The sequence below is a fragment of the Xenopus laevis genome, chromosome 1L, assembly GCF_017654675.1.
Source record: "Xenopus laevis strain J_2021 chromosome 1L, Xenopus_laevis_v10.1, whole genome shotgun sequence".
In the NCBI taxonomy this organism is placed as follows: Eukaryota; Metazoa; Chordata; class Amphibia; order Anura; family Pipidae; genus Xenopus; species Xenopus laevis.
The window spans coordinates 103,499,836-104,060,994 of NC_054371.1; the positions used below are offsets into that span (position 1 = coordinate 103,499,836).

General features: G+C 38.1%; 4 protein-coding genes and 1 long non-coding RNA gene across 13 annotated transcripts; 3 read left to right on the forward strand and 2 right to left on the reverse strand.

The window, feature by feature from the left end:
• Positions 1–57,557: 57,557 nt before the first annotated feature.
• On the forward strand, positions 57,558–287,729 carry cfap299.L (cilia and flagella associated protein 299 L homeolog). 7 transcript variants are annotated; one of them, XM_041582285.1, is made up of 8 exons: positions 61,682–62,031; positions 62,253–62,452; positions 63,565–63,800; positions 84,513–84,643; positions 131,011–131,101; positions 253,136–253,278; positions 283,350–283,479; positions 287,553–287,722. In XM_041582285.1, exons 3-8 carry the CDS (start codon positions 63,690–63,692, stop codon positions 287,646–287,648), a joined length of 702 nt encoding a protein of 233 aa, XP_041438219.1. In that variant the 5' UTR covers positions 61,682–62,031; positions 62,253–62,452; positions 63,565–63,689; the 3' UTR covers positions 287,649–287,722.
• Positions 287,730–358,127: 70,398 nt separating this feature from the next.
• Positions 358,128–381,938, forward strand: bmp3.L (bone morphogenetic protein 3 L homeolog). Its single transcript, NM_001090715.1, is given in 3 exon segments — positions 358,128–358,413; positions 375,227–376,125; positions 381,747–381,938. Coding segments are annotated over 3 exon segments (1,377 nt in total).
• Positions 381,939–395,598: 13,660 nt separating this feature from the next.
• Positions 395,599–454,634, reverse strand: prkg2.L (protein kinase cGMP-dependent 2 L homeolog). Of its 3 annotated transcripts, none has more exon segments than NM_001092130.1 (19): positions 395,599–396,466; positions 397,590–397,656; positions 401,016–401,078; positions 405,185–405,307; positions 405,852–406,015; positions 408,076–408,217; positions 409,141–409,230; positions 411,918–412,054; positions 412,783–412,933; positions 414,307–414,405; positions 415,739–415,807; positions 419,063–419,157; positions 420,662–420,739; positions 436,011–436,074; positions 437,084–437,189; positions 437,847–437,960; positions 439,978–440,144; positions 447,312–447,851; positions 454,534–454,634. In NM_001092130.1, coding segments are annotated over 18 exon segments (2,352 nt in total). In that variant the 5' UTR covers positions 447,839–447,851; positions 454,534–454,634; the 3' UTR covers positions 395,599–396,370.
• A 67,346-nt stretch (positions 454,635–521,980) lies between these two features.
• On the reverse strand, positions 521,981–525,063 carry LOC108712226 (thymosin beta-10). The gene is made up of 3 exons (XM_018254238.2): positions 524,931–525,063; positions 524,481–524,604; positions 521,981–522,180 (listed from the first exon to the last, which is right to left on the reverse strand). Exons 2-3 carry the CDS (start codon positions 524,578–524,580, stop codon positions 522,155–522,157), a joined length of 126 nt encoding a protein of 41 aa, XP_018109727.1. The 5' UTR covers positions 524,581–524,604; positions 524,931–525,063; the 3' UTR covers positions 521,981–522,154.
• A 12,972-nt stretch (positions 525,064–538,035) lies between these two features.
• On the forward strand, positions 538,036–543,866 carry LOC108719845. Its single transcript, XR_005960949.1, has 3 exons — positions 538,036–538,115; positions 539,340–539,454; positions 543,683–543,866. It is a non-coding gene; the product is annotated as an uncharacterized LOC108719845 (long non-coding RNA).
• The last annotated feature ends 17,293 nt before the right edge of the window (positions 543,867–561,159 follow it).

Below are 561,159 nucleotides of genomic sequence, written 5' to 3' on the forward strand. Positions count from 1 at the left end.
TCTTACAGCCATGTTTAACAAATTATTACAAGGAAATAAATTACACCCAGAGTCTATATTGGCTCAGATTGCATTGATACCAAAACCCAATAAAGATCTTCTGGAGTGTGGCAACTATCGTCCTATTTCCATATTGAATAATGATGTTAAGATTTTGGGGAAAATAATGGCCACGCGATTAAACTCGTTCTTGGCAAACTTAATTCATGGTTTTGACCAAGTTGGTTTTGTTCCCAGCAGAGATGGTGGTGAAAATATAAGGAGACTGCTACAACTAATTTATGTACTTACTTCCTCCAAAACCCCAGCGCTCTTGCTTTCCCTAGACATACAGAAGGCTTTTGATACTGTTACCTGGGATTATTTGTATTATATACTGAGAACATGGAACTTTGGTGATAAATTTATTCAGTTGATCCAAGCTTTATATGACACCCCACAAGCTTTTTTGAAATGGGGCCCTTTTGCTTCTGACGCCTTAACGTTACATAGGGGGACGAGACAAGGCTGTCCCCTCTCACCATTACTATTTATATTAGCTATTGAACCCTTAGCAGCCCTGATTAGGCAGCATTCAGACATACCTGGTGTATTGATAGGTCAGATCGCTCATAAACAAATGTTATTTGCAGATGATATGTTGTTGACGATTACGAAGCCACTCACATCGCTACCTCACTTATTTAGCATCCTTCATTCCTTTGGGGTTGTCTCCGGTCTGAAGATAAACCCAACAAAGTCTGAAGCCCTTGCTCTAGGTATCACCCAGATGCATAAAAAATTAATTCACCTCAATTTTGACCTACAATGGAACGATAAATATTTGATTTACTTAGGGATTAGAATAACGCCGCACCTCGAAGACTTATACCAGGCCAATTATCCCCAACTTTGGACGGAAATAGACAAAATGCTTACAGGTTGGTCTCATCTCTATATATCATGGCTTGGGAGGATAAATACCATAAAAATTATGATTCTGCCCAAAATATGATATTACTTTCGTATGTTGCCAATTGAAGTCCCAAAATATACCTTAAGCAAATTGCAATCCCGGCTTACCAAATTTATTTGGAATGGAAAGAGGTCAAGAATGTCACAGAAAACACTTATGATGCCTAAAAACAAAGGCGGCTTAGGTGTCCCTAACTTACTTATTTATTACCAAGCGGCGCAAATTTTGCCGTTAATTCATTTCTATAGACCCATTCCTCCACTGTGGACTCAAATAGAAACAGAGCTGCTACAACCAATTTATCCGACCGTATTACCGTGGATTCCCAAGCACGAAAGGCCTACTAATTCCACTCCTGTTCTCAAAATGGCCCTAGCTGTCTGGGATAATGTAATGCAAAAAATACCCCTAGCTTCACCTCATTGTCCGGCTATGCCTATATTTGGGAATCCTGCTTTTGTCCCGGGTGTGCGAAAATCCGATTTCCGCTGGTGGGAAACGCATAATATGCAATACGTGACTCAATTTTTAGGCCTACAAGGTATTGTTCAATGGGCCACTATAGTTACTTTACATGATCCACCTGGGGGCGAATATTTTAGGTATTTTCAGATTCATCATTTTTTAACCAAAGTACTTAAAGGGTGCAATAATGTTTTACCTTGACTGTGTGGGAGCACGTGTTTCAAATATCCTTGTAGTAGAGGACTAATTTCCCTATTGTATAAGGAAATTTTAAGCCCTTCCCTGCTTTCTCCTCCGACTTATGTTAGACAATGGGAGAAAGAGCTGAATATGACAATTGAACCATTTTATGGCAACAATCTTGGGAGATTACACACAAAAGTTTGATTAATTTACTGGCACAAGAAACGCAATATAAAGTGCTCTCTGCTTGGTATATGGTGCCTACCAAACTCCATAAATGTTATCCTAGTCTCAGCCCGTTATGTTTTCGAAATTGTGGATTGGAGGGTTCGATGATACATGTATGGTGGCACTGTAGAGAGGCGTCTAGGTTTTGGTCTAGGATATTTACTTTAATAGATTCTATCATGGGAGTTAACCTTCGAAAAGACCCCTTAGTTGTGCTGTTAAATACAAAACTCCCAGTCTCCTGTAAATATACTCGTCAATTGATACAGTTTATCTTCATAGCAACGAAACAAACCATTGCTGCCTCATGGAAAAAACGATCCCTTCCTATACCTTTGTTTCGTCATAGGATGAACTGGATAATGATTAATGAAAGAATGTTAAGTATCACAACTGACAAATATACTACCTTTACCAAGATCTGGACGCCTTGGATATCTTATACTACTATGTAATATTGGCATCTTACTGTGTATTTTCCCCACAAAAGTGCACTTTACTCCCCACACTGTTTAGGGTTATCAGATTGAGTTGCAACCTCTATGTCAATATTTTATTGTTCTTTAGCACTATTTTTGGAGAACGTGATAAATGCAGATGGAGAAATACTCAGCTGTAGACGGTTATGTTTGTTAGTTAAAATTTTTATTGGTATGCAATGTACAAATGGTATGTCATCTTTTCTTGTAACTGATTGAACTGCTGGTGATTCCCTCTATGTAGGTGAACATCTGTTGTCTGCTAGAAATCAGAAAAATGGTTACTTTATAATGTGAATGTATGCAATGTGGTAAACCAATAAAAAAGTTTTGAAAAGAAAAAGTACCAGGAGCAGCATTTGTCAATTGTTGAAAGTGCTACCTAAAGCAATGTTCGTGCACCAAATTGTGCAATTTGCACATCTGAATTACCTGCAGCTTAAGTAATGGATACACTGCATGCCATTTGCAGCCTTTGTTGCACTTTGAACACATCAGTCTGTCTTCTCCTCATGTATTCAAGGTTAAAGGAACAGTAACACCAAAAAAGAAAGGTTTTTTAAAGTAATGAAAATATCATGTACTGTTGGCCTGCACTGGTAAAACTGATCTGTTTGCGTCAGAAACACTATTATAGTTCATATAAACAATCTCCTGTGTAGCAATGGCGTAAATGTAAAAAAGGCACAGGTTAAATAGTTGATACCAGATAACACCATTATGTTCTACAGAGTTTATCTGCTATCTGCTGTGTAACCTTTCCTCCTTTGAATAGCTGCCCCCATTGCTACACAGCAGCTTATTTATGTAAACTATATTAGTGTTTCTGAAGTAAACACACAGTTTTACCAGTTCAGGGCAACACTGCATCATCTTTTTATTACTTTAAAACAATTTCATTTTTTGATATTACTGTTCCTTTAACTTCATATTTCTTACTTCTTATTTAGGCTGAGCCACAACTTCTTAGGGCATCAGAGAACACCAGTTCAACAACTTATAGAAGACTGTAGGTTTTTTTCTTGTAAGATTAATAAGTGAAAGTTGAAAATCCTTTACAATGTGAAATCAATGCAAGCAAAGTAAGAGTCTATAAATATATTATAATATTATGATAAAATGCATAATGATGTCATCAATTACAGTATACACAGTGCTTAGTAATGTCATTTTTGTCACATGGCTCACTGAAACATGCAGATTATATATATGTTAACCAGAATGCTAGGTACTTGGGATTCTCTGGATAAGGGATCTTTCTGTAATTTAGATCTCCATACCTTAACTTTGTTAAAAATCATTTAAATATTAAATACACCCAGTAGGATTGTTTTGACACCAATATGGATTAATTATATCTTAGTTGGAATGAAGTACAAGGTACTGTTTTGTTATTACAGAGAAAAGTAATATGTTTCAAAACTTTATATTATTTGATTAAAATGGAGTCTATAGTAGATGACCTTCGCATAATTTGGAGCCGTCTGGATAACAGGTTTACAGACAGTGGATCCTATACCTGTACACACATTTTTTTTTATAGAATATATTATAACATATACCTCTTATTAAACAATATGTAGGTATAAGAGGTAACTTCTGTGTTCCATAATTTTTTGGTCATAGAACTCAGTGACTACTCATTTCCTTCTATTTATCAACAGTGTGTATATTTGTGCCTATATTGTACAATACAAAAATAAGAATCTCTATATTATAATACTAATAACAATCTAAAGGCAACACTATGATGAATCATGTGATGCTTTTAATTTTTTTCCCCATTCTTATTTTTAACTTCAGTTGTGTACGATCAGCATTGTATTAAAGAGAAGAAGAATCTATTTTGGCATATTATATATCATAATATTAATGCAGCAGTAAGCTAAAAATCTTTTCAAAAAATCAATTTCTGGTATTTCTGTTAAGGAGTGCTGTGGTAAATGCTGATACATCTAGTGCGGCTTTATGTGCATTACTATTGTTCAGAATCAAAAAGGCAGATCTATTTTGGAAGTGAGACGCAGAATGTTCACAAAGCAATATGATATAGATGAGATTGCAAAGCATGTTATGTTTTTTTTAACAATCTCAAATTAGAGAAAGTATCACATTACATATTAGAGCATATGTGACTCTTTTTTTTCCTTTTTAAGCAGCTTAAACCCAGTGTGAAAATCCACACATTTAACACTTCATAATTATGTCTAGCAGAAGTTGATTTTAGAAGAGCTGATTGCTTCTGTCACAAGATATTAAATTACTGGGATGCTATATTTTTCTATGAATTTTCATACAAATAAAGAGCTTTATCATCTATAGAATCTATCATTAACTGTATGTGGAGGAGCTGCCATGCTGCCCTGCTAACAAAGCAATAATTATCCATAGACACAAAGAAATGGTGTCTAGGGGGCATATTTATTATGCTGTGTAAAAAACAGCAGAAAAATACACCACACATTGCCAGGCTTTACAGTGTAAAAAACAGCATAAAAATTGTATGTGTTTTTCTTAGAGTGACTTCCGCCGGAAGCAATGTAAAATAACCATGGAAAATCTTGTTTACACACACCTTGACAAGTTTGCCATTTATTTTATGCAGCTTTTTACACTTTCTCTGTGAATTTCCTTTTTAAACAGCATAATAAATATGCCATACGTATACAGTTTACTTTAAAACAATTTACCACTGAAATATGGAGGTATATCTGTTGTGCTCAGCAAACCACTATAACATCAGAATTGTTCAATATGTCCTTTTAGTCTCATTTAAATGTGGCAAAATTAGGGAAACAATAAAAATATTTCTCATGTTAGCCATTGCAAAAAGTGGTCAAGACCATTTCCCTTAATTTTAAGAGATCTGTCTGTCCAAAACATGGGGAAAAAGCATTTTGTTGCCTAACCCCAATAAATTGAATTTGCTTTGCTTTTTCCACCTGCAGATCTAATATGTCTGTTCAGTTCATATTTTAATTTACAGAAACAAGCAGACTGTAGTGAAATAGCTTGCCAAGTTGTTATAAAGCCATATGTGTCTGTCACCTTTTTTGATGGGACAATTGCCTATTGTGGATATAGATCTCAGGAAATACGTCATGAAGCGTTTAGAGAATTTAGTTTGTACTTCAACTTCAAGTGAATTAAAAATATCTTAAACACATGTTTTATTGTGTGGCTTATCCATACTTGGGTCATTTATGTTAGCTGCTGGTGATTCTTGGTCACTCCTAACCAAATCAGAAGCTTATTGACCTACATATGGGCCTAAACATAAAACCTCCTTACTGATTTTTGATCAGGTCTCAGTAAGATACTTATTGGGAAACTTGGTAATCGCCCCCAGACTAGGACGGTATTGAGGTATGATTGCAATGCTCCTATCCTGACAGGTTGACACAAATTAGAATTCTGACCAGTCAAATGTTCAGCCCTAAACAAGTGGCTCATTCTATGTATGGCTTGTATTGCAGCAGAGGCATGTTGTGCTAGCCTTGGAAATACAATGGGCTTAAAGTAAAAGTCACACATATTTGCACCTAAGCCCTAGAAACAAATCAAACTACCATCTGATTTTTTATTTTTTTGCAATGGCTTACTAGACCTGGACTAGAATTTAGAAAATGTTATTACATTACCACAATGATATTACAAATACATTTGCAAAGATTTGCAGCATGACTTAGGAGTAGGTGTGCAACATATCAAGGATTTGGTTCAGGATTCAGATTAGTCCTAGCCCTTTTTTGCAGGATTTGGCAAAATCCTTATCCTGATGTGGGCTGGTTGAACACTAATGTGGCCTTATAGTATTATATGTTTATTAAGTTTTTTTAGATATCTGGACAATTGTAAGCAAGATATTGGTCCAGCAGGCCCTTCATTGGTCCCACACATTGGTCAATATGTTCTGATTTGAACTGGAGAGGCCATTTAAAAACACCATAAGATAATGAAGGATAAAAACAGTTTTATGCTGGTTTATCCAAGTCAAACTATTAAGGTATATTTTGTATTGAATTTAAGTTCATGTAAGTAAATTGACATAAGTTCTTCCTGTACATTCTCATCTGTGTGTTCCAAGTGTTCTGGATTTATCCCGTGAATCTCTGACGTTTGCTAACCTCTATAACAAGGTTGTGTATGTACTACATTTCCTAACATCAACTGACCTTAGAGACAGAGAAACCATCCAGTTAATTAAGAAAATATTTGCAGACCATTTGTAGACCATTATTCTGTCCTGTGTTTATTTAAAGCAGATTAAATGTGCATATATCAGAAGGGTTTAGACACAAAGTATAAATATAATGAAAACCCTGAAACTGTCAAGTCATCAGCGATAACAAAATATTAATTAAACTAGGTATGTAACATTATCTTTTATCAGACAAGCAAGTTTTAACAGCTTTTGCAAATCTCTCTCCTGTCATGAAGAACCAAAACATAATATGTAACAAAAGAACACAATGCTTACATACATTGGTGCAGAAAGATTGTGTACAGGCAACACAAAGAACATTTGTACAATTGTATGCTGTACAGTTATCAAGCTTTGGTAAAAAAAAAAACACAGAACAAAACCCACAGAACTTTCTAGGATAAACAGAGGTTGTAGATCAAAGAATCCAGTCCTACTGTTTTCAATTGCAGTCTTTGTCTTTGATGCATATGTGCCTTGGAATGATGCCATTTTTGGTATGCCAGTTTTAACCTTCTACAGCTAAACACGTTTAGTAACAACATACAACATCTTTAATTTAGGGTGTTCAGTTTATGTGAATAAATAAGGATGGCTATGGCCAGTACAGTAGCTAGATGGAAAAAAAATCTCAAATTTCTTGTAATAAACTTAAAAGAATCTTGGGGAAAATACAAAATAAAAATTATTTATTTATTAAAATCAAATTATGTTTGCACACAACTCAAGTTAAAAAATGTATATAATTCTACTTGCCCGATTTTGACCATGCACCCGAAGTAAACTAAGACTGGCTTAGAGTGCGATCATTTATCGGCTTATATATATATCTCAAACCGTTTTTTTTGTGCTGTGGTGACCTGTGATTTTTTTTGCTCCGCAGGTCAACGGCAATTTCTGCTGGGGGGGGGGCTAGGCTATTAAAAAAATGTGTGTGGTGCCCAGGCCCCCTTTGTTACGCTACTGCAATTACACATTTTGTGCCTACAGCTACCAAAAATGCCTTCCACTTTAAGCAAAACAGAGATTGTTTGTCCATATATATTCAAGCAATATATTCACATTGGCAAACTGCAACTTGCCATCCTTAATTTGCCAATCCTACATGTTCTCTCATCAGATCAATTAAGAATTGAGGCATGCCATTATCCACCTGGACAATTTGCTGCAACTTGCTTTTCAAGATTAAAACTCCCAAATGATTGCCGTTTTTTTATACCAAATGGATCGATCACCTGACTTATTTTGCCCATTTTTTGGATACCACGTTGATCAGCTGACAGTAGTTGCAATGACTTTGACACTGTTGGCTAGCTTGTGTATATTTCAATATATGGACATATAATCCCCCTGTTGTTTGAAGGGGAGGCCATTTTTTTGCTTTTGTAGGAATTTTGTGGTCACACTCTCTTTGCATCCTTGCTTAATATTTTAAATTTGTTGTGGTGAGGACAATTTTTTTGCTAGAAATGATTTCGTTATGTAGCACACCCTTGAGTGAGACTAATATATATATGGGTAACTCCAGCACGCTCAGTGACACCCCATTGAACGGACCACAATAATGATAAACAGTGATATCCCTTTTCTTTATTAAGCGTAACAAATAATCAGCAGGGATCCGACTATGATTTAAAATATTAAAGCAAGATATATATGTATAACAATACACCAACCAACAATGACACCATTTAAATTGCTAATACAAAGTATGCAGAAAATATATGTGCTAAATGTTGTAACTTAATTTCCCTGTCACAGTCCCAGATGATTTGTGCACATTGGGGCCCTTATTGAGTTTAGCTTATTGGCCAATAGCACTGATCCTTTCCTCTGTCGGTTAGCAGTATAACTCTATAAACTTAGTGAAGAAACACTTTCCTCCCAGGTGAGAAATGACTTGACAGAGTGTATAGTTCAGCAACAGATGGATTAGCTCCTATTGTTTGATAATACACAGTTCCCCAATAGTGTGTGGTGTTGCAGGTTACTCACAGTCTCTGCTCCAAACTCTGTATCACCTTTAGTAACAGACCTCAGATGGGATGCAGGCAGCTCTGTTCTCTAGCAGCTGAAATCACCTGGGCCTCTTTGCAGCATGTCAGCCTAGGACTCTCCCACCAACCGCAGGCCGTTTCCCCCTGCTCCCTTTCTGGCTAGCACTGATAGCTCTTTTACAGGTGCTAGTCTAGGACTGGGATAGCAGGGTCAGCTTCTCCCAGTAGCAGCTTCCCCTGGGGCAGGATCCCTGCAGATGTCTCTCCCCTCTGGCAGCTCTCCCACGCAGAGCAGGTACAGCAGGTAGGCAGCAGTCAGCAGTTTTTCCCCCTGCAGGCACACACTTCTCTCCCTTTTTTATAGTCCAGCAGTGTGGTCCTCAAAACATTTTGCGCCCTTTCTTATCATTGGTGGATTAAAGCCCCAGCCAGGTCCTCAGCTCTGAGGCATGCTGGGATATGTAGTCCTGTAGACTGTCTATGCAGCACTTATTCATGTTTCTTGCTTTAGATAGGGGTGTTACAGTTACATCATGGTTTCCTTGCAATATGTAATCATGTATGTCTATGTAATATATATATTTATTTTTAGAACTTCAGGTAGTGTTTATTCACCTTTTTTACATAAGCCAACTTGAATGAGCTAATGTTAAAAAGGGTGTATTTTTCCCCTTTATGTACTCACCCTTTACTATATACTAAATTTCTAAATAAACGTTTTTCGTTTTACAGCCAACATTTTCAGAAGAATGCAAATTCTTGGAGAGGTACCAGGAGAACAGCTATAACACATATGCATCAGCTACTTACCGAACTGAAAAGACAGGGAGGATGTGGTATGTAGCATTAAACAAAAGAGGTAAAGCAAAAAGAGGATGCAGCCCGACAGTAAAGCCTCAACACATATCCACGCATTTTCTTCCCAGGATCAAACAACAGGAGCCACCGGAACTCTCCTTTACTGTCACAGTTCCTGAAAAGAAAAAAACTGTGGTTTCTCCTACAAAAACAAAGACTGTATCAGCATCTAAGAAAAACAGCAGCCCTGTAAGATACAGGTTGAAGTTTCGCTTTGGATAAAGAGATCTGTTTTTACTGAAACTGACATTCATGTTATGAGATTAAGTAACTGCACAAAAGGTATCAGCCATGTTAGGATGTTCAACAATCCATTCCTGAAGCAAAACAAAGTACGAATATGATATTATTTGAGGCAAAATTTATCTTTGTGCAATTTTCTCAAGGAGATTCAATAAAGTTCCAGAAGGCAAAAATAGGTGCTCTCACTTTTTTATATCCTTCCATAAACAGATAATATGGTAAGTACTATTGCATAATTCTCTACAAATGAGCAAAAGCAATAATAAATTGAATATTCATTTGAGGGATATGGATCATCTCATGTTACTTATTGACTGGACTTGTAATATGCTGTTTCATTTTTGGAAGGGCCTGGTACATGGCTGCATAGGTGTAAATGTATTCCTCATTGGTTTTCATTTTTAAATGATACCACTATGCAAGAAAGGCCTAAGCATTAACTTTAATTGTAATGCAATAAAAACAGAAAATGTTCTAATTTATTCATCTGTAATAGATATTAGGTACTGTATATGAATACAGAACTAAATAATTTAGGAGACATAAAATCTCTGTTTAACATAAGACTAATCAACAAGGCATATGTTAAAAAACCTCTACAGAATTAAGATAATCTCTACCAGGTTATGTCTGGTTTACACACACTTTATAACATATTAATTTTATAAAAAGCTGTATAAATCTGCCATCCCACATTTCTTATGCAGTTTGACTGCCTGATATAACATATCTGTGGGTCTGATTATATTAAAATGATGATGTATGACAAAGAAAGGGCAAACTACAAGTCAGAATCTCTAAGCTAGACAAACCCTTTAACAAGGCATTCAGCTGGACAGTCCTGAAACATATCAATGGGAGTAGCCATATTGCTCCATTTTAGAGCAACCAGTTAAATACCAGCCATAGGCTCAAATTCAGTACCCTTGTCTGTTTCAACAAGAAAAGCAATAAAGAGTTTAAATGTTTTCAAACTTCATAACTGAGTGATCATATAATTTTATCTATTAAGGGAACAACCTTGAGTAATTCCCTCTCTTCTTGCAACCTTTTGCCCAAAGAAATTCTACCTAGAAATTTCATCTCGAAACATATCCAATTTGCTTTAGAAGTGTAGTTTAATAAAATATTTTATAACAAAAGATAGCTGTTATTTTTGTATTAAATGATCCAAACACATTGTAATCACTATTTAAATTGAATATTTATTGCCTCTTTTATTTTTATTTTATTAAACCAGTGTTATATAACTGACATAACACTGTAAAACTATTTTTTGGGTAACCTGATATCAATATTACTGTAACATTAGTAATTAGTATTGTTGCAAATACTTTACAGGTCAAGCATATATTAATGGTGTATTATATCTCAGTGTAGTACAACATATGTATGTGTCTTTTGTTGCGTTGCACAGTTTTGTTGCACAATGTTGAACCTAATGCACCATTACTGGACCAGTAACACCAGAATGAAATATGTGTATTTAAAATGGTACATAATTTATTCTTATCTTGTACATTTGAAAGTATTTTACATTTCTTTCATAGAAGACCTGGTACTTATTGTAGCATGTTAATCATTAGTTCTTGTGTATTCAGCACTCATTTATCTGTTGTCTAAATAAAGCCTCACCTGTTTTATGTTGTTCAATAGAACATTGGCTGATACATGTTCATGAACTACCCTTAAAAAAGCTACAAGTGTTTATTATTCTTTATAGAAATTTTCAGAAGTACAGACTAATCCCCATATGTTATAAAATACACTACGCTTGCTCAGGCACAGTAACCCTAAGCAACAATAAGATGTTTGCTTTAAACAGCTGACCAGTAAATGCAGGGGCGTAATTAGAGAGTGTCAGGCCCCCCTTAAAAATCTTCAGAAGGGCCCAGCACACTCCGATCTCCATCATCCCACCCACTTCCCGTCCCAACTCCGATCCGCCCACATCCTTCCTCTGCCCAACTCTGCCCTGACTTGCTTCCTAGGTAAGAGAATGGCTCCGGAGGAGGGGGTTTTATTAAATATAGAGGAAGCAGAGCCCACAGTCCGGGCCCCCCTGTGACTGCGGGTCTCTGCTTCGTCTATAGTTACTTCACTGAGTAGATGCTCCCTAACTATTGATTGTTATAGGCAATTAAACCAGTAGCAAGTTTTGCACCTTTTATTAAATGTCCTCAATAAGTGGACATTACATTTCCCCAATAAGTGGACATTATGATACATAATTATAAATGTGTTTATTTAACATGCTAATGACAAATTCCTAAAACTTTAGGAATGCGTCTGTATTACAAGTTACACAACCTTATCCACAACCTTTAATATTTATGTGGCCCAGCCTATGTCAACACTCTAACGTTGCTTAGTTGCAGCTAGTAGTACTACTCACACTAAGCGGCATATTTATTATGCTGTGTAAAATGAAATTCGCTGGAAAAAAAACTGTGTATAAAGCTGTGTAAAACAAATGACAAATTTTTTAAGGTGTGTGTAATTTTACGCCATGTGAACGCCAGATTTGCCACTGTTATTTTACATTGCTTCTGGCAGAAGGTACTCTAAGAAAAAGCCATACAAATTTTATTTTTTACACAGCGAAGCATGGTGATGTATGGTGTATTATCCTGCTATTTTTTACACAGCATAATAAATATGCCCCTAAGCTGGAAGCAATGTGTTCCTTCCGTGGGCTGGAGTACTGGTTATATTTGCACTCTAGTCTATGAAAGGATTACACTGCCTTTGGTACAGGTTTCAAATAGACAGATTGAAATCTTCCTAATAATTTTCATAGGAATAAATCAGAATTATTTTAAAATACACTAAAACAGTGTAATTTGAGTACCTACTCAATCTAGATACTTGATTGGGCTTGGTGAAGTTCACACGGGTTAATGGTAATATACTAGCACAATTCTATTAAAGTTGCATAGGAACCGTCCAGTTTATAAAGTTGCCACATATTTTATTCAGATTCGGGCCCAGATTTGTGTAAAGGCCACCAAGGCCCGGGCCTATGAAGGCAGATTTTAGGGAGTGGCATGCTGCCCAACCACACCCACATTCAGAAACACTGGGGATGCACAGGAGATATAATATATTTTTGAATTTCCCTTGCCCCAATCCCCATTGCCTCTGTCTCAATGATGAAAATTTGCACAAATAAAAGGGAGAGAGGATGGGGCAACGAAAGTCAGCGAGCCTAGGAGTGCTCGCTTTGTACAGTAAATCCAGCCTTGTTCAGATCTACTAGCTATGCACCACGTTCTACCATAGCTTCACTGTCTTTTCTCAGTTGGTTAAACATGCAAGCTTTTACACATTGATGCACAGTGTAAAAAAGTAGCATGTAATATGTATTTTTGCTGTGATGTTATGCCCATACAGATAAATATGCATTTTTTTCTGGTATTACTTGCCCTTAAATGCCTGATCTGTATGACTTAATTATGCAAATTTGATCACACTGTGAGAATTCTTGATATGTTCATAATCATATTTTTACAATTTCAGTTCAGACAGAGCAAACCTTTTTTATACCTACCCAATGCATAACCTGAAATAATTTCATTTTGCTTATTAGTGTGTAACTTTTTGAAGATTTTTTGTTCTTTTAAAATGATTGCTTTTTAATGCACTGCATCTCTCATCTCATATTTTGGCTTGTGTGAACTATAGTACACTATATTGTTTACCTGTAAAAATTAAATTGTCTTAATATTATTAAATCTTTATATATTTTTTTTTACGTTTTTAAAAGTTTAAACGAAATATACAGTCTGATCAGAAACTTTTTGTGATCATAATTCAATAATACTATTGCTTTAAATATATTTTAAATATATTTTATTTCATTCCATGACTTTTGGTGTCATCTTTTCTCAAAAAACAAAAAAATTAGAACATTGCACATTGTATATTACATTTGAAGACACTACTAAATAAAGCACAACAGGTACAAATTTGAAATCCTATAAACTAGTTTTATAGATTAGGAAAACAATATATATTTAGGGGGTTATTTACTAAACCAAGATTTTTTCTGGTCAGGGTTTTTTGGCCAAAAACTAAAATTTTTAGTGCAAAAATAAAAACTCAATTTATTATACCCCGAAGATGCAAATAGTCAGAATTTGAAAATCCATCATCTCAAACCCAATGAGGTCATGTAGAAGTCAATGGCAGATGTCCCTATTTTTATTTGAAAATATTCTGATCTGCACAGGGTTTCGTCCTATAATCCGAAACATTTTGGCATCAAATCTGAAAAATACTTACGATTCAAATTTTTGCATGAGTTTTTTACCGACCTCACTTTTCCAAGTTATTTTATTGAATAATAAGAGCTTAGTTAAAAATATGAGATACATGAGTTTTAGCAAATAATCACGTGTGTTAGAAGTTCCAGATTCATGGAGTAGAAAATTATCATTAGTGAGGAGAATGAAGCACATGTACTATAACAAATTGAGGTGACTTCACAACTAGGTCAAGTTGTTAGTATGGGTGAATTCAGTTATCAAGACTGGAGTAATGGGGTTGCAAATTCAGAAAAAGTTATCATGTTTGTAAATATGCTAAATTACAGCTTTTTATTTCATGTAGTTCAAGAACCTACTAATAATAATTCTCTATTGACATGGAAATAATTAATAATATTGCTCATTCTAGCATTTGCATGGGTGAGCATTTAGGGAATAATGACCATAACAATGGTCTCCTTTGAGATTATGTTGCAGAGACAACTCTATAAGGGAGTTACTAAAACAAAATTGCAAACATGCAAACTTTGCCAGTATAAGAGCATCTCTGCAATACATTAACTGGGGAAGGCTGTTTACAAGGTTAGACATAGAAGGGGAATTGAATATGTTTAAAAATGGTTCATAATAAATATACTTTCTGTATATTCCCCTTATAAACAAGGAACATAGTCTCAAAGTAAAACCTTTGTGTTTTGATGGTGTTGAGGTTGGCAAGAGAAAGCACAATTTAAAGGCATTCAAGTTATCTGGGATAGAGATGGAAAATGTATTGCAGCAAGGAGTAAAATGAATCCCAAATTATTTTATAAAGTGTAAATAATAAAAGAAATGAAGCAGGAAAGAGTGAGACCCTTATTATTGGGGGGGGACAGGTCAGTTGGTTGATGAAAAAAAAGCAGAGATTCTGTCTACACAACTGAGAAACCAGCTAATGAAGGTTTCCTTTTTATTGACCCAATTCTAGTAATACTGATGCATGGGTTACTCAGGAGGAAATTCAAAAGAGACTTGAACATATATAAACAAAGGCCTGGAACCAGATGGTATTCATCCCATGGCACTAAACAAGCTAACAAGCTTAGCTCTGTGATTGCCAAACCTCTCTACCTAATTTTCAGGGTTTTTTTTAGATCTGGCATGGTGCTGAGAGACTGGCAAATTGCTAATGTGATGGCGCCATTCAAAAAAGGATCCTATTCTCAGCCTAAAAACTACAGGACGGTCAGTCTGACATCAGCACCGTATATACTTGAGTATAAGCCGACCCGAGTATAAGCCGAGGTACTTAATTTTACCTACAAAAACTTGTAAAACGTATTGACTCGAGTATAAGCCTAGGGGTGAGAAATGCATTTTAAGACATCTTCAGCAGAACACACGCTACTGCGTGCGCTCTGCTAGGGAAGAACTCGCCTCTTACTTACTGATCCGAAGAGACTGCAGTCACAGCTCTGTGCTGCCCACACTTGCTGTTGTAAAGGTATACATACATTACATACATATATACATACATACATTACATATACATACATACATTACATACACATACATTATATACACATACATACATTACATACACATACATACAAACATACAGCAAGGGTCGGGCCAGTGCTGCACCATATGCAGTAAGGCAATGAGACACTCACAAGCTCGCTCCCCCACAGGCTCACAGGCTCAGCCCACTCCACACGCGAGTGGAGGGATAAACCTGCCTCTGCATGGAGCATCTGGATCTCCAGAAGCCTGCCCCCTATCCCTGGCCCAGAACACCAGCCTGAGCACTTACTTGGCCACAGCTCATTTCTAGCACGAGTCCCTGCAGGTGCCGCAGGACTGCAGAGTGGGGAGGCTGCAGTAAGAGGAACTACGCCCATCGCCATGTTGCCCGCTGCCTCTGATGATGTCACGTGAGCGGGAGGTGCCGGGGAGTTGCGGGCCGGGTAGGAAGTGAATGGTGTGCGCACGCAGGAGCGTTTGTTCTGCTGAAGCACAGCCATTTGCGTCATTGACTTGAGTATAAGCCAAGGTAGACTTTTTCAGCACATTATGGGTGCTGAAAAACTTGGCTTATACTTGAGTATATATGGTAATAGGAACGTTTTTGAAAGGGCTAATAAGTGATAAGATACTTGACTACATTGAAAATCACAATACTATGGGGTCATTTATTAAACCACAATTTTTTCTGGTCGAGGTTTTTAAGGGGGTAAAACTAATTTTTTTCGTGGAAAAATAAAAACTCAAACTTTTAGAGATTTATCATACCTCAAAGCTGCTAAGTGTGAAGGATTAGAGTGAAAAAAACTTCGAATTTCAAAGGTTTTTTTGGCTACTTCGACTTTAAACTTTGAATCGAACGATTCGAACTAAAAATCGTTTGACTATTCGATAGTCGAAATACTGTCTCTTTAAAAAAAACTTTGACTACCTACTTCGCCACCTGAAACCTACCGAGCACCAATGTTAGCCTAGATTACAAAGAGTGGTGGAAAATTGAACATTTTCTAATTGGACCAGTCTTGTTAGAGGAGTACTGCTGTGTTCTTTCCTTGGTCTTTTGCTTTTAACTTGTTTATTAATGACATGGAAGGGTGCATTGAAACTACTGCTTCTAGTTTTGCTAATGATACTAAATTGTGCAAAACTATAAGTTCCATGCAGGATGCTGCCATTTTGCAGTGCATTTGACTAAATTGGAAAGCTGGGAAGCAAACTGGGGTTCATTGATAAATGTAAGGTTATGCACTTTGGTAGAAATAATATAAATTCAAATGATACACTAAATGTTAGTTTGCTGGATGTTGGGTGTCCTTAAATGAGACATTTCTAGGGATTTTTGTGGATAACAATCAGTGTAATGATAGGCAGTATCTATAATGCAAATAAGGGAGGAAATATAATTGTGTCTCTTCCTATAGGTTCCTGGCAAGGCCTTGCCTTGGTTATGCAATACAGTTGTGGGCTTTAGTCCTTAAGAAGGATATAAATGAGCAGAGATGCAGAGATGTGAAACCAAACTGGTTAAAGTAATAGAAGAAATTATGAGAGTAGACTGTCAAGGTTGGGGTTGTTTTCTCTGGAAAAAATTACTATCAAGTACATTAGAGGTTATTATGAACCCGAGGCTACCCATTTAGAATAGAGAAACATAACTTTCATTTGAAGCTAGTTAGGTGATTCTTTATGGTGAGGGCAGGGAGTCTGTGGAATGCCCTACATGATGATGTTGTGATGGCAGACTGTATTAATGCCTTTAAGATTGGCTTGGATAATTTTTTGGGCAACATAATAGCAAAGGCTACTGTGATACTAAAATCTACAATTAGTATAGATATTGGTGATATTGGTACATATAGCTTATATATGTGAGGGTATAGATAGGTCCGTATAACTATGTGTATACATGTGCACTGGGGTTCATTTGGAGGGGTTTAACTTGGTGGACTTTGGTCATTTTTCAAACTAACTTTTTAACAAATGTAATTAGTGATCCAAGGTCTAAAATAATTGTCATTCTACCTCAGGAGATAGTTTTCCCTTGTTAGGCTGAATTGGTGGCTTGTCTTCTAGGAGTTTGTTTGCCTTTCCCTGGATCAACTTTTAGAATATTTTTGAAAGAGGATATTTTATTCAGGAAATCTTACTATGCAACAATGTAACCTTGAGTAAGACTGATACTAGAGCATTAATGCGTGTTCTTCCTATACCCTTGAGATATATTGTAAGCTTATAGATTTTTGCAAAGGCTAGAGAGAAGAAGACTAGAGGAAAATAATTTTCCTTTGAAGCAACATAGGTGGTTCTTCACAGTCAGGGCAGCAAGGTTGTGGAATGCACTGCCGGATAATGTTGTGATGGCCGATTCTTTTAATGCCTTTAAGAGTGGCTTTGATGATTTCTTGGACAAGCATAATATCCAAGGCTATTGTGATATTAAAATCTATAGTTAGTTTACGAGTAGTTTATGTGAATGTATGGAGGGGTCAGTGTTTGTATGTATGGATGCTGGGTTTCATTTGGAGGGGTCAAACTTGATGGACTTTGGTCTTTTTTCAACCCAATCTAACTATGTAACTATGTAGAAACAATATATACGTAGCTTACAGGTGCAGCCAATTAAAAATGTCAGTCTCTTAGATAATTTCTTGCCGACCCCTTCACAGTCTCTCAACTGTATATAAGTCCAAAATCAAGCATTTATATATTCCCAAGGGGATATGTATAAGAAGAGATCAGCGCCTGTGGCAACAGAAATTAAAAACAAGCATAGCGTAATACGTTCATAATATGTAATGTCACCCCGTGCATACACTGAATATTAAGTAAGTGTATTCTCCCCTTTTCCCTTCAGGTGACTGTTAATGGGGGGGTGGTAAAGTAGCAATAAAGGTGATGGGAAGACGATGACTTTCCTGTGAATCGAAAATATATTCCAGGGGTGAAGCGCCTCCACCTTCTATATAAAATGCCTACTTACAAACCACTGCCGTGGTATTATGCATGTAATGAGAAGCTCTTTCTGGTCCCTCCTTCGGGTTTCGACGCTCCTTCCAGGTCCCAAGCCAGGGATAAAACCAGTGATAGTGTAATACCGTTTTTTATAAAAAACAAATTAAAATCAATTAAAAATTTTACATTCACATTTACCCTAGCGGGTTTTTGCGCATTCAGTCCAATAAAAAGTCCATATGGGGTCCCGAGGGGTAGTTCTGTTTACTCACTCCAGACTCCCTCGTGGTGCCTTACTTCTGGGCTGTGGTGACCCCCAAACTGTGCCTAATGCGTTTCGCTGTATGTGGTCAGCTTCCTCAGAGGCGTAGTGTATGTAACTATGTAGGTCAAAGAGTCTGGTACCAGGAATTAGACAATAAAGAATGCACCAAGTAACTTCAGACAAAGAGCGGTCTATTAAAGAACTATTGTGGTTGCTAAAATGATCCCTTTACAAAAACAATAGGCATGGAGAGTTCAATGTGATGATCTTTTAAAGACCACTGCAAAGGGATTGAAGACAACCCCTTTAATATCTTGGATATCTTTGGAAATGGTGGTGTTGCAATCAGTAAATCAGTAGATCAGTAGATTTGTAAAAAAACAACTATGATTAGTAATCATAAAAGATTATTCTATAATTACTATCACTATTTAGAAAGCAGTTAAACATTTTAGATTACCAATTAATGATAACATACTAATTAATTAATTCTTATACTAATAATATACTATTAACCTAAGGAATAAGGAACTCTATTTATCTAAGGTCAAGAGTTTTTTTTTATTTTGAATAAACTCAAGACTCGAATGGCATCTTACTTAAGAGTCCCACAACCCAATAAATTGAATTGATCGAGTTTTTAGCTGAAAAAAACTTGAATCCCAAAACATCAAACAGGCTGTTTAACCTCTTTAAATGGTTCAAGGGAGCTATAGCGCTTAAATGGATCCTCCCACAGGATGTCATAATTATGTTTTTATTTTCTAGGATCATGTTATAATAAATTTCAAATATTCAGTTTTTTTCAAACCATTCAAGTCATTTGACCAAAAAATACAACTCAAATTTTCGTGGAAAAAACAACTCGAACCTTAATACATCTGCCTCTCTATGTCACCATAACTAAAAAATGTCTGTTTTGCTCAGGCATCCATACACATAGCTCTAGTCAGTTATCTGTCATTTAAGTCTACACTAAAAAATGTCTGTTTTGCTCAGGAATCCATACACATAACTCTGGTCAGTTATCAGTCTGCTACTGTCCAATAAGGCTATCCACATTTAGGACTAAACAGTATTAATATGCACATTTAGATGAAGATGCAGGTGAGGCATTAACAGATCATATCATTTTACAACTAAAGAGACACTTAGGTATATTCTATTACCTAAGTAGTAAAGTCAGCCATGCAGGCCAAAATATTCGCATATAAACAATGATCAATAATAAAACTGATATAAAAAGGGGGAGGAGCCGAGCAAGCAGCATGGCGGAGCTCTGAGAGTTGGAACTCCAGGCGCTACACCCGACCCGCGTGGATGCAGAGGGAATAAATAGGGAAAAAGCATACCGGGGTAAACTTATTAAGAACCTGTGGCCCCCCATACGCCCCCCAGACGCGAAAGCTGAATCGCTCACATAGCGATATTCGGAGCAGCCGGCTCCGAGCTACCACCCGCCTATCCTCAGCGGTAATTTGTGGCCGCAAGTAGCCGGTCGGCAGCGCGTACAAGGAGGAGGTAGAGGAAGAGACGAGCGGTACGGAAGCCGTCAGGGAGCACATAGCGAACGCAGGAGGAGACGGCTAACCGCCGAAAGTCTGTGGCGGCTGCAACAGATGGGCAGGCGCTCGATAAGGGCAGCGAGGTGAGGAGCTTCCATTAGCTAATAAGGCAGCCGGAGGAACCCTGCGACGGCGGGAAGATAGTGGGACCAGCGCACCCCCTGTTCCCATTAGCTGGAGGGCAAAAGGGACCGGATTGGACATAAGCTGGAGGGCCTGAGAGGGCAAGAAGGGAGAAGCGCGTCCAAAGGGGACTGGCAGGAGACTGCCAGACGCTTCGTATGTAAGACAAACATAATGTATGCTATATAACCTGGATTGATATATGTAATACTATACCTGCTTAGAATTCACTATTGGTCCTTGGAAGAGTGCCTAGAAGCGGAAGCTGTTTAAAAAATCATAAGATATTTGCACACATACATTGCAGATACTGGACTTTGACACAGAACCCATGTATACCAAGTAACAATTGGTGAACATCTGTAGAATGTAAAGAGACCAACCATAAGCAGACACTGTTGTTGCGAGAACTGCTTTTTTTTCTGAGGAGGGATAAAGACATCCTTTAATTCCTACTTGCTGGAACACTATTGTTATAATCTCTATATTACAAGATGGGTGATGGGAGGAACTTCTGAAAAGAGAAGTTGTTGAAAGCTGCTAGATAGCCCCCACATCATTTCCTGTATATTCAATTTAAAGGGGTCTCTGGAACTGATTTGAACTATACTAAGGCAAATGCTGTAAATACTTGTTCATTTCAATGTGATTAACCTTAACCAGTCAGTGCCAGCTCCTTAAGTGTCTTTTTGAGGGATAAATATGGGGAGACCCCAAAAAGGTGGCAATGAGACCGGCACAAAAGAGAAAACAAAAGACAGAAACAAAGAAAAAGAGAATACTTCAATGCGCAATTTACAGTCTACTCCACGAGATATTGCCCCAATGTTTAGGAGAAATAGCATGGGCAGAGACGATGTGTCTAAGAAATCGATGGGACGAGGGGCAAGAAGAGAGGTGACGGAAAGGGACTCTGAGGAGTCTGAAAGCGAGGGAGAAGAAGGAGGGGAGAACACAGCTCTCCTTGCTCAATTAGCCAAACTACCCTCAAAGTCGGAAATTAAAGAAATGCTCCAAGAAGTAACTACATCTATAAGGGAAGATATCTCGGGTCTTAAAAAAGAGTTTGCAGACATGGTGACGCGCACGGAGGAAGTAGAGCGCCAAACAAGCAATCTGCAGCAAAATCAAAAGGTTATTCATGGGAAATTACAACAGCAGGAAAATCTGATCTTAGACTTAATAAGACAGATGGAAGACCAAGAGAATCGGAGCAGAAGGAAGAACATAAGAATCAGAGGTGTCCCAGAAACCATATTAAAAGAAGATATAAAAACCTTTTTACAGCAAATATTTAATAATATCTTAAACAAGGAAAAGGTGAAAGAGAAGACGATGGAAATCCAGATAGAAAGAGCACATCGGCTGATGAAGCCAAAGATGGTCCCCCTAGAGGCACCTAGAGATATAATATGCCGACTACATAGTTTTGCGGTGAAAGAGGAGATCTTACAAAAAGCTAAAGAAGTAGAAAATATAATATATGAAGAAAATACTTTGACCTTTTTCCAAGATTTGTCAAGAATCACCCTGAGAAAAAGGAAAGCGCTGAAGCCACTGACAGATCTGCTGAGGGAGAAAAAGATACTATATAGATGGGGCTTTCCATTCTCACTCTCTGTTCATAAAGACGGAAATACAGCAATATTACGCTCAGAGAAAGATCTAGGAAACTTCCTGAAGAAACTACACCTGCCAGCGATAGAGATACCAGATTGGCCAGATGAATACAGAACTAAAGCAGACTTAATGACGGAACAAGGAAAAGAGTGGTCAGAAAGCAGAGTCCCAAAGAATACCAATATGAAGAAAGGAAAAGCAAAAGAGACTAAAGATTCTACGCTACAAGATGGACTCTAAGACAAATAAGAGACCTTGAGGACTTTGGTTAACAGATAGTCGTAATAGATGATATGAACCCCTGGATGGGTAACGTATAAAATTTGCTATTTGAATGTTTTACATAACTAAAGTATAATCTCTGGTATGAGGCAATATTGGAGCAATGTCTTAAACATTATTTTTGTTTAATGATTCTGTAGCATAACTAAATCAGATTATGTGTTGATATATAGGAGGAAAAAAAAAAAAAAAAAAAAACAACAGCAATAATAACGCAGGGTTTAATTATACAGGGGAAGAAAATTTTAAGGGTCGGGCGGTTCCCATAGTAGCCCACTAGATTGAAGACCCATGCTGCTAGCTTTATATCCATTCCCCCAAAATTGTGGCAATGCCACTCGAGCCGTAGTACACATCTCTCAGAGCCAGGGCGGATACCTGGAGAAGCTGAGACGGCTGTTATTTTTTCCTTTTTTTTCCCTTTTTTTCCCTTTTCTTTTTTTGTTTATGATGTGGTTATGTAGCAAGACTGAAATATGTGATATGATGTATTATATGATGTATTGTCGGGGTTTTCTTTTGGGATGCAACTGTACCGAGCTATGTGTATATGTGAAAAATGACCCTACAGACTGGGTAAGACAAGGGTATTTTATGGTACAGTGCATGATGTATTGTGGGGGCTTTGTTTTGGGTTGTAACTGTACCGAGCTATGTGTATATGTGAAAGGTGACCTTACAGATTGGGTAAGACAAAAGTATTATACCTATCCATACCAAAGTAGACTGGAACTTATGGTTATTGGTAAGACAGAAGGGGAAAATGTCCTGAAAATATACAATGGAGTGTAATATACTATCGTTCAATGTAAATGGGATCAACGAGCCAGTTAAGAGAGCAAAGGTGTTCTATGAATGCTGGAAAAGTAAAGCACAAATAGTTATGCTTCAGGAGACACACTTTAAACAGGAGCATGTCCCGGGTTTGAAGGTCAAGGAATACCCTAAAATATTTTTGAGTAATAACCCAATTAAGAAGGCAACAGGGGTCATGACATTAATACATAAGGACACGCCATTCGATGCGATAGACTATAAAATAGATAAAGAGGGTCGATATGTAATTGTTAAGGGTAAACTATCCAATCAATATTGTACATTAGCGAACGTCTATGTCCCAAATACAAATCAAAATAAATTTCTCCAACATTTCCTGCAGGTATTAGAAGAGTATAGTGAAGGATTAATAATAATTGGAGGCGATTTTAATGTAACTTTAAATCCACTGTTAGATTCATCTACAGGTAAAACATATCTGTCATATAAGAACCTGAAAGAAATAAAAAGAAAATTTGCAGAAATGCACATGGTGGATATATGGAGGGCACTGAATCCGGCGAAAAAAGACTACACATATTTCTCTAAACAATATCAAATTTATTCGAGAATAGATTACATAATGGTATCGCAACAGTGGGCACATCTATTCCAGCAGGCAACTATAGGCACAACAATAGTTTCAGATCACGCACCATTAGTAGTTAAATATACAATACCGGGGGCGAGTAAAACACAATTTAATTGGAGACTAAATGAGTATTTACTACACAATAGGGAAAACAAAGATACGATTCGTGAATGGTTAACACAAATAATAAAAGAAAATGACACGGTGGAAATAGCCCCAAGAACATTATGGGAGACAGTCAAATGCGTTTTAAGGGGAAGATTAATCGCCTTGGGGACAAGCCTAAAAAGAAAGAGAGAAAAGGAAGTTAATAACTTAATGGATGAAATTGCACAATTAGAATTGGCACACAAAGAAACAATAGCTATAAAAACTTTTCAGAAATTGGAGATTAAAAGAGATCAGCTTAAGAAAGTATTAGACCATAAATTACATAAAGCCTATATTAGAACTAAACAAAATGCATATGAATTTGGGGACAAGGGGAATAAATACTTTGCGAGAATATTAAAAAAGATACAAGGTCAGAATAATATAATTGCAATTAAAAATAGCCAAAATGTTACCCACTATGACACCATAGGGATAGCAGAAACTTTTAAAGACTACTATCAAACGTTATATAAAATAAAAATGATAAATTATCTGAACAAAAGGGAAGGCAAATGGAGCAGTTTATAAAAGGAGCTAAGGTAAAATCACTAACTGAAGAACAAGCCCAAGAGATGGAATTAGCAATCACTTTAAAGGAATAGAGGAGGGGATAGATGAGCTAAAAAATGGGAAAAGTCCAGGCCCGGACGGTTATATAGCTACATTTTACAAAATGTTTAAACCCGAGTTAGCCCCGATATTACATTTATATTTCAATAGTATTTCAGAGGGAGAGAGATTCTATAAGCAGGCACAAGAAGCCCAGATTACAATAATACCCAAAATGGATAAAGATCCAACCTTATGTTCAAGCTACAGGCCGATATCGTTAATAAATATAGATATGAAAATATATGCAAACATACTAGGGAAAAGAATCAAAAAGTACTTACCGTATATTATCCATGAAGATCAAACTGGTTTTGTACCTAGAAGAGAGGCAAAAGATAATATTGCAAAAACAATTTCGATAATCCATTATGCACGTAAATTACAAACCCCTTCCTGCTTGCTCACAATGGATGCAGAGAAAGCATTTGATAGAATCTCGTGGCCGTTTTTAGAGAAAACATTAACTACCTTTGGGATAAAAAATAAAATGAAGGAGAGGATATTGGCCCTATATGACAAACCATCAGCGAAAATCAAAATCAATGGCATACTCTCGCAAAGTGTACAGATATTTAATGGGACGAGACAAGGATGCCCACTGTCCCCAACTCTATTCCTATTAATTATGGAAATTCTATTGGCACACATTAGGAACAACCCGGATATAAGTGGGATAAGCATTGAGGGAAAGGAATATAAAAATGCTGCTTTTGCGGATGACCTGTTAATGTATATTACTAACCCTTTGATAACCCTCCCAAACTTAGTGAAATTATTGAAAACTTTTGGAGAGTTTTCCAACTTTAAGATAAATTACACCAAATCAGAGATTCTAAATATTAATCTAGATGATAAAACAGTACAACAAACTATACAAAACTTCCCATTTAAATGGGCAAAGAATTCAATAAAATATTTGGGAGTGAAGTTGAGTGGAGAGTTGGATAGAGCATATACAGATAACTATATACCCTTATTAAATGCTTTGCAACATACAATAGATTATTGGAAAAATATTAAAATATCTTGGTTAGGTAGAATTCAAGCCATAAAAATGGTACTGATGCCAAAAGCATTGTATCTACTCCAGGTGCTCCCGGTGGAAATACCTGACTCCTTTTTCCTGGCAATTAAATCTATGTTTTCTAGATTCATCTGGAATGGCAGGAAACCGAGATTAAAATATGATTTATTAACGGCCCCGAAGGAAAAAGGGGGACTGAAAGTACCGGACCCATATTTGTATTATGTGGCTATTCATTTGGTACGGATATTAGGGTGGGCAAGGAAGAGTGGGGAAAATAAGGATTGGTGTGTATTAGAACAAAGTTGGGGAAATTCCCCATTGGAATGTGCATTATGGGAAGATTGTGGTAGAAAGACTAAGTTGGCACAGGATCCGCACTCATTAATCACTCCGACCCTTAAAATATGGCATAAAAATAAGCAGAGCTTGAAGCTGACAGAGAGGCCATATATACTTCAGCCATTAATAGGCAATCGGAACTTTCCCCCGAGCTTGGAAAAGGGGGCCTTTGAGAGATGGGGGAAAAGAGATGCAAATTTGACTAGATTGGGAGAATTTATTAGATCTGGAAAAGCGATATCTCTTTCTGAAATACAAGAACGGTGGGGCTTTCATTTGGGAGACCAGTGGAGATATAACCAACTAGCACATTATATTAACAAACTAGAGAAGCATAATTGGGATAGACCTCTCACCCAATGGGAGCAGCTCATGGAGAAGGAATTGGAGACTGGGAAACCCCTAGCAAAAATTTATAACTTATTAATAACTCGAGAAAACCATAATTTTAAAGTATTCGGTCGAGAATGGGAGAAAGAACTGGGAGCTATAGCCACAGAACTAGATTGGGACAAAATATTCAAATATATTAATAAGATGACGAAGGTTTCAAAAACACAGGAAGCAGTATATAAACTGGTAACTAGGTGGCACTATACTCCTAGTAAAATTAGCAAAATGTTCCCTCAATCATCGGATCTATGTTGGAGGTGTAAAAAATTGGTGGGGAACCACCTACATATTTGGGTTACGTGCCCTCTATTGGACGCTTACTGGAAACGGATATTAGAAAGTATATATAGTATTACAGGTATAAAAATCCAGAGGGAAGATAGTATAATGATTATGTTATATATAAACAAAGAAAAACAAATAATGTTAGAAGACCCGCTTACCTTCCATTTAATTCAGATGGCAAAATCACTGATCCCGAGGAATTGGAAGTCTGAACTTCCGCCGTCATATGAGGACTGGATGAGGGCTGTAAGAGAAACTAGTTTACTAGAGGAACTAACACATATTTCGCAGAATAAAAGTAAGAGGTACTGGGAAATCTGGTCACCCTGGCATAAATACTTGAAGGATTTATGTGGTAGATAAGCAATGAAGATTTGATAAGCTATAGGTACATGCTTTTGAATTCTCACTATTGATTTTGCCCTCTATTAATAATTTGCTTAATAACTTGCTTATAAGCACATTGTCTATGCATTCTATAAAATACAGGCTCAGAAATATGTAATACATAGAGTTCAAGTGTATATACATGTAATGATAACCACATCACCCCCTTATTATTTTTCCTTAACTCCCCTTTCTTTTTTTTGTACCCCTGAAAATCGAAAATAAAGAAATTTAAAAAAAAAATAAAACTGATATAAAAGCTTGTTATTATTATGAAAACTATCTTGGAAACAAGATCAGTATACAGTAGTGATGAGCAAAATGTTTTGCAAGGTTTCAAGGCAAAAAACACCAATCAAACGTCAAGAATCTAAAGATGCCGGTTTGAAACCAGTCAGGATAATCATGATTTTCCACTATAATTAGATTATTATTTTTAGATTGAATATACAGAAACACTATTATAATTCATTTTATGCAAACTGCCAATTTCATATTTCAAACGTGCTTATCGCTGAAAAGAAAGATATCCATGCTACAAGAATGTTTATTCTGATCGTCCCTTTTAAACACATCATTGCCAAAAAATTCAGCATTTTACAGCTATAGTTTGTGCATAATTTAAACATGGAGGCTAGGGAGTAGCTTGGGCTACAAGGTACATGAGAGCACCTACACCTACAATATTTGTTCTGAAAAAAACTTAACTCATGAATGCTATTAAATTCAATTGACATATAAACATTAGCAAATATAAACCTTTTACATATTCGACCTTGAGCCACGGGTTTTTGATACTCAGTATTTAAAATGGTAGTGTTTAATATGGGATTAGGCTATGGCATATACTATTATAAAAATATGTTTTTTGGGAAACAAATTATATAAAGCTGTTTTATATAATATATATATATATATATATATATATATATATATATATATATATATATATATATATAAATATATATATATATATATATATATATATATATATATATATATATATATATATATATAGTTTAACTGAAGCATGCAATGTTCACATGTATAACTTACCTTTACGTACTGGGTTCACCTTTAAAGGAGAAGGAAAGCTAAGGAAGCATTTTATTGCCAATAGATTATCTGCAATAGTGCTAGATAGAATGCTATATTTATTTTTACCATACCTAAGTTAAAAGCTCTCTCTGTTTGTTTAGGAAAGCAGCTGTCATATTAGCTTCATGTGACATCACTTCCTGTCTGAGTCTCTCCCTGATCACTTATAGCTCTGGGCTCAGATTGCAGCAGAGAAGGGGGGGGGGGAGAGGAGCAAATTGAGCATGTTCACGCCAGGGCAAGGAGGTTTAAGATGAAGGCAGGAAGTCTGATACAGAAGCCCATATGTACACAATAGAAGGAAAGCAATGCAGTGTTTCTATCGACAAAGGAGCAGTACTACTTTGAAGGTTTACTGGTATATTTAGGTGGACCTTTCTGATAAGGCTTACTTAGTTTTAACCTTTCCTTCTCCTGCAACTGAAGAAACTGCACTATGCGCCTTGTGCTAGGTTCTTAATCTGGTCCAACATGCAGAGCGCTGTGGCAATGTTAAATGAGTACATAGCATGTGCACAGACAGCTTTGGGCTGCTCTGCTAAATTCTCAAAGAGGTAAGTGTCTGAGTAGCCACCTTTAAGACTAACTATATAGGTGTATATGAACAAGACACAAGTGACAATTAAATATTGTTTTAGGAGGTTATTTATTAAAGGTTGGTTGTGTTTATCCTGAAAAATTAGATTTCTCGAGATAAAAAAAATGTAATACTGCGAAATTTGAAAATACTCCAGCTAAAACCTGTCGAGGTCATGTAGAAGTCAATGGCAGAGGTCCTTTCTTTTTGCCGATAACAGATTTAATCGAGTTTTTTTACATTCAGGTTTTTTCATAAATAAGCAAACATTCAAAATGTGAGTTTATTCGGGGTAGAAAAAAACTCACAAACTTGCCCTTTGATAAATAACCCCCTTAATGTACAGTTCTAGGGCCAATTTACACTTTTTATGCAAAAACAAAATGTAAGATTAATATGTAAAAATATAAAATACTTGATTGTAATGTACTGAAAGATCTGCTAAATATAGCAAAAGTTATTAAAAATAATATTTATAAGGATGGGGCTTTACGGTTTTAGTAAGGAAATGCAAGGCACTGACAGCAATTGATAAGGCAAGTATAAGGGTTAGATAAGGTTTATGCTGCAATGCTTTTTCATAAAAGGGAAGTCTAATTAGTTCTGCATGGAAGAAAATGCAAATCAATATATTAAATATATAACTAACCATTATCTCTCCATCCTTCAATTACATCCTTAAATTACAAATAATATCAAAAGCACTTGAGGGTCCAAAGATGTGTCTGCTGTATGTGGCTTTTATCTCAAAATTGAGCTTAGGGTATATTAACTAATAAGAAACAGAATTGACAAAGTATGGTTATTTGAGCAATGTTTTTAAGCAATATTTATGAATGTCTATATGGGGAATGTGGTTTTTAAACTAATCCCTGCCTTTTTATTACTATGACATTTTTAATGTTAAAAGCTTAAAGACATCTGCAAAAGAATCAAGCAGTGGTAATGTACATGTGACTTTTATATAATTGCATTGTGCATTTAACTGAAACATAGTTGCATGTGTATTCCTAAGTGTTCATGACATAAGTATCCCGGCAAACATCTGTGAGATATTTTAGCCACACAGTAAGCATCTTTAGTACATATGAAAAGGCATCAATTCAGTGCAGCATCTTAGTGCAGTCTTAGGAATTATGTGCATCTTTATACTCAGTTGTAAAATGTATACATCTGGTTTCTTATAGATCACTTAGGATAGCTGAAAGAAGAAGGCTGTAGTCTGGTTTTACTGAAAGGAAATATGTTCAAAGGGCATTTTGCCATTACACAATGCAAGTAAAGGAATTCATTCTTGTTTTAAAAATAAGGTGAGAGTATTCATACCAAATTTCCTGTGGAGATGCAACTACAATATGGATTGTGGACCAAGAAAGAATACTACAGTTATGGATATTATGGAGGTTATTTACTAAAACCTGTTTTTTTCTCATATTTTAGCAGAAATAAACTTGACCTAACTCCCATCCACGAATTTGGCTAATTTACTAAAATATTTAACTAGAAAAAATCAGATTGAATTTCAAGTTTATAGGCTTAAAGGAGAAGGATGAACAAATGTTAGGCACCCCCAAGTGAATGTATTTACTTACCTGAAATCCGGCCCGGAGTTATTCCAGCGAGCACCACGGAGCGCTCCTCTTCTTCTTCCATCTTCTTCTTTCTTCGCGTGGCTGCGCATGTGCATTAGAGTGAAAAGCCGAACTTTGACTAAAAAATCGGCTTTTTCATTCTACTGCACATGTGTCTGCCCTAGGAAATTTGAATTTGAGTGAAGAAGCTTGAAGAGAAGTGCTCCGTGGTGCTCACTGGAATAACCCTGGGCCAGTGCAGTTTTCTGATAGGAGCACTGGCCCGGGGTTTCAGGTAAGTAAATACATTCACTTGGGGGTGTCTAACATTTGGCACCCCCAAGTGCTTAATGGCTTTCCTTCTCCTTTAAAAACCTGGAATTTTTTGAGTTTATAGGCTTAAAAACTGTAATTAGCGAGTTTTCTAGCGAAAATCAGCGCCAAACACCCCAAAACACCCAAAAATCGTGAATGCAAAAAACATCTTCAAATGGGAGCTCTGCCATTTACGTCTACATGAATTTGACAGGTTTTATCTTAAGTATTTTCGGATTCAGATTTATTTGCTGCTTGGGGAATTTTTAGTGAAAAGAACTTAAACTTTTAGCGAAAACAAAACTCAACCTTTAATAAATAGACCCCTATGTGTATTTTTACAAAATAAAGGAAAACTGAATAACCATTGATAACAGTTTGTTTGAATAAATATGTACCATAGAAATTTAGTATGCAGGTTCCATACCAACTAAGAAATGCTGAAAGAAAGTGGTAGATGAATGTTTAAAGGCAGAGATAAAGTGAGGTTTTGCATGACCAATGACCAATAATGGCAATAAACACTACAGATCTTTTAGTAAATTAATCCAAAACGTGGTTTGGAGTTAGGTTGTATTTTTATTTTTAAAATAATGAGGAAAAATTTGAGTTTTAATAAATATTCCCCTAAGTTTTGAATGTTCTAAACATTACTGTCACCTAAATGAATATGACACAAAAAATATTATAATAAAAATATACATATAATACACAAGCGTTATGAATATCTTGTAAATGATATCCATATAAACTGTGCTTTTCATATAAACGGTGCTGTCATCATTTACAATTGGTGCTAAGTGATGTAATTCCTGTCTTTTATAATAAATAATATACCCTCCCATTGAGGGGATGAGAATGAGGCTAGTAGAAGAACTCCATGGCCTGTATAAAAGCACACAGCCTTCAATTAACTTATAACTTATAATATCTTTATATTTTTACACTGCGACTTCATCCCACATTTCTATTGCTTACCTTATTTCTGGCGCATCTGACTTGACGCCTGCATTTCGTCGGAGCACGTCAGATCGGACCGAAAACGATTGTTTAGTTCTACCCTTACCCTCATATTGAGATCAGTCTATGTAGCTGATCCTCATACAGACAGGCTTAATCTGTGCAGTATAATGTATAAAATGGAGTACAACTAAAGAGTAGTTTGAATATAATGAGCTCACATGAGAAAAAGGAGCCCTACCCCCTCCCACCAATGCACCACTTGTTTTTAGGGTAAGGAAAGCACTTTTTTAACTTGATGTTTATGTATTTAGTTACAGATTTTATGAAAAAACAGCATTTTGCAAATACTTCAAACCAAGCTCATACCAAGTCTTAAGCAATACTTAGGGGGTTATTTATCAAAGGTTGAGTTGTGATTTCCACTAAAAATTTGAGTTTTTAAAGTAATTTTTTTGTCAAAAACCTTTTTTTTTTTTTCGGGTTTTTTAGACTTCAAAAACTTTATCAGGGTTTTTTACTCAAAAACGTGATCAATTCGAGTTTTTTTCTCTCCAAAAAACTCAATAATTTCGGGTTTTTGGGTAATTAACCCAAAACTCGCTGATTCAAGGGTTTTTTTTCAAGTTTTTTCTTAAATTAGAAACTATTCGAGTTGTGTGTTCATTCCAGTTTATTAGAGGTTTAAAAAAGCTCACATAGTTGTAAAATTCATCCTTTAAATAAATAAATAACCCCTTATTTGATTTTCTTGCATTTTTGATCACAAACATGCTAGGTATCTTTAGATGTAATTAGAAAACATTACTCTCTGACCTAGACCATAACTTAAGCAATGTTTCCTCTAAGAATTGCACTAATGCACATGCACACAAGTTTTAAGGCCAGGGAACACAGCAAATTGTGGTGTGCACAAGGAAATTTGTGTGAAAACACAAAATTTTGCATCTATTCTGACCTGCACACACAGTTTGTGCATACAATTTTAAAATGTGCGAAACAAACTAATTTTTTGCACACTTAGCCGAGAAGTAATTAGAGGGAACATTGAACGCAAGGGAGAAGGAATACCATTGTCTACTTGGGCGGCTGCGCATGCACAGTAGAGGAAAAAGCCGAACTTTAACGAAAAAGCTGGCTCTTACACTCTACTGTGCATGCGTCAGCCCCAGGAGATTTAAAAAAACAAAAAAGCAGGAAGAGGATTGCTCCATGGTCCTCATCAGATGAACCCCGGGCTGGTGCGGTTTTCTGCTGATAGTATCACCGGCCCGGGGTGTCAGGTAAGTAAAAGTAGTCCCTTGGGGTACCTAACTTTTGGCACCCCCAAGTAGAAAATGGTATTCCTTCTCCTTTAAGCAACAAAATATGTCAAGGAAGACATGAGACAGGACAGTTTCTAATATGTGGTTTGATTCCAATAATAAAAGTTCATGCAATTACACAAATTATGTGTTGTGATGAGGTCACTACTAGGATACCTGGGAAAGTCCAGGACGGAGTTTATTTATGCTCCAGGTTCCTAACAGAGCGGTTCGGGACTGCTAGTCCAGCCCGGGTGTTTTGAGTTGTACTGAGGTATTTCAGGTGGTTAATTAAAGAGGCAGCTCAAGCCAGAGTGGAGAGTTCCTGGCTGGGGAAAAGACACAGGAAAGCTGCCTGTGTGAGAGGGATTGAAATCACCAAAAGGTTTGGGATTTTATATATTCCTGTATGTTCTTTGTTTTGGGGAGACAGGCGGTAGGCCTTCTCCTGGTTAGTTAGGAAAACTGACCTCTATTAGTTAGAAGCCCATTAAGTGGATTTATTTTGAATTGTTTGTTTTGTTTACTTTTTCTGCAAGAGACAATAAACTGCCAAAAAGAGACTATACTCTCATGAGTTGTGCTTGTGCCGTGGGCTGTGTTACCCCAGGAAAACTGATCCCAGCTACCCAAACCCTTACATATGGTGGAGGGTGCTCTGGCACAAAATACTGCAACAAAAGGCAGTATAATATTGCAGAGACTGTGAATTAAAGGGGTAGTTATCCCATAAGAACTGTGCAGCATGGAGGAGATTGTGAGTTAATGCTGTCTAATGCCACCCAGCAACAGGCACAGCAGCAAGCGGAAGCCCGCCATAAGGAGCTGGTCCTACAGCTGCAGCAACAGACAATGGTTCAGCAATAGGCACAGCAACAGCAGATGATGGCCATGTTTAAAAAGCTGGCAGAAGATGCAGAGGAAGACCGGCAGGTACTGACAGGATTGGTCCAACAGTTGGCACAGAGACCCCAGGAGCCACCTGCAGTAGTACATAGCAATGGACCCAAAATCAATGTAAGCCGCTTCCTCCAAAAGATGACATCAGAGGATGATCCGGAGGCATATCTCACTACATTTAAGCGGACCGCCGAAAGAGAGGGTTGGTTTAAAGAGCAGTGGGCAGGTCTTTTGGCACCCCTGCTAACCGGTGAATTGCAAAAAGCATATTTTGATCTTGACTCTGTTACTGCCAAGGATTATGAGAAACTGAAAAAAGAGATTCTGGCCCGCCTTTGCGTTACCCTGGCGCTTTGTGCCCAACGTGTTTACAGCTGGGCTTATCACCCGGACAAGCCTGCACGCTCCCAGATGTTTGACCTGATCCATCTGGTGAAAAAATGGTTGCAGCCAGAGTCCTTGACTGGACCTGAGATTATTGAGAGGGTAGTGCTGGATCGCTACCTAAGGTCCCTTCCTGTTGCCCCGCGCAAATAAAACTGCAGATGACCTTGTGGAAAGGTACTTTGCCGCTGAGAACTTTGGCACCCCTCCCGCATCGTTCCGGGCTACACACCTGAAAGGGAGGTACACCCTGGCAACGGGTAAGACTGTTCATGGGGACACGGGTGGTGGTAAAAATAAATCACTGTTAAAGGGAGAGAATTTTGGAAGAGGCTGGCAATCTAAAACTGGAAAGTCTGAGACTTAGGTTTAATTCCGAGACTGTTAAATGTTTCCGTTGCCATGATTTTGGTCATATTGCGGCAAATTGCCCTTTGCTTGATGATCCCATGCAATGTGATTTTTCTTCCAGGAATAGACGCCAGTCCCTGTTTGCTGCGGTTGCCTGCACTGCAATGCCGGTTCAGGAAAAGCAAATGTGTAAAGTGAGTGTGAATGGGAAACAATTGCTTGCATTGCTAGACTCCGGTAGTCTAGTCACTTTGGTAAAGTTAGACTCAGTAGGCCCTGTTAAATTCCAGTCAAAAAGGGTTGGTGTGGTTTGTATTCATGTTGACACACGGGAGTATCCTGTGGCAACCCTAAAGTTTAAAAAGGGCCTTGGTACAGTGACTCACTCTGCAGGGGTAGTACCACACCTTCTGCATGATGCAATAATTGGGAGGGATTTTCCCAAGTTTTGGGATCTCTGGAATCAATCAGTTTCTCCCTGCTCTGAAGCAGTGGTTGAAGGACCTGTGCCCATAGAAAATTCAGAGCTAACAGGTTCAGAGGATTCTCCTCAGGAAACCCCAGCTTTCCCTTTCTCTGTATTAGCAGGAGACTTGGAGGACCCTGAAGATGGTCAAAACCCTAGTAGCGAAACCAGTGAGTCAGGTATTATTGACAGTGTTGTGGATTTCTCTGATTTAAATGTACACAAAGAGAATTTTAGTACAGAACAGTTAAAAGACCCTATCCTTATAAACAGGGCCGGCCTTAGGCCTATTGGACCAATTGGGCCCAATAGGGCCCCGCACCTCTGGGGGCCCCGCACCACAGGGCAGCACAGATAATATTTCCCTCAGCACATGATGCTGCCTGGCCTGCCCCCAACTTTGAGAGTCCAGCCCATCCCCAAATCCATAGGTCCACCCCCCAACTCTGATAAACCAGCCTATCCCCCAACTCCATAGGTCTAGCCTGCCCCTGAACTCTCATAGGCCCAGCTTTCCTCCAACCTTGATAGGCCCTGCCTGCCCCCAATCCAACCAAGCCTGCTCCCAAGCTGAATCGGCCCAGCCTGCCCCAAACTAATTGACCCAGTCCACTCTCCTCTTTTCTCCCTCTCTCTCTTACCCTGTATGCCCCTATTATGTGCCCCTATTTCATCCCTCTCACTCTCTTACCATGTCTGCCCCTTTCCTTTCTATTTTGTGCCTGTATGCCCTTATTTTCCTAAATACTTGGGGGCAAATTCACTAAGCGCCGAAGCGCCGAACGCTAGCGTTAATTCGCTAGCGTTTGGCATTTTCGTTACTGCGCAAATTCACTAACGAACGCTGGCGTCGTTTCGCTAGTGTTACTTAGCACCCTTACGCCAGCGAATTTTCGCTAGCGACGTAACTACGCAAATTCACTAACTTGCGCAGTGTACTGAACGCTACCTTTTACGCTAGACTTCCTTCGCCACCTCAGACCTGGCGAAGCGCAATAGAGTAGATAGGGATTGTTTAAAAAAAAGTCAAATTTTTTTCTAAGTCCCACTTCGCATCTTTGTGCATTTGCCCCTTGGTGTGTCAGTAGCCAGCAACACTTTGTCTAGGGGCCCGCCAACATGGTCCCAATTGGTCCCATTTGATAGGATCAGCCCTGCTTATAAAAGCTAGAGAAAATGTGAAAATAATCGATGGGGAACCTATTGAGCCAGGGCTCAGGTTATCCTATCCTCACATGGCTTTAAAAGGGGATCTACTGTACCAAGTATCAAAAAAATCAAATGAGGTGATTGAACAATTAGTGGTACCCAAACCATACAGAAAAATGGTGTTGGATCTTGCCCATGGTCATGTAATGGGGGGACATTTGGGTGTGAAAAAAACTACTGAAAGAGTTTTGCAGAGATTTTTTTGGCCTGGTGTATATCAGCAGGTAAAGGATTACTGTGAGTCCTGTCCTGTTTGCCAAATTTCCACTCCAAGGCCACATTTTGGTAGTCCCTTAATCCCATTACCAATTATTGAAATACCCTTTAGCGAATAGCCATGGATCTGGTGGGCCCTTTGTTAAAATCTGCCTGGGGTCACCAATATATCTTAGTGATCGTGGACTATGCCACTCGCTATCCGGAAGCTATTCCTTTGCGCAACACTTCTGCTAAAACCATTGCCAAAGAATTGCTTCATGTGTTCAGTAGGGTTGGGATCCCTAAAGAAATCCTCACCGATCAGGGTACCCCTTTTATGTCCAGAGTAACTAAGGAACTCTGTAAATTGTTTAAAATTTCACAATTGCGAACCTCTGTCTACCACCCTCAGACAGATGGTCTTGTGGAACGGTTTAACAAGACCCTAAAAAGTATGTTGAAAAAGGTATTGAACAAAGATGGGAAAGACTGGGACTGTTATGTTTGCTATTAGGGAAGTTCTCCAATCCTCTACAGGTTATTCCCCATTTGAGTTACTCTATGGGAGACATCCTAGGGGGCTCTTAGACATAGCTAAGGAAACCTGGGAAGGGGAAGTGACACCCTACAGGAGTGTAATTGAACACATATCACAAATGCAAGACAGAATTGCGTCAATTATGCCCATTGTAAGAGAAAACCTGGCCCAAGCCCAGGCTGCCCAACAAAGGATATACAACCGTAATGCAGTGTCTTTTCACCTGGAGACAGAGTACTAGTTTTGGTCCCCACGGTGGAGAGTAAGTTCCTTGCAAAATGGCAGGGACCCTTTGAAATAATTGAGAGAGTCGGGGAGGTAAATTACAAGGTACACCAACCTAGCAAAAGGAAGCCAGAACAAATTGATCATGTTAATTTACTTAAACCCTGGAAAGACAGGACATCATTGATTGCAGTACCAGCCTATGCTGTTTCTAAGGTAACTCACGAGACCCCTCTGGTCCCTGAGGTTACCATTGCAGAAACTTTGTCCACCTCCCAAAAACAGGAGGTAAAAGAATTCTTAATGAGGAATAGGGATACTTTCTCTGACCTCCCAGGAAAGACTCCCGTTGTTGAGCATGATATTGTCGAGTTAAACTCAAACCCTATAGGATTCCCGAAGCTAGACAAAAAGCTGTCAGCTACCCAAACCCTTACAGTGTATAGATTATGAGAGAGAGACATGCATAAGAAAAACACTAATACATTACGTTTGCTGGATTCCTTCACTTGAATACTTTATTCATACAAACACAACATGTAAAATCCCAACTTTTTGTACTGCACGTGTATATTTATATTTTAGCATACTGAATCTGGTGTGCACTAATACTTCCTAAGTAGCCAAATGGGAAAAATGCATATGCTTGCTTCTAAATCACTGCAATGACAATATGAGGTCAGCCCAAGTAACTACTGGTATTACCAGTAAGAAAAACAACACAGTGGGAGGTAAAATTCCTGCAACCTGAAACAACAGTGAAAAGTGATTATTTCCAGGGCAGACCGCAAGCTGTAAATATCTCGTGGGAGAATACAAATAAGTGTCTGCATTCACCCAGTCAACAATCTGTTCTTGAACTGTATAGGACTGGGAGAACATGATTATTGGTTTGGTTCAGGTTTAGCACAATCTGCTGAATTGCTGTTTAAGTCAATGGGAGAGGTCCAGGGATCAATTTTGAGTTGTTTGCAGCCATCCTGACAAGTTTTTTTTGGAGAAAAAACTTGAATCGAGTTTTTAAAATTCGAATCAAATTAGCTTAGAGTTTTGGGGTCGATTACATTCATCCGAGTTTAAAAGATACAAATTTTTTAATCAATCTCGAATGGTCGAATTTCAAAATTTATGGGAGTTTAGGGGAGTTTTTAAAAACATGAATTCGAAATTTGACCTTTGATAAATGTGCCTCTTTAGTATCAAGTCATTTTGCATAAACTTTATTTAAAAAAAAAACATTTTTGTATTTCTACTTTTTTCTGGTCAAGGTTTTTTGGGCAAAAACTCGAATTTTTTGTGGAAAAAAAACGTCAACTTTTTCGAGATTTATTGTACCCTGAAGCTGCTAAAAGTTTAAACTAAACCTCATATATATTGTTGATTGTAGTACCTAGTTTAAAAAAACAAACAAAAAATATCTATCCCTAACTCCCATCTCTCTCCTCTACAGTCTGCATTAAATACTGCTGCCAGAATTCCCTTTCATCCAAAAGGGTACAAGCCCCTCCCCTACTGAAATCCTTATCATGGCTTCCCATAAAACAGAGAAAAACTTACAAATTCCTCCTCATAACCCTCTGCTCCTAACTACATCTCATCTCTTGTCTCTCTTTATGCTCCTGGCAGAATCCTCCGCTCCTCTCAAAGTACCCCCAATTATTACTGCTGTTTCCCAGCATCAAACCCTTCTGTCTTGCTGCTCCTTATATTTGGACTGCCATTCCTGAATTGCATTCTCCTCCCTCAATGCCTTCAGATCTAAACTCAAAGACTACCTTTTGGAGCACTTGCATAACACCTGAACTGGGAACTGGCACTTATATGGCAGTGTCATATGCCCACTGTAGCCTACAGCACTTAATATCCCCCCTGATTTGTGTCTGTATGTTACCCTCCCATTTAGACTGTAAGCTCTACGGGCCAGGGACCTCCATCTTTTTGTCTCCTTCACAAATAGCACTTAATATGCATTGCAATTATACTTTTTATTTTTGTGATTGTATTTTTATACTTATTTGTACTCATTATTCTAATGGCCCCCTGTTTTTTCTACTAATTTATTGTTCTGCAGTACAGTATATATAACTATATATACTATACACAAATATACAAATTACGTATTTGGACTGTTTTCTACAGTAAAGTGATCTTTCTGTAATCAGACCATATTAACACATGGCAATAGTATTTCTAAAATAAGCAATTCAATCATTTCAATGTATTTTTTGGGAAATAACATTTTTTGTAGAAGCTGAGAATATCCGAAGTCGCTGATTAGTCATCCAGCAATTCCTTGTACTTGACATATTACAATGCACATTAAAAAACCTTTCTGCTAAAACAAACCTTTGTACAGGTATGGGATTAGTTATCCAGAAACCCATTTTCGAGTAAGCTCCAACTTACAGGAACAGGGCTGAATTTCAACCACTGGTGCCCCTAGGCTACGGTCTTAGCGCCTGCTGCCTGCATACACCCCCTTGCCTGAAATCCGGGGACTGTATGGGAAGGCCACCACCAATAAACTCCATTTTATTTAGATAATCCAAATTTTTAAAAATGATTTCCTTTTTTTTTTGTAATAATAAAACAGTACATTGTACTTGATCCAAACCAAATTGTAATCAATCCATGTTGGAGGCAGATACAGCCTTTTGCGTTTTTTAATGTTTAAATGATTTTCTAGTAGACTTAAGGTATGAAGATCCAAATTACAGAAAGGTGGAAACCCCCAGGTCCCATACCTGTATAGGCAGCCAATGAGATATAAAGAGAAACAAAACGATTCTTGTACCATACATATAATTGCAAATGTTTCTAAGAATTAAAAATATCCCCCTTTGGGGAGATGCATGCAGATATTTCAATACGTGTTTTATTGTGTGAGTTCTCTTATACAGTCCACATTCGTAAAGCTTCATTCATTGTATTTATTTATGCTTCAAACATCCTGGCATATGAAAGATGGCTTTTTGTTTTTCTGGGTGTTTTTTTTATTATCTTCTTTATTATATGTCTTGTAACTAGTAGCTTTTACAGACTGCCTGAGTTGTCACATGTTAGCAAAGTGGCAATAAAGAATCTCACAGTTGGGCTGTCAGCAGATTGTTCACAGTTACGGTCACTAATGGGAGACCTAAGCTATGAAGGTCACAAGGGAGAAACTGCAAATATTTCTGAGCCAAAACACACAGCAAGACTGACTGAGTTTTGCTTTCAGTTAAAATTTTTTAAATGACAGGTGCTTTAGCATAGAAAATAAATCTGTTCCTGCCACTAAGCATGCCTTTTGATAATAATAATATAAGCTACTTCACAGTAATATTTATTTCTCTAATTTATTTTCCCTGTTTAACTTCATTCTCACTATAACTATGTATAATGTTATGAAACATGAGCCATTTTACTTTTCCCTGTTTTATAGATATTTTTCCATTTCAAAGATGCATGTCAGCATTTTTTGACCTTCAGTTTTACTTCTTTTATTTATTGCATACATGAAAAATGCCTAATTATTTCATGGATGCCATATTTATATATTTTAAAATGACTGCACTCTTTCAGATGAATTGCATGTTTCAGCAGTACCTTATTAGGCTATTTTTTATTTAACACACTATCTCAAATCAGCATTCTGCATTGACTATTTCAGGTTGTGATGTAAATTTTGGTATTTGTTAGGAAAATTATAAGTAACTTGCCAAGTGTCAAGGGCTAGTCAGTAAACCAATGAGTCACCTCCTCCTACAGGAGATGGTTACTAATGGCAGTTGAAACCATGTAAATTGTATTAGATTGTATAAGATTTGTTTTTTCTCTGAGACATCCATCATAATATAAAATAGTGGCAAAGTGCATTTATGACCACTTCGGATAAAGTTCTACATATATATATACAGCATCAGCCACTACTAGGGCAACAATTAGGCATTCTCCCCAGGTTTCAGATTCATATCCATTTTCACTATATATTGAAATATACATACTTTATTATCAAGCAATTTTGTATCCCACACAAACTTTAAACTTTAAAGTATTTAAGAAATTTTAGATTTATTAATACCTCTATTACAGGATGTTTATATTAGCATTATTTCAATTATTTATAAAATGTCTAGATACTAGCAGATCACACAGTGTAGGAGAGATCTTACTTTCCATTCCCATATATACAGTAAACCATTGCTTGAACATATGGCCCTATTTCACAATAATACCAACTTAATTAGCAAGAGCAAAGTTAAAACATGGTATCAACAAAAGGTATGTACGCCTGCCAGATCTCATTATGTTCACTAACTAATGCCAAATCTGAAATTTAGCAAAAATGTAAATCATGCATCTTATCTTTGGCATACCAGCCAGGCACAATTATGATAAATTAATGTTCGCTGAAGCATAGGTTCATGTAAATTAACTAAGTGAATGGACAAATTAAAAAAAAAGATGAGACCTAATTTAATCTCAATATCCACTCATACTGGATTTAAAGTGTATCCTGTCAAAAAAGGCAACCTTTAAAAAACCTTTTTTTTTTTTTAATTTTTTTGAGAAATCTGTGATTCAGAGAAAAATAATAACAAGTGGGTTTAGCACAACCCTCTGAATGCACATGAACATGAATTCTTATGTGTATGCATACCCAATATATCCTAATAAGAAAATTACAATGTTCTGTAGGCAAAATTGTAAAATTGTAGGCAGTTCAAAAAAGAATGCAGGAAGGAAAAACAAGTGACCCGTTGATCTAAAGGGTGCATGCAGGTTATTTGTAAGGATTTAGCTACGGTAATATTCCACAGGCTCCTATTGATTATTTTAGCAAGAATGTAAGAGAATTTATAGAAAACTTTTTTTCATTCACAGTTGTTCCTGAAGGAATGGTTTCACACAGAGAAAATTATTCTGGAGCTCTTTTAGTCATTACAAGTTGTCTACTATTTCAGTTTTGGCAAACAACTCTATACTGTATTTCCATAGAACTACAAAGAATGGCAACATCTGATTTGTGACACTGATAAGAAATGTAGTGGCTATTTAACATTCCCCGAAAATATTCTGAGGCCAACAATTACAGTGTATTTATTTTACAGAGAAATATTTTTGGCTCCTTCAGTCACTCTCAACATGTACACATTTCTGCAAGATCTTTTAAACTGTTACCAGCACCCTATTCTGTAACAGAGTATTTTGGCCCACCTTACTATGAATTAATGCTTATTTATTGTTGGTCTATTGGTGTGGATGACTAATGTCCAAAATGAAAAACTGGAATTTACATGAATGATATCCTTGTTTCAAGAATGGGTACCTAAACATGGCTGTATCAAGCAATACCAGCAAGCAGGGCCTACTGTCCTGTATTAAACGGGATATAGATTTACGGGAAGAGAGGGCAATTCTGCAACAGTAAAAAGGCAACATCTAGAATATGTAGTGTAGTTTTTGCCTCCAGTACTCAGTGGAGGCATTATTGAAGAAAGGAAGGTCCAAAGAAGGCACACTAAGAAAGAGGCCATATGAAAACTATGAATTAATATAAAAAAGGGGACCATCCAACAAATTATGAAAAACTGGAATTTACAAGAATGATATCCTTGTTTCAACAATGGGTACCTAAGCATGGCTGTATCAACAAATACCAGTAAGCAGGGCCTATTGTGCTTTATTAAAAGGGATATAGATTAACGGGAAGAGAGGGCAATTCTGCACCAGTAAAAGGCAACATCTAGAATATGTAGTGTAGTTTTTGCCTCCAGTACTCAGTGGAGGCATTATTGAAGAAAAGAAGTTCAAAAAAAGGCACACTTAAGGGGCCATATGAAAACTATGAATTAATATAAAAAAGGGGACCAGCCAACAAATTATTTCATGCCTTATTAATCAGTAGGGTGTTCAAGAGGATGAGCAGGTATCCCTTGTTATTATAAAAAAGAGGTGAAAGTCTCTCCCTGAAGTGGTTGTTCTGGCACATATATTAGTTTTATTAACTCTCATGATAATATTATTCAGAAAAGGGTCCATCTACCTTTTTGGAGGCAGGAAAGAACTGAGAGGCAAATTAGAAATGGCTTCTCCAGCTCTGGAAATTAGGCAAATTCTGGGACAAAATGTTACATTTGATGGATGCTTCCCTTTTCAACCTTGTCTACAATGTAATTAGGTACAACATTCAAAAGTACAGTAGAAATTGCTACAATAAACAATCTCAGTTCCTTCATTGTTTGCATCAATAGAAATATTTTGCATTACAGAACTACAATGAGCTTTATTTATTTTCTTGTGGTTGGTGATTTCTTCCATCTAAACACATAACATTCTGCCATACAGAAGTGTATTAATCATAATATGTAATCAAAATTAATAATTAATCATTTTAATATCTGATAAAATAATAGATAAATACTGTATACTTTAGGAGGGTTATTTACTAAAATCCAAATGTATCTGATTTTTTTAAAGAAAGAAAGCTCTACAAAACTCTCATTCACCTTATGACCTTATTTAATAATAAAATAACCCGAAAAAAACGAATCAGACTCAATAAAATCGAACGAAAACCAGAATTATACAAATTTCTTCATAATCGCTAGATTTTTTCGGGTTATCGCCCGAAAACTCCAAAGTTTTTGGGTTGTCAGTCTAAACCAAGGCCAGACCGCGATATCTTCAAATTGGGATAGTGATATCTGCCATTGATTGATACATGACTTAAACAGGTTTGAGATGCAAGGTTTTTGGATTTGGGCTATTTGCAGCATATAATAAATTGCTAAAATCTTTTTAGTGTAGTAAAATAACTCCCTAGCTGTATTAAAAAGCTCCTTTATTGTAATAGTACAGTATATTTTAGTGATAATACAACCTTGTAAAAGCTGTAAATGTGGTATGTTCCTTTGAAAATGAACCATAGATTTCTTTTTTGGAAATTAGGTCCGCTAACACCATAAAATGAAAATTATGTATCTGAAGTGACATACTTGTTATTATTTCTTGCACATGTAAAGATGTTTGCTGACTCAGGGCCACTCTGGGTCCACCTGTATGCTGGGAAAAATCCAGATGAGCCCGGTCCTATTGGGTTCAGCTGTGTTAGTCTGCTTGCAAGTCAGCCAGGTTCAGGAAAGTTTCAACTAAATTAAAGATGATTGTACATTCCACTGTGATGCTCACAGCCATCTTTAATTCACCCCCCAGAGTTGCAGCTTGGTTGACTCCAGGAGTATAAGTATATATCAAGAAAAATCAGATGGCACTCACAACAGCAATTGTGCTAAATCCTTTTCATGCTTTATTGAAACTCCAACAGTGTAAGTAGTGGTTGTGGTGCAGAGTGGTGGGTGGGAAGAGGTGTGCAATGTGGTGGCGACTGGGTGGGGCCCTTGACTCAGGTATTAGGTTGGCCCCAGTTTGCCCAGTCCAGTACAGTTTGCTGTAAAGCAGAGCTGTGTTCAGTCATGTTTCATCTGTTGCTAGAACAAAGCCTTGTCTGTGGATTGTGTTCAGAGGACCTTAGGGATGGCACATGCTGCATTAGTGTGTACACCAGCACCGATTCTGTGCGGCAATCTTTTATTAAGTCATGTTTAAAAGCAGTGGCTCTTTTACAAGTGTTACTTCTTCAGATACAGCATGGCATCATTGGAAACATAAGCTGTGTAAAAGGTTCAGACACTAATAAGTAATTGCAACTTTGTATATGGTTACTGTTCTGTCCTCCCTACATATTACCCTGGAGCAGTGTGTAGTTCGACATACAGCTAAACCTCCCCACACTCCAATAAAGAGACTGAGAACTGAAGTCTGTAGATTTTACTGGATAGCAAAGGGGAATAGGTGAAACTGTAACAAATAACAGAAAATAGGGTAAATAGATTGCAATGAACAGTGCAATATAAACATATATGCATATAAATGCAACATCAAAATAATAGCTGGCATGAAAAGTCTATGCAGCAATGTCTCTGGGGGTGCTGGCAGCTGTGGAGGTGATTTGGTGCAACTTTTTGCTTACCAGCGATGCTACCATGAGGAGAGATGAAACTGCACGTGCTTCCTCCACAGCATGGTCTGTAAAATGGAATCTTAGCTCCCACAAGGCACTGCTCTGGGTCACATGGTGGGAGTATGGTAGCCTGATTAGTCCAAATGCAGTTCTGCCATAAGCCATGCTGAGGTGCAGAATACAGGAAGTGGCCTTGCGCAATTACAGCAAGTGTCCAGCAGAGCGAGTTAGTCAAAAGGAGCAATGAAATGTAGCAGCATGATGACAGCTTGTGCTGGAGACATGACATACCCCGTCTGGCATCTATGGATGCCACCACTTTATTCCTCAAGAGACAACAATAAAGTCAGTTCTGTTACTGGTCTGAGAAACAATTTGGTTACTCCTTGCTTAGAGGTCTTGACTTCAACTTTGTGGGCTCTCCCATCCTCACTTGGAAATGCTTTGGTGACGAGACCTAAGGGCCATTCGTTTCTCTGTGATTGACAGTCTTTCACAAGAACAACATCACCAAGTCTGAGATTGGGTTTAGTAGTTTGCCACTTGTTTTGTGGTTGTAAAGTATTGCTTTCTCCACCTGTTCCAGAAGGTGTTCGCAAGACGGCCTCCTACTCTCAATGGGCTAGTTTGGACAAGGAATGGGTCATGCTTTCTCAGAGTGTTGTCTTTAGGAATAGGTTTGTTTGTTGTGATGCACAAGGATGTCGGTTCTGTGAGCCAAGTTGTCTCTTTGAACTGACTTGCTGTAACAGCATGGTCTGCTGGGTTGTAGTCCGTATAGAATACAGTCTCTTTAAACTCTATGCCTGTCTCAGTTGTGATGAGCTCAGCTAGCTCTACAGCTAGAACGACAGCACAGAGTTCTAGTCTGGGTATAGTGTGTTCAGGAATTGGTGCCAGTTTTGCCTTACCCATAACAAATGTAATATGACATTGTCCATAGTTGTCCACAGTTTTGAAGTATGCTACAGCAGCTATGGCTTTGACAGATGCATCAGAGAACACACAAAGTTTTTGGCTGTGTACCTCTGTAGAAGGTGTTGGAGCATATGGGTGTGTAACACAAAGGTTGCTAGAGAACTTCTCCATTCTGTCCACAAAGTCTTTTTGTCAGGAGCTAGTGGGGTGTCCCAATCGGATGTTTCAAGGGTTAAGTCTCTTAGAAGTGCTTTACCTTGTATGGTGACAGGAGCAGTGAATCCTGAAGGATCACACAGGCTATTTATTGTGGCCAGAACACCTGCAAGTGAAGGGTTTCTCTTCCCTGTTTACTTAGAAGGCAAAAGTATCAGACTTTAAGTCCCACAGAAGCCGAGGCTCCATTGCACGAGTAAATAGTCAGCTCCCAAGTCTAAGTCTCTATGATCATTTGAATGGTCTTGTGAAGAGAAGGCATCCATCAATACTTTTTTGTTAGAAGCTATTTTGTGAGGCCTGAGGTTGGAGCAGGCACTCTTTTGAGAAGACTGATTGCAGCTTTGCTTGAAGGTAGCGATTTTAAGCAGTCATCTGCCTAGAAGTCTTTTTTTACTAATTGCCTGACATCTAACCCATACTCTACCTCACTTTCTTGAGCAGAGCGGCTGAGTCCGTGGATCGCAGTTGCAGTTGAAGGACTGTTGCCAAAGATGCGCACCTTCGTACGGTACTCTATGATGTCTTTGGAAGGTTTGTTATCTCTGAACCTAAAAGGTAGAGGGTGACCCAACTGTTATTTTTGGAAAGAGTTTATCCTCAATAGACATTGCCAGTTGGTTATCCTCTTTTGTTCTCTGGAACACTGTGCATCCCAAATGTGCTTGATCACTGTCACAGGTGAGATTATCATCGGAAATGTTTGGGGTTGTCTGTACCAGGCTGGTGCTATAAGGTTTTTCCTTTATTAGGAACTGGTTGTGGCATGGTGGAAAAATGGAGGGGTGTCCATTTGCTAGTGTATTTGTCAGCATGCTGTTTACGCAGACTGGTTTGTGTACACTTCCAAGGCAAGATTCTCCTATTATGACCCATCTGAGATCTAGCTTCTGGGCATAAGGTGCATTGTGAGGGCCATTTATCTGGTCCCTTGCTTTGTGGACCTGTAGCATATCTCTTCCAAGGAGAAGCATTAATCTGTGCCTTGGGGTCAAGTTTGGAGATTAAGTGCATTATACGTTTCAAGTGTACCTGGTGCTTAGCTACATCCGGTGTAGGGATTTCAGATCTATTATCGGGAATCTGGTAGCATTCAATTATAGTTGGTAAGGGTAGACATACCTTTCCATCTATGGACTCTAATTGGTAGCCAGATGCCCTTCTTCCTGCTGTCTTGATAACTCCTGCACATGTTTTTAGAGAGTAAGGAGTGTTTGGGCCCTTGACATTAAATGCCTCAAAGAAAGCTGGGCAGGCTAAAGATCTATTGCTCTGGTCATCCAGGATTGCATAGAGCTTAATGCCTTTATCTGTTTGGCCTGTCGGGTATACTTTGACCAGGCAAATTTTGGAGCAGGATCTGCTGCCTATGGCGCCATTGCAGATTTCTGTGCATTGAGAACTGACTTCTAGTATGTTTGTGGCAGTGTAGTCTTCCTCCCCGCCATGCTTGCTGGTGCTCTTGGTGTAAGGTACAGAGGAATCATTAGTTTTGTGTACTGTTACTGCTGCTTTGCAGGTATTAGGTACTGAAAGGGTGGCATGTGGCAAAGTGAAATCAAAACTGGGGTAATTTCTCATCTTGGCTTGTTGGTATACAAAGTCCATGAATACAGTGAAAGGAGGAAATGGGACATTGTGCACTCTTGTAAGTTGTAGGGCAACTTTTGCACTATGGGGGTTAACACCTCTGGCTGTGTCAAGAAATGCAAGTCCAGGTAAATCCCCTTCAGCTTTGGCTACCTGTAGCTCCATTAACAGGTCACTTAGTTCCCTAAGTTTTTGGTAACCTTTATTAGATATTTTAGGGAAGTCATCAATTCTTTTGAAAAGTGCATTCTCTACTACCTCTGCTGACCCATAGCACTCGTTAAGTCTATGCCAGATCATTCTGAGACCAGTCTCTGGGTGGTTTATGTTGATCACCCTGATTCTTTTGGCATGCTCTGCAGACTCAGTACCTAGGTATTTGATTAGGAGGTCTATTTCCTCGCTGTATGAAAGGTCTAAGCCTTTGATAGTGTTTTGAAAGGAGGATCACCAGGCTCTGAAGCCTTCTGGGCGGTCGTTGAACTTTTCAAGTCCTTTTGGCTTGCGCCGTGCAAAGAACTTGGCAAAGTCCATTGTGACCTGGTTAGTCCCAGGATAGGTAGGTGGATGAGTATAATATTGGGAAGGTGTAGTGTACTCATACCTGTCTGGAGGTTCTCTTTTGGGCTGGTCTGTGACATACTGCTTTAACATAGCAGAGGAAGCTGGTGCCGGGTTAACCCTAGGCTTGGGTACCTGATTGAAGTGGGTGCTGTAAGCAGGATCACTTTGCTCAGCGTGGTCTCTTTGATGCAACTGCAGCTTGCTGATGGCCTTTGGAGGTGTATGGCATCCTTGGTTTGGTTCAGGGGCAGCATTTTGGCCTGGTTTTTGTGCTGAAAGAGAATCTGTGTCCTGCTTGGAGTGCTGGTAGACATACTCTCTAGTGCGTTGTAGTGGGTCATGGGGTCCAGCCTCAAGATTAGGTACCTTGCTGTGTCTTTCGCTGTTAGGGTACACAATCATCTCTAGAGCTTTTTTGCTTCTGCTAAAGTTGCTGCAGCTTCTCTTTCTCTGGTCAGTTCTAGGGATGCTTCTAAGCGAACACTTTCCAGCGTTGCCTCTACTGCTAGGCATGCATTCTCTGCTTCTAAGCGTGCACTCTCTGCTCTCCTTTCTGCTTCTAAGCGGGCACTCTCTGCTTCCTTTTCTGCTTCTAAGCGTGCACTCTCTGCTTTCAAGCGGGCACTCTCTGCTTCCCTTTCTGGTTCTAAGATTGCACTCTTTACTTTTAGCTCCATTTCCCTCTCTGCGAAGGCGGCACGGGCCTTTGCGGCTTCTGCTTTTGCGCGGGCAATGGCGGCTGCATTGGTAACAGATGAGCAATGAGAGGAGCCTGAGACCTGGAATCTGGTCACTAATGAGGATGTTCTTTCCTGTGACATTATGCAACTCTGGATAAGCCTTTGTAGTGGCTCCTCTGTGCTGTAATGACTTAATAGCAGTGTCTGTATCCGTTTCACTATAATATGCTGTTGTCTGCGCTTGCAGCGTAGCTGGTTTAATCACTTGTGTGGCAGCTGCTGTTTTACTGCACATGCAGTGAGTTATAGTTCATCCCACCGATAAGGCAGCCGCTGTTTCACTGTTCTGTCCTCCCTACGTATTACCCTGGGGCAGTGTGTAGTTCGACATAGAGCTAAACCTCCCCACACTCCAATAAAGAGACTGAGAACTGAAGTCTGTAGATTTTACTGGATAGCAAAGGGGAATAGGTGAAACTGTAACAAATAACAGAAAATAGGGTAAATAGATTGCAATGAACAGTGCAATATAAACATATATGCATATAAATGCAACATATAAATGCTAGCTGGCATGAAAAGTCTATGCAGCAATGTCTCTGGGGGTGCTGGCAGCTGTGGAGGTGATTTGGTGCAACTTTTTGCTTACCAGTGATGCTACCATGAGGAGAGATGAAACTGTGCGTGCTTCTTCCACAGCATGGTCTGTAAAATGGAGTCTTAGCTCCCACAAGGCACTGCTCTGGGTCACATGGTGGGAGTATGGTAGCCTGATTAGTCCAAATGCAGTTCTGCCATAAGCCATGCTGAGGTGCAGAATACAGGAAGTGTCCTTGCGCAATTACAGCAAGTGTCCAGCAGAGGGAGTTAGTCAAAAGAAGCAATGAAATGTAGCAGCATGATGACAGCTTGTGCTGGACACATGACAGTTACAATGGGCCCTTCCCACTGACATTCATTGGGTTTACCCAAAACCTGCAATAATCTCGTAAAAATACATGCAGGGCAGCAATTCCCTGCTAATGATCACAAAAACAATGTGTATTGAGTTAAGGTTTCATTTCCAGTTCAGGTATTAATAGGAACAATTAAAGCAACCCATATAGCTCATTTATGAATAAAGTGCAAGGTATAAGTGTTAAAAAGTTAGTACACTTTATCATGTTTTTAGCTACAATAAAAATTCCTTTTTTAGAATTCCAACTGTTCTGTGCCCACAAATAATATAAGACAAACAAATATTTGTACCACTTTTTTTTGTACAAATATACCCTTCTCCCTTGTCTCAAAAAGAGGTGAGCATGCCTTTTTAAACAAACATAAAATAATCAGTGTGTTAAATATATAAAAGGCACTTGAACAATTCATGTACATTGCACAATATATAAAATGCCAGTCACCTTTCTTATCTGAAAAAGGCAGCAACAAGTTCAATAGTAGGCCTTACATATTATGTATACATTTCTGTAAGTATCTAGTGTGTGTTACACTTTCTTACTTTGTCTAAAATTTCTTCAGACAGTTTAGTAATGCCACATCTAAAAAATGCAAAATAAAAATTAGGGGCAAATTTATTAAGGTTCAACTGGTAAATTGGAATTCGAATTTTCTAAAAAAAATGTTTTGGCCAAAACTCACAAATTCAAATTTTAAATCACCAACTCGAATTTGAATTCGAATTACATCTTGACCCTGGAAATAGTTCTAATTTGAATATTCACCACCTAAAACCTTCTGGGTTCATGTACAAGTCAATTGCAGAGAACCATTTGAAGATGTTAACTGACTTCCCGACATTCAAGTTTTTTTTCAAAGGAAAACTCGATTCAAATTTGCTTGGAATTTTCAGGTCGTTCATATTCGATAGAATATTAGACATTCAAGTTTTTTCATAAATAACCTCCCAATCGAGTTATGAGTACATTCACATTTATTAGAGTTAAACAAAATTCACATAACTTTGAAATTCGACCTTTGATAAATCTGCCCCTCAAAGTAATAACCATTTTAGATTGATTTAGAATCTATACTGTATATTGTTATTCCCTATAGATCTTTTCTGATCTGACATTTGTTTAATGAGCCTAAACAATACTGATAAGCCCACATTTATACAATATATTCCTGCACTTATGTACACTTATATACATGTACCTACAAAAAATAACACTCAAGTGGGGATTTACAATAATTGAATGAGCAAAGACAGGTTTAGAAGGCCAACGTGTGCAAAGCAGTTAGAGCTGAGCAAAGAAAGTGTACACTTTTGTAAATACATCAATTTTGTATACCACCACCCTTCAAGGTATGTACCACATGTTGTGATTGTATTATAAAGTAATACACTGCACCGTTTTGGTGCTCAAATGGGCCATTATTGAACTAGAGAGGGTCCAGAGAAGGGCAACTAAGCGGTTAAAAGTTATGGAAAATCTCAGCTATGAGGAAAGACTGGCCAAGTTGGGGTTGTTCACGTTGGCGTAGAGACGATTGAGGGGTGATATGATAAATAAGTATAAATATATAAGGGGATCATATAATAATTAGTGATGGGTGAATTTGCGCTGTTTCATTTTGCCGAAAAATTTGTGAAATTTGCAAAACGATGAAAAATTCACGAAACTGCGCCGTCTCGTTTTTGATGCCGGAATTTCACGGCCATTCGCGAATTTATTACTAATAATAATCTCTCTAATGCTTTATTTCCCAGTAGGTCCAACAACTGACACATGCGCATACATTTCGATTAGAAGAAAGGTTCCGGCTAAATATTTGGATGGCGTTTTTTACAGTGAGAGCTATGAATCTGTGGAATTCTCAGTTGTGGTGGTTGATAAATAAAATCGCTTTAAGAAGGGGTTGGATGGCTTTTTAGGAAGGGAGGGAATAGCTCATAATACAAGTTGATCCAGGGACTGGTCCGATTGCCACCTTGGAATTAGGAAGGAATTTTCCTCCCTCTGAGGCAAATTGGAGAGGCTTCAAATGGGGGTTTTGCCTTCCTCTGGATCAGCAAACAGTTAGGCAGATCATATACAGACTTAAAAGATTGAACTTGATGGACATGTATATTTTTTCAACCTAACTTACTATGTCTGTAGAATAATGCACTGATTTTCTCCTGCTGGGGTTCTGTAATAAAAAGTGGTAACACATAGATCAGATGTTTGCTTTTAAATAGGTCACCTATGAATGCTACTTGTTGAGTGGTTGCAATGGGTTACTAGACCTTGTACAATACTTGCCACATTTATCTCACACCAACTTGAGGTGTGATTTTGTTTAGTGTCAGATAACATTAGTGTATTGCTTTGCAATAAGTTCAGTGCCACTGGAAAGTTAGCATAACACACTGTAATCAAAACAGATACCTATTTCCCTAAGAAATTTGCCAGTAGAATGAATATCAAATTGTTCTTTGAATATGTTAAAGTACAATAATCTTGTGTGTCCCTATAGGCAGTTGTGTTCAAAATGCCCCATGCTCTTCACATGTGTACATTACATTGTAACAAAACATAGCATAAAACTTATGTAAGAACGAAATGCTTTATTGAAAAAAAATTTAATTATGGGTAATTATTCCTTTAAATTATGCCTATTATACAAGCATAGATCACAAACATTAATTAGGCCAAAGAAGAGTAACTGGTAATATTTTATGTCTGTTTTTAATTGCATCTCCTCCATTAAGCTTCCAAACAGAAAAGAACAGAACTATTTACATATAGTGGGGCTGATTTACCAACATAGGTGCTAAACTGTACAAGTGAAATTGTCAGTAGCAACAAATCAGCAATTAGTTTTGAACAGTCTACTATGATTTATAAAATAAAAGCAATTACCTGACTGGTTGCTACTGGTACATGCAATTGTGCAATTTGTAAATGGACCCTAATGGCCAAGATGCACAATAAGCATGTTTAAGGACAGTATATAGTAGTAGCAAAATAAAAATCTCCTTATAATATTCTGTCTTTTGTAAGATATGTATGCACACATTGTTGAAGCACAATCAAATGTATTATCTCGATATTCTGATTTATATACTGTTAGGGTGCCATCTCATGGTTAAAGTTGATAATGCCAGCATGATATTTCCAGTGGTTCTAAATAGGGAATGATGAATGCTGAAAGCTAGTTAGGCAGATTCCAAACCTTCTTCACCCATAATGCAAACTATTAGTGTAGGTGGATGGGTACTCACAGAGCCCTAAAAGGGGATAAGTATATAGTATTCCTCTCCCAATCTGAAAATGCTATGTATCCCTCCAGTTGTTCACAAGATGGAACACAGAGAAAGGGGGAGTGTCAAATCATTAAAAAAACACATTTTTTATTAAATAAGATTGTATTGCACTTAGAAGTAGGGATGCACCAAATCCATTATTTTGGATTCAGCCGAACCTGAATCCTTCGCGAAAGATTCGGCCAAATCCTAATTTGCATATGCAAACTAGGGGTGGAAAGGGGAAAACATTTTTTGCTTCCTTGTTTTGTGACAAAAAGTCACGCGGTTTCCCAGGAATTCGGTTCGGCCGGGCAGAAGGATTCGGTGCCTCCCTACTTAGAAGACATCCATACAAGTGTAGGCACTTAGTATCACTAGTCTATCTAAGTTCACTGGTGTGTTTTCTTCAAAAACTCTACTATAGTTTATATAAACAAGTTGCTGTGTAGCCATGGGGGTAGCCATTAAAAGCTGAAGAAGGAGAAACGGCACAAGATGCACAGCAGATAACCTAAGTATACAAAGGGGTTCCTTTAGAACTTATCTGTTATGCACTTTGTATCCTGTGCTTGAATGGCTGCCCCCATGGCTACACAGCAGCTTGGTTATATAAAATATAGTTGTGTTTCTGAAACAAACACACCAGTTTTACCAGTGCAGGGTAACAGTACATTACATTGCCATTCCTTTAAAACACTATAATTTTTTGGTGTTACTGTTCTTTTAATACAAAGTTTGTTTAAGTAGTAAAATGTTACCAAATTTTATTACTCAAATAGTAAACGGTTGTCATTCCTTCTTCCATGTTGTCCAAAAACATGTCTTCATCCTCTCATACAAGAAAACCACCAGGTTTAATCTGACAAAAGAAATTTCAGCAAAGGTATTTGACATTATATAAAAGTTCTTAAAAAACAGTAGTGTGAAATTGCAGTTGATACTGTTTTTTTAACGGACATGAACCCCCCCCTTATTTGTTTTTGCCATAAAATAAGCACTTACCTGGTCATCCGAACTATCACATTTGCTTTCCCTAAAAGTGCTTACTTTTATAATACTACTTTTCCACTGTTTTGCTTATGGTCAGCATCTTAAAAGACTACGAAGACACTTCATATGACAGACTTCCTTCTCTGCAAATGTGCTTCTCCAGGGCCAGTGGAGCACACCTAAGCTTGCAGCAAGACCTGGGATCTGGGCATGCTTTTGTTTCAAAGTCCAGAAAAATGAACATTACAAGATTCTTGGTCTGAGCTGGAGCCTTTCGTGTGCCTTTCTGGACGTGACAAATGTTGTAAAGAACACTTTCCTTGCCCTTTAATGAAGCATTTATTTTGAAGATGGAGTTTTATGAATGTGAATATCTGTAATGACCAACTTTATTGCATTACCAATTTATAAATGTCTTTGCTTTCACAGAACCAGAAAAGCTGGTTTACAAAGTAAAAGAAACTGATAAAATGCTTGGATGCTACAAAGAAAAACACATTCAAATAGTTTCACATTTTGGATGCTTTCACTAGAGTCCATATTGCAACTGCTTGCTTGCCTGTGTGCAACACATACCATATCAGAATGAGTCTGGATCAGCCACTTTCCAATCTGATATTTGAATAATCAGAATTTAAGTGAGCTGCTAGGTCCATCAGGAATAGCATCAGCATGTGCTAAAGAACCTCAAGATAAAGCTAAACTCAACAACCAATTTATTATTCTCTCAGGTTAGAGAATAAATGCATCAAAGCCTGTAACAATATGAGATTCTTAACAAGAAGCCCTTTCAATTCTCATTATGCCTGTCATCTGTTACTGTTTAGTGCTTATGTAACAGCATTTTACCAAAATGCTGAAAGCTGCGGCTGGAAATAGCTCTAAATGAGCAGCAGTAACTGTTTCTCAAACTGTTTAATGGAGACATATTTCAGCATTTTAATTAGCCTGTTTGTTCAAAGCAGATGTTATCCTACATTATTTAAGCGTACAATGTTAAAGAAATTGATTATATGGTTAGTGGCTCTTGCATGCAATTAACCCTCAGGGTACACTTGTGACGTTCAAAGATCTACAAAAAGCTGGCACTCCATATGGCCTTTGTAGTGTTTCCACAAATCATGTGATTATCTGGTACCATAGATAACAGATACCAGCAGAGGTCTTGCTAGGATGTATTCCTTGATACAGTGCCAGAAGGAATCAAATACAAGCAGAAATAAACTGCTGTCATACATACTTTCATATTTGGCACCTTACAGTATGTCAGTTAGTAATTCCATTTTTTTATGCACTGAAACAAATTATTTCTGAAAAGTTACCTACATTTCAGTAGGCAGTCTTAAAAAATGTAAATACATACATTGGGGAAATCGTTTCCTTAAACTTTTTTTCAGTTTTAAGTCTCAATGCTAAAAAGGCTGTTTAATTATACTGGCATGAGTATTAATGCACAGTGGATCCTTAACACTAGTAATGACTATCTTGGCTAATGAACCGTTATGGCAGGGGAAGAACCTACAGCTGAACAGTCAAGGTGGGTGTTCCTAACAGGTTTAAATAGGCAGTATACCCCCTTGTTCAAAATGCCATTTCTGGTCCTTCCCTCTTTTTTGTGACTGTTTTCTTAACAGTCAATTATGCAGGGGTGGATTATCTATTCAATAATCTAATTATCTACCAGTGGGCCACACTCATTACCTCATATCCATTTGAATTGAAGAGAGACATGCAGCCACCCCCACTAATATAGGGCTGTCTATGTTTGGCAGCACTGTATTTATGATGTTGGGAAGCACATAGTCATTCAGCAGTCACTCACTAGTGCATGGGGCAGGCGGTAAGGACAAGGCTGTTGTGAACCAATCGCACTGGCCCAGGGTCAGACTGGGGTGTGCAAGGCTCACCAGCCTGCTACCCCAGCAATCACTCTGGGACCAGACACCCCCCCCCCCCCGTGCACATTAGTCTAACTTTTGCTACAAATGGCGGATGAAGGGCAGTGGGGATCAGATATGATCAGATTACAGATCCAATCTCACCATGCTGCTCTGCCTGCGGTTCTGGCATTGCTAGGTATGCTAAAATGTTAAAACTGAGGATTTTTTATGCGAAAGACTTTACTGGATTTTCGATTAGAACTACAGTAGAACCCCAATTTTACATCCCCCTAATTTACATTTTCTCAGGATTATTTGCAACCTCATGCTCATAAACTCAAAAAATCAACATTTTACTGTATTTATGTTTGCATGTTACAGATGCTCTTTAAAGCTACACATTTATTGTTATTGCTACTTGTTTATTACTCATCTTTCTATTCAGGATCTCTCATTTTCATATACCAGTCTCTTATTTAAAATAAATATATAAAAAATAATAAAATGAAACCCAATTACAACTTGCTTCAGAATATCACTACATCTACATCATACTATAGGTTAATTTAAAGGAGAAGGAAAAGCAGTTTCTACTTGGGGTGCCAAATAAGTGATTCTATTTACTTACCTGACACCCCGGGCCAGTGCTCCTATTAGCAGAAAACCGCATTGGCCCGGGGTTATTCCAGTGAGCCCCACGGAGCAATCGTCTACCGGGCTTCTTATTTCTTCTTGTGGCTACGCATGCACAGTAGAGCGGAAAGCTTTAACAAAAAAGCCGGCTATTTAGTTCCACTGCGCATGTGTCTGCCCCGGGAAATTTGAAGAAAAAAGAAGCAGGAAGGCAATCACTTCATAGTGCTCGCTGGAATAACCACGGCCAGTGCAGTTTTCTCCTGATAGGAGCACTGACCTGGGGTGTAAAGTAAGTAGATACAATCACTTGGGGGTGCCTAACTTTTAGCAAATATTCTGACTTCTTCCAGCTTTCAAAAGGGGGTCACTGACCCCATCTAAAAACAAATGCTCTGTAAGGCTGCAAATCTATTGTTATTGCTACTTTTTATTACCTGTCTTTCTATTCAGGTCTCCTCCTATTATTCAAATTACTGCATGGTTGCTACGGTCATTTGGATCCTAGCAACCAGACTGTTGAAATTGCAAACTGGAGAGCTGCTGAATAAAAAGCTACTTAAAAATACTGTAACTCAAAAACCACAAATTAAAACCAACTGCAAATTGTTTTAGAAAGTCACTCTATCCATCACACTGAAGTCAAAGATGAACCACCACCTTTTGAGGTGCATACGATAATATCACAAAAGGTGAATGTATACAGTTTCTACAGTTCTGCTCCAAAAGTTTCACAGAGGGATTTTGTTTTTCAGTTGTAAATGACACATCTTTTTCCATCACATCTCAGATTTTCCCCATTCTTCTTTAATATACTGTTCACTCCTCCTGTCTGTTGCCTCAGAATCCTATGATGTATCACTTTTCTCCAAGACCAGCAAACGCCTAACCTCCTGGAGCGGTGCACAGAATCCTATCACACACTCCCATCTGAAGCCCCGCCCTTTCTATTACAGAAGCATTAGAAAATACTGTTCATTTCCGGACGACAGCAGAACTACATTCCCCAGCATTCCCCAGAATTCCCCAGCATGCAAAATAGGTACGGGAAGGCAAGCTAGCAGGAAGTACAATGAGTGTTTTTGCATATTGCATTTGTTTTACTCATTGTCTTTCAGCAGAGGGCGCTTACTACACAATTTTAATCTATATGCTGTTACTATGTTTACGTTCCTTGTACGTTTTGAGTTTAGTTCTATGTTCGATGGAAAGATATTAAAATTAGTTCTGAGCACCCAGGATTAGTTGTGGCTTAAGGTGGCCATACACGGGCCGATAAAAGCTGCCGACAGACTGTGTCGGCTTCCCCGATCGAGATCTGGCCGAAAGTCGGCCAGATCTCGATCGGATGGGTTTAAAAATCCCGTCGGATCGCGGCCGCATCTGTTCGTTGATGCGGTCCCGCGATCCGACCGCCCGTTTGAGAATGCTAGGATCCGATCGTTGGGCCCTAGGGCCCACGATCGGATCTGCCCGATATTGCCCACCTCAAGGTGGGCATATCGGAGGGAGATCCGCTCGTTTGGCGACATCGCCAAACGAGCGGATCTATCCATGTATGGGGACCTTTACTCTTTGATTCTTGCACCATTGCAGACTTTGTACGTGATGTAGAGTAGAGCTGCTGTTATGTGCTTGTTACTCAGACGCTGGTTTACATTTGGTTGCCAAGCAACTGCAGTTTGCAAACTATATAAAGGATACAGACTTTTACAAAAGAGGGATAAGCCAAGTGAGGGATTTTGGGCACTGCAAATTCAGGCTCAGTGTCTCTGAAATTAGCATTAACTGCTCAGTTTAGTGAGCTCTGCACATTCTGCAGGGGTTATTGTTTATTAAGATGAGATTAAATTATTATAAATTATTTACAAAGGAATTACAAAGGTATAACATAAAAGGGGAACTATCTAAGATGGAGGGAGGAAGAAAGATGATAGATAGATAGATAGATAGATAGTGTCATATACAAAACTGCAGGGATTCTTTTTGATAGATAGATGATAGATAGATAGATAGATAGATAGATAGATAGATAGATAGATAGATAGATAGATAGATAGATAGATAGATAGATCGATAGTGCCATATACAAAACTGCAGGGGTTATTTTTAAGATAGATAGATAGATAGATAGATAGATAGATAGATAGATAGATAGATACTGCCATATACAAAACTGCAGGGATTCTTGTTTATTAAGATGATTAGATAGATAGATAGATAGATAGATAGATAGATAGATAGATAGATAGATAGATAGATAGATAGATAGATAGATACTGCCATATACAAAACTGCTGGGATTCTTGTTTATTAAGATGATTAGATAGATAGATAGATAGATGATAGATAGATAGATAGATAGATAGATAATGCCATATAAAAAACTGCAAGGATTCTTGTTTATTAGGATAGAGATAATAGGCAGATAGATGATAGATAGATAAATAGATAGATAGATAATGCCATATAAAAAACTGCAAGTATTCTTGTTTATTAGGATAGAGATAATAGGTAGATAGATAGATAGATAGATAGATAGATAGATAGATAGATAGATAGATAGATAGTGTTGGGTCTGCTCTATTTTGGGGTGCCAGGCTAATGACTTGAGACAGTCTGATTTTTAAATAAGTTGTATTTATTTACAAATGAATTACAAAGGTATAACATAAAAAGGGAACTATCTAAGATGGAGGGAGGAAGAAAGGGATAGGAAAAGGTGAAATGGAAGGGAATGGAAAGTGCCTAACTAACAAAGTATTTACAATGCTCTTTATTTACACATAAGGAAGACCATTCAAACAAGCATACTACCCTTTTCCCAAAACAGCCACACCCAAAAGACAGTCCCAGCCAATCAATTCGATGTCATATGATAAGCCATGGAAAAGTCCAAGTTAGCAGTGTCCTGTAGATGGCAGTGTAGACCAACTAATGTTGTTTAAGATGTCCTGTGGGGGACAGTGTTGCACAGACCGTGACTTGCATACCTGACCTTCTTTCCCAGGGTCTGAAACCTGTTCTGACACCCTGAGGGTGTAAAAAACATATCCTTTCATCCTTTGTTGTTGGGATCCTCCCATGCCATTCATTGCCTTTGTTGTTTCCTCACCCGATGCCGGGTCTATGGACTCCTCTCTTTGTCCATGATAGGCGTTCTTCATTTACACAACAGTGTTAGGAGATAGGTATGAAGGCAATCGCCTTTTACAACAGGATAGCCATTGTTTTGCTACCTGAGTTTATACAGTACACTGCCCTGAGCCCAGAGTCACGGTTAATTCTTTAACTCCCTCAGATATGAGAAATGAGATATTACAGATAGATGATAGATAGATAGATAGATAGATAGATAGATAGATAGATAGATAGATAGATAGATAGATAGATAGTGCCATATACAAAACTGCAGGGGTTATTTTTAAGATGATAGATGATAGATAGATAGATAGATAGATAGATAGATAGATAGATAGATGTTAAAATGTTAAAACTGAGGTGTTTTTACGCTAAAGACTTGACTGGATTTTCGATTAGAACTACAGTAGAACCCCAATTTTACATCCCCCCTAATTTACATTTTCACAGGATTATTTGCAACACCCATGCTCATACGCTCATAAAATCAACATTTTACTGTATTTATGTTTGCATTGACTAAATAGGGATCCCTGACCCCATCTAAAACAAATGCTCTTTAAAGCTACACATTTATTGTTATTGCTACTTCTTTATTACTCATCTTTCTATTCAGGATCTCTCCTTTTCATATTCCGGTCTCTTATTCAAAATAAATATATAAAAAATAATAAAATGAACCCCAATTACAACTTGCCTCAGAATATCACTGTCTACATCATACTATAGGTTAATTTAAAGGAGAAGGAAAAGCAGTTTTTACTTGGGGTGCCAAATAAGTGATTCTATTTACTTACCAGACACCCCGGGCCAGTGCTCCTGTTAGCAGAAAACTGCTTTGGCCCGGAGTTATTCCAGTGAGCACCACGGAGCAATCGTCTTCCAGGCTTCTTACTTCTTCTTGCGGCTGCGCATGCACAGTAGAGCGGAAAGCTTTAACAAAAAAGCTGGCTATTTAGTTCTACTGCGCATGCGTCTGCCCCGGGAAATTTGAAGAAAAAAGAAGCAGGAAGGCAATCGCTCTATAGTGCTCGCTGGAATAACCGCGGCCAGTGCAGTTTTCTCCTGATAGGAGCACTGGCCTGGGGTGTAAAGTAAGTAGATACAATCACTTGGGGTGCCTAACTTTTAGCAAATGTTCTGACTTCTTCCAGCTTTCAAAAGGGCCCCCATCTAAAAACAAATGCTCTGTAAGGCTGCAAATGTATTGTTATTGCTACTTTTTATTAACTGTCTTTCTATTCAGGTCCCTCCTATTAATATGCCAGCCTCTTATTTAAATTACTGCATGGTTGCTAGGGTAATTTGGATCCTAGCAACCAGACTGCTGAAATTGCAAACTGGAGAGCTGCTGAATAAAAAGCTACTAAAAAATACTGTAACTCAAAAACCACAAATTAAAACCAATTGCAAATTGTTTTAGAAAGTCACCCTCTCTCCATCACACTGAAGTTAAGTCAAAGATGAACCACCACCTTCTGAGGTGCATACGATAATATCACCAAAGGTGAATGTATACAGTTTCTACAGATCTGCTCCAAAAGTTTCACAGAGGGATTTTGTTTTTCAGTTGTAAATGACACTAACATCTTTTTCCTTCACATCTCAGATTTTCCCCATTCTACTTTAGTATACTGTTCACTCCTCCTGTCTGTTGCCTCAGAATCCTATGATGTATCACTTTTCGCCAAGACTAGCAAAACGCCTAATCTCCTGGAGCTGTGCACAGAATCCTTCCACACGCTCCCAGCTGAAGCCCCGCCCTTTCTATTAAGAGGATGCATTGCAGAGGCATTAGAAACTACTGTTCATTTCCGGACGGCAGCAGAACTACATTCCCCAGAGTTCCCCAGCATGCAAAATAGGTATGGGAAGGCAAGCTAGCAGGAAGTACAACGAGTGTTTTTGCATATTGCATTTGTTTTACTCATTGTCTTTCAGCAGAGGGCGCTTACTACACAATTTTAATCTATATGTTGTTACTATGTTTACGTTCCTTCTACGTTTTGAGTTTAGCTCTGTGTTCGATGGAAAGATAAAAATTAGTTTGGAGCATGCAGGATTAGTTGTGGCTAACTGATTCTTGCACCATTGCAGACTTTATACGTGATGTAGAGCAGAGCTGCTGTTATGTGCTTGTGACTCAGACGCTGGTTTACATTTGGTTGCCGAGCAACTGCAGTTTGCAAACTAAAGGATACAGAATTTTACAAAAGAGGGATAAGTGAAGTGTGGGATTTTGGGAGCTGCAAATTCAGGCTCAGTGTCTCTGAAATCAGCATTAACTGCTCAGGTTAGTGAGCTCTGCACATTCTGTGCTACTGGGACATTTGGAGAGCAGTAGGTCTTGAATGTTAGATAGAATGTTACTACACAATTTTAATTTATATGTTGTTACTATGTTTATGTTCCTTCTACGTTTTGAGTTTAGTTCTATGTTTGATGGAAAAATATAAAAATTAGTTCGGAGCACGCAGGATTAGTTGTGGCTAACTCATTCTTGCACCATTGCAGACTTTGTACGTGATGTAGAGGAGAGCTGCTGTTATGTGCTTGTGACTCAGACGCTGGTTTACATTTGGTTGCCAAGCAACTGCAGTTTGCAAACTATATAAAGGATACAGACTTTTACAAAAGAGGGATAAGTGAAGCGTGGGATTTTGGGCGCTGCAAATTCAGGCTCAGTGTCTCTGAAATCGACATTAACTGCTCAGGTTAGTGAGCTCTGCACATTCTGTGCTACTGGGACATTTGGAGAGCAGTAGGTCTTGAATGTTAGCTTTTAGTTTTACTCATTTCCCTATTCGATAGACAGATAGATAGATAGATAGATAGATAGATAGATAGATAGATAGATAGATAGTGCAGGGATTCTTGTTTATTAGAATAGAAATAATAGGCAGATAGGCAGATAGGCAGATAGATAGATAGATAGATAGATAGATAGATAGATAGATAGATAGATAGATAGATAGATAGATAGATAGATAGATAGATAGTGCCATATACAAAACTGCAAAGATTCTTATTTATTAAGATGATAGATAGATAGATAGATAGATAGATAGATAGATAGATAGATAGATAGATAGTGCCATATACAAAACTGCAGGGATTCTTGTTTATCAAGATGATAAATAGATAGATAGATAGATAGATAGATAGATAGATAGATGATAGATAGCTAGGTAGATAGATAGAGTCATATACAAAACTGCAGGGATTATTAAGTCAACATTTCTGTCTTCACATAGACCTTTGTCAAGAGAAACAGTGAAAACAAGGACCCCAACCCCACAAAATATTCATAAGACATGGACGATGCATGATGTCACAGTAAACACAGATCCTCCAGACTGTCAACAAGTTTTAAATCTGTACCATGACTAGTTAAGGACACATTGTGAAGAAATCAAAATGAATATATTAATGTACTCCAGATAGCTGAAAGACTAATTACTGTCATTACCTATTACTTAAAGGGGCATTTTTAAATGCCCTTGCACTTTTTTTTTCAATTGCTATTTTTAAATTTTTTATTACAGTTTTTAGACAAATTATCTTAACTACAGCAATGACACAATTTGTTCCTGAAAATACATTCCCCTTTGTATGCATTCAGACTGCTGTATATAAAACACTTCAAACTAGTTGCAAAGGTCTGGCAAAAAGGTTGTCAGGGGTATGCAATATTTTTTTACTATGTTTGTTATGAAGGAAATATAATCTTAACCTGTATATATTTCTATATACCAATATTTTTAAAGTAAAAATACTGCATTGTGTTTGATTCATATTCCTCATTTGCTTTACGTGTTCTTTGCAGTGATAAGAAACATCCATTTTGTGAATTGGGCAGATTAATTATTGTTATAGACCCATTAGATGTTGATCACCTCATAACATTTGTGTGTGCCCTGGGCCAGTTTCGAAGATATTCGTCAGTTAAAGATGGAACAATCAGAGGCAGGATCTGCTGCAGACAGCATCATTACCCAGTTCAACACATATGAGGACTTCTTGGATTCTCAGATCACTGCTCTGGATCTACACTATCTAGAGGTAACTTGCCATATTTCTGTTACAGAAAACTTCTAACTTCAGAATGAGTAGTAAATATTGCCCTTTTACTTCTTTTACGTTGAGCCAACATTTTGTGATGATCTGCATATGTACCCTCAGAGATCACAAAAGACTTTAACTGGAAGAAAAAGAATTCTACCTCAATGCAAGCATAAACTAGCTATGGGCCTGCATTAAAGTGCATATACCCATTCTGCATGGGCCCACCAATACAGCAGGCTACAGGAAGATGGCACCAGGTCAGGAGGCTGGTGGGAAGCTGACACAGGGTCAGCATGTGTAAGGGAAACTGGCACAGAGAGGCAGGCTCACTGGAATTGGGGGATAGGGGGCACAAAGGCCAAGGCCTAGGGCAGCACAATTTGAGGGGTCGCATGCTGCCCTGCCACATCTACTGATTTTTAGATGCACTAAGGACTGGGTATGTGGCAAATTGTTCACAGTTACATACATCTCCCACACGCAAGGTGCTCAGTGCTGATGGAGTCAGATAGAAATACAAATCTGGCCCTTCATATTTAAAGACAATAAGCAATAATGACCCTTGGGCTGGGCAGGCAGGAGTTAAATAAAGTAGCTTTTATTAACCCTTTCCCTGACAGCCGTTTTGTCCTAAATGCGAACATCTACTGCCAAGCAGTTTTTAGACATTTTGTACTCTTTCACTTTAAGGGCCTTCCCTGGGGGGTCTTTTAGTTTACCCAGGAAAACAATATATTGTTTTCTTCAGGACAACCTGAGCTTTGAAATATGCTAGAATTTTGGTGTAATTCCACTTCTGTAAAAAGATATAGGCTTCTAAGTGTCTAATAACATATCAGAAATATAATTTATTATGTATGAGAACACAGCAGATTTGGAAAGGTCTATGTCTCCTGAACGCGCCAATACCAAATATATATAGTTTTATGGAGATTTCTCACTTGTATAGATCACTTGTATAAATCTCCAGGCAGTACACTACCAAATTTCCAAAGCACTGCTCCACAAAATGGCATACTTCTGATTTCAAGGCCAAACATTCCACTAACAGTAGCTTTACCCTAGAAAACTACGCATTATTAGAAAAAGCAGTAAATGGGTAAATATATCTATGTACGGCAAACTACCAAGTTATTATTATTATTATTAACATGTATATATATAGCGCCAACATATTGAGTAGCACTGTAAAGTAAATGTGATTATACAACTACATCACATGAATTACATACATAGAATATATGGAGTAACAAACATCACAATCAATACAGGTACAAAAAGGTGAGGAAGGCCCTATGCATAGGCATACAGTCTAAAGGGAAGGGAGTAATACACAAGGTGTGGGAGTGGGCAAGATCGAATTAAGTGGGTGAGAAATGTGGTATAGTATGTGGTGTTGCGTTTGGTAGTTAAGCAGAGTGAGGGTAGGCTTCTCGAAAGAAGTGCGTTTTCAGAGATTTCTTGAAAGCAGAAAGGTTGGGAGAAAGTCGGCCAGACCGTGGGAGAGATTTCCAGAGGAGGGGTGCAGCCCTTGCAAAGTCTTGAATGCGAGCATGTGAGGAGGTAATGAGAGAAGAGTTGAGTAGTAGGTCGGTAGAGAAGCGTAGTAAGCGAGTGGGTGAGTATACTGTATAGAGATGAGTTCAGAGATGTAGGGTGGGGCAGAGTTATGAAGTGCTTTGAAAGTCAGTGTCATTAATTTGAATTTGATTCTGAAAGGTAACGGAAGCCAGTGCAGGGATTGACAGAATGGCGAGGCAGAGGAGGAGCGGTTGCTGAGGTGTATGAGCCTCGCAGCAGTGTTCATTATGGACTGGAGAGGTGACAGTCTCTGGAGGGGGAGGCCAATTAAAAGAGAGTTACAGTAGTCTAGACGCGATATGATGAGAGAGTGAATAAGAATTTTGGCAGCGTCTTGGGTGATAAATGATCGTATTTTGGATATGTTCCTTAGGTGGAAGTGACAAGATTTAGTAAGTGACTGGATATGAGGAGTGAATGACAGGGCAGAATCTAGGATAACCCCAAGGCACCGGGCCTGGGGAGAGGGGGTGATAGTGGAATTGTTAACTATGATGGATACTTCGGGGATGCTGCTGGTGTTAGTTGGAGGAAAGAGAACCATTTCAGTTTTAGAGAGGTTTAATTTAAGGTAGCGTTGCGACATCCAGGTAGAGATAGCGGACAGGCAGGAGGAGACGCGAGTTAGGAGTTCTGGGTTGAGATCAGGAGATGAGAGATAGATCTGAGTATCGTCAGCATAGAGGTGGTAGTGGAAACCATAAGAATTTATTAATTTGCCAAGGGAGGAAGTATAGAGGGAGAATAGTAATGGTCCCAGGACAGAGCCTTGGGGAACTCCAACAGAAAGAGGTAGGGGAGAAGATGATACTCCATTGTATATCTCCCACACATCATTAGGCACCAATGTAAAACACCCTAAATATGATTGCCAGGAGTCCACTGAACAGTTTGATGCCCCATATGTATAGGTGTACCTAAGCATGTGGCATATAGGGGCCCTAAAATGTAGACTACCCATTTCAGCTATCAATTCTGTAATTCCAGATACTGCAAAATACTGGGGGGGGGGGGGTAAAGGTGGAAAAAAGTATGTTCACCCCAGAAAACCATATATTTTCAGAAAGTACACATTCCCCCAAATCCAAATTGGGTATGCATGTTTTTCTACTTCAAAGCTCCAACCCACAAGCCTTTCCTAAATTTGGCAGCTGTTTTTACATCTCTGAAAACCACCTAAAAATATTGCAATTGGCCACATTTATCTCACCCAAATTCTTACATACAATTGAAAAAAAAACCCTAGATAATGACGCTAAGGGTCTACTGAACAGTTTGATGTCCAATATGCATAGATGAACTGAAGCAGTGACATTTCGGACCCCAAATAAAAATAGTGCATATGAATTTTCTCCGCTGCTGATTCGTCTTCTGTGAACAAAAGCCTCTGACTGTGTCACAATACTGATTAACAGCACAAAGACCCCCAAAACCATATATTTTTGGAAAGTACACATTCTGACGAATCAAAAATGGGTTATTATGTCTTTCTACTTCAAACTACAATACTGCAAAGCTATGCTAAAGGCAGAAGTTTTTAAGACATTTCTGAAAATCACCTAAAAATTTTGCAATTCGCTGCATTTATCTCACCCAATTTCTTACATACAACTGGAAAACACCCTAAATATAGACGCCAAGGGTCTACTGAACAGTTTGATGCCCAATATGCATGGATATACCAAAGCAGCTGGCATGAATTTTCTCTGCTGTCAATTCACCTTCTGTGAACAAAGCCCCCAGACTAGGTATTGTATGGCCAAGACCCTCTAACAGTACAAAGACTCCACCAAAACCATATATTTTTGGAAAATACACATTCTGACTAATTTAAAATGGGTAATTAGGTCTTTCTACTCCAAACTACCATACTGCAAAGCTACGCTAAAGGCAGCAGTTTTTATGACATTTCTGAAAATCACCTGAAAATATTGCAACTGTCCACATTTTTCTCACCCAATTTCTTACATACAATTGTAAAACACCTTAAATATTGATGCCAAGGGTCTACGTAACATTTTGATGCCCAATATGCATAGATATACCAAAGCAGCTGGCATGAGCGGACCCCAAATAAAAATAGGGAGAATGAATTTTCTTCGCTGCCGATTCACCTTCTGTGAAAAAAGCCCCTGGACTGAATATTATGTGCCTAAGACCCTCTAACAGCAGAAATACCCCCCCCCAAAACCATATATTTTTGTAAAGTACACATTCTGATGAATCCACAATTGCAAACGACGCTAAAAAAACAACAATGCAGGCATAAAATCATAAAAATCAAAAGCAATTAGGCAAATCAGTGAAATAACTGATCCGACAGCATGGTTAGCTTGATCCAATAGTCACGTTGTGAAATCAACAGTTTTTAGCGGAATAGCTAGAGGAAAACTGATAAAATGAAAAATAAAGTAAATAAAATATATATGTGTGTGCTTGTGTAAGCAAAAAAAATAAAAAAAATCTACCTTTAGTTACATGTGTAGTGTGTGTAAATAAATGTGTGTGTAAATGTGTGTAAATTAGTAAACAAACGCCACTTACCGTTTCTGTGGGTGGGGGAGTTCTTGGCAGCGTTGGAGGGCCCAGGATCGCTCACAGGAAGTGAGTGGGTGGCGCTAGATCGGGTACCATGAGGTCCTGCGACTTTCCTGCATGATGCGGGTAATAAAGTCGGGTCCTGTGAAGATCACGTCGCAGGGCCGAGGTGGGAGCCCTCTTGGCTTGTTGCCTGGGGGGTTGGGGACGCAGCAGACTCGCCTGCACGGTGGCAGCGGGGGAACCCTAGACTGCAAGGCACGTAGGTACTACGTGCTTGGCAGTCAGAGCATTTTCCTGCCAGAAGGTAGTTCCTACATGCTCGCCAGTTAAAGGTGTTGTTCACCTTTGAGGTAACTTTTAATATGTTATAGAATGTCCAATTCCTAGCTACTTTGCAATTGGTCTTCGATATTTATATTTTATGCTTATTTGCCTTTTCCTTCTGATCCTTTCCAACTTTCACATAGGGGTCACAGATTTATTGTTATTGCCTGTTTTTATTACTCTTCTTTCTATTCAGGCCCTTCCTATTCATATTCCAGTCTCTTATTCAAATCAGTGCATGGTTGCTAGGGTAACTTGGACTCTAGCAACCAGAACGCTGAAATTGCAAACTGTAGAATTAAGTAAAAAGCTTAGTAATTCAAAAACCACAAATAATAAACAAAATGAAAACCAACTGCAAATTGTTTCAGAATATCACTATCTACATTATACTAAACATTCATTTAAAGGTGACAACACCTTTAAGCAGACCACACATAAAATGCAGTAACAGGTGCAGGAAGGTTTAACTAAAGGTAGACACTGGCTCATCAAGGCAGGGTAAAGGTCCACAGAACTGTAAGGATTTAATGAGAATGGAAACCTCCTTCCCAACCCTAGAGTGACCAGTAGGATTGGGACAATCAAGAACTCGCGAAGAGCATTGACGTAAGCAGGTTTAAAAGGTTTGAATTCACACCAAAGCTGTACTGATGCCAGTCCAGTTTTCCCTGGTAATCCAAGACATCTAGGGGCACATTTACTTAGCTCGAGTGAATGAATAGAAGAAAAAATACTTCGAATTTAAAACTTTTTTTTGGCTACTTCGACCATCGAATTGGCTACTTCGACCTTCGACTTCGAATCGAATGATTCGAACTTAAAATCGACCATTCGCTAGTTGAAGTACTGTCTCTTTAAAAAAACATCGACCCCTTACTTCTCCAAGTAAAACCTACCGAACATCAATGTTAGCCTATGGGGAAGGTCCCCATAGGCTTTCTAACAAATTTCTGATCGAAGGAAAATCGTTCAATCGATGGATTAAAATCGTTCGATCGAACAAATTGCGGCAAATCCTTCAACTTCGATATTCGAAGTCGAAGGATTTAACTTCGACAGTTGAATATCGAGGGTTAATTAACCCTAAGTAAATGTGCCCCTTAATGTGTATGCATCAAAACATAGCGTGTTGGTGCTGACATCATGGAACCATATCAGCTCACGTCACTGCTAAACCATGTACCTGTGCATGTCCTAGATTTATTCAGCTGAAACCTTTCTTGGTTTATCCATGGTTACATAGGTCTATAACCCTAACCTGCTTGCAACATAGAAAAAGTATATAGCCTTGATAACAGTAAAAGTGCATATATTGGAAATCTTAAAGGGTTTTTTCACCTTCGTTTTTTTTTCGATTGTTTTATATTTTTAATTATGATTGTTTTTCTAACATTGAAGTTTAAAGAATAAATAAACCTTTTATATTAAAATACCTAAATCAACTCCCCCAAAATGAAATACCTCTCTGATACCTCACTGAATCTGCTGTCCTCTCAAAGATAACTGCACCAGTCACTTCCTTAGCTAATGGGAACTCCAGCCCTTTTAGTACACTGAGCCTTCCTTCTGAGCTGGTCAAAGAACTGTATACTGCGAATCCGTGCTGCATCCTGCTCCAATGGAAATCAAGCATGCGTTGTAGACAGCTCTTTGATCGGCTTCCTATTCAAAGGAGAAGAAGAGCTCAGTATACTACAGGGGTGACTTATTTTTCTTAAATAAAAAGACTTACATTAAATTGTACGTTCTCTCTGGTATTGCAGTCTGGTAGGTCAGTAATCAAGGCGCAAACTGTGAACTGTTACAAATCTTTACATTAGTTGATACATTTTTCAGTAGCATCTATAGAATATTAGCAACTATTGTGTTTATTGTATCAGCTGTCTTTAATACATTTCTCAGTAGGATCTGTAGAATATTAGCAACTATTGTATTAATTGTATAAACTGCCTTTAATGAAACTCAGGGAGTATGCTCAGCAGTACAAAAATGTATCAATGAAATGCATCAACTATTGTATCAAATTAGAACAGAATCATTGACCCCTCCTCGCCCCCTAAGGCTGTCTAGGGAGACATGAGGAGGTGAAAAAAATTAAACTTTGTACAGCAATATTAGAAAAATATTTAAAACAAAAACATTTTCTGGTATACTATCTGAAAACTTCTAAACTGAGAAAATGTTTGGTGAGGTGTTTAAAGGAGACATCAGCCAACCAGGTTTTTCTCCTGTATAAAGAAAGAAAATGTAATTCTAACCAACTTTACAATATACATTAATTAAATGTTCATAATGACTTAAATATAGTTACAATTAAAATTATATGTTGTTTTACCTTTCTGTACAATTGATTCTAATTCTTGACAAAGTATATAGAAAGGGACAAACATACTGTTTTCATTAGCAATAACAGTTAAAGTAATCCAGTGAAATATATCAGCAACTTGCTTGTAATTACATTTTCTTTCATTGTACCAGAAATGGCAGACTTCCCCTTTTAAAAATAATTTCAGCTATGAAATGGTTCATTTAGTACACATGAAATAAAGTGAATATTTATAAATGTACGTACCATGTTTAAGACCCACTTCAGTATGATTTCAAATATGAAATAAAGTGCAGCTGAATCAGTATTCAGTTCCCAAAATCAGCAAACACTATGGGGAAATTTTATTTTCATTGTGAATCTTAATTGCACATTGCGAACCTTTAATACCTGCTTGAAGGTGGCATAAACTTTTAAAACAAACCTAACAACTTTTTCATTAAGAAGTTTTATTACATACACTTCACACTGGTGCAAACTATGAAATTTGCAATCGCTACATAGGGCCGAAACTAGGGGTAGGCAGAGTAGGCACAGTAGGCACGTGCCTAGGGCGCAAAGCTGGGGGGGGGGGTGCCAGGCACGCACCTTCTCTGTCTCTCCTACCCCTAGTCTTGTACTAGTTCCCCGCTCCGGGTGGCGTGTGTGATGCTTTTTGCACATGCACACTGTGCCTTCCATCCTCTTCTTTTGTTTGCGCATGTGCGCACACAGTTTTCCCGCATGTGCGAGTATTTTCTGCGCATTCGTGCACGGGTTATGTGCCCACCCCACTGGGGCGCTACAACCGGCCAGGCCTCCTAGGGCACCTGGCTGGCCCGGCACTGTTGCTACACTTCTGTCGTATGAGGGGCAAAGTGTTTGCAAAGGCAAAATTGTTCAGTTTGCAAATATTTATTATACAATATTACATTCCCCCATATCAAGTATAGTTCCAGCTGCCTCAGATTTTCAAGGCAGGTCTGCCACTCAAAAGGCATGTTGGGGTTATAAAAAGTCGTACATTACTCCCTCAGTGGATTTGAAAATTAAGGACATACTTTTCTTAGACAAACATGTATAAGTGCCATTTTGCCCATTCACCTGTGCATTTTAGATGGGAATGCATGCACCCAGGTGGGTTTAATTCAGTTTTATATCAATCATTGATGACTTTAGTGGTGAGAATAATGCAAACTAAAGACATGTGTCATTTACTATTTCCTAGAAGAAGCACTCAGTTTCAGTGCTCATTCACTAAGCATTTCTGCTTGGGGTAATGGCTGCACTGTTAGGGGGCATTAGGTGCACATTGTAGCATCAGGGGATACAGTCTGCGTCCTTCACCATTCCCTAACTTGCATGTCTGAATGATGTTTAAGTCACTAATATAGCTCTGCTTAATGCAGGCAGTGTTATATTCATGGGGTAGCATCTGGTGCACAGAGATCTGATCTGAGACAATTATACATTGAAAGATAGAAGGGGAAATGTAATAAAAGATGCAAACAGAAAAAAATGTGGACAAAATAAACAGAAAGCACATTTTGTCATGTAATATTGTTATTTAGACAGTAATTGCATATACCACACTTTTAAAGAACATTTAAAGCATACATTTTCCTACCATGTATATATCAGTTGGGCATATCTTCCTAACCCAAGCCACATCATTTGTACTGCATATATCCCCTCTATTTACCAGCACCATCACATTTTCCTAAATCAAACAGCAGCTTTCAGCAGGCGGCCATTTTCCCTCTGACACATCATCCGTAACATTGACATCTGCCAACAGGACTAGTGATGGGCGAATTTATTCGCCAGGCGCGAATTTGCGGCGAATTTGCGCGATTCGCGCCGAGCGAATAAATTCGCGAAACTCCCGCGAAAATTCGCGGTAAAAATTCGCCGGCGTCAAAAAAAAAATTTTTCCTGAAAAGCGGACGCCGGCGTCAAAAACGGGCGCCGGCGTCGAAAAAACGGGCGCCGGCGTCAAAAACGAGACGCCAGGGCCGTTTCGCGAATTTTTTGCCGTTTCACGAATTTCGCACGAAATTCACTAATTTTTCGGCAAAGCGAAACGGCGCAAATTCGCCCATCACTAAACAGGACATGTATGCTGTAAAGTTCATGCAATGCAGAATGCAGGTTTACACAGGCACACCATACTTTGATGAAAAGTTCTGCTGAGGTTAAGCACTATAATGGGTAAGCTGAGTTCTATGGGAACCAGCAAAGCTATCTCTTCATTGGCTGTTAGACTGGAGGGTGTGTTTAATAATCTGAGCTAAGAAGAACTGAGCATGCTTATTAGCTAACAGGCAAAGTAAATTCCTGAGGGAGTGGGCAGAGTGGGTTAGAGGAGAAGAATGAATTCTAAGTGATTAAGGGGATGCTGCAGCCTTACTGTTAACCTTTTAACAACCAGAGTAGCAGTTATCTAAAGATTTCACTGATTACACTTTTTGTGTGTGTGGGGAGGAAGGTTTACATGTCCTTTAAGTCATGCTTGAAGGTGGCATAATCTTTTCAGTAAGAAGTTTTATTACATACACTGCAGACTGGTGCAAACTATAAAATCAGCAGTCTTTCTTCCATTAGTGAAAGTGGTCACTAAAATGTTTCCAGCTTTACAATACTTCAGTATCTTTGTGCATATTTGTGAACCGGATGTTGATGTCCACTGATTTTATGTATTCAGTTAAACCTTGTAGCTCATATATGAAAATTTGGACACAAATGTTATCTACACAACTAAACCAACGACCAGGTGCAGTTTCTTTGAACATGTTCAAGAGGCGGTTCACCTTTAGGTTAACTCTCAGGGGGTTATTTACTAAAATCCAAATTTATCTCATATTTTATTAAAAAAACCACAACCAAACTCCGATGCCGAGTTTAGCATATTTATTAATAAAAAAACAGAATTGCTCTAATTTTTTTGAGCTTTTTTTCAAACTACTCAAATTCTTCAGGCTTTTTTCCCAAATTGCTCAAATTTTTTGAGTTTTTGCCCAAAAACATCCCAAAAAGTCATCTCATCTGGTAAGTGTAAGAAAAGTCACTGAAAAAAAAAACCACCCATAGACTTCAATGAATTCACAGAAAAGTTGCCGCAAATAAAACATTGCCACAGAAAAATTTCCTACTATAAATCACATGTACACGCCAGTGTATTTTCCACAGAAAAAAGTTGCTGCGGAAAAGGCGTCATGAAAAACAACCATTGCCATCTATGCATTTTGAGAATTTTCCTGTGGTTTCACAAATTTTCCTCTGATTTCACACATTTTCCTCTGATTTCACAAATTCTTTGGCAAAGCAAAATGGGACAGATTTATTCATCACTATAAGTGAACCATAAAAACAAATACACTTATGAACAATACTATAAATATATCACAACAAAGATAAACACACCTATTTTCATATATCCAAAATAAATGCTGAGAATCCTACTGGAATTCCTAGTTTGTACTTTGACAAATTAGCCCCGTAATGTTACCTAACACTATAATTAGCCTCAGAGGTGACTGATGTTAGATCCTGCTTGAGACTGGAGTACTATTACATTTGTACTACATCCTATTGAGTGCTATGATGCTTGTTGGAGACAACCAAGAAGCAAGCAATGCTGGGCTGCAGATGGCTTAAGGTAATTTGGCCAGAACATAATATTGCTATGGTTCATTACAAGTAATTCTGACACATTCTTAAAGGACAAGAAAAGGCAAAAAAATAAAATCCCATTTTTACTTTCTTTAATGAAAAATAAATCTATTTCCAATATACTTTAATTAAAAACCTGACTGTATGCAGTGAAATTCCCCCTTCATTTACTGCTGTGGAAAAGAATTGTCAGACGGTCCCTAACTGCTGGAAACAATCATACTTATGAACAGCAAGGGGAGCCCCCGCTTACTTCCCAGCCCTGCAGAATTCAAGCAGCTTTGTTTGTTTCCCTGTAGAGCAGTCGACGACTGTGTAGAGATTTGTATTGGATTTTATTTTTGCCTTTACATCCCCTTTACTGTTTCTAACTCCAGCTGCAGGGACAAAGATTGTGGAGCCAGATTTAAACAGATAAACTGGGATTCAATTTGGAGGATACTTTGTTGCAGCCACTGGTTATGGAGAGTTGGAGAAAGTTTGTATTAAAGGACATGTAAACCCTATAAACCCTTACCATGTTTTTAGGTTGGGCACATATTCCTCAATCAAAAGGCATCATTGTCTCTGTATTGGGTCAGGTAGTGAGTGAATGGGATTATGCATGAGTGAGTGGGATTATAATGGATTATGTATGAGTGAGTGGGATTATGCATGAGTGAGCTGGATTATGCATGAGTGAGTGGTATTATGATGGATTATGCATGAGTGAGAGGGATTATGCACGAGTGAGTGGGAGTGAGTGGTATTATGCATGAATGAGCGGGATTAATCATGAGTGAGTGGGATTATGCATGAGTGAGCAGGATTATGCACGAGTGAGTGGAAGTGGGATTATGTTGGATTATGCATGAGTGAGTGGAAGGGAGTGGGATTATGCAAGAGTGAGTGGGATTATGCATGAGTGAGTGGTATTATGCACGAGTGAGCTGGATTATTCATGAGTGAGCGGGATTATACATGAGTGAGTGGGAGTGGGTGGGATTATGCATGAGTGAGCAGGATTATGCATGGGTGAGTGGTATTATGCATGAGTGAGCGGGATTATGCACGAGTGAGCAGGATTATGCATGAGTGAGCAGGAAGCGAGATTTTGCATAAGTGATCAGAATTATGGATGAGTGAGCGGGATTATGCATGAGTGAGTGGGATCATACATCTTTACTGTCAACCAGAGTGGCAGTCATCTAAAGATTTCAAAGAGGCTGTTCACTGATTACATTTTTATGGGGGGATTTACATGTCTATACATGTGTATAGGCTTCTGGCAGATAGTATTTGACTTGTGCTGTTTTGATAATTTATGACGATCCCTAAGCAGCCCAGACCACACTGAGCATGTGCATGTCTTGTCTTGCAAAGATGTATAACAAAGTTACAAGATGACAGCCCCCTGTGGCCAACTTTGAAAGCATAAATCATTAGTTTGATTAGGCTTTGTGGTGCAGTAAATTCATGTTTATGTTTAGTATACAAAATACAGCATTTCTAGCCTTATTCTATTTTAGACTTTCCTTGTCCTTTAAGAAAGGGATTTGCTTACAATTTGCTAGCAGTGTAATTCTTCTATTTTACACTAGATGTCAGTATGTGTTTAATGTATTTAATAAATGTTTGATTACAGTTTCTTTGAATGAACATAATCCCTATGTAAAATCATTATGTACAGGGCCATATTTATATATAGAGTCCTGACTTCCAAGGGTCCGTGCCTAGGGTGGCAGCTTTAGAGGGGCAGAAAAAATAAATGATCTCCCCAGGGATAACTGGATCATCGATGCTGGCGAAATATAACGTATGTGGAAATAAAATTTATTACATTGGAACAATTCCAAAAAGCATATCTGTTATAAAACAATTTTGTAGGATTTAATTGTGTGCACATCTTTTTTGTTTTCACATCTTTACAATATGCGCACTGATTGCCTTTATGGTTAACCAGGTATATCTCTCACTAGTGATGAGCGAAATTTTTCGCCAGGTATGGAATCATGGCAAAATTCAGCATTTTGCCATCTACAAATATTTTAAAGCAAAGCCCATAGACGTCAATGTATTCTGCACAGAAAAAGTTGCAGTGATAAAAAAAAGTTGTTGCAAAATAAACACCCATAGGCTCCAACATACCTCCCAACTGTCCCGTTTTGAGCGAGACAGTCCTGCTTTTGACAGCTCAACCCGCAGTCCTGGATTTGTACTGACATTTCCCAAATTTCTCTTTGATCTTCTGCACTGAACAGCCAGAAAAAGATACAAAGTTTCTAACTTATTTGGCTCTTGGCAGAGAGCCCAGAATACATACTTAAAAAAAGATACTTTTGTAACAGTTTTAGATAAGACAAGAACGAAGACTCACAGCTAAAAGGGCAATTCACCTTCATTAGCAAAACTGTAATAACATATAAAACCATAGAAATGTGTTCAAACTTTCATAACCTACCAAATTTTGTAAAATTGACTTATTAGGGGGTGTGACCTCAAAAATGGGCGCTTTCAAAACTTTATTTTTGTCCCTCTTTCTGTTTCCAAAATGTTGGGAGGTATGCTCCAATGTATTTTGCACGGAAAATGTAGCTGTGAAAGAAAGTTGCAGTTAGAAAGTGCGACAGATTCGCTACCTCAACTACCTCTCACTTTTTTTTTAAAACTTTAGTTTTATTTGCAGTAATTGAAAGAGAGAAATGGTCATGCATTGATAGATACAACTGTTCAGTATTATATTTTCTCTTTAAGATCATATACCATAAGTCAAAGTATACATTTACAGATAAGACTAACATCAAACCAATTAACCTAACAGCCATCAGTAATAAAAAAGGAAGAAAAGCAATATGTCAGTGTAATCTCAATAGTCTATCAAGGTTGGGTATATGTATCCATAAAGGTGTACCATTCACCCCAAATTTCCTGATGCAGGTCTAGTTTGTTGTCTCTCTCTGCTGCCCCTTATTCCATACTACCTCTGATATTTATTTGGGTTATGCATTCCTGCAAAGTAGGTGTTGTAACAGTTTTCCAGTACTTGGCTATGAGAGTAGCAGCAGAATTGAGTATATGAAATAATAGTGTCTTGGTGCTTTTGGCTAGTCTTATTGGGTTGATTTGTAGGAGGGCTATCTCTGGGTCTTTAGGGAGATGTTGTTTGAGTAGCTGTGTTAGCATTTGAAAGATATTTTGCCTAAAAGGTGAAATTGTACAACAGTCCCACCATATATGTAGTAACGTGCCCTGCTGTCCGCAACCCCTCCAGCAATTCTTTGGGTAAGTAGGTGTAATTTTTGCCAGTTTATCCGGGGATAGATGCCACCTGTAGATCAATTTAATGTGGGCTTCTCTATGATTGGTGCATTTGGTCGCTTCTTTTGGGGCAGTCAGTACTTTCTGCCAAAAAACTTTTTGGAGATCTGCTCCCATTTCAACTACCTCTCACTTTTTGAGGTTGCTATGTTTTGCCATCCAGCAACTACCTCAGGTAGTTCCAGGATGTTTCCTCTGGCAGTATATAGTCCTTGCTTTTGCTCATTCTGGCAGTTAGCTATCACCTATCACACTCTAGGGTCATGCCTTATGAGGAAATGTGTTACCCGCGGTTAAATATTCGCTTCCACAGGCAACAAATCTCCAGAAAAAAGATTTTCCAAAAGATTGAGATCTTCACATGTAAACCCTATTACTTGTGGCAATCTTGTATACTGCAGGAAAATGCAAAGGGACAAATCTCCTCATGTGCCATGACCTTTAGTTTAGAGTCCATACTGCAGGAGTATTCCATCCTTGTAGGCTTGCCTGTTCCTGGGGTTTCCACTTGGAGTCTTTTATTATGTTCACTTACAGACGTTAAATGATCAGCATGGCAAGCTTTATTACAGGTTCCTGTTAGAGCATGTTACCCATTCCACTGGGGAGTAGTTTGCTACCTGCCAGTGAGTACTTACATGGCATTAGTCATGGAAAAAAGGAAAGATTGTGTCATACTTACCATGATCTTTCTTTCCTAAAAGAACTCCAAATAATTTTTAAAAATCAGAATTATTTATACTATGGAAGTATAATTCTATAGTATTCTAACCTTTCTTGATAAAGGGGATTCCCGTGGCTGTACTATATACTGTATTTTTCGTATATAATTTACACTCTTGGGAAATATATAATGTAGAAGAGAATATTCACAAAATTAAGAAAAGAGTGCTCAGTCCAACCCACACTGTAGTGTTGACTAGATGCTTTTTTTCAGACTGATGAAAATGTTGTTTTGAAAATTCTTGCAGCTATCAATCATTGGAAAATATGACATATAGGATTTGTGGCTACTTGTGTCTGAAAATATCAGCAATTTCCAACACTGGTGGAAATGGTGGGTCAGGAATTTTAGCCTGGAGTGGATGACACCAATGGAGCAAAGGAGGCAGCCACTCCGGGTCTAACTGCAGTAAAACTACAACCCATTTGACACTAAGGAATCCAAAAATTTAAAAAAATATATGTTCATTTTTGGGCTCTTTTATATCTGTCATAAATTTGGGATGTCATTCTTAATTACTTCTCAAAAAGCTTAGCATTTCCTGGTATCCTGTAGCTGATTCTTAATAGCTACAACAGCACTTTACCAATTACAAAAATTAACATTTATAGTTAATGAATGGTTATGCAGGGTTCAGGAAAATCCTAAATCATCATCTTCTGATTTGGCAGAACACTGAACCGGATCCCAGATTCAGTGCATTCCTAGTTTTTGTTTGTGACTGATTATATTCATATAGTTTGGATTCCTTCAATTCAGTAAGGTGGTCTTGACTTTTCTTTATTTGAGATTACAAGAATTGGTTTGATTGCATTGCAAATATTAATTCTCATATTGGATGGATTTTATATGAGAATGTTTCCCGCAGATTGAGCCTTAAACAGTGAACTATTGCTGCTCAATTCAGCATAACTATTATGTACTTATTGAACAAAACCCAAATAAATCCAGACCACCAGTGAAGTACTAATCTTGTAGAACACACCTGTGAAACATCAGGAAATGCAATTTTGTCTTTTGCAAATTAGTTTCATAAACTTTACTTAGTGACCTTCACACTAACAATCTATCACAAGCATACGCATATAAAGTTATTTTTGATATGTACAGAGACTTTTTCCACATAAATTAACCATGGTTATTCGCCTGTGACCAAATTTTCAAGATGAAGCTATATAAAGCTCATATCATACATCTATAAAAACCTTTTAGCATGTAATGGAATCAAATTCTGATGACAGATTTCAGAATATTAGGATATACAAGTTATCTTTCTTTCCTATCTCTCACTTGATCATTCACCTCCCTCAGCATGGATAACTAAGAACCAAGTCCAACAACCTAATCCATGATTAGGGTGGTAATTATTCCAAAGATATTTTTTAAAACAAGTACTGTACTATAATCCTTACAAACCCAAATACACTCTACATAATACCATTTGCAGTTTCCTATGAAGTCTATAGATTTATTTAGAAATGATGTAGATTCTGTAACCCAACACAGTGGTATGTCACTTATTTTAATAGATTACAATGTATGTGTGATGATTTTGATGTAGGGTAGAAATCTGTCCAAATGTTGTACTGTTGTGCTGTATACCAACCACTCCCTCTAGTCTATTTAATGCTCCCAGTGATCTTCCTTTTAATTTTACCTCGCCATTGCCCTGGGATATTTGATTTACATGTCACCCCACCATCATAGTTACTGTGTTTTGTCTTGTAAAATAATGTAAATGGCACATGAGTCTACTTCAGTCACTTTCAGCACCACATATTTTGGTTGCCCAACAACATGGTGCCAATGCACCCAAAACTTAGACTTAGATGGAAAATATGTGATGAGCATTCATGTCAGCACCTGTAAAAGTATTGAAAAGCATTTCCAGGATTTTATCACCTCACAAGCACTGACAAGAGCACTTGTTGAGTGTTTTTCATTTGGGTCTACAGCAGCTGTTTCAGGCATTTTGGCATTGCAATTTTGGGGCTTAGTATCCCTGTATTCTGTTGCCTTTAATATATTAGTTTGCTTTATATTTTGTAATTATTATAATTCATTGTTTCAAACCAGTGGGCTATCCCATGTCCCATATATTCTGTACACATAATCCTTCAAAAATGTATGTTTTTCATTGATCTAGCAGTTAAATATATTTATAATAGCTCTAGAATATAAACAATATATTATGCATCAGCATTTTCAAGTATAGCTATGGTGTTGGAGCTTTAACATTTCAATAGGGTAATGTAATAAAGGTTGGTAATGGAAAAACTATTCGCAATGCAAAAAGTTATGCCTTTGCACGGACAAATTTTCCTTTGTTCAAATTTAATATAGTGTTTGCGAACCCGGAAACTGTTTAACGAACAATTCCAACAGTGGAAGAAAGTTATTATGTTTACTACAAAAGATTACAACACTTTCAAGCACTTCTTAAAAGTGCGTAATTAATAACAGTTTAAAGAAGAATATTACATTGCGAGATGTGAATTTTTATTCTTATCGGTACAAATAGTTTTTCTCTTTGCAACCTTTATTACTTTCCCCCACAAGCATATTAATCAAGAAAACAATAACACTGTTATCAAGAACAGTGAAACAAGTCACAGATATGAGGCAATCATCTTGGAAATGTTATTTTGAAAGGAAATACTATTACAAGCTATTATAGGTGTGGAGTATATGAGCTGCAGCTTAGCTGGATTCATTCTAATCTTGGACAAACATTTACTCCACCCAGACTATTGCCTAAGCAGCTATTTACTTACTACCATGTTAAGGTCATGTTAAATATTTAAAAGTAAAAAAAGTTTAGCACTGAATCACATTCATCCAGAAACATTGAAAAATAACAGATAAGACATTTCATTTTACTCTTACTTTTCACTGACACCAAGATATAATGTTATGTATGTTAAGTGTTGTGTACTCCTGAGGGTTTGCCATCAATTTGAGTTCAGGAATGTCTTCCATGAATTCATTTATAGAATCAAATGCTATTTATTATTCAAAAGATACACAGGGGCATGGTTCCTGTATACATGCAACTAGTTAGGATTTCTCATAATGTCTCAAGTATTTTTATATAGAGCAAAGTGAATGGCCATACTGTATATAAAGGATTTCTGAAGTAATCTGCATTGTTAAAACTTTTATTCCACATTTGCTGTGTATTGGAGTTTTTATACATATTGGTAGTGGACATTAAGGAACTAATGGTATTTCTGTAAACCACCATTATTTTAAATGTTTTATTAAATATCAGAGCTGTCTGTTTTTGTAGTTTAATGGAGCAATTCCACGTTTGAATTAAATGTTGCTCTATTGTGATGCTGATCAGTCTTGACGTATTACATACATACGTATGCACACATAGTTACCTGATTAGACGTCTGTTAAATTGCTGACTGTGTTTTTGGCGAATCTGCCTTTCTTTTCCAACCTGTCTATTGCTTGCTGGAATAAAAGCTATTTCACTTGAAGAGACTTTTGCTGTTCTGACACTTATTTATCAGAAGTCGAATTTAAGAGTTATGTGAGCTTTTTAGCCCTCAAATGAACTCACAACTCGAATGGTTTCTAATTAAGAAAAAACTTGAATTAGCGTGTTTAGGGTTAACAACCCAAAAACTCGAATTAATTGAGTTTTCCACGGGAAAAACTTGAATCTCTTGAATTGATCGAGTCATCATGCAAAATCCTCCGAAAAAATCTTGAATATCGTCAAGGCTATTAACATCTTCAAATGGTTCAAGGGCAGCCATTGACTTCTACATAAACTCGACAGGTTTTAGATGGTGTTTGGATTTGAGCAATTTCCAGGGTCAGGGTATAATAAATCTTGAAAAATTCAAGTTTTTTTTTAACCTGAAAAATCTATTTGTGACTCAAAAATACCCTTGAAAACTATTTTTTTTTGTGGAAAACACAACTTGATCCTTAATAGGTCCCCTTATGTATTTATACATAACTTACAGAAAGTCCACTTCCTGTCCTCTTCAGAAACGGCGAAAAGGCGACCATGCATCCTGCAGAATCGATTTCTCCTCCCTGGCTTTTCTAGTGACAGCATGCGGCTTCTTCTCCTCCTTGATTCGGGGCACAGCAGATTCTCGATGAAGGAAGAAGACACCCTGGCTGTGATGGTGTGCTGGGCTTCCGTGGGTTCGCTGTGTCACCTGCTGTGCAAGGAAGGGTCGCTGTTGTGCAGGAGCATGGCTGTCTGCTCAGGGGCAGCCATACGCTGGAACAGAGTCTCCCCCGTGAAGGAACATAGTTTGAATTTCTGGGGAGGCTGCAGTACATTCCAGAGCTGCCTATAGAGCACGAGCGCATGTTGTTCCCTCCCCAGTCCCCGCGCTCTTACCAGAGTCTCTACTGGCAGCATTGTGTGCAGCTTCCCCAGCGGCGGCTCCTCGTCAGAGCTGGGGAAGAGGACAGAGGTGAGGGCTGGGGCCAGCTGGGGATTTCCCTTGTGCCTTCAGAGACTCCGTTCCCGCATATGTTTGCCCCTGAGCAGACAGCCATGCTCCTGCACAACAGCGACCCTTCTTCGCAAAGCAGGTGACACAGCGAACCCATGGAAGCCCAGCACACCACCACAGCCAGGGTGTCTTCTTTCTTCATCGAGAATCTTCTGGGCCCCGAATCAAGGAGGAGAAGAAGCCGCATGCTGTCACTAGAAAAGCAGGGAGGAGAAATCGATTGCTGCAGGATGGATGGTCGCCTTTTCGCCGTTTCTGAAGAGGACAGGAAGTGGACTTTCTGTAAATTATTTTTTAATAAAGGCTTTGCTATTTTAAAATTCAGTTTGTGTTGGGTTTTTTTCGTTGTATAGTAACGAATTTTCAAAAACATTTTTTGATGTTACTGGTCCTTTAATTGCCCTTCTTTGGACTTCTCTCTCATTCAATAATATTTGTAATTCAATATCAGCCAATTTGAGCATGGGAGAGCAAAACTGTACTGTATATTCTAGATGTGGTTTTAACAGTGCTTTGTAAAGGGGAAGAATTGCCCTCATCCCCCCCCCCAAATCTATACCCCTTTTGTCATAGAAACTACTTGAGGCGAAAGACAAAGCTTATTTGACACAAGAGTCAGAACCCTGAACAAAGGAATCACAGATTATTTATAGACTTAAAAAGGGAGTTACCAGTGGAAGAGCATAGAGATATTGCTCCACACTATAGAAAAACTGCTCTTACAGCCAAGCAGGTGGCTCTAGTACTAGTACTAGTGACCATAACTAGCTTGAGAACAGAATCCATTTAAGTCAGGTTGGCTCCCAATTCTGCATACATAGAATTATACTGTCTCTTGGTTCCAGGCTCGGGCCTAGGGCAGCATAATCAAGGGTTGGCATGCCGCCCAGCCGCATTGCTAACTAACTTGATTCTGGAGTGCTAAGCACTAGGCTCTTAGTGCTCCGCTATGAAAAGTATGCACATGCGCGCAATTCTTTATGTGCGAGGGGGCGCCAGAGGACAGTGGCCCCTGGGTGCCCCTGGATGAAATCCGCCACTGCCTGGTTCTTCCTTGCTCCAAAGGAACATACACATAACATACAGAAGTATACCGAGAAGTACCAACATTAAAATTCCATAGTGTGACATAAAGAAGGATGATCATGACAAAGACAAGTGTGATCATATTCATTACTAACGTTGTCAAGCTACATTGAAAGATCTGACATAAGGCTAAAGGCCTTCCTAATACAACACCCATTAACCCATGGGATGGCAAACAGAGCTTAGCGCTATCTTTACTGACATCACATCTAACTAGGAGGTGTGCAGGGACATGTTTGAGATTGGTTGCTTCCTTATACCAAGTGGCAAGAAGAGATCTCAAGATCATACAGATACATTGAAAACCCATAGTCTCTCTCGCTCTATTTTTAACAAAGGAAGAAGTATTAAAAAAGAAGTCATTTAACACAAATGCCAGTCTATACCTAGTTTATCATGGGCAACAGTTCACTTTTACTGGTGCCTGCTATACGCAGAGAGATTTTAATGGTATAGGACTAACGCTGCCCTGAAGGCCAGGGTACCAGTGACAAGGCTATCTTGAGAACAGAATCCATCCAAGTCAAAGGGGCTCCTGGGTGAATCTGCATACACATAATTTTATTCTCTCTCACTTTTAATACAGCTCAGAGCCTTGTTAGCATTAATCCATATTGCTAGTAAAATAATCTTATTGGTTTATTTTATGTATAATTGTTTTTATACCTTGTTATACTGTTTGTTAGGATGAAGAGTTGGCCCGCCAGCTGGTGGAGCTAGGCTACAGAGGGAGCGGTGAAGTCCTGAAAAGAGATGAGTTTGAAGCAAGAAAGGCTGCTGCAGAGGCTTCCAGACTCTCTCAAAGAACTCAGCAAAAGTAAGTCACAGCTGTGTTTGGTAACAAATGAGACACATTCTTTACATCTCCTCTTTATGATTAGAAACATTTCTGTTGGCATTCTGTTTTCTGTAAGCATCCAGAAAGGCTACTAACTATAGGCCTGACATTATACCAAGGAACATGTGCTGTACAGATCAGTTAGGGTAAGCAAGCTGGAAGGTATCTACCATCCAACCACATTTGACTGGAAGCTACTAATTTATGAAATGAGAACAAACAACCAAAAAAATCTGAGCTCAAGCATGATGAAAGCATATGTTCAGTGCTTTCTAAAAATGTTGTTGAAAGAAGGCAAAAGTACTAGAATAGATCAAGAATAATGACTGCCCAAAATGTCCCTTGTGTTCTGTTAGTGACAATAAAATTGGGGTTAGTAGTTTCCTCTGTTTTGTTTGATCACAGAAAAATTCAAGTACTATTCATGACAGCAACAACGAACTTATTTAGCTCATTCCATGCCTCGGGAAGCCAATAATAGGCAGAAATAGAGAAAAATTAAATGACAAATATTGTTTGCTTACAGCAATTTTAATTAGCAAAAATAACTTCTGCCAAGCATTTTGATACTTTGAAAAAAGCGCTAACAATGCAGTTAAACCGATACTGACACATTCCTATAAAAATCATAGGAACGTGTGTGTGAGTATCAAATAAATGCTGCACCCTGAATAGTTACCCACAAAGCCGCCCCCAGCCCCGCAAACCTGTGTGCAGCAGACCGGCTGACACTACTAACAGATTTTCTTCGTTGGGGGTGGAGCGATCCTTCGATAGGCTGAATTCCTGTTTTAATTCGTAATCAACCTATGGAATGATCGCGCAGCATCACTGAAACGGTACAGAAGATCATTTAGCAGTGTCGGAGGGTCGGGTGAACGCAGGTTTACGGGGACTAGGGGGGCTTTGAGGGGAACTATTCCGGGTGCAGCATTTACTTGATACTGACACGTTCCTATAATTTTTATAGGAACGTGTTAGTATCGATTTAAAGATATAAACAAATCTTTACTTTGTTTAATCTGTGTAATTGATGAATATTTCAGATTTGTGGCATAATGCTGCATTGGTGGAATTTACATTTGTTTAGGATAATATTTAAATACCCACTACCTATTCAGGTGTTATATGTGTACTCTATTGATCTTTTATTGATCTTTTACATCTGTAAACATTTGCTTGATATTATATATTTTAAAATAAAACACATTCGATATTGTAATTTACAGTGATATTATTGAATGACTTTTTCCCTAACATAGTTCATGATCATTGATTTTCTTACATGATGGAGGGAATTCAGTAAACTAGGGGAGATTTGGCCGTAAAAGAAAACTTTTGTTTAAATACAAGCAACTCTTATGTAATATTGTCTTAGAGGACAAATATAGATAAAAGGGGTAATTTACCGCTGCAAGTGCAGAGTGCAAAGTGTAATTTCATACAAAATTCGGCATGCTTTTCTACATTATTATATTATTAATTTGCACCCACAGCAATTGCGTGTGCTTTTTGGTAGGCTGAATGCAACCTGCGGTTAACATTTCAGGACCAGGATAGCATAATTTTTAGAGCTCAAAATGGCATTTGTGTTATTCTTTAGCTCACAGCATGCCACAGGTTTACCCATGGGTCAGACGGGTTCGGGCCGGATCCTGCACACCACTAGCGGGAACCTTGGAATTACCTCAGCATCAGGCCCGAATTTGTGGAAGTGCCACAAGGGCCCAGCCTAGGAATTTTAGGTAGGGGGGCATGGTGCCCAACCATACCTGAATTGGTTCAGAAGCACTAGTGATTCACATGAGATACAATAGTTTTTCCAGACCCTGCATTTGTAAATGTGGCTGTGGTTAACAACAGGTTCAGCTACACATTTAGCGTTAAAGAGAAAAGTTTAAATACAAGTGGCTCCTATTTCAATAACCTTAAAATTGTCTAAACTTATATGTTACTAGTATTATGCTTAATTTATATGTCATATATTGTGCAGAGATACAGAAATTACACATCAGTCAAAGCAGCCCCTGCTAGCTTATATTGTGACTTCCTTATCACATGCAAGATGCATGTGATAAGGTAACAAACTTCTTGAATACGGTGCTCTGTTCTGTATTGAAATAAAGACACATTTTGCATTTCATCTGAAGCAGCAGCCAGATGATTTTCAAGCATTTTGTGTTCTTTCTCTTTAGGGATGTATTTTGGGGGATTGGGTGGTAATCCTATGCATATTGGGCATTGGCAAATTATCCAGAGGACCCCTTGGGCATTCCAGATGGGCACATTTGTGTTTCTACTGACAGAAAAATTGATTCTTTGCATCCATATCAATAGAAGACTTGCACAAAACTATACTAAAGATGTTCCTTGTTTTAAACAAAAGAGGGGTTGTTTGTTCATATATTGCAATAAATTTAAGTTGGCCAAATTCCTACAACTACAGGTATGGGATCTGTTATCCAGAACTCTGTTATCCAGAAAGCTCAGATTTAAGAAAGACTGTCTCCCATAGACTCAATTTTATCTGAATAATCCAAATATTCAACAATTATTTTCTTTTTCTCTATAATATAAAATAGTACCTTGTACTTAATTCAAATCAATTAATAATTAATCCTTATTGGAAGCAAAACCAGCCTATTGGGTTTATTGAATCTATACATGATTTTCTAGAAGACAAAGTATTAAGATCCAAATCAGAGAGATTCATTATCTAGAAAACCGCAGGTACCGAGCATTATGGATATCAGGTCCCAAATGTATCCCTGGTCTGGCTAGTCCTACACTCCCTCAGAGTTTCATTATATATTTTTTACAGAATTCCTCTGCAACCAGTTTTTTAATTGGTTGGCTTCAGTGATCACCAATTTAGCATGTATGTTTGTAATCAGCCTCATTTTGTGCAAAACTTTGCAAAACTACAAAGAATTCTCCCTACCCTTGAAACAAAACAGTGGTTGTTTTCATTAAACAGTGATGAGACCTGATGTTTTCTTGATATGGAACCTTTCCCTTATTAAATAATTTAAACATTAAATAAACCCAGTAGCATTGTTTTATCTCCAATAAGGATTAGTTGTTCAACATAGAACAAAAGAAATCATTTTTAAGTGAATGATAACATGTAATCTATGGAACTGTAATTTGGAACTTTTTGGATAACAGGTTTCCAATTTAGGGATCACATACCTGTATTTCAATATATTTATTTTGACTCACCAAACTGCAAAACTTTGCTGGCAGTTTTCATAAGTTTTATATGAAAATCGCTTCAAACTTATAGCATCCTATCTTCCATATGTCCTTAGGTTCAAAGATATCATATATACAGATGCAGCCACTTTGGTTTGTCTGTTTGACACAGAATAACTAAACACAGATATCCCATTTATCTCATTTAACACAGAAAACTGTGTCACAACAACCCATCTAATTAAAGCATTCACCATTGTGAACAATGGAGCTTTGGTATGCTAATGAAAAGGTTAAATGCATTAAATGAGTTAAGATGACTTAAGATAACACAGTTTCTTCAATTACCCCTGAGTCATGACGCATTTAACTCACAAATCCAAGTGGCTTCATCTGTATATGAATGCTAAGGGTCGTCAACCACAGTTTGATTCTCTTTATGTAGAGCATTGCCAAAGTACTGCATTAGCATGTACAGACGACAAAATGAAAAGAAGAACAGCACACAGTCTGCAGTTTTTTGTTGTTAGAAGGCCAAATAGTAAGCTGCAGGGCCGGAACTAGGGGTAGACAGAAGAGGCATGTGACTAGGGCGCAAAGGTGAAGAGGCGACAAGCACGTACCTCTTCTCCCTGGCTGCCCCTAGTTCCTGGCTCCTGATGTGAAGAAGACGTCCCGCTCTCCTGCCTCTAACGCCCGCTGCAGATAACTACAGGAGCAGCCAAGTTCCCTAGAAGGACCGATCCTGCCTCTGATACATGGGAGGGAGCGAGGGCGCACAAGCGAACGTGGGAGCGGGGTGATGCGTGCACCCTGCCTTGGACGCTCCAGCAGCTTGGCCCGCACTGATAAGTTGAATATATAAAACTAGATATTTTTGGTAACTACTCATTGTGAAAAAATAAAAATGGGTAAATATATATTTATAGGTGGTGAATGGGAAATTGCATTTAACACCAGGGATGGTTATTATGAATATCTTGTCATGCTAATCGGCATATGTAATGCCACAGCTGTATTTCAGGAATTTTTAATTTTTTTGTGGCCTACTTCAGTCCTGTATTGTGGTCTACTTAGATGATATTCTGTTGTTTTCCTCCACTCTGGTTGAACATGTATCTCAAGTCAAGATTGTTCTTCAGCATTTTAGAGAGATTATGCCAAATTTAAAAAAGTGTGAAATCAACAAGATTTAATTATTAGGTTATAGCATTTCCTCTTTTGGATTTCAGTTGGATTCTGCCAATGTATTTGCAGTTTGGGCTGATCCGCTCCTGTTGGGTTGAAAGCTATTCAAAGATTTTTAGGCTTTGATAATTTTTATCAAAGGTTTATTAAGGGGTATCTAGTATAGGTAAATCTAAATCAACTGGACTTGCTGAGTAATCATTGAAGACGTTTCACTACTGATCCGAGCAGCTTCTTCAGTTCAATTTATTAAGAACTTGTCTTAAATTGTATTCCCCAATCACAATTCTCACTTGGAAGGACTCAAAAATTTGCTCGTCACCTGAAGCTGAAAAAGCTTTTGTAATACTAAATCTTGAATTCAACTCTGCTCCTGTTCTGATCCACTCTGACATCTCCTGTCCTTTTGCTCTCTATGTGAATGCTTCTGTTCTGTATGTGTGCTATCCTGTCTCAGTAATCCAGATTTCAAAGGCCATAACGTCCTTGTGCGTTCTTTTTTCGTGGAGATAAACTATGATGTTGATAACAGAGAGCTGTTTGTTAGTTGTGAAACTTACTTTGGCAGAATTGTGCCATATTTTGGAGGGTTCTTCAGAACCTATTTCTATTCTTACTGACCAAAAAACATAGAATATATTTCTTCTGACAAAAGACGTAATCCTCGTCAAATTCATTGGACATTGTTCATTTCTAGGTTCAGTTTCCTAGATTCTAATTGACCGGATTCCAGGAATGTCAAAGCGGATGCCAGATCTTTATTCCTCAAGGCTACTCAAGTCCTTTCATGGGATCATTCTTCCTGGATCGCATGTCATCTGGGCCATTAGAAAGCCTAATGACCTCGTTTTCAGATACTTTTGTCAACCTGCATTTGTTCAGGATGTCACAAAATGTATTTCTGCCTGTATTACTCTAGGCTCTACCAGTTCCTTCATAGCCTTGGCTTGAAATCTCCATAGATTTTATTGCAGGCTTGCCAAAATCTACAATTTTTACTACCATTCTGTACCTAAATGAAAGGGGGTCCACTGTACTAAGAGAAAGAATGGCTGGAGGACTGTTTAAAGGAGAACTAAACCCTATAAATGAATATGGCTTGAAATACTATATTTTATATTAAACGTATTGAACCAGTCTAAACAGTTCTTCATAATGTCATGGATTCGTTGATGTCTGACATCTGATGCTGCCTAGAGAATGGTGATTTGTTAATCTGTGCCATTATTCCAAAACTGGTCCCATTCTCAGCCTGACAGCTATAGGCCTGTTTAACAGTGGTGTTAAGAAAGCTTTGTTGATATTAAATTAAATTTTTATGCTGCTTATGCATTCATTCAGAATAAAATCTTAGTTGTAAGATTGCAAAAAGCCCTCTTGGTGAATCATACCGGGAAACTAATCTTCTACCCCCTTTTTGGGACATCATACTTTTCTACTAAATAACTCTATTTTTTGTCTTACTGTTATTACAATCTAAATGTAAGATCTAGCCCAGCACTAAGTAGTCCTTGTTAATGAAGTTCATCCTTTCTGACTTCACTGAAAAACACATATTTTTATACCACCAGGGTACATCACCAGACATCAGTATACAACACAGGGCATGTATGGACCTGGATAGGCTGGATCTCTTCCCACCATAGTTTTACACAGAACTAACCCTCAGTCATTTAGTAGACTGTTTAAAGATAATTCCTCATTTGTTGCTATTGGCAACTGCACTGGTGCAATCTAGCACCTCTGTTAGTAAATCAGCCCTATAAACTGAATAGATAGCTGACAACAGTAGGGGAAGTATATTTACTGCTCCCCTACACTAGCAAGAATATCAGGTAAACCTGTGTTCTTTATAAGAGGTACAATATTGGTTTTGGAATGTGGGATTTTCAGGAAGGCTTTGCTCTTGTAAATAACCCCTGTCTATCTAAAATATTAAAATTAAATTAAAAAGAAAAAGTGTTTTTTTACATTTCTAGCAACAATTAACTTTATGCCACAAAAATAATTCATAGAAAAAATAACTTTTTTATAGCACACAAATATTTAAAACCACATACAAAATTGATTCATACATTTGACTACCCATACAGTATCTTGCTTCTTTTTTTTTTTTTTAACAATTCTTTTATTGTGCAATTATAGCAATACAGAAAAACAGTTGTATAATAGCAATGCATCTTTGTTTTCCTTTTCATTAACCAAATAAACAATCTTTACAAACATTAACCAGCATGATGTCATCATTCACTTTCAGGTTATTATACACAGGTTCATTCCAATTACGTATACATATAAAAGAAAAAAAAACAGTTTAACATACAGGTATGTCCTTCTACTGCAGTTAGCCCAGACCCGTATCCTCCTCTGTCCAGGGTACCCAAATTTTATTGAATTTCTCCAGACAGCCCCTTCTCATATATGTAAGTTTATGCAGGGGGAGCGCATTGTTGATGAGTTGCTCCCAGCCCTGTACCGTTGGATCCCCTCTAGATTTCCATTTCAAAGCTATAGCTTTTTTTGCGTACATGCATAAAGTGATTAGAAGCGTCCTCTGTGCCCTGTTGTGGGAGATCTCCCCCAGTAGATTCAATATTAACACCTTAGGATTCAGTGGCACTGGGATACCAGTTTTAGTACTAATTATTTGACTGACCTCACCCCAAAACGTCTGCATAGCCAGGCAGTTCCAAATCATTTGCATAAAGTTTGCTGGCGAGTTAGAACATCTGGGGCATTCATCCCGCAAATCATGGTTCATTTTATTTAGCCTGTAGGGAGTAAGATATATTCTATGCAGGTAATTCAACTGGGTCATTCTGTCCTTACTGCAGATGATCCCATCCAAACTCAATTCTAGAATCTCCTCCCATTCCTCCGAAGTAAGCCCAGGAATATCCTGCTGCCATCTAGTTAGCAGTTTGGTGAGTGAGGGACTACCAACCCTGATCAGTTGGGCATAAAAGTATGAAAGAGGTTTCCTAATAGCCTCTGAGCGGATGTCTAATTCTACCTTCCTGGGGGTAGTGTCCGGTGGGCCAGTCTTAAATTGATTTTCTATAGCATGCCTCAGTTGCAAATACCTAAAGAGCATTGGATTAGGAAGAGAGAATTTCTGCTTCAAGTCCTGAAATGAGCTGAGGTTACCATCAGGCATAACGTCTGAGAGGTACTTAATTTCATATCGTGCCCATTACTGCGGGTCTGGTATAGTGCGGAGATGTTGGAGTCTGGGATTACACCACAGTGGGGAGAATTCTGAACAGTGCGGTTGACGTTTGGGATAAAATTGCAAAACAGTTTGCCACACTTTGATTGTGGTGGACATTAAGGGTGACAGATTCTTAGTAAGGGAGGTACCCCTATACAGCAGATTCTTTAAACCTTCCCATGAACCCACTATTTGTGCTTCCAGGAGCGTTGCCGCGTTAGTGTGAGAAGGAGTAACCCAGCTTTTCGCCACCACCAATTGTGACGCCAAGTAGTACCAGTAGAGGTTAGGAGCCGCTAAACCACCCTGGGTAATAGGGAGCTGCAGAGTGCTCAAGGCTAACCTGGGTGGTGCACTGTTCCAAAATAGGGACAACATTATACTCTTTAGTTTGGTAAAAATAGCCTTGTGTATGCCAATCGGGGACTGTCGAAATACATATGTGAGTTTTGGAAGGATTATCATCTTAAACAAGTTAATTCTACCTAGTAGGGTAAGGGGGAGATGCACCCAAGCTTCCCTTCTTTCCACTATATATTTGAGGATGGGTTGTACGTTCAGCTCAACATATTTCTGGAGATCAGAATGTACCCATATCCCCAAGTATTTAAAGGTTTCTGCCCACTGAAGACCATGGACATTCTGAGGTAGGTTCGGCGGGAGGGGGTCAATGGGGAAAATCACTGATTTAGACCAATTGATCTTCAGCCCTGAATACCTTGGTGTAAGTTTATTATGGCCAGTGCCCCAGTGAGAGCCTGATTTGGATTAGGAAGGTAAAGAAGAGTGTCATTTGCATACATGGAGATAATTTCCCTACACGAACCCAGGTGTAAACCCTTCACCTCCTGCGAAAGTTTAATTCGACAGGCCATTGGTTCCATGGCAAGAGCGAACAGAAGAGGGGACAGGGGGCAACCTTGTCTAGTGCCCCTTCCGATTGCCAAGGCCTTCGACACTTTGGTGTTGGTTCTAATCTTGCCCACCGGCAAGTGGTAAAGTGCCTGCACCCATTTGATGTATTCTATGGGCACACCCACCCTCCTCATTGTGGCCCATAAATAGCTCCATTCCACCGAATCAAACGCCTTCTCATTATCCAATGACGCCACTACCCTCTCTCCTTGGTTATCATGTACCACTGAAATATTAGTAAACAGCCGCCGGATATTAATGTCAGTTGTGCGACCCTGCATAAAGCCCGTTTGATCCGGTGAAATAACTGTGGCCAGGTGCGGTGCCAGTCTAGTCCCAAGCACCTTCACCAGTATCTTGGCATCCACATTAATAAGCGATATTGGTCTATACGAGGAGAATTCCAAGGGGTCCTTGCCTGGTTTTAAAATCAGTATAATGAGCGTTTCCCTCATAGACTCCGGAAGGGGTGCCCCTACCCTTACATCATTATACAAGTTTACTAACAGAGGGGCTATTTTTTTGACATTTTGCTTATACCACTCAATGGGGAGGCCATCTAATCCTGGAGTTTTACCCCCTGGGAAGGCTCCTATCGCCACCTGCACCTCCTCTTGTGTAATTGGCTCAGCTAGCTGTGCTATTGTACCTACATCAAATTCTGGTATTTCTGTGTCAATTAAGTATTGATCCACCTCCTCATCCGTTACTTTCATCTTGGAACTATAGAGATCTGCATAATAGCTCATAACCCTTTCATTAATACCCTCTGGAGTGGAATCAATATCCCCATTGGGAACTTTTTTGGACAATAGAGCCAGTAATTTCAGTATCTTGCTTCTTATTGATGAAGAAAGTTAAGGTACTACACCCTGCAAAACAAAGAGTATCTTATTGGGCTGCAATTTGTCTTAAAACTTACTTTCACAGCAATTCGTTTAATATAAATGCGTATATACCAATCCAGGAGGGGGTCTCCACATTTTCTAAACTGTCTGTGAGACATTGTCTTTGCATATTTTGACCACTATATGAATGCAAAATAAAATTTCCTGGTTATTGATTTCACCTTATACTGTATATATGTACCCAGATAGATAATGCACTTTTACTCAAGCATTAAGTAAACATGAAATTCAAATAGTATTTTATCTAGATCTAGTTTCAATAGTGAAAAGGATAGCAAATGTAGGCTCTAACCAGTTATTCCCTTGGCATGTTTGCTTTCATAAATATTACTTCAGGTCTGACAATCTGCAGGTGTGTTTGGGTAGCTTTTTACCAGCCCATATTCATTTCATGCTTATGGACAATGTTTTTACACCTGGGATCATTACAGATAAAACAAATGAATGAACTGATATGACTTTAAGGTATAACAATGAGAAAAGAACTCTTAAATAAAGCTTGGGGAACATTAACTTATATGTTTTTAGTACAGTATATATATATATACAATGTAGTTTGAAATGTAAGAAATTCACTACACATCTGAACGCACAATGCAGCACATAGGGTCAAGATCCACCCTTCCAATTTTACACCATGACATCATTGTGTTGCAGAATTTACCCCGAACTTGTACTGCAAATGCTACCATTTAGGTAATGTTGTTTATGTATGGACAGTGAATCAGAACCAATGAATCTTTTAGACATTAAGGGGCACATTTATCAAGGGTCGAATTTCGAATTGAAAAAAATTCGAAATTCGAATTCAAATAGACCAACCAAAATTAAGTTGAAGTTTTTTTTTGGTCGAATAGGTCAGTTTTTGATCAAGTACTGTAGGTCCGTATTTGGCGTAATTCAAATCATACAAATCGAAGAAATATCGCATTCGATCAAATTCGATTCAAAGTTTTTCCCAGAAAAACTTAGATTTTTCATGGTCCACCAATTGACTCCTAATAGGAGTCCCATAGGCTAAAACAGCATTTTGGCAGGTTTTAGATGGTTGAATTTTAAAGAGACAGTACATGATAAATTTCGATATTCGAATTTTCTAATTTTTTTCAAATTCAAATAGAATTTGAACTATTCCCAAGTTGAAGTACACAAAAAATAGCTCGAAATTCAAATATATTTCACTTGAAAATTGACCTGGACCTTTGATAAATCTACCCCTAATTGCATGGGAATAGGTACAGAAGGCCTGTGCTATAACAAGAGAATGGCAAACAATTATTTGAAGGGGCAATATTCTGTAGCAAACAGAACCTCATCAAGAAAATATGATTCATATATATATATATATATATATAATATATATATATATATATATATATATATATATATATATATATATATATATATATATATATATGTCAGGCTTCTCCAAAGTCTGGCCCACTGGCCAAATACGGCCAGTTTTAAAATTTATACTGGCCCCCAGCCTCCGTGAAGAAAGTAATAGTAATGCGACCGCCACCTCATTTAAAGGAGAATTCAACCCGCCACAAAGTTTTCTTTAAGTCACCACATGTGCATATGTTTTGAGGACATCAGCTGAAACGCTAACTTTGTGTGGCATATACCTCAACCAGTTCTGGTCCAGAGCCGGGCCCCGGGGAAGGAATTGGTGGGTATGCGTGTCAGGCTGAATGGTTGGCCCCCACACATTTTCACCTCACAAATCTGGCCCTCGTTGCAAAAAGTTTGGACACCACTGCACTATGTGATCATCCTTCAGTAATCATGCAGAACTGGTTTTCCATATGGATGATTTTACATAACATGTTTTTTTTTTTTAGGGATATATAAAATCCCCATCTTTGTTTAACAGCATTGATTTGCAGCTAGGTTTTAGTTTTAACTTTTAAAATTGCTGTGCTATATTAATTACATATACCATTATATTAACTAATTGTTAATATTTCAGTTGTTTTAGAAAAAAGACAAATCAAATACTGGTAACTTTGCTTTGTAAACAGCAAGCTAGGAGTGGCCATCTAAAAATGATTTATTTATTTTGGAAGGATTGTAACCTGGAATGTCTATTTTGTTTGTAAAATCCTCTTGAGTGTGTTAGATTGTTGACCAGGGATTAAGAGGAATTTAATGTCCATGACCTGAAACCGAAGCAATAGCTTGTCTGTGGAACAGACTGTATCATGTCAACTCCCGAAGTGAGGTTTTCAGACACACAGCAGGTGTGTGGTGTCTTAGACAGTTTGCTGGCTTGAAATATGTTTGTAAAGTGTTATAAAGATGTCATTATTTTGTGAAAAATTCAGAACTGAGGAAGGTGTTATTTTATGGAAAGATGGAAGACAATCACAATTTTGTGTGGCTGCAAGTTTTAACACCAGCTGAATAAAGAAAGGCGCCGTTTCATTAATTAAAATTGTAATCATTGCTTTTTAGTAGATGAAATGTATGTAGGTATATTTTTACTTATATAGTGCTTACTTGTGAAAACAGCACTGTACAGCAGATCAAAAAATAGAACAAACGGAATCATTACAAAAGTAAATACATATAAATACAAAGTACAATAATAAATACAATGTACAGTTACAATAAAGATTAATGTCAAAGAGACAAAAGGATAGTGGTCCCTGCCCCATAAAGTTTACAATCTAAGAGACTGGGTAATCTATAGACACAAATAGGAGATTAAGTGCTACATATTACACTGCAATATATGTGCCAGTTCCCAGTTCAGGTGGTATGCGAGTACTCCAAGAAGTCTTTGAGTTTATTTCTACAGAGAGTGAGGGAGGATTCTCTCCTGAGGAATTCAGGGGTTGCATTGAATTCCAAATGTAAGGGACATCGTGGCAGAACATTTTAAGGTAGGACACAGCAAAAGAAGTGGGGAGTGCAACCTAGCAATTGCTCTGAGAGGAGCGGAGGAGTCCACCAGGAATGTATGGAGAAACAAGAGAAGAGATGTAGTGAGGTGCAGAGGAATGAAGAACTTTGAAGATTATGATGAGAAGTTTGTAAATTATTCTTTGTCATATTGGAAGCCATGATAAGGAGGAGGGGAGGGGCCTGTACCCTCTTGGATGAGAGAGGAGAATTCTAGCAGCAGTATTTAATACAAACTGTAGTGGGGAGATGTTAGTTAGAAACAAGTTGCAGCAGTCTAGTTGGGACAAGATGAGAGCATGTATGAGCGTCTAAGATGTTGCTGCTAAAAGAAAGACATTTTGGCAATATTGTTATTAATATGGTCAGAGAAGGAAAGAGAGGAGTCAAAGATTACACTAGACAAAGTGCTTCACTGACAAGGTTAAAAGCATGTTATCAATAGAGATAGTAAATGGGGGAGTAGGACCAGGCTTAGGTGGAAGGAAGATTAGTTTAGTTTTTGTTTGGTTCAGTTTGAGGTTCATCCAAAGTGGAGATTGTTGGGAGGCAGTAAGAGATGTGATTAAATAAGCTGGTCAGATCTCCCAAAAACAGATTGTACTCAAGGAACCACAAGTACAGAGCCTTGTGGCACCACTACATTAAATGAAAGTGGAGATGAGGTTTTGTTAGCATAAGAGATGGCGAATGATCGAAGATGATTAGAAGAGAGCAAAGCTGCAGCCTGATTATGGATACCAAGCAAATACAGAATTTGGAGATAGTGGTCCCCTGTATCAAATGCAGATGATAGGCAAAGGAATGGTCATCTGTATCAACTGCAGATGATAGGTCAAGGAGGATTAGGATAGAGAAATGACCTGTGGCATCCTGAAAATCATTTGTGATTCTGAGCAATGTAGTTTCAGTAGATTGTGCAGGCTGGAAACCAGATTGCAGCAGTCCAACAGGTATGGACCAGTGTTTATAAAGTAAGTAATATGGGAGAACACTGTACATTTATAATGGATTAAATATGGTTGCATATGGGATTTCCTTCAAATATGTTCTGCAGATCTTGTACAGGAGCATAAGAATTTGATTTGTTTTTGAGCCAGAGGTGTAGGTATTGTGCATTAGCCTGTAAGGCTGTAAATGAACTAATGGTGGAGTATAGTATATGATTAAAATCACTTACCAGGGTATCAGAATTAGACATCTCCCTAAAGGAGTAGAGATTGGTCCTGAAAGAGTGCGCTAATGCTGAGAGGTCTCTGTCACATGTATTCCAAATTAGGACAGTAGGGGAAGGAGAGTGTGAGATAGAAAATGTAGGTGGTCACTATTAAAATCAAAAAGAGTCAGATTTTTAGACTAGATGTAGAAAGTGGGCATCCTTTGGAGTTCAAAAGAGGAAGTTAGGTGGAGAAAACGGGAGGGACAAAGTTGATATGGCAGTTAAAATTGCCAAGTATGATTACAGCGCTGTCAGTACAGAGGAAAAAAGAAAGCCAGGATTTAAAGTCAGAAAGGAAGGTAGCAGAGGAGGAAGAGGCTGCCACCTGTACAGAGAGAGAGAGAATGGAAGATCCAAAGGGCATGCATCTTAAAAGCGTTGAATGAGAATGGTGAATGAAAAGGAATTCCCAACAGTGAGAGGAGAGGAGAATCCTGACTCCCCCACCACATTCAGTGGTCTGGGGGATGTGAGAGTGCAGCCTCAATGGTGTATTTTTCCCCACTCTCAGTGTACTAGTGAATAGCAGTACTAGAGCTCTCTGTCTATTCAGATAATGCCAAATCTGCAGCTGAGATAATCTTTATTCTGGGTCCCAATTTCATAAGTATGTAACAACTAAATGGGGAAAGTTGGACATAATCATAGATTGTCTCTAGTCAATACAGTATTAGGCTATAAAAACTTGCTTGGAATATCATATAAAAGAAATAAAAAGGTTGCACCTTCTGAAAAAAAGAATCAACCCATTTGCATGTGGTGAATTGCAACATAACTGTACCTAATTCTTATTTTGGCTTTGCATCTTAGTCAGTATTTATACTGTTCAGGGTGCAAGTAGATCTGTCATGGGACTGTTAAGTCAAATGCACATTAAAGGTATTTTTGAATACTCCTGATGCCTATACTTATGCCTATGATTAAGGGAGATTTTCCTGAAATGCGTAAGGCGATGTTTTTAACCCTTATTGTTGCAATAAACTTTTTCTATTTTTATCCGGAGTGCCGTCTGATTGAATTGCTGATTGGACCTTTTTTTTGAATACTACTACCTGCAATTCAGATGTGTAGTTTGACATTATGCCAAGCAAGCTCCCTGCCCTGATCTGCTTGGCTCCTTGGCTTATGTAATCAACTCCACCTCATCAACTCATGCCACCACCAACAACCACCCACACACACCACTTGCCATTTTTCTGCATGCTGATGCACAGGGCTGGAATTATAGAAGGCAGCTGAGGTATTTTTCTAAGGTCTTAACATCCACCATTCTATCCTATGCACATATCTCATCTGCCTACCCCTTGTTCCTGGCAAATACCTTTTTTTAAAAAAAATAAAACTGTATTCTAATTAATTTAAAATAACTAGAACAAACAAAAGACAAGGCTTTGTGAAATAGTTTTTTCAAACCTATTGCTTTACTGACTTTTGCACTTTATTTTTTTTCAAAGGAAACTATTACACTCACTAATATATTATTGTATTTTTCTGCTCTGGACATGACCTTGTAAATGTCTTTAACATAATGTTCAGCATTTAATGTACAAAATATGAGTAATAATCTGTTTAGCTGCAGGCAATTATAGTCATTATGTTATCTAAATAACAATACTTTTTACTATTTTTATGTATTTGAATATAAAGTTGTATATCTAAACAATAAGCCTTACCATATAAAAAAAGATCTATAAAGTGAAAGAATTTTTGAGTATGTTTTCTTGTTATATGCTTTTTAAAGCATTGCCATTACTGTAAATTTATTTACACCATTTTGATTTCATATTTTGTTTCTTAGAGCCGAGCCAGGGGAGCACATTAACAGTGTTATGGAAATATAAAACAGACTCCTTAAGTGAAGCTGACCGCACTTTGTCATTCAAGAACCATCTCATATTACTCAATGTTTTCCCAAGGGCTGTGTATTATATCATGTTAGATATACTCTATTATGTCCCAAATATGCTTTTGAAATTCTCAGTTCCCCAATGAAAATAGTATAGGAAGAATTTAACCATTTTGTTAAGTTCAGAACAAGTTTGTAAAGCAAAAAAAAATGCCCAAAACTTTTAAACAAATCCAAGATACGTTGCAGTGCTCCATTCTTTTTGTAATAGGTGGAGCACTGAGCACCCCTTAACTTTTCCTATACTGATGACTTTTGTGTAACTTTTGTCTAACTGGGTGAACCCACCCACAGCACGATTTATTTTCAGGGGAAGCTACACTCCTCACTGTGAACTAAAACCATTAAATAAACTTGACTCTGCATAGTGCTATTTCAGAATATAAAGGGTTATATACTACCTGCAGGGCAGGGTTCAAAGTACCCTCTAAAACAAAGCATAGAGACCTGCATATGCCCCATTAATATAGCACGGATTGCTTTCAGCAGCACTTCATTCATGAGGGGCAGATGGAAAATGGCATGTAGGCATCCCTTAAAAGAGAAGGAAACCCCCTGGGCGCAAAACCCCTCCCCCCTCCCCTGTGTTGCCCCCCTCCCTCCTCCCCCCTGGCCTACCTGTCCCCCTGGGCAAATGCCCCTAACTTGTTACTAACCCCTCTGCGCAGGTCCTGTCCACGGAGTTCACAGTTGCCATATTCTCCCACGCACGTCTTCTTCCTGCTTTGAACGGCGTCTTCTGGCGCATGCGCAGTAGGAACAGTTACCGGCACGGATCTACTGCGCATGCGCCGAATGTCACAAAGTTTTCCGATTTCACTTCGTGACATTCGGCGCATGCGCAGTAGACGCCGGTCAAAGCAGGAAGAAGATGCGCATGGGAGAAGATGGCGACTGTGAACTCCGTGGACAGGACCTGCGCAGAGGGGTGAGTAACAAGTTAGGGGCATTTGCCCAGGGGGACAGGTAGGCCAGGGGGGAGGAGGGAGGAGGGGGCAACACAGGGGAGGGGGAGGGGTTTTTCGCCCAGGGGGTTTCCTTCTCCTTTAATGGTCATAGTGTATTTCAGCTTACCAGCCCACTCTATGCAATCCATATGGGTAAGCCATACTACTTTTGCATACCACATGGAGATATGTAGTTCTATATGTTTGCCTGCATGACAGAATTTTTTTTTAATTAAAGTCAGCCAATATAACCCAGTAAGGTGGGTGCTATGAGCCTCAGAAAGTACTGGTCGGCCTATTAAACTAATAAAAGTAGCAAACATCTAATTATTCATTTAGTACAGGCATTTATGCAGTAATGAAATTGTCTAAATGGAATGTGCTGTGATGTGTTCAGCAGAAGGCTTGTTTCTTTCATTCATGTATAAGTGAAAGGTAAATGTTGATAACACGCTAAAGTTAATATTTTTAGATAACAAGCTTCTGTTCTTCTTCTCAGTTCTTTATACTCTTGGATGCACAGTGTACTGTAATTTGGAGACAGGTTGCTATAGAATTCACCACCTTAACACTCAAAAATTAGTGGAGCTACTTCCAACATCCAAATAGGTTTCCGTTTTACTACCGAATAACAGTTATTTAAAAAGGAAATTATATTACATATTTTTTAAAGAAAATATGCTAGAAATATTCTTAACTTCTGTAATTGTTATGTCTCCATGGTGCATAATATGAACTCTGAGCTGCCTAAATCTAAGTGGGGCATGTGTGCCAATCTGCCTCATAAAAAAGAAGTGGTATAGCTTACTAAAACATCTGAACTTCCTTCTGCATTTGTTCAGCTGACATAAATTAGTGCTGTGTGCTATATTGCAAGTCAGTTTGACTAAAATAATAACTTGACAGTTGTTAAATGCCCAGGATTTGCGGTTCAGTTTCTTAGGTATCCATACTCTGAAAAATAACATGAAACCCAAACCACATAATTTGTTCCAGTGTTACAAATGTGAAATTTAATAACTTAAGCTTCATATTTTGTACTTTCTTTTACATCATGATTGGATAAACGAGAGAGATTCTATTTCTTTACAATTATTTTATACATAATAATTATCTTTAGTATTGGCAAATTGTACATTTGTAGATCTGGCAAGCTGTTTGGTTTGATATACTCTTAAACAGTGGTTGTGCACATGACTGGTGCAGTGTGAAGCTTATACCCTTTTTCCACCCAACACACTCAAATAAAAACACTAACAACGTGATGAATCGAAAAGGCTGCATGTTAAATATAACACATTTTCTTTAATTAAGACACAGATGAACAGGTAACCAATGGGAATGCTTGAACTATTAATGTGGCCGCCTACCATGTCAGCCATCCTTACGCAACTACTTGTAAAAAAGTGGGAACTTGAGAGAAAAACAGCCTGTGACTTTTTACCATTCCTCCACACTTACTCCACACCATGGGGTTACCAACACCTTCAAGCATTCCAAACCTCTGCAACATTAAATTGATGCTCCCGCACGAGCAAAGTGTGCAGTGTGTGTGCATAACGGGCAGGCCCGGACTGGCAATCTGCGGGTTCTGGCAAATGCCAGAGGGCTGGTGGGGGCTGTTTGGGCCTCTGTGTGGGCTGATTGGGCCTCTGTGTACCTGAAATGCCAGGGCCTATTTTAATTCTCAGTCCGGACCTGATAACGGGCCTATAAATGTTGAACTTAAAGAGGGCGGTAGGTGGGAGATGTGATCCCTCTGCTGCTCGGGAAAATGCCTTTCCACTGCTATTTAATACCTCCGAACAGAAAAGGAGGAGGAGAACTATACCGACAATCTTATGCTATCTTTCCACCTAACTGTTGGCAGCTACATTAGCCCCACCCACTATTCCTTTCTCTGCGCTTCCTGGCTCAGTCAAATGCTACCTACACTTATGTTGTCTCTTTCTTGCCGCTCCGGGAGCCCATTTCTTATTACACATATATTTATTTATTTTAATTGTGATGAATTCAATTTAATAATATTTAGTGGACTAGAGACAGTCACAGGTATTGTACATGAAAACCCCAGTCTCCCTGTAAGAAAGTTGTTTTAGATGTCTTAATCCTGTATGTAATCCTGAATGTAATCCTGTCCCTCAATCAACATCAACATCCTTGTATTTTCTTGTAACTATGTAAACAATACCAATTGTGCCAGCATACCTCCATAACTGTGGTATTCTATACCCTTTATTAACTAAGTTACTGTTTCCTGGACTTTATTTCATTCATTTTCCTTTTCAGCAATGGAGACCAAACCTGCACTCCATATTCTACAAGTGCTTTTACCAGGGCTTTGTAAATGGGAAGATTTACCCTCTGCTTTGAATCTATACTCCTTTTGATGTGGCTCAAGATCTTACTATCCTTTACAATTACTGACTGGCAGGGCCACAATATCATTCACTAGCGATGCGGCTCCCCCTGGACCCGCTCTGACCCTAAAAGTTAAAGGTATGGATTGGGAGGGCAGCATCGGCCTGCTGCCTCGGGCAACAGCAGCCCCTGAAATGCCGCTGCTGTTGTTGGGCTATTTTCACACAAGGCTGTTACTCCACCTGCAGAAATATAACTTTTTTGTATATTTTAAATACTGTCTTCTTCCTTCCTGGTAACTTTCTTACAATGGCTAGATAGGTTGTTGTTTAATGATTTTATATTTCATTTCTTAGAGAATACTTTGAGGACAGTAATTGACAATATCAAACTTAAAATTGGTCTGCAGTTTTAGCTAAGTTGGTCACGTTTGCTAGTTGTCTATTAACCCATAGCTACAGGTAGCATTTATTGGTCAGCAGCTTACACCTATTGAATAGAACAATTATTATCTCATTATTAATGCCATGATCTAGAAGTTATGCCATTAAAAAACAAATCAAGTGAAAAATTTGAGATGCAACTTGAGAAAAAATTTGAGATGCAAAAGGGACACTGGTTTCCATTCATTTGCCGCACAAGGTGCTTCCACAATTACACTAGAATTCTGGAAAAACATTGCATTGTGGGTAAAATATATGACAATCTACCTATGTAAAAGGTATTTTATAACAGAGGCATGCTTCTGCACAGAGATTCACAGCACTATAAAAGTGCCTGGATCGACCTGAATATTTCAACTTTAAAACAGAGATTAGGAATCAGCTCTAAATAATACCAGTTATCTTTGCAGATCGTATGCCTTCAATATGTTTGCATTCAGTACTTTCAGGGTTATGTCAGTTGAAGGCTGACAGCTATCAATTATAGCTGAATCATACAGATTACTTTTCAGGTACCTAAAGGTATCATAATGCACCGAAATGTAATATACATAAACAAATGCTGACAGACCTTACTTTAAGAGGCAGATTTATCAAAGGTAAAAGTGAAATTTAAATTTTTTGAATTCCAATTTTCAAGGTTTTTTATGACCAAAACTGTCAAATTTGACTAGGCAATTGTTAAAATTCCATTTGAGTTTTTTAAAAAAATTTGAATTTGATTTTCGAGATTTATCATACACTGGCCCTTTTAGAACTCAAATTCGATTATTCGCCACCTAAAACCTGCCAAATTGCCGTTTTAGCCTATGGAAGGCATCCCAGGATCAATTTGAAGTTGTTTGCAGCCTTACTGACATTCGAGTTTTTTGCGCAGAAAAACTGGAATCTAATTCGTTTTCGGGTACATAGTATTCATCCGACTTTGAAAAATTTTAATTCCTTATAAATTTAGATTTGTCGAATTTCGAGTTCATTGGAGTTTATGAGAGTTTTAAAAAACACCTGACTTGAATACAATTAAAACTATATGGAAAGAACCGAAGATCATAGTTCATAGCAGAGGCCCCCAGAACCTTCAAGATTTGAAGACAGTTTGTGTAGAAGAATGGGCCAGAATCAGACCTGAGCAATGCATGTAACTAGTCTTGAATCTATAATTTCCAACAAAGGCTCTTCTACTAAGTATAAATGGGGTGGTTCACCATTAAGTTAACTTTTAGTATGTTATAGAGCGGCCAGTTCTAGGCAACTTTTCAATTATTTATTCATTATTTATTTTGTATAGTTTTTTAATTATTTGCCATTTTCTTCTGACTTTCCTGGTTTTAAATGTGAGTCCCTGACCCCATCTAAAAACAAATGTTCTGTAAGGCAACACATTTATTGTTATTGATATTTTTATACCTTTCCTATTCATGTTTCAGTCTCCTATTCAAATCAGTGCAATGTGGCTAGGGTAATTTGGATTAAAAAGCTAAATAACTCAAAAACCACAAATAATAAAATATGAATATCAATTGCAAATTGTCTCAGAATATCGCTCTCTACAACATACTAAAAGTTCATTTAAAGGTGAGCAATCCCTTTAAAGGAGAAGGAAAGGTTTAAACTAAGTAAGCCTTATCAGAAAGGTCCATATAAATATACCAGTAAACCCCCAAAGTAATGTTGCTCTGAGTCCCCTGTCAAAAGAAACACTGCATTTCTTTCCTTCTATTGTGTACACATGGGCTTCTGTATCAGACTTCCTGTCTTCAGCTTAAACCTCATTGCCCTGGGCAAGAGCATGCTCAGTTTGCTCCTCTCCTCCCCCCTCCCCCCTCCCTTCTCTACTGTAATCTGAGCCCAGTGCAGGGAGAGACTCAGGCAGGAAGTGATGTAACACCACATTAATACTGCAGCCCCTATCCTAAACAAACAGAGAGTTTCTAGAGATTTTTACTCAGGTATGGTAAAACATTCTACAGAATAAATATAGCATTCTAGCTTGCACTATTGCAGCTAAATTATTGCCAATAAAATGCCTCCGTAGCTTTCCTTCTCCTTTAAATAAATAACCCCTTTAAATACATTTCAGTAAGCGTGTTCAATTCTCTGCTGTATATCATTATGCCAGTAAATAAATAGTAATGTATAGTAATATATGTACTCACAATCAGCACATAAGAAGTCTCTTTTAAAGGGGTTTTCACAATAAAAACATTTTTTGCATAATAGTTCTGTGCAAAAACATTTTTTGCATAATGAAAGAAAATCCAGTTCTGAGCAGTTTGCTAGTGCCAAATGTTTTAGTGATTTTATAGTGATTTACATATGTATTGCAAATGAGAGCAGTATTTGTTTTGTCCCTTTCTATTCTTTTGTGCTGATCTTAAAACAATGGGCCACATTTATTCCATGAGAAAACATTATATTATATTTTATCACATGAAAACGTATGGTTGAGATTTATTTTTAGGAGAAAAAACTTTTCCTCTAATTCAGTTTGTTCTTTTTACCATAGACTTCAATAGTTAGGGGTAGGGGTTTTTTAACTTTAGGGTATGCTTCTCCTTTAAAGCTGGGAATGGGGAGCTCTTTCTGTTGCCATGTTAAAGTTTCCCTTGCAGTTCTATAATTAGCTAGGGCAGGGGTGTCAAACCTTTTGGCTTCTCTGGGCCACATTGGAAAAATAAAAATTACTGGTACATAGTGACGCACCGCTCTCGCATACTTCTTTAGTTTACAGTACTGACACGTCAGTACGTCTATTGACACCTTCAGCCCTAAAGACGTATGCAAGAGCGGAGCATAACTATGTGCCAGTACGTGTCTATTGCTAACACCTTCAGCACACAGGCAGCAGTATAGACCAAGTGGCAGATCATTTCACTAATGTGCCCAAATATTACTCCTACGGCTAGACGATTCCTGATTGCACTGTGCTGCGGGCCGCATTATTATTAATTTCATGCTGGAGGCTGAGGGCTGGTGAAAATTTGAAAACGGGCCGCATTTGGCCCCCGGGCCTGACTTTGGACATGCTTGCCATATGCCATAGTCCTATACAATGAGTACAAGTTATTGTTCTGTATGTGTAAAGTTAGCATGTTTAACCCTTCTCCCGCCCTACAGTTGGCCTACTTGAGAAAGAGATTCCTGTGTAATACATGCTCTGCCAGGAGTTTGTGACCTTCAAAGTCCAAATGGGGTAAGAACTAGCAAGATCATCTGTAACTAAGAGTGACCAAGATCCTAGATATCGTTATATGTTTAAAAGCAAACACAAAACATGTTGCGTTGATAGAGTGTTTTTATATCCTCAAAATATGTGATACCATCTTTAAACAGTAGATAATAGAAGGTATTTGTACTTTTATACTAAATAAACCAGGTCCTTATAAGCAGAAAAGGATTAATTTGCATGTACGGTATATGAAACAGATGTTCAGCATGCTGCTTCCCTCCCCCAGCTATTATTATACAGCAGCTTCCAGTTTCAAGGGGGATGCTGAAAACATCTAGAAAAACAAACTGATATAGTATGTGTATTGACTTTTTTGTATTAAGTGTTACGGAAGAGGCTTATCTTTCTGTATGTGAGCGTGTTTGTGTATGTATGTATATAATTATAAAGGTATAAGAAATTAGCAGTTAGATCTACCTATGAATACAGTGTTTACTGTGAAAGTTTATATTGTCCTTTATACAGTATACAGAGATATTCCTACCATCTGCAGCAGCTGACATCACCAAGTCAAGTTGCCTTTGAAAGATCAAAATAGGTCTTTGATGATAAGCATAATTTAAGACTTTATTTTATTTAATTTCCGCAGGCAGCAGACAGCAAAGCAGGGTTAAAAACAATATTTCAGCAACCGCACCAGTGGATCTCTGTTGTTCCTCAGCCTGACTTTTTGCTTGAATGGTAACAATTATGGTTTTAAAAAGTAAGCAAAGAATAAAATGTTCTAGCAAAATGATTTTGTTGTCAGGAGTGTTTGGGTCAGAGACAGACAATGTTTATGAGTTAAACTATTGCACAGTTAAAGCTAGATGTATGGTGGGGGCTAGTACTGGGAACAGTAGTTATCAGAAGCTGGAGTACAGAAGTTTGTCTGCTCTTGGCTTAAACTGTGGATGATGACTTGTAGTTACATCTGTTTTTAAGCAAATGGGATCTTCCACCTTAGATGTCTAAGCTTTAAACATCCTATCACATAGGATTGAAATCAATCTCTTGAAACTGAGGGATGATATACACGTAATTAGAATTTTCGAAATTGTGTATTTTAAGACTAGTAAATCAGACAAGCATAGATGTGGAATGTTTCTTAAAGGGATATTGTCATGGGGAAATTTTTTTTTTTCAAAATGAATCAGTTAATAATGCTTCTCCAGCAGAATTCTGCACTGAAATCCATTTCTCAAAAGAGCAAACAGATTTTTTTATATTCAATTTTGAAATCTGACATGGGGCTAGACATTTTGTCAATTTCCCAGCTGCCCCTGGTCATGTGACTTGTGCCTGCACTTTAGGAGAGAAATGCTTTCTGGCAGGCTGCTGTTTTTCCTTCTCAATGTAACTGAATGTGTCTCAGTGGGACATGGGTTTTTACTATTGAGTGCTGTTCTTAGATCTACCAGGCAGCTGTTATCTTGTGTTAAGGGAGCTGTTATCTGGTTACCTTTCCATTGTTCTTTTGTTTGGCTGCTGGGGGGGGGGGAGGGAGGGGGTGATATCACTCTGACTTGCAGTACAGCAGTAAAGAGTGATTGAAGTTTATCAGAGCACAAGTCACATGACTTGGGGCAGCTGGGAAATTGACAATATGTCTAGCCCCATGTCAGATTTCAAAATTGAATATAAAAAAAAATCTGTTTGCTCTTTTGAGAAATGGATTTCAGTGCAGAATTCTGCTGGAGCAGCACTATTAACTGATTCATTTTGAAAAAAAAAATGTTTCCCATGACAATATCCCTTTAAGAAACTATCACAATATTAAAACAAAATCAAATTATTATTTAAAAGACATCCAAAGTATTCATTATGTGCTTAAAATATTGTATTACAGGAGCTTGGCCCAAATAGGAAATAGTTATTTATCAAGGGTGAGCAGCTAAATACTGTTGGCTAGTTTAGTATTTTTTTAGTAATTATTACCAAGTACAGGTATAGGATCTATTATCCTTTAGTCTGCTAAAAAACATTTTAACCTTAAAACAACCCTGTGGTATTATTTTGCCACCAATATGGATTAGCATTAAGTACAAGGTACTGTTTAATTATTACAGAGAAAAATCAGAATAATTTGCTTATAATGGATTCTAAGGTAGATTGCCTTTTTTAACGCAGATCTTTTTTGTTTCCTGATAAGAGATTCCATACAAATGAATGTAATGATTGTTACCGCTGATAAAATACAGACACTTTCAGATTTAAGCCCTGCCTATGCAGCCCCATGAATAAATTCAGACTAAGGAGGAAAAGAGTATGGGTTGCGGCATGCACATGCTTGCTGAGTGGCGGGAGTGAGGGTTGTGTAGTGAGTACATTGGGAGGGGGGCCCTGGTGATTGTGAGGGGGCCCTTCATGTTGTAGACCCAGTCCGACACTGTCTGTATATGTTTACTGAGCAGTAACCATTGTAAAAGTGTTGTTTGAATCATCAATACCCCTTTACAATTCCACTGTGCTATAAAAACACACAAACCAGAATACTGTTCCGTTGCTGAAAGCATTCAACATGGGCAGTAAATTGGTCAAATCAAGTTCAACAAGTTTTTTTTAAAGTAATATATACAATATAATAAATATATATAATATAGCAAATATATATTATTAAAATATACAATGTAACACAACAGATGAAACATGCAACACTATTCATTTGATCGGTTGATTATTTTGTATTTTTGTGGTATTTGGGTTATTCGCCTTTCCCTTTTGCCTCTCACTGACCTTTACATTTAATATGTATTTTTTATTATTTATATATTCAGAGCCTCTCCTATTCATCTAGTGCCAGACCTGTTAACCACCCCAGATTTTCTGAGGAGTCACCTGCATTTCTGGGCAGAACAGGATGTGACAAACCTGTTTGAGACCAAGGGAAGTTGACATTTCAGTTTGATCCTAGTAACTAGATAACAATTAAAATTAGAAGCTGCAGTACAAAATGTATTTTTAAAAAACAGCTAAATTGTCTTGAATATAATTGTTTACAGCATGCAAAAGGTTAATTTTAAGGTCAATATCTTTAACCTGTTAGTCTGGATCCACAAATGGGACAATATACAGCTGCAGGTGGCTTACCATGATCCCCTTTAATACGATGAGATATAGTCCAATAACAATACAGTTCATGTATTAATATTTTTGAAACCAGATGTAGGATCACAAAGCTGGGTCCCTTCTGAAAAAGGTTTGGAAACACTCTTGTAATAGTGTGTGCTGAGTTCAGCATGAAAGGGCTTGCTTGGCAACCCTGTGACATTAAATCTTGCAAGCAAAGTTGCGCCCTGTTTGCCTATGATATCTTACTCCCCATCTGTATTGTAAAAAGTTCTCTGAGACTGCACAAATGTATAAATTTAACACCTAAAACATTGTGTTCTAATGTATCTGATTCTCATAAAAATTCGGAATCTGCTGTATTGTGCACCTGAAATCCCTGGTGTTTTTTGTTAACATTTATGATAAAGGGTTTGGCTTACACTATGATGCTGCATGAAGCAAGTATTAGAGAAAGGTTATATAAACCTGCTATCGACCCTAGTGCATACAAGCTAATTTTTAGAACAGCTGGAACCACACTATTATGAAACAGTTCTGTTTCTCTTATTGCAACACTCTGCTTTACCAAAGGTGCTATGGCCTAAGCCAGAATATTTATATATACAGGTATGGGACCTGTTATCCAGAATGCTAGGGACCTCGGGTTTCCGGATAACGGATCTTTCCGTAATTTGGGTCTTCATGCCTTAAGTCTACTAGAAATTCATTTAAACATTAAATAGGCTGGTTTTGCCTCCAATAAGGATTAATTATATCTTAGTTGGGATCAAGTACAAGCTACTGTTTTATTATTACAGAGAAAAAGGAAATTATTTTTAAAAATTTGGATTATTTGGATAAAATGTAGTCTATGGGAGACAGCCATTCCGTAATTCGGAGCTTTCTGGATATCGGGTTTCCAGATAAGGGATCCTATACCTCTATATATATATATATATATATATATATATATATATATATATATATATATATATATATATATATATATATATATATATATATATATATATATATATACCAATTATTCTCAGACCAGCACTGTGCACAAGGCATATTCTCTAAATTTCTGGATTTATTTACATTGTTATGTCAGTGTGATGGTTCAGTATAATAAAAGGTAAACCATGTTTCCCCCCTACAAAACTGTAAATTGCAGTCAGTGGCTAAGTATTAACCTTTGTGACTAGTTACTAACGTACTTTAAAGGGACATATATTAATTCTAATAGCTACTGTATATTTTGTCTGCTTTAGCCCTTTAGATAAGCAGTTCTCTGAAACAAATAATGGATGCTAGTATAGACAAGAATACATATCACAAGAGTAATTATGCATTGACCAGAGTTTGCTGTGCTGTGTGAATGACAGGTGCATGTTTTAGTGTGCTAAAAAACAAAATATAAATGAGCCTAATAAGTAGTCCGTATATCCAGGTGATTTCTTCATATTGGTTCAGACCAGTTGTGTTCATTTGTTGAGTTAAAAAATAATGCACAATAATGCATCATAAAAATGGTCAGAATTGTGCAGGGTCGGACTGGGTTGTAGCCCCCCACCGCCCAGACCCACTTCCTGTCCTTGCTGCCCCCGACCACGCTCTCTGGACCTAGTAACGGTAAAAGACGGTGTGGGCTAAAAGGCAGTTGCACCTGTGGCGGGGGTCCGAAGGGGGCTTTGTTGGGGCTGGGGAGGGGACCGAGACAGTATCCTTGATGTTCCAGTCACCTGGAATTGTGGAAATAGGCTCTGTAAAAAGGGGTAACCATATGTTCAGAAGTAGAAATGTATTTTATGATATTATACTTATTATTTTGTCTATTTGAGCTATGCAAACATTAAGTGTTCATTATAAATTTAGCCTCTGCACTACCATTTTTGCCCCCTCCTCCATCCTGAACAGCTAAGTGGTTTACTGGTTACAACATTCTATATATATCTGGATTTCTTTTGAAGGTTAAAAGCCACCAACATCCAAAAGGCTTGCAAAATAGACTTTGCTTTTCTTTAGGACTTGTACATTCTACTCTCCTGTTAAGTGGATTAAATTTGGATTGAACCCCAAACATGCTATCATGCACGCCCAGTGAAACCACAGCATTCTGCGTATTCGGTGTGCCTGGTGGAATCTGTACACACAACTAATTTGCTCTTCTATGGACATTCAGTCCAACTTCATTTAGCAGGACTGCTTAGCATAAATGCATGTTTTTTTTATATATTACTATATAGTGCACCAACAATATTATTCTGGTTCAGTCCCTGCCCCAATCATCACTATTCAATCTAAGTTTATTGCATAAGGAGTTGTAAATTGTTTCCCTGGCCTTAAGCAGGAAAAAAAGGCTTTCAGCTTAAATCCAATCAAAAGTTCAAACCTGATACATTCTTAATTCTACCCATACTTTTGATGGATTTGATGTTTGTTATCATTATTGAAGAAACTGTTGATTGCTTAGAATAAAACTTAAACTTTGTTAAGACTGCCTTTTTTGTATTATGTACAGTTGTTCTTACTGTAGCTTTATAAAAGTGATATTTTTTCATAAATTCAGTTCTTTGGCAACCTGTTTAATTAGCTTAACAAATTTTAAATATCTGTTTCTATAGCAAGCCACAGAAGATTACTCACAGCTATATAAGCTGATATAGTATGTTTTCATGACTGCAGAGGGCTTAGCAATTCATGTGTATCTTTGGCTTTTCTTCTTATATGATGCATCAGCAAAGTGTGGTGAGCAGTTCAAGTTTCACACTTGGTAAGCTTCCAAAAACACTATTTCCAGATGCGAAATTCAAGCATATGGTCAGCAATTAAGGAGCAGGTACTCAGAAATGTTCTGTGGAAACAGCCAGTTGTGTATTCTGTCAGTTATTAAATATATTCTGTATTGCTGCATCCTCCTAAGACAGGAAAAGGTGAATTTGTTTACGTTGCTGTGGTGCAAAAGTCTGACATTTGTTGACTTGTATTTTAAGAGGCCAGTTTAGTACTTTGTGTTATATATAACAGATAATACAATTTTGAACTGCAAAGTTAATGTTCTAAGAAGCTTTTCATTGTTTGGACTGCTTAAAGTAGGACCTGGCACTCACTATAGAAAATAATCACTCAATTCTGACCCATGCAGAATGTGCAAATAATTCACTTGAGGAAATCACATTAAGCAAATTACTTTTACATAGTCAGCAAATGAAATGCAAGGATCACATTAAAGGGAGGGATTTTGATGAATTAATTGACTAAGCTGTATTTGCTATTTTAAGAATATGATTCATGCTTTGCCTTAATGAGAAATCAAGCGAAATCCTTAAGATTTTTTTAAATCACATTCTGAGATTAAGGTAAATGCTGCAATTCATGGGGTTTTTTCAACTTAAAGGGGATCTATTTCTAAAATGAAATTTTAAAATAGGCTTCATCTTCCTGAAATAAGACACTTTCTAAATATAATCAATTAAAAATTCTGCACTGTTTAAGAAATAATCAAGTTACTTTTCAGTATCTCACTCTCTACACGCTAAGGTCTGGGACAGATTTTGATTGACAGGTAGGTCTAATACATCTTTTGGGGAGCTCTCTTTCTTAATCATACTACCAACATCATCCTCTAGATGGAACCACACCATCGGAAAGTTAAAAGGGCAGTCTTTCATATATGTTATTAGCCATACAAAATAGAGCACACCATATTAAAACCATTTAAAAACCATATTATGAGCACCATATTAGTGACACTAACATTAGTAAAGTATTTTTAAGTATGTATCAGTTTCCTCGAGGATACATTAGTGTCATATAGGTCACCCTGTATTCTAAACTTAAGTAGTAAATCAGTGGCTCACACTAGTATACAAAACAGTAGTAGTTTCCAATATTTTACTGCTGCAGTTCCTTAGTACTAAATAATGCTAAAGAATCGCAGTCGGAGGAAACAATCCTCTTGTGCTAGCCCTGGTGTCCGGACACAAGTACAACAGAAGTAATGTGATCACCCACATCAAAGCGGCCTGGTTCATAATCGTGATAGCAACATGCCTTAAAATTGTTTATACAAGACTCCCACTGGGTGTCATCTAGTGCATCATAAGAAAGGACCTGATGCATTTTGGCCACACATAGCACTTCAACCGAGGCTCTCAAATAACCAACTCCAGCACAAGCAAAAGCTAACAATATAACTGACTCTGGCAAACACCTTGCACGCAGAGAAACAGTATTTCCATCAGAACCAGTTATTTTGAAAGAGTGAGTTATAATACATCTTCTAGGCAAAGGGAGCTACCCCCTCCAAAGGATGTGTGTTAGTAGTACTAAGGACAGTGGTACATGTCCCTAGTTTCCTCCCCACCACTAGTAATAAGAATAGCCGATACAAAAACAATCACGTTGCCTGAAGTTTCCCTATAAGGAAACTTTGGCTACTTCGAAAAATGGAAGCAACTAGGGACTTTTGTCACCCCCAGGCGTGCATATTTACCTTGGTCAACAAAACTTCCCATGTGCCAATTACCTTAAAAATGGTTGATGGTTTCTCAGACTTCAGACAGCATGATTCAAATAAATGCAGTAGGGATGTTCAAGTCTGGCTGAGCCTACTACTTGTGGAAAGAGAGTAATACCCCACTGTTTTAATGCAAATCAGGCTGTCTAAAGAGTACAGTGGGTCTGCGACTTCTTTGCGAAAAGCTAGACGAAAGAGTGGAATGCATGGAGAGAGAACTGCTTTTTTTTACAATAATCCTGTAGCATTTTTAATGCAAATATATTAAGGATAGAGTTATCTTTGAGAGATGGACCTATAACTTAGGCACAGTGTTTAAGTTGTTTCTTTAGTGGATCAGTTTGCACATCTGGTCTACTTTTGATACCATTGTGTTACGCAAAGGGGTTATCAGGGCTGTTTGACTTTTTCAGTTTTAATGTATTTTGTATAGTACTGAGTTCAGTAAAGAGGGTTAGTGGTGGCTAAGTTATTGCCTTTTTTACAGGTTGAGATGTACAGTAGGTTGGTACAAAAAAATTCTTGCTGATAGCAATTTTCACATGAATCAGCATTTCTTGTGCCTTGTATCTCATTAGAGATATTCTCATATCTCATTATTTTTACACAAAATTTGTGAGCATAAAACTGCCAAGATCTATCTTTTTATCACTCCACATACTCAAGAATTCTCAAATTACTTTGACTTGAAAGTCTATGGCAGGGAACCCCAACCTTTTTTTATCTGTGAGTCACATTTAATTGTAAAAAAATGTCTGGGTAGCCCCCTTTGTGGAATGGAAGCCTATAGGAGCCTGTATCTGGCAGTACTGGTTTCATGCAATAAAAAACTTGCCTCCAAAGAAGCACCTGCTTTGAAGCCACTGAGAGCAACATCCAAGGGATTGGTGAGCAACATGTTGCTCACAAGCCACTGGTTGGGGATCACTGGTCTATGGGAATCGTGCACAATGCAAGAATTTTTTGCTACAAATAGTGATGGGTGAATCTGTCCTGTTTTGCTTCACCGAAAATTCACAAATCGCCAAAAAACTTTTCGAAACAAAGGGAAATTCATGAAATGCATTGGTCAAAATAATTTTGACGCGTGACAATTTTGACATGACCGCCAATTTTTATACGCGTGGCTCTTTTGTCCAAATGCATTAAAGTCAATGGGCATCCGAATCATTTTGACGAGCAACAATTTTTATGTGCGTGCCAATTTTGACGTGGCAAGTTTTTTTTGTTGTAGCAAATTTTCTGCTTCAAATTTTCAATGCAGTTTCGTGACAATATTCACAGGCTGTTAAATGCGGAAATTTTCCGCGAATCCATGCCTGGCAAATAAATTTGCCCATCACTAGCTACAAACAATAAATTCAAGATTATATATGAGTCGATAAACGCTTGGCAAAATTAGCATGACTGAGTTTTTACATTTTGATCAATCTCCCCTTGTGTCTGCAAGGGGAGCATTTCAGTGGAAGTTGCATGACATATTTTTTTCATTATTTTAGTGGGCACACTCTGGGGCTCATGTATAAACACTGGGCATATTTTCTCAAGGGCAGTAACCTAATGCAGCCAGCCAGTGATTGTGTTTTTTTAGCAAGCTGCAGATTGAACAATAAAAGTAAACATTTGATTAGTTAGGTGGAAAGCCATTATTAGTGGATTGTTCAAAGGGACATTTCACCCACCATTGAATTTAGAGGTATGACAATGATATGAATTTTGCTGAGGTCTGTTTTTGTAATAATTTTTAGTTGCCTGTCAGTTAAAGTTTCTAATGCTAACAGACTTCTGCTGCACAAATATGGCAGCCCTCTCATAGACGAGCATGGGGAGTCAGATGGGTAATGTAAAAGCATTGATCAAATACTTTATGGCAAAATTAAAATTAGCAAACAAAGGCAATACTATGATATATGTAAAAAGGGTTTAATTTCTGCTGTCAGTATCTCTTTAAGCTGAACCAGCAAATGACTTGTGCCTGAGTGTATTGAGCTGCTGATAACTACACACACCAGATCATCAATAATTGTTCAATGTTGGCTTATAATAAGCCAATCCTCTACCCCAGCTTTCTCCTGTGTCTGCACTCACAGACATTGTATTAGCAGTGTAGAAACAAAGAGCAGATTTCAGCATTTCAATATGCATTTTCATGTTGACATATACTGTATATGCAGGTTATGAGATTAAAGATTTATGAAAGATAGGTAAAGTAACACAATTTTGATTGCTTTTTATAATGAGATTAGTAAGAAGTTGGACAGTGGGGTTGCAGTAAATGTGACCTATTTGGATTTCGCCAAAGCATTTGATACAATGCCTTGAAGGGCTGGCATCAGGGGACAGGGTGGGACTGGGCTGGCTGACACCAGGAAAAAACCTGGTTTGCCAGTGGGTCTTGTGGACCCTGCCTGCTCAGATCCGATCCTACCTGCATGACACTTGACACACCATGAACCTGCCCGCCCGATGCAAGAAAAGCAGGTATGTGCTGGTCTGGGTGGAGAGAGAGGTGGCTAGAGGAGGGTTGCGGTCCGGGCCCACCGGGGTGCCTGGCAAAGGGGCCCTAAAGTTGGTGGAGGGGGACCCCTGATGTGGCAGCCCCGGTGGGCCCGGACCCAACCAGTCCAAAACTGTCAGGGAAGAAAGAGCAGAAGTGACGTTACGCGCATACACACAACCTATCCTGAAGCTGCAGATTCCATCCTGCGCAGTTGTACTTGCATTTCCAAGCAAATCGGAGGCCGTTGTGGGAAACCTGCAGCTGCCACTTGGTTTGGAGTTTATGGTTGCTCCACGGTTCTCCTGGGGCAATAGGCATAACTGCACAAAGTTTGAGACATATAGCACAACTATATGGACGTCTAAAGTTTTCATGTTGACGCAAATGTTTTTAATTGAATGAAATTTGTCTTGGAACTGACTGCAGCCAAGTGCAAATGACCCTGTGTTTTTTCACCTGGCTGATTCAGTTCTACAAAGACAGATGACACTTTTCAATTTGAATGCAGTGTTACTTATTGTATTTTTTTTATTTATTTTGGGAAAATAACATTCTTTAGAAGGCAGTGGGTGATGTTACCTTTTATAGAAAAACTGATAATTAGTTAAATCCAGCAGGCAATATGGCATGTAATGTAAGAAAAAACAAATTCTGCTAATGTATGGTTAGGGTTTACCTTTATTTGTCAAGATTCACATATAAGCATTGTGTAGTTTAACATATGTGATGTTTATACATGTTCATGGAAACCACACTAATTTCTCGCACCTGTGTCAGAGATAAAAAAAAGGTACATGATACACCATATTACATAATGTGATATTACATGTTCTTTCCCGCACAAAGAATTTCTAATTTCTAACAGGTGGCATATTCTGTACTCATGCCAGACCCTCTTCTTATAGGGAGTGATTATATCTGAAAAAGGGATTGTTGCTTGAGTGTAAAAAAACTTATAAGGTACTCTGTGGGGGAAATTTACTAAAGGGCAAAGTGGCTAACGCTGGCATAATTTCGCTAGCAAAGGAGATAGACTCTGGTGTAACTTCGCACTCTAACGCCAGGCGAATTTTCGCTCTGGCCAAAGAGCATTACAACGCAAATTCACTTTTTTATTACTACGCAAATTCAAGTTTTTTATTTTACTGACCGTTACCTCTATCGCCAGATTTGCCTTTACCACCTCAGACCAGGCAAAGTGCAATGGAGTAGATAGGACTTACTTGAAATTTTGTTGAAAGTCCCAAAAAACGCTGGATGATAGCCTGGAAAAATGTGTAAATTTTTTTAGGGATCCCGGCTTCCCCCCTACATTTCCTTACATATGGCACATAAACTATACAGTGGGCACATGTGTAGGGAAATATAACACCTCTATTTTATTTTATTCAGGTTCCCTGGCCTTGTGTAGTGTAATGTATTTGCTGCAACATATACGTCCATTGTACTTTAACTGCGCGCCGTATGCAAATTAGGCAACACTAGCGTAACTTCGTATTATCGCTAGCGCAACTTCGCAAGTGTTCTGTACCCCGTGCGCAACTTCGGATCTTAGTGAATTAGCGTTGTCCAGGCGAATTTATGCCTGGCGAAGTGTTGCGATGTGCGCAAAGCCAGCACTGGTGGATTTTCTGAGGTAAGTAAATTTACCCCATGTGTCCTTATGCTCATAATTACAAGAGAGCTCTGAAATCTTTTTCATTTGCTAAGAAAATGAATCAGAACCAAGTGCAAATCTGATCGATGACATACTCCACCCTACTCTCTGCCATTGTAATCCATTTAACTTATCCAGCTGCTTGCACCTTTAGGGCATTTGGGCAGGTTCAACTCATATCTGGGCACATTCAGTATAGTTCTAAATTTATAGAAATATAGGGTTTCTTGCTGTATTCCCAAACAGCCTATTTTAATGTTATATCATTACCCCTGAGGGAATGATCTTCTCAATGACTCAATATCTATATTACAGCACAACTAGGGATGAGCAAATTTTTTCGCCTTGTTTTGCCGCAGAAATTACGGCCATAGACTTGTATGGCGTCGCGCGTCAAAAATTTTTTGACTCCCATAGACTTTAATGGGCGTATGCGTCATTTCACCGGCGGCGCATTTTTGGCGAAATGAAACAGGTCAAATTCGCCCATCCCTAAGCACAACCATTTCCATGTATTGGGTATATTGCATATTTCATCACATGTTAAGGGTCAATATTAATTAAATTGTTTATTTTTACACAGTAATTAGTACTGTACCTGGGGAGGCTGGGGCCTAAAGAATTTATGGAAGGCTGGATCTGATCCCCAGGCCTTTCACTGTAAGACTTTGCTTGTTATTGTAAATAATAGGTTTATTGTTAACATAGTCATAGGTATGTGCTGGCCAGAATAACTCATACTAATACTAGCCAAATGCAGACACACTACATTTGCTCACCTAAGCTAAATAAATCTATAATTACTTATGATTAGAACCATATAGTTTAACAGGTTTGGTTAGTAGATTCATGGTTATGATTTATCATTTACAAAGGCAGATGTGTCAGCCAGATTCATTCCAGACCTGTTTTTTATTAGTGAATAAACATCTGTGATCATATAGACTTGTTTCTAATTTGAACTCAATTGCTTTTTTATCATCAGGAATATTGCAATAGTAAATTTAAGCATATGTTTGCAGAACTCGTGCTTTAGTAATAAAAATAATCTTACAGTCCTGATAGTGTGTAGTGTAATTGTATGTGTGTGTCTCTCTCTGTTTCTTTCTGTCCATGCTGAAATGTTGCATTTGTTTAGGTACATACTGTACCTAAATGAAATCAGAAATCCTTAGGAAATATAATACTTATTCTCTGCAGTTTTGCTTTAGATGGACAACTAAAATTAAAGGACATTAAGGGGAAAATCTATCTTAGTGTGAAATTAGTGCTCACGGCAGAAAACTCACACTATTCATTTATTCCTATGCAATTTTTGCATGCATTTATCAATGGGTGAAAGTTAGATTTCATCATTTGATAAATTTATACTTCTTAATATCCCATAGAAATGAATAGAAAGTGGGTGAGTTTTTCTGTGGTGAGCTCTAATTTAGCACTTTGATAAATCGACCCCGTGGAGGCCTATTTATTGAAGGTTGCATTTTAGTGGTTTTAGAGGTTTTTGAAACCACAACTACACTCACTTTTTCTAAAACCACTTATGTCATGAAATTTATTAAAAAATCAAAACTGAAAATGGTAAAAGTCACAGAAAAGTTGCGACTTTTCTGTATTGTTACACAAACGCCAGAGTCAAAAATATCCGGCAACCTCTAAAACCTCTAAAGCAAGAATCAAAGAAAGATCTGATTATTGTCATTAAATAGCTTGATGTTGGATTTTTTACATATATGTACAGTATAAGGAAAGGCAGAACTTTGCTGCAAAACACAGCTATTTACATACTTCAAGGATTACAGTTCCATAAATTGTTTGCAAGTGATACACAAATGAATGACAAATAGTGATGAGCAAAACATTTTGCCATTTACAGATTTGCTGTGAACTTCCATGTTTCACTGTCAGGGCGCACCGCAAAAGTATATGTAATTTTTGCTGCCCCTCTCCTTCAACATCAACCATCAAAGGGATCTGAGCTATCCCACTGTCTATATAAGACATAAACCTAAATATATGGTTTACTCATTTGGATGTGGAATACAAAGCACCCAGATGATATGGGGCCTATTTATTAAACCACAAATTTTTCTGGTCTGGGAAAACTTTTTTTTTTAGATTTAGAGATTCATCATAAGCTGCATTAATACTATTGAACCTTCTTTTTTAACCATTCAGACTTTTAGAGGTTTTCAGATATTTTGGCTAGTAATTGTCTAAAAAACTCAAATTTTAGAGGTTTGTTTTGCAGATGGTTCAGAATTTTTTCCTGTTTATACTTTCGTTGTTTTTTTGGAACATTTAATAATTTTCATGGCATTCATAATATTAGAGAAAATGTTTAATCGTGGTTTCAGAAAGCTCTAATACCACTAAAATTCAACCTTTAGTAAATGGGAATCCCTGTGTTTGTATAAATATGTGTATTGATTTTGGTATTCTTCATTTTGATTTATTTAATACAACTGTAGTTGCAGGCTTCCATGTATTTACCAATATTATAATTCTTACTCATGGTGTTATCCAGCACAGCCACTTCCTATAAATTTTAAATAAGTGGTTACTAAATGTATAAGTCTACTAAGCATTACTGTCACTTGAAAATAAAATTGATCATACTGAAATATGTTTCCAGCTTTTTTTAACGACATCAACATTCAGTGGTTGAGGCCAAAGTGTTCTCTCAAGTGTTGAAGAACTATTCCATATTGCAGCTAAATTCTAAGGGATCAGTACAAACGAGATATTCACAAACCCAGTCATGGTTATCCAATGCCAGACTTGGCCGACCTAAAGTGACCACAGCACCTAGTTCAGTATATCACGCTAACTTACTTGTAAGGACAAACAGCATCTGCATCAAAAGATTAAAAGTTCAGTCAGAAGATGATTGACAGTCTGGGGCCTTAATGGGGAATGTTTAGCAAAGGCTAAATACATATGAATCAAATATTAAGATTTATTGGAAAGAAGTCTATTGGAAAGTTGGCCAAAATTAAAGTAATGGGTCATAAATTCTACAATCAAACTTGGTGGAAATATATATACAGTAAGGATGATTCCGTATTTTTGAGTGTCTACATACTGACCGCAAAGAATTATACCACTGTATTCTGCAGCCACATGCCATCCCATATGGCTCAAACGTTGTGAGGAAAAATATTTCCCAGCAGGCATGTGGCACACAGGACAATTTGTTTCTAGAACTATTACATGTAAAGCTCTTTAATGGATGCTCAAGCAAGAGTTTTGCCATGAAGGTCTGTTTTTCCACTACTGTTTGTACTTTATAACGAGGGGCTTTACTGTCAGTAGTGTTAGGATGGGTGATAGGGCACATGTGCATTTTGTCTGCCACTGTTTATTGCCACATCTTCATTTGGTCTGAGTCAATGACCGAATGTGTTCTGTTTGCTGGGACTGTTCCCAGCTATTAAAAAGTGAAACGCAGGACAGTGCATGCTGGCAAAGGGTGCATGACAGGGGTGGGACAAAGCTGCCGGGCAGGGGATTAGTAATGGGCTAGTGACATAGTTGGGGGTTGGAGTTGTAAAGGGATGTATAGCACTAACTGCTAAGGAGGGCATCCATTTTGGAAGAAGAAAAGGAGTCCCACCCTCCCTCCCTTGTATTAACCCTTTGTGCTAGTTGTCACAATTGTGGCCTGGGTTAGTAGGGCACAGGATAAGTTTATGTGGAATGGTGAGTATTGGGCTGACTAACCAAAAGGTGATGAGAGGGAATAGCCCGTTGTCACAGCCGGGCGGCGGGTCCCTGGCAATGGGGAGAGTTAATTAAGTGTAGTTTTTTACCAAGTCCCAAGTTGGTTAATGGAACTTGGTTGGTGGTGTTCTTCTCTTAGAGCGGTGGTCTCTGGGAGAGTATGTTGTATTGGTAGCATGCAGTCGTGCACGCAGGCACAAGCGGCTGGTGGCTTATACGATTGCATGCACCTAATTGGGTCCATTGCCAGGGGCCTTGCAGAGGATTAAAAAGTTAATGGTATACCACTGTTCATATTTGTATGTTTATAATGTTGTTAATATAACTTTAATTAATATATGTGTTATCTATTGTTGAATAATCTTTTGTGCAATAAATCTGTGGACAAAAAGACTCCAACAAATAAAATGTATGGTGAGTGAGTTGGTTATTCCTAGGCCAGTTTGGGGGAAACCGGCAGGTATTTGTCTCTGCCCATGTCATGAGTTTTACATTTTGGTGTTGCTTCCCCATAAACATATGTATATTTTGTTATCAAGTAACACATCTACTATGACATGAGCAACATCTCTACAGGTGTAGCTGCTGACAAAATAGGTGGTTTTAACTTTACAATTACTAGTCAAGTAAACACTAAATAATTGATTAAAACCTAAATCTTAAGTAGCAACTGCACATTCTGTACAAAATATATGCAGCATCCAATTTTAACTGCACTACAACAGTAATTTAATGTGCAGAAAACATAATCTTGCGCTTTTAGACTTTAACTGACCCTGAAACATTTCATTTTACAGAGTATGACACATGGTTAATTAAGTAAATTTATGATCTCATTCAAGGATATTTCCAAAGGACAAACATTCTCTGATAACCTTTTTATGAAGCAGACCTTGACTTAAAGCATATTTATCATGCTTTACATATTAGTTATATACAAGTGAAATTGTTAATGAGGTTTTAATTTGTTTGAGCAGTGGAGTGAAACTGATGATAAGTTAGAGTATAACTTATTTCTTTATATTAATGCAATTTCTTTGTAATGGATTGCCACAATTAAAATAAATAAATAAGACCATGTGGCCTATTTCTTAGTTTAAACACAAGTGATTTATTTTAATGGCTTACATAAAAATACATAAAACAGCACTCATATAGAAATTCTCTTAAAGTAAAGTGAGTACTTTGCCTTGCGCGTTTTTCACTGGGCAACCTGTTTTGTCTTTTAAAGTTTTTTATTATTTATTTCTAAACAGAATTTACAAAAAGTATATATTTGATAAGGTGCCAGTATCATTTTAATTTTTTTGGGTTGTCATTGAGTGCTGCTTTACTGTGAAATTATGCAAACTTCATACTTTTGCAGTGAATGTGTTACAGAAATGGAGAAGCAGCATTTGTTGCTCTTGTGATTTTGTGTAATTTTGTAAGCTATACAATGCTATAGATCAGTGTCAAACTGTGCTGGATGGATACAGCATACAGTATATAATACAGCACACCATCACCCTTGCTAAAGTCAGGACACCACGAAACGCGTCGGGAAACAGATTTAACAGACTTTATTGATGAACAATCCTTTTCTGCTAAATTGTAAGCGCAATATATCTTTCTTTGATTAAAGGGCTGATACAATTTTTCTATAACTTTCTTTTTATTTAGTTTTCTCAAGAAAATATTTTTTCCATACAAAACAGGTCAAAATAAAAATAATACAAAAACAAGAGTAATCCAGTGTTCAGGAAGTAGGCATTTACAGTTACATCAGCTTTATACGGTTATCATCCAGCATACCTGGGATTGCATCCATATGTCATTCCACTTAAACATGTACAAAAGTAAACAGTGGGGCACCATGTATTCATTACTAAGGTTGGACGTAGGGATAGCTCCATTGCTTTACCCCTTCTCATATTTATACAAGTATAGGATAAAAAATGGATCAGCGCCTTTGGCAACGGAGTCAAACTCGCAAGAAACAAAGAAAGGGGGGAAAAAATAAATAGACAATATGGTGTAGTATTTTTGAAATGGTAGTTTCACACCAGGTGCTTGTGTGTAACATTTATATTGTTTTTTGTTAGTTCCCCTTTTCCAGATTCCCTTTATTTTTGTCCTCCACTTCGGGGACTGTGCTTATATTCACTTTTCAGCATGCATGTGAATCTTTCACCAAAAAATGGCTAAAGTGCCTACTTACAAAACGTTTACTTTTTCAATCACATATAGTAGTGTTTTCCTTTCCCTCTATGACATATATGTGTGACTTCCACCAAGAAATGGCTAAAGTGCCTGCTTACAAGACCTTAATCTTTGGCTCGCATGTAATATTGCTTTACGTCCCTCTCCTCTTCTCTCACTTCATCCAATCACTCCCACATGGAATAGAGACTTATATTGTGTAGTATGTTTTAATAAATATGTAAAAATTATAAAAAGATTTTGCACTCACATTTTAATCAGATTTTACAAGCATTTCTATAAGATCAGCTGTCCTTTGCAGGTTGCCCAGGTCTTTCCGGGGTAGGAATAAAAGAGCCGGCTTTTCCTATCCCTCGTGGTTGTGTTCCTGCTAGTCAGCGTCTTGTCCCCACTGCCTAACGCGTTTCGCTGGTCCAATCAGCTTCCTCAGAGGCATGGGGATATCCGTCGCATAATTTCCTTAAAAAGCCGATCCTCGGCTGGTTGCCATGGTTGCCGTTCCGTTCTCCACCGCTTTGCCTTCCACATGCGGTCCAATCCTCTCTTTGGTGCCTTATTTTGCTTCGTTTCTATGTCTGGGTTTTCTGGGCAACCGCAATCTTATCTACATATACAGTCTCTAAAAACACAATCTTATCTACATATACAGTCTCTAACAGTCCTACCTTTTCTTTAGCAATATTACATTAACACTCAGGTTAACTGCTTCCTACTTTATATGTCTCGACTTGCCTTTTCTATTTCTATTTTGTTTTTGCAATACCCTCCATTTGTGTATCCTGATTTCTTTTTTCTTTTTTACCATTTGTTTCGGAGTGATTAATTCTCATTATTCCCTAGTGTTAACCTATCAATTTTATTCTTGTGATTCCGTGGTCTCTTTTTAGCATTTCCAAGTGACTTGTTTTTAACTCATTCAGGTGATTTCTATTTTTAAATCTGTGTTTATTCATTTCCTTATAATATATTGACGTGATCAATTACTTTTTTTATTTATTTTTATTTTTTATTTTTTTATTTTTTTGCCACTCTATTACCTATCGTTTAATGCTTTTAAGTTCTATAACTTTAAAAAGTGAAAACCTATTGTGGTGAAAATTTTTTTTATATATAAATATAGATAAAATTACATACTAGGTTTGTGTATTTTACGTGTTATTTGTGAAATAAATTTTGACTTTTTTATCGGTTTTTTATATACTCTCTATCTCTATAAATTTTATAACAATTTTTTATCACTTTTTTATCGTGTGTCGGTGAGGTTAATTAATTTACAGGAATGCCCGCAAATTCATATCTAGATTTAATCCTTGTGGTTTTAGGGTTTGCATGTCATAAATCCATCTACTTTCCTCTTGTAATGTTCTTTTGACCCTATCACCCCCTCTCCAATTCGCTTCAACCTCTTTTTTACCCCAAAATTTTAAACCCTTTGTGCTTTTGTTATGATGTGTTTTAAAGTGGTTTGACACACTATGATTTTCTACACCCTTTTCTATATTTCTTATATGTTCATTTATCCTATCCTTTAGACTTCTATTAGTCTTTCCAACATATTGTAATCCGCATGGGCATTCTAAACAGTAAATTACATTTTTGGTTGTACATTTTATACAGCTTTCAATATTGTATATTGCATTAGTCACATTAGATTTGAACTTTTTCTTTTTGTCTGCGAACCTACATGCCTTACATAGTGCACAGGGATATAAACCTTTCCATTCATCTTTTTGTTTTTTCTTTCTTGTTTTATCTGTCTGTATATAATTTTTTTACTAATCTCTGTCCTAGAGTTCTTGCCCTTCTATATATTACCTTTGGTTTTTTCGGTAGTTTACCTTTCAATAGTGTATCGCCTTCTAAAATGTTCCAGTGTTTCAATAAAATTTTCTGTAGTTCTTGAATTCCTGGTGTATATGTGGTTATAAACATACAATTTTCCTGCATATTTTCTATTATACCAGATTGTTTCCCCTTTAACAAGTCTGTTCTGCTAACTTTGTTGATTTTTTCCGCCATGGGAACAAGATTCGCACCCAGTTATGCTAATCTCTTCATGGGACATTGGGAGGAAGAGAACATACTACCTCAACTGGGTGGGGGTCTGGTCCTATGGCGGCGCTTTATCGATGACATCATACTTGTATGGGAGGGAAGTGAAACTGGACTTCTGGAATTCATTGTAAAATTAAATCAAAATGATATAAATTTAGAATTCACCTCCACATACAGTACAAAAAATATAAATTTTCTAGATTTGGAAATATATATAAAAGATAATCAAGTAAACTTCAAAACATATTTTAAAAAAGTAGATGTCTGTAACTATGTTCTGAATACTAGCAACCACAACCCAGTGTGGTTGAAGAACATCCCGTATGGCCAGTTTCACAGACTAAAGAAAAACTGTACAGAGACAGAAGAGTTAGAAACACAATTAAACTATGTATCAAATAGATTTGAACAGAGAGGATATGATAAAAAATTGTTACAAAGATCTAGAGAAAAAATCAACAAAGTTAGCAGAACAGACTTGTTAAAGGGGAAACAATCTAGAATAATATTATAGTTTAAGTTATAGAACTTTTAAAAGCATTAAACGATAGGTAACAGAGTGGCAAAAAAATAAAAAAATAAAAAAAAATAAAAAAAGTAATTGATCACGTCAATATATTATAATATAGTTTTTAGAGACTGTATATGTAGATAAGATTACGGTTGCCCAGAAAACCCAGACATAGAAACGAAGCACGATAAGGCACCAAAGGGAGGATTGGACCGCATGTGGAACGAAAAGCGGTGGAGAACGGAACGGCAACCATGGCAACCAGCCGAGGATCGGCTTTTTAAGGAAATTATGCGACGGATATCCCCATTCCTCTGAGGAAGCTGATTGGACCAGCGAAATGCGTCAGGCAGTGGGGACAAGACGCTGACTAGCAGGAACGCAACCACAAGGAATAGGAAAAGCCGGCTCTTTTATTCCTACCCCGGAAAGACCTGGGCAACCTGCAAAGGACAGCTGATCTTATAGAAATGCTTGTAAAATCTGATTAAAATGTGATTGCAAAATCTTTTTATAATTTTTAAATATTTATTAAAACATACTACACATTATAAGTCTCTATTCCATGTGGGAGTGAAGAGGAGAGGGATGTAAGGCAATATTACATGCGAGCCAAAGGTTAAGGTCTTGTAAGTAGGCACTTTAGCCATTTCTTGGTGGAAGTCACACATATATGTCGTAGAGGGAAAGGAAAACACTACTATATGTGATTGAAAAAGTAAACGTTTTGTAAGTAGGCACTTTAGCCATTTTTTGGTGGAAGATTCACATGCATGCTGAAAAGTGAATATAAGCACAGTCCCCGAAGTGGAGGACGAAAATAAAGGGGAATCTGGAAAAGGGGAACTAACAAAAAACAATATAAATGTTACACACAAGCACCTGGTGTGAAACTACCATTTCAAAAATACTACACCATATTGTCTATTTATTTTTTCCCCCCTTTCTTTGTTTCTGGCGAGTTTGACTCCGTTGCCAAAGGCGCTGATCCATTTTTATCCTATATGAAGCATTCCACAGTTGAGAGACTGAAGTAGGACCGGCAGGAGGAAACTAAACCAAAGGACTAACTTTTTTCATTTCTGGTGCATATTTTGCATTTTGTGCAGTGTATTGCATTTAGAGAACTTCTGTGTAAAAATCATAGTTATACAAGTTGTCATTACGTATAGTTAGATCTCATATACTCGTTTCAGTGGCTTTTCTCCTAATATCCCCCTCGGGCATGCCGCACAGTGAGTTCCTAGGTATCGTGTTTCCAATATGTTTTAGCCTGATAGATTCTCCCAACTCAAGCAGTCAGTTCAATGATCTGGATGCTAGGTATATTTATTATCCCAATTCTCTGAATTATATTATCTGCAACGGTCCTCCCATTTGGGTTATGTCCCAGTTATTCCAAAATGTATTAAAATTATCATTATTATCATTTCGGAGTGCTGTCAGTTGATATACCGAACTCTCTCCAGGAGGTCAGCCATTGTTGGAGGAAAGGTGTTTTTCCATTTCCCCGCTATAGTACATCTGGCAGCCGTTTAAACTGAGTAAGCTAATTTTTGGGTTGGGTTTTTTTATATTAAGGATTCTTTTTCCCAGTATGAATATTAAAGGGTCCAGTTGTATTTCGATCAATAACACCTTAAGCAAACATTGTCTCACTCTCTCCCAAAATGGTTTGATTACTGGACAAGTCCAGAATATATGCAGTAATGTACCTTCATGACCACATCCCCTCCAGCATTGAGACGATACCGTGAGGCCGTAATGCTGCGTGTAAGTTTATCATGTAATGTCTCTTAATTGGGCAGAGAGTTTGGTCGTTGTGATAACGGGTTGTGTTATAGCATGAGTCACCTGAGAATCCGGGTGATCCTCCATCTGCTCCAGTTGTTCAATCGGTCTTAGTGTCACGGTGTCTGAGGCCCGACTGGGAGAGCTCGAGGCACTGGAGAAATCATCGGCGCCATCTTGGGTACTGCCGTTGCGGTGCGAGAATCTGTGGTTAAGATATGGTGATAGCGTTCCACCTGCTTTTGTCCGCCTTCTACCCCCATCCTCCCATGTTCTCTGGTAGCCTTTCTTGTCGCCCGGTGTAGATGTAGGCTCTGCTGTTCGCTATTAGAGGGCTTTTTCTCAAGGATACACGCGGCCATTTTCTATCTTGCCAGGCTCCGCCCCCTTGGTGCTGATACAATTTTACACTATGGGAGCTCAACCCTTCTTTTATGTTTATTTGTAGACTTTGCCTGCTTGGGACCAGCAGTCAAGGAGGCAGCACCCCACATGGAACATTTGTTGGAGCTGTCGGATAATTTGTATTCAACCCTTGGAGCATTGAACATTTGTTTTTGACCTTTGGAGTATTTGGACTTTGTTATTCGTGTGCGTTATTCGTTTCTACACTTAATTGCCTTAAACCAGCTAGCGCCTCTTTTCTCTTCTATACAATATTTACTGTTACAATACATGTATAGATCCATTATCCAGAATGTTCTGGACCTGGGGTTTTCTGGATAAGGGATCTTTCCGTAATTTCGCTCTCTCTACCTTCAATCTATAATCATCAATAATTTCATGCTGTGACTTTATGAATGAAATCCTGGGGCATAGCTGCAGATAAGGTTGTGCTTAAGTTTGTGCAGTGTGGAAGAAAGCTGTAGTACAAAGAAACACAAGCAAGAATGGAGCAAACTTACAAACTCCTTGGTAGTGCAGTACAGTTTTGAGAACTTAGGACCCTAGTGGTACAATGCTAACCACTGTGCCATTGTGCTGCTCAATAAATAAAGTCATATTAAAAATAAAGTATATTACAGTATAATGGCAAGCAAAATTAATAATATAACCCCATCACTATAAGAGCTAACTTCAATATATACTCTTACATTTGGATAAAATCATATTAAGAATGTACAGGAAAATCATTTCTCATAACTTTTACATTTCAGGACAATATGTGACAGTGCTGTGGGATGATTATTATACACAAATAACATATGGGTACTGTAATCAGTTTCAGCATGTTTTAATCAGATGGGAGGTAATTACATATTTTAGATACATCACATCACGGAAGAATTATGTTAAACATGTTCCCAGATGCAAGGCATACACAGTATGCAGTACACAGTACACAAACTGAATGGAAAGAATGCATTCACCTGTAAAATAATAAGGCAGGACATTTGGATTAGCTCTTATAGGAAAGGCATTTCCAATAAGGGTCTCCTGGTCTAATCAGCAACTGTCCTAGCTGGGGATTCATTTAGCCTATAAGACTAAGCTTTCTCCTTTCCAAATACCTATTCAGATTCAGTAGATCCCTGTTACTCATATAGATAGGATATACATTTTAAATATGTTATTGTCACAAAATACATAATTTTAATAAAACCTACAAAAAATAAAGGAAGACGAATAACATATTGTCTTAGAATATTATTATCTGTTCCTGTTTCCCCTGGTCATGTTTAAGTCATATAAAAAATTCTAAGAACCAAAAGGAAGCATTCGTATGGAATATAGTGCAGTGTGTGTGATGCATAAGAGAAACAAAAAAGTAGTTCTTTAGCTTAAACATCTTTCCTCAAGTTTTTAATCTTAACCTCCTTTGCCTTTTGAGCTGGAAGCAATTAGGCATGTGGTTTGAACCATATCTGAACCATATATTATTGTGTAAAAATGAGACATTCTAATGAAAAATATTCTTTATTTCAGGACTTTGTCAAGTGCTGGAAAAGACCCGAAAGATAATTTCTTAAAAGCTTTAGCTATGAGGGAAGAAGCAAATCGTAATGGGAAGATGACAGTAAGTGACATTATTGACATAATTCTCCCTTTTGCATACCCTAAATTTAAATTACTTATGACATTTTGAGAGAAATATGTTGCCTAAATATTTTTTAAATGAATTAGTATTTTTCTACAGTATTTTTCACTCAGGTTGGATAGTCGGCATGTGCTGAAATTAATGGGTCATCACCATGCATGAAGGCACTTGAAATTATTTTCTTGAAGTTACATTTAGGGGCAGATTTATCAAGGGTCGAATTTCGAGGGTTAAAAAAACCCTCGAATTCGACCCTCAAAGTAAAAGTGCAAAAGGTTTGATCTAATAACGCTAAAACTAATAACGCTAAAATCGTTCGAATCAAACGATCCAAACTGTTTTAAAGGAAAACTATACCCCCCAAACAATGTAGGTCTCTATTAAAAGATACTGAGTAAAACAGCTCATGTGTAAAACCCTGCTTCATGTAAATGATCCATTATCATAATAATATACTTTTTTAGTAGTATGTGCCATTGGGTAATCATAAATAGAAAATTGCCATTTTAAAAAATAAGGGCCGCCCCCTGAGATCATAAGATTCACTGTGCACACATACAAACCACATGTAAGGTCACATGAGCCAATTAACAGACAGAGTTCTGCCTTTTGCTTCCTCACTTCTTCCTGTTACAGTTAGTGTTATAGTATTTCTGGTCAGATGATCTCTGAGGCAGCACAGATAGAGTCACGAAATGGTGGTTCAAGGCAAGAGATGTAAAAGGGCAATATTTATGTAAATATATATTCCAGTTTGGTAAGATTCTTTAATATGTCATTCAATTTGATATAAACTATCTGTTGCTTAAGTATTCATTTTGGGGGCATAGTTTTCCTTTAAGTGATGGATCGAATGATTTTTATTCGATCATAAAAAGTGCCCAAAACCTATCTACAATGTCCCCATAGGCTAACATTCAATTCGGTAGCTTTTATTTGGCGAAGTATTGAGTCGAAGGATTTTTTAAAGAGACAGTACTTCGATTATCGAATGGTCGAACGATTTTTACTTTGAATTGTTCGAATCATTCGATTCGATTGAATTCGATCGAATTTGACCATTTCGATGGTCAAAGTACCCAAAAAATTACTTTGAAATTAGAATATATTTGGATTCAAACTATTCACTCGAGCTTAGTAAATCTGCCCCTGGGTGTTGCTATCTTTTCCTTTGAAAAAAATGTTGCTAACACACATATTATTTTTCATTATTATTGAACTTGAAAACATTGAATCTGGACAGTTTGCTTAACTTTTAAATGTTTTTTCAGAAAGTGTAATCAAATTGCTTCATCTGTTTCTCACAAACAGCATTTCTGTCGTGTTTTAAAGCCGAGATTCTAGCTAAGTTTGTGGATCACAAATCCTGTCTGAAATCCGTTGTTTACATCACTGCATAATTTCACACCCTTTAGGCAAAGAAGAAACTCCATGGCAGTTTACAATTTTGAGAAAGCCACCATAGGTTTATAATATTAAACCAAAAGTTTAAATGCACAAAAAGAACTTGACACTTAAAAAACAGAAGCCTTTGGCATGCAATAAATTTTTTTAACCATTACCAACAGAATGCCAGACTTCTTTTATCATTTATAACGTGTTCATCATGTCCTAATGGGGAGGCCTATTTATCAAAGGTCGAATTTCAAATTCATGTGATTTTTTTTTTAATCAAATAAATTGGAATTCAATTGGGAGGTTATTTAAAAAAATGAGAACATCTAAAACTTGAACAAATTTTACCGACATAGAAACTTGAATCGAATTCTATTCAAATTCAACTAAACTCGTCGTTTTTTTTCTCCGAAAAAAACTTGAATGTCAGAAAGGCCATTAACATCTTCAAATGGGTCACTGAAGATCTCACATTGACTTATATACGAACTCGCAGGTTTTAGGTGGCAAATAGTCAAATTCAAACTATTCCCAGGGTAAAGGTTTGATAAATCTCGAATTTTGAATTCGAATCGAGTTTGGATTATTCCCAATTTGAATTTGTGAGTTTTGACCAAAAAAACTATTCAAAAATTTGAATTTCCTATTCAACCCTTGATAAATCTGCCCCAAGTGTTACATTCTTCACTCTTTAGGCATCAAATAATAAAATACGATACAATTTGAAACTGCCCCAAGCATTTTCATTTATCAAGTTAGTTTAAAAAATATTAAAATGTTAAAATATTATAATATTAAACTGCCAGCTATTGAGATTTCAAAGCATTAAGGAAAACCAGTGTTCCCATCCTACCTCTATTGAAATTGATATTTCCAACACTATATAAATTATCAGGCCCCAACAAAAAAATACCCCTTCAATGATTCTTTTTTTCAAACAAAGCTTTAAATAAGTAGAGTCATCTAAATACATGTAAATTAGGTTGCCCATTTTGTACTAACTCACTTCTTATGCTCATGGGATTTTCTCTTACTTGGTCCAAGATAAAAGGGGAAGTTTTACAATACTTTTACTATGTGTGCAAATAGGCTTAATAATACACTATTCAATTGGTCTTCATTTTTATTTTTTCTGCCTCCCTCTGGCCTGCAACTAAAAATCTCTGGGAGTCACTGTCTCCAGCAACAAAAATAGATTTGACTGGGAAAAATTATTAAATTTTTTTTTGTAATTGAATTTTTATTTGATTTTACAGAGTTTTTAGAAAACATGGACATTGGCATAGTAATGTTATTGTTTCAAATTGTATACAGATATAGTAGTTCGTTATTGAAGCATATGGTACATATAGTATCGATAGTCTAGTCTAACATCATTATTTCTGTCAAAGGCAGTTTTAGCAGATGCTCGAAAATGCATGATAGAGTGGTAAGATATAGAGGTAAGATAGAGTGACAGCTCAGAATGCTGTGAAGTAGTGGTTGGAACTGTGAGAGAATTTAGATTCAGTTTAGAATTATGTTTAGATTTAAATGCACTTTGTGTATCTGTTATGGGTTATCTCATGTCCTTAATTGTATAGATCCCACTTAGCCCAAATTTTCATAAATTGTGGGATAGTGCCCCGCAGCTTAGCAGTCATATATTCCATATCCCTCATTTCTTCTAGTTTGTAGAGTAATTTAGACATTGTAGGTGTGTATGAGTCCTTCCAGTGTCTTGTGATTGATAGTCTTGCAGCCGTTAAAATGTAGTTCGTTCATTTTTGTTCCGCGACCGTGTTTTGGGGGTCAGGTTTGCCCACTAACATGTTTAGTATATAATAGGTGGCTTTAGACTTCTGTTATGAGCCCAGAGATATGTACTAAGGTGCATATGAGAGGTCCATAGCATTCCAGAAGAGCCCATTTAGATGTAGGGTGCAAGGTAGTCCAGCCAGGAATCTGACGTAAGTGTGCTACATAATAATACTGTCGGATTTCTGGGGCTGCCAAGCCCTCCTGTGACTTCCTAGACAACATAACAGTTCCGGAAATTCTGTGTCGTGTTTTCCCCCATATGAATCGAAAAAAGGCAAATTGGAGATCTTTCAAAACTGTTTTGGGTACTGTGATGGGAAGAATTTCAAAAAAATAGAGACGCTTAGGTAAGATGGTCATCTTTATTATTATTTTCCCCAACCAAGATATAGTGTGGGCACTCAATTTGCTCAATAAGTTTTTAATGTTCCCTATGAGATGATGAAAGTTGTGTTGGTATAGGGTGCTATAGGATTTTGAGAGGTTGATCCCCAGATATTTCAGGGCCTGCTGCTTCCATTTATAGTGGAATCTTGAAATTAGGGCATCTTTATCCTTGGAAGTGAGATTGAGGGGGAGGGCCTCCATTTTGTCCACATTCAGTTTGTAACCAAAGAGCTTGCTGTAGTCTGCGAGTAGTGCATGAAGGTTGGGGAGAGCTAGGACTGGGTTTGTCAAGGTATGGCACATGCTAGGGGTTCCACAATAGCATACAGTAATGGGGATAATGGGCATCCCTGCCTAGTGCCATTTCATATCAGGGTTTTGTGTGGTTGATGCCTCCGGGAAAGATTTGAACTTGTCTCTTACTTCCTCATCTGTAATAGGTCTGTTCAGGGATCAGTGGGGGAGAGTTTTGCTGTGAGATTTTGCAAGAAAATTGTTGTCGTTTGGTTTTGTTTCCAATCGGAGTAGGGAGGTTATAGGGGTCTCAGTAATACTTTTGTAAGGCCTCTGCTATTTCTTTGGGTGAGTAGGCCATCTCCCCTATACCATTATCTATTAAAGTTATCTCAGTTTGGGCTATTTGTTCTTTTAGTTTTTTTGTAAGGAGGGAGTGAAGTTATAAATGGGATTCCTGTATTAGAACAATATCTGGTTTCAATTTATGGATGTCACGTATAGCCATGTATCTTTTCATTACACTATTGAGTCCATTCACATTCAGTGTGAATGGACTAGCTGGGCTAGTAGACTAGGTGGGTAATCATAATTTATTTTATGGCCGAAAAAAAAAGAAACAGCAGAAAGGAAATCAGCAAACATTCTTTCATTATGTTTGTAAACAAATATAGGAACATTGTTAGCAGAAGCAAAGTAATTTAAATCAACTAAAAACATTTGTATATGAAACTAGTTTACCAGTTCGTTTCAAACGTGACTCCTTTACTGATCTGAGATCTGTATGAAGGAGGTCATGTCAGCCAGTCCTGAAAGGGGAAGTGTCCCCATGGGCAATGGGTAGGAGAAATGTAGTTATAAAAGTTCGATCTCCTGTGAGCTGTCCCAGGGATATGGTTGAAGACTTGGTGTAGGGTCACTTACAATGGGTTCAGAAGCTTGACCTGGTTAAGGCAGGTACTCCGGGGTCGTTGGTTTGCAGGATGTGCTTTTTACCTTCTCCCACATGAGGGTCAGTGGCTTCCGAGGGGGACTGTTCTGTGTGGGGGTTGACTGTTGTATATTCATCAGGGGTAGTCCGATGTCCTTGAGGAACTGGGGTCCCTGTGTGGGGTCCTGCAAGATGTACTGTCTGTTTCCTTTCATTGCTATGACCTTAAACGGGAAACCCCAGTGATAAGGGACCTTGTGTTCCCGCAGGTGCTCGGTCACAGGGCGTAGGTCTCTCTGTTTGCTAAGTTCGTTAAATATTTGGCCTTGATGGTCAGTATGTGAGGTGGTGCGGGTCTTAAACAGGACACTTTCCTTGCTCTCAAAATAATGCAGACATACAATAATGTCCTGTGGTATGGTCGAGTTTGGTTTTCTAAAGCCCAGGGCCTCTACATGGGACTTCAGTGCAGAGAGTTCTTCTTTAAGGGCGATATTTTCCTCCTGCATCTCATTGTGACCATGTATAAGCTTATCTACATTGGTCTCTAGTAAGTCTGTTCGCTGCCCCAAATCAGTTATATCAGCTCGAATCTCTTTAAGTGCGGTGCGTATGGTGTCTACTATGGAGAGCGTGAGTCTGTATTGAAGTTGCATAAGGTGCTGTGAAAGTACCTGTGCAGTAACCGGATCTGTCTTCTGTGCAAAGGTTTGCTCATCTGCCCGCAGTACTTGTGCCCGGACTGTGATGGGATCTGCATCGGAGCAGCTCACTGAGCTAGGAACAGGAGATGGAGGGGACTCCGACAAGGCCTCCAGGCCCGGCTCCTCCGCGCTATCAGCGCCATTTTGGTTCCCGCCATGACGTTGCGTTGGTGTTTTCTGTAGGTAGACATCGGGGACATTGTGCCAGTATTATCTTTCGTTTGGCGCCTCCCCATCAAAGTGCGACACCTTTTTATAGTGCCCGGTGCAAAATTAAAAGTGGTAGGTAGCTAATTACGGGCGATATTTCCCGGGAAGACTGGAGCTCAGTTTAGACATGTCTCTCCTGTATCATGCCGCGCACGCGCCCCCTCTTCATTTTCCTTCTTATGTTTTTTTGCTTATAATTCTGTTCCAACCATCTTTTATTTATCATCTATGAATTCCTAGCTGCTGTCAGATTGCATTAAGCATTATAGTAAAAGTTAATTGTAATGAGCCTTTAAGCAATCTCAGTGCCTTTTAGTCCTCTGTATCATAATTCTGCCCAATATTCTGCAGTATAATACTGTCTAAAACTGTTCATATCTCAGAATGGAAAATTAATAGAAATTGCAAAAGGGCTCATAAGACCACACCAATGATTTTTTTGGGTTAAGAGCCCCTTTAAAGGGGACCTGTCACCATACATAATAAATCCAAATTTGGTTTTGTCAAGCAAAATAAACTTTATTTACGAAATATAAATTAAATATTAGACTGTTTCCTTCAGTCTTGGAATTCAAAATCACATAAAGAAGGCAGGTGCCACTGTTATTAAGGGATATGACTATGAAGATTTTCATTCATCCAGGTCATTGTATATCTAATATAAGTAATTAAGGGATGCTTTGCATCATGTCAAAATGTTGTTTATGTGTCACAGTGGGGGCCTGATGCCCATACACTGGCTACACAATTAGATGGTGAGGAGGGAAGGGGCTTGTGAAGAATGCAATGAAATCTAGGAAGTGCAGAATGGAAAGTGAAATTAATTGACTGCCCCGCAAGCAATATATGATTGACAATATGGATGCACCGAATCCAGTATTCGGTTCAGGAAATCAGCCTAGATTCGGCCTTTTTCAGCAGGATTCAGTTTCGGCCTAATGCTTGTGCCTGGCCAAACCGAATCCGAATCCTAATTTGCATATGTAAATTAGGGGCGGGTAGGGAAATCACATGACTTTTCGTCACAAAAGAAGACATTTTATCCACTTTTTCCTTTCCTGCCCCTAATTTGCATATGCAAATTAGTATTCGGTTCAGTATTCGGCCGAATCTTTCACCAAGGATTCGGGGATTTGGCCGAATCCCAAATAGTGAATCCCTAATTGACAAGTGAGATTTTTAAATACCTTTATAACAGGCATGGATGTTTTAATCAAAAAAAGAATTTGGGGTCCATATTTAATTTGAAAAATACTTTTATTATACAGCTTTTTATGTCTGGGTGACAGGTCTTAAAGTGATACTGACACTTATAAACTACTTTTTAAAATATGATTGTACATTAAGGGGGTTATTTACTAAACTCCGAATGCAAAAATCATGAAAAAAAATTTGATTTTTTTTTTTTATAAAATAGGACTTTTAAAAAAATCACAAATTTTTCGGATTTTGTTAAACCTCAAGGATGAAAAAGTCATAATCTGAAATTTCGGCATCTCAGACCTGTTGAGGTTGCATATAAGTCAATGGGAGAAGTCCCAATGATTTTTTGATGTGCGCTGGGTTTCGTGCAATATCCCGAAGTTTTTCAGGTGAAAATTCCGAAAAAATCGTGAAAATCGGATGGAAAAATCTGAAAAAAACTTGAAAATCAGCAAAGCAAATTTTCGGGAAAATGTAATAGTAAATAAACTTAAAAAACCCAAGCGGATTTGATCGGAGTTTGTAGCAGAAAATATTGAGATAAATTCGGACTTTGATAAATAACCCCCTTAAAGTTACATATAGGTCATGCTATTTTTTTTTTTTGCTGAGAGGTTTGTTTTTATAAGTAATTGTTAAATGAAGTTCCTAAACCTAATGGTTTTGCCAACCTGACTGCCATTTTGCCATCTCAGCCTGTCAGTTAAAGTTTCTAATGCTAACGGCCTCTTGCACAAATATGGCAGCCCCCTCATAGGCGATCACAGGGAGTCAGATAGGTAATGTAAAAGCATTGGAAAAATACTTTATGGCAAAATTAGCAGTTAGAATGAGAACACTATAAAGGTGAAAGGTAACAGAATTCTGTATAAAAGATCCTTTCAAAGTGAGGATATTTCAAATAGCCTATACTGGAAAGATTTAGCCCACCACAAATGTTACTTGCTTGAAACTAGTGCCGTTCAACATACAGATTTCCTGAGGACATATTAAACCCCATGACGTCTGTGCGTATTTTTTGTAGAAGTTTTTTTTAATAAATCCCAATATTTAAATGAAGAATATTTCTAAGTAAATCATGTTCAAGTTTTCAAACATGAATTAATTTAGGAAATATACATGCAGGTATAATGAAATAAATAATTAAGCCGTGAATTGACTACCGCAAATTGAACAGTATGAAATAAAACTTCAACATACAGCATTGAAAATCTACCTACTAAACCCTTTTTTGTGTGTATATATATATAATATATACAGAAATTACATCAGAACTCACCGTTTATAAGGATATAATTTACAAGATATTCATGGCTTTTGTGTATTAAATATAAATATATATATATATATATATATATATATATATATATATATATATATATATATGTATATATATATATATATGTATATATATATATATATGTATATATATATATATATGTATATATATATATATATATATATATATATATATATATAGAATTCGAAAAGACCAGCAACACTGGGAATTTTGGTGAAAAAAGTAAAAAAAAAGTTTATATTGTTAAGTGCATATACAGTGGCTGTATATGCACTTAACAATATATACATTTTTTTTACTTGTTTCACCAAAATTCACAGTGTTGCTGGTCTTTTTGAATGCTGTATACACTCTTTTATATATATATAGTACATATGTAGAGTAACTATATTTTGTTTCATGTGTTTTCTGTCATGTGGAAGTTTCTATACCAAATAATAAATAATAAATATAAAAAATATTGCAGAAAACATACTGTATATTTTGCACATTATAATGTTACAGGACGTGTTAAATGCAATTTATGTAGGAGTTCTGGGTATAATCCATTATTAAATTACATTTAATAACCAGTCACAATGATATATCTGGGTTATTTTTGTGTGCTGACTGAAGTATTGCAGAATGGAGTGAGTCAATAAAGTAAAATGAATCAATTGTGCTTTACGGACAAGAGAAAGGTTTTACTAAAGCCTTGGGCTTGCTGGCTATAATCCCACCTGTGAGGAAAACAGTACTAAGATGACTATTGTAGTATTATTCTATTACTTATCCAAAAGTCTTACTGCAATACATATTTATTCACATAAATAATAATTTAGATCTAGATCTGAGTCTTGCTCTTATTTTAAAATTACTCGTATATTAAAAAAAATAAAAACTTTGCACTTTGATAACAGTATACCTATAATAAGAGAATATGACTAAAAGACAAATCTTACAAGGAAAACAATATATAGTTCTATTGACAATGGTTTTCTGTGAACCTTTACTTACTGAGTTGGGCATGGTTGCTTAATGTGGGTATACGATTCTACTTGCCATACAAAACTCTAACCATTGGATATAGTTTATTGAGATGAAACCATGCTGCCTAGCTTAATGACAAGTTGTCTGAATTAGTAATGTATTATCTTCTGTCAAGTGCACATAGATAACATTTTAAAGATATCCACTTGGACTTGACCAGCACACTGTCAGAATGTGTTTCTTGCCTTTCAGCTAAAAGAACCTCTAGATTGAATAGATATCAGTGAATGTGGAAAACATTATCTGACCCAAGAATTTTCTCAGGGCTTGATACACCTATGCCAGAGATTGATAACAACAGGAGTGCACCTGCATGAACATGAGAACATTCATTTAATATTAGATTATATTTGAAAAATCCTTGGCATTTAAAACTAGACGAGCTGATTAGATCAAACATGGGTTCATGTAATCTAGTACATTCATCAAAAACTAGAACAGTAGGAGGAAACTGGAGAAGTATGTATTTGCACCAGGAGATGCAAGTTTGGGGAATTGTGAACCTCCTGTGCATTAGACACGAGTCAGTGCACACATTAATATATATTTGGACTGTGTTATACCCTTACTTTTTTTCTGTAGTCTAGTGTTTGCCATTAGTTAAATGAAAGAGGTAGACAGAATGTAAATAGGGCCTGAATCCCGAATGCTATCACCAGCAAATACACACTCTTTGCACAACAATGAAGACATTAAACATGATATGCATGCATTATTTCATTTAACATATTTCGGTCCTGTAACAGAAACTACTCTGTATCAGCAGGAACTGACATGATAAACAATAAGCCCCTTTTGTTCTTTTGTTTCTATATCCCTGCAGTGGAAGCAGAAAGCATTCCAAAAGGTCTAAACATTCTAATCTACTGCTATACAGTTCACTTGTTTGGAACTGGACACAGAACAGAATCCTGCTGCTACTGTAGAACAAGATATTATTTTTCATGTTTTGTAGATAAAGTTAGATAAGGGACATGGACTGATGGCTTGCTACTGTAGTTCATGCCCTACACTACCACACATTTATTCCTGTATTAGAAGATCAGTTGAAGAGATAACTATAGTTATTACTGGCTCTACAAATAATGCATTACATTTAATTAGGTTTGGCAGGATGTTTCAGCAAATATTAATTCACCAATTGGGAAAGTATGGTGGAACATAGCTGAAATATTAATTTATAATTATTATATTTCTAGTGTAATATCTTACACTAGAGAATAATGGCTGTCAAATCTCTCTATATTAATTTGACATGAGGCTCTGTTCTGTACAATAGCAGGGTTTGTCTTTGGTCTGTGGACCTGGGACATTCAGCATTGATAGAACCATGTTCAGAACAGGTAATAAGCTGGTCAGTCATGCAGCCAAAAGATCAAGTTTAAAGTTAAAATTAAAGAAGAATTCCCAGCAATATTGTGTTTCACTTTATGTAAAGACATTTACTGTCCACTGGTTTATCATTGTTATGGGCATCTTAAAAGGGAAGGCAAGGTTGACTTATAAAAAATAATTAGGCAGGCTAATAGTAGAAGTAAAAAGAAGCAGCAATGACAGATTCTATTGCCTGAGCCACTTTTTATTACTTTATACTCTGAATATAATAAATGTATTATTTCTTTACATTGATGTTGTAAATATTTCATTTGTGAAATAAATGATATTTTTTTTTCTATATTTTATTCCTGCACAAAAAAAGGACAATTTTTCAAATAATTAGTGATTTTTTAGAATAATAAGTGTAACACTGTACTGTACTGTTGTAGAAAGTCTTCATGCAAACTGCAAATGAGGTTTGAATTAGTGCCTATTAGAATATTGGAGATTTTTCCTTCTGTTATAGGGCTTCAAATACATCATGTAAACTAACAGTTAAGGAATTAAACACTATTTATGACACTATTTCCAACAGATAGATATATCTATCTATTGAAAATAGAGGGCAGCCCTGCCTGGTCCCCCTGAAGAGTGAAAATGGGGTGGAGACATTTTGGTTTGTCCTAATTCTAGCTTGTGGATTCTTATAAATGGCCCTCACGCATTTTCCAATAACCATAGTTTCCATAGTGGCCCATAAATATCAAATAGTCAAAGGCCTTTTCATTGTCTAATGCCACAATGACCCTGTGTCCTGAGTTGTTATGAGGTGCTACTATATTTGTAAACAATCTACGGATATTTATGTCTGTCATTCTGCCTGTTATGAAGCCAGTTTGGTCTGGGGAAATCATTTTAGTAATAATCTGATTTAACATGTGGGCAAGTATTTTTGTCAGAATTTTTGCATCCACGTTAATCAAAGATATGGGCCTATAAGATGCGCATTTGTGCGGATCTTTTCCCAGTTTCAATATTAGAGTAATCATCGCCTCACTCATAGGGGCAAATTTACTAAAGGGCGAAGTGGCTAACGCTAGTAGACCTACTAGCGCTACTTCGCACCATTACGCCAGGCAAAGTTGCGCTATGGCGATGGGACGTTACTACGCTAATTCACTAACTTGCGGATTTTCGTGAATGTTACCTCTTGCGCCAGACTTTACTTTGCCACCTCAGACCAGGCGAAGTGCAATAGACTAGATAGGGATGGTTCAAAAAAAGTTGAAATTTAAAGTCCCAAAAAATCGCTGGCGTCTTTTACTTTTTATAGGATGATAGGCTGAAAAAGATCTACATTTTTTTTAGGGTACCCTCCTTCCCCCCTCCATTTGATAACATATGGCACCTAAACTATACTGTGGGCACATGTGTAGGGCATTAGAATACATTTATTAAGGTTCCGTGGCCTTGTGTAGTGTAATGTGCTTTCTGCTGCATATACGGCCATTGTACTTTAACTGCACGCCGTATGCAAATTTCTGATCGCTAGCGTAACTTCGAACCGCTGATCATAACATTGCTAGCGCAACTTCGCAAACGATCGGTAACTTGTGCGCAAATTCGAAGGTAAGCAAATTTGCCCCATAGTGTATGGTAGGTCTTCCCCCCTTATTACTCCATTTAATAGTGGGGCCAATATGGGTATCTTTGTGTCACCATGTTTTTTGTATTTTTCCCGGGGGTAGGCCATCTTATCCGGGGTTTTCCCTGTCACCAAGGAAAAAAGGCTTCTCTTAATTCTATCTCTGTAATCGGTTCCTCTAGGAGAGCCCTATCATCCATGTCCAACCTGGTAGGGGGATGGTTTGTAGATAGGTCTGTACCTGTGAGGTAGTACATGTTAAGCGAGTTGAGTACAATTCTGTATAATACTCTTTAAATGCTCTATTGATTTCTAATGGGTTAGTTATCAAGGAGTAGTTGGTGTCCTCAATTGCTGGTATGCTCATTAATGCCATTAAGTCCCTGGATATCAGAGCCAGCAGTTTACCATTTTTGTCACCAGTGGCAAATATGCTAGCCTTTTGGTATTTCTGTGATTTTTTGACCTGTTTAATTTGTTTGGTTTGCAGAGCAGTTTGAATTGTGATACAATCATGTCTTGTTTGTACAGTAGGGTTTTGGGTAAAAAAAAATTCATCCTGCAGGACTTGAGCCTCTAGTTTGGTTATTTCTATTGTAGGATTTACTTTGCTGAATATATAGTCCTCAGGTAAAGGCCTTCATGGAATCCCACATTATCTGTGGGTTAACAGATTCTTTATTCAGTTCAATATAAGTTTTTATCTCCCCTTCTACTGCAGAGGTTATGTCCTCTTGCTGGAGCCAGTATCTATTGAGTTTCCATATTCTATCAGCAGGTGAAGGGGCTGTTTCAATATGTAACATTAATGGGGAGTGATCTCATATTCCCCCAGGTAATATTTCAACCTGTTTAGTTTGCATCAGAATTTTGGGAGATCCAAAGGCCAAGTCTATGCGTGACATTGTGTTATGTGAGGCGGAGAAGCAAGTAAATCTCTTTTCCTCAGGGTGTTTCTCTCTCTCCACAAATCTGTAAAATGAAAGGTGGATGTCGACTTGGACAGAGAGGTGTAGGGTCTAGCCATCTAGTGGCTCAGACATGACCGAGTTAAAGTCCCCCATTACTATGGTGGGTACGTATGTCAAGGCTAGAAGTTTTCCCATAAGTGACAGCAATGACAAGGAGGTGGGATATACATTAATTATGTTATACATTTTTCCATTTAAGGAACATTTTATCAACAAAAAACACCCTTCAGGGTCTGACATCAGTTTGGTTAAAGTAAAAGCACAGGATCTGGTAACCAAAATTGAGACACCTCTTGCATAAGAGGTATAAATAGAGTGGTAATATGCACCTAGCCATAACTAGTACATACTTTTTGGCCCTCTAAATGGGCTTCCTGGAGAAGAATTAAGTGTGGCTTAGCCCCTCTAATTACTTTGAAAACTAGACCCCTTTTATAGGGTTGCCCAGTCCTCGAACGTTCCATGATAACAGTCTAACCTCTGCCATTTGGTATGAATGTGAGAAGTGTTCGATGAAGGATCCATTATGCACATTAGGAGGTAAAGGGCCAGTAGAGTGTTGTTCCAGGTGTAATAGATGAAATTATTCGGGGATAGGCAGGGGGAAACAATGTTGGGCAAAGACAAAGACATCCAGATAATAGTCCAGCTGCAACAAAGCAGAAAACAGCACCTCCCCACCCGTTCCAACCCAACTTGAACGGGTTTTATTCCCATAACTAGTAAGCATAACTGTAGAGGGGGAACCAAAGGATGTAAGCCTTAGTTCTCTGGTACCGGGGCCTTGTGCGATGTGGTCGGCATCGATTTGGTCGCTTCCATCGCTCCGGGTTGTTTCTTGGTAGCTTTCCTCCCGAGGGAATTGCAAAAAGTGTGGTATATTTTTTTTAAGCCTCTTGTTGTGCTGGTCTTGGTGATCCTTGTTCTCGAGGTCCCCGAGGAGGCAAAGGTGGAGAGAATTTTGATTCTATCCATCGCAGTGATTCATCCGGGGAAGTGAAAAAAAAAGCTCTATCGTCCTTTACCACTCATAGGCAGGCTGGGAAGGACATAGAGTAGGGAACATGTAGTTTCCGTAACTTATCCTTGACTTGGTTGAATTTAAGCCTTTGATTGCTGATTTCTATGGAGAAATCAGGATATATAGATACTTTGTGGTTCTTGTATTGTATGGATCCTAAGGTCCTGGCTTCCCTCAGTATCGCATCTCGGTCTTTTTAATTGAGTATGCGGGCAACGCGTGGCCTTGGAGGAGTTCCTGGTGGTGGTGCTTTGGTAGGGACTCTATGAGCCCTTTCTATTATAAAGCATTGTGAAAAAGGTTCTCTCCCAAATGTTTAAGTAAGCCAGTTTTCTACAAACAGCTCAATCTGCCTGCCTTCTGCACGCTCAGGAATGCCCACTATGCAGATATTGTTCCGTCGCAGTCGATTCGCTAAGTCATCTGTTTTGGCTTGTAAAGTAGTTATTTTTCGGGCATAATCCTCTAGGATGCACCTATAGGGCCCAGTTCTGTACTCCAAATCTGATATGTGTCTGTCTGACTCCCATGTGCGTTCTCTGAGCTTTTGTACATCCAGCTTTATAATATTAAAATCTGTTTTTAGCTCATCCAGTTTATTTAGCACAGACCATGACTGGAGCCCAGTTGCTGCATTATTTCCCCCAGTGTGGGCTCAGGAGGGGGCACTGATTGGGTGAGTGTACCTTCCCCTGCGGTTTCTGTGTCCGAGTCTGTATTGGGGCTAGACAGCGTATGTGTCTGGCATATTTATTTAAAGTCTGTGCTGCGTTCATGCTCACCTTAGCCTGTTGTGAGCCGCGGCGATCTATTTCGATTTCCTCCCGTGTTGTTTCATGCGCTGCGCCGTCATTTTGGGAAGACGCGTGGTGCGGGTCTGTTGACCAAAAGCAGGCCAGCGTTCTACCAGCATTGTTTTTCGCCATATTCGGTGGGTCAAAGTACTGGGAAGTCAGCAGCTGTTTAGGGTACCGTAGTGAAGACAGAAGAAGCTGTTATTGGAGGTAATCAGGGTCAATGCAGGATTATCACCCGGAGCGCTTTACTTCTGCGTCCTACTCCATGCGTCGCAGGCGAATTCACAATCACAGCAAGCAGGCAGATGCCATTTTGTGCCATTAAGGGAAGCTTAGCTGCATGCCAATTGCCATTCACCCCCCTGATGCCATCTTCTTGCCCCCTTATACATACAAGAGTAAGTATAGCTCTCTGATTATGATGATCAGAAAAGTAGTGTCAGCATGTACTGTTCAACTCTTACAAGAGAAAATTATTACTCTAAATTTAATCTAATCTAAGTTATTTTAGTGTGGAGGGCTGGCAGCAATTTGGGAAATCTAGATAGAACAGGTAGAAGATAGCAGAGACAATTGCACTGACTGGAAAGTGTAAAGTACATCTGAATACATTTAGGGGCATACTTATAATGCTGTGTAAAACTAATTTCTCCAAAAAAAATTGTGTAAATAGCTGTGTACAATAAATGCAAATTTATCAAGTTTTATTTTACACTATGTGAACGCCAGATTTGCCACCGTTATTTTACATTGCTTCCAACAGAAGCCATTCTAAGAAAAAACACAGCATATTTTTAGACGGCGAAGCCTGGTGATTTGTGATGTATTATCCTGACATTTTTTACACCAGATAATAAATATGCCCCTTAATGAAATGTCTAACTTACTTCTGTACAGTGCTCATATCCAGGCCATTATAAACACCTTGGAGACAGAGGTTGACTTTATAAACATGAGTCACATAGTTCTCAAAAACAAAGTGTGTTGGGTGCCTAACTGAAACTACTGACTACTGAGACAGAAGTCGTTCACAATACTGGGATAATAACAAAGAGAAAACATGACAAGCAAAAAACAAGACTTTGAAAGGGAACAGTACCTAACAAGATATGAGGATGCAAACAAAAGGTTTGAAGCTAGGCTGTTTGCTAATAGGAGTAAGAGTATTAATTCTCTATAATTTCAGCATGGGCAAATCTGTAGCAGAATAATTCGCCAAACGGGCTAAAAAAATTACGAAATAGCAAAAATCCATGAAACGCATTGAAGCGAACGGGCAGCAAAATAATTTTGATGCGCGTCTATTTTGTCCAAATACTTTTTATGCGCGTGCCAATTATGATGTGCACAGTTACGCAAAAGCATTTGCTTGCAGCAAAATGTGGAAATTTGCTGCGAATCCATGCCTGACGAATTTATTCGCACGTCACTATTAATGAAAGGACACCTTGCGTGTGCATGGCATGCAGTGCAGTGGTGAAATTATTATTAATTGTGGGTAACTATACCAATTCAATATATTTTACAGTTACTACTTTGCTCACTTGTAAACGAGGCCCCAGATCTATATCATAACATTCTTATTATGGCATGTCAGGAGACAGATAGTATTATCTCATTTTGAAATATTTAACAATGTGAATTATCTTCTTTTCTCCAGCATGTGATAAAAATGTTCTAATGTGTTTTTTGGCCTCAGACTTAATTGAAGTTGAAAAACTGGTTGCCATACCAGCACAATGATTTCCAGTGCCTGTAATTTTGCCTTTAGCTAATGCAAATGCATATGTTCTACATCTGTATTGGCACATTCAGTCTTGACATTCCATCATCTCATGCAATATTTGTTATAAATACAAAAAGGGAAAAAAATTAATATTGCCATACATGCCTTATGCAGATGTGTTTAGTAGGCAACTGAGATATTCCCATCATGTTTTGCATGTGCAAAAATTAGTTCTGACCACCTGTATCCAATTACTGGAAATGCGCATATATGAAATATTATTTTAACTCACTGTTCAGATCAATTCGTTTTTTTCTACAGTGCAGATATAGCAAATAAACCAGTGGAATTATGTTTTGAGTTGCAATTGTGCATGAATAAAACATACTAGCTGAAATTTCCTTGCTATTAAAATTTCCAGGAAATAAAAAGAGATGGCCATGAAATGTGTATTATGTGTAACTTGCAAAGCATCTGTATTGTCTTTATAGACATAGAGGGTCATTTACCTATGCCCCCACAATGGACAGTCCATAGTGATGCAATTCAATAATTGCATTGAAACATTGCCCTTTGCTGTATGGTGCAAATGTCATCCATCACTTTTCTGGTACACAAATATGCCTGTTGATACGTAGGAAGCCTGAAGCTACCACCACTGCAAAACTGCCAATAGCTCCAGGATTTCCACAGATGTTTGTGTTACTTGGCAGCATGTAAATGCTGTTTTAAATGCATGTTCCAGAAGTATTTATCTCTCTTGATCTCTTTTTTTTGACGATACTAAATTGTTCAAACCTATAAGGTGTTGCTTTGCAGAGAGATTTATTTACTAAATTGGAGTACTGGGAAACCAATCGGCAAATGAAGTTCAATGTTGATAAATGCATGGTTATGTTAGCTATACCCTAAATAGTAGCACGTTAAAGGACATGTAAAGCCTACATTTTGCTACCATGTATATAAGTTGGGCACATCTCCCCCACCAAAATGACATTATTTTTACTGCATGCATCCCCTCCATTTGCCAACAAAATACAAACATGTTGGTGCTTAAGATTTAAGGTTAAAACTTTTTACAAAGCAGGCCTTTTGTAACTTAATATTATGAATTTCATGTGGGATTTAAATAAGAAAATGTTATGGGATGCAGCCAGAGAATGAAATGTCGGTTATGATTTGATATTATAGTACAGTCTAATGCCCCAATGATTTCATCTAGAATTATTACATTTTGCAAAAAATAAAACTATAAAACACACCCTTAATAAAAACTTGAGTTAAGGTCTATAGTTCAGTTAAAACATGTCACTTTAAAGTTTATTTTGCAGAAAAATAGCCTTACAATCTACAGTATAAGCAATTCACAATGCACCATACTGCAAATTATATTCTTATAAATGGCAGTTTTCATGTTATTGCCACAACCATAGTAAGGCACAGGACAAAGAGTAGCACCTAGGTTGTTTTATGCTGCTTTGAGTATCCATTTGGCTGCCTGTGTCAGTGTCCAGTACAGCACTGGCAGAGAGCAACATGCATGTGCAGACAGAGCATATGTGGAGGTGATTTGATAGTGCCAAACATAGCCATGTTTTAGATTTTATATAAATGTATATATATATATATATATATATATATATATATATATATATATATATATATATATATATATATATATATATATATATATATATGCTTGAAGTAAACTGGAGCACTCCTGATGCAAATTGCAACTGCCTGGGTGCAGGTTAAAAATACTAGACATCCATTGCAAAAAACCGCACTGCCAGGTCTTTGTCCAAGTGAAAAAAATGTATTAAATGTACGACGTTTCGGCCCTGTTACTCGAGCCTTCTTCCACCTGAAGAAGGCTCGAGTAACAGGGCCGAAACGTCGTATATTTAATAAATTTTTTTTCACTTGGACAAAGACCTGGCAGTGCGGTTTTTTGCAATGGATATATATATATATATATATATATATATATATATATATATATATATATACACAGTAGTAATGGATCAGCACACTCATTTTAGAAGTGATTAAAGTGTCTTTATTGGTAACACAGCATTGTTATCCGACGTTTCGGTCCCACCTGGGGACCTTTCTCAAGGATGGGACCGAAACGTCGGATAACAATGCTGTGTTACCAATAAAGACACTTTAATCACTTCTAAAATGAGTGTGCTGATCCATTACTACTGCATATTATGAACATTGATCGTGCACCTCTACTCTATTGGAGATCGAGTGCGGACACCAAAAGCAACTCTATATATATATATATATATATATATATATATATATATATATATATATATATATATATATATATATATATATATATATATATATATATATATATATATATATATATATATATACATACTATGACTTTTCTAAAGGGAAATAAACAGAAAAGGTTGTATAGCACTCCACAAGAGATAGTGAGAGATTGCACTATGCACAAATGGTAAGGGTTTCAGCACCACATGTGATGCTCCGTATAATCATTGCTTTCCCCAGTGTGCAGAATAGGAACACTCAGCCAGACCCTAAGACTGATTCGGTTGATACACTGCACTTGTACACACTGAGCCCATGAATTCTCCTTTGCTTGACCCCTTTATACATGCAATGAGCTTCAATTAGTAAATGTTCAGTTGTGGTGTTCCCAGAATCAAGTTTAATTGAATAATTGCCTCTTCACTTTCCCTCACCCCGCTCTGTAACTTTTATATCAGGAGTACTTCTCCTCACCAAGCAAGTTATCTTGACAAGGGGACTCCTCAACTGACCCTTCCCTTTCAGTCATCCCAGTAAACCCCGTTGTTACATACCTTAATGAAACACCAGGAGCCAGAAATGGTGTAACATGTTCACAGCATTTATTCACATTTTATTCACCTTGCCATCCTCACCCCAAGACAATATTCAAAGCTAGAGATCGCTACTATGCGCTGCTTCCTCACTGAAGACTTGATATCAGCACTATGTCATTATATCCACCCAGAGTATTAGGCTAAGTACTAGGCTGAGAAGTTCAGAAGCCCTTCTGCCGGTCCAAGCAGGCTGTCACCTAGCACAAGCATTAGTAGTGTCTGAACCGCCTTTCTGCCTTTTCTAAATTTACCTGTGCAGTACTCTGTCAAGGTCCTACCACTGTGACAGATAAAAATTACTTTTTTTGATCCAGAGAAAGGCAAAAAACCCAACCTGAAGCCAGTGCCAATTATCCTTCAAGAGGGGAAAAAATTCCTTTCTGATCCAGTGTGTGCGATCGGAAACATTTCCTGGATCAAGCATTTGACATTCATTTAACATGAATTAATACAATGCAGGCTCTCACATTTATACTGTATAGATAATATGAGAACATAAAGAAGAGAAAACCCTGACATTTCACTAAATATGCAAAAAGAAAGGAGCACAGGTGTGTGAGATGTTTCTACTTGCTCAGAAGATAAGGAAGTGAACTGCTTCTTCCCTTGACATCACATCTCTCTATTTCTGCGCAGCCAACCCAGCTTTACCCTGCCTTAACTCATTCCTTCTCACTCAATCACAGCTACATCTGCTTCTGCCAATCTTTAAACATAAACCAGTGCAATCCGGCTGCTGGTCATTCGGATCCCTTGTCATGCAGCCCCTGCATTTATAGCTCCAGGGCTTTCCTATAAACAAAAAAAAGTACAACAACAGGGGAATCCTTCTATGGTAGTAATTTTTCCACTTTTATTTTACCCAATACTCCCCCAAGCATATACACTCACAATGTTAAAATAAGACACAGCATTAAGAATCTTATCTGTGAACCTCGACCACCACTCCTCCTCCTCTGAACTTCCTTAGTGTGATCACCAAATCAATCAGTTCTGTGCCTTTTTTACCACTGCAGTTAGTGCTTAGGATCCAGACTTTGTGCTCTCCACTCACATAGCCACCAGAGGAGATGATCCACTATCAGCAGAGTTCGTAATCTCCTTGTCCAATGTGTTTGACAGGCATCTGCCCACTTTCTCAAGGACTGATTTACTTCACTGTCACTTCCTTTTTATCCTCTATGCTATTAACCCCTTGCTCTTTAACGCAATACACATTACGCAATTCATTGCATACTTAATTAATAATTAATTACATTGTCACTTTTTTAAAAAAAAAACCTTATATATTACAATAGAATAATATACCATATCTAACTCATCCTATTATTCCTCACTTTTATTTCATTAGTTTTGGAAATATAAAACCTGACATCTAAGTTTTTTTATCATAATTCATTATACATTTCAAATTCAAATTATTTTTATTAATTTCCCTTAAAGGAATTGTTCAGTATAAAAATAAAACTCGGTAAATGGATAGGCTGTGAAAAATAAAAAATGTTTCTAATATAGTTAGTAAGGCAAAAATGTAATGTATAAAGGCTGGAGTGACTGGATGTCAAACATAACAGAACAGAACACTACTTCCTGCTTTTCAGCTCTCTTGGTTTCCACTGACTGGTTACCCTGGTGACCAAGCGGTAACCAATCAGTGATTTGAGAGGGGGCCACATCGGCCAAAACTGTTGCTTCTGAATCTGAGCTGAATGCTGAGGATCAATTGTAAACTTACTAAAAAGTTATGTCTCATGTGGTTCCCCTTCAAGTCGCTGACTAACTCAGCGTTAGAGAGATGCAAAGCAGGAAGTTGGATTCTGGTTATTATATTAGACATCCAGTCACCCCAGCATTTATACATTACAGTTTTGCCTAACTATACTAGAAACATTTTTTATTTTGCACAGCTACAGTATTTATCCAGTTTTTATTTTTACACTGAACTGTTCCTTTAAAAACTGAATCTGTTCTGAGGAACCCTGCCATATAAATATCAGATCATGAATATATTGTTTATATAATATAATATTCTTCTTAAATTGATCCGCCAGGTGCGAATTCACGGGAAATTTGTCCGTTTTGTAGTCGTCAAATAAATTTGCGAATTTGTTTTTCAACACCAGTGATGGTTCCGACACCGGCACCAATTTAGACGCCGGCGACGATAAATGGACGCCCATTGACTTTAATGGTGTCAACTCTGATGCTGGCGCCGATTTTGATGCGGGCGAATTGTCGTCAGCATCAAAATCGCACTTCACTAATTGTTCGCCAGTTTCTTGAATTTCGCGGCGAAACGAAACGGGACAAATTCACCCGTCACTAGTAGTCTGCTTAAAATACAGTGTAGCTCATCGTCTTGTGAGGAGTTGGGTAGGTAAACGCTAGCAAATGTGCACTGATGGTTGGCCATCTCACCTTTTACAAACATATATCTGCCTTCTTTATCTCTTAGACTGTCTGTTAGTTACGAATTTTGGAAAAAAAGATTGCAACACCTCTGACCTTTGCTGGCTGGGGTGGCTCATAAATGCCTTGGGATAATATCTATTGTTCCACCGGGGAGTGGAACCTTCCTTGTAATGTGTCTCTTGTATTAATGCTATGTTGGCTTCACTCTTGCGCAATTGTGTAGACAGCAATATTCTTTTAGAGGGTGAGTTAAGCCATTAACATTTAGGGGCAGAATTATGTAAGGTCAAGTTGTGTTTTCCTGAAAATTTCAAGTTTTTTGAGGGTAGTTTTCAGTCAAAAACTAAAATTTTCAGGTAAAAAAAAAATGTAAATGGTTTTTAAAAAAAAACTTACATTTTTTGGGTTTTTGTAAAAAAAACTTACATTTTTCAAGATTTATTATACCCGAAGCTAAAAATAGTTCAAATCCTAAAATAGGCTAAAACCTGTAAAGGTCATGTAGAAGTAAATGGCAGAGTTCTCTTAAACCATTTGAAGATGTTAATATTCATGATGTTTGGGTCTTGTTTGGTGGGTTTCTCTCGAAAACTCATATTAACTCATATTAATTTGAGCAATTTGAGTTTTTCCTGCGGACAAACATCCCAAATTTTCTGATTCTAATTTTTACATTCAAGTTTTTTTCATTAATCGGAAACATTTGAGTTATAAAAAAAATCTCACATATCTCTAAAACTCGACCTTTGATAAATAACCTCCTTAGACTAACAATTTTAAGAGAGCTTGGATTGGTGTGTGTTGTTAGCATTGCATATTTAGGGGGAAGTGAAAAAAAAAAACAAGGGAAGGAAGGAAGAGAAGTAAGGAGGGTTTGTGGTGGTGGTGTGAGAAAGAGAATGAAGGGGGTATGGGACTGTGAACCGTTCTTAGCCTAAAGGAGCTCTTAAACGCTCCTCATGTAGGAGAAATGTATTGGTGATAAGTGAGTGGTGGGGCAAAACCCGCCATCCTAAATCAAGTAGGTTGCCGCAGGTATTTAAAAAGTGACTGGGGGGGAGCCCCGTGCCTAGGTCTGTATCCCTGGAAATAATAGATCTATATATGAAACTTGGGTAGCGGGGAAAAGTATCATAAAAGGCAAAAATAAATCACAATGAGAGATATGTAACCAGAGGGATATCTGTTGTGGAGCATTTTTGTCTAAGACTAAGGAGGTTGAGCTAGTACAGTACGTTACATAAATTAAGAAGGTCAGGAAAAGTTAACATGGAAGACTCCATATTAAACCAAGTATCCCTTTGGTCATACGTAACAGTTATTTGATTCAATTCATTATAAAATGTGTTCAGAAAATTTTGGACGGTAGTTTGGAACATTTATGGTGCCCATTAACTGTGTGAACAGTTTACTATAAAATAATATATATCAATAGCTAAGGAAAGATACAGAATGTTATCCCGGATGGAGAACAGTAATGTATAACGTATTTTCATTTCCTGTATGGGGTTTTAGAGCCCGGAGTCTGATCTATAAACCAAAGTGTATATTTATGTAAACTTTAGTTATTGGTCTCAGTGTCTCAACAATAAACATTATAAATGCATCAGCATTCAAAATTGGAAGAGATTACCCTCATATAATGTGTGGTGGGTTATAACCTGCATAGAAATTTGGGTCATGGTTCTGATCAGGGTATGTATTGTGCTGCCAGTTATGGCACAATAAAGTGATAGTATGTCAAGGTCTCTGTTTGAAATAGTCTCACCCTGCTATAGATGTGTTGGCGTTTGTATCTTAATGGGAAGTTTTGGGGGTTTTTTTCCCTTTAAACCTAAATGATAGCATATAACATCTAATTCTAAAACAAATAAGGGCATTAACTTAATGTCTTTCCTTAACCCTGAGACCAATCTAGATTGGTAAATTGCTTACTGGTAGTGATGGGCGGATCGGTGAAAATTTGTCAAAATCCATTGAAGTCTATGGGCGACAAAAATTTTAGTGACAAAACTTGGTAAAAATTTTGCTCATTGCTACTACTGGTATTCAGCATTTCTCTGGTAATATAATAATTCTGTCATGTGTGCTCTATATGCTGCTTCACCATTGGGGATTTTATATATACTAAAATAGGAGTATAGATACAGTTTGTACACCAAACATGCCCTGGGAAACCTTTGAACCTGTGATCCAGGCAATATTAGGTAAATGTGGTAAGAGCATATACCGTAACATTTGGTGGGTACCGTTTGCGTTTTAGTCTATCAGAGGTAGTAAAGTTGAACTGCTGTGTAGGCATCCAGGAGGTCGTGAAGGTCTCTGGCCCTTCTCTCTGGGGGCATAACTTATTGTTATGGCTTATCAGAATAAAGTTCAACCAATACATTTGCAGGTCTTGAGAGCTACTGTAGGAGAGCTGTACTCAATAGTCCCTAAGCTGATTCTGTGTGAGAAGTCTGTGGAGTAATAGTTTAATTGGCAGACACAAGGACATGTCTGGTTTTCAGGAGGGTGAGATGTAATAGGGTAAAATATTGATGGTTTAATATAAATGTTGTAATGGTTCATACATATTTTCAGGGGAGCTAGAGGATAACACTTGTAAAGGGAAAGGTCCTAGTGGGTGGAGAATAGCAATAAAAGGGAAGGTTTCAGGAAGTGAGATCAGAGATTCGTCGTGGGAAGAAAGCTAAGCAGTGGGCTCTGCAGCAGTAGAGTCATCTCTTAGAAGAGGTACTGAGCCTAGGTAGCAGGAGGCCTAGTGGTGTAACAGTACACTCTAGGAAGTGTAAGAGGTAATTAGCATGGGCAGCTATGGCCCCAAATAGGAGTTAGTGGGCATAGTGTTCGGAGAGGTTCTTACAGTGAGCCAGCCAGGACCCAAGAGGGGTGCCTGCGAGCATGTGTCCCCCCCCCCGGCAGTGTGCAGTTACTGGAAGTGTTATGTGGATAGCTGGGATATTGAGCCCCGTGAAAGTGCTGCTGCTTAACTGAAGGCCGTGACAATAAAGAGAATGTGTTTGAACTCTCTGCATCGTATTTTTCACTAAAGGTTTTCCTACACAAAAACTCGATGGTAGATAAAAGATAACACATCTAAAGAAAATCATGGCTGTAACTAGGAGATAAGGCTAAAGGCTAGCTGCATGGTTGTGAGAAGATTGCTCCATTAATCATTCAGAGTGTCAAAATAGCTTAATTTGAGGGGTACAGGAGGCCCCAGGTATAGTCTGTGGTATAATAGACAAAAACCCTATGTCTTAGTCTTAAAAGCTGTGCTGCTAAGTAAAGGGTTAGCAAGGTAAGGCAATCACATCGAGCTTGGCTAGTATCAGTATTGCAATGTGAGGCTGTTTTAGCAGGGTTGATTTTAGTCGTAAGAGTATCTCTGCAATCGGGGTCGAGATGCAGAGTGGGGAGTTGATAAGAGTGCGTAAAGGAAATTTATGTGTGGGCTGATGATAAGCTGTTGCAAGTCAGGGGGGGGGCTCTGCTGGGAAGAGGTCAATGGGAGATATGTGAATGGATGCCCATAAATCAGGAGGTCAATGTGGGGATAGAGGGGACTGTTAAATGAAGAGTCAGGGCTAGTATAGCAAGCATACTCACACCGATTTCATTTCCAGTTCTTTTCTGCCTTCATTGGTGAGGAAGTCTCAATTCAGATATGCAAAACAGTCTTTAAAGTTCAATGTGGTAATCCTAGCTGGTTGCAGAATATTTGACCATTTTATGGATCCCAGAGGATGTAAATTCTGCCGCCTTTGTAAACTTGTAAAGAGTATGGGAAGCCCCATCAGTAATGGAGCTACTGTTCCCAATTGGCTATACATGCTTCACTAAATACACTTTTTTATTATGTTGACACTAACATCCAGAGGCAATTAATCCAGGTTTTGACATATTTATTTAAAGTATAAAAACACAACACTTAGGGGCCCATTTACTTAGCTCGAGTGAAGGAATAAAATATAAAATATACTTCTAATTTCGAATGTTTTTTTGGCTACTTAGACCATCGAATTGGCTACTTCGACCTTCGACTACGACTTCGAATCGAACAATTTGAACTAAAAATCGTTCGAATATTCGACCATTCGATAATCGATGTACTGTCTCTTTAAAAAAAACCTCGACCCCATACATCGCCACCTAAAACCTACTGAGGTGCAATGTTAGCCTATGGGGAAGGTCCCCATAGGCTTTGTAACAATTTTTAGGTTGAAGAAAAATCATTTGATCGATGGATTAAAATCCTTCGAATCGAACAATTCGAAGGATTTAATCGTTCGATCAAACTATTTGCGGTAAATCCTTCGACTTCAATATTCGAAGTCGAAGGATTTACATTCGGCAGTCGAATATCGAGGGTTAATTAACCCTTGATATTCAACCCTATTTAAAGCTGCCCCTAATACTTTGTAGCAAGTTTGTTGCCTTATTAACTAGCAGGTTAATATACAGCTTTTTATCTGCTGTCCCCAAGGTATTTGATAGATATTACACATTGTAGAAAACTAAAAAACAGAGGTGGAAGCACCCTTGCTTTCCTATAGAGCTAAGCAAAAAGTCAGCACAAACATCCTTTAATTCTGTTCATTATTTAAATGGTAAAATTCAATATATTATTCAAAGACAATATGAAATCAGTTTTAGACATCTGGGTGTTTCAAGTGTTTTACTTTACAAGTTACTTCTGCAGACTGCCATTTTAAAATTACATTTTGGTCTGTTTTTAAGTGGTTTGAAAGAAAATTAGAAAATTTAATAAATGATTTCCCAAATTTTTCCTATCAAATTTTTTTATATTCTGTTTAATTCAATTAAGTTTAATTGAAGTAGAAAAAAACTTCTACAAATTACACAAACTTGAATTTGGATAAATGATTCCTATAAAATGCCCTCTCCTAAGAAATTAATGAACAAATTGACTAAAAGTGGAACCAATACAGCCCTGTGCGACCATGCTAAGAATCCTACAGCAAGTAGAGAATTTACCATTGAAACCAACCACTGTACATGATACTTTAGCGAGTTTGCTATCCAGGTGCAAAGAGTAAACAATTGAACATCATAAATATAAATACCAGCATTCTGGTAAACAAGGTCTGAATATTTTATTTTATATTCAGTATGCATAGGATTACCAAAGTATGTGGCATATAGACATTGCACAATTTACCATTTGGCTATAGCAAAAATAATATGTTGCCCCTAAAAGTTCATTTACCACAGGAAATCATATAGTTTTGGAATGTACACATTCTGCTGGCTAATTCAAAATTGGTATATATGTCTTTCTGCTCCAAACTGCAAATATCAGCTTAAATTAAATTTCTGATAAACACCTCATTATCGCAGTTTACCTGCCATTTGATTTAATTTTATTATTTAGTTTATCAGTGAGACAGAATTTGGCTTAAAGGAATTTTTCAGTATAAAAAGTGGATAAATAGATTAGTGGGATTAGTGCGGTTAGTGGGATTCGAACGATCATACATCTTACGATTTTTTGGCCAACATCTGTCAGGAAATTGATCGGCCAGGTCAAAAAATCTTTGTTGGTCCCAGTGCAATCTATCTATGTTTGAAGGGCCAAGCAGGCAGCTACCCTTTGTTTTCCTGGCAAATTGGTTTTTTTAGTTGATGGTCAATTCGTACAATCGTACGATCGTTCCGAGAAAATCATGGTCTCACGATGAGGATCGGATCTTTTAAAAATCTCAACTTCTATTGCCAGCTTTAGACAGCTGAAAACAGAGTAGACATTCGCTTACTCCAGCCTTTATAGATTACATTTTTGGCTAAATATAACTAACTATATTAGAAACATTTTTTATTTTGCACAGCCTAATTTTTTATTTTGCACAGCCTATTTATTTACCCAATTTTAATTTTTACACTGAACTGTTCCTTTAAAATATATACTGCATTTTAGTAATCAGGGGCATTTTATTTATACAAGAAGGTCTGGGCAACAGCTTGTCAGCTGCTATTGAACTGTAAATTTAAATTAAAGACTGGTAGCTGTGGTGTAAGTGTAACCAAAAATGTAACCATTTTCTCTGGTTAATTATGACATGTACATAGTACCAGCATCAAATAAAGTCAGATGGAGTCTTTTGTTCATGCGTATACGTCAAACGGTCAATGTATTTCAAAAAGAAAAAAAGACTTTCCTACACCATCAGTTTTTATCTTGCCGGATGAAAACATAGCATGCTGTGTTCCTATCCGACAGGCATGTCATGTTGGATGGCAAATGTTTCATGTAGTTTTACGCATCAGATTTTTTTGTCAGTCCTGTTATATTTTAACCCATGCCACCACTGTAGGAGGTGTTTTGTCAATTCCATGTTATCCTACAAAATCTCCTGTAGAGAAAAAAAACTACCAAGTAGTGAGTTTGCTTATGGCGTTATAGGCATGTTGTCTGTGTCTTTTCTATGCCTTGTGTTGTTGTTCTTGGCAAATGGAACATGTCAAACCAATTGGCCAACTTATTAAATAGCGGTTACTTGGCCTATCAGGTTGCTGACAGATGGGTACCTGGAAACTGCATGATTTTTCTGATCTCCCAGTGAAAGGGCAGGTCTAAAAGTTTCATTGTTGTGCTAATTATTGGAACAACCTAACATTTTCTACCAATTAGACTGTGGAGATCATGTCTAGTAACAAAACTGGGTATTTTATTTTGTCTAACAAAGCGTAGAATGATGTAAAAGGTATTGTGGGAGGGGAAAAAAGGTGCTGAGCACCTCCCCATTTTATACCTCTTTACATGGCAGCCTTTCTTTACTCAACTTAATGGGTAACACAGTGTCCGAGTTGGTGTAAAATAATGGTATAATATTCTGTGTTAGTCTGCATAGAATATTTTAACTATCATTAAAATTGTCATATAGACTAAAATGCAGTTTCTGAAAAAAAAAAAATGTTTGCTGTATCTGCTGTCAAAAAACAATGTGGGGAAGAATGTGAACCAACACTTGGGAACTGTAGCTTTGCCAGGGAAACTGTACATTGCATTCATTATCTCATACCACACACACATCTGATAAGGGGAGTTAAAATCTTACTAAATAAATTCTTGGATGTTTACCAGAACACTCTGCATCAGGTCAAATAGGATCTGTTTTTATTTAATAACTAAAATATGCAGGTGCTAATGTGAGACACATGTTTGCAGGCTCAAGAAACAAATGTAAATAATTTTAATGTAGAATAATTAAAGACAAGTAGAGAACTATTAACTATTAAAGCCACTTCCCTGTGATTTAAATCATCATGTTTCACTGACACAGGGAAGAATACCTGAATTCCCTGGGTGGTGCCTAACATTTGGCACCCCCTCCTCCTCCCAGTGAATTAATCCTTTAAGTGATTTGTACCTGTGTTGTTGGTTTCCTTTTTTTCATGTGGCACCACATGAAAAAAGGGGGGGGTTACATTTAATACAGAACACAAATATAGACAGAACTGGAAAGGAAAAGGCTTATAAGGCATTTGAAAACCATGTTCCATGCCTTTGTATACACAGTAGACAGTGTAATAATTATTTTGACTTTTTTTTTACCTTTTGCCCATGTTTTCTCAAAGGAAAAAAAACTTTTTCCGCGCACAATGTTGCCGCGCACAATATTGCCACATTTCGTCAAAATATACAAAAATTATGTCTCTCCTGAGTGAGATTTTCCATTACCATTATAAATATCATCAATTCCACCCGCTTGCCTGCACCCCAGTGAGTACACTCTAACTGAACAGCCTGGGATGCGTACAAGATCCACAACAGGAAACACAGGTAAAAAAAGCTTGTCTGTAGAAACTCTTAGGGCTATGGCACGGGACATTTTCTCCACTACTATTTTTCAGTCAGTGGAGAACTGACTGTCCACTCTGAAAAACACCAATGATGAATACTCCCTGTGTGTCAGAGCCTTTCATTTGTTTATTGTTTTTTCTCTTTAAAAAAAATGGCTCCGTAAAATAACCAAAAAATTTGATCAGAAATAATTTTAATAATGAAACAATACTGAAATAAAATGTTATTTGCATTCCTTGAAATCTGGGTAGTTAATAAAGTTTATTATATAGAATGTTATATGTACTATTATTACAAAAACACCATAGTCATATTATTCCACCTGAATAAATAATGTTCCTACTGAGGTCATACTAAATTTTTAGAAAGTGAGGAAAAGTAATAGGCTTTCTTCGGCATTTTAAACAAGACAATGTGCTCTACTGACATCTACACAAACGTGAATATTTTCCATAATTATCTTTCAGGTTCAGCTGCTGATAGTTTCAGATACATCAATATTTTTGTTACAAAGAGGAATCACAGTCTTCCAGGTCACAGCTACAGCTACCAGCATAGTTGAAAAGGGTAGATGTGCCAAATTCTTGAAATATTTTAATTTCATTGTAATGCAGAATAGCAGGTGTACAATGCTTTTGCCAGGTTTTAAAGAGTGGATTAGTATGAATCATAATTTATTAAAAATGAAAGCAAACTGTTAATTTAAAATTATACTCTTAAATTGTGTTGACAGTTAGGGGCAAATTTACTTAAGGTCGAATATCGAGGGTTAATTAAACCTCGATATTCGACTGTCGAAGTTAAATCCTTCGACTTCGAATATCGAAGTCGATGGATTTAGCGCTATTCATTCAATCGAAAAAAAATGATTAAATCCTTTGAATCGTTCGATTCGAAGGATTTTAATCCATCAATGGAACGATTTTTGTTTGACCAAAAAAACATAGGCAAGCCTATGGGGACCTTCCCTATAGGCTAAAATTGGCCTCGGTAGGTTTTACTTGCCGAAGTAGGCCAAAGTTTTTTTTTAAAGAGACAGTACTTCGACTATCGAATGGTCGAAGTCGTAGTCAAAAGTTTAAGTAGCCCATTACAAGTAGCCAAAAAAAAACATTCGAAATTCAAAGTTTTTTTTCCTCTTTTCCTTCTCTCGAGCTAAGTAAATGGGCCCTCTATTGTTGACAGGTCCATTTGATTAGGAGATGTCTTTTACTTCTTTATACGTCTCTGTACCCTATGTATAATTTAGGTGTTTAAAACTATGCTTAATACAAACCTATCATAAATAGGTTACCTTATATACAACTTATGATCTAATTTGTAATGTTTTACTTGAACTATGTATTTTCTTGTCTATGTTGCGGTTACTTCCCCTTCTGGAAGGGCGTACATAGTCAATGACCATGTATCTGAATTGAGGGTATGCTTTGATTATTTAGCAGGAAGTGTTTTTGAATTGGTAATTCAGAACCTCTCTTAAGTGCCTTTCTAATGGTGGAATTATGGATCCTGTCTCTCAATGTGGGCACTCCAGTCACTCCAACATAAACTAAACCAGAAGAACTGCATATATGTATGTGTGTGTGTGTGTGTGTGTGTGTGTGTGTGTGTGAATGTTAGTGTGTATTTGTATGTTTGTGTGTTTATGTATGTTTGTGTGTAAATAATCGGAACAATGTAGCTAGTCTAGTCCCTTGGAAATAACCAGGAAGTCAAATTAGGCATATACAGTTAATAGGGTCTTATACAGAATATAAAATGGATCACAATTGCTAAACTATCAAAACTTTCAAAATAGGTGCAGTCTCTTTTGGGCATTTTGATAGTTTAGCAGTGCCAGCAATTGTGCTCCATATTAGATTCTGGATAAGACCTTGTCTTGTTTTATATTTCGAAAGAATACATTATGGCAAGTCCAAAATGGGTAAAGCCATTTTGTAAATTGTAATTGTATTGTAAATGTCTACTCTAAATCACAAAACTGCAATACTTTGCAAAAGGTACAGTTGCTTATAGATAATTTAGAAAATTCTTAAAATCCACCTGAAGTGTGCATGTTACAGTATCCTTATCTGTTACATTTTATTAGTTACAAAAATAAAACATCCTAAATATGAATACATGGGATATTTTGATGCATATGATGCACAATATTATTTTGATTGTCCAAGTATGTGCATTGTAGATAGCGCATACAGATTGCCACAGATGTCAATTCAGCTACGGCAGAATGAACACATGGATTCATCCACATCATAATCATAAAACCATATATTTTTTTAAAGTTCACACTTAAGATACAAATTAAACAGCCTTCAAGTGCTACAAAGTAACTTTCAGTTTTATTAATAAATAAGCAAATACATTTGTAATCAACAAGATTGCAAACTTTCACAATACAGCTCATATGTCCTCAACATGTTTCAAGCAACTGTGCTTCATCAGGAGTAGTTGCACGAAACATGTTTAGGACAAGTGAGCTGTGTGATAAATGTTTGTATTCAAACTTTTGAAAATTTGTAAGTGTACTTATGTATTATAAGCACTGAAAGTTACAGTGTAGCATTCAGAGCACATCTCTTTTGTTTCTTGTTTTAGATACTCCAGGTTGGAGTATTATGTGCTATATCACATGGGGAGTGACACCACTGTGTGGAGAGACTTGTGGATGTGCAGGCTTTGCATGGAAGCCGAGGTTTACATTAAAGTACACATTTAGCAGATTAAGAAAAAACATGTAAATATATTTCTACCAAACTGCAAAGCAATGCTTTAAAGTGGTAACTGACGCAAGTCTAGTATACTTTGTAGAAACTTGGCAAATACTAAAATTGCATAAATTACTCAAATTCTTACTTGGAAGCCTATTTATCAACAGTATAATTTTTGTGGTTTTTGAGACCATGACTAAACTCACTTTCTCTAAAATGACAAATGTCATGACATTTATTAAAATTTCTAAACTAAAAAAGCATAAATAGGGAAAGTCTCAATATCTGCAACTTTTTCTAGATCTTCCATTTGTAAAAAGGACATCTGCCATTGACTTCTACATGATTTCAAAAGGTTTTAACTGGAGTGGTTTCAGATTCGCTGTAGTTTTGTTGCATAATAAATCCCTGAAAAGTCTTATTTTTTTCCTACGACTTTTTCAGTTTTTTGATGTCAAAAAGCCTTGACCCAAAAAAGTTTTGGTTTAATCAGCCCCTTAGTTTTACTACCTATGCTCGGTTTATGCAAGCTTATTAGGGTTTCTTACACATTTTGTAAAGAACAATTACGTTGGACTTTTTTGTATGTAAAGGAAGCATACATTTTTATTTCATATAAAATTAATTACTGTCAGGGAGCCGGGAGCTCCCTCCAGGGAGGTAGTCAGGATCGAGGAGGAAGCCCTCTTGAGGGAGCAAGGTCGCGGTGTCCAAAGGGTTAATTCAAAGAGTAGTCAGGATCCAGGCAAGAGTTCAGGGGCAGGCAGATAACAGCAAAGTCCAAAGTCCAGGCAGGGGTCAAGATAAGTAATCAGGAACAGGATCAGCAAAATCACGTGGCGGCCATGGGCGCCGCCATCTTGGAAGCGACGCCGGCAGGAAAGGACGCGCTGCCCGGAGCTCCTGGACCTGCTCCGGGCGGCGATCGTGACAGTACCCCCCCCCCTCACGGGGGGCCTCTGGACCACCAGGACTTGGCTTCTGGGGAAATTTAGAGTGGAAATCCCTCACAAGACGAGGAGCATGAACATCAGAGTGTCCTTCCCAGGAGCATTCTTCAGGGCCAAAGCCCTTCCACTTGATGAGGTATTGAAGAGAGCCCTGGAGATTCTGGAGTCAAGGATCTTCTCCACCTCATATTCTTGTTGACCATCCACAGAAATAGTAGGAGGGGAAGACTGATTCACAGAAAGGTGGAGGTAGCGGGTTTCAGCAAAGAGACATGAAACACGTTGGGAATTGGCATCTCAGGGGGAAGCTGAAGTCTGAAAGCCACAGGATTGATCACCTCCGAGATGGAGAATGGACCCACAAACTTCGGACCCAACTTAGGAGATGGCACCTTCAACCGAATGTTCCTGGAAGACAACCAGACTTTATCACCAACCTTGTAGGGAGGAGAGGGTCTACGTCTACGATCTGCAAATGTCTTGTGAACCAGAGCGCTCTTCTCTAAGTTCGACTTGGTTGCAGCCCAAATAGCAGACATGTGGGCTGCATGGTCATCAGCAGCCGGGACGTCAGACAACACAAAGTCTTGGGGGAAGGCTTGAGGATGCTGACCATACACCGACATAAATGGAGACCTTCCAGTGGAAGTGTGGCATGCATTATTATGAGCAAATTCCGCCCATGGGAGGAGATCAGACCAGTCATCTTGACAAAGGGAGACGTGATTCCTCAAGAACTGTTCCAAAGCTTGGTTTACTCGTTCAGCTGCTCCATTAGTCTGGGGATGATAAGCGGAGGAGAACTGGAGAGTAATACCCAGATCTTTGCACAGGGAACGCCAAAACTTAGCCGCAAACTGAGAACCTCTGTCAGAGACCACTTCCACAGGAAAACCATGCAGACGGAAAATATACTGGATGAAGAGCTGAGACAACTCCACAGCAGAGGGAAGCTTCCGCAGGGGAATGAAATGAGACATTTTACTAAAGCGGTCAATCACTACCCAAATCACAGTGTTACCACCAGAGGGGGGAAGTTCAACAATAAAGTCCATTGCTAAATGAGTCCATGGCCGAGATGGGATAGGCAATGGTTGTAATAACCCACTGGGGCGAGAATGGCTAGGTTTGGATGTAGCACAAACGGTACAAGCAGCAACAAAGTCTTTGACATCTTTTCGGATAGTCGGCCACCAGACTAAACGTCGAAGGAGTTCAAGAGTCTTTTCTGGACCGGGATGTCCAGCATGCTTGGAACAGTGGGTCTGTTGAAGAATGGGCAGACGTAACTCGGGGGGAACAAACGCCATCCCAATGGGGGTATCAAGAGGAGCAGAAGATTGACCAGCCAGGATTTGATCAGCGAATTGTGGGTACAAGGAAGCGATGATCTTGACAGGAGGAATAATAGGCTCTAGTCTTTCAGGAGTACGATCCACCGGAGTGAAACTTCGAGACAGAGCATCGGCCTTCCGATTCTTGGAGCCAGGGCGAAAAGTCAAGACGAAGTTAAATCGAGAGAAGAAGAGAGACCACCTTGCTTGTCTGGGATTCAGCCTCTTGAGAGATTGAATGAATTCAAGATTCTTATGATCTGTGTAGATTGTGACTGGGATCAAGGAACCTTCAAGGAGGTGACGCCACTCTTCAAAGGCAAGCTTAACCGCCAGGAGTTCTCGATTTCCTACATCATAATTTTGCTCCGCAGGAGAGAACTTCTTAGAGAAATACCCACATGGATGCAGCTTCCCATCAGAGGGATGTCTTTGGGACAAGATAGCTCCGGCTCCAACTTCAGAAGCATCGACCTCGATGAAGAAAGGTAACTCTGGATCAGGATGGCGGAGAACCGAAGCAGAAGTGAAGGCATCCTTCAAGGATTGAAAAGCTTCAACAGCAGGTGGGGGCCAAGAGCTGGGTTTACCCCCTTTTCGGATGAGAGCAAGGACTGGAGCAATACGAGAAGAGAAACCCTTAATGAATTGCCGATAGTAGTTAGCAAAACCAATGAATCTCTGGATTGCCTTAGTACTTAGGGGTAGAGGCCACTCTTGGATTGCAGACACTTTCACAGGATCCATCTCGAAACCCTCTGGGGAGATGATATAGCCCAGAAAAGGGATCTTGGATACTTCAAACACACATTTATCCAGTTTGGCAAAGAGAGAGTTCTTCCTCAAACGAGAGAGTACTTCCTTCACCTGAGAGCGATGGCTTGCAAGGTCCTTGGAGAAAATCAAGATGTCATCTAGGTACACGACCACAAATTTTCCCAAGAGATCCTGGAAAATGTTGTTCACGAATTCTTGAAAGACAGCGGGGGTATTGCAGAGACCAAAGGGCATTACGAAGTACTCGTAGTGCCCATCCCGAGTGTTGAATGCTGTCTTCCATTCGTCACCTTCCCGGATGCGGATAAGGTTATACGCCCCACGGAGATCCAACTTAGTGAAGATTTTAGCCCCCTTCAGTTGGTCAAAGAGTTCAGCAATCAGGGGCAAGGGATACCGGTTCTTAACGGTGATTTTATTAAGACCCCGGTAGTCAATACAGGGACGTAGACCTCCATCCTTCTTTTCCACGAAGAAGAATCCAGCCCCGGCAGGAGAAGTAGAAGGGCGAATAAACCCCCGCTGGAGATTCTCTTGGATATATTGCTTCATGGCAGTGGTTTCTGCTGGAGAGAGAGGATAAGTACGACCTCTAGGGGGCATGGTTCCAGGCAGAAGATCGACAGGACAATCGTATTGTCGATGTGGAGGAAGGAATTCTGCAGACTTCTTACAGAATACATCAGAGAACTCCCTGTAAAAGGAGGGTAGAGTCTTCAGATCAGACATAGAGATATTCACCCTCTGGAGGGGGTTCAGCAGGAAGACAATGCTTCTGGCAAAATGGGCTCCAACGGGAAATCTGTCCTGCGGACCAATCAATGGTGGGATTATGCAGGCGCAGCCAAGGGAGACCCAAAACGACTGGAACTGATGGACAGGAAATAATTAGGAACGAAAGTCTTTCTTTATGCAGCGTCCCAACCTGCACAGGCAAATCACCAGTCGTCATGGAGATAAATTCAGCCACCAGGGGTCTGTCGTCAATGGCAGTGACACGAAGCGGAGTGGACAATGGGAATAAGGGAACTTCCATGTGTTTGGCGAAAAGAGCGTCCATGAAGTTCCCAGCAGCTCCAGAGTCAATGAAAGCTGAGCCGACAATGGTCTTAGTGGCTAGGCGAATCTGTAAAGGAAGGAGAAACCTGTGAGTGTTCTCTTGAGACTTCGGAGTAGTGTCCCCTACATGAGTTACCCTAGATATACCTCGGGGAACAGAACTCGTGGGCTTCACCGGACAAGAGTTCGCAAAATGAGACTGTCCGCCACAATACAGACATAAGCCAGCCATTCGTCTACGGAGTCTTTCTTGTTCGGAGAGACGAGCCCTTCCAACTTGCATCGGTTCCTCCAGGGGAAAGAGGAGAAGCTTGGGCAGCTGGAGTTTGCAAGAGAGGTCTCTGGAAGCGAGGTGCCAACAAGGGTTGAAATCGTTTACAACGCTCCCTCTCTACTTGATGCTCTCTGAGACGAGTGTCCACCTTAATGGATAGTGCAATCAGATCTTCCAGCAGATCAGGGAACTCCCTGGAGACAAGATCATCTTTAATGCGAATAGACAGACCTTGATAGAATATGGCCTTATAGGCATCGTCATTCCAGGAAGTCTCAGCCATCAAAGTTCTAAAGTCAATAGCATAGTCACTGACACTGCGGTTTCCCTGACGGAGTTGCAGAAGACGAGAAGGGGCATTTGTGACCCGACCCGGGGCATCAAACACAGTACGAAATGCTTGAAGAAAAGCCTTGGCATCAAAAGTCAGTGGAGAATTCTTCTCCCAAAGAGATGTTGCCCACTCAAGCGGTTTGCCCACCAAACGAGACATCACATACCCCACCTTGGAACGTTCATTGGGGAACTGCGAGGGTTGAAACTCTAACTGGATCTGGCACTGTGTAGCGAAACCTCTGCAGGCCTGTGGGTCCCCACTGAAGCGAGGAGGAGGCGGAATACGAGGCTCACCAGACGAGAAACCTGTGCTAGACGAGACGTCCGCTATGGGAGGACGTCATCAGGCGTAGCTTCCTCAGTAGGATCCATGGCCCAAGTATAATGTCAGGGATCCGGGATCTCCCTCCAGGGAGGTAGTCAGGATCGAGGAGGAAGCCCTCTTGAGGGAGCAAGGTCGCGGTGTCCAAAGGGTTAATTCAAAGAGTAGTCAGGATCCAGGCAAGAGTTCAGGGGCAGGCAGATAACAGCAAAGTCCAAAGTCCAGGCAGGGGTCAAGATAAGTAATCAGGAACAGGATCAGCAAAATCAGCACACAGGAAACCCAGGAAACACTTAGGAAATGTATTCCTATACTTGGGCGCCATTCTGGCGTCCAGGTAGCGTTTTTATTTCAAATTTGGCGCCATAGTGACTTCATTGGCGTCCTTGCGCCGACGTCGGCGCGCTGACGTCATCGCGCCGGCGCCGCTACCCACGTGGCGGCCATGGGCGCCGCCATCTTGGAAGCGACGCCGGCAGGGAAGGACGCGCCGCCCGGAGCTCCTGGACCTGCTCCGGGCGGCGATCATGACAATTACATGCCATAATATGAATTGTAATTTTTATGAGGGCATCATCTCTGTAGATCAGCAAATATTGTTTACAACCTAAACAAAATAGCCAAATAAATCCTTTCTATCTGTTATTGCTCAGGTATTAACTGTTAGACATTCTGAATTCCAATGTAGAAGATGAAAACATTGATGAATATAACTATACATATATAAATCCCGGGCAACTCACCAATTTTTGCAGATGTTTTGAAGATCTGCTCATCAAAAAGCATTAAGAAATATGCATTTCAAACATTGCTATAATAAAAAGAAATCCCTGATACTTGGCCGGATATATTTTCAGGGAGGATAATAAGTAAAAGCGAAGTCTGAAACATTTTGTTGCCACATGCTATGCAACCTCAGTTTAAACTCTGAGGCAGAGAAAAATAGAATCAACAACACTTACATCTGCATTGTCCTTTCAGGCTGCAGTATTTACTAATACAATTGAAAAAAGTGATGGAAAATATGAATATAAATTATCTGAACTGAACCTCTGCTTATAGGCCTTAATATTGCTGATATTTATAGATTACTATAGATAAAGGAATCTTGCAGTTGTATAGACTGAATCTCTGTTGTTTTTTAAATAATTTTTATCTCTGCCGTTGTTTTTTAATTAATTTTTAACTCTTCCTTCTATTTATTAATAGGGTTTGCTGTTTAATAGGTTACCTGGCCTCTTTGATTTAGTTATAGGGAAGGTAAAGTTTTAGATCACAGCCCTTGCGCTTTTGCCTTATCCCAATTTATGTTATCTATAAGGTTTAGATAAAAATTATTGATGTTGAAAAAAATCAATTTTGGGCATTGTGCTTTCAGCATCACATTAATATGTTGCATCGGTCATAAATCTCACATCCAAAAATTATGTCTGAAGGCACATCTAGGGGCCTATTTAATAAAACTCAAATTTTTCTTATCGAATTTTTAAAGGGGAAAACTTTTTAACAAAATTTTTTAGAGATTTATTATACTCCAAAGCTGCTAAAAATCTGAATCTGAAAATACTCCGTTTTAAACCTGTTGGGGTCATGTAGAAGTCAACAGCAGATGTCCCTAAAGATGGTTCTTGACATTGTGATCTGCGCTGGTTTTAGTCCAATAAGCCGATAAATTTGAGTTTTCATGTTGACAATTCGATAATGTAAATTTTTCATCAATCGGACCATTTGAATTGACGCACTAATTTGTCCCAATGTTTTTTTGCACCGACTTTTTCAAGAAGAATCATTGATAAATGAGTTCAGTTCATGAATGGGAGTTAGGTCGGCTTAGTTTTAATAAAAAAATTTGATAAATTCGAGTTTTAGTAAATACCGCCTAGTGACTACAGCATATGCACCCTCCTTATGTCACCTACCTATATTTTTTTACAACACATAGAAATTAGATTGTAATCTTTACATGGGCCTCCATCCTCTTGTCTCTTTAACAGGGTCGAAGTGAATTTTCGAAGTTAATAAATTTCGAATTTTGAACTATTTTTTGGGTGCTTCTACTAAATTCAACTTCGATTTGAAGTGAAAATACTTCGACTATTCCACCATTCGATCATCTAAGTACTGTCTCTTTAAAAAACTTTGACTTCGACATTTTGCCACCTTAAACCTGCCGAATTGCTATGTTAGCCTATGGGGACCTCCTAGAACATATAGCCAACATTTGGCTAAGTTTTTAGAAATCGAAGTGAAATCGTACGATTGTACGATTAAATCATTCGAATTGTTCGATTCGAAGTATGATCGGAGTACGATCAGAGTACGATCGTACAATGTTAAAAATACTTTGACTTTGTATGTCGAAGTAACCTATTCGATGGTCGAATTTCAAAGTTTTTTGCACTTCAAAATTCGACCCTTGATAAATCTGCCCCTTAGGGGGCAGATTTAAATGTATTAATAAAATCTAATTTTCTGAGCTCTGACTAATTGAATCGACCCAAAACCCCGAATCAAATTAGTTTTGAATGAGAAAAACTGAAATCTAATTAAATAAAACTCGATTCAAGTTTTTTTCTCTTCGCTTTCACTTCGACCCTTTATCAATCTGACCCTTAGGGGCAGATTTATAAAGGGTAGAATTTCGAGTTCGAAATCCCATGAACTCGAAAATTCGACCAATTGCAAAAAATCTAACTTTTGAAACTCCGGTGAATAAGATCAACCCACAAACTCGAATTAAATTTGAATCGAGTTTTGTCTCTGAAAAATACTTGAATTTGAGGAAGGCTGCAAACAACTCCAAATTGATCCCAGGACGACTTCCATAGGCTAAAACAGCAATTCAGCAGGTTTAAGATGAAGAATAGTTGAATTTGAGTTCCTAAAGGGCCACTGATAAATCTCGAAAATCAAATTTGAATTTTTTAAAAAAAATTCACTGTTTTGGCCATGAAAAACTCAAAAATTCGAAATTGATAAATCTGCCCTTAATCAGTATCATTAATATAACTTTGTATTTATTTATTTGTATTTATTTTTGTATTGACCCATTTGTTCTATTAATTTATGGTCCCGCTGGACAGTGCTACATACAAAAGTAGCTCTATATAAAAAAATATATACATACAATCGATGCAAGACCTTTTTATTTATGTAATGTATCGTTTTAGTCTGCTATGAATAAGACTTGACTTAAAAGTGAGTGCTGCAATTTGCTTTAAGCACCTATACAAACGTACACATAATGGCATCACTGCTGATTAAAGAGAGGAGACAGAAGGGATGAGGTAGAGAGTATAGAGAGTAATTGTAGCATAGTGGAAAAAGGTTCATGAAGGAACAGACCTTTTAATATGAAAGGACATGGGGGTAATTTGCTAGGAGGCAAGGAGTTAGGTAGGGCATAATGACACGGTCATCACATACAGTATATAGCAGATAGGGATGTAGCGAACTGTTCGCCGGCGAACTAGTTCGCGCGAACTTCGACTGTTCGCGTCCGCCGCAAGTTCGCGAACGTCGCGCGACGTTCGCCAATAGGCGTTCGCGTCAAAATCGGTCGCCCATTCGACCATTCGATCGCTAAAATCGAACGATTTTCGTTCGATTCGAACGAAAATCGTTCGATCGAACGATTAAAATCCTTCGATCGTTCGAATCGAACGATTTTCGGATGATCGAAGTTCGCGAACAGTTCGCGAACAGTTCGCAAATTATGCCGGTGTTCGCGAACGGCGTTCGCGAACACATCGGCGGCGGTTCGCTACATCCCTAATAGCAGATAATAAAGACATTATATCCAACATCCTTGTTGATCAAGATTTAGTAGTCTGAACAGGACAAACAAGGGGACCACAAAATCACCTTTAAAGAAAATTTAGTTATGGGGGAGACCATGCTTCAGAATTTACATTTTCTGTTTGGCTAGGAGAAATCAAAGTGATCAATATGAATGGGACTTGTATTTGTGTAAGAAATAGCTGACAAAGTGAGTTTTTTTTATATCTATAATACTGCTACATTTATTAGTTCTTACACTGAGAAAAAGGATAAATGATTTTGCTAGTTCACTTTCGACAATGGCTGTGATCAAGATTTTGTACAGTTTAAAGAGTAGTTTTAACTTAGTTTTAATAAGTATGTTATAGAATGGCATAGTCTAGCATCTTTTGGTCTACATTTTTTTTTTATAGTTCTGCATTATTTGCCTTTCTTTTCTGTCTTTCAAATGGGGGTCACTGATTTGGCAGCCATTGCTATGTGAGGCTACAATTGAATTGATGTTTTGTATAACTTATAATTTCTATATAGGTCCTTCCTCATTTATCTTCCACTCACTCATCTAAACCACTAGGTGGTTTGCTAGTGTATATTGGACCCTAGTAATATGATGAAATGCTGATCAAATTCTTAAAGTGGACCTGTCACCCAGACACAAAAAGCTGTATAATAAAGGTCCTTTTCAAATTAAACATGAAATCCAATTTCTATTTTTTATTAAAGCATTCATAGCTGTTGTAAGCTCATTTAAACATCTCAGCTATCAATCAAATATTGTCTGCCCCTCCTCTATGCCCTGGGCATAGAGGCGGGGCAGACAATTACTTTCACTTTCCATTCAGCACTTCCTAGAAATCGCTGCTCTCCCCACATTCACCCGTTCTCTTCACCGTTTAATTGTGTAGCCAAGGCATGGGGATGGACATCAGATCCCCCCATTCTGGTGCACAAACAAGATTCTGAGATGATGCAAAGCTTGCCTTAATAACAGTGTCCACAAAATGGCTCCTGCCTGCTTGCTATAATTATGAATTCCCAGACTGGAGGAAACAAGATTCAAATAATTTATATAGTGTAATTAAAGTTCATTTTGCTTGACTACTGTGATAAAATAGGATTATGAATCATTTTTTTGGGTTACGGTTCCCCTTTAATTGCAGAGCTGTTAAAAAAATCTAACTCAAATAACTCAAAAACTACTAAAACGAATTATCTTAGAAAATCACTGTCTACATAGGACTTTACATAAAAAGTCATAGGTAATTTACTCTGTGTGAATTGTAAAGGTTGTATTATCTAATAAAATGTAGATCTAACCAGTTAGCAATCTATCAGCAGGTAGCATTTACTGACCAACAAAAGATTTGATTGTAACACCAAATACTGCAAATAATTAATGAAAATTAAAAATTATGAAAAATGTCATTGTTACAGTAGTGTAACAGTAGCAATAACTTACAAAAACAGACTCCCTTAAATTGGGGTTTTATTTAAGAAAAAAATGGAATATCTTAAACTAGGACGAATTTTTCTGACTCGAAAACTGGAATCGAATTTGAGGGTTTTTTTAGGAAAAAAATTGAATGTCAGGAAGGCTACAAACAACTCCAAATTGGTCACTGCACCTCTCCCATTGACTCATACAGTGATTTGTCAGGTTTTAGTACAAGTTCAATGTACTATTTTATAATTACAGAGAAAAACATTATATTTAATATTTAAATTTAATAATTCAATTAAATGGAGTCTATGGGAGGATGTCCTTCCTGTAATTTGGAGTTTTCTGGCTAATGGGTTTTTACAGGTCCCCATACCTGTAATATAATTTCAGACTGTCTCTTGTCTCTTTTATAATGTTCTGCCATTGATTATTCTATGTGTGTTTTACTAATTTATGACTGTTGTGATAAAGCTTTTTTTCCTTTAAGTTAAAACAAAGGCATCCATTATAGTGATAAATATGAGGTCACAAGTGATAACGTTTAAATATATGAAGAAAAAAACTTAGCTGCCCTGTACTGGATAAATTCTTTTGAAGGCTAATGTCTGAGGTCATTAACTAAAATAACACTGTAGAAGACCTTGAGATTCCACCATGACCATTAACCATTATTAAGTGTCACCATTATCAAGTTTTTGTATTATACATTAATGGGTTTCTTTGTTATTTGAAGTCTTATAGTTAAACTAACAAATTCCTAATCCCAGAGGAAATCCAAGTAGACAGGGGGAGAGCTGAAGTCTTATGATCTCTTAAGGGTTATGATGTAAATTAAAGTTACAAAGCACTTATAGAGGTTGGTTTGAAAAAAAGGTCAATTATTTCTTGGCATTGTTAAAATGAAACACTAAAGGCGTGATAATTACTCCGTTATGTACAATTTACAGGCTAATTTACAGTAACTCTATTAAGACTTTCTGAAACCCAGTTAACTTTTGGCACACCAAGTGATTCTGACTTTCCGTCTCCTTTAACATCTTGTGCAGTGATGTGCAGTGTACCTTGCCAGTCCAGTATTATGATTATTTAAAAATCTTAGTATATATATATATATATATATATATATATATATATATATATATATATATATATATATATATATATATATATATATAGAGCTAAGATTTCACTTTTTTTAAGCATTTTCAGCAAAATGACTCTGGTGGACATTATTTTATGGTACAGGTATAGGATTTATTATCCAGAATGCTTTGGACATAAGGTTTTCCATAATTTGGATAAACATACCTTAAAGTAGAACTAAAGCTTAACTAAAGAAGCCGGCTAGAATGTTGTACATTGTGTTTTGGGCTTCTATACCAGCCCAAGGCAACCACAGCCCTTTAGCAGTAAAGATCTATTCCTCTGAAGATGCCCCAGTAGCTCCCCATCTTGTTTTTCTGCTGATTCACGGAACATGTTCTGTGCTGTTGTCAGTTACTGAGCATAGGGACCCACTCAAAATATACTCTACATATATAAACTGTCAAAATAGAAGGCAGATTAGTAATTAATACAGATTATTGGTAAATGGCAGCACAGAAACCAGTGCAACTAGCATCAGAATTTAATAATCAGCCTTGTAGCATCAGTTTATATTACAGGCTAACCGTTTTCTGTTTGATAATTTGCCACAACTCCTAAACTTAGCTTGTCAACAGATGCTCAGAGCCCACTGAGCATGTGAGTGTCGCAGAAACTTTCCAAGATGGTGACCCCTGTGACAAGTTTGAAGTTCTGGATCATTGCTGCTATTGAGAAGTTAAAACTCTAGGCTAGTGCAATAAGTTTAGTATATAAAATATAGCATTTTAGCCATAATTATTTTTAGGGTTTAGTTCTCTTTTAAGTCTGTTAATAATAATTTAAACATAAAATAGATATAGAATTATACTGCTAAATCTGAGAGTTCTTAAACCAGAAAGTGAATGTCCTTAACCTGGTTACTTTAAATATGCACACATACATATTTTAATGTATGAGATGCTGCTCTGCAAATTTTGGAAGGGAGATTCGTATATTTGTAGAACTTGTAAAGTATAGATGTACTATCGATGTACTCAAAGGATCCAGTTATATATCCAGATATAGCGCCACTATACAATTTGTTATCCCAGCACCTATATATAAAAAAAGCAATGTAACTGAATTTTTTTTTTTGTGGTCAGTGATTTCTCACACTTTGGGGAAGGGTGGAAGGGGAAATAATATTTAAATGTAGTTACAGAGGTGCACAGCAGTCTGTGCTGTTCTCTTACTACTTAATCTGCCTGTCTAAAATCGACAGTGCAGCTGCACACAGAAGGCTGAGACCAGGACCATTTCAATTTAAAAAAATTTGTGTAATCAACTCTTTTGTACGAGCTCAAATCTTCTAATTCAAACTGTAAACTAGTTCAGAGAGGAATATGCCCATGCATCCTAGGGAGTCATAATTAAAACTTCACCAGTGCTCAATTAGCCAAGCAACCATTAATTCATAGTGCATACCAATTCTTACCGATTGTCTAAAATATTTATGTAGAGGCACGAAAAGATAATCATTTCTTTTATGTAAGCAGTGGCTTAGTTACCCTGCCTGCACCCCCTTGAGGCATATCATGGTTGGCATGGCCAGGGAAAATTTTCAGCGCAGTTGGCAGGTGTTAGGAGGGCACCAGTGCTCAAATATGGAGCGGGAGGAGGGCACCACGGGCCCAGGTGCACATCCACCCATGACTAATTACACCACTGTATATAAAAATGTATATACTCCTATATATGCATATATAAGCTTTAATGTAAGGTCAAAATGGTAAATCCTAGACACGTTTTTTTACAATTAAATCATAGTAAATATCAAATTAGTATGGCTGGATCACAATTTTTTATACAAAATTTTCAGTGTCTACAGTATTTTAGCAGTGTAATTGTGTATTTTACAATTATAGCAAACGTTTTATTGAGAAGAAAGAATGACCCAAAATATTGCACCATCCCATTAATGTTCCATAAATCCCAAGAACAAAAGGATAAAATTTAACCTTTATTGGTATATATTAAAATGAACCAAGGGTGAAAAATGTGTTTTAAAAATACAATCAGGCGGAGCACATTTATTTGCTCAATTATGTAATGTATCCCGGATGCTTATAACTTAATCATTGCTCAAAATAGATGAGATTATATGGAAAGCATCATAATAGGGATCAATTACATCCAGTTATATTAATGGAGCCAGGAGGTCCTGCGCAATCACACACAGTTACACAATCAGTTTATCCACTGTGGAATGTGGAAACAGATACACAAGTTACGTTCACTTGTCTGATAGAATGGGTATAATAGCCCTTCGCCTCTGTACACCCTAAACTCTTGTCGAGGTAGCCCTCATTATCCACGAGACCTGCAGTGTACAGCACTACTAATATAAGATAGGAGAACGGTGTTCTTTTCTATCAACATTAGTTGCTGATTGCTAAGGTGCCCGTCCCCCATCAGCCATTGACGCTTCCCCAGAATGATCATATTCCCCAGAAAGATCGTATTGCAGAAGGTAGCGTCTATTGCTGTAAAGAGTAACTAGAGTTCGAGCAAGTAGTCTCCCTGCCTAATTGAGCTAAAAGAAAACCGGCGCCTGACGCGCGTTTCGCTCGCTCTGCGAGCTTTGTCAAAGGCAATCTGCGGCGCGAAGAGGAGTGCGTCTATTTATAGATGCGCAGTGTCCGTTGCTTTTCAAATGAACCAATACGCAAAGGCATCTAGAGGTGCGGGAGGAGCTAGTCTGGCTCATTCAGATTCCCCATACTCGTAACTGTTGCCAGGTTCATGGACAAAGTATCTATTGCATAATAGGAAGTGCTCAAGGGAAAATAAATGGCAACAGGATAAATCTTACCTCCCATACCATGGGAGAGGTCATAAGATAACCAGTGTTGCAAAACTAAATAGATGATTGACACATTATTAGCTAAGTGTAGCTAATTGCTTACAAAAGTGACATGTATCTGATCTATGTCAATTCTGGTACTGACATCACCAAGGACAATCATTAATGTCTTCATTCTAAGTTTGAAAATAATAAATTCCAACTAAAAGTGTTGGCGAAAATACTCAGAATATTAGAGTGTTTCAAATGAAGATATTCATGGTGATACTCTCATTTAGGCCACCAGGACCCATTGCGTTCATATTGAAAATCCATTCGCTTTCTTTTGATAGAAGGGATGATTCTAGATCGCCACCTCTAATCCCCAGAGATATTCTAGATAGTCCAGACACTAAAAGACCTCTGCTAATGTGATTATGATGTTCCAAGAAGTGTTGACTCACTGGAGGTAGCTTCCTTTCTGATTTTATCTATTCTAGTGCATTGTCTATGCTCGCCACATGTTCCAGTACTCTTTTCTTTAGAGCCCGATTAGTTTTGCCAATATATATTTTGCCACATGGGCAGGTCAACATATAGATCACGCAGTCTGTATTGCAGGTAAAGTTTTGGGTAATATTATGTCGTTTACCAAATCTGTCGACAACAAAGGATTTGTTATGCATATATCGACAGGCTCTACATTTACCACACGAGAATGTACCCGTCCTTGTTGTACCTTTATCTTGTCTAGCAAAATGGCTTTTGACCAATCGGTCCCGTAAATTCGGTGCTCTACGACAACATGTTAGTGGTCGAGGTCCAAGTGTGCTCGATAAAACCGGATCCGTTAGTAAAATGTGCCAATGCTTCTTAAGTATGGAATCTATGGTTGACCATTGCTTACAGTAGGTGCAGATAAAGCTTACTGGCTGGGAATCCTGGTTTGTAGATCTCTTAGATCTATTAAACAAACCATCCCTAGGGGTCCTTAGGGCCCTGGAGTAGGCTTTCCGAATCAAGGTCATAGAGTAAGTGGGAAGAGGTGTTACATAAATGTTCCATGCAATTATTGTCCTTAGCCTGTGAATATGAGAACCGCAATGTCAATGACCTAACGGTTAAGATCAGTGAATTAGAACATCAAATTTCAGAATTATCCCAGAATGAACAATTCATATTACGCATGTCCAGGGTTAACTCAGAGATAGATAGAGCAGTGCAAGAAACTATAGATAAGAAGAAACAGAAGTATATGAGGGATATGACAGATTACTCCATAGGTACTGTTTATAAATGGAGCCGTAAATTCACCAATACAAGGCAGACTTCGCACAGTGATCTCACAGCATCTGAGAAATCAGGTGATGAGCACACTAACCCCACCAGTTGCGATAGGATTGATGAACCTTTTTTAGGATTAGGCAACAGAAGAGAATCAGGAGAGGGGGGAAGAGAACTAAGGAATCGAGACAAATGGGCTTATCGAAGACAGAACCATTGGGAGAGTGGACAGAACAGGAGGTACAGAGCTCGGAGAAATTGAATGTTATTAATTTGAGCGAACATGTCCTTACGATTACCCAAAATCAAATCCTGTCCAAAGGTTTATCATTTTCCCCAAGTTTTGATATTAGTTCCTTCTCCCTATATAAGGACCTATTTCTCTTCTGCAGGAAACTGTTACTTAAGAGATATTTCAACAAAGAGGATAGCACATATGATGCAACAGCACTTGATCCACTTTCCTCCGCCTCAGATCCATCAAATCCGCATGATCTGATCTATTCATCCTCTCACTCGAATAGGGATCAGGAATCATTTAATCTTGCAATCCTTGATCTAGAGGATCTGGTTTCTGAACAAATTGAGCCTGTAACAACCATGAAACCCAAAAGCCGGTTCATGCCACCGAGAAATATTTGTCCAGCAGTTAACATCTTTGGTGAACTAGTCATGAGGGATTTCATGAATCTACCTAGGTCCAGTCAGGACAACCTGACCAAAGCAGAACGTTTAGCTATACGACAAATTAGGGACTGGGACGATGTTATAATCAAACCCTCAGATAAGGGAGGGAATGTTGTCATCTGGCCAAGAGTCATGTATTTAACTGAAGCTTTGAAGCAATTAAATGACACCAAATGCTACTTTAAATTACACCGGGATCCAACTGATGAATTTAAAAGGTTATACAACACTCTTGTCACGGATGGTTATCAGACCGGTTTGATTAGCAAAAGTGAACATAAAGCTCTACTTAACACAGTCTCCACTACTCCTACCTTTAATATGCTGCCCAAAGTACATAAAAACATCTCCAAACCACCCGGTCATCCCATTGTATGGGGTAATGGTAATTTGTGTGAAAGGGCCAGCCAATACATTGATTCTAAAATGAGGAGATTCGTCCAGAACCTTCCCTCTTATATCCAAGATACGGGAGACTTGCTATGCAAGTTACAATATGTCAAGGTAGAAACAGGGACTCTCCTTGTGAGCTGCGATGTTGAATCCTTATATTCTTCCATCTCACATAAAAATGGCCTGTGTGCAGCAAGATTTTTCATGGAAACAAAAAGTGAATGGGGCAGCCAATATATTGATTTTATGGCTGACCTAATTGAATTCTGTCTTAATCACAATTTTTTTGTTTTTCATGAGAAATTCTACTTACAAGTAAGGGGAGTTGCTATGGGGGCTGCATTCGCACCCACCTATGCTAACCTCTTCATGGACTGGTGGGAGGCCTTTTGGGTCTTCGGTGATGGGATGTCCCGCTATACACCATTTATTTCATCTTGGTATCACTACATTGATGATTTGGTGTTTCTCTGGACGGGGGATCGGGCACTACTAGATGAATTTCTGGTGGCACTTAATAATAACAATCTCAATGTTAAATTAACACACACCATCAGTAACCGCAGCATTGACTTCTTGGATATTACTGTTACAATAAATGATGATGGCACCATCTCCACTGATCTGTTTAGGAAGACCACAGCCACCAATTCCATTTTACATTTTCAGAGCCATCATTCAGCATCAACTAAAAGGGGCATTCCGGTAGGGGAATTCATCAGACTAAGACGTAACTGTTCGGATGTGAATACCTTTAAGAAACGTTCAGCAGAACTCACAACATGCCTGATTGCGAGGGGTTACTCTATAACCTTGATTCGGAAAGCCTACTCCAGGGCCCTAAGGACCCGATTGGTCAAAAGCCATTTTGCTAGACAAGATAAAGGTACAACAAGGACGGGTACATTCTCGTGTGGTAAATGTAGAGCCTGTCGATATATGCATAACAAATCCTTTGTTGTCGACAGATTTGGTAAACTACATAATATTACCCAAAACTTTACCTGCAATACAGACTGTGTGATCTATATGTTGACCTGCCCATGTGGCAAAATATATATTGGCAAAACTAATCGGGCTCTAAAGAAAAGAATACTGGAACATGTGGCGAGCATAGACAATGCACTAGAATGGATAAAATCAGAAAGCAAGCTACCTCCAGTGAGTCGACACTTCTTGGAACATCATAATCACATTAGCAGAGGTCTTTTAGTGTCTGGACTATCTAGAATATCTCTGGGGATAAAAAGAAAGCGAATGGGTTTTCAATATGAACGCAATGGGTCCTGGTGGCCTAAATGAGAGTATCACCATGAATATCTTCATTTGAAACACTCTAATATTCTGAGTATTTTTGCCAACACTTTTAGTTGGAATTTATTATTTTCAAACTTAGAATGAAGACATTAATGATTGTCCTTGGTGATGTCAGTACCAGAATTGACATAAATCAGATACATGTCACTTTTGTAAGCAATTAGCTACACTTAGCTAATAATGTTTCAATCATCTATTTAGTTTTGCAACACTGGTTATCTTATGACCTCTCCCATGGTATGGGAGGTAAGATTTGTCCTGTTGCCATTTATTTTCCCTCGAGCGCTTCCTATTATGCAATAGATACTTTGTCCATGAACCTGGCAGCAGTTATGAGTATGGGGAATCTGAATGAGCCAGACTAGCTCCTCCCCGCACCTCTAGATGCCTTTGCGTATTGGTTCATTTGAAAAGCAACGGACACTGCGCATCTATAAATAGACACACTCCTCTTTGCGCCGCAGATTGCCTTTGATAAAGCTCGCAGAGCGAGCGAAACGCGCGTCAGACGCCGGTTTTCTTTTAGCTCAATTAGGCAGGGAGACTACTTGCTCGAACTCTAGTTACTCTTTACAGCAATAGACGCTACCTTCCGCAATGGCTGGTGGGGGAGGGCACCTTAGCAATCAGCAACTAATGTTGATAGAAAAGAACGCCGATCGCCTATCTTATATTAGTAGTGCTGTACACTGCAGGTCTCGTGGATAATGAGGGCTACCTCGCCAAGAGTTTAGGGTGTACAGAGGCGAAGGGCTATTATACCCATTCTATCAGACAAGTGATCGTAACTTGTGTATCTGTTTCCACATTCCACAGTGGATAAACCGATTGTGTAACTGTGTGTGATTGCGCAGGACCTCCTGGCTCCATTAATATAACTGGATGTAATTGATCCCTATTATGATGCTTTCCATATAATCTCATCTATTTTGAGCAATGATTAAGTTATAAGCATCCGGGATACATTACATAATTGAGCAAATAAATGTGCTCCGCCTGATTGTATTTTTAATACACATTTTTCACCCTTGGTTCATTTTAATATATACCAATAAATGTTAAATTTTATCCTTTTGTTCTTGGGATTTATGGAACATTAAATGGGATGGTGCAATATTTTGGGTCATTCTTTCTTCTCAATAAAACGTTTGCTATATTTCACTTTGCACACCATTTTTGGTTCTTTGATTGGTGGGAGGTGCTGCAGACCCCATTACACTTGTATTTCCATATTTTACAATTATGCAATGTGTGCATTTGTGTGTTTGTATATATATTTATACAATAGTCCCATATATATGGAAATATATTTTAAAATATAATTTTTGGACTTGTGAAATCCCTATTCCCATGTGTTTCCAGGAAAATTACACTTATGGCCACTGGAAGGATAAGCTAGTTAAAAAATTGCAGAAAAACAAAAAAAAACAGATTTGAAATACCTGAATGTCATTAATAACACAGTAGTTTGGTTTTTTTTTGAGTATTTAGTAGCATAATGCCACAATAGCTAAAAATGGCACAACAATCTGTCCATTTTAACCACATGCAATATGTCTTCAATGTTGTGCTGGATATGATGTCAAGAGGCCATGTTAGGTTGGCAGCTGAGCTTAGCAGAAGTAATATAGTGATCATTTACAGAGACCCTTGGCACAAGTTTAAAAGGCACCTGTCATCTAGACATAAAAAGCTGTATAATAAAAGTCCTTTTCATATTAAACATGAAATCCAAATTCTTTTTTTATTAAAGCATTCATAGCTGTTGTAAACTCATTTAAAAATCTCAGCTGTCAATCAAATATTGCTTGCCCCTCCTCTATGCCATACGGGCGGGATAGGCAATTACTTTCACTTTCCATTCAACACTTGCTAGATGTCACTGCACTCCCCACATTCCCCCCGCTCTCTTCACGATTTGAATGTGTAACTTGTGCATGGGGATGTACATCAGGTCCCCCATTCTGGTGCACAAACAAGATTCTGAGATTATGCAAGGCTTGCCTAAACAACAGTGTCCATAAAATAGCTCCTGCCTGCTTGCTATAATTATGAATTCCCAGCCAGAAGGAAACAAGATTCAAATAATTTATATAGTGTAATTAGAGTTCATTTTGCTTGATTAATGTGATAAAATAGGATTTGGAATATTTTTGGGTGATGGGCCCCCTTTAAGGGCATAAAATGGAACAAAACACGCACCCCTTAGTGCTCACTGTAAAAACACTTGCTTAAGGGGCCTGGCTAAAGTCTGCACCTGGCACTGGACTGGAAATACAAAACTAGGTGCAGAGTTCAGCACCAACAAATACCCAAAGTACAGGGCTCTGTTGTGTCTTGCTCCCACCAACACTCTCTTGCAGGTTTTGCAGGTCTGAATGACACACAAGTTAGGAGACTAGCAGGAATCAGGAGAGGGATAAACACGCCACTTATGATTACAGCACTACTGAATATGGAAACGTAGATTAGAGACCTGCTTCAGGTTGGTACCTGTAGGTAGCCACGGCATACCAGCCCTGGTTGGCAGATGGGTTCTGTGTTACCACAGGAAACTACTAATCCTACAGAAGCATTTTGATTAGACTTTTTGTGGATTTTGTTGTGAATTGGGGATTCAAAAATGCATATAATTAGATTGTTTGCTGTACAAGATATGGACCTCCATCCTTCTGTGTTTCTTAACATATGCCATTTGATTTTTGTTACTGCATATTTATCTTTAAAATCCCTATTGCATTTACACTCACTAGTGATAGTTTAATCAGAAGCTAATTAACATAAACCTAGATGAAATCCACCAAAGCATGGGGAGAATTTATTCATTTCTTAATGATAGTATCCTGGCTGGAATCAAATCTAGCATCCCATTGCTGTATTGCAACACGACAAATTGCAGAACAATGCACAGCTCTGCATATAAAGTAGTATTATGTACTGTAAATAAATATATACATAAATGCAATTGTAACTCTTGAAATGTACTATTTTAAAATAAAATGCTTATAATTTTAGCCTGTAACTCCCAAGCAAATAAAAAAGGTTCCTCAATACTCAATATTTTATCCCTCTACACTAGTGAAAATACAAAAGATTTGCTTTTAAATAGGTGACCAGTAAATGCTACCTGCTGACTGTAAGTTACTGCACCTGGGCAGACTTTTATTGCATAACCTAATAGATGAAGTTGGTATATATATATATATATATATATATATATATATATATATATATTTTTGTAATTTGGGGTCTTACTGCATCCTTTTGATAAACTGTCTACAAATAAATTTATCTTATTAAAACATGAGAAAAAAAATTATATATATATATATATATATATATATATATATATAGTCCCATTGAAGGATCGCACTCTTAGGTCTTACGTAGAAGTACAACAAGTTTATTTCAGCAAAAAACGACTGATGTTTTGGCTAGCTCTCTAGCCTTTATCAAAGTATATATTTATATATATATTTAAATGACTAATTGATTGTATACAGATATATTATTTGTGTAATTATTTAAACATAATAAAATAATCAAGTGTTTTTAACTGCAGGGGAAATATATTGATTTGAGTGTCGCTTCTGGATCTAAAGCACCAGGCTCGAAGTCTGAGATAGCAGCAGTATATTAACCTTGTACAGGTGGTGTTATAGCATATCTTTGTTGATGATAAGACAGTTTTGAGAAAGTGCTGTTTTAAGCCATAATTCCACTAAAGTCAGATTGTAAGCAGAGGATGGCTTTTCAGTCAAGAAGGGATCAGCACCTTCCACTAACAAACTTAGTTTACATGTGGAAAAGAAAACAAAAATGCTGAGAGCTATGAATGAGATCTTGTAATACGAGACAGGAAGAAGTAGGGGAAGAGGCCCTGCAGGAGAAAATTACATAAAGAGTGAAACAACAAAATAGCTTTTCATTTTCAAGTTGTGCCTTTAATGCATTTTACTTAAGGCAATAACTATCCCAAAATAATTACTAGCCTTGTCACTGTTCATATAATCCACACACTGACTCTTCACTGAGTCCTTGGATTCATTAACTTCCACCTGTGGCTTTGTGCTTTGGAATTCATCTGCAGTTAGAGTGACACACCTGTTTAGAGATAGAGAAAGCTAGTAAACATTAATTAACTGCCTTAGGCTTCAAATTGTGCACTCTGCAGTAACAAAGACAGTGTGACTGACTTAATTTATATGGTCTGGCTATGTCTAGCAAGAACCTGAAACTATTGCTTGCAAAAGTAAAAGTTACTGTTTTTCTTTTTTTAACCACCAACAATCAGTATAAATTCATAAGAATGCTAAGCCAGTTTTTCCAAGGTCATCTCAATATGTGCCCTTAGAATATAATTAATAATTCAAGAATAGTCCAAACAGGCTATGGTAAGAAGAAATAACAGGGCTCATTAAATAAAATATAAAATGTGCAGCCCTAAGAACAATAATGGACACAGAAAATCACAACAGTGCTTGCACCTATTTGGAATTGCCATGGCTGGTTGAGCCTAATTGGGTACAACGAAGCCTTGTATTTACAACCTGCCTTAACTTCAACCCTTTAATAAAAAAAACCCATACCCCCACCCCACGTAGACCCCCCTCCTCCTCCCCCCAGCCTAACTGCCCCCCCCAGGAAATGCCCCATACTTTATACTTTCCCCTTGTCGCAGATTCAGGCATATGAGTTCCACGCAGCCATCTTCCGGGTCTTCGGTAAGCTGACTGGGAGATATGGTGAATACGCAGTGGGAGCAATTTGCTCGATTGCCATAACTGCGCATGCGCCGAAACTCACGGAAATCGCCGAAGCGGCGGAAGAAGACACAAAGTCCCAGAAGGCTGTGTGGAACTCCGATGCCAGAATTACCGAGGGGTAAGTATAAAGTATGGGGCATTTCTCCGGGGGGGCAGTTAGGATGGGGGGAGGAGGGTGGGTGGTTATGTGGGGTGGGGGTATGGGTTTTTTTATTAAAGGGTTGAATTCTCCTTTAAACGGGTAGTTCACCTTCAAGTTCACTTTTAGTATATTGTAGAATGGCAAATTTTCAATTGGTCTTCATTATTTATGTTTTTTATAGTTTTTTAATTATTTTTTGAGTCTTTACAGCTTTCAAATTGGGGTCACTGACCCCATCTTAAAAACAAATGATCTGCAAGACTAGAAATGTATTGTTATTGCTACTTTTTATTTTTCCATCTTTCTATTCAGGCTCTCTCCTATTCATATTCCAGTGTCTTGTTCAAATCTGTGCATGGTTGCCTTAGCAACCATTGGGTCTTAGCAACAAGATTGCTGAAACTGCAAACTGGAGAGCTGCTGAATAAAAATAAATAAATAAAAAACTACAAATAATAATAAAAAGAAAACCAAGCAAAAATGTATTATTTTTTAGTAAATATTTTTGTATAATTTTTAGTAAATAACCCCTTAACAGTTAACTCAATGGTGAACAACCCCTATAAATGCATGGCTCCCTCAGCATGCTGCTCCTATAGTAACTGGTACAGGGTATGCAGTTGGATGTCCATGTGACACCCCTTACATGAACAGTGCAAATTTCAAATGCTCACTATTCACAACCTGATGCAAATATTTCTGCCTGATCCCAGAGGAACCAAGGACAGAGTTGTTGTAAGGAAACATAACTGTTGTTAGATCAATTTGCTTAAACACTGAATGAAAGCATTTTAGCACTAATCCAGGAGGAATTTTGATTTGCCACATGAAGAAGATATTGCAGAGATTCAGTAGACCATGGTATTTTTAGAATCTCATTGGACTTCATTTATGGAAACTATTCCCACTTTGTTCAAGAAAATAGCTTTTCCTTTTCCAAACAACACATCTAATTACCATGTCAGTGTAGGATTCAATGTTTATCCTGTGAACCAGTTCTTTCTAATACTAAAACAGAAGTGAATTAAAGCACACTAAGTGGCACTGCATGCAGGAAGGGAGTCAAAAGGATAAAAGAAAAATATGTTTTTATTAGTTTTATTATTATTAACATGCTACTGACATCCTTTTACTCTCTAGAGTGATAAGTGAATAACTAAAGTGCCAATTGATCTGGGTGGGAAGTGGAAAGCCAACATAATCCAATTAAGCGCAATGTACTGGCAGGCTCTTTGTCACTGTTAAATAAAGTCAAACACTCAAATGCTCAGCTGCTGTTATGCTTTCACAATAAGCAGTACAGTTGCCATTAGCAAGCTGGTGCCAGCAAAAACATCCGCTGGGTTCATTTTACCACCAAATATTTTTACACTTCTGAACCAATAAATGTAAATTGCCTAGGCTAGAAGTCTTATGTAAATTCCATCTCATCTTTCCATTATTAATATTTTATGTTAACTATTAGTTTCCCACTATGTTAAATAAAATATTGCTGCTTGCTTTCATGAAATGGTGAGGAAGTGACACACAAGCATTTGCTTTCCTGAATTCCTATAGAACTTTACTGAAGAATGTCTAAATAATTCACTATTCTTGCTGGCCAATATATAGCCATATACTGTATATGCATCTTACATACACTTTTATGACCTTTTCCTTCTGTTTTAAGTAAAGAATATTCACAATATACAGCATGTGTAGGACGCAATTGCTTTTTAAAAAAATTTTTACAAAATAGCCTGGTATAGCTTATTTACAGAAGAAACTTTAGATTTGTGCATGATGTTGTCAGAACCATCGTGAAAACTGACTTCAGTTTATAATTGATATAGAGTGCTATAATGTATCTGCAACTAGACCCGCTAAAAGGAAGAGTCCAAAGTTATTTCTTCAGTTCCAAAATGTATCCTGTACATAACCTAAGAAATATGGTCCATAACATGCTGAATATCCAAAGTAATTGTGTATAGAGTGTTCACACAACCACCGAATTACAGGTGGATACAATACAAATGTGATCCTCTATTACAGTGCAAAGGAATCTTGTATTTGTCTATATGTATTTTGTGGTCACAGCCTCATTGCACCCCCGCCTAATGATTTTAAAAACTAGTGGTGAGCACAACTTTCCCTTGTTTGTTATAGTTCTACAGGAGCAGTGACCAGCTCCATGTTGTAGCTCCCACCCTCTCCAACTATAGTCAGGTGATCCCACTGGTGTCTAATAAAAGGGCAGCCAAGTTTGGGAGTTTTACTTTGAAAGCAGCTAGTAAGTTGCAGGTAAAACGTATTCGTCCCTTTTATAAAATGTATAATGAAACAATAGAATTCTTAATGAATCAGATGAAAATTGAGCATAGGACTGGCCAGATATGGGATGACTTTGACGTAGTTGGCCAGCTTAAATATATTGCAATATATGGACAAACAATCCCTGTTTTGTTTAAAGGGTAAGGCATTTTTCAGTAGCAGTATGCACAAAATGTCTCTGTCTTAAATATATTGATAATGGGTTGAGTGCAGAGGACTCTTGTATTTGTCTGTATGTATTTTGTGGTCACAGCCTCATTGCACCCCCGCCTAATGATTTTAAAAACTAGTGGTGAACACAACTTTCCCTTGTTTGTTGTGTGTGTATATATATATATATATATATATATATATATATATATATGCATTTTTTAAAAAAGTAAGTGATCCTTTAGCTCTTTTTAATTTATATTTTGGTTCTCATATTTGTTGTTCCTGATTCTGCGGGTTCATCTGGTTTGCCACCTGATTCTGATGACCCACCCATCCTGTTGTTCTTGATCCTGGTACTGGTGTTCCTGACTCTAGCAGTTGACTTACTGAAAAACTCAATCCCAGCTCCACATCTGATAATTAACCTGCTCTGGTGCCTAATCCTGTCCTGAAAAAAACTTTGTCTCAGGTGTGTTTCACCTGACTGAACTACATTAACTTGTAATAATGCATTTCTTCTCTTCTACTTGTGTCTGTTATTTCAGTCAAATGCAATGCTTTCAGTGCAGCTGCAAACATTTGCTCAATCAAAGTGCTATCTAAAACAGCCTCCTCCTGCTCATTGCTAGATTATTTAACTTTGTTCTGCAGTCTAGCCTATGAGTTCCTATATACCCTTGTTCTTTACCTTTTTGTTTCCTAGCTTGACCCCTGGCCCACTAGATGAACTTGATCTTGTATGCCGCCTTCCCAAAACTCCTTTCTGTCGAACATACTTGTTATGGTCTGCCACCTGCCTTGACTCCTGGTCTGATATACAGTATGGACTTGCCTCTCTCATGGTACCTTGCACTGCTCTGATGTTTTGTTCACTTGCTTATGTACATATTAATTCATCTTGCTTTCACTTGAACATGACTTCCAGTTTAGAAATTGCTTCATACACTGTTCATGAATTATAGGTGTGCAATCCTTATACGTGGGGTTAATTTATAAACATTGGGCACATTAGCACAATAGGGGGCCCATAAACCTGTATCGCAGTTGTACATAAAGATTTTTTTGGAGGGCATTCCCAAAGTTTTTTGTTAAGCAAATATGAACACTTACTTTTCCAACTTTAAAGCCACACACTTGAAGAGGATCAAAATCCTATCAAAATCTGAAAAAATGGCAACACAGGATTAAGCAAAGGATTAGTTTTACCACAACTGTTCATCTTTCCACTACTCCCTGGAACCTTCAGTTTTTGACATCATATTTCCTTCAGTTCTGGTAGCCATGACATGATAATGTGCATGGGAAGCTCTCCAAAACAGTTACCTATCTTTAGTAAACTTGCTACTCCTTTCTCCACCAAGTCTTAGAGGCACATTTATCAAATTTCCACCACTGGTGACTTTACATTGACTTCAATATTAAATGGAGGGTAGAAGGTATTGATGTTGATAAAGCTTTTCAGGGTGGGAAATACCTTTACTTTATAATCATTATTCATATTAGCTCTAAGGTAGAAAAGCAGTTTACTTAAGACTTTTTTTTTTATTCCAGTTTAGTGGCATAACTTTTGCTTTGTTAAAATATATCAGGTTAAAATATACATGATACATGGTAAATATTATTACTACACATTGTACCAATTGCTCATGTTGGAAGTGATAAATTATAACAATGTGAGGTACGTAAGGTGGAATCAGACAAAATCCTCTTTGGTGTGGTCACAAGCAATGCTTGCTCTAAACAGACTACTCTGTTGCTATAGTAATTTGTCATCTGATTTCTGTATTTTGCATTTAATATTATATTTCTGTGCCCAGATGTATTGAAAGTGTAGAGTGACATCAACAGCGATTTAAAAAGGAAAAAAATATATTTCACTTGTTGGAAAATAATAATCAATAACATGTGTGCAATTATCTATTGGCAGTAGTTTCTTTTTCTCGTGTAGCATTGCATCTCATTCCTGGGTGGCCAGCCTGCTGATTAATCTGGTCTGCACTAAAATTTCTCTGTGTGATACTCCCTGGGAGAAAACATAATTTTCTGCTTGTACACATTGCAGAATATGTAAAGGTAATGTTTACCTTTATGTTTACTTTTAGGGGGTTATTTATCAAAGGTTGAATTCGAATGAACTCACAACTTGAATGGTTTCTATTTTAAGAAAAAACTTGAATGGAAAAAATTTGATTCAGCGAGTTCTTAAATTGCTTTCGGGCAAATCCATCTGAAAAAAACTCGAACATCGTGAAGGCTATTAACATCTTCATTAACATCTGCCATTGACTCCTACATGACCTTGGCAGGTTTTAGATGGTGTCTTTTCAGATTCAAGCTATTTCCAGGGTCGGGTAAATCTCAAAAAATTCAATTTTTTTAAGCCGAAAATGTGACTTTTGCCCCCCCCCCAAAAAACCCCTCAGAAAACTGAAATTTTCATGCAAACGCAACTCAACCTTAATAAATAACCCCCATAATATTTTATCAATGTTCTATGCCTTGGTTCCTAATCTGTGTATTATAAGCCTTCAATCAATCCAAAAACACAATGCGTAACGAGTTTCATATATTGTTACTTTAATTGCTTATTTTTTTTTCAGGCCCCTTCCGTTTACTCTTTTATTCTGATTTCTAAACTGCTGCCTAGGTTCTAGGTTCAGTCCTTTCGATCAGACTCGATCAGCTGACAAGTCTGAGAGTTGCATAACAAAAAAATATAACTATTAAAAAAGCACAAAAAATAAATATAGAATTTCGATCTCTGCATCATTTACCACTTTAATAATAAGCTTACAAGTCAAAATACTATATGAAAAAGCCTTTATTCACCCTTTTATAGATTATGAAACAATTCATTGAAGTATGTGTGATATCTCTGAAAAATTAACTTACATTTCATATGGAACTAAAGTAGTAGTACTGAAATTAATGTTTTCATAAGGTAAACACTATTAACGGGGTTGTTCACCTCCCAACAATTGCTTTTCATTTCAATTGCTTTCAGATACTTCACCATAAATAAAGACTTTTTTTATTTACTTTTTGTTCTCTATTTATATTGAAGTGTAAATGTTCATTTTTACCGTCTTGTGTCTTTTTGAAGCAGCTCCGGGAGGCAGGGTCACTGACACTGTAAACTGTTCTAAACTGATAGATTAGTCGATACATTTCTTTGACCCTGCTCAGCAGAATCTCTGAGCTTCATTAAAGGGTGATGTTATAACAATAGTTGCAAATATTTCACATTTGCTGCTGAGAAATGTATCAAATAACAGTTCAGAATCTGATCCTGGATTACTGTGCTGCCAGACTGAAACAACAGAGACAGGAACATTAAACTTTAGATATAGATTTTGGAAAACAGTAAGAAATAAAAAATTGAAAGCATTTGGACAAAAAGTTTTTATTTCTGTGAACAAACTGAAAACAACTGATCTGAAAGAAAGTGCTTGGAAGGTGAACAACCCCTTTAACATTATCGCCAACAGGAGAGTCTTAAATGGCACATATCATAAAAAAATTACAGGAGATGTAGCAATTGAAAGGGGGGCTTTCCTTCAACCAGGGCACCGAACTTACATTTTATAATAATTATATTTAACATAATATTATATGCATTATATTTTATGTAGAAGGGTGTTATACAATCACAAACTGGTCCTACTTGTGGAGCACTCTTAACATCCCAGCTTAGTTCCTAAAGATAAGCAGCATTAAAAACAGTTGACAGAGCATTTTTTAATAATTCCTTCTCTCCAGGGATAAAAGGGAAAATTAAAAGGAATCATTTATATAGTGTTTTTCTCCCATGGGACTCAAATCGCTTTTACGGCGATTTTATCAAGACAGTCATTATATGGCACTAAGTTGCCAGGACATCGAGAGATTAAGTGACTTGTCCAGGGTCACAAGTAGTTGCCACAGGGAATCAAACCAGGGTCTCTAGCATGAGATCCCACACAATTGCTGATCATTTAACCTCTAGGCCAGCTCCTCCTCCTAACTTTTTCTTAGGAGGAGGCTATGTTTCTGCTGGAAAAACTGAACACTTGTTTACTTGCAAAGATGTGTTGGGTTTTTTTTTTTTTTTATCAATTCTTTATTTATGAACAATAAAGTTATGGGGGAAAAGGGTGAGGGGTACAAAAAGGAAAGGGGGGAGGGGGAGGGGTATCCACATTCACATTAAAACAGGTATTTATATCTGGATAATTACATGCCGTTGCTGTCGACACTTCAAAAACTCTTGGGATAAATTAAAGTTGTCCTGGTTTGGTAAAATTCAAGCGGTCAAAATGATACTCATGCCCAAACTTTTATACCTTATTCAAGTATTACCTATAACAGTACCCATCTCCTTCTTTAAATCCATTAAAACGCTGATTTCTAGATTCATATGGGGAAGGAAAACTCCTAGATTAAAGCATACTATACTAATAGCCCCCAAAGAAAAAGGGGGGGGCTAGGCTTACCCGATGCCTCTTTTTATTACACTGCCACTCATTTAGGCAGGATAAAGGTATGGTCTTCGATAAGCACTCATAAAGATTGGAGAGAATTGGAACATTGTATGTCAGGTATTCCTCCAATTAATTATCTATGGTCCGAGAAACATCATATCCCTAAAGCGATTTGGCAGCATCCCCTGATCGGTGCTACACTGAGAACCTGGCACAGAGAAAAATCTAAGCTGGGACTAACAAACACCCCTCATATTTTGCAACTTTTGTTGAATAACCCTGAATTTCCTCCAAGTTTGGAAAAAGGGTCATTCACTAGATGGGGAAAAATGGGTTCAAGAGAAACCAGACTACAAGATTTTCTTAAGAATGGGAAGGTAATCCCCTTAGCTGACATTCAAAAAAGTGTTGGTTTTTTAATGTAGGCACTACTTACACTTTTTCAGTCCCTAAATGTACTGTATATATGTTTGCCACTCCACAGACTGCTGATGAAAAAACATTAATGAAAAATGAAAAACAATAGCATGTTCTAATAAGACTTCGATTTATATTGGGATAAAAAATAAATATTTTTAGACATATTTATTACTAATGCAACAACTGAACTTAGTTTAGTGGGTTTGAGAGCTAATACAGAAAACACTGAAATGTACAGGCTTACAGTCTAGATCAGAGAAGACAAGTCAGAACTTGCCAGCTCTTCAGCAGGAATGGAAATTAGAAATGTGAAGCTTTACACAGCTGGTGAATGTTCTCCATCCAGTGATGGAATGAAGCCAAGTCAGTTAAACTAAGCAGCAGTGGTGATTCCTCTGTGAGGCTAAATGCCACCCATACGTACTAAGTTTTTAAAGTACTGTAGAAAGTTTACTGCCAGTACCCTTGTGTTTAAAATAAATTACTTATTTAGCTCTTCTTTAGAGCAAATATAACAAGTGTGGCTATTAGGAAGGAGCAAAACCAAAAAAAAACTTTTTTAAAGAAATAATTTTCCTCCATTGGCATCTATTTCCGACTTGCGTAAAATTGTCATGCAGACAAAAATGTAGAACATAGGATTTTACTGCTTTTCATAAGTTTTGAGAAGTGTCTGTGTATGATTCTTCATGATTTATTACAGTATCACTTGATGTTACATTTCATTTATTATAGATCAACAGCACTGCCTTTATAAACTCTATAGTACAAATAATAAACCTATTAATCTAGACACATTGGGGCAGATTCACTAAAGGGCGAAGTGGCTAGCGGGAATTCGGCCGAGAAATCTCATCCGCATGGACATCGCCAATTCACCAACAGGCACAAAACGAGACCGTCGCTAGCGTTCGATCGCACCCTATCGCCAGGCGACTTTTCATTCTGGCGAACGGTCATTGCTTCGCAAAGTCACTAAGATGCAAATTTTACTGAATGTTACCTATATATTGCCAGAGTTAAACTGATAAAACGAAGCTACATCTTTCTTGATCTTATGTCAGTGACATCATATCCTATATGCCTGAAATGCATTAAACTTGTAAAAAACGCTGGCGACTTTTCCTTTTTTAAAGCAGGATTGCCTTCAAAAGTCTGAACTATTAAAGATTTATATGTGAACAATTTTTTAAACTAATATGAGGGGCATGCCACATTTGTTTAAGGGTGTGCCCATGTCTAGGGCATTAGTGGATCTCTTTTGTCTTTATTATGGCTCATTGGACATGTGTTTAAAAAGTGTCCACTTCAAGCATTTGCACCAACAGTACTATTAAAGTTGTCCATACGACTTTAAGGTACCTGCCCTATTCAAATTATGCCAAGTGCGTGAGTGCAAGTGAAGTTTCACTAGTCAGAAATGAAAGCTAATGAAAATTCGATAGGAAATGCTCGCCCAGCTGAAGTAACGCTAGCGAAAATTCGCTAGCATTTGGCTGCTGAGGCGCAACATTGTATTTTAGTGAATTAGTGTAGTGGTAAATTTGCGCTTGGCGAAGTGGCACATACTGTGGTGAAGCGGTTGCTGGTGAAAATCCTCCCTTTAGTGAATTTGCCCCATTATATTCCATTGTAAGCCCTAAGGTAGGAACCCATTGTGATCATTTCTGGTTGGGACATGAACTTCTCACTCCACTGGCATAGTCCATTTTAAAATGACTGCTTTCTTAAAAGAAGAATATGAGAATTTCATTTACCTTCATGACATAAATTCCTCTAGTCCCAAAATGTCAATACAAATGGGCAGTATTGCCCATTCATGACGTCAATTATTTTTCTTCTAATCCCAATATGACAGTACAAATGGGCATTATTGCCCCTCCCAAGCTAGTAGCTAGGACCTATAACATGCTGTCCAATTTCTATGATACCGATGGCTGGAATTTTTCTGGTCTGACATAGCCAATAAAACTGAATCATGATCTATAAAACCACCTGACTTCCTTCTCACCACTGTTATACATTTGCCATAGCAGTACAGTCATCAAAATTATTAACTTGGGATGGGAAACCCTGTACTGACATGTCGGGACTAAAATAAATTTATTTACGTCATAAAGGTAAGTGAAATTCTCCTTTTTTTCTGCATCCCTCCATGTCAGTAAATGAGATCGGCCAAGCCATGCCCCAAAAGCAAACAAGGTTTGAGATAACAAACATAAAAACAATAGCCAAACAGATGCACGAGAAGCCCTGAGTAACAAGGCCAGCATCACATCCATACAACAGGAAAGCTGATATAATGTATAGCCCCTGAAAAAGAAGACAAATGGCACAAGAACATGAATGACTTGCCCTCAGACATGGTAAGTGACTGACAACAAGAACTACAAAAACCAACCACTAAATTACAGACAGGCACATGATGAAAATCAAGCATCAGAGAGCAAGAATAGCTATTTCCTACTTAAAGGGTTCCCTTACCGACTGGAGGGATACCCACAATATGACTACATGACATAAAACCCCAGCTGGGGAAGAACCAAAACCCTACCCTCAACACTAGCCTGGGGCTCTATAAAATAAGATGTGGCACACACAAGGCTCTAGCCCTGCAGCTCAATGGAAGCAGCTCACACCAGTGCTAACAGCTGTCAACTCCACACCAAAGACGAGCCAAAGATCCAGCAACTTAATGCTGATAAACACAAAATAAAGACTTAAGAACCAGTTGAACTCCAACTCTGGGATCACCAATCCCATTGTAACCATTATAGGACCAAGTTGGGCAGTCCAGAAGCTTCACAACCAGAAAACCTGAACTAGTTAAACAATAGCACAAGGGTCCGACTACTACTGCACCAGTCAAATGTGGATTAAGGCCATCTAGCAGTCAGATATGCTGCTGCCCAACCAACTGCACCCAAGCCATTTACAGTTCTAGAATACACCCACAAATCAAAGGCCACAAACACTACAGCATATGCAAGGACTGAACCAAACCTACTGATTTCAAAATCTACTGAACCAGCAACTACTGGTGTCACAATCAAAAATAATTTTGATGGGCTATGTTATAGGTCCTATATCCTAGTCTGGAGGGGCAATACTGCCCGTTTGTACTGACATGGAGGGATGCAGAACAAAGGGCAATTCCATACACATGAAATGGTGATTTCCGATACTGCTGATATCTGGAAAGGTAGACTGATAGAGAGACTCAAAACATTTGTAAGACTGTGCTATGTAATTTAAGTATGGTATGAAAATGTTGTGAATTGTTGTTTATACGCATTTTTTCTTATCTAATTGACTGTTGTAACCAATTAAAAAGGCAGTTATATCATCCAAAGGAGTACTTCACATATTATTTTTAGTTTAATTACATTGGGTGAGTGAATATTGGTCTGTGTTAAGGTATTTAATTTATTTGAAAATGATTAAATTATTAAATGATTAAGACCAGACTAAAACCCTGCTACCAACCAATAGCAATGTCTATGTCAGGTTTGGGCTGAGACCAACATGAATAATTTTGCAATTGCTGGTCATAGCTAAGGACTAGGGGGCCCATTCACTAAGCTCGAGTGAAGGAATAGAGGAAAAAAAATTTGATTTTCGAATGTTTTTCTTGGCTACTTCGACCATCGAATTGGCTACTTCGACCTTCGACTACGACCTTCGACTTCAAATCGAACGATTCAAACTAAAAATCGTTTGAATATTCGACCATTCGATAATCGAAGTACTGTCTCTTTAAAAATTTCTTGAACCCCCTAGTTCGCCACCTAAAACCTACCGAGGCCAATTTTAGCCTATGGGGAAGGTCCCCATAGGCTTTCCAAGGTTTTTCTGATCGAAGGATAATCCTTCGATTAGGAAGGATAATCCTTCGATCGATGGATTAAAATCCTTCGAATAGGTCCCCATAGGCTTTCCAAGGTTTTTCCAATCGAACGTTTATGCCTTCGATCATTCGATCGAAGGAATTTCGCAAAATCCTTCAACTTCGATATTTGAAGTCGAAGGATTTTAATTCGGCAGTCGAATAACGAAGGTTAATTAACCCTCGATATTCAACCCTTGATACATCTGCCCCTTAAAGTCATAAGTACCATTAAACTACTTGATGATGATTTCCTTCTTGCAAAGAGGCAGTGGTGTGTTTTTCAAAGGCAAGGGTACTGACTATAAAAGGTCCATCCATCTCTCAGGTTACCACCTTTCCGTGTGTGGCTGATTTCCTTGGGCCAGAAATATGTGAGTGCCATATTTCAAGTATGAGTCGGTAATGTGACAATGTACAGTATTATAATTATTTATTATACAGGCTTCATGTCTACTGGAGTATAAAGCTTTAGCATTTACATCAAACTAATAACCAGCCAGTGGTGTAACTGTAGACCCTGCAGCCGCAGAGGCCTGGCCCTCATTGTGGGTGACCCGTGGTTACATGCAAGGAGAAACAGAGTAGAAAAGGTATACCACTGTATCCAGCAGTTGTGTCTTGCAAATGCTGCACATTTTTGTTAATGTTTTTCTTATTTTACGCACAAGATAATATTAATGTAATATAATAATGTAATAATGTAATAAATATTAAATACAAAACTCTCTCTATTTGCTATATATATATATATATATATATATATATATATCTATATATATATATATCTATATATCTATATATATATATATCTATATATCTATATATATATATATCTATATATATATATATATATATATATCCTTCAATAGACTGCTTTTTCCCATATTGCAACAATATTTAGTTCACGCACTGCACAAGTCTTCTCTACCTACATTAATTTCTACTTAGATATTCCAGTAAGTGATTTTAAAAAGCAAGAAACAAGAAACCTACTGAGTCAACAAAATAAAGTTAGCAATTTCTACCATTTGAGGGTATTGGCATGCAATGAAAGAAAATGTGTGTCACAGAATAGATGACTGCTTGACTGAATTGGAATCTTTCTTGTTAGGAGTTGGAATACAGTTGCCAGCTTGGCAGAATTTGTGCCAACCAAATAGACATGTTAATAATTCTCAAACTTAAGTTAACACCAGATAATGTAGCATTTATATCTTTATGAGGGAGTGCAATGTTTACTGAATTTCTATCTTAGCCGACACAATTCATTTAATGATGCACCACTTACTCCAAATGATAAAAAATAGAAGATCACCACAATATTGAATACCTGCTCAGTTGCCCTAGATACAGTAATGCTGATGTCATTACCACCACTGATATGTGTGTGTGGCTGCATTCATAAGATGAGGGCTACAAGTTCTTTTGCTAAATGGAAGGCCTTTTCCTTGTTCAATATATTTATAAATAGAAAAATTATATTGCCATAGGTTGACCTGTTTATTACATATATGTAATCAATATCAGTAGTAGCTGGTAGTAAGGGTGGAATGTTATGGCCCCCACCAAAAAATATACATGGGGCCTCTTCCCCTGTTTAGTTGGAATTTTTTTCTCTGGATCAGCTAGCAGTTAGGCAGGTAGACATAAAAAGGTGAACTTGATGGGTTTTTTTTTAAACCTAAGTTAAATATCATACCACCCTGAATGCTGTAGTGGCATTGAAACATCACCAGACTTAAATGGTTATACCTGAGGTAAAATAATTCATAAATTATGGCGAAAGAGTGATGTAAAAGGAAATACACTCTTATAAACCACAAGTTCTTTTAAATGGTTGGTCATGCGTGAGGAGAAATACACAACTAAAATGCCATTTATTTTACACTGTTTTATACTCACATATTTTCACTGTTCATCATTTAAAACAAATGAAAATTTAGATGTGCCTCTGCAGTGCTAGCAGTGTATGCAGATAAATTAGGATATATGTGCAAGATAACATATCTTGTTTTGTACAGTATAGTTTAAAATATTTATTGAATCTTTTATTAAATATTAATTTCCCTTTGGACTTGTTTATGTGATTTTTCTCTTTAAAAATTGATTTTTCTCCTACTGTTGCCCATTTCACTTCAGCTGTATAAAGTGGGATGCAATAAATTAGTAAAGTTTGGCTACATCTCTAGTTCTGCAATAGCAAACCCTTTTTTTCCTTCTGTCCCTCAGTATAGGACTTCTGGCTGCTCCTGGCCACAAGCACCAGTTGCTGACAGTTGGTCATGATTTGGAACAAAAGCAATGTGGCAGAATCCTGCCAGTGCAACTATTGTTGTTCTAAAGCATTCATTTATTTTATGCTAGCCCCAAAGATATGTCTAGCCAACCTGGAAAACATGTATTCATGTTCTTGTTTCCTTTTATGTAGTCTCCTGCTTTCCACTTCACACTCCCTTCCATTTTGCCAACTCCTTACTTATAGACATAATTTCTTTACTTCTCTCCCTCTTGTCACCTTTAGTTCTCAACACAAAGTTCTAATTGCTATTCCTATTCTTTCCTCCAGTTTTCCTATGATAGTTCTTCTGTCCTGATCTTCAAATTTCTCTATTGCTTAACCCTGGGGTAGTTATAGATAATTCTGGCCCTTCTGTGTACTCCTGCACTGTTTCTGGTTACAATGTTGTGTGCAGTGTGCTACCATTATATGGTGAACCCTTTATGCATGTGTCCACTGTAAGCCAGGGTCTGCCTAGAGAGAAAGAGAATAAAAAAATATACTATTCTAAATGAAACATTAATAGAACTTTAAATTGATTTCAGTATAACTTGGTCATTAGGTTGGATGTTCTGCCAATATTAGTTCATCCGTAATTTAGCTTGGTTTTAATGTCTAATATTTCACCTAAATAAATATTTTTTTTTAAACATTTTGTGACAATAAAAATCAAAAAAATTTCTATTGAGTTGATTTCACACAATGGGTCAATATAAGTGGATGAGAAAACAGTATCTCCTAATTCAGTTTAAGCATTTCTCTTAGACCTCAGTGGAGTTTTCACTTGATTAAAAATGAGATAATTTTCCTCACCAAATTTTGGGCCAGACTCAAATTGATGAGGAAATTATAACATAAAAACTCCATTGAAGTTTCTTGAGTTGAATTAGTAGATATGTCTTTGTCATCTAACTGAATTCGAACCTTAATCTGGTCCGATGTGTTTCCAATTTTAGACCTGATTGCGTTTAATGCAAAACTTAATACTGTCACAAAACAACTCTTGTGTAAATCTAGTACTGAAGTAAGACAGTGCTGTCCAACCTCTGTGGTACCAAGGGCCAGAATTTCTCTCCCCTATCTTGTGGAGGGCTGATTATGAAAGCCAGTGTTGACCAATCACTGTTTATAAACTACACCCACCTTAAACCACACCTATGTTACCAAAAGAACTTTTAAGAGCATTTCCACAGTAATTGCAGTGTTGACCACTCACTGTTTATAAACTACACCCACTTTAAATCACACCTATGTTACCACAAGAACTTTTAAGACGGCGGTCTTAAATGGCGGTAACACACCAAAAACCAAATGGTTGTTGCTCATTTCAAGGATATCACTCATCATGAAAAATGTCACATTAAAACATTAAAACATACCCTTGGATCTATATGCCTCCTCGCCATTGTAGATAATACAGCACCCCTAGCACATTATTAAACACTTCCCTAACAACTTCCTAATTACTAATTTCAACTTCCTAATTACTAATTTCCAAATGCTAAGAAACTCCCAGAAAAAACCCTGCCAGGCTCACGTACCACAGGGAGCATAGGACAGGCAGAGAATGGTACACAAAGTAAGAGTAGGGCAGGTAGAGTATGGCACACACAAGGAGCATAGGGCAGGCTGAGTATGGCACATAGGGCAGCATTTCTGGGGCCAACCCAGCCAGGCGCCTAGGCAACCTGGCCGGCAGCGTTGACTCGCATGCACTGACGCTCGCGTGCACACGCTGATAGACGCAAGTGTGCATATGGCACGTGTGGGCAAATAGACGCCGCCGAACTCCCTCTCGGCCGGGAACAGCCAGCTTCAGAGCAGAGAAGGGCAACAGGACTAGGGGTAGGAGAAAGAGAGGGTACGTGCCTGGTGCTCCCCCCAGCTTTGCGCCCTAGGCATGTGCCCACTTGGCCTACCACTTGTTCCAGCGCTGCAGGGCAGGCAGAATACAGCAAGAGACAGAGAAGCCTATCAGGACCACTACTTTGACACAAGGCTGCTGCCCCTCCAGCAGTTTCTATCAGGTGTGAACAGGTGACCAATGTCTGGGTCTGAGGTGTGAACAGTACAGAGCTTTACATGGTGAACAATGCAGGGAGGATTAAATCTGTGAACAATCCAGGATGTTCCGTTTGAATCTGAGGTGTAAACAATGCAGGGGCCAGTTAATCTCAGTATTGATACCTTTGAAAGTTTACACAAAGTAAGTGTAATAACTTACCCCGGTAGGGGTGTTGGGGGTCGGCGGGGACGCCCGCAGGGTTCTTCGGCGCCTAGGGCGTGCGCGCCGTGTCTGGTTGCTTCTTAAATGCGCAGGCTCGCTGAAGTATGACGTCAGCGCGCAAAGGCGCGAATTTCAAATGTATTTAAAGGTACAGTTTTACTTTATGCATTGCCCGTGATAGGATATTGTTTCCTGGTGCTTCTGAGCCTTGTGCTATTCATTGCTATATTCTGTACCTGTTTGATTCCTGTTTTTGACCCCTGCCTGGCTATTTTGACTATTCTGACTTCTGGATTCTGACCCTTGCCTGATTACCGACTACCTCTTCTGATTAACCCTCTGATTGACTTCCTGGTTTGACCCTTGCCTGCCTGATAACGTTTATTCTCTGCCTGCCTCGACCCGGCCTGATCTGACTACTCTTTTGCTTAACGCCTTGTGCTACGATCTTCTGTCCAAAGACTTTGCTTTGCAGTCGTGCCCCTCTGCCTATCCAGAACCCTCATCTTGCACCTCTCGTTTAAGTCCAGGTGGCATCCAAGTAAGCCGAGGGCTCCTCCCGAGGCCCAAAGGCGGTCACACTACTGGTGAAGCACGAGTCGAGACCAGGGTGCCTGGTGTTTGTTCTGGTGTTGGGTGCCGACCGTGACAGTAAGCAGACACAGCAGGCAGACTTTCATATGGGGGCGTCACAAGGGGGGGGCATGGGCTGCCAGTTGGACAGCACTGAATTAAGAGATATGTAAATTTTTCTCACTGCATTGAATCTGGGTCTCTATGGCGACTTTTTGCTCAGGCAAATGGACGTTACTCCGCAAATTCACTAAAATGCAGATTTTACTGAACGTTACCTCTTTTGCCAGACTTGCCTTCGCCAGCTCAGACCAGGCGAAGTGCAATGGAGTGCATAGATCTTCCTCAATCTTCAGTTACTTACATCATTCATATTTTCTGAGTGGAAAAACTTCTAAGTTCAAAAAATGCTGACGTCTTTTCCTTCTCAGGGTGATAGGCATTTTCTGACATATGGGACCATTATTTTACATTGGGCTCATGTGTAGGGCCTTAAACCAACTCTATTGACTTTATTAAGGTTCCCTGGACATTTCTATTTATCAGTGTCAATGTAATGTATTAGATGCAACAAATAACATAAAGAGGTCCATTCAACTTTAAATTTACCGCCGTATGCAAAGACCTCTAACGAATTTGCACTAGGCAGAATTGAACGCTAGCGCATTTTCGCTTTGATTTGCTCACAGTGCCGAAGTAACACTAGTGAAAATTCGCCAGCGTCCGTCGGCCAGGGCAAAACTTCGTATTTGAGTAAATTAGCGTTGTCCCTGCGAATTTTCGCCTGGCAAAGTGTTGCGATGGGTGCGATCGGTGCTGCCGATTGTCTTAATTATCACAACCTTTTTTATCCCTGTTATTAGGATAATGCCTTGTTCTTAATGTTAACTGTTTGCACAACTGTACTGTGTCTTTAGTTTTATTTGTTTGTATGAAGAAGATGCATAGCTACCTGTGGGCAATCCATTAACGACTCCACTCCACCTGAGTTTATAAATATGCTCACAGAGCAAAACAGGAAACCCTATTGTCAGGTATAAAGTACTTGTATCCTTTTGCTCCTTGTGATTAGCAAAACTGTATTGAATGTCTAGGGTACAAAGCCAGAAGCACAGGCATTCATCCAGAATGCTCAATTCATAAATTAGTTCCTATGGCTCACATACCATATATGAGCAACCACAAATGTTTGATAATGTGTTTAGGGGATGCTTAGCCTAATAGATATTCGTGCAACATGCATACATGGAAAACTAACTGAAAGAATGTCACTTTTTCTTTTGCTGTTTTTAATGACGAAAAGTCCATGTGTCAGAGAGTTGAACCACAGATAAATCTAGCAGCTCCTAAAGTTTAGGAGTGTTCCCATTTTGACTGAGCCTCTTGGCCATTATACAGTACCTTAACTCTGCTAATAATTTGTAAGGTGATTATAGAGGTTATTCTTGACCCTACATGATTTGTAAGTTATTGGATATGTATTGATGCAGTTTAATTACCTGTTCCCTGTTAAAAGCATAATGTCAGTGTTGTGCTGTAGTATAGTTGCTATTCTCTATAAAAATACTTTTAAATCATTATCCGTTAATGTAGTTGTTTTTCTGCAACAAAAATAATTTAAACACATTCTCACCATTAATAACCATTCAGTGTTAAATTACCAAATTTGTGTTTGACATAAACAGGTATTTTGGTGTAACATTGCATATAATGGTGCCAATAAAATCCAACTTGTGAAAGTACAGCTATGCTAGGGATTTATTATGATGTTTAAAGAAACAGCACTATGCCCCATCTCATTTGTCTGCAAAACAGTGAAAATTTTGAAGCAAAATGTTGCTTCCTCCCCATGACCCAGGCACTCACCACTGCATACAGCCCCTCCATCTAACAATAACCACTGTGTGACACTTATTTATTGGAATGTTCCTGGCCACAGCTTTATTAACCCTACCACAGAATCCTCCAAACATTAACATCATGTGTATGTAATATATAACATAACTAAATTTTATTATACATTCAGAACATCAGAATATAACATTGACATTGTGTAAACCAATATCCCCCTGAGCCTAAGTCAGCCTGCCTTTTCCTTGACCCAAGCAATATCCTTTAGCCGCAACATCCTGGCTCAGAGGATACGCTGCCAGTCTCGAAATCCTTTAGAGCTTTCCCTGACTTGAGCCTGCCATTAATGCTGAATATATTGCCTGCCTCTGATTTCCCCAGATGGTCACCCACCTTAGGGGTTAAACCATTACATCATGAGTATGCCTCTTCTAGCAGCACAGTTTAAGTACCCAGCAGACTGACAAGGGCCCGCCCCTTCTGTTGAGACTAATATCTCAAACTAGGTTAGATTTGCCATAACCCCAACTTCATCCAATTCTAACCCAATACCCCTCAACCCTCTTGACCACTCCTGTAAACTGCTTCTCAGGGAGGGAAAACCTCTCTTCTTTACCCTGCTATCATATGGTGGCACTCCTCTATTACATTGGCACGGGTCATGATGCCACTCCTCCTATCCTTGTTGCTATCCATGGCATTACTTTATTCCTGAGATAGGATTGACAGCTTTCAAATTTGACTGCTTGGGCCAATAACCCCCATTTGATAGTTAGAAAGAAGTTGAAGAGGAAGGCAAACATTTCAACAGCCATAAAAAATAAAAAGTTAACCTAAAGTTGAACTGCCGCTTTAGAAGGATACACTACAGTGATTAGCAGGTGAATTAGCAGACATGACATTGGAAATAGCCTGTGTACATAAGGAAGCTGTTTTATTCACATTAATCCCAGCTGGGATGGCAAAAGTATTGTCCTGAGAGGTTGTTTTTCTCCAACTCAACCCCAGCTAATACCACTGCTATTGTGTATCTTGGATGTCAGTGAAGAACTTTCCAACAGACATACTGTAGCCACAACTTTTTTTTTTTTCATTTGCCCTTATAAAATGCTCAATAGAATGCAAGATAGAATAGTACTATGGAATTATCATTGCCAACAGACCCAAATCTGATAAATTAATGTTGGCAAATATTAATTTTTATTAAGTATAATGTCACAATTCTTAATTCTTCCTAATACAGTACATATCTCCAGAACAGTATTAATAATACAAAGATCAAATGTCCTTTGATTAGATAGAATTGATGGAATAAACCAATATTTTATACATGTAAAGTTTGCAATCACAATCTATTTGTATAATATTTATTACAACAATTACACCACAGTATTAAAGTTAAAATGTCATAAATGGAACAGGAACTAATGCAAAACCTATGCCTCTGGGAAAGAATAAATTAAGTGGCATAAGAAGCTTGGTTCTTTTGAGGCAAAATAATCAGTGTTTACTAATAATCAGGAATCTGCAGAAAATCTGATTTGTAATGTCACTAAATATCATCCAACAAATTTTATCCGTTATCATGTTCCTCTTTGTCTGTTGATCCTATTTTGCCGCTGAACTTTCAGCCAGGAGGATTTGCAGATGATCAGCATGTCCTTTTCTAAATCTTAGCAAAACAATGTTAATGCTGGGAATGTAGCCACTGATCATATTTCCTATCTTTTTCCACTAGTCATAAAATAGCACATATTTAAAATACTGCTCATATTTTTTTCTGTTATTTACAGATTCATGTGTCTATGTGTGTCAAAGTTAATGTTAATTTTTTGAAATGTATGACCACTATATGTAAAAGATTAGCTTAAACGGTTATATCCAGCTGTTGTAAATAACTCACCAAATAGTAAAATACTAGATTACAACTTTTTGCACATACATTTGTTGGTTATGATTAATAAGTTAAAATAATTGCAAACAAGAAAAAAAGAAAGAGGCGCAAATAGCATAGACAGTGGAATTCATTTTTATAATATCCTTTTGTCCATATGAGCAATAAATATACACTATATCACCAAAAGTATATGAACATCTGCCTTTCCAAGATCTTATTCTCAGGCAAGGGATATAAAGTCGGCCCTCTTGGTTGATCCTGTTTCTGTTTATACCACAGGTGTTCAGTTCAGTTGAGGTCATAAAGCTGTACAGGCTGAAACCAATTTTGTATGCACCTTACATTGTACAGTGGGTTACTAACCTGCTGAAATAGGAAATAGATTTCCCCAAACAGTTGCCACAAAGTAGGAAACACTGATTTATCAAAAATGTCTTTGTGGCATAATTACCGGGGGAGCAGGGGGTGCAAGGCCTTCTCCCCTCAAGGCCCGCCAGAGATCACCCCACAGTGTGGCGGTAAGTAAACTGCGCGTTTAGGGGGATGCACATTCTGCGGCTGGGCCCAGAAGACATTAGTTACGTTACTGGATGTACTAGCACCATTGTGGTCGACACCCCATGCTAAAGTCACATAGCACATACTTTTTAGTGAATGAGACAGTCCCTTTTGTTTACATAGTAACATCTTCTCCTGCATGTCTTGCTGAACTACTTCAAAAGTAGCCCAGCTGCTAACCTTGTCCTTGGTCAGTGGGTGTTTTCAGGATGCCATTTTACTTTATTCTAATAATATAGCAGGACAAACCCTCTCTTTTTTGTGATATAGTTGTAAATTAGTTTATCATGTATACTGTATATTTTCTTGAATGTTATACCGCATGGGGCCTATGTTTCAATCCAGTGGAGAAAAATATGACCAGTGATGCTGCCCATAGCACCAATCAAATCTGTGCTTTTGTTTTCTAACTTGTAGGTGACTGTTCTAATCTAATTGCGGATTGGTTGTTCTAGGCAACATCACTGCATGTAGACCTCAAATATATATGTGTTAGCAGTGGTCAGTGTAGGACACACATTATACAGTTGGAACAGTTGGCTTTAATTCCCTACACTTCCTGATCTCCCTAGTTGCTGGGCAGATGCCATGTAGCTAGATGTGATTTGCATAGTTGTGCTATTGGCCAGGAGGTGCTGTGACCACGTCCTGTCACACTCTGGCATAGTGAGTGTGAAGGGGTGGATCTTTCTCTTTGGCTGCTGGATGCTGACCCAGCTTGGTGTGCCCAGGGGAGCCTGGGTACAGCAAGGCCCAGAAAAACCATGTGCTCTAGAGGGACCTGTACCTCTAGAGAGATAAGTTGGGGAGCAGGGACCCCATGAATGAGGCTAGTGAGTGGCAGGAATATAATGTTATAGACTCTCTAGGAAGGCAGAGAGATAAGAGAGAAAGAGCAGCTTTGTGCTCCATCAAGGAGGTGTAGCAGGGAGTAGCTTCCCAGGCTGTAAGATTTGCCTACAGTGAAGAGACCACAGTGGATAGAGTATCAGGCTATAGGTTCTCCTCCCTGACCCCTCCACTGGGTGGGATCCAGACCATGTCTGAGGTATTTCTATCTGGAGGAATGCTGTACTGCCTTGACTACAGCCTTAGGGAATGCATCTGCCTCTGAAGCTCTGTGAGAGCTATGTGTGTGCCTACCTATATTCTGCAAATGCCTCTGTACTGATGTAAAAACCATGTGGATCATGAAATCTCAAAAATAAAAGTTGATTCTGTTTGACTGCAAGAACCTCCTGGTGCCCATTATTTTCCTGATTTATTACACAGTAGCCTGTGGCAGTTGTAAAAGTTTTGTTTTTTTTTAAATTACTTATATGAGATACACCACACCTTGAAGCTTCCATTTAGCGTAGGCACTAGCCTCAAGTGTTAGAGTTAGCGCTCCAATTGTTTCAATGCTGTTGTTCAATTTGTCTTGTTTTAAAAGGAATCCTGTGTGTATGTAAAAAAAAGTATTGAAAGCAGATAACTGTCATGGTCATATACAGTATGACACATCAGTCAGCTTCTGCAACTCCAAAAGTTTCAAAGAAAGGCAAAGAAAACATGATAGATTCACTAGATCTACATTATTTTTGATTCATCTCTCACACAAACAACCCACCAACCATAACCATTAAGCCTTTCCAAACACAACAGGAAGTCATTTGTTCTCTTCCATTACCTTTGATCTTCACAGGCACTTGTCATCTCTCATGATCTTATAGCTTATGCAAGGCTGCTTACCACTGTGCATATCAAATTGCATTTTGTTCAATAAACATTCAGGTTTTCTAAATAATTTTAAATGTGTCCATGGTAAGACTCATAATGCTAAAGAGAGTAAACTTCATGCTCCAATTTAAATATGAAGGAATTCATCCAAAATCTAAGAGACATCAGTTTGGAAAGGCACAAGAACAAGTTCAGTCATGATATTTGCTCTTTACCTGTTTGTGACTTCCCAGCAACACTTGTAATTTACGTATGGAGTATGAACCTACCTACCAAATAAAGTGATTAATTTCTTATGATCCAACATGTAAGCAAGAATTCAAAAACAGCCTTTTAGTAAGTTAAATGTAACATTAGGCGACTTGGCTGCTGGGCTGTCTGTCTGTGGTTGCTATAACTTGACATCAGGGAATTTAATTGTCCCCCTAGTATTTTCTATATGTGTTCTGTTGCTAACTATAAATAAGTCTTCAAAATAAATCTGCACGCACTCCTGCAACCATGGCCGTGGAGGTTAAAAATGTAACTTTATTCCATGTAGTTAAAAGATATGCGTCCTAACGCGTTTCGTATCAGCAGATACGTAATCATAGGTGCCTATGATTACGTATTTGCTGATACGAAACGCGTTAGGACGCATATCTTTTAACTACATGGAATAAAGTTACATTTTTAACCTCCACGGCCATGGTTGCAGGAGTGCGTGCAGATTTATTTTGAAGACAGAGTTTGCCTAAGCTACGGGTTCGGGGCACGGCACCCGGACCATTCGGCTAACTTGGTGAGTGTAAAGCTCTTTGGCTGTTTTCTATCATTTAACGATTGGAGTGAAGGGCCTGGGGTCTGGACACCCAGGCCAGATTTTTCTGCTTGGTAAGGATTGCCTAGCGGTCTACATCAACGTAGAAATTTGAGCAACTTGAGCATTACATGCATATATATATATATACACAAAAATAAGGGATTTGACCCGCAAAGTTTATAAGTGATTTGCTCTATTGATATATTATAATTAGTCCAAAGGAGATTGGAGCCGGCATCTTCTCTTTTTTGTTTATATAACTATAAATAAGTGTCAAAATGATTCTAAGTAGTGCATTTTTCTTTGAAACCATGCCCCCAATAAGACAAATAAAGAACAATAAACTAATTCAAACTGAACACAAAACAACCCCTATGAAATATTTCGGAGCTGGTAGATTGTGTATATTTACTATGTGCTAATTCTAATTTCACAAATTAATTTGAATTCTTTAGTATTCTGTGGCATTGGTAGTAGCAATACTGATGTTATAGTCATGTATAATAATCTACAAAAGACATTCATGTACATACACTGTAGAACAAGAATTGTTCATTTACCTTATAATGTTAATGTTGGGTATATAGAAAATAAAAAAATAAATCATAGCGACTCTTTAAAGATAACATTTTACTTACAGCCAGTGACTGATGTGTGCACTAACATCTTGCTTGGTTTGCTCATGTGTTGTACAGTCACACACACTTTCTGAAGTCCTGAACTTCAAACTTATAAACATAAAGATATCAGGAGTCACCTTGCAGTCTTGCTGCCTTATTCAATATAGTCACAAATGCCTGGATGACTTCTATTATGTTTATCTCTGGGTCTACTCCTCACATATTCACTGTACTACACTTCTTTCATTATGTTCATGCTTTTAGCCCACTGACATTAAAGGAACTGTCACATCAAAAAATAAAAAATAATAAAAATATAATGCAGTGTTGACCTGCACTAGTAAAACTGATGTGTAGCCACGGGGCAGCTATTCAAAGGAGAAAAGGCTCAGGTTACACAGCAGATATAGAACATTATGTTATCTGTTATCCACTATTTATCTTGTGCCATATAGCTTTTGTCAATTTCTGCCATTGCTATTCAGCAGCTTCTTTATATGAACCATAGTAGTGTTTCTGAAGCAAACAGATCAATTTTACCAAAGCAGGGCAACACTACATGATATTTTCCTTACTTTAAAACACTTTCATTTTTTGTTGTTACTGTTCTTAAAAAGCATTTGATCAATGAGAAATAGGAATATTAGAAATATTACCTAAATGTATACATGATGAACGATTCATTTGATTGAGATTTTCTTCAACATGGTGTGGTGGCTTGGCAATTTTATGATCATAGAATTATTACTTAAACCCCCTGTTATTGAAAAGTTATGCGCTTGCACTGAATAAATTACTAATAAAACATAAGGAATAATTGACTCCAGCCACAAGTCAGAACTGAAGAACAGAAAAGAGTAAACAAATATTTTGCTTTCAATTGCCATCACATTTACAAAATATTTTAAAATCACTGAACATGTTTAATTATGGTATAATATTTTCTTTTTTTATGCAAAAAATAGTTGTGGAAATCCACTTTAATCTAAATTCAATTTATCATTTCCATTTCAACAGAATATAAAAATGCAATATGCAGAGAAGGAATAAAAAAATGGTACCTTAATACCATAATGGATCTCCCAACCTATAATGTTGGAGTTCAAACATAACAATGATGGTGGAGTAACGTAAATTTGCAAAATTTGTAAAAGTAGTAGTTGGTAGCATTAATAGCAAGCATCTTGCTGGCTGTTATGGGTTTCTAGCAGGGCCATGCCAGACGTCCCAGGCAACCTGGCCGGCCATGTCACCCCCTCCAAAGTGTGCGCACGTATATGTGCTGACAGGCCACGTCATCATGCACGCACCCCTCCACTCACGCGTGCACGCATGCGCACTGAGAGCACAGCACTTCAGACCAGACTGGGGTAGGCAGCAGTTCAGGTATGTACTGGTACCCCCCACCAAACTTTGCACCCTAGGCACGTGCCTACTCTGCCTACCCCTAGTTCTGGCCCTGGTTTCTAGACTGAAAATATATTAGGTAAGGTGCCCTAGCAACAGCAACTCCTGTAGCAATCTGGTGGATGTTCAGGAAAGAGCCTGTGCAATTTTCTGGGGATTGATACCAAAATATTAGTATCTTATGGCTATGTTATTGTCAGTCGGATTTTACCAATGCTCTAGCATTATGTTCTAGAGAGTCTGTTTTAGAGAGGGTACAGGTAGGATTGCCACCATTTCTGGAGGAAAAGACCAGCCTTCCTGTATTATCCTTCTGCCCTGTTAAAAAGATTCTGTCATGATTTTTATGAGGTTGTTTGTATTTCTAAATTACACTTTGTACACTACAAATAATTCACTCTACAATATAAAATGTAATTCCTGAACCAGCAAGTGTATTCCTGAACCAGCAAGTGTATTTTTTTAGTTGTAATATTGGTGGTGCTTTCAGAAAGAGCCAGCGTTTAGGATGGAACTGATTTCTGTCAGGCTGTTGTTTCTCCTACTCAATGTAACTGAATGTGTTGCAGTGGGACCTGGATTTTACTATTGAGTACTGTTCTTAGCTCTACCAGGCAGCTGTTCTCTTGTGTTAGGGAGCTGCTATCTGGTTACCTTCCCATTGTTCTGTTGTTAGTCTGCTGGGTGGGAAAGGGAGGGGGTAATATCACTCCAACTTGCACTACAAAAGTAAAGAGTGACTGAAGTTTATCAGAGCACAAGTCACATGACTGGGGGCAGCTGGGAAACTGACAATATGTCTAGCCCCATGTCAGATTTCAAAATGAAATATAAAAAAATCTGTTTACTCTTTTGAGAAACAGATTCCAGTCTGCTGGAGCAGCACTATTAACTGATGCATTTTGGAAAAAAAAAAATTTTTTGCCATGACAGTATACCTTTAATAATATTGACAGCGAGTTTCATTTTTACAGCCAGGCCAGTAAAATATCAGCCAGGTGGCAGACTAAGGTGCAGCTGAATCTCTCCCAATACAGTGTTAGGGTTAGAATGTCTCTATTTTGTTTTATTATTAGACCATGTACCTGTACAATGTATATGGTGTACCTTGCTAGACAGATAAATAGAAATACAGACAGATAGTTACATTATAGGTACATTTTTATAAACATGTCTCCACTTGTCAGTAATTTTACATTGTTTGTTTTGTTTTATAATTTTTCTGGGTTAATTTATAAACTATTAATAGTCTTTGAAAAAAACTGACGTCTTATTTTATAACAGAGAAAAATATCAAATTTGTATATACAAGTGATAAAGTAAATAAAAGAAATCAATAAAAACATTTCCAGAATCCATTAAATTATTGAAATAAGTTAAAATAACAGTTTGAGGAAAATCAGCATTTCATCTGTCATACCATATCTGTAAATGGAGGTTAATGTATTCCACTTTAACAGTTTTAAACTATTAGGTGGGGTACAAAATGCATGTGTGACTCATTTAAAAACGAATTAGACTAAACTCGAATCGAGTTTTTTCTCAGAAAAAACTCAAATGTCAGGAATGCTATTAACATCTTCAAATGGGTCACTGGACTTCTCCCATTGACTTACACATGAATTCGGCAAGTTTTAGGTGGCAAATACTCTAATTCGAAATGTTCCAAGGGTCACGGTTTGATTAATCTGGATTTTATAATTCACATTCAAATTTCAATTAAAAAATCGAGTTTGGATTATTCACAATTCAAATTTGAGAGTTTTGACCCCAAAAAAAATAGAACAATTTCCTATTTGACCCTTGATAAATGTGCCCTTTAATATAGTGATAATGCAGTGAGTTCAGAGGAGTGCATATTGAGTGCAGAGGATCTCATGTATTTTACTTATAAGCTGACACTATAGAGTCTATGGTGAGTGCAGCTAAAATGTTAAATGTGCAGTTCACCTTTAAATAAACTTTTAGTCTGATGTAGACACTGATATTGTGAGACAACTTGCATTGGCTTTTTTTAATGTGGTGTTTGAATTATTTTGCATTTTGTTCAACGGCTCTTCAGTTTAGAATTTTAACAGCTGTTGGTTGCTAAGATAACAATAACATTGTAAACTCACAGAGCAATAGTTCTTGGCTGGCGGGGTCAGTGACCCCCCCATATGAAAGAGGAAGAAAGAGGAAAGCAAATAATTCCAAAATTATAACAAATTAAGACCAGGTGAAAAGTTGTTATGAATAGGACATTCTGTAACAAACTTAAGGGGCCTACTTATTAAACCTCGATTTTTTTCTGATCAAGGTTTTTAGGCGGAGAACTCGGATTTTTTGTGGAAAAATAAAAACTCAAATTGTTTGAGAATTATCACACCCCAAAGCTGCTAAAAATCCAAATTTGAAATTGCTCCATTTCAAACCTGTCGAGGCTATGTAGAAGTCAATGGCAGATGTCCCCAAAGTTGTTTCTTGAATACGAATTGACGCTCAATTTTGAGAGGTTTTTGAGAAAAATTATTGATAAATGAGTTAAAATCGTGGAAGCAAATTAGGTTGACTTTGCTGTCAGAAAAAAAAAATTATTTGAGTTTTAGTAAATCAGCCCCTAGAAGTTAATTTAGGTAAACTATCCCTTTAAATAAGAAGACACTGGTGGTACAGCTGTATAACATAATTTAATCAGATTTGTAAATAGACTACTGTGTACACTGTGCTAAGAAATTATGATTTGATCCTCACCACATCTATCAATGCTATATTTGCATATTATTACTTCTCTGCATCACTAAAGACAGTAAAAATTACCTTTTGTAAAATATTATAATCTGTTCTGTGACACTGACATTTACAGGGTTAATGCTATGCATAATTTTTTTTTGCAGACAATTTAATTGAGGAACTTACATGCCAAAGGTTGCCATGTAGTTCACTTGTTCTGAAAATAAAAAGCAACTTTTAAGTATATGTAGGAGATCCAAACCTTAACTACAGATCATATCAAAATTGCCTCCAATATGAAATTTTAAAAACCAAAATTACAAAAGATAAAAAGATGTAATGACAGAGGCAATGTCTATTTTGTATTATATATTTAGACAGTTGCTTTTCCTGGAAGCCTATCAGAAAAACATTGTTTTAGAATTTATGAACCTATCATGCCTTTGTATAAAAAAATTGTTTGCGGTTTGTATGTTGCTATTGGCCTAAATTTCAGTACACATATAAACTATAAATCCAAATCTGCTGTAACCAAAACTTTTTGAAAAAAATAATTTAATACCCTACTATACCACATGGGCCACAGAGTACTGGAAACTAGTTTTTTTCTAGAATGCAGCTAAGTTTCCTGGCAGATTAAGGCTCCACTGCCAATTATAAAACAAGGTGGGAGGCAGACCCTGGGGGTTTTAATAGAAAACGTGGTCTTCATTTTCTAGCTTTCTCCTCATCTATAAGACACAAACTCTAAGGTCAAGGACTGCAGGGAGAAAATGGAGGCTTTTAAATACTGCCTGAAACAATCAATCAAAAATTACATGGCTCCCTGCAGTTTGGTGCAGTGTTTAAGTATGTCACTTCAAATTAAAAGACCAGTTACACAATATAATAAAATTTAAAATATTTTAATTTGTATAAATTGACCTGCAAGTAAGTATGTCACTTCAAATTAAAAGACCAGTTACACAATAAAATAAAATTTCAAATATTTTAATTTGTATAAATTGACCTGCAGATAGTTCGATCGAACGATCGAAGGATAATTCCTTCGATCGAACGATAAAATCCTTTGAATCGAACGATTCGAAGGATATTTTAATCCAACGATCGAAGGAATATCCTTCAATCAAAAAAAGTTAGCCAAGCCTATGGGGACCTTCCCCATAGGCTAACATTGACTTCGGTAGCTTTTAGATGGCGAACTAGGGGGTCGAAGTTTTTTTTAAAGAGACAGTACTTCGACTATCGAATGGTCGAATAGTCGAACGATTTTTACTTCGAATCCTTCGATTCGAAGTCGTAGTCGAAGGTCGAAGTAGCCCATTCGATGGTCGAAGTAGCCCAAAAAAAACTTCGAAATTCAAAGTTTTTTACCTTTGAATCCTTCACTCGAAGTTAGTGAATCGGCCCTGTAATGTCTAGGGACCACTGTCATAATTTATATCTGTAAAACATGATAATCGTTATAGATTACATGGCTCTGTATGTACATAAATGATTGATGGCAATTTTCTGAGGCCCACTACAGCCTGGACCCAATGAGATATTGTTTAGTACTTGTGGCAAACTAGTTCAAACATGCCTGTTCACAGAACAATATGTAATCATCTATTATGCCTGCAGACATCTTTTATCTGCAATCTAAATAGGACCACCTACTCTTTGTGTTTCAGTTGGGATGCACCGAATCTTAGGAATTGGGCGAATCCTGAATTTGCATATGTAATTTACATATGTAAATTAGGGAAATATGTAGGAAAGAATACTGTGTGGTCAAAAAGTTATTGACTTCCTTGATTGTGTGACGAAAAGTCACCTGATTTTTTGGATTCTGTTCAGCCAGGCACTTGGATTCGGCTGAATCTTAGCCAAACCAAATCCTGGATTTGGTGCAGCCCTAATTTCAGTTGAACATGCAGACATACAGTATTAGTGCGGCTAATATGTAAAGCATGCATACTTCTATATCTGGTTTAAGACGATACTGCATCTTCGCACTTTTTTAAGACAGATTTGCAATTTTTAAGACAGATTTGTACTTTTGATTTATGAGGCCTATTTATGTCAAATTTAATTAGTTCAAATAGATTTTTTTAAAAAATGTCTTGGGGGCAGATTTATGAAGGGTCGAATTTCGAAATAAAAAATACTTTGAAATTCGACCATCGAATTAAAATACTTCGAATGTTGAATTCAAACTTTTTTTCATCGAATTTGTGTATTCTGCGGTCGAAGTAAAATTGTTCGATTGAACGATTAAATAATTTGAATCGAACGATTCGAACGATTTAACGTACGATCAAACGATTTTACTTCGACTTCAAAAAACTTAGAAAAATGCTGTAGAAGGTCTCCATAGGTTAACAAAGCACTTCGGCAGGTTTAATTTGGCAAAGTATTGAAGTCAAAGTTTTTTTAAGGAGACAGTACTTCAATTATCGAATGGTCGGATATTCGAACTATTTTACTTCGAAGTAAATTCGAAGTCGTAGTATCCTATTCGATGGTCGAAGTATCCAAAAATTACTTCGAATTTCGAATTTTATTTACTTCGAATACTCCCTCGAATTCACTTTCACCCTTGATAAATCTGCCCCTTGAACTTGATCTTAAGTAAGCTAATATAAATTCATATTGATCTTTGTGTGCAGTGCAATGGATATTGCTTTATTATCTTTGTAGGTTTATTAGGAATATTCCTTTTTCATGTGTAATTTTTTTTAGGTGAGTCTTAAATGAGGTGGATTGTCTTCTGTGATTGTTTAATGGATGCAGTAATAACAGTTTTTATTAAAAAAAAAATACAGGAAAGGGCTCCAAGTCAATTAAGATCTTAACTTATCTTTCTGTTTGGTATAATAAACCTTTGCTTCTGCATGCTTTAGTGATCATACTATCTATGGGAAACTGCCTCCTATTTATAGTTTAATTCATAGCATTGAAAAGTTAAATAATTATATATGGAACAATGAACTCCTTTATTGCAAATTACAGTGTTAGTGTATTTTAAGAACTCTATAACCTTGCATAGTATATAATATGAGGGAAAGTAAGAAACTACATGCTTTCAATATATCTACATTTTAAAGTAGCAGAGTACGTTATTTCTTATAATACACAGGTTTCTATGATTTTTGGGACAAAAGTAACATCACTAGGACATCGCCAATTTCCCAATTTAATTAGAAATTATAAATGCTGATGAGGCCCAATGGTTGAGCAGTCCTTGGATAATGCACCTATTTGCAGCATTTTACCATGATCCTCATGCTCTTTGGTTGGAAGACGTAGAGGCCTATTTATCAAAATTTGAATTTGAGGATTTACAAGGCTTTTTAAATTTAAAGAAAAACTCACAAATGTGCTCTTATTTATAACAAAACTTAAATCTTGAAAACTTGATTGCTGAAAACATGAAAAAAACTCAAAAGCAGCTCAATAGCAATCACATTATACTTCTACAAGTATGCTTAAATTTGCATTGACTGTTCCCATGACTACATGAACTCACCAACATTTAGATTCCTGAATTTTTACATTACCAATTTGTCACAATTAATAAATCTTAACTACCCTAATTGTAATTTGTTTTAGCTCAAAAATCTTTACAATGTAAACCCTTTTGGTTATCTTAAATCCAGTGATCTTTACATCTTTATTAAATAACAGTAGGGGCAGATTTATTAAGGGTCGAATTGAAAATTCAAATATTCAAGTTTTTTATGGTCAAAACTATCAAATTTGACTAGGGAGATATTCAAATTTGATTAGATTTTCTAAAAAAATTTGAATTAGATTTTCGAAATTTATCATACTCTGGCCCTTTAAGAACTCAAATTAGACTATTTGCCATATAAAACCTGCCAAATTGGTTTTTAAGTCAACGGAAGAGGTGAAGGGATCAATTTTGAGTTGTTTGCAGCCTTCCTGAGTTTTTTCCAGAGAATAAAAATTTGAATTGAATTCGATTCGAGTTTTCAGGTCAATTACATTCATCCGAGTTGAAAACATTTAATTTATGGGGGTTTAGGGAGGTTTTTAAAAACTCACATGAATTCGAAAGTCGACCTTTTATATGTGCCTTTAGGTGTAAAGTTCTTTCCAGACATAAAGACTTCAGTCATCAAATAGCCTTCTTTTCCAAAATAATCAATCTGAGCAAAATTATGATATTAAATATTGTAAATTATAGCTTTTTGAGGGTGCTTCTCATCCTATGTTATACTGACCATAAGAATGTGGAATATTTGCATGTAGCAAAATATGTTTGAAACCTTGCCAAGCTAGACTGGGCTAAATAATTTCACAATTTCAATGTTACATAACTTTGAATTTCAGGTATTAAGGATCATAGTCTTACTTCCATCAACAAGGAATGCATATTACTACCTCTATTGCTACTCCAATATATGTTATTTTTTGGGTTTCATTGTACTGGTATCCTAGGTTTCATGTTGGTTTGAAAAATGTCAATGAGGAGGTGAAGAATGTGTGCAATTCTGATTGGTTGGGGTGTTTGCACGATAGAATAGAATAATAGAATTGTGACCAATGACCATACCATGTATGGCTCCTTGTATAGTATCCACCTGTTCATCCCATAAGCTGAGCAGTCCAATATCATTCAAGATATGTATGCATGTACTGTATGACTGTCCAGGACATTTCTGTTTTTTCCCACTAATAATCTGAATTGTTATTTGTTAGGATATGAGGCTCTGTAAAATGTAATCACTGTTCAATGGATTTAGTATATTTGTGATGGGGGTAGGACACTTGAGAATTTAAAACTCTAAAATCTTCAGTACCCTTCACATAAGAGAAATGTATAACTTACATGTTTATTATTATATTTCAGTACCTTGGACAAGGGCATGGCTGTTTGCTCCTATGTACAAAAGTTCACATTGCTCACCATTACATAGCCACTGAATGCTACAAGTTGACCTATATATGTTTTGTGTTATTGCATGCCTTTTAAATGTGCCATGCTTAAATGTCTGATAGCTACTGTAACACATTCTGTATTTCTACAATTTCTAAAATGAATAAGCTGCAAAACTGTTTTAATTACAGGGCCCTTTCCTTTTTTGCAATGAAGTAGCTTTTGCTTTTAACTTTGTTGTAATTTTTTTTGTAACATTTTTATTATTAACACCAATTTAGAAAGTGCCAACATTACAGCGCTATAGAACAGAAGGGACTATATATAAAATATACAAATTACATACAAATACTGTACTCATCGATACAGGAGATAAAGAGGGCCCTGCTCAACATGACCTATAGGTAACTTTTACTGTACATTAATATTTTAAGAAGTAGTTTTTTAGTGTCAGTATCACTTTAAGTAAGTGCATTGTGCTAAGTACAAAATTGGATGAATGTTTTATACACAGAATGCAGCATTTTTCCTGTAACTTCAGCATAATTGCAGTTCAGAGGGGGAGTTGCATCTGACAAATTATCAGGCTCCGTAATGGGTCCGACGAAATAATAGCCTCCCCTATGCCTCTCACTGGAACTTAGAGCCTGGGTGGAGACAGGAATAAGTCCAGATGGAGAGTAACAGAGGTGCCGGTAATAGATGTTGGATAGGCACTTGTAAAAAGTCTAGTCGAGGTAGCCAAACAGGGATAAGCGGAAACGTAGTCAAAGCCAGGCGTAGGTCAGGAACGGAATCAGCGGTACCAGGGGAAATCCAAGAGAAGAGTCAAAAACAGGCCAATAATCAGGAAACCAGTGGATCAGCAATGTGGAATTCAAAAACGCTTAGTGTCAGAGGCAAGATCACTTCGCAGTGACTTGCAGGCCTCGGCGTCCTTTTACGCACCGTGCGCATGCGTCAAAAACGTGCGCGCGCGTCAAAAACGTGCGCGCGCGTCGCTAACGTGCGCGTCAAAGACGTGCGCGCGCCCGCGAACCTCCGTCCACGCACGCGCGCACAACTCGACGCAACCGCGCCGGTGCGCACACACGCCGCAACCTCTTGCCGGGGCGCAAGCCAGTACCAAGGGACTGACATTGTCGTCCCCCCGAGGCGCGGCCTCTGGACGGGCCCAGGCTTAGCAGGATAGCGTTTGTGAAACATTTTAATAAACCGAGGAGAATGAACATTGTTTGCTGGTTCCCAAGACCTCTCTTCAGGAGAATAACCCTTCCAATGTATTAGATATTGTAACTGACCTCTGTGATACCTGGAATCCAAAATTGCACCTACTTCGAATTCTTCAACTCCTTGAATGGTTACTGGTATTGGAGGAGAAGAAGAACGACCAGGAAACGTGTTCTTGACAACCGGTTTGAGAAGAGATACATGAAATACTGGGTGGATCTTGAAAGATGCAGGTAACTTCAGCTTAAAAGCCACATTATTGATTTGTTGCATGATGGGGAACGGACCAAGAAATTTTTGCCCCAACTTCTTGGAAGGACAGTCTAATTTAACATGTTGGGTGGATAACCACACTTGTTCCCCCACTTTAAAACCCGGACTCCCTCTTCTCTTCTTGTCGGCAAAAAATTTATAATTTCTTTGTGACACAGTCATAGCTTGTCGGATCTTTTGAAGGTTACTGGACAAAAATGTAAGTCGGTCTTGAAGTACGGGCAGTGTCACCTCTCTAGGAAGGTTAGGTAAAACTTGAGGATGAAAACCATAATTGGCGAAAAAAGGCGTCTCCTTAGTTGATGAGTGCACGGAGTTATTGTAAGAGAATTCGGCAAATGGGAGAAGTTGATACCAATCATCTTGTAGGAAGGAAGTGAAACAACGAAGATATTGTTCAAGGGTTTGATTCGTTCTTTCTGTTTGTCCGTTAGTTTCAGGGTGAAAGGCTGTGGAAAAAAGAAGTTTAATCTTCAGAGACTGGCAGAGTGCTTTCCAGAACTTGGACGTAAATTGTACCCCTCTGTCGGAAACAATCTCATCCGGAACCCCATGTAGTCTGATAACCTCTTTAATAAAGACCTCAGCAGTAGAAGCGGCCGAAGGAGTACCAATCATGGGAATGAAGTGTGCCATCTTGGATAGACGATCGACCACAACAAAGATTGTATTAAAGCCTTGAGAAGGAGGTAATTCCACAATAAAATCCACTGAAAGTGATCCCCAAAACCTGTCAGGGACTGGTAACGGATGAAGAAGCCCCATGGGTCGACAATGAGAAGATTTAAAACGAGCACATGTCTCACAAGAACTGACAAACAGCCTACAGTCCTTACTCATCCTGGGCCAGAAAAAAAGTCTTTTGGCTAAATTAATAGTCTTTTTTGTACCTAAATGTCCAGACAGAGGATGACTATGAACAAACTGAAGAACGTCCACACGAAGTGTCTCAGGGACAAAAATTTTATTCTTGAAAAAAAGAAAACCATCCTTTGGTTCCAGATTTGGGGAGATATTAGTGGAAAAAGAAGCTTCTTTAACTCTGGACATAAGTTCAGACTGTAATAAAAGGAAGTTCTGAGGTTGGAGAATGGTATGGATCTGTTCAGGAATTTTATCATCTTCAGAAAATATACGGGAAAGAGCATCGGCTTTACCATTCTTTGCTCCTGGTCTATAGGTAATATGGAAGTTAAAACGGGAGAAGAATAAAGCCCACCTAGCCTGTCGAGGCTTGAGACGTTTAGCTGTACGTAAGTATTCTAAATTCTTATGATCAGAAAAAATTAAAATAGGATGTAAAGCCCCCTCCAACAAATGTCTCCATTCTTCAAATGCAGCTTTAATTGCAAGGAGTTCCCTGTCGGAAACGTCATAGTTCTTTTCTGAATATGAGAGCTTTTTAGAAAAAAAAGCTACAGGAAAAAGAGAACCTTGGGCTCCAAACCTTTGAGAAAGAATGGCACCGACTGCAACCTCAGAGGCATCGACTTCAAGGACAAACGGCAAAGTTGGATTTGGGTGTTTAAGAATCTGTGCAGAGACGAATAACTCTTTAAGTTTCTGAAATGCAGATTGAGCCTGAGGAGTCCAGACAAAGGGTTTAGAAGAACTGGTCAAATCTGTGATGGGGGCGATGATCTTGGAAAAGTCTTTAATAAATTTTCTGTAGAAATTGGCGAAACCAACAAATCTCTGAACAGCTTTACGATTATCAGGAACTGGCCATTCAAGAATTGTAGAAACCTTCTTCTTATCCATGCATATCCCTTGATCGGAAATGATGAAACCCAAAAATTCGATGGAAGATTTATTAAACTCACATTTCTCTAGCTTAGCAAAGAGACCATGAGTACGGAGCCTATTGAAAACTCTCTTCATGTGTGTAACATGTTCTTCATAGGATGTGGAGAAGATAAGTATGTCGTCCAAATAAACGATAACGAATTGATCGAGGATGTCTCTAAAAATATCATTGACGAAATGCTGAAAAGTTGCGGGGGCGTTGCATAGGCCAAACGGCATGACTAAATATTCAAAATGTCCATAGCGGGATCTGAAAGCTGTCTTCCATTCATCGCCCTCTCGGATCCTCACCAAATTATAAGCACCTCGTAGGTCAAGTTTTGAAAATATCTTTGCCCCTCGAAGACTCTGGAAAAGTTCATGAATAAGAGGAAGAGGGTAACGATTCTTGACAGTTATATGATTCAATTGCCTATAATCAATACATGGTCGTAAAGAGTGGTCCTTCTTTTCGACAAAGAATATGCCTGCCCCAGCTGGTGAAGTGGAAGGACGAATAAAACCCTTCTTTAAATTATCGTTGATATAGTTCTTTAATACAGACAGTTCAGGTTCCGAAAGAGGGTAAATTCGCCCAAAAGGAATGGCTGCTCCAGGTAAAAGGTCGACAGGACAATCGTAAACACGGTGAGGGGGAAGTTTGTCAGCTCCCTTCTCATCAAAGACATCCAAGAATTCGTGTAAAAAGTATGGTATTTTTGTTAAACGATCGTCAGAGGAGGGACACAGAGCCATGGAAACCTCTTTATTTTCTGTAACTGAATGAGAAATACTGACTTCGGAGTCGAATTGCAGGGTACCAGTGCACCAATTTATTGAAGGATTGTGACGTTTTAACCAAGGTAAGCCAAAAATAACAGGGAAAAGGGGAGAAAAAATCACATTGAAAACAATAGACTCTGAATGGCAGGAGTTTATCATAACCTTCAAAGGGATCGTCTCATGCGTCACAGGCCCGGAAGAGAGCGATGAACCATCGGCTGTCCTTACAGAGAAGGGCTCTTGTTTGAGACGAATAGGGATAACGTAAGTCTTAACAAACTCAGAATCAATGAAGCAGTCACACGCCCCAGAGTCAACGATGGCCGATGCTTTAACTCTTCTTTCGAGCCACTGTAGAGAAATGGAAAGAGTTAAGGGTGAGAATCCTCTGGACGAAGTACTAACAGATAAAAAAGACAGTCCAGCTTTACCAGAAGGACGAGTGGGACAGTCCTTCAGAAAATGACCAGACAACCCGCAATACAGGCAGAGGTTCAGTTGGCGTCTGCGAAGTCTTTCTTCAGGAGAGATAGCAGACCTTAGAAGACCGATTTGCATAGGTTCACCCGACTCCACAAGATGAGAAGAGGCAGAAAGGCGAGGGAGCAAAGGAGCCTTGGGAAGAAGCCAGGAAGAAGACCTTTCAGCACGTCTTTCTCTCAGGCGTTGATCCATCTGGATTACTAGATCAATAAGGCCTTCCAAATCGGCGGGCATTGCAACACGAGACAGTTCATCTCTTAAAGCATCAGAGAGTCCAAGACGAAATTGATGTCTCAAAGCCTTGTCATTCCACTCTGTGTCTGCTGCATATCTGCGAAAATCAGAAATATAGTCCTCTACCGGCCGTCTTTCTTGGCGTAACACACGAATGGCGGCCTCAGCAGAAACGTCGCGTCTGGGGTCATCATAAATTTGACCTAAGGCCTGGAAGAAAGTATCAGAGTCATTCAGGAGTGGACTTTGGCTCTCCATCAGACGGTGTGCCCAAGCTTGTGGTTCCCCAGACAGTAAGGAAATAATTACTCCAACCTTGACTTGTTCGGAGGCATAGGTCTGTGGTTTCAGGGAGAATACTAGTCGACAACCATGGAAGAATGCACGAAAAAGTTGTCTATCTCCGGAAAACTTTTCTGGTAGCGCCACCTTGGGTTCGGAATACACAGGAGCGGAAGCGGTAGGTTGGGTTGGAGCTTGGGACACCGGAGGTGGAGGAGGATTAACAGGAGGAGTAAGATCATGAAGTTGAATCTGGATCTGTTGATAACCTCCTTGCAGGTCCCGTACTGCTTTAGTAAGAGATGTGATTTGCTGAACGAGGGCATCAAAAGGCTGAGAGGCTTGATCACCGCCAGACTCCATATTGGCGAAGTGATACTATCAGGCTCCGTAATGGGTCCGACGAAATAATAGCCTCCCCTATGCCTCTCACTGGAACTTAGAGCCTGGGTGGAGACAGGAATAAGTCCAGATGGAGAGTAACAGAGGTGCCGGTAATAGATGTTGGATAGGCACTTGTAAAAAGTCTAGTCGAGGTAGCCAAACAGGGATAAGCGGAAACGTAGTCAAAGCCAGGCGTAGGTCAGGAACGGAATCAGCGGTACCAGGGGAAATCCAAGAGAAGAGTCAAAAACAGGCCAATAATCAGGAAACCAGTGGATCAGCAATGTGGAATTCAAAAACGCATAGTGTCAGAGGCAAGATCACTTCGCAGTGACTTGCAGGCCTCGGCGTCCTTTTACGCACCGTGCGCATGCGTCAAAAACGTGCGCGCGCATCAAAAACGTGCGCGCGCGTCGCTAACGTGCGCGTCAAAGACGTGCGCGCGCCCGCGAACCTCCGTCCACGCACTCGCGCACAACTCGACGCAACCGCGCCGGTGCGCACACACGCCGCGACCTCTTGCCGGGGCGCAAGCCAGTACCAAGGGACTGACACAAATGCAGCAGATGCATCAAAATGAGCACAATTTGTATGTGTGCTAGATCATTTATTGCTGAAATGTTATCTAGAGATTTAATTTAGTCAAAATGACATCTGCAGGTAATTCTTTAGGTACAAATCTGCTACTCCTAGTGACACATCCAACAGAGATAACCCTGGACTTACCAATAGCTTGAAGATGGTGGTTGCACCAGGGTTCCCATGTGATCATATGTGCAACTTGCATCCCATTCAGAAGCAGGACGGATATAGGAACATGCAAGGAGTGTCTTTAAAGACAAGTAATTTAATGAATGGTGTACATTCATACAACACTTCAATTTTTATACTATCACAAATGCAGTTGAGTTTATAAATGAGCCCTAAAGTGTGACTTTCACAATAAACCTTTCTTTTTTTATCTACACGCACCCCTTTCAAAAATGCAAACTCAGCTTCACAGTTATAATTAAAAATATATATAAATGAAGGAGTGAGGGCAACACACACCATAAACCTCCACCTTGTTGCCTGATCTGAAGATTAAAGGAAAAATTTCACAAATGTTGAGGCAATTATCTGGTAGCAATCATGAATAATTCTTACTTAGGCTACTGTTAAGTTAAACCATTGTGCTTTAAACTTTAAAGTAATTTTGATTTTCCTAACAACCAGGGTGACCATGAAATTGGTCTATAATTGATGGGACAGGGTTGAAATCCTTTAAACATGATTTTAAATAAAAAAGTGTTACCATTTGTGTTATCATTTGGTATAGTAAGGAATTGCATAGCATGGCTGTTATTGCATGCTAGGTTTATTAGTTTTTTTGTGTATTTGTTGATTACATCCCCTTTAAGGTAGCACCAAGGAAAATTATAGTTGTTCAAGCCACTACTTGCATGTAAAATCATCTATGATTTTTTTATTTATTTTCCCTTCTCTTTTTACATTTTATCTGTATTTTCTATAGATAGATATCCAAAATAGCAATGTGTGGATCGACCAAAAGGACCTGTCCCCAACACTAACCCCAAGCCCTCCCAATTTGAACCAGACCCGGCACGGCCACTCTATTTATATAGACCCATGCCAACCCGGCATATATACATAGAGGCAGAATAAGGTCACAGGCAGGGAGAGCGGAAGGGATAGCTCAACCCAAACCTGCCTGCAACCTTGCACGGAAGTTGGTTTTCCGGCTGGCCCACACATCACAAATCCGAAACTGTTACCTGGACAGTGAATGGAGAATATATTTGAACTGGTACACATTTCAACCTTATACCCTTCATATAACTATATAACTGTTAAAATGCCATTGCTCCACTTTTCCCACATCCTAGTCTTTGGGCTTATTTCTAAACACTGGGCAAAATTGCAATTTGGCAGTAGCTTTTAGAGGTATATTTATTATTGCTAGAACCTTCACACTCAATCAGTAGAAAGCAAGTGCTCCTGAATTTACTCTCATTCTCTAGAATTATTTCAAACAACTGCATTTTTTTTCCATGTGGGTTTTCTGAAAAAAAACATTCTCTAGGTTTAAGGTTTCAAAATTAATTTTTTTTTCAAAAACTGGCCTGTGGGGAAAAAACTTGGTAAGTCAAGTAATTGATTATATAAAATGCATGTACGTTCAGGAACTCACTCTCGCTTTCTATAACTAGTTGCTCAGTTAATTTGTAAATGAGCCCTGCAGTTCTGGCCTTCAAATAATATAGATTATGACCTGATTAACTGGATAACTTTAATCACCTTAGACACCCTGCCACATGCAGCTGTAAACATAGATTTTTTTAATGGTTTGCTAGTATTCATAATAACTGTTATAACTGGGCTTATTTCCCTAGCTCCTATTACAATTGTCATTTTATGGCTTCAACAGGCATGATACCATACAAATAAATCACGGCATGCAAGTGTTGGCATCAGAGCCAAAGCAAATTTTTCAAGAAGTTTTTTAAACTAATGAAGAGGCTGAACATGCTCCCATCATATGTCTATGCTAAAAACAAGCCGTTGCTAACTGTAACAAATTATTAATTCTAGTGACATGTTGAACTTCATGCTAACATAATAGTCCAGTTTGCTTAGCTGTAGTAAGTATAGTAGTTATGCATATACTATACTGCAGGGATGCCCGCCGCACCACTAGACCACAAGGGTGAGTCTTCGGGGTGCAGCTGCCGCACCCCGAAGTAACATGGTTTTCCTGAAAATATAGTTTCTGACAGGGGGGTTCATTTTGTCTCGAAGTTTTGGCGTGCTTTCTGTTCTTTGGTAGGGATTAAGTTATCTTTTTCCACTGCTTATCACCCCCAAACCAACAGTCAAACTGAAAGGGTGACCCAGTCTCGTGAGCAATATCTCAGGTGTTATGTGTCTGATAATCAGTCCTCATGGTCTGAACTGTTACCCTGGGCAGAATTTGCATACAATAATGCTACCCATTCTTCATCTGGGGAGTCCCCTTTCTTTATTGTCAATTGGTTACATTCTAAAGCCTTTTCTTTTTCCAGTTCTGGTTCCTCTGTACCTACGGCTAACTCTTCTGTTGAGCGATTTGCTAAGATTTGGCCTTAGGTGCATGACTCTCTTGCTGCAGCTACATCTGCTCAAAAGAAAGCTGCTGATAAATCCCGTAGGGAGGCACCCCACTAAAAGGTAGGAGACTCAGTGTGGTTATCCACCAAACATATTAATTTGAAGGTTCCCTCTCCCAAACTGGGACCCAGGTTCATAGGTCCTTACCCCATCACTGCTATAATTAACCCATCCTCTGTTCGTCTTCAGTTACCTGCTAATTACTAAATTTCTAATTCTTTTCATGTCTCCCTCCTGAAACCTGCCACTCATGTTTGTCATTTGTCTGTTCTTCCCCCCAGTTTTGGTTGAAGGTCAGCCTGAATTTGAGATCCAAGAGTTCCTCGATTCCCGCCTCGTACGAGGTAAGCTTCAATATCTTATAAAGTGGAAGGGCTTTGGTCCAGAGGAGAACTCTTGGGTCTCAGTAGAAGACATCAAAGCTGACCGCCTCAGGAAGCAATTTCACAACAAATTTCCTGGTAAGCCTGGGGGTCCAGTGGCCCCCCTAGAGAGGGGGGTAATGTAAAGAAGACTCACCCTGGTGGTCTAGTGGTGCAGCAGGGATGCCCGCCACGCCTCTCCTCTTCCCTGGTGCAGGCTCCTTCCTAGTGCATGCCGTGAGTGCACTTCCGGGTTTTGTAGGCGCATGCGCGCTGGCGTGATGACGTCAGAGCGAAATGGCGCCAAATTTAAAGGTAAAAAGGGCCATTTTTACTATTTTTCATTGCCCATGATAGGATTTGTTTCCTGGTGGTTCCTGAGCCTCGTGCTAGTTCCTGTTTTGCCTGAATTCTGTTTTGAACTTCTGTGTTTTGATTCTGCCTCACCCCATCTGATTGATTACCCGGTTTTGACCCTTGCCTGCCTGACGATCCTTCTATCTACCTGCCTCGATCCTGCCTGTCTGACCACGAATTTGCCTATTTCTGCTTGTACCGTGACCTTTGGCCTTAAAAGACTCTATCTACAGTCGGGCCCTCTGCCTATCCAGAACCCTCATCTTGCACCTCTCGTTTAAGTCCAGGTGGCATCCAAGTAAGCCGAGGGCTCCTCCCGAGGCCCAAAGGCGGTCACACTACTGGTGGAGCACGAGCCAAGACCAGGGTGCCTGGTGTTTGTTCTGGTGTTGGGTGCCGACCGTGACAGCTATATGTTTATCCCTGCCTCAGCTTTTAGTGGTGTTTACATTGCTTTCATATGACTGATTTATGTTATAATTAGTTCTGTGGCTACATCCCTAATTGCCCACTAGACACTGCAATGCACCCAGTCCAATTTTTGCATGGTATTTTGATAACCCACTTATTTTGATAAGCCTAAGGATAATGTACAAGTTTCAACTAAATTAAACCCATACTTGTGTGTTACAGTTGGATCAGCCAAATAATAAACAAGAAAAATGCTGCAATAAACACTAAATACATTTTGAAGATTTTTCATTTTAGATAATGATGCTCTACTATTTTCTAAAAACAAAACAAACATGAATTTAGAATTTTTCTCCCTTACTCCCTTATCATTTTATTCATTACTGATAGATTGAATGCTCTTTGTAAGATTTGGTCACATAGTAAATCAAAATTTAATTACTAAACAGTAACCCCTATCTCAAACACACCACTACAATTCTCATTTGCAGTACTTAGATTGTAATTTTGAGAGTAAATGTACACAGAGTGGATTTAATTGCACTGTAATAACAGTATTACATGACACATTACCTAGACATATCATCTACATCATAATTTAGTTTTTGTTTGTCTTTAAATAGGTTTGTTTCTTTATAAATTGATTCATAACGTTTAAACACTTTACAGGATGCAGTTTTAATGATACTTTTCCAGAATATTAAACTTCATTTTAATTCAGATTTCTGGCTCCTAAAGAAAAAATAAAACAAAAACAAAAACAAATGAGCTCATGACATATTTTCTGCATTGCCATAGTAAAATGTATAGTTTTACGAATGTTGTAGTTTATGTATGTATGTTGTATTTTATGTTGACACAGCCATGGCTTTAAGTTTAGGTGTTTCTTATTACTACCACTGGCAGTAGATTTAGCATGTTGCATTTTTGTTTTTAACCTGAATGACATACAAGTGTAAATAACATTCATTATGACTGACATACAAGTATAAACCAATGCTCATTTGTAAGGATGACAAGTTTCCAATCAGGTAATCAGGTAATTTTAAACAGAAGGCTACAACTATATGTAGAATTTTTTAGCCTAGGCAAGAATATTTCTTTGCTTGATCGTTGCACTGGTTGATTAGTATAATCTTATAGCAAAGGAGAACCACTTTTTTGAAACTTTGGTGGCACTGGTACTATATGTTAGTTGTCTGTCAGAAGTAATGGTATTATAGTAAGCAAAAGTATTATTATTATAGTAAGTACAAAAGTAGAGGTCTTGAAGAGTAAACCAATATTTTATTTGCTAGTGCAGCATGAAAATTAGGTTCAATATTGAAGTCCAAACTTATGCACTTTGGTGGAAATAACATAAACATGCAAGGGCCTGCACCTAGGGCTCTAGTTTAGGGGTGTGACCTTTAGATGCCTATATGGTGAACAAAACATTTGTGCAAGGAAAGAACTCTTCAACCTGCTGCCAGATACATTCCCACGAAATCCGGTGACATCACCTGTGGGTGCGTTATGCCATGATATCCCTAGGGCTACACTGGACTAAAATACAGCCCTGGTTTGGGTATAGTTAACTGAAAAGGATCTGGTGATTTTTTTAGTTGTCTGATTCCAGGAAGTGTAATTCCATGGCATAAACTTGAGGGGTGAAAACATAGCTTTTCCTTTTTATAGGTCCATTTAAGGCCTCATCTTGAGTATGCAGTGCAGTTTTAGGCTTCAGTCCTTAAGAAGGACTAGGTTAGAGCATTGGGAAAGGAGAACATCAGCAGGATGATGGGTAACAGTAAGAAAGCCTAGTTAATGGTAGATGGAGGAACTTAAAAGGTTAATTACAGGTATCTATGCTTAAGAAAGGTAATCATCCAGAAATTTTGCCTGCGCCATGTTCAACCTCAGGAAGTCTTGGAGCTGATTTAGGAGAACTGGGCTGATTTTCCCTCTGATTACAATCTGTATAGCCAGTGGCTATCGGGGGAGCAGGGGGTACGAGCAGGCCAGGGCCCGCACCCCCTCAGGGCCCCCCGGCAGCGCCACGCGCCACTAAAATCCCTGCAATTCGGGCCGTACGGAGGGGGGCGGGGGCCCGGCTGCGCGTCACGCACCAGGGCCCGCCCCCCTCTAGTTACGGTACTGTGTATAGCCATGACATATTGCACTTCAATTGATGTATCCATGATGTAATTCACCTTAATGGAGTCTGCTGTGCTAGGGAAAAGAATGGCTAAGAGGCTGGAAGTGTTAAAATATGCAGGGGATGGTTAAGTTATAGCTTTATAGAAAAGTTAGTGTAGATCCCACTGTTACAAACAGGGCTGCTCCTGCAAAAAGCCACCTCTGGTAACTTTAAGAGCCGAATTTCTTTTTTTAAACACTGAAATAGCACCCTCTGCACTAGTGATGCAACCCTACTTGACCCGTGGTGACCCGAGGTGGCAGCAGTCCAAAAATCACCACTGGCCCAACTGAAAGATATTTCAGCTGGACTTAAGGTTACTAGGAAAATTATCATTACAATCTTTCTGTATAGCAAGCTGTGTAAGGTGGTTTCACTCAGTGGCTACTAAATAAAGTACTGCCTTGCAAAAAATGGGCATTAACTCAAGGGAAAGAATAATATATTTACAGATCACTGGTAAGGCCTCACCTTGAGTATGTGCAGTTTTGGGGACCAGTCCTTAACAAGGACATTACTGAGCTGGAAAGAGTGCAGAGATATGCTAAAAACCATTAAATGGAATGGAAGAATTGAATTATGAGGAAAGAATACCGAGGTTTTCTCTAGAGAAAAGAACATGATTAATCTTTACAAGTAAAATTAGACAGATAGTGGAGGATCTTTTTTTAAATAGAAAAGTATCAGAGGCCACCCCTTTAGACTTCTGGAACTGAACTTTCTTTTGAAGCATCCATAGGTGGTTCTACATGGTGAAGGCAGTGAAGTTGTTGAATACCATGTTCGGTGATGTTGTGATGCAGATTCTGTTAACGCTATGAATTTATTTGAAAGCTATAGTGATCTTAAAGGTAAACTTTATCACAGGTAAATAAAAAACCTCCTCAATATAATCAAACCTCCTGTATTATTTCTGAAATAATCTAGCACAAAACAAAAACTGTGGTATCGTGTTAGCCAGTAGCAAATATAACAAATAAAAAAAACAAACAAATACAAAAAGTATTGTAGAAGTGATACCTTTATTGGCTAACAATAAAAATACATTGCAAGCTTTCGGAGCACCAAGGCCCCTTCGTCAGGCAAAACACAAATGAAAGCTAGAAAGGCACAGCATATATACATATATCATTAATTAGGGCGGGTTATAAATAGTCCAGGAGTCTGGATTCAGTCAGGTCACATAGTGTGACATGAAACGTAACCCTAAATTAAGGCCCTTTCTTAATGTGGTAAATACATTTGAATTTATAAATTTTACTTTCCAGGTGAGTTTTAAAGTTCCCTTTTAGAATTAAGACCTGCATGTCCTTAAGACCGTGATTTTCACTGCAGAAGTGTTGCCCCACTGGTATATCACATGATTTGGTGTTGATTTTATGTCAGTGCGCAATTTTTGTACTGTTTCACCAATGTATATGCCTCCTGTAGAGCACCTAGTACATGCACATCTGTTGCAGAGAAATGTACCTGCTTTTCAAGTTGCTATTCCGAATACACATTAGGATTTGTTAGCCAATATAGGTATCACTTTTACAATACTTTTTGTAATACTTTTTGTTTTTTTTATATGTTATTTTTGAAATAATCTAGTAATTCTTTTCTACTTTCCTCTTTTAGAATCTGTCTCTCTTCATGCAGGAGTTGGGAGTCTGATTTTGATTGACAGTTAGATCTAATAAATCTTTTCCAAGCAGATTTATTAGAGTTAACGCATTTGAATCTAGCGCAATCAAAATCCAACTAAATAACGGACTGTGGCTCAAATCCTGCATGTATAGAGTAGAGATGCACCAAATCCACTATTTTGAATTTAGCAGAACCCTGGAATCCTTTGTGAAAGATTTAGACAAATACTGAACTGAATCCAACCCATAATTTGCATATGCAAATCAGTACCGGAAAGGGCAAAAGAGAACTGCGCACTGTTAAAAACTTTTTACTCCTTTGTTTTGTGACGAAAAGTCACAAGGTTTTAAGGATTTGGATCCGGTTTGGCCAGGCACGATGATTCGCCAAATCCCTAGTAGACAGACAGTATTTCTAGTGATGAAATCTGAGTACTATTAAGCTTATATTAAATTTCTATTTTCACAATAGTTCCCCTTTAAGATCTACAGTTAGTTTAGAATATATATGTGTGTGTATATAGTTTTATATATGTCAGTGTATTGATAGGTCTGTATAGCTATTTGTTTGTGTCCACTGGGGGAATATATTGAACAGAATGAACTTGATTGATATTTGTCTTTTTTTTCAACCTAAATTAACTATTGAACTATGTAATTTACACTCTGTATATTTCATACAAAACAACTTTTTATAGTCCCTAGATAGATTATAGTCCCTGTGGGACATGTAACTTGAGACATAGTTATGTGTGTGTACAGTGCTGATTATAAAATGAACAGCACTATATAAGCATTAAGATAATAAACATAAAACTCTTTCTCACATTATTTTGTCCTTTTAGCTAAATACATTACTTAACCATCTGTACAGTAGAGACTAGTGAATTAATTATGGCTGTTATAAAGGAAATCTGTTGCTTCAAATGCAACTGTACAGGACACATTTCTGATTATGTGCCTCCCAAACTAATGTGCAAAGTACTTTTTCTAGATATGTCATCTTCTTTATGAAACGCAGCAAGAGCACAAATCTGCCTGTAGCTCTAAATGCTTTTGACAAAGTAATCACTCTTCTCGTGTCAGGAGAATTCAGCAGAGTTGCAACTGTGCCAGCACTGTCCTCATACTGGCAAATTCACTCTATTTCGGTAACTCCCTGAATTTTAGAACTAAGATGTACAAAATGTTTTTTTCATTACATTTTAAATAATGGAATATGAAAAGATATGCATTTTCTGCGATAGTCTGTCTTCTATAAGAGACATAAGGTTAGCACTTCATCTTGCAATACTGTAATAAAAAGGAATGAATTTAAAAATGTTTGTCTTAACATTCTTAACATTGTCTTAACATGTTTGTCTTAACAAATTGTGTGTGTGTCTGTGTGTGTTAGGGTGATAAGTATCTCTGCTATTCAGATAATGAATATAAAAAAATGAATTACCATTTCAGTCTCAGCAGAGACAAAACCCAACTAATCAATGTCATTGCACAATTTTACTGTTCATGCTTCTGGTTGCTTCTCTAGACTATACACACATTCTAATTTTATCTTAAACACCCATATAGGCCATTTTTTTCTACAAGATATGCTACTCTTAGGGGGTTATTTATCAAAGTCCGAATTTATCTCAATAGTTTCTGCTACAAACTCTGATCAAATCTGCTTATTTATAATTAGATTTTCCCAAAAATTTGCTTTGCGGGAAAAAAAACTGATTTTCACAAATTTTTCTGACTTTTTCGTAATTTTCACGAAACCCAGCGCATATCAAAAAATCATTTTGACTTCTCCCATTGGGGTCCATTTACTTTAAGTGCGGTTAAAAATATGCACACAAAATATAGACAAAATTGTCGCCAAATATGTTTTCGCCAGTTCACTAACCTGCGGTAAATATAAATTTGCGAATTTTCTAGCGCAAGAATATGTTTTCGCCAGTTATCGCATTTGCTGAAAATAACAAAACATACACATGAATGCCTGGTTTACAAAATAGTGAAATGTACGAAAAACAAAATTAACGCCAGAATATTTGCAAAATTTTACTGCCATCTATATAGTAATTTATTTTTTCACCTGAAAATTCTCAAGGGGACAGGAAATATCCCATAACACCTTGTTTTACCCATCATTCTGTTCCTGTTGCCATTCCTGACAGGACAAGAGAGAAGTGACAGGATAATCAAAGATGTTTTGGATTATTCTTTTGTCTGCTGCTATAGTAGCTTTTTCAACTGAAAGACAATTTATTATGGCTAGGAGGGACCAAAGGCTTTGTCAGCCTAGATTAAACTACATTTATATGATGCACACAGATTTATTGGTAAAACTTGTTTATGAATTTTATTTATATGATTTTATTGGAAGAGGGTAAGTCTTGTGACTGGATATATTGAAATGTGGATTTATATGATGCATACATGTTTGATTGGGTGAAATCTGTTTACTGTTTGTTGATAATATCTATAAAGTTACCAATTTTGAAGATACATATCTGGCCATGAATCATGCCATAATAAACGCCATAAAACAAGACTATTTTATAGCATAAATATTCGCATGTTTGTCGCCAGAAAATTCCCAACTCGCTAAAATTACCACTAACGTAAGCTGGTTTGTCAACGTAGTTACCGCAAGTGATCGCAATGAATTCTGAGCGCATCGCTGTTTAGTAAACTTAGTCGCTACGAATATTCTGGCGGAAAAATATTTTCAGCGATAACATGCAGAAACATATTGTCAAATTTACCCCATTGACTTATATGCAACCTCGACAGGTCTGAGATGCCGGATTTTCAGATTCGGTCTTTTCCATCCTCGGGGTTTAATAAATTCCGAAAAACTCATGATTTTATAAAAAGAAAATCACGAATTTTTTGTGATTTTTGCATTGAGTTTAGTAAATAAACCCCTTATTCTCCAAACTGAATATGATCTGTTTTATTTTCACACACAATATAATTTTTTGGAAAAGTTACATCTAACCAGTGGCATAACTAGATATTACTGGGCCCCACAGCAAATTCTTTTTCAGGCCCCCAATATGTCTAGAGGTTGACCTATTTTACCAATATTTATTTAAATTGTACATGAGTTAGGGCCTCCCTCCTCCTGGGCCCCCCTGCTTCCTCTATAGTTACACCCCTGCCTCTAGCTATGATTGCTGGTTTATATATGAGGTCATGCTGCAACCTTAGTTCAGTGGCACATTGGACAATTTTAAGCACTTTGTGTCATTGGATAGGAGATTTAGTTGTCTTGCCTCTCTTTTAAAGTCTACCAGAGGCATTTCCTCGAAAGGTATTGTAGCTTATCTAGTTGGAGAGAGATGAAATATAGATCTTTTGGATTGAGTTAAAATATATAAATTACTACTAAACAACATGAAGAAAAATAATTAGTAACAAATAAGTGCGCCCATTAAATAAGCTGTTCATTTTATGTTCACTGTGCAGCCTTTCAGTGTTCTGCATATGATACTAATAAGGCTCCAGAAGCAGGTGGCACATTAGCAGCAACCTTTCAGCATGTTTATTCAGCAAAGAACATCTAACTTAACACCAAACATCAGGGTGCAAACTTGCTGTACAAGAGACAGAGAGAGAGAAACATCACATCAGATATCAGAGTTGGTTTTGCCAACTTTACAGCTGTTACAACGCTGAATAATCAACAGAAAACTTTAAAGATGATCTCAATGCAAAGCTGGTATAAGGAACTTTCTTAGCATTTTTCATGTGCTCCTAAACTTAACATTAGGTAGTATTTGTAAACGTAATTAGTTGCTAGGAGTGTGTCTGGGCAGAAATGTTTTTGCCAATCACAGTCGATTTGCATTGACTGTGCTGGGTGGCAAATGTAAACTAAAAATACAGGGTTGCAGGAGCCTTATACATCCACATTTGCCACCCAGCATTGACTGTGCTGGGTGGCAAATGTAAACTAAAAATACAGGGTTGCAGGAGCCTTATACATACATATTCAAGTATACTTGCATACTTATTTAGATATCTATGCATGTTAAACTGGAATGCTGAGCAAAGGAAAACAAAATATAATGTGAAACATTAGAGCAGACTATGGTTTCCACCTGTTTTATTTTGATCTGGAGAGCCCAGTTTTGTTAGGGCTGCCAGGGTCAAAACTGCCTACCTGTTTTTCCCTCTTGAAAGATCAGCCAAGCTGAGTAATAGCCCCATCTCCTGACATCATAAGCCCACTCCCAATGTCACCCATCTGCCCCGAGACATCAATCTTCCCAAACCCTACCCCAGGCTTAACTAAATGAAAAGGGTGGCAAACCTTCCACACCCCAATTTAATACTTAAATCTCTGTGCTTAATTTAAAAAATGTGATTTTACTTTAGAATTTGAGAGCACACACAATAAACATATGATCAGTCCAAAGAAGTAGTATTAAATCTATATTTTATGGGTGCATAATGTTTCTTGTAGCATGGGTGTTTTATAAGGTTCTTTCTTATTAGAGTTCTTGCTTTTAAGACAGAATGTATTAAACATGGCATTCACAATCATAAATAACCCGTATATTTGTGTGAATGTACTGTTCGGTTTTAGTATCGTGGGTCGGTCAATATATTATTTTCTCTCATAAATAATGCTGTTCAGTTTGGAGACCAAGCTTAATCTTATCCAGAAATTAGATCTGTTCAGGCTGAAAATAAATAGTAAAAAAAGCTGTCTTAGAATTTAGACAGGTGCTTGTATATTTATTTCATTTAATTAAAATGAGTATTTGAAATAAAGTTCAAAATCATGTAAATTAAGCATTGGCTATTTTTACAGCACATTTTCCCCTCAAAAACAAATTGTATAAACAGACTTCTGAAAAAGAGAAACCCCTCTGAAATGCAAAGGAAGTGTTTCTCCGGTAGAACTTTAAATATAAAAGCAGCACACCTGCGCACATCTGGTTTTCTTGCTACACATATCTCACATAGGCCTTGTTATGTGAAGTCTCTTCCAAGTCAAACAAGTAGCAATTTTTAAGTAGCACCTAAAGAGGAACCACTGTAGAACTTGCCAGAAAAACCTCAGACCCTAAAGTTTCCCCAGTGCCGGCTTTATTTTCATTTCCCTGACCCGTTTGCATAGAGTTGTTACTGATGGCCTGGCCAGCCTCCCTGTACACAGCAAACCAATAATAAACAGAGGCCAGCTGACACCCCTAGACACCTGCAGCAAAATTTACAAGTGCATGATTGTTCATCTTGGAGGAAGCAGCTTAAATGAGACTTGATGGGCAGTCTCCCTCTGGTTTGATACAAACATACACACACACAGGAATAATTTTAAAAAAGCCTTCAGCTGCCTGCTTAATGCAAGTTGCTTTATAAGAGTGAGTTATAATATTTTATCTCTTTGCCACTTCCACGTGTTAAACTGTATGCTGCAAACCCTTGTATTTGTATTTTTTGTTTTAAAAGCATTGAAACTGGATAAAAATAGATGCTTATTGGTTTTTAGACAAACCTTTTTTAAAAAATGATTCTACCCCATTCCCCATTCCAAAGTAGGTTTTTTTTGTTAGTCATTTATTATAGCAAAACTAGCCATATGTGATAAAGGGTATCTGATATAAATTGCTGATATAAAAGGCACATTTGTATTCTCTATAACTGTTATATCTTTTAGGGCTCATTAACTATTATAGAGCACCTAAACTATCATAAGTACCTAATTGCCCATAGCACCGAATCAGAAATTTGTTGTGATCAGTCTGCTACAAGTCACAAAATTAAATCTGATTGATTTTTATGATCAGCTGCACTAATGCAGTTTTGCACCTACTTTGTAAACCACCCCTCTCAGTGACATAACTAGAGTGCCCCTAAAGGGCCCCTCTGCAAAAAAATATTCTGAGGGGCCCGGCACACTCTGATCCCCATCCTCCCACCCACCTCCTGCCTCAACTCCTCTCACTTCCCCACCCGACTCCGTCCACTCACTGCCAACATGGGCACCCCTTCCTCGTTTCAGGTAAGAGAGTGGCTGGGGAGGAAGGGGTTTACTTATTAGCTATAGAGGATGCAGACCTGGGTTAACTTCTTCTATAGTTACACCACTGACCCCTTTAAGCATGAAAGAATACTAAGGTAAGATGTAGAGAGCAATTTGGGTCTGTGTATCATACAGGTAGCAAATATTTGTTTTTAAAGTGAATAGGTACTGTTTGCTAGAAGAAAAATGATTGGCAGTTGTGAGGGGTGATAAGGAGCATAGCTGAAGTGATGCTTTACCTGCTAAAAGTCATATGCCAAATTTGACATGTACCCTGATAAACCTGAAATAGTGCCTTTAATGTAATAATATACTCATAATTTGAGACAAAGATGATGTAGAGAAGATTCTCACAGGGTATAAAGTGAAATCAAGCCACCACTATAATAGTAAGTTCAGTTCCACCATCCAGCCCACTACCATGATGATTCTCTGACTCTTTGAGTCCTTGGACCTTATGGGACCAAGTTCGTTGGTGTGTCAATCTTCCACCTTAGAACCTGGCTCAGCTAAGACAATTTACTTGGCAAGTCTGGCTTTCTTAGTAATAAACAAATTAAAAAGCAAAGGGCTGTGGACAGACCCCTGCAGTACTCCACAAACTCCACTAGTCCAATAATAAAATGTACCACCACTCTCAGTAATCTATCCATCAGTCAGTTCTCTATCCAAGCACAAATATTATGTCCTAGGCCAATGCTAATTTAATCAGTAACCTTCTGTGTGGTACAGTATCAAATGCTTTAGCAAAATCTAAGTAGATCACATCCACAGCCATCCCAATGTCAATGTTTCTGCTTACCTCCTTGCATAACACAATTAAATTTGTCCGTCCTGATCTATTCCTGGCACAAACTCATTGTAACATATGGTATCCCAAAACTCAGAACAAATGCCAAGGTTCCAGTTTTGGCTCATGCTTCTACCTATAATCACTGCCTTTCGCTACGGGAGGAGCCCTCCGCTACTCGGATGCTGCCAGGTCTTAAAGTAAGAGGACCAAGGGGGAACAAGGGAACTGTAACACACACTGAAAGGAAGGGGAACCGAGAGCGTGGTGGAAGGTCATTCCAAGGTCGACACCAATCAGGCAGTGCAGTACAGAATCAGGAACCAGGAGCGCAGTCAGGACAAAAGCCGGGGTCAAAACAAACAGAAACACAGTGTAAAGTCAGGATCTGAGAGTATGGTCAGAAACAGGCAAGGTCGGTACAGGCAGTAAATAATCAGAGGTCAGGAACATGCAAGGGTTAAAGAAAAGATAATCAGACATGAATCATACCGAGGAATTATCAGGAAATAAACCTACATTGGGCAATGAGTAATTGGCTGCAGCCCCTTTAACATATCTAATTTCGCACCAATGATGACGTCACCACCACACACAAAGAGGAGGTGCCGGCTGTGGACGTCCCCCAGGGGGTGCTGCGGGCATCCCCGCTGCCACAATCATAGTACTGTAATTTTTAAATGTATTCCAGTATCTTATGCTTTAGTATTTCTACAACTGAAGTCAGATTAACAGGCTTTTAGTTTTCAGGCAAACGCAAATTATTTTGAATTACTGAGGCTTGTATCTTATAAATTATTTGTAGTTTAACATTTTAACATTTAAAAATGTGATACTATTTTCAGTACATATCAATTAAGTAATTTTAGAGTGGTGGATGAATACAAAGAACAAGTTCATAGAGATGCGTCATTTTTAAATATGAAGATTAGCTACTGAAATATATTAATTTTACAGTGTGCAAACATAGTGACAAAACTCAGGAAAGAAATTGATTAATTTGCAGTCTGAACAAATATTTTGAAACACAAGGCCCATATTTAAAAAAAAGGATATGAACTATTTGCTCAGTCAGGATGTATTAATTAAAACACTAAGCACTAGACTTTCTAGGGTTTATGTTTAATTAATAATTTTACAGTTATTAACCCTACTCATAGCACATTGCATGTGACAGTAGCAGCATTATGGCTGATAACTTCCTCTGTCTTCTTTACTAGCATCTAAAACATGTCAGTTTCATGTAAATAATATTTCTAAGATTTACACAAAAATATACAATGTAAACTTAAAATCACATACCAGTTGGGCTGTTTTTTATTCTAAAAAAGACTAGCTTATTTATAGAAATGCAGAAGAGTATTTACTTTTTTAATACAATTTGAATTTTGAAAATAAGTTGTTACACTAGAATTAATACTACTTCGATCATCGAATTGGCTACTTCGACCTTCGACTACGATTCGAACTAAAAATCGTTCGACTATTCGACCATTCGACTTAAAAAAAACTTCGACCACCTAAAACCTACCGAGGTACAATGTTAGCCTATGGGGAAGGTCCCCATAGGCTTTCTAAGTATTTTTTTATTGAAGGAAAATAGCTTGATCGATGAATTAAAATCCTTTGAATCGTTCGATTCGAAGGATTTAATTTTTCCTGCAATCGTTCGAACGAATTGCGGTAAATCCTTCGACTTTGATATTCGAAGTCGAAGGATTTTACTTTGACAGTCAAATATCGAGGGTTAATTAACCCTTGATATTCAACCAATAGTAAATAATAAGTATTTAATAGACATATTTTGGAGCAATAGTACAACGTTGTAGCTAGTCTTTCTACGTGAGTATATACTTTGCAGTATAATTTTTTAGCCGGCTTTTGATAAAGAATCCTGAAGGCTCAGACAATAGTACATATCAATTTGAACAAGCTGGATGTATCTATTCCATCATATTATGAATGTCTAGATCTCCTGCTGAATTCCCTGATTGAACTTTGACACATCTTGGACTTTTCTCCCGATTGCTAGATTTTTTCAGGTTTTTGCCCAAAAACCCAATTTTTTTTAATTAGCAGGCTAAACCCAGTGCAAACCACAATATCTTCAAATTGAGATAGGGGCATCTCCCATTCACTTATCCATGACCTCAACAGGTCTAATATGAATGATTTTAGGATTCTGTCTTTTCGCAGCATCAGGGTATAATAAATCTCAAAACCTTGAAAAATCATGATTTAGTAAATAACCTCCTTAGATTCATAGTCCAGCTGCTTATGGAAAGTTACATGATCATGGACCCCTCATATAAGATTTTCTGATTTGGGTAGCTGGTATTCATAAATCCAGGGCTCACTAGTACCCATGTGCCCTCAACTTTGTACCATGCCCACGGCTGCCCACAATTCAGCAAACAGGTTAGCTGCTAGGTGAAGCAAGCACAACATTGTGTTTGAATTTATATTTTGTCCTTACACTTGCATTTTGAAATAAGCCCTTTAGTATAGACTTGTAAACTTTATTGTTGATTAAGTGATTCTAGAAATAATGCACAGGTGTGAGTGTAATAGTTTAACATATCCTACATATCTGTGGAATAAGCAGTGTATGATATGTCCTGTACTTATTGTAAGGCTTACATAAATCAACCCAAAGAGTAAGTAAAATTGACAGTTATTAAAATGTCATGTTTTGCTCAAGGCACAGCCCCTAGTCATTTGTGAGATCAATGCAATTTGAAAGAAATATAGGAAATTACTGAGCGGTATCTTAGAGCACAATACACACACGGAAATATTTTAACTGTATTATTAACTGCCACATCTGCCATATCTTAAACAACTGAAAATATGCACACATTTGGCAAGAACTATTTTAATGATAGCCAATAATTGAAAAATCTTGCCTGTATAAAATATAACCTAATGTATGCCTTCATTATCCTAATCTTATTCTATTCCTTCACATACTATTGCCACTTCACATTTCAAGATGTATGTATATATATATATATATATATCTATATATATATATATATATATATATATATATATATATATATAGATATATATATATATATATATAGATATATATATATATATAGAGATATATATATATATATATATATATAGAGAGATATATATATCTATATATATATATATATATATATATATTAAACAGGTGTCTGAATGCACTTTGTGATGATGGTATTATGGACACACATGTCATCACTTTCTAGTGATTGCATTTTAATGTTCTTCATCTGCTGGTTTTGGGTGCACCTGTAACTTATTAGCAACTGAGCCCAGTTACAGTGTGGGAGATCTTCTTTTCTTGCTGTTGTCTACATTTTTTGGACCATCCCATGGATTCAAGGTTTTTTTCCATCTGGAAAGCTTTAGGTTCTCTCATGGATGTATATAAAACTTTTACCAAAACAAAATGTATTTGATTTTGCTGTTTGTTTTTTTTTTTAACCTATTTTATTGCTGCAACATGTCAGCTGTGTTTTGACCTGCAACATACTTTAGCTTAGAGAGGTTCCTCTAAATCCCTTTCCAATTAGACCCTGCTGGGGGTCACAGCCCAGCTGGGAAGAGCCAGGCACAACATAAAATACTTTTCAGCATGTGTTACAGCTATTTTAATACTTCTGCACTAGATCATATTATTGTTTCTTACATGAACTTATATAACGTCAAGAATATATTGTTGGCTTCTGCTGTGAATCAAGTAATGTTAATGGTTATTTTTTAAAGGGAATACATTTTAACATCATCCAGTAAAATACAGACTCTGCTTTTAACAGAGAAAATTTGGATCTGTAAATCAATACATAACATTTAATTGTGACCCTATTTAACTGGTGCTTCAGTTTAAGTGCCCCTTACGAATTGTAAGAAATCATTGCATTGTATTTTATTAACCCCTTTTAATCAAATATCTAACCATCACCTTGTTCAAAAGGCGAGGGTCTCATAGACTACCAGAGAAGCTTAAATCTTATCACTCACTTAAGGGGTGGTTCACCTTTAAGTTAACATTTAGTATTTTATAGAATGGCTGGTTCTTAGCAACTTTTCAATTGGCCTTCAATGGCATCTTTTTGTCTCACAATATCACTCTCTACATCATAGTAAAAGTTAATTGAAAGGTGAACAACCCCTTTACAGAGACCATACAGTCACAGATTTAGTCAGACAGAAGCATCTGTAGATTCAGAAGTCAGAGGTACTGAGAACAAAGAACAGTTTTTACCCAATGACCTAATGCATTGATTGATGGTGAAATCAGGCAATATGATAGATTATGTTGGTCCTTCCAGTTCAATGTGATGTCTAAACCCCTTTATTATAATATATTATTTTTCAATTAATCGGCTATAAAAAAAAAAATTGCTGCAGTGTAATGTATGTATCATAAGAGCATGGGAATATTTTCCTGTTAAAACACATACTCAGAAAGGTAAAATTACATTTTTGAAATTATCAGCTCTGTTATTTAGTTTTGTTACCAACATTTCTTTTTAAATGCAAAATTCTAAAGCCAAAACTGCACGTGAACTTCTTCAGAGTTTGTTACAAAATATGCTCAGTCCATGAACCATTACATCCACTGGGAATAGCTTTAATTCTGCAGGCTATGATTAATCACTAGGCTGTCTGCCCAGAGGCATTACAATGAAAATATGTGGGGATTTTTATTTTTATGGTGGGTTAGCAGCAAATGGCTGAATACAGGTGTTTTTGATACCTGAGACATCTGAGCAGCATGCTGTGGCCATGGAGCTCACCCTTTCACCTGTGAGGTGTGATAGTGTTTCCATAATGGAATGTAATATGGAACATGAACTCTTGAAATATATTGTCTCCTGAATCACTAGAGGGTTACTTGGCTTTGTGCTTTGTACATTTCTTGTATCTCGTGCCAGCAAACTGCAGGTGCTCTCCATATGAGCAGGTGGGGCCTTGATTTTGAAAGGTGAAGTATGAACATTCTGTGTGGTTATCACACATGTTCTAATGAATGGTGGTTCTGGCTATAAGCAGCAAATATGTTCACATACAGGTTTATGTTATTAAAGTATGTTTGCCAAATTAACATCTAGAAAATCAAGGTTTTTTTAGTTTTTTTTTTTTAAATCTAGAAACAAAATGCCAATTAAAGTTGTAACTGTTATTATGAGAACAATATAATTCTGGAGACGGATAAAGTATAAAAGTGAACATAATAATGCCATGTGAATTATGAATTGAAATCAGTGAAATTAAAGCACTTGGAAAGCTAAAGCTGTCTGACACTTTGCTGTACTGCTCAGTATTGGGTATACTCATTAGGGGGTTATATATTATACTCTGATTGCCAAAAACTTTTTTTGTACTATAACATTTTTTAGAATTTTTTAGAATTTTTCTGGATTTATTATACCCCGAGGATGGAAAAAGTCTGAATCTGACAATTCGGCATCTAAGACCTACAGAGGTTGTATATAAGTCTGTGAGGTTTCATCGGGCCCCATAAAAAATTGTTTCAGATAGAGGGGTTCAGTTTGTGTCTTATGTTTTGGCATGCATTTTGTTCTCTCATAGGAACTGATTTATCCATTTATCAGCTTCAGTAGATATAGCCCAAAATAGGTGTTAATATTACACTGTATTGAGCTTTAAGGCTTTTAATCTTTCTAATGTCAACAGTGAACAGTCTGTCACATATATTATTGTTTATAGTATAAAGTGCTCCTTATTCAAGGTGCCTGTTCATTTGTTTATTAATAAATTTCTTAGTATATTGGGACTTTCAGAAACTGCTAGAAACATGGGGGCAGATTTACTAAAGGGGAAGTGACTAATGCTGGCGTCGATTCGTTCTTAAAGGGGTTGTTCACCTTCAATGTACAAATCTTATGAAACCACTAACAATGCTCTCAATGTGTTAGAAAAACCATTTTCCATAACAAAAAGTAAAAATGCCATTGTAAAAGCTAATTTTTATACCTATTAACTCAGTCCTTCTCCTATCTCTCTGACCAGTTTTCTGAAGTGATGGGAGTGGCCTATTTTGAACCTGACACACCAAGAACTTCCTATATGATGACATCATCATGCCCAGGCTTTGCCCTTACTTGTTTCCTATTGGATGTTGATACTGCCCTCCTCCTAGTAATTTATTGGGTGCTTGTGAACTGTAACCAGTCACATAATTTGAATGGTCATTGGTTGATTACTCAATTGTAATGGCAGAGGTTAACAGACACAGCATATAAACAAAGCTGCCTTGCAACAAACAATCACACAGCCATGCAGACAAATACTGCAGAAAAGGAAGGAGCAACATTGTTCTCCCAATTCTGGCACTCTCCTTCTGCCTAGACTAAAACTGAATGGAGTGCCAAAGGGGTGCAACCTTTTCTGGGAATAAATACTGGCTTTTCTATATTTTTATCTTTTAATACCTTTGGCATTAAGCATAATGTCAGTTATTTACAAAATTGCAACAAAAACCAGCACTGACTTGCTTAGAAACGTATGTAACTTACACATCTAGCAAGGACAGTAGGGCTGCCACCTCACCCTTTTAAAACCAAACACATATGAAATCCACAGGCTGCATGGCTAATTATCAACTCATTTAGATGCTGCAGACTGAACTGATTTCTGTGCAGCCATGTATCATGCATCTAAATTAATTGCTAATTAGCCATGCAGGCTGTGGATTTCATATGTGTTTGGTTTTAAAAGGGTGAGGTGGAAACCCTAAGTGATTTTGTGCACTCTCCCGGGGGCGGCTGTAATTTACCTAGGAAAACGATACCTTTTTTAAGTGTTTAAGTGTTCCACTTCTGGAACAAGATTTAGAGCTCTAAATACCAAAAAATTAAAAAGTTATATTTTTCATGATATAGGGATCTATACCAGAAAAATATTTTACTTTATGCACAAAAATTGCAGCCTCAAGCTCATACAAATAGTCAGCTGCTGAATTTTTATGAGGTAAATACACAAAATAATACATGCCCCCCCCCCCCCAAATAATATATTTCTGGAAAGTACAAGTGCCATCTCCCATAGTATCCATTTTAAAAATGATTTCTTTTTTCTCTGTAATAATAAAATAGTCGCTTGTACTTGAGCCCAACTAAGATATAATTAATCCTTATTGGAAGCAAAACCAGCCTATTGGGTTTATTTAATGTTTACATGATTTTCTAGTAGACTTAAGGTATGAAGATCCAAATTATGGAAAGATCCATTATCCGTAAAACTCCAGGTCCCAAGCACCTCGATCCCCCCATCTGCACAGTTGAAATCTCTGCAGCACAAGCCCACACTCCCCCTCCCTCTCACAAACTTGTAACAGTTTCTCTTCAGTACCTGAATGCTGCTCAAATTCCCCAGCACAGCCCAGCACAGGAAGCAGTGGCAGATTGACAGCAGACATAGCCAATAGGAGTTAAGTTAGCTGCCAGTACAATGTGTGATGTCATATAAGGAAGAGGAAGTGAACACTGTAGTGTTTTTGGGGGTCAGTGACCCCCTCCCAGCACAGGGTCTGTGTGGAACTGAAGGATTAGTACAGGGACACTTCTGAGGTGAATATCACTTGAACTGTACTTTTTCTGTTAACTATTTCTATGGAAAAGTTTGTTCTATTCATGTGAACTGTTAGATTTGTCATTTTGTTACAAAGGTGAACAACCCCTTTAAGCACTTCGCCGATTTACTAACGGGCACAGGCATAACTTCGCTAGCGAAAGAGGCAGACGCTAGCACTCATTCGCAATCTATTGCCAGGCGTAGTTTTGCTCTGGTGAATGGACGTTACTCCGCAAATTCACTAAGATGCAGATTTTACTGAGCGTTACCTCTTTCGCCAGACTTGCCTTCGCCAGCTCAGACCAGGAGAAGTGCAATGGAGTACATAGATCTTCCTCATTCTTCTGTTACTTACATCATATTTTTTAGTGGAAAAAGTTTCTAAGTCCAAAAAATGCTGGTGCCTTTTCCTTTTTTAAGAGTGATAGCCTGCAAAAGTCCTTTAAAATTTTTGTTGGGTAACCGGGTTCCCCCATACATTTTCTAACATATGGAACATAAACTATACAGTGGGCTCATGTGTAGTGCATTATAACACCTCTATTGTTTTTATTAAGGTTCCCTGGACTTGTGTAATGTAATGTATTTGCTGCAACATATAAGTCCATTCAACTTTAGATTTCCCGCCATATGCAAACTAGCCTGAGTGAAGGCCTCTAACGAAGTTGCGCTAGGATTTGCATGCATTGTGAAGTAACGCTAGAGAAAATTTGCCAGCGTTTGGCGCCCTGGACGCAACTTCGCATTTTAGTAAGTTAGCGCTGTCTGAGCAAATCTTCTCTTGGCGAAGTGTTGCGATGGTTGCGATGGTGGCCAAATTTTAGTGCTTTTAACTTATGATAATTTTTTTTATTGACTTAAATTTTATAGTTTTTGGATTATTTGCCTTCCTCTTCAGCATCTTTAACAGTCCTGCAAGAGTCACTGATCCTGGCGCAAAAAAAACTATTACTCTGTGATGCTAACATGTATTGTCATTGTTATTACTTATCTTTGTAGTTAGGACTTCTCCTAACATATTCCAGTATGTCATTAAAATCCTTGGCTGGTTGTTAGGGTATATTGGACCCTAGCAACTGCTACACTGCTGAACAAGAAGCATAAAAAGTTAAAAACATTTATTTAAAAAGGCTGATTGCAAATTATTTCAGAATATCATTAGCTACACCATTCTAAAACTTAATTCAAAGGTGAGCTACATCTAATTGATTGCAATTATTTTTTAACAATTTCATATTAAGTACATTTTCATATTTTTACATTTATGCAACATTCCTGAACTAGGGTTAAGCCTGTGCTGGAGTTGTCATTGGCCTATGCACCCCCCTTACAATATGAAGACCTAAGAAATCTGTATATTTTCAGAAAGTACACATTCATCCCAATTCAAAATGAGTAAATATGACTTTCTGTTCCAAACTTCCAAGTTAGCGGTTTTATGAAAAATGTAAATTCTTAAACCATGTATCCTTAAGTACAAAGGTGCTGCTTGTGGTGGCAGCAGTGTGAGGCAAATGGAAAGTGATGACACAGTTAGTTCCGGTGGGGGCAATGAGGGGGGGAGGGGGAATGTACACTCTTCAGAAAAAGATCTTTCAGAACAGCAGGATGCTACATGCAGTACGCTCTTATTAGGTTCAATAAGTAGGCAGAATGCAGATGTACTTCTGAAGTCTGATGCTTACCGTTTTCTGGACAATTCTTCCCTTTCCAAAAGTTTTGTATTATATAGTCTACAATGTGTTTTACCTATTCCAGTAGTTATTTCTGTGTTGCAACGAAGATGACTTTGCAATGAGATATACAGTCTATGACACCTGATTTTTAGTGTAACATTTTTTTTACTGCAAAGGGCATTTATTGCTCTACTGCAACAGTCTGTCCACCCTTTTGCCAGTAGTATATAGAACCAAATATCCCCATAGTATAGCTACGTAATAGATTCACCATTTATAACAATAAAACACATACTTTCAATCACTGTAAATATTATCCTAATCACAAATATAAAAATGTTATATTTTCTATAAACAACACATTGGGAATGCTAAGCGTCTATATCATAGAAGCATTTGGGTACACACAGAATATCCAAGCTTGGCTGTAGGAGGAGACTGAAAAGGTTGAGGGACGAGCAGTCATTGAACCGTGGAGTACTATGTAATCCTGTATCTGCAAGGTGAATCAGCATCAACCGTGTAAAAGCTTGGGAAAAGCTTGTATTCTATCATAAAATATAATACAAAATGAGTAATTATACGAGGATTTTGACACTTAAATAAATTAACTTATTTTTTGGTAGAATTTAGACACTTAACTAAATGTACTTGTTCTTTTGGGATATTGAAACTTAAATGCTGGTGTTTTTCTTGACGAAAATAATACACTGTCACGCATGCCACCACAGACTCACGTGATAAAGCATCTGACTGTAAAGGTCCACGCAGTTCCTTGCTAACCAGTACGGAACTCACACTCAGTCATACCCAAAACAGACCCAACCGTGTTTAGGGGCCGCACACGCCCGACTCTTGACACTCTCTGCACACTGGCGCATACTAGAGGCTAACCTCACTTTGCTTTCTAGCTAAGCACTATTGCATATACTCCAGCAGACAGGTCAAGTCAATCAACAGACAACACAAAAATTTCCCACAAGTAGGCAAAGGATTAAATAGACACACCTTTTCTTCTAACTATCAAAAGGGGTTAAAACACACTTAACATACACACTTCCCTTTGGGTAAAATGTTCATTTAGAGCATGACCTCGGCTTGTTTCCTGAACCTCTTCTGCCTGGATTGACCTTGTTGCCTGCCTTTGACTGCAAACTTTCTTAACCCCTTGGAACAACATTTTGAACATATTGTAGGCTGTCAACTTCCATAACAGTCAAGCACTGGCACATGTATTTGGCATGTTACTTTGTAAGGCAGGTGCACCTTCACAAACTCACAATCTGACACTAACTCATACTCTTGCATTCTCTTTCAATGACTGGCACATTCTTGCACACTACCTCTGGCACACTCCCACAATTAAACTCCACACTCCCACACCCACACACATATTCAATGACACAGGATGAGAAAGAAGAATAAGGACCGCACAGGCTCACCGTTTACCCCACGGATCAGGTGCTCAGTCTCACAGTGTCCCCACTGTGGATGCAGCAAAGATTCAGAGAAGCAGACGGCACTTCTGAAAACGGGGTTTATTGGAGTACCGGCTGGTGACACCTTACGCGTTTCGGGAGTTATCCCTTAATCATAGGTAAGCAGTACACTTGTTACAGCTGGGTTACTTATACACAGGGTATTAATGCCCTCTAGTGGGCTTACATAAAAATTACATCTTTATTTAAATCATTAAAACCTGAAACAAATGAAACATGAGGACATATAAAAAGTTTTTTCGTTTCCTAAAAACTGTATACATTAATTAAAAACCAAACAAACTATCAGAGCAGTCATTGGGACAGGAGTAGTATTATTATCTTGCAACTCTACTCAAAACTTTCTAACAGTGAGGGACTGGGGAGAAATTCTACTAGAGTGTGACCAATGGAAACCCCTATGGACCTATAGGCTTTCTTAATACGTTAGGGGCCCCTTATAACGCACATTAGTACAAATAGCTAATGTCATGTCTATAATTTAGACCGTTCGGGATCCTTGTATCAAGTTTGAGGATCCAGAATGCCTCTCTGAGATTTAATCTGTGAACAGTATCACCGCCTCTAATAGGGATCTGTACTTTCTCAATTACCTTTACTTTTAGGTCTTTTAGACCATTGGGTGAGCATATTTTGAAATGCCGGCCCACTGGTGTATTCTCCTCCCTATTGGTGATGCTTCTAATATGCTCCCTTACCCTATCCTTCAGCATGCGGGATGTGCGACCCACATATTGCTTATTGCAGTGACCACACTCCAGTAGGTATACCACATTCCTAGTGTTACAATTGTAGAACCCGCTATTTTTGAAGGATTGCCCTGATACATTGGATTTAAAATCCGAGCCTGTGGAGATCACTTGGCATGTTTTGCAGACATTGGCCCCACATTTATATGTACCTTTCACTTTCAACCAGTTGTCTGCTGTTTTCGGTGGAACCGATGAAACCAAACTTGGTGCCAAAATACTTCCTAGAGTAGGTGCCTTTCTTGGAACATACTTTACCTCAGTTTGGGCCAGTATTTCCGACATTTTTGCATCACCGTTGAGTATAGGTAGATACTTTTTGATAATCTTACAGATATGGCCATATTCCTCACTGAATTCAGTGACGAAAAACATTTTGTGTTTATCTGGTCTGGTTTGGTCTACGTGATCCTGGATTGGTCGTCCTGTATAATTTCTACCCTCCCCCATTACAGGAGCTATTTTGGCTTTCTCGTGTGCGTTTTTTATGAGGTGTCTAGGGTACCCTCTTTCTTGCAGTCTTTGGCCCAAATGTTGCGATTGGAGGTTGAATGTGGCGTCTTGGCTACAATTCCTACGGTATCTCACAAACTGGCTGTAAGGAATGCTGTTCAAAGTGTGTTTAGGATGGCAACTATTGAATTTTAGAATTGTATTACCCGCAGTGGGTTTCCTGAAAATTTCAGTGTCTATACGTTTGGTGATCGTGTTCCCTATTAAAGATAAGTCTAGGAAGGTAATGGTGTTCTTATTGTGTTCCAGTGATAATTGTAAATTGTGTTGGTTCTTGTTAAGGTATTGATGAAACCCATCGATTAAATGTGAAGGACCGTCCCATATAAATAGCAGATCGTCGATATATCTGCCGTACCAGACCACGTGTTCACGAAAGGGGTTAGCACATCCATAGACGTGGCACTGCTCCCACTGGCTCATATACAAATTTGCATATGAGGGGGCAAAGGAAGCACACTTAATGACACACTTAAGCACTCCCTTGTTTTATTTTTAAACTCTATTAAAAGTTATTCAGAGATTGCAATACATTAAAATAATTATGGATAAACAACTTCTGCGGTGGAAAAATAAATAACACAGTTGTGTTGTATTGTTTTAAAGAGTTCATTTGACTGATTAGCAAAATACTTTGGAATCATTTCAGGCATCCATCACAGGTGGAAGAGAGAAAGGGAATGTTAAGTAATGTTGATCATTCTTTTGTTCTAATGCTTTACTGAGACTAGATAAATAGTACCTCCTAAATTGACCCTCAACAGGAGAGAGAAATGGCATGTTGTCAAAGAGAAAACATTCTGAATCCCAGTAGGAGACCTAACAGGATTTTATTGAATGGAATCTATGAGCTTGGGCTAGTTAAAATAATCAAATAGTGATAGAAAAAAGACAACAGTTTTTAACTTGTTAAACTAACGCACGTGTGTGCTTCATGCTTTTTGTTGAGAGCTATTTTATAAATATTTTATGTTTTCAAATGCAAATACATTTTACAAAATTTGTTAGCTTTCTTTTATCTCACATTTTTTCCAACTATGTCAAGATTTCCATATTACCCTAATTAGGGTTTCTTGATTCATTCTGTTAGAATCTATGCCATATGTATAAAATATCAATACATTAGTATTACAGAAGTGATTTGTGAATCTGCTCCTTGCCATATGAATCAGTTAACTTGGGTCAGTGTTGTGCCATATTTGCAGAAAGTGGATTGATTAACCTATTGGTAGAACTAATGCCTGCCTCCATAATATCCTTGTTTACATGGAACAATCCTGAATTGCAGAACCAAAAGGTGTGGAACTTACAGCCAAGTCTGATGGTCTGGGGCTTCTCTAGGGGTAACAGGTGACTTGGGATTTTGGCATAAATGTTTATAGTTTTTAATTGTAAAATATTTGGATGTTTGATAATACCATGGGTAAAGTGGCTCCTCAAATTGTATTTACTAATTAAACATGAGGTCTTGTGCAAAACTATGCATTTCACTACAAGCATACGTATATTGATTTCTGCATGATTTTTTTGGTCTATTTGCTACATTAACCAATTAACCACTAAGGATTTATTTTTCATTTCTGTATAGTCTGTCATCTTTATTCGGGATAAGAATGCACATGGTCAAGAAGTGTCTGGATATATTGATTTTGCACATCGGTTGAAGACTGAGGATTTTGAAGTTTATTTCAGTGGCAAGAAGAAGCTTCTGCCAAGGCCAACAGACTTAAGGTTTTTATATGTTTTATATATATATATATATATATATATATATTTTTTTTTTTTCTTTTTTATATTTGTTTATATTGTATATCAATGTTTTGATGGCAGATTCCATTAATGCCTTTGAGGTTGGATAACTTCTAGGACATGCTTAATATCCAGGGCTATAGTGATCTCAAGGTCTACAATTAATTTTGTATGTATATCTATGTGTGTTGAATTTGATGGATAGATGATTTTTTCAATTATGTGGATGATTCAATTTAATAACTTAGGGGGTTATTTATATTGAGAAAAAATTGTGTTTTTTTAACGTTAGCAATGAATTTATGAAAGCACTACGATATGTTCGGATGTGTGATATGTTTCATGGAAAATTCGGACTTTTCAGCTGTTTTCACGAAAATATTGTGAATATCGTCGGCTGGCGCCGAAAAGATCATATATTCTGTAAAGACATCGCAATTTCAATTCGGACTTTGAAGTAAAATAAAAACTACGCTAGGTTTGAGCTGTCGAGGACCATTGAGTCCTATGGGGTAGTTGAAATCACAATATTTTCGTGATTTTTTTAAATCCGAATTTTTCCTAAATTTAAAAAAGCCTTTCCTTTACACACTGAAACAGTTTCATTTATTTTAGACAACATTTTTTAAAGATATATTGACGCTCAAATGTCCAAATGCACTTTTTAAAGGGGAAGTAAGGCTAATATGTGGGACCCTACTTTTTAAAGGGGAAGTAAGGCTAATATATGAGACCACTTTTTAAAGGGGAAGTAAGGCTAATAAATGAGACCACTTTTTAAAGGGAAAGTAACGCTAATATGAGATCTCACTTTTTAAAGGGGAAGTAAGGCTTATATATGAGATCCCACTTTTTGAAGGGGAAGTGAGGCTAATATATGAGACCTCACTTTTTAAATGGGAAGTAAGGCTAATATATGAGACCACTTTTTAAAGGGGAAGTAAGGCTTATATATGAGATCCCATGTTTTAAAGGGGAATAAACACTAATATATGAGATCCCACTTTTTAAAGGGGAAGTGAGGCTAATATATAGGACCCCACTTTTTAAAGGGGAAGTGAAGTTAATATATGAGACCTCACTTTTTAAAGGGGAAGTGAGGCTAATATATGTGACCCCACTTTTTAAAGGGAAAGGGATTCTTGCCCTGCATGTGTGAACTCCCCTAGACTGTGTTCCTACCATTGAATGGCTACTTATTGACTGTAGCAAAATAATAGTAGAGGTTTTTTTTGGTAAAGGGTTTGTTTCTCCTTTAACTTTTCGTATTACCTAAAATGGAGAGCAGAGGTCTGCACCTACAAGCACAATGTCCTACAAAGAATGGCTGTTTTTTGCCTTATTTGAAACTATAGAAAACTGCATTTGCATTGGTGGGAGGGTCCAGGTTGTTCTTCTGAAAAATATAAACAGAACATAGATATAAGAATACTTTTTACAAAATGAAACATTCATCCATGTGCTTACATAACAACAACAGGAATAATATTTACCTTCAAACTGTACAGACGGCTCTTGCACATCTGCCTCACTGGCATCCTGGGGCTCCTCTTCTGCACAGGCCTGTGCTGCTGCCTCTGCAGGGGTCTGACGGGAGGCCTTCTCCTCTCCCTATCTGTTGGTCCTTGCCGCCGCATTGCTGGCACTGCAGCTACAAGTTTAAAAAAGGAAACATAATGCTAAGCAATGTTTGTAATATTGTATGAAAGAAAACAGTCAGGATTACACATTGCCTGTAGAAAAGAAATGAACAGTGATTCATGTAACACAACCACTAAAATGGTCATTACCAGCTGTACATTCTATAAGACAGTTGAGTGGCATGTGGGGGGGAATACTTAAAAGACTAATATTTTTGCCACAAGATGAAAGCAAGTCAGTATTGGATTTAACTAGCACTAAGAAGTATATTGTGGTACAATGTTGAAGTTAAATCGCTAAAAAAATGTTTATAGGGCTGTTGCACCCAAAGGATCAAGCAAGCTAAATATGTCAGTTGAGCTAAAGAAACAAGCATAGACAGTGATTAATATATAAAATATATTGTTTGAAGAAATGTGAACTTACGTATCCTATCTGAGTCCAGATATTCGCCTTCCAACCAGCAGACCTCTTCACCTACAATGGGCTTTTTTCAGGAGGGCCCACCTCCTCGTCTTCCTCTCTCCTCCTCCTGGCCCTAAGTGGCCTCTCCTCCCCCCTCCATGCTGGGCTCTCCCCCCTGGGGTTCCCTATCCCTAACTGCTGGGCTCCCCTCCCCCCACCGACCCCCTAAATCAATACACGGTAGAACAAATCTTGGCTGCAATTTTGACTACAACTTTCTGAATGTAAGTACCATATTTGAGATTTTTCCATTCTTTCAGGCAGCTTTTGTTCATGTTTGTTCAAAATTGTGGGATGGTGCTTGTGCACCTCAATTTTAAAATTGTGACTCTCACTGAATTGAGATCAGGTCTATAACTGGACCATTGCAGGATGTTCACATTTTTGTACCTCAACTATCCCTTTTTACCAGTGGCCTAACTGCTCACTAGTGGGCCCACCCCCTATGAATAGCATGCTGGTCTGTTGCCAGTGTGTGCAATGGAAAATCTATACCTGCCCTTCTGTCTGTGACAAGAGTTATTGTGGCTTCAGTGGGCGCCAAGGGGGTGCGGACGCATTCCCTCTACCCCTGGTAGTTACATCTCTGCTTTTTACTTTAGTCTTGTGTTTAAGATCATTGTCTGGCTGCAGCGATTCGGATACAACATGAGGTTTTACTCACAAACTTTAGGAACAAACTTTTAGGAGCAAGGTTGTACCAGCATCCTGAGACCAATGTTGCCACCCCACATGACATGAGTCTGGATAAATTTTGATGGCATAAGGTTTTTTTGATTTACTTTCCTATTTAGTCAAGAAAGCAAGAGCAACTTGCATATCAAGGCAATATTCTAAAAAATAGGTGAATTAGAAATTATCAGAAGCAAGTGAATTTAATTTCACATCCAAAGAAAACTAACAGCATATTTGGTGCCGTTAAGTTAACTTTAAAAAGTGTCATTCAGACAGAGAGTGGACTCTTTGAAATGTGAAAGTAAAAATACTAGCATAGCTCACTTATAGGTATATTATTCAGATAAGAACCTTTCATAAAAACAAAATCCACTGCTTGCTTTGCTGCTTTCAGAGTCTTAACTGAATACATGTATTATTTTAAGCGTCTAGTTGTGCTCCTTTCCAGTTTAGTGTAAAGTTGTTGAGCAGCTGTAATTCTGAAAGGCTTTCACTTAACATTTTGGTAATGTTTTTATTGTTAGATTTACTATTAGTATCCTCTTGTTTCAGTTTTTTAACATTTTGAATTTCATACCTACATCACTGACTATCTTTGTTTGTACTATATTACAGCAGACAGAATCCTTTGTAATTTCACAAACTCTTACTCTTTACATTGCCAAGATATGAAATGACCATACGCTCTACCCAGAGTTAAAACTGTCTTTAATTGTGGCTGTGGTTAAACAGATTAAATTACAGTATTGCCTAAAAGTTCTGAACCTCAGTTATGTAACCCACAATAGTTAGTTCTGTTTTATAAACTTTTAAAACAGACAAGAGATTTTGACTAGATTTAGTTAACATTTCACATTTACCGTGTTTTATTGGATTTTTCTGTATATTTCAAACAATCTAAATGGATTGGATTAAAGGACAACTAAATTAGATTAAAGGACAACTAAACCTTAACACATACGTTGCTAAAACAGATTATGTACAGTATATACACAGGGTTTACTATACTATCCTAGAAGCTCAGCAGATCCCTTGAGGTGAAATAGTATTAACATACAGTAGTACTTATAAAACATTTTTTTTTATTCTATTTGTTTAAAGTGCTTAATTTCCACTAGTGGTTATAGTGGTTCCTCTTTTTGCTCAGGGAGCATCCCCTGCCCACTTCCCTCAATCTTCTGATGCTGAAACCTTTAAAGATAACACATACAAGCTTCTTAAATGATTTAGCAAATCCAATTTTATGACTTTGGGTGCAGCCTTCTGTCCAATTTTTGCTAGCAAGCAGTTTTTATATCCCAGATTGCAGATGCCAACTGGATGCAACTCAGCTGATGGCTAAGACTTATTGTTTATCAGTCGCAGCACGTTAATACTGGCTAAAACATGGAAACCTCAAAGTGATCTCTCATCAGCTTAACTATTCTAGGGGACAGCTATTTGGGTAAAAAGTGATCTCTCATCGGCTTACCCATTCTAGGGAACAGCTATTTGGGGCCAAAGTTTATCTTTCAGTCAACTAGATGGAAGAGCACATTGCTCCTGCATAATAAACCCAAGTGATTCAACCTAAACTATCACCCCTTTTTTCATCTGTTTTATCAAAGACCTAAGACCCCCCCCCCCACCATGAGAAGTCACAAGCACACTTCTGATTCTGTGTCAAACAGGGCTCATCATAGACAACTTTGAAGCTTTATCAAGTCCTTTTAGGACCAACCAGCTTCAGCCACCCCAAAAAGAATCCTTCTAGAAAGTCAGCTGAGGCAGTTTTTGGAGGTGTGGACAAGACTAATTTACACATGGACTCTTGAACGAAAATCACATCACATCCTTTGCTTTAATTTTGCACACAACCAACACTAGTATTTTTAAATAAAGTCCTTTTATAAAGAAAAATTCTAATTATATGTGTCATTAGAAAATATAGCTATTATACGATTTTAAATGCACATTTAATAGTTTATAATCCCTGTAAGGCTAATGCCACAACAGGCATACTCTGAAACCAAATCAGCCGCATGTGCCTGTGACATTTATGTACAGTGCTGTCCACAGTTTGTGCTCTACCCCCACACACAGCTTCTCTTGAAAGATTAGAAAATGACGCTGCATTCATTAAGGCCATTTTAAGAGACTCATTTGTCCCTACAAATATACAAAATTTCACCCTCAAACGTGATAACAATATAGTTATATATTATACTGACAGGGCTCTAAAGGGGTAATTTCAGATGCTGAAGCCAAAGTGCACTGTGGATAAAAGGACACAATGAATTGCTGCAGGTCTATGCTCCCATTTCCCATGTTCCTTCAGTTTCTTTATGCAATATCCAACAGACCGCAGCACACTGACACGTTGTTTCTGTGAAGTTTTTGTGATTTATTAGCTCATTATCAGTAGACAAAAATGCAACGTTTCGAGTCTCACAGGACCCTTTATCAACCTTCAGTTTCTTTATTGACCCCCTACTTCAACATCATAACTATCATAAATTTTTGTCAAATACTACAATTTTGCCTTGAATTGCTCCAAAATGGCAATAGCAAACACAGCTTTGCACTAAATTGTAATTCATTCAATTTTTTTTTGTGTGGATTATAAAAAGAATCTAAATGACATACCTAAAACCTATCAAGATGCTATTCAAATGTATCTTCAGAATTCAAGCACGTAGAAAAATGGAAAAAAGACCCAAATGATTAGCAAATTTTTCCCACAATGTTTTGCAGCAATTTTATGTAATGGTGATTTATCCATTTGTGATATTTAATAAATATTTAAAAAACATTGTGTTAAAACCGTGGTCACAAATAGTCCCAAGTTTTATTTTTAAATACAGTTTTCCACAATTATGGAATTTACTATGATTTTTGATAAATGCTCCCATTAGTAAACCAACCACAACAGAAAGGAAACAGGTACATTATATTATGAACTGTGGGGAGGGTCTTTTATATACCACTTGATGTGGGTATTTACATTTTTAAGCTAAGGAAGTGGGCTACACACAGTAGTTACACACAGTAGTTACTAGTGTGATAAAAATAAAATGCATCTGCTTGCACCCTATATTCTTCCTTTTGTGGTAAATAAATAATGTTTCACCAGGTTATTCATTTTACAAGAGATTACAGACATTAATGTTAATTTTCTCTTGTTTGCTTAACACCCAAGACTATAAAACAGGGAATCGCAAACAAAATCTGTTAAATTAATATACTGTACATCGTTGCATACTGTATGTATAATATTATGTACAATATATGTATTTATAACTGTATTTAAACAATGCTACTAGGCTATGCAGCACTATACAATTTTACAGTGAAGAAAAGTACACACAGTGAGCATTATAATAAATAAAGGTATGGGACCCTGTTATCCAAAATGCTCAGGACCTGGGGTTTTCTGGATAAGGGATTTTTCACTAATTTAATTCTCCATACCTTAAGTTAAAGTTAAAAATATTCATCCAATAAGGATAAATTGTCTCTTAGTTGGGATTAAATACAAGGTACTGTTTTATTAATATTTTTTTTGTTAATATTAATTTTTAAAAATTAAAATAATTTGACTAAAACAGAGCCTTTGGGAGATGACCTTCCTGTTTACAGGTTCCTGTATCCAGGTAGGATTTGCAGGCCAGTAGAACTTAAAAATATACTTACATAATGTCCTATATACATTCGTTAAAATTGTTCAATGTTTGCATTTAATTGCTATTGAAAACAATATTTGTCTGGCTGGCCATGGATATTCTCTGCTTGAGTCAAAGCAGCAGAAGCCAGCTGATTAACAGCGTAGCAGAAGTTATCCTCCAGGTCTTTTAAAGAGTCATAAACTAGAGTTATTGCAGAATGTGATAAATTGTGCTTTTAATTGCAATCACATTTAAAAATATCTACAAAACCACTGAAAATGTTTAATCAATGCATCAGAAAGTTGTATTGAATTACATTTTCATGCAGTATGCAAAAAAAGAGTGTATATCCCCTTTAACAAACTGGATCTTAAACACGTAAAGAAATCCAAAATCTCAGAATGGAATGTTTCATTGTTTAGTTATTTGCTTTAACCATTGTATGTCAAATAAAATAGAAACTGATATGTAGAACTGAAAACTTCCAGTTTATTTGCTGAGAACAATGAGAAACAGATGATTCTTCAGCGATATTTTTGCGAAGTAGTTTTGCCGTAATACTTTGGTATAGTTTAAATATATAACAGCCATTGTCAGAAATATAAATGTATATACATTTCAACATGTTCTATTTATTTTAAACAACAACTTGCATAACATTTTCAAGCAAAAGTTAGAATTGTCAAGATTTGTACTGGAATTTAAATGAATCACCAGGAAAAGTTCCATAATTAAGAATATTGTTTGTGATTGTGGTTCTGTAACTACTTGTTCTGAATCTGGACTCTAGGAGCTATGAGTCACTTTTTCAATAAAATAAGGACAAATAAGAAAGGTGATAGCTTATATGTTTATTTATTTATTTGTTTAGTTTTGGTCCAAGGAAACTATCGTTTGAATTTTTCCATTTAGTTTAGTACAGCAGAGAATAGTTCTGTGCCCCAGGCAGCCCTGAGGTGACCTTCACGATGCCAACCACCCTCACCCCCCAGTACTCAGAAATTTAAAGGAGACCTCTCACCCTAAGAAATAATTCCAGATTCTTTTTCTTTGTGTTTGTCAATCTTTAAAACTTTACTTACAATATATATATATGTATCATTTCAATCTTGTTTCCTTCAGTCTTGGAATTCACAATCACTGCAAGCAGAAAGCTGCCATGTTGTGAGCCCTGTTATTAAAGGAGAAGGAAAGCTACCGAAGCAGTTTATTGGCAATATATTTGTTTGGGTAGGCTAAATGTTAATGCTAATGTTACATCAACAGTTTCTTTACTGGTGGGGCAACAGCTGATTCAGCCCCATATTATAAGTATTGGCAAAAGCTGTAATTCACCTGTCTCAGCACATAGGGAGGATCTTTGTGTAAAAATGCACCACAATCTGAAATCTATCCCATACATGGGCTGACTTAAAAGCTATTAACTGATGGGCCCACATGCTGCATGGTTACATAGTAACATAGTAAATTAGGTTGAAAAAAGACACACGTCCATTAAGTTCAACCTTTTAACTTTTTTTTAACCTGCCTAACTGCCAGTTGATCCAGAGGAAGGCAAAAAAAAAAACCCTGTCTGAAGCCTCTCCAATTTCTCTCAGAGGGGTAAAAAAATCCTTCCTGAGTACGAAGTACAAACTCATTTTTCACTTCACTCTTTTATTTTTACAGAAAAAGTTCAGTTCATCGACATTACTGGAAACACAAGGGATATTTTAACTGTCATCTATACATAGAAAGTATAATGCAGATATATTTTGGTTCCCTTGCAAAAAGCAGTAGCTGCCTCTTTACTGCAGTTGCAAAGTAATACAATATAACAGCAGAAAAAAAAACTTGCATTCAATCATCAACACAACATTTGTGTGTAAGTGAAAGAAGCAATTTCAATTATGGATCCGCACACACCAATTTTCTGCAGTTTTCTTTAATTTTTATTCACCACCAACTATAGAAAGAACAGGCAGACATAATGATAAAAAACTTTAACCAACGAGGATATGACAGAAGAGAGTTAGAAAAGATCAAAGAAGAGGTATTGGGTATAGACAGACAAGAATGTTTAAAAGTGAAAGAAAAAATAAATAGAAAGAAAAAACAAAATCTGACATGTGTGACAACATTTGGTCCCCATTCAACCTTTGTAAAGAAGGCGATACTACAATACTGGCCCATTTTACAAAAAGATAGAATATATGGCAAACTGTTTACGGAGAAACCTCTCTTTAGTTATAAAAGGGGCAAGACAATTTCTGATGGGATCATCAGAACAGACTTAGGGGAGAAACCCACCCACAAAAAAGTTTCTAACAAAAGTGGAACCTTTCCCTGCCACAGTTGTGGACATTGTAGTGGAGTTATTAAAGGAGATATATGCAAACACCCGAGCTCAGGGTATGATATAAAACTTAAATCTTTTTCCACATGTGATACGGAAGGTGTAATCTATTTATTAAAATGCCCCTGTGGATTAGGATACGTGGGCCAAACATCTAGATCTTTTAAATTAAGAATGTACGAACATAAAAGTGTTATAAGAAACTTTAAACCAGAAACAAATGAGGTTAAAGGGAAAGAAAAAGAGAAATATAAGAAAGAGACACTACTAGCAAAACACTTCTTTGAAATGAAGCATAACATATCGCAGCTAAGATGGCAAATCTTAGAAGTGGTTCGAAAGGATAAAGGCAATGATTTTAAAAGGAACCTTTTAAGACGTGAGGCCTTTTGGATATGGCAACTCAAAACGCTAACTCCAAAGGGTCTCAATGAAAACTTCAGTTTGGCATGTTTTTTATGATTATAACATACACTTTCCCAAGTGAGTCTAAACCCTAATTTTTTGTCCTTTTTATTCCAACTACACTTATTGATACAATGTTTTTATCCCTCTATTTTTTCACAGATATGAACAGTCAGGGGATAGAGAGAAAATAATAATTCACTGGCTAAATGGATTTACTGTTTGAAAACAAAGGGTATGGGTGGAAGTATAGGGCTTTCCTTAATTAGGGGAATATCACAACAACCTATAAAGTATTTAATATTTTACTATTTTATATAAGAGAAAATTTCACGAGAAAATTAATTACTGTTGATGCACTATGAGAACTTTTAAAAGTATGAAACCTAAATGGGGAAATATAAGAAAAATGTTAATTAGATCACATGTAACAATGTAGGCGGAGCTAAGCCTATAAAGGTGTTTTTTCACATTTGAATGTATATCCTGACGAAGGGAGGTTGTACCCCCCGAAACGTTGATATTGGTGGTGAATAAAAATTAAAGAAAACTGCAGAAAAAAAAAAAAAAAAAAAGAAGGGTCTCTTGGCCCTGATCCCCAGCACAAACAGTTATCCTGGGTAAAGCTCAATCACGCCTATTCCCTAACTGTTCTTGGCACTCAGATCAGTTTTTAAGATTTCCCATGTGAAATCTCTTGAGATTTTCAGTGCAAAGTTACAAGGTAGGGTTTTTTTTCTAAAGGCACTAGTCAGCAGCACCCCTCCCCCAGACAAACTCAAATAGACACATTGGTCAGTCAGAGGATTTTTATTTTTTTGCTTTGAATTTTTCTTTAAACTTTTTAGGCAAACAGATTTGGGGAGGCTTAGCCTCATAGCAGATTACAGTGGGGTGGGGGGAGGGAGAGATGAGCAAATTGAGCATGCTCAAGCCCTAGTCCTTGAGGTTTATGCTGAAAACAGGAAGTCTAATACAGAAGCCCATGTATACACAATAGACAGAAAGAAATGCTGTGTTTCTTTTGACATAAGACTCACAGCAGCATTTTCTTTGACTGTTTACTGGTGTATTTATATAGACCTTTCTGATAAAGCATACTTAATTTTAGCCTTTATTTCTCCTTTAAGGCAAACCTTGCTTCATCCCAAAATCTTCTTTGTATTCTAGAATGAGGGCCTGATGTCCATGAAAATATAAAGACTACACGAGTGAGGAGGGAGAGGAATGTGAGGAGTGTAGTGACAACCAGGAAGTGCAGAATGGAAAGTGAGAGGTGTCAATTAAAAATTGCCTTCCCTGCCTCTAAGCCTGAGGCATAGAGCCAGGGAAGGCAATATAAGATTGACAGCTGAGATGTATAAATGCCTTTATAATAGGTGTGGATGTTTTAATAAAAATCATTTAGGTTTTGTGTTTAATTTGAAAAGCACTTTTATTATACAGATTTTTTATGTCTGGGTGACAAGTCCCCTGTAATAACCACCCATGGTAATGTATTTGAATGCAGCCACCTGAAGCGAGATTCTCGCCGCATGGCAGCAGTGTCCCTGCATAGGACTGGAGCCTGTGAAGAGACCGGTGGCTGTCTGAGATTCTGTCCTGTGCTTTTTTTGGCAGCACTTATAGTAAGGGAAGGTACCCTAAGTATAAGGTATTTATTTTGTGGTTTTGTGGCCACTGTGGCTTCTCAAAGTTAGAACCTGTGAAAAGATTGACTGCTGCTAACCTGTGACTTTAGAAAAGGAAAATCACTGTGTTATGGCAATGTTGTTTTGGAAGTCTAGTCTCTGATCTATATTCCTACCTGTCTACAGTACAAAAGCTAATCTTCCCACAATGTACACTTACAGAGTATTTCATTTGAAAGGAGGCGACTTCAGGTGGGGAAGCTCATTTTGACTGCAGCAGTCATAATATAGTTGTAATAACTAATTTATAAAGCTCCAACATATTTTGCTGCACTATACAATGGACTGGGGAGTTCAATTAGTACAGGTATGGGACCTGTTATCCAGAATGCTCAGGACCTGGGGAGTAATCGTATCTTCATACTTTATGTCTACTAGAAAATCATGCAAACATTAGATAAACCCAATTGGCTGGTTTTGTTGCAAATAAGGATTAATTATATCTGAGTTTGGATTAAGTCCAAGGTACTGTTTTATTATTACAGTGAAAAAGGAAATCATTTTTAAACATGTACATGTGGATTATTTGGATGAAATGGAGTCTATGGGAGTTGGCCTTTCTGTAATTCAGAGTTTTTTGGATAACAGTTTTCTGGATCCCATACCTGTACAATGAACAGAATCAAACAATTTTCTAACCACTTTTGCAATGTACATCCATTAATTATTTAGTTTTTATTCTAAGATATTAAGGGATACAAGGAATTTTGTTATAATAGCGCCACCTACTGGCCAATTTCCCACCATTCTGACCACCAAGTAGTCAAGGAAGTTGTCAGGTAAAAGAGAGAGGCTGCTCTGGTGTTCTTCTGCTTAGGAAAGATGTGAGAACGGCTTCTACAATTAATTTATATTATCAGTACATGTATCCTTTAATATCTCGGAATTAAAAATAAATAAATAATGAATGTACATAACAAAGTCCTTAGAATATCTCCCTCGTCAGTTTTACATTGACTTATTTTATAAATTTACTTATCTTTTCTCCACCAAAAATGTTTTTTTTTGCATGAAAAATGTCAATGTAAATGGTTTAAAAGTATTTGCAAATGTAGTTGCCAGTGAAACCAATATCTGTCTTTCTAAACTCCTGGCTCTGATTTTGGAAACTGTGTTGTAAGTCAGCTTATCGACAGACCTGGGGGAGACCTGATCCCTGTAACACTCATTGTTTAAGACTTGTGGCTGCCATGTTGCTCCTGCAGACATCCTACTAGTCAGTGCATTCCATCTGTGCTTATGTACATATATTCAGGGGCTCTGAATGTTTTGTGCATGCACAGGTTTTTTTACTCTGAGAGTGCTGTCAACGGGCAGATGTGACATGAGCCAAAACTTGGGAAGAGGCATAACTGCTGTAGCGCTACTGGGAGATTGATGTTTCTTTGGAAAGCTTGGTAAGTGAGCATGGACTTTTTAAAATGCACCCTAAGGACTCCATAGCTGACCATTCTCACTGTCTATGCAAAACTTGATTCGTTTGCCACGAGGCAAGCATCCATAAATACAACAGAACATGCTAATGACAGACACATAAAAGGTGGATACTGACAGGCACATAAAAGGTGGATACGTCCATGTGGACTTGAAGACATTTTTATGGGTTGTCCCTCAATGAGCCTGGAGAGGGTATCGGCTGCAAAGAAGAATATAACGTTTTTTGTGGGCCTATCCCTTTACATGCATATGTGACCGAATTCACAATTCTGCAACTTTAATCACAATCACTGGGGGAGCCAAAAGTTAGGGACCCCCCAGTGACTGTTCACACATACATCATACTACAGGCCACTGATCCTGTTAGCAAAAAACTGTACCAGTCAGGGGTTCTTTTCAGCGAGCACCAGAGAACACTCCTCTTCTTCTGCTTCTTATTGCTTTGCTATCAATGCAGACACATTAGACTGGAAAAGCCAGGTTTTTCATAAAAGTTTGTCCTTTCTCTACTGTGCATTTTTATCCACGTGAACAAAGAAGCAGAAATAGGATCACCTGGAAGAAACCTGAGCCGGTGCAGTTTTCTGCTGATAGGAGCACCGGCCCAAAGTATAAAGCAAATGAATACACACTGGGGTGTGCAGTGTGCTTAACATTTGACAACCCCCTTTCTATAATGCTAAATCTTGTAAAAACCACATGCTGCAAGTCTGATTTGTAATTAGTTCACATATGCTATGTACAGGTCTGTTTCCATAAACCATGAGAAATGTTGCACACTAGTGATGGGCGAATCTGAATAATTTGCAAAACGGCGAAAAAATTAGTAAAACAGCGAAAATTTGCAAAACGCATTGAAGTCAATGGGCGTCAAAATAATTTTTATGCGCTACAATTTTTGACGCGAGCGGATGTTTATTATAACTGCCTCAGACACACTAGGGGGCAGATTTACAAAATTCGAGTGAAGAATTCGAATGTAAAAAAATTCGAATTTCGAAGTATTTTTTGGGTACTTCGACCATCGAATTGGTTAAATTCGATCGAATTCGATCGAATTCGAACGATTCGAAGTAAAAATCGTTCGACTATTCGACCATTCGATGATCGAAGTACTGTCTCTTTAAAAAATACTTCGACCACCTACTTCGGTAGATAAAACCTACCGAAGTCAATGTTAGCCTATGGGGAAGGTCCCCATAGGCTTGCCTGTGATTTTTTGATCAAAGGATTTTCCTTCGATCGTTGGATTAAAATCCTTCGATCGATCGATCGCAGGATTTGCGCAAAATCGTTCGACTTCGATATTCGAAGTCGAACGATTTTAGTTCCCAGTCGAATATCGAGGGTTAATTAACCCTCGATATTCGACTATTGATGAATCGGCCCCCTAGTCTCATTGTAGAAAACTTGAAGCCTTTTCTCAAGCTTGAGAAAAGGCCAAACAGGGCCTGAAACATCGCTGTAACCCAGATCATTGCCATACGTACTAAATAAAGGCTTTTTTATTTTAAACAAAAATCGGTGCTGTGCTTCAAGTTTTCTACAGTATATGCATGGATGGCGGCCATTGACTGCACCTGCACTGGAAAAAGTTTTTCTTTGAATGAAAAGGTGAAAACGGAGCTGACTGAATCAAGTACACTAGGGCTCATTTACATCCACAAGCGCAGTGGGTAACTTGCTCTTTTACCAGTAGTGAGTTGCAAATAAAACCACTTTTACTAAACTTGTATCAACATGTGTTTCTTACACTTCCCTATAGTTGCATTCTGCGCCTCTCAGGCCTACCTACCTTCCACTGAATCAGGGGGTTCTTGCTCCTATTGATCCAGGAACCCTGAAGCTACCAACCCTTCTGACCAGACAGTAACCCCAGAGTTCCTTTCACACCCTGTGTCAATAGGAACAGCGTAATTGCAAATATTTGCCGAAAGGGACTTGAGGTAAATTGGGCTTTTTGAGACATAATTCATCTGATGCTTTATATTTAAAGAAACAAACCCAAGCCAAAGAAAATGCATTTTTATCATTAAATTTCTGATTTCTGAATGTGAAAGCAATGGAACTATGTTTTCCAGAAAAAAACCTAATATCTAACTCTTCATATAAGTTTCAAAGTAAAAGATGATAGGCTTAAAAAAAGCATTTTTGCATGTACAAGTACACCTCAAAGGTTTTGGAAAGCAAATTGTAAAATTATATATTCCAGCATTAACTGCGTACAAAATTATGACAAATATAACCTGACACAATTAAGTCAACTTTCGTATTCTACAAATGCTAGCAGCTTAACGAAAAATATTGCTTTAGCCTTTAAATGGCTTGTTATGCAAAGCTGCCGAGTAGGAGGAGAGGCAATAGTTTCGGAAAGCCACTATTTGGTAAATAAGGCAACAAAATGCTGCCAGGGAGGTTAACGGAATAAGGAGAAATTACAGTCCATTTAAACTTCACATATTTGGATGGAGTAGGAAAGAAACGTACTCTTGCCAACTCAGTAAATGTTTAGCTTGGAGAAGTTTACTTCCACATCTGGCTTCTGTTAGATGCTGTAAATATTACTTCTTTCAATTTCATCTTCTTTTTTTCATTTGAATTTATCAAAAATTAACTAAGTGAATTACAGATAAAACAAGCAGAGCCCATACATTACTTCACAGGAATATAGAATATTGGGGAGTTAGTCTTTGTTTTAACATTTGGTCCGCCCACCTTAACCCACAGAAAAACTACAGATATTTAAAAACTTGGTCATAGCAGTCATAATCTCATACAGGGATATCAGAGGCAGTGAATATGCCTTAAACCTTAACAATCTAAACTGACCTTCAGAGTGGAATGACATTTTCACTGCTTTGGGTACCCCTAGGGGGTCAGACCCACAATATGGGAGCTACTGGAGTAGTACTTCAGTGAACACATTGTCTCTACCAGATTGGATTGAATGCCAAGGATCTGTCAAGAGAGACCTCAAGGGCTGGAGAAGAATGCTTAAAACTAAGATTTGAGTAGGTGACAGACTGGAACAAGCAACAGTGTGTAAAGAACAGACCATGAACACTACAAAATGTACTAAGATCATAGAACAGGACTAGGGAAGGACAAGGTGTTCCAGGTTTTGATCTAGATACGAAAAAAACTGAGCAAAGCAGAACAAGTGTAATGTAATGGTCAAAAAAAGATAACTAAAAGACTGGATACAAGAAAAAGATTGCATAATAGTGACAGCCAGAAATAGCAACAGCTAATGATAGGCCTCAGTGCTCCAGCTAGAAAGCTCAAGACCAAAGAGGCAGAAGGGGAAGGTCTTATATAGAGAGGACTTAGCATTGGTTCTACCTTAAAAGCCAGTGAGGCCTCTGGGATTTAAAACATACATTTGACAAGGTAGACGATAAGAGTCACCAGAGCCCTTTCTATTGTCCTCCTATACCATTCATTAGAGAAAGGCAGGCAGAAGCTGGGAGTTCATGGTTCAAATCTCACAAGCACCTTACCGTGAATGATCAAAGGTTTTGGCTTCTGACATCAGATGCCAAAAAACTTTTTGCTCTGTGAGGCTACAATTTTATTGTTATTATTTTATTATTTATCTTCCTAGTTAGTCCATCTCCAATTCTCTCTCATTCAAACCATTGCATTGTTGCTAGGGTAAATACAATCCCAGCATCCAGGTAGCTGATGAAATACAGGTATGGGACCTGTTATCCAGAATGCTCGAGACCTGGGGTTTTCCAGATAAAAGATCTTTCTGTAATTTGGATCTTCATACATTAAGTCTGCTAGAAAATCATGTAAACATTAAATAAACCCAATAGCCTGGTTTTGCTTCCAATAAAGATTAATTATATCTTAGTTTGGATCAAGTACAAAGTACTTATTATTATAGAGAAAAAGGTAAACATTTTAAAAAGTTGGATTATTTGGATAAAATGGAGTCTATAGGAGACAGGCATTCTGTAATTTGGATCTTTTTGGATAATGGGTTTCCAAATAATGGATCCCATACCTGTACCAAACTGTAGAACAAAAAGGTAAATAACTGAAAAAGCACAAAAACATGTAGATCAATTGTAAATCGTTATAGAATATCAATGCTTGCTTTATACTAAAAGTTAAGGTAAAGCTGAACTACCCCTTTAATTTTCTGTATGCTTTAATGCCTTTCTAGCTTTCACCTTCAGCAACATATTTGCATATTTCACATTAATAGAAAATTAAACACGCATACATTTTGTTAAGCTTTATTTGTCCAAATGTGCAGTTCTGAAAATGTCGAAAATGGTTTATGTGCATACTTATTTTGTAAAGATGTAAGTTGTTAAAAATGAATAAAAGTAACAGTAAATCATATAAAGATTTGCCATACTTTTTTCAGTTGCCACTTGGATTCTAAACTTGAATGATTCTATAGAAATAAACCAGACAGTCTTCTCTCCAAGAAGAATTTTTTTAATGGAAAATGCTTTGAGAATAATGTCACAATCAGCACCAGAAAGACAAGAAAATCCAGCCTCATACAAATGTGCTTCAGTTTTGGACTGTCTTCATAGCTGTTTTTCATATAGCAGCATTAGCAAGTTCTCCTTAAATGTTTTTGATCCTCAAAGGCTTTTATTCGCATTCTAGCTTTACACTCTTGAGAATAAAAAATTAAAATTACTTTCCAGTCTGATCTAGTAACAAGATTTGGATATGAAAAAATAAATAGATTTCAAGCTGGAATGTCAGTGTGCCAAGAGAGTGCACCGTTTCATTGCTTTGTCTTGGCAATGCACCTGCAGTTAGTAGATGCTTCCTAGTGACCGACAAGTTCTGTAGAATATGCAGTTCATCTCATTCCCAGGCATGCTTTATTTCTCTGGACACACAATAGGGGTGCTAATATGGTTACGAATATAGCACTGCATGGATAATAAGATTCATATAATTTATGGCATCAATATAATGTAACTGTGTGAACTATCCTGGTTAACCAAAATGATTCCAAAATATTATAAATATAATAAAATATGTTCCTTACATATTTTATATGTGTCAATCTTGATAGTTCACTATATATGTGTTCTTTTAAACTGATTTTATTCATAATTATTTATTTATATGACACCTACATATTCCACAGTGCTTTACTAAGATTATTCTTATCAGTCCCTGCACCAGTGTAATTTAACATTATGGTCCCTTTCACATTTACACATACTGTTATGAAATTCCCTTTCACATTTACACATAGTGATGGGTGAATTTGCGCCGTTTCCCTTCGTCCAAAAAATTCGCGAATTTCGCGCGAAATTGTGAAAAATTCGCGAAATTACGCCGGCGCCCATTTTTGATGCCGGCGCCTGTTTTTGGCGCCGGCGTCCGTTTTTTATAAAAAAAAAATTTTGACGCCGGCGAATTTTTGACGCGACTTTTCGCAGGCGTTTTGCGAATTTATTCACTGGCGGCGAATCGCGCAAATTCGCCGCGAATTCGCGCCTGGCGAATAAATTCGCCCATCACTATTTACACATACTGTTATGAAATTACTGCTGGTGTGCCGAGTAACAGGCCTGTACAAGACCTGCAAGTTATATGAATATTTATTAAAGAAAGAATGAAAAATGGGTTTGCAGAGAGAAAAAACAATTCCCAAGTTTAGGTAGGTCTGGCCAGGCAGCAAACAAAAACAAGTCCTTAAAACAGTCCGAGAATCAAGGGCGGGGGCAGTCAAACATAAACCAGGACACAGGCCTAAGCTCAGGACTGGCAGAAACCATGCAGAGTCAGTTAAGGGGCCAGGTCAAAACCAGGAGATCAGATAATATTGAACAAGGACAGGAGCTGGACTTACAAGGCAGGAGCAGGGTTACAGGAACAAGGTTGCAGGAATAGGATCAGAAACAGGGTCAGGAACAAGATCACAAGAACCAAAGCAAATCAAGGTCAGGAACACAACACTGGGCTAGGATAAGGCAGGTTGGCTAATGATCCAGAATTGGGGAGAGGGGGTAGCTGGCTTAAATAGCCCGCTAACAAGCTATTGGCCGCAGCTGGACATGGGGTGTGACTTAGGGAATATGGACTTGAAGGCAGCATCATAGAAGATATTCTGTCAGGGTCAGGCTGCAGCCACACTGTCTCCTGTGGTTTAAAAAGGAGGCGCAGTGGCAGGAATACAACACATACTATGGTCAGTAGCCAATTAACCTGCCTATATCATTTTGGAGTGGAGGAAAAAACTTGAGCATGGAAAGAAACCCCACACAATCATAGCGAGAACACCCCTTGCAAATAATGCCCTGGCTGCAACTGCTAGGCACTGAATCCCATGCAGTCTCTAGTTGTGCAAAGCCACAGGCCTATTATCTTACTGATTTGGCAGCATCCCATATGGTACATGTGTTCCTGTACCCATAACAGGCAACTAATGAACGGAATTAATGTAAGCATGTAAAAAGTCATTTACAAAAGCAAGTATAGTATTCAAAGTACAGTTTGCACAACAATTAGCCACAATTTAGGAATGGTCTAAAAAGACAGAGAGTTCTTTTATGTAACAGTCACATCTATGTACCCACCTCATTCCTCTCCCATGCTGGCAGTGACATAATGGTGTGGGATGAGGTTTGGAGGAAGACGGTATGCTTTAGGTGATACTTGAAAGAACTTTTTAATTTTCAAACTGTAGATGAAACAGAATGAGTTGGTACTAAGTTTAACTACAATACCATTTCCAGCCCAGAACATTCAAGGCATACATACAAGGCACCAAATGATTAATCTGACTTTTAAAACACCAAGACAGCATACCTTTAAATTAGGGATTGGCTGCTATTAAAATGTCAGGTTCTTCACATTTGACACTTAACTAGATATAACACTTTTTAATGAAAGAAAACACATTTACTTTTTCCGGTGCAAGTAGCATGGGGGGGTGCAGCTAAAGCTAAGCTTAGAGGGACACCTGTGTTTTAACAAATCAGGAGCTGGAGCAGTGCAGAGACAAGTGAATGTTGGTATCTTCATGCAGTTATATATAAAGTTTCACATGTACAGATAACAGAATAAAGGAATCATATTATACAGTATGCAGGAAAATAATGTATCTGTTTCTCCAGTACACAAGTTTGCACCTGCTGCAAGTAAGCGGGCAGCAACTGGGGCTTGTGAATGTGAGGAACATGGCGCGTGCGTGGCAGAGGGTGAATGTTGGGCCTCCCTGAAGATTTCTAGGTACGCCACTGATATGGGTCTTTTTTTATTTTCATGTTGTTTGGGGGTCTGTCTTCTCCTTAAAAATATAGTTACTTATAGTTTTTCTTCACAAATATTAGTATTTGTGAAGAAAAACTATAAGTAACTATATTTTTAACTTGAAAATCTGAGGCATGTCAAGGATAAAAGACATTTTCCAAATTAGAAAAAAAAAGCTTGATCATTCCTGAAATCATCAGCCTTGATCAATCACTCGGAACTATTTTCAAGAAGATAATACTTTAATAAAAACAACTAGTAATGGCTTTTAAGAAGTGCTTCAACTTGAGCGCTTCAATACTACTATGTTACAGGTTATTAATATCATTCACTTCAAAGAACCTTGATTTTTTTCATTAAAGTAGGATTTATAGCAAAAAGTTACTTTCTCTGACCTTTTAAAGCTAGCATTACAGTACATGCTGTATGCATTTCTGCAGTATTTTTTAAGGAATATAAAAAATACCAGTTAGGCTGATTTCCTGTCTTCCATAAATGCTCAGCTTATCAGAGGTTTCCATCTTTTGTCTCTACAGCTGCTGAAATTCACCAGCAAAAGGCTTTTTGTATATGTTTTAGCATCATTAATTCAAGTCACTTAAATGTGTCAGACTGTCAGATAAAGGTTCTTACCTTATGCAGGGGTTCATTTATTGCTGAGCAATCTTAGTAGAGCAAGGTTACACTGACATCTAGATAGGAGAACTTCTGAAATAGCTAACAGTGGCATTTTAAATATCTGGAGTGTAATACATTCGATTTGTATATAAATGATAAAACAAGCAGTATTAGATATGGATGTTTCCACTTCTGACTACCTGCAGCATCTTAAATATATGACTTTCTTTTTTGTAGGCATTCTCTATATGAGTTTTTTACGCGCTTGACCCTATCTAACAGGACCTGTGGGTTTCTGTTATCAACATTTAACTTCACATGTCCATGTCAGATTCCTACTTTGATGTAACCACATGCAATTGTGTCTCTCTGTGTATATAAATCTTTAGTACTGTTTTAGAAATGGTAACATTATGCCTGATGAAGAGATGTAATTTTTTATCTCGAAAGCTTGCATTCTTACATATCATAATAATTAGCCAAAAAGCGGTATCACATTACCACAAGGAGTACTTTTTTTTTACCCTGCTAATACTTGGGTTATAAATTGCATATTCCTTACCTTAACTAGTTAAAGCCCAATAATACAGCCTGGTGCATGCTGCATTATACAACCGTCAGAGTTATCTAAGTCTGAATAGCAGCTAAGCCTTTCCCTTATACCTTTATTCAAGTATATTCTCCAGATGGTTATTAATGATACACTACCGCAAGATAGTAACTGGGGAGTTTAATGCAAAAGTAGGATTGAATGTTGTTGAGAAGGATATATACGGCAGGTTTTGCCATAGATAATGGAATGACAGAGGAGAAAGACCACAGATCCACAAACTTCTGTTGAGATAACCTTCTGGTGATCATTAAAACAATATTTATCAAAGGGGACATGTTTCCCATAATAACTAAATCGAAATACTATTTTATGATGTTAGTCAAGCAAAATTGAATTTCACTTACACTATATAACTTATTTCAATCTTGTTTCTGTTGGTTTTGGAATCACCTCAAGCAGGCAGGCACCATTTTGTGGTCGCTTTTATTAAGGCAAGTTTTGCATCCTGCCACAATCTTGTTTATGTGCCAGAATAGAGCACCTGATACCCATGTCCATGCACTGGCTTCACAATTTCACAAAATATGATGAGTAGGGAGGGAGAATGCGGTGAGTGCAGTGAGATCTAGGAAGTGCATAATGGAAAGTGAAAGTAATTGCCTGTCTATGGCATAGAGGAGGGCCAGACAATACAGTTTATGATTGACAGCTGAGATTTTTAAAGCGTTTACAGATATGAATATTTTAATATAAAAACGAATTTGGGTTTCATGTTTAATTCGAAAATAACTTTTATTAGACAGCTTTTTATGTCTGGGTAACAGGTCATCTTTAAAGTCATTCATGTGGCAAGGTTGCTTTTAAAAAAAAATAGGTAGACATAAAAGGCAAGAAAAACTATTTTTATGCAGCATTTACCAAGCATCCACTTTTTTGTTCCAGAATTTTACCCAGAGCTACGTTATCACTTAAAATTAATACATATCTTTACAAATAAGCTAGACTTTATGCAGTAATGCCTGACATTCAGACAGAGATGTGTGGTTTCATTCATTGCTTTTCTTTTATACAGCTGGATAAACAGGCACCTAAGATTTCCAGGTTAGGAACTTACTTTTCAGTGGAGAAGAGTTGGCCTAGAGTTTAAGCAATTTGCCTCTGATGCTGGATCTCAAGCTAGAGAACCTGGTTTTGAAAACTCCATTGTTTCTACATGTGATCCTGAACAAAGTTACTTAATCTCCCTCTTTGCCAGTATACTTAGTACACCTCTGATGACTTCCTCTATTGCTGTAAGTTCTGTAAAGCAGTACTTGTACTATCAGAGAAACATAAGCTCTACCTGATAAAAAGCCATAAATGGGGGAATGTAATATTGGCTGGCAATGCAAAAATCATTCTCAATACGAATAAATGTTCTCAAAGTGAACAATTTTGTTTTCATGAACACACCCTCACGTGACAGTAGGATATCGATTGTGAATCTTATAGTTTGCGATAGTTCATAGTGTATGTAATAAAACTTCATAATGAAAGAGTTGTTACTTTTGCTCCAAAAGTTTACGCCACCTTTAAGCAGGTCTTAAAGGTTCACAATTCTCAATTAATATTGGCAATGCAATAAAAGCCTAATGAAGAATATTACATTGCGACATTCAATTTTTTATTTGCAAATCTGTTCTCTTTGTGAATTTTATTACATTTCCCCCTAAGTCTTTTAACATTTACTAGAATACTAATTTAACATTATTAAGCTACAGCAGAGTTTCAAATATGTCAACACTTGAAAGGTAGTGGGGAATTTTGCCTCTGTCTTGCAAAAGTTTTTGAATAGGGCCCAGAATAATTTTGGATCAGGTTTTATACCTATTATTTGCATTATTAATTATGTTCACCTAACAATATAATGATTTCAAGTACATAATAACTGGTGAAGCCATCCTTTGCTTTCAGAATAGCCTTAGTCACTTTTAGAATGCTGTCACACAACTCCTGAACTACAGCATAGGATATTGGACCTCCAGTCGCCAGTTCTTTAAGGTATGAAGGAGGTTGAATCTACTTTGCAGTCATAGGTGCTTATTGCGGAGATAAGGGAAGGTATTTGACTTTATTCTGGTGTTCATATGACCACACTAGCATTTTTGTAGTGTATTTTATAGGGAAATTATCATTTTATTATATGGGACCATAGGGTACACCTGTTTTATAAACTTGCTTCATTTCTTGACTGTTACTAAACAATAAAGCACAGTAATTGTGATGACTGTTCATACAGTATGAATTAACCACCATGTTTATCAGATGGCAAAATACGTTTTATGTTAAAGGAATGTTTTATCTAAATGTAAATATAAACCAGGTTATGTGTCTTTCTGCCTCGACATTGGATGCAATGGAGTTTCTCAAGGGCAACCCTGTCATAAATTACAGCTTTGTAAAATTCACTAGAATTTTGTTAAGGCTGGGTCACAGATGTGTTGATAAAGTTCTGCAAGCCATAGATTTTTGGTTTTAAGATGTATGCCTATCAATCAGAGAGCTTCAACGGGTCCTAGCGCCCGCCCATACTACCACACGCTGGCGCAAAAGCACTGGGGAGCACAGGCGGCTGGGCGGCATGCCGCCCCCAAAAATGGGCCGCCCTAGACCCGGGCCTATGTGGCCTCACCACAAATCCGGGCCTGGGCTTTCTCAGTTCAGAAATTAATTCAGTTGATTTGACTTATAACTCTAGATATATCATGACTAGAGTTGCCACCCGGCCGGTATTTTACCGGCCTAGCCGGTGAAACACCTGCCAAGGCCGGGGCCGGTATTACAAATTTACCGGCAATGCAATTGCCGGTAATTTGTAATACCCTTTAAAAAAAAGCCCCTGGCCTGCCCCCAGTTCGCAAAGATCGCAAAGAACTTACCTTTTTTCCAGTGCTGTGCGATGTTGCTCCGCCCCTTTTTTGACACACCATGTAGCCCCGCCCCCTTTTAGCATCACGGACCACCCCCTTTTGGTGCCCGCCCCCCACTGGCCGGTAAATTTTTTAATAAAGGTGGCAACCCTAATCATGACCTGGATGAATAAGAACTGTTGTAGGATAACATTGTAGTAAATGTATAAAAGGGGTCAAGGGGATATTACTGAACTAGTATGGGGAGTTATTTGTGTGCTCCACCACATCTGTACCAGGAGTAAGAAAGTAATTATACAAATGACTTCCCACAACTATATAATGGTTATTTTTTAATATCATTAGGTAAGGTGGTGAGCTTGTGTTGTGGGTCATTGCTTTATGTTAATATGTTATCATCAATATTGTTGCACTGTGTGGTAATTACATTTATTGGCTTAACTGAAATGTGCATGCTTTTAAATGATCATTTTTACAAAGTGGCTTTTCATCTACATAATGCTGTTTTTTTAGCTGACCTAAATTATGCCTTATTCTCTGTCAAATGTTCATGCAAACAGCAAATTTTGCTTTTTATCTTTTGTAATAATTTGGAAAGGTCAGTAATGAAAGATTAGATTGTGAAAATCAGACTTGTGTTTTTTTTGTGACACCCTCACCATATGGACAGTGGAAATAACCTTGGAAAAAGTTCAGTTAAACACTTTGATTTCAATTACACTTGTTTAAATTGGCTCTTTCTTTTTCCCCCACCAGTTCATCGATCCAGAGGCATTTCCCATAACCTTCTATTTCCTTTGTTTCATTCCTCACACTGCAGGTTTTAATTGTGTTCTCTCACTCTTTGATCAGTTTATATGTTCACATCTGACCACACCTTACACTGTGAATAAAATATCAAATTTGTTTTTATGTGATATTGAAAATAGATTAAATTATTTTTATTATTTGGTATCCTATATTTTTGAGCATATGTATCCACAAGGGTAACCTATCAGAACAAGGCCATGTACTGCCTTCCCATCTTTACATTTGCTTTACAGTTTCTCTTGGCAACCAATCAAAGTACAGTTTTTTGCAGCCAGTGAGACCAATGCAAAACAAATGGATATTCTGAGCTTAAGATTCCCATAGATCTTGATTTTTCTTCTTTCTGGAGATAGGGATACTGCCATATGTAGATGCAATAAGTTCCTAAAATACACATTGAATAGGAAGAAGAAAAAAAAAAAGTGTGGCAACATGTTTGTGTACATATAGGAAAAGTGATCTTTCACAAAGAGATGCATTGTGGTCTGTTGCAATAAATCAAAATACAGCACAATATCAAGCGAGATTTTAGATTTTTGTATTGTATGCATGGGAGTTGTTATGCACCACTTATTCTATTGAAACCAACATATAAAAAATTCACTGTAATAGTGCCCACCCATAACTAAATGGATTTGTCTTAGTGCCTGCTAGGCTATACAAAAAAATAACTTTTATATTTCCCAGTTGTTTCTATTCTACTTGGCATACCATGCAAAACAATTTTACACATTCCATATCCTTTGATTGGTTTATATTTTACTGGGGTATATCAAACTGCATTGTTATTGCAATGCATTTTAGTAGATCCTTCATTTCAGTATTTCACGCTTTCACACTAAAGATGTATGGGTAATGATAATGCCCTTGACCTGTATGATGAATAAATTGTATACTGTAACAGCTTTTTTAAATTTTCGAATTAACCTACAATTATGTACCAACTAAAGAACTCATGTCAGGGAAAATGCTAAGGGAACTATTTTATAGTGGCATTTCGGCCTTGTTCTACTCTACAGTTAATATAAAGAGATATCGTTAAACCTCTGCCAATTATTATTATAGACTAAAATCTGGCTCCAAGGCAGCTTATAATTTTGTTAATGTTTAGGAAAAATAACTATGAGGACCAGGCCATAGGGGCCATATATTACTGTGATAATACATTTTAATTCCTGTTTTCATAAAGGGCAGATTTTAGAGCATGGCCACCAAATATGAAACATATTTCCTTGGTTGTTTCCAACATTTATCTAATGCTGAGGAGAACATTTTGTCAAGTCTCTCTACTTACCAACTTTATAGCTGTATTTTGGCATTTTCACTGTTATACATGCTTGGTGAGTTGCATAAAAATATGTCAACCAGTGAACTTTTGAAAACTTCTAATTAAACCTTTATCCCATTTCTCCATTTTTTTCTGGGCAATGTTTTTTAATTTACTTAAGGGCACAACTTCGTCAGACATTAATTCACAGTAAATACGTATATTTATCAAAATGCAACGTTTCATCCTAGCAGATGAACCATGGAGAAGTTTCGCCAGCAGCAATTTATCAGCACAGACATCTCTAAGCAAACTTTTACGAGCATTACTTTCTTCCTAGCAAAATTTTGTTTACATACTTTTGCTTCTGTCAATTTAAATATGGTGGGTACATACAGGTCATATATATGGCTTTATAAGTGATGTTGGTGAAATTGCTGGAAGAGGCCACTTATTATTAAAAATGTCCAAGGAAGTAAAATAAAGACAAAAGAGATCCTCTATTGTCCTAGACATGAGCCCACCCTAAAACAAATGTGGCAGGAGCTTCAAATGGTTAAAAAATGAAGTTACAGTTACAACTTTTAAACATAATCCCACATTAAAATATGAAAAACCACCAGTGTTTTGTCTTTTTTTTATGACCTTTTTGGCATACAGGATATTATGTCACTGACAAAATATTGTTGAGGATGTAGCTTTATCTTATCAATTCGGCAGGTATAACCTGACAAAATAGATTTTGGTGAAAAGGGTAATGTTTTGGAAGGTTCGCACTTTGATAAATTTGCAGAGTAATGATCATTCACCTGAGCAAAAATTCACCTAGCCAAATGGCCTGAAACTTCTCTAGGTCTGAGCTTTTCGGCTAGCAATTTGTCCCCTTCGCCTTTCAGTAAATTGGCTTTGTCCCTTTAGTAAATTTGCCCCTATGTCACACAAACGTTAGATTTCTTGTGTAGATACTGAAAAAATAGCGTAAGAGCAATCTCCAAGTGTACATAAATAGCTTATAAAAATGCTTTTTTATATTCAGTCACATTTACAAGACCTTGTTATTAATATAATCAATGGCCAAATATTTCCAACTGTTCCCATTACAAAATACAATTTTTCCCATCTCTCTTTAGCAATGCACAGTAATACCCACAAACAAGTATATTCCTTTTAACCATTTCCTTATGAATATTAAATATAAAATACCTTTATAAAATACATTTCTTAATAAAATCTATACATGGGAAAATGGCAAATTCTAACTGACTCGTTAAAAACTTTTAGGAATTTAGACTAATGTACAAAATCCTGTACTGTTTCATGTTTCAAATACCATTTACATGTTCTGATAGCCTACATTTAAAAGGACATTTAGTTTTGGCAACATACTGATTGCCACATTTACATTTTATAGCATTTTATGGTTGAAGAATTATAATGAATAATAAATAAAACAAAACCTTTTTCCTCTTTTTTCTTAGGCTTCAGAATTAGTGGTAGACCAGAAATCCATGGTGACCTGCAAGTTTATTGGCAATTGGATAGACTTGTGGGCCATCAGGGGTTTGCATTGGGTGCAGGTGTATCTTGGGACAAGGAATCTCCCAAAGATTCCCAGTCTTTTCAAACAGAGGTAGTGTACAGAGCGAAAAGATGCAGGTACAAGTTGGTCGTGGGTCCTACAACGGCAAAATGTGTGTTATGGTTTTGCAAGTTAGGGTCAGGCACGGGTTGAGTTTTTCCTGACCCGCACATTACTATTTCATGATGTAGAACTGGTATGTAATGCATTGCTTGGGAGAGCAGAGATAATCTTAATTTGCAATGGGACAAGACTGTGGGAGCTTTGATATTAGGCCATTGATTCATATTAAGTCTTATAAATGTGACTGAATGCAAAAAAACTGTAACATACTAGTCAATCAGGAACCTTTAGGAGGCAGCGGGTATACTCAGACCCACACGGGACTCTGGTGTTCACCGACGCCCTTTTGGGGCCCCGGGCTTTCTGCTGAGGAACCACAGAGAGAAAGTGTGTTTTAGGTAGCAACAAGTCCAAAATGAGGTACCGGCAAGGATTAGGCCAAAAACTTAGTCAATAAAGCAAGAGAATCAAGGCAGGCGGCAGGAATCAAGGTCAAAAAGAGGCAGAAGTTAAAAAACCAGAGTAGTCAATCACAATACAAACATTTCGGCAGGATCTGAAAACAGAAGCCAGCTTGGGCACTAATAAACTGGAAATGTGGTGCCTAAATGATGATGTCATGATGCACTGGATCATGACGTGAGTGTCGAATTGCTCAGCTTCGACGCTGGCGAATCGAAGCCAACGTCACTTTAAGAATGGGGACATCGTCAGACGCACCCGCGCCCCGTCACCCTAGAAGAGACGCGCCGGGAGGTAAGGACACTGAGAGATCTCCAGTTACAAAAATGGTTTTGTAAATGTTTTTTGCATTTGGAGCACACTTGATGTAAATCAACTTTATACAACCCACATATGTCCATTTCTGAATTATCTGAATAAAGATATGACCCTTCACATGGAATATACATCCTGTTGCAGGTCACAGGCAATGATGGCCAACAGCTTGTAAATTAAACAGATATTGATTAGTATAAACTACAAAAAAAGGCATTGATACATTGTTAATACAATAGATTGACAACTGCTTTAAAAACATTATAATATGTAATTCTATTTTATTCCACAGCTACAAATATCACAATCCTTATAAAAAAAATTAAAATGTGTAGTTGCCCACTCTTTTAAATTCTATTTGTTGATATCTTTTATTTATAATCCAAAAATAGCATTTGCTGTTAAGTAAAAATCTGTGTATTTCTTCCTAAAATGTACAATTTCTTATGTGCTGGAACATACAGTGCGTAGGTGATGAACAATGTGGGAATCAAAATGCCATAACAATGTCTTATAAACAATATACTTAAGAACCCATTACCTAGGTCATATATACAAACATTATAAATTATCAAAATGCCCTTCCATATTATATTACAATGTATACATATGTTCCACATTAAAATAACACTCAAATTCCCATAAAAACTATACTATCTATAAATTTATCCAGAATGAATATCATATGAGATAAACATTAAACTGTGATACATTTTCCAAATTTCACAGACCTGTTGAAAATACAAAGACTACATTAAACATAGGTATTCTACAAAACTGTCATATAACCACCATATAATAATGTAAAATATATAAATGGAGATCACATTGAAAGATTTGACTTGATTTCCTTTTTATAATTTTATTTCCTTTATATTTGAGTTTTTGGGTGCTGTGCTTACTTCCTGGGACAGTTCAGAATGTGGCAGTGAGCTGTCAATTTCTGTAAGTTTATATGGCTTGTTATTTTTCCATGTGCACTGTTGTTGGTCCTATGTGTTTCTACTCAACAGTCACTTCACTTTCCAAGGAACTCTAGCATGGCTTGATGTAATGACTTGCTGAAGATGACATGCTATGATTGTCATAACGATTGTCATGAACCATTGTACTGCCAATTTGTTGCTAGAGATTGGCATAGGGGATGTTAAGCCAAAATAACATTTGATCTAATGAAAGCGGTTGTAATTCAGAATTTAAATCTGCTAAAAACAAAAAGTCAAAGTTGTATTTTATGCCATTGTTCTCCTACAAGCTCTTGGATACAACAATCAATGGGGTAATTTGATATAACTGTCTGTGCTCCAATTCAGGGCTGCCTGCATTCAGCAATCCAAGAGGGGCGAGTGGGGGGAGGCATAACTCCCACCCTATACACATTCTCTAACTTGCTAATCATTATGACTGCACTTTGGGAGCAGGCTGGAGGTTCAGACCTGGGGAAGAAGTCTGCTCATTCTCCCTTTGGTGCTCTTGCACTTCTTTACCAGGTGTTTGTAAATGACTCCTCAAAAGTTCCATTATGAATGTATGAATACAATGATACATAATATTCAAAAGGTGTCAAAAATATGTTTTAAAGAGCCATAAGTATAATTACAACAAAGTCTTTTTACAACTTTTTAAAATTCAATTCTGAGCTTAAATTTTACAGACCTCTTATCTTACACAAGCTATTGAGTACAAAGAACAACAGATTTATACTACTTATGCATACAGTTATCTAACTATGTGAAATGTAAAAACCTCAATATAAGATGAAATATTATTTGTTGTAAAAGCACCTAACAGTTTTATAAACTAGACTAATTGGAGAATTCAGTATAGGTACATCTACTCCAAACTGTACTTAAAATACTATAATTAGTTTATATTCTATAGTCTATGAATCTTATAAATGCAAATCCTCTAATTCTGTCCACATATGCTACTGTCGTTTCAGTTTTTATAACTGGGAAAGCCATGTCTCAACATCAAACCCAAGCCCAAATTACCAAGTGATTGCAGAAACGTCATCTGGATTACTGTTCAAAAACAAAAGAGACAGGAAAATACTAAATGTGGATCCTAAGGTAAATCTTTTTCTATGAGCAAGTATCAATATTCACTTACTTGTCAAATTGTACTGCACATTTCAGTAAGTAGCAAATTAAGATCTTCACTTTTTTCTCTTTAAATGATTATCCAAGTGTTATAAATTCATAATTATTGGTGATTATAAGATTAAAAAAAAATTTTTTTACACATATCCTAACAGCTTTTTGATGTGCCTGCACCCGGGCTGATGCAATGATTCCAGTTGCAGGTACATCGAAAAACTGTCTATCCACAGGCCGAGAATCGACCACGTGTAAGTCACAGTAAATGCAGCAGACTAATATTATCAAGGTGTCTTCAAGAAGCACATTGATCATCACATTTTCACTTTTAGAAAGCAGAGTAAAAAAACAACAGATACACATACCAGGATGACAGTACTATAATAAGCAGGGTTAGGTACTCACTCACTGTTGTTTCTTGTTTTGTTCCCATGTGTCTGTGTAGGACACAAAAAACAATGGTAGGAACACCAAGCAATCAAACTAGTCTCAAATGCATATTTAGTAACAGTATTAAAACATAATTCACATTTTTTTTTAAATCTGTAAATGAATGCTCTTTCTTTATGTTTCCTACATTAATCAGGGAAACTTGCTGTTTTATAATTTAGGGTTGTTGGGATTTACTTTAAAGGGTTTGTATGTATGTTAAAACATGGGGCACATTCACCAAGCTCGGGTGAATAAATAGAGGGAAAAAAACTCAAATTTCGAGTAGTTTTTTTTGCTCCTCGACTATCGAGTTGGCGTAAATTCGCCTGAGTAGAATGATTCGAATAGATCAAGCGAAAAAACGCTACGACTATTCGCCCATTCGATAGTCGAAGTACTGTCTATTTTAAAAATACTTCGACTGCCTACTTCGCCAGATTAAACCTACCGAATTGCTTTAAAAGCCTATGGGAAAGTCCCATAGGCTTTTTTTCTAAGTTTTTGATCGAATAAAAAGGCATTTGATCGATCATTCGATCAAATGAAAATCCTTCGATCGAATATTCGCCCATTCGTCTATTCTCCAGCGTGTAAATTCACCCGAATTCCCTATTCGATTCTATTCCCCAGTCGAATTTCGAGGGATTTAACCCCTCGAAATTCGACCCTCGATACATCTGCCCCCAAGTGTGGAATTTAGACTTCATGGGAGTTTGTAAAAACTCCCATAAACTCCCATGAACTCGAAATTTGAATTAAAAATGATCGAAATTTTTCAAAAGATTAGAATTTTTCAAACTCGGGTGAATCAACCTGCAAACTTGAATCAAATTCAAATTGAATCTAAATCAAATTCGATATAAGTTTTTTCTCCAAAAAAAATTCTATTTCAGGAAGGCTGCAAACAGCACTAAATTGATCCCAGGACGTCCCCCATAGGCTAAAACAGCAATTCCGCAAGTTTAAGGTAGCAAATACTCAAATATGAATTCTTAAAGGGCCAGTACATGATACATTTTGAAAATCAAATTCAAAGTTTTTAAAAACTCTAATAGAATTTTAACTATTCCACCAAAAAAACTCAAGAATTCGAATTTTCACATCAACCCATGATAAATCTGCCCCTAATTGTTCAAAACGGGACATCGGTTTAATCACAGGATGTTTTAAGAACAGGTAACCAATAGTGTTTTTTTTTAGCTTAGTGTTAAAGGAGAACAAAACCCTAAAACTGAATATGGCTAAAAATGCCATATTGTATAAACTGAACTTATTGAATCAGCCTAAAAGTTCAACATTTCTATAATAGTAATGATTGAGGCTTTCAGGGTTGTCACAGGAGTCTCCCATCTTCGATTATGCTAGGAGTTCTACCACACGTACATGCTCAGTGAGCTTTGAGCAGCTGATGAAAAGCTAAGCTTAGGGGTCCTCGCAAATCATCAAATAGAAAATGAGGTTTGCCTGTCATATAAACTGATACTACAAGGCTGATTATTAATTCTGATGCTAATTATGCTGGTTTCTGAGCTGCCATGTACCAATAATCTGAATTTATTTACTAATTAGCCTTATATTGTGACATTTATATTATATATATATTCAGTATATTTTGATCCCTAAACTCAGTAAGCAGCATAGAGCATGTGCAGTGAATAAACAGAGAAGAAATGGGGAGCTTCAGGGGCATCTTTAGAGGAACAGATCAGCCTTGGTAAAGGGCTGAAAGCTGAAAACATAATGCACATCATTTCTGTCCTACCTCTTTAGTTAAGATTTAGTTCTTCTTTAAAGTTGAGTTAACCATTAAATGAACTGTTAGTATGTTATAGTGTGACATATTCTAAACAACTATTCAGTTGGTCATCATAATTTTTTTTGTATGCTTTCTGAAGTATTTGCATTCTAATTTTGCCTATGGTCAGCTTGCAATTGAGTAATCTGAATGCCTGATTTACTGACACCATCAACCAAAAAACACATGGACAGCGAGGGTTAAAATTACTATTACGTATCATTATTATTACTTATTTTATTGCTTATCTTACTTTCAAGTCCCTCTTCCATACAGACTTCGAAACTGCTTCCTGTTGCTAAAATAATTAATCTTTAGCAACCACATAGCAAATTTATAATTTATATAGCATATATATAGCATATCTATATCTATCTATCTATCTATATATATATATATATATGGAAAGGCTTCTAATGTGGAAATGACCCTTAATAGGAATAAAAATAAACTTATTGTGTGCCCAGTCATCCCCCGATGCAGGTTGCTCAGAACACTCCCCCCATTACTGGTTGCTTGCTTGCTCATTCACATCCCCCAGCTGGTCACTAACTCACTCTTCACCCTCCAGGTTCTGCTTCCCACCCTGTTGCGCCTCTGCTGCCTATCACTGTGCAGGCCTTAGTACAAATGTGCACTGTTGAAAATGCTATTCCACTGCTCACATTCAAATGAAAATAAAGACAAAATAGAAGTGTTATAAATTTCACTGCTATGTCCTTTTATCAATGAAATTATAGCTATTTCCATTTATTCGGCTATATATTAACCTTATTTTAGTGGTAGCTGATTTTCAACAATTTAGCAATTTTCAATCCAAAACACCACCACCTTTATTATTAATTATGTTTACCTAACTGCAGCTGCTTCCTATGCATAAATGTATTTAAACATTTCTGAGAGATAAATGTGAATGTCGTATTTACAGACCTAGTGTCAATATTTACATGTATAAGCTTTGTACTTGTGCAAACATTATAAGCTTAAGACGGCTAAAGATTCTCCTTATTATCAGATATCAAATTCATGATTGGCTGTGGGAATGAAATTCAAACATCGTTTTGCTATGTATAGCACAGAAAATTTGAGTTTTCTTAAATTCAATTGCCATTAAAATCCAATTAAGAGGGTGAAGTTTTATTTTCTTTTTTAATCAACATAGGTTCTGTAAAATTTAAAAAAGGCTTTCGGGTTTGTTTATCTAATTCTTCCAGCTGCACGACCTTTGTAAAACTAAAATAATTGCTCAGGATTTTTCAAATGCTAACAAGATCAACCCCATTAATTATCTCCAATACATCTGGAGCAATGTTTGCTCTCACTTTCCAGCTGAAGGTCTCCTGACTATATTTAAATATTTATGAATATACTGCTCAATCAGTTTATGGACAAGGTTGCTGCAAAGTTCCTTCTCCATAAATGGATTAGGATGAATATGGTCTGAAAATATATTAACCTTACACTTTGATTTGAAAAAAAAAAAAAGCGTTTCTAATTTTTTAGGTGGCCATTCAATTTGGGGGCCATTTAAGCATTCAAGCTGTACAAACATTTTTATATTAAACTCCAGTGTCTGTGCGACAAGTAGAGTTAAAGGCCACCTATAGGTCAGTAGAAGTTAGATCTCAACACAACTATACCAGCATATTATATAATAGTTTCTGTATTTAATGGGAGGATCTTACTGTGTTTTAAACATGCTTGCTATAAAAGCTTGCAGACTTATCATTTTATTATTATAAATTGTAATATTCTTTTCTGTATTTACTAAAATGAAGCATCATCTTTTTTCACATCATGCATCTTGTGTTTTTTTTAGGCTTCTCCAGGAGATAATTCGACTCGAACCTCTATACAGACAGATATTTACATTCAAGCTGTCATTTACGATCACATAACAAGGCGTAAAGCCTAATTTGTAAACATGCTATATGAACAGCTATAAAATGCTGAGACATTCATGACAAAATAAAGGACTTCAACACCTTTGCCGCCATTTATACTTTTCTTGCTTATAACATATTCAGTTATTTCATGTCTCAGATAGGACAAACTGTCTTAAGTTAACGATGACATTACACATAATAGAAAACTTGTGCGTACTTACAACATTGGGTTCTTCTGGAATGTCAGCTGTATTTACTGTTTTCTGACAAGATTCTCATTGAGAGTCCGCATAACCCTAGGTATAGGACAATATACAGTAGCTGTATCACTTTTATCACTTGTATCTTGTTTTTGCCCAACTTGGCCCTCATTGTACTGTTGAAGGAAAGCTTAACCACACTGAATCACACACACAGAACTTGATCTTTCAATAACCTGAACAACAAAATGATAACTGTTTATTTTCTGTTGTGCACAGTTTTGGGCATGCTTAGATGGTACAGTCATCAGTTATTTCACAGATATATCATGCAATGGCAATCACTTAAAGGAGAGCTATACCCCCCTAGTAACAACAACCCCCATCACCTATCCCTGGGTGTCTGCAATTGTTATACATGTGTAGAACCAACCCTCCCCCAGTAACAACAGCCCCCTTAACTGCTTTCCATCACCCCTCTCCCTCCTACACTGTTTATTAGTCAGAAAGGTACCCCTAAAAAAAAACCCATCAGCCTAGTCAGAAATCAACTTCAACTGCACATGCCCCCGCAGGCTTCATGTCGCTGAAGAGACCGGAAGAGAACACAAACAGGCACAAGATGGTGACAGGGAACTCCGCTGCGCAGCTCTGCATTTTAGGCTCAAGTTTTTTTTTCAGTGGCACCTTTCTGACTAATAAAAAGTATAGGAGGGAGAGGGGTGAAGGCAGTTAAGGGGGGCTGTTGTTACTAGGGGGGTTAGTTCTCCTTAAATGATACTACACAGGTATAACAGTTGCAGACCATCAAAGGTTGTACTCACTTACAGGTGAACTAGTCCTCAGCACTAGTGGATGGTCACAGTGGTGCCTTACTCCAGGATTCTCCCATTCCTGAGCCTAACCACTTGAGTGGTACTAACCCTTCTGGCCTCCTCACTAGAGCCTGAGGCTGCTGAACTAGATACTAGATAGATCTTGCCTCTCACTCCTAAAGTAAGCTATTACAAATCTTTCTTGACATCAACTTTTCCTAATGAGGCCTACCTCCACCTCAGGCACTTCTGGCATCAACCACAACCTTCAGGAATTGGGAATCCAAAGAAAGAGGCCAAAAGGGTAACTTTCCTTTTTATAGGTTAGGGAATCATGACACCCCTAGGCAACTACTAAAATACAAGGAAAATACCATGACCTTAATAGGGGAAAAAAACAATTGTAAAACAGGTTCAGCTGTTAGCTGATAAAACCATCATGGGGCATGCCTGAAGTAAAGGTAGACACATCCTTTACCCTCTTACATATATGTAGAGGGAAGTATTATAGCATACTAACAAGCTGAATCAACAGCTTGTTAGTATGCACAGACCAGGCTGTGCAGTTAACATGATAGAAACTCAACTCACTATGGAATCCTGTGTTCTCTCAATGTTATACTTTTTAACAGGCTGTCCATTTAGGTTTGCCTACATCCAATAAACCCTGCTGTACTCTAGCTGTACCCAGATCTGTAATGAGGAAACTGTCTGCTCTAAAGATAACAATAATAGTTTTTTATCTAATGATTTGCACCCCATTTCTGGTAATTCACCATTTTGTTAAAATGATTCTTTACATCTGTGTTGGGAATGTTGTATTCTGTTCCAAAATATCTGCAAGGAAAAATCACTACTTCATTTTATTCATAAAGCTGAAACTGTGTTTTATAGTTAGCATGATGGAAAGTTGTGAGAATAGTCTAAAAGGCATAGATGTGATAGATGTGATATATAATTTAATGTGATAAATTATGTGATATATAATTTAATGGGGGAATAATATCCTCAACATTTAACTTCATCGCTGTGTGGAAATGTTTGCTAACAGGAACGAGTTGCCATAATATCTAGACATTGAGCAAGACTCATAGCGTACCACCAATGATTAACTAGACAGAGGATGAGATCCAGTGTCAGAGTAAATTATCTTGTAGTAGGAAAATTAAAATATTGCAATATTATTGTACTAAAATAGAATAGACATCTGAACCGACATAAGGAAACTGAGCCCTAAAGTGTGATATAATGACCAAATGAAGATGCCAAAGTATTCATAATGGAATACCGTATCTAGTAGAATTAAGTCAAAGGCTGGACATTTAGGGGTTATTAAAGTCTGAATGGCCGAAAACTCAAAAACTTTTTTACTAAAGAAATACCTCAAATATTTTGGATGGTAAAAATCCGAATCCAAATATCCGGCATCTCAGACCTGCCAAGGTTGTATATAAGTCAATGGGAGAAGTCCCGTATATATCCTGATCTGCACTGGGTTTTGTGCAAAAATCTGAAGATGGAAATTCTCCTAAACTTTTCTCCACTTTGGCATAAATGGCCTTTTTCACACCTAAAGTATCCTTAGCTAAGCTTTTCTGATGTTCAGACAACATATGGGATGACTATGTTGCTCCTCCCCTCTACTTCTTGGTTTGGTCGTTCTGCTTGTCTTTGTATTCATTTGATTTCGCTTCTGCACTGATTGCCATAGTTTCAGTCCGGTGATGTACAGTTCTTATAACCCCCAGTTTATGTTCCAGAGGGTGATGGTAATCAAACAGCAAATACTGATCTGTGTTTCTGTATACTTTGATATCTAGGTTTGCACCCTTTTTGAAAATTCCCTACCACGTCAAGTTGAACTGAAGAAGCCACTCAGATGAATGGTAAAACATTTTCAAGAAGTCCAATTGCCTTTGACTCAATTCTACTGTATATCATGACCTGAAATCTTCATAGCCAGTTCATAATGGAATATCTTTTTTTTATCAAGATGGGGAGGCCCATTTATAAAGGGACAAATTTTACTTGTATTGGAGCTTTTTGAAACCATGATTAACCTCATTTTCTCTAGAATCCAAAAATCCAAAAACCTTTAAAAGTTCAACAGGATCAAGATCCAAGGGGACCACAATTGCTTTTACTTGGGGAAGTTTTGTATTAGAGTTTTTTGTCGTTTTTCACTTAATAAATCTTTTAATAAAATTTTTAGAGCTTTAGAAAAAATTTAAAAAATGCTATTGAAAATACGATTTGTGAAAAAAAGGAAATTCAAATGTTAGTAAATAGGCCCCTTATTGTCCTATCAGCAGACTCTGTTCACTTACACAATTTCAATCAGTACAATAAATCCAGTTGTACACATACACACACACACACTCTTATAAAGGCTGAACCTATCTTTTGATTGCTAACAGGTTACAGTTTATACCAAATAAATTAAGGTCTGACTAATTTGTGCTGATGGTCTTTTCATTGCTTTGTCTAAAGCCACATGAAAGTAGCAGGAAGTTATTGTATTCAAGTGTTTCTATTAGACAGAGTTAGCAATTTAGCTAAGCTGTATCCTGAATAAATACCACTGTTTTTAAAACAACTGTCCTTGATATGTAGTAAACAGGACCCTTGAGAGTCAGCACCCATTCCATAAGGAAACAAATAAAGGTATCAGTGTTTACGCACCAAGTGTTCTGGAGAATTGGTTGTGTGACAGCATGCCCTGTAGACTTCATTAGCTGTAGCCCAGGTGTATGCTTTAAAGGAACAGTTCAGTGTGAAACTAAAAACTGTGTAAATAGATAGGCTGTGCAAAATAAAAAATGTTTCTAATATAGTTAGTTAGCCAAAAATGTAATGTATAAAGGCTGGAGTGAACAGATATCTAATACAACAGCCAGAATCCAACTTCCTGCTTTTCAGCTCTATAACTCTGAGTTAGTCAGCGACTTGAAGGGGGGCCACATGGTACATTTCTGTTCAGTGAGTTTGTAATTGATCCTCAGCATTCAGCTCAGATTCAAAAGCAACAGATATGACCCATGTGGCCCCCCCTCAAGTCTCTGATTGGTTACTGCCTGGTAACCAGGGTAACCAGTCAGTGTAAGCCAAGAGAGCTGAAAAGTAGGAAGTAGTTTCTGACTGACTTGTTATACATCAAATCACTCCAGCCTTTATACATTACATTTTTGGCTAACTAACTATATTAGAAAAAAAAATTATTTTGCACAGCCTATCTTTTTACCCAGTTTTTATTTTTACACTGAACAATTCCTTTAATGCCACCAATTCTTAAATTGTTTCATGTTCTAATGCTTTCATTGATATCCATGTCATATAAAAAACAACCCTTTTGCTCAGTTGGAAAAAAAGCAGGTTGTGTGAAGGTGGGGGATGATCTTGCAGACAATCTTCCAGGGCATTACTGCTAAATTCCCCACTAAACTAGTGTTTCTTGTACAGCACCTTCATATGCTTTCCCATACCAAATGTATGTATGTAACACTACTTCTGGATTCACGAGTGAAACTAACTAGGGATGTAGCGAACTGTTCGCCGGAGAACTTGTTCGCGCAAACTTCGACCGTTCGCGTCCGCCGAATGTTCGCGAACGTCGCGCGACGTTCGCATTTTGAGTTCGCGTTCGATTCGAATACAAATCGTTCGACCATTCGACCATTCGAATTCCTTCGACCGCTAAAAATCGAACGATTTCCATTCGTTCGAACGATTGTAAGCATTCGATCGAATGAAAAGCATTCGATCGAATGCTTCGATCGTTTGATTCGAATGAAAATCGTTCGATGGAACGATTAAAATCCTTCGATCGTTCGATTCGAACGATTTTAGCGGGTGTTCGAAGTTCGCGAACTGTTCGCGAACGTTCGCATTTTTTGCCGGTGTTCGCGAACACCAAATCGGCAGTTCGCTACATCCCTAAAACTAACTGTTATAATTATACAGCCTTTAAAACCTTTTGAAACGTGTTTCATGTAAGTGAATTACACAGGCTAGAGTAGGACAGGAACAAGTTAGTTGCATGCAAGACTAAAATGGAGCAAGGCCTATGCACTGCTATATGGAATAGTAGAAAAAGGCCAGACTGAAAATGGATTAGAGTGGACTAGAATCACCATTATGATACTAATAATTTAGCATAACCATCACTACCACACTCATGATCCTCCCTAATACACCTTTTAGGGGGCTTTATTCGCCTCGGAACTCACTCTTTCAATTGGCACAAAATCTCTCTCTCTCTCTCTCTCTCTCTCTCTCTCTCTCTCTCTCTCTCTCTCTCTCTCTCTCTCTCTCTCTCTCTCTCTCTACACAAAGGATACAGGAATGTGCCAGAAATGGTTATTTTGAAAGTCTTAGAACTAATACATTTTCTAAGCATATAGAGGGTCTCCTGCCAAAAATGTATTAGACCTAACTGTTAATTACATTCTAACTCCTGCAAGACAAATGCTAAGAGGGAGAATCTGAAAAGTAATGGTACAGAATTTTTAATGATTATATTTAGGAAGTTTCTTATTTCAGTATGATGATGATGCTTACATTACATTTTAATTTTTTTGATAGTAATATGAAAATGGCACCCAAATGTGCCTTTATTGATTTGTATGAAAGGCAATAGCTACTTGTAAAAATAGGTCACTATTGCCTGACAAGCAACATAAAAATAAGCTCTTTGGGCCAGGGATATTCATTCCAGTGTTTCTTTAACAATTAGCAATAAACTTGAATGTAACTATAGTTTATTTTCATCCTTTATTTTATTTTATGTATTGTCCTATAAATGTATTGTTTTACTGTACAGTGCTGCATGCACAAGTTTCGCTTTATAAGTACAAATATGCATGGATAAATAGAAGCAGTTGTGCAAGCATAAGGCGCCATCTTTTTAGGCTCATTAGGCTCATTTTGTGCCTCAAAATAGCTACAAGAAAAAACAGTTTACCATATAAATATACGGTCATGTATGTATTAGCAGATAATATGCAGTGACATTACACTAAACAAAAAAAAGTCTTAAAAACTTGGGACTTAAAGAGATTCTGAAATCAGAAAATAACCTTTTTTATTATCTAACATAACATTGTCTATAATTTTGCCATAAAAGTATTTGCCTGATGCTTTTACATTACCTTTCTTACTACATTGTTCCTCTATAAAGGGGCAGCCATATTTGTGCAGCAGGAGTCCGTTACGATTTGAACTAAAAATCGTTCGACTATTCGAACCATTCGATAGTCGAAGTACTGTCTCTTTAAAAAAAAACTTCGATCCCCTACTTCGCCACCTAAAACCTACCGAGGTGCCATGTTAGCCTATGAGAAAGGTCCCCATAGGCTTTCTATCAATTTTTAGGTCGAAGAAAAATCGTTCGATAGATGGATTAAAAGAACTATTTGCGGTAAATCCTTCGACTTCGATGTTCGAAGTCAAAGGATTTACATTTGGCAGTCGAATATTGAGGGTTAATTAACCCTCGATATTCAACCCCAGGGCCCCAAGTTTTTTTTAACTTATAAGGGGGCCCCTGCCACCAATGTTTTTTTAAATAAAAAAAAAAAATTTTAATTTTTTTTTTTTGGGGCCCCAATTTTTTATAAGGGGGCCCTGACCATCAATAGCTTTTTACAACTTGTGTGGGGGGGGTTACTTTTTTAGCGCTGATGTCTGTGTGGTCTTTTAACTGCGATGTGGAGTGGGCGGGATATGGGGTGGAGCTTGGTCGTCAGTGTGGGCGGGGCCCAGGGGGCCCCAAAAATTTTGTTGTACGGGGCCCCGTGATTTCTAATGGCGGCCCTGTTCAACCCTATGTAAATCTGCCCCATAATGTAGATTCATTGAAAAGAAATGGTTAGTGTCAGTATCACTCTAAGAGCTTCTTTGCTGGTCTCACTACAATTTCTGAGCAAAGAATAAATTAACATGGTTACACCAGTAACTTGCATATAATGCACCATGTTGCTGGGAGTTCAGTGAATTAAAATGCCCCTATAACTCACAGTTCTACCACTGAATCACACATAATGCACATTGCTGCAAGTGGTTTAATTGGTTTAAATGTTTTTAAATGCACTTATGTACACAGTTTACATATTATGGCCAAAATTTGGGACTAACACCTGGAAATTTTGTAAAAGGTATTTAAAGGGATAATGTATTTAATAAATATTGGTAAAACAGGTCAACCACTAGACATTTTGGGGGCCTCAAAATAATTTGGTGTGGGGTCCAGTAATATCTAGTTACGCCACTGGAAGCTACTCCATGTTTGGGCCTTGCCAGGCAGATACTTTATCAAAGCACAGATTAATCCTCTGCATGATGAACTCCTGCCAATATAACACAATACATGGTGATGGGAAAAAGTTGTATACTGCTTATCAAATGAATTGTCATATGAAGAGCAATGGGTTGGAGCTGAGTGAGAGATGAAATAGATAAATGGAAGAAGTTGAAATGAATTAGGGTTGAGGCTAAAAAAATTCCAGTGAAATAAGTAAAGAAGTCAATTTAGAGATGGGTTAGAGCAGTGGTCCCCAACCAGTAGCTCGCGAGCAACATGTTGCTCTCCAACCCTTTGGCTGTTGCTCTCAGTGGCCTCAAAGCAGGTGCTTATTTTTAAATTCCTGGCTTGGAGGCAAGTTTTGGTTGCATAAAAACCAGGTGTACTGCCAAACAGAGACTCCTGAGGGCTACCAGTCCAGATAGGGGCTACCAAACAGCCAATAACAGCCCTTATTTGACATCCCCATGGACTTTTTCATGCTTGTGTTGCTCTCCAACTCTTTTTTACATTTAAATGTGGCTCACGAGTAAAAAAGGTTGGGGACCCCTGGGTTAGAGTAATTAGAGGTAGGGGAGCAGAAAAGCACTTTAAGGAAATAGTAAAAGGATTATTTATCATGCTGCATAAAAAGTGGAGTGAAACATTACTGGTGAGATCGTTGCTTTTGTTTTCTAACTGTTGAAATCTAATTTCTGATTGGTTGCCATCGGCAATTTCACCAGTAATGTTTCACTTTTTACACAGCATGATAAATAGGCCCTAAATGTTGGTAGTTGAGGAGGAGAAAGAAAGATCCAGTGATTGTTCTGCAGAAAGTAGAAGGCAGGGGAAGTGCAGCAAATGGACTGAGGCTGAATGGGTAACTTCTACACTTATTTGGAAAAAGTTCCACAAAAAGTGTTCAGGGACAAATAGGATTTTAGAGTAATCATTACAGCATTCTGAGACTGATGAGGAAGGGATATTAGATGCAACTAACGACATAATAACTTTCATCAACTGGTGTCTCTAAGTAGAATTGTTTTATTACTTATAGTCCTAATGGAAATAAAAGTATTATACTATATAAATGTACACTATCCCACCTTTGTAACAAATGCTAATCCAATCCCTTAAAGATATTTGACAGTCTTTATAGGTATTTTACATATATAGCAGATCTATAGCGTATGCATTAATAGGAAACATAACTTTGATGAAGGGCAATTTGATTCCCCAATGAAAATCTTTGTTTGCCACAGAAACAGTTTATAATAGTAGCAGTCTTTCAGGGTTGTGGCATGTTATTAAAATGTGAATTACACTGAATAACAATTCCTATACTGAAAATTTTTCAAAAGCTGCTTGGAGAAAATGTCATATTTGAGCAGAATAATGATCCCACAGAAAAGACTAAAGTCATAGTGATGTACAAAAAATGAATGTTCTGCAATTTAATCCAATTGTGCTGTGGAACTATATGAAAACTGAGTTGCAAAACCATTATCCAAGTCTCAACCTAGCACAAAATGACTGGATGCATTGAGGTTGGCAGACTCCATCTTGTGATGGTTTGGATCCTCTTTTGTCAGATCACACAGAGACTGCAGGAGCATGTGCAGTTGATACTGATCCTAGACCAACTAGGAGTATATTTATCAAAAAGTGAAGTTAGAGTGGAATTCTGCCACTCTCCATTCATTTCTATGGGATTTTTAAAAGAGAGTTTATCAATGGGTGAAAGTGAAAGATCATCCTTTGATAAATACACCTTGCAAAATCCCTTAGAATGAATGGAGAGAGGCGGAATTTCACTCTAGAGGACTGTGGCAATCTCTAACTTCACTCTTTGATAAATATACCCCTAAGTGTCTATCTGAAGCAGCACCTGTCCAACCCACTGAGCAACTGTTTTTTTTAATATCAAGTACACACACACAGGGACACTTTTGACAAAAGGTGCAGAAGGGAGCTATGGTCAAACTAGTATGACCATGGGCTGGGGGAAGGGCTTCATTCTCCTTTACCTCCTCTACCTACATTTAATTCGTTCTCGTAGAGTCTGCTTAATCATTTGCATCCTTTCTTACAACTAGGGATGTAGCGAACGGCGGAAAAAATGTTCGCGAACATATTCGCGAACTTGCGTCAAAAATGCGAACGGTTCGCGAACGTCGCAAACCCCATAGACTTCAATGGGAAGGCAAATTTTAAAAGCTAGAAAAGACATTTCTGGCCAGAAAAATGATTTTAAAGTTGTTTAAAGGGTGCAACGACCTGTACAGTGGCATGCCAGAGGGGGATCAAGGGCAAAAATGTATCTGAAAAATACATTGTTGACACAGCGCTGCGTTTTGTGCTGTAAAGGGCAGAAATCACACTACGTCACTCAGGTGATGTTTCTGGACACGGAATGTGAAAAAGCTCACACAGCTAGGTGGCACTTGGTTAAAGACTGGGCAAACAATGCCTGCAAGGGCAACGTATACAGTAGTGGATACGGAATATATTATTGCTGCTGTAAAAACATCACTCAGGTGATGTTTACGGACACGGAATTATTATTGTTATTTAGACAGAATGTGAAAAAGCTCACACAGCTAGGTGGCACTTGCATACCTCCCAACTGTCCCTCTTTTGACCACGCAACCCCCTGTCCCTCTTTTGTACTGGAAAGTCCCTCTTTTCTCTGCACTGAACAGCCAGAAAAAAAACAGTTTCTAACTTAATTGGCTTTTGGCAGAGAGCTCAGAACAGCTAACAGGTGCAAATAAGATACTTTGTAACAATTTTGACTCTGGTTGGTGCTGGTGGTGGTGAACTACTAGGAGGAGCAGCACACCAGTCCCTCTTTTCTCTGAACTGAACAGCCAGAAAAAAAAACAGTTTCTAACTTAATTAGCTTTTGGCAGAGAGCTCAGAACAGCTAACAGGTGCAAATAAGATACTTTGTAACAATTTTGACTCTGGTTGGTGCTGGTAGTGGTGAACTACTAGGAGGAGCAGCACACCAGTCCCTCTTTTCTCTGAACTGAACAGCCAGGAAAAAAACAGTTTCTAACTTAATTAGCTTTTGGCAGAGAGCTCAGAACAGCTAACAGGTGCAAATAAGATACTTTGTAACAATTTTGACTCTGGTTGGTGCTGGTAGTGGTGAACTACTAGGAGGAGCAGCACACCAGTCCCTCTTTTCTCTGAACTGAACAGCCAGAAAAAAAACAGTTTCTAACTTAATTAGCTTTTGGCAGAGAGCTCAGAACAGCTAACAGGTGCAAATAAGATACTTTGTAACAATTTTGACTCTGGTTGGTGCTGGTAGTGGTGAACTACTAGGAGGAGCAGCACACCAGTCCCTCTTTTCTCTGAACTGAACAGCCAGAAAAAAAACAGTTTCTAACTTAATTAGCTTTTGGCAGAGAGCTCAGAACAGCTAACAGGTGCAAATAAGATACTTTGTAACAATTTTGACTCTGGTTGGTGCTGGTAGTGGTGAACTACTAGGAGGAGCAGCACACCAGTCCCACTCCCCAACACAGCTAGACTAATAGCACTGGGCTCTTACAGTAGCAAAGTAAAAAAAACAAAAAAGAAAATAAAAGCAGTCCTTACAAGGACTATTGGGTTACAGGCAGCAGTCAGCAGATGAAAGATCAGCAGCAGGACAGCTGCCCACAGCAGCTACATACAGAGCACTGCAGTAGAAGGTAGATTACTAGCTAGCAAAGCTACCTAACCTAAAATGTCCCTCAAATCCCTGCAGAGTTCTGTCCCTACAATACAGAGCAGTATCAAGTAGATTACTAGCCAGCAAAGTTACTATCAACTGTCCCTCAAATCACTAAACAGCTCTCTCCCTACACTAGCTCTTCCAAGCACACACAGGCAGAATGAAAAAACGCTGCAGGGCTTCAGTTTATATATGGAAGGGGAGTGGTCCAGGGGGTGTGGGGGTGGTCCAGGAGGGAGAGCTTCCTGATTGGCTGCCATGTATCTGCTGGTCTGGGGTGAGAGGTCAAAAATAAGCGCCAGCTAAGGCGAACCCAAATTGGCGAACGTCGCGCGACGTTCGCGAACATTCGGCGGACGCGAACAGCCGATGTTCGCGCGAATTAGTTCACGGGCAAACAGTCCGCGACATCCCTACTTACAACTCCTCAGTCTGGACTCTCATTTCCACTGCTCCTTTTCTGTTGTCTAGTCACAGTACCTGTTCTAACACCAGCCATTTGCTATTGTTACGTGGGGTCTCTGTTGCTCTTGCAAATGCCTGATTCAACTCAGTTTCTTCCCCTGCCTCCCTTTGGATTGATATACCTGTACATATAAAAAAAACCAAAATAATTTAACCTAGCCTGTTTTCTGTTGTTTTCTCGCAATACATCTGTTATTGGTCCAACTATCTAGTCTTGGCATAGTTTGGACTAAGCTAAATCTTTATCCCTTTGAACATATTTACTCTGGTTGTTGTAGCTTTCACCAGAGTCTTACATACCTCCCAACAGCTTGAAAAAAGGCCAAACAGGGCCTGAAACGGCACTGTTATCCAGATTGTTGCCATGTGTATCGAATAAAGGCTTTTTTATTTTTAACATACAGTATACCGGTGCTGTTGTTCAAGTATCATACCTCCCAACTGTCCCGTTTTCAGAGGGACAGTCCCTCTTTTGACAGCTCAACCCTTAGTACCTCGTTTGTATTGGAAAGTATAGATTTTCTCTGCACTGAACAACCAGAAAAATAAACAATATTTCTAACTTAATTGGCTTTTGGCAGAGAGCCCAGAACAGCCACAGCTGTTTACTATTACTTGTTTACCAATATCCATAAAATTAGAGATCGGGAAGTAAAAAAATATATGGTGTAAAAAGTAATAAAGTGGGGCAGAACTACAGTGAATAAATTAACTCTGAATAAATAAACTTAATAAACAAGGGTTACAGATTAAAACAGTAGAGGGACTATTGCACAAGCAAAATTATACTAGTATACCAGGTAAGAACTCTGCATTGTGGTAAAAAAAAACATAGGAAATTACACTGAAATTTTGCACTTTGTATGTACCACAAGACTAGTAGATTTGCATGGCCATCCAGGATATGTTTCTGCTGAGATAGATGCTGAAGGACAAATGAAAGGCCAAGGGTCAAATATGGCAACATCTACTGTAGAGCTACTCTCGTAATATGCTTGTGTTTAACTGTTGGGGTATTAAAATCACTATATATTATATATATATATATATATATATATATATATATATATATATATATATATATATATATTACAGATTTATAAATATGCAATATAGTGTTTTCAATAGTTGCTTGAGCACTGGATGTATAGCAGTGTATCCCACTGCACTTTATAATCAGGAATTTCATCTATTTATCAGCCACCTGAGGGCACATCTGTGTTGTGGAACCACCACTAATGGAATGTCTGTCTTTCTTCTCACAATACCCATTTATTTCTGAACAAACATGTGCTATCTGCCCAAATAATCTCAGAAGCCAACAAAACCCACAGGTTCTCAGCACAGTAAAAAACACCCTCTACTTTGCTTTTCTGTCCTTCTTTCCATTAACTAAAATGAATGCTCTTGTGTCTTCTGTGCAGTCCTTTGCACAAAAAGTGTTTTCTTTGTATTGACCTTTAAAATATTTGTATAAAGTAATTATATCCCCTCTTTTTACTTCCAATGTAAACAATTCCACGTTGACACTTTATTTTATTTTTTTATAACTAGCATATTCTCCCTTTATTAGTTTAGCTGCCTATTTCTGAAAGTGTTTCCACTTCAAAAATATATTTTTTATGGATTGGTGCCTAAATTTTAACTCATTTAGGCACCAATCCATAAATCCTAAACATTCCTGTTTAGGATTTACCATTGAAATCTAAAGACACAGAGCCACATGTGCATCCTGTGTATCTCCTTTGTATAAACAATGTATTGCTCTCTAGCAGAGGCTGAGTCACATTCTGCCCTGTTGTGAATTGAATAGTTGCCTAATCCATTAATTTCTTCTCCAAACTGCTCAAAAAAAGATAACACTTCTAACAAAAAAACAACATGTTCATCTCTAGAAAAAAAACACCATTAGGCATCCCTTCCCTCCAAATTATAAAAATCCTTCTGCACACACATAGGGGCAGATTTATCAAGGGTCGAATTTCGAGGGTTAAAAAACCCTCGAATTTGACCCTCAAAGTAAAATCCTTCGAATATCGAATTCGAAGGATTTTAGCGCAAAAGCTTCGATCGATCGAAATTAAAATCGTTCGAACGAACGATGAATGATGAAAGGATTTTTATTCGACCCAAAGCCCCAAAGGCTAACATTGGACTTCGGTAGGTTTAAAGTGGCGAAGTACGAAGTCGAAGTTTTTTTAAAGAGACAGTACTTCGATTATCGAATGGTCAATGATTATTCGATTCGGTCAATTCAATGGTCGAACTACCCAAAAAATTACTTCGAAATTCAAATTTCTTTTCATTCCAATTATTCACTCGAGCTTAGTAAATCTGCCCCATACTGTACAAGCTACATGAGTATACAAGTTACATGCTAGATCTTGATATGTCCCCTTGAATTGCTATTTAATTAAACAGTCATTTACTGTAAATATAAGCAATCTGGTTCAGGCAAAATATCCATTAGAAATTGTGCTGCAAAGCAGTTAGTGCCTCTTCATCTTTCTTAAGAAAGAAGGTTGTCTGTTCAACAATTTGCAAGCATTACAGAGACTGGAACTTGTAAATTTAAAAATTGTGTTTAGTTTACTTTGGTGAATCTTCATACATTTCCGTATTTAAAAACTACTCCATGAGTCGGCTGAGCAAGCAAAGCACTTGAGAACTTGCGGGCTGGTTTCATTTTAATCATCAGCAACACAGATGTTCCAACATATGCAATAAAATTGTTTCATTCCAATCAGATTCCAATCAGTTGGGTTTGCCTTGGACAACTTTTGAACCAATAACATACCAGTTTGTAAAAAAAAATGAATACATTTTATGATCATTTGGCTCGTATGCGACTAGACTTGGATAAAATGGCTTGAAGCATTCCTCCTTTGCTATAGGTAAAATATGTCACTGAGCCCAAGAAAAGGGAGGTTAGAAAAACTCTTCATTCAGGAGTCAGATGAACTGTTCAATATTTCAGTTAAGCATGACAGGGGAAAAGATTGACAAACACAAACAGCATTTTAATCTTATTCAAGGTTTTTTCTTTTGGACGGAGTGTCCATTTTGGCAATACTGACTTTCACAGTATTGCTGTAATCTATTGGCTATCCCCCAGACTGACGACAAGCACTAAGCACTATTCATAATAATTCAGATATTAAATGTTTAGAGAATACAGAATGTTATGGAAAGCTTGTTATTCTCAGCATATGTTATAGTGTGGCGTCTCTGTCTTTTTATCTTCCCTATCTCTTTCCCAAAAGAATAATATCAGTATCCAAGAAGCCAATAAAATTAGAATCAAAGTGTACTGAAACTCAAATTGAGTGTCCCACCCACTGAGGTAATTGTGGAAAGCAACAAGATCCTTTGTTGTAAGGAGGGTGTCACTCATATGGCATATAGCCTTGAGTTTCCCAATATAGTTACTGTATCTGTTGCACAAATCCATTTTTCTAATAAGATTACTGCATTCCAACCTTACTTCCTAAGGCCTGGCTGAAGTTGGTCTTGAGTAAAAATGTATATCAGTTCTTACAAATTTAATAGCAGGCACTCAGCTTATGCTACAAAAAAAGTTTACGACACATTTCATTTTGACAAAATCTGTATTTGTCTGTATGGTTTTTTTCCACTAATACCAATTTGTAAAATTTTGAACAGAGAATCAAGAGTACCACTAGAAATGCTTAGAGGTTTAAACTATTGCGAAAATTAAAATTTTATATAAGCTTCACACTGAAATAAGACGTTTCCTAAATATTATCAATTAAATATTATAATACATGCAGAATTTGTGCCAAAGTCAGTTATTTTGTTAGATTTTGATTGTATTGGAATCAGTTATTTGAGTGAGCTCTAATACATATGCTAGGAAAGGAAGCCCCCTATAACATATATTGGATCTAACTCTCAATGAATATCTGACACCCATCTGCTACAAGAAGACAGAATGAAGAGAAACAGATGCCGAGAGGGGGATAGTGAAGATAAACTTGATTAATTCAGAAACGGTACAGAATTTTTAATTGATTGTATTTAGTAAGTTTATTATTTCAGTATGATGAAGCTAATATTAATTTTTCATGTTTGTGATCGTTCACCTTTAAGTTGCTTCATCATCTACAAATTCCAAATCACAATTTGGACATTCAGTGTAGTTTGATTTACATAACTTGAAACCTGTGGTATTAAAAATACATTTTTGCCCAACCTTCTGGGCATATATGTCAGACGGCACTTGAAATGTTGATTCATTCAGATAGATTTGGTAATCAATACATATCAGATGTATATATAGACAAACTGTTCCCCTAGGGAACTGGAACATGGGGAGATTTTTCACCCGTGTTTTAAACTGCACTACCGTGTTTTACAAATTTCCCTGGAATGCTTTCCCATTGGCAATAAAGTAATCACCGATGGAAAAACATATGCAACACTTTGTTTCTTGAAGATGCCATATAAGGAAACTTCGGGTAACTTTGGAAAATTAAGCAACATGCATGTTTTCCCATCAGCGATTTACTTTATTGTTGGTAGCGGAGATTAGTTGCCCAAGTAGTAAACACATTCACTAAGGTAAGGACTATTGCAACATTTTTACTTATTAATGGCAGAATTCCATAAAGAAGTTCTTGCACACAGTAAGTAATTAAGCTTTATTGAGTCTGTTAGCAAACCAAATGTGTAAGATAATCCTAATAAAATAATATATTGTCTATTATGATACCCACTGACTTAAATATTGAACAATAAAACATATATGGAAGTGAAGCCAGTAATATAATAGAACAGCATTTAATCTAGTTACCATAAATATTTCGCTATGTGTTTTTAGCCTAACCATACATTTTTGTGTGTGTGCAAATAGATATGTAAATAAACCAATACTTCTTAGACTGACAGACAGATGCTTGACTTTAAAGTGACCATAGATTCAGTATTATAGTAATAATAATGCCTCTTGTATTGGGTTACTACAAGATCATCTTTCCCGGTGGTAACATATCCTTGGGTACCCTATTTAGACATTATGGGTCAAGTGGCTGCGGTCTTGACCCCTTTAACCTTTGCTGTGGGGCATGCAACACTTCCAACACTTAAAACAGAATAGAAAGGTGTTGATCTATCCATCTGTGCATATCACTAACACCTAGAAGCATTTTATTAAACAACAATTAGACTGCATTTCGCTGTACTTGAAAAATAAAATAAAGTATAACATAAAATATATGCTATATAATATATTTGCTATATTGCTAACCAAAACTAAGAAGCTTAGGGCCTAAGGCCAAGAAAACAGTAATGTTTTACAATTTACATCAAATGTTAAAATGATCTATGTTTTATTAATAAATAAATTTATATGACAGAAAGTGGTCCAGTTAACATTTGTATCAGAGGTTGCAGATTCAATAAAAACTAGGGGCAGATTCCCTAAAGGGAGAAGTGGCTAACGCTATCGTCAATTCACTAGAGTTACCGCCCGCAGATTTCCTAACGGGCGCAGGCGTCGAGAGGAGGAGATAGATGCTAGTGTTGCTTCGCACTCTAATGCCAGGTGACTTTTCACTCTGGCGAATGGATGTAATTCCGCAAATTCACCAAGATGTGGATTTTACTGAACGTTACCTCATTTGCCAGACTTTTGGGTAACTGGGTTCCCCCTCCATTTTATTATCAACATATGGAACATAAACTATACAGTGGGCTCATGTGTAGGGCACTATAACAACTCTATTTTATTTATTAAGGTTCCCTGGACTTGTTTAATCTAATGTATTTGCTGCAACATATACGTCCATTCAAATTTTTAATTTCCCGTCGTATGCAAATTAGGCAACGCTATCGCATCTTTGCTTTGATTGACGAAGTAATGCTAGCAAAAATTTGCCAGTGTTCGTTGTCCTGAACGCAACTTTGCATTGTTCTAGCGAATTTACGTCTGGCGAAGTGCTGCGATGGCTTGCGAAGCCGTCGCTGCTGAATTTTGGTTAGGGAATTAGCCCCAAGGAGCTAGCTTTGATAAAATAAGATTTAGTTTAGATTGATTCTGACATCTGGCACTTATAGCCACATCTTCCACTGTATGTATTGCCTGCTGTTCCTTTCAGTCAACTTGAGAGTTCTGGGAACCTTTTTTAATCAAAGTTGCATTATATAGATATCACATCCGCCTATTCACAACTGACCCTCAGCTGTAGATTTACTTTCTCTCTAACTGTATTTATGGTACAATGAGCCAAGCAGGGTGCAGTATTGTGCATGCGCAGATCCATTGGACATGCGCAAAATCAAAGTCACCACAAGGGACACCAGGTAAGGTGGTGTTAAAGGACAGCTAAACAAAACTACCAAAAATGGGGTTTCATGATGTTACCATACAAATTGGTACACGCACATGTTTTTGGCTTGTCTTGTCCTTTAGAGAACTTTATTTTGCCATGCAGTAAATTTTAAAGTGGCACTTAAAGCATATGAATAGATGCCTATAAAAACAATGGACAGTAGAACTGTAGGAAATTTCACCAAATACAATGAAGTCAACGGGAATGCTTTCAGACAGCATTTTAGACAGGGGGAAGGATCGAAAAAGCCTCTGTTGCAACATATATTTGCTTTTTTAGTAAATTAAATACTTGCCGAAAGTCTAGTGCAGATTACATAAAATTAGCAGGAACATAAATTTTGCTGCAAAAAAAGCTTTATTCATAGTTTCGTGTTTATGAACATGCAGATTTGTTTCAAGGCCAGAAAAATTTGCACAATCTGGCATTGTTCATCTCATATTTATTTTATTTCTTTTTGGTTAAAAGACTGCCAAATTCACCCTTCTTGATTGTGTAGGTATTCACTTAAATGTGTTCTATTGCAACAAACTGCCTTCAGAAGTCACATAATTAGTAGAATGGAATCTGCCTCTGTGTAATTAAAGTGTCACATGATCTAAAAATAAATACACCTGGAAGACCAGGAAGGTAAGAAAGGTCCCAGAGTTGCTGGGAACATATCTAGTTTGAAATATTTTATTTGGTTTTCACAATAAACCATAAAAATCAATATGATAACAAATAGTATGCAGAATAAGAAGATTAGGGAACATATCTAAACAAACAACATGATGAAAACTGTGTAGCTGTGCAAACAAGTAAAGTTCTGGAAAAGAACCAATCAGGTATGGGTTACTAAAAAAATCCCAAAACTTGATTATTACCTTTTATCCCCTTTTGAAAACTGGGTAGAACCTTAAACTACTACAATTTTGCCTAGAAAAGGCCATCGACCAAAACTCAGGTACAGGGTAAGGAGGACAATGAGGTCAAGAGAGCTCAATGGTATCTCTAAAGAGCTGGATTGATGCACGGATGACTTCCAAGAAATTGTTCATGGGACAACTTTAATGTGAACATTTCACAAAGTGGGTTATGAAAAAGTGATGAGAAGAAAGTTATTACGAAAAACCATATCAGTGGCCATTTGGAGTTTGCCATAAGGTATGTGAGAGACAAAGCAATTTTTTGTAAAAGGTTCTTTGGAATGATACCAAAATTGAGCTTTATGGTGCAAAATACCATGAATGGCAGAAATTCCACACTGCAACTTACCCTTAGAGCACCATTTTAACTGTAAAGGCAGCGTCCTGTTGTGGGAATGTTTTTCATCAGCAGACATTAGGAAGCTGATCAGGATTGAGGACACATTAGAATTATTAATAATATATGCTGGTTTACACTTTATTTTATATTATATCATCATTATCCCTTTTTGGTTTAAATGATCTTTGGGTGGAACTCGTAAAGTGGAAAGTTGTTTTTCATTGTTGAAACTTTATCCAACTAATCATCCTCTGATTGTGATTGACAATACTTGCCAAGACAAAGCATCACTCTGGAATTGTTACGAGCATTTAGTTTGCTGATAACATTGGAAACCCAATAAAATTGACCTTTTTAGGAAGTTACAGCCAAACTTTTCTGTTCCCTTTTACATAGAATATAATAGGTTGTAAACACCAAATATCACAAATAACTTGTAACAAATAATGTGACTCTATTTAAACTTGCAATGCCAACCATATGAAATATTAGAATCCTACATCATTTTACAAATAATTATCCAATTGTAGTCTTGTACAATTGTACATTTGTTGATTTGGCATTAAATGCATAATCATCAATATTATTTCGTTTAGAAATAAGAATTTCTTGACTTCATACTTGTTTCTAAAATCTGGTTAGACAACTTAGTCAGAAATTGGAACTTTAAGCACAAAATAAAAATAATTGGAGAAGTATATATGGCTGTCTGCTAATAACAGTCAAATATATATTAACCAGTCATATACATTAACCACAAATCTGCTAAGTCTACGATCCAAGAGACCAGAATTCCAGACGCTGTAGAGTACAGTTATGGGATCTGTTATCTAGAATACTTGGGACCTGGAGTTTTCTGGATAAGGGATCTTTCTGTAGTTTGGATCTACAAACTAGATCTACTGAAAAATCCTTTAGCATTAAATAAACCCAATAGGATTGCTTAGCCTCCAGTTAGGATGAATTATATCTTAGTTGGGGTCAAGTACAAGGTACTGATTTATTACAGAGAATTAGGAAATCATTTTAAAAAATCAGAATTATTTGCTTGGAGTCTATGGGAAATGGCCTTCCTGTAATTCGGAGCTTTCTGGATAATGGTTTTTGGCATAATGCATCCCGTACCTATATATGGTTTTGAATTACATTCTGTTCTGGGCATTGTGTGTTGCTAAGCAATGCATAGTTCAAATGAAGTATGTAGACAGGATTTTATTCAAACGATCTCCACCTGTGTAGCTGCTCACTTTCCTTTAGAGGTCACACCAGTCAGACCAGAATAAATACTTTAAACAATGAGGTGTAGGATGGAGCACACGGTACGCAGACTCTGCTGCAAAGTTTTTTTTATTTAACACAACGTGTTTCGGATCAGCATAGTTCCAATGAACACAGACCCAGTCGACCTAGTGGTAATATCTGAATTCCCATGTGTATTTATGAATTCCGCAAAAATCCATAACACAATTAACTTCTGTGTATTTGCAACTTCTTGATTGATGGGTACATTTATTTAAAAATTACATAATAGCAGTAATACTGAACAGAAAAGGCTAGTCCTATTTGTACATAAACAATTATTTGTGATGTTAGTTAGTCTGCAGTTTTACAGTGTCCACTAACTATCTGTCAGAAGCCCCCTCTTGTCTTAAGAACACAAGAGACACAACTACAGGTATAGGACCTGTTATCCAGAATGCTCAGGACCTGGGGTTCCAGATAATGAATCTTTATGTAATTTATATATTCATACCTTAAAGGACATGTAAACCCCCTCCACAAAAAATTAATCAGTGAACAGCCTCTTTGAAATCTTTAGATACCAGCCACTCTGGTTGTTAAAAGGCTAACAGTAAGGCTGCAGCATCCCCTTAATCACTTACAAATACTTCTACTCCTCTAACCCACTCAGCCCCCTCCCTCAGGAATTTACTTTGGCTGTTGGCTTATGAGCATGCTCAGTTCTTCTTAGCTCAGATTACTAAACACACCCTCCAGTATCACAGCCAATGAAGAGATATCATTACTGGTTTCCAAAGAAAATCTAGCTATCTATCCTATTTTTTTCTCCTAACCACCTCTCCTGAACTCAGTTTACCCATTATAGTGCTCAATTCAGCCAAACTTTTTATCAAAGTATGGTGTGCCTGTGTAAACCTGCATTCTGCATTGCATGAACTTTACAGCATACATGTCCTGTTTGCAGATGGCAATGTTACTGATGATGTGTCAGAGGGAAAATGGCTGCGGGGTGAAAGCTGCTATTTGTTTTAGGAAAATGTGATGGCGCTGGCAAATGGAGGGGGTATATGCAGTACAAATGATGTGGCTTTGGTGGGGAAGATATGCCCAACTTATATACATGGTAGGAAAATGTAGGCTTTACATGTCCTTTGAGACTTCAAGAAAATCATGTAAACATTAAATTAACCGAATGGGTGGTTTTGCTTCCAATGAGGATTACTTATATCTTAGTTTGGATTGAGTACAAGGTACTGTTATATTATTACAGAGAAAAAAGAAAATTTGGATAAAATTGAGTCTATGGGTGACAGTCTTTCCGTAATTTTGGATAACAGGTTTCCAGATAACAGATCCAATACTTGTACTATGCTATTTTGTCAACAGATATTGTAATCTGGTGATGTCAGTATAAGTGATAACATCAGAAGGTATTTCTTTGGAATTCAGAGTTAATTTAAGTACTTTCCTTCTCTTGTCAGTATAATTTACTTATTTTCATAGAAACCACAGGAAAATAAAATGCAAAGCTAACTGCATGCATGAAGCATTCCTTCTGTAATTTCTATTATTTACACATATGATTAGATAATACCATATTACTTGCCTCAGGTGATGTAGTCTACTAAAACAACTCAAAACTGTAATATAGAAGGTCTTAGCTACGTCAGAGCAAGCAGTTGGTTTTCATGATTCATGATTCATTTAATCATAATTTAAAACACCTAACAAAATATTGTACCAATGTTAATTGTGAAGGGTAGCTACTGATTTAGTAAGGACTGTGTTTAGTTTCCTTTAGAAAAAACTTTTACTAGGATAAGGCTAGCGTAAAATGGCCCTACACAGAGCCCCAAGACCATTCCCTTATTGAATGTTGCCCCAGCTGAGACTCTTGTTCCTCAGGCGTGAGCCCTCGCTAGTTGTTGAGGCAGGGTAGTGTAGTACACAGTAAAGTGCACCAATGGTTCTTGTAACTTTACCATGAACAAATTTATCTAGGTGTGGTTCATTTTACGCCATGCAAATGCCAGATTATTATTTAATTCAGGTGGCAAAGATTTTCTGGCATGAAAGTGATGTAAACTGTTATGTAAATGCAGCCACAGCCGGGGCATAACTATAGAGGAAGCAGTCACTGTGGCTGCACGGGGGCCCAGGAGGTATAGGGGTATATTGGTAAAACAGGTCAACCTCTATACTGAAAAAAAAATTAGCCGTGGGGCCCAGAAAGATCTAGTTATGCCACTGAGTGACAGTAAATGTAAGAATGTAATCAGCTTTAATCAAGCTCAGCAGAATTTTACACAATGCTACATATTCACATAAACTCACCATAAATATATAATTACACACAATTTCATAAGGAGGTAACATGGCATGAAAGTTACATTTTCGGTGTGTTTCAATATAATGTACACATGTGCAAATGCACTATTTACATACTATTAGATTATTAGCCAAAAAAAACAAGATTTTAATTAGTATCATATAGTTTGTGAACTGCTGATTATTATGCACCATTGATATATTACTAATGCAAATATTTGTTCTATAGTAGCATCAAAACAGATATAAAGTGCAAATAAACCACACTAATTATATTATTACTTGCACGTAAATGCCCATTAGAAATTGAATTACTCAGTTACATGCTAGAATGCAGAATCATTACCAGTTCCTTTTCAAAATCCAGACGGCAGGTTTTGTCATGTCACCAATAACAAGTTTAGCTCTGCTAAATGCCACCCAATTTGTTGGAAAGAAAGAGCTGCAGTCAGATGATGGACACAAGAATTGAGACTGAAGGTTAATAAAGTGAGGAGGTGAAACATGAGAAGACAAGGTCAAGAGGGATAAGAAGTAAAAATGTGAAACATAATTACTCTTTGCATTCATACAGGTGGGAATTTTTCATTTCTCCTGTCATTTTGTAAGCATATGGAATATAATATTGTTCAAATATTCAGAATTACTTAGGGGCAGATTTCAGTATTGCCTATCCCACCATTTTTAGATAGGTAATGCCTAAATGTATTCATATAAAGGTAAAAGTATTAAATATTTGAATATGACTGAAGAGGAAAGAATTTAAGAGTTAAAATACAAAAGTGTAGTAAAGTAGTAATTTAGAATGTTGGCACGATTCTTGGTGCAGCTGTTAAGTAAATAGTGTCAAATCTGCATAGGTTGCTTCCATGTCATCATGGACACAAATTGGGCATGTGAATTCTGTCACTAGCCCTCCAATTAGAAATAATTTAATTAAACGACTGTGGCAGACACAAATTAATTAAAATGGTATAGTGATGCGTACATAAGTATTGATATATAAATAAATATACACACACACACACACACATATATATATATATATATATATATATATATATATATATATATATATATATATATATATATATATATATATATACTACATACATACATCTGACAATTTCAAAAGTGAATTGACTTCACTTGCCTTTAACTCATTATTATTGCAATAGTCTTACAATGCTTATCTGGGTTGTTAAAATAATAAGGCTTGTCAATAGGGGATTGGGCTTTCAAGGAGAGATGTTGCCTTGATACTTACATCATGTATGGGTCTACCCTCTGTTACTGCACTGACCTCTGACATGTAACTAAGTTTCTAATTCTCATTGCTGAAAAGAAAATGACACAGTAGCAGTCCCATGCATCAAGGCTGTCAAGTCAATATAGCAACGTTAAAATATTCTAAGGATATTTTGAGCAACCTAAAGCCAGAACTAAAACACTAATACAGCATATAAAGACAATGTGAATACTGCCCAGCAAGCAATACCTCTATCACGGTTTGCCTAACAGAGTGCCCTTTCACTTTGGAGAGATCTTACTATATAAAGAGAATATATGAGTATGCAGGGTCGCACTGGCCCACCAGGATACCGGGGAAAAATCCAGTGGGTCCCGATCATCATGGGCCCCACCACCCAGGCATGTCTGTTTAAATAGCCCACTACCCGCCCCCTACCTAAACCACCATTCTCCTGTCCCCGCTCTAAGCTGCTGCAACCAGAGCTGAAACCAGAGGCAGTAGCCTCAAGTCAGCTACATGCGAGTTGCAGCCAGCATTACTTACTTACCTACAACAAAATTATGACTTAACAACCAAATTATAGACACAGCCATGTACATGGTGGAGAATGGCCGCAGCTATTGTTTATTAATTATCATATAAATCAGAAGAGTAACCATTGCTAATAATAATAATACCTGCTCATACATATCTTCCCAGCCAGCCTTTGCATCAGATCATCATCATCGTCATTTATTTATATAGCGCTGTCAAGATACGCAAGATCTCTGCAGCGCCTTAAAGATTAATAATAATTATTCTTAAGCCCCACCTATTTACCACCTAGCCAGGGCATACCTCCACATGAAACTTTCTCTGTCATCAACAAGTTACAGCTTTATTCAATCGTTATTCAATAACAGGGCGGTGGGATTTCCAAAACGATCCTCTCCCTTCGACCGCCGGTGAAGACTGATCAGCATTTTTGCCTTTTTATAGCTGGCTTTCGCGTAGTTTTGCGAAGTCACGCCCCTTTTTTGAAGTGAGCAGAAGACAGGGATTGAAATATTGTACAATCTGAAAACAGGTAAGCTTTTAATGGGGAAAAACACATGAAGTAAAAACTTTGTCAAAAAAGAGCTGTCACACTCCCATGTCTCCCAGAATATTAAAAATGCTTTGGCAAGTTGGGTAGAGCACCTAGGCCAGGGTGGGGGTGGGTTAGGTGAGTTATTCATTTGGTGGGCCCTTTAGCTGAGGTTCTCTGGTGGGCCCCAGGTACCCCAGTCTGACACTGGGAGTAAGTGAATCAGAAAGCCTCTCTCACTGAAGAGATTCCTCTGACCTCTGTGCCTATCCCCTCTAGAATACGGATATCAAGTTTTATTATCTTTCCCAAGCTAGCCTGTAGTCAGTTCCAGTAAAATATATTTTTAAACTCTCTGATAGGGAACATTTGTAGTAAATGCAACCATGCTCAGTCACTGCCAAAGCAATGTCCCACTCCCGACTGATAATGAAGGTGTTACTGACTTTGGCATGCTTAACAAATACAGTGCAAAGGTGAACTGCAGACTGATAACATTCCAAAACAGGAACACAGCAAAGTTAGTGAAAAAGTCAAGACAGGCATGCAAGCATTGGAATATAAACAAAGCCCTTTAGTATCATTAGTTCACTTGAATGATGGTAAACGGATTTAAAAGTCATGCGAGTGAATTACTAAAAATACACTTGAAAATAAATGTTAATATTTTAGAAGGTAATCCTTAATGATTACATTTCAGTTTAAAACAATAGTAAGAGACACTGAACGCCAAGCGATAGATAACTGGGATGGGTTTGGCACTGTTCGCATGCCAGCAATGAAGGCAAGCACCACCTCACATAAACACAGGTCATTGTGAGAAACAGCAGAAGTATTTCCATCTCAAAAGTGCATGGAAAGCCTCATCGTACTAAACCAGTTTAAATACAAAGGGTACTTATTTAGCATTCCATTCAATTATTTTATGTAGCAATGTCCACAGAACCTGTATTTGCCAATTTTTTTTATTCTTTGCTTTCTAACGTCATAATAAGTTCATTTAAATTAGACCCTCTAGGTCCTCTATTTATAAACTCCACGTTCATATATGCTGGCGCTCTAAGGGGAGCAAAATTAGACTCATGTAAAGACATTTGTGTGGCAGGTGCAGTAATGCTGGAATTCTGCATTGTTGATGTAGTCAAATTTTACAACAAAATTTTGTTCACTGTGAATGTTATTATTAGTGAAAGTAAGAGGTTTAAAACATTAATCAGATGCATATTTGCCATAGTTCTGTCTGTAAATAGTCAAGTCACTGTGAGATCCCTTGCACTGACCTTGACTGTATGTAAACACATTAATAAAATGTATTTCAGCTACACTCAGGAGGTTGTGTACTAAACTCTGTTTGGAATTTTTTTTTTAAATTCACATTTTCTGATATTTATTAAAGTCTGATGCAGCAAAAAGCCTGAATCCGAAAATCCGCCATCTCAGACCTGCCAAAGTTGTGGATAGCAAACAAGGAAAAGTTGTGCTCACCACTAATTTTTAAAACCATTAGGTGGGGGTGCAAAGAGGCTGTGACCACAAAATACATATAGACAAATACAAGCGGTCCTCTGCACTCAACCCATTATCAATATATTTAAGACATAAACATTTTGTGCATACTGCTACTGAAAAATGCCTTACCCTTTAAACAAAACAGGGATTGTTTGTCCATATATTGCAATATATTTAAGCTGGCCAACTACGTCAAAGTCATCCCATATCTGGCCAGTCCTATGCTCAATTTTCATCTGATTTATTAAGAATTCTATTGCTTCATTATACATTTTTTACATACAAAATGTTTCTGTCTTAAATATATTGATAATGGGTTGAGTGCAGAGGACTCTTGAATTTGTCTATATGTATTTTGTGGTCACAGCCTCATTGCACCCCCACCTAATGGTTTTAAATATTAGTGGTGAGCACAACTTTCTCTTGTTTTTTATAGTTAAACAGGAGCAATGACCAGCTCCATGTTGTAGCTCCCACCCTTCCCAACTATAGTCAGGTGATCCCACTGGTGTCTAATATGTACAACGATTTATACAATAGATGAAAGAGATCAACAATTTCTTTCCCATGTAAAATCAACTTATTGAATGCATTTAATTTGACATTTTTTTAGCACTCTTTATTTAGATAGCTCCATCATTGTATGAGAATGTGTTTTTAAGTCTACTTTAGCCCAATACGAGAAGGTTTTACAGCCACTGCTGGGAGCAATTTCTCAATGGTTGATCTTCACTACACAAAAGATGTGGTTATTATGTGAAAAATATGGAAACATTTGTCAATTTATTGTATAACATCCAGCAGATCCCAGAGAGTTTAAAACTGGATTAAATCTGAAAACATTTGCACCTTTGTTACACAATATTTTGTTAATCCTTAAATAGACAAAACACAGTTTGTGACCTTAGGCATTTGTTTTCTTTGGCACTTAAAATGTAAACCTTTGTTTCTTGAAGTGTCTTTAAATGCCTTAGTTCTTTCACAGAAAAAGCTGTTAAATAGCTTGGTCAATAGCCATTCTGCACAAAAATGACAATAACTCGTTGAGCATTATTTATAAAGAAAGAACACATGTTGTAGGTCATTGGCAAAGTTAACAATCTAATCTGTTTGAAAACACTAGCTCTATTGCTAGATTCTCCTTAAAAAAGAAAGTATACAAATTGGTTCATGAGTTGTTATATATCCACAGATATTAAACCACACAATGTATATTTATTCCTTACAGTGCTACTCAAAAAGTTGTATGTCTTACACAATTATTGATTGACATCTAACCATTGAGTTCATTCTCTTTCTTGGAGGTATTATATCGCTTCTCCTTGATTTTATGATGGTGCATGTGATGTACTGAGTCATGCTACTCCCTTCCTAAGTAGTTATTGAAGACGTTTCACTACTCATCCGAGCAGCTTCTTCAGTTCACCTGACTGGTGTGGGAAGTTCTCGTCATTTAAACTCTTCCACTAATCCAATCAGAATGGCACATTGTAACTCTTCAGAGAGTTGACATCTGAAATTTACAGAGGTGTTGATTCTGTGTAGTTACTGTGATAGATTACCAATGTATCATGCAACTCCTAGAAACAGGTGTTAATTGTGAGAGTTGCATGAACGGATGCTTGAAGTGTTCTGAAACTGCCGGGTACAGATGTGAGAACGGGGGCCTTTGATCGAGAGAGAGAGATATGAGCACTGCAGGAATAAAATAACTGAAAAGAACCCTTGTCTGGATCACTAAAAAATGTGTATATCACTAGTGATGGGCGAATTTATTCGGCAGTCGCGAATTCGCGGCGAATTTGCGCGATTCGCGTCCAGCGAATAAATTCGCGAAACGCCCGTGAAAATTCGCCGAAAAAATTCGCCGGCGTCAAATTTTTTTTTTCGAAAAACGGGCGCCGTTTCGCGAATTTTTCGCCGTTTCGCGAAATTCGCGAATTTTTCGGCGAAGCGAAACGGCGCAAATTCGCCCATCACTATATATCACCCCACCATTTCTTGCAGAACTATTCATGCAGCAAGCCCAAATGTCCTGAAATTATTCACTACCACTGTTAGATGCCCAATACAACATAACCTAGCTAGTTAAGTGATCTCCCATTTCAAATAAAAGGACAGCAACTAGTCAAAGGTGCTCCAGCCAATCAATGCCTAGCCACTTTCTATCTTTAGAGCCCTAGTTTAATCGGCACAAAGTCTGAACAACACTCTACATTGATGAAAAACAAGATAGCTGGGTATGTGTGCAAGCCATCATCAGCACATTACCAGATTAATTAATATGGGGCAGGGTCGTTTGATACCGAAGATGTTGATGATGTATGGCCATTTTAGATCAGTAACAACTGAAGAGCAATACTTTATAAAAATCGGGGGTAAGGGAGATCTTTTTATTTGATTATTTAAAACAATAATAATAATAGGCAACTTTTTAAATCACTCTATCTATGTAATTGTCCTATGAGAATATTTGGAAGTAAATGTAAATCATTGTCATTACTGTTTGTGTCTTCAAATTGTATGGAATTACAAGTTTCTTACAAGTCTTGTCTAAATTGTAATACCTTTAGTTTAACTAGTAGCGAGTGTGGCCTTAAAAGGCTTTATCAAAGTTAATATTGTGACTAATCTCACAAAAAATCCCAGACCCCTGACTTTAAAGAGCTCTACAACACCATAGACTTGATATGAGGGGGTATAAACACTAAGGGGGTTATTTACTAAGCTCCGAATACCCAAAATTCCCTGAAATCCGAAAAATGTGTTATTATTTTTATAATCACAAATTTTTTCGGAATTTATTAAATCCCTAGGGCTAAAAAGCCAGAATATAAAAATACGGCATCTCAAACCTGTCGATTGCATAAAAGTCAATGGGAGTTCAATTAGGGGATTAGGTAGAGGCCCTGGCCTGGCCACTCACCAGTAATATACAATTTGAAAAAGATTGACGCCAATACCTTGTCTGCTGCAGCTTCTCTGTTTGATTTTTTTGACTTTTGATCACTGTGAAGTGTCATGAGCACCATGGAATAAAGATTGGGAACCCCCCATTTGCAGCAGACAAGGTATTGGCGTCAATCTTTTTCAAATTAAAACAGTCCCATTGATTTTTGGTTGTGTCGGGGGTTTCGGCCAATTTCACGATGTTTTTGGAGCTTTCGGGTGAAAACTCCAAAAAATTCTGAGATTTCGGGGAAAATTCACGAAAAAAATCGTGAAAATCTGACCAAATTTTTGGCAAAATTTAATAAATAAGTGTTAAAAACCCGAGCTGGTTAGATAGGAGTTTGTAGCAGCCGATATTGAGATAAATTCGGACCTTGTTAAATAACCCCCTAAAAGAACTCCACAAGGCATTCTTTACTCTTGGGTCCCAGTCAGTCTTCAGTTGGGCTTATGAATGCAATCTGAAGTGCAAAGTTCATACAAAATACACGCACAACCTTAATCACCATTAACAAAGGAACTTTAGCACATATTTAGCCCCCAGTGTTGATGCATTAGTTCAACATTCTTTGATGACTTGCACGCAATTGTGTACAAGAGCAAAGTATAAGCTACTGCAAGGGAGAATAATACTAATGCTGGGACGCCATGTGCATCAGTGCGCTGAAAGTGATGCCATCCACTACTGCAAACTTGTATAATACTGTCTTTATTTGCTTCTAAATTGGCAAATTGTGTGCAAGGTATGGTCCATTTTCTTTCAAAATTATTTGCACTACATGTGGAACAAAATTTGAGCTTGTATGTGCAAGGTGCAAATTCATAGTGAATTTTTTTTGAGGTATAGGAGGTTGTGCTGATACACTTCTTTAAGAGGATGGGCCATTAGATTGCTCACAGTATGTCCATTTATGTGCTCAACAAATATTGATGATTTTTCCACATTTCTCTGCATCAGTTCATTATGCATTTCATGTTTTATGACGAAGTTGCCAGCCTAATGAGTTCAGTGACCTTAATATTATAGCCATGGAACATTTTAGTGACATTGAATAGTATTATATTTATTACATGGAGTGTTTTTGCTAAATATATCTACATGCACTACAATGCTTTGTGAGCCATACAGATGCAAATGTTTTGTTCAAAACTGCAATGTAGAATTTTGGAAGCATTTTAAGCACTGAAAAATTATTTTCCTGAGCAGATAGCAATCTAAGCTCATGCTGTGTTGTTTTACATTCATTTAACACTGGGTTACTGTTTTGAGATTTTCTTTGTTTTGTTTTAGTATTTTCATGCTTTTAACATATTTTCTTCACTGTGAGTGGGCTCTTTTATAAAAACACTCTTTTTTATGTGTTTGTCTCAGAATACTACTGATGTGCTTTTGTTTGACAGTTTTATAGTGAGACAAAGTGTATCAGGAAGAGAATCTTGGGCAATCGCTAACCTAAAGAATACAGAGGAGCAGCAAAAGATGAATGAGACTCATTGTTGTATCTGTCTACAGGGTGTCTGAAGCAGGGAGGAGTGATGCAGACCAGGGAGTTGTTCTCACTGAAATGAAAACAAAAGCACAGGTGCAGAATTTATTGAACTGCTGCAGGTGCAGCTCTTTATACCATATACAGTATTTACAAAAAGAAAAACACATCTTCAGGCTCTGTTTTCCTCAGCTCTTTAAAGTTAGATAAATGAAAAGCTGTCAGCTGGCAAAAGCAAAGGGCCCAGCTTGTTGATCTCTCTTTCGCTCTGAAACTTTTTGTCCCGTTTGTTTTACCATGGTGGTCTTTTCCTCTAGTTTTCTTAGAAATGTTTTTTTTAGAGGGAGACTAGATATTCCTTTAATATCAGTCTCAGACCCCAGTTCTCTCAGTACACACACAAGAGAATATACGTCATTATCTTTCTTGCTAAGAGCTTAAAGAGAGAGATTGTTTCCTATTAATCAGATTTAACTTCCATTTATTTTCACTTAAATGCATCTCTAAACACAATGTAAGGTTGGCCTTATTCCACTCACAGATATTTCATTCCCTGCATAATTACACTTGTACAATTCAAATGGGGCTGCCATGTAGCTTCAAATAAAAAAGTAGTCTGTTGAAGTATTAAAATGATACAGTAAAATAATTATGTATTGATAATACATAAAGCAGAATTCTTTGCACTTGGCATGCAGTTGATTTAGAGGAAATGTGGACATCATTTACAGTGACTCATAGGTTTTGAAAAAACTAAAGGTCAATATTTTGCCACGATTGGTGCAACAGGATTACTAATCTATAAACCCATGCCCCGAGAGTTATTTGTAATGACGTAGCCACAGGACACCTGTAAAAAAAATCCTCGGAATCCCCAGCATGCAAAGAGACATCTCCTGCACTCCTGTTGTATTTCGCAATGTAATACTCTTCCTTAAACTGTTATTGCATTGCGAATTTTAATTGCGCATTGCCCACTCTTAAGAAGTGCTTGAAGGTGTCATAATCGTTTGGAGCAAACATATCTTTTTCAGTAAGAAGTTTTATTACATTCTCTGTGCACTCTCGCAAACTATAAAATTCGCAAACCTTCTTCCCCTGACGGAAGTGGTCGCTAAACAGTTTCCGGGTTCGCAAAAGCTAAATTAAATTTGCACAAAGGCAAATTTGTTTGCACGAAGGAATAACTTTTCCCATTGCAACTTTTAATACATTCCCCCAAAACTGTTCTATGCCTGACTATTTCAAGATGGCTGCATGTCAATTATCTACAATTTTGCATTCAGGCTGAACTATTATAGATCTGAGTGTGAGCACTAGTGATGATCAAATCTTTCCTGTGGACTTAGTGAAACAACAGGAATATTAGCAAAATGGCAAAAATTCCCAAAACACATTAAAAATAATGGATTTTTAATGGTAGAAACTTTTTCCTCACAAAAGACGTTGGAGTCCATGGGCTTTTTGTTGCTGGGCTTTTTTGTGATGAAATTTAACAGCAGTTTTTTGTTTTTTTTTAAATATCCAGTAATGGATCATGAATCCATACCTGCCAACATTTCTCTCATCACTAGCGGTCACTCAACTGCCCAATAAGATGGATCCTGTTTGCCGTGTGTGATGTTAGTGGTTGTTCTTGAAATACAAGGGCCCAAATATCCACCTAATTAATGGAATTTGTCCATCCAACTGAGAGTTCAGATTTTACAGTTAAATAGTCATCTTGATAGTGGCTAGCACTACTGTCTTTTGTAAAGGAAAACAAAGAGGAAATAATCCTGATATAAATAGGATTTGTTTACATTTCATTTACATGTTTTCGTTAAATGGAAATATTTAGATGCAATGTAAATAATTATTACCATCTTCAGTGCAAACTTAAAGTAGTTACGTTCTTTAATCCAGGTTTCATTTACAGAGACCCAAATTTCATATTGGCTTCAGACATGAAGGTGCTGAATAATGCAATTATCAAAAAACTATATAAATGATATCTAAAGTCAGAGCAGCATTAACGTTTGGCTATGCCTGAGCTTGGGACTGTTGCCTTTCTTCTGAACTCCCAAGCCTGTCCATCCTGTGGGAAATACTCAGGCATTCAAGGCTTTGTCTGTCACAGCTGAATGAACAGCAAGCAAACATGAATGTGTAATTTACACACACCTGTGTTTTTAATTCATGCTGTAGGCAAAATAGCAACACTGCCATGTCTTGAGATAGAATACAAGACTGCCTAAACTTTTATTAGTGCTGGAAAAAATGCACTGCAAGGCATCAAAACCACGTAGTATTAATGGTGTTTATGGAATATTTTTTTTTAAATGGTGAGACATGAAGGTTAGTGGTGATAGCCCTGTAATATAGAAAGTACCTAATTTATTTTTAGTTTATTATAAAATAATAAAAATTTGAGTTTACCCCTTTAAAACCTCGACCAGAAAAAATTGAATTTTAGTGAATAACTCCCAAAACGTTCAACTACTGTTGCATACATATGTGTAGAACTCAAACTTATATTATTTCCATCAGTTCTAATGTTTAATAATAGTGTTTTCATGGAAAGTTATTATAACAATATTGTGTTACAGTTATCATACAACTCCCATAGGAATAATATATGTTCAGTTAAACACATATTAAGATATGAGACAGGAATTTGCAGTCAAATTCCTCTAGCTACTTTCAGGCTCCAGCTTCCAGCATCCTCTGTAAGACACATTCACAGCAACATGAATTGTATTAAAAGGGATAAAATAGCCCCTAGATAAAATATACAGCTATAAAATCAGAATTCCCATATGGACAGATCTTGCTGTTTTTGAAGTTATATTCCTATCATTAGCTGGAGGCTGTCTGGCAGTGTGTGGATTTAGAGTTCAGCTCTGGCTAGAGGGTTGAACATGTTGTTAAAGAACATACCTTGTATAAAGTCAACGCACAGGCCAGCAGGTTACTTACTTTAAACACAAACCAAAATATAAATACATTTATCAGAACTGACATCCATGTATTATAGAGCTCATAACTAAAAATAATTAAGTGTATTACAGACAATTATTACGTCTCATGCCTTCTTGCTTAGCCACTTCTTGTTCATTATATGTAAATAGGTTCCTATCTGGCATAACCATTGTTGTCATATAATGTGCCTTACATTTACAGCTAGAAATCATCACTAGTGGTGGATCTACCTGCAACACATATTGGTCATAATGATGCTGTGCTTTTTACTAAGCTATTAACAGTATTTCCAATTCATATTTTCTTTTTTGATTAACAAATATCATCATATTTATACATTTTTTACTGCTATAACTCCAGATCCAAGTTATTGGCAAGTACTGAGCTTGGCATGGTTTAGAGCTCAGCTACCTGTACTCACATTCCTGGAATTCTCTCTTCCAAGCTTTGCAACTCCTTGCAAGCCAACATCCGTTTCCATAATGTTATTCCCATGGAAACACAACAAGCACGTTTCAGGGGAAGATTTGTTTAAATAAGCACTTGGGGAAAAGACATGCTATTTCTTCTTCTAAATTCCGTTTCCAAAGATCTGAGAGGTGTGAGGAGGTGTGGATATTCCCTCTAACCAGTAAACAGCCATTTTAAATGGAATATGTCAAATGATTCCTTTTTGAGCTTGTTTGCGCAATTACTCCTTATAATACTGTATAAAAGATTCCTGTTGTACTTGGGGCGTAACTACTTTTGAGTTTTTTTCATTTGAAAGAAGTCTAAAAACCCAAATGTGCGCTTATTTATTAAAAAACCCAAAACCTAAATACTTGAACAAGAAAAAACAACTCAAGCATGACAGCTTTTAGATACCAAATTTTTATATCCAAGCTTTTGAGGTTTTTTATATGTCAAAAAATACAGTTTTGAAAACTCAAATTCACTTGTCAGATCTGAATGTTGATAAATTTGCATCTGTGTGTTTAAAATTAGAGTGGGACAAATGTAGGTATTTACCTATAGCAGTCATTTGCAGTGGCAGGGACCAGGGTAATCTCACGCAGAGCTCCATTCTGTTGACCTTAGTGATGTGGTGAATGTGGCTCCAAAAATTTGCATAGGTCACACCTACTTCTAAAGTCTATTCCTATGGTCATGCTGACTTTTGTATAATTTTGCCGATGCTCTGTTCTACAATATTAAATTATAGTGACTAACTGCATAAAATGGCAAAACACCAAAAAAACACTGTGATTCCCAGCATCAAAGGGCATATTGACCTCCAACATGATTCCTAGCAATTATAAATTGCGTTCCAAATCTTTAGTAATCATGCATACACGCCAGCCAGCAAAACCTTTAGTAATCATGCTGACACCTTATCCAATAATCCCAAGTATCCCGGTAGTGCATTTACACATGATGCCCAGTAATCCTGCAACATATTCATGTACACAAATAATCCCAAAACTCTGTAGGCATTTTATTGGGAAATATTCCCCAATATTTCTACAGGTATAAAAAGACCAGTATACCGTAAGGCATATTGGCAAATAATCCCCAGTAATTCTGCAGACTCATTTGTAAATAATACTATATATATATTATAATACTATTTTTCCCTTTCCTCTATTGTGCACCACTGTTTCATTTTTCATCTACTGTCTTTAAGTGTTATTTTTTTCTGCTGTGCCAGTGTCCCATTGCTAATTCCTGCACTGCTGTGCCACAATTGCTTGCTTTTCCTCTGCTGTGCCCCAATATTGACTTATGTGTTTCCTCTGCTGTGCCTAACATTTCACTTTTCCTCTACTGTGCCCCTTTCTTCTGTTGTGGCCAACTATTCAGTTTTTCCTCTATTCCAATGCCCCTTTGCTCATTTCTCCACTGCTGTACCACAACAGTTTACTTTTCCTCTGCTGTGCCACATTATTAATTCACTTATCCTCTAGGTTTCCAGTGCCTCTTTGTTCATTTATTCTCTGCTGTGCCCTTATCTTCTTGTTTGTCAAGTAAACACACACAGTATTGTGGTGTCATCTCTGTCTCTTGGGCCCAGTATGAAACAGTACCAGGTGACTAGAATGCTCTGCTCACAAACAGACCAGCTCTCCCAGGTTTATATAGGGGTAAAATATAAGCCTGTTGCCCTACCCAGAAAAAGTACTAAAGGGATGGCAGAAGCAAACGAAGCACAATGTATTGCCTTGTGGCAGCTACACCAGCTTTGGGACTTCACAATAGCTGTCTATTCTCTGTCTATTTTTTCTTGGAAAAGTCAGTAAGACAAAATGTCCATGTGCCACAAGTCTAAATATTTACTTTTATTTCTTAATCGCCCATGAACCATATGGAGCTTTTTTCTATTATTTTAGGCACTTAAATGAGACAGAAAAACAGACTTGTTTGATGGTTGCATTTTAATATATGCATTCAGTGGTTTTTCATACATGTATATGAATATATTTATGTCTAAAATTGTTTTAAGTGGAGCTTCAAAGAAAATTAACTGGGAGGGTACACAGGTGTTTTAATGCATAAAGAGTGTAGGGATAGATGTTACATGAGAAAGAAGAAAAGACACTTTGGATAACATAAGAACAAAGGTGTCTAGAAAAATAATGGAATGAGTGATTTGAACAGCTGTAGGCTAACAGAGTTGGCATTGAGGACATCTATCACTAATAAAAATAGTGTTAAAAATATCTCTCTTTGATGTTCATTGTCGGGTTTTGTATTTTATAAACAACAATTTCTAATACAAGTTATTACAGGAGCAAAACACTTGTTTGTTTATAGCATAAAACAGACAACTTTTTAATTAACAGAAATAACTATTAATTAGCTGTTAACAATTGTTAATGACAGTTGTCTATAATTGAACTTTACACCATAAGCATGACTGAATGAATGCCACTCATATCCATTCCCTATGCAAGATATCACAAACAAGAAATATTGCATGGTATATTGATATAAAATACAGAGGGCATTTTGACATTTCCAGTGTATAAACAATACAGGTTTTTATTCTATTTTTCTGCTATGTGTTCAGGTTGACATTTCTGTTTTTCTACAATGTAATTTTTCAAATTTTTTCCCATTTAATGTTGGTCTGCACCACCCTGTGTTTTTTTTCTTATGGAACCAAATATTTTATATTAAATGCATATTTTGTGTTTTTCAGATAAGGATAATACCTATAAAATGCCAGGCATTCAAAAAATTGTCTTTTCAACTTTTCCCACTATTAAAATATGTACTGTAATATCTTGCCAATTCACATGATCTTGACTGATCTCTCCATGTTTGCAATAAGAATGATTTATATTGTTGCAGAAAAACATTAACCTGCCCCATATTTGATGGTACTGTATCAAGTACTGAATTAAACACAGAGAATTATAACTTAAGAGCACAGATTTATGAGAAATATCAAATGGCCAAGTAAACAATTTGATTTACACTGTATTTTATAGTTAAAATAGTAACTTTAATTCACTCCTGGCTGTATTGATTGATTTATGAGTTTATGATATACTGGACTACACAAGATTTGATTTAGTATGGTTATACTTTAGCAAAGCACTTCATGTCTCATCTTATCAGTGATCTATAACATTTTATGGTTTTCTCCCTCTGTCTGCTGACCTTACCCTACACACACAAATCATCATTATTTTCCACTATTTTCCTTGCATATATTAAATATACATTGACTACTGATATCTTTGTCATAGTCATTTGCGGAAGATTGTAAGAATATCTCCAATATATCTGTGATTCATCTCAGCCTGTTTAGAACCTCAATTGCAATGCAGGTATGGGACCTGTTATCTAGAATTCCTGGGGCCTGGGTTTTTTTACATTATTTGGAACATTAAATAAAACCAATAAGAACTAATAATATTTTAGTTGGGATCAAGTACAGGTACTGTTTAATTATTACAAAGTAAAAAATAAATACTTTTTAAAAATGTGAATTATATGATGAAAATTGAGTCTATGGGGTAGATTTACTAAAGGGTGAAGTGGCTGTCATAAAAGTTGTAAAAAAAAACACAGTTGTTTTCATTTTTTAAAGCGGAATTGTCTTTAAAAGACCTAACTATTAAAGATGTTTTTGTTATCATTTCTTCCCCAACCATTTGAGGGGCATTCCACATTTGTTTTAGGGTGGGCTCATGTCTAGGGCATTAGAGGATCTCTTTTGTCTTTAGTTTGCTTCCTTGGAAATTTGTAATACAAAGTAGCCACTGCAAGCTTTTTTGTGGCTTTAATTTATGACTTTTGGGTAATGTGTAATTGAATGGTTCATCCATAGTTTGGACATTTCAACAGTACTAAACTATCCACATTGATTAATAACCTTGCATAATCAAATTGTCTTATATATCATAGTGGGAAAACATGGAATAACTACCATAACCTTACAACAATAGAAAGGGAGGCAATTAAAACATTAAAGGTGGACAAGGAAATAATTATCTGACAGGCGGACAAAGGGGGAGCAATCGTCTTACTGGACAAAACTTACTATATGAAGAAAATGAAAAACAACTCTCTGATAATAACACAGACAGGAAACCCCGCCACTAGATTTAAGAACCTGTTAGACATGCAGATTAAACAGCAACAATGGCAGGATGGATAGATGAAAATATGGGCCAGTTTCTCACTACAGGATTCCCTAAAACACCATTTATGTATACATTACCGAAAATACATAAATCACTGACTGCACCTCCAGGACGCCCCATCATCTCTGCCATAGGCTTCCTATTCCAAACAGTGGCAACATACATAGATTTCTTCCTACAGCCCATAGTACAGAATATGGACTCATATGTAAGAGACACCACACACCTTCTCACACTATTAAAGAACCTGGAGATCCCAACAGACTGTATACTTGTAACAATGGATTTATCCAGTTTATATACTGTAATCCCCCCATGACCTTGGGGTAACCACATGTAGGGAAGCTCTTATGAGAACACACAAGGGATTACCCTGACTGAATTTTTGACATCATTACTTGACATCATTTTATCACACAACTATTTCATTTTTAACGACTCTTTATTTTTGCAAGTGGCCGGGACAGCGATGGGGTCAAATGTTGCTAATCTATTTATGGATATATATGAAACTATCTACTTATTACCTATGGGGGAAGAACACATCTACTTTTAGTGGCACAGAGAGAGAACTGATTGAGTTTCATCAGGCCCTAAATCGATTAGACTGTCCTATTAGATTAACATTGTCCTATGATATACAGCAAATCCACTATTTGGATGTCACTATCTTCAAAGAGGGAAATACGGTGGGTACAACTTTATATAAGAAACCCAATGACAAAAATAGCCTGATTCATGCACACTCACACCATCCTCCACACTTGTCCCGAAGGGTTCTCTATTCACAGTTTTTGAGCAGAGAGGAACTAAAAATCTCAACTCTGGCTGCACAGTGTGTTTCCAGGGGATATGCACCGACAATGGTTAATGAACAGTTTGAAAGAGCCCAGCAGATGACCCTTGACATTTTATTAAACCCGGACACTACAAAGCAGAGGGCTACACGAGGTTTAATTTTTGCAACAAGCTGGAGTGACAAAAACGTGGATATAAAAAAGGCAGTCATGAACCGGTGGGAGATCATTAATGCAGACAGTAACTTACCTTTTGAAGAAAATACAAAACCATTGGTTGCGTTTAGGAGGGGACGCAACTTAAGTGACCTACTGGTGGTAAAAGATCTAATTGGATCCCCTAAAAAAGGAGCCTCCTGGTTGGAAAGACCCTTGAAAAAAGGATGCTTCAGATGTGCTGGATGCTTGACCTGTAGTGGAATGTCCCAAGGCTCCTATTTCACACACCCCAGAACAGGTTCCAGATTCAATATTGATCATCGGGTAACTTGCACCACATACCATCTGGTCTACATGGCATGGTGCCCATGTGGATTATACTATGTTGGCAAAGCTACGACTACATATAGGGAGAGAATGAACAATCATAAGAGTGCCATATGAAGTGCCCTAGCAACAGGAAAAGCAGAACAACCAGTGGCAAGGCATTGGCTAAAATTGAAACATACCCTACCCCAGTTCCGCCATATGGTAATTGACCATATACCAATACCCTGCAGAGGGGGTGACAGGAACTTAATGTTGATTCAAAGGGAATCGAGATGGATTTTTATGTTGGACACTTTCGCCCCCAAAGGGTTAAATGAGACATTACCTATGTCCCCCTTCTACTAAGATGTGGATGATCAGCGAGGAACATGTATAATAAACTATGAGTACAGCATCATTTATGTTGAATATCACTAATATATTTTGAATGAAGGATTGTTTAAATTCCGTTCATCACTAGGTACATTGAAACCAATTGGAGTAGATCATTATATGTAATGTTGTTGCTACCCTTATTTATGGATACATAATAAGGAACTCAATGAGTATCATCTGATATAATGTTGCTGATAATTCTTTGTGCTTTGTCTCTAGGATACTTGACACCCGGGGGGAAATGAGGAAGGCTGATGAAGGCAGTTGAATGTCCCTTGGCAAGTATGCATGCCTGGTGAGCTGGGTTACCCACTAGGTGTGGAATGGCTTGGCCCCACAAACCTGGGAAGGCTTGGTACAAAGAGATATATAAGAAAAGAGACAGAGGTCCAGGGCACTTAAGGGTTAATGTGGCACCGAGATTATGAGAGAGGTGAGGCACGGCACTCTTAGAGACAGACGGCAGCAGCAGGAAGAAACGCCGGCTAGCTGACACACTGAAGGGATGGAAAGCCAAGGGTCACTGTACTCTCTGAGCATGAGGCTGCTCTCGGAAAGGAACCATAGCGCCACACAATGTCTCGCTCATACAAGGAGGTGTCTTGCTCACCATGGTAATATGGGCGGAGCCTCTGTACCACAGACAGCCGACCAACATGGGAACAAACAGAGGCCTAGACCAACAGTAATTTCAACAGACAGTGCCTTTGCATCTAAGGCTACAAGGGAACTGAGTGCCTTAACCTCACTACCCCTGGGGTAAGTTTTTTAATCACAATTTTCCCTGATCATGATTGGGGGAAGTCTCCTAGAATTACGTTAAGTATGCACAGGATCACGGGCACGCAATATGTATGTATATTTATTTATGAATACACACCAGAGAAGACTTAGTAGCTCCGTAGGCCACTAAGAATGATGCACTATGATAAGGTATACATGTAACAGATATTAATCAAGGTTGTATGAATAGTAAGAGTTCACGATGCTTGTTGACACCCACTAATGATGTCATACCTACCTGGTTGGCTCCATTACCTACCTGGTTGGCTCCATTTTTGCACTTTAAATAGTCACCACTTATGTGTAGTGTTCACCTTCCTGAAGACGGTCCGAGTTTGATTGAAGAATTAACACATTTTTTTCCATTATAAAGCCCTTGGAGTGTGGGTTTTTTCTGTTTTGTATGATACTTTTTCACTAGCACCCAGGCAGATTTTGGATTGGATATATATATATATATATATATATATATATATATATATATATACAATATCAAAACAGGGGGGTTGTGGGAGCACTCTAAAGGCTTTAAAGTATATATATATATATAAGTATAATAAATGCTATTGCATATGTACCCAAATAGGGGTTATTTTGTTACAAAGTTATGATCATAAAATTGATAAGCCACCATACCACGTCAAGGTAAACCCCGAATGGCGGTCCCTAACTTGTTTTATTTTATATGTGCATTCTAGCATTACCTGTAATCAATGTCCATTGAACGCTGTTTTTTCACTGAGGGCTAAATCCTCCCCAGCCAGCAATCAGGCTTTTAAAGGAGAGATATTCCCAAAACAAACGCCCAATTTTAAAAGCATAGGATCACCACTAGTTTAAAGGGGGGTATGGGGTGCTACAACCACTGAAGCTACGCCACAGCTTCCGGCTAAATATACAATATCAAAACAGGGGGGTTGTGGGAGCACTCTAAAGGCTTTAAAGTATATATATATATATATATATATATAAGTATAATAAATGCTATTGCATATGTACCCAAATAGGGGTTATTTTGTTACAAAGTTATGATCATAAAATTGATAAGCCACCATACCACGTCAAGGTAAACCCCGAATGGCGGTCCCTAACTTGTTTTATTTTATATGTGCATTCTAGCATTACCTGTAATCAATGTCCATTGAACGCTGTTTTTTCACTGAGGGCTAAATCCTCCCCAGCCAGCAATCAGGCTTTTAAAGGAGAGATATTCCCAAAACAAACGCCCAATTTTAAAAGCCCCTGTTTTGATATTGTTTTGATATTGTATATATATATATATATATATATATATATATATATATATATATATATATACATATAGATATATGTGTGTATATATATATATATATATATATATATATATATATATATAGATATAGATATATATAGATATAGATATATATATATAGATATAAATATGTAGGAGAGCTGTTTATACTTGTCTCTCTTCTGTATTGTTTCTGTGTAAGGAGGGGGAGAAGCTCCACCCTCTGTGAGATGACATAAAGGAAGAGGGAGAGAGAAAGGGCTGCTGGGAGAGAGAAAGGGCTGCTGTCAATCCTGATTGGACATGGGGGGTATTTAATGATGCACTTCACTTCCTGACATTATCCTGACGATGGCTCCATGTGAGCCAAAACGCATTGATACACCATGCACAAATAAAGATAGAGTGATACACGCTTGATGGCAGTTGCTGTGAGTGCTTTCATGGACTGCGATAGATTACTTTGGTTAGCACCCGGCAAGTGACTCGTTGATTGGTGAGTGCCAACAAATCCTACATATATATATATATTTAAAGGAAAAGGAATTAGGGTAAATATATTAGGTACCCCCTGGTGAATCAAATCCCCTGGACTGGTGCTCCTTTTAGGGAAAAAATGCACTGGCCTAGGGAAAAAGGCACCACTTTTTACTCATGCTATTTTAAAATCCCACTTAATTGTAGCCTGGGAAAGATTTTTCCCTCCTTAGTCAATAAGTTGCAACTTTAAACCTAAAGAACATTTTTAATATTTGAAACCAACTGCTTAAAAACACAGCATCTACCTACTGTGGGAATATATATATATGTTTGATTTCATATATTTTAACATTTTAGTTATTTGGTTTGCTCTGCCTAAGATAGACTTTCTTAGGTCTCATGTATATGCACTGGTCAATTTGCACAAATGCAGTAACCCATAACAAGCAATTATACAGTTGCAGTCATTATTCCTGCAATGTACTATTCAAAGCAATAATGTTAGTAAATTTACATATTTACCTTATAGATAAAGATAACTAAGAAGGCTTCCCTCAGAAGCAGTAAATATATATATACTGTAAAGTAGTAAATATAAACAAGTATTTCCTTAGAGGTCCTGCAGATTCATTGCTATAAAGTAGTGCAGACCTACTGTTACTATGTAGCAGAAAGTCAATAAAACAGTTACATGACTACCAGAAAGTATACTTTTGTCTATGCTAATTTACTTAATTTTAAAAATTTATATTTTGACAACAGTTTCTATGTACTACAACAAACACAGATAATAAAGGTACAAAGTTTGTCATCTTGAATAATATTTAACATCAGTCGAAGGAATTTAATGTAAAATTGTAGCTGGCATGACTTGAAAAGGTCAACTGGACAATATACAAATGGAAATTTTCAGAAATGGCTAAATACAAGTAGTTTAGATTGTAAATGATTAACATGGTTTCCTTGAGAGAGTGAGAATGTTTTTCATCATGTAACAGTGAAAGAGGCCTACAGTGAAGTTTAGTATTTTTCTAAATTATAACATTGGATGTCAGAAAATGGAACTCTTATTTTCAAGCCTGCAATATGTTTCACAAAATACTAAAATGTTGAATAGGTCAGCACTTTTAAGCTTAGGAGGGTACACAAATTACAGATAACTATATAGTGTATAAAGTTCAGTACCAATTATCAGTGACTTACTATATTACAAAACCAGCACATTGGATGTCAAAAACCAGACAAACTGCTGCTTTCTTGTAGCCATTTACTGCATGTCATGTCATATCTCCATCTACAGATGGCAAACCTAGCATCTGAACATTATTTTTATTTGCATTTTATTTGCCAGTTGTAAAAGACAGATTGATTAATGTGAGATCTGCTTGATGTTGTACATATACAAATCTATGTATATATGTATATATGTGCTCTCTAATGATAGCGCAAAGGTGAGTAGCTCGCCAAGCCAGCTGTTGTACGGTAGGCTTGACTGAGCGCTCTTGCGGCAATGGATCCCCATGGTATTGGGATGAGAGCATTCGGAAGTTCTTTTTGAAGCACTAAGAAGCTCGGGGATTGAAGTAAACAGCGCACAGGATTTGGGCCTTACTCCCAACTGGATGTTTTCAAAGCACATAGGAGATTGTGCGTGTTAAAGAATAAACTTGGTGGCACAAATCTCTCTGGCAGACTCTACCTCGGATAGGAACAGAAGGGTAAGCACTGTGACTATATACATGTTTCTCCGTACCTGAGTTGGAGGCGATATATCTAGCTGTAGGACCTGCCCAACGGGTTGGTGAGGACAACTCCATACCGTAAGTTTAATAATACCTTGTGGTTTTTAAAAGACCACTGATTGTGGTTAGTTGTATAATGTATTTGTTTATACACTTTGATCTTTATATATAAAAATAACCCGGCATAATTTTTTACTCTTTTATTTATTTTCACTTATATATGCGTATATGAGATAGACTACTGAGACACGTCACTATAGAGTGAACTCTACACACAAAGGATACGCCCCCCCTACACTGATGTCATCACAAACAAACAAGGGGAAGTTGTGCTCACCACTATTTTTTAAAACCATTAGGCGGGGGTGCAATGAGGGTGTGACCACAAAATACATATAGTCAACTACAAGAGGTCCTCTGCACTCAACCCATTATCAATATATTTAAGACAGAGACATTTTGTGCATACTGCTACTAAAAAATGCCTTACCCTTTAAACAACACCGGGATTGTTTGTCCATATATTGCAATATATTTAAGCTGGCCAACTACGTCAAAGTCATCCGATATCTGGTCAGTCCTACGCTTAATTTTCATCTGATTCATTAAGAATTCAATTGCTTAATTATACATTTTACAAAGGGACTAAGTTTTACCTTACTAGCTGCTTTCAAAATAAAACTCCCAAACTTGGCTGCCCTTTTATTAGACACCAGTGGGATCACCTGACTATAGCTGGGAAGGGTAAGGCATTTTTTAGTAGCAGTCAGGGCCGGATTTACATAATGGGCGCCCCTAGGCCCACTGCCGTTCGTCACCCCTGTCCCCTTCCCTTTATTCTTGTAAATTTTCATCAATGGGGATTGGTGCATGGGAAGATTAAAAAATTAGTTTAAAAATCCAGCACATTCCAGTGTTTTTGGACCAAAGTGGGTGTGGTTGGGCATCATGCCGCCCCCCTAAAATCCTGCCGCCCTAAGCCCGGGCCTAGGTGGCCTTTCCACAAATCCGGGCCTGGTAGCAGTATGCACAAAATGTCGCTGTCTTAAATATATTGATAATGGGTTGAGTGCAGAGGACTCTTGTATTTGACTATATGTATTTTGTGGTCACAGCCTCATTGCACCCCTGCCTAATGGTTTTAAAAAATAGTGGTGAGCACAACTTTCCCTTGTTTGTTATAGTTTATACAGGAGCAGTGACCAGCTCCATGTTGTAGCTCCCACCCTTCCCAGCTATAGTCAGGTGATCCCACTGGTGTCTAATAAAAGGGCAGCCAAGTATGGAGGTTTACTTTGAAAGCAGCTAGTAAGTTGCAGGTAAAACCTAGTCCCTTTGTAAAATGTATAATGAAGCAATAGAATTCTTAATGAATCAGATGAAAATTAAGCATAGGACTGGCCAGATATGGGATGACTTTGACGTAGTTGGCCAGCTTAAATTTATTGCAATATATGGACAAACAATCCCTGTTTTGTTTAAAGGGTAAGGCATTTTTTAGTAGCAGTATGCACAAAATGTCGCTGTCTTAAATATATTGATAATGGGTTGAGTGCAGAGGACTCTTGTAGTTGACTATATGTATTTTGTGGTCACACCCTCATTGCACCTCCGCCTAATGGTTTTAAAAAATAGTGGTGAGCACAACTTTCCCTTGTTTGTTATAGTATATATATATATATATATATATATATATATATATATATATATATATATATATATATATATATATAACCTGAATCAGACGCTTGCACTCTAAACCAGTCTTCCATGAACGTGGGTGCTGGGTCAAAGTATTTATGTAGAGTTCAAGAGGACCCGCACACCTTGGTTAGTGAACCAAAAATTTCTTTATTTTTCTAACTTGATGCACAAGTTTGAAAAATAAAGAAATTTTTGGTTCACTAACCAAGGTGTGCGGGTCCTCTTGAACTCTATATATATATATATATATACACATATATACAGTATATATATACATTTGCTTAGTGAAAATGTGAAATGAAATATTCACCAGTGACTGATTTTACATCGCCAGCAGTGCTAAACATTTGCAGAGATTTTAAATAACGCTTACGACTTTTAATTACCCCCAATGTGTGCAGTCTTGCCAATGTTTCTTTAGTTTGGCTTGCTCATGTGGGTCTCAATGAAATTCAATTTTTTTTTGGATTTTACCATCATTTGCCACATTTATTGCTTTCTCTAAAAAAGCAAAAAAAGAACAAAAATGTCTTCCATGGCTAACTTTCATCCTTAAGTTCATTGGATACTCTTTTAAATCATTTTAATTTGATTTTGTTCTGTCTGCAAAAACAATAATGTTGGTATCATTACACTTGTGTTCTTGATCTTCCTTTTGGTGATTCATTAAGATGGATTTCAGACGTTGTTCCTTCTCCACCTAACTAGCCATGCTTTTTTCCTTTAAGACCAACAAGTGAAATTTATTTTGGAGGCCTATTTTGCAAATAGGAAGCACTCGCTGAATTGCTTCTCTCTGTAACCCACAGAGCATTGAAAGAACCATTGGCAGTTACATGGTGTTAAAAGTATGTTATTCCTCAGGGGGAGATCAAAATAAAGACATGATCTTATATCTCATGTGCAGTGTTAATTTCTTTATTTAAGACATTGCTCTCAGCGACATTGATGAGAGCCTACCCCCAGAAAAATGTCTCATATAGTTTAATATAGAATATAAGAAGCTGATTTGTACTTGCAAAAGATAGAAACGGGGCTGTGGAATCACAGTTACAAAGAAAATATTATAATAGCTGCGTGCTTGCTAAATGTGGAAGTACAAAGGAAGGACAATTGGGAAAGAAGAACAGAGGAAAGAGTGTGAAAGAAGGGATTACAAAAAAGCAAGGGTACTTAAAACTGTGACAACAAAAGGGACAGGGTCGGGAAGTGCAATAAGGAAATCTTATTTTCAAGCCAGCACTATATTGTGCAAAGTGAGCAGAGGAAAAAGGGGAAGGGAAGAAGAGGAAAAGGAAGTGGTTAGGTGATGAAGGAAGAATTGAAAAGTTAGAAAAGAGAATATGTGAAAAAGCAAAGGAGAGGGAGCAGTGAGAAGATAAGAAAACAAAACAGAGAAATAAGACCTGCCAAGGTTGTTGTTAGTCACCCCTAATATACAGTATATTTGTGTCAAGCTACTTGCCTGTATGATCTGTTGCAATCTAGGCATAAAAGTGGGAGATTAAGAAAAGTAAGTTTAAAATTTCACTTTTTGAAAACAATATCTTACTGAAACTAGTACACCCATATATTTCTCTCCTAAACCAAAACAAGGTTCTGCAAGAATATGGAAACTTGTCAGACATTTAGGTTAGGAGCACAAAACATAGGCACCTTCACACACATTAAACACATTGAAGCTAAATGCCAACTATAACTGGCAGATGGAATACATTTAATATCTAAGAATATCCATGGCTGAGGCATATGAGTTTGCATATGAGTTTGCATATGATCATAATTACTCAGCTATGATAAGGCAATTTAATACAGCTTTGGAGCCCAAAATGAACCTAGATCCACTGAAATGGTTCAGGAGTATAAACACTTTGAATATGAATGTTCTCCCACATTAACTTTATTAGGTACAGGTAAAGTATTGGTTTATATTCATTCAGTCTATAATACCATGAGCCCATAGTAAACTGAGAATCAGAAAGGGAATACTTGTAAGTAAAACAAGGCCAAAAATGGAAAAGTGCAGCACATTTAAAACAGAGGAGTGTGGATAATACAACTGCAAATGAGCTCTAATTGAAGGCTCAGTACTACAACCCTTACATATAATATAATCTGGGGTTGTCATAAGGCAGCAAGAAAAAACATGCCTACTACACACAGTAGGATTTACCTATATCATTTGGGCAAAAACTGAGAAAATACTCATTACAGTCACAAACCACATTAAAGAAATCAGTATCGGGTAATCCAGAATTTATACCAAAGCAAACCATGAATTTTATTAAAACCTGGCAAAACTGAAATGTATTTTTAATGTATGCGATATATTAGATCAGAAAATTGTAAAGATTAAAGTTAGAAATATTCCACTGTAGCAATTCTTCAAGATCTCATCTATGTTAAAAAGCATGTCAAGAAAGAATTGTTGCTGTGACCTTTTTAGCAAATTTATCAAGATTAAAACTAATATGTGAATGCCAAACATTTTTACAGCCTATACATTCATATTAAATAATACATATTCAATGTTTCTTTGCATGAAAGGATGGTGTACTGTAGTGTTTGCAATTACACTAAATACTACTGTATAGAAAACCAATATTTAGCATGCATAAAGGAATGACATATTTAAATACAAGAAATATGAAAGAAAATATCTTCATTCATCCCTATAGGTGACCAGGATCCCATCAGTATAAATTACCTTATCTCCCTCTGCAGGATTAATTTATCCTAATAACCCCCCCCCCCGACTGGGGCATTTTATCTTCTTCTAGGATCACCAGAATGGGCACTACAGAAATGACCAGCATTGACAGAGCGTCTGTCATCCTTATTGGCAATTGCTCTCTTATGATCCAACACTCATACCGCAACTTTGTCAATAGTTTTTCCAATATAGACCTTCACACAAGAAAATCTAAGTCCATATACAACATCTGTGGTCTTACAGTTAATGAAGTCCCCAATGACATGTCTTTTACCACCAGAGTCTATAAAGTCCTTAGTTCTAGACATGTAATTACAGGCTTTACAGTTGCCAGAGGAGTAACTACATTTAGTCCTCATTTCATCCTACAATGTTTTAGAGAGACTGCTATAAAACTCACTTTTGGCCAAAATATTCCTTAAATTGGGGGTTCTTCTGGCTTTTAGTTATGGTCCTACTCCAACCCAATCCTGTGAAGCCTTATACAGTACATACATAAGATCCCAATGTTTTTTCACAATGCTGATAAATTGATGCCACTGACTATGGTCACATGAGATATAATTACCCTATGTGTTAACATGTAACTGTAACATGGCACGTATTGGATGTCCTACCCACAGGCTTACAAAACACTTCGCAGAGCACTATAAAGCAACTAAAAATAAGTGCTGTAAATATAGAGTCCCAAAACACTTTTCTCCAATTCAAGGTGGTGATCCAATTACAATCAAAATGATGGGTCTGGAATGTTTTGACAAACATGTCATAAAAATAAACTTGGTGGAAACACTGAACAAGATAGAGACATATTGGAATTATCAATACAACGCTCAGGGCCGGATTTACATAGTGGGCACCCCTAGGCCCGCTGTAGTTCGTCACCCCCACCCCCTCCCTTTTATTTGCAATAATTTTCATCATCAGGACTGAAGCAATGGGGATTGGCGCCCAGGAAATTTAAAAAACTTTGTATCTCCTGCGCATCCCCAGTGTTTCTGGACCAATGCGGGTGTGGTTGGGCAGCATTCTGCCTCCTTAAATCCTGCCGCCCTAGGCCGCCTTGGTGGCCTTTTCACAAATCCAGGCCTGACAACGCTTTAGTTTCAAAAGGTCTGAATGAAAAAAACAGAAGTCATCACCTTTTTGGTAATATGTACAGTATAAATGTTGCTGAAATCTGGAAACTAACAAGGAATACATAATAAAGTCATATTATTCAGGGATGGGAGTGTGTTTTAAAAGGTTCTACAGATGCATACTATCCCTGACGAGGGTATAATAGATACAGCCTTGGCAGTGGCATTGTATGTTTTCATTCCTTTGAACTTATTGAGGTAAAGCACAGATGGGGATGTCAGTGGAAGTGACCACAAGCTTTCATTAATGCAGGCTGGCTATTCACGAAGAAGAACGATCCTATATACATATTATGTAGCTGCTACATGACCAATGCATCCTCCTACACTCACTCACTTGACTAGCCAATAAAACTCGGGACAATATCATTGTTGGAATGATAATGGCCACAGCTTTATTAAGTTGCAACAGTGCATATCATCAATACAATCTGTAACACGAATAATCAATTTCATAGAAAATACAACAATTCCATACAAAAACATCCATGTAATAATAAGTAGCAAAGTGTCTGCCTGGCCTTGTCAGTCTACCCTTCCACAGCTATGCCGAGCCAGGATACCCTCCAGACGGCAAATCCCTAGCTCAGAGGATACCTGCTGCATATCCTGGGCCTCCTTTAGCACCTGTTTTAGTACTCCATCTCCCCCCCATGGTCACCCACTTTAGGGGTTAAACCATCTACTCGACCTGATATGGCATACCAAAACAGATCACCTGCCCCGGCAGACTGGCAAGGACCTGCCTGATCTGTGACAAAAACCATACTGCCTTTTTCGGCTCCCTGAATTTGCCTGTCTTTTCCCCAGATCCCTGACTATATCAGTAGTAGTGTAACCCTTAACCCTCCAAGACTAAATACGTGACAACTAGCAAAACAACAAACCAAATAATAACACTGCCCCCAACCTAGGGGAGGGTGGGTGGGGACCTTACTTTGTGCTGTCCACCTAAAATGGTAGCCAAACCTCCCTATGTCTCCTATATTCCCACTCCTCCCCCCTTTTACTAATCCCTCCTTTTTCAAAACACCTGACCTATCCCCCACTAGCGATGCTGAGCTGGGACATTCAGTCCCTCCTCCCACCTTACTGCTTTGGGGCACTCATTCTATTGAGAGTCAGTGACTCAATACAGAGACAAGTGATATTGCAAAAGGTGAATGACTTGAATACACTTTACATTTTGAAGTGGCTTTAGCTGACTTACTCCATCTATATCCATCACAGTGTTGCAGCATATTTGATATAACAGAGTATGTCTGCATGTGGACACGGGTGAGAGAAAGTCTTAAGTGAAATATCATCTGAACAATCCTATTGGATCTTATTTGCTACAAAGAGCATTTCCCACATGGCTATCTGGGATGTCAAACTTATGTGAATAAATTAGTTGGATCCTATTTGTTACAATTAATATTTCGCTTGTGGCAATGGGGAAAGTCACATACATGCACTTTGTATGTTATATATGTCTTGTATGTGTTTTATTTTATTAATTGTTTAGGAAGTTATTTACTAAAACTTGAATGTATCTCATCTTTTTATTAAACCAAGCTCGACCAAACTCCCATCAATGATTCTATATTATTTATCAATAAAATAAATCGAAAAAGTCGGGTCGGGAAAAGACTTGATAAAATCGAGGGAAAACTCGAAACCTTGCAAATTTTTCAGATTTGACTCCCAAATTGTTCTATTTTTTCCTGATTATCACAAAAAAAACCCTGAATTTTTCAGATTATCAGAAAAAAACCCAGTGCACATCACGATATATTCAAATTGTAAAAGTGACATCTACCAATGACTTCTGCATGACCTTGGAAGGTTTGAGATGGCGGATTTTCAGATTCAGATTTTTAGCAGCTTCGTGGTATAATAAAGCTCAAAAATTCGAGGTTTTTTTTCCTCAAAAAAAAAAATCCCCAAAAAATCTCAACCAGAAAAAAAACCCTTAATTTTTCTCATGTATTTGTATTTATACTTATATTAAAAGTACATATATTATCAATGGAACTTTGATAATATCCCTTATATTTGTAGATTCCCTCCTTGTAGTAAAAGTACAACCACCTATGTAAATAGAAGTTCCCATCTTATAGATCTTATCGCTACTACTCTGATGTATTATTTTATTTATTTGCATTTCACTCACTTCTTAACCAAATATTTTTATGCACTCGTGATATACATGTGATTATGTTGGACAGAAGGTGTTTGAATGATTTCAGGGGAAAATGTGTGTTTTAATAAACTGGATGAGTTGTACGGCCCTTTAAATTTCTTTTTGTTTTATTATGAAAAGCTGGTATTTGTAAAGTGTATATAATTCCATGGCTGTTGGCCCAGGTTGCCTATGTCTACTTCAATAAGAACGGACTATTTCTTTATTTGGTGCCTTATTGCACTGATGTTCACCTACTTCAGGTTAGTCAAATTGCACAATACTTGGTGCAGCTGTGCCCCAACTCATTGGTGCCCACCAATAAATGAGTTGTCCTGAGCCCACTGGTGCAGCTCTATAAGGTATTACAGCCTAGCGTCATAAATCTGAATTGATAGAAATCTCTTTACAAATCAGTAAAACAGTTTTACGCTATCTAAGAAAGTAAAAACCATCCATACAATATGACTATGAAGATTTTCATTCATCCAGGTCATAGTATATCTAGTATAGGTCAATCTAAAAACAACTGGACTTGCTGAGTAATCCATGAAGACGTTTCACTACTCATCCGAGCAGCTTCTTCAGTTCAACTGCTCCAGCACTACAGGGAGTCCTCAAGTTACATATACCTGACTTACATACAACTCACACTTACAGATTTTAACTACTGATGTTCCAAATATACATGCAAGAATTCTCTGAAATAATCTCCAGCCATACAATTAATATAAATATCTTAAAAGCAGAGAATGCAAACTAATTCAGCCTGCTAGAGAGTACTACTATCTCAGGCACTTCCAGGTAGAATTGAGAATCCTCTCACATGTATATAGATGAATGTCCCTTAAAGGGTTTGTTCACCTTCCAGCACTTTTTACAGTTCCGTTTTTTCAGACAGTTTACCAAAAATAAAGATTTTTTCCGTTTTTATTTCTTGGGACAATCTGAAAAGAACTGAACTGAAAAAAGTGTGTGGAAGGTGGACAACCCCTTTAAATGGGTAATATAATCCAATTTTGGAACCATAACAGTATATTATACTATATAATATAGTATAATATACACTATGTTATATATTGACTACTGAAGGACTGAAAGTACTAAATTGTATTTAGGTTTGCACTTTCTTTAGCTGTATAGAGCTGACCATTGTGTTTTGTTAACCTAATTGGAGTGGAGGTATAAGACTAAAAGAGGAGAATAGCCATCTGTGCTTATTCTAACTATACACTCTGCGTATGTTATTTATTTCTGATGGTTAATGTTTACATTGTGGTGGTTATTTATTAAAATCTGAATATTAAAATCTCAAAAAAATAGATTTTTAGAGGGAATAAACCTTGAATTTTTAGAGATTTTTTTTACCCCGATACTGCAAAAAGCCCAAATCCTTAAATCCACCATCTCAGACCTCTTGTGGTCCTGTATAAGTCAATGGGAGGGGCACCTATCTCAAAGTTTTCGTGGTCTGCACTAGGTTTAGCCTGAAAATCTGACCTTTTTCTGGGTTTTCAGGCAAAAACTCAAAAAATTCAAGAAATTCAGGAAAAAAGTCCTAATTCAAGTGATTCGGGTGTTTCGATTTTATTTCGATTTTATCAAGTTTTTCCACAATCTGATTACATTGAGTTTTTTTAAATTAATAAATAAGGTAAAATCAGGCATGGGAGTTTGGTTGTGTTTTTCTTTTATAAAATATGAGATAAATTCCAATTTTAGTATATAACCCCGTGTGTTATAATCTGGTTCATAGCTTTTGGTATATTTTATGTATATAATATGTAGTCACAAGAATCATAATTGCTATGTTTTATATAATGATATGTTTCATGGTTTCTATTATACATGCCTGTTTATCCACATGGACCCTGCTTCAATACTGCTTGATATTAGGCCTCACAAAATAAATATAGCCAATATGTTCTGTATTATTTATTCTAGGAAAAGTTTTATTACATGACTGTGTCTTTTTTGATATTGCTCCTAGTGAGAAACCCTGGAGGTGTATAAACTTTGTCCAGTCCAGACGTTAACTTGGAACCATTTGTTCATAACCATTTCTATTCTATAAGTCTCATTCTACAACAAATTTTAGACACCACCATGGTTCAGAAATGTGCTTGCTTATGGTAAGGCTAATGGTGCAGAAAAAGCCAATCGAAGCAGGTCTTTACCCATCCACTTTTTGTTGTAAGTGCATTGACAAAACTGGAGTTGGCATGTGTTTGCAAACACAAAGCAAATGTCAGTGGTGGAAATGCAAGATTATACACTTTGATTAGGTATGAGTGGAATATTTTGTCACTAAAAAAGTTCCATCACTCTCTATTAATTTCCATGGGATTTTTAAAAAAGTATTTATTAATGTGTGAAAGTGAAAGTTTATCCTTTGATAAAAACGCCTTTCAAAATCCCATAGAAATGAATGGAGAGTGGCGGAATTTCACTCTAGAGGACTCTGACTTCACTCTTTCATAAATATACCTCATAGCCTCTAATGTATAATGTTGTACAAAAAAAAACTCCCATTGATTTCAAAGCGTTTGGTGAATTTTTTTGCCAAAGGAGTCAGGTTCACTCATTGCTAATTTTGATTTTGTGTTTAAATCGTCTCTGTGTGGACACAGGCTGACACAATACCTGTCACTTCAGTGCACTTTTCAGTCAATATTGTATGTAATCTGTAAATTCAATTCATACAACTTTCTATTTTATAGCACTGTGAAATATGCTGCCACTTCATAAATATATGATGATGATGATAATAATAATAATGTCTTGCTCTGATGAAGACAAATCATTAGGCCTTTGTTAGGAATGTGTTCTGTAATTGTTTTCTCTTTAATAGATTTTTAATAGAGTTTTAACATTATTGGAGATGATATGTAGTTAGGAGTAGGAGTACCCAGTTATTCCAGGAGTAGTATACTGCCAGAATTGGCTGAGAGTGTGTTACGCACACACTACATTCACAGAACTGCCCATCACCAGTTGGAAATATTCTGTAGTATGCACATGGTATGATTCAAACATCGTAAAGCACTGGTTTTTAAGATGTTTCAGAAAAATAAAAAGTAATTTTTCAAACACTGAAAAAGCCAGGCTTAAGGTTATGTCTATTGCCTCCTTTAAAATTACCATGGAAACCCAGGTAAATATAAGCATGTTACATGTGTGGCACCATGTTAATGACACAGAATGAGATTCTACTGCTACCATGGAAACAAGTAAACAAAGAAAAAAGGAGCAATCCTTATGAAGTACTTAAGAGGAGCTACACAGTATGAAACCCCCACATAGGGATTCCAGTGTATTACAGAAGCCCATCTCACGATAGAAGCTGTAAAACCAACATACATCAGAATGGAAAGAAAAGCAAAAAGTAAAAAAAACAAGAAACTAAATGCAGAAACTAAATTATATTTTAAATAAACCAACTTGATACTTATCTGTATACTGTATTTAGAGGAACAAATGTTGAACAAGTTCTTTATTCAGCCTCTACACGGTTTTAGAATATTTAGTACTGTATGGAAATCTTTGGCAATCAATTTAAATGTGGATTATTGTCACTACCATTCACATGAGGACCGACTGCTTTAATTATCTGAATTTTTTATATTTCCAGAAGTATATTAGAGTCTATGGGGACTTTTTTTTCTCACTCCAATTGCAATGGGTATTTTTCTTAGTCCAAATGCATTGTCAATGGGTGTTTTTTCTCACTCCAATCGAACTGAAGTGATTGGGTGTTTTTTCTCTGAATTTCACAACAAATCCATGCGTAATGAAAACATTTGCTCATCACTAATATCAATCTTAATAACAAATTATTTGGACCAGTCGATCCACAGCCCTAAAAAATCCATCTTTGAAAAGCCTAACTTGAAATAGCCATCATCAATGTACCTTCACCAGGGCAAACATTGCCTTTTTATAAGTGCATTCCAAGTAGTTCATACTCAAATGGTGAGGTGGAGAATTTCTTTCTTTCCAAATATGTAATATACTTTATTTAAACCTAGAAATTATTGAGTTACCTTATCTACCAGTGGACTGAATTTAATTTTACAACAATTTTACAGTAATAACATTTTTACTGAAAAAGTTATTTATAAACTAAAAGAGTACTCCACTTTTAAGCAGGCCTAAAAAGTGCATTCTGCACAATTACAATTCAGAATGGAATGTAATAACTGTCTAATAATGAATATTACATTGTAAAATGTTTGTTTCGTTTATCCAAATTATTTTGCAATTTACAACCTATATATTACACCGCCACCTCCTGTCTCTAATGGGATTTTGATCCATATACAGAAGTGAGATGATTAAGCGGTCACATGCAATTGATCACATTTTCACCAGCTAGGTTTACCTAATCCTCCTCTCTGGAAAATAGATTTACATTTACTCCACCTGTAAGATAAACAGATGCATCAGTGTTTATATATTTCTTTGATTTGTTTTTATTTTTCAGCTTTCAGTTGCTTGATAAAGAATGGAATATTTTAGTTTGCAATTGTTCCCATAATTTTCACTTCAACTTATTATGATTGTGATGAAGCCATTTGTGATATACATAAATATGTTCAAAGTTAAGGGAAAAAATAGTGATCACAGAAAATGTAATGCAATTGAGATTTTAATGATTATTGATCAATATGACCTTCTTATGTAGCTACAGCTAGAATACACTTTACACATATAAACCACATAGGCAAAGGATACTCTGTCCACACAATACAGGATATATTTCTTGTATATTTTAACAAAAATAAAGAAATGCATATTTTAAACTTTTGTGTATTGCATTATAAATAGGACACTTATTCAATTCTATTTTTGAACTAAATATGTTACTATTTTTCTTTTTCTCATGATATATTATTTGTATTATCTCTAGCTGAATTTTTTTTTACACTTTTTCTAATGTTCTAAAATTTCAATATCTCCAGAATGGAAAAAAATGTACTCATTTATAAAAGTGTGTTTCACAATGCTTGTCTATGGGAAAGTCCTACAACTTCGAATGTTTCTTTTTTCGCTTTTACTCTGGAAAATATTCAAGGAAAGAATAACAAATACAGGAAGATTTTCTGAAAGCTCCAATTTTTTTTCATTGGTGATAAAATGTGAAAAGAAATGATTTTTTCTCAAACCCACGATAAATTCGCCCCTTAGTCTTTCTGTCAAAATAAAGGTTTTTGATAACAATATCAAAGGCACACAAGCCAAACCTTCAAAATATTTAGTTGAAGTATTTTTAAAACATATGTTGCAGAAAAGACATAGATAACTGCTGAAAATTTGAATGAGAGACTGTAAAAAGTTGCATTGTTTAATGTGTAGTCTAGACTACTCTTATCTATTAACAACACAGACTGATTGTTGGAATGGTGATCAAACACCCAATCCCATCCCCATTTAAGTGTTTTTACTGGAATTGTGATAATCTTTGTTAGCTGAATCTGTAAACTACTCAGTATTTAATATTTCACATGGATAGGACACAATTAGCCACTAAATAATTACATACCAGTCTGATTAAATTTATGTGTGGGATGTGATTGTTTTATTGCATACCATCCACTTTAAATCCAAACTCTGTAAATAAGGAAAAAAAAGTGTTTTGAAAAGACTTTTACTTTTTGGAAAATGTGGTAGCTATACAATTGCTCCATCTTCAATAGTGTGACATGGGGTCACCAAATGCAAGCTCTGTAAAAAACAGGTGTAGTATATACTAGGCAAAATACATCTTTATTAAATGAAGCATTTCTGAGCATGTTTATTTTTTTACCCTCAGATTACTCTAGTTATCCTGTAATGCCTGGGCCTCTAATGCTAGCCCTGTTCCTGGGAGTTGTAGTAAAATAATCATTGCAGAGCTACAGATTGGACAGTCCCCTCTTTTAAAGCTATCTAAAGCCTTACTTAAATATGGGGTTATAACCCTAATTTGGTTACTGTCAACCCCCGGCATAGTCTCTCAATGCCACAGTCCCACATTCTACTTAGGGTGGATAAATGCAGGATAACTCCAGTCAGTTCATTGTCCCTTCCCCAGGAGCTCTTATATCCCCTGGTAGCTCTACCTGCCCCAAGGTACCTTTCCATTTGGAGTTAGTAGCCACTCCCACAGGTACACGAGCAAGACCTGTCCTCATCCCTGGGAATCATACAGGGGCCAAAGTATCCACAGGCAGGAGGTAGAAACTGATGGCTCAGGATGCATAAATGTGTGGGGGGAAGATCAAAACCATGATAAAGGGCAGAGTGCAGAAACATTTTTTACTGGCTTGAAGAAATCAAATTATACCCCTGCACATGTAATCTATGTTCTCTTAATTTTGCCTTTGAAGATTAACCCACTTACAGAGCAATGTAAATGTTATTTTTACTGCATGTTTCTGCCTTCGTAATGTTTTCTTAGACCTGAACCTACGGATTACCAGGTAAGGGATATTTGACTATTTTGAATCTCCATACCAAAAGTCTGCTAAAACATTTAAATATTAAATGAATCCCAAAGGATTGTTTTTCCACCAATATGGATTTGTACAGTTTATAAACTGGCCATAGACGCAAAGATAAAGTCTTATCAAAGAAAGGTTTGTAAGATTTTCAGACCTTGTGTGAATTGTCTTGACATTTTTCGTACCGTTGCTATTTGTAGTTTTGTCGATTCGAAAGTTTATTAGATTTCTCTCAGTTAACGATAATATCTCCACGTGTATTGCCTGACAATATCAATGGGTGACTGTCACTACTATTTGTCGGACATAACTTTTGTACGATTTCTGTCTTTGAATTAATGGCCATAACATAATTTGATTTCTTCTTTTTACTACTTTATTTAATCTGAATGGATAGTTGTAAATTGAGAGATTGCAACTAACGATCAGACATAAAATAAGTATAAAATATGCACGTCTATGTCCAGCTTTAAATTAAGTACAAGGTATTGTTTTATTATTAAGGAAAAATGTTAAAATAGCGAGTAACGAGAGTACGGAAGGCCCCCCACCAGATGGATCTTTAGAAGGGCCCACACTCACAACCCCTTCCGGGTTCCTCCGCAACCACAGGGTCTGCTTCCTCTATAGTTACACCACTGGAGAAAAAAAAGTTTTGTTTAAAAATTAGAATTATTTGCTTAAAAAATTAACCCTATGGGAGATGCCCTTCCCATAATTCTGGATAAAGAGTTTCTTGATAAGGGATCACATACCTGTACATCAAATGCATAAGTGTGTAAAATATATGGGGTTTAAATGTGCGTGGCTCCTTTTGTTAATTTATTAAGATTGCTAGGACAGGGCAGAATCTGTCCAATAAAGCAAACTGTTTTTTGTTTACAAACTAGAATTACAACCTTCTGCCGTGGCTTAATATTTAACACAATCTAAACGGTTGCTGTGATAAAAGCTTCATATTTTAAACGTATACACCAGAGGGATTTACTGAGATTAGTTCTGTAAATACCTAACCATTATTTTAAATCCCCATAAGATTTTATTTCCTCCGGTTCTCTACTACTGCACTGATGGAAAGGATCTGTGACACCAATAATTGAAATGTAGACAATGGGATTGGCATAATAGACCTGCAAGCTTGTGATCAATACAAGGGAAGTTACGTGAATAGTAATGAATGTAGATAAGCATCACGGATGACAAGATTACTTTTAGAAGTCAGCATGATTTATGCAGGAAGGTTCAGCTAAAATAACCTGCTACCTTTCAATTAAAATGCAAGTTGAAACGTACACCAACAGATCCAATTCACACTTTGTAGAACTCAGACATTGTCGCAGCTTTATTAAACAACTGGATTATGTCTTGATGCTTAAACTGTAAATTGGTAGAGCAGTGACTGTTTTGAAAAGTAGAATTGCTTGGATTGCTTCATATCCTATTTGATAGCGTTTTGTGTTGTTTGTCCGTTAATGGGTTATACTGTAATATGCATAATGCATCAAGCTGGTGATTTATTACGAACACAAATAAGCAAATCATAGGAAGAAATGGAGCAGCATATGTGATGCATATATTAAAGTTCTGCACTGAACATAGATGGCTCTGCCAATTTTTATAATTTGATAAAAGCCCCAAGGGTGCCCACCTGTTGTTGATTTCCAGGCACTTCAAGTTCTGCTTTGCAGCTTTACTTGTTCTTGTACTCTGTATAGAAGAGCTGAACATTCCTTAAGGTAAGCATTACATATATAAACACAATGCAATGTGTTATAATAAGTCACACACTATATTAAAAGTTTATGGCATACTATAAACACAAACATTGAGGGGGTTGGAGAGAATCAAAAGCTAATTGGTGATGCTGGTGAGGTGGGGGGATTCTGACAGTAATTTGAGAAGCCAGAGGCTCACTTTATACTCTGCTGTTGCTGCTGTCAGATCACAGACAGAGATAGGTGCAGCTTTAGCATCATTATAAATTGGCATGTCTGAAATGCATGAATTTATGTCTGTTCAGCTGGGATAACTATACAGAACTACATCAAAAAAGGGAAATGTTCCCACTCCCATTGAGTGCTGTACTATGTCACTTTATTTATCAGCACCCAGGCAAGTTGCTAAACTTAGTTTAGGGTGTTCTCCATATTTTTATATATATATATATATATATATATACAAAGCTTGGATACGTGGGTGCACATCAGGAGCCTTTAGACAAAAAGATAATAGATTAAAAATATAAACTTTTATTAGAACATTTTAAAATAGGTCAACGTTTCGGTCTCCACCTAAGACCTTTGTCAAGACCATAACAAATGTTAAAATGTACCTCATTAAATAAAGAAAGTATGGAAACACTCACCCAATCACGAATAGCAAGGAAGGTCACATGTGTAGAGGTTAAGGAACCACCCCAAAGGAGGAGAGACCCAGGTGTACTTAATCACCACAAATCAGGGAAGAGAGAGAACTAAAAAGCCCCTGTGGTGAAAAGGGAATATAAACAATAAATAAGAAAAATAACAAATTAAAATAGAAAAAGAAAAAGAAAGAAAACCCAGGCAAATAGCCACTATGTAGAGAAATATATGTAAAGGGCAAAAAGATACCTAAATAAGACACTTATTACATAATAGGTAACACAGTCTCGCAACAATATGCCTGAAGCTGTCAAGAGCTGTAAGATCTAATCATATCAAAAATAAAGAATAAAGCCATAAAGCAAACAAAGGATCAGCGTTGGTTTAAAAAGCAAGTCAGAGGGCAGTTCTCATTCAGACCGTTAGGGGCAAGAGTGTTCAACTTCTTAATCCAAAAGACTTCCACTTGAAGAATTTGGTCCCTACTCAGGTCCCCCAATTCCTTTCGTTTTAAGTCTGCTTGAGTTAACCTTGACCCTGAATTATTTTCGTTTTGAAAATGGTTATTATTTACAGACCTCGGGGACAGCTATGGGTGCTGCCATGGCGCCCGCTTATGCCAACCTGTTCATGCATCAGTATGAACAGGAACATATTCTACCAAAATTCGGGGATAGACTTCTCTTTTTTCGTCGCTACATCGACGATTTGGTTATAGTGTGGCGAGGCACAGATACACAGTTCATTGAGATGGTCAGCGAGCTTAATTCAATAGACAGCCCCATACGATTTACTTATGAGCTACATCCCACCAAAATCAATTTCTTGGATGTCACATTATCTGTAAGTGGTGACACCCTGGATTATTCTTTGTTTCGGAAGCCGACCGATAAAAATATTCTTCTTCATTTTTCGAGTTGTCACCCAAGTCCCATGAAAATGTCTCTACCGATTTCCCAATTCTGTAGAGTATTACGCAATAATTCTATCCAATCGGTATGTGATCACCAGATTTCTGACATGTGGGACCGTTTTAAAGAACGGGGTTATTCCGACAGTGTCCTAAGGGGGGCCCTAGAAAAAGCAGTCAAACGTCATCAGGGGTTATCAGCGCCCAATGCTAGCCACTCAGGTTTAGTGTTCAGTACAAAGTACAATGCCTGTACTAAGGACATGGGTAAATTTGTTAAAAAACAATGGAACATCATACAAGCAGATAAGGAACTGGGTAGGACTATACAGGATCCCCCCATGATCTGTTATCGACGGGGCACTAATCTACGGGATTTACTAGTAAAAAACGACCCAGTGGATTGTTACACCAATATTAAACAGTCCTGGTTAACAGGACCTAAGCCGGGGTGTTTTAGATGTCCAAATTGCATTTCTTGTCGACATATGACACCAGGACAATCTTTTTTACATCCACAAACCGGTAGGAGATTTTTGATCAGACAACATATTAATTGTAACACGAGTTTTGTGATATACCTGATCACGTGCCCTTGTGGCCTTTCATATGTGGGCAAAACGGATCAGACCCTTAGATTACGGATGGATGGGCATCGGTCAGCCATAAGTACGGCCTTTAGGGATGGCATGACTAACAAGCCGGTGGCTAAACATTATCTTGAATGTGGACATAGACTTCCCACTTTCAAATATATAGCTATCGATCATATTCCTCCCTTAAGGAGAGGGGGTGATCGTTCAAAAATGCTGCTCCAGAGGGAAGTCTTTTGGATTAAGAAGTTGAACACTCTTGCCCCTAACGGTCTGAATGAGAACTGCCCTCTGACTTGCTTTTTAAACCAACGCTGATCCTTTGTTTGCTTTATGGCTTTATTCTTTATTTTTGATATGATTAGATCTTACAGCTCTTGACAGCTTCAGGCATATTGTTGCGAGACTGTGTTACCTATTATGTAATAAGTGTCTTATTTAGGTATCTTTTTGCCCTTTACATATATTTCTCTACATAGTGGCTATTTGCCTGGGTTTTCTTTCTTTTTCTTTTTCTATTTTAATTTGTTATTTTTCTTATTTATTGTTTATATTCCCTTTTCACCACAGGGGCTTTTTAGTTCTCTCTCTTCCCTGATTTGTGGTGATTAAGTACACCTGGGTCTCTCCTCCTTTGGGGTGGTTCCTTAACCTCTACACATGTGACCTTCCTTGCTATTCGTGATTGGGTGAGTGTTTCCATACTTTCTTTATTTAATGAGGTACATTTTAACATTTGTTATGGTCTTGACAAAGGTCTTAGGTGGAGACCGAAACGTTGACCTATTTTAAAATGTTCTAATAAAAGTTTATATTTTTAATCTATTATCTTTTTGTCTAAAGGCTCCTGATGTGCACCCACGTATCCAAGCTTTGTATCTATTCCTAATTTGTGAGTAGCACTCGGGTCAATCGAGTTCAGTAATGGTGTGCGGGATTCCTACGTTGTTTTATATATATATATATATATATATATATCCATTATCCATGAATCTCTGAATTACAGGAAGGCCTTCTTCCATAGATATTTTAATCATTTAACTGAATTTTTTAAATTTATTTCCATTTTCTCTGTTATAATAAAACAGTACCTTCTTTTTGATTTAATTTCATACATATAATAATGAAGCCTTATTGGAGTCAAAACAATCGTATTGGGTTTATTTAATGTTTAAATTATTTTTTTGTAGTGCTGAACCAAATTATGGAAAGTTCCCCAGGTTCTGAGCATTCTGGGTAAAAGGTATAGCTATACTTTATATCTATAATGTCGTTAGATGTGGATACTGTGGGATATACTATCATTACTATAAAACATATTTCATTGAAAAAGGCAAATGTTAAGTTCAATAGTTTTACATTTTCTACTAGAGTAGACAAATATTCAAATAGTTAAGTTTCCTTACTCTAACAAAAACAGCACTTACATTTTTCCATATGGCACAGTTTCCATCTACAGTATCATTATAATTAAGCATTCAGACCACAGTTAGATTGACTGAGGCAAGAAAACAAGGGAACAAGCAGGGTCAGACTGGTGACTCACTATCATTTATCCTTTGTATTCATTGGTGAAAACAATAGGTCTGGATGCACATATCCCAGACCTGCAGCTTAATTCGAACCAAGCAACATCATGCACTTACAGATCCCATGAGCAGGTGTAGTAAAAGAAAACAATGAATTATTATAGTATAATGATTAGGTAAAATTGTGCATAAAACACATCATATTACTATACCTGCTTTTGCGATCTGTGAGTAGTGGCATAACTATAGAGGAAGCAGAGGTTTGCCTTCTCTTACTTCCATAAAATTCAACATTGCAGTTGGGGGAAGCAGGTAGGTTTCTGTGTGTGCCTGGCCCCTGAAGATATTTTTGAGGGGAAACGGGAGACAGTGTCCTGTGGTTATGCTGCTGTGAGTGCCTGCTGTTTCTTTATTCCTAGTGGGCCCCAATCAAGGACAATTCCCATTAGCCATTCCTTTTTTCTACAGAAGGTCTATAAACTATAACATTTAGCACTGTTTGTGATGGTAGACATTGAGGCACCTATTTATGAAACCTCAATTTTTTCTGGTTGAGTTTTAAAGAGAAAAACATGAATTTTTAGAGATTTTATATACCAGCAAAAACCTGTCGAGGTGATGTAGAAGTCAATGGCAGATTGTCAGGACTTACCCCGGTGGTCTAGTGGGCAGCGGGGTCCACCGCCGCTCCTTCGCCGTGGACGCCCGCTGCGCAGCTCCTGCGGCTCCGGCTCACTTCCTGGTGCCGGTTTCCACTAAGGCGCGCGCCCCGCGCACGCTCGGTTCTTAAAGGCGCAGTGACGCTGGCGTGTGACGTCAGCGCGCAATGGCGCCAAATTCAAATGTATTTAAGGGGAATTTAGGTTTTAGCAAGTTGCCCGTTGTTAGGTTCAAATTAGCTTGTTCCTGGGTGCTTTTACTTGTGATTCCTGATATATCTACCGTGTTTGACCCTTGCCTGCCTGATTTACTATTCTGACATCTCCAATCCTGACCTCTGCCTGTCCATTGACCATTCTACGCTTTCTCTATCCTGATTTTGGCCTGTCTGACTATTCTACTGCTTGTGCTAGCCCGGCCTGCCTGTTCCTGTGGCTTCCTATCTTCCAGCATCCTTGTAAAACAGTCGTGCCCCATTGCCTGCCAGAACTTATGCCTTGCACCTCTCGTTAAGTCCAGGTGACATCTGAGTACGCCGAGGGCTCCTCCCGAGGCCAAAGGCGGTCACTTAACTGGTGAAGTCGAGCCGAGACCAGGGTGCTTGGCATCTGTTCTGGTGTAGGGTGCCGACCGTGACACAGATGTCCCTGAAGATGTTTCTTGATCTGCGTTGAATAATCCAAAAAGGTTGGGGCTTTTGCATGACAACTCGAAAAAATCAAACGATTTGGGAGTCAAATTCGAAAAAGTCATATGATACGGATTTTCGGATGAAAAATATGAGATAAATTTGTTAGAAGTTAGAAGTGCGGAGCTGGAAGGGGGACAGTAGCCCCTGAAACGCCACTGAAGAGGTCCAGTCTACATTTTAGAAACAACTCTTCAGTAATTGTGCAATTTTATAAAAACTGGATAGCAACTAATCACTTGCATTTATCCGCTGCATGCATTCAATTGATCTGGTTTGGATATGAGTTCTGACTGCAGTGCAAGTCAGCTGATTATCTTCTATATTATATGGTCAGTCTGCTCTGATTACACTTTGGGGCAAAACTCCACAGGATATTTTGTAGGATGGTGTTGGATTGTCAAAACGTATCCTACAAGTCAAATGTAGTCGCATAGGTTAAAATATAACAGGACTGGACAAAAATTGAATGGGTAAACGACATGAAACATTTGCCTTCTGAAACAACACACCTGACAGAAGGCAACGCTGCATGCTGTGTCTTCATCCAACCAGATAAAAACTGATGGTTTCAGAAATACTTTTGTCGCATTGAAATACATTGTCTGTGAAATGTAAAAGCATGAACTAAATATTCCATCCAAACTTTGGGTCAGGTTCAATTCAGTGAGAAAAAGTTATTTTATGGTTTATCACATGAAAACTCAGTTAAATTTTTTTTCATAGACCTCAATACAGTTTTCACATGATAAACTGTGAGATAAGTTCTTCTGAATTGAATTGCATCTCAAATTGAATCTCGGTTATGACTTTTTACTTGATAAACCTTTTTCTCACTGAATTGAATCTGGCCCTTTGGGTAGGACTACACAGACGTTTTCGGCGCGATCTGCACGCTGCGTCTGCATCCGACAGTTGTGTTGCATCTGATCAACGCTGCGACTTCATCTGACAATGCATTCACTTACCTTATTTCCGTCGCATGCAATTTATCGCAGGTGTTTTGTTGCAGCGCGTCGGATTGCGTTGAAAACATCCGTGTAGTCCTACCCTTTATCTGATATGCGATTACATTACAACATTGGGGGGATCAGATTTCGTAGCATCCTACAAAATCTTGTGCTGTTGCATGGTGTTGCATGGAAAGATCAGATAAAATCTGACCCACAAACTCTGATCAAAATCTCTTGTGGAGTTTAGCCTTTAGTCCGACTGCAATCCAGCTAAAATCTCTAGTGTGCATGAGGCCTTGCTGGAAGAGTTAGGCAATTCAATTTAGCACCACAGAATATAGGAGCCTGCAAGTCATAGGTACATGTATAAATGAATAGGACAATTTCTGAAGAAAATAGTAAAAATACATTTCTAACAAAAATATATACAGTATAACCATTGCATACATCAACATTTTGAAAATAGAAAGAGGGACAAAAAGATCATTTTTGACCACATCCATTTGTGTGGTAACACCCCCTAATTACTATGTCCATTTTACAAAATTTGGTAGCTTATGAAAGTTTGAACACATTTCACATGATTTTTATGTGTTATTACAGTTTTGCAGATGAAGGTGAATTGCCCTTTAAGAAACTTTGTATCTTTTTCTGGCTGTTCAGTACAGGAAATCAAAGAAAAAGTCTGGACATTTCAGTAACAAACCAGAGAGCTGCCAAAATCGGGACTGTCCCGCGAAAAAACAGGGAGGTATGCCATAGGATTTAAGGTGACATAAAGGGGCAAATTTATCAAGATCCCATTTCTATGGGATTTTTAGAAGCATATCTATCAATGAGTGAAAGTTAGAGTTCATCATTTGATACTTCTAAAATTCCCATAGGAATGAATAGAAAGTGTGTGGGTTTTTTTGCGGTGAGCTATAATCTCACATTTTGATATATCTGAACCATAGCGTCAGAAAGAACTTTGCACTATTGCAACAATTTTAATATAGGATTAAAGTGCATACAAAAGTAACATTTACATTTCCTTTAATATTTTATTTGTTCAAAGCTCTTCCCAGCAGCACCCAAAATGTTGTCTGCTATCCTCCCATGTACAGGAGTGCCAGCAGCACTTGCTATTTTGAAGTAAAGATAAGCAGTCAATCATGATGTTGTGGGGGGCAGCACCTCTGTTCTGTACAAAAGGATGCATCTGAGTAAAGCACAGTTGTCCAACTTTGCACTGTGGGCAAAGTTCCTGAGAATGGGAAGTAGGGTCCACTCTGTGTAATAATCATAAACTATTTGCCAACTGGTTACCTTGATATCTCTTGTAAACATCTAAACCCAGTAGTACAAGAAGCCTCACAAAAACACTTAGTGCCTTTTCCTGATGTTGAGGTTTGTAATCTTATGGAAAGATATCAGAGTACGCTATTGGCAAGAAGCTTACAATTGCTACACAGAAAGGGCAGCGGAGATGTCACCTTTAATCTGCATTCCTATGGCCACCAATTAGTTATAATTTGAAATTGTAGACTGACAACCTGAAAGGCAAATAGATCAAAAGCCACACAGAATTAGAAATAAAGATTGTCTCAATATATTGCTGTCTACATCATACTAAGCACTAACTCACATATATATATATATATATATATATATATATATATATATATATATATATATATATATATATATAAAATCACCTTATATAAATATTGAGTATATCCTTTACACCTTTGCGCTAACAGATGCTACGCAGACTAGGCATCAAAAACCAAGGGGATCATTTCCTAACAAAGGTACACATTTACACTAGCCACACATATAAAAGTGCCAACATATAATCAAATTTGTTTGGCTAATTTTGACTGTACTACAGATGCATTTTGGTATGTCATTATATGAAGACATAGTAGTTCTGTCTGAAAATTAACACCGCAATCAAATGTAACCTTTTACCCAAGTATTGAATCCTTTAGAAAATAATAAGAGCTCATTTATGATCACAGCATAGTAGTTGTCTTGAAAAAGGTGCAGTTGTTGCGCAACTCATTCCTATTCATTAAAGGAACTTGAGTCCAAAGCTGCACCTTGCTCTTCCATATAGTTACAGTTGGCATCACTGCCTCTGTCACACCTACTGTTCTGAATTGAGTGCCTATGGATGCAGTGGAACCCTGCAGCTGCCACCACCTCAAAGATTGTGGTGACTCCAGGGTTCTACAGAGGCCTGCATTAATAGACACAGTGCACTTGCACCTAAAGAATCATGTGCACATGTAAGTTTGATGCCAAAAATGACAACGCCTTGACACAAATACCCATACAGCCCCAGCAGCCTAATAAATAGTTACTGTCTATGGCATCTTACAGCAGTCTGTCAGGCATTTGCCAGAATCCACAGACTGCCAATCTGGGCCTGGGGGGGGGAGAAATCGGAAAGATCACTCAGAAATCCCATTGATTTCAACGGGTCTGTCCTAAATCTAACAATATACACTTGCAAGGTCCAAAATCTGATTGGTCAGCTACTTGGCAGATGTGCTAGTGAACATATACATCAAACGGTATATATACAGTATTCTCGCTACACTTTCAAACAAAAGATATAAAGTCTATGATTTTGTATGCTATCTTTTAGAAACAGACAGTACTGTTGCTGAAACACACCCTTTGTATCTCTCTTTTACTATTACACAGCTCTGTTTTATGAAGCAGCTTTTTGTTGAGGTTTTCCCTTTTAAGAATGCATTTATAAAGTTGTGCAAAAAGAAGAGAGTCATTGATATGTAGCAAACTTTGCCACATTTACAAGGTACAAAAACCCATGTATTTACCTGTATAATAATTTTATCCGTATGCTTTGCTGGACCTAAACTTCTGTGTAAAAAGGTGTTTGCTTGAAAAACAAATCATTATAAAACGGAGTTGAGGCATAAAACTGGAAATCTTTGGATTGAATCTTAGGATCTTTGCAAATGCCGCAGGGGCTGCTGTACGATGCCACAGTCCATTGACTATTTATTAGGCTGGTGGGGGGCTGTTTGGGTGTATTTGAAATGCCAGTGCCATGCCAGGTGATGCTGTTTTTACTCAGCTGTGTGTCACTTTTTACACCATAAGTTTTTATTTGCCTGGTGTTATAAGTAAATTAATGTATTCATATAACTATCTATCTTTGTGCCACATCAGTGTCCTAACTCACCACTGGTGTCTATGAGTTATACACTAGTGTGGCATAAAGACAGATAATTCTATAAATGCAATGATTTACTTATTGTAATAGAAAGTTTCCATGATGAGACAGTAATATGCACCAATATTGTACACACCTTATTTAATGAAGAGATGATTTCAGGCAGATTCATACCCAGTTCAATTGAACTGTACTCAGTATTCTTATGTTGTTTTTGCAGGATAGTTATTTTCCATAGGAGGGGTGACATTTTGTAAAACAGGAAATTCAGATGAAGTCCACTTAATCTAGGGAGTATCCGCCACAGAGATGGCAAGCACTCCAAGCTGTCTTGTAATGCACTGGGCAAGTGAGGTGCTCGGGACAAGAGGTGAAAAGATCTAAGAGAATTAGGGAAACACCCTCTGAGCGCAGGGTGGAGTTTAGAGGTGTGGTTGGAGAATGAATACCGAGGACCAGCTCCAAGCACACGCACACAAATAGTAGGCAGGGGCACGATTCACTTGCAGATACGCCATGGCTTTCAGCTGGCTCCGGAATTGGCAGGTTGGTCAGAGGAAACTCCTGCCATTGGCTGCCTGTTGAACAAAATCGGCCCCAGACCTCTCACAAAACCACAACCGAGCTGCGACTCCCGGACAAACCAAAGTCCCAGATAAGGAGGGGTGACCAGAGACAAGATCCACACTCACCATCCAGGCGCTGGGGAAGCTTCATACAACAAATGTGTAGTGCAGAGAGGACACCAGCCTGACCTTAAATACTTTATGACTTTTTTTTTTTATTCCTATTGTATACATTCATAATAGATTTTTTTTTCATTCTGGATTTTACCCTAAAGAAATTAGTCAAATAAATATTGATTTGGTGTAAGTTGCTATGCAGTAGTGACTTGCATAAAGGTGTATTGTTGAGAGGACCCGTCATTAGTTTGAGAACTTTGTGCTGCTCCTCGTTGCTGTGTCAGGATGGCAGAGTGTCGCCCCTGGCTCGTGCTGTGGGTGGGCTGCTGCGGCTGCCTGTGCCTGGCTCTCGGAGAGCTGCTAAATGATGGGCTGCTTGCAGTTGGCATGGGAACAGGTGATGCTGCCCGGCAAGAAGAAGCGGCGTTGCCCCTGGGGGACACAGTGTCCGAGCACATGCTGAGACTGTATGATAAATACAGAAGCGGCGGAGGGAGGGCTAAGGAGTCATTAAGGTACCGACAAGCTCTCCCTGACGGCAATACAGTAAGGAGCTTCAGAGCAATGAATGGTGAGTGCCAATGTGTGGCTCAGTCATGGACTGGCTAATTTATCAATTCCTATTTACGTGTTTGCTCACTAATTCTCTCCATATGTACTGGTTTCCAGGTGCATTAACCCTTAGCAACCAGTGTCTGTTTATAACAGGTGCCAAGTGAATGCTGCCTGCTTTCATCTTTTCAAACATAGTCCCTATTTTAGAGATGGTCTTTGCCATCAAACCCGAAAAATTATAGTGACACATGTGATAATGTTCTGAACTGTATATTTACTGCACCTGTTCCAGGTTGAAAAGGACATGGTCATAGGCTGGAGGAACTCCCTGTAGCTAGTGTCACAATACTAGAAAATCAAGAGAAATTACACAATTCCTGTGTGGTTTTTCACTTAAAGGGGTTGTTCGCCTTTGCATTAATTGTTAGTATGACATAGATGGTGAGATTCTGAGACAATTTGCAATTGGTTTTCATGTTTTATTATTTGTGGTTTTCCAGCTATTTAGCTTCTTATTCAGCAGCTCTCCAGCTTGCAATGTCATCAATCTGGTTGCTATGGTCTAAGTTACCCTAGCAACCATACATTGTTTTGAATAAGAGAATGCAATATGAATAGGAGAGGGTTTGAATAGAAAGATGATCAATAAAAAGTAGCAATAACTATGAAATAACAATAAATGTCTAGCCTTACAGAGCATTTGTTTTTTTCAGATGGGTCAGTGATCCCCATTTGAAAGCTGGAAAGAGTCAGTAAAAGATAAATAATTAAAAAACTATAAAAAAAAAATTAAGACCAATTGAAAAGTTGCTTAGAATTAGCCATTCTATATCATACTAAAAGTTGACTTAAAGGTGAACCACCCTTTAATGAAATACTGCTGATATATGTACTGTTATAAAAATGGGACCCATACATCAATATAAGAGGAGCACAGCATCTAAACTCAAGCAGCATATGATGCTTAGCAGTGTTTGGAAAATGTGACATTAGTTACACTTCAGAAAAGATACTTATTTGCTGCTTGCATAATTAATGGTATAACCGTGACTACTTTCTGTAAAACAATAGTCTGTCATGCTTTGTGGCTGCTTGTTTAGTCATATGTATAACAGAGCATAGGATCACAACCATCACTGGTCCCCTGTCTGAGAGACCTCAAATGTGTTGATAGATGCTAAGTTAAAAAGATTTTATCAGTTGCAATGAATCCAGTGCATTATAGGTTAAGCATGAATCTGGAACCATGCCAAGATTTTAGTTATGATGTATATAAGCATGAAAATAAACTAGGCTTCATACCATTCTCCAAACCCAGATCAGTGTTGTTTCAATGAATCCACCCCCCCAATGGGCAAGGTTTAATCACACTGAAAGAGTTACTTTGACAAACTCATTGGCACGAGGGACAGAAGCCACCTCCTAATGGGTGTAAATCTTGAAATACGTTTGCATTTTTCAGCAGTTAAGTGGTGGAAATATATTGAAATTGTATCCTACTTCATACTGTTTCCTAATGTAATACCTGGGTAATAGCTATCATGTTTCTCCCATAATCCTTTACTTATTTTAGGTTTAGGTTTTACAACATGAGTCATATAATTAGCATAGTGCATCGTAAGAAACTTTTGTACTGCTAGATACTGTCAGGTTCCTTGAAAACATTCATTCAGTTGCAGCTAGATATTAGTAAAAGGTTATTTCCACATTTAAAAAAAAATATTTCCAGTTTGTCAATTTCACCTTTGTGCGTTCTCTGCGTCCCTAGTCACGTCAAGTCAGTTACTTGCTAATTAACTCCGGGTTCAAGTCCTTTAATGTAGGTCGAGTAAGTTTTGTAGGTGGGTGTGTTTTTGCTCTTTGGTGGAAGGCTCTACAGATATAAATGACTTGCACTGTTCTGTTACAACACTGAAGATTTAATTGGTTCAGGGAGCAGTGAAGAGGTTACAGATGTAAGTGTTTGTACAGGGTTACATTACTTTTAAATCTGTCAAAGTAATGTATGTTGTTTTAGTGTCACAAGTGTGTTTATTTCCCTTATTATGCTGACATTCACAGAATAATTGGAATGCTTGGCAGCATGTGTTTTTTATGATAATGTGAACACATACAATATTTACATTTGCACTTTCATTTACACTTTGGATTGACACCGGACTTGATATTTCCACCCCAATTTCTGATGCCCTTTGGAGACAACAGAGCTTATGCTTCTAGGGTGCAGAATAAAAGGGTGAACTACTAAGGTAATTGGTTAATATGATATAAGATTTGCAAAGTCTGTGTATCCTCTTTGGATATGTATCTATGTCACCGACAACACAAATAGGTCAAGTAGCTGTGTTGAATTAGGTCCTGAACAACTGGGTAATTTAGCAGTATAGGCTTTGATTTGTACCATCAAGGACTTCCTACTAAGCAGGTGCATACCAGTATGTATTTGAGTGGTGCCTGCTTAGAAAAGCAGAAGAGCTTTGCTTACATAAAGTGAATTTGAATGATGACGCACATTGCTGTCTTTATAGTAACCCCATGGTGTCTGCAGGGATGAAATTATCTGCATTAGTTTGTTGCAGCATAGTTGAAAAAGAGGTAGGTAATATGATTGCATAGGAGTTAGCAAATATTGGAATCCACCACAGTGTTGTTTCACTATAGTTCCATTGTCAGTACAGGACAACTCAAACTTGTTTTGAATTTTTTTTTTTAAATATGAGTTAAAACCCAGCTGTGCAACCTCAATGTACAAGAGACGGTTTGTCAGTAAGAAAAGTGTTAGGTCAGAAAAATATTTTTAATGAATAGTGTTTGGTTTTCAAACAATGGCGCTGTGGCATTCTTTGTTTGAAGTGGTTGTCCTGGCAAAAGAAAATTAGATTTTTAAGAAAGGGATGGATTGAATTTTATAAAGTGAGAAAATACAGGGTTACTGAAATTTACTCTTAGTACAAAGTGTATCCAAGGACTGGCCCTATTGGAGTTTGGAAGATTTTTTGTTCATTAGACAGGCCTTACTTGGACATAAAATTAATAATGGATGCAGGGCACACCAAAATTTTCAAAAAATGATAAGAGGTGCAGAAACAAATGTTACCCCTACTGCAGGTAACCTGTATCAATACTATATGTCTGTATGTTCGCACACTAAAAACAAAATGCAATTTAGAGAAAGAGTGGTTTGAAAAAAAAATTTTTACTTTTATGCAGAAAAAGGCATTTTACATAAACAACGCCATACAACACATGGCACAATTTATACAGTATTAAAAAATAACATAGAATATAACCCACTCATTAGTTATAGATAGCAAGCAAGATACCAGCAAGGAATCCCCTTGACAAAGGCCTTGGTGCCGAAACGTTGGGGCCATTCTCATTTTCCTGGTAGGTGTATCCGCTCCTTGCTGGTATCTTGCTTGCTATGTATAACTAATGAGTGGGTTATATTCTATGTTATTTTTTAATACTGTATAAATTGTGCCATGTGTTGTATGGCGTTGTTTATGTAAAATGCCTTTTTCTGCATAAAAGTAAAAATTATTTTTTCAAACCACTCTTTCTCTAAATTGCATTTTGTTTTGAATGTGCGAACATACAGACATATCTTACTTGGACATAAGGTTGGACTTTGTGGACGTGTCACTTTTGTTAACCTCAGCTACTATGTAACACTTTAGGGTGGTGGCAGACGGGGAGATTAGTCGCCCAGCGACAAATTTGCTCTACTGTGGGAGACTAATCTTCCCAAATGCCTAATGTTAATCGCTGGCGGGATGGAATACGATTCGCTTCGGATTTTGGAAGTCGCCTGAAGTTTCCTCGTGAGACAACTTCAGTGCATGGTGTAGGAACTGTGCTTGTAGATGGACCTGTGTTCTGTTGAATAAGTGATCTTTCCAAAATATGTGGCACTTTACCTTAAGGCCATGTAAAACTTAATAGTATCAGTTTGCTGTCAGTTTGGATCAGGTACAAGGCACAGTGATTGTTACATAGAAAAGGCCATCAGGCGCTATAGAAAATTAAATTTCCATACATGCTTTCTAGATGATGGTTTAAAGGAGAATTCAACCCTAAAGTAAAAAAAAAACCCTACCCCACATAGCAAATGCTCCTTGGGGCAAATTCACTAAACGACTAAGCGCCTAATGCTAGCGTGAATACGCCAGCGTTTTCGTTAATTCGCCGATTCACTAACGGACACTGGCGTAAATTCGCTAGTGCTACTTCGCACCCTTACGCCTGGAGAATTTGCGCAACGGACGTAACTACGCAAATTCACTAACACGCAAATTATTCTGAACGCTACCTTTTACGCCAGACTTCCTTCGCCACCTTAGACCAGGCGAAGTGCAATAGAGTAGATAGGGATTGCTTTAAAAAAAGTTAAAAGTTTTTCTAAGTCCCAAAAAACGCTGGCGTTTTTTCATTTTTTATGGGTGATAGGCTGAAAAAGATCGAAATTTTTTTTGGGGCTACCCTCCTTCCCCCCTACATTTCCTTACTCATGGCAACTTAACTATACAGTGGGCACATGTGTATGGCAAAATAAAAAATTTATTTGCTGTTTTGAAGGTTTCCCAGGCTTGTGTAGTGCTGCTACATATACCTCGATTATATCTTGAATTTGGCGCCGTATGCAAATTAAGCTTCGCTAGAGTAATTTTGCTTTGCTTGGCGAATTAACGCTAGCGCAACTTCGCAACCTTACGCTTCCCCTGAGCGCAACTTCGGATTTTAGTGAATTTGCGTAGCGCTGGCGAAAATATGCCTGGCGAAGTGCGGCGAAGCGGATGCTGGCGCAATAACGAATCTTAGTGAATGTCCCACCTAATGTTTTACTTACCCCTCGGTGCAGATTCAGGCATCAGAGTTCACAGGTGCCATCTTCTTCTCTGAGACCGCCGTGGCGGTTCCAATTTTCAGCTTTGCGACAACTGCGCATGCGCCGAAACTTAAGAAGATTGCCGAAGCACTGGTCTCATTACGAAGATTACCGAAGCGGCTGACGATGGCGCCCGTGACCTCCAATGCCTGAATCTGCACCGAGGGGTAAGTAAAAAGATAGGGGCATTTGCCCGGCGTAGGCTGGGTGGAGGAGGGAGGGGGGTCTATGTAGGGTAGGGGGGTAGGGGTTTTTAAACTTTAGGGTTGAATTCTCCTTTAAGCCCAAATAGAGGTGGTTTAAATAAATAAAACAAGGAACCCTGTAGGCCACAGTTCTGTTTTACCCACTGAAAAGCTTAAGAGGGACCATTGACCCCTTCAATGTTGGGACACAGGACTAAATGCTCAACCTCACTGCAAGAGTTAATTGTCAGTATTGCAGGTGTACAAAGTGTATCACATAGTAAACACCTATTTACAGAAAAGTAAACAGGGCGATGTCTACATGTAGAAATTCCAACTGAATAGAGCTGTTATTAATATTCAAACATAGCAGAAACGTACATTTTATTTTCACTGGCAATTGTATATGCTGCATGTTTTATTTTAGATAATAGAACATATGGAACAGCACATCCATCTCTTGAGCATCTTGTGCATTACCCCACGTTTAACATATACCCTTTTAACCTTCTTCTGGGTGTCTAATTATTAAAAGCATATGCTTGGGTTTTTTCTTTTTTTTTTTTTTTTTTTTACAAACATCATTCCCTTAAACTAGTCTCCAAGTCTTTCCTAAGGCACATAAAATTTCAGCCTTTACATACGCAACACCTGCTTTGAATCTCAGCTCCCTTATCTCTTGATACCAAATACATTTTCCAGATCTTTCACTCTCAAGCCTTGTGTGTGTGAGGGGTAGAAGTTTATTTAGGTATTTTATTGGAAATAGAATCCCCAAGCTATTCTGACCCTGGAGAGAAACTGGATTTTTGCCAGTCAATGCTCTTTTAGCTAAAAGTGTTATAATAATGTTTTCTTCAACTCCTAAAAAGCACTGTACTAAAAAACCAAAAATGAACAAGCGGGTTAACTGATTCAGAACCCTGCACCCCAGAATTTTTAATTTTTACCTTCACCTGGAATTTTTGATACGGCAGGTGTGAATCAGTAGAAGTTTTCAGTGTGGTTTTGGGTGCATGCCGCACCCAAAACTTGCCCCATGGCATAATCATCTTCCTCTGCTCCTGCATTTACCAGTCCCACAGGTGCAAGTGTTTGTTTGACCCATAAAACTAAGCCCAGTATGATAATCCCACGTACAATTTTCTAATTTAACACAAGGTACAGAGCATCACCTGTAGGGAGAAAGGGAGCCCTGCTGTAGGCAGACAAATCTGGATTGCCAGTATCTTGTAGTAAAATCATGGGTGGGTCCGGTTGGACAGACATGTACTAGACCCATTGCCAATCTGACCTGGCTCTGCCAATGGCCTTTACCCTGACCTACTACCCCACCCACAATGGGTGTACTTAACTTACCTTTCCAATCTGTTAACTGCAAAACAAAACTTGATGTCCCCATGGACTGGAAGTGACTTCAGAGATGGGCACCCAGGTCAGTGGAAAAAATTAGCATTTTTTGTTGTCGAGGTAGGGGGTTTCAGGGTGCACTTTACCCAGATACCCAGTTATAGGGTAACCATGGACCACCGGCATGGTACGGGAATAAGGGACTGGAACTGAACTGCATTGTGGGTATTTTGCAAGTACCCAACCCACTGCTGGTCTCTATCATGTAGCCCACAATCTCCCTACCTTGCATGCCTGAATGATATAAACTGAACACATGCCTCTCTGTTCTATTTTCCTTTTATTGAGTGCCTTTTTGCATCTTGGCCTATTGTTTTGTGTGAAGGTAAAAATGGCCTTTAATTATAATCTTCACTGGGCACAACGACTATTGTGAATGATGCACTGCTGGGAAGTTTTCAGTGATATTTATTCTCTTGTTAATGTGAAACATGATGAAAACTCCTTGGTTTGCGGGAAACGACAAACACGTAGACATGTGATGTGACTTTTAAAATTAGATGATTTTACTGTCAATTGTGCACAAACTCAACCAAACTTCAATCTACGAATGTTATATTGCCCGTACTCAGGGGACAATTTCTAAAATTGCAAGCTATTGGCACCATATGCATGTATGTAATGACTTGTGAAACAAAGATCTGTGCAACCCCTAAGAATATATAGCTATGGCTTAATGTTATGTAAACGAATGCTTCCCAGAGTCATGTTAATTTCTACGTGGTTTATTATTATTTTTTTCTCTTTTTCTTTTCATAATTGTTTATTGTAATTTTATGTTTTTTTTGGAAATCAATAAAAAACGTTAAATAAAAAAATTAGATGATTTTAGTGGATGCGAAAGTTTCAGGAGCCTTCATAAGAATTATACATACATGTAATTCACTGCAACAAAATATGCACTTTTTTAGGTGTCAAAACATAAAAGATATTACACACTTCTCTAATTACATAAAATTAACCTAAAATGTAAATTTTTAGAGCACATTGTCTTTAAAGGAACATTATATTTTGCATTGCTGACACAAGGCAGTCAGACACAAATTATTGTGTCCCTGACATTACCAGTGTCAACTGTACCAGACCCCCTCTCCCGTTGCTCGTTTTTTTTAAAAGAAAAACTGTATTTTCACTGACACACGCCGTTTGCTTATGCGCGCCTAGCTGCGCCTTCATGCATGGAGCGTCACAGGAGGGGGGGCAGAGGGGGGCCCTTGTCAGCAGTCAGCAGACTCGAGCCCCCAGTCCGACCATGTACAGTACGTATTGCTTTCGTAGATTCATTATATTTTTTTACATTTTAGCAAAAGTCTTTAATGTAAGCTCATACTGCCCCAAAAGCTGAAGCTTATATGAAACCTGATGTCCTGTAGTTATTCCCAGCTTTCCCTTAAGGCTTTTTGATTACTCCAGTAAAAAATGGAGGCTCACAGGCTGGACATCACTAATTCAAAATTATATATGTTTAGATCCTAACTTCCTATGGCTGGCACTTACCTCTGTCACCGGCAAAGCTAGGGTCAATTAACAAGGTTAATTCCATAATATATAGGCTTATCATAACAACTGTCATGTGATGGACAACAGGGGTTGTGTCTCTTTAGGGTCTGTGATGCATCATCCTAGCAGCAAATGGCCATCAGTGAACTTTTGTTGGTATATGCTAGGAGTAGGCATTGGCCAACAAACTGGCTTGTGATCCGGGCAGGCATGTTGGCCAATGGGTTAAATGTTATCATCAGTTATATTGGTTAAACACACGGTCTGCCACGACACAGTCGTTTTTGTAAATGCACTATATGCCATTCTTTAGCGATGAGTGCAAAGTGAAAGCTAGGTCATCACAGACCAAATAATATATGGGGGTGGGTTTAATATTTGTATAGTGAAGGAAAACCAATTCACACCTTGTTGGCTGCTGACAAATCTTCAGTGAAGGCTTATTTTCCCAACAGTAAAATAGCAAAGCCAAAAGCAAGGATTACTGTCCTATGTCTAATGCCCTGTTGAACACATATTAAAAAAGCAGAATTCAAAGACAATGTAAAATATTAATTATAATTAATTAATTATTAATTCTACCTGTTTAGTGTTAATTGCCCCACAGTGCTTCCCATGTAACTTTACTTGAACTCAATTGCAGCACTTTTTAATAAAAGTGACTAAATGCCTTTCAAATGTTCATCATTCAGTATATTAGAAACTTGCTCACTATTCGAAAATACTATCAGATATCAGGTAAGAAAACAGAAGCAAAAGGACCCCAAAGTACTTTTTCATCTCCTGCCCCAACCACCCCTCTCTATTGTTACTCAGCTCATACACATTTATTTTATTTTCAGTGTCGAAACTTTCATTCCTGTTTAAATATTTTGAATGGTTAGTATCATAATCGGTTTCGAACATGTGCAGCAAAGATAACAAAGCATTATCAACACTCTAGACTGCCTTTTGCCAAGATGTCTTGGCACAAAAGCACACCAGTTAAAAAAAATCTGTTAATTTGACCTTTAGTCCTAGAAAGTTCCAGAATACACACATAAAACAGCAATTACTGCCAGTATACACGGGCTTTGCTGCAAGTACTTCCTTATATTAAGACTTTCTTTATGTTTGCTTATTCTTTTCCTAGTTGCAGGCATTCCATGAAGAAGTTTCTATACTGGGGCAATTTAAATTTTTCATGTTTATAAACTATGTAGCTAGAAAACCTAAAAAAGAATTTTGCATATAATGTGCTTTCACTAAATTCTACCAACATCCTCCTGGCTAAGAATTTTACAGTTCCTAATTACATTTGATTGAAATCTCGTACACAACGCACAATAAACAAAAAGTTCAACACATAGGTTCATTTATTCACTCGAAGGGGCATATGTATCAAAAGCTAAAAAAAATGCTAACATCAGTTTACCAGAGGCAAATTTCACAACTCTCTACTCACTTGTACAGGATTTTTACTTAGGAACTTTTACTTAGGGATTTTGTTGCTTTTTGGTACTGCAGAAACAGATTTTCCGCATGTACTTGGGCATTTCTATTGAACATGTCATGGGAACACATGTTTTTTCAAAACACATCAGTTAATAGTGCTGTTCCAGCAGACTTTTGCACTAAAATCTGTTTTTCAAAAGGGCAAACATTGAGCACACAGTCATGTGACTTGTGCTCTGATAAACTTCAGTCACTCTTTACTGCTGTACTGCAAGTTTAAGTGATATCACCCAAAACAATGGGAAGGTAACTAGATAGCAGCTCCCTGACACAAGATAACAGCTCCCTGGTAGATCTCAGAATAGCACTCAATACTTAAAACCCAGGTCCCACTGTGACACATTCAGTTACATTGAGTAGGAGAAAAAATAGCCTGTCAGAAAGCAGTTCCATAGTGCAGCACTAGCAAAATGGCCTGAGATGGCTGCTTACACACCAATATAAAAACTAAAAAATATACACTTATTGATTCAGGAATAAAATTTTATATGGCGAATTATTTGCAGTGTAAACAGTGTAATTTAGAAATAAAAATGACACCCTAAAAATCATGACCGAATCCCTTTAACAACTGGGAAACAATTTTTATCATATTTAAGGAGAAAAGTTTCAAAGTACCGTAAAATCCTTAAGCTGTCATTAAAGCTTTACGTCATATGCTTGGAAGTGTATGGGATGAATATATAAAAATTCCAAGCTGTCAGAAGGGGGAATTTAGCACAACCCAGATTTTAAATCTGGGACAAGGCATAGTGTTTGTTATTCATATCCCCAACTCAGTCCTTCATTTACTTCTGCTATAGTTCATTTCCATATAACTTTTACACTGCATGCTCCTTTTTGGCTGTGGGTGGCAGCAGGTGTTCAGATTCGACTCTGTGTTATTTCTCCCATGCCGTTTTATTGGATTCAAAAGCGCAATTAGTGCAGCTACCAAGGGACTCTTAAACCCTAATTATATCAATCAGCTCAAGTGATGAAAAAATAGATGTAACAGTTTTTTAGTTCATTTCCCTCAGCCTTTGCAATTAAAGCCACGATCTTTGCCAACTTGTTTTATTTCCTTGCATCCTTATGTAATTCGACTGTTCTCTTTTAAAAAACCTTCTGAGTATATGCTACGGATCAGATTGACAGAAAAGTGATGTCATTATTTTATACTTAACAGTAACTCCAAAAAGACCATCCAGCCTATAGTTAGGAAGAAAACTGTATTTAGGAACATGTTGTTCTACATCTGTTATATACAGTGTCAGGAGAAATAGTTGATGTGCAGGGATGGAGTTAGAGAATGGCTTGGGGCCCCCATCTGAGGTGGGATATTACCAGTGTCGGACTGGCCCACCGGGATACCAGGAAAACTCCTGGTGGGCTCAGGTGTCAGTGAGCCCTCCTGCTTCTTAACATTTTGCCTATTTCATGGCCATTCCTTATTTCCTTAACAAAGAGGCTAAATAGATGGAATAATAGATTATAGTAAATAAAGATTTGAGACTAGGAGAATAGAGGTTGAGTGAGGAGAGACAGTGGGCCCCTGGTCCAAAGTTTTTTGGTGGGCCCTTGTGTCCCTGTCCGACACTGGATATTACATATATTAGTCCAACCTGCAGAAATACAGCTCTGGGGAGGGCACAGAATTGCAGTCAGTAACAGCTAGAGGGCAGCAAACTGGACACCCAGATGTAAATACTGTAAGAAGGGAAATCTTCACAGAAACGGTCAGTAGTATTGTAAGCTTTATTGGTGCTTTTATGCATAACTGTGTGTCTACCTTTTATTATCTATTTTTGCTTTTTTACCTTTTATCTTTAAATAAAAACTGTAAAAATGGGGCAAACCTGGTTAGTGTTGGTTTTTTTTTTATTTAAAAACATAGTGACTAATACTTCAATTTTTTTAAAGTGTTGTACAAATTCTGATTTACTGTTTGTATTGGCTAAATGTACATTTAGCCAATTATTTTTTAATTATTTTTTAATTCTCCATAACAATGTGTTCACCGTTCAGTGGAAAAGTTGGACAGAACTGATAATACAGCAGAATTTTCTGTATAACAAGATCATAGACCATATATTTATTTGGTGTCTTAGGGCAGAGACAAACGGTCAGATTCGGAGAGATTAGTCGCCCGGCGACAAATCTCCTCTTCTTCGGGGTGACTAATCTCCCTGAACTGCCTTCCCCTGCTTCCTGCCGGCTAGAATATAAATCGCCAGCCGGCAGGGGAAGGCAGTTCAGGGAGATTAGTCACCCCGAAGAAGAGGAGATTTGTTGCCGGGCGACCGTGTGTCTCTGCCCTTAGTCACCGATTCATTTTGTGTTTTTGTTCAGAAATACACTGTATCAATACAATGAGAACAAGCTTTTGCCTGATATCTAAGTGAAATGTCCGTATTTGACTTCTGATGGTTAATTAGTTCTAGCTGTACACAAGATATTCCAAAACTGCCTGAGGCAATCACTGAAATAGCAATCCAGTCCCAACTCCACTTAAACTAAACAATACCACCAATGAGAAAACAGAATCTGCCTCTTATTAAAAACATGTGTTTGTATGAAATTAAATATGCTAATACTCAGTATTTGTTGGTGCCCTAGGCACACTAAAAGATTAAACAATATACATACCCATAGGGACAGATGCCCCAGGAGTAACCATATAAACGGAAACCCAGACAATAGTCTGCACTGTCCCCTTATGTGATCCAGTCACTGGAACAAAATAATAAGATCACCATTATGTGGGCAGATTTCAAGGCTGGCTAAATTGGGCAGAGGTCTCCTTGTACCTGGACAACTGCACAGAATTTCTCTGCATGCCCAGCTTGAAAATTAAGCTGTCTCTCTAAAAAAAAAAAAAAAAAAAAAAAAAGAACAAATGCCCCAAGATCCAAACTGAAACTCATTGCTTATATTGTTATAGGGTTTTAAGCATTTAAGAGGAATAATTAAAAAGGTGCACAAGTAAGGCTAATGTAAAAACACCTGATATTCTAAAATATTTAAATAAAACTGGATACATTTAGTCGCATTAAACTGACCAGTACCAATGGCAACTGCACAAAAAGTGAATGAATGAAATATTCAGAAACGGCAGAATTGTCTGTTGTACCTATAGCTGTGGAGCCGCACAAGTCATCTTCAGTCAGGCTGAATGAGTGGACCTGAACAGAAGGGACACCGAGCTGCAGCTAATCTCACTTTCACACCTGTTAGTGCCATATCCATAGGACAAGAAGGGACACAAACTATTGTAGTTTGACATCATTTTATGATAGGGACTTTGCACTCTGACAAATATACACACCCAGATACAGCAATGTTAATTTGCAATTGTCTTTATTTTATTATTTTTTCCCCTTAATTTTGCCATCCTCCAGCCTAAAATATAAAAAGCTGTCCAGTTACAGGGGGTGTGGTTACTTGGGGTGTAGTTACTAGGGTAAATGGGACTGTAGGAATAAGGTAATAGTAGGAATTAGACAACAGTTTAAAGTCTAAACAGAAGAAATGCCCAACAAAAGTTTGGGAAATATTTAAAGGCACAGTCACATCAAAAATTACTGTTACTCTGACACTAACCTAAGAGTGTTCTTTTCAGGTTGCCTTCTGAAGTAGGTTGGGAATCTTCTATCTTACATGATTAGGCACTTACTTTGTAAAGGGAAAGGGATTATTTTATATAGTGCTATTCTCCCATGGGATGTTAAGCTCTTTTGAGCAAGCAAGCTAGCACTAAATTTTCTGTGACACCAAGAGATTAAGTGACTTTTCCAGGGTCACAAGGAGTTGCTAGTGGCAATTTACCACAGGGAATCGAACCAGGGTCTTTAGCATGAGATCCCACATCAAAGCTTTGTTAATTTACATGAAAGTGTTACTGTAAATATTTTGGTATTTCTTAACACAGGTTGTGGGGAGACTTTATTTTTTGTAAATAAGGCCCTGGCCATGACACTGATTACATCTGAAGCTCTGTACATGATTTCAGGCATTTAATATACCTTTTCAAATGGTAGGGCTTAAATGAATTTGGGTGCAAATTATAGGACGTGGGAGACTGTCCTGTTACTGACAGAGATGTATACATACCTAGTTAAATTAAATATGATGAAAATTCTTGGGTGAATGGGTGAAATTTTGTGGTGGTTTCATCAAAATATTAGGTGAAATGCGGAACTTTTGCAATTCCATACCCAATAAAAGATTATGCACATCTCTATTGGTGGCAAAAAATATTTTTTTAATGATTATCAGTACCCTCCTCATACAGTGATCCAAATAATAGAATGATCCCTTATCCAAAAAACTCCAGTCCCAACATTCCAGATCCCATACCCGTAATTAATATCACTGACTATCGAAATTGTAATTTTGTAAACAGGCTGCATACACAATTAAATGTATCACATTATAAGAAGTCTGCATACTATGTATTATTTATACTCAAATACCCCTTAATTACACTGTAAAGGCACACATAATAGGTCAAAACATCTGTTTATAGCCTTATTAGCTACAATATGACTTATAATGCAGTGACACCTACTGGTGTGTTGTATCATTTCAGTTACTCCAATTTTTTATTTACTGCCAAGTGGTCAGAAAAGAATAGTGTGTAATTTATTTAAATTAACTGAGCTGTATTATGATAAATCAGAGTAATAAAACAATATACATTTATTTCTGCCATATACAGGCCACTTTTCTAGTTGGAATATTGTCTGCATATATTAAATGACAGTTAAACTTTAACTAGAACTTTCTGACTTTTTCAAAAGCAGCTAGTTCTACAGTCCTATTTAGATTCCTATCAGTTGTAAAGATTCTATTTTATGACTTAAATGTATGGCAAAAATTAAAGGCTAGAGTAAGCAACCCTTGTGATGGTATTCAGAATAGGAAATGTGCTAGAACTGTGTTTCCCACCCTCACTCTTGTACCCAATAGCTAATTTTCAGAATCTCTTCTAATAAGTTAATGTAATAATTTGTCTTAAGTTTGCCCACATCTAGTAACCCAATTATATAACCAGTAAATGCTATCTGTTGATTGGTTGCTATGGGTTCATACAAAAATATCAAACTTAAGTCCATTTATTACATTAACTTCAAATACCCAGTCCACTACGTAGAAGGCCTTTACTGCATATAATGTTAGAAAGAACGAGGGGTCTACCTGTAATTCGGATCTCTACGCCTTAAGTCTGATAAGGAATCATTTAAACATTAATTAAACCCAATAAGATTATTTTTTCACCAACAAGGATGAATTATATATGAATTATAATCAAGTACAATGTACCGTATTATTATAGGGAAAAGGGTATTTTTTTTAAATTTTAATTATTTGATTAAAATGTATTCTATGTGAGATGGCCTTCCCATAATTCAGAGCTTTCTGGATAACGGGTTTCCAGATAAAGTATCCCATATATGTACGCTTGTAACATATCAGTGACAACTTCAGCAGCTCTTGCCATTAAAGTGTGTTTCGACATACAGGAGCAGGATATCTGAGATTGATCTGAGGTAGCAATATGTAGCCTTCAAAGTCCGGAGTCTTCAACCTCAATTTCCTACTTTTATGGCTCCGATTACCTCCTCTTAGATTATATCAGCTGTTAATATTTCAACCTGGCCTTTGGTCATTTTGGAGAATTTGCGGTGCTATGATAATAACACATAACGCCGACAAGAATGCAAATCGCCGGCAGGATGGCAAGTGAATCGCATCCCACCGGTGAGTCTTATTCTTCCTGGTGAGAAGGCATTTCAGGGAGATTAGTAGAGTCTGTTTTTTTTTTTTACACAACCTAAAATTTATTTTCTTTTATATTGAAATGATATAAGAAATGGATTTTTTTTTTAAAACTTTCTTATTTGTAATGTTTTATTTTAAAAAGAAAAAAAAAGTTCTGTAGTAGAGAGGCAAGCTATTGATATATGTTATAAGGTTATAAAAGGTCATTTACAGCCTGGCTCTTGCCCTCTCTGGTCTGCTTCCAGGTAATAGTACATATTCAGTACTTCATTAAAATTTACTGCACAGCTGAACTTTAAAGCTCTCTAGTGGTTCCTATCGAGAGAGTCTGTTTTTCTGCCAGTTTTGCCAGGGTGGGCACAGTCACAGTTCATCAAGGGAGCTTAACAAGATGCAATAAAAAAAGTATGTTTTCTACTTGTATTGGTAATGTATCCATGGTTTTTTGCAGTGTTTAAAACCAAAACTGCACAGGGTGCCTCAGTAGTACAGGACCTCTCAGAACTTCATAGAAATTATCTTTTAAATAGTTTTAAACCAATTATATACTCAGGCACCTGACCCTTCCCCCTGCAGGCTTTAGATTGTAAAGTATTGCCAGCTGAACGTTCTGCTTTATATGAAAGGGAACCTGTGGTACTTTTTCAAGCACCTTATATTTTTTTTCAAGCACCTTATATTTGAAGCTTGCATAATCATGCTGTTAATGGGTGTTGTGAAGCCTTAACTTTTTGGAAAAAGTATTGGAATCTACCCAAGCTTAAATGCCTTCTTTCATGTTACAGACTGAGTTTTGAAGAAGTGATTGTGGTAATAATGTATAACCATGTTGTTATGATAAGATTGTATTTTTATACTTTTTATATTTTAATACCTATAAAACAGATGGAAATATTTAATGTGTGCCAAAAGTCGTGATCTGTATGTTTCCTACTGAAAGAATATCAACTCTTTTTTTTATCTACTCTTCCTACTTAAAGAAATAAGTAAATATCTACTCTTTAGGGTCTACTCAACTGGAGCACTGTTTGCATGAAGTTAATATATTAACTGTGCTTGCATGACCTTCTTTGGCGTCACTAAACATGATCGTGTAACAGGGATAGTAAATTGTGAGCTGCACTGGGACAGGGACAGATGTGAGTGATTAAATGTGAGTAACATTTTGGTGATATAGAAATCATTTATGATAATATTTAATTTGGAAATAACCTGCCTTTATACATATTAAAGTCTTTCCTTTTAACAGTTTAATAAGTTAGGAGAGAAGAGTCTTATGTTAAGTTTGGTTATAGACCTGCTATACTGTTTTTCAGTTGGTCTTTTTTTATTTGCATCGATTTGAATTAATATGCTTCCAATTTTTTTGCTTTTTATAGCATGCAAAAGACCCCCCATCAATCAGAAATAAACACAAAATAGACCAGTTGCAATATGGTTATTATTCAGCTGCATATGCCATAATGAAACTTTATGTTAAGGTGGACAATCCCTTTGATATCAGCTTTATTTAGATGTACACCAGCTACAATTCATATAATTAATAATATGTTTTTTACTGACTGAATTTTTTTTATTTCAATTTCCAGGGGATGAACATAAAAAATGTCACTACATGTTCAACTTGACTTCCCTGACATCCTCTGAAAACATTCTATCAGCCACATTACATTATTATCTGGGGGATCTTCTAAACTCCAGCCACAGATGTCCTCATTCTCTGTTCTGCACTCAACATGGGCATGCAAAACCTGAATTTACATTATATTTAACATTGTGGAGCTTCAATGCTCTTCAAAATCCTACTCATGTTATTAGTAATTTTCTCATTAATGTATCAGCATCTCAACGGGACCACCCACTTTGGCAGTGGAAGGACATCACTCAGGCTGTACGTAAGGCCAAGGAATATGGTGAGGCTGTCCTTGGATTCAATCTGACAATAGAATATCCAAATTACAGAAGCATAGACATTTTAGGGCTCAAACCTTATATATTGGTTTATGCAAATGACTCTGCAATTTCAGAGCCTGACAGTGTTGTTTCCAGCTTGCATGGGCCACATACTCCTCTTGCTCTCAAACCAAACCGGAAAACAGAAAAAGCTGAACAAAGAAAAAAACGATCTACAGAAATTCTTTTACCCTTACAAAACAATGAGCTCCCTGGTGCAGAATACCAGTACAGTGTGGATGAAGAGGGTTGGGAAGAAAGAAAGCCCTACAAAAATCTTCAGGGACGTCAGAATGAGAAGGATAAAAATAAGAAAAAGCTTAGAAAAGGTAGCCGTCAGAAGAGCCAAACACTTCAGTTTGATGAACAGACCTTGAAAAAAGCAAGAAGAAAGCAGTGGAATGAACCACGAAACTGTGCACGGCGTTATCTAAAAGTCGATTTTGCAGACATTGGCTGGAGTGAATGGATTATTTCCCCCAAATCCTTTGATGCATATTACTGCTCAGGTGCATGCCAGTTCCCAATGCCAAAGGTACTGTAAATTTTTTATAGTATTTTACACTGACTTTTATTTCTGTGTGTATATATATTTTCATGCAGTGCTGGGCAGGAAAGTGCATCTCCTTTTTATGAACTGTACAGGTTTTTTTAATCAATAAAATATTCCAGCTGTTTTATTTGGGAGCCCTCTGAAGCCGTAAATAAGTAATATTTTTATGTCTGTTCTATAAGTGTAGTTGTTAAAATAGTGAGATTTAAAAACTGAGGTTACGTGCAGGAATTTATTGTACTGCATCCAATCATTAATATCTTTTTAAGGTAGGATTACATGAACTTTTGTCCTCTTTTAGAAGTTTGTGTTCTGTGAATTTTTCTAAGGTCTTTCAATTTCACATTAATGATCAAATTTTTGGTGGTACACAGAAAAATCTGTGTAATTATTATTTTTAATTATAATTTAGTATTACATCATTTCATGCTTAATTGAAGTTTCTGACATACACTGCTACAGAGATAGCACTTGTTCATGTGCATTGTGTGTGATATGTGCACATTTACTACATTTGCATTTATATTTGCCATAATCAAACCATACTGTACTATACTTCTTTTCAACTCAAGCTTTACTATGTTCCTTTAAAGTTAGGCTCAGGGGTGATCCTGGCCCTTCCGCCACCTGCTGTAGCTGTCGCCCACCCGTGCGCTGACCTTTTTGCGCCGGAAGGACTCACATTCCCTTGCAGGTCCTGTCCAGTGGAGTTCACAGCAGCCATCTTTTCTTCTTCCAGTAGTGATAGGCATTTTCAGGTGCGCCAAAAGTCACGTAATATCCGGAAAAAAAAATCTTGAAATTTCGTGAAGATTCCTCCAACTGCGCATGTGTCCGAAAATGCCGGTCACTACTGGAAGAAGACTGAAGGAGACAAGATGGCTGTTGTGAACTCCACTCGACAGGACCTGCAAGGAAGGGTAAGTAGAAAATTAGGGGCATTTGCCCAGGGTGCCAGGTAGGCCAGGGGGGGAGGAGGGAGGGGGTCCTATTTAGGGTAGGGGGGAAGGAGTATGCAAATTAGGGGGTTGAATTCTCCTTTAACTATAGTTGATGCAGATCCTGCGGTTGCAGGGGGCCCAGGAGAGTAGAGGGCCCAGTAAGGCCATAATTTCTGAGCAATATACTGAGTAATATATTTTGGTAGAATAGGTCAACGTACCAATGGGTTGGGCCCTAAAATTGAATTTGTTGTTGAGCCCTGTAACATCTAGTTATGTCACTTACGAAGACATGCACTGACATTAGAAGAAAGGATGTTACATCTTAAGTGTAAATAGTGTTTTACAATGAGAGCTTTTATTTTGTAGAATTCTGTCATTGAGGAGGTTGTAATGGCAAATACATTGCCCAGCTTCAAGGGATGTTTACTATCTTGCTTTTTAGGCATACTGAATTTATTGACAAGGGATTGTCCTCTTGGAATTTTTTAAACTGGAAATGGTTTCAGATGTGGTCTTTTTCACCATTCTCTAGCAGTTAGACTGGCTGAAATTACTGGACCTAACTTACTATGTTACTATGTAGACAGAAACATTCTTCATTTTATATTAATGTATTTTATTAATGTAATTATTTGCTCTTCTTGTTTTGAATAACTGCTGTATGTCTGCTGGTGTAGTAACGCTCAAGTATAGAATAGAAAGCAATACATAATAAGAATAATGATTAACATTAAGCCTCACAGTCAGTGTTTTTTTGATTAATGCAACCACGACAATAACAACGACAAAGCACTTTCAGCTGTAGGCAAAGTTGCTGAGGACAGGCACTTCTATAACGCACTAAAATTTAATTTAAACTGAATTTCTACTTTAAGATTGCCTTTTTCGAGATTGAGCAAATTACTGTTAACTGTGAATTTAGAATTATGTTGAGTGCTTTCTGGTATAAATGTTTTTACATGTTGAATGCCTGTTTTATCTGTGGAATTGAAACCCTGAACTGGCGTTCACTCTCATTTGTGACATGGGGTTGGGTGGAATTGGATATCACATATGTTTTTAAAAAGCTATGTCAAGTTCTAACATTTACAAGAAGGAAAAATCTGAATGCAATTGTTACATTTTCCATAACCTCAACCAAGTTGGTCCACCTGTCTCCCCTGGAATTCCTGGGCCTCTAGCAGCTTGGACTCTGTTTCCAAAGGTTAATTATGATCAGTCCACATCCATAGCATATCAATTTCTCATTTAGTTTGGAATGGTAAGGCAGTTAACATGGGGAGCAAGAAACAACATTCAGTATATAAGGTGGGCTGTTCTTATTTTCTTTCTTTTTTATATATAATTTTAATTAGTAACATTAGACCAATGTTTTCTTTACAGGCTAGTGAACTTTATTCTCTGCATAAGGATAAATATAAGGAGACCAAAGAAAGAAACAGAGCCCCATTTACAAAGCATGGGACAAGGTACGAAGTGTAAAAACTGGGCACAAAGCACCATGTTTTTTTGCACTTTGCACAGCACTGCCTGAATTCGGCATCCCTGTAAGGGCAGGTGCCCACGCTACATGGGTGTCCTTTTGGATGCCCCTAAGCTTGCATGTCATTTATATGCACAAGCTAGGGAGTGCCAGTTGTCATGGTTGCAAGGGATTCATGAAATTTGTAAATGGTAATAGTTGTATTTTCATATATCACTTTTAACATTTATATTGTTCAAATGATCAGATGGACCTCTCCAAGCTACAGGTACATTTAAAATTTAAAATTATAGTTTAATGAAAAGCTGTCCTATAGTTAATGTACCTACCTTAGTAGGTGGTTTAAAAATATGTTATGGCAAAGACCAATTTGCCGGTGACAGCAGGTTGAAATGGTTGATGGAAGATAGGAGAGACTTGAGAAATAATGGGTCACTTTTTAGTAGACCCAATTCAATTAATTAAGTCACTCATAGACTCAAAAAACACGTTCAAACTACACTAGAACTGGTGAAAGTAAACAGAAGTCCTGTACGTGATGGTATTCACCCCTAGTCACTTTACTTAATCATCCAGTATATTCTGATGGCTGGAATTATGCGTAATTAGTATTCTACCAATATCTATGGAAAAAAAGCTTTTGGAGGGGGTAATAAGGGGATAACATATTGGAAGACATTTCAAATAACAATACTATGTGTCAGCATCAATTTATGTGTAATAGAACTTGTCAGACAAATCTGTCTTCTATGACATGGTAAACAAACACCTACACCTTGCAATTACAGTTGATGTGATCTATTTAGATTGTACCACAGAACCATACAGTAGGCAATGTAAGTACTGTCTCTGTTTGTGTTTCCGATGATAAATTGTACTTTATCATAAGTTCCACTCAAGATGTTCCACTTTGCAGACAGATTTGACTAAATTGGAAATTGGGTATGCTCTTATGGGAGATACTGGGCAATAATAACCGCCACAGTTTTTTTCTATTGTGTAATATTATGTAACTGGTGTGTGTGTGTATACATATATATATTTGTGCATATGTGTACATACATGTGTATATGCTAGAAGATCATAGAGAATGGTTCGACTAGACAGGTGTCTTTTTTTTCAACCAAAACAAACCATGTAATTTTGTAACTATGTCTTGCCCCATAGTATTGATTTTATTAATATTGGCCCTCAGCCTAAAATTTTTCTCCTATAAAAGCAGCTGAATCATGCTCCATATACAGAAAATTCCCTCCCTTGCTTCTCCTGCCAAGTGTCTGTCGGTGCAGCCAACTGACTTCTGCTGTCAGTCAGTGATGGATTACATCACTCGAATAATGTAATAACAGGTGCAAAGTTTTTTCCAGGTCTAGTAACCCAAAGCAACCAGTATGCATTTATTTGTCTGCTGTTTGATAGAGGTAGTTTGATGGGGCAAGCTTTGGGACAAATTTAATTATTTCTGCAACAATGTGGGTCTGTAGGAAAATTGTGTGACTTTTTGTCACAAAACAAGGAAGTGAAAAAAATGTTTTCCCCTTTCCACCGCTAATTCGCATATGCAAATTTCCCAAAATATTCGGGGGTTCACCAATTCTAAAATAGTGGATTCGGTGCATCCCTAATTTTGATTGAATATTCCATCTGGTCCTGTCAAAAGTCATATCAGACAGAAAAAAAAATCTGATTAATTTCATGTCCATATAGGACTCTTTATTAGAGTGCTGTGTCTTTTAAAGTTTATGAAGTACATTTATATTACATTTCAAATTTTTCTCAAACTTATTTTTCAAATCTCTGGTTAAGATAATCTGAAAACAACAATATGGTTAAATTGCTCATATACAATATATATATGTGTGTGTGTATACTTACACACACTGCTATTAATTGTGGTGCAGTCTGCTCTGTGTCCTTGAATCAAAATGATTTAATTCCCTATATACTTGATTAAATTGTGTCTGTTAAAATATGTGACTTTTTATGCTGTCTGACTCATGCAGTAGATAGCATCCATATTTTGGCTGATGCTGTGTTTGGCTTTGCTTCATAGGATCTTTGGAGACATTAAGCATCAATTAGCACTGAAACTGCTTGAGTTTATTTCGCAATTGGAAAAAAAAGGCATATATTAGCAAATAGGGAGCTAAAGAAATGTGAAACTATCACGCACCATAGGTAATAATGATCCTATACATATGAAATACATATGTTTTTGAAAAGCAATTATTTTCTATTGGAAATCTTTCCTTAAAAAAACTATATTTGCAAAGAACTGACAAACCTGGAAACAATTAGGCTTTGCCAGGATTTCTAAATCCTGCAATAATATTACACACACAGCCAGATTACTCTTTCCTTTTTAGACCATATTGAATTTCAGCAAGCATTTACAACCAGTGTGGCAATTAGCAGCTGTGTCCTGTGTTGCACTTACATGACTAGTTAAATCTGAAGGGTTGGTGTAACACTTGCTCCCACATTTGTTCTTACTCTAGTCTATAAATCTTCAGTTAAAGTTGCTGCCATCAGTGACCCATGGTAGAAAATTAAACCAAAACAGTAGGGTGGCCTGCTTCTACGTAGAATACGTTTATTCTCCAAGGCCTACTAACAAGCTAACAATTTAAAACCATAGCACAGCTGTGTCAGAGATGGTAATTCTAGGTAACTTGGTTAATCCCAGTTCAAGATGTATAGAGAAAAACATGAAAATCAAAATTGTCTAGTCCTTTTTAAACAATTATTTTTATTCATGGTTCCCAAATGCAGCTACTACTAGGCTACTGTTCTAATAAAAATCATAATGGGTACTTGTACTGGCCTATTAACAAATTCTAACATAGAAGAAGGTTAGAAAATGGGACCCCTTCCCACTGCGTATATTGTTTCCTCTTCTTGCGACCATGGTCCAGGTGGGAGACCAGGGGGCAGCACACAAGATGTCAAAGGTCTGACCCGGGCAGTCAATGCTTGAAATAGTTAAAACTATTAACAAGTTGACACATCAAGGTTGGTTTTTTAAGATCCAGTGCTAGCATATATCAATTACTAGAGTGCACCAGAATGTCTGCTGTATACTACTGAACTGCAAGGCGTAAAATATACTGTAATATAGATTGCACATACATACTGATACCATTGTTAAAATACAATTCATTTTCATTTTTTTCCAGTCTCTGAAGCCATCGAACCATGCTACAATCCAGAGCATTGTAAGAGCTGTTGGTGTGGTACCTGGTATACCTGAGCCTTGCTGTGTACCAGAAAAAATGTCTTCGTTAAGCATCCTGTTCCTTGATGAAAACAAAAATGTTGTTCTTAAAGTTTATCCCAACATGACAGTGGAGTCTTGTGCCTGCAGATGATATCTTCAACAGCCTACTGAAAACAAGAGAAAAAAAGGTGTTAAAAGCAATGTTCATTTTTGCACTTTCAATAATTCACATAAAAAGGATTTGTCACTGGCAGAAAAAAACATTACACAGAAAGAATAAAAACACTGGTTTGGCCTCTGCGTAAAAACAAAGAGGGAAATTTGGAACAGTCATGTAAACTATGCCAGAAGCCATACAGACAACAGATGTCTTTTCTAATTTCATATATATATATATATATATATATATATATATATATATATATATATATATATATATATATATATATATATATATATGTGTATATATATATATATATATATATATATATATATATATATATATATATACACTGTATGACCAAACCTTTTTTAAAGGGCAGGTATTCAGCTTTTTCCACAAATGCCAGTGTCTGTTTCTTTACTATGGACAGGATAATTAATATTTTCATGCTTACACTACAAGTTTTGCATACAACAGATTTTTTAAAACTTAGTAGTAAATGTATATGAAGATATACAAGTTTCTTATAAACACAGTACATGACATTTCACGTTTAAATGAACTGTAAAATAAACTGTTGACTTTTCAATGTCTTTTCTAATTCTTTTTTTCCCCACTGCATTTCAGGAAGTGTTTTCTGAAATATAATTTAAAAATCATGTGCTATTTCAATATCATATTGTTATACACAGTGATGGGTAAATAAATTTGCCAGGCATGGATTATTCGGACACCCATTGACTTTATTGCATTTGGACAAAATAGTCACCCGTATAAAAATTGTCGCTCGCATCAAAAATTGTTGCATATCAAAATTATTTTGACAGCCATTGACTTCAATTCATTTCGCGAATTGATTCGCCCATCAATAGTCATACAGTCTCTATCTGACTGAACTTGTGAAAATAATTCACAATATAATCACTTACGACATCATGACTGATTTACAATCAACAACTAGCTTTACCTAGTACATCTTTAAAAGTGGATGTACCTTTTGTAAAGTTTGCAAAAGAATGTCATATTTTAACAATGGCGTATTCTGTAGACATTAAAGTGATACTGATAGTAAAAATCTACCCTTCAAAATATGAATGTACATTAAGGGGGTCATTTACTAACACTCAGATTTTGTTTTTTTCCAGGAATATCTAAAAATTCATGGTTCACTCATTATTTAAAAAAAAATATTAGATTTCTTAATTGTAAAAAACACAAAAATCACTAGGAGGGTCATTTACTAACAATCGGATTTCAATTTTTCCACAAATCTCTAAAAATCTGTGGCTCAATATTTTAAAAAGCTACAAAAATTTATCAAGTGTAAAAAACTGCCAGGTAAAAGATTTTTTTTGGACCACTCTAAATCAATTCAGACTTTTAGAGGTTTTCATTTTTTTCACAAGGATTTGTCCAAAAAACTCGAATTTGACACGAAAATTAGACTGTTCTTTTTTTTACAGGTCTTTTCATTGGGTTTTCAAGCAGAAAAAAAGACTTTTACATAACATAAATCAAAGCATATGTAATGTAAAACATAATAGACAGTTATGCAAACTATACATAGCATTGCTTGCTTCAATGGCTTCAAGCTATAAGTAATAAACAATAAACAGGAAAAATTAGATAACATAAAATTAAACATAAACCATGAAAGCTCATTAAGAAAATGAGACTGTTGATAAATAGGCCCTCACAAGTTACCTATAGGTCATGTTAATTGTTTTTCGCTGATAGATCTGTTTTTGTAAGTAATTGTTACATGAAGTTCCTTAACCTGACTGGCCCTTCTCAACCTGTCAGATACAGTTTCTAATGCTAATGGACAACTGCTGCACAAATTTGGCAGCCCTCTCATAGAGGAACATGGGGGATCAGAAAAGTAATGTGAAAGCATCAGGCAGAATTATAAATAATCAAAGACAATTTTATGATAGAATTCTAGTGTCAGTATCTCTTTAATAATTATAGTAGGTGCTTCCCTTTGGTTTAAGGAATTAGGAAAGTTGGGCAATGCACAGATTAAACATTCTGGGGCACATTTACTTAGGGTTGAATATCGAGGGTTAATTAACCATCGATATTCGACTGTTGAGGTTAAATCCTTCGACTTCGGATATCGAAGTCGAAGTATTTACCGAAATTCGGTCAATCGAACGATTAAATCCTTTGAATCGAACAATTCGAAGGATTTTAATCCATCGATCAAACGATTTTTCTTCGACCAGAAAATTGTTAGAAAGCCTATGGGGACCTTCCCCATAGGCTAACATTGCCCCTCGGTAGGTTTTACTTGCCAAAGTAGGGGGTCGAAGTTTTTTTAAAGAGACAGTACTGTCTCTTTTTTAAAGAGACAGTACTCTTTTTTAAAGAGACAGATTTTTAGTTCGAATCGTTTGATTCAAAGTCGTAGTCGAAGGTCGAAGTAGCCAATTCGATGGTCGAAGTAGCCAAAAAATGTTTAATTCTATTCCTTCACTCGAACTAAGTAAATGTGCCCCTCTATGTATGAGCCTTAGCATCTGGTAAGCTCATACACACTGATAATATCTGATCTGAGCGATTTTGGTTTAAACATTATACAAGCCAAAAATTCATTTGTAAACTCCTACCACTTTGGTAGGACTTTGCAAAAGGTGTATGCCTCAATTTATGATAAGTTTCACCTGAAAACAAAGGAGACACTGACATAACGTTAACTTTTCTAGAACATAATAAGTTAAATCAATTTGAATAAATCTGTAATTAAGATAGAAGTAGGGTATAGTATGTGTATTCTTTGAAGTGTTATTAAAGCAATAACAAGCAACGTTAACAAGGCAAAATCTGAGCTTCAATTGTATTTTACACCAAGGGTATCTCTATACTTTAAAATTAACAAATAATTGAAAGGGAACCTACATTTCTTTACATTGCAACAACAATTCAGGGCTATCAAGCTCTCAGCCTCTGACTGGGTATGACTTGGGGCTTTTAAAGGGACAGTATACCACCACACAACTTGACTAAATTGGGCTTGTGTTGATGCTTTTTTTCCTATTATTTTAATCATAAAAAATCTATGGCTTTTGCTATTTCTTGAGATAAACAGGGAAAAGGGAAATTTAATCTACCTAGTGAGGCAGATAATAACATCACCAGTATACAATTATTTTACCCTCTGTTGTGACTGTTTTGTTTGAACGGTTTTTACCTGTGCAATTGTTATCTAATTATCTTTCTCACAAGGACCAAACATGGAATGGCTTCATTCTCCCGTTTTAGCCATTTTAACTCAATAAATAACATGGGATTATTTCATGGAAAATTATGTGATGATAGTATCACTTTTAAACAATATAAGTCTCACTTAGTTAATTTCTTTTTTAGATATCCCTGTCTATTCTACATGACCATTAGCATGCCTACTTATAATTCTCTATGTAGAAAAATGTCTACTTCATTAGCTCTAAACTGATTTGACATTGATAATATGGATTGTGGGAAAGGCATTTTTTTGTGAAATAATATACATCAGATTTGCACTGCTCATACTTTTTTAATGAGCAGTCCATATTTATGAATATGAAAATACCCCCATGACCTTTAAAAAACTGCCTGAGAATCTGACTCCGTAGACTCATATAAATAATACATAAATATGGGCTCCCTTCAGCCACTAGCAAGAGTTGCCTGAGTTCTCCTATCTAAACAAAATATTACGGCAACATGCAGAGACGGCCTAAGTTTTACTTAGTTGGGTTTCTTTGTGGAACCAACGCATGTAACAATTTGGAACAACTGTCATGATGATGCCAGTGTGGTCATCAACATGGTGGCAATTAAAATACAGGAGGCATATAGTTCTAGATTATCAGCGAGAAAAAGCATCATAAAATGTATCTCCAGATTAACAATTTGAGTAAATTTACATTTAAGTATATATAATCCATACTGTACACATCTATATATAGCGAACCACTAATCCAAGTCACTCGTTTGTTTTGGATTAAAGTAGACTTTAAAGTAAAGGACAGTTTTTATATATATAGACACATACAAGAGTCCTCTGCACTCAACCCATTATCAATATATTTAAGACAGAGACATTTTGTGCATACTGCTACTGAAAAATGCCTTACCCTTTAAACAAAACAGGGATTGTTTGTCCATATATTGCAATATATTTAAGATGGCCAACTACATCAAAGTCATCCCATATCTGGCCAGTCCTATGCTCAATTTTCATCTGATTCATTAATATTCTATAACACTGATGCAATCAGTTAGTTTTGCCTGTATTTGTAAACTCTAGGGCAGTAATTATAACAATGTGGCAATGCACACTACTATGATTGGCTCAAAAAAAGTGGAGCTCAACCTAGGGGGAATTTGATGGTGAAGGTTACTTGCTATGTTCAATATCCATGAAATTATAGGACAACGACAGTTAATACCATGGTTTGATATGTAATGTTGTTATTGGCTGAAGGAGACCCAGTCTTGACCACAAAGAGACAATCAAAAGTCAGAAAGATATCTGTGCTCTAGAACAAATTAATTCTGTCTTAATTCTGTCGGTCATAAAACTCAAAACACAGATGTTATTCAGTTCACAAAGTGATTAGCATCTGTCTGCCGTAAGATTTCACGATGTATAATGTATATTTTAACAGTTTTTATCAACTATATTGATATGGGTGTATACCATTTATTTTACATTAAGCTACTATACTCATTTATTTAACCCTAACACAAATTGGAAGTGCTATGATCCCTCAGAACAAAGCTATTATTTTCCTGTCTTTTACATATCATTTAAAATGCTTCCCTAAATAATGGACAGTTCCACAAAAAAATAGTAATGCTGTGTTAAAGTGGGGAAGTTTAGTTTATAGCAGTTGTACTTTTATTTGCTTTTGTCTTGTATAAATCCATCACAACTATTTAAATATTGGCTAGTACAGGTATGGGATCCTTTACCCAGAAATCTGTTATGCAACTAGCTCCTAATTACAGGAAGGTAATCTCCCATAGAGTCCATTTTAAGCAAATTACTTTGTTTTTATTTCCTTTTTCTCTGTAATAATAAAGCAGTATCTTGTACTTGATCATAACTAAGCTGCATGAATCCACCCAATTGGGTTTATTTAATTGTTCAATGATTTTTAGTAGACAAGATATAGTGATGCAAATTAGTGAAAGATCCCTTATCTGGAAAAAAACCCCAAAGCATTCCAAATAACAGATTGTGTACCAAAATCTGAAACATACTGTGTGCATTCAAATATTTTGGTATTTTGCAAGTAAATAATGTTTGGAGCAACATCTCATTTTGTTATGGCTTAGCGAGCTGTGCATTATGAAGTATATTTTCTATCAAGGTTTACTTAATTGCTACAGTAACCCCAGACAACCAATGATGTGTCAATGAAGAGTACAGTAATAAAATAATTATCTCTGTGCACCTTTATCTAAGACAATATGAGGCGCAGTTTTTATATGAGTTCATTAACAGATGAAGGTTATAGAACAAGTACATTACCAAATTTTGGGGCCACCGAAACTTTATTAAGCAATCAACACTATAACATTCCAAGATCATAACCCTTTAGCATGTACATGAAGCAGGAATTTTACAAACCCAAGATACCTTGAGCCAAATGTTCCAAACATTATATATGTATCTGTAATAGCACTTCATTATTTGTCCAAGGGGCCTATTTACTAAAATTTTATTTCTTCTGTAATAATTTTCTGAAATTTTTAGCGGTATTAAAGATATTTGGAGCGGGGTTTTGATTGTTCAGGGTTTTTTTTTCATTCATTTCATTTTTTATTCGGATATTTTGAAAACTTTCATGGCATTCCTAATTTTAGAGAAGTACAGTTGAATCGTGGTTTCAAAAAGCAGTAACACCACTAAAATTGAACCTTTAGTAAATGGCCTCCCAGTTTAAGCAAATATGAACTTTTATATTGGCAAATCTTATGAGGCTACACTTAGGGGGCAGATTTATCAAGTTTTTTTACATCGAATTTGGCCATTTGCGGTAGAAGTAAAATCCACCGAACGATTTTTCAGAAAACTGCACTAGAAGGTCCCCATAGGCTAACATAGCACTTCGGCAGGTTCAATTTGGCAAAGTATTGAAGTCGAAGTTTTTTTAAAGAGACAAAATGGTCGAATGGTCGAATATTCAATCTATTTTACGTCGAAGTCGTAGTATCCTATTCGATGGTCGAAGTATCCAAAAAATTACTTCGAATTTTTTTACTTAAAAATTCCCTCGAATTCACCTCGACCCTTGATAAATCTGCCCCTTACTGAATGATATTAGGAATTATATGAAAAAGAAGGTGGCAATACCTTACAAAAATTGAAGTTGTGGATAAAATGTTCTAAATCATGTGATTTAAATTTTAAAAACATTAGCTTTAATTTAGAAAAAAAATGTGAAAAGCTATGAACGGTTTCAGATTATATTCGATATTCCTAGATAGGGTACAGCCAATATTTATGTATTCAAAGATTTCTCATGTCATATGTCTTAACATATTGTTTTTGTGCATATATAAGTAGTCACAGTTTTGAAATATAAATGCACACAATCTGCATTAGAATTTTTTTTCAAAAATAGCACATAGGGATGATCTACAAACCTTGCTTCTGTGATTTGGTTGCCCTGTGGCATCTAAACCTTTTCCTTTGATTTAATGCCATAACATTTCTCATGTACATGCAATATATCTGTCTATTTACACACAACAGACTTCCAGCCCATCTTTGTTAATAGTGTGCTGGTGTCCTGTCTGTGCTGGCTGAAAGTTAGATGATCTGCAATCTAAGTGTAAACTATTATGTTTATTGTAATGACCCCCTTGAGATGAGGTCAGTCTTGTAAATAAAATACTCTTGTAGTCATTTCATATAGTAGCATTTTAGTTGTGTAATATCTGTATATAATACAATCCATATGTTATTCTAGATGTAATGTTCAATTTATTTAATGTCTCATTTTACTTACCTCCTGAGGTCATTTACTTACCCGCTGACTGTATTTCTGTAACGATTTTTACACTCGTTATGTTCCATCATTTTATAAAAAGAAACAAAGCAATCGTTGTCCGGTCACTGATTGCCTGGGGCAAGATGTATCCTGAAACAAATATTGTTTAAATCACAGAATGAACACGCTTTCAACCTCTTTCTTTTCTGTTAGGCCCATGATTAATACTCTTTGTACAAATGTTTCTGTAAATGTTTTAGCTAGAAACAATACGCCTGTACAGTGAGCTTCAGAAAAATATATTTGTATATGGAAACTCTCAAAATGCTTTTAATTTATTTGTACTTTCATTTATCGTTAATCATTTCATTCACTTAGTGAACTGCAATTGTTTTGCTGTAGCTGCTTGATGACAAGGCTGGTATTAATGACTTCATTTGATGTTTCAGAGCCTATCGCTGCAGACACATTCAAGCCATTTACTTCTCCTGTAATGTTCCTTCTCAGTACATTAAACCATTCATTTAAGATATTGGACATTAATAAAATCACTTTCAGTAACTGAACATCTTTATTTTATTTGTTTTTTTTATCTATACATCTAAAATATTCAACCTTTCAATCTGTGTTGTCCTTCGTGAGCTACTAGGTGCTTATATCTGTAGGATTACATATATCCAATTGTCCAGTTTCGCTAATGGAAAAATATACATTTGTGTATATGTAATAAACTGTAATTGGCTCCTAACCATGTTTATGAATTGAGAAAATATTAATTTACTGAGTATCGGTACCAAAATAATCTTTACCCTATGCAAGATCAATTTTTTTCTCAAAGTGTGCCACGCAGAGATAAAGCAGTGCCTACAGAGCGCAACAAGTTGTAATAAATTAAGTACGTGTCAGCTGAAAGCACCTTCAAAACCTGTACATATATTTTTTCATATTCAAGAATAATCTGGAATGCCTTGATCTCTATTGTGGAAAAAATGTCACTGTAAAAAAAATGTAAATATAATTCCTATGTAAGAAAATGTTGATTATAATTTTGTTTTAAAGCTAACGTTACACTTCCCATTAACCTCTATGGCATCAGCCTGCCCACAAATGCAAATTACAGTGTGTAATAAAATCCAGGAACCATTGGAATTAACACTTGCCTGAGTTGTAATTTCAGGCTTTCATCAGTAGGTTACTGAAACACAATCAATTGTAATTTGTATGTGACATTCCAAAGCATACACTAATGCATTCACATTGGTGGCTTCTGGATTTTATGGGGAAAACACTGCATTGTTAATAAAAACAACAATATGCATACAATTTGCTACTTTAATTGATGCATTTCACTACAGCATCTGTGGAATATTAGCAACTATTGTATTAATTCATTAAGCTGCCTTTAATAAAACTCAAGGATTCTGCTCAGCAGAGCCAAATATAAGAAATGTATCAACTAATGTATCATTTGATTTACAGTCAGTGACCCACTCCCAGAGCTGCTTTAGAAAGAAGGTGAAAAATTAAACTTTAAAGGGGTTATTTAAATACCGTTAACTTTAAGTATGATTTAGAGAGTGGTATTCTGAGACACCTGCAATTGTTTTTCATCTTTACATAGAACAGACAAGTTAGTTCAATTATAAAATTCAATTAAATACTAATTACAGTAACATTCAAGTTTAAGTGCTAATTTTTAAAGAGTTGAGGTAAATCTCTTCCCTGTAAGAAGAGTCTAATTTGCAATAGCTTTCAAAACATGTGCAATAATGCCAAATAAAAACATGGTCCATTATCTATTTAAGACATTAAAGGGGTTGTTCACCTTTAAATTAACTTTTAGTATGATGTAGAGAATGATATTCTGAGACAATTTGCAATTAAATAGTAACATAGTAAGTTAGGCTGAAAAAAAAACACACGTACATCAAGTACAACTTTTTATGTCTATATAACCTAACTGCCAGTTGATCCAGAGGAAGGCAAAACACCCCATTTGAAGCCTCTCCAATTTGCCTCAGAGGGGGAAAAATTCCTTCCTGACTCCAAAATGGTAATCAGACCAGTCCCTGGATCAACTTGTTCTATGAACTATCTTCCATAACCCTTTAGTCCCTCTGAGTGCTTTGACTAGATTAGAAAACTGGGCAGCAAATGCAAAGTTATACACTAAATGGCATGTTATTCTATGGCCACTAAAGCAAATAAAGTGCTGTCTTGCATTAAATGACTAACTCAAGGGATGAAAACATAATTTTGGCTCTTTATATGTCCCTGGTAAGGCCTCACCTGGTGCCCAAAACTGCGCTTCATACTCAAGATGAGGCCTTACCAGGGACCTATAAAGAGGCATAAATATGTTTTCATCCCGTGAGTTAATGCCCTTTTTTTATACAAGAAAGAACATATGTGCTTTACTAATCACAGAATGACACGCCATTTAGTGTATAACTTGCTTTTATATTATTTCTGCCATCGTGCAGAACCTTGCAAGTATTTTGCATTTATCAATATCGAACCAAATTTTTTGCTGCCCAATTATCTAATCTAGTCAAATGACTCAGGGAAGATTTAAACTATGAGGGTAGATTGTCAATGTTGGGGTTGTTTTCTCTGTAGAAAAAGATGATTGTGAGGGGACATGATTACTCTTTATAAGCACATGAGAGGGCATTATAGACCGCTAGCAGATCTGTTTTTCCATAGAATGGATGATCAGACCAGAGGCCATCTCTACAGACCAGATGAAAATAACTGTCAGGTCCCAGCAGGTCAGGTTCGGGTTGAACCGACGTCTCATCTGGCCAACGTCCCCAAGCCAGCGCCTGTTACTAGCGCAGGCGCATGTTCTAATGCGCGTGCGCGCGTTCACATGCGCGCACCCATCCAGACGCAGGCGCGCGTTCTGACGCAGGTGCGTGTTCTGATGCAAACATGCGTCCTGGGGTTAAAAGGTCACTCAGGCCTAAGCTCAATGTGAGGTGATCGTCTCTACTGACACTAAGCGTATTTACTACTGATGATTATTCTGATTACGACTACGGCTTGTTCCTGACTATTCTTCTGATTATCCCTGGATTCCTGTGTTTGTTATTCCTGATCTCGACCTTGGCTTCCCTGACTACCCTGTTGGATTTTCCTCAATTGGCACCTGCTTCCTGATCGTTCTCTGTGTATGACCCGGCCTGTCCCTGACTTCGTCTCTTCAACTGCAGATAAGTGCTGAGTCCTTATTACGAACTGTTATTCTGCGGGCTCACCTAGCACTCCTGCTATTCCTTATCTGGGACCGTCCTGTACCAACTTTCAGGGCGCAGCTCAGTGGGAAGCGTGGGGGAGGCTCATACCTTCAGACTCGCCTTGATACTTGACAATAACTTTCATTTGAGGCAGTGTAGGTGGTTCTTCACAGTGTGGTTGTGAAATGCCCTGCTGGATGATATTATGAGGGCTGATAACACCTTTAAGAGGGGTTTGAATGATTTCTTGGATAAGCATAATATCCAAGGCTATCGTGATATTAAAATCTACAATTAATATAGATATTGGTATATATAGTTTCAGTGGGTGGATATATAGTTTCAGTGGATATGTGTAGGTATTTGCTCTGGTATTCATTTGTAGTTGTTGGACTTGATTTGGTCTTTTTTTTAATGAAACTTAACTATCCAACCCCTTCTTAATGTATCAGTCAATATGATTGATTCAGTGAAAGAATTCCACATCTTGACAGCTCTCACTGTATAAAATCCCTTAGCCAGAACCTCCTTTCTTCTAATCAGAATGGGTGCCCTCAGCTGGAAAGACCTACTGGTAAATAAAGCATTACATCAGTGGTGTCCAAACCTTTTGCGACGAGGGACAGATTTGGAGAGGTGAAAATGTGTGATGGCCGAACATTCAGCCTGACATTCTTTGAACCATTAACATGAACTATTTTATGATATTTATATTGCAAATGGCATACTACTTGTCATTTCTTCACACAGAACAGAAATAAATCTAATCAAGTTTTTACCAAAAGTTTTTCCAGACAGACTTTTTCTTCATTTTATTTTATGACTTTTTTCCAGAATTTTTCTTCATTGTATGGATTATGGATCAACTAGCAGGGCTTGACTTCATTTGCACAATAACTTTATGCATGAACCAGGGAACATGTGTCTTTTTTTTTAACTTTTTTATTTTACTCTTTATTTTTTTCTTAACTTAAGCCACTATTATTTATTAATTAATTGTGAACATTTTTTTGGTACTATTCTACATTTGTATATACAGTTATATAGGCACAATAGGCAAGGGCACCTGGACAAGTGATGACTTTTATAGATACTGGCTATACTGATGACACACACTAGAGAATTCAAATAACAGGCAGGCAGTACTAGTATAAAATCATTCCAGATATGCGTTCTGTACCTGATGTGGAATGGCAGTGCTTCTGAATAAATGGGTGTGGTGCCTGCCCTGAACTTGTGCACACCGAGACGCAGCAGCCAGCAGACCGGTTGGTCCAAAGCAAACACCCAGCCCTAGTTCACGCAATCTGCGTGGAGCTGCTGATGGTGTAAGCAGCAGAGTGCTGTGCAGGTATGCACGCACTGGACCAGATCAGACAAGCGAGGGCAGCAGCCAGCAGCAGGAGAGAAGTGGACTGAAGGTGCATTACCCGCGCATATTTACACTATTGCATTTGTCACAAGCAAGGTCTTTTTTTAGTTAACCACAAACTTTATTTTATAGACAGCGTACAATACTACTTTGCAGCCATTTCCCTAATCATGTGCCCAAATATTACTGCTACGAGCTACATGATTGCTTGTTTAAATGAGGTGAATTATTATTCATTTCATCACGGATGCTGCGGGCCAGTGAAAATTTGAAAACGGCCCGCAATTGGCCCATGGACCGGACTTTGGACATGCCTGCATTATATACAATCCCCATATATATTTATATATAGTTATCATATCCCCCGTAAAGGAGAATTCAACCCCTTATTAAAAAAAAAAACCCTAACCCCTACCCTACATAGACCCCCCTCCCTCTTCCCCCCAGCCTAGCTGCTACCCCGGGTAAATGCCCCTAACTTACTTACCCATTGGTGCAGATTCTGTCCAGCATAGTTCACGGGCGCCATCTTCTTCGATAATAGCAGCTTGGATGGGGGGGTTCGGTAGCAGCTAGGCTGGGGGGGGGGTTTCATAAGGGGTTGGATTCTCCTTTAAGTGCCTCTTCTCCTGTATGAACAAACCCTCATAGCTGAAATTTTCCATACCTTTCATAAGCTTAGTTGCCCTTCTCTGGACCCTCTCTAATTCAATAATGTCCCATTAGTGTGTTGGAGGCCAAAACTGTACAGCATATTCTAGAAGGGGCCTTACCTGTGCCCTGTACAATGGAAGAAAAAACCCCTCCTCCCGCGAATCTATGACCCCTTTTAATATTGTGCAAGACCTTGTTTGCCCTTGAAGCTGCTGACTGGCATTGCTTTCTACAGCCAAGTTTATCATCTACAAGGACTCCAAGGTCCTTTTCCATAATGGATTTGCCTAGTGCAGTCCCATTAAGGGTATAAGTGGCTTGGATATTTTTTACATCCCAGGTGCATGACTTTACATTTATCAACATTGAATCTCTTCTGCCACTTAGCCACCAGATTGCCAGTTTGTCAACATCCTGCTGCAAGGATGTTGCATTCTGGATGAAATTATTTGGGCTGCAAATAATTTTCCTTGTTTGTAATAGTTTATATATTAGTTTTTTTCCCTGAGGAAGATCACTATGATGTGATCGAAACGTTGGACTTTCTTTTGTTTTTCTATTAAAACCAGTTACTCTAACTGAGCCTGTTGAGTGCTGTATTTTTTCGTTATTATATATATATATATATATTAAAAACAATATATTTAAGACATTGAGACATATTGTGCATACAGCTACTAAAAAATGCCTTACCCTTTAAACAAAACAGGGATTGTTTGTCCATATATTGCAATATGTTTAAGCTGCCCAACTACGTCAAATATATGGCCAGGGGGGTGTGACTAAAGGGGAGTGATCAAATATGGTCATGGACTTTCAAACATTTTGTGCACCATTACAGATGTCCCTATAGTTTAATTAAAGGAAAACTATACCCCCAGAATGAATACTTAACCAACAGATATATATATATATAATCTTTATAGTATATATATTCTATTACGTTGCCTATAAAATAATCTTACCAAACTCGAAGTGAAAATTTTAATTTAAAAAAAAAACGGATTTTGAGCTATTTTTTTGTGTACTTCAACTAGGGAATAGTCCAAATTCGCTGTTTTAGCCTATGGAGGACCTCCTACAACCTATTTGGAGGCAATTGGTAAAAAAGCTTTTTTTAAAAAAAACAAGAGTTAAACTCGATTGACTACGATGTTACGTCGATTCATACAATTCAAATTCGCCTACACACTGGGGATGGGGGGAAGGGCCCCAAATCACTACTCTACTTAGGGTTCCATCAGATCTTAATCTGGCTCTGCACAGTACATACACTGAGAATTCTGGTATGGGGTATAAACTGGTGTTTCAAGGATTTTGTCTAACCTATGTGTAATCAGCCATCAGGCCTATTTGTATATCTTATATTACCTTAAAGAGTTAGGGGTACACACTCAATGTTTAAAATGTCTTTATTTTAGCTAGTATTCTTAAATATAAGCAACAGTGTTCAAGTGAACTGGAGTACAATTTATATATTAGTAAAGCAAACTGGAGTTCAATTTGTACATTAGTAAAGCATTACAAAAAAACATGATATACAGCATGGATAACTGAAGATTGTGCAAATCATAATCAAAAGAACCCTCACACACAATGCAGTTAAAGCATATTCAACTTCCAGTGGTACATTTGCTGTGACACATACACAAATACCTATCCTCAAAGTGATATCCTTTCACTGATGCTAATGAATAATATTTGAACTAAAGAGTATGTTTGTCTTTAATTATTTACAAATTCCTGAACTGACTTGAAATAAGGCCCATGTCCAAGTCACGTAAAAAACCCAACTATACGACATATAAATCTTTATTGGATTTTATGTGTATACTACTGTATATTATTTGCCAAATACTGTTTTAATTGTGAGATTAGATGCTAATAAATAATATTGATAAAGTGAACTTAGTAAATGAACGATTTAACTGAATGTATGAAAAAGTTTTTTGCCACATAATTAGTAGTTGTTTTCTAAAATGTGAAGCATTAGGCCATCTCTGCACCCCATACTGTCAACTAAGAAGTATATTATTAGCATTTTTTTAAACCAGCTACACTCTTTGTGCCATTCAATATTGCATTAGTCACCATAGGTCTTATCAGTCACCAAGACCCCTAATCTGAGGCTTAGCTTTATGAATATCAGCAGAATAAGAACATCTTTCAGAAGTCTTGATCCCAGCCTGACAGCTCATCTGGAGGGATTTCTTCATCTGGTGGGTAGATGTCAAAATGACTGTGATCTGTGGGGCCTTTTAGCTAGAATGTGTAAAATCAAAGACATACCAAATGTCAAAAACACAGGTATATACAATAATATATATATATATATATATATATATATATATATATATATATATATATATATATATATATATATATATATATATATATATATATATATATATATATATATATTTTTTTTTTTTTTTTTAATATAAATTCCATGACTTGTAACTTATAATTTACAAGAGGGGATACTTTATTGACTATATAATACACAAGAGCAGTGAATATCCTGTAAATGATATCCTTGTAAACGGTGCTTAGTGGTCATTTTTCACATGACTCACTTGTGTATTATAATAAATATAGTACACCCTGTTGCAAAATATGAGAATATTAAAGTCACCTCAGAGTTCTTATCAATCATAACTTCTGGTTTCCTAGGTTGCTTTTTTCCAGGCCACCTGGTTATTTAGGATTTTTTTCTTTATATTCAAAAACTTTACAAATCAAAATACACAGCCAAACACTATGCCTAAAAATAACATACAAACTTATTCATTAAAGGAACAGTTCAGTGTAAAAATAAAATCAGGGTAAATGGATACTGTAGGTTGTGCAAAATAATAACTGTTTCTAATATAGTTAGCCAAAAATGTAATCTATAATGGCTGGAGTGACCGGATGCCAGAATAGAACACAACATCCTGCTTTTCAGCTCTCTAACTCTGAGTTAGTCAGCGACTCTAAGGGGGGCATAACTGTTCAGTTTGCAACTGATCCTTAGCATATGCGGGTTAGAATAAAAGCAAAGAGACCCATGTGGCTCCCCGTCCAACCACTGATTGGTTACTGCCTGGTAACCAATCAGTGGAAAGCAAGAGAGCTGCAAAGCAGGAAGTAGTGTTCTGGCTAGTATGTTAGACATCCAGTCACTCCAGCCTTTATTCATTAAATTTTTGGCAAACTAATTATATTGAAAACATTTTTTATTTTGCACAGCCTATTTAACCAGTTTTTATTTTTATACTGAACAGTTCCTTTAACGTAAACAAACACAAGGAGTTCCATTTTCACAGAAAAATCCAAGACCACCTGCTAAGAGCAAGAACATTTTAAAATTATTTTAAACATCGGTTGAACTTTTCTGCAGTACCTTAGGTTTTAAAGGAGAAGGCAGACTCCTAGTATTCAGTCCTTCCCAGTTAAAGCCATTAAACCACCTGCAAATAAAAAATACATTTTAAATTGCTTCAATTGAAACCTTTGAAAAAACACATAAAATGCATTTATTTTTTTTATTAAGGGGTGCTGCCTTACACAGAATAAGCACTACCTGATTCCGAATTATAAGCACTCCTTCACACAAATATAAGTGCTCCCTCATACAGAATGATAAGCACCTTAAACAGAATTTTAAGCATTCACTCACACAGAATTATACGCATTTTCAAACACATTTTGTCAAAAGTGTTTCAATAATCAAGGGTGATCCTATAAGGGGTGGTGGAATGAAAAGAAGGCACGGATTCACAGCAGTTTACTGGTTTTTAATTGGTATAGTCTGGTTAACACTGACTTAGTGAGCAATGTGATGGAGCAGGACACGTTTCAATATTAGTTTTATATTGGGGGCATCAAAATTAGAATTGGTTGCTTGTAACGGGGCTATCCGTTACTGTTAGAACCAAATCACAGCAATTCTGTAGGTCTTTGCTGCAAGAAGTAGACACATCACCAGACAATACAATGAATCAAGACAGAGACATTATTGAGCAGTTCTTCACAAAGATAGCACGTTAAGACTGGGGTATGGGAGACCCAATATTGTCAGTAGAAATCAGTTACACAAAATCAATACTCCTTCAGAGCATCCTCTCATTTCCTCACACACAGCATTTCTTCTCCATAAGCCTCCAGTGTCCCTGTCATGTGGAAAAACGCACTAGCAGACTGCCTTTAGCTGTCTTATATGCTGGCATACTTTACATACCAGTAAATTTTTACTGTCTCTGGACCTACTATTTTTCTCTTTAGTAGGTCCAAAGTTCAAGGCTATTCTTTTATGAGGCACACTGACATGTTAGGGCAGTTGTAGGTCCCCTATATTGCAAAACTCCCAGAAGAAATTCATCATCTAGTAACAGTCATTTAGGCTGTCCATCGAGTTCAAACTTTTCATCTTGATGAATTCAGCCTATCCACTGGTTGATCCAGAGGATTACAAAAACCCCATGCCTCAGAGGGGGGAAAATTCCCTTCTGACTCCAAGAAATTGGACCAGTCCCTAGGTCACCTTTGTGCTAAAAACTAATTTCAGTAACCCTATATTGCTAAAAAGCCATTCCCCCTTTACTAAAAGCTATCAAATGTATTTACCAGTACAACCTCTTCAAGAAAGAATTCTTAACAGCATTCACTGTGAAAAATTTTTGAGATATTTAAATGGAACCTCCTTTCCTTTAAAGTCTGCTGGAAGGATCTATTGGTAAAAAGCATCAGAGAGTTAATTATCTCCGTAAATATTTATACAAAGTTAAAGGGATATGGTCATGGGAAAAACATTTTTTTAAACACATCAGTTAATAGTGCTGCTCCAACAAAATTCTGAACTGAAATCCATTTCTCAAAAGAGCAAATAGATTTTTTTATATTTAATTTTGAAATCTGACATGGGGCTAGACATGCCAGCTGCCCCCCAGTCATGTGACTTGGGCTCTGATAAACTTCAGTCACTCTTTACTGCAAGTTGGAGTGATATCACCCCCCCTCCCTTCCCCCCCCCCCATCAGCCCATTAGCAGAACAATGGGAAGGTAACCAGATAACAGCGCCCCCTAACAAATGATAACAGCTGCCTGGTAGATCTAACAACAACACTCAATAGTAAAACTCAGGTCTCACTGGGACACATTCAGTTACATTGAGTAGGAGAAACAACAGCCTGTCAGAAAGCAGTTCCATCCTAAAGTGCTGGCTCTTTCTGAAAGCACATGACCAGGCAAAATGACCTGAGATGGTTGCCTACACACCAATATTACAACTAAAAAAAATACACTTGCTGGTTTAGGAATGACATTTTATATATAAAAGAATAGAAACTACGCTGGTAAAGGGTATGGAAAATCTCAGTTATGTACCAAACTGGGATGCTTACTCTGAAGCAGAGACACTTATGGGAGGGATTTTTTTAAAGGGATTCTGTCATGATTCTTATGATGTATGATTTTTTTTTTTACACTGCAAATAATTCACTCTACAATATAATATATATAAACTTGACCTGGCAGTACTGTTGCCCCAGTCAATATCTGGATAATTAAAATCCCCCCCATTATCATTACTTTCCCCAAACTAGCAGCCTTTTCTATTTGCATCAGGAGCTTATACTCATCACTTACATTAGGGGGTCTATAGCATACGCCTACAATTAATTTGCTGGACTCTTTACAATCAGGGGTGCTTCGCCAATGAGGCGAGTTGAGGCTGTCGCCTAAGGCGGCAGCGCCCCACTAGGTACCAGGGGCAGCAAAAATGCTGCTCCTGGTACTTTAAGAGCGAATTTCCAGGGGAGGGGGGGCAGCAGCAACTGCTGCTGCCTAAGGCGGCGGAGGGGCCAGGATCGCCCGTTTACAATCGGTGAATCGCTCCACCCATAAGACTTCCAACCCCTCATTTTCTAACAGCACCTCCTCCTTTATATTAGCCTAACAAACAGCATACTCCTCCTCTTTTCCTATTGCCTATGTCCCTCCGAAACAAAGTTTAACTGCCCAGTCATGGGACTCATTCATCCATGTTTCAGCCACACCGATCACATCATATTTTCCCTCCAGCACCAGCACCTCCAGCTCTCCCATTTTGCATTTGCAAACATACATTTAATACTGGTACCATGAAATGAAATGAAAACTTAAAAGTGATTGTAAGATAAACAACTGCTGTAAGCAGCTACAAATCACTTTCCTGAGTCTTTACTAGTACTTATGGTAATAAAAATGGGTTATCTATATTGCAGTTCGTAAGAGACAGGAGAAAACCCATAGCCTACATCCTCAGCGATATGGTGAACTAGTAATCATATTATGCACTATGAGCATCAGACAACTTGCTCTTTTATATGCATGTGCATATAATATATATGTCAAAGAAAGACCAGCAATACTGGGGTTTTCATTCAGATACTATACAATAACACGTCTTTCTTCGACATAAGTAGTTATTTACCTTGCACCTGGGTCATCATTGGATATGGGTGTGCTGTCCAAACCAACAGACTATATATATATGTGTGTGTGTGTGTGTGTGTGTGTAACATCAATCATTTGCAGATTGATCATTGCCTACACATTAGAAAATTATTTAACAATTAAAAAAAATCATAAAATGTATAATATAAAATAAAAACATAATACTTATGTTGAAGAATAAATAAGAGACTATGCCATGTGAAAACAATAGTTTTAAATTTTGGCATTAAAGGTTAGGGTAAGTTTAAAAAAAATCTGGGTTTTGGAGGAAACATATGCATTTAGTTCCAGCTACACCATTTTTAGAAAGTAGACTCTGCAGAATTCTGTCACCTGTGTTTTTTAATATCGGCTATGCCATTCTTCATATATCCAAGTCGTTCTGCTGGATTCTGCCTGTGAAATATTCGAAAGTACATTATTTAAATCACAGTGTACCAAAGGAGCAGAATTATCAAAAAGCTGGCAAATTGACAAAATCACATGGAAAAAAAATGACGACTAATTGCAAATAATATTGGCTGTGACATTTCCCGAAATTTACAGTTTTGCATGTAAATTTAATTCACATATATAAAGCAAGAATGTTTATCACAATTGCATAACAGTTGCAGATTCAATTTTTGCATGCATTTTTGATTAAGTTAAAAAATCATGATTGCTGCAAAAGCATAGAGAAAGATAAGAATTTCTTACCTGTAAATTGTCTTTTCTTCAGGTCCCCTCAGGCAGCACACACAAGAGATAGGGCCCCTCCTCCTAGGTACAGGAAACAAGAATAAAACCCCCTCCCCCTCTTAGCTTCCCCGTGTTAGTTAACAAGAACCGACATACACAGGCTGCTTTAGACAAATGGTGCTGCCTGAGGGGACCTGAAGAAAAGACAATTTACAGGTAAGAAATTCTTATCTTTCTTCAGGTCCCCAGGCAGCACCCACAAGAGATTTTGAAAAGATCAAGGGGAGGGAACACAAGCCGCCTGTAAAACTTTCTGACCAAAAGCAGCCTCCCTTGAAGAATATACGTCCAGCTTGTAGTGCTTGGAAAACGTATGCATCGAAGTCCATGTCGCAGCTTTACAAATTTGTTCTGCCGATGCCTCTGCTCTCTGCGCCCAAGATGTAGCAACTGCTCTAGTCGAATGTGGTTTAATCCTGGCTGGAGGAGACAGATTCCTAGATTCATAAGCCAACACAATAATTTGTTTGAGCCATCTTGAAATTGTAGGCTTTGACGCGGCCAACCCTTTAGATGGGCCTGCAAAATTAAGAAAAAGCTTATTCGACTTCCTATGCCGACTTAGATAAGTAGAAAACCAAACAACGTCTGACGTCCAACTTGTGCAATTTGCGCTCCTTATCCCCCACTGGGTGTGGGTAAAAGGAAGGAAGTACAATCTCCTGAGAAGAATGGAAGGTCGAAGCCACCTTAGGAATAAATGTGGGTGGAAGTCTCATCACCACTCTATCTGGAAAAATCTGAAGATAAGGATCCTCAATAGAAAGACTTTGAATCTCTCCCACTCTTCTAGCTGAAGTGAGGGCTACCAATATTACAGTCTTTAACGTAAGAAACTTAATATCGATCGAAGAGACTGGCTCAAAAGGATCTTCGGAAAGAGCTGACAATAATAAATTCAAATCCCACGGGGGACAAATATCTCTAACAGTAGGCTTCAATCTACTTGTTGCTTTGATGAATTGCTTGACAAGAAGGTTCTCACCTAAAGGAATGCACTTCATTGCCCCTAAGGCCGCCACTTGAACTCGAAGAGTAGCTGGTTTCAAGCCCATGTGAAACCCATCCAGAAGAAATTGCAAAATCTGAGGGACAGAAGCCATATGTGGATCGATCGAGTGATCCCCACACCAGAAGGAAAATCTCTTCCAAATCCTAGAATAGATTTTATTAGTTCCTGCTTTCCTACTGTGAATCATTACGGAAATGACTTCAGATGACAAACCATGCTGCGTTAGCGACTGCCATTCAAAATCCATGCTGACAGAGCTAGTCTGCTGGGATCCGGATGGTACACTGGACCCTGGTGAAGCAGAGTTCTGCTGGAACCCAACAAAAGTGGATCTTCCTCGGCCATTTCCAGCAGAAGAGAAAACCAAGCCCTCCTGGGCCAATACGGAGCTATCATAACAACCCTGGCTCCGTCGAGCCTGATCTTCTTCAAGACTCTGGTTATCATCGGAAGCGGAGGAAATATGTAACCCAGACTGCCTTTCCAACACTGAAGCATGGCATCTATTGCTGCTGGTCTGTCCTGCGGGAACAGGGAATAGAATCTGTGCAACTTGGCATTTTCCCTTGTAGCCATGAGATCTATAGTCGGACAACCCCACCGACAACTCAGCATCCGAAAGACCGACAGACTGAGAGACCATTCCCCTGGAACTACCTGTCTGCTCTGGTGTTGTCTACACCCTTTATATATATAGCCTGCAGCGACTGCAGATGTATCTCTGCCCAACTCAGAATCTTGATTGTGAGCTCCAGCAGGATCTGACTGTGCGTACCTCCCTGTCTGTTCAGATAAGCCACAACTGTTGTGTTGTCTGTTCTGATCTTTATCGCATGACCTCTGGTCAAATGTGCCGTTGCTTTGAGAGCCCTCCAAACAGCCAGGAGCTCCCGGTGGTTGGAGGAGAGAGACGCTTCCTGAGGAGACCATATGCCCTGCCAGACATTTTGTTCTAGAGTTGCACCCCATCCTTTTTTGCTGGCATCGGTTGTTAAAATGCTCCACCATTTCACGATCCAAGGAACTCCTTTGGACAAGTTCGGGTCCTTCCACCAAGTTAACGAGTGTCTCACATGAGGAGGAAGCGTCATGGGATTGTCCAGAGAACTCTCTGTGCCATCCCAAATTCTCAGAATTGCTCTCTGTAGAAATCTCATGTGCAGTCTGGCCCAAGGAACCGCCTCTATTGTAGCTGTCATTGCTCCCAGAGCTGACATGGCCTGCCTGATCGAGACTACTCTCTGCTGAGAGAGACTCGTCAAGGAACTGCACAGGTTCATCTTCCTCAGCTGAGGAAGGTAAGTACGGCTTTGTTCTGAGTCCAGCAGGACCCCCAGAAATTGCTTTCTCTGTGATGGAATGAGATCCGACTTCTGATAGTTGATCTTCCAACCTAAAGTCTCTAGACAGGAAATTGTTCTCTGAAGATGGCTGAGTAACAGACTGTGGGAGGACGCTTTCAGTAGCCAGTCGTCCAGATAAGGAACAATTGGAACATTCTGGGTTCTCAGAAAAGCCACCACTACCACCAAAACCTTGGTGAAGATGCGAGGGGATGATGACAGCCCGAATGGCAGAGCTGCAAATTGGTAATGACTTGTCTTGTGCCGATCTCTGACAGCAATTCTGAGGAACTGTTGATGTCCCTCCCAAATCGGAATATGAAGGTAAGCGTCCTGGAGATCGATAGTCGCCATGAAATCTCCCTCCTGTAAGATCGAAATTGCTGTTCTCACTCCCTCCATCCTGAAATGAATTTTCTTCATGAAGGTATTTAGATAAACCAGATTGATAACCATACGAAACTTGCCTGACCGTTTGGGGACTAAAAAAACTGAAGAGTAAAGTCCTTTCCTTCCTCGCCTCGAGGAACTGGAATCAGCACACGGGACTGCACAAACTCTTGAATTCCCTTGAGAAGATATGTTCTCTTCACAAACTCTCTGGAAACTCTTGTGCAAAGAAAACGAGGCCTTGGGTGAGAGACCAACTCGAGCCTGTACCCCTCCTTGATAATACTTAGAACCCATTTATTTGTTCCCTTCTGGGGTCTACCTGGTTTACCTCGGATAGAACGAAAAAAAGGCTTCTTCGTTTCTCTAGATCCCTTGGATTGATTTGGAGGACGGAAAAATCTTCTCTGGGGAAAAAAACGTTTGTCCTGAGGTAAAAACTTTTTCGTTTCACCTAATTTAGAGACTAAAGCTTCCAATTCCTTACCAAAGAGAAAAGGACCCTCAAAAGGCATGGCACAAAGCCTGTTCTTCGAAGCCAAGTCTGCAGCCCAATGTTTGAGCCACACCACACGTCTGCCTGCTACTGCAAGAGCGGAAGATCTGGCAGCTATTCTAATGCTCTCCACTGAAGCATCACACAAATAGTCTGCTGCTAACTTGATGATTTCCATAGAGGATTTCATATCTTCCCTAGAGACTCCATCTTCCATATCCTGCTCCAGCTGAGTGAGCCATAGCCTAATAGAACGAATGACGCAAGCCGTGGCCACCCCTGGCCTAAAACCTGCAGCAGAAGATTCAAAGAGCTTCTTGAAAGCAGCATAGATCTTACGATCCATAGGATCTCTAAAACTGGCTCCATCTTCAACAGGAATTGTTGTCTTCTTTGCTAATCTGGCCACCTCCACATCCACCTTAGGAGGAATATCCCAAGCGACCGCCACCTTCTCATCAAATGGAAACAAAGCTTTTAACTTCCTAGGTAGCGTTAACTTGAAATGAAAAAAATACTTTACCTACAGAGTCGACAAATCAAATCTTCAGGGCGTTTTGTTATATTTTTGCAGAATTCAATTTTCTCAATGCCTTGGAGAATCAAATTGTAGATTATCATCTGGTCAGGTCCAGTAAAAGGAGGGCTGGTCAAAAATATGCCAGATATGTTATATTAGACAAATAACGTGAAAAATTATCCTTGCTATAATGTTTCCAAAGATATATATAAAAAATGTAATCTTTATGTTATTAAGCTTTAAACTCAGCTATAGAAACATTCAAAAAACCATCTTTCCTTAATTACCATGGAAAATTTAACTAAGAAGGATAACTTACTGTTTATATAAGTTTATTGTTGGAAAATTTGCACATTCTACTAGGAAAACAATCCACTACTGCTAAATGGCTGAATATTACCTGAATATTTTCAGTCATCTACGTGCATTTTCTATGATTTAACATATTAAAGATCACAGCAGCAAATTAAACATTGTGAAATTGCACTTTGTACACTGACATTTTACTCCTTAATTAACCCTATAGTTTCCAGACACATGAATGTGAGAGTGAAAAAAACATAATAAAATGTTAATGAAAGGTCACAACATATTAATAATTATAGTTAGTCGAATGTATTATAACAATGTGGAACAAAGTAACATGATAATTGATTTATCGGAGACTTACTTTCCTGTTAGGAGCTCATACAATAAAATTCCTAATGACCAGAAATCCACACTGAAGCTATGTCCTTTGTTTAATATAACTTCCGGAGCAACATATTCTGGTGTGCCACAAAATGTCCATGTTTTTTGCGCAGGGAAAACTTTCTTGGCAAATCCAAAATCAACCTTGTGAAGAAAAATCACTGCATTGGTTTTATGAAGTTGGCATTCTGTTGTGCAGCTGAAAGTATCGCACCTAATATTCTAATACAGGGTCCTTCTGTTAGATCTAGAGCAAAAAAATGTGCAGGGAAAGGACCCAGAAAGCTCAGCATATGGCCATTTCCCATAGAGTCCATTATAATCAAATAATTAAAATTTATCAAAATGATTTCCTTTTTCTCTGTAATAATAAAACATTACCTTGTACTTGATCCAAACTAACATATAATTAATCAATATAATAAATAATATTGGCTTTTTTATGTTAAATGATTTTTTATTAGATTTAAAGAATGTTGATGCAAATTACGGAGAGATCCCTTATTCAGAAAACCCCCAGGTCCTGAGCATTCTTGATAATAAAACCTATATCTGTATTAAGAAACAACATTTTACTATACTTGAAGAATGTTTATATTTCTTTGGCTGACTTCTCTGATCTTGAGTTCTTCCTAAGTAAGCAATAAATCCATTCCATGCTAATGACTTTACATCACTGTCAGCAAAGAATGTCAATGAAGATTCTGCATTTATGGTTACTATGCAATATGTGGTTGGAAAGTGGGTTAAACCCAGGATTATTAGCCTATGGCTGGGTCCATAATATAAGTCTCTATGCCCTTTATTAATAGTGACCCCCCCCCCTCTTTACTACAATGAAATTAAGTAGACACCAATAAAGATGATTGGTGCATCTAGTAGAAGTAAATCTAGTAATTATTGAAGATGTTTCACTACTCATCCAAGCAACTTCTTCAGTTCAACATCTTCAATAATTACCCAGCAAGTCCAGTTGCTCTAAATTTACTTCTAATAGATATAACATGACCTGGATGAATGAAAACCTCATAGACTTGATCAGTGTATTTGGACTGTATTACGCCCCTATGCACCGCGTGTGATGTCAGCGCGTTCTGCACGTGACGTGAAGTGGCATCATGCATCACGCAAAAGTGACGTCACACACCGGGAGGAAGTGACGTCACTCCGTCAACCAGCCGGTCCACTACCCATCACCACCCAGCTCTTTCACTGAAATTCCTACAGAAATCCTTGGAAGAGGCTGGGCAATTTTTTTTTGTTTTTAGATTTAAAAAAAACATTTATAGGCACCAAAGGGCCGCCCCCCAAAACCTGCTGCCCTAGTCACAGGTTCCTTAATATAAATACGGCCCTGAGTGTGTTTAATTCTAAAGCATTACACACTGAAGCTGACTCTAGTGTTTATCTCAGTTCCCTTGAAATTCTGGAATCAACTAGAATACAGTGATTTTGTTTAATAATACAGAAGATTTGTGTTTAACATATATAAAATAAATTCTCATTTTGGTCTGTTTTAAAATGCTAGCATGCATCTATGCATCTTATCTGTGATAATATATGTGAGATCTTGCAGCCTACATGGCAAACACATGACCAAAGGCTCCTCATCTATCATTTACAGTGGATAGCTGAATTGTTAAAACGATTGGTAAGGTGATAAGATCATTCACAGAGCAAAAAAAAAGTTTATGGCTGTGTATGGCCACCTTAACTTTACTACTTTATTCACTCAATTTATCTCCCACTTTCTACCCTTTCTTTTATGTAAAATATTGGGTATTGGAAAATATGTTATACTCCAGTATTGATTAAGTTAAGATATGTTTCATTTGTACACTCATGACTTGCCATTCACACATCCTTCACACATATATTCCCATACTCCATTTGTTCCTTAAATCTAGAATGGGATTAGGTTTCAGGAAACATATGGAATGTCTTATGGGTAGGCTGACAATAGAGCATTTGACTTGCTAAATATCTGATAATTTGTATGTATCTTCTGTAACACATTTTTACACATTAAATATACTTAAATATCACCTTGGTAAGTGGTGTTTGTTGACCACAGAACTTATACAAACTATTTAAAAAGACTGTATTTTTTACAAATGGCAAGCCTATTCTATTTTATTCAGTAGTTGGGGGGAATAGACAAATTCATTCTCATGGATTTTTGATGTAGTATAAAAGTTTCATACCAGTTTAACATAACCTTCTGAATCCAGAAGTAAGTTCTCTGGCTTCAAATCCCGATATAGAACCCCTATTTGATGCAAATACTCTAAAGCCTCTGTGACGCATCCAGTGCAGAATTTAGCAGTAGTTTCATCAAAACTGCCTCTGAAAGTAGAAGTGTTTGTTAGTATCAACATATTCACATAGAGTCTGAGCTACACCTTGCTTTTAAGAGCGGCTTGGACGATTTCTTGGACAGACATAATATCAAAGGCTATTGTGATAATAAACTCTATAGTTAGTATAGATATGGGTATATAGAATTTATGTGAAGGTATGGATGGGTGTGTGTATGGATGCTGCGTTTTTATTTGGAGGGGTTGAACTTGATGGACCTTGTCTTTTTTAAACTGATTTAACTATGCAACTGTGTAACTGCATATGTGTCTGGATAGAATTACAAAAAAACATGGAAAAATAAAAGGATGAGTTCACTTTAAAATTAAAGTGTAGACATCAGTATTCTAATCCATTTTGCAATTAGTATTCATTTTTGTTTGTGGTTTTTGAGATATTTACATTTTGTGGATAAATGAATCTAGCAACTAGGTAGAAATAGGGAAGGGTCTGAGCAACTGGAAATAAAAATGATACATGAAATACTCACAGTGGATCATTTATGGTTTCCAGGATAACTTGACAACCTTATGGCATAAGGTTCAACAACCACATCAAATAAATAATGAAGACTTGTTGAACAGATGCTTAAAATAGCATCATTTTTTTCTCACATACTAAAATCATAAGCTGCATTCTGATAACATGTTAGGTTGAATGCTAATAAGCAGTATGTTACAGCTACAATGGTAGCCTGGTAAGCCTTACACAGGATTTACAACTAGAGGTGTGCAAACACCCCACAGAGTAGAATGGTACTTGAATGCTTAAAGCTTGTAAACACACTTGTAGAAAACAACATAAATTCCCAGCAAAGTCCTTTAAAAAGTATAAAATGGGGGTCAATTGTTAATTTACAAATTGTACCCATTATTTTATATTATTGCAGTTCATTAAAAAAAAGTACGTACCTATCTCTTAGAATGCTCCAAAGCTCCCCTCCAAGGCATGCTTCAAGAAGCATATACACATACTTATTATCCTTGAAAGTGCAGTATAGTCTGGAAATACATAATATTGTAAGTAAGAATAAAAGATGGCCCCTTCCTCCAACTCCACATAACTGTGTTTCAAATCTTTGCATGTATGCTGCAAAATCTGCATTTTCTAAGAATACCAGCTATTAGACCATTTAATAATGGAAAATAATTGCCTCACATACAAACTATGATACATAATGGGTATGTCGGGGCATATTGAATTTACTCTAAAAAAAAGTCCCCAGAGAGAGAACACAATAAGTGCAGACCCACTTCAGCAGCCCTTTCCATCAAGCTATCTCCTCTGAATTCTTTAGATTCTGCCATGTCTTTTACAATCTTTGCAGAGGTAAACAGTTTATAGGCCTTTATATACTATAGACATGCAAAGGACCACTGAGTACATGAGCAGAGATGTTATGCAATCAATTATTTTAATGAATAAACCAAGAGGTTTAAGTTATCGTATAAGGGTCCTCAAACTATGTCAAACAGTTCTTTTATAGAACATTGTCTTTGATCTTTAATAAGTAATCTAGCCCTAGAAAACCTATATTAAAATATTTGGATGATTATACAAATAGGGATTACTTATCCAATGCATTAAAGGACAAGATAAAACCTAATCAAAGGTGGGGGGATGCCAAATTTCTGGGCACTGTGGTACAAATTGACCTTCTCCAACCCCCAAAGATTATTAATATTCTACTGAGCTGCCGTCTTGCGAAGAAGACAAAAAGTTCAGGGAAGTTTTCAGTGAAGAGAAGCACCAGCAAGAATTCTGAGGTTAGAGATTATAATAACCCTTTCCTTCTCTTTTATTCACTGAGATCTATTTGTGGCATATTGATAAAAAATGAATAACCTTCACCAATTCCATTGAAGTGTATAGTTTTGACATAAATAACCGTGTAACTCTAGCATGTAAGTAGTGTTCCCACAGCTTTTACATATGGGAATTGGCTTTAGTAAAAACACAGCAGCTCTATCATCATCATTTATTTATTTATATCACACCGGCAAATTCTAATAGATATCCATAGTATACCAAATTGCATTCATTTTTGGTTCCACAACCCAAGATGACTTGATTGATAACCTCCAGAATAAAATTGCTGATGTGAAGATTACTCCAAATTGAAACCATATCGAATGGGGGGTCAAATCATCACCCTTTAAGCCATGGCTGCAAAACAGTAGAGCATACACTGCGAACCGATCTGTCTTTCAGATCAGCCTTTGCTCAATGTGTCTGCCGGAAAGGTGTTATTGATGAACTATAACTTTAGATGCTGTGACAGCAGAAATACAGGACAGCAGTGGTTTATTGAGCAGAAAAAAGTGTCACACTTTGTACAGTTAATGGTTGGTTTATTCAATCCAATAATACAGTGACAGGCAGTATAATGTAGTAACATACCCAGCCGTGTTGGTCATAGGATAGGAGATCAACTTCACCATAAGTATGGACACGGCAATACTTTAGGATCCCCTCCAGTGGATTCCTCTCAGGCATAACTAAACTCTATAGAGTCCCTTTCCAGCAGTAGTCCCTACACTAAATTGGGTATGTCGTCTAAGGAAGTCTAATCCCACAACTCCTCCCTTGTCAGAGATCAGAACGGCTCTTTCTCAATAGACCTGACTGTCTTACACCCCTGGGGTGTATTATGACAGGATGCTAAAATGTCACTATTTTGACCTTGTAAATTGGGTCAGACCCTGACTTCACAAGGGAATGGTTACCTTAAGAATGGGGCGACAGCTGCCCATTCTAACTATTCTATCTCACTTCACACTTCACTTCATTATAGTGTGCTATATCACAAACTAGGCCCTTCACTTCGCTAATTTCCTACCTCTTCCTGTTGATTTGCCTCGGCTGTTCAGATGGCTTCCTGCATGAACCTTCTTCCCATGAAGCATTCACAATTTCCTCTGGAACCTCCCCTTTTTATAACATCTCCAGTCTCCACCCTCTGGGACTTTCCCCATACTCTATGACACTATTTCTACTCACTGGCCCCCTCTAGAGGCCACTGCACTGTAATTACCCCTATTAACTTTCTACATAACCCTTTCTAGTGGCCAAAACTTGACATTACCCCAACATTAAATTAACATTACCCCAATATTAGATTATCAACCATTTTGAACCCTCTTACATATATAGTGCTAACAGAGCACCTTTACATCATTCAAAATCGTCCCTGCCCCAGTGGAGCATAAGATCTAAGGCCTCTATCACATCCATGCATGCCAAGGCCCAGTATAAAAAGCCAAATTACCCATGGTTTTAGTAATGTGGCAAAAAAAACAGAGTACAAATACATAGATAGAACATACAAACTGAGTGCAGATATATATGATTTTGAATAATATGTTTATTGGAGCTGTTACTAGGGTTGTCACCTGGACAGCCCTTCAAAAACCGGCCTGTTCCAAATTAGGAAAACTAGACAGGATTTCCTGTGATTGATGTGGCGATCAGGCAATTGCCACTTCATAGCTCCGCCCCTGACATCATGGACTCGTCGCACCACGGACCCGCCACCAATACGTCCAGGCTCCACCCCCTGCCCAGAGTTCCACAGGACATAAGGTAGCAACCCTATCAATTACCCAACATTCAGAACATTTCCAGAAGGATGTAATGGATACTGCTGAAAGTAGTATAAAAAACATTACATTTTTAATGAAACACTTACTTTACAATAAAGGGAGAGCAAGCTTCTTTTAAAATGTTTTTTTCAGAATGTATATGTTCTTGTTGCATGTTATCCACAATGTGCCTCTTCTTAATACATTTCATTGCAAACACCAGATTCTCATATTTTACCTTGACCTGCAAACAGTGTAAAAAAATTATTATTAATAATAATAATAATAATAATCATAATATGATTGTGCAGTCATTTTCATAAATGTATGAGACATCCTGTCACTTTTCTCTACCTGGCCCTGGTCATTAGATCTTATAGCAACCACCTTAATTCATTCCACAATCCATTCTAGATCAAACATTTATATTGCTGCCATCCATACTGCTAAATGACTTAAAAAAGTAGAGTTCTTTTCTGTATGAGATAAACCACAGCATTTAAACTTCTTCAGACACTCACACCTACCTCCTTCCTTATAAAAGTGTGAAATTAGAACTCATCATTCAGTCAAATGTGAAAAGAAAAGAGTTTTTGTTACTGGGCCCCATAGCAATTTAAATTTAGGGCCCCAAAGTGTTGGTAAATTGACCTAATCAACCCAGATATATTGCAACTGCTCATTAATACTTTACCATTAATAGTAAATAGGTGCAACAGTGTTTTACTCAAAAACTAAATATTTTTCCCATGTTCCCTTAAAATAAAAATGATGATTGAAAACCAGCTTTTTTATTGAACGTGTACAGCATGAGCCATTTAGATGGACCAGTGAAAATAGTTCAGACAAGCAATAATCAAGGGTCTAAAAAATAACTGTAAGACTATAAGCTTTATTAAACTGTAAGATGGCTTGGAAAGCCAATTTTGTTTACTAACGAATTTGGGATTCTTGGAAAATGTAAAACCTTACAAGCTCCACTCTCCCGAACCCACCGACACCCAGTGTTGTGACAATTTCTAGATTCTCAAAAGGGGATGCAGACGGAAATCTTGCAAAAACTTTTTTCATCTGATTCAATTCCATTGACTCAGCTTTTAGATGTTGTTCATTCACTGAGTTCCTACAAAAAAACAGAATACTTTTGTGTATATGACAAGTCTTTTTAAGTGAAAATCGAATATAAGAACACGTACACTAAAAAAAACACAAATTACTGGAACATTTAGTAATTTTCTTGTGATTATTTCATGTACTGCTTTTGAAACTAAAATATATTATAAAAAGTTGTCAAGAAGCTATGCAGAGTAAGTGTAAATCAGTATTAACATGCTATATAACCCTGACTTGAAGGGTGCTTTTTTATTGACCAGGATCTTTATTGGATACCTCAACCTAACCTTCACCAGTGACCAGTGTGGCTTTTACTCTGAAGTAGGCAGGTTCTCTGACAGTGTCACAGCAGAAAATTCTGGAGCCCGATAAGGACATGAGTGAAGACTGGTACTGTTAGAAATTTTGCCACATCAACTGACACCCAGGGGCACATTTACTTAGAGTCGAATATCGAGGGTTAATTAACCCTCGATATTCGACCATCGAAGTTAAATCCTTCAGGGCCCATTTACTTAGCTCGAGTGAAGGAATAGAATAAAAAAAACTTTGAATTTCGAATAATTTTTTTGGCTACTTCGACCATCGAATTGGCTACAACTTCGAATCGAACAATTCAAACTAAAAATCATTCGAATATTCGACCATTCGATAGTCGAAGTACTGTCTCTTTAAAAAAAACTTCGACCCCCTAGTTCGCCACCTAAAACCTACCGAGGTGCCATGTTAGCCTATGGGGAAGGTCCCCATAGGCTTTGGAACAATTTTTAGGTCGAAGAAAAATCGTTCGATCGATGGATTAAAATCCTTCGATTTTTCATTCGATCAAACTATTTGCGGTAAATCCTTCGACTTCGATATTTGAAGTCATAGGATTTACATTCGGCATTCGAATATCGAGGGTTAATTACATTTTGCACAGATGTTTATTTTGTCTTATCTCAACTGGCAACACTAGGCCAATCTTAAAAATTTAAATTAGTTGATGAGTGCACCCGCCTGACCAGCGCCCGGCCGCACGCGGCTTCCCGCCACCATTTATAGATCCACCCGACCAATAATGTCACAAAAGAGGCGGGGAAGATGCGTACCTATAAAACCGGAAGTCAGAAACCGGCAGTCTAAGGCAGGCGGGGAGAGCAGGAAAAAAGAGCAGGCAGAAGAGCTCAACCCGAACCCACCAGCGACCAGCAAACCCTGCAGCGAGGTCAGCCCAAACCCATGGGTAAAGTGGGTATCGGGCCAGCCCACACATCACTATCTAAATATAAATCCCATTACTTGCTGCTACAAGGTCCAAACAACAGATTAAAGAATGATTAGTCTGCTATAGAGTTCTGTACTATATATATATTTGATACAAACAAATGGGTCCATACGTACTTGGCATGCCTTCTTTCATCATCAAGGGTCAGATTTGCTACATATCCCTCAAGACATTTCATAAGTTCTTCGTATGTTCCAACTGTCTTATTAAATGTCCTAGGAGAAAATTACATCTTCATAGCCTTCAAGACAATTGTTCAAAAGGGTTCACAGTTACCCCTGTACTCCATATTTAGCACCCAGAAAGAAATTTTGCACAGATGTTTATTTTGTCTTATCTCAACTGGCAACACTAGGCCAATCTTAAAAATTTTAATTAGTTGATGAGTGCACCCGCCTGACCAGCGCCTGACCAGCGCCCGGCCGCACGCGGCTTCCCGCCACCATTTATAGATCCACCCGACCAATAATGTCACAAAAGAGGCGGGGAAGATGCGTACCTATAAAACCGGAATTCAGAAACCGGCAGTCTAAGGCAAGCGGGGAGAGCAGGAAAAAAGAGCAGGCAGAAGAGCTCAACCCGAACCCACCAGCGACCAGCAAACCCTGCAGCGAGGTCAGCCCAAACCCATGGGTAAAGTGGGTATCGGGCCAGCCCACATATCACTATCTAAATATAAATCCCATTACTTGCTGCTACAAGGTGCAAATGACAAGGAGGGCCAGGGGTTCATAGGTCCCCTGCTAACTAAATATTCTAAGAAACGTTTTCAATATGTTGGCACATGCAGTATTTTATAACTGAAACTAGATCCCACAAACACAATTTCATATTTGGTCTCAATTGTCTTTTCTAGATCAACTGTCTTTTCAAGATCGTTCTAAATAATTTAGATTGTCCTCCTTCTGAGACAACTGAACATATGAACTTATTTGGCTTGTAAGGATCATTGTCATCAAAAAAGGACTTTATCTAGAAAGGATTACCCTTTACCATAATTTATCCCAACCGCCTTTTGTTGTGGAAGAAGCAAGCTGGTTTTCCTCTGGTTTTTCTTTGATTGAAAACACCTACTTTCTGTCTACAAAAATGTGTCACTGCAATAAGTGATATAAATATTTTTGGAATGTGGCAATAACAGTTCTAAAAAAAGATTTACAAAGCATTTTGTGACTAGTTGAGAACCCTAACTATGCTTGTTCATTTTAGGCAGATTAGACATTTTGTGTTAGACCACCATGCCACAGAATAGAGTTTGACTGCTCAGACCAGTCTAACATATTATTACAAAATGGCACATCTATCAAAGCAGTAAAAGCTTTCCTGACTGTCTGTGGGTGTGGGTGGTGTGCAGCCACCTTGGGACCCGCTGGAGATAATTTTTCTGCAGACATAATATAAAACATACAGACAGAGGTTTTTATTTTGTAAATGAATATAATCCATAGTCTACCATACTTTAGATGTACAGTAGATGCATCTCCTTACCTTTATTATTCTGCATTTAGATAATTTGTTATTTAGTGAGTAATTTAGTTTACTACTTACTCTCGGTCCATGACAAGACACTCCACTCTTTCTCCATATGCTAAAATATTTGCGGATCTGACATCATCACTGCAAAGAAAATAAAACAGAAATTCTTACATAATATACATGTGTAAATTAATATAAAAGCATTAAGAATCATTGTAGTATACAAACTTAAAACAATTTGACATGAAATCACAGTTTCAGTCAATATTGGTATCGACCTCTACACCATACCTCCCAACTGTCCCATTTTTAGAGGAGCAGCTCAACCCGCAGTCCCTGGTTTTTACTTGAAAGTCCCAATTTTCTCTGCACTGAACAGGCAGAAAAAGAAACAAGGTTTCTAACTTAATTGGCTTTTGGCAGAGAGCCAAGAACAGCCACAGCTGCAGATAAGATAATTTTGTAACAATTTTGAGATAAGTAAATAAGTAATTGTAACAATATATAAATCCCTTGGGAGAAGTTAGACTCACAGCATAAAGGGCAAACTTTCATAACCTGCCAAATTTTGTAAAATTAACATGGTAATTAGGGGTGTGGCCACTAAAATGGGCGTGGTAAAAAATTGCCGAACTGCACGCTGCAACTTTTTTGTCCCGCTTTTTATTTACAAAAGGTATGCTTAACATCTTGGGGGCTTGAAAAATCATTTGCTGTGGGGCCCTGTAATATCTAGTTTCTCCACTGAGTCCAGAAGTTACTGTGATTGTCTGGCTGCTTTGCCTGAACTAACACAGTGCCAACACAAGCAGGTTACTACAATAAGAATAGCCATATCACTTAAAATGATCATATTTATGTTTTGCATACTTTTCTTTCTTTACAATCATTATAAGTGCAGCGTTATATTTCTCAGCCATTTGTAACAACTTCCAATTAGGAACCTGTAGTGTTTAACAGCAGCCCTTTTAGGGGATGATGCAGCGATGTAGAGCAGAGCTAGCAACTTTTCATCTTGTTTGTTATATGGCAATAAGCTTTGTTCTTATTGGTTCAGGAATGTGTCATTTCGTGGAAAGAATGAATCCTGTACTATAAAATCTGTCACAGATATCTATTTTGTCATTCAAATCTAGCTTGACATGCACTAGTTAGTTACACTATTATATATTTCATAATATATTATAATTCATTCTGAAGTAACTACACATAGGTGCGAGAATATTATACATTTGTGAGACAGATTGAAATTAAAATGTACAGAATGAAGTTTGTAATATAATGACCTTTTGTGCACTAACAAGATTTTGTTCTCATTCTTTTATAAAAATAAGTATTTTGTATATTTTTTATCTTTGTATATGATCACAAATACTTATATACCATGAAAGCATTGTCTGTGCAGAGGATAATTTTGTATACAGAATGGATTTGGGACAAACGGCACCCCATAGTGGAATGCCCTGCTGGGTGATGTTGTGATGGCTGATTCTGTTAATGCTTTTAAGAGTGGCTTGGATGATTTCTTGGACAGGCATAATATCAAAGGTTATTGTGGTACTAAATTTTATAGTTAGTATAGATGTGGATATATATATAATTTATGTGAGGCTACGAAGGGGTGTATGTATGGATGCTGGGTTTCATTTGTAGGGGTTGAACTTGATGGTCTTTTTTCCCAATTTAACTATGTAAAAACATAAAACTGGAATGTAAAGCTACGGCCTTTAAAAGCTTGCGGGGTCATATAGAAGTCAATAGGAGCTACCATAGCCAAATGTTAAACTATTTATTTGAGCTCGTAAACTCACAAAAATGATGGGTAAATCACAACTTTGAGGTATTCTAGTATTTTTATTTATTCACGTCTTTTATTTTTGGATTTGGATTTTTTGGATTATTTGGATTTTTTTAAAAACTAGAAAAGGTTTGTGTTTTTTTCAAATTGTGAGTTGATTTGAAGTAGAAAAAAAACCTCTTTTACACAAATCTGAATCTGGATAAAATGGCCTCCACATGTAAGAGAGAAAATGGACCCTTCTATATGCAGCTGTTTAAATGGAAACTGAAATATCTGGCTCTCCAGAACTAGCTAACAAGAACTCCCAGCAGAATGCCATTGACTACTACAAAAATACCGAAAGAGTGTCAGGGGCAGTACATACTGTATCCAGGTACACTTGGAAAAACATGTCTTGTTAAGCAACATGAATAATAAATAAACACTAGTAGTTAATCTGCTCTCCTCTCTTTCATTGAAAAAGTGGATATTTCTGGATGACTGGTACATCTTTGTGAGAGGATTGATGCATTTACAAATACGTGACCATTAGGCTGAGTGCGGATCTTCACAGTTTTTACTTGTATAAATTTAGAAACATGGCTCTGAATTAATAGCCTATTATTTTATGTTCTATTAAACCAGCAGTTTTGGATGCATAGTTGGGCACAGGGACATTAAGGAGTCATTTGCATGTCTTCACCTTTACTTCCTTAAGGGTGTTATTTATCAAAGGTTGAGTTTGTGAGGTTTTTTTCTACCTCAAATAAACTTACAACTCAAATGTTTGCTCATTTATGAAAAAACTTGAATGTAAAAAACTCGAATCAATGCAATCAGGGGGAAAACTCGAATACTCGAATAGACCGAGTTATCCGCCCAAAAAACTCGAATAGCTTGAATTTATCGAGTTTTCAAGCACAAACTACCAAAATAAACACGAAAATCAAGGCTAAAACATCTTAAAATGGTTTAAGTGACCTCTGTGACTTCTACATGACTACGACAGGTTTTAGCTTGCGTATTTTCAGATTCAAGTTTTTGCAGTTTCTAGGCATAACAAATTTCCAAAAAATTTTTACCTGAAAAAGTAATTGCCGGCCCTGTTCTATGCCTAAGGCATAGAGGAGGTGCAGGCAATATGTGACAGCTGGGAGTTTTAAACAACTATATAACAGGTAGAGATGTTTTAATAAAAAAAATAATTTGAGTTTCATGATTAACTTTAATAGGACTTTTATTATACAGCTTTTTGTGTTTGGGTGCTCCTTTAAGGTAGTGTCATGTGTGTCTAGCATGAGACATGTGAGTACCTTCTATTTTAAGAAGGCTCTCCTTATACCCCCTACCAGTCACCTAATCCCCCCCTTACACCCCCTACCAATCACCTAATCTTTTGAAAAAAAGATGTACTTTTTACCCAGGGAGGTATGTAAGTGTCCCCCCTCACACCCCCTACCCATCGCCTAATCTTTTTAAAAAAAGATTTACTTTTTGCCCACCTAGATACAAATTAGAGAGCAGATTTCTGTTACTGAATATTGCAGATTTTATGTATTAAAGTGCAAAACAAACAGCCAGGCCTCATATTTAAGTATCCTGAAATATTCAAAGACCTGATAAGAGCTTTTTCACCAAAGTAATCTCCTTTTTCCAAAAGTTTTATATACTGAGGTTCTTCATAACCCTCTGCACTCTGAGTCACTTTCACCTGTGAAAAGAGTTACTAGTTAGAGAGGCATATAACCAAATCAACTGATTTAATCTTAAAAACATTTATGACACGTTCATAATTTAAGAATTACCATTATTGTCGTAGTTGTTGTCATTAGTTGAAGGGGCAATATGCTATAAAGCAGTTTGTCAACTGCTGGAGGCAAAGGATTATTCTGTACATAGAACATATGCATTTTCTGTATGAATAAAATGTATATACTGGCACTCTTGGCTCAATCTGACCAACAGAAAATACCAATCAAGGTATTATTTCCACTGAATTATATAAATGGACATATGTATATCCTGCTAGTATGAAGTTCACCAGCCCTTAACAATGGAACTGCTTTCAGATATGCTATAGTTCTCCTACTCAATGTAACTGAAGCAGTCATGGTTGAACTTGGGTGTTTTACTATTGAGTTTGCTCTTTTGAGAAACAGATTGCAGGATTTTGCTGGAGGAGCACTATTAACTAATTCAGTTTATAATATAACATAATTTCCCATGAAACTGGCTCCTGATAAAACTAAACTAAAGGGGTTGATTTATCAATGTTTAAATTTGGGTTTTCACCATGATTCAAATTTTTTTGGTGGAAAAACTCATAAATAACTCATAAATAAGCATTTTTTTTAAATTGTGAGTTTAATCTAAAAAAAAACTCTAAAATTACACAAAGTTGAATTTTGATAAATAAGGCTACAAGTGTTGTGTGAATATAACTTATTGGTACCTCCACTAGGGCAGGGACTGATGTGAATTAGGAAGTCAGTAAAGCACTGAATAAATATGTTGGTGCTATATAAAGAATATTAAAAGAAACTGGCAGAAGATGGACACTACCATATTAACATGATAACATTTCCATACAATATATGGAAAGGGGTATTATTTATGTAGCGCATATGTAGTATAGGTCTCAAAGTGCTTTGCAGCGATCAAGGCAGCCATGGTAGGCATGCTAAGTATGCTGGGAAAATAGAAGAATGACTTTTTCAGGGTCCACATTTTTTTAATGTTATTTTACTTTTAGCAACAACCAGATTTAGGGGGTTATTTATCAAAGGTTGAGTTTGTGAGAATTTTTCCACGAATAAACTCACAACTAGAATACTCAAATTGATCGAGTTTTCAGCGGAAAAAAACTTGAATAGCTCAAATTGTTCAATCTTTCGAGGGCAGACCACTGGGAAAAAAATTTAAATCATGAAGGCTAAAAACATGTTCAAATGGTTCAAGAGACCTCTGCCATTGACTTCTACATGACCTTCACAGGTTTTAGCTGGAGTATTTTCAGATTTGAGCTATATACAGCTTCGGGGGAAAATGAAAAATTTGAGTGTTATTTTCTGAGCTTTTCTGAGCTTTTACTGAAAAATACCCTTGAAAACTCGAATTTTTCGGGAAAAACACAACTCTACCTTTGATAAATAACCCCCTTAATCTCCTGGCATTATCATGCAAAACTAAATTGTATCAGACTAATGACACCTCACCTTTCCTTTAGCAATAATGAAGAATGTGCTCCCTTCTTCTCCTTCACGAATAATGTAATCACCAGTTTCATAGTATTCCTATTGGTAAGACATGAGTTAAACATAGGATGCACGGCCAGTATTTCTATCTTTAGCAGTTGAGATATCCAAAAGAAAGAATACACTTTGCAACTTCCCATCTGTTAATGAACATTACTACAAAGTACAGAGACAGGTAACTTTTGATCCCATTATTTATAAAGCAAAAGTAAAACTACTGTAAATCCCTATGGAAGTCAAATATAACCTGAGAACTGTACTGTAATGATTTCAAGGTGTTGCTTCAATTACCAAATTGATTAAATAAATGCATATGGAGATACTTTACTTTAAGAGCAAAGAAAAACTGTGATTGTATCGTCCTTGCACATAAAAGCTCCTCATTCTGTTTTCTACTGATAAGACAGCCTGTATTTTTAAGGTTTTTTTTTTAGTTTGATATGATTGTATCCCTATAGTGATGTCCTTCAGTTCACATGGAAACGTAAAGCAAACCCCCAGTTACAGTAAATGCTGCAGCCATTTTCTGTGTTGTTGTTGTTGCAAACCAGTAAATTGCTCCAACTGCGCATGTGCTGCTTCGCTGGTCTCCGTTTCAGCTTACCGAAGACCCGGAAGATGGCTGCGGTGAACTCCGATGCTTTGACTCTCCACCGAGGGGTAAGTAAAAAGGGGGTGCCAGGCACACACCGCCTCTGCCTCCTACCCATAGTCCGGTCCCCTCTCGCCGCTGTGGCAGACACTCGCGTCCTTTTTGCACATGCACACAGGTTTTTTTTCACAAGAGTATGTCTTCGCTGCCACCGGCTAGGTTGCCTAGGGCGCCTGGCCGGCCTGGCCCGGCACTGAGTATTAGACAACTGTTGTTTAATAGAAGTAACTGCATTTCCTGTTATGTGGAAGAATAATTATATTCCAGAGTCTGCTAAAGGCCAGCCCAAGGCAAAGTAATTCTGTGCCACTAATGCAGTGCCAAACAGAGTTAAAAAAGAAAAACATACAAGTCAGTTGCAACAGGAAATGAAGATGTTCTAAAAGCACAAAAGGCAATGAAATGTGGAGTGTTTTGTCGCCCATGAAAAATTATGTGTCCCTGCTGATTTATCACATAACAGAAAGAGGAATCCTGAAGCTCTCAGAAGTTCAATATTCTCCCCACTTATCAGCACTTTCGTGAACATCAGGAATACTTTTCTGATAGCCAGGAAAGTTTCTAACTGATCTACATATTTATCAATTGTGACATATGGGTTAATTTGTCATATGTTCAATGCAGTTCTGATCTATTGGGTGGGCAAATCATCTGTCTAAATCTGATGCATATAGCATGCAGAGAGAAATAGCAAGCCGTAATAATTGTTACTAAATCAACCACACATTTCTTTACACATCGGTTTTTACATGGATTTATATTGTTATTGCTAGAGGCTTTCAAGTATGTTGAGGGGGTTAATTCATAGTGTATATTTTATATATATGGGATGCAAAGTTCAGGGCCTTGAGGCAAAATATCTACTTCATATAAGGGTCAGCAAAACAGATTGACCTAGGGTATCAAACATTATACTTAAACATGTTATTATTAACATTACCTAGGGTATCAAAAATTATACTTGGCGCTGAAATTGCCCCAGGTCTGGTAGATTAGTTGTATAATCACATTTACTTTACAGTGCTACGCAATATGTTGGCGCTATATAAATACATGTTAATAATATATATATATATATATATATATATATATATATATATATATATATATATATATATATATATATATATATATATATATATATATATATATATATTTTGTGGGAAATAGCTCAAAGCAGCCGGTGGGGCTCAGGTAAAACAGTTCTTACAGAGGAGACAGGAGGCTTAGGTTTGCAACAAAAGTGAAACAGGCTCCTGCCTGGGGTTTTATTGTTCAAACCGGACAACTTAAACAGGCACAATTTCCGTGCTAAACAGTCAAATAATAATGAAAACCTCACCGGTTTGCAGTGTTACAGTCCATAGGAAAGTTCCTTGCGGTGGTAACAAACATTTGCTATTTTGAGTTGCAGTCAAACACACAGTTTGTTCACAAAACACTTCACAGCGTGTGTTCAGAGGTTCTCTCTGACTCCCAGTACAACACACTCCCACTCCCCGCCAGGCTCTCTTAAACAGCCCCACCTGCGGACTAATTGGGCAGCATACTGAACTATCCTTGCTCCAGGGTCCTAACCTGTCTTACCATGGAGATTTAAAGGAGCCAATACCTCAGGCTGGGTGCTATATACCTCCAATCATATACAGGCAGCCTATTGGGACATAGCTCTTTGTCACATACCTCCCCCCTCTGTTCGAACCCGGGGTTTCGGACACCATTAGCCACCATACAGTGGACCCTTGACAAGGCATCTGCATTACCCTGCAGTTTGCCTGCTCTGTGTTCCACTGTAAAATTGAAATTCTGCAAGGAAAGGAACCAACGTGTGACCCTTGCATTTCTTTCTTTTGCCTGTGACATCCAGGTTAAGGGAGAGTGGTCCGTAATGAGCACAAACTGGCGGCCCAGAAGATAGTACCGCAAAGCTTCCAGTGCCCATTTAATTGCTAAGCACTCCCGCTCAACAATACTATAATTTTTTTCTGCAGGGGTCAACTTCCTGCTCAAGTAGACCACTGGATGCTCTTCTCCCCCAACTAACTGTGACAATACAGCACCTAATCCAACACCAGAGGCATCAGTTTGCACAACAAATTTCTCTTTGAAGTCTGGTGCGACCAACACTGGATCTTGGCATAAAACCACTTTCAAATCTTGGAATGCCTGCTCTGCCTCAGGACCCCACTTAATCATTGTGGACCCTTTCCCTTTGGTCAGGTCGGTCAAAGGAGCAGCCCTGCTTGCAATATTTTGAATGAATCTGCGATAATAGCCCACCATACCAAGAAAAGTACGGACCTGCTTTTTAGTGACTGGGGCCAGTCTTTAATTGCCTCCACCTTGTTCACTTGAGGCTTGATAACACCTCTCCCTATAGTGTACCCCAGATAACGGGCTTCTTCCAAACCTAGGGCACATTTCTTGGGATTTGCCGTCAGGCCTGCTTCTCTAATGGAATTTAGGACGGCCTGTACTCTGGGGAGGTGGCTTTGCCAATCCCTGCTAAAAATGACCACGTCATCCAAATAAGCAGAGGCAAAATGTTGATCAGGTCTAAGAATTTGGTCCATCATTCTTTGAAATGTGGCTGGGGCCCCCTGGAGCCCGAATGGCATACGAACATACTGGAAGAGCCCTTGTGGGGTAGAAAAGGCTGTTTTCTCCCTAGCTGTTTCCGACATTGGTACCTGCCAATACCCTCTAGTTAGGTCAAGATTTGTTATGTACCTAGCAGGACCTAGTCGTTCAATCAACTCGTCAACCCTTGGCATAGGGTAAGCATCAAACTTTGAGACTTCATTTACCTTCCTGAAGTCATTGCAAAATCGTATAGACCCATCTGGTTTAGGAACAAGCACAATGGGACTATTCCACTCACTTACAGACTTCTCAATTACCCCCAAATCCAGCATCCTCTGCACTTCCTCGTCCACTGCCTGTCTACGGGCATCTGGTCTGATCCGATAGGGCTTAAGGCGGACCCGAACCTGAGGATCAGTAATGACATCATGCTTTATCAAATTTGTACAACCTGGTATGTCAGAAAACACCTCAGTGTTTCTTTGCAGAAACTCCCTGACTTCTTGCTTTTGTGGCTCTGACAAGGTTTCATCTATTCTCACCTTTTGTATACCCTCCTGGGTAGGAGGATGGGGTTGAACTATAGCCGTGAGGACTTCTCTGTCCTTCCAGGGTTTTATTAAGTTTACGTGGTAAAGCTGTTCTTTCTTCCTTTTATTTGGTTGGTAATCTTTATAGTTCACCTCACCTATTTTCTCGATTATTTCATACGGGCCCTGCCACTTAGCCAGGAACTTGCTCTCAACTGTTGGGACAAGAACCAATACTCGGTCCCCAGGGTTGAAAGTTCGAACTTTAGCCGGACGGTTGTAAACCCGACTCTGGGCCTCCTGTGCTTGCTGCATGTGTTCCCTGACTATGGGCATGACTGCAGCAATTCTATCCTGCATGAGGGTAACATGTTCCACCACACTCTTATGGGGTGTTACCTCTTGCTCCCAGGTCTCTTTTGCTACATCCAAGAGACCCCTGGGGTGACGACCGTACAATAGCTCAAAGGGCGAAAAGCCTGTGGATGACTGGGGCACCTCTCTAATGGCGAACATAAGGTATGGCAGGAGAGAGTCCCAATCCCCCCCATCCTTATCTACCACCTTCTTTAACATGTTTTTCAGGGTTTTGTTAAAGCGCTCTACCAACCCCTCAGTCTGGGGGTGATAAACAGAAGTTCTTAACTGTTTAATTTTCAACAGCTTACATAGTTCCTTCATAACCCGAGACATAAAGGGTGTACCCTGGTCTGTGAGGACTTCTTTAGGAATGCCAGTGCGGGTAAACATATAGAACAGCTCTTTAGCAATATTTTTGGAGGCTGTGTTTCTTAAAGGGACTGCCTCAGGATACCGCGTAGCATAATCCATAACTACGAGAATATACTGATGGCCCCGAGCTGACTTAACCATTGCAATTCTTTCAAATGGGACCTCAATGATAGGCAATGGCACTAGAGGGCTACGGAAGTGAGGTACCGGGGCAGACAGTTGGCATTCTGGGCAAGAGTCACAATACCCCTTCACCTCAGCAAATATACCGAACCAATAAAACCTTTGTAAAATTCGCTGTTGGGTTTTCTCCTGACGTAGGTGACCACCCAGGGGGTGAGTGTGGGCCAGGTCCAAGACCATTTGCGTATAGGTCTGGGACACTAACAACTGCTCTACCACCCCCCCTTGGACTTTGTCAACCCGATACAGTAAATCTTGACTGACAGAAAAATGAGGGAAGACACTCTCAGCACCAGGTTCCTGAGGTTCACCATTAATTACCTTAACATTTTCCCAGGCCCTATTCAGTGTAGAGTCCCTCATTTGGGCTGTTCCAAAGTTAACCCGAGAGACCTCCAAATCTGGCATATCGGATGCTTCGGAGGGCTCCAAGGGCAACTCTGTTTCACCTGCTAGTACCTCTAGGGGAAAATGATCTGCTTCAAGCATGGTCTCCCCTTCAGTAACTACATCTGAGTTAGGTTCACAAACCCCTGGTGCATCCTTAGGAATCCCTTTCTCAGACCCCTGTGGAGAACCTTCCTTTCCCCAGAGCTTCCAAAAGAGGGGAAAGTCTCGTACCAAAATTACACTATGCATCAAAACAGAGGAAACACCCACTTCATGACAGACAGAACCAGTAACAGTTTCAAATGTCACTACAGCAGTGGGATAACTTTTACATTCTCTATGAATACAGAGCACCCCAAGATTACGTTCATTAACTTGGTCTGGGCTTACCAAACTGGCGTGCACCATTGTCACTAAGCTCCCGGAATCCAACAGAGCTTGAACAGACTTTCCACCCACCTTTACCACCGCCATATGCAAGTCAATGTCTGCGGTGCACGCAGGGTGAGCAAACAACGACACCTGCTGAGCCGAGTGACAATCCATGGGCTCTGCAGGTAGTGGGCACCTGGCAGCAACATGACCCCATTCATTACATCGCCAGCATTGCACTTGGCCTCGACCCTTGGTTGGAGGGGACAGCTGAGTTTTGTCAGCTCCTTTAGACCATTCTATAGCCTTTTGGTCAGCCCCAGTATCCTGAGGCAACGAATCGCTGGCTTTTCCTGGGGACCTTGCAGATGGATGTTTTGTGGCTGGCTTGCGCTGTTGTGGAAACGATCCTAAGTTGTCCTCAGCGGCAATATAGCGTTCCACCATTTCCACCAGGTGATCGGCTGTCTGGGGATCTGCATGACTCACCCATCTCTTCAAGGATGGCGGAAGAGCTCTCAGAAAGTGGTCCACAGTGACCCTTTCCACGATTTGAGGAGCTGACAGGGATTCTGGCTGCAGCCACTTTTTCACAAGATGAATTCAGTCAGACCTCTCCTGCTGGTATGACCACTTGTGCACCCGTTGAGCTCGAATGGCTGAGGTGACACCCTTGCGGTGGAGTATCTCCGTTTTTAACCTGTCATAGTCTTTGGCATCGGCTATGGTCAAATCAAAGTATGCCTTTTGGGAATCCCCAGTCAGAAAAGGCGCTACCAGACCTGCCCACTGGGACTTGGGCCAAAACTCCCTCTCGGCAGTCCTTTCAAAAGTATGCAGATATGCCTCAACATCATCATGTGGCGTCATCTTTTGCAGAAAACGACTGGCCTTAATGGAGCTATCTGTGCAAGGGGCCCCACTTGACACATTGCACCTCAGTGCAGCCATCTGCTGTACCACATCCGTCAAGAGTTGTCGATCAGCCTCACCCGCCTTTGCTAATGCTGCCAGTTGGGCTGCAAGCAAACGATTAGTCTCTTGCTGGGTGGCCATACTCTCACTCTGGATGGCATTGGTCTCTTGCTGACTAGCATTGACTTTGGCCAGCTGCAACACAAGTTCCTCCATGTTGTTGAACTACAACTCCCACAGTCTGCAGCAGATAGCACTGGCCTTTTACCAATGGCTGTCCTATTATGCTCACTGTCTCTCTCTGTTGCCCGCATCCGAAACACCATTTGTGGGGAATAGCTCAAAGCAGCCGGTAGGGCTCAGGTAAAACAGTTCTTTTTTTTTTTTATAAGTTTTTTATTTAAAGTTTTAAACATAACTCAGTTAAAGAGCAATAAAGAGACAGAAAAGGGAGAAAGTTGAGAGAGAGGGGGGGAGGGGAGGTAAGGCATAAAATGACATATCCATTAAATTAGTGTATAGGCAGTTAACCAGCTTGCACATTCAACCAGGTACCCCAGATCGCTTCAAATTTCGCGGGGCATCCTCTCGAGAGATAGGTCAGTTTCTGATTCGAGAGAGAGTCATTTATCAGTTTTTTTCCAATATTGTATCGTGGGAGGGTTGAGCGATTTCCAGTGCATTAATATGGCTTTCTTGGCATAATACAGAAGCTGTAACATAATCTAGCGTAGGGGTGTAGCTGCAAATCCCCCATTATCCCCAACAGACAGGTTTCTGGCGAACGAATACTGGGTAGTGCAAGCTTTTCATTCAAGTATTGGAGTACTGCACTCCAAAAACTCTGAATTATTGGACAGGACCAGAACACATGAAACATCGTACCAGGTTCCACTCTGCACTTAGGGCACAGATCCGACACAGTACCATATATTTTAGCCAGGCGGTAGGGGGTTAAGTAAACTCTATTTAAAAATTTAATTTGTATAAGCCTGTCCCTCATGGATATTGATAGCGCTGTTACAAGCTGTAGTGCATCCTTCCATTTTTCATCATTCAGGTCAGGGATATCTGCTTTGCCCTTAACTCTCTCAAGGGGAGAGGGACCAGCGTAGATAGTATCGTATATAACCAGGATAGGGGTTTTGTTAGGTCTAACCTGTGCAAGTAGGTCTCAAGGGTCGATACCTTTAAATCCACAGGCTTTAGTGGGAATTGCACGTTGAAAGCATGGCGTAATTGCAAATAACGAAACAACATATCCGGGTGGGGGTGGAATTCCTGTTGGATTGTGGCAAACCTTTTACAGTCACCCCCAGTAACGATATCACCAAGAGTTTTAATCCCAATCTGTGCCCACCTGGCGATGTCTGGGAGTGAGCGAAAATGAGGGTGGTGATTATTGCCCCATAACGGGGTATGGGGGGACCAGGCTGTAGAGGTTCCTCGAACCAGTTCTTGAGATTTCTGAAATGCTTTCACCACTGTGTGCATAGGGGTAGTGGTCACGTGATATGGGGAGACACCTCGGTAAGGGAGTTTGGCAAGGGCCTCAAAAGAGCCTATTACCGCTGCTTCTAACACCACCGCTGCGTTGCTTCTATCAGGGACAATCCACCAGTGGGCATAAACCAACTGGGCCGCAAGGAAGTAGAGTTTAAGATTAGGTAATGCTAGGCCTCCTCCAGAAGCCGGCGCCTGTAGCACCCTAAAGTTTAATCGGGGATGTTCTCCTGCCCATAAGAAATTTCTAATTATTTTGTCTATTCTGGTAAACCAATGGGCCCGAGGGGTTATGGGAGAGTTGTGGAGAGTATATAGAAATTTGGGTAAATAGATCATTTTAAACATATTAATTTTGCCTGGTAAAGAAAGAGGTAGGTCTTGCCATACAGCAACTTTGTTAGTCAGGGTCTGCACTACTGGATCTAAATTAAGTTGTTCATACCTATTAAGGTCTTTATGGATCACTATACCCAGGTATTTAAATGAGTGCACAACTTTGAGTTGTAGTAAGGTGTCCGGTGAACCCTGGGGAAGGGGATCTATGGGGAACACCACCGACTTAGTGCGATTTATTTTCAGACCGGAGTATTGTCCAAACTCAGAAATAGTTGCCAGGAGATTTTCAAGGGCTGCACCCGAGTTGGCCAGATAGACAAGCATATCGTCAGCGTATAGCGAGATTTTTTCAATCAGGTTTCCTATACAAAGGCCCTGTATATCCTCATTCGCCCGTATTCTAATGGCCAGGGGTTCTATAGCCAGGGCAAAAAGCAAATGCGAGAGAGGACACCCCTGGCGGGTGCCCCTTCCCAGATATATGCTGTCGGATATTTGTCCATTGACCAATACCTTGGCCCTCGGGTGCGCATACAGAATCTGAATCAACTTCTGAAGTTTAGGACCCAGCTTATACCGAGTTAATACCTCCCATAAGTATGGCCACTGGACAGTGTCAAAGGCCTTCGCTGTATCGAGGGACACTACAATTCTATTCCCCATATTATCATGCTGGATCGCTAGATTAGTAAAGAGTCGTCTCACATTGATATCCGTGGCCTTAGAGGGCATGAAGCCCGTCTGGTCCGGATGTATTAAATCAGGTGCTATCAATTTAAGTCTGCTGGCTATGATTTTGGCAAAAATCTTAATGTCACAGTTAAGGAGGGAGATAGGCCTATATGAATCACACCTATCAGGGGGTTTGCCTTCCTTGTGTATTAGAGTAATAAAGGCATCATAGCATGAGTCCGGCAATACCCCCGTCCTAATGGTTCCATTGAAGAGAGCTAGGAGTTTGGGGGCCAGAAAGTCTACATACTTCTTATACCATTCTATCGGAATCCCATCTGGACCAGGTGTTTTCCCCATAGGAAACCCATTAATTGCCTCTTTAATTTCATCTAAGGTAATATCTTGGTCTAATTGTGTGGCTAGATCTGGAGAGATCTCTGGGAAGTCTATTGTAGTTAGGAACTCCTTAAGCCTATCAGACGAGGTATCGGGAGGTGATTGGTAAGTGGATTGAAAATACGTCTCAAATTGTTGCGTCATTAGGGTCGGGTCTGTAACTAGAGCATTTCCATCAGTAATGGCCTGTATTATGGTCTTAGGCACATCTCCCCTGGCCAGTAGCGCCAGCAGCTTCCCATTTTTGTCGCCCTTGTCATACCAGGCAGCTGCTCTATAAAGCTCCCGTTGCGAGTATTTGTCAACTAGTAGTAAGTCCAGATCCCTCTGAGCTGATTGCATAGCCTGTTTAGTTTCATCCGATTCTTTTTGCGTCAGCTCTGATTCTGCTTTAGTTAGAGTGTCTTGAGCCAGAGAGAGAGCCTGGTCTCCCTCCCTACGCGCTAATTTAATAAGGGAGATATATGCACCTCTTATATAGGCCTTACCGGCGTCCCACACTATATGTTCTGCTGCAGTGTCTTGGTTTATTTCCCAATATTGTGTCAGCAGAGGGAGGAGACGTTCGTGAACCTGTGGGTTAGCTATCCATTTGGGGGGTAATCTCCATTTATCCCTTCTAACCTGATTGGTGCCACCAGACACAATAATAGGGGGGCATGATCAGAACACATCCTTGTCAAGTATTCTACAGAGTCAACATATGGTAATATTTCAGTTGTACCTAGACATACATCGATACAAGACATTGCCGCACAGGCCACCGAGTAACACGAATACTGTTGAAGCTGGGGGTGCCTCCATCTCCAGACATCTATCAGGCCAGTAGCTTCTACCCAGCGGGCAAAAGTTTTAGTGTCATGGGCGGAGGGGTGAAGCCTATCTAGAGCCGGATCAGGGACCAAGTTAAAGTCACCTGCCCATAACATACGATGGTTGCCCATCGCAGCTACTTTTTGTAGGATTTCATTTAGTATTTGAATATCTGCGGGAGGAGGTAAGTATACATTAACAATGATATAAGTGGTACCGGCAATTTGGGCTTTCAAAATTAAATATCTGCCACCTCTATCCGAGGTTAGTGCGTGAAAATGATAATTTAATGACTTCCTAATTAGGATAGCAACTCCCCTGGAGTATGTTGAGAAGTCCGCATGGTATGCCACCGAAACCCAGTTCCGTTTCAGAGCACGTACTCTCTGGCCTAGATGTGTCTCCTGGAGTAAGATAATATCCGCCCCAGATTTTCTGGCCGTATCTAAAACCACTGCCCTTTTGACTTTATCATTAATCCCACGCACATTCCAGGATAGTAGTTTAAAACTTTGGGGAGCCATAGTCATTTTTAGGGTAAACTATGTTCCACTGGGGCCCGGGTGGCTCTAAGGGTCCGAGGTCACCCAGCAAGAGAGTGACGTTTGCAGGTGATATTGGAGTATACTTCGAGTTTCGTGGGATACCTATAGCTGTCAACAGCAATGTCTCGCACCACCAGCAATATTTGTTAGTCCTTAAACCTCCCCTCACAGAGGTAAGCAAAGCAAATGAAGAAGGAAAAGAGAAAAAAGACAGACAAAAAGCATACCCATTAACATCATACCCCCCACCCGGTATCCTCCTCCCAACCTGGAGATACATTTTCCCTTAATTCGAACAATCCCAACAGGGGAGTGGGTAGCACTTGGCAGTAACTCTCAAAACAAAAATATACGTTGGTACAGGGGTAGAGTCCGAGTCTCCGTGGTACCTAAAATAGCATATGTATGTGGGGAGATCCTAAGTTCCATCACTGCAGCAGGATCCGACTGAGGTAGCCAAGCATATCAGGCACTAGTGCAGTACGGGCAATAAGCACATCACACAGGAATACTAAGACAGTGTAAATCCCAGTGTATAACCGTCCCCCTGCTGCACACTGGCCATATCATGGGATAATTTTTCAGTGGATAGGTTATGACATGCTCTAGCGTAGTATCAGCACAGAACCAGTAAGGAGAGAGTGGGCTCCTATCTTGAGTAGTCCATAGATAGGGTATCAAGAGTGGCTCTGAAAGCTCAAAAGCACATGCATGAACAGTCTGTAGCAACCAAGCCACAATTATGGCTTACACAGTTCCAGCCATGTTCCACTCCGAGGTGGAAAAGGTATATCCATATTTCACTGAGCAGTGTGGGTACATGTGGAGCGATGCCCTCTCCCTATCACCCGTGAATGGAGTCTACTACATACGGCTCAGGCAATAATACGAGGCTATATCAGTCAGAAAGGTATAAACAAGAACGATCTCACCTGCTGCAGCATCTGCTTCCAGCTACATTTTAGTTGGGACGGCGAGGGCTGGCTCTAGGGGACGGAGCACCTCTCGCATCAAGCCAGTCACTTGCATCTTGAGCTGAGGTGAAAAAGTTGGCTCTGTCTCCGGCTTGAACCCTCAATTTGGCTGGGTAGAGCATGCCATATTTCAAATTGGCTTCCCGCAGGCGACGCTTGACTGCCATAAAGGTGCCTCTTTGTCTTTGAAGCTCTGCAGAAAAATCTGGGTAGATGGATACCTTTTTCCCTTCCACCATAATATCTGGGCTTTGTCTGGCTGCCTGAAGTATGGCGTCCCGATCTCTGAAGTTCAGCAGACGAACCAAGAAGGGCCTGGGAGGTGCTCCTGGCGGGGGACTCCTACCTGGCACCCGATGGGCTCTTTCGACCGCATAGAAGGGTGAGAAGGCAGCTGTGGGGATGAAGTCTCTCAGCCATTTTTCTGCAAAGGTCACTGGGTCATTTCCCTCTGCTCTTTCTGGGAGCCCCAAAATTCGTACATTATTTCGCCGCTGCCTATTTTCATAGTCGTCCAGCTTGTCCGTGCAGGCTTTAAGTTGAGTTTCCATGCGCGTTATTGCTGCAGGAATTGGAGCGCAGGTGTCCTCAAGGGCTGAGATTCTGTTTTCTGTCGCACACACTCTCTCCCGCATATTCTGTAGGTCAGCCCGAAGTAGCGAAAGATAGTTTTTGACCTCCTCCAACTTAGTGGACAGTGAGGTCCTGCAATCTGTAATTGCGTCCAACAGCAGTTGTGTCGCTGCTTCAGGTTGCGATGATGAGGAGCTCGCAGCCTCTGGTTGAGGCTCCTTCGGCTGAGAGCCATTTTGAGAGGGCTGCCTGGCAAATTGCTCAAGTTTAGATGCCGCATCAGACTTGGGTTTTTGTGTTTTGCTGCCTCCCATCATGGGAAGAGTAGTGTCGTTATAGCAGGAACTGTACTTGTTGCTAGAGTAGGGTCTCCAAAGTAGTGGTAAAATGCGGTACACGGAGCTCAAGTCTGGGTTCTCTACATTAGATCAGTGCCCATGTGTGACCATTCCATAAGGCAGGATGATGGCAGGAGTACTGTAGGGCCTTGAAGTAGACCTGGCTAAGGAAGTGACTGTAGAGGTCAAATGGGTACTCCACTACAGGGCGCAGGGCTGCCGTTACAATATAGCCGTGTGGCGTGTAGATGGAAGGGAGCGTTGCAGAAGCTCTGTCTGTGCACGGTATGGGGCCCACCCTTCTCCTCGTGGGTACCACCTAATAAGGCTGCCTCCTTTGCTGACAGGGACCTTCTTGAGGGCGGCACACAAGGTGGTCCCCCCTGAGTTTGTTCCTCTTAGGGCCTCAGGCAATAACAGTATTCCCGTATTGTAGGGAGTGGCAGGAAACCCCACAGTCTCAGGCCCTGGAAGTCTACAGAGGAGTGAGCATTAGCATGCCTTAGGGACGGTGAGATGGGGCGCCCCCAGGGTCAGTTTGGCACTCACCCTTTCAATACGCCACCGCGTGTGCCCCCCTGTGTTAGTTTCAGTAGCAGTCGGCGGGGTGGAATTCCCGGTCCGGACGCGCCCAGGGCAGAGCTGTATTGGAGTCCGCGGCTCTAAGCCGCACGTCAGTTCGCAGCCTAGGAGCTGCTGGGCCGGTGGATGTGAGTCCGGATGGAAGCGGCCGACGATCCGGATCTCCATGTACCTTGTATCCTGCAGGTCAGCTATATTTTATGGCTGATATTGGCCGGAATTAGTAGGGACCCTGGGAGCGCTTAAGAGACGCGTCCACGCTGCTTGCCGGCTAGCCACGCCCCCAGGTAAAACAGTTCTTACAGAGGAGACAGGAGGCTTAGGTTTGCAACAAAAGTGAAACAGACTCCTGCCTGGGGTTTTATTGTTCAAACCGGACAACTTAAACAGGCACAATTTCCATGCTAAACAGTCAAATAATAATGAAAACCTCACTGGTTTGCAGTGTTACTGTCCATAGGAAAGTTCCTTGCGGTGGTAACAAACATTTGCTATTTTGAGTTGCAGTCAAACACACAGTTTGTTCACAAAACACTTCACAGCGTGTGTTCAGAGGTTCTCTCTGACTCCCAGTACAACACACTACCACTCCCCGCCAGGCTCTCTTAAACAGCCCCACCTGCGGACTAATTGGGCAGCATACTAAACTATCCTTGCTCCAGGGTCCTAACCTGTCTTACCCTGGAGATTTAAAGGAGCCAATACCTCAGGCTGGGTGCTATATACCTCCCATCATATACAGGCAGTCTATTGGGACATAGCTCTTTGTCACAATATATATATATATATATATATATATATATATATATATATACATACATACATACATATGCAAAGGAGATTTTACTAAACAGGGAATGGTTTCTCTGTTTAAAGGATTTTGCTGTCTGGCCATGGAAGCTATAGTGTTCGGGAAGGAACAGGCAATCCATTTTAATGGGGGTCCAGTTTGCATGTTGGAACTCACTTTCACAGGAAGGCTGTCCTGTGGAAAAGTATTTAATCATACTTGAGTGTTAGGAAGCTCTCTCACAGCAGGACACAGAACAGGAAGGTTATCTGTCTGTGTTAAGAACTCCCAGAGGGGCTGGGGGTGCTGCCTGCCACTGCAAGGTGCAGAGGGAGTCGTGACCAGGTGATTGAGTCTAAAGTGATTGATGACTTTATGCTCCTGATCCTCTGCTTGCCTGCCTACCATAGATATATATATATATATATACACACAGATAGTAAAAAATAAAAAAAATCATGCCATTAATAAAAATTCACAAATTGTTATATACATTGAAGCATTTAGATTCCAGAGCCAGTATTGATTTCCCATGCTCTCATTACGTCTGTTCTTCAAACATTCTATTAGAAACACATTTTTCCATTTTAGAGAAAATTGCTTGTGCTCTTCAGTGAAATTCTGCTGAATTATTAATTCATAACATCTGTGTCAGTGTTACGTTACATGGTTGGCCCTCTGGAGAGATCAGATCCAAGAAGACCTGTTCAAAATGATTTCGGGATCAAAACCTTGAGAAATGGAAGAGCAAACACTGTATCATCCTGGCATGGAATTAATTAACGTCACCAGGGAATTTTGATGAAAAGCGCATTGATAAATTGGTGGTGTAATTTATACCTAAGTGCAAAGTTCTCTTTGACTACTTCTCAATGGCAGATTGCCTTTCTTCTACCTAAATTATATAATGAACTCAATACTGACATAAAGTCAACACCTCTGAAACTGTTTTTGCTAAATCCTCCAAAAAGAAAATGTGTGATCCCTTAACACCCATCTGAAGTGGGTAACTTCCATATTATGTTTCTTTCCCAAGATAATAACCAGGATTATTTAAAATACACCTAGAGCCCTTTTAATGAATTCTGCTGTTTTGCTTTAATGTTTTGGAAATATCTCATTTTGTCTAGGCTTCACTGCTTATTTTCAAGTTGAATCCATGCTTGTTTTTTCAATTCATGAACTTTTTTTCCAGGAAAAAAAGCTCACCGCATGGAAACCTTATTAGTTAAATAAAAACCCAATCACAAATGTAAAAAAACAATGCGCCCAAACCCAACCCATCAACTAATAATACAATGACCCCATAAAGTACTCAGACTTAGTACTTCTTGTTGGGTTAAAAAATAAAGTAAACAATAAAATCAAATCAAACTATGAATGCGTGTATGATATTTAATTATATATATCAGGACAAGTTCTCACCAGTTCCAAGCAATCTGCGATCTTCATTAGCTTATGATCAGGCAGTTTCTTCAACAAGGACACACTTTTATACAAAAAAAAAAAGAAACTACTGGTCATTGTTCCCTGGTTATTATCATTAACAAATATGTGGTGGCAACACCTGTCAAATAAATATTTTGCCATATCAAATAAAAATGGCAATAGCATTTCTCATGATAATAAATAGAAGGATTTAAATCCAGTTCGAGATACATTTAGAAATAGACATGTGTCCTTTAAGGCATTTTTAATTATATAAATCCCGGAATAATATTCAATGTTGAAAATAAATATTTATTTTTTCCAAGTGTTATTAACCTAGATGTAGTTTAAATAATAGATATATATTTTTCAGAATGGCTGGCATTGTTTGACTTTAATTGAACTTGATGAACCATCCATTTTAATAGGCAAACTGCTTTAAAAAGTGATTATGTTTAAATCAAAATTACATTTTTCCAAGACACAACTGCCTTATCCTCTAGTGAGGACAGAGAACAGATAAATTGATATATACTATCAAGTCAATTTGGCAAGGTATGTTTTCTAGTAAATTGCATTGTTCAGGGAGATACCTCCACTGAGTGTATCTCATATAAGGTATGAGAGAGTTGTTTCTGTTATGCCTGAAGTATTCCATTATTGGCCCCTTTTAACCTTTTTGCAACTACATTGGATTATCTGGCTGCAAGATGGTAAGTAACACCTACACACAATCTTACATTAGACAAATAAAAATACATGTTAATATGAAGGTTTAGGGACACTAACCACTTTTTGTTTAATTGGTATTTAAAAGCTGAAAGTGCATCATAATTACATTTATATAATTAAAATATATACTGGGGAAAACATTGTCTATTGAAGGTCAAATTAACTTTAATTAATTTTGCAAGAAAAATAACATTTTTAAGAAAGTCACATTACAAAAATTGTTTGTTCAGTCTATGTAATGCTAGTTATTCACCCAGCACTTGTTAAATAATGTAAAATTAAACACATACAGTATGTGCTGTTGTTTAACACTGCAACATTGCAATACTGTTGTTTACCTCTTAAGAAAACGTAGGTATTCTTCATGTTTACTTTGGGCTGTCTTTCTCATTATATTCTGAAACACTTCACGGTCTAGAGCCCATGTTCTGACATTGGTGATTGCTTCCAAGGTAAAAAAAAAATTGTTAAACTGTTACCTTATTGGTTGCTATTGGTATCTCTGTAAGGCTACAGATGTATTGTTATTCCTACTTTTTATTACTCATCTTTTTATTCAGGCCCTCTTCTTTTCACATTCCAGTCTCTTATTCCGATTAGTGCATGGTTGCTAGGGTAATTTGGACCATTGCAACCAGATTGCTGAAATTGCTGAAACTGGAGAGCTGCTGAATAAAAAGCTAAAACCACAAAAATAAAAACCAATTGCAAATTGTCTCAGAATATTACTCTCTACATCATACTTAAAAATGTATTAAAAGTTAAACAATCCTTTTAATGCTTTCATTAATTTAAAAATAATTAAACTTTTATTAAAGTAATAACATTGTAACTCTATACAGGTATTCATTTTCCAAAACTCTTTATCCGAATTAAGGAAAAGCCATCTCCCATAGACATTTTATCCAAATAATCCAATTTTTTGAAAATGATTTCCTTTTTTCTCTGTAATAGAAAATTTCTGTATAACAGGTCCCACAACTGTATAGACCAACTATTTACTATACTAAACAACTAGCATAAGAAGAGCAAAAGTATCTGCTGATTGATTATTTTTACCTAATGATTATAATGATAATGATAAATGAACTGTTCACTTACCTTTAACAGAGGCTGTTCTTGTGCAGTTGTACAATATTGCAAGTTCCCCAAACGTTGTCCACACTGGGATGGATGTCAGAAGTTTGCTGTCCTGAAAAACTTCTGCTTTTCCATCTGAAAACAACAAAGAATACTTGCTTTAAAACCAGGCTAACCCTTTATTCAAAAAGTAATTTTAACACACTGTGAGTGTATGGGGCCCATTAATTAAACCTTGATTTTTTCTAGCCGGGGTTTTTAGATTTTTTAGAGATTTATCATACCCCAAAGCTGCTAAAAAACCAAATTCGGAAACCTGTCTAGGTCATGTAGAAGTCAATAGTAGATGTCCCTGAAGTTGTTTCTTAACATCGTGATCTGCGCTGGATAACCTGGAAAAGTTGGGGTTTTCATCGGATAATCCAAAAAATTAGTTTTAGCAGTGAAAATTCAATAAAAGCAAGTTTTTGGAGCGTCAATCGTATGATACGAATTGATCCTCGATTTTTTTGTGATGATAAGAATTTGTTAAATCATAAGTGTACCAGCCTTGCAAGCCAGATCACTACCCCAATTAAATTATAGAAAGTATCTGAGGAACAGGAACCACCGCGAGGATCAGAGGACCGGAAGCACCACTGAAGCTCGTGGGGACTAAGAGCTGTCCTAAAGCTGGCCATACGATCGGACTTTCCCATCTCCCGACTAGCCACTAACCATTCCGATCAAATAAAGTACAAAAGAACAGATCAGCCGATGTTCTGCCCCTGACAGCAATCATACGAAAGTTATGGCTGACCAAAGCTAGTGACAGTCTCCGTGTGAAAATCGTACGATCGGCAATACATGCAGAGATATTACCCGCAGCCGACAGAAATCTTTTAACCTGTCCGATCGACTGATCTCCGCTGTACAAAAAATGTCGGGACTCAGATCTTTGCGTCTATGGCCAGCTTTAGGTCCTTGCAAACACGCCGCTTTGTAAATGTCACTGCTCTCTGTGTGTTGGCGAGGTTCCGATGGTACTTCACTATAAGTTCTTCTTGCTTTGCAAGCATAGCAGCAGTATACAATAACAGCTCGAAAGCAAAGATGCAGTGTGAGTAGATCAGTTTTTGCCTACTATTGATGCTTAAAAGGTTAATGCATCGAATGTATTTTCACTCCTAGGGACTGAGGAATATATACATTTTTCAGACAGCGCATCAATCCTTATTATCCTTATTATTAACAACTTATATATTTTTTTCCAAACCGTGGACAAGTGGGTCCACATACTTTAACGCTGCTGCTGCTTTAGAATTATTTGACTAAGTATGGAGCTTTTTTTCTGAATAACTGATCGCACTGCGTGGAGTTCACTTATATTATATTGACTTTCTTCAGTATATGGAATTTTAATGTGTTCAGATTTGCACTAAGGCCATGGTCATGGTTTTATTTTACTTATGGGCTCACTTATGAGTCAGCAGTCAGACTGTCAGTTTGCAATTTATTTTAATCAAATCATTTTTATGGCAAGTTCACTTGTAATGTGTGGTTCATACTTTCTGAGAGAGTTCATGAAACTTTTACTGCAGGAGGTTAATACGCACCCTTGTATAACCATCTTGCTTACTTTATATTTTTTGAAAAAACTGTTTCCTAAAAATATACTATACCAACATATTTAATTTTGAATATATTTCTCCTCTTTATTTGCAATCCAACAAATATGTCCTATGGGGACTTTCACTCCTGTACTCTGTGGCATACTGAAAAAGAGTATAAACTGTGTTTGAAATAACCAGCTAAATGTTTGCTGAGGTTGTTTAGTTCATATTTAACACAAGGGTATTTGTAAACTGCTAGCTCATATGAGTACTTTGACATAAAGTGTGGTTTCTCTGAGCTCTAATAATAACTCTGGTATAAATGCATTTTATTTTTATAGACAGTGCTCTATTATTTAGCAATGGAACCTGTTTTGTCAACACATTATTGCTCAAGTATAGTACTTACAGGAGTAAGAACCACCTTGGCTGCATTGCCTGCTTTAATTATATTTATGATTAAACACTGCAATTGTGAAATGTTTCTATTGATTGATTGATTGATTGATTGATTGATTGACAGAAGCCATTGACAAATGGCAAAAACACTCTGTGCATACCTGCTAATACAAAGATCTGGCTTCCTGGTTCTCCTTGTCTGATAATAAATTCACCTTGAAGATATATTCTTTCATACATGCATTCTACCATGTCTTGAATTTGGTGGTTATCCATTCTCTTCGTAAACTGGTTCTTGTTCAGAGCATCTGATATAAGAATCTTCTCACTTAGTATGCAAATAGAAATAAATGCTCTGTTAATGCTTGACAAACAATGGAATCATTTTGTTGAATGAGGTTGGCCACTCGTCCTCAATAAAAATAGAGATCTCTGCCAGTTATATTGATACTGACACTGTCCGGTGTGAGTACAAATGTTTAGTTTTAAGAAAATAGATTACTGCCAGCAAGGTTTTCACAGTAATACTGTGATATTGTGTACTATGTACGGTTGTGAACCTGTTCGCCAGGTGTTAGAAAGGAAATCCCTATGTTTGAATAGGGAAATCTCTGACTGAATTTAAGGTTAGGCATCCATTGGTAGAATTCTAATCTAACATACTGTAGTATTGTAAACATATATGTAAGGAGTTTAAGATGGGAAAATTAAGGTTATCAAAGGACTGCTGTGGTTAATTAGAACACCAAGGGGCAGATTTATCAAACTGTAACCCTAGAGCTCAAAACATTCACTGACTTTCTATTAATTTCTATGGGATTTATAGATGGGTGAATGGGTGAAAGCTAGAATTCCCTATTTAATAACTACGCTTCCCATAGGAATGAACAGAAAGTGGGTGAATTTTTCTGTGGTAAACTCTAATCTAGCATTTTAGCAAATGCATTTTAGTAAATGCATAGCATTTGTAATTTCTCGATAATAAGTTTTATAAGTCAGAATCAGGAGTTTGAATCTGACTATAAAGGAAGGCAGGTGCAGGTATATTGTGCTAATAAAAGTGGAAAAAAAATAAAGTATATGTGTAATCTTGGGAAATGATTAATTAGTGAACTAGTATGTTAAACGTTTACTTAGGGGCACATTTACTAAGCTTGAGTGAAGGATTCAAATGAAAAAAACTTTGAATTTTTGGGTACTTCGACCATCGAATAGGCTACTACGACCTTCGACTCGAACGATTCGAACTAAAAATCGTTTGACTATTCGACCATTCGATAGTCGAAGTACTGTCTCTTTAAAAAAAACTTCGACTACATACTTCGGCAGTTTAAACCTACCGAGGTACAATGTTAGCCTATGGGGACCTTCCCCATCACTTTTCTAAGCTTTTTTTGATCGAAGAAAAATCCTTCGATCAATCGATTAAAATCCTTTGAATCGTTGAATTCAATCATTCAATTGTAGCATTTGCGATAAATCCTTCCAATTCGATATTCGAATTCGAAGGATTTTACTTTGAGGGTCGAATTCGAGGGTTTATTAACCCTCGATATTCGACCCTTAGTAAATGTGCCCCTTAGTGATTAAGCACTATACTGGTATGGGATCCATTATCCGGAAACCCGTTAGCCAGAAATTTACGAATTACGGGAAGGCCATCTCCCATAGACTGCATTTTATTCACATAATCCAAATTTTTATAAAGGATTACCTTTTTCGCTGTGATACTAAAACAATACTTTGTACTTGATTCCAACTAAGATATAATTAATACTTACTGGAGGCAAAACAAGCCTAATTGGTTGATTTAATGTTTAAATTATTTTCTAGTAGACTTAAGGTATGAAGATCCAAATTACGGAAAGATTTGTTATCTACAAAACCCCAGGTCCTGAGCATTCTGAATAACAGGTCCCATACCTGTATTTTGTAAAATTAAGCCAGCAACATTTTTGAGGAAACAGGTATGGAAAGTGAAAGCAATTGCACAATAAATGTGGCTGAAAGCCATTTTAACTGGTTATGTAAAACACATATTATAAATATTAAGCAACATATACATCTTACCACTGTATGTGTTCACTTGCCAGCCCTATCATGCACAATGACATGAATCAACAGAGCTGCCCATGTGTAGAAGTTAAATGGAACTTAGAAGGCTAAACATTTTAAAAATGATATGTAACTGAAAAAAAGCTTATGTGATTATAGATAAAGCAGCAGAAGTTAAGCAAAAATACATTTGTTAAGGGGGTCATTTAGTAATAATCACTTTTTTTTTTTTGCCACAAATCTCAAAAAATTTGCTTTCATTTTTTTAAAAAAAACTTTAAAACCTTGTCAGGCAAAAGTTGTTTAAGCCCTATAGAAGTCAATTGGAGCTGCACTGATCCTATTGGACCATTCTAAACCAATTCAGACATTTAGAGCTTTTCGTATTTTTATCCTGCTAAGAATTATTCAGATTTTTAATAATTCTGATGACATTCGTAATTTTAGAGTTTGTGAGTTTAAAAAACCTCTAAAGCCGCTAAAATTTGGCGTTTGATAAATAGGCTCCCACATGTCTAGGAAAAGGGGAGTGGGTTTAGTTCTTCTTGAAAGTTTTTCAAAAACAAAAAGGAATTAGAATGAACACTCATTCTGTAGTGAAAATAACCTATAAGAGGTTTAGCAGCGAAAACATTTTTTTAATTTTCTGTTTATGTAAAAAGTTTAAACTTATGAGTTTTAGAACCAATCCATAAAACATCAGAGCAACATGTATACAATGCAAGCATTTCGAGTTTTCACAATTCAATTGTTTCAATTGTTTCATGTAAGAAATCTTTGTCATTTACTGGACATACATGTTAATTTATATACCGTATATACTCGAGTATAAGCCGACCCGAGTATAAGCCGAGGTACCTAATTTTACCTACGAAAACTGGAAAAACTTATTGACTCGAGTATAAGCCTAGACACAACTACAGCCCTGTCTCCCAGCAGCGCACATTCCGCCAAAGCGACCCCCCCAGCGATCAACCGGACTTCTTTGCAAAGTTGATGGTGACAGAGAATTGCCAAACGGACTACTGTGTGCATTGTCCCACTGTCCCACTACCATGTGCAGAGGGTGCTGTGTGATATGGCCATCACTGTTAATCTTTCGTATAACCAACAGAGGGTGCTGTGTGATATTGCAGTCACTGTTAATCTTTCATATAACCAACAGAGGGCGCTGTGTGATATTGTAGTCACTGTTAATCTTTCATATAACCAACAGAGGGCGCACTGTTATTCTTTCATATAACCAACAGATAGCGCTGTGTGATATTGCAGTCACTGTTATTCTTTCATATAACCAACAGAGGGTGCTGTGTGATATTGCAGTCACTGTTATTCTTTCATATAACCAACAGATGTCGCTGTGTGATATTGCAGTCACTGTTATTCTTTCATATAACCAACAGATGTCGCTGTGTGATATTGCAGTCACTGTTATTCTTTCATATAACCAACAGAGGGTGCACTGTTATTCTTTCATATAACAGATTCCCCCGAATCCAAATTGGGTATGCATGTCTGTCTCCTCCAAAGTTCAAATCCATAAAGCTTTCCTAAATGTAGCGATTTTGGTGACATTTTTGAAAATCACCTCAAAGCTTTCACTTTGCAACATCTTATCTCCCACATATCATTCGAGTAACCCTCCTTGCCAGACAGACACTCTCCCTTACCTTTCATCACACTGACTTTCTACTCCAAAATACCAAGCCACAAAGCTTTCCTAAACTGCAAAGCCACGCTAAAGGCAATTGTTTTTATAACGTTTCTGAAACTTGCCTAAAATATTGCAATTTACATTTATCTCACCCAACTTCTTACATACAATAGTAAACCACCCTAAATATGAACGCCAAGGTTGTAATGAACAGTTTGATTCCAAATATGCATAGATATACCAAAGTGGGTGGCATGTTCAGACCCCAAAGGAAAATAGTGCATAGGCATTTTCTCAGCTGCCAATTAGCCTTCTGTGAACAAAGCCCCTGACTGCATATTAGGTGCTGCAAGACCCCCTAACAGTACAAAGACTCCCCAAAAACCATATATTTTTGGAAAGTACACATTCTAATGAATCCAAAATGGGTAATTATTAATAGTAATTACTATTCCAAACTATGAAAAAATGTAATGAACAAAAATGCAAGCATAAAACTACAATAAAATTAGGAAAATCAAATACAATTAGGCAAATCAATATGTGATCCGACAGTGTGGTTAGAGGCTTGATCTAATAGTAACGCTGTGAAATCAACAGTTTTTATGGGGAAAACTAAAGGCAAAATTATAAAATGAACTAAAAAAAAGTTTAAAAAAGTATAAGGGTTTTATTTACTATACCACAAATTTATCTTGTCTGGCTTTTTGGGGCACAAACTCAAAAAAAACCCTCTAATTTTTCAAGATTTATTATACCCCGATGCTGCAAAAAGGCACAATGCAAAAATCCATCATCTCATACATGTCGTGGTCATATATGTCAATGGGAGATGTCCCTATCCCATTTGGAAGTTATCATGGTTTGCAGTGTGTTTAGCCCAATAATCCAATATTTTTGGGGTTTTCAGGCATACAACCCGGAAAAATCTAGCAATTCGGGAAAAAAGTCAGAAAAATATGATTCGGATTTTTGCTAGATTTTATCAGGTTTTTTTCTGATACAATTTATTTTTATTTTATTAATAAATAAGGCATAATCGGGGATGGGAGTTTAGTCGAGCTGTATTATTTAAATTATAAATATTATTATATTATTATATCTGATAAACTTGGGTTTTAGTAAATAGCCCCCTAAGTGTGTGCTTGGTTATGCATCGTGTACAGCTCTAAAAAGTGTGTAAATGTGTGTATATGTGTATGAGTGTGTGAATATGTGAAAAAACAGGCAAGAGTGTGCAAAATAGAAAAAAGCCAACTTTTGTAAAATATGTAGTGTATGGGGAATATTTATCAAGGGTCGGATTTTGAATTGAAAAAACTTCGAAATTCAAAAAGACCAACTGAAATTAAGTCAAAGTTTTTTTTTGGTTGAATAGGTCCGTTTTCGATTGAATAGGTCTGTATTTGGCCGAATTCTAATCGAAGGAATATCGCAATCGATCAAATGCGATATTCGAATAAAAAAACGTTGATTTTTCAAAGTACACCAATTGACTCCAAATGGGTTCTAGGAGGTCCCCCATAGGCTAAAACAGCTATTCGGCAGGTTTTAGATGGCGAATGGTCAAAGGTGCATTTTTAAAGAGACAGTACATGATAAATTTAGATTTCTGAAATTTCTAAATTTTCTAATCAAATTTGCACTATTCCCAAGTCGAACTACACACAAAATAGCTCGAAATTCGAATTTTTTTTATTCTAAAGTTCACCTCGACCTTTGATATATCTGCCCCTATGTGTGTTAATGCATGCATGTGTGTGTAAATGTGTAAAGAAAGGGCACTTACGGTGTGCCCTATGTTCAGGCAGTGTTGAGGGTCGCATGAAGTGATTGGCAGGGCGCTGGACTGCTGGAAGATGTATCCTGCATTGGTTGCTACAGAGCTGTGTGCGGTAAAAGTCGGATCCTGTGACAATCACGTCACAGGACCAGCGTGGCAGTCACCTCGGCTTATTGCCTAGGGGGTTGTGACCCTGACTAAGTGGCAAAAATGCAGAGGGACAAGCTCTAACGTATCTAATACATTCCTGGAGTTCTTGACAGGCAAAATGTTAAAGTATTGTCAGACAGTGGACTATCATTCCTTCACAAGCATTGCCTTGACAATGATGGGAATCTCTGTATCAAAAATGTCTATACACAGTTTATTCAAATAAAACACATTACAGGGGGTTATTTATCAAAGCTCGAGTTTGTGAGCTTAGTGATGTTTTTTTTGTACCTTAAATAAAATCACAACTCAAATGTTTTCTAATTCATGAAAAAACTCAAATGGAAAAAATTCTAATCAGTGAATTTGGGGTGAAAATGAATTCAAGCTATTTGCAGCTTCAGGATATAATAAATAATGAGTTTTTTTATAAACTTGAAAAATTGTAGTTTTTTCTTTAAAACACATTTTTGGGGAAAACAAAACTCAACCTTTGATAAATCTGCCCCTTAATGTGTAGGCTGATGACTGTGTACCAAACCCTACCTATGTGCCTGAACACTATTTTTAAAACCCAAAATATTTGTACCATGTATCTCTCATATCTTTCCTGTGTCCTATGGCTCTCCCACTTTCTCCATACCAGTTAGGTAATGAATCAGACTATAAAGGATTATTAGCTCATTTCAACAAGAAATATCTTATAAATAACTTTTTCAATTCCAGATTTCTTTATACTTCAACAGAAAGTCACTGAAAAGTTATTTACCATTATGTGGGGAACTAAACCCCCCTGTACAAAAAAAAGTCCCCTTTAACTACCTGGCATTGCTCCCACCTTCCCTCTCCCTCCCCGCACTGTATTAGTCCAAAATAAAAACCCTTAAAAAAATCTGACCCTAAAATGCAGAGCAGCGCAGTGGAGCTCCAGAACGCCATCTTCCACCACTTCATATTCTTTAGACCTTAATAAATAAATACTCACCCACATTCTATTCATTCCTATTGGATTTTAGAACCGTATTTGTCAAACACACATTTTCATAAATCTGCCCCTTAGGGGGCTATTTACTCAATCTTAGATTTATCTCATATTTTTATTAAACCAAGCTTGACCAAACTCCCATTCACAATTTTGTCTTATTTATCAATAAAATAATTTGAAAAAGTCGGAATGGGAAAAAAATTGCTAAAATTGAGCGAAAACCCAAATTGTATGAATTTATCAGATTTGAAGCCTGAATTGCTAAATTTTTTCAGATAAAAATGGAGTATTCAAGTTTTTCACCCAGACTACACTGATATGAGTTTTTTCAGAAATCAGAAACCATTTGAGTTGTGAGTTCATTCAAGGTAAAAAAAACAAACACACACACACAAACCTCTAAAACTCAACCTTTTATAAACAAACCCCCTCAATGTTGAACAACCAGTTTTTGGGAGTTTTGGATTTTTTTCTCCACTACTTGTTTATTGAAGTTTGGGGATTTTGTATACTACCCTTCTCTCTAATTAGGCACACAATTAACTACAGATGTAAAAATGAGCAATTAACACTCAAACGTTTGTGATATTTGATAGGATTTCATATGCAGGAGCAATACATTTTACAAGTTATGTATTAATTCTGCAATTATTTCTGTTTAGCCAACACACGAATCCCTTAACTCATTACAAATCTATCATTAGGGAGGGAAATGCTGTATGCTGGTCACCTACCTTTATTTCACAAATATTAGTATATGTGAATTTCATCTGCTCAAAAATACTTTTTTGATAAAAGGTAAAAAATAATGTCTGTTTAGTTTGGAAGTCAAAAGAATATAACAGTATTTTATTACAATGCAACTTACCTTGTATTTTTCCTAACACATGCTTTTTCTAATGAGAATCTTTGATGATCACCTCCATCATATCTGCTGGTAGGTTCAGCAGAAACTCCTTCCTTTGCCCCTTTTCTCTTGCTGCTGTTGCTAAACAGACCAGAAATGGTCTTAAGTGGGGAACCCTGCAATGATTTAGGTGGTAAAGCATGAAGGATTTTTGTTGGACAGGTTTGCACATCTAGGGATGAGAAGTTACTACCCTGAATTTTTACAACATCTTGCAATTTGTTAAGTTGGACACATTTGTTTCGAAGTTCTTCTGCCATCTCTTCAATCACTTTATTCTGCTTATTTATTTGTTCCTGCAGCTCTTGGAATATTTGTTCTTTGTTCTTCAGCTTTTCATCTTTTTTCTTAAGTTCTCTCTCTAGTTCCCACACTTTGTTCTTTACAGTGTCTGCATTACGGAGCTTGTTGCAGGAGTTGATGGAGAAGTTCACCAGCTGTCCATCTGGCTGCTTTGGTGGTTTAGATTTCATGGATCCATTTCCCATTTCCCCTGTTGATCTATAGGAAAACCACAAATGCCATTTTAATCAGTTTTCCCTAGCCATTAGTTTGACAGCAATCTGTTCATGGAGCATCTTTTTTACCATTAAAAGTGACACATTGATTTTTTTTAACTACTTTTGAGGCAAGCATAGATATTTGAGCCTTAGAATCAACCTTTGTTCAAACTGATGTACATGTGTCACTTATTTGATCTGTAGATAGTTAGATATTTTTACATAGATAAATAACAAATATTAAAGAATATATCCAAATATTTTACATGTAACTCTGTAACATATTGGAAAAAAATGGTGCAATATCATCTCTTTGCACAAAATAGTGGATAATAATGGAAAATGACCTTTTAGATAATAAACTTGGCTGTAGCAAGCAATGCCAGTCAACAGAATCAAGGGCAAATAAGGTCTTGAGCTGTATCAAAAGGGTCATTTATTCACAGGAGGGGGTTATTCTTCCACTGTATAGAGCAATGGTAAGGCCACAGTTACAGTTTTGGTCTCCAGTGCTCAAACAGGACATTATTGAATTAGAGAGGGTACAGAGAAGGGAACTAAGCTGGTAAAAGGTATGGAAAATCTTAGCAATGAGGAAAGATCGGCCAAATTGGGGTTGTTGACGCTGGAGAAGTGGTGCTTAAGGGGTGATATGATAACTATGTATAAATATATAAGGGGATCATATAATAATCTCACTAATGCTTTATTTACCAGTAGGTCTTTCCAGCTGACGCAAGCTAACCCATTCCGATTAGAAGAAAAGAGGTTCCGTCTAAATATTCGGAAGGGGTTTTTAACAGTGAGAGCAGTGAAGATGTGGAATTCTCTCCCTGAATCATTACATAGCTTTAAGAATGGGTTAGATGGCTTTTAAACAAGAGAGGGAATACAGGGTTATGGAAGATAGCTCATAGTACAAGTTGATCCAGGGACTGGTCCGATTGCCATTTTGGAGTCACAAAGGAATTTTTTCCCCCTCTGAGGCAAAGTTTGTGTCTTCCTCTGGATCAATTATCAGTTAGGTAGGTTAAAATAGAGTTTAAAGATTGAACTTGATGGACGTGTCTTTTTTTAACCTAACTTACTATGTCACTATATTACTATTTTACTATGTTCCCAATATTTTTATGGACCAATATACAAGAAATTTTAATAATAAACTTTTTAATAAATATATTTTCAATTTATAGCGCTATAGTTCCCAAATATATATATTGATGAATATATTATTTTAAAGTTACTTGTACACAAAAAAATGCAATTGAAACCAGTTTCCATCTTTTTTTGCCAGACTATAGAAAATGGTATTAGAATACAAAGCTTTGCAGGAACTGGGGTCTTGGCTGGAGGCAAACTGACTGTACAATGTTTTGATGATATGAATATACAAGGTAGAGAGAAGGAAATGACAAATAGAAACTACTTACAATTGCAATTACTCTTACAAAAATCTTCTAATTTCATTGTGCAAATACAGACAATGTATACTGTATACTTTATAGGGACAGCCCCTTTAAATGATAGATCCATTACGTTTACAATAAACAAGATGGATATGAAATACATTTTTAATGCTGTATGATTTTTTCACAGACTATCACGGACAATAGGCCTTCCTTACAATTGTACATACTTACCTGAAGTTTTGTCATGTAGAATTAATTAAGGTGCAATCAGTGCTGGAATTGGGGCGGGATGCGGCGGAATGGCACCACTTTTTTTTAAACTAAATTGCATCCCGTGGGGCGGGACTTGGGCAGTCATGCAGTGCTGAGAGGAAGAAGAAAGCGCCCCTTATGGAAGGCAGAAAAAAAATGAAGGAGCTGTGAACCTCGCGCTCATATAGTACAGAAAGTGTCACTACCTACAGCCACCAACTGTGAAACCCCCTTCACGTTTCCATAACAATATGCCCCGGCAGAGCAGTGCTAGTGCACTTCAGCAAGGCAAATTACACGTGTGCGGCTGTTTGATCTGCCATGACAATACACAAGCTTAATTTCTTACAAGACACAAGGTACATAAAAAGCTAAAAAATACCTCACACTTTTTATTACTGCGTAGATTGCTCTCAGAAAACATGCTGCATAAACAACTGCTACCCTATAGCAGAAAAGGAAAAGTTGTGCCCCCCTTTAACAAAACAGGGATTGTTTTGGGAGAGCATTTTTTAATAGCTTATATAATAGCCGGCGGGCCCTGTTCCTAGTGGGCCCCTGACTGGTCTGTTATTATTAATTTATTCCCCTGCACTGCTTCTTTTTTTTCACAGTTTGTGTCTGCTGACGAAGCCGTCATTTGAATATAAAGTGAAGGGCATTTTATGAGGGGTATGGAGAAATGGAAGGTATCCCATTCATTGTGAGCTTCTATTGTACCCATTGCTTGTGCAACGTAGGGACTTGGCTCACTCGGACACGCACGCCTGTGCCACAATATTAGCTTATCTCTTTTTTGTTTGCCTTTCTCTTAGTAAAGTTTTCCAGAGAGCACTTTCAGAATATAAGCAAATGGCTAAGAAGCGATGGACCAGCAGCAGTCGTTTATTTGGCCATTATCATGGTGCGCTGGCTGATTGCCGTATCCTAACAGAAGGTTCTGTGTATCTTTGCCATGGGGAAGACAAATGAAAAACAGATAAGTAAATATTCTGGCATGGGGGGGAGGCAATTTCTGCACTGCATTGGAAAGAGGAGAAAATACAAAAAGAGTTGGTTAATAGTTGGTTAATTAGAGAAGGCCCAGTCAACTGACCATTAACCATTCTGGGGCACAGATCATTAACTATACTATCTTTTCTAGGCTACTTGTGTTTTTGTTGATTCCCACCAGAATTCCTAGTTTTTCTAAAAAAAAAGTGTTTCTTAAAAAAAAAATGTATATACAGGTATGGGATCCGTTATCTGGAAACCCATTATCCAGAAAACATGATTTTCTAGTAGACTTAAGGTATGAACCAAATTACGTAAAGATCTGTTATCCAGTAAACCCCAGGTCCCGAGCATTCTGCATAACGGGTCCGATACCTGTACAAGGTCCATGGGGGAAGCCATATTATAAAAGAAAATCATGTGATAAGAAAGAGTTAATTTAACACTGTTATGAGATCAGGGGAAAGGCGGGAAAGGCAGAAGCCACATTTATTGCCCCAGATGATTAGGAGAATCCAGGGAGGCTTTTAATTAAACAGGGCTTATAGGTGAATGTTTCAGAAAAAACTTTCAAAACCAGTACCTATTGTACTTGGCTGTATTAAGCAGTACAGGTACAGGATCCATTATCAAGAAAGCTCCAAATTACAGGAATGTTTCTCCCATAAACTCTATTTTAATGAAATAATTTAACAAAACAGAATATTGTTCTTCATCCCAACTAAGATATATATAATCTTTATTGGTGGTAAACAATACAATTGGGTTTATTAAATGTTCAAATGATTTTTAGCAGACTTGGGTATGGAATTCCAAATTACAGAAAACTCCTTATCTAAAATACACCAGCCCCTGAGCATTCTGGGTAACAGGTCCCATACCTAGGGTTTAGTTCTCATTTAATAAACATGGAAATAGCAAAATGATTTTGACTTAAAGTGGTTGAAACTAGGTGGGTGTGGTTTATGTGTGGGCAGGGCCAAAATTTCGAACATTCCATCCCTCCACTTTTTTTGATCCCAATTCAAGCACTGGGTGCAATGCAGGTGAAGGTATGGAGAAAGTAAGAAGGAATTTATCTTTATAGGGCTCATTTACAAACATAAGTGTGCAACTTCTCTCCTCTAAAGTTGGCCATAGACGTGCAGGTTTACCTGCAATATCGGACGAACGAATGGACGTCCCCATCTCCCAATCTGCCACTAACCTTAAATTTAAATAAAGTAGTAAAAGAACAGATCAGACAATGTTTTGCCCTGACAACAATCATACGAAAGTTTATGTCTGACTTGTGAAAGCTTGTGAAAGTCTCCCTCTGAAAATCGTCAGATCGGCAATATGCAGAGATATTATCGACAGCCGACAGATATTTTCTAACCTGGCCGATCGACTGAACGGCCGATCGTCATGGCACGAAAAATGTCAGGACACTCCACACACAGTCCGAAAATCTTACGAATCGAGGATTAATACAGTTATATCTGTACACCTATGGCAAGTTTAACCCCTAGGGGAGGGGGTAAGAGATTAGGAGATATTCCCTGGGCCCCAATAAATTAATCTACAGAGAGTAAGGGATCCATAACAAACCTGTCAGATCTTTTCCAAGATATTTTTACCATTAACACAGATGCAACCTAGGCCTCATATTGATGTGACATTTAAGGTGGACTGTTGGTTACACTTAGTTATTTAATGATTTTACCAAATAAAATGATATTATGGATATATCATGTGCATGGAATTGCTGATACAAAGTAACAGTAGTCAGCCAGCTCAGAAAAGTAGTCAGAGAGATCAGGAGGAGAGCAGGGGCTAGGCTTATGGAACTGTTTCAAACCATTACAAATCATGAAAACTCTGCATATTTTTGATTGATGTATATTGCAAAGTTGCTTGAAATTGTGTTTACTTTTCAAAAAGCTTACGTTTTTGTGGGGTTCCCCTTTTATAAAAGAAGTCTTACTATTTTGTTTCATATGCTATAGTGTGTTACTAAACTGATAACATATGTGGGATCATATGATCTGTGTTCAGGATTTCTTGTAACACTTGTATCTTGTATCTCTGCTAAAACTTTATTATGTGGTAATTTTCCATTTCACATTTATTCTTCCTTCTTTCATAGCTTTGCTTATCTTACAGTGTTCTCATAAACAATAGTAAATGTGTGAGATCAAATAATGATCATGAGAAGTGCTGCCATAAACCAATAAAATCTAACTGTAGTTCATGGCCTTTATGAGGTTGAACAATGCTTGAACAATGTAACAGATCTGTGACTGCAAGACAACATCATGGGAGAGACCAGGAGCGTAACTACAAAGGAAGCAGCCCCTGCGGCTGCAGGGGGGGCAAAGGTATAGGTGGCCCCATGAGGCCCTCATTATTGATCAACCTTAACATATACTGGTAAAACAGGACAACTGCTGGATATGTTGAGGGCCCTAAAATTAATTTGCTGTGGGGCCCAATAAGAACTAATTACACCACTGGGGAGACATGTGGGCATATACACCTGGTAGGATTAATACATTGGTGATAACTGGGCAACATAAGGGTGACACACAGGAGGAATTACATTTTCACAGAGGTTTCAGTAATGTCATATTAAATGAAACTATGTTTACTGAAGTACTCCATCAAAATGTATATTTGTTTCTCAGCCAAGTCCATAATAGAATGAGGCCATATTTTTGAAATGATATGATAGAATGACTGATCACAGTAAAAACTGGTTAAAAGTTTATCTGTGTATTTTCAGCCCAAATGAAAGCAGACAATTAAACCATTGTTTTACACCACTCTAGACTCAGCGTAACCCATTGAAGTCAATAGGACAGATGTAGGAAATGGAGCATTTTGCCTAAAGAATTGGTGATGTTTGATTAATTTGCTTTTAAAGATAGTAAACATTATGGGGTATATCTATCAAAGAGTGAAGTTAGAGATCACCACAATCTGCTAGAGTGAAATACCACCTCTCTCCATTCATTTCTATGGGATTTTTAAAGGTGTATTTTCAAAGGGTGAAAGTGAAATTCACCATTTGATATATATGCCTTTAAAAATCCCATTGGAATGAATGGAGAGTGGTGGTATTTCACGATAGTGGACCGTGGCGATCTCTAACTTCACTCTTTGATAAATATACCCCTATGTCTCTGATCTGTCTGCATAATAAACATAGTTGAGGAAAATATACATCACCAAATATTTGAGGCACGGGACATGAATGAAAAAAAATTATATAAGCAAGAAAAGTTCTGCAATCACAAGTTTTTGGCAAATAAAGAAAAAATATTTTTTTAATTCATATGCAAAGTTGGACTTCTTTGCCAAAAACCTATAAGTGCAGAATTTATTATTTTTTGTTTTTATTCCACATGGGCAGCTGTGATATATATATAATTCTTTTCTGTAATTATGGAGGATTTATTTACCAGGGCAACTGTGTCTCGTTTCAAACAGAATCCTAGGATGCCATCATAACTATCAACTGGGAAAGTACACAAAATTCTTCTTTCATGGGGGGCACTGATTCCCATCCTATAAAAAAACTCCCCCAAAGCCTGATTCCAGACATCCATATTTAAGTCTTATGTGTGATATAACAAACCTATTTGTCAAGAATGGCTCAGTACAAAATATGTAGTACAAAAAAAGTACATAATAGCAAAAGCACTGGATTATCTGATATTTTACAATACAAACAAAACTCCAATAACAGTTACAACTAATGTCATTATCTTCATAATATTATGCCCATTGGGATTTGGACCGACCAAGGCTCCACAACACCATTAGACACAGACTGTAATGCCACCACCAGTACATCGAAGTTCACCTTATTACTTGCACTTGCCTCATTTCAGAGGTGACTCCAGACAAAGAAGTAACGCTTTCATACGTTTGCACCTCAAGCGCACCATGCGTTTTGTGACAGGAAAGACAATGATAGTGCTGGCCACGCCTCGCAGGTGATTCCAATCTGGTCAGGCATTTGCACTTGTTTTTTACTTTTCTTACCTCGTTTCCAACTCGCCTGCACAAACAGAATTGGACCTCGCGCTTTCACTCGCTTCCCTCAGGGCAAAGGCAGGGAACTGTGACACTCTCTGCTGGGCTTCTTCTCTCAGAAACACATGGTGCTCTGTAAATGATAGGTGTCCCTGCCTGCTGTCATCTTCCAGCCCAATAGTAAATACATCCCGGGGGTGGGAGGCAGCAGCACTGGGCGCGGCAGGACGTTATTGTCACCCATGGGAGCAATGTGGAAAAAACACACGACAGGGGTTTAAAGAGAGGCAGAAGTGCACTTCCCTTCTAATGTTATTATCTCTCACACACATACATACACACAAATAAATCATCATGTAAGACATAGATTTGTATTTATCATTTTATGCATTTTACTCTTTGTAATAATCTTAGGGTTAAAAATCGGTAGCCTGAAAATGAAACAAGGAGTTCTGTTACGTAGTAATAGATTATATAACATACAAAACACTGGTGTACAATTTGTGTCCCATGCAGTAGTTGTGCAATACTTTGTAGTGCAGGGGCAAGTGCAAAAACAACCCCAAAATAAAAATGTGCCTAATAAAATTATTGGTACATGTTATGCTTTTGAAAGCAGTGGTTTCCCCCTGTCTATTGTTGATTAACAGGCCTGTCTTTGCTGGGGAACTAAAGAATTTTACAACATTGTTTAAAAAGTAACAACAAGGAGTTGCATTCAATAGCAATTGTTTTTACAAATAACTTTAAAAGAATTGAACATTTTTCAATGGAAAGTTGCTTAGATTTACAGCCCCACGACCTTAACTGCAACCCACTTATTTACCCACATGGATCTGCTACCCCAGGGATCCCCAACCTTTTGAACCAGTGAGCAACATTCAGAAGAAAAGGTAGTTGGGGAGCAACACAAGCTTGTAAAATGTTCTTGGGGTGGCAAATAAGTGCTGTGATTGAACATTTGGTAGCCCCTATGTGGATGGTCAACCTACATTGAGGCTCTGTTTGGCAGTACACCTGGTTTTTATACAACCAAAACTTGCCTCAAAGTCAGGAATTCAAAAATAATCACCTGCTTTGAAGCCACTGGGAGCAACATCCAAGGGGTTGGAGAGCAACATGTTGCTCACGAGCTACTGGTTGGGGATCGCTGTGCTACCCGAACCCAGCCGCAAGGCCCAGCCCTTATTCGCAAACCCAATCTGCAACTCCCAGATAGGGATGTCGCGGACTGTTCGCCGGCGAACTTGTTCGCGCGAACATCGGCTGTTCGCGTCCGCCGCAAGTTCGCGAACGTCGCGCGACGTTCGCCAATAGGCGTTCGCGTCAAAATCGTTCGACCATTCGATCGCTAAAATCGAAGGATTTTCGTTCGAAACGAACGATCGAAGCCATTGGATTGAATGAAATCATTCGATTAAAATCCTTCGATCGTTCGAATCGAACGATTTTCGGATGTTCGAAGTTCGCGAACTGTTCGCATTTTTTGCCGGTGTTCGCGAACGGCGTTCGCGAACACATTATCGGCGGTTCGCTACATCCCTACTCCCAGACCACCATTAAACAGAAAGTGCATTTGCTGAAACCGGATGTGCCATCATCATAAGTGGGGGGAGACAGAAAAAAAGTTTCATAAAATTTTAAAAGAAGTAAAATATAGACAATATAACATAAGCAAGGCCGGATTTCCTCTTCGGCCGCCCCTAGTAGAGTCCTGCAGTGGGTCGGGTACCCGCGGGTTACCCGCAAAAACCTGCGGTACCCTGTGGGTTGCTGGTAGAAGTTCCGGGTGCAAGTACAGACCCGGGTCGGCAGTTCTGCGGGTTTTGCGGGTCTCGTCTACTTCCGATTATGTCACTTCCGGTTTACAATGACAGCACTTCCTGATTCTTGATGGTCAAGCGGGTCGCGGGTCCGTGTTGCAGATAAGGTACTTGCGGGTTAATCGGGTAGCGGGTCCAAGCAGGTAAGAATGCGGGTTGCAGATCCGTGTTGCGGATAGCAGGCTGCAGGTACGTGTTCCAAAAAATGGACCTGCGCAGGACTCTAACCCCTAGGCTGTGCCCCTATTTCACACAGTCCTTGTGCCCCTGGGTTGCGCGGTCCAAGTGCCTGCACTGCCCCCTCCTGCCGAGCACGCGAGAGCAAGCGCAGGAGCACTGGGGAGCTGCACGTCCCCAGTGCTCCCCAGAAAGCGGCTGGGCAGCATGCCGCCCCTCTGATTTTGCCGCCCTACCCCGGGCCTTTGTGGCCTCACCATAAATCCAGGCCTGAACATAAGATAAGAAATATAGATGAGACCCTCAACCAATCCGTAACCCACATCTATACCTGCACCTGAAAATCCTACACTCAATCCACAGGGTACCTGCTTTTTTTTTTTTTTTGGGCAACCCACCTGCATGCTGCAGGACATGCTGCAAGACTCTAGCACCATGTAAATTAATTGAAAGGGGTTGTTCACCATTAAGTTAACTTTTATTATGATCTAAAGTGTGCTTTTCGGAGACAATTTGCAATTGGTTTTCATCTAATTTTTATTTGCGGCTTTTGAGTTATTTAGCTTCAGCAGCTCTCCAGTTTTCAATGTCAGCAATCCGGTTGCTAGGGTCCAAATTATGCTAGCAACCATACATTGATTTGAATAATAGTGTTGCGAAGTGAAATATTAGATATTAGGGCTTTTTGTGGAAGCCCAGTAACACTTTTATCATGTACTGTCTCTGAAAAATTCAGCTTCAACATTTCGCCATCTAAAACCTGCCTATGGGGGACCTCCTAGAACCTATTTGAAGTCAATTGGTGGACATTGAAAAATCGAAGTTTTTTTTAAAATACTTTGAATCAAATTTGATCAAATACGATGTTACTTCGATTTGTGTGATTCGAATTTTGAACGAAAACTACCTATTCATATAGTGCACAAGATTAAAGGGGATCTTGATAATTATTTCAAGGAAAATCTTCTCTCGGTCTCTTCGCAGACTTTATTGTGGGAAGCCCATAAACCCGTTCTGAGAGGGATTTTTATCCAGATTGGGTCCCAGCGGAAAAGAACCAGGCAGAAGGCCATTGATATTTTGGTTAAGGAATTGGACAGATTATCTGAAATTTATATCAGTTTCCCTACGGAGTCCCATCTTTCTCAGCTCCAACGTACCCAAAGAGATCTGGATTTGCTTTTAACTACCAATGCTGAGAAGACCTTACGTTGGGCTAGACATAAACTATTCAGTTCTCTTGACAAACCAGGTAGAATGTTGGCTCGTAAACTCAATGAGAGAGATAAACCCATTTCCATCCATAGAATTCGTACCTCCCAAGGCTCTTTGACTGGTAACCCTTTGAAGATGTCAGACACATTTGCGTCTTTCTATCAGAAGTTATATGCCAAACCCCCTGTTACTTCGGATAAACGATTTGACAGCTTTTTTTGGGATCTTGCTCTACCTAAACTTACCCCAGATCAGGCCCTTTATGTTGATGATGTTATAACACCGGAGGAGGTCTCTGCAGCCATTAAACTGCTGAAATCTAATACTGCCCCTGGTCTCGATGGCCTTACGAATCTCTATTACAAAAAATTCTCTAAGGAACTGACCCCCTATTTGACCCATATGCTTAATGGCTTACGGGATGGCAGTTCTCTTCACCCAGAATCATTGCAAGCGAAAATTTCAGCCATACCTAAACCTGATTCGGATCTCTTTGATTGTAAAAATTATAGGCCTATTTCGGTTTTGAATACGGATATTAAAATTTTAGGTAAAATTATAGCTACGCGCATTAACACCTTTCTCCCCGATATTATCAATAAGGACCAGGTGGGGTTTGTTCCTGGGCGCCAGGCTTCTGATGCTACTTTTGATCCAGCGCGCCCAAGTAGCTGATGTTAAGTCTATGATCCTCAAACTTGATATTCGTAAGGCCTTCGATTCGCTATCCTGGGACTACCTCTATTATGTTCTCGGTAAATGGGGGTTTGGATCTAAATTACTCACGTGGGTTCGGGCACTTTATAATTTTCCGTCCGCTTTGGTCAATATCTTAGGCTTTACATCTAAACCTTTTCCGATTTGTAGAGGGACTCGTCAGGGTTGCCCCTTGTCTCCTACCCTTTTTAATTTAGCAATCGAGCCTTTAGCAATTGCGCTTCGTTCTAATCCCAACATCACGGGCATTACTGTAGGGGCGGCACATCACAAAATTAGTTTATTCGCTGACGATCTAACCCTTATTATTTCCAAACCAATGACTTCGCTTCCCAATTTATATAAACTTTTAGATATATTTGGTTCCATTTCAGGACTGCTGATGAATCACCAGAAAACTGAGGCCCTTAATATCAATCTTCCCCATGAGGTTGAAAAATTGCTTCAGCTTAATTTTGAATTCGCCTGGCAACCTCACTATATTTCCCTTTTAGGGATTAAATTGGCCAGGTCTTTTGACAATCTTTACAAGCATAATTATCCGCCGATGTTTAAATCTTTGGAGGCCCTTTTGAAGAAATGGAGCTCTCATACTATATCCTGGGTAGGTCGTGTTAACTCTGTTAAAATGACCCTCCTCCCTAAGCTTTTATACTTATTTAGGACGCTACCTATTCCGATTCCTGCCGGCAGTCTAGCTAGATTTGAATCTTCTATTGTTAGGTTCGTTTGGGCTGGGAAATCCCCTAGAATTGGTAAACTAACCTTGTTTCAACCTAAGAACAGGGGGGGTTGGGGCTCCCTAAGCTCTCTTTTTATTATAGCGCGGCCCACTTGGCTCAGATTTTAACTCTCCATTCTACAGACGATAGTCCACACTGGGTCTCTATTGAGGCCGCCTTCACACAACCATATTCACCCACTGCTTTAATTTGGTGTCCCCCGGGGAACAGACCCAAGATACTTAGTAGGTGTTTTCAACACACTCTGAAACTTTGGGATACTCACCAGAGGAAACTCCGTTTATGTTCTCCCTTTAGAAGTGCTACTCCCATCTTTGGGAATCCACTATTTAACCCGGGACTCCAGACTGCTCAATTTGTGTGGTGGACCGACCGCAATATATATACGGTGGGTCAGTTGTGTTCGCCCTCTGGTCCTCTTTCCCTGCACCAACTGATTGATAAATATTCTATCCCCTTGGGTGAAAGGTTTCGGTTACAACAAATCCTCCACTTTGTTCATTCCCAATGGTCTAGAGTTGAGCCTACGGATGTTCCATCAACCGCTTTCGAAATCTGGTGCCTTCGTTCCCCTAGATTACGCAAGGCGGTTTCGTATATTTATGACATCTTTTTTGATTCCCCGCAGCCCTTGATGTTACCGTATATGTTGGCTTGGCATAAAGATCTTTCACGTGACCTAGATCCTGTGGAATGGGACCGAGCATGGACTACGGCTAGGAAATCATCCAATAATGTGTCTTTGCAGGAGTCCAATTATAAAGTGCTCTTTCGCTGGTATCTCGTCCCAGCCCGTATAGCCAAATTTTCTCCTTCAGCTGACCCTGGTTGCTTCAGGGGTTGCGGTGGAATAGGTTCGATGTATCATACTTGGTGGTCTTGTCCTATGGCACGTAGGTTCTGGATCAGAGTGTTTAATATGGTTTATTCTATTTTTGACATTTCCCTTCCCAGGGATCCTGCATTAGCGTTATTAGGGATTAAGCCGGAGTGTTTGAACCATGCCCAATTCCGTTTGTTTACCTTTATTATGACTGCGGCCAAAAAGACCCTAGCTCATGCTTGGAAACAGAGGAGCATCCCATTTGATCCTGTAAAAGTTAGAGTTGACTGGATTATGTCACAGGAGAAGATAACTAGCGTCTTACTAGACACACATCAGAAATTTTTGGTGGTCTGGAGTCCCTGGTTTGAATATAGATTTGGGCCTGGTGTTCCTAGCATCCTTTTTTATCTATAGTAACGGGAGTTTTATTTTGCTGTTAGTGTAGAAATGGTTTTATTTCCTTTTCCATTATTTATTTTATTTTATTTTATTTTCTTATTGTTTTAATGGATATTTTCTATTGTGTATTTTGTGGTTCTTTTAATTGTTGTGGTTCTACTGTTAATATCTCATTACCAACTGTGATTTTCTGTGTCACCTTTGATATGCTCTGTATACCTATGTGTATTAGAGATGCTTTTGTGGTAATAATGTTCTGTACGACTTTTTTTTTGCTATATTCAATAAAAATTTATTGTGATAAAAAACTACCTATTCAACCGAAAAAAAACTTAAATGTTTTAAAATAAATTACGGTTGGTCATTATTTAGTCATAACAAAAAGCTCTTTGCATGGCGGAAGAAGAACACTGCATTCCAAGAAAAACACCTCAAATACGATGTTACTTCGATTTGTGTGATTCGAATTTTGAACGAAAACTACCTATTCAACCGAAAAAAAACTTAAATGTTTTAAAATAAATTACGGTTGGTCATTATTTAGTCATAACAAAAAGCTCTTTGCATGGCGGAAGAAGAACACTGCATTCCAAGAAAAACACCTGCTACCTACTGTCAAATTTGGTGGAGGTTCCATCATGCTGTGTGGCTGGTTCAGGGACTTAGGCCCTTGTTAAAGTTGAGGGTCGGATTAATTCAACCCAATATCAAAAAATTATTAAGGATAATGTTCAAGCATCAAAAAGTTGAAGTTACGCAGGGGTTAGATATTCCAACAAGACAATGACCCTAAACTCACTTCGAAATCTACAAAGGCATTTATGCAGAGGGAGAAGTACAATATTCTGGAATGGCCGTCACAGTCCCCTGACTTCAATATCATTGAAAATCTATGGTATGATTTGAAGCAAACTGTCCATGCTCGACAGCCATCAAATTTATCTGAACTGGAGAGATTTTCTATGGACGAATGGCCAAAAATACCTCCATCCAGAATCCAGACACTCATCAAAGGCTATAGGAGGCGTCTAGAGGCTGTTACACTTGCAAAAGGAGGCTAAACTAAGTATTGATGTAATATCTCTGTTGGAGTGCCCAAATTTATGCACCTGCCTAATTTTGTTATGATGCATATTGAATATTTTCTGTTAATCCAATAAACTTTATGTCACTGCTGAAATACTACTGTTTCCATAAGGCATGGTATATATTAAAAGCTCAGCTACTTTGAAAGCTTGGCCAATGATAAACAAAACTTCAAAGAATTAAGAGGGGTTCCTCATATATATATATATATATATATATATATATATATATATATATATATATATATATATATATATATATATATATATATATATATATATATATACAACCTTTATCAAGATGTGTTACTTAATTAATGTGACACATCTTGATAAAGGTTGTAGAACACAACCGAAACGTCGATGTATAACCGATGTAAATGCTTTTTGTAGTCTAAATAAATCCTTTGGAGTAAAGAAGATACGGTGTGCGTGCTACTCTCTGATCCTGTACAACGTTCAACTACAGCACAGCACCCGACATTTACTTAACAGCAGATAGCGTGTGCGGATTTTGGAGTCATATATATATATATATATATATATATATATATATTTGTGCAGAAATACTATTATGTGGTATAATGATATATTGTGGAAGTTGTTAGAAAAGCAACTGTGCTTCCACTGTGTGTTAGTAAAAAATATGGGTTTGACTACCATATGATCCTATACTAGTTTGGTATTTATCTACATGCTTGAGGTATAGAAAGGTTTCGGAGTTTGTGCCTAAGTTATTTAGGTCATATTACTGTATTTGTTTAGATTACAGTGTATGTGCAGCAGTAAATATATAGTAAAAAAAAGACCCAGAAACAGAATTAGGCACAGTATATATGAATTTAGACAAATTTACAGCCTTTAGTCCAAACTGTAGTTAATTAATCACTATAAACTCCACACATCAAAATGTATATATTATGCAAGCATACACAGAGAATGTGCAGCGTGTATGTCTTAGCAATTAAAATGTCATAGTTCCATATATAATGTCCATATTTCATATTCTGATATATACTGTCCATAGTATGCCAAATAATATGCAGCTCTAAATCCCAGAAAGAATTATATAAATTGAATAATGTACACTGTTATTTGCACACATTGCTCCTTAAATTTAAAGCCTGCTAGCATAAGGTTATGTATATAGAACCAATACATTTATGTAGTTCTTTACAGAGATTGTTAATCACTCACATGATTCACATTTATATGGACAAAAGATGCATTTTGTTATGTTTTGTTTTTCCATTTTATTATTTGGCTCTCATGAATACCTGTTTATGAACTGCAGAATAATCAATCTGTCAGCAGACGTTTCCCATTCTATCTGTAGCCATGACAGTGGATTGTTCATGTGTTGTGACACTGGAAGATGCCCACCAATGTGATACCAGCTCCCTCACATTTGTATTGCTAAAAATACTCCTAGTGGTAGGTATAAGAATAGCACCCAAAAGTAAAACCCAAGCTTGACCAAAATTCCTCCAGCTACTGTACATTGAGTAGGACAAACAATAGCTTATCTAAAAGCAGTTCCATTGTGAAGTGCTGGCTTTTTTGGAAAGCACAGTGTCAGCCACAATGATCTGATATGGCTGCCCACACAGCAATATTATACATAAAAAATACAATTTTAAATGGTAGTGTGAAGTATGTATCTGCAATGTACACAGTCTAATATAGTGATAGAAATTACACCATAAAAATCATGACAGAATCCATTTACAGGGGTGGTTTACCTTTAAATTAACTTTTAGTATGTTATAGAATGACTAATTCTAAGCATTTTTTTCAATTGATCTTAATGTTTTCTTTTTTATAGTTCGTGGATTATTTGCCTTCTTCTTTTGACACTTTCCAGCTTTCAAATGGGGGTCACTGACCCCATCCAAAAACACATGCTACAAAGGCTACAAATGTATTGTTATTGTTACATTTTATGAATCATCTTTCTTTTCAGGCCCTTTCCTATTTACATTCAAGCTTCTTATTCAAATCAGTGTGTGGTTGCTAGGGTAAGTAAGCCCCTAGCAACTAGATTGCTGAAAATGCAAACTAGAGGGCTGCTGAATGAAAACTAAGTAACTCAAAAAACAGAAATAATAAAAAATCAACACCAATTGCAAAGTGTCTCAGAATATCACTCTCTACATCATACTAAAAGTTAATTTAAAGGTGAACAACCCCTTTAAAAATCAGCAGTTTATAAAAAGTATGTACCAGTGAACATTGAGTTTGCCCATACCTTACCTTCTGCACACCAGAATTGGTTTACTATTATATACAATTCTGTACTTGAAATCAATGATCGGATCATAACGGAGGGCAATACAGGTCATTGGGAGAGTACAGCATAAATGTTCCAGTGCTGTCCTCCCCCAACAGGATTTTTAAACCTGCCTGACAAATATATGGCCTATTTCAAATCAAATATACAGCTTTGTGACAGCAAATGTAATTCTTAATAGTGTATACTGTATAATTATTCTTATGGGCAAATGCACACTTTGATCCAACATCTATACAAGTAGTACATTAGCCAATTTTATTATACATATAAGTAGCCAAATTGGCCTATACAGACCCTGATCCAATCATTCAGGCAACTTGCATTTATTCAAGCAACAGTCCTATTAGCAATTTGTCCATTGCCCATATAAACATCAGCTGGATAGCTTGCAGGCGACTTGCCTGAATCAGTAATTGCTGATAATGATTATCTTAATGGATTTAACAATGTTTCTTACTGGAATCGGTACAATTCCTTTGATCTGTTCACATGGCAGAGGACAGTATACCAACTTATTAGTTGGATGACCAGTTTGGCCCTCCAGGATACAATTGAAACTTCTTCAGGTTCATTTACTAGTACTGGGCACGTTTGCAGCTGGACAGTAATCCAGAGCAATCAATCTGTAAATAGCTCAGTTGCAGAAAGTATAATCAAAGCAAAAATGTTTTTTGTTGTCTTGGGTTACAGCCCAGGTGTGAATTTTCTCTCTGTTAGTAAATGAGCTTTTAAGATTCTTCACTTCCCCTCTGAGCCCTAATCAAACTATGGCCTCCCTAGGTTGGCCCACCATGAAGGGTTTTTTGTGTGGGGGGGGATTGTAAAATCATTATATGAGGGGTGGGACTTCTAAGTGCTCAATATATTTAACACTAATACAGATTATTCTCATGTTAAATAACACTTGCATGTTTAAAGGGTCTGTTCACCTATGAAGAGTGATATTTTGAGACATATTACACTTGGTCTTTTTTATTATTTGAGTTTCTCTGAGTTATTTAGTTGGTGTATGTAGTAGATCTCCAGTTTGGAATTTCAGGAGCTATATGGTTGCCAGAGTCTAAATTACCCTAGCAATCAGGCATTCATTTGAATATGAGAATGGAATATGAATAAATGAGGGCCTGCATAGAAAGCTAGATCATACAAAGTAACAGCAAACATACAATTATATTTTATTATGTATTTATTATTATTATAGTTATTTAGCTGCCTTGGTCATTGACCCCCATTTGAAAGCTGGAAAGAGGCAGAAGAAGAAGGCAAATCTACAAAAATTTACCTTTTATGTCTCTTGCATTGAGACACCATTTACTGATGGTCTGTGTGCTGCCTCCGAGAAAAATTAAATCGTTTTCAAAAAAGTTTGAAAAAATCTGAATAATTTGATTAAAATTGAATCTATGGGAGGTGGCCTTCCTGTAATTTGGAGCTTTCTGGCTAATGGGTTTCCCAATAACTGATCCTAAACCTATACTGAGAGAGAGAAGGCATAAAAAAAGGAACATGATTGTTTCCAGTCAAAATAGTTCATCGCCACTGTAAAAAAAAGTTTTAAAAAGTGAATTATTTGTACCACAAAACAGGCTTGTTTTAGTGCATAAATAAATCACATTTTTAACAGCTGTGTTGCTGTGATATTTTTGCCAATTATTTGCTCATGCCTAGCTTGGTTATGCTCTCTGTGTGGCTCTTTATTATAAAAAATGCTGTTGCTACAAGCAAGCAAAATGGAATGGTTGTTTCCATATATATGCATATACTGGCATCCTTATGAATGAAAGCTTATTATGGTCATGAATGTACCCCTTTTCTGTAAATGTGAAGACAGCCACTGCCACTTAATCCCTTACTGCAGGGGTAGGTGAAAGATTCAGTATGCACTTCTCCCCAAAACTAGAAACCAGACTGCCAGGTAAGAAGTGTGTTTGTATTGGTGAGGCATAGTGGCCTATGTATAAAGAAGTAATGTTCTTTTTTTGTCTAAAAAAGGGGGTTCAGAAATTGGCTTGCATAATATGTAAATATAGAATCAAATCATCCATTTTATGAACTACACATCTTTAACCCTTTAAGTGCCACAGATCGTAGAATCTACGTTCTGTGGATCAAAGGACCAAAGTGCCACAGATCGTAGATTCTACGATCTCCAGCACTTCCGGGTTCCAGTGCGCAGCGGTTGCATTTAAAACCGCAAGCGCACGTTAGATGCTGGCAGAACCCCCTAGGCAACGAGCAAAACCGGTCATACTCACCGGTCTCCCCACCGATCGTCGCTGGAACCAATAGGAGCGCAGGGCGCACGCAGGGCGCATGGCTGTGACGCGCTCCTGCTGCCCAAATAAATCCAGCCCTCCTGACGCCTCCCCTTTCACTCCTACTGCGCACTTGTGTCTGTTGGAGCCCTCCTGCTGCCTTCCTGCGGTTCTCCTGCTGGTTTGGTCGCCTTGATTGCCTGCCTTGGATTCAGTGAGCTGAACTACAACACCCTTACACCTTTTATTTTACTTGTTTCCTTCTAATCTCTCTAAATTTGGTTTTTTTTTTTTTGAATATTTTTTTCTTCTGTCTTTATCATTTAGCACACTTTTGTACACTCACACACTTACAGGCATCTTTGCCAAGCACACACTCACACACACACTCACACACACACTCACACTTCTACACTTTTTCTTTCCCCTATACTTCTTTTCTTTTCTTTCTTTCTTTGCTTTCTTTAGTAGTTGGTTTTTTTTTGCTAAAACTTTATTTCTACTCTTGTTCTATAATTATCTGCTTTATTTTATTGTATTTTTGCAGTTTTTTACCATTTTCATTGTTGCTTTGTGTTTTATATCTATTATATTGCATTTTCACTTTTATTTGCTGTTTGGTGCCTTTACAGTGACGTTGGTGGATCAAGGTTTCTAACCACCAATTTCATTCCAATAGCTGTTATTTTTATTGTCTTAGCTGATTTTTATTATATTTTGTTGTTTTATTCTGCTTTGCCCTTTGCTGCTTGTTTAGTGCCCCCAAAAAAGTTTGCCTTTGCAGTGACGCTGGTTGGTCTAGGTTTCTGGCCCCCGATTTCATTCCAATAGCTGTTGTTTTTGTGCTTTAGCTGATTTTTATTTCATTTTGTTGTTTTATTCTGTTTTTCATTTGCATTGCCCTTTGCTACTTGTTTAGTGCCCCAAAAAAAGTTGTTTGCAGTGACGCTGGTTAGTTTAGGTTTCTGGCCCCCGATTTCATTCCAATAGCTGTTGGTTTTAGTGCTTTGGGTGATTTTATTCCAGACTGTTCCTTTGCCCTGTTTGCTTGTTTAGTGCCCCCAAAAGGTTCTTTTCGATTTTGGGCACGTGCAGTGTCTTGTCTGTAATCTATTCTGTAGATTTCTGGAAGGAGTTCAAGTTCTAGTTTTTTTTCTTATATTTTGTTGTTTTATTCTGCTTTGCCCTTTGCTGCTTGTTTAGTGCCCCCAAAAAAGTTTGCCTTTGCAGTGACGCTGGTTGGTCTAGGTTTCTGGCCCCTGATTTCATTCCAATAGCTGTTGGTTTTTATTGCTTTAGCTGATTTTTATTACATTTTGTTGTTTTATTCTGTTTTTCATTTGCATTGCCCTTTGCTACTTGTTTAGTGCCCCAAAAAAAGTTGTGTTTGCAGTGACGCTGGTTGATTTAGGTTTCTGGCCCCCGATTTCATTCCAATAGCTGTTGGTTTTAGTGCTTTGGGTGATTTTATTCCAGACTGTTCCTTTGCCCTGTTTGCTTGTTTAGTGCCCCCAAAAGGTTCTTTTCGATTTTGGGCACGTGCAGTGTCTTGTCTGTAATCTATTCTGTAGATTTCTGGAAGGAGTTCAAGTTCTAGTTTTTTTTTTCTTCTTCTGATTGTTTGTATTAGCAGGGGTTAACTGTTGGTCAAATCTTGCTGCCTTCTTTTTTTTCTTCTTCTTGGTGTTTGTATTAGCAGGGGTTAACTGTTGGTCAGATCTTGCTGCCTTCTTTTTTTTTTTATTCTGGTTGTTTATTTTAGCAGGGGTTAACTGTTGGTCAGATCTTGCTGCCTTCTTTTTTTCTTTTTCTTCTGGTTGTTTGTTTTAGCAGTGGTTAACTGTTGGTCAGATCTTGCTGCCTTCTTTTTTTTCCTTTTTCTTCTGGTTTGTTTTAGCAGTGGTTAACTGTTGGTCAGATCTTGCTGCCTTCTTTTTTTTCCTTTTTCTTCTGGTTGTTTGTTTAGCAGTGGTTAACTGTTGGTCAGATCTTGCTGCCTTCTTTTTTTTCCTTTTTCTTCTGGTTGTTTGTTTTAGCAGTGGTTAACTGTTGGTCAGATCTTGCTGCCTTTTTTTTTTCCCTCTGGTTGTTTGTATTAGCAGTTGGTCAAATCTTGCTGGATTGGATTTAGGAGCTTCTTGCTTTGCAGTTGTTACTAGTTTTGCAGTGGTCTGTATTTTTCTGGCACAATGGCCAAACGGTTTTATACCGCTGCAGAAGCAGCTAGGTATTGTGAGGACTCCAGCTCAGAGGAATTTAGCAATTCTGATTCGGAGTATGTCCCATCTGATGACTCTACTGATGAATCAGAGGTTGGTGATAGCAGCACTATTAGCGCAGAGGCTAGTAGTGGCGGCACACTTACTACTGAAGAAGTAGAAGAAGAGGGAGAGGCTGGTGGCAGTGTGCCAGATGCACCCATGGAGGTAGAAGAGGGTGAGGGTAGTGGTGATGCAGCAGTTGGAGCGCCTATGTGGGGGCCTCCCTGTAATTATGCCCCTGAAATTCCCCCATTCACTGCAGTCACGGGCGTCAAGGTGGACACCACTAACTTTGAAATCCTAGATTTCTTCAATCTTTTTATCACAGAGGCCATCCTACAGGACATGGTCCATTACACAAATTTATACGCTGAGCAGTATCTTGCCAGCCACCCTATACCAGGGTATTCAAGAGCCCAGGCGTGGTATCCCACTACTGTAAATGAAATCAAAAGATTCCTGGCGCTCACATTGGCAATGGGACTCGTAGAACGCAACACCTTAGCTTCATACTGGGATACCACTACAGTCCTTTCCATCCCTCTTTTTTCAGCCGTTATGCCAAGAAACCGTTATCAAATTTTACTGCGGTTTCTTCATTTTAACGACAATGCAGCGGCTGTTCCCCCTAATGAGCCCGGTTACGACAGGCTTTACAAATTGAGGCCCCTTATAGATAGCCTGTCTCAGCGCTTCACAGAGGTCTACTCCCCCTCCCAAAATATATGTGTGGACGAGTCCCTTTTGCTCTTCAAAGGGCGCCTAAAATTTCGCCAATACATCCCTAGTAAGCGTGCTCGATATGGGATGAAATTTTACAAACTCTGTGAAAGCAGCTCGGGCTATACTAGTTTTTTCATGATCTACGAGGGAAAGGACACTAATTTGGACCCCCCCGGCTGTCCCCTTGACTTGACTGTCAGTGGTAAAATTGTCTGGGAGCTCATTACTCCACTGTTGGGCCAAGGTTACCACTTATACGTGGATAACTTTTACACAAGCATCCCCTTATTCAGAACCCTTTACTGGTTGGACACCCCAGCTTGTGGCACTGTTAGGCGTAACCGCAGAGGACTGCCCAAGGAACTGGTGGATAAGAAATTGAAACGTGGAGAAGTACATGCTCTAAGAAGCGATGAGCTCCTGGCATTAAAATTTGCAGACACCAAAAATGTTTTTATGCTTACTACTATCCACAATGAGAGTGTAGTTGTCCAACACAGAAGTGGTGATAGGCCCGCAAAATCAAAGCCACTCTGTTGTAAAGAATATAGTAAGCATATGGGTGGCGTCGATAAAACCGACCAAATCCAAACTTATTACGACGCCACCAGAAAAACCAGGGCCTGGTACAAAAAAGCCGCAATTTATATGATCCAAATGGCCCTTTATAATTCTTATGTCGTTTACAAAACGGCAGTACCAGGCCCAAAATTGAGTTTTTACAATTATCTGCTGCAGCTGCTCCCTGCCCTTTTGTTTGGTGATGTACAGGAGGTTCCAGAAATGCCTGGCAATGACAATGTTGCCCGAATGGTGGGTAAGCATTTCATTGCCCAAATTCCACCAACTCCTAATAAAAGATATGCCCAGAGAGCTTGTAAGGTTTGCCGTTCCAGGGGTGTTAGAAAAGATGTGCGGTATTTTTGTCCCAAGTGTCCTAGCAAGCCTGCTTTGTGTTTCCAACCCTGTTTTGAGGTGTACCACACTGTGGTACACTACGAGAGGGCTTGAATTCTGTGTTGTGTTGGTAGGTTAGGGCTCTCTGGGTTTGTTGGTGGTAAAAGGATTTAGTAAATCTGTATAGTAAACTTGGCATGCTCTAGGTTTTTATGCACATGCTAGCAGTAGCTGTTTAGGTGTGCTGGCAGAGTGATACTTTTCTTTTTTTTTTTTTTTTTTTGTGGAGTGGTTTTTCAGATTCAAGCCCCCCTATTGAGATCTAACATTTTGGCAGGTCCCTACTTCGCTTATAACTAGGTATAGATGTTGTTAATAAAAAAAAAAAGTTTGACAAGGCAAACAATGACAGTTTTTTTTCTGTATAGTAGTGATCTTTGATTTTTTTATATAGGATTTGGCACTGGGTGAGCAGTGCAATGTAGCAGTAAAAACTTGTATGTAGGTTTGTTCTTAGTCTAAATCAAAAAACCACACTAGCACACGAGACTTGTATCTGCAGGGCAAGCCCTTGCAAAGGTTTTTACTGCCGTGGTGCCACCGCAGTAAAAACCTTTGCTAGGGCTTGCCCTGCAGATACAAGACGTTACTAGGAGGCCACCGTATCCTCCATTCACTGTGCACCGAGCAAAGCTATATACCTGCACAACGGGTGTGCGAGTGTCTACTCCAATTGTTCTTAGTCTAGGCATTCAGCTTTTGTGTTGAGCAATGGTGTTTTAGACCAGTTGTGTTATGGATAGCACTTCTATTGCGCTGGTGGTAAATAGCAAAATGAGGTGCTGGTTGGCGAGAGGGCACACGATAGAACTTGTGGTGCGTGATGAATACGTGGGATGATGTGCATCTCTAATGCTGATGCTACAAGTCTTTTATTTTACTGGCACCTCAAAAGCTCGTCTATCAGCGCAGTTATCTATAGTTTTGTCTGTATTTCTGAGCAACATTTGCATTTGTTTTTGTAGATTTAGGTATCTCTGGATTTGTGAGTATTTCAGCTGCTAATGCCCCAATCCTCATTGTTGCCACCTAAATTCCTAAACTTCTTAGGACACTTGCATAATTTATGGGCCAAATTTACTATGGTTTCTGTTGGAAAATGTATTTGTAAATGTGGTACAGATTTTGTCATTGGCGAAATAGTGTAGGAAGAAGCAAAGGAATTCGTATCGTAACACCACAGGACAGATGGAACTCAAAGACACTCCACTACAATATATCCGAATAGGTGAGTGAAATATATTTTGGGGTAGTAGCACCCAGATGCAGATCCATAAAGTGGTCCCAAAATTCCCTGGGAGATAAATCTTAACTTTGTATACTATCTTTTCCTTTATTTCAGACCAAAGCAGAGTTCTACAATGCAGAATGTGGCCAAAATTCTCCACGCAGTAAAGCATGAATGGCATCTCTGAATAGTTGAAGGTGTTTATTTTCAAGAAATCTTAGTTTTTGGGGGTTATTTCATCAGTAAGGGACAGTTTCAGATGATATATGGATACATGCACCTAAATTCACAGCACCAATATTACGCATTGTCCCTGTTTTGGGATGTTTGGTGGCTGTGTCTCTATGTTTATGCATACATATGGGGTATCATTTTATTCAGGGGGACTTGCAGATTGTTATTGAGCAGGTTTTTGTTAGTTACCATGGAAACTTAGGGGGAAATCTAAGTTTGTATATCTTTTTTTCCTTTATTTCAGACCAAGTCTCGGATTTCTACGAAGGACTGCGGCCACAATTCTCCGTGTAGAAAAGTAAGAATGGCATCTTTGAATATCTAATGAAGTGTACTTTTCAAAAATATATGGTTTGTGGGGGTTATTTAACAGAAAAGGTGCAGTTTAGGATTAGAAAAGTTGAGAACCTCGTATAAATTCGCAGCCCCAATATTATGCATTGTCCCTGTTTTGGAGTGTTTGGTGGCTGTGTCTCTATGTGTATCCATACATAGGGGGTATCATTTCATTCAGGGGGACTTGCAGATTGTTATTGAGCAGGTTTTTTGTAGTTACCATGGATACTTAGGGAGAAATCTAGCTTTGTATATCTTTTTTCCTTTATTTCAGACCAAGTCTCGGACTTCTACGAAGGACTGCGGCCACAATTCTCCGTGTAGAAAAGTAAGAATGGCATCTTTGAATATCTAATGAAGTGTACTTTTCAAAAATATATGGTTTGTGGGGGTTTAACAGAAAAGGTGCAGTTTAGGATGAGAAAAGTTGAGAACCTCATATAAATTCGCAGCCCCAATATTATGCATTGTCCCTGTTTTGGGGTGTTTGGTGGCTGTGTCTCTATGTGTATCCATACATAGGGGGTATCATTTCATTCAGGGGGACTTGTAGATTGTTATTGAGCAAGTTTTTGGTAGTTACCATGGATAGTTAGGGAGAAATCTAGCTTTGTATATCTTTTTTCCTTTATTTCAGACCAAGTCTCGGACTTCTACGAAGGACTGCGGCCACAATTCTCCGTGTAGAAAAGCAAGAATGGCGTCTTTGAATAGCTGAAGAAGTGTACTTTACGGTAATATATGGTTTGTGGGGGTTATTTCAGAGTTTAGGGGTGTTTAGACTGAAAAACCACAAGTAGTACACATAGAGCGCAGCCCCAAGATTTTCAACTGCAATTGCCCTTCTGCATTGCTCCTGTTTTGGGGTGTTTGGTGGCTGCGTCTCTATGTGTATCCATACATAGGGGGTATCGTTTCATTCAGGGGGACTTGCAGATTGTTATTGAGCAGGTTTTAGGTAGTTACCATGGATAGTTAGGGAGAAATCTAGCTTTGTATATCTTTTTTCCTTTATTTCAGACCAAGTCTCGGACTTCTGCGAAGGACTGCGGCCACAATTCTCCGTGTAGAAAAGCAAGAATGGCGTCTTTGAATAGCTGAAGAAGTGTACTTTACGGTAATATATGGTTTGTGGGGGTTATTTCAGAGTTTAGGGGTGTTTAGACTGAAAAACCACAAGTAGTACACATAGAGCGCAGCCCCCAGATTTTCAACTGCAATTGCCCTTCTGCATTGCTCCTGTTTTGGGGTGTTTGGTGGCTGCGTCTCTATGTGTATCCATACATAGGGGGTATCGTTTAATTCAGGGGGACTTGCAGATTGTTATTGAGCAGGTTTTAGGTAGTTACCATGGATAGTTAGGGAGAAATCTAGCTTTGTATATCTTTTTTCCTTTATTTCAGACCAAGTCTCGGACTTCTGCGAAGGACTGCGGCCACAATTCTCCGTGTAGAAAAGCAAGAATGGCGTCTTTGAATAGCTGAAGAAGTGTACTTTACGGTAATATATGGTTTGTGGGGGTTATTTCAGAGTTTAGGGGTGTTTAGACTGAAAAACCACAAGTAGTAAACATAGAGCGCAGCCCCCAGATTTTCAACTGCAATTGCCCTTCTGCATTGCTCCTGTTTTGGGGTGTTTGGTGGCTGCGTCTCTATGTGTATCCATACATAGGGGGTATCGTTTCATTCAGGGGGACTTGCAGATTGTTATTGAGCAGGTTTTAGGTAGTTACCATGGATAGTTAGGGAGAAATCTAGCTTTGTATATCTTTTTTCCTTTATTTCAGACCAAGTCTCGGACTTCTACGAAGGACTGCGGCCACAATTCTCCGTGTAGAAAAGCAAGAATGGCGTCTTTGAATAGCTGAAGAAGTGTACTTTACGGTAATATATAGTTTGTGGGGGTTATTTCAGAGTTTGGGGGTGTTTAGACTGAAAAACCACAAGTAGTACACATAGAGCGCAGCCCCCAGATTTTCAACTGCAATTGCCCTTCTGCATTGCTCCTGTTTTGGGGTGTTTGGTGGCTGCGTCTCTATGTGTATCCATACATAGGGGGTATCATTTCATTCAGGGGGACTTGCAGATTGTTATTGAGCAGGTTTTTGGTAGTTACCATGGATAGTTAGGGAGAAATCTAGCTTTGTATATCTGTTTTCCTTTATTTCAGACCAAGTCTCGGACTTCTACGAAGGACTGCGGCCACAATTCTCCGTGTAAAAAAGCAAGAATGGCGTCTTTGAATAGCTGAAGAAGTGCACTTTACGGTAATATATAGTTTGTGGGGGTTATTTCAGAGTTTGGGGGTGTTTAGACTGAAAAACCACTAGTAGTACACATAGAGCGCAGCCCCCAGATTTTCAACTGCAATTGTCCTTCTGCATTGCTCCTGTTTTGGGGTGTTTGGTGGCTGCGTCTCTATGTGTATCCATACATAGGGGGTATCATTTCATTCAGGGGGACTTGCAGATTGTTATTGAGCAGGTTTTTGGTAGTTACCATGGATAGTTAGGGAGAAATCTAGCTTTGTATATCTTTTTTCCTTTATTTCAGACCAAGTCTCGGACTTCTACGAAGGACTGCGGCCACAATTCTCCGTGTAGAAAAGCAAGAATGGCGTCTTTGAATAGCTGAAGAAGTGTACTTTACGGTAATATATGGTTTGTGGGGGTTATTTCAGAGTTTAGGGGTGTTTAGACTGAAAAACCACAAGTAGTAAACATAGAGCGCAGCCCCCAGATTTTCAACTGCAATTGCCCTTCTGCATTGCTCCTGTTTTGGGGTGTTTGGTGGCTGCGTCTCTATGTGTATCCATACATAGGGGGTATCGTTTCATTCAGGGGGACTTGCAGATTGTTATTGAGCAGGTTTTAGGTAGTTACCATGGATAGTTAGGGAGAAATCTAGCTTTGTATATCTTTTTTCCTTTATTTCAGACCAAGTCTCGGACTTCTACGAAGGACTGCGGCCACAATTCTCCGTGTAGAAAAGCAAGAATGGCGTCTTTGAATAGCTGAAGAAGTGTACTTTACGGTAATATATGGTTTGTGGGGTTATTTCAGAGTTTAGGGGTGTTTAGACTGAAAAACCACAAGTAGTAAACATAGAGCGCAGCCCCCAGATTTTCAACTGCAATTGCCCTTCTGCATTGCTCCTGTTTTGGGGTGTTTGGTGGCTGCGTCTCTATGTGTATCCATACATAGGGGGTATCGTTTCATTCAGGGGGACTTGCAGATTGTTATTGAGCAGGTTTTAGGTAGTTACCATGGATAGTTAGGGAGAAATCTAGCTTTGTATATCTTTTTTCCTTTATTTCAGGCCAAGTCTCGGACTTCTACGAAGGACTGCGGCCACAATTCTCCATGTAGAAAAGCAAGAATGGCGTCTTTGAATAGCTGAAGAAGTGCACTTTACGGCAATATATAGTTTGTGGGGGTTATTTCAGAGTTTGGGGGTGTTTAGACTGAAAAACCACAAGTAGTACACATAGAGCGCAGCCCCCAGATTTTCAACTGCAATTGCCCTTCTGCATTGCTCCTGTTTTGGGGTGTTTGGTGGCTGCGTCTCTATGTGTATCCATACATAGGGGGTATCATTTCATTCAGGGGGACTTGCAGATTGTTATTGAGCAGGTTTTTGGTAGTTACCATGGATAGTTAGGGAGAAATCTAGCTTTGTATATCTGTTTTCCTTTATTTCAGACCAAGTCTCGGACTTCTACGAAGGACTGCGGCCACAATTCTCCGTGTAGAAAAGCAAAAATGGCGTCTTTGAATAGCTGAAGAAGTGCACTTTACGGTAATATATAGTTTGTGGGGGTTATTTCAGAGTTTGGGGGTGTTTAGACTGAAAAACCACAAGTAGTACACATAGAGCGCAGCCCCCAGATTTTCAACTGCAATTGTCCTTCTGCATTGCTCCTGTTTTGGGGTGTTTGGTGGCTGCGTCTCTATGTGTATCCATACATAGGGGGTATCATTTCATTCAGGGGGACTTGCAGATTGTTATTGAGCAGGTTTTTGGTAGTTACCATGGATAGTTAGGGAGAAATCTAGCTTTGTATATCTTTTTTCCTTTATTTCAGACCAAGTCTCGGACTTCTACGAAGGACTGCGGCCACAATTCTCCGTGTAGAAAAGCAAGAATGGCGTCTTTGAATAGCTGAAGAAGTGCACTTTACGATAATATATGGTTTGTGGGGGTTATTTCAGAGTTTGGGGGTGTTTAGACTGAAAAACCGCAAGTAGTACACATAGAGCGCAGCCCCCAGATTTTCAACTGCAATTGCCCTTCTGCATTGCTCCTGTTTTGGGGTGTTTGGTGGCTGCGTCTCTATGTGTATCCATACATAGGGGGTATCATTTCATTCAGGGGGACTTGCAGATTGTTATTGAGCAGGTTTTTGGTAGTTACCATGGATAGTTAGGGAGAAATCTAGCTTTGTATATCTTTTTTCCTTTATTTCAGGCCAAGTCTCGGACTTCTACGAAGGACTGCGGCCACAATTCTCCGTGTAGAAAAGCGAGAATGGCATCTTTGAATAGCTGAAGAAGTGTACTTTTCGGTAATGTATGGTTTGTGGGGGTTATTTCACATTTTGGGGGTGTTTAGATGGAAAAACTGCAAGTAGTACACATAGAGCGCAGTCCCCAGATTTTCAACTGCAATTGCCCTTATGCATTGCTCCTGTTTTGGGGTGTTTGGTGGCTGCGTCTCTATGTGTATCCATACATATGGGGTATTGTTTTATTAATGAGAAGTTTGTCTTTCAAATTGTCTGTGGTTTCAACATTTATAACCGTGTTGTTTTGTCAGATTTACATTTGATCCTGCGTCTAAGTTTACATTTTAGAAAAAAACTAAAAATGCAACAAAAAAGCTCTAAATTTCATGATGCGCTGGTAAAATGTATTTCAATTTTGAGTAAAAAATACAGCACCCCTACAAACCTGAAGGTCTGTTGTTTCTAAAAATACCAAACTTGAAGGGATAATTTAAATTTACATATAAGTTATGCTGCATCAACTGTTACATGTGCTTATCTACTTTGTTCTGGTGTAAAATTCTAGAAAATGCTGATTTAGTTTGGGGGTTACTCCTGGACAAAAAAAGTGGGTTACTGATACATATTTGGTATCGTTGGACTTGGCAGGATCACGGCTTTTACAAACACAAAAAAAATGCTCGTAAAATCAACTTTTCTGTGGAAAAAAAACTCAAGATATACTCAATTTTTTAATAATTTTATTTTTTTTTTACATATTTCACCCAAAATACACACTAAATCTCCAGAAAAGTTGCAAAATTACACTTGCATGTCAAAGTCCAATTTATAACGAAAAAAACAATATATAATTTTCCTAGTTTCATGGAGGTTTTCCTACAGAAAAACCTTGTTAAACTGAACAAGTACCAAATGCTTAAAAAACGTCTGGCATTTCGCGTACCAGAAATGTGAAATTCTGCTGGCACTTAAAGGGTTAAAGTAGGATGTTTATACAAATAGCACACAAGAATAAAGGCAATGTGCTTCAGTTCTATGTAAAATCTGTATCATTACTGAGACTCAGAATCCTTGCACGCCTGTTTTTCCATTGTGACAGAAACGTACATGGCTTTTTTTTCTGGGTTAATAACAATATCAATAAAGCTAAACCATGTAAACTAATGTTTACTGTAAACATTGTGTTAATTTCTCTCTATTTAGTCACATGTTTGTATCAAAATGTTTCAAATTTTACAAGTGTGTTACATGAGACAAATTTAATTTGCAGAATTGTATTTAAAAAAACATTTGACTTAACACCACACATGCGTGCAGGTTTAAAAAGAAACAGTCAGATACAAAGAATATGGTAGAAAGGCAACTGAGCTTATCTGGGTTGCCTCAAACTTACCAAAATGCTAATTTTATTTCATACCCAATACAGTCACATATAAACCATTTTCTTCCCAACCTTACAATCCAGGAAGATAATTTAATCAATCCACCCCCCATGTGAGGATGGGGCAATTTACACCTTAAATAGTAGAAATACACTGGCACACACGGCAATTCAAACAGGGAAATCCCTTGTGTCTTTATTTGCAGAGAAGCTTCTCTGCAAATAAAGACACAAGGGATTTCCCTGTTTGAATTGCCGTGTGTGCCAGTGTATTTCTACTATTTGACCTTGGGGAGGGTGCCGATCCCTCCAGCATTGAGCACCTGGCTATCCTGACTGAAGGCCTGGGTGTGCGAGCCGACATTTCTATCTTGGCAATTTACACCTTAACACCCTCCTGGGTTAAAACATTCAATCAAGATTACCCCTCCAACAAAACAAACCTTTCCCATAAAACCAACCACAATCCTTCTCAAACTACCCCCTTTTTTCCCCAAAACAGATGTACATGTATGTCAAATTACAAAAGATAAACCAATAAATGAGGTATGACATATAATTTAAAATGGTTAGAATCTCCATCTTTCCAGTTATGACATCCTCTAATCCCAATCTATCTACAAATTTATTTTTGTTGCTACATTGTATTACTCAAATCAGTGCGTGGTTGCTAGGGTAATTTGGACCCTAGCAACCAGATTGCTGAAATTTCAAACTGGAGAGTTGCTGATTCAAAAGCTAAATAACTGAACAAACACAAATAAAAATTAAAACCAACTGCAAATTGTTGCATACAGCACATTGTCAAATTTTTGTAAGCCTGCACATTACTAACTATTCCTCACCATCATATTGCAAAGCCAGTTCATGGGCATCAGGTGCCCCATTCTGGCACACAAACAAGATTATGGCATTATGCAAGCTTGCCTTAATAACAGTGTCCACAAAATGGCACCTGTCTGCTTGATGTGATTGTGAATTCCAAGACTAACAGAAACAAGATTTAAATACTTTATATAGTGTAACTGAAGTTTATTTTACTTGACTAACATCATAAAATAGGATTTTAAATTGTTTCTCAATAGGTATGATGATCCAAATCACAAAGAACCCCTTATCTGGAAAACTCCTAAGCATTCTGGATAATAGATTCCATACATGTACCATAATTTAGTTTGCTCTTCTTTGGACACCTTTTCTTAGCAGATCTGATTTAGATTTATTCCCTCTCCAGATCATCTAGTTCAGTGATATCCATGTCCGAAATTGTTCTGACCTACATGTTGGAGGGCCGATAATGGAAGCCAGTGTTGACCGCTTCCTGTTTTTGAACAACAAAAATGTTACCACAAGACCATATTCACACCCATGTTACCACAAGACCATATTCATATTAATTGTGGTAGCACACCAAAAAACCAAATGGTTTTTATGTTCCACAGGCAGAGTAGGGCACACACATGCAGAGCAGGGCACACACGGGAAAAGTATGTCACACACAGGCAGAACAGGGCACACAAAGACAGAGCAGGGCACACACAGGCAGTGCAGGGCACACACAGGCAGAGAAGGGCACAGGCCCGGATTTGTGGAAAGGCCACCTAGGTGCAGGCCTAGGGCGGCAAAGCATGCAGAGCAGGGCACACACAGGAAAAGTATGTCACACACAGGCAGAGCAGGGCACACAAAGACAGAGCAGGGCACACACAGGCAGAGAAGGGCACACACAGGTAGAGAAGGGCACACACAGACAGAGCAGGGCACACACAGGCAGAGAAGGGCACACACATGCAGAGTAGGGCACATACAGGCAGAGCAGGGCACACACAGGCAGAGCAGGGCACACACAGACAGATTATGTCACACACAGGAAGAGCAGGACACACACAGGCAGAGCAGGACACACACAGGTAGATTATGTCACACATAGGCAGAGCAGGGCACACACAGGGAGCATAGGGCAGGCAGAACAGAGCAGGAAACAGGGAAACGCATCAGGACTACTCTAAGATGTACTACATACAGTGATACAGTGCTGGTGCCCATTTAGCATTTTATATAAAGTGTGAAGAGGTGAACAATGTGGGCAGTTTCAGTCTGTGTCTCAGGTGTGAACAGTACAGGACTTTAGAATGTGAACAATAGAGGTGTCACAAGTGTGAACAATGCAGGGGGATCACAGGTGTGAACAATACAGGGGATTAGTCTGAAGTTGAGGTTTAAACAAAGCAGGGGCCAGTTAATCTCTGTAGTGATACCATTTAAATTTTACACATGGTAAGCAAACAGAGCAGGTAGGTTGGGGGGGTTACATAGGGGGGGTCACCAGTAGGACAGCCCTGATCTAGTTGATTCTGTTTATCAGATTTAACATCATACAGGAAATGACTATAGCAAATAAAACATTTAATTATAGTAAATATATCTGTTTTACCCAACAATTTTCAGGTACAAAATAGTTTATCTTTTGTAAGAAAAATGTGGTAGTTTGTATGCCATTAACAAACAGTAGGCATATTATTGAGTAGATTATCAGAATGGGTGGTAAATAGGGGGTGCTTTCCTGATGGAAGGACAATTCCATGGAGCCAATTGCCTGCTCCATTATGACAAATAGCCCCGTTAGCTGTAACATTAACATGTCCTTAGTTACTTGCTTATAGATGCTATAGATTTTAGGCTCTCTGTTGCAGGGCCCCCCTATCCTATTTTTATTAAATGAGTTAAAGAACCCATGTTTGACAAATTATTGCAAGACCCCTGTTTAATACAGTATAAAGTAATGTAAAGTGCTGTTAAAGTTGCAAGAGCTATAAAAATAAATTATGGTTATGATATTAACAGAGCTCCACTGATATATGGTCCTTCCACTGCCCGGGCTCCTAAGAATCTAAGGACTGACCTGAATACAAGTCATTGTGACAAGAGCTGCATAGAAAACAATTATAACTGTTAAAAAAAGAATTAAAATCACATTAAAATAAAGCACTCACTTAACACTAATTTTACATTTTAATCTTCAAATGAATACGTCATTATGAGGTAGGACTCTGTTCCCAAGCCATGTCTATTCCATCTAAATAATTCCAAAACAGAGTGAACTGTAACTCATGTTACCTATGTAAACCAGCTTGTTCTGTGGTTTTAGGTTATCCAGCTTTTATATACTCACTTACAACAAAGTACCTGAACCAGCACACTCTGAACTTAGCAGGAAAACCACATTGCCAGTTTATTAAAACAAATTAATAAAAAGCAAAGAGTACATTCATTTTAATCATGTGTTCTAACAAGGGACTCTTGTATAAAGGGTGTAGTGCATTGCTCTCTCTTGTTTTACATAAATATACAAAGCAATATGCTTAATCTGCACCATAAAGCAGATGACGTTCATACATTTAAAACAAATTACACATGTAATACAATATTAAAAAATAATTAAAAGAATGCACCACAATCCCTCAATAAGAAAGAAATACACTACAGTACTTGCCATGGCATGTACTTTCCCTTAGATATCCTGTAAAACTTATGAAGGGTAAGTATTTATTATTTCTGATGAGGATTTATAAATAGATAAAAATGAAAGCTGCAATAATGATTTCATGCAGCTTGCATTATACTTAACTATATATATATATATATATATATATATATATATATATATATATATATATATATATATATATATATATATATATATATATAGATAGAAAATGTAATTCACATAGGTAGCATCAGTCATATGTTTAGATGCATAAATCTATCTGAAGAGGTTTTGTGACAACAACAGATATCTTAATTGAAACATTTAAATTATAGAAAAACAAATCCTACAAACTAATCGAGATTCCGCAGTATTCCCCCTTTTCAACATAAGTTCCAATTCTTGGTAATATGCATTAAAGTGACATTTGTGTGTTGTTGAGCATGCAAAGCATGTAAAGAGAACCCTGGAATTACTACCAGATTGAAGTTGCTGGTAGCAGTTCCCCTTGGTCATTAAGCATACTTTGATACAGTACCATCAATGAATTGCGTCAGTCCATTTTAAATGGACATTTGTAAATGAGTCCTATTTCCTTGTGTTACCAAGTCATAAATTTCCAAAAGGACTTTATAATTATTCTTGTCTGTGTCTGCAACTTCATGGCTTTTTCTTTCACTAAGCTACATGATAGTCTCCTATTATTATTATTAACATTTATTTATATAGCACCAGCATATTTCGCAGCGCTGTAAAGTAAATGTGTTTATACAACTAATTCACATTAATTACATACATAGAAAATATGGAGTTACATACATCACAACCAATACCGGTACAAAAGGTGAGAAAGGCCCTGTGCAAAGGAGTTTACAATCTAAAGGGAAGGGAATAAGACACAAGTTGTGGCAGTGGGCAGGATCAGAATTATGTAAGTGAGAGGTGTAGTACTGTATGTATGTCAGGGTCATTCATTTGAATTTTATTTTGAAAGGTAGCGGAAGCCAGTGTAGGGATTGGCAGAGTGGCATGGCAGAGGAGGAGCGGTTGCTGAGGTTTATGAGCCTCGTGCCTGTGTTTATTATGGACTGGAGAGGTGACAGTCTCTGGAGGGGAAAGCCAATTAAAAGAGAGTTACAGTAGTCTGGATGTGATAAAATGAGAGAGTCGGAGTGAATAAGAATTTTGACAGCATCTTGGGTGATAAATGATCGTATTATGGATATGTTCCTTAGGTGGAAGTGACATGATTTAAAAAGTGACTGGATATGAGGGGTGAAGGACAGGGCAGAATCTAGGATAACACCAAGGCACCGGGCCTGGGGAGATGGAGTGATAGTGGAATTGTTAGCTAGGATGGATACTTCCAGGATGTTAATGGTGTTAGTTGGAGAGAAGAGAACTATTTCCATTTTAGAAAGGTTTCATTTAAGGTAGCATTGCGACATCCAAGTAGAGATAGCGGACAGGCAGGAGGAGACCCGAGTTAGAAGTTCTGGGTTGAGATCAGGAGAGAAGAGATAGATCTGAGTATTGTCAGCATAGAGGTGGTAGAGGGAAACCATACGCGTTGAGTTTGCAGAGGGAGGAAGTATAGAAGGAGGAAAAATAAGGGGCCCAGGACAGAGCCTTTCAGGAACCCCAACAGAAAGAGAAAGGGGAGAAGATGCGACTTTTACCTTGGCAGTCTTGCAAATAGACAGTCTTTACTTATTGTCCATAGTCCTTCTACTTCTGTGCTATTGGGTTTACCCTGCCTTTTCCTGCATGACATCACTATGAACTAGTCCACAAATTAGATTCTTGACTTCTGATTGCATACAATGACTTGTTTTATGCAAAAGAGGTAGCTATGACCCTGTTGCCTGCCACCCATATGACTGCCCCACTGACATTCTTCCAGACAGGTATATACCTCTCTATGGCTTTAACTACCCTCTTTCTCCTTTGCCATGGAGGAGTACATTTAAGATAATTTAGCACAAGGGTTTCATTAGCCATCTATTTCTCCTGCTGGGGCTGATTTCTTCTTGGAATAAGGATAAAGGGCATTTGCCTTGTATCAACTATAGAGGTCTTAAGACTTCTTAAAAATGTTGATCCCTTACTCCTTATCTCTGAACTTTTTGACCAGTTAAAAGGAGGAAGGATTTTCACTATATTAGAATTTTGTGGGGCCTGTAATCTCATCAGAACTATTTCTCCTGTGACATATTTCTGTTACCTTCCTTATAAAGGTTTACACCCCTTCTTTTCCCATGGGACTTTTTTTCAGATGGCCCTACAGCTAAGGATACACATTGACACACATATGTCAACCATCTGGTTTGCTATTAATTCTCAGCTTTCGGTAATGATAATGCATGGCTATCCACTAGGAATATTCATCTCCATGCCCCTTTTCCTAAATTTGGGCACAGCTTTATTGGTTTTTCTGACCATGAAACCATCAATTGGCAGCTCTCTGGCTCCATTGTACTACAGATATTTGTTTTTCAGTTGTCTCCCATTAATACTGTGGTTTTCACTGTTTTTCTACCAGCTCCTGTTCTAGTGGATCGGCAACATGTAAACAAAGACAAGATTATTGACTCCTGAAAATTGTTCATTGGTGGGTTTTTGTCTCTGAAGACCACTCTTGGGTCAAGTACTTCACTGAGCATTATGTTCATAAACCTAGCAGTATGTGGTCCCTCCTGTGGGGAATCTGTGAGGGTTTTAGTAATGCTGAATATGCACTTACTGCCTCATCTTATTACGTGTTTTTCTGGTTCCAGACTATTGGTATAACAGAGGAACAGAGAATTATGAAAGACCATTAACCATCAATTAAAATGTATCAGGAACAATATAAAATGCACTGTATAGCTACTTGGAACATAACATATTTACCCTGGTTGCTTATAAGAAAAACTGAAACAACAGCCTTATCAAGAATCACACCTGCTAGGGTACAAAGTTTACCACTATCGGGAAAAAAAATAATGTCAACTGCCAAGAACACTAGGCTGCATTCACATTTTATTTTACAACCTATATAGGGCAGCACAAGTGTTATAGCATGCAAATAATTATACTGAAATGGTTCCTTATTTTCCATCCAGAATTATGATTTAGTGTGGCATATACTGTATGTCTGGAGATTTATAAGTTCATATTAGCTAAGCAGATGTAAACAGACATTATTTGAGCTAAGAGAACCACAAGTATTTTAAAATTACCCTTGATTTTTTCAATATATTTTAATCATATTCATGCTAATGTATGACAAATTATAAACAAGTGCACAATAATAACCTGACTTCATTAAACAGTTTTAAAGGGAAACTATTGCGGAAATGAAATTTTAATATAAGCATCATACTGAAATATCCGAAATGTTCTGAATGCAATCAATTAAAAATTCAGAATTGTTTCTAATATAATCAAGCTTATCTTCACTATCCCTCCCTCAGCATCCGTTTCTCTTCATTCTGCCTTCATGCAGGAGTTCAGTATCAGATTTTCATTGACAGATCCAATATATTTTATAGGGGGAGTTCCCTTTCCCAGCTGCTGTATTAGGGCTAACTCCATTAACCAACTCCAACACAAGCAAAATGTAACAAAATAACTGACTTTGGCACAAAGGGGCAGATTTACTTACCTTCGAAGTTGCGCCAGCGTTGGCTTTGCAGCACTTTGCCAGGCGAAGTTTCGCCTAGGGCGTCGCTAATTCACTAAAATCCGTAATTGCGCTCAGGGAGGCGAAAGGTAGGGAAGTTGTGCTAGAGCTAATTCGTCAAGCAAAGCGAAGTTACGCTAGCGCTGCCTAATTTGCATACGGCACCAAGTTAAAGTACAATGGACGTATATGTAGCAGCAAATACATAACACTACACAAGCCTGGGAACGCTTCATAAAATAAAATAGAGTTGTTATTTTGCCCTATACATGTGCCCACTGTATAATTTAGATGCCATATGTTAGGAAATATATGGGGGAAGGAGGGTACCCCCAAAAAAATTTACGATCTTTTTCAGCCTATCACCCTTAAAAAAGTAAAAGACGCCAGCGTTTTTTGGGACTACTATCTACTCTATTGCACTTCGCCTGGTCTGAGTTGGCGAAGGCAAGTCTGGTGCAAGAGGTAACGTTCAGTTAAATGCGCAAGTTGGTGAATTTGTATAGTTACGTCCTTCGCCATAGCGCAACTTCGCCTTGCATAAGGGTGCGAAGTAGCGCTAGAGTAGGTCCACTTCGCTATCGAATTTACGCCAGTAAATCGGCGAAGTAACGAAATGATGTCACGCTGGTTAATTTTTGCTAGCGTTAGCCACTTCGCCCTTTAGTAAATTTGCCCCAAACCATGATGTAGGAAAACAAAATTTCTAATGATTTTAAAAGTGTGAACTCTAATATATCATCCAGGCAAATGGAGCACCCCCAAAGGCTGCATTAGACATAACTGTAAATGAAAATGAGACTCCCAACTCCTGCATGAAGAGAGAATGAAGAGAAACTGATGCTGAGAGGAGGAGAGTAAAGAGTAACTTGATTATTTCAGGACAGAATTGATTATATTTAGAAAGTCTATTATTTTAGTATGATGAAGCGTATATTAGATTTTCATTTTCACAATAGTTACCCTTTAACATCATTTCAAGATTCATTATAATTTTGACTGAGAAAGAATGAATGCTAACATAAACTTGGTTTGTACCAGTCATCAACTGACATAAAATAAATAAATATTATTACATTTATATAATTTTATTACATAAATAACTAGTGATATTTTGTTGGTTTGGGAGTTGGCATACATTTCAGGACTGTTCTATTCCTTAATATTTTGTTGCATATTTAAGTGTAAATGACAGCAAGATATAATCTTAAGAGCGACTTAGGCTACATCAATTTATTTTGTGACCATATGAAGGCAGACATGCTTTTATACAGGCCTTGAAACTCCATGGTGACTACCCATGTCCTCCAGTAGATAAGTGCTATCCATAAAATTAGATCTCGCTTACAGCTACTTCACATTCTGATCTTTAAAGCCAAAATGGGTGTAGTTCATTTAAGTTCAACACTACAGGGGAATGGTAATATTGTAAACGTAGTGCATAGTGTATTTTGAAGGCCTCATTAAAGGCGGTGAATTCTTCTAATGCAAAAATTAAATTTTTAGTTGCACTGTGCACTGGAGTAAAATTTGCAGTCTTTCTCCCACTAGCAGACGGAGTTGATAAATACCTTCTCAGTTCACAAAAGCTATACAGGTATGGGACCTGCCTCCATGCCTTATGTCTACTAGAAATTCATTTAAACATTAAATAAACCCAAGAGGCTGGTTTTGCTTCCAATAAGGATTAATTATATCTTAGTTGGGATCAAGTGCAAGCTACTGTTTTATTATTACAGAGAAAAAGGAAATCATTTTTAAAAATTATTTGGATAAAATGGAGTCTATGGGAGACAGCCATTCCTTAATTCGGAGCTTTCTGGATATCGGGTTTCCGGATAAGGGATCCTATACATGTATTAACTTCATGCCTGAATGTTATGGTGTATAGTTTGGTATAGTTTGGCCACCTCTAGTAACTTATAGCAACCAATTAGATGTTATTTCCATGTATGTAATGCCCTTGGTCCAATAAAGGCCGTTTTATTCATGAAACAGTGGGTGCTGGACTAACTTTCTTCGCTAATATTGCCAGTGGAAGGTGGCCACTGGAGGACGTGCACCCAGCCAAAGAAGTGAGTTGCAGTTGTGCTGACTACTAATCTGCTGCTGTTATTTCCAAATACAGCTGGCCAGTAAATACTACCTTCTCATTGGTTTTATTTAGAGCTACTTATCACCCTCTGAACAATTTACCTGTTTATGGGGAGTAAGGGCAGCAATTAAAAACATTTTCAATTAATGCTTTATAATGACAAAAAAATTAGGATTTAGGGTGTTTTTTTTGTCTAGTATTTGTGTATAATAACTGCGTGACTGCCATGCTGCACCTGCAATAGTGGCTATTAAAATGTCTATAATTCCTGTGCACCGATTGCACATCATGGTAACCATCCAATATATGGAATATGCTATATATATAGCTAAAGTAAGTAAGATATATCTTATCTTACTCTTTCACATCACAACATTTCTTGATGTTAAGCTATACCTCCTGCCATGGTTATGAAGACATAGATTTGAGTGATGATATAAAAAATTGCTTAGATTTTAGTAGGTTGTACTTACAATACATAAGTGGTATATTTATATTAAATAAGCAACTTTTAATTATCTTGTATTGTGTTTTGTATGTACTAGCACTTATAGTGGACGAACCACGTACAGCACATAAAAATGAGAATTATGAAGGAAAACACACCACAAAGTAAACTATACTTGAAAAAAAGTGATAATTGTGCCCATACTCCCTCTAGTGATCTGTAAAATATTAGCAGAGAAAGGAACCTCAACAAAATATGTAACGTGTATGTCTCAAGTTTAATATATCAAAATAAGGCATAACTAATAAAACATATTTTTGGTTCACTATAAATCGTTTGATAAATATATTCAGCATTACATCTGTGTTATTATTTTGACCACGTTGATATGTAATGTGTATATGCATACTAATAGGTCCATATACAACTCATTTTGTAATGCAGATGGGGATTGATACATAAAGAAAAATATTCATGTATTTAAAACTGAAATTATATAAATACATTTGGTCAATTGTACACAGTTCTATATACAGTATACCTAATTCAGGAATGGCCACTTACTAAAAAGTTAATTAAATCACACTTTTTGTAATACAATGTACTATAATAAAAATGGTGTACACTGAGGCTATTAATTTTGCTGAAGTAGGCTGAATCAGTTGCTCAGTTGATTCTGTTTTACCAAAATATGGTAAGGTACACGTGCATTGCCATTTTTCTGAAATTAAGCTAATTTGCATCTTGTGTTCCAGTTTGGAATGCTTGGGAATAAGCAACAAAGGAGCAAAAACTTCTGCTTGGAATACAAGACAGTCCATAGAGGAGATGCGATATGGCATCATAAGAAATTTTTATGTAAATATTTATTCATACTATGGAAGCATCACAAAGAAGCACCTGAGGATGTGCAGTATGGTTTGTTTTCAGATTGTAGATCACAGTGCAATTTTGAGTATAACAGATCACAGTTCAGTATAGATTAAAAAATGTACATTTACAGTATAATCACAGTTTATTATTGCTGCTTTTTTAATTTTCCCACACCTTGCTTAAATATAGGGTATGATTCATAAAGCTTTAATAAAAACAGTGGTGTAACTACCGGGGGAGCAGGGGGTGGGATTGGGCCAGGGCCCACACCCCCTCAGGGCCCCCAGGGTCAGATGGCATACACCCCTGGGTTCTAAGAGAACTTTTTACAGTTTTAGATCGGCCACTATTTCTGAGTTTGTCAGATTTGCTTTCATCTGGTATGGAACTATGGATTGGAGAAAACCTGATGTCATTCCAATATTTAAAAAGGGATAATGATCTCAGCCTGGCAATTATAGGCCAGTAAGTTTGACATCTGTGGTGGGCAAATTATTTGAAGGCTTGTTAAGGGATCACATTCAAAATTTTGTTGTAGTAAATGGCATTATGAGCAGCATGGCTTTATGAAGGATGGGTCATGTCAGACAAATTTGAATTCTTTTCATGATGAGGTAAGTAAGATGCTGGACAGTGGGGAACAGTAGATGTGATCTATTTGTATTTTGCCAAAGCATTTGATACTGTGCCCCACCAATGACTGCTTTCTAAACTAAGGTCTGTTGGGCTTAATGAAGTCTGATAGGAAACTGGCTACAGAATCGGGTGGGGTCCCTCAGGGTTTGGTATTGGGTCCACTTTTATTTTACTTGTTCATTAATGACTTGAGGGAGGGTATTGTAAGTGATAAATCAGTGTTTGCAGATCACACAAAACTATCCAGCCCAATTAATACCATCCAGGATGTGGCATCCTTGCAACAGGATCTTGACAAATTGGCAATCTGGGCAGCTAAGTGGCAAATGAGATTCAATGTTGATAAATGTAAAGTAATGCACCAGGGATATAAAAATATCCAAGCCACTTATACCCTACGTTTGCACTACACAAATCCATACTGGAAAATTACCTTGGAGTCCTTGTAGATAATAAACTTGGCTGTAGAAAGCAATGCCAGTCAGCAGCATCAAAGGAATATAAGCTCTTGAGCTGTATTATAAGGGGCATTCATTTATGGCAGGAAGGGGTCATTCTTCCACTGTATAGAGCACTTGTAAGGCCCCATCTAGAATATGTCGTACAATTTTGGTCTCCAGTGCTCAAACAGGACATTACTGAATTAGAGAGGGTACAGAGAAGGTAAAAGGCATGGAAAATTTTAGCTATGAGGAAAGACTGGCCAAATTGGGGATGTTCACATTGGAGAAAAGGCACTTAAGGGGTGATATGATAACTATGTATAAATATATAAGAGATATAATAATCTCTCTAATGCTTTATTTACCAGTAGGTCTTTCCAGCTGACGCAAGGTCACCGATTCGAATTAGAAGATGGAGGTTCCACCTAAATATTCCAAAAGAGTTTTTAACAGTAAGAGCTGTGAAGATGTGGAATGCTCTCCCTCAATCAGTTGTACAGGCTGATACATTAGATAGGTTTAAGAAGGGTTGGATGGCTTTTTAGTAAGTGAGGGAATGCAGGGTTATGGAAGATAGCTCAACCTAACTTACTATGTTACTATGTTAAACCATTTTTGCCCCAGTTTCAGTAGCTTGTTTGTCTTTGATGAAATTACGCTATTTAAAAATACAAACCAGATGCATATATTACAATTGGGCCTTCAATGAATGGCAGTAAATTTGCACCTTGTACAGCTATTAGCAATAACTAATGGGATACTACTTCCCTGTGACATGACTTGCAAACAAATGAATACTGGGACAAACAGTAACAACCTTTCTGGCTCAGCCAGGAGAAACCATACTACTGCAGGCACAGTAATAAACTTTCAAAATAATATCACATATTTTCTCATCAGCCATCATAAGTCAGTGTTTCTGTAATTTATCAGCATGATATTGACACTGTAGACAGTACAGGTGTAGGATCTATTATCTGGAATGTTCAGGCTCAAGAGTTTTGTATGCTTGCACTGTGACATCACAGAAGCCACCCCCACAAAATGTCAGCAATGCAAGTGATTTTGAACTCCCAAAGAATTTAATATACAAGTGATAACTCTGTTAATGCAGTTCTCACTGGCCATTTCTACAGTGTCTATACTGAGGTTAATATGCTGATTATCCATTTCCTTTAGTTATTATTCTGGCATATCTGGGGTTAATATGCTGATTATTCATTTTCTGTAATAACTGTACTGGCACATCTACGGTTTATATACCCATCATTCATTTTTCTTGTCACGCCTGGGGTTACTATGATACTTGTCCATTAGCACATCTGGGTTATGTTTTGGAAAAATTAAAGTGAAATATAAGGGTGTGGCCAAAAAGTGGGTTTAACTTTTTTTTATTTTCCATGCTGTGTGTGGCAGGATAATAGTGGCCTGCTGGTTGGATTTTTGCCCAGTGCACACCAAAGCCTTAAAACCATCCTTAATCTAGGTCCCCAAAATTTCTAAAGGTTGACCTGTTTTACCAATATTTATTGCAACTGTATATGAATATACTCACGGGCCCCTATACTTCCAGGGCCCCCAGGAGCCACAGGGTCTTCTTTCTCTGTAGTTACGCCCCTGAATATCAGACTTGTAAAATCTGCAAATGTTAAATATATGTCATAACTCTCTCATATGAAGAACAAAATATTATATTCAGCCATAAATGTTAAATATCTTTTGTGTTGGAAAATGGGATCCCAGTATGTAGCAAATTTCAAGCTAATAAATAACACTGAACTTAGTTGTGTCCATAATATGATTTGTAGAGGACTATATTGCTTTATATTTTTGGAAGGAGGGGTCAAACAGTGATGCACTGCTCATATGTGCCAAAGTTGAGGCTTATTTAGATAAATATAAAGGGTTAATGTATAACGGTGGAGGCAGTTATACAGGCATTATAACAGCTGTGCCTAAATGACCAGAATGTACAATGAAGCATACTACTATGGTACCAATAAATTCTCTGGTACTTTGGAGGAAAGGGGTGTGCTCCACATAGTGTACATAAATTGGTTAATTTATCTCTTTAGAAATACCATTTCACTGATTAGTAAGACAAGGCAAAGCAATCTTCAAAAGCCTAAACTCTCATAAATCGAAACTGGCTAATATTAAGAACTAAGAAAAATTAAACAAAAATGAATGCAATGATGGAATAGCCCATAAAACTGTTTCAGTTTATAATTTGTTTATTTTATGTACAGGCCTTATGTAATGCATTACCTCTTGAGCACAGTTAAGTCAATTTCTTTCTAAGTAACTCTTCAAAACAAAACACAATTAGCTTAGGATGTACTTAATTAAATTATTGCACAGCTAGTATAATGAATGTAGACTTTTTCCAACAAATTTTTCCAGGAGATCAAACTGCTTTAGTTGAGTACAAATCAAATGATGGTAATTTCCTACATCATCTGTATTAAGAGCAAATATACAATTTGCCATCAATAAAATGTATCATTGCCTAGAAGCAAGTCACTTATATTGAAAAATAATCTCGATTAAAAAATAATAAAATTCCAGTTTTATTGCAAAGGCTTATGCTTTTTCGTATTGATTTTAAGTAGAAAAGCCAGATGTAGTTTGATTTATATTGAAAAGAAGAGCACTATTGAGATTTATATGCACAATCATTTTATATACTGTATGATCTATAGAGCATCACATAATATATCAAAAATAGATCTTCTTTGAAAATGAATAATTTGGTATACTGTGTATGTAGTTCTCCATTTGAACTTTTCAAAAGTGTAAGAACACAGTTAATCTGTCCGTGTTTGTTGGACTTATTTTCACAGAGGCGTATTTAGACATATATTGTATTGCTGTAGTTAGTGTTTGGCTGTATTTATGCTGTAATTGGCAACAGGTTAGTTCTGGGCACTATCAACCAAGACTACAAAAGTTACAAATAGATACTCACATTTCCATTAAACTGCATTAAATGAGAATTCAGTGTAATTATATGCCTTCCAGAAAATCTGATGTTCACAGTGCTTTGCCAGTTTAATAAAAATTGTGCTTAAGCTGTGAGGAGAGCTGCAAATTTAGAAAAAATATATATTCATGGTAGAAGTGAGCAAAATGTCAAAATTCCACCAGAGTGCCAGCTCACAAAACTTTGAAAAAATTAAGTTAGTTTATAGATTTGGTCAGCCTTGTCTATTTGCACAATTTCTTATGTTGCAGCCATTGTTTTGGATGATTAGTGACCAAAATAGAATGTAAACCAAGGTACTAAAGCTGTCCATACACCATAAGATCCACTGTTTGGCTATCCACACACTGGGCCAAATTGGACTAGTCCAATTGCTGGTGTGAGGGCCAGTGAACAGTTCATACTACAGCGATTTTCAAACCTATAGATATTTCTCATGTAAGCCATCAGGAGGTCTCCAAATATATGCCAAAAAGCTGCCAACTAGTTTTTAGAATCAAGTCAGCAGCTTATATTGGCCCATGTATTGCCAGCATTTAGCTCTGTGGTTGCCAGATAACTTTTCTTAATCTTCCATAATTCTTACGTGGCATGCTACCATATGGTTGGTGAATTGCTAATGGTGTTCAGTTGTTCAGAAAGGGATCACATTCTCAGCCTGATAATTATAGACTTGTTAGTTTGACATCTGTGTCAGAAAAGCTTTGGGAGGGAGACTATTGCATAGCCTTCAAAAGGACAAATGCTAGTGCTGTCAGGTGTTTCCAATTCAAGAGATAATTTTGATGACTATGGGCATGCTCATATCTGGGACTCAATCTCTTCACCCAAACTCACCCAACCTATTGATAAACCCATGGGTTTTCAGTTGGCCCTCTGATCACTAGCCGAAATGTTTCTGGCCCTGTGTACATGTTTGCATTAATCGAAAGCTTGTTTTGAAAGAGCCAAATGGAACATTTACAATGCAAAAGGGAAAATGTCTTGATTTGTAAATTGTGCAGTGCATTAACTTGTTAAAATGTTAAACAAGAATTATAAGTTTCCTCATTTTCTCATGGTTAGACTGACTTTTTGCCAACAAAGAAAATAAACATGTGACAAGATATTCTGCTTTAAAAGAACAATAAAAAATGACTAGCATTTTATGGCTCTGTTTTGGAAAGTAATGTATTTAAATAGCGATTTGGTGGTCTGTAATTAATGAAGATTGTCACTTCATGTGCATCTAATGCATAATCTTTCTTTGTGTAAAAGTAAAGCTTGGTTTCCTTAGTAATAACCCTCAGCTCAGAGTTCAGGAATACTTGCTTTGAACCAGAACTTTGTCAGGAAAACCAAGAGCATAAAAACACTGCAAGAGGTAACTGTGATTGCAGCTGTTTCATGTCATTCATAAGGATCAAATGTTACATTTTAAAATGTTCATTCTCCCACACTTAACACTGGCTTCCTTTTTGGCAGAAATGTTTTGAAGTGCTGCCATACCCACAGCAAATTGTCTGTGACTTCAATAACAGAGTTCTGACGACTTTAGCTCTCAGCAATGAATTACTTTGAAACAATTGTTGTTGTGACCAAAATAAACACATGGTCATTTATTACTTATACAGTATTATAGTATTACAGTTCTGAGAGAAAATATGATTATTATTCATATAGTAATACAAGATCTACATGCTTATATTCACTAACAAAACTGAAAATAGTATGGTAGTGAGGCAAATGGGGTATAACAAGATAAATGTATTATTACGACAATCCCGAAAGCAGTGTAATAATTACCCTGCATTGTTTGCAAATGGTGCACTGTAGTAGTTAATCAAATTGGATTACCAATAAGATAAATCTAGCCTGTTGTTGAATAATCTCATAACATTAATAAGGACAATACTGAACCTTTCTAAACAAATCTCTTTTTTCATTATATGACCTGTTTAATTACCACTTATAGTTGTTAAATCTGGGAATAGCATTAGCTATTGCAACTTGGAGCTTAGGATGCACAATATCCAGGATTTGGTGTGGGAAATCACTGGATCCCAAAATGTTTCCAGGATTTGGATGAATCCTGAATGCCTGAATGTGAAAAGGGGAACTCAAGGTATAATCACTGGGAGGGGTGCCAAACTGTTAGGTACCCTCCAGTGATTATCATCACTTCCCTGATACCATGGGCCAATGTTTCTGTTTCTAATGTTGATCTAGCTGGGTGAATAAGACCAGATACAGTCTCACACCCAAAAATTTCCTTTAAGGCTAAATTAATATGAATGCTATTGTAGTTGAGTCTGGGACTAAAGAAAGATCAATTCTCATGTGGTAAAATGGATACAAAAAGCACGAATAAGACCTAGTTAAGAGACAAAGAGACAAAAAATGAAAATTCAACTACAGTTTTTTTTTTTTACAGGCTTTGTGGTTTTTTAGTATGGATAACGATGCCATTAACAATACTGGTAACCTAGACAATAATGTGAATGCTGCAGCACATATGCATAAACATGTTTTTATTAAATTTAAAAAAATTGTGGAATTAAACTACAGTATAGAGGTATGCACTTCAAATCTGTGACAAGAGACCTTTGCAATATTTGTTCTTGCAAGAAATTCAGCACTAAAACAGAATAAAACACCAGTTCAGTGCTCTACATTGAATATTCTCACAATATATAAACAAAATTGCAAATGAGAAAAAACATTAAATTCCTGTTGTAAAGAATAATAGTAACAAAATAAAAAGTAACAATAAGTGAAAGTGAGAGTTAGTAAAGCAATGCTAGGAAATTAAAAGTATCTTTCTACCTTAAAATTGTACAAAATATTCACAGCTGTAAAAACACAACTTCTGTGCTGTGTTGAATAGAGCCCTTTCAAACTCTTCATTCTGATGAGTGGTGCTGAAGCAGTAATGGTTTCATGCTGTCCAAATGCTTCAGACACGAATATTAGAAGGTTTCCCTAAGAAATGCTGGATGGAAATATTCAGGATTAGCCAGGCCAAGTATCTGAAGGCACACAGTGCTGGAGGCCCTGTTTTAAGGGGTTTCATTTATTATGAATTTTGAAATATTGTTTCAGGAAGCTTCCATGGTAACACCACTGTTCCACAATGATATATATATTTTAAAACAATATTTTATCTAATTACTTTCTTACCACTAAAACAGCTTAGCAGTGCACTGCAGCACCTCCATGACTCTCAAAATTTGTAGCAGTACACCCTGCATAAGACTCTTTTGTAATTCTACTTCTACAAGAAATTGTGTATATTTAGGGGGTTATTTATTAAAGGTCCAGGTTGAGTGTTTTTCACAGAAAATTCAACATTTTGAGGGTAGTTTCAGTAAAAACTAGAGCTTTTCAAGATTTATTATGCGCCGAAGTTGCAAAAAGCAAAATCCAAAAATACTCCAACTAAACCAAAATCACGTAAAAGTCAATGGCAGAGGTCCCTTCAACCATTTGAAGATGTTTTTAGCCTTCATGATTTTCTGGGTTTTGATTTTTTATTATTAAGAATTTAGTTTGTGATTACAAATACTTTTTGTGTTCACAGAATTAATTTTGTACTAAAAAAGTAATTTGTGGTAATAAATTTATTTCATAAACACAAAATACAATGAATACATTACCAGTCACACCAATATAAATCTAGCCTAAGTCACCCTCACCTTGTCCAGCACCAAGTAAAACGACCCTAAATAAATACACTGCAAGAAAGGATGTGAAGAAGACCACAGCTTTATTAACTCGTATGAAAAGAAGCTGTACAGTTAAAAGCATATAAAGCATGTTACTGTATAAGCATAACACAGTTCACAATATAAGATAAACTAGCACCATTAGAATGCTAGGAGGAAGACTCCATAGGTGTGAACAGGCCTTCCACCATACATGCCACCCAGTTTAAGCCATACTCAGATGGGTAGGTGGGAGCATGAGTAAACCTGTCCTTTGGCACTTTGGCATGCATCCTCTTCTGCCCACAGCTACGACTATCCTGTTCTTTCACCACCTCACAAGGCAACCTTGTGGGACAGGAAAATAGGATGTTGCTCCATATTAACATAAACTGATAAAAGGGGGGTATGGGGAAGTCAGGTACAGTTTTTGAAAGTCTCCCAATGTGCCTCTTCCTGGCATTTCCTGGAAACAACAACTTCCTTCTATCATAGTCAAGGGTTCTCTGCCTTAAACTTTTGCATTTGGCAGCATCATTCACAATAGCCATTTTGCATTGCATAATGCAAGGTTTACAAATGGCACCCAAATGTACTTTGTTTCAGCCTAATGTTTGATCTAGGTTCTCCTAATTACTTTTAAAAAGGGAAGTGAAATATATATACGTATTATTATTTATGAAAAAGTCATGCAACCCCTTTTTCCTAAATCAAGTGAGTAACTACCATACAGCAGACCCTGTGACTGCCATAGGTCTAGCTTCCAAATATTATACCAATGACCTAAATGCATATAGGATGCTCTTCAAAAGGAGTAAACGCAAGCCATTAGATTTTCTAAATAAAAAGGATTTGTAAAGTTCTTTAATGATTTCAATGGTGGCAGAGGACTTGCTAATTTTGTGTGATGTATGCAGTTTGTGTTTGCGCAAACCTGGGAACCTGGCACGGTGCATTCCAGTGCAGCACAGTCTCTTCGTTCCTTGATTAAAATAAGTAGGGATGAGCAAAAATTTTCACCTGGTACAGTTTTGCAGCAAAATTCATGTTTTGTCAAAATCTTTTAGGAGTCCATACGAGAATTTCACCATGTGGTTTGTTTCACCAGAAAAAAACACTGTTACTCCAGAAAAAAATTGCAGACATCATTATTATCTGCATTATTATAGCCCTACCCTGCCCTCTCCCAAGGAGCTGTCCAGGCACAGATTACAAATAAATTGGTAACTCCGTATGGCTATCGTTCTGCTATCGTTCTGCTAGTTCCTCCACTTATACAAGAATACAGGAATAGCTTATTTTTCTCTGTTCTTGTACTGACTCCTAGTGACTATATGTTAGTACTACCATACTGCCAATGTGATTAAGAAAAACTTTCCTTGTTCAAGATGAAAGGATTCTGACCGTCTACTATAGAGCAGTTGCCCAACCTAAACAAAAAAGATAGACCTGGTACACAGCATTCAGCATTAGGATAATGTCACAAAGGTAAATTTGTTTTTCTTACAATCAACCACAAAGATTGCAGATGTTTTTTTTTCTATACTGGTATGGTCTCCGTTATCCGGAAACCCATTATCCAGAAAGTTACATTACGTGAAGGCTAGCTCCCATAGATGGCATTTTAATGAATAATTCACATTTTTTAAATGATTTCCTTATTCTCTGTAATAGTAAAGCAATACAGTGTACTTGATGGTAACTAAGCTACATTAATTCATATTGGTGGCCAAACAATTCTATTGAAAGTATTTAATGTTTAAATTACGTTTAGCTGACTTAAGGTATGGTGACCTCAATTACAGAAATACCCCTTATCCAGAAAACCCCAGGTCCCAAGCATTCTGGATAACAGGTTCCATACCTGTACAAGGATGATCTGAGTGCAATGTACAGGGTCTTTCTTTCTATGGTTTTTGTTGAGTTAACTCAATAGCACAGTCACCCTTATTTAATTATGCTAAATATGGAAATTTGTTGAGGAATATATGACTATGGACACTGCCAAAACTTTAGGGGACCAATTTATTAAAATTGGAGTTTGCGCTTTTTTCACAATTCAAGGAAAAACATAGTGAATATACTCAAAAGTCAAAGGTAATTGTCTCTAACAACTTAAAACATTCAAGTGTTTTAACCTCATCGAAAATTAATGGAACAACATGATTCTCACTGTCATGAATATTCTTTTGCAACTTTTTGTAAATAAGCTAGCATTTAAGTTTCATAAATATTGTCACTTTTTTGGTTTGCAAGTTTTTTCCCATGACCATGAAAATCAGTAAATATGCCTCTAGGAGTGTGACACTAATAACTGTTATCAATTATATCAGCTGCCTAAAGGGCGAATTGTCACCAGAGACCGATTCGCACACATTGCACCACTTAACCAGGTGCAAATTCGCTACCACTATGCTAATTCACTAATATGCGAGGTTGCGCCCTGGGCACTGAACACTGGCGACTTTTCGCTAGAGTTACGTCGGCAGTGCAAGCATTTCATAACGAAGATGCACTTTTCCTGGTGAAAATTTGCTAGTGATCTTGCGCTTAGGTCAATTTGCATACGGCAGGTAATTTAAAGTTCTATGGAGGTCTTTATTATAAATGTTGGTACAAATGCTTGAAGTTACCACTTTTTATTACACATGTCCAGGGAACCATAATAAAAACAAGAGAGGTAATATAATGCCCTACACATGAGCCCACTGTAAAATTAATGTTCCATATGTTGGAGAAAACCGGTTACCCAAAAAATGTCTAAGTTAGGATTTAGCGTTTTTTGAATTTTAATGCATTTTTGGCACACAGGATATGATGTAAGATTGAGGAAGATCTAGCTTATTTTTAGCACTTCGTGGCAAAGTGAACTCAGGCGAAAGAGGTAAGATTCAGTAAAATCCGCACTTTAGTGAATTTGTGGAGTAATGATCGTTCACCAGAGCCAAAAGTCGCCTGGTGCAATTGAATGCAAGCAATGGTCCTATTCACTAGTGAATTGCCGATGTCCCTGCAGGTGGCAACACTGGCGAAAAGTCGCTAGCGTTAGCCACTTCACCCTTTAATGAATCTGCCCCATACATCTTAATTCTTCTACTGCTTTGATCCATTTCTCCCTATTAATCAGTTTTTTTGTTTTCCAGTTACATGGGATCCGTTTCATTTTATTCAAAAATGTATATGATGAAAAATGTATGTATATAAATCCAAAATTGTTTGATGGTCTCACAGGTAACCTGCATTATAGAAACCAGCTAATGGTAAGAGTAATAAGTAAAGCTAAATATAAATGTAAGAACAATAAGTTAAACTAAATCAAGGGCAGCAAATTGACAAAATAGCACCAGGGTTTTCTTTAGGTAGGCTCTTGATTAGAGCAGATCCTGATTGTTACTAAAATGTGTATACATAGATGTACAATGTTGCTTTAAACTTTTGTAACTTTTGTATACTGTTTTTATCTAGTGATAACATTCACAGTGATTATAATGATTCCACATTCACGTTTGGACTAAGCACATTGCTCATCACAGATTAACCAAATTTTAATAGACTTTTAATGCCGTTAACGAGGACTAAAGGGTTAACAGGCTTCACAGGGAATTTTGGTGGGTGGAGTTTCCAGTGTGGTGCTATAAAGACTTTGTTTTACACTGAATTTACACACTTGAAAAAGGGATGTCATGTGGATGCACAATAAAAGCTTAATTTGCTGTTATCCTGCTCCTAGTGTGATTCCCAAGTTTACAAATGTACTATTAATAAAAGTAGGAGGCCAGAGACGGAGCTTCCAGGGAACCTCTACTAAAAGTATGGCTAATATGTGCATTTTCTTCTTGGGACTCTTTAAAACAATTTATAATACAAAGAATTGAAGCCATTGGGCTCTGAGTTTTTCCCTAAGTGGAGCTCTTCAATCATTTTTCTCAACTCTTCTTCATTAAAGGGGACCTGTCACACAAAATTATTCAAAATCCTATTTTATCACATTAGTCAAGCAAAATGAACTTTAATTAAACAATATAAATTATTTGAATCTTGTTTCCTTCAGTCTGGGAATTCATAATTATAGCAAGCAGGAAGCAGTCTTTTTGTGTTATTAAGACAAGCCTTGCATCATCTCAGAATCTTGCACCAGAATGGGGGACCCAATGTCCATCCCCATGCACTGGCATCAAAATTAAATGGGGTAGAAAACTGGGGAATGTGGGGAGAGCAGTGACATCTAGGAAGTGCTGAATGGAAAGTGAAAGTAATTGTCTGCCCAGCCTCTATGCCTAAGGCATAGAGGAGGGGCATACAATATTTGATAGAGAGCTGAGATTTTTAAATGAGTTTACAACAGCTATGAATGCTTTAATAAAAAATAGAAATTGGATTTCATGTTTGATTTGAAAAGGACTTTTATTATACAGATTTTTGTGTCTGGGTGACAGGTCCACTTTAAAAGGTAGTTCTAGTTCTTCTATTACCTTTGGAGATATCTTAGGGATCTTAATCTCTTGTAAGAAATTTATAATGTCAGATTTTTTTTAAAGTTTCCTTAATTAATATTTTCTGAGTCTTTTAAATTGTACAACTTCTGACAGTATGTCTAGAAACACCTTGCTATATCTTTCGTTGTGTACACCACAGTCTTATTCACATCCTTCATTTTATACATATATGCCTTTTTATATTGCATTCTTAACCTATTAGCCAGAAGTTTGCCACATTTATTCCTGTATTCGTATATTTCTTGTTTCGATCTAAAAAATGGCTTATATGAATTTACGTCTAATATAGCCTTTAACGCCCTCCTTTTAGCTAACAATTGGTTTAATGCAGCATCCTTTACAGTAGGGATGCACCGATTCCAGGATTCGGTTCGGGATTTGTACTTTTTCAGAAGGATTCGAATTCGGCCAAATACTTCTGCCGGCTGAACCGAATCCAAATCCTAATTTGCATATGCAAATGTCACAAAACATGGAAGTGAAAAATGTTCTTCCCTTCCCACCCCTAATTTGCATATGTAAATTAGGATTTGGATTCGGTTCAGAGGTTCGGCCGAATCCAAAATAGTAGATTCGGTGCATTCCCTTCTTTACAGTGCGTTTATGAGTTTGGTCTATTCTCCTTATTTCTCTTACTATTGTAATAACCTTCTTTTGTTTTTCAGTTTTACTATAAGAACCAACAGAAATCAATAAGCCTCTTATAATACACTTATGTGTCTCCCAACGGACATGCGGTTTTATCATCTTTAAAAAATTGTACTATAGCACCTTCTCCTTATATTGTGTATCTTGTATAAGACTTCATAATCCAATTAAAAGGTCGTTTTAGTGTATTTGGAAGAAAATTATACTAATTGGACAGTGTTCTGACTGGAAACTAGCTTCTATTCCACTGTCAGTTTTGCTCTGTAACCATTTATGTTGAGTAGATGTAAGGACCATCTGGGATTTGAACACTTGGGACTGGGGTTGCTGGACTTTAAGTGCACAGGTGGTGCACTTACCAAGTGAGCCACTGGAGGCTCTCGGGGTTTGTCCTGATCCTGTTCTAGTAATCTGTATCTTGTTACTTTTCCAGTTTGTCTCCTCCCTGAATCTGTGCCTGGATATTCCAAGTTCCAAGTTCCTGAATCTTGTTCCTGTGTTTTTGTTCCAGCTTTTCATTGCCTGCCTCGTAAAGACTTTATTTTTGACCTGTTCCTGTTTTGCTTCAGTTCCATTAAATCCTGTATATTTCACCTTGCCTGCTTCAAGTATTTGTGGCTTTTTCCCTGGGCTTCCACCACACGCACTACCAAGTGTGAATTTAAATCCTGGTGCAGCAGTTTCCCGCTGTGAACGTTACAGAATGACTCAGCCAAACTGCAGGAAGCCTTTGGGTAAGCCCTCCATGCCTTCAAGTCCCGTTGTTGAACTGCAACTCCCTTGGGATGGGGAAGGTGAGGCCAAAGGTCAGGATACCACCGCTCTGCTGACCACTGAGATGCAAATCTCTACCCTCCTTCTTCGCCTAGAGGTACGTGAGAGGAAGCAGGACTATATTATTCAAAGTCTGCATTTTCTTTTTGACAAGCTAGATGCAGTTCAGCAAAACTCTGCTTCAGTACCTGTGTCAGCTCCATGCTTGCAGTCTGCTTCAGTACCTGTGTCAGCTCCATGCTTGCAGTCTGCTTCAGTACCTGTGTCAGCTCCATGCTTGCAGTCTGCTTCAGTACCTGTGTCAGCTCCATGCTTGCAGTCTGCTTCAGTACCTGTGTCAGCTCCATGCTTGCAGTCTGCTTCAGTACCTGTGTCAGCTCCATGCTTGCAGTCTGCTTCAGTTCCTGTGTCCGCTCCAGAGGGGTCTTCATTGCCGCTGCTCACAGCTCCAGAGGGGCCTATCATGCAGCAACGGCTGCCCACAGCTCAAGAGGGACCTATCCTTAAGCAACCACTGCTTACGGCTTCCCAGCCAGTCCGTGCTCCTGTGATGGCTTCCCAGCCAGTCCGTGCTCCTGTGATGGCTTCCCAGCCAGTTCCCGCTCCAGTGATGGCAGCCCAGCCGGTTCCCGCTCCAGTGATGGCAGCCCAGCCGGTTCCCGCTCCAGTGATGGCAGCCCAGCCAGTTCCCGCTCCAGTGATGGCAGCCCAGCCGGTTCCCGCTCCAGTGATGGCAGCCCAGCCGTTTCCTGCTCCAGTGATGGCAGCCCAGCCGGTTCCCACTCCAGTGATGGCAGCCCAGCCGGTTCCCGCTCCTGTGCCCGCAGCCGGTTCCCGCTCCTGTGCCCGCAGCCGGTTCCCGCAGCCGGTTCCCGCTCCTGTGCCCGCAGCCGGTTCCCGCTCCTGTGCCCGCAGCCCAGCCGGTTCCCGCTCCTGTGCCAGTTCCCATGACGGTGGTTCCTGTTGATGCCCCCATTCCGGGTCCCTGTAACTACACTAAAAAGTTGGGGACTAGCCAACTTTGGGATCCCCCGGTGGTCGATCCTCAAGGGGGGGGTAATGTAAGGACCATCTGGGATTTGAACACTTGGGACTGCTGGACTTTTAAGTGCACAGATGGTGCACTTACCAAGTGAGCCACTGGAGGCTCTTGGGGCTTGTCCTGATCCTGTTCTAGTAATCTGTATCTTGTTACGTTTCCAGTTTGTCTCCTCCCTGGTCTCCTCCCTTCTTGTTATCCTCATGTGTTTTGTGTTCTATAATCAATTGCTCTTTATAAACCACGCCCTGAGCCTTGCTCAGGGCTGAGTCATTGAATGTATTCTGTCTGTTCCTGACCTAAACCTTGAATCTGTTTGAATCTGAATCCGTTTGGTTTTGTTCCTGAATCTGTGCCTGGATGTTCCAAGTTCCTGAATCTTGTTCCTGTGTTTTTGTTCCAGCTTTTCATTGCCTGCCTGGTAAAGACTTTATTTTTGACCTGTTCCTGTTTTACTTCAGTTCCATTAAATCCTGTATATTTCACCTTGCCTGCTTCAAGTATTTGTGGCTTTTTCCCTGGGCTTCCACCACACGCACTACCAAGTGTGAATTTAACTCCTGTTGCAGCGGTTTCCCGCTGTGAACGTTACAGTAGATAAGCAATCAATACTAGAATATTTATTGTGCAAGCATGAGAAATGTGTAATCTCTTTCACTTGAGTGCATACATCTCCAAATGTCTGCAAGAAAGTTTTCAACCAATAGATGACATCTTCTTCACTATAGTATGATTTATGTGTGACTTCCCTGAGGAGATATCTAATAATGGATTTAATGGTATATTAAAGTCTCCTCCCATTATAACCCTCCCCTACTGGAACATATCCAGTGTTTTCAATTTACCTTTACTGATTAGTATTGAGTAATATATATATTACAGAGAGTTACTTTGATACCATATAAGTCTCCCTTCACCATTACACACATTACATCTTCCCTTTTATATTCAGCTTTTACAGTAAAGGGCCCATTTTATGCACCATATTAAAACTCCCTTGGACTTTTTTTCCTTATTGTTAGCTAGAAACACTTAAATCCATAGATACTTAGATCCATAGATCATTCTAGGTGCCTTCGCTTTCATAAAATGGGTTTCCTGACAAAAGATTATATTTTCCCCCAAACTGTTGCAATGGTTCAGTATCTGATATTGTTTCACCAGTTCATTAAATCCATTAACATTCTCTGATAATAATTTACATTTCATCAGTAACGAATAAATAAATATGAGTAAAAGTGGCTAATAGATCACATTTCAGTTAACATGTAAATTAAATAGGTACCTTTAACTATTTCCATTCATCCATTTAGGATAGAAAAAGGCACTAACATATCCCTTAATCACACACCCATATCTCAGAGTACTAAAACAATGTATATGTCTTATTATTCCCTAGTGTCTATGATGCTCCTTCTTCAATATTATGAAAGATAAACAGTGCAGCAAATAATGCTTCATAAGACAGCTAATGAGCAATATTTTATAAGGAAAAAAGGAAAGAGGGAAAAAAGAATCTTCTTTATACAGAAGAGGGAAGAAAGAATCTTCTTTATACAGAAGATAAACATTAAAAGCCACCGGCCAAAAATCATTCGTACTTCCATAAACCTCATTTAGCACCATGTAACCTAAATGTGGCTAATTGTTCTAGGATGGTTCTATGTGTGCTATCCTAGAGTGGGGCATAAGGAAAATGAAACCTTATAACAAACAATAGTTAAAAAAAAGAAAAAAAAAAAGAAAAGCCATCTACAAGAGACAGAGCAGTGGCTTGCGAAGTTATTCCTCTCCATTATTTAGTAGTATATTTAACACAACTACTCCTGTAAGTTGAAGGGGAAAAAGGGATACGGAGGGGGGGAAGGTAAAAAAAAAAGAAAGATGGGAAGCACAGTTTATGTAATTAGTGCCATAGTTCAGTCTAAGGGGTAAATTTATCAAAAAGTGAAGTTCCGCCACTAGAGTGAAATTCCGCAGCTCTCAATTCATTTCTATGGGATTTTGAAAGGCGTATTTATCAATGGGTGAAAGTGAAAGTTCACCCTTTGATAAATAAGCCTATAAAAATCCCATAGAGATGAATGGAGAGTGGCGGAACTTCACTATTAACTTCACTCTTTGATAAATATACCCCTTAGTGTTCACCAAAATGGTTGTGTGTGTTTAGAGGCAAGTTCGGCTCAGAGGAGAAAAACCTCTCGTTATGACTGCTCTCCTGTAAGGAAAGATGGGAAGGCACAATAAAACTACTGCTCAATCCCTGAAAGTAAAACAAAGTAAAAGCAAGGCAGCTACCCCTTCTATCACGGAGCTCCTTACTTAAGAAAAAGACGAGCAGAGGCATCAGAAAATGGAGCCAGTTAAGAAGCAAGTTATAGCGAGGGAATCGAGGAAGCCGAGTACATCGCCAGACCCCCTTGAGATCGCTGAAGTCATGCTGAACCGCTGAAACCCGAAGAGCCGAAGTTCTGAAGAACAGAAGTCACAAAGAGCCGAAGTCCCAAAGCCGTGAAAAGATCCAAAGCCACGAAAGAAGTTGAAGTCCTGAAGCCGCGAAAAGACCCAAAGCCACCAAAGGAGCCAAAGTTGAAGACCTGAAGCTGTGAAAAGACCCAAAGCCACAAAAGGAGCTGAAGCTGAAGTCCTGAAGCCTCGATAAGACCCAAAACCACGAAAGGAGCCCAGTAACGGAACTATGAAGGGACGGGCCTTGGTGCAGGCCGTGCAGCCGGGAACCCCCACCCCCTCTGGACGCAGTTTTCTGTGCACCTCCACATCAGCAACACCGGGTATGGGCTAGGGTGCTATTGCATCTCCTGCACCCCCAGTAGTTATGCCACTGAAGGAGCTAAAGTTGAAGTCCTGAAGCCGCAAAAAGATCTGAAGCCACGAAAGGAGCCAAAGCTACAGACCCGAAGCCATGAGTTCAGTTCTACTGAACACCAATGTGGTTTTTTTTAAATTTTATTAAACCCCTGCCACCAATGTTTTTTTAAAAAAATATTCTCTGGGGCTCCAATGTTTCTTTTTGTAAGGGGGGCCATGGCCAGCAATGTTTTTTTTTAGTGCTGATGTCTGTGTGGCCTTTTTACTGTAGTGTGGGGTGGGTGGAATTTGGGGTGGGCGGGGACAAGAAAATGTTGTTGTATGGGGCCTTCTGACTTCTAATGGCAGCCTTGGTGCTATACAGGATTTCTCAATAAAGAATGTTTTGCATATGAAGGGCTTTTTGGCTCCTTTTAGCCCGTCTCACCCTAACCAGGCTAGGTTCTCTGCTTCGCTACTCCACAAGTCCTACCCACTCAGAAGCCATGTTCCAATATCTTGTACTGATGAGATCTAAGAAGATGGAACCAGGCTGCCTGCAAGTTTGGTTATATGGCTCTGAACTATTAGGCTGTATCTGTGGTAGCCGCAACTGCCCTCTGGGATCCCCAGCCGGCCAATCCCCCCCCTTGCACCACAGTTTCCTTTCGGGGAGGGAAGTAAGCTAGAGTGCAGGGAGCGGGTCTGGGCCAGCAGGGCCCAAAATAGCCGGTTACTGCTGGCCAAATCCGACCCTAGGCATTTCTGCAAGTCATTCGCTGCTCTGCCAATATGGATCCTCCACGCATGCTCTGCTTTACTGGATCCTTATTAGAAGTTTTACAACTCTGTTTCTTAGCTTTTTACTCACATACAGTAGACTTTCTACCTGGTGTAATGAATATATAGCAGCACCACTGGTGTGATTAGCATTGCAGAAAGGATTGAACAAGTTCATTGCCTCTTGCTGCTGAGTCCAGGTCGGTGTCACTCGAGCTTTGTAGTGTGATTTGACATTCTCAACTCTCAGCTGTTTGTCCCTGATGTGCAACTGCACCTAATAGAATGTGCATGCGGGACTCCGGTTTGGCGCCTGGTGTGTTTATACAAAGACACTGTTGGTTTTTGCTCCCGCTCCATATTGCCTGATGAAGCAGGAAATGCCTGCGAAACGCGTTGCAATACAGTTTTGTGAATAAACTACTATTGAAAATTACCACTTTTGTTGGTGTCTGCTTGGAGGAGGTAAGTTTATTACTACCTCCTCTGAATTACCCATTGGGTTTTTAAGTGCTTTTAGCTATTTTTATCCTTTTGGCGCCTCTGTTTTGTTTGGCTGCCCACGTGGCTGGCTACCTTCTGCCTCACTGCCTGAAACTTATAATTTACATGCAGGCTCAGTGAAGACAACCCTAGCAGCATAGCAGGGTCCTCAGCAGCTCAGTTCTGCTACTGCAGACACTTTTGGGCAGAAGAATTTGAAGTGACGGAAGCGGGCAGTGGTGGGCCCACTGTCAGTCACTTACCAGTAACAATTGCGATTCTAATTTCCAATTAAATAAACCTAGGGGCACACCAAGGCTGGGGCCCACCTGGTCTTTTTCCTGGGGCCCCGGCAGGCCAGTCCGACCCTGATCTGTGTTATAAAACCTGCAGTTCTGGATGCATAGTTGGTAAAAGGGACATAAATCAGTGATTTGCATGTCTCCGCCATAAATCAGCTTTAGCATTAGCTCACTTAGGAGGGGCATAAAAAATGCTACTTATACAGAAAGGTAAGTGCCTATAGCCAGAGAGGGATGGGCCTGAAATCTCATGTCTAACAAGTATCAAAATGTATTACAATGGCTCAAAAAGATTTTTTTTTATTTTGCCTAATAAAAGAGAGAGCATTGCCTCTCAAAGCACAGCAGTAGCTAAACAGTTAAGGCTTATACACCTAATAGATCCCTGGCCTATTAGGAAAGGGATTATTTACAAATTACAATTATTATTTTTAAATATTATTTATAAAGCTCTTTTCTCTTGTGTGAGTCAAAGCATTTTTCAGGGTTTCTACAGCAATCAAGGCAGCCATTATATGTGCACTATGTGTTGTGTTGTGCACCACTGGTATGCTGGGACACCAGGAAATAAAGTGACTAGTCAAAGATGCTGCCACAGGGAATCAAGTTCACAAAGATGTTGTGCTTACTGCTACTCTAATGAGCACATTAAAAAAAAAGCTTAACACAAACATAAAAATCAAATTATGCCATTTAGAATTACATAGTACAAAGACATTACCCATTGTAAAATCACATATGGATTTACAGTGCTCTGACTTCTCATATTATTCATTTATTTTTTATAACCTCAGGCTACAACAATGTTAAAACATTTGGCTGATTTACAAATAAAAGTGCTAAATTGTAGTCATGTAATGCAATCAGAGCTTTATTTTAATTTTCTAAAGGTATACAGAACTGAATGGCCTACATACCAAAAACATCACTTTGTATGATATTATTGGTACATGTTTGGCCAAATTAACTTGTAGTAGACTGTTCAAAGCAGTGGCATTACTATAGAGCAGGGATCCCCAACCTTTTGAATCTTTGAGCAACATTCAGAAGAAAAAGGAGTTGAGGGAGCAACACTAGTATGAAAAATGTTCCTGGGGTGCCAAATAAGTGCTGTGATTGGTCATTTTGTAGCGCCTATGTGGATTGCCAACCTACATTGAGGCTCTGTCTGGCAGTACACCTGGTTTTTATAAAACCAAAACTTGCCTCCAAGCCTGGAATTCAAAAATAAGCTCCTGCTTTGAGGCCAGTGGGAGCAACATTTAAGGGGTTGGTGAGCAACATGTTGCTCACGTGCTACTGGTTGGGGATTATTGCTATAGAGCAAGCAGACCCCGGGTCACTGGGGCCTGGGGAACAGGGGTTCCCAGACTGTGGCATTGCTTCTTCTATAGCAGGCATGTCCAAAGTCAGGCCCGGAGGCCAGTTGCAGCCCATTTTCAAATTTACACCGGCACTCAGCCTCTGTCATGAAATTAACAATAATGCGTCCCTCCAGCACAGTGTGATCAGGAATCATGTAGTCGTAATATTTGGACACATTAGTGAAATGATCTGCCACTTGGTCTATACTGCTGCCTGTGTGTTGAAGGTGTTACCAATAGACACGTACTGGCACGGAGTGATGCGCCTCTCTCACATACTTCTTTAGGGCTGAAGGTGTCAATAGACGTACTGACGTGCCAGTACTGTAAATTAAAGAATTATGCTCGTCTCTACGTGCCAGTACGTGTTTATTGCTAACACATTCAGCAGTATAGACCAAGTGGCAGATCATAATGTGCCCAAATATTATTGCTACGGCTACGTGATTCCTTGTTTAAATGAGTTAAATTATGTTAATGGTTCAAAGAATGTCAGGCTGAATGGTCGACCACCACACGTTTTCACCTCACCACATCTGGCCCTCGTTGCATATAGTTTGGACACCCCTGTTCTATAGTATTAAAATCCCCCCTTCCTCTAAGCACACAGAGGCCTAAACAGTCCCTGCAGGCCCAATAAATAGTGACTGTCTATGGCTTCTTACAGCAGTCCTTCTGGCATTTGCCAGAATCCACAGATTGCCAGTCCAGGATATTATTTTGGATTCGGCTGTACCCCCAAATCCTTCGCGAAAGATTTGGCCGACTATCGAACCAAATCTGAATCCAAATTTGCATATGAAAATTAGGGGTGGAAAAATTACTTCCTTGTTTTGTGGCAAAAAGTCACGTGATTTCCCTCCCTGCCACTAATTTACATATGCAAATTAGGATTCGGATAGACCAGGCAGAAGGATTCGGCCGAATATGAATCCTGCTGAAAAAGGCTGAATCCTGGCCGAATCCCAAATCCTGGATTCGGTGCATCCCTAACCATGAGTCATGTCTTCACCTTACTTTACCATTGTATGAGTGTTACATTGTATGTGTTTCTAATTCAGAGTATGCTCGAAATAATTGAAAAGTTTCCAAAATGCACTTCTAGAGACATGGGGGCGAGGCAGGGAGATCGATAAATTACTAACAGATGTAAAGGGCAATTCGATAGTGAGTACATCTCTAACAAAGTTTCATGCCCTTTTACCAGACAAATTTTCGAACAGGCAAATGATCATTACTCCGCAAATTCACTAAAGTGCAAATTTTCCATAACGTTACTCCAGAGTTTCCTTCGCCAGCTTAGACCTGGGGAAATGATAAGATACAGCTACATCCCCCTCAATCTTTTGTCAGTGACATCAAATCCTGTATGCCGAAGTCATAAAAATTATAAAAACATCTGGCGTTTTTTCATATTTTAAAGTGGGATTGTCTTTAAAAGTTGTAACTTTCAAGAATATTATTCTTTTAACCTTTTGGTTAAAAAAAAAAAGACATGCCACATTTGTTTTAGGATGGGTTCATGTCTATGGCATTAGAGCATCTCTTTTGTCTTTATTTTGCTTTCTTGGACCTTTTTAATAACAATAAAAGCAAAATCAAGCCATGTCTACCATGATGCCATAATGTGCAGGCCTGGATTTGTGGAAAGGCTACCAAGGCCCAGGCCTAGGGCGGCAGGTTTTTAGGGGGGCGGCATGCTGCCCAACCACACCCACATTGGTTCAAAAACACTGGGGATGCTCTGGAGATAATCATTTTTTAAATTTTTTCTGTGACAATGCCCATTGCTCCAGTCCAGATGATGAAAATTTGCACGAATAAAGGAGAGGGGACATGGGCGACGAATGGCAGTGGGCCTAGGGGCGCCCACTATGTAAATATGTATAACGTATTCACTATAAAAGCTTATTTAGGTTGGGGGTACTTAACCCTTTAAGTGCCAGCAGAATTTCACATTTTGGTTACGCGAAATGCCAGCCGTTTTTAAGCATTTTGTGCTCTCTCACTTTAGGGGCATTTTCTGAGGGGAAACCTATAGTTTACCTAGGAAAACTATAAAAAAAAAATTTTCGGTAGAAACTGAGCTTTCTAAATCTGCCTGAGTTTTCATGTATTTCCACCTGTGCAAAAAATTTATAGTGCTAAATACCAAAAAAAATGAAAAATTACCATTTTTCATCGTATATCAATTTATACCAGAAAAATATTTCATTTTACAGATGAAAATCCAACTGATTTGGAAAGCCTTATGTCTCTCGAACTTGCCAATACCAGATATGTATAGTTTTAGGGAGATTTAGGACTTCTGTACAGCAAAAACTCCCGGCAGTATATTACTGAATTTTGAAAGCACTAAGGCAGAAAACGGCATGCTTTAGATTCCAAGGCAAAAAATCCTGAAACCATAGGTTTACCCCAGAAAACCATACATTTTTGAAAAGTACACATTCTGCCGATTACAAAATGGGTAACTATGTCTCTCTACTCCCAACTATCAAACAGAAAAGCTTGTCTGAACATAGCGGTTTTTCAAAATAAAATTCAAAATTTTGAAAAATCATTTCAAAGGTTTTATTTTGCAGCACCATATCACCCATGTATCATTACGTACTAAGAAAAAGCACCCTAAATATGATTGCCAGGGTTCCTCTGAACATTTTGGTGGCCATTGTTCATAAGTTTACCAAAGTATGTGGCGTTTAGAGGCCCCAAAATGAAGTTAGCGCATACAAACAGTCCCGTGGGTAACTTCAGCTAATGAAAAATCAACACATTGACTGCATTTTTGTGGGGTAAAAACACAGAAATATATGTTTACCCCCCAAAACCCATATATTTTTGGAAAGTACACATTCTACCGAATCTAAAATGGGTACCCATGCCTTTCTGGTCCAAACTACTGAGTCGCAAGGCTTTCCCACAATTGTCGGTTTTGGTGAAATATCTGAAAATTGCCTCAAAGCTTCAACTTCTCAGCACCATATCACCCATGTATCGTTACGCACCAAGAAAAAACACCCTAAATATGATTGCCAGGGTTATTCCAAACAGTTTGGTGGACATTGTTCATAGGTTTACCAAAGTATCTGGCAGTTAGAGTCCTCAAAATGAAGTTAGCGCATACAAATAGTCCTGTGGGTAACTTCATCTAATGAGAAATCAACACATTGACTGCATTTTTGTGGGGTAAAAACACAGAAATATATGTTTACCCCCCAAACCCATATATTTTTGGAAAGTACACATTCTACTGAATCTAAAATGGGTACCCATACCTTTCTGCTCCAAACTACTGAGTCGCAAGGCTTTCCCAAAATTGTCGGTTTTGGTGAAATATCTGAAAATTGCCTCAAACCTTCAACTTCCCAGCACCATATCACCCATGTATCATTATGTATCACAAAAAAGCACCCAAATTGTGATTGCCAGGGGTCCTCCAAACAGTTTGGTACCCACTGTGCATAGGTTTACCAAAGTATCTGGCATTTAGAGACCCCAAAATTAAGTTAGCGCATACAAACAGTCCAGTGGGTAACTTCAGCTAATGAAAAATCAACACATTGACTGCATTTTTGTGGGGTAAAAACACAGAAATATATGTTTACCCCCAAACCCATATATTTTTGGAAAGTACACATTCTACCGAATCTAAAATGGGTACCCATGCCTTTCTGCTCCAAACTACTGAGTTGCAAGGCTTTCCCAAATTTGGCGGTTTTGGTAAAATATTCTGAAAATTGCCTCAAAGCTTCAACTTCTCAGCACCATATCACCCATGTATCGTTATGCACCAAGAAAAAGCACCCTAAATATGATTGCCAGGGTTCCTCCAAACAGTTTGGTGGCCATTGTTCATAGGTTTACCAAAGTATCTGGCATTTAGAGGCCTCAAAATGAAGTTAGCGCATACAAATAGTCCTGTGGGTAACTTCATCTAATGAAAAATCAACACATTGACTGCATTTTTGTGGGGTAAAAACACAGAAATATATGTTTACCCCCCAAACCCATATATTTTTGGAAAGTACACATTATACAGAATCTAAAATGGGTACCTATGCCTTTCTGCCCCAAACTACTGAGTCGCAAGGTTTTGCCATATTTGGCGGTTTTGGTAAAATATTCTGAAAATTGCCTCAAAGCTTCAACTTTCCAGCATCGTATTGTCCATGTATCATTACCAGCATAAAGCATCCTAAATACAAACATAGGGGTCTACTAAACAGTTTGATGCCCAATATGCATAGATGAACCAAACTATGTGGCGCACAGAGACCCCCAAATGACAATATGTATAGACATTTTCACGGCTGACGCGCTGGCTGCAGCAATATAACCACCCGGTGTGTGTATTATGCGACATTAGACCCCCCCTAACAGTACAGAGACCCCAGAAAACCATATATTTTCAGAAAGTACAGATTCTGACGAATCCAAAATGGGTAAATAAGTGTTTCTACTGCAAACTGCCAAACTGCAAAGCAATGCTGAACATAACGGTTTTTATCAAATTTCTGAAAATCGTCACAAAGCTTGAATTTTACCCCATTATGTGCCCCACATTTCGTAACGTATCAGCATAAAACATCCTAAATATGAACGACGGGGGTCTACTGAACACTTTGATGCCCAATATGCATAGATATACCAAACTATGTGGCGCACAGAGACCCACAAATGGATATATAGTAGATAAAATTTACATAGGCAAAACAAAATAACACAGAACAGTGTGAAATGCAAATAAATCACCAAAAACTAATAAAACCACAAAAATCAATGCTTTTTTTTCACACTAGTGTAATCGGCCACCAGAATTACCGTTTGAATATTTTATCTGGGCCAAATCGATTATACGGACAGAAACAAGTGAACAACACAAATGCAGAGCTGAAAATGCAATAAAATGGCTAAAAATTCAATAAAATGGCTAAAAATGCACCAAAATACCCAAAATTGCAATATAACCACCAAAATAACATACAAAAGCTATTGCACAGTACGGTTAGCGAATACGCTATTCGGAACGGCAATAAAACATTTTTTTAGCCCAAAAAGAGACGATGCGATAAGAAAAAAAAAAGCCACAAAGCCATATATGTACATATGCGTGTGCACAACGGGTAAATTGCATGTTATTTGCGCGTGTGCACGTGTGCAAGTGTACATGGGTGCTGTGAGTGTGTGTAACCCCCCCAATCCCCAAAAATCTATGTGTGAGTGTGTGTAAGTGTGAATGTAAGTGTATATTACTGTAATAAGTGTGTGTTGGTGTGTTTGTGTGTGTGTAAATGTTACACTTACCTGGGGTAGATGCTTCAGATCGTTGATAATGGGTCCCACGCAGCAGATCTGCAGCTCCAACGGTCAGCAGGCATGGGGGGGCGGAGCTGGGCGGAAGTGAAGTGCAGGCAGCAGCAGGACGCATAGGAAACGCGTCCCTGCTGCTGATTTGGGGCCCCTGGGCGATCGCGCCCCAGGGGCCACACGATCCCCTGCTCTGCTCGTTGTCTCGGGGCAGGGGATCGTGAAGGAACGGAGCGAGCGGCTCTAACAGCCGCTCCTCCGCTCGCAAACCCGGAAGTGCTGCAGAACGTAGAATCTACGATCTGTGGCACTTTGGTCCTTTGATCCACAGAACGTAGATTCTACGTTCTGTGGCACTTAAAGGGTTAATGTGAAAAAATTAATTATTTTCCAAAAAATTAAACACCAGGTTTTAGGTGACAAGTTTTTGAAAAATCACATTTCTGGGGGAAAAATCCTGAATAATTTTGAACCCAACCCATTATTGTGCCATAATACATTGCCTTATCTTGGACCCATAATACCCAACAAGGTAGGTCTTGGGGGAAGATGTATCAAAGTGAGAAATTAGTGCTCAGCACAGAAAAACTCACATTCTGTTCATTCCTATGTGATTTTAGACACTTTGATAAATTGCCCCTTTTGCTTATAACACCTACTAAGTCCCTGGCCTATAGTGGCATCATAGTTGTCTAGATATGTCTAGACAGACATAGCAATCATGCATAGCGTATGCATGATTGTGAATACACAGGTTCCTTAATTAAATAATGGATCATTCTAAAAGGGTTTGTAGGATAAGTTCTGTCTGATTTCATATGGCATCTCCTAGCTAGGCTTTGCATTACAATATATAAGATCGCCATTAAGAACAAAACATTTACGGGGTTATTTATTAAAATCTGATTTTATCTCATTATTTTAATAAAAAACAATTTGACATTATTCATTATTTAAAAAGCTCAAATTAATTGGTTCAGGGAAAAAACTGAAAAAAATTTACAAAAATCATATCGTACAATTTTTTTCTGGCTTTTTCTCCGAATAGTATGATTTTTTTTGCCCAAATTATTGGATTTTCGGGTTAAACCCATCGCACACCAAGTTAACTTCCAATTAAGATAGGGACCTCTGCCATTGACTTATACACAATCTCGGCAGGCCTGAGATGGCTGGTTTTTGGATTTGGGCTTTTTGCAGCATCAGGCTTTAATGCATCTCTAAAAATGTAAGTTTTTAAAAAGAAAAATGTTGCTCCAAAAAGCTGACCAGATAAATTTGAGGTTTAGTAAATAACCCCATTAAAGTTTATTTTTTTGGCAAATACTGTACATTGTTTCATCTTTGGAAAGTCTTGAATAGCAATATTTATTATGCCTGATATGTCAAAATGAATTAAAATAGCTCCATCATTGCCTGGTACAGTACTGATGTACTATTTATAATAATGGTTCTAATTCAGGAGTTCCAGAATATAATTTTGAATCAGGTGATACATATGCATTCACTTCAGAAATTTGTTCTCTTTGCAAATGTTATTACATTTCCCTCAAGATATCTAAAAATCAGATTTTAGACCAAGGGGTTGTACACCTTGAAATTAACTTTTAGTTTGATGAAGAGTGATATGACAATTTGCAATTTGTGGAGTTATTTCGCTTTTTATTTAGCAGCTCTACAGTTTACAATTTCAGCAATCCAGTTGCTAGGGTCCAAATTACCCTAGCAATCATGCATTGATATGAATAAGAAACTAGAATTTGAATCGGAGACAACTGAATAGAAAGTAGCAACAATTATAAATTTGTAGCGTTACAGATCATTTGTTTTGAATGAGGTCAGTGACCCCAATTTGAAAGCTGGAAAGGAGACAGAAGAATGCAAATAATTCAAAAACTATAGTAAAAGAAAACATGAATTTTTTTTAGAATTAGCCATTCTATAACATACTAAAAGTTAGCCAATATATAGCACTATAAATAGCACAATAAATAGCACAATATTAAAACTATCTGCTTCTCAAAACCAATGTTACATCTATAGAAAGGGTTGAGTCCTTCTCGTATATCACAATATGCATTAGAATGGTTTGGCAGTGCAGTTGCAATGTGCCCTGAATCATGTTTACTTTGTACTAAGGGCATTTTAGGGTTACAAGATACATTGGTTTTTTTTTGTCCGTTAAAGGAGAAGCAAAGCTTCTTACTTGCCTGATACCATGGGCCCGTGCTCCTGTTAGCAGAAAACTGCACAAACCTAGTTACTTTGTGAGCACTTTAGAGCGATCCTCTTCTTCTGCTTCCTCTTTTTTCAAAACCTTGTGGGTATAGTGAAAAAGCCAGAATATTGAACAGAATCAGAACCCTAATCTGCATATGTAAATATGCAGTGAGCAGCTAAAAATGTTTTCACTTACTTGTTATGTGAAGAAAAGTCACATGATTTTAAGGATTCGGAATGGCCGAATAACAAACTGAATCCTAAATTCGGTACATCCCTAGTGGTTACTGAAGATTTTCTTCTCCTTTAAGGGGCCCAGTTGCGGTAACGTAACTTGCTGCTTTCAGGACCAGACACAGGATGTGCACCCGTGCCCCCCCACCCCTCTATACGGACTACATGAATGGTTTACTTACCACCGAACGATCTCCAGGGGGCCCCTGGGCTCCCCCGGTAGTTACGCCAATGCCCAGTTGGCTTGTAGCAAGCCATATCTACTATAAAGTCATAATACAAAACAAAAAACACAATAGGACTTTATCCACCAAAAGCCAGATAATGAGATACTTAATTGGCAATACTGAACATAATTAAAATGGACACATGTGGAGATTCTGAAACTTTCCTCACGAGGAAACTTTGGGCAACTTTGGAAAACAAAGCACTCCGAGTGCCATCCCGCCGGCGATTTAGATTCTAGCCGGCGGGAAGGCAGTTCGGGGAGATTAGGCGCTCGAAGATGAGGCAATTTGTCTGACTAATCTCCCTGAAACTCCACGTGTGTCTCTGCTCTGTAAGAGGAGGGGCCCATCCCTCTTGTGACAGAAATGATTATATTGCAAAGTAATAATGTTATCACAGTACTGTTAATAATAACTTCTGTTAGTACTGAATAAAAAGTCCACCAAAAATTAATACAATATCCACAAAATATTGTCACTACTACTTGTAAGTTTGATATATGTGTATTGAAAAAATTTCAGAGAGATGTATCAGCTGCAGACTTATTATGTATGCCCCATGTAATTAAGTTTGCTTCCTCAAGAGTGAGTGTTCAGTATAAAGGCTGAACTCCACAGCAAGTTGATGTCCGATTCGTCGCCATGCGATGACACGCATGTGACGTGTCAGATGTGCAGAAGATAATGGAACTGAACGTGAAATTGCAGGTACAAACTACATGTATCAGACTGTCGGATGAAGATGCATCGTGCGGCACAAATAATGTATTGTATTCCAAAATTGGTCTCCTATTTGTAAAACAACTACCATTGTGGCTCTTAGTTTGATATCCAAAATACTTCAGTATAAGATCAGTGTATTGCTTGTATTCTTAGGTGCACGGATTTGCTAGCGTTTGAGTTATAGTTCAGTGCTTAACAGCATATTGAATAAGATCATGTTACGTAGAGCCGACATTTCCACCATCGCAGACGTGATATAGATACACTTGATATTAAATGCCAACTATTCCATACACCATTGTAACTTCCGTTAAGAGCTCCGTCTAATTACATCTAACTAGAAGCATGTCTCTCAGATTCGGTCAGTATGCGCCTGGGGAGAGAGGTCAGGCAAAGAATGACAACACCAATTACACTAATATTATATCATAAAATATTGCCTAGCCAAGCACAGCAGTAAAAAATGGTCTGCCCTCTCTACTGTGATGTCACAGTACATCCTCTAGCAATATCTTACATTATAGTACCTAATAAGTTTTCTGTGTATATACTGTATCATAATACCTAACCATGTAAGTCTTACAAGAACCCAGGGCCGGAACTAGGGATAGGCAGAGTAGGCATGTGCCTAGGGCGCAAAGGTGGAGGGGCGCCAGGCACGTACTTACTCCTACCCCTAGTCCGGTCCCTTCTCTGCCGACCGCCCACTGTGCAATGCATGCATCAATTCGCGCATGTGCAGAAGCAGTTTCCGCGCATGCGCAGGAGCGTCTTTTTGCGCATGCGCAGAAGCATATTTTTGCGCATGCGCAGAAGCGCTCATCCAGCCGGCGCAGTAGCCGGGCAGGCTGCCTAGGGCGCCTGCCCGGCTCTTCAAGAACCAAGTCCCTGGCTCTGCAATGCCTCCCCCTAGCGCTTACCTTTCCTGTGTGGCGGGGGGGGGGTCTGGGGGGCCATATCACTAGTGCGGAAATTGCAACTGTTCTCCCCATAGAGCAAATCCTATGAGAAAGCATTATAAAACTGAAATACTTGCATTAACGAGCATTTACTGGTGACCTGTTTAAAAGCAAATCATATTGGTTGCTATTGTTTAACTGCTCCTGGAGGTTAAAGAATGCCCTACCTGTTCTGATGTCACATTAAAGGTGAAGTCAACCTGTACTGGGAAAAACCCTCTCCCCCTCCCGTGTAGGCCCTCCTCCCTCGTGGCCTACCAGCCCCCCCAGGCAAAAGCCCCTAACTTGTTACTCACCCCACGGCGCAGGTCCTCTGCTGCGGAGTTCACAGGCGCCATCTTCTCCCAATCGCTCTTCTTCCAGCTTTGCCCTGCGTTTTTTGGCGCATGCACAGTACGAGGCATTTACCGGTAAGAATCTTCTGCGCATGCGCTGAGAGTCACTAGGTTTAAAAAAAAAAAGGTCGGAAACGCTGTGACTTTCGGGTGAATGCACAGTTGGAGACATTTGCCGGTACGGAGTTACTGCGCATGCGCCCGAACGTCGCAAAGTTTCCGATCTTTTTTTTGCGCAGAAGATCCTTACTCGTACTGCGCATGCGCCAAAAAACACCGGGCAACGCAGAAAGAGGGCTCGGGAGAAGATGGGTTTTCCCCGTACAGGTTGACTTCTCCTTTAACTAGTAAAGCTGGCCGTAGAGATGCCAAACTAGCAGATCTCTCCCCGATATGCCCGCATTGAGGTGGAAGATATCGGGCTGATCCGATCGTGGGCCCTGGGCCTAACAATCGGATCATATGCAGGCAAAACGGGTGGTCGGATTGCGGGACCGCATCAACCAACTCTGTCCGCAGCTTTTGTTGGCCAGTGTATAGCCAGCTTAAAGGAACAATAACACCAAAAAATGTAAGTGTTTTAAAGTAATGAAAATATCATGTACTGTTGACCTGCACTGGTAAAACTGATCTGTTTGTTTCAGAAACACTACTATAGTTCATATAAACAAGCTGCTGTGGAGCAATGGCGGAAATTGAAAAACTAACAGATAACACCATTAGATAGACAGAGCTTATCTGCTATCTGCTGTGTAACTTGAGCTTTTTCTCCTTTGAATGGCTGCCCTCATTGCTACACAGCAGCTTATTTATATAAACAATAGTAGTGTTTCTTAAGCAAACACAGCAGTTTTACCAGTGCAGGGCAACACTGCATTATATTTTCATTCCTTTAAAACACTTTTATTTTTTGACATTACTGTTCCTTTAAGGCTTAGTCTTGCAATATAGGTCTTTTTATTATGTTGTGTAAAAAGTGGAGTTAAACATTACCAGTGATGTTGCTCATAGCAACCACTCAGATCTTTGCTTTTGTTTTCTAACTGTTGAAATCTAACTGCTGATTGGTTGCTCTGTACAACATCACTGGTAATGCTTCACTTCACTTTTTAAACAGCATGATAAATAGGCCCCTTAAAGGAAAACTATACCCCCAAAATGAACACTTAAGCAACATCATTTATATCATATTAAGTGGCATATTGAAGAATCTTACCAAACTGATATATGTATATATTTAAGTAAATATTGCCCTTTTACATCTCTTTTTTGTGACCATCTGTGTGCTGCATCAGAGATTACCTGACCAGAAATACTACAACTCTAACTGTAACAGGAAGATGTGTTGAAGCAAAAGACAGAACTCTGTCTGTTAATTGGCTCATGTGACCTAACAAGTATGGTTTGTTGGTATGTTTGTGTGCACAGTGAATCATACGACCCCAGGGGGCGGCCCTTATTTTTTAAAATGGGAATTTCCTATTTATGATTACCCAATGACTAGAAAAGTATATTATGAAAATTGTTTATTTACATGAAGCAGGGTTTAACATATGAACTGTTTTATGGGATATATTATTATAGAGACCTACATTGTTTGGGGAGGTATAGTTTTCCTTTAAAGTTTTAGAACCAGGGCACACAGATCATTGGCTCCATTGCTGTCAGCCAATCCACTCTGTGCCCCAGCTCTGTTGATCTGCATAGCGGGCGGAGCAGAGGTTGGCCAGAAAATGCCTGCTTTTATATTTTAGGTTGACCTCCTGCATGCAAGTGAAGCTGTGCAGATCAAGAAGCTAGGGCAGAAAGAGGATCCACTTCTCTCAGCCTGCTAAAAAAAACCCAGGCTGGAAGCAACAAAGCCACCACTCCACATGCCCTCAACCTTAATATAGAATAAAAGTTGCAAAGTTTTGCACCAGGTCTAGTGTCCCATAGCAAACAGTTAGCAGATAACATTAAACTGCGTTCTAGTACTCTGTCTAGGGGGAAATAAGGAGTTAACGGACAAGGAAAGGCAAAAAAATAAAATACCATTTTTTCTTGAATGAAAAAGAAACCTATCTCCAATATACTTTAATTAAGAAATGTGTATAATTTTTTATAAGAAACCTGACTGTATGCAGTGAAATTCTCCCTTCATTTACTGCGGTGGATAGGAATTGTCAGACGGTCCCTAACTGCTGAGCAGGGAAAACAATCATACTTATGAACAGCACGGGGAGCCCCCGCCTTACTTACCAGCCATGCAGCTTTGTTTATGACGATCCCTAAGCAGCCCAGACCATACTGAGCATGTGCAGGGTCAGGCAAACATGTTTAACTAAGTTACAAGATGACAGCCCCCTGTGGCCAACTTTGAAAGCATAAATCATTTGTTTGATTAGGCTTTATGGTGCAGTAAGTTCATGCTTATGTTTAGTACACAAAATACAGCATTGCTAGCCTTATTCTATTTTAGACTTTCCTTGTCCTTTTCAAAAAAGCCTTACTCCATTTTATGATTAAAGCAGTTATATATGTTTGATTTTGGAATTATCATTCCACGTGACACTTCTGTGAGTTTTGCTTCCATTAATGGCAAAATCAGAAGGATGGAGTTAATTTATCAGGATTTCCCCATATGTAGTAAGTGTTACGACTCTGGTGGTCTAGGGGTTCGTGGGGGGCGCCTGCCGCACCCTCAGTGAACCCCTAGACCACCAGTGTGAGTCATAACAGTAAGGCACTAAGTTTGCCCAGGTGCAGTAACTAATAGCAAGCAATAAAAGCCAAAACAACCCCCCACATTACTATGTGTCATTTGTATCATAATCTTGGCCAATGATTTTCTGGGGTAAACAAGGTTTTAACTGTTTGTTCTTGTTGCCATTTGTGAGAACCAAACCAACAGGTCACAAAACATTTTTATTAAAATATCTATTTTTTTTTTCTTATTAGTTATAGGAATAATATTGGTGATGAGCAGGTTGACCCAAAACCCACAGTTGAGTGGCTTCAGACCCAGGTGATGGCTGGGTGTGGATTAGGCCAGGTTAAACTTGAGTAGAGACACTCCTCTTGGGTGGTGTAATAGTGTTGACCCCTCCCCTTGGGTGGTGTACTAGTGTTGTCTCCCACCCATGAGCCATCAGAGCGAGGGTAGCCAGTTCAGGTGTGGGTAATAAAGTATGAGATAGGGCTTCAGGCTGGAAAGTTGCTTTTCTTCTGAAAAGTGTATCACTAAAAATTGTGAGAAGAAACATTTAAGAACTTGTGGGATTAAATAAAATATCCAAGTCATTTGTTTATTGCACAATTTGTTTAATCAAATACATTAACAAGAGGGACAAGCTAACACATTATTCCCTTTTTTTGGCATTCCAAGACCCAATGCTGTGGTTTTCTTTCACAGTGTACTGTATATTGATCCAAGACTCAGATCAAACATTAAATCAAGACATTTTTCACATGGTGTGGACTAATTCTTTTTTTCTTGTTCAATTGCTGCAAAAGACAAGTAAAAAAAAATGTAACGTTGGTTAAATCCAAATAGCAATTATGTGGTTGTTATCAGAAGGGGAGTGGGTGGAGTTTGTACAGGGGACATGCAGGGTTAATAATATGGTTACCTCAAAAGATAACCAAAACAAATGGTTGTCATTCACCACACTGGATAGCTTCCTTAAAAATATATTTATTTCCAACGTGGAATTTACTTTACAAAAAGCAGTTCAAAATTGGCAGCTCTCTTCTCTGAATAAAGCAGAGTTTTTAAAGGGGTTGTTAACCTTTAAATTAAAATTTAATATGAGGTTTTCATTTTTTATTGTTTGTGGTTTTTGAGTTATTTAAGAAACAGTAACATCAAAAAATTTAAGTGTTTTAAAGTAATACAAATATAATGCAGGGTTTTCCTGCACTAGTAAAACTGCTGTGCTTGCTTCAGAAACACTACTATGGTTTATATAATATAAGCTGCTGTGTAGCAATGGGGGCAGCCATTTTTCAATTTCTGCCATTGCTACACAGCAGCTTGTTTATATAAACTATAGTGTTTCTGAAGCAGTTTTACCATTGCATTGAAACAGTACATTATATTTTCATTGCTTTAAAACAACTTTCAATTTAAGTTCCTTTAAACTTTTTATTCAGCAGCAATTAGTCTAATCTGGTTGCTAGGGTCCAAATTACCCTAGTAACCATCCTTTGATTTGTATACAATATATGAATTTGAGACGCCTGATTAGAAAGAGGCGTTTTTAACAAGTAGCAGTAACAATAAATGTGTAGCCTTACAGAACATTTGTTTTTCAGAAGGGTTCAGTGACCCACCCCCATTAAAAAAAATTAAAACATATTTAAAATTAACTTAAAGGCAAACCTTTAAAGGAAGATATCAAGTGTGGCTATCCATTTATTCATTCTCCTTTAAAGGTAACTGTATTCACATTTAACCATGTCTGGCATGTGCAGCTGATCCCACCAGTGCTTGCATTTACAGCACTTCTAAGGACTGATTTTTTTTCCTACTGTGTTAGAGTAAACCAAAACGAGGTTTGGCTTCTAAAATTTTGGGTTATAAATGTGATTGCATTTCAAGCATCTCCCAAAAGAAGCTGACCTTGTTTTAGCAAACCGATTGCTACATATATTTTATTTTGGATGGGTACACAAAACTGTGATGCAATAAAGGTCTAATAGGGGTAGTTCACCTTAACAAAAAAAATCTGTTTGCAAATACTATACAACTGCCTTGTATTTTTCAGGCATCCATGGGAAGAAGTGGCATTTTCTGCACAACACAAAGTTTGGCAGCTGCAGGACAGCTGTAGGCCATAGTCAGAAACTGGGGTTAAATGGGGTAAGTCTTAACCAACACCACCTGGTGAGGCAAGTCAGGGGGTTTGAGCCACTGTTTTGCATACCAAATGAAATGTAGTCAGTACCAACGTAAGCAGGAATTTCACTAACAAGGGTAAATGGTTATAATATAGTTATATAATATTCTATATATACACACACACGTATTTTTGTTATTATCAATTTTTTTTTTTTTACAAACACAATGTGAGTGAGGTGCTTTTTGCACCATGAGTAGCCAGTTCCCACCTCCACAGAAAGGTGTGGGTGGGCTTTATGCATAATGGATGTGGTAAGGTGAGAATTAAAGCCATTGCTCACTGCCCCATTTATTTATTTTAATTGGGTCCCATACTACTTTTTACCACCCAAGGGGCACACATCTGACTTGCTGGCTATGCTTGAGGGGCCCTTGTAAGGAGGGTCCTATTGAATAGTATGGAGCAGCATAACTGACGGTGGCCCTGCATGCCCTTACTAACATGGTGCTTCGGCACATGACATTTTCAAACCTGCCCAATCTCCAAATTAACAGATATCCATGGTGTAGTATAGTATAGATATTGATGGGGATATGCAGGCCACTATACACATATAATCGTATCAACCTTTTACAAATGGTCTGTTTGTATATGTACACATTTAGTGTTAACAATGCCCAACACAAAATTACCTAACTTAAAACTGGGATTGCCCTGGGGCAACTAGCCCCATGGATGGATGGGGCGTACCCTGGGGGGGGCAATTGGCCATGGATGGATGGGGCGTACCCTGGGGGGGGGCAATTGGCCATGGATGGATGGGGCGTACCCTGGGGGGGGGCCATTGGCCATGGATGGATGGGGCGTACCCTGGGGGGGGGCCATTGGCCATGGATGGATGGGGCGCGCACACTGATGCAACACATACACAGGAAACATTACATGCTTGAGAATAACGCTCACTCTCTTTTGTTGGTAATGTATTCTTTTCTTGAGTCTCTGTTTTCTTCAGTCTGGTCTTATCAAACTTATCGATCTCCCCAAGGTCTGGTCGGTCTCCCATGGTGGATATGTACAGCAAATGGTACTGGTTAGACACAAGCGGGCAGAGCAACAAAGAGCTGGGTGAATGTATACTCACATTTGTACAGTTTACACCGACAGCCCACCCGAGCACACTGTTCGCCTCACACACACAAGCTCATGCAGCAATACACACTCTATTTCACTAATATTAACTATTATTTTAAAGCAATATTTTAAGAATTGCCTCATGCGATAAATGTAATCATCTATGATACGCCCCCTTTTGATACTGAAGATAGCACGCCTATCTGTTGCTCAGTAAACGCTATGGCCGACCCCATGCATTGGCAAAGAAAGTAGATTAAGCATCGCATAAATGATGCTCACCTTTCACCGCGTCACTTGAACAGATCCCTGAACACTTGGATAAGAGAGACAATGGATTGAAGGCTCCGATCCCCGCTTTATATACTATACCCAGCCCTTAGTACGTCATGGCTTCTGCTCATTGGTGGGGATGTCAGGCAATGCTACTATCAGGAGGTGGGTGGGTTGAACAGACGTGCTCCGACCAGGACCATTTTGCTAGGGGAGTATGGATCGGAACCAGTTACGTGTGAAAGTCGTATAACAATAGTGTTGAGTTATCGGGGTTGGGGCTCCCACGGTGAATTATTTTTCGTTTGCATGAATATCATTATGATTCTATGTAAAGGCGGTGTTATTCCTGGATGCTGGGGCTGTAGGTTTACATGGAAGCGACATAGCTGAAGGGCAGGCAATGGGGAAATGAAATATTAATATATCAACGGAATGAAACATGAGAAACAAAGATCAGTATACGCACACAATCATACAGGAGGTGCCATACCAGGTAATATGACAAATCAGGGACACTTAGAAAATTCAGTTAGTAGGGCTGCAATGATTGCTATAATTTAATACACAACTAGTGAAGCAATTTTTTTTAGGACATGACCCTTATTTTTCAAGTAGTCTGTTATTATCTTACTGTGGATGTCAGCTGCCCCCTCATAAATGTGAAAAACAGGTCTGAATAAAAGTTATGGTTGCTTGTTGTCAGATTGCTTTAAAAAAAAAAACAGGTGTGGTCTAAAAGAGGGGTAGTGGATGAAATACCTCTGGTCTGGTCCACTCCGCTGTCTGAGTGGGATGTTTTATGCTTTTTATTCTCTGAATAGTGGAGACAATTGCAAGAGATTTTAGATATAAAATTGTGGACTGATAAAACTGGTAGCAGACCCATTTTACATTTTTCAGGGGACCATAAAAAATAGTGTAAAATCCATGAAAAGGTAAAACCAGGGAAATGTATTATGCATAATATATAGGTGGGACGACAATGCAAAATGAGGGAAAACTTAAAATAGGGGGATGTAAAATTGAGGTTTCACTGTATGTCAAACTGATACAGATCCCCATAGTTAAATTATCTGAATAACCTGAAAACTGCTTGTTTGGACAAACTTTTAATACTAGGTTATTCCTTCAAGCGACTGTGCGGTTAAATGATACCTATAAAAATCAGGGACTCTTCACGTAAATGCTGTAGCAGACAACAGGTTAAATGCAACAAAATCAGAGTATTTTCTAGAAGGCACTCTGATCACATGATAAAGGCCTTTTTATGGATTCTATACTGTACTATACACAGCAGCTCTTCAGGGGCAGAAGCACCAATGCCACCCTCCTAAAGCGCGGGTCGGGTCCAGGAGGGGCTGCACCACTACTGTAGTGAGCACCAGGGCTGGACCTAGGGGTAGGCAGACTAGGCACGTGCCTAGGGTGCAGAGCTGGGGGGGGGGCGCCAGGCACGTACCTGCTCTGTCACCCACACCATTGTCCGGTCCTGTCTCTCCCCGACTGCCGTGGATATTTTTTCTTAATTGCGCTTTTGCGCATGCGCGCACGTAGTTTTGCGCATGAGCGCACGTAGCGCAGTTTAGCGCATGCGCACTATAACACAGTTACGCACATGCGCACCAGAGCACGCACTGAGCCGGCGCTGTGGCCAGCCAGGTTGCCTAGGGCGCCTGGCTGGGTTGGCCCGGCGCTGTGGTGAGCACTATTGCGCTTGTTGCACTAGCAGAGACGAATTTCCATGTTAAGAAAATTGAAATTCAGCTCTTAAAGTTACCAGAGGCAGCTTTTTGCTGCCCCTGGTAGCTCGCCGTTCCATGCCGCCTGAGGCAAGGTTCTCAGTCTCCTTGCCTCATGGCAGGAGCGGCCCTGAATATACATACAGGATAAAGGCCCCCATAGAAGCAAAGATTTTTCTTTGGTGAACGACCGATTTTAGTGCAATCCAACCAGTCCATCAAATTATCATGAGGTTAGTGGGAATCGAACAATCGTGCATCTAACAATTTTTTGTCCAATATCTGTCAGAAAATTGATTGGCCAGGTTAAAAAATTTTCATCGGACCCTGTGTGTGCAGGGCCAAGCAGGCAGCTACCCTCAGTTTTCCTGGCTTCAACTAGACAACATTGCTTAAAAATGGTATTTTTAGTTGAACAAATCGTACAACGATTGTTTCAAGATAAGCTTGGTCTAACGATAATGAAAAGATCTTTTAAAAAATGTTACATCTATGGCCAGCTTTAGTGCCCCCCCCCCCAATCTAGGCAATAATGAATAATGTATGGTGCTGATTTTTCTTTGGGCCAGTAAACCTTTAAAAATGGCCCTTTTATTGGAGCTCCCTACAGACCTGCATGTTTCAAATGGACGTCAGGCATTAATGAGGTGCAGGCCAGCCTGAGGCAGGTCAGGCGGGTTCGGGTCGGCTTCCACATGACATCTTTGAGCCGCAGGCAGGTTTGGGTTGAACGTTAGCCTCCATGCGCCCCGCCCCTTCTTCTGCCCCACTTCCGCCTCTGTGCTCCTCAATTTATATACTTGTGCAAGCCCCGCCCCTTTTGTAACATCACAGCGGGGAACGCTCCAGTCAGGCCAGGATTTGTAAGGCCACAAAGATCCGGGCCTAGGATGGCAAAACTTTTGGAAACTATTCAGAGGGTTAAAAGCATAGTTAGGGAAAGGTGAAAAAGTTGCCAGAGTGAAATTTCACAGTGCTATATTCGGTTTTTGTAAGATTTTTAGGGGCATTTTTATTACAAGATGAACTTAGACAAATTCTATGCCCTTTAATAAATACACTTTTTGTAGGATTTGATACCTCTTTAATATTATTTTAAGAATGTTTCAGGCCTTTAGATATAAATTTTGTACACACAGGAATTACCGGGTTAGTTAACTGTAGTTACAGAAACATTTAGCACCCAAATTAACACGCTACTGCAATGTATACAATTACAGTTTACAGGCACATATACTCAGCAAAAACTCAACTAAATTTCGGGGCCCCCTGGGCCCCGCCCACACTAGCGCCCAAGCCCCACCCCAGTTCCCGCCCACTCCACCCAAGCCCCACTCCATCCCGCCCAAAGACCACACAGACATCAGCGCTAAAAAAGTAACCCGACAAGTTATAAAAAGCTATTGATGGTCAGGGCCCCCTTATAAGTTAAAAAAACAAAACATTGGTGCCACGGGCCCCATACAATATTTTTTAAAAAAACATTGGTGCCAGGGCCCCCCTTACAAGTTAAAAAAATTGGGGCCCAAAAATTTTTTTTTAAAAAAACATTGGTGCCAGAGCCCCCCTTACAAGTTAAAAAAAAATTAGGGCCCCCCAAAATTAAAAAAAAAACATTGGTGGCAGGGGCTTATAGAATATTAAAATAATACATTGGTGGCCAGGGATTTAAAAATACTTCAACTTCGCCTCCTTTTGTGACTTCGGGTCTTTTCCCCGCTTCAGGACTTCAATTTCGGCTATTTTCATGACTTCGGGTCTTTTCGCCGCTTCAGGAGTTTGGCTGTTTTCGTGGCTTCGGGCCCTTTGGCTGTTCTCGGCACTTCTGCATTTCGGCTGTTCAGGATGGCCGCAGGCTTCGGCGCTCTCAAGGGGGGTCCGGCTCTTTTCAAAACTGCAGCACTGCCGGGCCCCCCTTCATGCCCGGGACACCAGTCCCCCCTTGATGGCAGCCTAGCATATACTATATGCACAGTAGCATACATAAAGCTGGCCACACATAGGGAGATCCACTCGTTTGGCGACATTGCTGGATATACAGAATATAAATGCTTGTAATTTAAAGAACAGGAAAAAGAATATCCTTCAGAGCAGTACTGGAAATAAAATAAGAAATTGCCATACATGGTGTCTGTAAATGTTACAGCTTCTTCTTATAGATCAGGCATGAATGTTATCTAGAAGATAATTTAAAGGGGTGGTTCACGTTTATATCAGCTTTTAGTATGTTATAGAGAGGATAATTCTAAGCAACTTTTCAAACATTTTTTTTATAGTTTTTGAGTATTTCTAGCTTTCAAATGGGGTTCACTGACCCCATCTAAAAACAAATACTCTATAAGGCTACACATATATTATTGCTATTTTTATTTCTCATCTCTCTCTGTTCAGGCCCTCTCCTACTAATATTACAGTCTCATATTCATATCAATGCATGGTTGCTAGGTTCATTTTAAATTTGGACCACAGCAAACAGATTGCTGACATGACAAACTGGAGAGCTACTGAATAAAAAGTTATAACTCAGAAATCACAAATAATATGTTTTGGATTGGCCACATATTTTTTTTTTTAATTCTCTTTGTTTTGAATTTTTCAAAAAGTCACATGTAATATAACAGTGTTATACAGAAATTGTATAAAGAACAATATCACATTGTGAAATATTTTAACATATACAAACAAAATGTAAAAGAAAAAAAAAAAAAAAGGAAACCAAAAAGAAAAAAAAATACAAAATGGATATCAACCATATTGATCCTGATAGGTTCAAATCATATGTCATATAAACTCCCATAAAGTTGAGTTTTCTTAAAATTTTCCCAGGGTTCCCATATTTGCTTATATAAATCTAGGGAATCAAAGATAAAGGCCGAAAGGTAGGACAATGAATGTATGTGATCCACTCTGGTTTTCATTTGTGATACAGCCAAAGTTGGTGATAGCCAGTTAAGTGCTATTGTCGATCTTGTCGCTGCCAAAATTTGTAACAGCAACTTGTTTTGCAACTTAGTAAGTTTTCTAGAAGAAAGGCAAAGGATTGCATTTTCCGGGTCAGGAGGAATTTGTATATTAAAAATTTCCGAAGCTATGCGAAACGTCTCTGTCCATAGCTTAGCCACCACAGGGCATTTCCACCATGAATGAAAATATGTTCCTCTCTCTTGACAATTCCTGAAGCATGTATCTGGGAATGTTGATAGGTACTTTTGTTTCTGTATAGGAGTGGTGTACCATCTCATAATTATTTTGTATGCAGTTTCACTGATACTAACATTTGGGGAAAGGTGTCGAATGGAATCCCATATTCTCTTCCATTTATCCTGTGATATGGTGATTGAGAGGTCTTTTTCCCATTCTCGTGCATAAACTGGTGTGTTTTTAGGGTTTGTTTCAGTCAGTTGAGAATAAATCTGCGTAATACTATGAGCTGTGTATTCAGGACTCGTAACCAGAACTTTCTAATGTAGGCTTGAGAGAAGTTTGCTGAGAATAAAAATGCAACAACTGGTTATAGCTATATAATTCCGTGTTCGGAAGTTGATAGGATTCCTGTAGTAAAGCTTGTGAAATAAAACCTCTAGGAGTAAGTAAGTCCTTGATACTGAAAAACTTATGATCCGTCCACCATGCAAAAGATCGGGGTATCAACCCAGGAGAAAAATCAGGATTACCTGTTATTGGTTGCAAGTTACTATGTGAGTCATGAAGAATTTTATGTTTCACTGCTTTCCATATCCTAAGATGCAATCTTATAATTGGGTTTTCCAGTTTATATAGCCTCAAATTCTGGTTAGTAAGCCACAGTAAAGCTGATGTTCTTACCGGCGCAATAGTAGAATTTTCAAAGTCTACCCAGGGTACTGTATTAGGAGGTGCTTGCCATAAGATCGATTGTGCTATTCTTGCAGCTTTATAATATTGAATAAAATTCAGTACCTTAAGGCCTCCTTGACTATAAGATCGACATAAGGTTGATTTGTTTATGCAGTGCCTTTTATTGTTCCACAAAAATCGGAAGGTTGATCTCTGTAGTCTGTCAATATCTTTGCTCAATATCAGGATAGGCAAAGCACGAAATAAGTATAGGATTTTTGGTAAGATTACCATTCCGATTGAGGTTATACGGCCTAACCACAAAAGCGGTAGTTCACCCCAATCAGATAGCTTGGATCAATGGTGGAAAGTTAGTTTTATATAGTGTGTTATAATTCTTGGAGATCTTGACTCCTAAGTATCCTAGAGATCTCTGTTTCCATTGAAACGGGAAATTCAACTGTAATATCTTAATTTGATGAGAGGGTATATGTATTGGCATCCCTTCTGTTTTATTTATGTTAACTTTTAGACCTGAAATCTGTTGAAAGTGATCTAATTTCTGAAACATGTTAGGTAGACTTGTCAGGGGGTTAGTAAGTGTCATGCATAGATCATCTGCGTAGAGGCCCAATTTATAGGTTTTGGTGCCTTTGTTGTAGCCTTTAATATTAATCTCTTCACGTATAATCCAAGCAAGTGGTTCTATTGCAAGAGCAAAGAGGAGAGGGGAAAGGGGACACCCCTGTCTCGTCCCTTTGTAAATATTAAAAGTTGGAGATGGAGTGTTAAACATATTTATAGAGGCTGTTGGATTATTATACAGAACTTGTAATCCTTCTAGAAAAGGGCCGGAAATATTGCATCTGGGGAGGACATTAAACAAATATGACCATGACACAGAGTCAAATGCTTTGTAAATATCTAGCATCAGTAATATAATTGGGGATTTCGTTTTGTTGGCATCGTTTTTTATATTAATTAGTCTTCGTATGGCATCTGTTGTTTGTCGTCCTTGGATGAATCCCGACTGGTCTGGATGTATTAACTTCGGCATCAGCTTATTTAAAGTCTTAGAATTTTGGAGATCGACATTTAGAATGGATATAGGTCTATAATTCTGCACTTTAGTTAAATCTGTGTTAGGCTTTGGCAAAAGAGATAAGTCGGCTTTTAGCATTTCTGGCGAAATAGAATGACCTGCTAACATATCATTGAAAAGTACTGAAAGGTGTGGTATTAAATATTCTTGAAACTTTTTGTAATAACTAGCGGGCAACCCATCAGGTCCAGGACTTGACTTGTTTTTCAAGGTTTGAATAGCTTGCTTAATTTCTTCATTAGTTATGGGGTTGTTAAGGGATTCTTTTTTAGAAGAAGATATTTTAGGCAGGTTGATCCGATCAAGATAATAGTCCCTTTTTTGCCTATCTGGAAGTAAGATGGCAAAGTATAGATTTTCATAGAATTTATGAAATTCCTGTATGATTTCTACCAGTTTCTAAAGATGGGTGCCAGATGAAGTGACTATATCAGTTATAGGCCGGTAGCCTTGTTCAGCTTTCAGTTTATTTGCTAAGTGTCGATTCGGTTTATCTTTCAATAAGAATAATTGTTGTTGAGTCCATTTAAAGGCTTTCTCTGCTTTCTCTTGTAACAGTGTTTTCAGTTGCTGTCTAGTGTTTATCAGTTTTGTCAAGGTAGAGGTAGTCATTTTATGTTCTGATTCATGTTTTCCTATTTCTCTTTCCAATAAACTACTTTTTTGTATAAAGCCTTTCTTCTTTTGTGTCGCCAATCTTATGCAGGAACCTCTTATAAAAGCTTTGTGAGCGGCCCATATAGTACTCATGGAAAGTTCCTCATCTATGTTATTTTCCCAGTATTCTTGTAAATCATCTATAATTGTGGATGTTAGAGTGGTATCAGTTAAGAGGGATTCATTTAATCACCATGTATGTCTGGTTGGAACTGTCTGGAAGAGGGAGCATTTAAACATTACTGGGGCATGGTCTGTCCATTTTATTGGAAAGATATCCGCTAGAGTAATTTGCTGTAAAGTATGCTGTGTCACTAGTATATGATCAATTCTGGAATAAGAATTATGTACGGGGGAGTAAAATGTATATTCCAATTTAGTTGGGTTCAATGAGCGCCAGGAGTCTACTAACCCACATTCTCGAAGTAGTTTCTTAAGGTATTTAGGTGCCGCTAATGAACTACTACTGGGACCCCGAAGAGAGGTCTAAGTTGGGATTCATCACCAGGTTAAAATCACCTAGGACAAACACTAAACCTTTCATATGTGTTTGCAGTAACTGAAAAACCTCAGCATAAAACTGTTTGACTCCCACTGAGGGTGCATACAAATTCAGAATCGTGACTTGAGTACCCCTTATACTACCATTAAGAAGTATATAGCGGCTTTCGGGATCAGAAATTATGTTTCCAAGTGCAAACTGTACGTGGTTACGGAAGGCTATGGCTACCCCCCTTGCTTTGGATGAAAAGGTTGTGGTGTAGATTTGTGAAAAATATTTGTGTAAGTATGGTTTAGGCCCTGTGGTAGTCCAATGTGTCTCTTGAAGAGCTATCACATTTGCTGATATTCTATTATAATATTGCCCTACTATTTTCCGATTGACTGGAGTGTTTAAACCTTTAACATTATGCGTAACAATTTTCAATTCCATGTTTGCTAATATTGAAAATATTGAATATTACATGACATGGTCTGACCACAAATATAAAACCCAGAATAACTTGCAATTTAACCAGTATATGTGCTGATAACATGAGAGGGTCATAGAAAAACGGTTTTAAGACAAGTGTAGAAAAAGGCATAAGTAATATAAGTATTATATAAGCCATCATCAAAGTATACGTAAGTGAGAGAAAACTCAGAAGGATCTGCGAATAAACAGGTGTAAACATAACCATGTTCCTGTACAATGTGCATATATCATTCAAATCCAAAGCCTGATCTGCCACATCAGCCATAACCTTTAAGTAGCTAAGTAATATATTACGATGTAGTAATTGTGAAACAAAGCATCATGTTAATATTCTCACATGGGACTTGGAAACCAAGGACTGGGTCGAATTGAAAAATGTTTTTTCTAAATATAAATGTAGGAAGGTCGAAAAAAACCTGACCGCTTGATTGCTTGTCCTCTGGTAGATTTATATGAGACCAGTCGGATGAAAAGACACCGTTGAAATTCTGTAATGGTTGATCCAACATGAAAAAAGAAAATAAAACCGCCAGAAAAAAGAAGAAAAAAAATTCAAGAAAAAATGCAAAAAAACCCAATATCTGAATTAACTGAACTAGTAAGCCTGAGAGTATGACAGATCTCTGGAAGGTTAATACTTGTAAAGTACCAGGTTCCGTGAACCTAAAACCCATGAGGGGTATGGGATGCATAACCCACACTGCAGGAGTATCCTCACCGGCTCCGCACCAATCCACCGCTTGTCATGCGTCAACAATATGATTAAGGGACAAACAGATGAATCCTCTTCATTAATAGCTAAGGCCCAACAAAAAGGGAAAACCATCAGGGCGAGTTTTCCACTGTTATCCTTCGTATGTGTGAATAAAGCCAAATCTTGATGTTAATTGTGCCGGATTCCTGATATTCTTGATCAGCGCCTTGACAGCGGTCTGTGGTTTTGATGTAGTAGCCGGCGAGGAGTGACCGGCATATCGCGAGAGCAGCGATCGAGCAGGACAGCACTTTGGTCCGGGTGAGCTCCGCCATTGACGCTCCGTGAGTCGAGTTAGATATAGGGCTGGAGGATTTTGAAGAAATAGGTGTCATCTGCATCTTCAATGCTGCTTTTTTGTAGCTTTCTTTTCCCATATCTGTTGTAACGTAGGCGTTTTTTCGGAAGGTTGTTTTGCAGGAGAGCTTGGGGATGAGAGGCCTAATCTCGTCTGGAAAGAGATCCCATCTGCAGGGTCTGTTATAGAGTGCTGTATTCCATTTTTAACAACCGTTAAACAGAACGGAAAGCCCCAACGGTATTTTAATCCTGCTTGCATCAAATTCGTGGTAATATGCTTCAATTCCCTCTGTTTTAGTAGTGTGGCAGGGGCTATATCAGGAAATATTTGTATAGGGGTTCCGTATCTCCACCGCATCATTCTTTCTAGCTGATCTTAGAAAATCCTCCGTTTTAATCAACTATTATGTCCTTAGGGGATCTGTATTTTGTGGTTTGGGCCGGAGGGCACGGTGGACCCGGTCTATTAGTAAGAGGTCTGCGGCATATTCAGGTAGTAGTTTAGCAAATAGCAGTTCAAATAGCTTAGATAGATCGGTGGGCCTCTGGTACATTCCGCAGCCTAACATTGTTACGGCGTGACCTATTCTCCAGGTCTTCCATCTGGTTAGTACGAGACTGTACTGACCTTTCCAGTGTAGATACACATGTAGCCAGATGGGTGTATGCTGCTACCTTCTCATCATGCTTTGTTTCAAGGCTATCAGTACGGGAGCCTAAAGCTGCAATTTCTGCTGTGACATCTGAAACTGCTCAGCGAAGTTCAGATTGAAATGTAGAAGTCATTGCGGTCTAATGTAGCTTTAGTGAGGCAGGTAGAGTGATCAGCACTTACTTTCGCTTCAGGCATGCGGGGCCATCTTGTTGTTTCAGAGGATCCGTTGTATGGCGTTTAAAGAAGTTAGCTGAATCTCTCTGTGAGCGGGAACGTTGAGAAGTCATGATGTAAATCTTCCCGAATGTAAAAGTCGTTTGGCTTAAAAAAAAATCAAGCAATAGGATGTCCCTCCACGGAATATAGCGGTGTTGGTACGGGAGCTCGAGAAATCTGCGTCCTCACAGCATGGCGATAAGCTCGTCCCCCCCTGGATTGGCCACATATTTTAAGCCGTTCATAAAAGAGCCGGTCCCGGGACGCTATTCTGCATAACTGTCCAACATACAAATACGTCATAGCGCCTCAACTCCAGTGACTCTACCTATAATATAATAGGGTGGTTGTATTTGGAGTTCTTTGAAACACTAGCTGATTACATTGCGCTCTGGTTAGTGGTACCGCCTGTTTTAGCTGTCTCTATGAGCTTTGGCCGAGATACAAAACCTGCGTTTTGTATCTCGTAATACCATCTTGGTCTGGAACTGAAGCTTAATAGGCATCTTGTGGGATGATCCTTGGACTTGTCCGATTTCTTTTTTTCTCTTTTTTTTATTCTAAATAAAAATCAAGTGGCATTAAATTCTGTGGGTATATTAGTAAATTCTACATGAATAATAAACAAGTCATGTTAAATATTTTGACCTGCTTCTCATCTTTCATTTCATTGCTCAACAATCCATTTTAAATATCCAGCACATGACTGTTTTGCTGCTGATACATTTTGTTTTCACTCCATTCTAGTTGGGTTCTTTAGAATACTGATTTCAGTTATAATAAGCCTAATGCTGTAAGGGCTTTGTATCATGAATGTTTGGGAAGTTATATACACAAACATGCATGATACATATGGAATATAATATATAGAGAGAGAGGAAATTCAGTAAAGCACAGCACTCCCATTCATCTTTGTTTTTTAATGTAGCAAGTTCACATAGTGGTAGACTTTATCCAGACAACAGTAACATTAACCGTTTAAATAGCATCCACTCCCATCGTCAAGCCATAAATGCCTGATTAGTCCACCAAAATCTTTTAGACCTACCAGGTCACATGATACAATCACATGACACACTCATTATAACAATAAAGTTATAAATCATTGTAGTCTATGGACTAATACACACTGCTGAATATCTTTCTGGGCATGCTGAAATTATATCCAGTGATCAACATATATAATACGAAGTATATAACCTTCAAAAAACATGAGAATCAACTTTAAGGGTAATGGCCGATGGGGAGATTTTGTCGCCTGCAATAAATTTGTGTTCCCGCGGCCAACAAATATCCAGAAAATGCTTCTCCACCAGCAATAATTTTGTTTTGTATTCTGGCTAAGACGCGCTCCATCTTGTTGTGCCTGTTTTGGAGACTGTCTGACAAAAGTTATATGCAATAGCAATAAGTCTAAAATATCTTTTTTACAAGTAATTTATTCACCAGCAGGCCCGGATTTGCGGCAAGGCCGCATAGGCCCGGGCCTAGGGCGGCAAAAAATAGGGGCGGCATGCCACCCAGCCGCATTATGAGGACGTTCACGTCCCCATTCAACTACACCAGCTGCGCCGGCGTTTTTTCGCCGGCGCTCTGGGAAGGCGGGCGCTAGGACCGCGCGGCCGCCTGGTCGGACTGCACGGCCTAGGGGCGGCCTGGGAACAAATCCGGCCCTGTTCACCAGGCACGAATTCGCTGTGAATTTCCGTGTTTCACCCCCGGAGAATAAATTTGCAAAATTGCCACGAAAATTCGCTGGCGTCAACATTAATTTGACACCGGCGATAATTCAGACACCGGTGACAATTCTAGGCGCCCATTGAGTTTATTGGGTGTCAGAATTGTCGCCAGCGACAAAATATTTGGGCGCCGGCGTCAAAATTCGCGCCTCGCAAATTTTTCACCCATCACTAGTAGACACTTGAACCATACTTGATTTTGTGAGCTCATCACTCTTGATATTTCAACATGCATCTTGTTGAGCCATTTTTTATATTTAAAGGAGAAGGGAAGTTAAAAATCACTAGAGTGTGCCAAATGTTAAGCATCCCCCCCCCCCAGTTATAGTCATTCACCCCAGACCGGTGCTCCTGGCCCAGAGTACTTTTATGCAAGAACCACAGAGCCATCTTCTTCCTGATAACAGGAACACGGGCACATGGTATCTGGTAAACGGTTATAATCACTGGGGCACCCCCCCCCCAGTGAGGAACCCCCCCCCAGTGATTATAACTTTTCATCTACTTTAAAGGGGAACTATCGCGAAAATGAAAATTTAATATAAGCTTCATCATACTGAAATAAGAAACTTTATAAATGCAATCAATTATATATTCTGCATTGTTTATCTTCACTATTCCTCAATCAGCATCTGTTTCTCTTCTTTCTGTCTTCATGCAGGAGTTGGGTGTCAGATATTCATTGACAGTTAAATCCAATATATCTTATAGGGGGACTTCCTTTCCTAACAGATGAATTAAAGCTCACTCAAATAACTGATTCCAGTACAAACAAAATCTGACAAAATAATTGCCTTTTGAGCAGATTCTGCATGTAGAGAGCCATGATGTCTGGTGATTTAAATAAAGTGAGCTCTAATACATCTAGGCAAAAGGCATCCCCACTCCTATAAGATATATTAGATCTAACTGTCAATGAATATCTGACGTCCAACTCCTGCATGAAGAGAAACAAATGCTGAGAGAGGGATAGTAAAGATAAACTTGATTATTTCAGAAACGATACAGAATTTTTAATTGATTATATTTAGAAAACATCTTATTTCAGTATGCTGAAGCCTATATTAAATTTTTGAGATAGTTCTTTAAGAAACCTTTTGCATGACACCATACTATGTAGTTCCAATGCTTCATGAAAACATTTTGTACAGGGACAGAAAAGAATGGGCTAATGTGAAATCTCTACCACAGGACTATGGACCACATCTAGTTGTTCAGATTGTTTACAGTGAAAAATGTGAGTTTTTACTTTTATTATTTTAAATGTTAAAAAAAATCAATATGAAAATTCAGAGCCCTGTTTTTTACATGTGTAATTTATGCAAAACTGCCATATTAACTCTGTTAAAAACAGTTAGATGGGCTTTTTCTTATTTATACCTGTCTGAAATTTAGGGTTGATTGTTCCTCCAATGACAGTACTTTGGTTCTATGGTTGCTCCTTATATAAATGATACTGAAAGAATGCTCTAGGAGTCCAGTTGCTGCCACATTCCAGTAAGTGGGCAGAAGCTCCCACAGCACTTAGAAAGTTGGCCATAAATTTCAGTTGGCTATGAAACTCTAAGTTTTAAAGAAGAAAAAAAAAAGAACTAGCCTATAGGAAGTTGGGTCATGGGGATGACAGGCTAATGAATTTAAAAATGGTGTCAGTATCCTTTTAAATAACACTAAATATACATTTAGTAATAATAGATTTGTATCACCCCATCCTTTAAGGGCAAAGGAATGGCACAGTCCTGGGTGCATGTATTGGCTCTAAATGTGGGCAACACAACCCCTAGAATTGATTCGTATGACCAGGGGCGATCCTGGCCCCTCCGCCGCCTGAGGCAGCAGCAGTTGCTGCTGCCCCCCCCCTCCCCTGGAAATTCGCTCTTAAAGTACCAGGAGCAGCATTTTTGCTGCCCCTGGTACCTAGTGGGGTGCTGCTGCCTGAGGCGACAGCCTCAACTCGCCTCATTGGCGAAGCACCCCTGCGTATGACTAGATGGCAGTTGCAGGTCAGGCAAAAGTTGCTCAGAAATGCTGACTATCAGTTGGGCAGCAAATCATCTCATACTCTGCGTGTGCCATTTCTCTAAAGGCTGTGTCAGAAAGAGTTTTCTCCACCACCGCAATATCTACCCCATGGTAACGGCCAAAAAATGCCACAAGCCTTTTTCATTGAACTAAATTTGAAAAAGTGGTAACTTACCTTTAATCACATGGACATTTTAGGTTATAATCACTCAACTGTAAACCATAAGTGTTTCCTAATGAAAACAATATGCAAAATGTATGTTCCACGCAAGCCCTATTTATTGATCTCATATTAAAAAGGGGTATATCGCACCTTTAAGCTGTAGGCCATGTAATTTTACTGCTATTTTTGGCCAGCAGCCTTACAACAATAAATTGTTTTTATTACTGCACTGGATATTAAATTATTTCAATAATACCTTTTGAATTCATTTTATAGTTCGGGATGTGTATGATTATTTTCGCACTGTTCTTCAGAGTGATGAAAGAAGTGAAAGAGCTTTTAAACTTACAACAGATGCTATTGAACTAAATGCTGCTAACAACACAGTATGGTGAGTGGAGATAAGATGTATCTGTTTCATCATAAACTTATACAGGTATAGGATCCCTTATCCAGAAACCCGATATCCAGAAAGCTTCGCAATACAGAATGGCTGTCTCCCATAGACTCCATTTTTTTCCAAATAATCCAAATTTTTTAAAATGATTTCCTTTTTCTCTGTAATAATGAAACGGTATCTTGTAGTTGATCCCAACTAAGATATAATTAATCCTTATTGGAAGCAAAACCAGCCAATTGGGTTTATTTTAATGTTTAAATGAATTTCTAGTAGACCCAAATTACAGAGCGTGTGAATTTTCTCGATTTAACAATATCAATAGACAACGGCAATTTTATGACCAGTCTATACCGTAAACCAACTGATTGCAATGGTTTTATCCTCAATAGTAGCTGTCACCACAGAAAATGGTTGGATAACATCCCCCTTAGCCAATTTAATAGGGTCAGGCGAAACTGCAGTAGAATAAGTGACTATGAAAAAGAATGTAAGACACTATGGGGCAAATTCACTAAGAATCAAAGTTGCGCCAGGCGCAACTTCGCCGCTCTTCGCCGCACTTCGCCAGGCGAATTTTCGCCAGCGCTCCGCAAATTCACTAAAATGCGAAGTTGCGCACAGGGGTAGCGTAAGTTTGCGAAGTTGCGCTAGCGTTGTTTCGCTATATAAAGCGAAGTTGCGCTAGCGAAGGCTAATTTGCATACGGCGCGAAATTCAAATTTCAATGGAGGAACACGTATCTGCACTACAAATGCCTAGAAAACCTTCAAATCAGCCAATAAAAATTTTATTTTGCCCTACACATGTGCCCACTGTCTAGGTAAGTTGCCATGAGTCAGGAAATGTAGGGGGAAGGAAGGGGAGCCCCAAAAATTTTTCGATCTTTTTCAGCCTATCACCCGTCATGTAGAAAACACGCCAGCGTTTTTTGGGACTTAGAAAAAATGTTGACTTTTTTTGAAACAATCCCTATCTACTCTATTGCGCTTCGCCAGGTCTGAGGTGGCGAAGGAAGTCTAGCGTAAAAGGTAGCGTTCGCTACCCTGCGCAAGTTAGTGAATTTGCGTAGTTTCGTCGCTAGCGAAAATTTGCCTGGCGTAAGGTTGCGAAGTAACACTAGCGAAACTACGCCAGCGTTCGTTAGTGAATTTGCGCAGTAGCGAAAATGCCGAACGCTAGCGAAAAAACGCTAGCGTTCGGCGCTTCGCGCCTTAGTGAATTTGCCCCTATATAACCAATTTAAAGAAAAAGGATACAAAAAAGAAATTAGACGATATAACATGATATGTGACACGAAAGATCGTAATGAAATGTTGAAACAGAATAAAAAACGAGACAGCACCAAAGATAATTTTATTCCTTTTATTACTACATTTAATAATTCAAACAAAAAATTTGAACAAATAATAAAGAAACATTGGCATATTTTAAAGAATGACAAAGCTGTAAAAACAATGAAAGAAAAATGTTTAAATTTAGATGTGACAAATGAAGAATTCGACATAAAAAATGTAATTACTTGTAACAGCAAAAATGTGATATATTTGTTACAATGTCCCTGCAAGCTAGAATATATAGGAAGAACTACTAGAAATCTAAAAACTAGAATAAGAGAACATTTAAATAATATACAGAAGGGTATTACCACACATAGGGGCCGATTCACTAACTTCGAGTGAAGGATTCGAAGTTAAAAAACTTTGAATTTCGAAGTTTTTTTTGGGCTACTTCGACCATCGAATGGGCTACTTCGACCTTCGACTACGACTTCGAAACGAAGGATTCAAAGTAAAAATCGTTCGACCATTCGACCATTCGATAGTCGAAGTACTGTCTCTTTAAAAAAAACTTCGACCCCCTAGTTCGCCATCTAAAAGCTACCGAAGTAAATGTTAGCCTATGGGGAAGGTCCCCATAGGCTTGGCTCACTTTTTTTGATCGAAGGATATTCCTTCGATCGTTGGATTTAAATCCTTCGAATCGTTCGATTCGAAGGATTTAATCGTTCGATCAAAGGAATTATCCTTCGATCGTTCGATCGAACTATCTGCGCTAAATCCTTCGACTTCAATATTCAAAGTCGAAGGATTTTAATTCCTAGTCGAATATCGAGGGTTAATTAACCCTCGATATTCGACCCTTAGTGAATCGGCCCCCTAGTGTACCTGCTCATTTCAAAACACACCATAATTCTGACCCTTAATTCTTTAGTTACCTTTATGGGAATAATCCTAAAAAAGAATCATTGGCGCGGGAGCGATATGATTAAAATAATATCACAAGAAGAAACTTTTTGGATACATAAATTAAAGACACTTACACCAAATGGTCTTAATATTGACACTGATATAAAATGTTTTTTAAATGATTAATTGCTTAAGTTTTAACAAATTGTATTAGTAAATAAATGAATGCTATTATCATCTCTAATTGATAGAACCACCCACGGAAGAGATAAAAAGCTTTGTAATGCAGTATGGGTAATTTGCCCCTGAGAAAGTATCAATGATACGAAACGCGTTGGGCTAAGAATTCTGTTAAGTTTTTACTAAAACAATAAATAGATTTTTTAACAAGGTAAATATGTGCCTCTAATATTCCTTTATGAGCGATTCCCTAGCGAAGTAATCCTGCTGATAAACTGAGGAAACATAGAACCGAGTATACACACGATCGAGACCACGAGGAGAGGAACGCCGACAATTGGAAGCACTTGGAGACTCTGGACAGAGATCTAAAGAAAAGCCGCACTTCCATCAGCGAAGCCCCGTGCGCTAAAAGATCCCTTTTAAAAACTGGCTTTACAACAGAGGATCCGCCTCCACACTTACCGGCAACAAAAAATACACCCCTGCGACTAACGGAGATCGCACAGAGACAGCTTAAGGCCTTTTTCACATCTGCATTGGGTAATTGCATTTTACCCGCTTAGCTCTCACTCGATCTCTGACGGTGCTTCAATAGCTTCAGTTTAATCTAACAGGCACAGAGGCAGCTGGCAATAGACGGAACGAACAATCCACTCCTTACAATTGAGACACGCTTATCGCCTTTAAATGTGAGTAGATCCGACGTAAATTACCAGATCCCTAATCAAAGGTTAATACACCAGAGAGCCTTTTTTCTTCCTATAGGAACCTTCATTTTTACCTTATTGTTCCAGCACACCTTCCCCCCTTTTGAACCAAATTACGGAAAGATCCATTATCCTGAAAACCCCAGGTTCCAAGAATTCTGGATAATAGGTCCCATACCTGTATATATTTTGTAGTGCTGAACAGTAAAGGAAATATCAACCCAAATTTTTTTTTTGCCAATTAAAAGAAAACCCAATTCTAAGCAACTTACAATTTTCTATTGTTTTTAAGTTATTTGTATATGTATTGCTATTGAAAGCAGTGTTTGTCTGTCACTTTATATTCTCTGCCCTGGTGATACAATGTAAGACAAGCCAGCTGATTAACAGACCTGTCTTTGGTAGGGAACTCAGACACAACATTTTTTTAAAATTAACAACCAGGAGTTAGGAAAATGCTGCTTCCATCAGCAATTATTTTCACAAATCATTGTAAAAGCACTGACAATTTTAAATAATTGTATATAAGTTGCTTAGAGTTGTTTTCTTTTCTTAGACAAATTTTTATTTTGCGGTTGACTTTCCCCTTAAGTTGCCTCCAAACTCGAGAACTATTGGGAACTATAATAAAAAAATCCTACTGAAGCAAAACTGGATTTGTGTAATTTTATATATATAGAGTTGCTTGTGTACACATATTAAAACATAAAAGAAAACCTAAAATGATGTGATTTTGTTCAGATTTAATGCTGCTAAATATATTCTGCTTTATGCATGTTTAGTCTGCATTTTGGGAATGATGTTGCTTAAAATTATCAGTCAATGTTCTTAACGAAATGTGTTGTGTTTACCTTAGCTGGGAAGTGTGATATTTGGCCATTATTTATTTATTTTTATAGTTTTTGAATAAATTGCCTTCTTCTTCTGACACCATTTACACAACAAATGCTCTGAAAGGCTACAACTATATTTTTACTGCAAAATTGTAATACTCATCTTTCTATTTAGGCCCCCTCCTATTCATATTCCAGTCTCTCGTTTAGATCAATGTATGGTTGCTAGGATAACTTGGATCCTAGCAACCAGACAGCTGTTTAGACTGGTAACTGATTTTAATAGTTTTTAATTGATGTTATTTTACAGATTAATCATCACGAAATGGAATACCTTGGAACTCTACAGATTGTGTTCTTGCAACCAGACAGCTGATATGGCAAACCGGAGAGCTGATATTGATAAATATCTCAAAAGCCACAAATAATAAAAAATGAAAACCAATTGCAAATTGTCTTTCTCACTGTCTCACTTTGTACATCATACTAAAAGTTAATTTAAAGGTGAACAACCCCTTTAAAGGACATGTAAAGCCTTCTTTTTCATTTGTACTGCATATACCCCCTCTATTTGCCAGCAGCATCACATTTTCTTAAAACAAATTTCAGCTTTCACCAGGCGACCATATTCCCTCTTACACATCATCAGTAACACTGAGACATGTATGCTGTAAAGTTCATTCAATGCAGAATGCAGCACACAAACATACCAAACAAACTATACTTATTAGGTCACATGAGCCAATTAACAGACAGAGTTGTGTCTTTTGCTTTCACACTTCTTCCTGTTACAGTTAGATTTATAGTATTTCTAGTCAGGTGATCTCTAAGGCAGCACACAGACCATTACAAAATGGTAGTTCAAGGCTAGAGATGTAAAAGGGCTATATTTACTTAAATATATAGTACAGTTTGATAAGATTCTTTAAATACCGCCTAATGTGATATAAACTATCTGTTGCTCAAGTATTCATTTTGGGGATGCAGCAGCCTTATTGTTAACCTTTTAACAACCAAAGTGGCAGCTATTGAAAGATTTTAAAGAGGCTGTTCATTGATTACATTTTTGTGGAGGGGGTTTACATGTCCTTTAAAGGAGAACTAAACCCCCCCCCATAAGAAAAACCCTATCCACTACCCTAGATAGTCCACCCTCCCTGCTTCCTCCCTGCATAGTACATTATTCCAAAAAGTGTCCCTTACTACTCACTTATTTATGCAGAGTAGTGCAGCAGAGCTCATGGGTGCAATCTTCCACATCTTCGGGAAGGCACTGTCAATACTGAGCTATTTGGCACATTCGCAGTTGGAGTAGTCCACTATTTGTACTAACTGCGCATGCGCCAAAAAGTTCCGTAAACTGTCGAAGGGAAGGAAGAGGATATGAAGAAGACCAAAGATGTGGAAGATGGTGCCGATGAGCTTGACTGCGCTACTCTGCATAAATACAATCTACAGGGTTTCCTTCTCCTTTAAGATGCAGTGAAACTTGCAATTATGCACTTATCTTTTTATTTGACTGTATCCAAATTTAGGGACCTGAGAGAGGAAATGAACTACATCACTGCAATCATTGAAGAACAGCCAAAGAACTACCAAGTCTGGTAAATAAATGTCATTAATAAATTATTAACTGACTTGGTGATTTAAAAAGCTCATCAAGGGTTAGCAGACATGGTAGTGTGAGATACGATGATGATATGAAAGAAAAGATGATCTCTAATCATTGTAGAAAGGTTTAGCTTTGGTAAATACCAGATCAAGGAAGTGACCATCCTTATGGGTTGCTGTATTTGTTCACTGCTGGAGATCAAAAGAGAAAGTTAGATGGAGAAATCAAGATGGCCATGACTAACAGGGGTCACCAATATGACAATTGAAATCACCAAGATAATTGCAGGGCTATCAGAACATAGGAAACAAGAGAGCCAGGATTCAGAGGAATGATAGAAGGGGGTCTGTACTATACTATAGCCATATGCAGAGAGAAGGTGGAACAGTTGAATTGCTTTCTCCTCAAAAGAAGTAAACCAGGAGAGATGTATAGAGAGAAGTTTAAAAAGGCAGTGAGGGGAGAGCAGAATGCCTACACTCCCCCCCTTTTCCATGGCCAGTTGATCGGGGAATATGAGAAAATGAGAGCGTGTCTTTAAAGTGCCATTAAAGACCAACAGCATTGTCGATTTATAGCAGAAAATATCTTGGGTTATAGTGGTTTTGTTAGTTATAACTCCGGAAAGCACAGGCAAAGTGGATATCACTGGTGGGAAGGAAACTTCTGATGACTTGTTGTCTGTGGCAGCACAGCTTTACTTTGGGTGACAAAACATCCTGTGTGCCAGTACCCTAAATTAATAAATTATTTTTCCATCCATGCAGCGATACCTACACACTTATGTGCCAGAGAAAAATTCTATGGGGCATGAAATCACTGGAAAGCAACTGTGTCCGTAAGTTATGAGCAAGGAATATGTTGGAAAGCCTACTGACCCAGGCTTGGAGAAAAGCACCTTCATTAGATGAGTGTAGGAAAGACTGCTGATAAAGGCATATATTTGTACATGGGGGGGGGAGCTTTTTTGCTCATGGGTAATAATGGAATATTCAAGGATGTTACGATGTCAATATAAAACCATGGTTGACAGAACAGAACTAAAAAATGTAATTTCTTGCACTACAGGCATCATAGGAGAGTTTTTGTGGAACTGCTTAAGGATCCTTCAGCAGAGTTAGAATTTACTGCAGAAATCCTTAGCCAGGATGCGAAGAACTATCATGCTTGACAGCACATACAGTGGGTTATCCAGGTACTGTCTCAATCTGAACATTTTTGGTTTTTCTGACCATCTATATTATTTCAGTTACTTTTATGTATTTTGGGCACATAGTGGAGATGCCTTTTATAAAAGAACTGGACTTTTTACCTGCTTAAACAAGAATTATTTGAAACTATTGGGGGCTATGTGACTGTGTTGGGTATGGTGAGCAAACTCTCTTTACTAGGTAGTAGTGCTTTTGAGGCCTAAACTCGAGCTAAAAAACTCCTCTACCAGTGCTTTTATGTTTACTCTTCTATTGCATCTTCTATTGTTTTTTTTCTTCCATTCTGTGCGGGAATTTAATTTGTGGGATAATGAACTTCAGTATGTTGATCTTCTGTTAGCAAGGGACCTCAGAAACAACTCTGCTTGACAATGTTGACAATTGATAAAAGGTTTTGACCATCATAGTTTTACCCAAGAGTCGAAGCATGGATGAGTCGCAGCATAGATGAGTCGAAGCATGGATGAGTATTTGCTGTGGCCGAATAAGCACTTTTGTTACCTGTGCTAAATCTCAGCTAGTATCGTTGACAGGACATTGGAAAATACCTTTTAACCGAAGTCGGTCTGAATCTCTGTTGAAAAACATTTATTTGCACAATCATGCCAGATTGCCGCCTTCTGCATTTGGCATGATTACAAACTGAAATGTTTTAATGGTAGTGATTCAGATTAACTATAATGTGTAGGTATTTTCCAATGTTTTCATGCCTGTGCTGGAGGATATTTCGCATGGGTGATAAAACATACCATATTTCAATAACGTCCTCAGGAGACAGGAACATTCTCGATAGAAACCTGAAAAGTCTTAAACCCATATATTATAAAAGCACAGGGAAGCAAAGTCTGTTTAGTATAAAAGTAATACAAGTTCTGGTGTTTTTCAGGATTTTGCAAGAGCGAGGTATGTCTGAATATCCAAATCTTCTGGAGCAAATTCAGTGCTTCCAGCAGACTCACAGTTCACCGTACCTGAATATGTTGGAAAAGAAATGTCAGAATGTTGAAGATACCCTTAAATGTGCACTTGTGGTGGGCAGTTTTATTTTTTTGGGTATTGCAGACACAACCTATTACAAAACATTAGGATCTGGGATTTTAAATATGTTTTTTTTAATGTTACTAATAGTGAATTAAAGTTCAAAATATGCTCTTCATTTAAAGTCACCATATTACTATACTAGTTTTTACTATACAAACCCTACAAGCCATGGTCAGTGGTTTAATGCTTAATATACAGCAAATATTGACATTCAATGTCAACTGTATCCATAGTCAATCTTTCTGTATAATATATTTTGGTGCTTTTAGTATGTAATTTCTTCCCCCACCCCAAAATTTCTATACCCCCTCCATAATGCCCCAGTGATGATCAAAGCTTCCTTTTTAACTCTATAGTGAGCTGAAATCCTTCATCTGGGCCAACAAAGCTCCAAGAATGGCTTGGTTCACTCTGATGGCGCCATATGATATGGGCGAACTTCCCTTGCCAAATATGTATCTCTACGATGTTGCCAGCCAGTTGTACTATATACATAAATGGTTCCAAGCTGATTTTGATAACCCCTTATCAATAATGCATGGTAATATTATAGGCTCCCTTGAGGCTCTGAGAAACTCCCCGTATAAAGCGAAACAGGATCTTCTCCCGGAGGTATTGGTAACACCCCTTACAGCTTGGACTAAAGTGGCAAAACCAAAAGCAGCAGCACAATCCTAGATATCCCCATACTTATTCTTATGGGGGAACTTGGCTCTTTAACACTTTAGAGGGTTTGTGGATGCACAGTATTGTCCTCTTAGGGTAGTGAAATATCTCAAGGATTTACTCCAGGATGGAGCTTTTAGTCAATTTGACAGACTAGGAGAAACTAGGTTATCAGACTCTACAACAGTTTCACTATGTGCAATTTCTCCTTTGAATGACTGCCCATTGCTACACAGCAGCTTATTTGTATAAACAAAAGTTTTACCAGTGCAGGGCAACACTGTATTATACTTTTGTTACTTTAAAACACTTTAATTTTTTGCTGTTACTGTTCCTTTAAGGTAACCCCAGCCTATTTACCAAAGCCAAAATTAAGTGTGATTCAGTTCCTGCACAGACAAATGATGAACAATGGGAGGAAGTGACTGAGAACTTTTACAATTTCCTCATAGCCACAAGGGACAGGATGATTCAGTTTAAATTCATCCATCGTATATTTATCACCCCACTTAAACTTAAAAAGGCCCTGTAACGTAGAATGTTACAAATGTCAAACCATTGATAACGGCTTTTTGCATATGGCATAGGCTTGCACTTGTATTGTTAACTTGGTGGCATATATATCTGAACAACTAGACTTCCCCAGGATCAATGCTCCAGAAGTAGGTTTACTGGGATTGGTTGAGATCCTTGTCTCCCGCAATCACTCTAGGGACCTTTTCTGGGCACTTTTGTTTTATGCAAGGAAAGTGATTATCATGAATGGATGTGCCCAACTCCTCCTAGACTGGAGGATTGGATAGCACTGTTAAATAAAACTATTCCTCTGACCAAGTTGATATATATTACTAAAGTTTCCCCAAAAATGTTTGATGAAATTTGGACAATCTGGCTGGATGTAAATCCTTCTCACGATCTACCTAATGACACACGGTAAAACTAGGCCGGCATTCCCTCCCCAGGTACATACATATTGGTTCCTTATAATGTCAAGCTAGGGTTTATGCAACAGTGTGTTCCCTAATGGGTTCATGGTATTGCTCTTAAAAACTGTTAATCATATCATAACTACATGTTATACGGCTGAGCATCTGCTTGTATTGACTGCAACAGTTAATTGTTTTGTGCTATGTATTGTCTTGTTAAAAATGCAAAAATAACAACTTTTAAAAATAAAAAAAAAGTAATTTTAACTTGTATCAGTTTTAAAGGTCAAGCTTAAGCTTAATGTTAAGCTGGCCATAGACGCAAAGATCTGATGGTACGAATCGAGGATTCATACGATTTTCGGAACGTGTGTGGAGAGTCCCGACATTTTTCGTCCGGCGGAGATCGGTCGTTTGGTCGATCGGACAGGTTAGAAAATTTCTGTTGGCTGCCGATAATATCTCTGCGTGTATTGCCGATCATACGATTTTCAGTGGGAGACTGTCACTAGCTTTGGTTGGACATAGATATCGTACGATTGCTGTCAGGGGCAGAACATTGCTGATCTGTTCTTTTACTAATCTGACTGGTAAGACTTTGATCTGAATGGTTAGTGGCGGGTCGGGAGATGGGAAAGTCCGATCGTACGATGATTCGTACGATCGGATCTTTGCATCTATGGCCAGCTTTAGGCTTATAATGTTACAATATGTTCTATATGAAAATGCCTGATACTCTGTGAAGTTAACACCTGTTTTTATCCACTTCTTCCTCCAAAAACTCAACTTAGCTCTGTGAAATCCTTGCAAAAGAAAAGGACACAATAAGAAAAGAATACTGGCCATACATTGGGTGATCTCTGACAATAAAGTATGGAATAAACCGTACAGAAAGGAAGAGCCAATAAATATAGATACTTTACAACCAGAATAACATATGACTACTTTGTTTTTACTTGCTTATATTATTGTTTATAGTTTTATTTTTAACTTATTATTAAGAATTGTGAAACTTCTGATAGCCCCCCCCAAAAAAAAGTTAACTGTTAAGCAAAGAAGTTGTTCTTTGTATTTTTTTGTAGTAAGACAACCCCCCCCGCAAAAAATGTAAATATTTAATAAAATGTCATATAAAACTAACCATTTGAGGTTCATACTGCCAGGTGTTTAAATTGTATGTTCCTTGGAAATTAAATTACTGTGAAAGAAAACACAAATGAGAAGGAGCTACCATATTGCTACCTGGCTAACGGTCACGCGATACCCCCACTGCCCTGTTAAAAAGCCACTAAAATGATTTCACAATGCAATGCTGCATACATAAGTTGCGCTAAATAAATAAAAATATACATACATAAAATCAATGGACTGTAGATTTTTAACATTTAAAATTTACAATAACTTAAAGAACATGTATTCTTACGGAATTTCCCAATCTCCATCTCTTGCAGTAAGTTTGTGTATGTGTAAATATATATTTTGTGTATGTGTATATATCTGCAGGTGAATTGAGAAAAGCACTGTTCTAAAGTAAATTATTTTGAGCAGCAGTCCCTATACTCATTTTGAATGTTTCTGAATGTATAGTCACTAATTGTCAAGGCCGCCGGGAGCGCAAGGAAACGCGTCTGCTCCCGGCGGCGAAGAATCCAAAATGGCGGCGCCCAGTCGGCCCACGTGGGCGCTGGGACGCCAGCCCTGCAATGCATGCGCAAACACGCCGGCGTAAGGACGCCAATGACGTCACTGTGGCGCCATCCAAGACGCCAGAATGGCGCCCAAGTATAGGATACATTTCATGTGTTTATCCTGGGTTCCCTGTGAGCAGTTTATTACTGTATCTTGTTCCTGTTTGTTGACCTTTTGCCTGGACGTTGGATCTTGCTTCTATTCTGCCTGCCCTTGAACTCTTGCCTGCACTTCGATTATCCGTTTGATTTACCCTTTGGACACCGCGACTTTGATCCCTCAAGAGGGCTTCCTCCTTGATCCTGACTACCTCCCTGGTGGGAGCTCCCGGCTCCCTGACATTATACTTGGGCCATGGATCCTACTGAGGAAGCTACGCCTGATGTCGGACGAGCGCTCCGCGGACTGGCATCCCGCATGGAGGATTATGAAACCCAGCAGTACTGCATAGGGCAGGCACTCGATACCCTTCTCTCTCGTATGCCTCCTGCGCCCCCTGCTTCCCAAGCTGCTGGAAATCCTTTCATGGCGGCTGTCTCGTCTACCACAGGTTCCTCGTCTGGTGAGCCTCGCATTCCGCCTCCTCCTCGCTTCAGTGGGGACCCACAAGCCTGCAGAGGTTTTGCTACACAGTGCCAGATCCAGTTTGAGTTTCAACCCTCGCACTTCCCCAATGAACGTTCCAAGGTGGGGTATGTGATGTCTCGTTTGGTGGGCAAACTGCTTGAGTGGGCAACATCTCTGTGGGAGAAGAATTCTCCAGTGGCTTTTGATGCCAAGGCTTTTCTCCAAGCATTTCGTACTGTGTTTGATGCCCCGGGTCGGGTCACAAATGCCCCTTCTCGTCTTCTGCAACTCCGGCAGGGAAACTGCAGTGTCAGTGACTATGCTATTGACTTTAGAACTTTGATGGCTGAGACTTCCTGGAATGACGATGCCTATAAGGCTGTATTCTATCAAGGTCTGTCTATTCGAATTAAAGATGATCTTGTCTCCGAGGAGTTCCCTGACCTGCTGTAAGATCTGATTGCTCTATCCATTAAAGTGGACACTCGTCTCAGAGAGCGTCAAGTAGAGAAGGAGCGCAGTAAAAGATTTCAACCCTTGTTGGCACCTCGCTTCCAAAGACCTCTCTTGCATACCCCAGCTATTTAAGCTTCTACTTCTCCTCTGGAGGAACCTATGCAAGTTGGAAGAGCTCGTCTCTCTGAGCAAGAAAGGCTGTACTGTGGCGGACAATCTCATTTTGCGAACTCTTGTCCTGTGAAGCCCACGAGTTCTGTTCCCCGAGGTATATCTAGGGTAACTCATCTAGGGGGCACTACTCCGAGTTCTCAACAGAACATTCACAGGTTTCTCCTTGATTCTGGAGCTGCTGGAAACTTCATGGATGCTCTCTTTGCCAAATATATGGAAGTTCCCTTATTCCCATTGTCTACTCCCCTTCGTGTCACTGCCATTGATGACAGACCCCTGGAGTCTGAGTTTATTTCCATGACGACTGGGGAATTGCCTGTGCAGGTTGGAAAGAAAGATTATCGTTCCTGATTATTTCCTGCCCATCTGTTCCAGTTGTTTTGGGTCTTCCTTGGCTGCGCCTGCATAATCCCACCATTGATTGGTCCGCAGGGCAGATTTCCCGTTGGAGCCCATTCTGCCAGCAGCACTGTCTTCCTGCTGAACCCCTCCAGAGGGTGAATATTTCTACGTCTGATCTGAAGACTCTACCCTCCTTCTACAAGGAATTCTCCGATGTATTCTGTAAGAAGTCTGCAGAATTCCTTCCTCCATATCGACAATACGACTGTCCTGTCGATCTTCTGCCTGGAACCATGCCCCCTAGAGGCCGCACCTATCCTCTTTCTCCAGCTGAGACTTCCGCTATGAAAGACTATATTCAGGAGAATCTCCAGCGGGGGTTTATCTGCCCTTCTACTTCTCCTGCCGGGCTGGTTTCTTCTTCGTGGAGAAGACGGATGGAGGCCTACGTCCTTGTATTGACTACCGGGGTCTTAATAAAATCACAGTTAAAAACCGGTACCCCTTGCCTCTGATTGCTGAACTCTTTGACCAACTGAAAGGGGCTAAGATTTCCACTAAGTTGGATCTCCGTGGGGCGTATAACCTCATTCGCATCAGTGAAGGGGACGAATGGAAGACGGCATTCAACACTCGAGACGGGCACTATGAATATCTCGTGATACCCTTTGGCCTTTGTAATGCCCCCACTGTCTTCCAAGAGCTCGTGAACAACATCTTCCGGGATATTTTGGGAAAGTCTGTGGTCGTGTACCTTGATGACATCCTGATCTTCTCTAAAGACCTTGTATCTCATCGCTCCCAGGTGAAAGAAGTACTCTCTCGTTTGAGGAAGAACTCTCTCTTCACCAAGTTGGAGAAATGTGTCTTTGAGGTGTCTAAGATTCCTTTCTTGGGTTACATCATCTCCCCAGAAGGTTTCGAGATGGATCCCGTTAAAGTGTCTGCAATCCAAGAGTGGATTTCCCTTGAGCACCAAAGCAATTCAAAGGTTCATCGGGTTTGCCAACTACTACCGGCAATTCATCAAGGGGTTCTCATCCCGTATTGCACCTATCCTTGCTCTCATCCGGAAAGGGGGTAAACCCAGTTCTTGGCCTCCAGTTGCTGTTGAAGCTTTTCAGTCCCTGAAGGATGCAGTTTCTTCTGCTCCAGTCCTCCGTCATCCTGATCCGATGTTTCCCTTTTGCTTTGAGGTGGATGCTTCTGAAGTGGGTGCTGGGGCTATTCTATCCCAAAGACACTCAGCCGATGGGAAGTTGCACCCTTGTGCCTTTTTCTCCAGGAAGTTTTCTCCTGCAGAACAAAACTACGATGTAGGAAATCGAGAACTTCTGGCAGTCAAGCTTGCTCTTGAAGAGTGGCGTCACGTCCTTGAGGGTTCTTCAATTCCGGTCACGATTTATACGGATCATGAGAACTTGGAGTTCATACACTCTCTCAAGAGACTGAATCCTCGTCAGGCCAGGTGGGCTCTATTCTTCTCCCATTTCAACTTTGTTCTGACCTATCGTCCTGGCTCCAAGAACCGGAAAGCCGATGCGCTTTCCCGAAGTTTCACTCCGGTGGATCGTCTTCCTGAAAGGCTTGAAACAAGTATTCCTCCCGCCAAGATTATTGCATCCCTGTTCCTCAATTTGCTGAACGAATCTTGGCTGGACAGTCTTCTGCTCCTCTGGATACCCCCATTGGGATGGTGCTTGTTCCCTCCGAGCTATGTCTGCCTATTCTTCAACAGACCCACTGTTCCAAGCAAGCACAACATCCTGGTCCTGAAAAGACTCTTAAACTCCTTCGACGTTTAGTCTGGTGGCTATCCGAAAAGATGTCAAAGACTTTGTTGCTGCTTGTACTGTTTGTGCCACTTCCAATTCTAGCCATTCTCGCCCCAGTGGGTTATTGCAACCATGGCCTATCCCCTCTCGCCCATGGACTCATTTAGCTATGGACTTCATAGTTGAGCTTCCTCCTTCTAGTGGGTACACCGTGATTTGGGTTGTGATTGACCGCTTTAGCAAGATGGCCCATTTCATTCCCCTGCGGAAGCTTCCCTCTGCTGTGGAGTTGTCTCAGCTCTTCATCCAGTATATTTTCCGCTTGCATGGTTTTCCTGTGGAAGTTGTCTCCGACAGAGGTTCCAAGTTTACAGCTAAGCTTTGGCGTTCCCTGTCCAAAATCTAGGTATTGCTCTCCAGTTCTCCTCCGCTTATCATCCCTAGACTAATGGAGCAGCTGAACGAGTGAACCAAGCTTTGGAACAGTTCCTTAGGAACCACGTTTCCCTTTGTCAAGATGACTGGTCTGATCTCCTCCCGTGGGCAGAGTTCACTCATAACAATGCCTGCCATGCTTCCACTGGAAGGTCTCCATTCATGTCGGTGTATGGTCAGCATCCTCAAGCTTTCCCACAGGACTTTGTGTTGTCTGATGTCCCGGCTGCAGATGACCATGCAGCCCACATGTCTGCTATTTGGGCTGCAACCAAGTTGAACTTGGAGAAGAGCACTCTGGTTCACAAGACGTTTGTGGATCAAAGACGTAGACCCTCTCCTCCCTACAAGGTTGGTGATAAAATCTGGTTGTCTTCCAGGAACATTCGGTTGAAGGTGCCATCTCCTAAGTTGGGTCCGAAGTTTGTGGGTCCATTCTCCATCTCAGAAGTTATCAACCCTGTGGCTGTCAGACTTCAGCTTCCCCTGTAGATGGTCAACAAGAGATTCTTGATTCCAGACTTTCTAGGGGTTCTCTTCAGTACCTCATCAAGTGGAAGGGCTTTGGCCCTGAAGAATGCTCCTGGGAGGGACACGCTGATGTTCATGCTCCTCGTCTGGTGAGAGACTTCCATGCTAAGTTTCCTCAAAAGCCCTGTCCCGGTGGTCCTGAGGCTCCCCGTGGGGGGGGGGTACTGTCAAGGCCGCCGGGAGTGCAAGGAAACGGTCTGCTCCCGGCGGAGAAGAATCCAAAATGTCATCGCCCAGTTGGCCCATGTGGGCGCTGGGACGCCAGCGCCGCAACGCATGCGCAAACATGCCGGAATAAGGACGCCAATGACGTCACTATGGCGCCAAATTCAAATATAAAAGCGCATCCAAGACGCCAGAATGGCGTCCAAGTATAGGATACATTTCATGTGTTTATCCTGGGTTCCCTGTGAGCAGTTTATTACTGAATCTTGTTCCTGTTTGTTGACCTTTTGCCTGGACGTTGGATCTTGCTTCTATTCTGCCTGCCCTTGAACTCTTGCCTGCACTTCGATTATCCATTTGATTTACCCTTTGGACACTGCGACTTTGATCCCTCAAGAGGGCTTCCTCCATGATCCTGACTACCTCCCAGCTCCCTGACACTAATGCTGTCATGTTGAATAGCCTAGCAAACTAATTTTTGTTCATTCAAGCATATAAATACTGTAAAGTACAGGTTTTACCACCTGTATGGATCAGTGTCTTGAACATTGTTTTTGGTAGTTAAAATGATTACACAAATATAATCTTAATTGTATACAAATTGTGTATGTTTTCTACTTAACTGCATGACAAACGTTTCCTTCTAAAATTAGATTTTGGCTTCACTGAACCAATGAAGGAATGTTGCCTGTCATTAATACAGAATGTTTTACTACAAAAAATAAATTTGAAATGTAGATATTACTTACTTCTTAAAGTTCCATCTGTCATGCTATTAATTTGGGCATCTTTGTTAAAATGGATTAACATCAATCAAATAGGTTCCTGTAAGGTGTGACTCAGAGGAAGTGTATTTGTTATAGCAATTCTCAGTTATTTGTTAAAAATGAGTGTTCTAGATATAGAGCTTTAACTAAATTTGAAGGATGTGTCTGCATATGTTGTAAAAATGCACTTGATTTGTAACATAGCCGATCTATTAAAAAAAACTGCAATTGTCTTTCTAGTGATTTAACTCTAAAACCCATTATTACAAAATTAAAGTAATTAATCAGTTATTGCACCATAATGGTTTTACTTTTTGTTTTTTTTTATAATTCTACTTTATATTTATGCCACTAATGGTGGACAGATCTGTTTCAAAGCATTATCTATTTTACAACTGCCATGGATCTGTTTGCTTCGTTAGGCTTCTTCATTCAATTACTTATATAACTTATCCTTGTAAGGGATAGAAATCCAATGGTTAATGAACAATGGATACTAAAGAAGACTTAACTGCTGTGACAAAAAATGATTTTTTATAGGCGATATTTATCAAAGGGTGAACTTTCACCCATTGATAAATACGCCTTTCAAAATCTCATAGAAATGAATTGAGAACTGCGGAATTTCACTCTAGTGGCAGAACTTCACTCTTTGATAAATTTACCCCAAAAAGCTGTATAATAAAAGTCCTTTTCAAATTAAATATGAAATCCAAATATTTTTTTTTTTATTAAAGCATTCATTGCTGTTGTAAACTCATTTGAAAATCTCCACTGTCAATCAAATATTGACTAAACCACCGCCATGCCTTGGGCATAGAGGTGGGGCAGGCAATTTCTTTCCATTCAGCACTTCCTAGATGTCACTGCTCTCCCCACATCCCCCCTGTCTCTTTACCATTTAATTGTGTAACCAGTGCATGGGGATGTACATCAGGTCCCCCATTCTGGTGCACAAACAAGATTTTGAGATAATGCAAGGCTTGTCTAAGGGCTAGTCCACACGAGGAGATTCAGGGAGATTTTGTCGCCTGGCGACTAATCACCTTGTCTTTTGAGCGACTATCTCCCCAAACTGCCTCAGCGTTTTTCCCCATAGGCTACAATGAAAAGTCGCCTGCGCTAATGCACACATGGCGATGCGTTTTCTATAGTCGCCTGAAATTGCCTCAACTTTGGGCAACTATTGAAAACGCATCGCTGCGTGTGCATTAGCGCAGGCGACTTTTCATTGTAGCCTATGGGGAAAAACGCTGAGGCAGTTCAGGGAGATAGTCGCTCAAAAGACGAGGCGATTAGTCGCCAGGCGACAAAATCTCTCTGAATATCCTCGTGTGGCCTTACCCTTAATAACAGTGTCCACAAAATGTTTCCTGCCTGCTTGCTATAATTTTGAATTCCCAGACTGAAGGAAACAAGATTCAAAAAATGTATATAGTGTTATTACAGTTTATTTTGCTAGACTAATGTGATAAAATAGGATTTGGAATACTTTTTTTGGGTGACAGGTCCCCTATTTGTTTCATATCCTAATTGCACAGTCTCTATGGACTTAAAGGACCAGTAACGTATAAAAATTTTTTTTAAAAAATTGTTTGTATATAATGAAAAAAAACCCACCAAGACATATTTAACTTTAAAATCGCAAAGTCTTCCTAGATATGCTAGAAAGAAGCCAGGAACAATGTTATTTCCTTCTCAAAGTCACCCTTGCACCTGCTGGCGGCTTCTTGAGTGTGCGACCGGGTAGCTTACCGCGGTCGCACACTCAAAAAGCCACCAGCAGGTGTGAGGGCTGTATATACGACCTGACAGGCAAAGCCACAAGACCCAGCCGCAGCAAGTAGCAAGAAGAGCCGCAGGTTGCCTACCCCTGATCCAGAGGAAGGAAAAAAAAAACATCTGAAGCCTCTCCAATTTACCTCAGAGGGGGAAAAAATTCCTTCCATGGCACTCGGACTAGTCCCTGGATCAATTTGTACTATGAGCTATCTTCCATAACCCTGTATTCCTTCACTTGCTAAAAAGCCATCCAACCCCTTCTTAAAGCTATCTAATGTATCAGCCAGTACAACTTTTTCAGGGAGAGAGTTTCATATCTTCACAGCTCTCACTGTAAAAAACCCCTTCCGAATATTTAGGCAGAACCTCTTTTCTTCTAATCGGAATGGGTGACCTTGTGTCAGCTGGAAAGGTCTACTGGTAAATAAAGCATTAGAGATTATTATATGATCCCCTTATATATTTATACATAGTTATCATATCACCCCTTAAACGCCTCTTCTCCAGCGTGAACATCCCCAATTTGGCCAGTCTTTCGTCATAGCTAAGATTTTCCATACCTTTTACCAGCTTAGTTGCCCTTCTCTGTACCCTCTATAATACAATATTGTCCTGTTTGAGCACTGGAGACCAAAACTGTACGGCATATTCTAGATGGGGTCTTACCAGTGCTCTATACAGTGGAAGAATGACTGCTTCCTGCCGTGAATCATTGCTTCTTTTAAAGGACCAGTAAAATAAAAAAAAAATGTTTAAAACATTTGTCAGTATACAACAAAAAAAAAAAACACAAAGACAAATTAAACTTTAAAATCGCAAAGCCTTTATTAAGAAAAAACTTACTGAAACTTCACTTCCCCTCCTCTTCAGAAAAGGCAGCAGGGTGACGATCCATCCTGTGGCGCTTGATATCTCCTCCCTGGCTATTCTACTGACAGCATGTGAAGGAGCATGGGCTGGGAAGAGGAACAAGGGACACTAAGCAGCAGCAGTATCACAGGAGGAGGAGGTAGCGGCACTGGTTCAGCCTCGGCTACCCCTGCAGGCTGCACGTTCTCCCATGTCTGCACAGTGTCTGGAGGGGTGCCAGAGCTCCGGGGATGTTATTGGTCCTTTAATTCCTCAGTATCTGGTTACAGCGCCTGTGACTCTCTATGGGATGATGCGGCTGGGAAGCCCCAGGATAGCGCGCCCACCGGCCAAGGCATGAGCTTCTTCCCCAGGAGAGATGGCTAGCGGCGGCTCCGGCTCAGCCACAGTCCTCAACCTTCCGGAGCAGCATCCCAGCCATGCTGGGACAGGTTCTGGAAGACTTCGAGCAGCAGCTGCGGGATCAGTTCCACCAAGGGCACACTAATTATCCAGAGTTCGTTTTAGGGACTCCCTGGCACCCATGCGGAAGATCCATGCCAGCCTCCCTACTCTGTGCGGCAGAGAAGCCCCCGATTCCTCTGGGAGAACAGCAGCATCAGCAGCCAGTTCCGTACGCTCATCGCCCATAGCAACCCCAGTGCTGCTGTTGGCTGGAGCCCAGAGCCCCATAGCTGCAGGGAGATGCGCTCATATAGGTCTTGGCGCCGTGCAGCGGGCTGTACTGCAGGGCGCTCATGTCATAACAGTGCATGGGCTGCGGCGGAGGGGGCGCCGAGTGTGGAGTGGGGTTGTGGTGCGGATGATGGTGGGGGTGATGATGCGGGTGATGGTGGCTTGGGTGATTCTAAGGGCGGGTACTCTCATATGACTGGCTGGGCCAATGCCGCTTACCCGGGCTCTGTGGCCGCTGCTGCCATGATGCAAGAGGCTCAGCTTGCTTACAGTCAACAGCACCCTGGCAGCAGGGGACACTTCTAGCTGAGAAATCAGCCCAGATCTCCCTAAACCCTCCTCCCTACACCAATCTCTCAGCCACGCATTCATTTCCCTAAGTGCTCACTGTCTTCTTAGCTTTGCTCGTGGCACAGGTAATATCTCTGAGAAAATTACCTTGGAAGTCCTCGCCCTCAACTTTACACCTAGTTTTTTTTAAATTGTTCTTGAGGACTTCACCACCTCCTCTAACTTTGTCATTGGTACCTACAGTATGTGTACCAGGACCGCTGGGTCTTCCCCAGCCCCCCCCAATAATCTGTCCACTCGTTCCACCACATGCGGAACCCTAGCACCAGGCAAGCAGCAGACGGTTTGGCATTTGGACAAGCTGTGGACCAGCCCCCCTACCCTTCTGTCCCCTACTTCCCCTCATGACTGTCACAAACCTTTCTCCCTCATTAGCCTCCACTGCCCCTTCTCCTTCCACCACTCCACTAGCCCCTGCCAGTGGTTGCTCTGCGAGCCTCCTTTCCTCTCTCACATTTGCCACTGCCCTCAGTGCTGCAAGTTCACCCCTTAAGCTGGCCATAGACACACAGATCCTAACGTACGAATCGAGCATTCGTACGATTTTCGGATCGTGTGTGGAGAGTGCCGACATCTTTCGTCTGGGGGAGATCGGTCAGGTTTGATTTTGACCCGACCGATCACGCCTGAGCCCATTGCACATCGTAATCGTATCGTTCGGCCATACGGCCGAACATTCAGATTACCCCCGATATAGCCATGCTCGTTAATGGCATATTGGGGAAAAATCCGCTCATTTGGCGATGTCGCCAAACGAGCGGATCTTTGCGTCTGTGGCCACCTTTAGACTCTGCAGTTCAGATTCCAAGATGAAAACCCACTGACATTTTTCACATGTAAATAATGCATGGAACTGCTGCTCTAACACCACATACATGTGACAAGACACATACTATGTGATACCAGCAAACTCACTTGCACTCATATTTACACTGGGTACTTACAGTCTCCCAAGTGCAATTCCTCACAAACACCTTTTTCGTTTTAAATACCTTAAAGGTTTTTAACGCTACTTAACACTGATCAGAATTTACCGGATTAACTATGCACAGAAAGGTAAAAATAAACACTACGTTAAGACAAACAGCTGTAAATTTATATGTTTCAATTTACATACAAATTCAATTTAAGGACAAACCTACAAACCCTATATCGTATGTAATCTGGGGACTGCCGGTATAGAAGTGTTACATTAATTTAAGCGCCAGTTTCATCAGAATTGATTTGGCAGCATCGAGCAGTTAAGTCTGGCAGCTTCCAAACACTGACTTTTTAGTCAGACTGCCAGATGGTTACATAAAAATTTTCACTCCATTGCCGGTAACATTAACACTGCTTCTTAAACAGTTAACACCAAATGGTATATAGTGATATAGGTTTTTTGCCTCTGATCTCCCATAAAAAAAAACTCATGCTACCTACAAATTGTTCTTGTGCTTTCAGAGACAGTTTGGAACACAGCAATGAGTGTTCCTACTGAGGACATGTCATTTCAGATGCTGGGTCTGAATATCTTTAGCTAAAAATCTGTTTTAGGTGCTTTGGCTATAATAGTGTGTTTCTCAAAGAGACACCTTTACACTGTTTTCAACACTTGATATTTAGGCTCAGAGAAAAGCTTACTCTAGATTGGTGGTAGGAATGCACCAAATCTATTAAGTGAGTTTTAGAGTTGGACAAATATCAAATCCACAAAAGATTCACTAGAATACATAACGCAAACTAAAACCTTATTTTGCAAATTAACATTTA

Excerpts from the sequence above, each read along its gene's own strand:
- prkg2.L (XM_018245102.2), bottom strand. The coding sequence starts at position 454,374 with ATGAGGCAAGTGCAAGTAATAAG. Across the intron at positions 440,145-447,311 it reads TGTGTTAGGAAAAATACAAG|TGAGAAGATTCTTATATCAG; the intron begins GTAAGTTGCATT and ends TTGCATACTAAG. Across the intron at positions 419,158-420,661 it reads TCATTATTGCTAAAGGAAAG|GTGAAAGTGACTCAGAGTGC; the intron begins GTGAGGTGTCAT and ends CTCTTTTCACAG.
- cfap299.L (XM_041582281.1), top strand. Across the intron at positions 84,644-131,010 it reads TCTCAAAGAACTCAGCAAAA|GACTTTGTCAAGTGCTGGAA; the intron begins GTAAGTCACAGC and ends TCTTTATTTCAG. Across the intron at positions 283,480-287,552 it reads TACTAAATGTGGATCCTAAG|GCTTCTCCAGGAGATAATTC; the intron begins GTAAATCTTTTT and ends TGTTTTTTTTAG.
- LOC108712226 (XM_018254238.2), bottom strand. The coding sequence starts at position 524,580 with ATGGGAGACCGACCAGACCTTGGGGAGATCGATAAGTTTGATAAGACC. Across the intron at positions 522,181-524,480 it reads TACATTACCAACAAAAGAGA|CAATTGAACAAGAAAAAAAG; the intron begins GTGAGCGTTATT and ends TGTCTTTTGCAG.